Below are 576,716 nucleotides of genomic sequence, written 5' to 3'. Positions count from 1 at the left end.
AAGGAAAATGCACAAACACATACAGTGCCTAGTTAATAAAAACGAATGCTTTATCTGTAAAACAATCGGTCGTTTGCAGAAGATGTATGAGACACAGTCACAGAGTAGCAGGAAATCAAAAAGTCAATTAGCTAGCACCTCACACAAATGTATTAACGAGTAAGAACATTTCTACAATAGAGAGCCATCTAATGTACAGGACAACCTCGATTATCCGAACGTCAATTATCCGAATTTCGGATTATCCGAACAAGATTTCAAGGTCCCGTAAAAACGGTGTTAGGTATCTCAGCATTCAGTTATCAGTTAAACGACATTGTGACATGCATTATCGGATAACTGGCACTCATAAATTACTACTTGTTTACGATCAGATCAATTATCCAAACAATCAATTATTCAAACAAAACAGCCTCCACCCGTCTTGTACGGATAATTGAGGTTGTCTTGTATTCCTAGAGGAAATTGGTGATCCAACAAATACATTTTGGTAAGAAGTAATTTATTTGGATAGATATCTCATTAATTTTAAGCTTGATACTAGGATGAGTGTCATTCATTTTTCCCATCCAAATCATCAATGCATTTTGGGCCAAGTTTGCAGATGCCACAAAAACAAATAGAAAGGCAAGTGGTGGGAATGACACAGAGTCTAGGCGAAAGTAAGGACTGCAGATACAGGAAATTAGAGTTGAGAGTGTGGTGCTAGAATAGCACAGCAGGTCAGGCAGCATCCGAGGAGCAGGAGAATTCCTGATGAAGGGCTTTTGCCTGAAACATCAATTCTCCTGCTCCTTGGATGCTGCCTGACCTGCTGTGCTTTTCCAGCACAACACTCATGACACAGAGTCTGCAGAGTGATATAGCAAGGTTAAGTGAATGGGTGAAAACTTGGCAGATGGTAAATAATGTGTTGAATTTTGAGGCAATGCACTTTGGCAGAGAGAATAGAGAAACTGAATATTACTTAAATGAAGAAAGGCTGCAGAAAGTTAAAACAGAAAGAAATTTGGGAGTTCTCATGCATAAAGTCACAAAAAGCTAGCATATAGGTTTGGTAGATAGGGAAGTCAATGGGATGTTGGAATTTATCTAAAAGGGAATGAAGCATAAAAATAGGGAAGCCTTGCTAAAATGAAACAATGCACTAGTTAGAACACACATGGTGTAATGTGAACATTTTTTGTCACCTTATCTAAGATACTCTGGCATTGGAGACTGTTCACAGAAGGTTTATTAGCATTGGTCCTGGGTGTGGAGAATTGTCTTATGAGGAGAGGTTGAGTGGGTTGGGATTGTACTCGTTGGAGTTTAGAAGAATGAGAGTGACTTTATTGAAATTTATAAGATTCTTACGGAAGTTGACCACCTAAATATTTTGCCTCCCACTTTGGAGAGTGTGTTGCTGGAAAAGCACAGCTGGTCTCCCCAGCCCTCCCCCCCCCACTCCCATTTATCTCTCCACCCCCGAGGCTCCCAGCCTCATTCCCGAAACATCGATTCTCCTGCTCCTTGGATGCTGTTTGACCTGCTGTGTTTTCCCAGCAACACACTTTGGACTCTGATCTCCAGCATCTGCAGACCTCACTTCCCCCTTTGGAGATTCTAGGAACAGTACCACGTGGCAGTTTGGTTAGTAAATTAGAAATGTCTGGGATCGATGGGTCCTTGGCAGCATGGTTTAAAAGTTGGTTAAAAGATAGGAAACAGAGATGGGCATTTCTCATATTGGAGATGCATTGAAAGTAGGATCAGTGTTGTGACCCTTGTTTTTTATGAACAATTTGGAGGTGGGTGTTGCAGGCAAAATCTCTAAATTTACAGATAATACGAAACTAGGGGGAATAGAGAGGATGGTGCTGAATGACTTCAGAGGGACATTGACAAATTGGCCAAATGGGCAGACATCTGGCAGATGAATTTCAATGCAGAGAAATGTGAAGTAGTGCATTTTGATAGAAGGAACATGGAAAGACAATACAAGCTCAAAGATACAACGTTGAGGAGAGTACAAGAGCTGAGGAACCTCAGGATTCACATGCATGATTCTCTGAAGGTGGCCAGGCAAGGAGAAACAGTTGCTAAGAAGGTTTATCAGAACCTTGGGTTTTTAAATAGAGGCATAGAGTATTAAAGCCGCCTTCCTGTGATATTCAAAGATGTTACAATTGCTGAACACCTCTCACTATCAACATCATGGGTTTACCATTGACCAGAAGTTGAACTAGACCGGTCATAAAATACACTGCCACAAGAGTAGGTAAAACATTGGGAATTCTGCAGCAAGTAACCCACACCTCCTGTTCCCCAATACCTATTCACCTTCTACAAGGCACAAGTCAGGAGTGTGATGGAAGACTGCCCACTTGCCTGGATGAATGCAGCTCCGACAACACTCAAGAAGCCTTGACACCATCCAGGAAAAAGCAACCCACCTGACAACCCATTACCACTTTCAACAGTCACTCTCTCCACAATTGATGCATTAAGGTAGCTATGTGTCCCATCCACAAGATGCACTGCAGTAACTCACTAAAACTTTAGATTAGATTAGATTAGATTACTTACAGTGTGGAAACAGGCCCTTCGGCCCAACAAGTCCACACCGCCCCGCCGAAGCGCAACCCACCCATACCCCTACATTTACCCCTTACCTAACACTACGGGCAATTTAGCATGGCCAATTCACCTGACCTGCACATCTTTGGACTGTGGGAGGAAACCGGAGCACCCGGAGGAAACCCACGCAGACACGGGGAGAATGTGCAAACTCCACACAGTCAGTCGCCTGAGTCAGGAATTGAACCCGGGTCTCAGGCGCTGTGAGGCAGCAGTGCTAACCACTGTGCCACCGTGCCGCCCACTCTTGCAATGCACCTTCCAAATTCAACATTAATCACCCAGAAGGTCAAAGGTCGCAGACACTGGTGAACACCATCACATGCAAGTTCCCCTCAAGTCACACACAATCCTGACTTGGAAATATGTCGCTGATCCTTCACTACCACGAGACCAAAATCCTGGAACTCCCTCATTTACTGTAAGCGTATCGTGGCCGGCATGGATTGTTGCAATTCAGGAACATATCTCACTATTACCTTCTCTAAGGCAATTAGGGACTCCAAAGTTACACTCACTTCCCATAAAGCAAATACAAAAAGAAAATTCAATAAACATTATATCAGAAAAAAAGTAACTTTTAATTTTAATTCACAGTTCCTGTTATTTCTAGATTTAGTACACAGAAACGTATACTGTTTTTGAAAGTGTATGTGAAATGTTCAGCTTACAATTTGGGATCAGTTGGGTAGAGAAGAGTTAAGGATTCTGCCCTGGTGAATTATGGCTATCTCTTTTGTGAAGGCCAATGTAATTTCTTTTATTATTTCAGTAACCTTGAAATTTCTAATTAAAAACTTTTAAAGGCATTTATTTAGACTGGGCCGGCAAATGGGAGTCAGTGTTTTATCTATGAAGGTCTTGTGCCAAGATTATGTGAAGGCTTCACAAACATGTTCCAATTAATTCAAGTGGGAAAAGAGTTTATTCCCAGGCTGTTTGACATTCCTTTCATCTGATGATGCATTATGGCTTATATTGTTCAGTGTTGTCTGGGGATTCTCTCTGTGGCTACTGTACGTGATATATAACCTATAGTTTGGCATTAAAGTAATTATTTATTAATCATGGCTCGAAATTAAAGGATACATTTACCTCCTTAACTTAGAAATATTGTCTAGCACCAATTTGCTGTCAATTTAAGTAATTGCCAATCCAAATGGTGTTTCTTTTTTTGATGATAATCTTGTCACATTCAGCTTTATCAGCTGGAAAGCTAGTAAAAAATGTCTATTCATAATTCTTCAATGAACCTTGTTATTGGCTGGTGGCTCAGTTCTGGCTGGATTCAGAAATGGTCAAAGTATGGATTCCCCTGGTCTGATTTATGAACGTGGTCTCATACAGGGGTGTAATGTTAAAGACTCGACTCATGGACATTTCCTGCACTTACAAACAGCTGTTTTACGTTGTCCTGCATTTTGTTCCGACTTGCATACAAATCAACATGCAAGCAGAGTTCAGAATGGAACCTGTTCGTAACTTGGGACTGCCTGTACACTCTGTCCCACTTTACCCAAGCCTGTACAAATCATCAGGGAGAGATTTAATATTGAAAACCAGGGAAACCAGCCAGCAGGAGCTTAAATTGAGCCCAGTACAGGTGACCACCATGTATGTGGATTAATCGCAGCCATCTCAAGGTACTTCAACAGGTGTATTTATATAGCACCTTTAAAGTAATGAAACATATCTTCACAAGAGAGTTATTAAAATAAAATACAACATCAAGCCACACAACGTTGGGTCAGATGGGCAAACATTTAATCAAAGACCATAGATATCAAGATGTGTCTCAAGGGAGGAAGGTGAGGTGGAGGGATGTAGCGAGAGTATTATTGAGCTTTGGGTCTATACAGACAGCACAGAGCTCAGCCACCAATGGTGGAGCAATTAAAACCAAGATCAGAACAATTGGGAGAGTACTGTTATCTCAGAGGGTTTTGGGAGCTGGTGAAGATTACTGAGATAGCCTGGGACTGAGGGAGGAGGTGAGGTCATGGAGGGAATTTGAAAACAAAGATGAGAATTTTAATATCAGTATAAACAAACAAATAATCGAGCCATTAAACCACAGAAAGGTAGGTGACCAAAAATTTGATCAAAGCGGTAGGCTTTGTTGCACATGTATTTGAGAGGGTTAATATTTGCTTGAGAGAGCAAGCGTCACCTACTAACATGACGTAAAAAAAGATAAAGAAGGAGCTTGTAGGAGACAGACCTGAGGCTGGTGTGCCCCTATCTGCAAATAGTTGCAGTAATGCAATAAATCCTGCTGACTCAACAGGAGTCCTACCAACTTTCATAGATACATTACAGAAAGCATTCTATTTGGATGCATCACAGCTTGGTACGGTAACTGCTCTGCCCAGGACTGTAAGAAACTGCAGAGAGTTGTGAACACAGCCCAGACCGTCATTCAAACCAGCCTTCCAACCATTGATTCCATCTACACTTCCCACTGCCTTGGGAAGGCAGCCAATATCATCAAAGACTGCTCCCACCCTGGTTATAATCTCTTCCACCTTCTTTCGTTGTGCAGAAGATACAAAACTTTGAACACGGATATCAACAGATTCAAGAACAGCTTCCTGCGCACTCATATTAGATTTCTGAATGGACCTCTCAAATTTTAAATTTAATATTATCTTGCTCTTTGTGCACCTTCTCTGCAGCTATTACATTGTATTTTTTGCTCTTTTCTATTACCCTAATGCACTTTGTATGGTCTGCTCTGCCTCTACTGAATGCAAAACAAAACTTTTCACTGACCCTAGGTACTCATGACAGTAATAAATCAAATCAAATCAAATCAAATCTTCTAGTTAGACCAGAAAGGTTGATCTCCACATCCACACTAAATCATTTAGGGTTTGAAGGAACTCATGTGCAGATTCAATATCCTGAGGCAGAGGAAGTGAGAGAGAGATTGGAAATGCCAGATTTGGAAGTGTAGTGTCTCTTTAAAAGAAACCCAATACCCACTGAAATGGTTCAATCTCTTCCTGGAACATTCCAATGGGCGGACCAGGTGAACATTAAAATTTGCAAGAAGGAAAGATGTGAAGTATCGATGACTGTTGTTGCTGGAATTCAAAGGAATCAGATAGCAGCCATTGGGTTCTTTCCCAAAACCAGGGCAGGCAGATTCTCCAGCAGTCGGTCATAGCTGCTCTGTTTTTAAAAACCTTGCCTGTTAGTGAAACGTAAGAGGTTAGTAAAACTTCTACAAACTCACCCCAAGGGCCGTGATTTCAGTGGCAGAATAAAACATGCCTTCCCAAGTGTGCTGAGTCTTACCGAAATTTCAAAGCCCAGCTGGCAAACTTCTTGTGCCGCAGCCAAGGGATCACTGCCTTGTTATGAGGAGGCTCTATTACCATCCTACACATGACCTTGCTCCCCTCTGATACCTGTGACCATCCACTTTCCAGCCACATTTGCTGATTATCAGTCAGTAGCAGGAGCCACTTTATTCCTTTGCACTCCACTGGTTTCATTGAAGCAAGGGGTGGCACGGTGGCTCAGTGGTTAGCACTGCTGCCTCACAGCACCGGGGTCCCAGGTTCAATTCTAGTCTTGGGCAACTGACTGTGTGGAGTTTGCACGTTCTCCCCGTGTCTGTGTGGGTTTCCTCTGGGTGCTTCAGTTTCCTCCCACAGTCCAAAGATGTGCAGGTCAGGTGAATTGGCCATGCTAAATTGCCCATGGTGTTAGGTGCATTAGTCACAGAGAAATGGGTCTGGGTGGGTTACTCTTCAGAGGGTCGGTGTGGACTTAGAACATAGAACATAGAACATAGAAGAATACAGCGCAGTACAGGCCCTTCAGCCCTCAATGTTGCGCCGATCAAAGCCCACCTAACCTACACTAACCCACTATCCTCCATATACCTATCCAATGCCCGCTTAAATACCCATAAAGAGGGAGAGTCCACTACTGCTACTGGCAGGGCATTCCATGAACTTACGACTCGCTGAGTGAAGAACCTACCCCTAACATCAGTCCTATATCTAACCCCCCTTAATTTAAAGCTATGCCCCCTTGTAATAGCTGACTCCATATGTGGAAAAAGGTTCTCACTGTCAACCCTATCTAACCCCCTAATCATCTTGTACACCTCTATCAAATCACCCCTAAACCTTCTTTTCTCCAGTGAAAACAACCCCAAGTGCCTCAGCCTTTCCTCATAGGATTTTCCTACCATACCAGGCAACATCCTGGTAAACTTCCTCTGCACCCGTTCCAGTGCCTCCACATCCTTCCTATAGTATGGCGACCAAAACTGCACACAGTATTCCAGATGCGGCCGCACCAGAGTCTTATACAACTGCAGCATGACCTCAGGACTCCGGAACTCAATTCCTCTACCAATAAAAGCCAGTACGCCATATGCCTTCTTCACTGCACTATTTACCTGGGTGGCAACTTTCAGAGATCTGTGTTGGGTCGAAGGGCCTGTTTCCACACTGTAGGGAATCTAATCGATACGGGGCATTATATTGCGTTAGTCGTGCAGGATTAAAGAGGAGGAGAATGCACAAAAGTATAGCTGGAAGGATAAAATTTGATGGGAACTCCCACTACCCTCAAAGTGAGAAAAAAAGAAGATTTTCAAACTGCATGAGGCTGGTAAACTGAATGAATTTACCAGTCAATGCAAAGTTGCATGACTTTGGACTCACAAAGTCCAAATGCAGCAATCTCTCCAAAATTAAGTTTTTTTAAAATAAATTACTGTTCATTGTGAGCAGCTTCCTGAAGGAGATGATAGGAGAAAGTGAAGACTGCAGATGCTGGAGATCAAAGCTGAAAATGTGTTGCTGGAAAAGCGCAGCAGGTCAGGCAGCATCCAAGGAGCAGGAGAATCGACGTTTCGGGCATGAGCCCTTCTTCAGGAATGAGGAAAGTGTGCCAAGCAGGCTAAGATAAAAGGTAGGGAGGAGGGACTTGGGGGAGAGGTGTTGGAAATGTGATAGGTGGAAGGAGGTTAAGGTGAGGGTGATAGGCCGGAGTGGGGGTGGGGGCGGAGAGGTCAGGAAGAAGATTGCAGATTAGGAAGGTAGTGCTGAGTTCGAGGGTTCGGACTGAGACAAGGTGGGGGGAGGGGAAATGAGGAAACCGGAGAAATCTGAGTTCATCCCTTGTGGTTGGAGGGCTCCTAGGCGGAAGATGAGGCGCTCTTCCTCCAGCTGTCGTGTTGCTATGGTCTGGCGATGGAGGAGTCCAAGGACCTGCATGTCCTTAGTGGAGTGGGAGGGGGAGTTGAAGTGTTGAGCCACGGGGTGGTTGGGTTGGTTGGTCCGGGTGTCCCAGAGGTGTTCTCTGAAACGTCCCGCAAGTAGGCGGCCTGTCTCCCCAATATAGAGGAGGCCACATCGGGTGCAGCGGATACAGTAAATGATGTGTGTGGAGGTGCAGGTGAATTTGTGGCGGATATGGAAGGATCCCTTGGGGCCTTGGAGGGAAGTAAGGGGGGAGGTGTGGGCGCAAGTTTTGCATTTCTTGCAGTTGCAGGGGAAGATGCAGGGAGTGGAGGTTGGGTTGGTGGGGGGTGTGGACCTGACGAGGAAGTCAGGAAGGGAGTGGTCTTTTTGGAACGCTGATAGGGGATGAACTCAGATTTCTCCAGTTTCCTCATTTCCCCTCCTCCCAACCTTGTCTCAGTCCTAACCCTCGAACTCAGCACCACCTTCCAAACCTGCAATCTTCTTCCTGACCTCTCCGCCCCCACCCCCACTCCGGCCTATCACCCTCACATTGACCTCCTTCCACCTATCGTATTCCCAATGCCCCTCCCCCACGTCCCTCCTCCCTACCTTTTATCTTAGCCTGCTGGGCACACTTTCCTCATTCCTGAAGAAGGGCTCATGCCCGAAACGTCGATTCTCCTGCTCCTTGGATGCTGCCTGACCTGCTGCGCTTTTCCAGTAACACATTTTCAGCTCTGAAGGAGATGATAGTCAGGAATGGGTTGATATCATAGAAATGTAAGAAGTAAGAGCAGCAACAGGTAATTTGGCCTCTCAAACCGGTTCTGCCTTGAATATGATCATGGCTTGAAATAACTCCACAGAATTGATATGCCATTACCAAGTCATCATTTATTTACACGGGGAGAATCCTTGACACTGATCCAGCTCCCTCAGAGACAGCTCTCAGAGTGAACAGAACCACTGACACTCCTGTATTTTTCTTTTTTTTTCTTTTTTTCTTCTTTTACTACCTGACAGCGGTAGTGCTTGTTTTCCCCAGCACCCATGTCGTGTATGTGCAGGTGTTGGACACAGTGAAGAACAACAAATGTGTAAATCTTTATTTATATTCCACCACCAGGAAGAAAGGAAACACCCGAGTGGCCGGTGACAAGCAGAGCCTTTCTTGAGAGAGTGCAATGTTGCGTGATCAAAAAGTGAAGGGGAGGGCAGGGATTAAATCAAAATAGAGTTTGAGGGGGAAATAATACACTCCACTCCCTGCAGTGCCCACCTTTCCCTAAAAATCTTGAGGGTTTTGGTGGACGCCGCGTGCTCCTTCTCCAGGGACAGCCGGGCTCTGACACTATTGTTTCTGTCAGTCAGGGCTCCCTAATTGGATGAGATTAACAACCCCAATCAGGGAACTCATTCAATAAGGCCCATCTGGCTGACCTCATTTCAATCACTACAATGATCATCCAGACAGCCAGGAGCAACTGGCATTCCCCACATGTAGCAAGATGTGCAAATCACAGATCTCAGCTCCGCAGGCATGCCTAGTCTAAATAGACAATGGACCCTTGCTTTCATTTTGCCATTGCCACTGCTTAGGTACAGACCAGAAAACCCCTATTCTTGTTTAGGTTCTGAGGCCCAATCAATTCCTCAGGCCCAGATATGTCTGAACCCTCCCCTTTGAGGCCCCACACATCACCCCCTCTCAGTGACACTGACTGCCTGTCACAGGGTCCTCACCTCACCTGACCCTGACCCTGACCCTCACCCTCTCCATGACACTGACTGCCTCTCACAGGGTCCTCACCTCACCCCCTCTCCTCTGTCACAGAAGGAATTCATTGTACCAACAATCAACTGGTTTTTAATAGAAGACTGAAATTTACAGAGATACAATATCATCTTTTGCAACATCTACACAGATAAATTATTTGTTATTATTTAGTTATTTCTTATGTTATTTTTCTGAAAGGCTTACAATGATGCAATAACAGGTTACTGCCTCCTTAAAATGACTGAAAGATAAATTTCAAGTAAACATGTTAGTCTCCAAATTTTCCCAAGGCACTATTTCCAAGGCCTCAGAACTTCTATTCTTTGCTAATTTCTTTCTTGTTTCTTCCTGAGGTTGCTTCTTTACTGTAAAATAGCTGACAGTGAAATTAGTGTCATCTCAACCAATGTAGAGAATTCTCATTGCATGATAGCAGGAACCAAATAGTTTCTTCATTAGAATCTTTCAAATAGTCACAATAGTCAAATGAGTGGATTCAAATTAGACTTGCCAAAGAATATTCTCAAGTGAACTTTAACAATAAGTGCCATGTTGGCCCAGATAATGTATTGAAAGTGTGAGGTGCCCTGTGTGAAGCTGTCTGTGCCCAGAGCAGTTTGCTCAAAAACTGCATGAATCCATGTAAGATTCTGTAAATCCCCTTTTTGGATTAGAATCAGTCTGAACACTAGGGCACAGACAGCCTCACACAGGGCATCTCTCACCTTCAATGCATTATCTGGGCCATCATGACACCTATTGTTAAAGTTCACTTGAGAATGTAACTTTAAGAAAGTTCAGAAATTTACATATGAAAGGACTGAAACCAACATGCCCATTCTAAAAGATGAGAGATTTAACAAACAATCCAGGTCTTTTTCAATGTAAAACTTCAGTTACATCACACTGTAAACTTTTGCTATAAATTCTGTGTCCTACAATCTTACACTCCACAATCACCAATGAAGGAGCAGCGCTCCAAAAGCTAGTGCTTTCAAATAAACCTGTTGGATTATAACTTGAGTGTTGTGTGACTTTTAAGCGATCAGTTATGATCTTATCGAACAGTTGAGTGAGCGTGAGGGAATGAGATGTCTACTCTTGCTCCTAACATATGTATTCATAGATGAGATGTTACTGAGCCATTGTAAAAAGATTGATAATATCAGAGACACTCCTGGAAGTCTTAAATAGGACAGCTACACTGATTAGTAATTTATTACGGTTAGTTGTTTCCACCAAGAAGAGGAGATTATTTAATAACTTAATCCATAAATGAGATTGTTGAATGGATGTATCCTTGCGAATGTCAAAAATGACTCTATAAATATACATTGCATTGTGTATATAGTTGGGACAGCGATTGATATTCTCCACTTGTCTGAAAGGGTGTAGCTCCTACAACATCCAAGCAGTTTGAAATTGCCCAGGATAAAGCAATGTATTTGATCGAAATCCCATTCACTGGCTTAAACATCTACTCCATGCACTATCATCCTAACTTGCTGGAGTATGTTGTAACTGGAAGATGCAGTACAGCAAGTCTGCAAGACCACTTCAGCTGTACTGTACATCCCAAACTCTTGCCACCTAGAAGTGTAAAGATAGAAGATACATGAGAACACAATTATAGAACATAGAAAAGTACAGCACAGAACAGGTCCTTTGGCCCATGATGTTGTGCCAAGGTTTAATCCTAATGTAAAATATAACAACTTAACCTACACACCCCTCAACTCACTGCCATCCATGTGCATGTCCCGCAGTCGCTTAAATGTCCCCAGTGACTCTGCTTCCACCACCACAGCTGGCAATACATTCCATGCATTCACAACTCTCTGTGTAAAGATGTCCCTCTGATGTCTCCTTTATACCTTCCTCCTAATATCTTCAAACTATGACTCCTCGTACCAGTCAATCCTGCCCCTGGGGAAAAGTCTCTGGCTATTGACTTATCTATTCCACTCACTATCTTTTATACCTCGAAGTTATCTCCAAGTCCCCCTCCAGGTCACACATACAATATCCTTAACTTAGGCGGATAGTGACCTTCCTTCATTGTTAAGGGGTCAAAACTGTGGGACGACCCTCTTTACAGTGTTGTTTTCCAGCCTTGGGTAGATTCACTGCCAGTAATCCTTCTCATTGGTATTAATCAATCTTCAGATACCAAGTGGGAAAGGATACCCAAGAGGTGTGTTCATCAAAAGCTGGGTGCAATCTTGAGAAACAGTAAAAGTTTATCAAAAAGTATTTATTAGCTAGTTATATTACATTAAAGATACTTGATGGATTCTGGTGAGACAATAGTCTGATTTTGGAATAAGTACACATTATTACTTCAGCTAATCGCTATTAACACTGAGCACAATCCCTGAAGCACTATAAGCACTCTGGTGAATATATGGGGAACTCGTTTGGGCTCCCATTTTTTTCTCTCATGAACAGTTCTCTATATCCTGATTGGTGGACTTTATATTATGGCGTTGGTTAACTCTTTCAAGTACTAACCATTTTAAGCAACAGCTTTGCAGAAGTGTCTACACTGGTCAGACTGTAGTGATTCAAACTGAAGGAGCATTATTACCCTCCTGAAGGGCAAATGTTTGGGGAATGGGAATGGGAAATGCATTCTACTTTTGATAGCAGTGCTCACATCTTGCAAAAGAATGAAAGAAAATATATTGGAAGAAAATATTGTCGTGCTCTATGTACTAGTGAGTGGTGCCTTACAGAACCCATTGTGACTAAATTCACATTCCTCAAGATTTTCAGTCAGAGCTGTATGAGTGAACTCATTCAGAAATAATGCACACTTCCCACATTATCAGACTTCATGAGATCCACCATGATGTTACAGAGAGTAATTTGAGTAAGCTTGCATTCTGTGCATTGGGTATCCCAGCAGTAACGGTAGAATTTGATTAAAGATTGAGTGAAAATGAGTTTCCCATTCCCTTGGGGAGCTCCAGATTTACAAAGCGAGAAGGATACATAGCTTTCATCTGAGGCTCATCACTAATACACGATGGGAGAGCTGGTGCTACAGCGAAAGAATTCAGGTCAAAGTGAAAAGCAGCATCAATAATGGATCAAACTGAGATGCCTGTAATGCAGAGCGACAGCTAGCACACATCCACAACAGCTGTCAATAATTCTACACAAGACAATGGAGTTTACAGCACACATTGCAATGGGAATACAAAATACATCCCGAGTGATTGTTATTAAAGAAATGCAGTTAACTAGAGATGATTCCATTTTGTTCTCTATTCACTGACTAAATGTTTAAAATGATTGGCATCAGGATCTTTTGTTTAATATTTTAGATGTCAGTTCCAGTCTGCCAAAAAAAATCCTGTCAAGTTATTTTTCAGGTTTCTGTTTCATTACTGGAATTAACACACTCACTAATGAAGCCCCTAGTTATAGCCATGTTATTGCAGGAGAGCTAGTAAAGCATAAAAAGCAATTGGCAACGCAGAATTACAGGCAAACACCTTGCATGAATTAGAAGTAAAAAAAAAGAGCACTTGCTTTTGATTCCAGCCATATTGCTCATAAATATCATATTTTTGGGTCCTCCCTTGATAGCCTAATAAAATCAGCCAGTGAATGATTGATTTAAAAGCACCAAGAATCTCCTGGGCTTTTGCTGAATTAGCTGACTCCAGCTGAACTGGTGTGAGGGACTGCCATGAGCTAAGCAAGGGAGGATATCTTCCATACCTACTTTATGAAGGGGCTCTTGTGGATGTAGTGGAGGAGAAGGCCTTACTTCAAGTCCCACCTGTTCCAGAGCAGAAATACACATGAGTCAAAATATCTACTTTGATGCAGATGAGAATTAATAATTGAGTTCAGTTGTGACATTTTCTGCATCTTCCCATGTGCAAGGTGATTGAAAAGGATCACTATCTAATTCACATATGTAGTACAGGAGTAGCTAATTTTCACAGAATCCCAACAAAATTATATGCTTTTGAAAATGCGAAGGAAGAAAAGTTGAGTTTTCTTTCCAATCCTTCCACTAACTTTGACTCAATGCTGCCCTTTCAATTTAAGTGGCAAAATGTTGGTGGCACATTTGGACCGCCAGAAATGCAATGGGCAGAGATTTCAACTATTCTTTCATCATCGACTTTCCAATCCCTGGGTATGGGTCATTTGGATCATGCCTTTGATTGTACCTATACAAAAAGGCACTCCATCCAATGTTAACATCAGAGACTTGGAGCAACATCCTGCCATCTCAATGAGGGACAGCCTGAGTTTGGTGTGGGCCTGAAATGAAGACCTGACAATATCTGTTCACTCCTGTCAGCAAGTCCAGGCTGGAGCAGCAATCATTTCCTCTTCAATGATCAATTGTTATTCCATTCTTTCTAATTGGAGGCCACTTGTTAGGAAGGAACCTAGATGTGGACTGAGCAAATATTGATATTGTTGGGGGTGTAGTTGCCCAGAGTTCCATCCAGTTGAGGAATGTAAATACCCACACTCACATCTCCACCCAAATGCTGAGACAAGCACCAAACTATTGCTTGAAAATTAGACAGAAGATATCCTCCTTCTAAAGTGGACGTTTTTTCTTCTCATCTCCCAGATGACAGGTCAATGTATCAGACCATCAAGAGAATAAATAGGATCTCAGTTCAAACTCTCATCTAAAAGATAGCACTTATCTGCAACACTCCTTCAGCACTACCCTGAGATGACAGTTTGGATTGTGAGAAATATCTAAGCCCCTGAGCTTGTAACATTTTGTCTCAAAGATGAGAGCACTACCATGAGCCAAAACTGACCATTTCCCATGAAGGATACAGAACAGTTGCCCGAATAACCTTATTTGATCTTTATCTAAAGCCATTTGGAACAATATTGCTTTGAACTTTACTATGACCACTCTGGTTAAAATTAAATCAAGGAATATGTAACAGAACAAATGTGGATGTTAATACTGACTTGAAATACAAAAGATACTAAAAATATTTTATATGGAAGAATTATGCATGACACTATTAATATTCAAGTATTAATTTAAATATACTTCAAGACGGCTAAGTTCAGGAATGACCTAAGGAATGTAAGATGCTGACTTGAGAAAATATCAAGGTAAGTTTTTGAACCAAAGTTTTTGAAAATGTAAAGCTTAAGCCATCAAAGGTCCATCACACAGAATGTCAACCTATTTTTCACAATTCTTGGGAATTAAAAAGCGCAGGGAAACAATCGTATCACTGAAGTTCCATCTAAAGTAGACAGGAATTCAATCCTAAATTTAGCTCTGAGATGAGTATGGTGTATGGCTGAAAGGGATTCTGTCCAAGAGTTATACCTACAGTGGACCACACCATCATCTTCCATACCTCAATCCTTGCTGGGGGGGATACTCCTTGTTTATTTCCACTGCTTCCTATCTGAATGTGGCAATAATGTTTTCAAAGATGTTTTCTCTTCCCACCCCAAATAATATTCAACCCAAGGATCTATCCTTTCACTCCCCAGTAACTTCTACCATCAACTGAGGTTACATTGTAAAAATAAAGTTAAATTGAGACCCCAACTAGATCAGCCACGATCTTATTGCATGGCCAAGCAAGCATTTGAAGGACTGAATGGTCTACAGCTATTCCTAAGTACTATGATCAGCTCTCATAAGAAGACTGCCAACACTCAGCACTACTTATCCTGAACCAACCTACTTGACCAGCATCAAGGCTTGCAGTACTGCAACGTAAGCCAGTCAAACCTTGGGAAATCAAGTAACTGTATTACTGTGTAACAAAACCAGAATTTTCGACCTCTGCTACAAACTTCATCCCCTTCCATGGCTACTGTTCTTGAGGCTAAAATGAGTTATCACGTTCCCATCTTACGGAACTCCAACCAGACCTTTCCATGAATATATAAAGCAAATGGCCAATGCCTTGTCTGCTTGAGAAAACAATCTGGTAACCATCCAAAACAATAGGAGGATGAACACCCTGTCAATATTCTACAAAGGAAATCAAGTCTCACAGTGGCTTCTCATCATGAAGGTTCCTCGAGAATGGCACATTATATTTCTGCAATATTCCCAAGAACTAGAAGAACAGGGTCGGGTCGTGTGCACGAAACCAATCAAGTGGTCATTGAGTGCATTGTTGAAATATAATCACCTGGGTACACCCAGTGACATCCTGCAATGACATAATGTTAAAGCTTTAATGATGGTTTTCCTGCATGCTGCACAGCCCCATCTTACTGCAACACATCTGTCCCTTGCATCACAGAATGAAAAGCAGGAGCTAATGAGGTTGTAGCAGTGAACCTTGTGCTGGTAGTAAGAACTGTTTGGCAAGTTCTCAAACAAGGTTTCAGTTCTTATTTCGCAAAGTTGCTGTAGTAATTTGATTCGGTTTTTAAAACATTAGTTTCACAGTATGTGGGCTTCATTGGCTACACAAGCATTTATTGCCTGTCCTGAATTGCTGTTGAGAATGTGGAGGTGAGATGCCTACTTGAACCACTGAAATCCACAGTACAGGTTACAGAGAGATCCAAGGTGCTGCGAGGAAGGGGGGTTCCAGTTTATTGACCCATCAACAATGAAGGAACAGTGAGGTAGTTCCATGTCTTGATGCTGTGTGGCTTGGAGGGGAGTTACAGGTAGTGGTGTTCTCATGTGTCTGCTGCCCTTGCCGTTTGAGATGGTAAAGGTTGCAGATTTGGACGTTGCTCTCGACAGAGCCTCGGTAAGTTACAGCAGTGCATCTTGTTAATGGTATGCACTGCTGCCACTGTGCATCAATGGTGGTGGGGTGACAATATTTAAAGTGGTGGATGGGGTGCCAATCAAACTGCCTGCACTGACATGGACGGTGTCAAGCTTTTGAGTTGACTCTCCCAAGAAAGTGGAGAGTATTCTATCACACTCCTGACTTGTAGATATTGAGCAGACTTTAGGAAATCAGGAGGTGTGTAAATCACTGCAGAATTCCCAGCCTCTGAATTTCTCCTGTAGTCATAGTATTTCTATGGCAGGTCCAGTTCAATTTCTGGTCTGAATTTCAGAAGACGAATATAGTAGTCTGAGAGTACGGAAGGAGAAAATGGCATACCCAGCAAGAAGAAGGTTGCCCTACCTGCATCTTCCCCTTGACCTATTCTCTGCCCTCATTTGCAATGCCTTCAATCTTCCAGGCAACTCACATACATCACCTATCGATCAGAAACTCTGCTTGGTATGCGCGTAATTTCCTGACTACTGGTCAATTTTCTGTCAGCTTCATTAAATGGTTTTTTAACCTCCAGGGTCAATGTTTTTTTCTCATTGAGTTTGACTGGATTGAAGTTGCATTGTTGGTCTTTTGCTGATTCCTCACTCTCTGTAAATAGTCAAACTAATCGAGCAGGTGAGAAATGAGCTTATGCTTTGGGGCTCCTATTAAGGGAAAGCTAGATTATTAGTGGGAGCATGTTCTGATTAACCAAATTTTCATTTCCTTTGCCTACTATGTCGTAAAACAATCTATGTAAAGCATTTTCTGGATTAATCCAAATGCAGTGCTTGTATCGTTGTTTGTTGAATTGTGGATGGCATCAATCTGATTGAAATTCAGGCTTCAATTTTGAAAAGTCTTTTGTAAGTCGATGAAGGAAATACTGTACCCTGCATGGTAATTCAACTCCTCTGTACTTCTTTATTATGTAAACCCATTGACCCTTGAGTCCTATTTGCATTGGGAACCAAGCCAGAACAGAAACTGGTGATCCAGATTAATGTGATACACTTCAACAGTTCACTCTTTGTGTTAGCCAACTGTTTAGATTACAGAAAACAATACTGATTTACAACAATCCCATGAACCAAACCCATGACATTTAATGTGTTTGACATTTGATTTTTGGTACACACCTGTAATTTGATGTTATCAATTGGCACTGAAGTTATTAACCTCAATAGGTGTGTTGAGAAATTGACTTTTAAAAAAATGTACATCTTTGGGAAAAGTTGTGCAATATCAGGTGTTGACAGCGAGAGCGAGAGAGAGAGAGAGAGAGAGAGAGAGAGAGAGAGAGAGACAGAGACAGAGAGACCAACTGACCAATAATTTGCTTAACTAGCAAATTGGAGAAACCCATTGGGCATGAGTTTCCCCTCCCTGCTGGGAGTGAGAAGGGGAAATTGTGGGCAAGTCAATGTTGGAGAGAAACTTCTCATGACCTCACTAATTGATCCTAGGTGACAATGTTCAAAGGTGATTTTCCCCATCCGTCATCAATTTAGGCCCTTAAGTGTTCAATTAATGATATCTTAACAACCTCAATTTACCACTTCCCTGATCACTTCCTGCCTGATGGGTGGGGAAAATTGTTTAGTTTCCCAACTGGAAGCCAGGGTGATTTTCTGGTTGGGGACAAGTCCTACGGCCCCAATCTGGGGATAAGGGATCCCCCTGACCTTGGCCCTGACTGACAAGAGCTTTCCTCTCTCATTAATCCCCACAAGAAGAGCATAAGAAGTACTCAGTTGCCTTCTGGTTGCTGGATCTCTCGATGAGTAAGCCTCAACCATTGGGCATCAGGACTGAAAAGCTGCCTGCCTCTGATTGGCCAATGTCTTCTTGCGACCCGGCACGCCAGCATCATGGCCTGTGATTCGCTGAGAAAATCGCCTATGCTCTGCCTGTCAGCTGTTGAAGAGCCGGATGGTGGATGATATGGCAATTTTGTCAGCAGTGGGGATAATGTGTGAATCACCACCTAATACAGACACCTCGCCCATCACCTCTCCCACCCCAATTCCCCCGCACTTCAAAACAAGGAAAGTTCTAGCCATTGTATTATGTTATTTTTTAAATTATCCTCAATGATGGTGAAACCCAATCGCTCAATGCAAATAAATCAGTCCAAAGCATTTGCAACCATAATCAACCAGAAATCCAAGTGGATGATCCATGTCTGACTCCCCCTAAAGCTCACAAATTCACTTTAGGTAATACAAGGATCAGCTGAGTGCACCGAATGCAGCAAAGGGTAAGGACCCTGACAACCTTCTGCCTCTGATACTGAAGATTCTGGTTCCACAAATAACCATGCTTGTAGTCAAGCTGTTCCCAGCATAGCAGCAACACTGACATCTCTGACAATGTGGGTAAATGCCCAGGTATATCTTGTCCACAAATAAAGCGAGACAAATCCAATCTCGTCAATACCACCCCAACAAGTCTGTTATCAATCATAGTGATGAGAAATATTGACACTTATGAAATGGCACTTATTCACTTACTCTCTAATGCTCACTTTGTGTTGCGCTGGGACAATTTAGTTCTTGACTTAATTACAACCTTGAGCTAAATGTGGAAAAAGGAACTGAAATCCAGAGGGTGAGATGCAGTGACTCTTCCTGATATCAAGCTGGTATTTTACCATCTGATACATCAAGGTGACCCAGAGAAAGTAAGGAGTGCAGATGCTGGAGATCAGAGTTGAAAAGTGTGGCGCTGGAAAAGCACAGCAGGTCAGGCAGCATCCAAGCAACAGAAAAGTCGACGTTTCAGGCATAAGCCCTTCATCAGGAATGATTCCTGATGGAGGGCATATGCCCGAAACATCGGCTGTCCTGCTCCTCTGATGCTGCCTGACCTGCTGTGCTTTTCCAGCGCCACCCTTTTTGATGAAAGAGACCCAGTAAAACAGACGTCCAAGGAACATCTCTGGAGTTCATTTTTGGAAGCATTACTAACACAAATGAAGAAAGTTCACAGTTTATAAGGGTCACTTCCAAGATGGAGAGGGAAGGGAGGATCATCCCCATGATTTTCCTTAATAATTCAGCAACTTTATTGGACAATCAAAATGGAAGAATGTGAGTTGGACAAGTTATATCTTTAGGTGCAGTGGATGCAGGAGTTTTGGACAGGAAGGTGAACCCTCATGTAAGACCCCTCTCCCAACTAGATTTCACATTCATTTAACTGAACAAAGACAAAAATCTGATGGGCTCAACCATAACAATGCACTCCTTCATGTTTGATTTTCCTCCATTCGCTGTCCCTAAGGTATCCAAACCCCAGAAACAACCGCTGAGAACTATTGTTTGATAATGAAACTCATTTTATGAAATGGATATGCGATGTCTGGCAACACCACTATAATTTTCATTGTCATGGGGCTGCTAATCTAATTGTGACTGCTGATGGAATTAAACACAATGAATATTTCCGTTAGGTGCTTTTTTTTCCAAGGAGATGCAGATTTAGGTTTGAGGTAATGTCAAATGTCAATTTGAATTTTGACTTTTGTTAAACAAAAGGATGAGAATACATTATTGATCAAATAAAAGGTAATCTTTATGAACCTATTGATAATTATAAATGTAAAGGCCTGTATTTAATGCAGCATGTAAAGGACAAGAGTGTGAGGAGAATGTTTTTCCTGTTTTTCCTTCTGTCATGTTATCAATGGCTCAATGGTTAGCACTGCTACTTCACAGCATCACGGACCCTGGTTTGATCCCACCCTTGGATGACTTTCTGTGTGAAATTGGCACATTCTCCCTGTGTATGTGTAGCTTTCCCCGGGCGCTCCGGCTTTCAAGATTGGCAGTGGTAAATTGCCCATAGTGCCCAGGGATGTGCAGGCTAGGTGGGTTAGTTATGGAAAATGCAGGATGGGGTGGGTCTGGGTGGGATGCTCTTTGGAGGGTCGGTGTGTACTTGATACACTGAATAGCCTGCTTCCACACTGTAGGGATTCTATGATTGTATAATTCTTTAACAAAACATCTTCTAACACACCAGTTGAGGTATCTGATTCAGATTAGTGACTCAAGCAAATCTAGAGCTAATGGTTTAGTCGTGTGACTGTGACCTTTGTGAACTGACAGGGTCAATAATAGGCTACTGTCCTTTTAATGGACAAGCATATCCAGGGGTTTGCTACTATATATTTATATTGTACTTGCTGCACTTAACTCGTCAGTCAAACTGAGCCAACAGAGTAAGTAGGCTGGCTTGACGCCTTAGCCACATTTCATCAGTTAAAAAGTGAACATCCATTTTCTGAGTTTCATTTATATTGCGAGACAGAGCAGGAAAAGGAGTGTTTATTGTTTCTGATATGCAGGATAGCAAAGTTTATGAATGACTAAGTGCATTGCTTCACACTCCATTCTTTTCCCTTAGCTAGTCCACGTTAAATAAATTGTGCACTGGCTTATTGCCCAAACGTCAGTCTGACAAAATGTTTATTCAATTTGGTCCATCTACTGAAGATTCGGAGAGTCACATGGCAAAAATAAGCCTGTACATGATGTGCCGGGTTCCCCCATCATTGAGAATGAGGATATTTTTAAAGCCCTTTCTGAGTCATTTATTTGTCCATCACCATTCACAACTGAATATGGCAGGACTGCAGAACTTTTAGATCTCGTCAGTTGGCTGTGGAACTGCTTAGCCCTGTCTATCACTTGCTGCTTATGCTGTTTGCATGTAACTAGTCCTATATTGTAGCTTCACCAGCTAACTCAATAAAGCCTGTTTCTGTACGCCCACATAAAAGGAAATCTTGCAATGCCACAGAGGGCTGGCACAGACATGATGGGCTTAATGGCCTCCTTCTGCACTGTGATCAGTCTATGATTCTACTCTGAATGTTGCGCACATATTGGAACAAGAGTCTCAATTGCAGCACTGAAGCAGATGGATACAGCGACTGCTTATTAAGACAACAGCTTCCTCCCTCCCATGTAATCCAGCAACAATCTCATCAAGGATAAGGGCCAACCTTCCTCAGCTGAAGATCATGTTCAGGTTACCAGTGAACAGCTGCAATGCTGAGATTCAGCAGGAAGGCATAAACAGCACCAAGTAATAAATATATTGGATCAGGCTGTCCACCACCGAGATCTGACTGCGAACAGATTGCTTGAGCAGCAAATGCATTTTTAATAAAAATCACTGAAGAGTTCACCAGTGTGAGGAAGACTTCAGTCAAATGGATTGTTCTGAGAAGCTAGTATCGCTCACCTTGAAAGTGGCGATTGGTAAGACGAGATGGCCAGGATTTTGCGAGACTTCGATGGTGTAAATTGGAACAAATTGTTTTCTCTGGCAGATGAGTCACTATCTAGAGGACATTTTTCAGACAAAAAGCAATGAATCCAGACAGGCAAATAAAGAGAAATATTTTCCAGCAGAAGGTTATGATCTGGAATGAGATTCCTGGAAGCAGATGAAAATGAGTTATATAGAATTTTACAGCCTGTTAAGAAAACGACTCAAGGCTGTGGTTTGTATTCCACATGAGGTAGCTCACATCTTCCTTCTTGTCATTATATAAACACATCTTATTCTCTTCCCCAATATATAAATCCAACTTCCTTTTAAATACATCTATGCCATTTGCTCCACATGGTAACAAGCTCACTATTAACCTTCAGATGGAGTAAGGTTACAAAGGTACATTTTTTCAAAACAATAAGTAACGGGTTGGGGTGCGGGGGTGGAGGGGGCGCGATTTTGGAAATGGAAATCGAAGTGAAATGTTCTTTCAAAGAGCCAGCACAAGTTCAATGGGTTGAATGGCTTTCGCCGACCGGACATAATTCTGATTGCTGTGAAAATGTCTATGCCCTACTTCATAATTTACAGCATGAAAATATTTTGCCATTATGTACTGTTGGCACTCCATTTGAATCATTTGTTAATCAGGAAGCGCAGCCTATTAAATGGGTTATAAGATTCTATAGTAAGAGCCTGTTGCTATGAGAATATGTTCCTCTGTTGTGTGTCTTTATATCCACATCTGATAATTTGGGTTCAAGACAAACTCATTAAAACTCTCTTCAAGGTTAGCCTTCTTTAGAATTCTATTGCATATTAAACTTTAGGACCACTATATGTGATAATTTGAGATAAATTGGGCTACAATCCCACTGTCATGTTAATGAAAAACCAATCTCTACATGTGCTTCTCTCTTCACCATCTGTCCTAGTTTATTCAAACATCCATCCATCCACACTGTGCTATTTATGCCCAGTGGTGAGCAGTGCCATGACATCATTGCAAGTTTGCTCAGGGTCCTAAAGCTTTTACGCAATATACAGTATTGCCTTTGTTAGGTATGGATGGATATGTCTCAGCTCACCACTGCATTGAATTCAAGAAAAGCCCAACGATTTTAACACTGACTGATTGATTGTTTGATGGGATCTAATTGTCCATAGCCACTACTATTTGCTACTGCAGGATAATTTGGGTAAAACAATAGAGGAATAAAACAATCCTATAAAATACAATTTTTAGCACAAGACCTAGTGGGAATTATGCAAATGATAGCAAAACTTTTATGAATTAAATCTAAAGGCAGTACGCCACATATAATTATCAATGATTTATATATTGACTTGGACCTAATTTAATTGTGCATAGGAAGGATTAGGTGGGTGGGTTTGAATGAGCTAATATACCTCATTCTTAAATTAAGAATTGGACACTAGCTACAGAAAAGTAGAGCTGTTAAATTCCAGCCATGGGCTGGAGGCCCAAACTGTTATACAGCCTCAAAAACAGATCCCAAAGCAGCCAGAATGAACACTGGCAGCTGCAGCATTCACATCTGAATATAAGATACAATTATTTCCTTCAACAGTATTTTCAAGACCAATGGAACTGAGACACTCGCCCACTGCTCACCTTGAATAAATGTCAATCATTCAACTCGACAGTGTATCTGGATATAATACTCAGGATATTCAGACGTGCTCATGGACAACCTATTTTGAGTATGCCTAATGCAGTGAAGAGAGAGCTGCACATCATTAGACTAGTGCTACCCAACTGCACACTTATTGGCAGAAAAAAGAAAAGAATTGGTAAGGAAGAAGGGAAAACCTTCTCTTTGGACAAAATGGAGTTTTAAACTGTTACACAAAGGGGTAAAGGTCTGATAAAGTTAATGTGGAGAAGTCCGTTAAGCACCATGCGCTATGATGATAGCAAATGGGCTTGGTTGGAGAAAATCTCAGTAAGATCTTCCATTTAGGTCTTCCTTAGGGTCTGAGCAACAGTATCTATCATATTAATGCATTTGTACATACTGTCTGTCATGCAATAAACTACATCTTGTTAAATACCAGAGCCTTTTCTCATTAGGCTACAAATGGCTTTCCTCTACCACACTAAACCGTCAGGTCTTGTAAATCCCAACTACAAAAGAAGATGGTGTCAGCAAATTTACCAAATGTTCATATCCCATAATGTGCACAGGTGAAAGTCCAGCTTACTACACGGCGACTAGTGTTGCAAATTCCATTTAGTTGCTTTCTAGCAACAATATACTAGCAGCACTGGAGCTCTGATGGTTGCTTCAGATAAAGTCTTAAAAATGCTACTTTTGAAGAGAGTCAGCATCTGGAATGTTTGAGGACCCCACAGAAGAGAACCTTCATGAATGATTCAATGAGACAGAATCAATAGTCAATGATGAAAAGCATTTCAGACCAAGTGAGAGATGCTCAGCAGTGAGACCAAGTTAGGAACATAATGGAGATGGAGTACTATTTGCAGTGAGTTTAGATCAGAGTGGTGCTGGAAAAGCACAGCAGGTCAGACAGCATCCGAAGAGCAGGAAAATCGATGTTTCGGCCAAAAGCCCTTTATCAGGAATAGAGTCGATTTTCCTGCTCCTCGGATGTTGCCTGACCTGCTGTGCTTTTCCAGCACCACTCTGATCTAAACTCTGGTTTCCAGTATCTGCAGTCCTCACTTTTGACTATTTGCAGTGAGGCAGTTCCAGATTACATCGGGCCCCGCTAACCTATAGGAGCTGTCCCAGTTTAGATTAGATTACTTACAGTGCGGAAACAGGCCCTTCGGCCCAACAAGTCCACACCGACCCGCCGAAGCGCAACCCACCCATACCCCTACATCTACCCCTTACCTAACACTATGGGCAATTTAGCATGGCCAATTCACCTAACCTGCACATCTTTGGACTGTGGGAGGAAACTGGAGCACCCGGAGGAAATCCACGCAGACACGGGGAGAATGTGCAAACTCCACACAGTCAGTCGCCTGAGGCGGGAATTGAACCCGGGTCTCTGGCGCTGTGAGGCAGCAGTGCTAACCACCGTGCCGCCCACTAAGTTCAGCTGGAGGTAGAAAGTTCAGTTTGAAGTTCAGCTGGAGGTAGAATGGTCATAAAAAGGCTCCATGAGTAAAGTTGGATTCTCTGATAAGTCTAATTGAAGAGACTGTAAAAAAGGCAGGCGATTCATTACACAAACTGTAGTGAAGCTGGGAAGTACTTATTTAAAACACATGCAGTGGGACTCATTCAGAAAAAATGCCTATAAAAACAACAGATTATTATTTACAGCCATAGATAGTAATAATCATTTAGAAAAAAAGAATAGGATTTATTTTTAAAATTTGTAGAGAACCCTATGAAATGGTAAATTTGTAAAGAAAACTGAGTCATTTATAAAGCAACAGACGGCAGGATTTATTCAGTATAGCCATTACGGAAACAGGAATTATTTATTAAGTTTATGGTTAGTAGGGTTTAGCTACAGAAGCCACAAAAATGGTGGGAATCATCTATTTTATTACAAAAAGGCAAGAGGCCTCAATTTTATATGCAAAAACATGGAAATAGCTTCATATAAAGCAAAGCATGGTAGCAGCTTTGTTTTATTGATGAATGAAAAGTCTCTAAATCAAAATAAAATAATAATAATATGGTAACAGAAACACATTGCCTGGAAGATTTAATTTCAGAGATAGGCCAAGCAGAAAGCAAAGTTGGACATCTTGGAGAAAACAATTTTTATGATACAGAATTGTTTCCAAATTAGACACTAAACCATAAGCTGAATAATTAAATATACTTTTGTATACAATTGAACATATAGTTGATGATGTTGCCAAGGTGTAAAAGGAATAGCAGTTATTTTTGGTGAAGTTCTGACGGACTTTGATAAATACTTTAACTATAGAGCAAATCAAATTCTTAAAAGCACAAGATTTAATCATAGAGCTTATTCAGGGGTTGAGGGAAGCAGAATTCCTTGAGCAGTGTAGATCAATCCTAAGTGGAGAAGGTGGATCTTGTCACAGGAAAGCAGAAGAATCAATTCAATTGATAACCTGCAAAACTTCCAAAGATGCATGTGAGAAATGAATATGGTGAATAGAACAGACACAAGATAGTAACAGTCACTTTTAGTCAGGAAATTTCACAGGTGCAGTCACAGGCAGTACCAAGCTATTAAGAAAAATGCTTCATTTGCAAAAGAATAGATCATATTCATACAACATGCCAAAGTAGGACACAGTCACAGATTTATAATTAGTCAAAATAGCATTCCCACAAAAAAAGTTAATGAGGTGGAACAGGTTACAGTAGAAAAAAAGATAAGGGTTTCCAAATGGAAATGAGTTTACGATAGTTAGCTTGTGGTATGAAGATATTAATGTCAATGAGCATTTGACTAGTTTTAGGCTTCACAGTGTGGTGGCTGTCACTATATTATCAGATATTAATCAATCGTTGAAAAAAACATTATCTATAGCCAATGATAGTATAACTACAAGGTCCAGCAGGTACAGCACTTAAAACTGAACATACTCTACTAGTAAATCTGCAGCATGCATGGTATTAGAATGTGAGTGACTTAAATGGATTTCACAATGAAGTATTCTCACTCATGAGCACAAATTTTTTTTTAGATTAGATTAGATTAGCTTCCCTACAGTGTGGAAACAGGCCCTTTGACCCAACAAGTCCACACTGACCCTCCGAAGAGCAACCCACCCAGACCCATTCCCCTGAAAAAATGCACCTAAGTCTATGGACAATTTAGCATGACCAATTCACCTAACCTGCACAGCTTTGGACAATGGGAGGAAAGTGGACCACCTGGAGGAAACCCACGCAGACATGAGGAGAATGTGCAAACTCCATATAGACAGTCGCCCAAGGCTAGAATTGAACCCAGGTCCTTGGCGCTGTGAGGCAGCAATGCTAACCGCCGAACCACCGTGTGCAAATATGTGCTCTTTAAATGGCAGTAGGCATCAAATGAGTTAAAGTTAAGAATTCACTGGGCAAGAAACAACCATTCATGGAGCTACATGCCAAATATTATTCACTATTGAACAGTCAGCAGCGAAACAACCTGTGAACGGACAGACAGCTTTTTATAAGGCTCCCTAAATTCATGGCAGAACCCAAAAGGAAGATAGAAAAAAATGGAGATTAAATATCTGAAACAAAACAGAAAATCTCAGCAGGTCTGTCAGCATTTATGGAGACAAATCAGAGTTAACTTTTCGGGTCCAGTGACCTTTCTTCAGAACAGAATTTCAGAATTTTTTTTGAGATGAAATACGTTAGCACAAGTAATTTGTTCCTTACTGCTGGCAAAATCAATACTTGTGACTATACTGGATTGGCAGAAATGTTGTCCACTGCAATAAACATTGAAGAGAGTTCAGATTGCAAGAAGCTGCGAGGCTGGTGAGAAAGCACAAGCAATCAGAGAGCAACTAAGCACTATGTCTCACTTGAGCTGATAATCTATAACTGAAGTAACTTAGACTGCATCACAATTTGGTGCAACGCAGTTTGGTGAACAGGAAGTGATGGTCGATTCAAATCTGATCTAAGATACTGAGGAGACTGAAATTGGAGGTTCAGGTGTTGGACTGGGGTGTACAAAATTAAAAGTTACACATCAGGTTATAGTCCAACAGGTTTATTTGGAAGCACCAGCTTTCGAAATGTTGCTCCTTCATCAGGTGGTTGTCACGTATAGGATTGTAGGACACAGAAGTTATAGCAGAAGTTTACAGTGTGATGTTAATGAAATTATATGTTGAGAAAAACCTGGATTGTTTTCGAATGGGCATGTTGGTTTCAGTTTTCTCATATGTAAATTCCAGAACTTTCTTTAAGTTACATTCTCAAGAAGACTAAAGTTCAAGCAGAACATTTCATTTCTTTATCCTCCAGGGAAGAATCCTCTGTACTTGTGACAGAAACCATGCTAAATAAGAAGCCCAAATAGTACTAGGAAGTGCATATGTAGGTTTCGCCAGTAATGCAATCACTGAAGGTGAAAGACAGCATCCAATTAACACATGAAAGGAAAAGGTCTACATGCATCAACACAAATTTATGGGCAATTTGAAAATTAAAATCTGCTGACACAGATTGAAGATGCGATTCATGCAACTCCAGTGAAGTCAACACTGTGACAAGATGACCAATGTCCTAAGATTCAGGATGCAATTCACATTCAAGAAGCAATTGTCTTACTAAGAGATCCAGATACTACAGTAAAAAAAAATGTTTGTTTCAACAGGTTATTCACTAACCTGAAGGAAATTCATGAGACCAAAGACCCCCCTAATATTACAATGGTGCAAGTTGATTGTTTTAGCAGGAAGCATATCTGCAGCGAAGGAAATCCAAGTGATGCGATGTCCTTCACTTTAAAGGGACATTTCAGACCTTACACTGTCAAGAACAGAACCAAAGTCAACCATCTTCAACACACAGACCATACCAATGCTACAAATGCAAAACGATTGCATTCTGACAGGTTAGTGAAACCTTCACATTACCTGAATTTGTGAAATCAGAGACTTGGTGGGGAAATTGGTATTAGTTAAAGGAACTAGATATACTAATGTATAAATATTAATAATAGGAAAGTTGCTGGCAGGGAGATGTTGTGTAAGGGCTAGAAAGGGTTAATTCTGAGGTGTTAAAGAGTTAATACATGGCATCACCCACTAGAATGATGTAATTCAGGCTTGTTGGGAGAACAGTTTGGGATCTCAACATCTGGATCTTCCTCATGCTCCCAGTAATAATGTCTACTATATTAATGTAACCTACTCTTGATTGCTTTTAAGCAGTAAACAACACCCCATTAAGACAACAGCCTCCTTTCTTTAGACTACCAAATGGTCTCCTCCTATCACATTGGATCAAAACGTCCCTGTAGTTCCCTACCCGGACGTTCCTAGGAGTTTGCGATAACCAACAATCTGTCCTGGAACTCCCACTTAGACTCTTCTTCCTCAGGCAGCTCAGGAAATTCAGCATGTCCATAAGCACCCTCACCAATTTTTACACATGGACCACAGGTGCATGATGGCCTGGTACAGCAACTGCTCTGCCTAGGACAGTAAGAAGTTACAGAAGTTTGTGTGCACAGCCCAGACCACCACAGAAGCCAACCTCCCATCCATGGACTCCATTTAAACTTACTGTTGCTATGGAAAGGTTGCCAATGTCATCAAAGACCCTCCTACCCTGTTAATGCTCTCATCTAACCTCTTCCATCAGGCAGAAGATACAGCAGCTTGAACACACGTACCAACAGGTTCAAGAACAACTTCTTCCCTGCTGTTATTAGACTGCTGAATGGACCTCCCTAACTTCAAATAATGTGAATCTTGCTAATGTTGATCTTGCTTTGTGCACTTCCTGTGCAGCTATAATCTTGAATTCCTTGCTCTGTCTAAGCAACTTATGATCTGTATGTCCTTGTTAGCTATGGTCTACCTGTGCTGCTTGCAAACCAAAGCTTTTCACTGTACTTAGGTACATGTGACTACAATAGATCAAATCAAATCAAACCAGGATAGTAGCAGCAAGTCTACCAGAGAGTTCATACAGCATGATGAGAAGTTGGGATGGTTTATCTTGCATCACCAAACGTCCAGGATTATCCTGGGGTCTCCAGGAATTTAAAGACCATTTCAAGAATCATTAAAACATAATATATCAGATAATGTGCATATTTTAAAAATACAGTTTGAAGGAATGTATCACTTGAACAGATTAATTGAACCAACTTTAGAATATTGATTTTACCAATGTAATCAAAATGAGAATTCAGTCTTCCTGGGATCTATTTCCAACAAAGCTTTCCATTTCCCTGACACCAATGTCCCAGTGGATGCTGCCTGCTCCACAGTATCTGTTTGTTGCCGAACCCACTACTGATTTCTCAAAGAGGTAGTTCTTCAAATCATGCTGTGCAGATCCAGGGGCATATACCAGAATGGGTCCAATGGGGAAATCACTGTTGAAAAGCAGTGGAGTCCTTAAGCTACAAATAGTACACAGGACTGTGGAGGATATTTATGAGACAGCCAGTCTCTTTCTATTGATTGATAGTTGAATCCAATACAGTTGGCCTAACAGTCTCCCCTGCTGGACAAGAAAGGAGGAACATAGCAATGATGATGCATTCATAAAGCAAGGCTCAACCTGTTTTTTGTTAGCTTTCCATGAGAATGTTCCCCCCTCCACCCCCCTCCCTGCTCCCCTCCCCCCCCACCACCCCCCACCCTTGCCACACACTTGATTTGACTGATCAATCATCAAAACATGGTTTAAAAATCCAGGGATCCTCTAGAATAAAAACAGTTCATTTTACTAGAAATCAAAGATCCTTTTGATCTGTTCTCAAAGAGATTGAATATTATACTTTCCTGGGAGTCACTCTCAAGTAGTTCATTAGTTAAGAATTGTGCACGCTGTCTATCTTTGCTGTTTCAGTCCAGAGAGAGTGAGCTCCACATTATATTGCAAAGCCCAATTCCACAGACAATCCTGGTCTGAAGGCTAAGGAATAGATTGGAACATTGCCAGAAAGCAGTCACGCTGCATTTAATTGTACACTGTGTAGCCCCAGGTCCTGCATTTACTTCCTTTAAACAATACTATAGTGATAAAATTGGCTTTCCATTCCAAAATTGATTTGCCTGAATTTCCAAAGATGTTTTAGCCCTCCCTGCTAAATTCCATATTGTCTGGCATGTATGCTGGCCCTGAGGTATGGTAACCTCAGGCAAGCTTGTCTTTGAGTCAACTATAGTGCGAATGTTGCCAAGTTCCTGGATCAGCTTCAGATAGTTGCCCGGGGTAAAGGTTGGGTCAGGGGCTATGGAATGGAATTTGTGGTGGGAACAGGAGACAATGACTTCAATCTTGTCAACGTTTACTCGGAGGCAATTTGAGCTCCCCAAGAACTGGATGTTGATCAGAAATGTGACAAATCATAGGCAGCGGATGAGTCAAGAGAGGCATTACTGAGGTAAAGGTTTGAATAAGTTTACAGAGTTGCTAATAAAAGTGCTGGTATAGTGATACTGAGATGTATATGTGTCTCCTGATCCCAAAAGCAGCACGTGAATTTATGCACAGGATGAACACATTTGCAGATTGCTCTCAATGTGTTAGATTGTTTGTATGTACATATTATAAGACATAATCGGGTAGAAGAAATACTGTGAGCAATGTTTCAAAAATACCAATGTATATTTAATAAGTGTGTATAGTGCTTTATGTTAAAGGTAAAAACCACCTGGGCAGGCCAGAAAAATTCAGCCTTGCAGCAATGCCTTGGGCACTCGCTTCAATATCTAAGGCACTCACACTTTTCTTCTTTGAAAACTGGCAATTGTACAAAGCCGAACTAAAAAGAGTTCTGTAAATTATTGAGCAACGTTCTGTTGTATTTGTTGGACCAGGGGTTAGTTTTGTTCACAGTGCAGCAAACTCTATCTCGATCTTTCTGCTTTTGAACAACTCAGGCACATGCCACCTACAAAGCTCTCTTTGCCCAAGCACCCCATAGCCTTCACTACGGGAAGTGTCAGCTAGTAAGCTAAATTACACTAAAATCAATTCACTGTCCCTTTGCTAGGGCTTCTGCTGATGAAGTACATGAATAACATCATGAATAAAAGATAAAAGGAAATATAATACATAAAATATTTAGGCTTTGGAGGTTCTTGCCCTAGCCTTCTAGCAACAGTGATTTAAAAAATTTAAGGCTTGCTTCATATTAAACATTGCACAGTGCATTGATCCTGGCTGAAGTTTCAGGATCACTAATTAACCCTTTGAGCACTGAATTCGAGCCTCATGGTAGACTGACCAGGAAGTTGAGAAAGAGTTGCTCTTATTATGCTGGATAAGGTCATTAGAAATACTTTCTTAATGATTTCATCTGGTCAACATTTAAGAATAAAAATGGAGTAATGGTTCACAATTTGGCTTGCAAATTTGTAGCAGGAACATTTTCCACAAATTTGCTTTTGGTGTTTCCAAGGATTAATTCTCCCTCCATGCCCTCCAGCTCCACTGCACCCAGACTTTAAAAATCCATTGCCCAAAGGCAATGGGGTGGCATGATGTCTCAGTGGTTAGCACTGCTGCCTCACAGCACCAGGTTCCCAGGTTCGATTCCAGCCTTAGGCGACTGTTTGTGTGAAGTTTGCACATTCTCCCCGTGTCTGCGTGGGTTTCTTCCCACAGTCCAAAGATGTGCAGGTCAGGTGAATTGGCCATGCTAAATTGCCCGTAGTATTAGGTGCGCTAGTCAGAGGGACATGGGACTGGGTGGGTTGCTCTTCGGAGGGTCGGTGTGATCTTGTTGGGCTGAAGGGCCTGTTTCCACACTGTAGGGAATCTGAAAAAAAGGCAGCCTCTGTGTCATGCTGTATTTACACAGCACCAGTGAAGATCATTCTCCTGCTGAGGTTAGCAGTCCCTTGGGTACACTATACTTCTTCCTTGGTCGCACATGAGCAGTCAGTTTGAGGGGAGGCAGATAATCTACTGAGCTGTCTCTGCTGAGGAGGCACCAAAGCAGAAGACAAGAGCTGTCCCTTCAGCTGACCAAATGGGACTCTGATTAGCCTTCCCTCTATGTTGGAGAGTAACTCGATGTGACCTGGTGCTCCCTCACAGACACACAGCTGAAATTGGAAGTCACCTCTATGAATTGAACACATGCAAATGTCTTCCATTTCTTGACTACTGACATTTACGTAAAGTGAGTTGCAGGATTTTTCCTGAGGGTTTCACAAATCAGCAACCCCCACCCCACCCTTCACTTCACCCCTCTTGATCAAGCTGCAGTTGGGATCTGAAGGCTGTATAGTGTGGGGACCATAAGACCATAAGAAATAGGTGCACAGTCACCCATTTGGCCCCTTGAGGCTGCTCCTCTATTCAATAGAATCATGGCTGATTCGATATTGTTCACTGCGACTTTCCGATCTCAGTACACACAAGGACACTGCCCCACAGCTTTCTGTGACATGAAGTTCTAAAGACTCACAATACTCTGAGAGAAGAAGTTCCTCCTCATCTCAGCCTTAAATTGTTGCCCCTTAATTCTCAGGCAATGTCCTCTGGCCCTGGACTCTCCTATGAGAGGAAGTACCTTCTCAGCATTGATCCTGTTCAAACCCCTTAAGAATCCTCTCTGTTTCAATCACCTCTCATTCTTCTAAACTTCAGTGAGTGGAATCCCAATTTGTTTAGTCTTCGATCATAAATGTATCTATGTGTACGTGCAAGCATGTGTGCATACGTGTGTACATACATGTGTGCATTTGTGTGTGTGTGTGTGTGTGTGTGTGTGTGTGTGTGTGTGAGACTTTCCTATCATTCATATGGTTCAGCTAATCACTGCATAAATTTGCTGAGAAATGGGGAGAATGCACAGATTACATCTTAGTTAATTCAGCACTCAATGCACGACATTGATTTCAATTCGATCAGTAACTCTAGTTGACCCAGAAAATAGAACAAGTGATTCACAACAAAGATTTTACATTTTTTTTATCAATGTAAAGCTCTACCTCCTGTTCACTTCTTGACATTCAGGGAATTATGTTATAACAGAGTGTCAAATTGAAGATATTTAAACTAGTTATCATGCACCTTTGGCACACTCTGAGGCCAGAGGTTTTGCTTTTGATTCCAATGTCTGGATGCAATAATTGAATAGAGCTTCAATACTCTCACCCAGAGCAGCTCTTCTGTCATGATGTAGGGAGATAAACTTAGGTAAATATTTCCTCCTTCAAGACATTCTTTAAAACATACTTCTCTGAGTGAGCTTTAGGTCACTTGCCCTAATAGTTCCTGATGTGGTTCGTTCTCAGTTTGTGCTCCATGACAGTCCTGTGAGGTGCCTTGAACCATTGTTAATTTACTCAACAATGCGCCACATGGACACATGACTGAGCAGACAGGATATTGAGTCAGGGACAGGTAGCAGAATGGATGGCAAGCTAGCTACAAAACAGAAAGCAGAGAATAATGGTATTGATTAAGAAGTGAGAAGTGATATTCCACAGGTATTGACATTGAAACTACCTTGATTACACTTTATAATGATGCTTTGGTCTTGGGAATGAAGAGAAAATGTCAACAACTGGTCTTAACAATGAGCTTATGGGCTTGTGTGTCAAAGTTGTTCTGGAGTATTTCCCCTTGCCATTTTCAAACTATTTCACTATGGTGGTATATAAATGGGGGAAATTGCAGTTGATGTAGTCTGGGATTTTATCATTAGAAAAGTGATTATTCAATAAAATCCAAGATGTTAATGAATTGGGAGCCTGTTGAATTACTTTATGTAATGGAATCTTTAACAACTGGTGGTCAGGGTAAGGAAGGCCACTGAGAAGGGCACCTGGAGCAGTTCTTGAGTCACAGAGTCACAGAGTCACAGTGTCAGACAGCATGGTAACAGACCTTTTGGTCCAACTAGTTCACACTGCCCCTGTTCCCAAATTAAACAAGTTCCACCTGCCTGCATTTGGTCCAAATCCCTCCAATCCTTTCCCATTCATCCACTTATCCAAATGTCTTTTAAACTTTGTAACTGTACCCACATCCACCACTTTCTCAGGAATTTCATGCCCCACATGAACCACTCACAGTGTAAAAAAGTTGCCCCTCATGGTCCTTTTTAAATATTTCTCATCTCCAGTTAAAAATATGCCCCCTAGTCTTTAAGTCCCCAACTCTAGGGGAAAAGACACCTGCCAACCACCTTATCTATACCCTTCATGATTTTATAAACCTCTATAAGATCACTCCTCAACCTCCTACACTTCAGTGAAAAAGTCCCAGCTTATCCAGCCTATTTTTATAACTCAAATCCTCCATTCCCAGCAACATCCTGATTAATCTCTTCAGAACCCTCTCCAGTTTAATAATGTCAGTACTGGACATGGTACTCCAGAAGAGGACTCATCAATGTCCTGTACAACTTCAACATGATGTTCAAATTCCTCTACTCAAAAGTCTGAGCAATGAAGGCAAGCATGCTAAATAACTTCTTAACCATGCTGTCTACCTGTGAGGCAAATTTCAAAGAATTATGTACCCGAATCCTTAGGTCTCTCTGTTGTACAACACTACCCAGTACCAGGAAACTCAGCAGCATATGAAGATGGTGAGAGAGGGCACTGAGCAGAAAGTTGAGACAGTTGAATGGAACCTTTCTAGAGGAAAGTGTGTCTTTAGGGGAAGGAGGCCTCATGGGGAGAAGAATCAGACAGACAAAGGATTTCCTAAACCAAATATAAACCACAAGCGTTTTGACGTTTTAATGTCCGTAGTTTATCATCCTTGTTTAATCTTAATTTCCCTTCATGTTTGTAGTGATCTAGTGGAATAAAGAATCCCTGCTTCATGATCTTTGGGCTGTCTATATATTGGAATCTCACATTATATCTCGGTGAACACTTTCTCTCTAACTGCTGTCATCTCAGGTATGTTCACCCAGTCAAGGATTAGAATTCATTTTCAAACAAAAACTAAAAAGAACATATAATGAGCAACTGATCCAGTATCCCCTAAAATTGTTCTCAACATGTCAAATGTCCTTAAAATATTCTTCAAAACAACCATGAGGTGCATTGCCTCTGTTGCTGGGGCACTGAAAGCCAAGGTAACAGGTCTTTCAGAGCTGACTTACTCAAAATAAAACAGAAATTTCTGGAAAAATTCAGCAGGTCTGATAGCAATGGTGGAGAGAAAGTACTTAACTCTCAACAGATGCAGCCAGACCTGCTGAGCTTTCTAGCAATTTCTATTTTTGTTTCTGATTTCCAACATCCATAGTTCTTTAGGTTTGTTTTACTCAGAAACTACCTTGGAACTCTTCCCATGGAGCAACACACACTGTTAATGCAAATTGTGTCCATATCTAATCAACCAGAGAACCTGAATTTCTGTGATTCGGACACTGTGCTGAACCTTACACACATACTTGAGATGCCCACATCTACTGCTTTCAGATCTAATATTTCCCTTACATTAGTAACAATGTAGGGCATGAAATTAAGTTGACAGGAGACAAACTACATCAAAAATCAGACCCAACCACAACACATCTGGGCTTTTCATTGTGATAGTAATTGGATTTAGATTTAATTTCCCTTTACTTCACATCAACACATTCCTGGCCTTGTTGGATTACTGTAAGGTAATTAATCCTAACAATTCCTATTGCATGCTGTACAGTTACATCAGCTTTATTGACATTAACATTAAACAGTACTAAGGTATTAATCTTTAGCTTTTTGAGAATTAGTTGTGCAGATAGAGTTACTATGAACATATTGTCGCTGTTTCTTGTACTGTGTTGCTTCAATTGTCAGCTTTCTCTCCCTCATCTGGATTCTGGATTTAGCTGGATTATTAAAAAAATGTGTGTGCATTTAAAAATTGTATTCCACAATCTCAGGGCATCCCAAGAGACTTTTACATTTGATATACTTTCGAATTGTAGATATTGCTGAATGGTAGGAAAGACAACTGCCAATTTGCACACAGCAATGTGATACAGACCAGTCAATCTGCTTTTTGGTCAAGTTGTTTGAGGAATCCATATTGGCCAGGCCATCTGATCTGTTCTGGTCTCGAGATACAGCGTTGAGCTTTTTACCTTCAGCAGACAATTTGTACCTGACAAGACAATACATATGCTAGCTCCAGATGAGCTATATGTAGCTAATATAGAACTGATTCAGTGGACATTTATCACAGATTTTGCTATCCACATATATTACTATCAAAGTCCTGGGCTTTGATAATACTGGACTAATACTGAGCAACTCAGTTAAAAACTATAGTGTGCCTCGGCCAGTGTGCCATGCTTCAAGTGGCCCCAGTAAGATAGAGACCATGATCTTTATATCATCGAACCATGTGCAATGATTCAGTGATGATATTTTGAGCATATCCCTTAAAGCTATATTGCATACTAGCTGTGAGACAAAACACATCAACACCTGACAGAATCTCCTTGTTTGTCTTCAAATTAACATCATAGGAATCTTTTATATCCACCTGCGAGCCAGCCAGAGGCTTGGTTTAATGCTTCAGTAAAAAGACTTGAACCTCCAACAATGTGACTGTTCTTCATAACTGTACTAGAGTGTCAACCATAACTATGCACAGAAGTCTTTATAGTTGGGTTTGAATCTCAAAAAAAATTCTAACTACAAAGCAAGATGTTTCCCTGCTAAGCCACTGCTAATTTTGAGTCTTTAATCTTAAAAATAACCATGTATTCCTGACATGGTACTGGGAGTCTTGGAATAGATCCACAGTAAATTCCAAACCTTGAGAATAATGTGGAGAAAGATTGCCCTTGTTGCAGTGTAGCACAGAAAACCTTTATCACAGCCATTAAAAGAAAAGTGCTCCCAGTTTAATCTGGTAATAACAGATTTAAACTGACAATAATACATTAATTTCCTGACCAGAGGCCCAGGATCCTGGACATGGAAGGAAGGATCAGCAAATTCACGGATGACACTAAGGTCAGTGGCGTTGTGGATAATGCTGAAAGAAATCATAGGTTACAGAGAGACATAGATAAGCTGCAGAACTGGGCTGAGAGGTGGCAAATGGAGTTTAATGTGGAAAAGTGTGAGGTGATTCACTTTGGAAGGAGTGACAGGAATACAAAGTACTGGGATAATGGTAAGATTCTTGGTAGTGTGGATGAGCGGAGAGATCTCGATATCCATGAACATAGATCCCTGAAAGTTGCCATCCAGGTTGATAGGGCTTTTAAGAAGGCATACGGTGTGTTAGCTTTTATTGTTAGAGGGATTGAGTTTCGGAGCCATGAGGTCATGTTGCAGCTGTACAAAACTCTGGTGCAGACGCACTTGGAGTATTGCGTACAGTTCTGGTCGCCACATTTTGGGAAAGATGTAGAAGCACTGGGAAGGGTGCAGAGGGGATTTACCAGGATTTGCCTGTTATGGGAGGGAAGGTCTTACGATCAAAGGCTGAGGGACTTGAGGCAGTTTTCATTAGAGAGAAGAAGGTTGAGAGGTGAATTAATAGAGACATACAAGATGATCAGAGGATTAGATAGTGTGGATAGTTAGAGTCTTTTTCCTTGGATGATGATAGATAGCTTACAGAATCCTGACCCGAAATTCTATTATGTCTGTCTATTGAGTGGGGCTGTCTGTCAGAAGTACACTATCAGGGCATATCAAACATTTTTTGGGGTTGAATCAATTATTGTGGCATACAATGTAGACAAGAACTGAGGGACAATAGCATTGTGATGATATTACCTAGCCTAGCAAATCAAAGGTCTGGACTTATTCTTTGGAGACATATGCAAGATCAATTAATTAGCACATCGGGAATAAAATGCTCATCTCGTTATTAATTACACCACTGCATGATTATGTAAAGTCCATCTGATTCCCAAATTTCCTTCAAGGGAGGAAGTCTGCCTTCTCCAACTGAAGGCTAGTGTATCTGAAACTCCACACCCATGCAGATGTAGTTAGATCATAACTGTCCTCTAAAATGGCCGAGACTGCCATAGAGTTGCTTACCATCACCTGCTGTGGTCAGTTGGGAATTGGTAAGAAACGTTGACTAGTGAAGCCTACATCTCAAAGGTGAATAAAGCATACACATTCATAAGATCAATCAATATCTGGTCATATTTCCTGTTCAGCAAAGATCAATGGATAATAAGGAAGAACATAGAACATAGAAGATTACAGTGCAGTACAGGCCCTTCGGCTCTTGATGTTGCACCAACCTGTGAAACCAATCTGAAGCCCATCTAACCTACACTATTCTATTTTCATCCATATGTTTATCCAATTTAGATGCCCTTAAAGTTGGTGAGTGCAGGCAGTGCATTCCAACTACAGTGCAAGCAGTAAAGAACCTACCTCTGACATCTGTCCTATATCTATCACCCCTCAATTTAACGCTATGTCCCTTGTGCTAGCCATCACCATCTGAGGAAAATGGCTCTCACTGTCCACACTATCTAATTCACTGATCAGATTGTATGTCTCTATTAATTCATCTGTCAACCTTCTTCTCTCTAATGAAAACAGCCTACAGATGGAGATGGCAGATTTCCTCCCTTGAAGGAAATTTGGGAATCAGATGGACTTTTCATAATCATGCAGTGGTGTAATTAATAACGAGATGAGCATTTTATTCCAGATGTGCTAATTAATTGATCTTGCATATGTGTCCAAGATGTCTCCTCAGCCTTTCCTCATAAGACCTTCCCTCCATACCAGGCAACATCCTAGTAAATCCCCTGTGCACCCTTTCCAGTGCTTCTACATCTTTCCTGTAATGCGACAACCAGAACTGTACGAAATACTCCAAGTGAGGCCACACCAGAGCTTTGTACAGCTATAACATGACCTCATGGCTCCAAAACTCAGTCCCTCTGCCAATAAAAGTTAACACACCGTATGCCTTCTTAGCAATCCTATCAACCTGGACGGCAACGTTCAGGGATCTATGTACACGGACATCAAGATCTCTCTGCTCATCCACACCATGAAAAAAATCTTACCATTAGCCCAGTACTCTGTATTCCTGTTACTATTTCCAAAGTGAATCACCTCACACATTTCAGCATTAAACTCTATTTGCCACCTCTCAGCCAAGCACTGCAGCTTATCTATGTCCCTCTGCAACCTACAACATCCTTCAACACTATCTACAACTCCACTGACCTTAGTGTCATCCTCAAATTTACTAACCCATCCTTCTACACCCCCATCCATGTCATTTTTTAAAATGACAAACAGCAGTGGACCCAAAACAGATCCTTCTGGTACACCACTAGTAATTGAACTCCAAGATGAACTACCCTCTGTCTTCTTTAATCTAGCCAATTTCTGATCCAAACTGCTAAATTACTCTCAATCCCATGCCTCCATATTTTCTGCAATAGCGTACATTGAAGAACCTTATCAAACACTTCACTGATATCCATACACACCACATCCACCACCTTACCCTCATCTACCTGTTTGGTCACCTTCTCAAGAACACAATAAGGTTTGTGAGGCATTACCTACCCTTCACAAAACCGAATTGACTATCCCTAATCAAATTATTCCTTTCTAGATGATTAGAAATCCTACCTCTTAGAATCCTTTCCAACACTTTATCAAAATTCATTGACTCATCTTGCGTTTATAGCCATTTGGAGCTGTCAGTCAAAATGAATTAGCAGGCACTTACTGTGATAGGGGAATGTTGTAAAATCTGTCGTGCAGTACTAACCCAGCAATGCTGACCCTCAGGCTAATGTCAACAGAGCAAAATAGCAAGCAAATACTTTTTTTTAAACTCAGGATTTTCTTTTCAAATATTTAAAGGCCATGAGTTTTAAATGGGGTGGCATAGTGGCTCAGTGGTTAGCATTGCTGCCTCACATCGTCAGGGGCCTAGGTTCGATTCCAGCCTTGGGTGACCGTCTGTGTGGAGTTTGCACATTCTCTCTGTGTCTGTGTGGGGTTCCTCCCACAATCCAAAGATGTGCAGGCCAGGTGAATTGGCCTTGCTAATTTGCTATAGCGTTCAGGGATGTGTAGGCTAGACAGGGGTAAATGTAGGGTAGGGGAATGGGTCACTCTTTGGAAGATCAGTGTGGATCTATTGGACCAAATGACAATGTAGGTATTCTAAATGCCTTTACAGCTAAGATGCTACTTTGGATATCCTTTTTGATAGTTTTGACTATACCTTTCAATGGCTCGGTTGAAAATTCCAATCTTCTCAACAGTTAAAGTTTGTGTCGTTCTTATGCAAATTTCGAATGCCAAAAGACACCATAACTCTCCAAAAGAGAGTTGACTTCTATCCTATTGGTACTAATTTGTGCACATTGTATCTCACACAGCCTGGTCAGCAAAATCAGACATGAGTGAAAGCAGGTGATGATCTACATGGGAGGCTCCCTCTGTGAAATGCAACCCACCCCATTCTCTATCCATTCTCAAGAGCAGGGCTTCCATATTTCTGTATCCTCCATTCTTTTTGTGAGGATGGAGAGGTTCGCCAATATTTTAAAGATCCAGGCCCTGGAATCCTCCTGGCCTGGTTTGTAAATCTACACTAGGCAGTTTTCCTATCAATTGGGCCACCATAGGAACAGATGTAATAAATCTAAATTAAGTTATCAGCTTGAATTTAATAAAGTGCCATCATTAGCAGTTCCACTGGACTAAAGCCAATAGCACAGAGGGTGTGTTTTAAAGCATGGATCTGAATTTACAGGAGAAACTGAAAGTGTACATTGCACCAGTATGTGGAGGTTTCATGCACTAAATTCAAAAGCTCTGTGCCACAATGCATCATAGGATTCTATGCGCATCAGACTCTACCTACATCATATTAAATTAGAGCATCATTCCGAATTGTCAACTTGGAGGTGAATGTGTAATCATCCTCATCCATGCAAGATTACAATAACCTCAATGTTCTTGTATTTCCAGTGTCAGGTCATTATTCTACTTCCCTACGAAATTTGAAGCTCGGATAGTTGCTGTTTTCAGGATCCGGAGCTTTTTTAAGAATAGCCCTGAGATTCACTGCAAACCTGCAAGAAAAAGGGTTTTGTTTATGCTTTGGGACACCCTTGTCTTGCTGGCCATTTTCCTCAGATCTTCTGCAGTGAGAGGGGGTCCAATTGCGAGCATCAATTTCTATTGGTTAGCTTTGAAAACATCGACTTTCCCCTGAGCCTGGAAATAAACTAGACAGGAGGGATATTACCATGCCCTTCAACTTCAATACTTGCATCAGCTTGCAGCTGTAATTGTCTTATGGGTTCTGGCTGGAGCAATATGAAAGGTTAGTGTCCAGAGCACTTTATCTTTCTCATTACGCATGGACACTGAAGTGTTCCTCGAGTGCATTCAGGGGGAAGATCAACCTTAATGTCTCTGTTGCAACTTGCAAAAATCATGTCATCCATTAACAATAACACACAGGAAGGGGGAACGGGGAATGTATTGAAGAGTTCAATCTATCACTAAATGGGATTGAAAAACTAGCATGAAAGGGCAAAGAAGTCATCAACAAAATAAATTAGAAAAATAAACTGCTTTATAGCAGGGCACAGAAAAATGTTACAGACAAGCTATATTTCCCAAACTAATATAGAATGCAGGAATTTCCATTTCCACAGCAATTTATGAATTCTCAAAATGCTTCCCTTGCTATAAACTATATTATCACAGTTGTTATGCATGAATGCACAAGATTCTTTTCACTTACAGCTAAAATAGAAATGTGGTGAATGAATCGTCCTTTTGTCTATTTTTGTTTATGGTGCTGGCTGAAAGATATGAAAATCGTCAGCTTTTAGTTAATAGCTTACGCAAAATACAATGCTAGTTTATGCTGTAGTTATTGCCATCAGCCTCCAACTCTGGGGTTGGTGGGACTTGAACTCAGACCTTCTGACCTGTGAAGTAGGAATAGTACCACAAGACCCTACTGTCCAGTTTAGGTTGTAGATTTCTGTTCAGATACATTATCACATTTATGGGGCAGGTGGGACTTTAATTCCAACTTCCTTGTTCCAAGGTACTGATTTCTGGCTTAAACGCATGTTGTGGAATTATTCCAAAGGGTAACTTGACAAATTCTCAGGGGATATTCCCAGAGAGCAAGTTATTAGTTAATTGAGATTATAAAGATTTACAAGTTTCATGTGTTGGCTGGAACTTGCTTAACTGCCTTAGAGAGTTGAAGAATTTTGATGCTTTTCCTGAAATTGCTAGACATTTTTTCTCAGGAGATACCATGTGTGGTGAGGATGTTGTGTGGATGAATGTTATACTAGAATAATAATATTACTTGATTAATGATGCAAAGGTCAAAATAATGCTTTGGGCACATGGATTCAAATTTCATCATGACATCTAATGGAATTTAATTTCAACTGATAAAATCTGGAACTTAATAAAAAAGTCATCATTTATGACCATGATAACTTGCATCCAAAGTTGTGAAACATAACCCATCTGATTCACTAATGTTCTTTAGGAAGAAAATCTGCCATCCTTACCCGATCTGACCTACATGTGACTCCAGGTCCATAGACTCTACATGGCCCTTACTGAAATGGTCCAGTAAGTCACTCAGTTCAAGTACAATTAGAGATGGGCAATAAATATTGGCCTTGCCAAGAATGCATACATCTCATGAAAGAACAAAAAGAAAATAAATCTTTCTTACCTTAGGGAGCTTAAATGCAGACTGGGTGATGGCTTTAAGGAACATCTCTGTTCTTCCCTCGAGCACAACTCTTGACTCCAGTTGTTTGATGTGTTAATTCTCCACCTTGTTCCTGTAATCATCTTTCTGTCCATGGCCTTCAGTTCTGAAGAAAAGCCATCAACTGGCAGTGTTAAATCTGTTTCTCTCTACTGTCGTTGCTGACCTGCTGAATTTTTCCAGATTTCTTTTGTTCTTCTTTTAGGTCTCCAGTGTCGGCAGTATTTTGCTTTTGTAAGATTGCGTCCTGGGCTGGATAGTAGAGATTGATCAGCCTTTCCTTGTTCTTTCCATCTAAACACATGCAACTCACAACCTTCAGTTGCCAAAATAATATATTCACAATAGGCTTGTAAGCAAGAATAATAATTATTTTACAATTCTACAGTATTTGTCAAGAAATTATTTTGTAATAGGTTATATTCTATGCAGGAGCACAGACATATCTCTCCATTAGAGAGATAATTGATTATATTGAGTGTGTGACTCCACTGCACATCATGTGAATGAACAAAGCAAGGAGATGGGTCTCCATGAACTACCACCATCTGGTTTATGGGCTGAAGGCCATCTAGACAACTGAATTAACCAACACCCCCTCCCATACGGCTAAGGTGGAGTTAGATAGAGTTTTGAAATATCAGGGAGTTAACAGCAATGCTAAGCTGGCACTAAGGAAGAATGAGGCCCAGGATAAATCAGCCATGATCTCATTGAAAGCCTTAATGGGCAAATGGCCATCTTCCTATTTATTATGCTTTAGATACATGTGATATTTTGCAACATCCTTAAAATGTGGCACTTTGTTCTGTAATAAAGCATTGAAATATTGGTTCCTTACTATGAGAGGTCCCACTTGGAGGATATATGGCTCTAAGCATTTCAATTCCAGGAGAACTACATAACAGTTCCAAAACACTGCAAAATAAATCTTCATGATAATTTGAAGGAACTCAGTTTGGAATACTGTGGAACAACTTGGAGAACATGTGCTGAATTCAGTTAGCCAGCATTTAGATTAGTGTCGAGCTGTTTAAATACATCCTTCCTCTCCCGCAAATTCTTTCTAAATCTCCAGAAGCTGGGTGTGGCTCACTTTCTGTATCTCATTCATTTACTTTTTATTCAGATGCCGAGAAAATGACTGCGGAATAATTATTGAAGCTCAAGGGGCTAAATGGTCTACTTCTGTTGTGAGTAAATCCCTATCCTTGTCTCATCTGAATTACATCCACATGCTTTATCCCATCAGGAGTCACCACGTGATGATCAGGAATGGGAATCAATGCAGATTGTTTTCCCTCTGGAAATGTAACATCTCATCATGTTGTCAATTCTGATCTACCAGTTTATTCAGTGCCAATTGGTGTCTGAACTTGGAACTCACCTGCTCAAGATTTGTTTGCAAAAGCAAGAATATTAAATTGTATAATGCCTTATTTCATGTTGAGAACAGTTGATATTTATATTCAGTGGACTGCTTTCAATATTCAGCCATGATTGTCACATGGGAAATGCAGCAATGCCACACCAAATGAACATATTAATATTCCTACAGACTGACTCTGGGAGGCATCTAGAGGGACAATAGAATAGAACTGGATTGGAATTCATAGAGAAAATCATTGATTCAATTCATTGACCGTGTCGCTGCAAAGGAAGGAAACCAACTGACTGTGTACTCGTTCACCTCCCACATGCTGAGTCCAATGATTCCTCTGCATGTGGCTCAGTGAGTTTCTGCCACCCAGCCTCCAGAACACTGCACTGAAATGTACATATTGCTTATTGACCTCACAAGACACTGATTCATTTCGTTCCAGCAAGTTTGTTGCTTAGTAACTGAATAATGCTGCATATCTGCTGTTGAAATCTTCACTCGTGCCTTTGCTGACTCTAGGTTCAACTATATCAGTGCTCCCCTGGCTGGCTTCCCCACCCTCTGTAAACTGGTGCTCATCCAAAACTCTGCTACCCATGACTTAATGTGCACTGAGTGTCTTCCACTATCGTCCCTGTATCCAGTGACATGCATTGGTTTCTGCACAAGGAACACCTTATTTTCAGACCCCCTGTGCTTGATATTGAATCCCTTCAAATAGCCTCTTCCCCTCTTCATCATTACTCCAACCTTCCTTCATTTCTAGTCTCTTGTATACATTGATTTTTGTTGCTCTAACATTGTCAACTCTGTCTCTAGCTGCTTAAGCCCTAAGCCTTAGTGGTCCAGAAGGTGGCTGAAAGAATACAGCAAGACCAGCAGCATCAGGAGGTGGAGAAGTCGATGTTTTGATTATAACCCTTCTTCCTGAAGAAGGGTTATACCTGAAACGTCAACTTCTGCACCTCCTGACACGGTCTGGCTTGCTGTGTTCTTCCAGCCTCCTGCTTGTCCATTTTGGATTCGAGCATGTGCAGTTATTTTTTGTCTCTAACTAAGCCCTAAGCCTTGCATTTAATAGCTAAGCTCACCAGCCATTAAGATACTCCTCAAAACATTCATGTTAGACAGCTTTTGTTCACCTGCCCTAATATTCCCCATTATATAGCTTGTTATAACAATCCTGTGAAACTTCCTGAGTGTATTATAGAAGACTACAGGCTCTACATTAATTCAAATTATTGCTGATAGGTTTACACTCTGTAGCTGCAGGCTTTTTGTGAGGTGTTGAGTTTTAATGTGCATTTGATCATGATCATGATTTACACTGGGAATTTCATGATAGTTCGGTGTAAATAGCAAATTCTTTTTGGCACAACCATTGGTCAGTAAGGAAAATAACAGTTGCAATGTATATTGAATTTGTAGGAGAAGGCCATTTGAGCTGGTTACACCATTCTAGCTGCTTATATTTGATCTGCAGGATGTCCACATCTATTCACCTGGTCAGGTAGGCACTGAAGATCCCATGAACATTCTCCTGGAACCCCTGGTCAAAGTTATTACTCAACAAACATTACTGAGTTAGTTAACTGATTATTATCATGAAGCACTTTGTAGGAACTTGCTGTGTGGCTGCAAAATTACTTCAAGTACAACAGGACTCCCCTTCTAAATGGCTTCATTAGCATAAATCTCTGAAGCATCCAATGATCATGAGAAGACACTTCACAAGTGCAAATTTTTATCCCTTTTAGCTAGTATGATCCATAACACCCTCTACTCCATATGGTGATTTGGAACGCTAAAGTCCTTTCATGCCCCAATGTAATATACTCTGTTAGGAGAGTTTTGGACACCAAAGCCTGATTTTTTATCAGATATTTTGACAAAATGCAAGCTTGAAAGATGGCTGAACTGTTCACACACACAGTCATTAAATGGCCAAAAATGAATGATTTGGTGTGGGATGTTTCTTGTGAAGTCACATCTGGCTTTGTTGTTTCTGCTTGTCCATGCTAATTCTTGGGTCTTAGGGGAAATTAGGAATGTGCTGAATCTGGAAAAGCTTTCTGGTCATTGCTGTTTGTTAGTAGGTGCGTGACAAAGTAAAGCCACAGTAAATGCCTTTAAGAAACAATCATAGGGATGACAGCTGGTTTTCTGAATGGCCCTGAGGGTACTACAAATCCTCTGTGCCATGAGTGTTGAAGGTACTAGCAACCTTCACAGCTATTTACAGTGCAGCCATCATCTACTGCATTAAATAAACCAGCTTCTCCATAAGCCCAAGATGTCAAAGGTAATTTTTTTTTCTGATTAGGTTATATCTCAGAAAATGTAATTTGATGGCTAAAAGATCCCACTGCAAAGAAAAGTAAGCAGCTCCCTTGGTATCTTGGAGAGACTAGATAAGCTGGGATTGTTCTCCTTTGAGCACAGAAGGTTAACACAAAATATATTCAAAATTATTGATGGAGTTGATAGAGAGAAATCATTTCCTCTGGCAGGAGGATGAATAACCAAAGGACACAGCTGTAAAATAGTTGGCTAAAATGTGACATGAGTGACAGAGAAATTATCACTCGGTGAGTTATTACAATTTGGAATTCATAGATTAAAAGGGTGGGGAGAAAAGATTTGTAGCAACTTCTGGAAGAGATTAGACTTTCTGCCTGGAGAGAGAGAGAGAAAGAGATCGACACATTGGTAGCTTGTTCAAAGTCATTTTCCCAGAGGCTGGATGGGGTGGATGGGCTGGTGTCATCTACTGCATTAAATAAACCAGCTTCTCCATAAGCCCAAGATGTCAAAGGTAATTTTTTTTTCTGATTAGGTTATATCTCAGAAAATGTAATTTGATGGCTAAAAGATCCCACTGCAAAGAAAAGTAAGCAGCTCCCTTGGTATCTTGGAGAGACTAGATAAGCTGGGATTGTTCTCCTTTGAGCACAGAAGGTTAACACAAAATATATTCAAAATTATTGATGGAGTTGATAGAGAGAAATCATTTCCTCTGGCAGGAGGATGAATAACCAAAGGACACAGCTGTAAAATAGTTGGCTAAAATGTGACATGAGTGACAGAGAAATTATCACTCGGTGAGTTATTACAATTTGGAATTCATAGATTAAAAGGGTGGGGAGAAAAGATTTGTAGCAACTTCTGGAAGAGATTAGACTTTCTGCCTGGAGAGAGAGAGAGAAAGAGATCGACACATTGGTAGCTTGTTCAAAGTCATTTTCCCAGAGGCTGGATGGGGTGGATGGGCTGGTGTCTGGGTTACTGAGATTTTCCCATCACCTCCAGTTCCTCCAGGGCCTTGGGGAACAGTACAGCTGTCTGGAGAGGATCTCTCAGCAGTTAACTGGGATGAGCATAACTTTAAAGTAGCTTTTCCTGGTTCCAAATTACAGATGTAGTCCTCCAACCACAGATTGTCCTGAAGGTGGAGTCTCATGGTCATGTTCCATCGATCCATCTTTGATTTTATGAGTTTAATATTAAGTTCTGTTCACTGTGCTTGATTGGTTGACTCTGGGTGTGGTCTCAGAGACAAGTAAACAGACACCACAGAAGCTACTACAGGCTACTGAAGTGACTATAAACCTGAGTGCAGGCGTTTGTGATTGCAGAGATATTTTAAAACTCATGTAAATAAACCTGTTGTGCATATAAAACTAATGCAATCTACACTGTTGAGGTATGTAAATAAGCAACACTCATTAGTTCCCCCATCCCATACCATCACTGCTACATTGATCCAGATGCTTTATCTAAAAAACTCGGAAAAAGGACAATGCCATCTTGGGGCATTTTCACTCTTACTCAGCTGCCAGGGTATTCTGCCATTGTGGCTTCTGAGTTAGTTGGCCTGGCCTTAACTCACCAGCTCCAAGTGTCCAACTGCTGTCTTTCACTGAAAGAAAGTCCACCAGTGGGTATGGACTGACCATCTGAGGGAGAATCTCAGGAAAAAGAGCAACTGTAATCCACACAGTGTGGTCTTCTGGTATCCATTTGAGCTGACAGCAGGGAAAAGCTTGTCTTTGGGATTATGCTTTGAAATAAGTAATCTTTATTTCCTGGTTAAAGGGTCATATCAACTAACACAGAATGTTTCATCACGCCAGAAGACAGAGCTGTATTTCTCAAATTGTCATGTCTATTTAAGTGATAGAAAAATAGGTTGATCAAAAAATACGCTATGAAAACTGATAAAGTATAAACTATTTTAAAACGGAGATCCAGTCAAGGGGGTTCAGGAGACTGGCAAAGATGACTTCCCTGGTTTCTAATGGTTTATAATATAAAGAGCAGGAAGTAGGCTGCTACATAACAAGAGTTCTAAGTTGTTACGTTCAACTTTAAATGTCTGAGTCTAGCTGTTCCACACTGATCACTTTAAAAAAGATATCTCAATTTTTTTTTCTCTCACCAGCTTGCAATTTGCATTTTCACTTTCATACTGAACAAATAATATCATTAAAAAAATTAGCTTCAGACCTTGTTGGCCGGGATGTACTGAAGTAATGTTCCATAGTTGAAGAAATGTGACAATGGTGGTTGTGGTTTTGAAGGTCAAAGATTACCTCAATGATCAGTCATCTTCTACTTCTCAGTAATTGTACTAAAATAGGAATGTGCACTAACTACATATGTTACAAATTCCCCAGCAGTGGATTCCTTTGGTCAGTGCTATTTTGTTATGATGACTGAAGCAGGGGAAGAAAAGATTTACAGAGACCTAAAGACTTAGAATTTCAATCTCCTGCTGGGCTTGTTCTTTCCCAGGATCTACAGGCCTCAATGTTCCAATCAGATTTAATGAGCTGAATTTTCACACATCCATCGGGCGAGAATTTACAGAGCCCTCAAAACAACAAACATGGTGTACAAAGTTACTGATGAGAGCTGAAATTTTGATTTCCCCGTGGAAGGTTTGAGCGGCAAAGATTAAATCAGACTTGTGTTTGTGGTGTGTCAAATTCCACTTTCTCCATATTTGTAATAATTTTGCATGCCACGGATATCATTAACACCACATCCTACCTTCACGCAGAAGCCTGAATTTTCATTCCCTGGTCAGGGGAAGCAAAGTCAGAAGAATTCCCAGCTCCCAACCGTACCTGGAAAAGGTGTCCTGGATATTCTCATCCTCATTCAGTAGTGGTGCAAGAACATTAAGGAATAGGGGAAGGGGGGGGGGGGGGGGGGTGAGCGATGTCTATTGGGTAATAGCCCACCAGAAGAACATAGGAACAGCAGTAAGCCATTTAACCTCCCAAGCCTATTCTGCCCTTGAGGGCTGATCTGTGGCCTAACTCCACATAACTGCCTTTGGCCCATACCCCCTAATACCTTTGCTAACAAAAATCTATCTCACATTTAAAATTACCAACTGATCCAGCATCCACTGATGTTTGTAGAAGAGAGTTCCAAACCTCTCTACCATCCTTCATGTGGAGAAATGCTTTCTAACATCTCTCCCAAACAGTCTGGCCCTAAGTCTCAGGCTATGCCCCCGAGTTCTAGAATTCACATACAGTGAAAATAGTTTGTCTTTATCCAACATTTTTTCCTGTTAATATCCTGAAGACTGTGATCAGATTACCCCTTCACCTTCTAGAGAAACAGGCCTAACTTCTATAATTTATCCTCATAACTGTAGAAGCAGCCCCAAGGGATTCTGAGTACAAAGCAGGGTTGAGGGAGAGACTTGGATTGGTGATCTGACACTGTCACCTGTTGAAAAAAGGCAAAAACAAAATAGTCTTGCTTTTTTCAAAAAGGTTTGGGTAAGTTTCAACTTTCACCTGATAGGCCTACATTACACAAGTTGTCTTTTAAACATCCCATTCAGGAAATTTGGATTTGACTGAAGGCAGCTGCATTTTCACATGTGCTGTTGCCTCTGAATCATGAACGAGCAAAGTGCAATGTGTCCCCATTTCCCACTCCCACCCCTTGGCAGGTGCCAGGCTCAGGGGCAGGATTTCGGAACCCAGGCCTCCGGGGCCATGCTGATGAAGCTGGAAATGTCCTTCCCTGTGGTAAAAGTTTAGCAGGAAGTCTGTGAAGCACAAGAATCTCACCACACCCAGTTCATATTTGTTTCATCATGGCCTGCAGCACAATTCAGAAATTGTGTCTGAAGTCAGCAGCTTCTCTTGTTGTCAGCAAGGAAGAGGGGAGCATGGCTCAGGATTGGCAAGGATGGGTCAGTGGTGGGGGGGTGGTTGCAGAGTGAGGTCAGGGATATGGAAGAGTAGAAGTGAGAAGAGGTTGGCATTCTGAGTGTGGCAGAGGGCAGGGTGGTGGGCACAGTCAACCAAAGTAAGAAAATTAGAGCCCTGTGTCAGCTTTATCTGTGTAAGGATCCAGCTAAGGGTATTGACTGGTAGAGTCCATGTAGGACTTTCAGTGTACCTACACTGTCTGAGGTCTTTCTGACAGAGTTAACTGGGGGCTGGGGTGGGGGTGGGTGTCCATTCAGTTATCAGACCCTCCTGGTACCTTAAATGCATGTAAATAAAATTTTGTACAAGTAAGAGATGCCTTTGATTTCTTTGTTGGATTCAAACTCCAGTGTTTGTTTGTTTCCTCATATATTACTGTACAGAACAGAACTGTGTTAGTGACTATGTATGTAAAGATATCTTTTATGAATTAAGTATATTTTTCAAATTTAAAAAATCATCATTTCAATTATCCCCACTGAGAGTGATCTCAGGCAATGTCATTTACAAATATCACTGCATTACCAGCCCACCCAAAGGAGACTTCTCTTGAACAGCATGGGTTTGTTTCAAGCTTGACCCCTGAGCTGAAAGGCTCTGACTTGTGTTTAGCGATGGGGAGAAAGAAAACAACACAATGCAATACAAATATAAAATATCTACTGTACTATCAGTCCCTTGTAGTCAAGAACATCTATGTGTGAATAGTTTTTGGACACTGGTACTTGGCTTGCTGTCAAAAGCTGCCTTGTACTTGGTCAGAACAACACAAGAGATTGGAAGTGTTCCTGCAACATTTCTCCCATGGCTTTGTTGTTAGTAACTTGGATGATGTATAGTTTTAGCTGGATAGAAGTGTTGTGCCATTCATTGATTTGTTGCTAAGGTGGAGCAAAGTCTCATTAAGGCACCAAAGTTTAAATGCTGATACACAGGGCATTCATGTTTTGATCATTATTTGGTCAGGGAGCTTTGCAAATTGTCATTTCATCAGGGAATGTGTGTAAAAAATTTAGGTTGCAGCTGAGAACTGTACACAGACTATTTTGCATCTGCAAATAACCGTGAGGCCCAGAATGTGGCATCTGTGGTGTACTATTTGCATACAATATCTGTGCATGCAGTTGCATTATTTTTAATATATCACCAGTAGATCTCCCATGGGGTTGCTTGTGATGCATTGAATGATACAGAGAGGTGTGAGACCAAAAACTGTTCAATGTGCTATTCTGTCAAATTGTAACTGTGAATGTTAAAGGCAACAAAATCTCATTGCTGTGAAATAAATATAGCTTCACTTCAATCAGATTTTAATTGATGTTCATTGGTTGTATTTTCAAACTGGAGGGGTGTCAGCTTCCAATTTATATTTATTGGCTTGGATATTAATAGGAATGGATTATGAGGGCAGAGGGTAGGGGAGATACTCTATCGGGTAGGTAATTCAGTTGGGTCTTCTCACACACTGTGGAGTCCACAGTGATTGACCATTCTGGTTTCCAGATAGATGGAGAGCACTTGAGCGTAAGCCAAATGATGTAAGATTTCATTTATTTTAGTTTTGATGCTGAAATAGTGGCATGTGGGTTTTGATCTGTGTGTATGAAGGGTATTAATTATTAACTTGGCAGTATTTCTGTTTGAGAGAGAGTGCTGTTGGAAACTTGTTTGCACTGGAAGAGTTTTACAAGTGGACAGAATAAACATTGAACCGCATTAGACTGCTTTTAGTTGGAAGGATCAGCATTTAGTTTTTTTGTGCTTAAAGAAAATACCTATAGTAACATTTTGATTTCAGTTCAGTTGGCTGAAGTTAGATGTATAAAACAGTTTTCCTTGAACTAGGAATTAGTTCAGAAAAGTAAGAAATAAATTTCGTCAGTGTAAGAGATTGCTTTTTAAGTTCCAGATCAGAACTCATTGGGGAAGCGATAGCCTAGTGGCATTATCACTGAAATATATACCAGAGATTCAGATAATGTTCTGGGGCCTAGGGTTGAATCATTCCATGGCAAATAGTGGAATAGGAGCTCAATTTTACAAAATGTGGAATTAAGGATCTAACGATGACCATGAAACCTTTGCTGATTGTCTGGTTCACTAATATCCCCCTTGGTGAAGGAAACTGCCATCCTTACCTGGTCTGGAATACATACCCACAGCAATGTGATTGACTCTTAAATACCCTCTGTGATGGGCAATAAATGCTAGCTTGGCAATGCCCTCATCCCATGAATGAATTTTTTAAAAAAATGTTTCGTAGAACCATGAAGGAATTATTTGCAACCGAGAAAGTTTAACCTCAGTGTGTGATTACTCAAAGATGTTACCAAACTCTCAAGACTGGAAGTTGAAAGCAAGAGTTAAGTCAAACCATAGATTTGATAAAGAAGGGAATTCTCTCTGATGTTTGAGCGCTGCAGGGGATGTCATTGGAATAAGTGGCATATTAGTCTCATTTTGCGTGTTTTGAAACCTTTCAAATTTTGTCATATGCAAAGGGCTGAGTTGATTCTATTTTCTTTTCATTTTAATAAACTTCTGTTTTATCAATAAAACCCTGTAGCATTATGTGCTTATATTTCAGTGAGAGACTGCTTTGTTAAATAAAGTAAATAAAATATGATCTATCAAGCCAGATTTCAATCTGGGATCTGTAAAGCTCACATCTTTTTATTTTTCATTATTTTGTATTATGGACTAGATTGTGAAAAAAGGGCTGTTTTAAACAAAGGATTGTGGAAAGAGTTTTAGTACAATCAAAATCAAGTTTTTGGAACTTATCATGAGTTGTGTTTACACTGTTGCTTTGTTCAAACAATGGCAGAAGCTATCTAACATGCCTTAGCACTGGGGATGAGAGTTCAGACTGGCTTCGCACAAATCAAAGCACACATCTGCCCACAAGAGGGCAGAGATAGACCACACAGATGGTGGGCTGGTCAACATTCAGCTCCTCACCCCTTTACTGGAGAAGATCTTTCCTTTGACCATTCTAAGTGGCAGATTGACCATTTTTCACCCTCTGGAGTGATATTGGATGCTGCCATTGACTTACTATGACAGGAGCCCTGACTAAAGCCTTTGACCTTTATTGACTTAACTGAGGCCTGCTGACAACTATGACAAGCTTCCTGTCTGCTTTGAATGGCGCAGCGAAACAGCAGTTATGAGAGCATGGCATTGTTGGCTGATAGGACAAAGCACAAAAAGGCAAGTCTATGCAAACCAAAGATGCTGTTGTGAGCATCCAGATAGTCTAAAAAGTGAGTAAGTGCTATGACAGTTAACGAATATCACAGAGATACAGCTTGGTTCAGGCCATGAGCTGGCTGCATCTCCTTGGTAGTGAAGTATCCTTGTTGCAGTGTTACAATGATAGTTACTGTTGTGCCCCAAGGTACAACATTAAAATACAGAAACATCTTGTAAGTGGATCAGGGTTGCACCATGGGGCTGACACTTGTTGGATGCCAAAGTCAGTGGATGTGGAATGCATGTGACTAGTGCCCATGAAGTATTGGTGCTTGGTATCAACACAGAGGTCCTTTGGAGCAAGGGGGGAGCTGAAGTCATAGAGTCATAGATAGAGTCATAGAGATGTACAGCATGGAAACAGACCCTTCGGTCCAACCTGTCCATGCCGACCAGATATCCCAAACCAATCTAGTCCCACCTGCCAGCACCCGGCCCATATCCCTCCAAACCCTTCCTATTCATATACCCATCCAAATGCCTCTTAAATGTTGCAATTGTACCAGCCTACACCACATTCTCTGGCAGCTCATTCCATACACGTATCACCCTCTGCGTGAAAAAGTTGCCCCTTAGGTCTCTTTTATATCTTTACCCTCTCACCCTAAACCTATGCCCTCCAGTTCTGGACTCCCCCATCCCAGGGAAAAGACTTTTGTCTATTTATCCTATCCATGCCCCTCATAATTTTGTAAACCTCTATAAGATCACCCCTCAGCCTCCGACGGTCCAGAGAAAACAGCCCCAGCCTGTTCAGCCTCTCCCTGTATTTCAGATCCTCCAACCCTGGCAACATCCTTGTAAATCTTTTCTGAACCCTTTCAAGTTTCACAACATCTTTCCGATAGGAAGGAGACCAGAATTGCACGCAATATTCCAACAGTGGCCTAACCAATGTCCTATATAGCCGCAACATGACCTCCCAACTCCTGTACTCAATACTCTGACCAATAAAGGAAAGCGTACCAAACACCCTCTTCACTATCCTATCTACCTGCGACTCCACTTTCAAGGAGCTATGAACCTGCACTCCAAGGTCTCTTTGATCAGCAACACTCCCTAGGACCTTACCATTAAGTGTATAAGTCCTGCTAAGATTTGCTTTCCCAAAATGCAGCACCTCGCATTTATCTGAATTAAACTTCATCTGCCACTTCTCAGCCCATTGGCCCATCTGGTCCAGATCCTGTTGTAATCTGAGGTAACTCTCTTCGCTGTCCACTACACCTCCAATTTTGGTGTCATCTGCAATCTTGTTAACTGTACCTGTTATGCTCGCATCCAAATCATTTATGTAACTGACAAAAAGTAGAGGGCCCAGCACCAATCCTTGTGGCACTCCACTGGTCACAGGCCTCCAGTCTGAAAAACAACCCTCCACCACCACCCTCTGACTTCTACCTTTGAGCCAGTACTGTATCCAAATGGCTAGTTCTCCCTGTATTCCATGAGATCTAACCTTGCTAATCAGTCTCCCATGGGGAACCTTGTTGAACGCCTTACTGAAGTCCATATAGATCACATCTACTGCTCTGCCCTCATCAATCTTCTTTGTTACTTCTTCAAAAAATTCAATCAAGTTTGTGAGACATGATTTCCCACACACAAAGCCATGTTGACTATCCCGAATCAGTCCTTTGCCTTTCCAAATACATGTACATCCTGTCCCTCAGGTTTCCCTCCAACAACTTGCCCACCACAGAGGTCAGGCTCACTGGTATTTAGTTCCTTGGCTTGTCTTTACCGACCTTCTTCAACAGTGGCACCACGTTTACCAACCTCCAGTCTTCCGGCACCTCACCTGTGACTATCGATGATACAAATATCTCAGCAAGAGGCCCAGCAATTACTTCTCTAGCTTCCCACAAAGTTCTTGGGTACACCTGATCAGGTCCTGGGGATTTATCCACCTTTAACCGTTTCAAGACATCCAGCATTTCCTCCTCTGTAATCTGGATATTTTGCAAGTGTCACCATCTATTTCCCTATAGTCTATATCTTCCACATCCTTTTCCACAGTAAATACTGATGCTAAATATTCATTTAGTATATCCCCCATTTTCTGTGGCTCCACACAAGGGCCGCCTTGCTGATCTTGGAGGGGCCCTATTCTCTCCCTAGTTACCCTTTTGTCCTTAATATATTTGTAAAAACCCTTTGGATTCTCCTTAATTCTATTTGCCAAAGTCACCAGGTACCTGCTCTGATCTCCATCTTGGCGTCTAGTTTTCTTACAGCAGGTAGTATGATAGAAGACTGCACATGGATACAGCTAGATCTGTAGTTGGTAAAGCTGTCATCAAAGCAATAATCCCTATTAATAGGCAACTCACCACTAACTAGCCAAAATCTCAGCTTGATGCCCAGAACTGAGTTAAAGATGCAGTGAATTATTCCCAACATCGCGAATAGGCCTCACTAGACCTCGTACATGATACTGATATATTTCTCACTCTAGCCCACATCATCCAGGCCCCAATTAGTATCCAGCAAAGGTCTTTCTCTGCAGAGAAGTAGCCAGTTGAAGACAACAAGGGCTGTAAGATGTTGCTCTAACCAGAAATTGGAAGTTTACTGTTAGTGTGCCATCCACATTATGTGTTGCGCAAAGAATTGCAAGAATCTGGAATTAAGGAGATTAGAGAACCGTCTTGAGCAACAAACAGGACACCTCATTGAAACATATGGCATAGTGCAATTTAATTGTGTTTCCCCAGTATGGTTTCTCTCCACCCATAACACCTTTGTCTATGTCCTTCTGTCTATGTGTATTGAGGTTTAAAAAGAGTATTAGAGTTTTAAATTGTATAGTTATATTTTGATAATTCACACTTTTATTGACTGTACTTAGTATTGATTTATTTGTGATGCATAGTACACCTTGCTAAGTACAGAAACCCGGTCTGTATTATCTGTTAAGTTGAATCTGTCAGAAAGGCAAATTGGGGACTTGAGGTATTTGATTAAATCTTTAATCTTTTGGGTGACCCTCTCCCCATTTTCCCAAGTGACAGCTCTGACTTGTCCAGTAATACCATCATCGGGGATCATAACAAGACCAACTGAGTCCAGTCTCTGACTGAGCGATGGAAGGTTGTCAGATCTTGGAGGATCAACTTCCTACTGCTGGCAGGGTTTATATGGATTGGTGGAATCTGGTCCTGGAGTGAGGTCCAAACAATGATTCCAAGCTCCTGAAGCTAGCTTGATTTCAACCCTGGGAGTCTTTGTGTAGGGAGAGCTGGGGAAAGACCCTATTTTAAAACACCTTGGGTATTCAGGTGTAAAAATTCAACCATGCTATTCTAATGATTTGATATATTTTCTGTCGAAAAATATTGACTAGGAAGAGAGCAGTTTTGAGCGCTGGTTTTCATGATTTCAGACTGCTACAGACTGTTTCACAGTCAATTGAGTAATTTTTGAGATGTAGTCAGTGCTGAAATGTTGGAGGGTGAGCTAAGTTGATGCTGGGCTCTGCACAACCTAATATTATCAGAGACCGGTAGCCTAAAAAAAATTAACACAGTACAGAAAGAAAGGTTATGCTGATTCCAAGTGATTTCTTGCACTCCATTGCCATTTTTAAGACATTTAGAAATGTAACACAGATTCACGTTATTATACTGAGTGCATTAGCTTGCTTTGCTCACTTCTGTCAACTACAGAAGCCAAGTAAGTAAAGTGTTTCTGTCATGTTGACTTGCTGCTGATTTGAATCCAAGATAATGTTATGCTTCACTGTCTGGGAACTTAACTACTTCACAGAAACGTGAATGTGCAACACTCAATTGAGCTGGTCAGCAACTTTAAAAACAATAGGCACAAAAAGCATTGACAGTGCCTTCTCATGTGTGTGACAGAGACCTGACCATTCATCTCACTTTTAATCACAGCAGCGGATTGTAAATCTTGAGGTTTTCTATGGAAAGGATGAAACATCAAAAACTCCGTGCGTAAGGACAGGAGTAGGCCATTCAGCCTCTCCATCCTATACAAGGTTTACCTGTGTTGGCTTTCACCTCCTTGCACTCTAAAGCTTTTTAAGGCATTTACAAGGTGAAAGGAATTGAGAGGTTACATTGCGTCATGACCATGTGATTATAATATTTTAGATTTGGCAGAACAAGCTAATTTCTCTTTAAATTGACACAAAGAACTGTAATTGAACTTTACAAATGAGCAGCTTCCTGATTACCCTGAAGAGAATCCTGGTGTGATTGTGACAATTAAAATAAATTATTTACCTTGTCTCAGAGTTCAGACCCTTAAAGCTAGAGTTAGGTTATTCAGAGATAATGCCAGTGTATTCTTCTTTCACTAAAAGGACAGTGCTGTAGGTATGGTATAATTAGTATACTGCATAGCTTCAGCAAAACTTTCATATTTTTCTACTCCTTTCCTTAATATCTACTGAATTTGAATACTCGCTTTCTATGATTTACGCACAATGTCCCCTAAATTCCTTTCTACTGCAGCTTTTTGCAGATTTTCTCCATTTAAATAACATTCAAATCTTCTATTGTTCCTAGAAAGGACATATCTCACATTTCCCCACATTATATTCCAACTGCCAATGTTTTTTGACCACTCACTTATCCTGCCTATATCCGCTCTGTAGAAAACTCTTCTTACGCAAAGGTTCGTTGTGATTCTGAAGTTCTCTCCTTCAAAAGCCATTGAGTCTAGGTCATCAGAAGCTTTCATATCAGAGATTGTTAGCTTTTTCTTAAACAAGGAGATTCAGGGTTAGAGAAACAAGGTGAATAAACAGTTCTCTTCCTTCATCACTTCCTGTCCTAAAAACAAGTGAACAGCTAACTTATAGTAATACATGAGACCTGCAGTAAAAATCCACCGACCTCCAACTGAAATAAATTTTCAGGTGGGAATTCAATTTGTTTGCAACATTGCTTTACTGGTAGCAATTAAAATAGAGGTACATTTGAAGAACAGTCACTTGGGATCATATTATCATCCGTGAAAACATATCCCAGCATGATTTAGACACATTAGAGAGGAGAAAGCATTGGGAAATAACATTGAGAATATACAAATTGCAGCATCTGGTGCATGAAGTTAATATAGCTCAATGGGCTCTTTTAGATCCTGATCCTTCCTAATTAAATGTGTGTGTTGATAGTTGAATCACTTTTAAATACCAAATGTCCTCATGAAGAGGAAATCATGAGTCTCACACATCTGCAAGGAGAACCTTCGAAGACTTCAGCAAGAATAAGCACAGTCAACAGGCTGAATTCAATTTATCAGAATTCCTTGTGGAGGTAACAATAAGGTTAGATGTCAGGAAATGTAGTCAAGGTTATTTATTTAGTTTCCAAAAGGCATTCCATAAAGTACCACATATAAAGTAAACATCACGGTGTTGGAGCTATGAATAGAGTATGGTTAGAGGATTTGCTAAATGTTAAAAGACAGAGAGTTGGGATAAAGAAGGCATTTTCAGTTGGTAACTGTGATTAGTGGACTGCCCTAGGTATCAGCGATGGGGCCACAATTATTTACAATGTATATTAAAGATTTCGAGGACAGCATTGAATGTAGTAGTGCCAAGTTTGCAGATGGCAGAAAAATAGATGTCAATTGGTGAGGATAATACAAAGAGAACACAGAGAGATATTGAGAGGTTAAACTAGAATGCAAAACACTTGTCAGATGGAATATAATGTGGGGAAATGAAAGATTATGCACTTAGACAGAAAGAATAGAGCAGCTGAATATTACTTACAACGGTAGAACAACGGTAGAAATCCATAGCACAAAGAGATTAGGTGTCAGAAAAAGCTAACATATAGGCTCAGCACATAAGGGGAAAGGTAAATGGGATGTTAGCCTTTATGTTGAAGGAAATCGAGTATAAAAAAAGGGGTAGCATTGCTGAAACTATACAAGACACTAATCAGACACATGAAAAATACTGTGAACAGTTTTGATCCCAATATCTAAGGAAAGATAAAGTAACATTGGAGACATTCCAGAGAAGGTTTTTTAAGCTGTTCGCAGGTATGGAGGGATTGTCTTATGAGGAGAAGTCGTGTAGTTTTGGCCTGTTCTCCTCGAGTTTAGAAGAATGAGAGACAGTCTTATTGGAGCATATAAGATTCTTCGAGGGCTTGGAAGGGTAGTTGTTAAGAGGTTGTTTCTCTGTGTGGAAGAGTCTAGGACTAGAGGGCAGAGACAGGACAAGGATAAGGAATAATTCCTTCTCCCAGAGGTTAATGAATCTGTGGAAGCCTTTAAAACAGAAGGTTGTGCAGGCCAGGTTTTATGAAAAGTATTATGAAAGCTGAGATACGGGAATCAAGGTCTACGGGAAAAAGGCAGGAAAGTGGAGCTGCGGATTATCAAATCAGTTACTATCTTATTGAATGGTGGAGCACACTTAATGGACTGAATGGCCTACTTCTGCTCCTACATGATATGGTGTGGTGTCAGTGGTTTGTTGGAAAAGTCCAAAATAAATCAACTAGTGTCCCCATATAGAAGAGGCAGTATGGTGGCCCAATGGTTAGCATAGCTGCCTCACAGCACCGGGGAACTGGGTTCAAATCCAGCCTTGATGTGTCTGTGTGGGGTTTGCCGGTGCTCCCTCTGTCAGTGTGGGTTTCTTCCAGGTGCTCTGGTTTCCTTCCACAGTCCAAGGCTGGGTCTGGCTAGGATGCTCTTCAGTGAGTCAGTGCAGACTTGATGGGCTGAGTAGCCTCTTTCTGCACTGTCTGGATTCTATGAGAACCATAGAGGTTCAACATTTGTGTAGGTGCAATCACGTTCTGTTCTCAATCACATCGGCAATGTGTTGTACATTTCCCCAAATGGAATGGGATCCTTTTTCAACTCGTTTTACATTCACTTGCCCTAACCACTGGCCTTGTCAAGCTTCTTGAATCAGACAGAGTGATATTGCAGTCAGGTTGCCCAGCCCGTGGGGAATGTGTTTCTGGAGAATGTTGCAATTGGTGATTTTTGAAAATGGCAAACATGGAGGACTGTGACATATTATACAATGTATGAGCAGTGCACTCTCCTACTCCAGCAAGTAAGTTTGTTCCTTTTTTTATTATATCACAGATAAGCAAAGATTAGATTCGCAGCCAGCAAATAGGTATACAGTAAGTAATGCACAGATAAACAAATTCGCAAAGATTGGACATGTAAATAGCAAGAGTGTGTTGGAATTGATTATTGTCTGGGCGTGACAATATCAATATTGGCAGCTGCAACCTGGTGTCTGCTGGCTTAAAGGAAAGAGCAATGAGTTAAAATTATAGAAACACATGATAGTTGTTTAAAATGACTTTAAAATAGCAGCTTCTGTTTGCATTTTTAAAAATATCTGTTTGCATGTCTGTGGGAGCTTTCAAGGCATCACCTCCTGAACAGGTTCTCTGTAATATCAATGGTGACCCCTGCAGGCAAACACTTATGATGAGTTTAATTAATTTCCAGTGAAGCTGTTGTACAGAAGGCTTCACAGTAAATAAGAGTATGTCACATGAGGTGTGGAGGAGAGGGATAGTGACATTGGGCTTCTGAACAGACAGTAAGTACAAACTCCATCAACTGAGTCTCTTGCTCACCATGAAGCGCAGGGTCTTGGCAAACATTGCAGCTGTCTTTTTCACCTGTCTCTTTGCACTGATGAGGGCCCGAATTTCTACAAGGAAGATTAAGTAATCGCAAAAATAGTGTTGAAATAGTCCCCCAGATGCTGGCATTCTATCCCCAAGTCACCCTTTATTTACAGGTGCATAGTACTTGACACTGGTCTGGCTTCCTCAGAGCCAGCTCTCAGAGTGAACAGAACCTCTGACCCTCCTGTTTATATCTGTCAGCCAGGTTAACAGCCCCAATCAGGGAACTCATATTGTATGATGTCCACCTAGCTGACCTCGTTAGAATCACTATAGATATCACTAAAGCTTATATGACATGCAACCTGCCCAGGGTTAATATGATATTTTAGTATAATATATCATATCCAAGGATTTTCAAAGCTGAGACGCTGAAGTACATGGGGAAGTGAGGGAAGATTAATAAAGATGATCAATGTTCTGGGAAAAGAGAGAAACATTTAAAGCAGTGTTGCAATGATGGAAAGAAACAAACTGCTGCTTCCCAGAACCAATCTGGTTGTATTTACTATTTCCTCGTCTTCCTCTTATCTGTCCCTCACTCCACAGTAACATGAACTGCAGGCATGGGACCTGTTATGCATATTGACAGCACTTTGCCTTTTCACCACTGCCTTTGTGTTGCCAGATGAGCCACGACCTTTTCCATTTCAAATTTAAAGATCAAAACCTAAAAAAAATCTTGACCTTGTACTCCTCACCAACCCCAGCCAATAGGGGGAGAGATGACTGAGTGGTATTATCATTAGTCTATGAATACAAGAGAGCCAGGGAATGTTCTGGGGGCCTTCATTTGAATCCTGCCATGGCAGAAAGTGGAATTTGAGTTTATAACAAATCTAGAATCGATAGTCTAATGAAACTATTATGGCTTTTTTGGGGAAAAACCCATCTGGTTCACTGATGTCCTTTAGGGAAGGTTAGTACTAACCTTACCTGGTCTGGCCTACATGTGACTTCAGACCTGCTGCAAAGAGGTTGATTCTTAACTGCCCTCTGGGCAATTAGAGATTGGACAATGAAATGCTGCCTGGACAAAAATTCCCGTGAATGAATTTAGCAAAAAATATAAATGGCAACACCACCACTTGCAAGTTCCCTCCAAGACAGTCACCATTCTGACTTATATTATTACTGTTTCTTCAGTGTCACTGGGTCAAAATCTTGAAACTCCCTCTCTAATGGTATTGTGAGTCCTCCTATACCAGATTGACTGCATCATTCAAGAAGGTAGCCATGATGTTCAGGTACAGTGTTGGATTGGGCTGGACAAAATTAAAAATCACACAACACCAGGTTATAGTGTAACAGGTTTATTTGGAAGTACAAGCTATCGGAGCACTGTTCCTTTGTCAGGTAGGAGCTGCGCTCCAAAAGCGTGTACTTACAAATAAACCTGTTACACTATAACCTGGTGTTGTGTGATTTTCAACACTCTTCAAGAAGGCAGATTACCACTACCTTCCCAAGGACAACTAGGGATGGGCAAGAGATATTGTCCCAGCCACAGAAGTTCACATTCCCTGAATGAATTTTTTAAAAAAACCTCAACGCTATCCCTTTTCCCAGCTGTTCTCCAGACAAGAACAACTTGTATTTGTTTAGAGTCTTTTGTCATTTTGGACTGTGAATGGTTGAGGTAGAGTGCAGCCACCCAATCCTCCTTTCAATGCTGATTTGAGGATCTGTCTAATTAGCAGTTGTAGAGAATAGACCACTAATGTGTCGTAACAGGAAGTGGCTCTTTTCTTACACAATATGTTAATAATTTATTCCATGATAGCAAAAGGCCAAGTTTCATTGACTAGTTAGGCATAATTACAAAGGCTCCCAAGAGCCAGCGAGAACACAATTGTGTCGATTGGGACTTTGTGTTACATTGCCCAATTCTCCACCCAAAGGCTGCATGACAGATTGAGTAGACCTTAATGCAACATCTATTTTAACTCTTTTGGAACCATTACCTAATACAGCACTTTAACATTGTAAAGCATCAGGGGAGAAATGGTGGAAAGGGTAGATGTGACGAGGTTGTTTCCCTTGGGGAGAGTCTCGGACCAGAGGGTAGCATCTCAGAATATAGATTCACACATTTAAGACAGAGATGAGGAGGAGTTTCTTCTCTCAGAGGGTGGTGAATCCATGGAATTCTCCACCACAGAAGGCTGAGGAGACTGCGTTGTTAATTATATTCAAGGCTGAGATAGACAGGGATTTTTAATCAGTGATTGAATCAAGGTTTATAGGGAAAAGGTAGGAAAGTGGACTTGAGGATTATCAGATCAGCCATGATCTCACTGAATGGAGGAGCAGACTCAATGGACTGGCCTACTTCTGTTCCTATGTCTTACAGCCACTCCTTAGTTCTGGCACTGCTGGTACAACTAAACCTGCTGGGAAGCAGAATGGTCAACAGTTCTCAAGGGCAGGACTTCATTGCACCAAAGGGCAGAGATCCTCCCTTCAGCCTGCTTAGGCCACTCAGTGTGTGTTATTGCTGAGGTTAATTAAATTTAGTTAATTAAATATGTATTTAAATTCAGTTAGTTTTGGAACTGACTTATTCTGTGGAAGAAAGACTTCAGTCCTGTGTACCCAATCCAGTCTATTTAAATAACTATAAATTACAGGCTACAACAAATGGAAGCCATAACCAATAATGAATGGTAGAGTCATTGCCTGTAACCCACTCCTACATGGGAAGATCAGAAATGCCAGCTAGCTGTCAGGGACCACAGAATCAGGGGTTAGTATCCTTTGAAGAGATGGAGGAAAGGATGGAGGAGAACAAAATCGTTAAAGAAGTCTTTTTTTTCACTGATGTATAATTGCTTACATTTGAAGGGTTAACAGATTGTGATTCTTTTCAACCCATTGTGCAAACAGCGCTGGAGTGTTTGAGCTAAATAATTCACTCTTTATTATAATTATTAATTAACTTCAGAAAATAAGAGATTGCTGTGCATTTTTAGTTAATTAAAATGAATGAATTATGCATTTTACTAGAAATAATGGCAGGCTTCTAACACAATGATTTTTAATCTTGGTAAACTTCTGAACATTGGGTGTTTCTATTACAATGTTAATTATATAGATAAAAACCTCGTGGCACTGTGTGGGACATTAGGTCAGGCTGAGAGTGAATGTATATTCTTGTATCCTTCATGGCAAAAATGTTCAAATTTGTTACCTGCTGACGAAATCCAGTACTTGGTGAGAGTTGGATTAATGGAAGAGCAAATTATGCAGATGCTGGAATCTGAACTGAAAACAAAAAATGCTGGAGATCACAGTGGGTCAGGCAGCATCCATGGAGAGACGGCAAGCTAATGTTTCGAGCCTAGATGACTCTTCGTCAGAGCTCTGATGAAGAGTCATCCGGACTCAAACCGTTAGTTTGCTTTCTCTCCATAGGATGTTGCCTGACCCACTGTGATCTCCAGCATTTTTTGTTTTCAATAGGGTTAATGAGATGGTTTGAGCACACAATATAGGCAGCAGCTTCAGTGCAATACTGAGAGAATGTTGACTTGTCAGAAGACTTCTGTTTCAAATGAGATCTTAAACCGAGGCACAATCTGGTCTCTCGAATGAACATAAAGAATGCTGGGCAGTATTTTGTAGAAAACTAGGGTAGTTTCTCTCTGTGTCATGGCCAACACTGATCCCTTTACCAATACATTAAACACAATCTGGCCATTCATTGCGTTGTTGTATCTGTAACCTTACTGTAAAGGGATTTACAGCCAGATTTCCTGTATTGCAACAATGAAGACACTTCAGCAAGGAACTCCATTAGAAAGCACTCTGTGATCTCTGCTGAAAATATGTTGCTGGAAAAGCGCAGCAGGTCAGGCAGCATCCAAGGAGCAGGCTACCTGCCTGACCTGCTGCGCTTTTCCAGCAACACATTTTCAGCTCTGATCTCCAACATCTGCAGTCCTCACTTTCCACTCTGTGATCTCTGTCATGTTAAGGATCCTAACTCTGATCACTTATAAAAATTTATACTATTGATTCTGACATGTGTTTTCTCAGCAGAAGGCTGCTACAGCCAACCAAAGGCTGCAGATGTAAATTCAGTGGCTGTCTGCAGAGAGAGAGAGAGAGAGAGAGAGAGTCTCTCAAATGTCACAACCAATGAGGTGTCAAGAAAGCTGCTGAGAGATGGACTTAAGAGGACAGAAATGCACTACAATCTGTGTTGCAATGCCCTTGAGCCTGCTCTGCCATTCAATAAGATCATGTCTGATCTGACTGGGACCTTAACACCAGGCAGTAGAATAGAGTAGTTAGAGAAATGGTTCCCACTCATAACAGGATGAAGAATGAAAGGGCATAGATTTTAAAAGATTTGCAAAGCAAGCAAATGTGATTTGGGAAAAAAACTTTTTCACACAATGCGTGGAACGCAGTGTCTGAAATTGTTGTTTGATTTAATTGAGGCATTCAAGACAGCATTAGATTGTTATTTGAATAGAAGCAATGTTCAGGGTTATGGTGAAATGATAGGAGGTGGCCACTAAGTTGTAATGCTCATTCAGACAGACAGCGCATACATGATAGGTGAATGGCATCTTTCTGCACCTTAACAATCCTGTCTTTCTGTAAACTCTGCTTTCCTGTCAGCCCCAATAATCCCTGACTCCTTTCTAGCTCAAAGATCTGTCTAACTCAGTCCTGAATATACCCAATGGCTCAACTTCTGCTGCTCTCTGAAAAAGAGAATTCCAATGATTAATGACCTTCTGAGAGATCAAATTTCTCCCCATCTGCGCCTTAACATCATGTTATTAAACTGTCCCGCTAGTTCTAGATTCCTTCGTGAGAGGAGGCTTGTTCTCAGAACCTATCCTACCAGCCTCATTCCCACATGATTTCATACATTTCATTAAGATTGTTGTTTGTTAATCTAAACTCCCAGTTCAATCTGCTCAACATTTTCTCTGAACAAAAACCATGTCTTTCCAGAAATCCGCCTATTAAATCTTCTCTGAACTGCCTCCAAGAGTATCCTCCAAAAGAAAGGAAATCAAAACTGCATACAGCAATCTAGGTGCAATTGCCTCAATATCCATTTCAGTCAGCAAGACTTCCTGTGTCTTATATATATTTTATATTCCAATTAACCTTCCACCAAAAGCAGTGATTGGAGGAGTTGCTCCTCACCAAATCTATGTTTTAGAAACCCTACAATGAGGAAGCTGACCATTTGGCCCATCAAGTCCACACCATCCCGCTCAGACCCAACTTCCCTCTTTCTATCCCTGTAAACCTGCATTTTCCTTGGCTAACCTACCTAGCCTGCACATCCCTGGACACTACAGACAATTTAACACAGCCAATCCATCCAACCTGCACATCATTCAACCGTTGAAGGAAACCAGAACACCCAGAGGAAACCTACATAGACACTGGGAGAAGGTGCAAACTCCACACAGACAGTCACCCCAGGGTGGAATTGAATCCGGTCCCAGGAGCTGTGAAGTAACGGTGCTAACCAGTGTATCCCCTATTGGTAGGCATGGTTTTTATCAATTTGATCCCGTGTATGTTTGAAGTTTTGCGCGTTCTGGTTTTGTCTGTATTTTGAGCACTGGCAACTTCTGATGATCTATTGGGCCTGTGCAGTGTCTGAAGGACAGTGTGAATGATGTCACCCAAGATGCAATGTCCACTGGGACTTGGGCTCTGGCCTAGGAAAAATGGATCTTGAGCTTTATCCCAGGGTGCAACTGCAGGCGTGTGTGTGAGCACCTAAAGGCCAACTGAGAGATGGGCTAGTACTGTCTGAGCCCAGGCCCCAAATGGACAAGCCCTGGTGATAGTATGGACTGTGTGAAAGACTGGATTATACTGAATTATGGAGAGTACTTCCCATGCGGTTTCTGGCAGAAGACATCGACTGTTTATTGTGTACTGTTTACAATACTGCTGTTTACAGAAAGTCAAGGGACTGTTTACAGAAGTGACTTCTGGAGAAAAAGGCAAGAAAGATCTTGGGAAGATAAGGGTTTATGACCCTTAATAGCTGGAATGTGCAGCTTTGAAAAGACAATGAGAACCTCTGGTTATCCAACCAACCAATTGGACTTAGTTCCACAGGTGGAGATGGTCAGGAAGGAAGAAAACCCTCCAAACTGCAAGGACTCCCTCCTTCTCTCTTGTCAAAATTTTGAGGAACCTGATGAAGTTTCCAAGTATCAGTATTCCTGACTACATTGTAAAATCTGAAAAGCTGATCGTTGACCCTTCCCCAAACACTTGGTCCTGCTTGATTTCCATCCAAACTGAAGATCTTCTATTAGCCAGCAATTCAATTTCATCGACAGGTGAAATAGTCCACAGAGGCCAGTATCCTGTTACCAAGTCACCCTTTATTTACACATGGTGAGTCCTTGACACTGATCCATTTCCACCAGAGACATCTCTCAGGGTGAACAGAACCCCTGACACTCCTGTTCTTATCCATCAGCCTGGGCTCCCTGACTGGACCAGATTAAAAGCCCCAATCGGGGTACTCATATTCTATGAGGTCCACCTGGCTGACCTCATTGCAATCCCTCCCCCTCTGAGTCTGACAACATTGGCTGGAGGTTTTTTTTGTAGTCCTCCTGAGGTGTTTCAGCACTGGTCAGGTTCCTCTAACTCTGCCTCTGATATGGGTGGTGTGCAATGCACAATAGCTCGCTTCTTGCACCCAGAGCAACTTGGACAAAATTCATCCTCATCTTCAGGTGGCAAAGACATTGAAGCAGCAATATCTGCCAAGTCCATTTCAGATTCCAAGGCATCCTCAGGGTGTCTACATGGAAAGGGAGCACCCATGGGTTCCGGAACAGTCAGATAGGGTGTTTTGCTCCCGCACTGTTTGTGAATGTGCAGCTTTCATATGGTCCATATGCCTGTTCAGGACCATCGCACCTACCCGAATGTCATACATCACCGGATCTGACCTCATGTTAACCATCCCTCTTACCCGTGCACGCCAATTCCCATGGTTCTTGTGCTAAACCTTGTCCCTTGAAGTAAACTGCTTCTCTCACTTAGCGGAGTCTTGTGTCCAGCGTTGGCCTTCCTGATGCTGTTTCACACCCCCCTTCTCAGATTTGGGAAGTTCAGATTTCACCTGATGCAGAATCTTCCCTCTCCTTAGCAACTCTGCTGGAGCTATCCCTGTAGTCCCATGAGGGATGGTCCTACAATCAAATCGGAACTGGCACAGTTTGTTATCTAGCAAACATGTCGGCTGTTCCTTTAAGCCTGCTTTCAAGATTTTGACTGCTGTTTCTGCCACACCATCGGATGATGGATAGTATGGAGCTGTCCTGATCTAGAAAATACCATTCAACTTTTGGAAGTAGTTGAATTCCTTGCCAGTAAACAATGGCCCGTTATCTGTTACCAACATTTCCAGGATTATGCATATTGTGAAAGATGCGCACTGTTTTTCTATTATCATCCCTCTGTTTGACAAATGAACTCAATGCAAGTCCAGCCATTTTGAGTGGGCATCCACAATGACGAAGAACATTGAGCCCACGAAAGGACCTGCAATGTTGACTTGTCACCAAGCCCGGGGTTTACCTGGCTAATCCCATGAACATAGGGAAGCTGCTGGCGGTCATTTTTGTCCTTGTTGGCACTCTGCGACTTCCCCACCAATGCAGCTATGTCTGCATCCAATCCTGGTCACCAGCTATAATATCTAGCCAATATCTTCATTTCGGGAACCCCTGGATGACCCTGCTGGAGTTCAGCCAGTATCTGGCAGCGTCCTTTGCTCAGGATAATCGCACATGTTAATCATAGTAATATGCCCTCCTCTATTGTGAGCTAGTCACGCTGGGTCCAAAAAGGTCTGGTATCTAATGAAGCTGGAGGCTATTCCTTTCAGCCTGCTTTCAAGGTTTTGTATCAGGGACCATCGTTGAAGTCAGCCTGAAGCTCTGGGTAGCACTGCATTGTCTTCTTTAAGTGGACCTATTCGGGGGTTGAAGTCCATTATTATTAAAAATTTAAATCCATAAGGGTATTGGTGTAAGTTCCTGAATCCAAATATGACCTCCAAACCTGCCTTATCTATCTGGGTGTATTTATGCTCTGCATTAGCCGAAGTTCTATGTGCATTTGCTATTGGGCCAACAGTGAGCCAATACCACCCCCAGATGTATGGGGAGACATCGCATATCAATACCAAATCTTGCTTCAGATCATAGTGTGCCTTCAAGGATGATAACTGTTTCTTCACTCCCCTGAAAGGTATGGCTTGGCTACATGAATATTTCCAAGGCTGGCCATTTCGAAGGTTGGAGGCCAGGTTATATATGAACTTTCCATAATAATTCACTCTCCCAATAGAAGACCAAGCTCCAGTACAGATGTAGGAACCAAGGCACCTTTGATTGCCCTCACTTTATCATTCAATGGGCAAAACCTAGTCTTGTTGACTCTGTAGCTCAAGTAGGTCACCTGAGATACCTGGAATGCACGAATTTCCCTTCTAGGGCGTAAACATGCCTGGGACAAATGTCTAGTTCTCTAAGTGCTCCTTATTGGTCTTCCCTGTTATTAGCACTTTGTTTAGATAATGGTGACCTAGAGGAGACCTTGTAAAATGTTCTCTGTCATCCACTGAAACATTGCACAGGCTGATTATACCCCTAGTATTCTTTGCTTTCCAACCTCCTGATTGCTGCCCCTACCTTTACCAGTAGGGCAAATGACACCGGGCGTGACTTGCAGAATCATGGAACTGTTTCCTGGTTAGCATGCCAGTTAGCAATGGTCCCTTTGGTAGTCCCTAAACCTTCCTGAAAACAATTCTGGGTATTTAATTAGAACTTCACTCAGGCAGCTATTTCCTAATCAAAAATGTTGAGCCAGTCTAATTTCTGAACCAATTTTGCTCCATTGAGCTTGGGCCTGAGTTTTTACTACAATTGGTAGTAACCGAACCAGCTGCTTCGCATAAGAGACCAGAACCAAAATTGTAGCTTTAACCTGTAAAGGTTCCCCAGTATAGGTTCACAATCTAGCCAAGGTCTTTCACAAACTAAAGGGTTGGAATCCAGATGCATTTTGTCAAGGACCGGTTTTGCAATCACTAAAACGCTGCACCAGCATCGACCTTCATTAGAACCGGGTAACCATTTAACCAGACATTTATTTTGATTGGTTCTGATTTAGATGTTGCTAAGCAATTTTACTATTCCAAACCAGATGTTGGTGGGCTTTCCTGGATACCAGCCAATGAGTTCCCTTTAGGTCTATTTAGGTCTAGTGGGACTCTTTTGCTGTCTCAAGTCCACATACCGGCAGCATTTACAATGGCTTGCCAGCCTAGATCTTGAAGAAAATGTGAACCATTTGGCTGAGGCTTTGCTTTATTTTGGGTTTTCTGTGGGCTAACTTAGAGTCACTCTGTTCAAAATAAGTCCTGAGTGAGGCAAGTGGTGTTCCCCAAGCTCAGTTGGCTTGGCCAGGGTGTCCACTTCCATCAGAATACCCTGTAGTTCATATGCTCCACTGCCGTATTTTCCAATGAAAAAGCCAGTTGGAGTGCCTGTTTGAAGTTCAGCTGGGCTTCAGCCAGTGGGCACTTTTGCATGGTTGCATCATTAATCCCACATACCAAGTGGTCTCTCAGCATCTCATTCAGGATTGCCACCACAGTCATGTGCCTCTGCCAGTCATCGTGCTACAGATACCCCGGTTCTAAAATTGGAGAAAGTGGCGACTGCAGATGCTGGAGATCAGAGTCGAAAAGGGTGGTGCTGGAAAAGTATAGCAGGTCAGGCGCAGTCCGAGGAGCAGGAGAGTTGACGTTTTGGGCATTAGCCCTTCCAACGAAGGACTTATGCCCAAAGCGTTAATTCTCCTGCTCCTCAGATGCTACCTGACCAGTGTGCTTTTCCAGCACCACACTCCTCAACTCTGATTTCCAGCTTCAGCAGTGCTCACTTTCTCCCAGTATTCTATGAGATATGAATATAGTCTTAACCGACTCAGTCTCTCTTCATATGTCAGTCCTGTCATCCCAAGGATCAGTCTGGTGATGTAACAAAGGTGCAAAGAAATGGAAAAGGAGCAGATGCACCAGTGAGCACAGGACTGGCAGCATCCTCCAGTAGATGCCAAGTAACCTCCACATGAGGAAGTGGCAGCTGAATGTCCCTTCCCGATGAGCCAGAGATACAGAAGGGTCCGAGTATATCATGCTGAATGCCATTTCCTCCAGATGACTGAGGATGCCAGGAAACAATGTCATTCTGATAGCTGTCAAAGAGACAGCTGCTTGAAACTTTTATGTGACTTGCATCTGTCTGGCATCTCTAAATCATCCAGACAGCCATTACCAAAGCCATTTCTCCCAACTTATCTCCATCTCGTTTACCGATGACGAGGTCAGTGATTCAGGAACGTAGCTGGCTTCCCATGTGGTGCGGGGTGTGACAGACTGTCCACTGAGAGCCCCATTTCATACAGAGATGAATTCAATAGAAAAGGCTTCCATTCCAAGGATATGCAAATGATCTATGAGCATCGGAACCACTTTTTAGAAATTTGCGCCCAGTACTCTGAGGGCCGCGACAATCATACAATCCCTACAGTGTGGAAGTAGGTCATTTGGCCCATCAAGCTCACACCAACCCTCCAAAGAGCATTGCACCAACACCGTAACCCTGCATTTCCCATGGCTAATCCTCCCAACCTTACATATCCCAGGACACTATGGGCAATATAGCATGGCCAATTCACCTAACCTGCACATCTTTAGACTGTGGGAGGAAACCCATGTAGACACGGGGAGAATGTGCAAACTCCGTACAGACAGTCGCCTGAGGCTAGGATTGAACCCAGGTCCCTAGTGCTGTGAGGCAGCAGTGCTAACCACTGTGCCACTGGTGATATCTACATTCCTCAGAACTCTTGTGCTCCTGCTCTATTTGAGGGTCCAGAACATGGATGGTTACTGAGGGACATCCTCCAAATGCATGGCTAATGATTCCATTTCACAACCCTCTAAAAGAGGTAGAGGGTGGATTCAATGTAGCCTATTTTTCCACCAGGGTGGAGTAGCTGGTGTAGGTGACAGACATGCTGCAAGTGAGGTTTCACTGCTTGCATCAGACTGGGGAGACCTTACAGTGCAGTTCAGTCAGTGTGTGCTGAATAACCTGAACTTGCTGTGTTCTACTCAACTACAGTCACACAACACTGGGTTATAGTCTGACAGGTTTATTTGAATCCATAAGTTTTCAGAGCAGATTCACCTGACGAAGGAGCAGTGCTCTGAAAGCTTGGTGATTTCAAATAAACCTGTCAGACTATAATCTGGAGTCATGTGACTTCTGACCTCATCCACCCCAGTCCAACACCAGCGGCTCCACATCATGGCTACACAACTGAAGCTGTTGAAGTGGAGACGGGATGTTGGCTGGTGACTTGGGAGAATGGGAGCAGCCTTCCGAGGAGGAAGAAGAGAACATTGAGCAAGTCAAACATCACCTTCTGTGTGTCAGAGCACAGCGGAGTCAGGTGCTACAAGCCAGACAAAGTATTTGACATCCAGCTTAGTAAATGAGAGTTGAGTGCCGTGAACATTCATTGCTTGTAAAACCATTGTTGCTCAAGCGTCAAGTTTGCTTCTGATCCATGAGGCTCCTGTTCGGTTGATTAGCTCTTTGCTTTTGAATATTTCAAACCATTTGCACTATTTCTCACAGAGAGAAACCCTCCAGGAAACTTCACAAAAATTACACAACCAATTTCTGGTAAAATTCAGCACATGGTGTTTTGAATGTGAATATTCTCGTTCAGAAGCAAGAGCATCTGCTGCTGACTCACAGCTGATAGCCGATTAATTCCACCAAAGAGCTGCCTCAATATTGTATTTTACTGTAAATCAACCTTCAGCATCACCCCTCTACTGCAGTTTGAAGGTGATGTTATTGGAAACCTTAGAGAGCTTTTTTGCAGCAGAATATAAGTGAAAGCAATTAAGGCATCAGTCTAATAAGGTGGCTGCTGTTAATCTTCTCCCCAAAGTACTTCTCCTTTATGGGTAATTTTCTGTCATGCTGCGTGGTGCTTAATGTGTCCTAATGAGTAATACAGTCATAAAATGTTGTGCATATCAGAGAAAATTTTTTTGGAGCATCTTCAAAAGAGTATGGGGTGTGCGATATGAATAACAGGCACATTAACACTTTAATGTGAAACTTCTGTTGGATATTCTAATGAAGGCGCAACACCATGCTAACCCACACAAGTAGTGTAATGACCTTTAAAAGTGCATACGTGTCATCAATTTCTTTTCATCCTTCCTAGGCCTCTGTTCAGGGCGGTGAAGAGAGACAGTGGGGTTTTGCTAGATACATTTTTTAAACTGAAGACTGTTTTCTTTTAGGGGGAAGGTGTTAGAAAAACAGAACTGTTGACAGGGAAGAAATGAAACTCTCACCTTATCATCAACATGTTTGTGCATATATACCATGTTGACTCACCTTAGTGTGATGCCTTGTGACCCTTGCTGAGCCTCAGAGTGAGAAGGTTGTGAATTCAACTTCTACTCCAAGTATTTGAGCCTAAAATGTTGGCTGTCACTTCAGAGTAATAATGTGTGGAAGCTGTATTGTTTGGAGGCTCTGTGATTTAGATGATGAATTGAGGCCCATTCTGTTCACCAAGTTGGGCTTAAAAGATCCTGTGACACTATTTGTGAAAAAAGCAAGGGGGTTTGTGCCTAGTGCTCTATCTGCAAGTGCCCTGGAGTTCAGAAGCTTACTCGCCCATTTCAGACAGCAGTTAACAGTCAACCATATTGGTGTAGGTATGGAGTCTCATGTAGTCCAGGTAAGGTAAGGATGACAGATCTATTTCCTCAAACAATATTACCAAGCCAGATAGGTATTTATGACAATTAGTAATTAACGATTTTTGAGAAGATTTATAGCTCAGGTTGATGATAAGTATATAAGTTAGTTCACTGAGCTTGAAGGCGAAAGTGAGGACTGCAGATGCTGGAGATCAGAGTCAAGATTAGAGTTGTGCTGGAAAAACACAGCAGGTCAGGCAGCATCCGAAGAGCAGGAAAATTGATGTTTCGGGCAGGAGCCCTTCATCAAAAATGAGTCATTAGTTGCTGTTTAAGTGTTTGTGGGTTTGTGGGCTACCATGATGCCAAGGGGCCTGAGTAGTCTGGAAGTCATTTCTTATATGTCCCCAATCAACACAATCTGCCAATTTCTCAGAAACAAGCCCAAACAAGCAGACACAACGCAACCAAAAACTATAGCCACATTACCTTACATCAAAGACATGTCAGAAATTACTTTCAGATTACTTCATGGTAGCCCACAAGCCTTCCAACACACTTAAACAGCGACTAATGAACCTAAAGGATCCTATAGATGCTACCAGCAAAACTAACATCCTTTACAAGATACCATGGAAGAACTATAAAAAACACTACATTGGACAAACTAACAGGAAACTTGACACCGGAATACATGAATACCAAGTGGACACCAAAAGACACGACCCACTATCACTCGTTTCTATACATTCAGACAAAGAAGGACACCACTTTGACTGGGACGACACACACATCCTAAGATAGGCAAAACAAACACATGCATGAGAATTCTTAGAGGCATTGCATTCTAACCAGAATTCCATCAATAAACACATCAAGTTAGATCCTATCTACTTTCCCTTGAAAAAAGGAACTGGGAATGACATCACCCACCTTAAGAAACCAAGACCAGTGCTTCACCAGAGACCCTCAGTGATGTTGTTACTTAGTATGGTGACGAAATGTCTGAAAATGTCTGAAAACAAACCTTCAAGCTCAGCGATTAGCAATTGTTGCTATTAGATTGGCTTTTAAATCCAAAATTTTATTGGTATAGTGGGACTTGAAACCTTAAAACCAGAACACTAACCTGGAACTCTGGGTTACCAGTCAAGTGACATTACCATCATGCCACTATCTTGTCTTTCATTGATATCATTTTGCCTTTTGCACAATGGATTTATTTCCTTCCACGCAGTGCACCCATTATCATGTTCACGTAAATTACTATTCATGTCAGTGTAACATTACCCTTTTAATTGTAAAACAACTTAAGAATTAGGACCAGGTGTCGGCCAGCGAGACCTTGAAACATGCTCCACCATTTAATATGATAATGGCTGATCTCAACTTGGTCTCAACTTCACTTTCCACTCTCCATAAGCCTTTAACCCGTCACTAATTAAAAATCTGTCTACTTCCTCCTTAAATTTATTCAGCGTCCATGGGGGAGGCAGAGTGATTTAGAGAAGCTTTGGCTCAGGAGGTAAACATGCTTACATCCATTTCAGAAGATTTTTGGTTTACAATCCCACTCCAGGGTTTGACCACTAATGTTTCAATTTATTCAGTTCACCATACTCTGGATTAGTGAATTCCACAGATTCACAACCATTCGACGGAAGTAATTCTTCTTCAATTCTGTTTTAAATCTGCCACCTCTTAGTCTAGACTGTCTCACAATGGAAAATATCTGCTCTACATCCACTTTGTCAATCCCTGCTATCATCTTAAGACCAGAATTCGATCACCTCTTCTATACTCCAGTAATATAGACCTAACTGCTCAATGTCTCCTCATCTGGGGATTTAATTTTAAAAATGTATATCTTTATGTTAAAATAATGTAAACTATGTTTATTCATTAAGTACATTAATTGATGCCCTAATGGTATAATAAGTAAAGTAAAGCCAAATGTCTTTCATCATCATTAATAACACTCGCAAGGAATGGTGATGTATAAAATTTAGCTTCCTCCAAATTTTCAAACATGATATGGGGTGGACAAGGTTAAAAAAAATCACGCAACACCAGGTTATAGTCCAACAGGTTTATTTGGAAGCACTAGCTTTCAGAGCGCTATTCCTTTCATCAGGTGGCTTTGGAGCATCATATCGAAAGCGAGTGCTTCCAAATAAACCTGTTGGACTATAACCTAGTGTTGTGTGATTTTTAACTGATTTTTCAGTGGTAATTTAAAAGGAACAAATCCCTAAGCTAGACAGGACTTTGCAACTAGTTATATGTCTGACACCCATCAGCGCTGACCTGAGAAACGAGATTGGACTTGGAGAAACGGGGGTGCACCTGCCTGTACCTAAATCCAGATTCTTATAGAGTCAGAGTAACACCAGAACTATTGAAAAATGTCAGCTGGGACCTGATTCCCGGGATGTTTAAAATGTATGCAAAATACCTGCTTTGCCCCTCTGCCCAATTTCTAGCCTACACTTTGTACATAGCAAAATGCAACATGACCATAAAGGAAAAGAGCTTATCGCTAACTGGAAAAGTACGAGCCCGGAATCTCCAGCCACTTTACTCCTCTCATAAGTGTAGATCTTTGAATCCAATGATTGACATGCACTCACTGGTAACTGAGTTTAAAAGGGAACCATTGCAGAATTGCAATGCTCAGCCACCCCAAGTGTTACTATTCTCTCTTCCCTCTTGTGCCTTTCTTCAGTTCCACTTCCATATTTCTTCCTCTTCTCTGAGCAGCCAGCCAGTTTGTTTGTATTTTTTGCTATGAGCCAGTAATGGCTACATATGTCAGGCTGGACCCTCCATAGACTCTGAGGGTCAAGGCATCCCAGACATTATTTATGTAGCTGCAGTACAAACCTCAATTTATTATTGTTTTAAAGATTTTAACCTGAAGTACTAAGGGTTTCTGAAACCTCTGTCCACCTACGCTGCATTTAAGTGTTTTCAAATTGAAATGGACATGGCTGAGGGCAGCATTTAATCTCCCTGAGCTGTCTCCTAGACAGAGAAAGAAAAAGAAAAAAAAACAAGGTATATAGTTATAGATTAAAGAAGCAATTAACTCAGCCCTAAACCTAATGAGGTATTGAGGAAGAGCGATTTTTTTCTGATAATGCAGAAGAATCGTCTAATATTTCAGAATCTCACTTAACACACCTTGACCTTTAAACAATTGTAGTTGTATCATAGCAACATGACTGCTGCACATTAAGAGCTTTGCATATGTGGGAATTGGAGATTCCTTGATGGTCTGGTGGCTTTATGTACCGCATTAGTGGTGCTGGAAGAGCACAGCAGTTCAGGCAGCATCCAACGAGCAGCGAAATTGACGTTTCGGGCAAAAGCCCTTCATCAGGAATAATGATGAAGGGCTTTTGCCCGAAACGTCGATTTCGCTGCTCATTGGATGCTGCCTGAACTGCTGTGCTCTTCCAGCACCACTAATCCAGTATTTGCTTTCCAGCATCTGCAGTCATTGTTTTTACCTCTCTGGCTTTATGTACCACCTAGCAGGGGACTGAGGTAGTCAACAACAATCACTTACACTGATAACACCTTTAATGTGGGCAAATATCCCGAAAAGAGAAGTAGGATGGACGGTAAATTGAGATTGAACAGTATTTGGAATGGAATGTATTATAAAGCATAGTTCAAAATGTAGGTTTTGAGGAGACTTCTGAAAATGGGAGAGGCATATCAAACAGAAGCAGACATTGCTGGAGAAACTCAGCAGGTCTGGCAGCATCTATGAAGAGAAAGCAGAGTTAATGTTGCACATCAACAGATCTGATGAAGGATCACTAGATGCAAAACATTTGCTTTCTCTCCACAAATGTTGCCTGACCTGCTGAGTTGCTCTAGCAATTTCAGTTTTGTTTCAGATTTCCAGCATCCACCATTCTCTATTGTATTTAAGAGGCATATCAAGTTTGATGAAGAGGATTCCAGAGTGTAGGAAAGCTGAAGGTGGGACTGTAGACAAATAGAGCAGAAGATGTAAACCAGAATTAGGGCTAAAGAAGGGTTCGGTGGAACAGAGGAGGAGTTTATAAACCAGGATCGGGATTTTGAACTGATTTCATTTATTCAGGGTAATCAATGATGAATTGCAGGGGACAGATCTCAATTAGTTAAAGATTTTGTAGAACAACAATGGAGAGGAGCCTTGAAAAAGTGGAGGTGTCAAACTCATGGGTAGCAGTTTCAGTATTGACGCTGTTGTCATTGAGTGGTGGAAGCAACTTACCTTTAGTGCGAAATAGGTTGTAGCATTTGAAAATTAGGTCAGTACTGAACAGAACAGTGAGGCTACACCATCAACCCCATGTTGCTTAATCAGTTGGGGAAGTCAATGGATGCTTTTACAAAATGTCCAAAAAGGATGGTTTCAGTCTTGTCAATGTTCAACTGGAGACTGTGCTGGCTCATTGATGACTTGAAAGCAGCTGACAATGGGTCAGCTCAATAGCAGCCACAGAGTCGAGACTGAAAATGAGGAAGTGGCCAGGGTGCAGTCTGTACAAATACGGAAGCTTGACCCCACACTTACAGATGGTGCCACTGCTACACATGAAGAATAGGCAGGCTACTTTTAACACATTCAGGATTGAGACTTGGGCATGCCAGAGGTAACCTTTGCATACCATACAGAAAGTCATATTTGGGAAATTTTGGTGTCTCTACTTTAACAACTAATGAGAATGCAGTGCCACATAAAAGGGTTATATATAAGAGAGAATGAAAGAGGATAGAGTGGTTGACTGCACCCAATAACACAGAGGCAGAGTGATCAGACACACAGCTTATCATTGCGAGAAGAATGATCTTGGTGTGATGGTGAGGAAGCAGGTTTCTTTTAGCTAGTTGTGGGTCTTTGAAATTCGCTTCCTCAAAAGGTAATGGATACAGAATCTTTAATTTTTAAGTCAGTGGTAGATAGATTCCAGATTCCAAAGGGATGAAGGATTATTGTGAATGAACAGGAATGTAAAATTGGGGTGATAATTAGATTAACCATGATCATATTGAACAACAGAGCAGGTGAGTGGCCTACCCTTGTTCTCTATTTATATGTTCAGGAAGTGTGTATTGGATAGCAGTTCTTTGATTAGATTAGATTACTTACAGTGTGGAAACAGGCCCTTCGGCCCAACAAGTCCACACCGCCCCGCCGAAGCGTAACCCACCCGTACCCCTACATCTATCCCTTACCTAACGCTATGGGCAATTTAGCATGGCCAATTCACCTGACCTGCACATCTTTGGACTGTGGGAGGAAACCGGAGCTCCCGGAGGAAACCCACGCAGACACGGGGAGAACGTGCAAACTCCACACAGTCAGTCGCCTGAGGCGGGAATTGAACCCTGGTCTCAGGCGCTGTGAGGCAGCAGTGCTAACCACTGTGCCACCGTGCCGCCCACTTCTGATTGTGAGTACTTCAGAAGAAAGGATCAAACAATAGATGAAGGCAATATTTGGGGATGATGAAGTGGTCAAGCAAGTGGTCTTTAGTAAAACGAGAGTTGAATGAAGGTTGGAACAATGAATATGCAATACTATTGTGTGTATAAACTACAAAAGTCCTCATTTTAATCCATGCTCTGTAGTGAAACAGCTGGCCTTAATTTCAGCAGAAACTGGGCACTACAATCTGTGTAATTAGGAAAGGCAACAATGAGCTCCAGTGGAAACTTTGTGGCAGGGATATCTCAGAATAGGGCCACTCTCGAATGAGTGTCAGAATTTTAAAAAGAGGTGTTAAAATAAGGTAAGTTTACCATAGTCTTCCCAAAATACAGGGGTGCTGCCTCATAGAGAGAGAGGGAGAGAGAGGGAGGGTGGTAGTTTGACTTGAGGGTCACCATGCCTCAGGAGAGTGGAGAGCTTGAGAAAGAAAATCCTTCATGGTAACCTTAGCTGGTGCAGGAATTGAACCAACACAGTTGGCATCACTCTATATCACAAACAAATTATCTAGCCAACTGTAGAGGTGTTAGGGCCATTAGTGTGCAGCAGGAGCCCCTTCTCAGAAGTGATTGTGGCTGAGATTATGGCCATTTCTGGCTGCATCATCAGGGGCTCGAGAGGAGGTTTTGTTTACCTTTTGATCTTGAAATAACTGCACAGAGGCCAATATCCCATCACCAAGTGACCCTTTATTCAAGTACACTGTACATGGACTGTCACCAGCCAGCTCAAAGTCAGTCACAAGATTGAGGAGACCTTCTGCCTCTCTTGTTATTTTTCCCCCTTTGTTTGCAAGTGAATTTTCATCAGGAATGAACTACTTTCTCTCGTTGCCTTTGAAATAACTCCACAGAGGCTGATATCCTGTCACCTTTACTCACCTGCACTGTACATGGGCTGTGACCAGCCATCTCCAAGCTAGTCTGTAGATTAAGGAGACTTCTGAATCTCCTCTTTATATCTGTCAGCCAGGGCTCCCTGATTGCCCCAGTTAAGAACCTCATAGTCAATATGGTTCCAATCACTACAGATCTGTTACCAAGTAGTTGCTGTGACCAGTCAGTCAGGACATGTTCAGTCAGGGCATAGTTAACACTGGGAGAATTGCGATCATGTCTGTGGTCCTCCTCTGGGGCCTTTAATTTGAACAATTGATTGGCATCTTTCCTACAGGTTAGTGAGTGCCAGGAAGCACACTTTACGGATTTTGCTGTGCACCTTCCCAGCACCCTGCCTCTAAAGCTTTCACTGAGAAACCAGGAAGCTTCCATAGTTTGTGTGTTAGAACTTTGGATGATGATATGATCACGTTTTATTGTGATGCAGTCCATATGGCCTAGCTTACATACCGACTGGGCCCACTGACAGAGAATGGCCATTTTGGGTGAGGTTTTCCGGATCCAGGGAACCACAAGGCAGTGTTAGTCAGCGTTTTTCAAAAGGGGAAGAGGACAATGTGAGGACATTGTAAAATAAACTGCAAACATTGCATTATATAAAAACAGGATCCAGATATCATTTGCCATTTTTCTTTTATAAAACCACCCTACAAGTTAGCGTTTTAAAACGCAGCAATCCAAACATATTGTGGAGCATGTATTAGGAGATGGTTGATTAATCACAAGGAATCCAGTGACTGGCAGTGTTCCCTCTAATTCCAGGTCATTGTGTCTTGCCTGTTTATTACACAGCGCTGCATGTTCCTTATTGCCACACAGGGCTTAGGGAGAACATTAATCACCAGCATAATCAACAGCTTCTGACTTTGCATGTATACCAGCTGGAGGACATTTTCACAGTCCATCGAGTTTTCCAAAATTTTCCTGACTGATTAGTGGAAAGACGCAACAGCTTATACTTGCAATATGAAAGTGGAGAGCATGGTGACAGAGTAGAGTGGGTTTAAAGAGAAACTTTTCTATTGCAGGAAGCTTTGTTGGTGGTAGAGGGCAGAAGAGGTTCTGAAGAGCAATGACATAAAATATTAGTTGTAAGTATGTATCAGTGAGTGCAATGTACTAGGCAGTGACAAAGATGGGTTATCCAAAATATTAATTTATAATATCATAGAGTGGACATACAATGGTTTCCTCTTGTGACAGAGTTTTCTTTAGATAACTTACAGTGTGCAAACAGGCCCTTCGGCCCAACAAGTCCACACTGAAGCACAACCCACCCAAACCCATTCCCCTACACCTAACACCACAGGCAATTTAGCATGGCCAATTCACCTAACCTGCACACTTTTGGATTGTGGGAGGAAACCAGAGCACCCGGAGGAAACCCACACAGACACAGGGAGAATGTGCAAACTCCACACAGAGAGTCACCTGAGGCGGGAATTGAACCCAGGTCTCAGGCACTATGAAGCAGTAGTGCTAACCACTGTGCCACCCAGAGTCTAGGACTCAGAGGCATTAACACAGAACATGGGGTTGCACATTTAAGACGGGGTTGGGGGGGGTCGTGGCGGGGGGAGTGGGGGGGAAGGAATTTCTTCTCTCAGAGGATTGTGAATCTTTGGAAATCCTTACCATAGAGGGCTGTTGAGGCTTGATCTTTAGGAATAATCAAGGCTGAGGTGGATAGGTAATTTAAATCAGTAGCAGAATAAAGTGGTATGGGGGGAAAGGCAGGGAAGTGAAGTAGAGGATTATTAGATCAGTCATGATGTCATTGAATGATGACGCACACTTCATGGGCTGAATGGACTACCTCTGGTCATATATGTACCTTCACATATATGACCAGAGGTAGGCCTTTCAGAAAAATAATTGGTAAAACTGAAGATACTGGCTACAGCAGCAATAAATGTTGCATTCACAAGGAGCAAACTGTTTGAATGGACAGCCCAATCTTCTACAATACATTAAGAGGTCGCGTTTTTGGGTGGAAATAAAATACTGGATTTGAATGCAATTAGACAGGTAACTTGCCTGAAGCACCAACATTTCCCCAAACCCGAACACTCTATTCTTTGAAAACCTTCTCATCAACTTAGTAAGTTGCAGACTCAGTTGAAAACAAGTGCAGTGGACCTAAAGGAGAACTTGAAATCTTTGCGACTGTCTCCAGAAAAGCAAATCAGGCCAGCCATGAATCCAAGCAGGTGCTGAGTGGTTAGCACTGCTGTCTCACAGCCCCAGGGACCTGGGTTCAATTCCACCCTTGGGTGACTGTCTGAGTGGAGTTTACAAGTTCTCCCTGTGTCTACATGGGTTTCTGCTAGGTGCTCTGGTTTCCTCCCACAGTCCAAAGATGTGTGGGTTACATGGATTGGCCATACTAGATTGCCCATTGTGTTCAGGGATGTGCAAGCTAGTTGGGTTGGCTGTTGGAAATCTAGGGGAGGGGGATGGGTCTGGGTGGGATACTCTCAGATGGCCAGCGTGGACCAGTTGGGCCGAATGGCCTGTTTTCACTGTTGGGATTCTAAGATACCCAAGTGCCAAGAGCCCATCCACAAAATAACTGTGAAGGCAAACCCACATTTAGACAATCTATGAATAATTCCTTTTACTGAATTTAACTGTTCCTTGGCCAAACTACTTTTGCGATAGCACTGCAGAATTTGTATGTGTGTATTATTTTAGCAAGAAAGAAAGTTGGACATATTTGCATGGTTTAAACCCTTTATAATAATATTTACATATTTGCTTCAGCAAGATTTGTTTGCAACAAACCAAGCCTGTATTTGTTGTGTACTAAGCTGACTGACTTGTTTCTAATAATGAGTTACATACTATGAGAACAAAAGAAATAAGAACAGGAGTTCAGCCCCTCAAGCCTGTAGCACCTGATAAACCTGAGTCTGATATACTTGACAATATTCTCCCCTTTTAACTTCAAACTCTGTTGTGACCAGTGGAGGGAAGGGACAGGAAAGAGATGAGTTCACCCCTCCTAACTTTGGCATAACAATACCAACCTAATCAGAAAAATGATTGACATGATAGACCTCATGCAAATGATTTAAAAGTTCCAAGGCTCAGTCCTGATGAACGGTCTTATCCGAAACATCGACTCTCCTTGTACTCGGATGCTGCCTGACCTGCTGTGATGTTTCCAGCACCACACTTGATTGAGTCTGACTCTCCAGCATCTGCAGTCCTCACTATCCCCAAGACTCAGTTTTAGGAATAAAGTACACAACTAACATCTTGAACAAGTTCCAATTTCATCCAGAAATAGTTAATGTATCACCTTGCTGTTAGTGGGATTTTGAACTAAATGCTTACTCTTGAGCCCATACAATAACAGTCATTGTAGTTAAGAGTCCAGTTTAATTGACTGTACTTTAAGTATTTTGACTTTTTATGATAGATGTGATAAGGAAACATTTCTTTTTGATACAGTTGTCAAAGATGGCTGCCCTGGAAGGAACATGTTTAAATCACTAGTAAAGAAAGCCAAATAGGGAGCTGAGTCCATTAAAAGACCTAGGTTTCTACTATATTAACAGCATGAACTAATGACGATAGAATAGCTGTATTTAGCCTAATGCAGAACTTGGCAACCCTGTTTAAAAGGTGGTGTGTATCCATTGCTTTTTCAATGGAATCCAGAGGAAAGCACTTAAAAATATTGATCCATCACAAAAGAAAGCAGCAAACAAAGCAGCTAACACATTGAACAGAAGTACAATGGTATATACCTCATCACTTGTGGATGCAGAGATGCTGGCAATGAGAAAAGAAAACTCTAAAAGTGTAGCATTCACTTTACATGTTTCTCTGAGCATTGTTGTCAGTGCAGATGTAGAACTGTGATTTCGAACACCGTTGTCATGGAACACGGCTCATTCAACACCAAACTATTCATTTCAACTGTCTCTTGCTCCCTGAAGCTGGAATTTTAGGTCCTGTTGCAGGAAGGGATGGAGGCAGGCTTTGGCCAATGAGGTTGCCTGCATCCAGCCCCTAGGCTGTTTTTCTGGATGAGAGTGGCTGGGTCTCAGTTGACCTTGTTAGAGGCCTGTTGTAAGAGGTGAACTGGAGTTTTGAAGGTGATCTTCAGACACAATGGGAAAGAGTGTATTGTACAAAGTAATGACTTTGTAAAGGTTAAGGAGATGACATTAAATTCCACCCAATCTGATGATGTTAAAGTCTTGGATGGGGAAATCAAACGAATAGCTCTGAATCTTGATGAGGTCAGCTGTGTCATCCAAATCTCCCAATGGTCTTAGCAACAAGCTGGAAACTGGCAGCCAACAGCCAGAGGACTCAACATTGAGTTTTCCAATTCCAAATAACCTCCCTTCCCATTCCTCCTCTCCCATTCCAGCCCGTCCCCTTCCCTTCCACTCCTCTGACTGATGCTTCCTTCCAGCTACCAACTGGACCTCTCCCATCGACCAACCAGGTTGTACCCTCTACCTGTGTTCACCTATCACTACCTCACCGTTCTGCCTCTCCGCCATCCAAAACCCTCCCCCCTCACCCCCTTTATCTGCAACTCCCCTTAGCCCTTACCCTCAGTCCTGAAGAAGGGTTACACCCGAAACATCGACTTCACCACTTCCTTCTGATGCCTGGCTTGCTGTGTTCTTCCAACCTCCTTGTCTACCTTGGATTCCAGCATTTGCAGCTTTTTTGTGTCTATAGCTAATTCTGAATCGAGCACTTGTTTGGGAAGGATTCAGTGGGACATTCTGAAAACAGTGCACTAATGTACTGTATTACTGGCAGATATAGCAGGTGGTTTGATTACATTACTTTGGCTTTTAAGGAGTGAAAAGAAGGAGGCAATGAAATGAATGCAAGGTTCAAGGGAGAAAATGATATTGCAACAAATCTCAGAAGTGTAGACGTTTATCCAATAGTTTGTAACAGTCATTTGTGAACCCAGATAACACAAGGTTAGTGCTTGGAACATCCTGTACATTATAAAGTATTGCTTTAGTGTGACAGCATTGATCCCTCTGCCAAATTTACACCAGATATTGTGTGCTCATTCCAACTTTGAAACGAAAAGCCTCTTTGTATAGCTTAGGTTCCCACTCACTATCAGGATGTTAAATTGTGCAAAACACAATATGTATTTTGTCAGGGTGTTTTTTTTTGTTCAAAGGAATGGAAAAAATAAAATCTATTCAACATCCTTATGAGCCTAGACCAGCTATCAATTATTTTCTTGCTCTCAAACCCTCACATTGCTTCTTCCCTTGAGCACCAACAGTGGTTTCTCTGTGTGTCACTAAATAAAGCAGGAGTCACTGAACTGATACACAAAGCACCTGTCAGTCTTCATCCATTGTGAAATAAGATATTTGTCTGCTCTTATGAACTTTCTGTGCCCTCCAAATTGGTCAAGCTAAACCATAAGAGTGGGTGGCATGGTGGCACAGTGGTTAGCACTGCTGCCTCACAGCGCCAGAGACTTGGGTTCAAATCCCATCTTGGGCAACTGTCTGTGTGGAATTTGCACATTCTCCCCGTGTCTGCGTGGGTTTTCTATATGACCAGAGGTAGTCCATTCAGCCCATGAAGTGTGCTTCATCGTTCAATGACATTATAACTGATCTAATAATCCTTTACTTCACTTCCCTGCCTTTCCCCCCCATACCACTTTATTTTGTTACTGATTTAAATTACCTATCCACCTCAGCCTTGATTATACTTAAAGATCAAGCCTCAACAGCCCTCTAGGGTAAGGATTTCCAAAGATTCACAATCCTCTGAGAGAAGAAATTCCTTCCACCCCCGCCGCCCCCCCCCCCCCCCCAACGTCTTAAATGTGTGACCCCATGTTCTGTGTTAATGCCTCTGGCCCTAGACTCTGGGTGGCATGGTGGCACAGTGGTTAGCACTGCTGCTTCATAGTGCCAGAGACCCGGGTTCAATTCCTGCCTCAGGCGACTCTCTCTGTGTGGAGTTTGCACGTTCTCCCCATGTCTGTTTGGGTTTCCTCCAGGTGCTCTGGTTTCCTCCCACAATCCAAAAGTGTGCAGGTTAGGTGAATTGGCCATGCTAAATTGCCCATAGTGTTAGGTGAAGGGGTAAATGTAGGGGAATGGGTCTGGATTGGTTGCTCTTTGGGGGGTCAGTGTGGACTTGTTGGGCTGAAGGGCCTGTTTCCACACTGTAAGTAATCTAATAAGACAGAGATGGGGTGTATATTGCTCACCATTGTAATAGGTTGTATTTTGAGGAATTGATAGCATCAATAATAATTGTTCTGGTAAAGCCAATTAATTATTCCATCATTGTTATTATACCTCTGAACCTTGATAATGCTAAATTATTTTTCATAATTGCGTGAAGCACATCTTCGTGAAATACTGGAAAACCTCTATTTTTAAATGATGTAAAAGCCAGTGTATTCATGAGGGAAATGATCAGTGGGATAATGGGATTGACTTGGTGCATTCATGCAATGGTAAAAGCAAAACTGCGAACAGTCATTTTGTGAAAGTGAAGGTTGACTCTGCAAAACTAATGCCCAATCTGACATTGTGTTACAATGCAGTGAGACTCCCTGGAGGAAAGAGTGTTATTACACTGTGCATGGAAGAGATTAGGTTTTGATACCTAATGTGTACTTGAATGTGAAGTTGAAACCACCTTGCCTTGGTGTTATACTTGCCATGTAAATGCACCCACTGAGAGCTCTAAAGTTAAAATAACTTGAGCTCATTTGTTAATTTAGAACTCTCTTAGCCCCGCTTGCTATTTATTTTTTTCACTTCCGCTTCGTAAGCTCTCAGATATAATTTGAGCATAGGAAGAAGAAGCCATTATTGTATGTGAAGAAGAAGCCATTATTGTATGTGCAGTTGCAGTAAAGTTCCCATTCACCTATCAGCCCTGTGTTCATCAATCACATTGACTCCTGGTTTCTGAACATCCCCAATTTAAAATTCTCAAAATTGTTTTCAAATGCCTCTTTTTCCTTACCCTTCCCTATCTCTGTAACATTTTCCAATGACACACTCTTAAGCTATCTGTGTTGCTCCCATCTCGACTCTTGTGTTTCCTGATTTCTCTCCTACATGATTGGACACTGTGCTTCCAGCTGTCCTACATTATTCAACTCCCTCCTCAAATCTTTCTGACCCCCCATTCAGATTTCACATTATCTTTCAACTCTACCTCTTTGACTAAAACAGTTGATCACCTGCCCTAATTCTGTACCCAGCATCACATCTAACATTTTTCTATGTCTACGGATCTGAAAATGTGCAAGTATTTGACATAATCAAATCTGAACACACTATTACCCAAGGGCATGGCATGGTGGCTTACTAGTTAATGCTGCTGCTTCGAAACGCTAGGGGCTTAGGTTGAACTCCAGCCTCGGCTGACTGCCTTTATGGAGTTTGAACATTCTCCCCGTGTCTGTGTGGATTTCCTCTGGGTCCTGCAGTTTTGTCCCACAGATGAGCAGGTTAGGTGGATTGGCCATGCCAAATTGTCCATAGTGTTCACGGATGTATAGGTTAGGCAAAAAACGTAGAGTAATAGAGTAGGTCTGAGTGGGCTACTTTTCAGAGGGTCAGTGTGGGCTTATTCGGCACTGTTTCCACACTGTAGGGATTCTATGATTGACTTCAATGCAGGAGAGCACTTTATCTATAGGATAATGTACTCTGATGTGGCGAAGCACTTTTCCACCTTCATGATGCTAATGATTTTAATGGTTGCTTACCTTTCTGGAACAAAGTGCCATCATCAATCACCACATTAGAAGCATATTTAACCTATCATAAAGCTTTATATTATGTCATGTAAAGTTGGCAACCCCTTTTGAATTACATGCTGAAAGATTCCCTCCTTGAGACAAAGGTTCCCCCATGGATTGTGACACCTATGAGCTGATCTGAAGTGTGTTACCTTCAGAAACTGGCCTGTCTCCATCAAATTTGTGGGGAATCTGAAAGACTAACCTTTCACAATGGAGCCGGTGAGGTTAGGAGTGCTACACTTAGCTCACTGCTGCACCGTGCCATTACACATTGTAATCAACATGAATTCGGAAGTCATCTCCTGCCTGCCATTTTTAAAGACATGACCAAAGGCATGAAGATCCAGCCCCTGGTCTTTACTGTATCTGTTCTCAGCTCTTGTTCAAAGGCTTCCATAGGGGTCATCAGCCATGGTTTTGGAGGGTATCTCCTGTGTTCCATCTGTTTGTTTAGTGACAAAAAAGCTGCAGGTGCTGGAATCCAAGGTAGACAGGCAGAAGGCTGGAAGAACGCAGCAAGTCAGGCAGCATCAGGAGGCGGAGAAATCAATGTTTCAGTGTAACCTGACAAAGTGTTACACCTGAAATGTTGACTTCCCCACCTCCTGATGCTGCCTGGCTTGCTGTGTTTTTTCAGCCTCCTGTTTCTCTACTATATGTTTATTTGTTCCGTTCATGATCATTAATTTGCATAAAAATGATGTGTCCTGAGCACCATGCCTGCTCTCTAGATAATGGCTATCAAGATCACAATCCTATCATATGAAACCACTCACACATTTAAGGAGTGATATCACTTTCAGTTGCTGCTTGTCTTCTTGATTCAGATGTGGAATTTTGATTCCCAGTTTGGACTACATGGAATGTACGGCTCAGAAACATGTCAATCAGCCCAATCAGTCCATGCTGGTGTTTTTGCAATACCTGAGCCTTCTGACATGTTTTCTTGTCTAAATTTCGCATTGTAAACACCCAGGCCAAACTTCCTCATTTGTTGTTGCTTGTTTAGTTTCCTCTTATGTGCATCTGTGCTATTAATTTCAGCTACTCACTATGCCAGCCAGTTCTACACTCGCACCACATTTGGAAAAAACAGGCATCTTCTGTATTCTTATCAAATTTCGTGGTGTCTATCTTAAATTGATGACTTCGAGCTATGGCTCCTTCACACAAGCAGAAATTTGGCCTGGATATTTGCCATTGAATCAGAGAGTTTGAGTTGAGAATTTCTCAGCTCAGAAGACATTTATCCTTTAATAGGACCTTTATCCCTGCTTTCCTTCTGGGGTCGCAGGGATGGGACAGAATTTGGTCAACCATTTCTGGAGGTGGCTGCAGAGTTAGTGAGCACCAAAGAATGGATGTTCAAAGGAGAAATCACTAAGACTGCAGTGTAAATGACTGTTGAACCCTTTGTCCTTAACATAATCCCATGCACCATACCTTCCAGACCTGGTTTCTCCACGATGTCTTCATCATATCCAGCACCCATGATCTACCATTGCCATTTACTCACTTTGGGCAGATCTTAGGAGCTCATTGGAAGTGAGAAGCAATTTCAAACCAGCTAATTAAGATCTCACTCATACAGCACTTGCTCCTGACAAAAATTCTTATTTATGAAACTTATTCAAAAAACATAACTCTCCTTGGTAGCCAATCTGTAAAACAAGCTTCTAATCATTAATTATATTAATAGCAGCTAATTTATTAAATTCCTTTTAATACTGATAACCTAAATGAATTCAACCCCCAGGCTTAAGAAAGTTGTTTTAGATCTTTTGAAACTCAGCCAAGCATTGTGATCAATGCAATACAATAGCAACCATTGAGAAATGTTAAATACAAAGTCTATTGGAAGTACAGTAACATGTTGCTCAAGTTTTCTTTTCTTATGCTACACCAGATATCTTGTCGAACAATGCACTCCAGCAGCATTTATTAACTGCTTTTATAATTTAACAGAAAGTGAAAGCTTGCTTTTCTTTACCCACTAAGGGTTGGAAATGGGGATTTAAATCACATGAAATTATTATACTTTGACCACCATTAAAAAGTGTTTCTGTAAACTCATGACTCTCACACAGTAAATGAAGGCTCTTGGAATATTGAAAAAGGAGTCTGTTTAAAGTCAGCCCCAACATGATATGATGCTAATGGGTTTGGGTTCTGCTTCTGCCCTCTCCCAGCAAAATGACACCTTGACAGAAACAGGGCTGCGCCTCTGAGTCACATTTGAGTCACACCCACCATTTCTAAGGGCCACTGGAGTCAGCCTGAATCGGTGAAAATCCCATTCTCTCCGCATTTTCCTACAAAAGCCTTTCTTAATTTAGAAGCCCTCTCTACAAGTTCATTCCTCAGTTTTCTGTTGTCAGGAGAAAAGATGCTTAGCTATTCTTAATATGTGTTCTCACAAATCTTCTTCTGTTTTTAGCTCTCAGGCCACCGTGGGACAGCACTGCTGCCTCACAGCGCTAGGGACCTGGGTTCGATTCCTGCCTCAGGCGACTGTCTCTGTGGAGTTTGCACATTCTCCCTGTGTCTGCATGGGTTTCCTCTGGGTGCTCCAGTTTCCTCCCACAATCCAAAGATGTGCGGATCAGGTGAATTGGCGATGCTAAATTTCCCATAGTGTTAGGTGCATTAGTCAGAGGGTTACTCTGGATGGGTTACTCTTCGGAGGGTTGGTGTGGACTTGTTGGGCCGAAGGGCTTGTTTCCGCACTGTAGGGAATCTAATCTAATCTAATGTCCCGAAGACCCTGCCAGGTCAACAGTAAGCCAACAAACATATCACCATGAGGCATTATGAAATGTTGTTTCTCAGACTCCTCTTCTAGGTGATCTTCGGCTTCTTCTGACCAAGGGGAATGTTTTCATTTGCCAGTGCATCTAGATAAATTTACAGAATGCTCAGGAAATGAATGGAGAACACTGTTCCATTTTTTCAAGACGCAGACTTTATCAAATTATCTCATCTGTACTTCCCGCCTTTCATTGGCAACTGAGTAACATCAGACCAAACTTTGTTAGGGCTTTAATTTTCACATTGAATAAGCAGAAAACGTGCATATTGTTGCATGAATGCTACCTGTACTTTTACAATAGTTACTATATATTTAAACTCCCTTAATAGAAGAAAATAATAGATACTTGGGAAATGTGTGACAAATAATGTTGCAACACACAACGTCTGCTTCTTTTCCTTCACGCTGTATACATCCGGTCTGATTGCCTCTCTTTTGAAGGTTCAGAGAAATTCACAGAAGGACGGACTTGAAAAAAAAACAATAATCAGGAACAGATAGCTTTAAGTGTTTGCGAATTTCAAAAAAAAATCACAAACTGACTCGCTCTTAACAACTGCACTAAATTAAGCAGGAACATGAGGCTAGGTTTACTGAGTTCTTGCTTGCAGTTCACTGTCTCACACATGGCGGGTGGGCAATAGGAAAAGCATGTGAGTTGCATTGTCACAGGTAAGAATCTAGAAAATGTGCCCTGAGATTGCTGTGAATGAAATTGTTTTTGAATCCCATATGCACTATGACAGAATGAACAGAAGCAATGTCATCTAAATCTGAGACAGAAAACTTTCAAGGCGTAATAGAGGTTCTGACATTATACACACCCACCTTAATACAGACTTGGCTAATTGTAACTTGGAGTGCAGTAGACATTGCTGAATTGCAAGCAAGGTGGATTTGAGCAAACTGAAACAAAAACAGAAAGTGTTGGGGATGACAGCATCTGTAATGAGAATTCAATGATAGATACTGAAATTAATTGGGAAAGGTGGTATTTATGATGATGCTGAGATGAGAGGGAGTGAAGAGAGTACATGGAGACCATGCCCAGGAGACAGAGAGTAAGAAAGAAGGAGAGAGAGAGATAAAGGGATAGACAAAAAAAATTGCTGATGATAAGCCGGGTTTTAACAAGAAGTGTAAATTGCTCAAAATGTGATGACTGTGGGAATAACCCTTTTTACAAAACTCGAAGCCACAAAGATCATTATAGATGAACCCAACATCCTGAAGAAGACAATTACTGGAACTATCCTCTCAGCAGGTTTATGTAGCATTACCCATATAAATATGGCTATTAGTCTGATGCCAGTACAAGAAAAGCAGAGACAGAATTGCCACTCCCTATCAAGAACCTAACTAAGGGTTGGTGTGGACCTCATGGGCTGAATGACCAGCTTCTACACTATAGGAATTTTATGACTCTATAATTGTCAGTCTTCCTTCTCTGGATGCTTTCACTTGTTTACAGGAGACACAAGGTAACTGCTTGCTATTACTAAAGATCTCTGGCTTAGTAAGTAAGCATTATACCTTAAAGCAACTACTGCATGAATAACAAACTGATTTCCTTGAGGCTTTAAGTGGTTGATACTGCAGAGAACAGAAACAGCTTCTGAGACAGTAGAGACTAAAGGCTTCTTTTTATATCATTCACGGCCCTAAGCTACCCATCTACTGTGAGCCAATCAAAGTTTCTGACAGGCAGAAGGCTTTGACATTGATAACTGGTCACAACTCCATTGTCAACTCAACTCATTGCCAGCTGAATCTTTATTTATACACAACCCTCTGGCTCCAGCCTGTCTGCAAACCATCTACTTCTTGTTGAACAGTACTTACAATGGAACACTGTAGATACTGGAAATCCGATATTAACACAAAGAAGCGAAAGTGCCTCAGCGGATTTGGCAGCATCAATAGAGACTGTAACAAAGTTAATATTTTGAGTCCGGGTCCAACTCTTCATTGATTCAGCCTTATTAAATCCTGCCACAGGGCTTTCTTCACTCAAATGCTCAGCTTTTCTAGCTACTGACCATCGAAATGAGCCACCTTCTTTAAGCTGTGCCTGAAGAAACCTTCAGACCTCATCACTGCCATCATGTTGTATGAGGCAGCCCAATGAAGTCTTCATCTCTTCACATTATGTTGTAAGATTAATCCTCGCATGATGACTGCCCATCTGGTTGTATGAATATCTGGCAGATTTGCTGCCACCATCCTCTTATTCCTGGTAGGTATCTAGGAGGGCTGCTAGGTCTAGTGGTAGATGGAAACCACTTGGTAGTCTATCTCTTGTCTTAAACAAAATGTAGTTCCTTGCATGACAACAACCCCTATGTACAGGGGTTACACAGATGTGAGACGTAATGTTACAGAGACAATGAGAAATATCCAACTTGTAGGTCTTACTTATTTGAAATGCCAAACTGTTCTTCCATCATATTGCCATGGTAAACGGTGCTAAAGACATTCCCCAATATTAACCTTTGCGGACCCTTATGCCCTTATACAACATTAACACTCCATTCCTAAAGACTCCATTGTGAAATTGACATTAAGCAAAGGTACTATCAGCGACAAAGATCCAAAGATTGTTGCTACCTGTTGACACACCTTGGAGCTAATAATGGTGTCTATATTCTCACATGTGTATATCTGAAGACAATCCTGTCCAATTGCCTCCACAGCTGCATGCAGCCAGCTACAGTATAGGGTAATAGGAGACAAAATCAGGTACACCTAATTCTTCAGTGGGAAAATTGTGAAAACCCCAAGAACCTTTGTATCTAATTTCCTACTGACAGTCCAACAGTGCATGCTGTGAATAGTTCATGCTGCTTGAATAGTCAAGTTTTGTTCAAGGTTTCAGAGAATGGGAGACATCCATGAACAGTAGCACATGAAGGACAAAGCCCAATTGTGGAGGGACATGAAAAATTGAAACAGAATTAGACCATAGATCCCCTCGAGAGTGCCCTGCCTTTCAGTATGATCTTCTGCTTCAAATCCTGCCTACTCCTTGTTCCCTTAGATTCCCTGAGCATCCAAACATCTGTCTGTACTCCAACCTTAAATTTACTCAATAATGGAGAAACCACAACCCTTTGGGTGGACAACTCTTGGAAGAGTGCAGGGGTAAGCAGGAAGGTGATGACCAAGTGGTATTATCGCTGGACTGTTAGTCCAGAGACCAAGTGATATTCTTGGGACACAGGCTTAAATCCCAGCACAGTAGATGGTGGAAATTGACTTCAATAAAAATCCGACATTAGGAGTCCCATGATGACCGTGAAATGGTCGTTGATGAAAAAAGACACCTGGTTCACTAATATCCTTTAGGGAAGGAAACTGCCATCCTTACCTGGTCTGGCCTACATGAGACCCATTGCTGTGGGTCTGGAGTTTCATTTAGGCCAGACCAGGTAAGGATGGTAGTTTCCTTCCCTAAAGGACATTAGTGAACCAGACGGATTTTTTTAATCAACAACCATTTCATGGTCATCATGAGACTCCAGACCCACAGCAATGTGGTTGACTTTTAATGCTCTCTTGGTAATAAATGCTGGCTGAGCCAGTGATGCCCTCATCCCATGAATGAATTTTTTAAAAATCGAGGAAGAGGGCAGGAGTGGGAGGAAAGGGAATCAAAACTTGTTCTGCGATATTTGATTACTTTTAAGCATTGTGTGCTACTGTTAACTTTTGTTTAATTAATGAACGTAAAGACACGAATGCTTGCTCACAGTTGCTCCCCTCGCTCTCCCTATGTAAGCTATAGTTTGCCAGGCAAGCCCCATTGAACATTCAGCCTGGACATCAAAGCACATTCCCAGATGCCTGTTCCCCCAAGCTCATCCCATTACTATCCAGCCACTTCGAGGAGGGATTGGTGAGACGGATCCAGGGGCTGTTGTTCCCTCTCCTTCTAAACTCAGGGGTTGGGGGTGGGTGGAGGCAGATTGCCTGGTAATCCAATAACAGCTGCCCACTGCTGCCAGGAAAACACGCCCAGGGTGGTCATAAACAAAGTGTAACATCAGTCTCACTGGAGATAAATCTCTTTAATGAGACTTGTTGTGTCTTGAAGGAAGTATTGCAACATTTCATATCCAAAATTAACACTAAGCCCCACAATGCATTACTCCCCTTGCCAAAAAATCAACTCAGAACATTGGTAAATGTTTCCCAATGGCAGACATTTCCAGTAATATGCCACTTATTTCTTTATGTAAAATCTGTGCAGGACAAGATGGATTTGTTTACATCCGAGTTCAGCACAGTTATACAAGTCCATTGGATTCAATAACAGCTCTGGTGCAGCTGGGTAAGCCTGTATGTAGGTCAAAAAAGCACTAACCCACAGAATTGATAACCGCAGCAGATGTCAGGAAGCTGGGGTGAGAGGGGAAGAATATTATAAGCTTCTGGTTTTTAATTTTAGAGCAAGCTTGGGTGTAATGCTGCTATCTAATGCAAAACCACAGGTGAGAAAAAAAACTGTTCCATTTTCGCCTTGAGTCACACAGGTTGTGACTACAAGCTGTTTGTGATTAACCCTTTGAGGTTTCATTTTGACATTAAAGTCAAATTTTGCTCTGGATTCTGCTCTGCATACTGAAAGTCTGGCCTGAGTTTTACCACGAATCAGCTCAGCATCAATTTCGGGGACTTTCGTGGAGAGTTTTTCTCTCTCTGAGCTTCAGCAGTGACCCCACACAATTCTCTGCTGCCCACTTTGTTATGTTTGCACCACACCTCCGTGGCACCACTGTTGTACCATCCTGTGCCCACCACTGACGAATGTACTCATCATTGTTGGGACATTCCAAGATTTCCACTGCCAGTGCCATGTTTAAAGACAAAAAGAAACTGCAGATGCTGGAATCCAAAGTAGACAGGCAGGAGGCTGGAAGAACACAGCAAGCCAGGCAGCTTCAGGAGGTGGGGAAGTCAATGTTTCGGGTGTAACCCTACTTCAGGACCTGAAGAAGGGTTACACCTGAAATGTCAACTTCTCCACCTCCTGATGGTGCCATGTTTTAAGCTTAACAGCCATGAATAACTCTTCTACACACAGTGGAGGGGAATGGAAAGAAAATCTTCTGAAAGTACAGTAGGTGGCACAGGTGACACTTCACTGGAAAGTAAATGCAAATTATATTTACACCATCAACTGTCAATGTGACTGCAGCTACAAGAATCATGCAGGCTATCTGTCCTTTTTATCAAACCACACCTGAACCCTGCCTGGGTGGGCCTGACGTTTTCCTAATGCCCAGGATAGCATAGCTTCTTTTCATTGCTCAGTGTAGGAGCATCTCAACTTGGAAAGATTTCAAACAGTTGAAGATGCTAACTTTCAATAATCGAACAAACTGCGGATGCTGTGAATCTGAGACTAAAACCAAAATTGCTGGAAAAGCTCGGGGCAGTGTCTGTGCAGAGAAATCAGAGTTAACGTTTCAGTTTGAGTGACCCTTCCTCAGAACTCCTGATGAAGGGTCACTCGACCCGAAAGGTTAACTCTGATTTCTCTGCATAGATGCTACCAGACCTACTGCGCTTTTCCAGCAATTTTAAATTTTAATGATCATTAGGAAAAGGGAGGGAAAAAAAACATTGCGTTTCCTTCTGGAAACTAACAGGAGCAGCTTTGAACAAATTTAAAGTCAAGTTCAGCGAACAGCCACTTACTGGAAGAGGGTGTCGTTTGTGTCCTGCCTAGCTAGTTGCACCAATGCTACTCTACTCTAATGTGCTGAAGGTGATGTTCCTCCCACTCATTGCCCTCATCATCCTATTTGGAAAACTCCCTCTGTTCTCCCAGAGTCCATCCCATCCCTTATTACATGCTCGTGTAGTGCAGGGCACAGCATAGAGAGATTATGCAGCACACTATTGTCTGGACTGTACTAAAAGACCCCTCCATGTCTCACTACTTCATCTTTCGGAGGCCTATCATTTCTTCCATGATGCTCCTGGTGACAGAGCAGGCTACACCTTATCTATGATTGGCCTCAGTCAGGAGATTGTATAATCGAGTACACTGTGTATGCACTTATACAGGTTAGCCCTTGCCTCCCAGTAACCAGCCTTGTAAGGCATTTGACCCTTGAAAGAAAACATCAACATGGGAGTCCTCAAGGATGTTAGCATCATAGTAGCTTGCAGGCTACCTTGTGCATACTTTTAAGAATTGATACCGCTGATCATGATAACTCAAAAAACAATGAAATGGAACACTTTTCCATTGATGAAGTCAGCCGTGCTATAATATGATGCTCTCCATGCAGTGTGTACATTGCCTATCGTGGCAAGGCCTATTGTTTAGGCTGCAGCACTGACCTCATTATGAGAAAACATGATGAAATGGTGTGGTCTGGCCCAAATTGTATCGGGAGCAACCTTAATACATTAATGATTTGAGGACTGAAGGATCCCACACTGGATCCAGCCCTTCTTCAGGAAGGGCTCATGCCCAAAACGTCGATTCTCCTGCTCCCTGGATGCTGCCTGACCTGCTGCGCTTTTCCAGCAACACATTTTCAGCTCTGATCTCCAGCATCTGCAGTCCTCACTTTCTCCTCCATGATGACAGCCATTATTCATCTCTGTTAGGCTTTGAGATTCAGATGAGGCTGAAGGGCAATAGGGGCTGCACACTTTGCACCATGGGACACAGGCTCAGGCTGGTCATTTAGTGGAATATCTGACCCCTCCATGTTCCTTTCCCCTCCTTGCATGCCCTATTGTCTCCATTAGTCTGAGATACCACATATTCCCACCTAACTCTTTCATTTATGTCTTCACATCGAACATTATCCTCTGAGCCAGAGATCAACAGCCTGGTCATGCCAACTATCAGGAAGCAGTAACAGCGCCACTGCCCCCCCCCCCCCCCCCCACCCCAAATCAAAGCCAGGATGATGCTGACCATCAATGAGCCCGTCCTGTAGCAATCCATGTTCTCCAGTATCACTACCATCTCCCACCTTTATATATTGAGTTGGCCCCTGTGCCAATTATTTCCCTGTCTGCAGCCCAACTTGACTTTCTCAACTTCCCTAACACAGCTTCACCCCGATAACCTGCTTTGACTTTAATGAATTGAGCCTCCAGGACTTTTGCAAACCCTCCTGAACAACTTCAAATGACAGCTCCAACTACTGACTTAGCATTAATCCCAGCCAGGTTACATTGTACCTACAAGACTGATCATCAGCCCCTTCCCAGGACTGTAATGATCTGAAAGTCCTGACCCTGGTCACCCTTAGCACTGACTAACTGTGTTCAATCCCTGCGAGTGAAATCAACATTGCCCTTGTCTTCCTGTGCCAGGACCCCCCTGATGTAATACAGTGTCCCCATAGAATTGACTGAGCACTTACGCACCCTAGGTTATGAGACATGGCTATTTGGTTGAAGCACATCAAGTGTGTTTACTACATAAGCTGCTGGCACATGGTGTAGGTGTGAGATTGATATGGCATGGTGTTGTACAGCAGCATGCCCAACGCTTTGTCTGGTTACTGCTGTCAACCAGAGCAAGCTGCCTGGCTTTGTGTCAGCGCTAAAAGGTAAGGCAGGTAAGGCAGGGCAGCAAGCCTGAGAGCATGTAAATCAGTCCAAAGTGTTTCCACGCTATGAAAACAAACAGAAATTTCTGAGATGTACCCTTCTCACACTTAGGACAGCTTGGTGGTTCAGTGGTTAGCACTGCTATCTCACAGCACCAGGAACCCAGGTTCGATTCCAGGTTTGCATGTTCTCATTGCCTCTGCGTGGGTTTCCTTAGGGTGCTCTGGTTTCCTCCCCAGCTCAAAGATGTGCAGGTCAGGTAGTTTGGCTGCACTAATTTGCCCATAGTGTCCAGGGATATGCAGGCTGGGTAGATGAGCCAAGAGAAATGCAGGGATAGAGTAGGGGAGTGGGTCTGGGAGGGATGCTATTCAAAGGGTTAGTGAGGACTCGATGGGCTGAATCAAGATTAGAGTGGTGCCGGAAAAGCACAGCAGGTCAGGCAGCATCCGAGGAGCAGGAAAATCAACATTTCGGGCGGGAACCCTTAATCAGAAATCGATGGGCTGAATGGCCTGCTTCCACTCTCTGGGGATTCTATGATTCTCTGAAATGCAATGGGTACCTGCTGTACAAAGTGGCCAGATAGCAGCATAACAATGTCAAGTGTTGGTGTCTGTAAACTCCAAATTACAGCAGTGCAGTGGAGAACTGTGTTTGAAGTGAGTTGGAGATGTGCCATGAGGATGGTATGTGTCTTATGCCAACCTCTGCATTGGTAGAGGGGTTGTAGGCAGTCACTGTCCATGGAATGTGGCCAGAGGGGTTGCGCACATGCTGGTTAAGATGGAGGCCCAGAGGAACAAACAGTGAGCCACGGTCACCAGGTACCCACACTGGCTTTCATGTCAGAAATCGTCACCATCTCGTTCCTTTCTGTCATGTCAGAGAATAAGAAATAGCATATAAATGAGATGGGAATAAGTAATAATAGGATATAAGCACATTTCAAATAACTTCTCACCACTCACTATCAAGGTTGTTGTCCTGCTGTTCAAACCTTTAATGGAAAAATGAACATTTTTTTTCTCAATGTTGAGAATCTCATATCCCAACTGACACATTAATGCCCACACGGTCCAGGGTCTGGGAAAATTCAATCTGACGTTTCCCCTTGCAAGAGATTCTAGAATCAGGAGAGAAAGTTTAAAACTGAGATGGGAGTGGAATTTTTTGTTCTCTGGCATTTGTCTGTGGGAGTTTTAGATTAGATTAGATTACTTACAATGTGGAAACAGGCCCTTCGGCCCAACTGGTCCATACCGATCCTCCGAAGAGCAACCCCACCCAGACCCATTCCCCTACGTTCACCCAACACTATGGGCAATTTAGCATGGCCAATTCACCTAACCTGCACATTTTTGGACTGTGGGAGGAAACCGGAGCACCCGGAGGAAACCCACGCAGACACGGGGAGAGAATGTTCTTTCCTGGAGATCAGTGGAAGCAGAATCATTAAGACTGAGTTGTTAGGTATTTGATCTATAAAGGAATTAATTGTTACTGGGTCAGCCAAGAAAGAAGTTGACGGCACATTTGGATAGGCTACAATTTTTTCGAATGGCAGAATAGGCTTGAGGGGCCGAATGGCCAGCTGTTCTCCTGAACCTTGTGTTCTCCCTGACTTCTGCTGAACAGAGCAGCTCACACACAGTTCTGCAGTGCACAAAGCATTTTATCGAAATTAACAATGACATTTCCAGGCTATGTCTGCAAGCTGTACTTCAGAATCCAGGCTTGGCCTCCCACACCGCTGTTTTGGCTGTGATTAACTCAGTGCACGCTGGGAGTTGCAAATAAGACCTCCCAGTCTGGATTATGTTTGTTCTAGACAGTAAGGCCGTTAGCAATGTATTCTGGTTGTGATCCAGATCCAGGTATACAACTCTTTTAAAATTCTGGCATGATCCTCAAGCCAACAGTCATCATCCCAGGCATTAAAAATTAGTTGGTCTGCTGGGCTTAGACATAGATCTTGCAAAGCTGTAAGAGTGGCCTGGGAATGAGCAGACACACAGATGTTTTAAGGATATACAGCAATTCTTCATCTTCCATCGGTGAACCAATTGTGTCAATTATCAAGACTCAGAAATAAGAGCAAACATATTGCGGTGACCTCACCACAGTCTGACCGTGACTTGGAAGGATACTGAAATCTGAACCTTTGCATTCTCAAGCTTGAGTGATGAGTTTCACTGGTCACATAAACTAAGAAGAAATCTTTGGCCCCCAGTTCAACACACTACATGATGGAGACATGAGAGACGGGGATGTTGGGACAATTAAAATGAATGCAGCAACTTACCTCTTTGACTCCATTTGTTTCAATGATAACCCACTCTTTAAAGTGGGTGAATGTGATACCCTCCTCAATGCCCAGCTTTAAATGTTAATCTAAGACACAAGGTGATAAACAGTGATGGTTTCCCCTTCAGGTCTGACTTGAAGAGCTGGATCATGCACTGTAAGATTTTATAATATTCTTTTCTCTTAATGTTTCTCAGTGCACTGAAATGTACTGCAGTGTCTCTCTAGATTGCACACGCCCCTCATGATTTTACAAACCTGTGTAAGGACATCCATCAGCCTCTCCTAACATGGTGACAGTGCAGACAATGGCGATGAGGTCGAAGTTCATCGAGTGGTAGAGCAGGATTGTGAGGTCGAATGGCCTACTCCTCTTTCCTCGGTTCCCCTGTCTTGTCAAATTGGCCATAATCAGTGTCAGCACTGAGCAGTTTATTTGAGGCTTTAGGAGTTTTGTTGAGACTGTCAAAGCCAATTTCTCCCTGGATGCTTATTACCTATCAGAGACAGTGTTGGTGTCAAGGTAGGTGCAGCAGGACTGTCTGAAACAAACGCAGCCTTGCACAACAGACAGGGAATCAATGCAAGGCCTCACTTTAACTGGTACAAACTTTTCCCTTTACTGCATGAAAGATTTTGCAAGTGAGTTGTTTTCCCAATATCTTTACATAACTCCACGCACACCCAAAGCAATTCACTGAGTCTGAAACTATTTGGATTGTCGGAGCTCAGCAGTACTGAAGTGCAATGTTCATCTCTTCACAATTACCCACTGTGGGTCCAACTTCCACTCAGTTTACTATGGTCCCAACAGTAATACAACTGAGATGGGGTACTCAAGACTAATGTTCTCATCAGGCCTGGGCTACAATCCTCATGCACAGCTTTCCCTCACTTTAAATTCCAACTGTATGCAACTGTGCAAACACATTTAAGATGCTATACTTTGAAAAACTGAACATGCACAACAACAGCCTTGCAGTTGTGAAGGTGATCATCCAGTAGTATTAGTGCTAGACTGTTAATTCAGAGACCCAGGTAATGTTCTGGAGACCTGGATTCAAATCCTATCATAGTAGAACTTGAATTCAACTTTTTTAAAATTCTGGAATTAAGAGTCTAGTGATGACTGTGAAATTGTTGTTGATTGTCAGGAAAAGTCCCTCTGGTTCACTAATGCCCTTTAGGGAGTGAAACTGCCATTTTTTACTGGTCTGGCCTACATGCGACTCCAGACCCATGGTAATGTGGTCGATTCTTAATTGCCTTCTGGGGAATACCCATCATATTAATCTGTGATTGGCCAAAGCTTACTGAATGCATGATATAAATACAGGACCTCTCTTTGACCAAACATTAAGTGCTGTAGATGCACGTCTGAAATTAAGTTCGAAAACTATAGTACACAGTGAGTCAGGCAAAGACAGGGAAATATAGACGTGAGTTTATGTAGCACCATCTACAACCTGACATTAAAAATCACACAACAGCAGGTTATAGTCCAACAGGTTTATTTGGAAGTACCAGCTTTCGGAGCACTGCTTCTTCATCAGGTAGCGAGTGGGGCAGGATCATAGGACACAGAATTTATAGTAAACCTGGTGTTGTGTGATTTTTAACTTTGTCCACCCCAGTCCAACAATGGAACCTCCACATCATCACAATCTGATCACATCCCAAAGCAGTTTACAGCCAATGATGTGCTGATTTACTGAAAGAGAGTCACTGCTGCTGCAATGTAGGCTGTTTAGCCTGAGGAATTAGCCAGAACTGGCAACTTTTCCAGACAAACAGTAAGTGCTAAACAAAATAGTGAGAAAGATGTTTAGGAGAGGAGGTTGCTGTTAGTGGGAGATGGGGATAAAATAATTATGTAAAGAAAAAGGAAATGAGGATTGAGTGAATGAAGCAGATGGGAATGGTGGTGGATGTTATCAACAGCATGTGATGATAAAGTGAGACAAAAAGGAGGCACGATGAGTGAATTCGAGACTCTGAGAATGAATTGCCTCTGGGATTAGGGAAAGAACAAGCTGGTGCTTGGGATGAGAATTTCATCCATTAGTGCACTGGCTCTAAGTGAGTCTGCGCAAATAGCTTGGACCTGACTCTTGCTTTCTCTAAGATCATGACACACAACTTAAATGATCAAAACTCTGTTCTAAGTGAGCTTAAAGAATTCTATGAATTAAAAGGGAAGTGGGTTAATTTGAATTACCGCAGTGTCCTTATTGCTACAAAAAGAACTGTTTCACATGCTTGGTGTTATCTGTTAATCTTGTGTGTTTGTCTGTTGTTCACAGTTCAATCTCATAGACTTGACACAAACATTTGGTGCTGCATCGCTCTTCCCCCATCTTTAATGGCATCATGTAAGTTCCATGTCAATTAGATCATGACTGAGGACGAAGACTGTGGAAACCTTTCCTGAACGGGATGTTTTTCAAAGGTTTGAAGTAAGATTCCATGATGATCAGCTGAATCCATTCCTGTTGGAGAAGATTGAAGGGAGATTTGATCTGAGGTTCTAAAATTCCAAAGAGACTCACTAGAACATGGGCCAAGAAATTCTTAGCATTGATCCAGGAAAGGAGATGGGGATAAAATGTCAAACTCTGACCTAAGCGTATCTATCGTAAGGAGTGTTGGCTTGCCTGAGGGTTGTTAGGTTATGGCAGAGGCTGCCACTGTACACACAGAAAGCAAACGGCATCGAAGTGACATAGTGAGAGCTCTTGGAATTCAAAGAGATGCTAATCAACAAGTTACGACCCTCTTAGGAGATGTCAACACAGGAGGCAAGTGTTCAGGCTTGGGGGAGAGCAGGATCAGTAAACAAGGTATTTTTGGAGTCCAGCTGACTCCAATGACTTACTTGCTGACGGGAAGTTGGAACATAGTGATCCCCTGTAGCAGAGTCACTAACCTGATAGCTGAGCTCAGCTATTTTACACTCTCAGCCACAACTGAATATGTAATTAGTCACGATAATGTACTTGCGGGATATGGAGAGATTGACCACCTTCTGGTGCCTTACTTCATTCCCAACTGTCTCTACAGCCATATTCTTAATTGATGTAATGGTCCAAATTGGAATGCGGGATTGCCTGCTCATGCTCTATAATGCTAAGCCATTCAGTTTCAGCTAGATAAATTCCAGTGATAACTTTATATGTACCTAGAGCCTCCCAACTTATACCTACGTTCTTTGGGAAAAGGGTGTATTCCCATATGGAGAGAGGCTATCTGTCACATATCAATAAAATGGACAAATCTTTGAATGCAGCTTGAACGATGGCATGGTGGAACAGTGGTTAGCACTGCTGCCTCAGTGTGCTAGGGATCCAGGTTCAATTCCAGCCTTGGGTGAGTGGAGGGGTGGTGGCTTATGAAGAGAGACTGAGTAGACCGGGATTATATTCATTGGAATTTATAAGAATGAGGGGGGGAATCTTATAGAAACATATAAAATTATGAATGGAATAGAGAGGGTTTTTCCACTGGTGGGTGAAACTAGGACAAGAGGGCAAAACTTCAAAATTAGGGGGAGCAGATTTAGGACTGAACTGAGAAGGAACGTCTTCGCCCAGAGGGTTGTGAATCTGTGGAATTCCCTGCCCAGTGATGTCGTTGAGGCTTTCTCAGTAAAAGCTTTTAAAGCTAAGATAGATACCTTTTTGAACAATAAAGGAATTAAGGGTGAGAGGGTAGGTAGTGGAGCTGAGATCACGAAAAGATCAGCCATGATCTTATTGAATGGTGGAATAGGCTTGAAGGGCCAGATGGCCTACCCCTGGTCCGAGTTCTTATATTCTAATATATGGAGTTTGTACCTTCTCCTCCATGATTATGTGGGTTTCTGTTGGGTGCTCCAGTTTCCTCCCACTGTCCAAAGATGTACAGGCTAGGTGGATTGACTATTTTAAATTGCCCATAGTGTCTGGGGATTTGTGGGTTATGTGGATAGCCATGGTATGTGCGGAGTTATGGGGATAGGGTTGGGGGCTGGTCAGGGTGGGGGTGCTCGTCAGAGGGTCAGTGAGAATTTGATGGGCCAAATGGCCTCTTTCCACATTGTAGTGATCTATGGTTGAACACTCATAAACATAATGGCCAAGTATGTCCATCAATTCAGTAACCAAAATGAAAAGAGAAGTGACACCAAAGCCTTAAGGAAATGAAAATGATCTAATTGGATCCTTTCACTCAAAAATAAGACAAAGTGTACAATAGTATAAAAGTGTTATGGCCATTTAATATCTTTCTTCTGACAGGCTTTGATTAATTTGCACCAACATTAATTTTCAAACTCTCCTAATTTCCTTCATTCAACAAGGTATAAAGCTGTACCCAAATGGAATATATGCTTCATCTTTTTTTGAGGGTAGTCATTTGGTCATACAGAGCTTGACTGTTGTTGATAAAAAGGCCCATTTTGTTGAAGCTATCATCTGCTTAAGTGGATAATTTTCTTGAATACCTGTTCAAGGCAAAACCAATATTTCCACTGCATGTGAAGGGTTGCTGATTGGTTGGTAAATGAACACTGACTGGGAGAGGCATTTGTCATCGAGAATGCATCAAATAGTGATGATTGACAGTTAATTGCCAGGCTTTGTTTAAATTTTAAAACCAGGCATGTTGACTGTGATTGGTCAGTACATTTACCTGAGAACCAGCAAATGGCATCACTGTTGTGATAAGCTGAAACAGATGTAGTCTGTGTCATTCTCAAAGAATAATAGCATCTGCAGCTTCCTGTAAATATGAGTCTGATTGATAATCCTAAATTGGTTGTCAGTATAATTCTTCACACACTCAGGAATATCTAACAAATGCTGTCCAGTTGTAGTAAGACACAAAATGATGGATACTGAGATATGAGTTTTACAAGTGGGAGCAGTCAGTACATTGCTTGTTGTGAGCAATTGCAGGAACATGCTGTTTGAAACAATCTGCCAGCCTTTGGGATATACAGCCTGCATACTTGGCATCACACCAGCATTGAAACTGATAGACCACATTACTCATCTGTCTCACAGACAGAAACTCTTTTTGGCTTGACAGCAACATCCAGTTAGTGGCAAACACCACTCGTGTTGCTACAACATGATAGAAACATGAAACAACCATCTTCAGCTGTTGCTCAATCATTTGAAACACCATACCTGTTTGACGTAAGCTGGGCAATTTTCAGGATAAAGGGCGACCACCGTAGTGTGAGTTTGTACAATATACAGTGAGAAATGACCTGAACAAGGGACCCATTAGCCTGCAGGAAGGTTTTAATGCCCCTGTTAAAACAACATGCTTCCACAGCGGCTCAGCTCAATTTATAATGTCAATCTTACAGCATGTAGAACTGTAGGAATAGCAACACATATACTGACCAGTGATGGCAGGTTTGTGGTAAACAGCAGGAGAGAATCCCTAACCAATTTCTCAACTAGGACTTCAAGGGAAGGAGAGCTCATTTGACAGTTCCATTTCAAGCATGGATTTCAAAGCAGAATGAAGCCTCATAAAATCCCTACAGTGTGGAAACAGGCCCTTCAGCCCAATTAGTCCACACCGACCCTTCAAAGAGTAACTCATTGAGACCCATTCCCCCATACTAATGCTCCTAACCTACAGGTCCCCAAACTATATGGGCAATTTAGCATGGCCAATTCATCTAACGTGCACATCTTTGGACTGTGAGAGGAAACCCATGCAGACACAGGGAGAATGTGCAAACTCCACACAGACAGCCACCCAAGGTTGGAATTAAACCTGGGTCCCTGGTGCTGTTAGGCAGCAGTGCTGACCACTGAGCCACCATGCCACCCCAGGATAGAGCCAATGTGAGGAAATTCTAACAAGCAGCTGGGGGTTCAAAAAAACCCAAAGATATCATCTATACATTGGAAATATGCAAGAAGCAGAAGGTTAGGTATCAATCCATCGAAGATACCTTCCTCATGAAATCCAACAAAGGTGGCTGTGAGAGTTGTACCAAGGGGAGGTCCAACAGTAATGAAATTTATTTGGGCATACTTTATGTAATTAAAAGTAGACTCGTTTGCAAAAGTTGTTGTGCTCAAACGTTCAATGAATACTGATACACACAATGGTAGCAGGCCTAGATTGTCATGATATAATGCTGCCTTGTAGATGTATATGGTTTCCTTCACTGGTGAATTGACCAACAGAGTCAAATTAGCACATAAATACTGCATTGCCACTGATTTGTGAGTCCTATAGGGTCTTAGCAAATGCAAAGAAATCCTTCACTGTATAAGTAGAAACATAAGGGGATGCCGCAATATTGAATTAAACTCTAGAGTTCACTTGATAAATGGTGTAGGACAGAACCATATAACCCAAGAAGATCCCTGGTTCAATCAGTTCATGGCCATAGGGCACGTCCAAATGAGTGCAGCAAAAAAAAAAGCAACAGTACCATCTGTTTCTTCTGTTTCTGCAGCAATTACAATTAGAAGCATTTTCTTCTCTTTAATTCTGTCTTTTCCATTCTTCCAAGCAGGAACTGATTGCTGGATCCAGCCTATCAGTATTGATAAGCCTCTAGAATGTTTTTTAATGGTACATAATTTCTGAGTGCTCATGGACAACAAAGCCTAAATTTTCCAGTTGAATTGATCCAACTGAATTGAAGAGGAAAAAATTATCATTGGCAGCAGATGCAGAAAGAAAGTGCCTACTTTTGATGGTCCCTTATAAATATGTCAAGACGAACATTAAAATGTCTAATTTTTCATCACTCTTCCAGCCAAGTGTTACTGTTTTTCAGTGACTATGGGGTCATAATGAGAAGCTCCAGAATACAGGTTTAGACAAAGGTTCAAAAGACAATACAAAGAAAATCTTAATAATTAGTAAGGATATGGAATATACTGTGTGACAGGATTGTGGAAACATATTGAAAAGGAATCTGGATTGGAAGCTGGGGGTCTCAGTATCCATATCATCAATTGTCATATAAACTCATCAGGTTTATAAATGTGTTTAAAGGAATTAAATCTGCCATTGTACCTCCCCCACTCATGACATACCTCATGCCCACCTTCACTATTAACGCCACTGTCAGTGGGTTTGCCATCACGTTGGTCACAGCACAATGTTAGCCCTGCAGTAGTAACTTCAGTGTGGTTCAGGACAGCATGGTTTAAAGAAACTTCAACAAAACTTCAATAAAACGTTATCTTGTCCTAGGAATAATAAACTTTCATTTTGACTGTAACCGTGGAAAATCAGCTAAAAATGGCATTTCCTGTGCATGCAAAAGTTAAAGGTTTAAAAATAACAATGTGTATTGAAACTTGTTATTAAACACTCAGCCTGAATCTCAATGGAGAATATTGTTACAGGACTAAAATCTTTGTTGTGAACCATAACTGTGGGAAATCAGTTAACATTACTATTAAAGCCCAGAGCTTGGATAGCATGAGACCCCTTACTGTTACCAAGATCGGATAACTCAGCACAGGCTAGTGGTTACTGCTGACAGCCTGTAACACGGGTCATTTATTATCATAATTGATGGCCTGTTTGTTTATTGAGCAGTTGGGCAAATGGTATTCTCTCTATTTCTGAAAATTTCCTTCTCTCTTAGACATCCAGCACATCAGCAGCATGAAGCTAGCTTTCTCTCAGGCGTTTGGCAGTACAGGTGTTGACACTGATCATATGGTGCCTGCGATGCCAACCTCATTTTCTCTCATGAAATCTTCTTCAGCAACTCCCTGAGAATGACTCTGACATTGAAAACTTGGCATGCAAGGGACACGAGCATGTATACTTATTAGTTTGTGACAGTGTTTTGAAAAACTGCTCTGAACCACATTCCTATTAAGTAAGATATGTAAATACGTCCAGCTTTCTGAAGAAAAATCCCAGACCCATATATTTATTTGTTGTCTGATGAGACCACAGAGAAAGTTTAACAGGAATTGGTGAAAAAATGCACTTCTAAATTTAAAATCCTTTTTTCCTTTTTGCCTGAGGCTTTTTTGAGTGTGCCTTTTGATACAGATACTTTTGATTCAAAGAGAATGTAACATAATCCTACAGCAATTCACCACAGGGTGGCAGGATAAATTTCCAGTTTAAACTTGATAATTATTTGGGTAAAGTCTGATCATGACAGTCTTTACAGCATGAAAGTTATTTTTCGTGACTTAACTGTACACAGACTTAATGTATCTGTATTACAAGACTGCTATTTTAACAGAAGTGTTACCCTGGTTATTATTAAATGGATTAACACCTCCACTGATATAATCGGCAAATGAATGTATGCATTCTTGGCTGATGCCTTTCAAATTGTTTTTGTGCTTGAGAAACTGATTAGTCAATCTTCTGTTTTTTATTTCAGGAAGATATTAGTCACTGAACTATCTGGGATCATCAAGTAGAATTAAAACTTAACCAAACCTAGCAAACTGGAAATGATAATAGGGACTACTTGAAAAACTTAATCAGTCTGACAGCATCAGCGGAGAAAGAATAAGAGTTAATGTTTCAGGTCGATGACCTTTCATCAGCACGGAAAAAGAAAAAAATATTACTGTTGGCAGAGTGTATAGAAACTCTGAATGTGAGTCTCTTCATGTTCTTTTTAAGGGTGTGCTAATGTTTTGTTTCATAGATTACTGGTCTTTTAACTCTTTTTGATCTGTTATCAACTCCAGGGCAATTTCTGACTGGCCGGATTGGCCAACTTTATGTGTCAAAGATACTGAATTGTGAAAATAGGGTTTGTCATTTTACTGCCAATATTACAGACATTGTAACATTCTGGACCTTAAAGAGAGACGTTTGCGGGTTTAAGCTCCCCATACCAGGAACCAAGCATTTTGTTAAGTCTGAATACTGTGCTAGATCTGATCTCAGCTGCAACAATAGTAAAGGCTTTGCCCTTTCCAACCATGGAACAATATTATCCATTTGTAGGTGGACCATAGGTCTAGGTGAAGAATAAGGCAGAAGTGAGTGTCACTCTCTTTAGTGAACCTTCCATATGCACTACCTTTCGATCAAATGCGGACACACGTACCTTTCCTGTTTTTGATTTGGCAACATTTGGATACAGGTTTGCTTCATGTACCTGCTGCTGAACAGAATGCTCCATTGTCTGGCATGCTAGATCTCAGTTTAGGCTTGTTCAGGTGAATTGGAACAATCTCATAGCATCGCTCCAAGAAGAGCTGTGAATTCTCTTGATGCTCTGGACAAAATTCTTCCTTCAAGCAGCACCACACAAACGCACATTAACTGACCATTTGTCACATTTGCTGCATGTGCAATCTTGATGTGCACAAATTGCTTGCTGTGATTTTCTTCCCACATCTAACAGAACATTTTGCCCTCCAAAACAATTTAATTGAATTTGAGGTGCTTTGGGACTTCATAAGATTTAAATGTTTGCAAATTCCCATATTTTTAAATGTTCAGCTCGTACATTTAGATGTTGAAATAATCCTTAATATTGCATTAATAAACTATATCAGATGTCAGGATTAATTTAACACCCAAATATTAATGCTCATGTGACTGGAATAAAAATTTAAAGGCATTTTACATTAAAATAATCCTAAACGAGAAAAGAATTTTAATTTCCTTACTGTTTCTGTGTTTTGTATGTTTATAAATACAGGGAAGAGATAAAGATATGTGATTAGAGATGATAGTTTTCCTTAAAGAATGAAAACTGATTTGGCTCTGCTTGACATAGCTTTGTAATTTCTACATTACTATTCTAGTCTGCTCTTTACTTTTTATCTCAATTTCTCTTTCTTTCCTGGTTTGTATTTTTGTCTCCACTAAACGTATGCCATTTCATCCCTTGAGATGAAAATAAATTTACAAGGGGATATTTTTCTGTTGGATCCTTCCACTCCTCCCCAACAAAGTAATTCATTTCCAAATCGCTTAGTTCTTCTGCCTCTAAGTCAAAACCTTGTGGGTTCAAGCCCATTTATTTACTTAATTACATATTCCCATGTGCAGAGCAGTATTCCATTCTGGCAAGTGCAGTATTTGGGAGGAGATGTTCAGCCAAAATTCTGTCTGTCTGTTCAGGTGGACTCTAAATATTCCAAAGCAGGGGAAGTCTGGCCAACATTCCTCCCTGAAAGGAAAAAGAAACTACCAAAAAGAGATTAATGACTTATTTATCTAATTTTTTACTTATGGGATGCAATGTGTACAGGTTGGCTGCCAGGGTTGCCTTTGTAATAGGAGCAACTAGACTTCAAAAGTATTTCATTGTTTATGAAATACTTTGGAATGTTCAAAGATGTAAAACAGTGCTATATAAAAAGTAATCTCCTGGTCTAATTGATTGGCAAGTTGCCCCAAATACTGTTTTATTTCAGTCAATTAAAGCCAAAAATGATAAAGTTCAGCAAAATCACATCATCCTTTAACACCACATTCAATGAATTTCCTTATTCCCACTTTCAAAGGATAGAGTTAACCATGCGAAAGTTAAAAAGCTTGTGGCCTTGTAGATAAAATTAAAATTGTGCAGTGCACCATATGGACAAGAAACTTCAATGTTTGACCCTGAATGTGAGAGCTAGCGCATCGTAGTGAAGACAGCAGTTCATACGCTACAAATGACTTTTGCCCTGTGAAGAAAGGAAAGCAAATCAGCTAGCCTTCTATTCCTGATCTTTATCCAATGATAATTGCCGTACAGAGTCTTAAACCCGGCTATGCTGTTTAATAACCTGCCAACAAAAAGTTCATATGTGAAAAATAACCACTTGGTCAAGGCACTGGTGCCTCGATAATGGTAGTATTGGTGGAACTGTCAAAAGTGATAGTCTGCTGCCTTCTGGTTGATAATGAAGGGGAAAGTTAAAAGAGAAAAAAGCAAAATGACTATCATGTTACGACTGAAAGATTATACCACTTTTGCATTGAAATGCTGTGGGATCCTTACAGTATCAATCAACAGCAGCTACTGGAAACAAAATGTGAAGCTGCAATTACAAGCAGTTTAGGCACAGCATATTCCAGAAAATTAGCTATTTTTCACTGTCAGTAACACTTCTATTCATTTTCATATTTCCATTAGCTTCAAATGGGATGAATTACAATTGATTTTACAACTGCAAACTGGCAGATTTAAGAAACTCATCACGAATGTCAGTATTAAACCTTCCCCAGCTGTGTATTGCTCAATCGGAAACAATGCAAAGTTTACGTTACTCTGTAAAGGCTTCACAAATCTACATTTCTGTAGTGTCTAAGATCTAGCGGGAGATATCTTGGAGCACTTTACTGGAGCAGAACACTGTCTGAGGATCAGAATAAGAGTCTGTGTGATCATAGAAATTCAATTTCGGTGGCACAGTGGTTAGCACTGCTGCCTCACAGCGCCAGAGACCTGGGTTCAATTCCCGCCTCAGGCGACTGACTGTGTGGAGTTTGCACATTCTCCCCGTGTCTGCGTGGGTTTCCTCCGGGTGCTTCGGTTTCCTCCCACAGTCCAAAAATGTGCAGGTCAGGTGAATTGGCCATGCTAAATTGCCCATAGTGTTAGGTAAGGGGTAAATGTAGGGGTATGGGTGGGTTGCGCTTCGGCGGGTCGGTGTGGACTTGTTGGGCCGAAGGGCCTGTTTCCACACTGTAAGTAATCTAATCTAATCAATTGAAAGGAAAAGCCATGAGGAGGATTTTGCTGATAGGGAGCAAAATATTAAGGAGGTGGTTTTAAGGAAACAGTGCTTGCTGTAGTTCAATAGGGAAGCATTCAAAAAAAAAGATGGCAGCGACAGCTTTGGGCCCCTTAACCAAGGAAAGCTATATTAGCATTGAAAGCGATCTGGAGAAGGTTCACTAGACTGATACCAGGTATGGAGGGACTGTCTTATGAGAAGAAGTCAAGTAGTTTGGGCCTGCACTCAATGCAGTTTAGAAGAATGAGGGGTGACCTCATTGAAACATACAGAATTTTGAGGGTGGATGGGGAAAGGTTGTTTCCCATGTGGGACGGGCTAGGACCACAGAGCATCATCTCAGAATCAGGGACCAGACTTTCAAGACAGAGATGAGGAGGAATTTCTTTTCTTAGAGGGTGGTGAGTCTTGGGATTGTTTATTGCTGTTGAGGCTCAATCATTAAGTATATTCAACGCTGAGATTAATTTTTTAATCAATTAAGGATTATCAGGGAAAAGGCATGAAAGTGAAATTGAGAATTATCAGATCAGCCATGATCTCATTGAATGGCAGAGCAGACTCGATGGGCTCAATGGCCTACTCCTGCTTCTATGTCTTATGGTCTTTTGATCTTCTGGAAATAATTTGAAGGCGATGATGGTTGGTTTTCTGTGGCAATGGGAAATAGTGGAGTCTGGACAATGCGGAAAAGGGTAATAGAGATGGGGGGGCATTCAAGTAGGTGAGAACATGAGCTGCATCTTTCTCTTCATTTCTAGTACTGCCTTGCTAAATACAGTTATTTATATTTTATTGAATTTCTCAAAAGCACTAGAAGTTTGAGCATAACAATGTCTGGGAAACTTACTAGATTCAGACAATTCAAATTCACTAATTTGGGATCTGATAGTCTTGCTGTCATTCCACTCCAGAATAGGACATGCTCTTCATTATCTAGTCTGCCATATTATCCAGTCTTTCAAGCATAAATTATCTACTGTTCTGCTTCTATTCATTAAGAATACCTCTAATTCAATAGGATGTTGAGCATTTGCTAAGCATTTAGGACATCTTTCTGCAAGTTTCTATGTAGTAGAGACACACTATTATTTTTTGACTGAAACAATTCTCTCCCAAGCTGCATTTGAGGTGAGGGGGGCAACTCAGTGCTGATGTTATTCAAACAGAAGTCATCACCAGAACACTGCCCTTCAGCAGTTACTAAAAGACAGAATATAATAGGTAGTCTTACTCAGACCAGATTATCGTATTTTCCACAGCATTCACTAGCATACAAAATTACTTAGTCAAGAGCTAAATAGAAAGAAATGACATCTAAAAGACACATCTGTGACATAATGAGAGAAAGAAAGAGTGGAGTACAACAGTCAGGCATTTTGACTTGGTGTGATAGTCGTAAGTAAATGGAAATGAAAATAGAGTGCTTACCACATTGAGTCAAAATCTAGCCCATGAGATAGAGTTGAGAACAAAAATAGGAAGTGAAGACAAGCAGAGAACCTTTTCTGGAAAGAGAGATACCAGATTGGTGTACGGGTTTTTGTGTATGGTGGTAGAATTTGAGCAAATAAAATGCAGTGTTTCCACCATTGCCAAGGTATTGATTATTTTATGAGGTAAGTGTTGTTTCTAGACAGTAACACCGGGCTAATGACAAAAAGTGATCACTGTGGTAGCATTTTGAGAGGAAGGGCCAATGGTTTGTGAATTGACATCAATAGTTAAGGAGTCGTTGCTGTTGAGTTCAATGACCTAGCTAAGAATAGAAGGTTATGTTTGCATCAGTGCAAATGTTTGAAAAACATGACAACCATTGATGAACATTATTAAACATTAAAGAAGATCATAGTTAATAAACAAATCTATTATTTCAAAACTGAGCCACTAACGTGGTTGGGTTTTTGAAGAAGTGACAAAGAAGATTGATGAAGGCAGGGTAGTGGATGTTGTCTCTATGGATTTCAGCAAAGAGTTTGATAAGGTTCCTCATGGTAGACTGGTTAGCACCCATCTTATCAAGGATCATACAGAATCAAGGGAGAGCTGGCTGAGTGTGGTGGTAGAGGGTTTTTTGGTCTGGAGGCCTATGACCAGAGGTGTGCCACAAGGATCGGTGCTCAGTCCGCTGTTTTTGTCATTATGTAAATGATTTGGATGTGAATATAGGGGATATGGTTAGTAAGTTTGCAGATGACACAAAAGTTGTTGTTGTAGTGGACAGAAAAGAAGATTATCACAGAGCACAATGGGATCTTGATAAGATGGGCTGATGGGCCAAAGAGTGGCAGATGGAGCTTAGTTTAGATAAATGTGAAGTGTTGCATTTTGGTAAGGCAAATTAGGGCTGGACTAATACAATTAATGGTGGGTCCTGGAGAGTGTTGCTGAACAAAGAGGCCTTAGAGTGCAGGTTCATAGTTCCTTGAAAATGGAATCTATGGTAGGTAGGATAGTGAGGAAGGCATTTAGTACGGTTACCTTTATTGGTCAGTGCATTCATCCTAAGAGTTGGGATGTCATATAGCAGCTGTACAGGAGATTGGCTAGGCCACCTTTGGAATTCTGGTCTCCCTGCTATAGGAAAGATTTTGTGAAACTTGAAAGGGTTCAGAAAAAAATTAATAAGGATGTTTCCAGGCTTGGAGGGTTTGAGCTATAGGGAGAGGCTGAATAGACTGGGGCTGTTTCTCTGGAGCTTTGTAGGATGAGGAGTGACCTTATAGAAGTTTATAAAGTCATGAGGGGATGGATAGAGTGAATATTGAAGGTCTTTTCTCAGGTTAGGGGAGTCCAAAACTAGACAGCATGGTTTTAAGGTGAGAGGGGAAAGATTTAACCGGGACCTAAGGGGCAACTTTTTCATGCAGAAGGTGGTGCATGCATGGAATGAGCTGTCAGAGGAAGTGGTGGAGGTGGGTACAATTACAACATTTAAAAGGCAATTTGATGGGCACATGAATAGGAAGGGGTTGGAGAGATAGGGGCCAAACTTGCCAGAGGAAGTGATGGAGACTGGTATAATTGCAGCATTTAAAAAGCATCTGGATGGGTATATAAATAGGAAGGGCTTAGAGAGATATGGGCCAAGTGTTGCAAGTTGGAGTAGACGAGGTTGAGCTATCTGGGAGGCATGGACAAGATGGACTGAAGGGTCTGTTTCCGTGCTGTACAACTCTATTACTCCAAGAGTCGAAATAGGACTAGATTAATTTAGGACATCTGTTTGGCATGGATGAGTTGGACCAAAGGGTCTGTTTCTGTGCTGTAAAACTCTATGACTCTATAATGGCCACATCAGATATATGGACTAGAAGTTTCTCAGCTCAAATATTGCATTAGTTAAAGTAGGTGTAAAATTATCATAAAATTAAAATGATAAGGATATATTTAAGTATAGTTGTATTATTATATTAGATTTTTCTTCATATATCAAACAAACAAATTCTGCCATTGTATATTAGTTTTTTTGAACAGATTTGATTTGGTGTTCAACTTGCTGTTCTGCTACCCTGAAGGTGCTGACTGATGTCAGGGAACATTTCTACTGAGTTCTGTAGAAGGGTCACTGGACCTGAAGCATTAACTCTGCTTTCAGTCCATAGATACTGCCTGACCTGCTGAGTTTTGATTTTATTAATATTTCCACTGGTCCAGGTTCACCTTAGCGCTTCGTCCAACTGACCGTTTCTCACAGCTGAGCCTTGGTGAGTGTTGGGCAGTCACTGGAATGTAAGGGACTACCTTGATCAGTCTTGACCCCTCCCTCCCTCCCTCAAAGCCCTCACTCTGGTATTATCTAGTTTGAGTCAGTGAACTGGAATCATGAGTGGAACCTGAGCTCCCTTCCCAAGTCTAGACTGAGAAAACCAATTGTAGCTTTCCAACCAGTGTCATGGGTAATATCAACAAACTTGACATTGACTGGCATTTTCCAGCCTCAGTGGTTCTGTCTCCTGGGAATAAGTATCTTTATGAACTGGACAACAGCAGGAAATTCATGCCATGCATGATTTGAGTGAGAAAGAGACAGTCAATGGGGTAGGGCTGCAGTTTCTGATCTCTCTCTCTCTCTTAACAGTCGAGTACCAGAGACAACAAAGCGAAATAGATAGCTCTCTGCCAGGAATTGTGCTGATTCTGCCATTTTTAGGTCTGGTTCTGAGCGAGTTGACCTTCCCATCTCAGAAGTTAGCCCTTTTTCAAACAGAGTCAATTGGGCTTGAGGGAAGTATTTGACTAATACTGAAAGCAGGTCCTGATGTCTCATAGACTGAAGTCGGTAACCTTAAAGAACCAGCATCACTGAATGGCGCACTCCTTAACATAATAACTTTTGCAAATTATTTGAGATGATTTCATTGACAATAATACAAAGCCACAGCATAGTCACAAAATGAGACAAGAGCAAAATGCTGCTATTCTCTCAAGAGGCCATTCTGTCTTACCACAGCATAACAAAATAAATCATTCATAATATCAGCAGCCTCGTGATAAGGCCTTATCAGAACAGCAGGGACTGCCTAATGGGATTCAGCTTGCAATGTGTTCCGCTCTCAATGTGCCCTAGGCTCTGCTTGTTTCAAATGATCACTGAACGCTGCTTCTGTTTGCTAATTTCAGTTCTGATTATTTATTTTTAAAAAAACCTTTCCTTTTCACTCTCTGAATTCCATTTGTTTTGTTCCGGAGATGCCAGACATCTATAATACAAAAATTAAAAGGATAAAATGAAGAGCCCAATTCGTTGCCTGTCTGAGCAAAACTAGGTGGTCATTGCCAGGGATGATTGGCATCAGCAGCCATGTGTTTGGGGACAAGGAGGGAGGGGGAAATCAGTTAGAATTCCCATTGAAGATCACTGTCCAGTGAAGCCTCAGAGAGTGTGCACATTGTTATAACCGGCCACCCCCTTAGGGGAAGTTCTTCCATTTGTACCAGTTCTAGGGTAAGGAGGAAGACATCACCAGACAGACTCAACCCCCCCCCCCCCCCCCATCATTCACTAGTAACAAAGTTAAACTCATAAAGAATTCTTTCCTTCTGGGATACCCATCTCTCACACCAAGTGAATTTATGTTTTGAAAGGAACCGATTCAGCCAGGCTTTGCTGAGTTAACAAAAGAGTGATTTTATCGGTTACTGAACATGAAAAGAAATAATATATCAACTCACATGAAGACGCACGAGCAATAAGAAATGAATCCTATAAAAGATAAAAGCTGAAAAAGGTATATCCATCTCTGGTGGATCAGTCTCTGAGTCATTAGTGAGAGGTAAATATTGTAACGTTAAGGCCAATACATTAGATGGTGCCAGTAGTGTTGATGCTGGTGGTTGAAGAGTCAATTGTGAGATTCTTGACTTTGCAAGTTAATTGAAATTCTTATGTCCTAACTCCTTTCAGTAGTGGGTGGCTGGCAACACACATAGAGGGAGAGAGCATTTTTCCCTTTCTTTACCTGCAGTGCAGGGATGTTTAATGACTATTCTCAAGCTGTGAACCTCATAGTACAGTACATCTGTCCAATAGCACACACAGACCAATCATTTTTAATACATTGTATGTTTTAAATATATACATATAAAACATTTTTGTATTTTCATGGAAGGTGAAAATATAAAGATGTCTGAAGGGGATGGCTTCCTGCTGAGAAGAGAATGTATAGTCAGCCTGTCATGATCTTTTTTTCTTCTTTATTCATTCACAGGATGAGGGCTTCCCTGGCTAGACAGCATTTATTGCCCATCCCTAATTTCACTGAGAGCAGTTAAGAGTCAACCACATTGCTTTGGATCAGGAGTCACATGTAGGCCAGACCAGGTAAGGACAGCAGTTTCCTTCCCTAAAGGATGTCAGTGAACCAGAGGGGTTTTCCTGACAATTGATACATGCTTATCATTCGATACTTAATTCCAGTTTTTTTTAATTGAATTCAAATTCTACGATCCGCTATGGTGGGATTCGAGCCTGTGACCCCAAAACATTCTCTGGATTAACAGTTCAGTGATAATATCACGAGGCCATCTCCTCAAAACTTAAGGCTACTTTGGCACAGAGATAGGAGTCAATGACCTATACCAAAAGCAAGTACAAGAGTGATATGCAGCCCCAAGCCATCATCTCAGGAACCAATGTGAAATGAAAGAACTTGCAAACTTCAGAAGCAGTTTAAAAGCTGGAGAGGTTTTGAGCTGAAGCGCAGCTGGAATTCTCAGCAGTGGGGGCAGTGCTGTTGGCACTAGGAAGAGAGAGAAAGAGGCTTCCAATCTGGGACTATTGCTGCCGTCTCCAGGTTGCAGGAAGCAGATAATTAAACTGGATTTCTCTGGATAGTGGGTACTTTATGATTCAAGGTGCTGTTGGGGATGCTACTGCCGGTGTGTGTGTGTGTGTGTGTGTGTGTGTGTGTGTGTGTGTGTGTGTGTGTGTGTGTGTGTGTGTGTGTGTGTATACGTGTGTGTATACACGCACGTGTGGTGATAAAGGGAGAAGGAGGAGGAGCACCTTTTGTTGCTGCTTAATGCTGTTAATTGTGGACATTACCAAGCTGCCTGGTTGGCCCAATAAGTCGGAGGTAGCAAGCCTTTTGATTTGTAATATCAACAGTTACAAATGATGCCTAGCCAATACTGCAACTGCTGCAAACCTGCATAGGAAGAATTGGCCTGTTGGCATCCGTTCAAAGGGATTCTTATGCCAGAAGTCCTGACAGATGGCTCTGAAGGGAATGGAAATGAGTCTTTTCTTGTCAAGGCACAAGGGCATCAGCCGTGAAGAAAATATGATCGGAGAGGTGTCATTTTTTCTACAGGGTGAAGGCTTGTTATTTTCTCCGAACAATAACTAATGTTCAATGCAACAGTACAGAGAGAAAAAAAAATCTCTAGTATGTGAGATGGATTTATTCTGCTGGTAGCAACTGAGGGAATAATAGTGTTAGCAAAGTTCTCAAATTTAAATAATGCATAAATAATTAATGGCCCATCTGCTTCTCCATTCACCTAGCCGCCTGGTCCAATTTGATCTGCTTCCTATTTATAAACTGCACTGCGTGGCAGCCAGCTATACAATTGTTTTCCCTGGGACTAGCCTTAGCCAGAGTCAGTAAACATTCAAAATGAGCAATTATCCGCACACAACTGTTTCATCACCACCTCTGTTTGATTTCTACCATTTACCATTTCGGTGAGAGGGATGCAAGAGAGGGTGGTGAGGAACGTCAGAGCTGCACATCCACCCTCAATTTGGAGAATAGAGAGCAAATCTAGTGTCTTTTCATGGCCCAGGTCTGAAACAACATGGGCTGGGTTGAGAGGGACGCTCAGTCTATTCTGTCACAGTAAATCAGGTCCAGCCCACCCCCAACTATTAGTTCACCTGGAGATTGGCAACATAAGGGGAGGAAAACTGGCAAATAAACATGAGGGCATCAGCTGCTGGTGTTTACCATCTTATTCTCCTTTGAAGCTATAATTTATTAACTGAAAAATTCTGTCAATATTTCAATGACCGCTCTTTATGTGAACTCAAGACATGTTTACTCTTCCTGCCAGTTGTCCCAGTTCCCAATGGGAGTGATCCTGCAACCCACCGCTGTGTCAGAGAGAATGTACAGTTAGAAAGGACCTAATAGTGAACTATTCAGCAGCAATACTTGCTGTCCTGCATTGTTATGTGAGGGTGTGGATAGGTCAGAAGAAATAACTTGCCATTGTTAAGGGATATTTTACATTTCAAAGTGTTACAGAGCCAGAGAAATACATTGCAATTGCTGTCAAAAGTGTCACAAAGAGAAAAATAGTGATCAGGTCCCACAAAGTAAATGACGATTAAGGCAAATTTTGATTCTTTCAACCTGCATACTGTGGTCCTCTGATCTAGAGCACTGCTGGAGCTTTTGCATTATATCGCCTCAAGTACATTCATTTTCACTTAGAGTCATAGAATAATAAAGTCGTAGAGTTGTACTGCATGGAGACAGATCCTTCAGTTCAACTCATCCATGCCATACAGATATACTAAATTAATCTAGTCCCATTTGCCAGCATTTGGCCCATATTCCTCTAAACGGTAAGACCATATGACCAAAAGACATAGCAGCAGAAATTAGGCCACTCAGCCCATCGAGTCTGCTCCGCCATTCAATCATGGCTGATAAGTTTCTCAAACCCATTCTTCTACTTTCTCCCTGTAACCCTTGATCCCCTTGATACTCAAGAACATAGCTATCTCAGTCTTAAATATATTCAATGACCCAGCCTCCACATCCTTCGGTGGCAATGAATTCGAAAGATTCACCACTCTCTGGCTGAAGAAATTTCTCTTTACCTCTGTTCTTAAAGGTCTTCCCTTTACTCTAAGGCTACGCCTCAGGTCCTAGTCTCTCCTACCAATGGAAACATCTTCCCAACATCCACTCTGTCCAGGCCATTCAGCATTCTATATACTTCAATTAGATCCCCCCTCATCCTTCTAAACTCCTTTGAGTATAAACCCAGAGTTTTCATATGTTAAGCTTTTTATTCCTGGGACCCTTCCTATTCATGTACCCATCCAAATGCGTTTTAAATGCTGTAATTGTACCAGCTAACAGCACTCCCTCTGGCAGCTCATTGTGTACACACACCACCATCTGCATGAAAAAGTTGCATTGGGTCCCTTTTAAGTCTTTCCCCTCTCACATTAAAACTAGGTTCACTAGTTCCTCTACCCTAGGGAAAAAATCTTTGCTATTCACCCTATCCATATCCTGCATGATTTTATAAATCTCTATAAGGTTATCCCTCAGTCTCCGATGCTCGAGGGAGAATAGCTCCAGCCTATTCAGCCTCTCCCTCTAGCTCAAACCCTCCAACTCCTTGTCCCAACACAGCAATGTCAAGAAGTACCTAGGATCACAAAACTTTTTAGAGTACTTCAGTGATAAAGTATCAATGTACTCCTCATCTCGTTTAAAAGTGGACTGTGCCTTTTTTAAAGTTACGATGTGGAGGTGCCGGTATTGGACTGGAGTAGACAAGGTCAGAAGTCAAATGACAGCAGGTTATAGTCCAACAGGTTTATTTGAAATCACAAGCTTTTGGAGCCTGCTTCTTCTTCAGGTGAAGTCTTCACTGGACAGAAGTGCAGCACTCTGAAAGCTTCTGATTGCAAATAAACCTGTTGGACTATAACCTGGTGTCATGTGACTTCTGACCTTTTTTTAAAGCTGTCAAACAAATGTATGAACCAATGATAGGCCATTTAATAGGGGCCCTCTTGTGGTAAGTGAAAGTGTCCCCACGCCGGGACTTGGAGGTCTGAGTTAAAGTCCTATCCGCTCACAGAGGTGCATAATAACATCGTTGAACAGATTGAGGAGGAAAAATAGAACATTTAATGCAAGCAATTTAAAAAAATGGAACAGTTACAATCATTAGGTTGTGGTTTTCAAATACTGCAGAAAATAATTACAATTTTGCAACTTATCTACTAAAGCAATGTTTTCTTTAATTCTTGCCATGAATTTTTAAAAATCTTTTCTTCACTGACTACACCATTTATTAATTTTTGTTAGATATTTCAGTCAATCTGCCATCCAATCCAAATTTCAAACTAATTTATTTGAAAATACAGTTTGTTAAATCCCTTTTAATCAGTGACTAGGTATTCATGAATTTTCATAAATGTTTTACACTTATACTCTCCATGAGCTCACACCTCCCTATTTATGTAACTTGCTCCAGTTCTACGACTGCCTGAGATCTTTACACCCCTCCAATTAGACTCATAGAGTCTTAGAGATGTGCAGCTCCGAAATAGACCCTTCAGTCCAACTCTTCCATGCTGACCAGATATTCTAAATTAATCTAGTCCCATTTGCCAGCACTTGGCCCATGTCCCTCTAAATCTTTTCTATTCATGTACCCATCTAGTTGCCCTTTAAATGTAATTGTACCAGCCTCCACCACTTCCTCTAGCAGCTCATTTCATACAAGCACCACCCTCTGTGTGAAAAAGTTGCCCCGTAGGTCTCTTTTATATCTTTCCCCTCTCACTCTAAACCTATGCCCTCTAGTTCTGGACCCCCCCCCCCCACCCCAGGGAAAAGACCTTGGACTATTCACTCCATCCATGACCCTCATGTCTGGGCATTTACTCATCCCCAGTTTTAATCTTTCCACCGTTGTGAACTGTGCCTTCAGCTATGTGGGCCCTAAGCTTTACATTATCCATCAAAACATTTCTGCCTCTTTAGCTCTCTCTGCTGTAAACTGTGCATTTGATTGAGCATTTGGTCACCTGCCCTAGTATTTCCTCTTGAGCTCCATTACATTTGGTTTAATAATAATCTTGAGAAGGACCATTCGACAACTTAAAAATGTGACACAAATGTGCATTTATTATTGAATACATTGAACAGGATGTTTGTATTTGGATTTAGAAGTTGAACTCCATCATCAAGCAAACTGCTTGATGGTGAAACATCTCATCATCACCACATTATATTAGGTTAAATTTGGATATGATTTTATATTTCAAAATCATTTTGTGACTAGGAAAAGAAGACACGACGGCAGATAGTTTGAAATATTTGACGGAGGTTGTGCTGAGAGAATTAGCAGACAAACTAAAGGTTAAAATAAAAGCAGGGCCTAGTAAGGATGAAATGCTTCAAGTGATTACCCAACATTTAGAACTAAATGGAGGAGAACTAAAATTGAGATGTCGCGGCTATATTTAACTAAGATTCCATTAGAAATGAAAAAAAAGTACTTGATTTAGCATGTGAAAGAGAAATGAAAATAGAATACAGCACAGGAACAGACTCTTTGGTCCACTATCTCTGTGCCAACAATGATGCTATTCTAAACTAATCCCATCTGCCTGCATATTGTCTGTATCCTTCTACTCCCTGAATGTTCATGTGTCTGTCTAAATGCCTCTTTAAATTTGCTATTGTGTCTCCTTCTACTACCTCCCCGGGCAGTGTGTTCCAGGCACCTACTACCCTCTGTATAAAAACCTTTTCTTTAATTTGTCCCCCTCTCATCTTAAACCTGTGTCCCCTATTATTTGACATTTCCACTCTGGGAAAGAGACTCCAACTATCCACCCTATCTATCCCTCTCATAATTTTATATACTTCTATCAACCAACCCAACCACCCCGTAGCCCAACACTTCAACTCCCCCTCCCATTCCACCAAGGACATGCAGGTCCTGGACTCCTCCATCGCCAGACCATGGCAACACGACAGTTGGAGGAAGAGCGCCTCATCTTCCGTCTGGGAACCCTCCAACCACAAGGGATGAACTCAGATTTCTCCAGTTTCCTCATTTCCCCTCCCCCCACCTTGTCTCAGTCAAATCCCTCGAACTCAGTGCCGCCTTCCTAAACTGCAATCTTCTTCCTGACCTCTCCACCACCACTCCACTCAGGCCTCTCACCCTCAGCTTGGCCAATTAGCATGGCCAATTCAACTAAACTGCACATCATTGAACTGTGGGAGGAACCCAAAACACATGGAAGAAACCCACACAGACACGAGGAGAACGTGCAAACTCCATTCAGACAGTCGCCTGAGGCTTAAATTGAACCCAGATTCCTGGTGTTGTGAGGCAGCAGTGCTAAACACTGAGCCACCATACCATTTTCCCTGTATCTACATTGGCTTCCTTCAGGTGCTCTGGTTTCCTCCCATAGTACAACGATGCGAAGGTTAGGTGGATTGGCCATGCCAAATTGCCCCATAGTGTCCAGGGATATGCAGGCCAGGTGGGCCACCCATTGGAAATGCAGGGGTAGGGGGCTGGGTTTGGATGGGATGTGTTGTGGAGTAAATATAGAGTATCACCAGGAGACGCAGAGAGTTCTTCAAGGAGTAGGTCCTTTATTTGTAAACAAAAAACCGTGACACTGAGAAAGCAGATTCTCGAATGCCCATGAACCTCAGAGACCATGGATTTTTATATTTTTTTTATCATGTTTCTGTTAGCTTATCAGCGTGTCCAACTATATTAATCAAAGTACCTCACTCTAGCTACACAATAAACCAGTGATGTTAGTTCCCATTATCTCTGTAGTTGTACATTCTACTTAATTTTATTCTAATGTCGCCATTAGATATTTATTGCTAACTCTGTTACAGTGATCTTCCATTCCAGACTAGCCTGTCATGATAGATATTTAGTTATTGCATCTATTACAATAGTCTCCTGTCTCAAGCTGACTCTACTGACTATTAATTAAGTATTTTAATGTCATGTCCCAAATATTTATGGTCCCAATCCTGTCAATAATAACACTTAACAGAGAAACTTTCTTTATTACTTGTGTTATCTCATCTCGCCAGAGTAACCGTTCAGCCTTAACCTTACTCTGCGAATTGGTGTAAGAGCATTCCACTATTCTTATCCCATTCTGCCTTCCACAGACCACAGATTTCCAGTAGTCTTCATGCTTTAACCCCTTCCATGCACATATTGACAGTGGTCTTCATGCTTTAACCCTTCCCATGCTTTCATGCTCTTTATTTTCCATATTCCCCCCTTTGAGACCTACTGGTCTCACCTGGAGAAAGAAGACAATAAGCTCAGCCCATCTTGTGCCCAATACAAACAATGTAGGTCCCAACACAAACTAAATAATTCTCGGAGTCTGAGACTTATAGAATTCTTCCTCCATTCCTGGGGTCTCTTGGGCCAAAAACCTGTCCTCCAATAACCAAAACAGGAAAAAAGACCCAAGATCCCTCACAATCTAGGACCCCGCGTTCTTCAGAAGTATCATCGACGTCCCCACATGGACATATTCCTTGCACCGTGGTGGTTGTCAGATCATAATAGTAGAGCGGTGGGGTTCCGTCAGAGGAGTAAGTACTTCCTGGGGTAGCTGAAACGACCACAAGTTGCGTGCAGAGACACGAACTAAAAAGGACTTAATAAAAGGTAAAGCACAACAAAATATGAAGGCGACAACAAGAAAAACCGTACCTACAATAAGAACAATCTTGACAAACCATGCTCCTCAAGACCCTAATATATTATTCAGCCAATCAAAAACCTGATGACTAAACCCCGCATTGTCTTTTAGCTCCTGTCTTAGGTTCTTTAGTTTTTCCATTGCTTTAGTAAAAGATCCCCCAGTGTTAGTGTTGTTAGGTATAAAGGTACAGCAATGTTCCCCAAACATCACACAAACCCCGCCTTTATCTGCCAGTATCCATTCTAAGGCCTGTCTGTTTTGCCATGTCATTTTGGTAGTAGCATCCATTTGTTCTCCCAAGGCTACAAGGGCATCATCAGTATAATTGATAAGTCTCTGCTGGTTGTAATAAATATAATTAATCCATTCAGCATTCTTGCTAACCCCTATCACTGGGATAAGAACTTCCCAGCCCGCGGCATTCTCATTGCCTGCCTAAAACTCATTAGGAATACCTCTTGGCTGTCCTATGCTATCAATCCGAAATGTCAGATCAGGGACATACCGTCACTTAGTTCGGCGCAAAGCTGACTGTGACGTAGCATCAAGCTGAGTGTGTGGCGATATAACTACCTCGTATGGAGCATTACACGGGCACAGCTGCCACTCCAGTCAGCGGGCAGTGTCGGGCGCAACCCTCCTTTCTTACCATACAGCCACCAAGTATCTGCCAGTGGGACACGTTGAGAATTTAAAACAGCCCCAAATGTGGTGTCCACCTCTAGTTCAATTGTATTCCTGCAAAGACCCTTAAAATAGCCAACTGGTGTGGAGCCATTTCGCTTAAAGCTTTCAAAACTCAACACTTCCCGTATCCTGAAAGCAGTTACAGGGAACGTGTAATTAGTCTGACGGGTGGGCCACAGGGTACTATAGCCACACCACCAATGGAGTTGCTGCCTGCCCACATCATCCTGCTGATAGAACATAGAGCCTGAAGTAAGAGGCACCAAAACGGGCATTGGGATTGCCTGTAACTTGATGAATCATCCGGATTAGGAGGCCGGCTAGAGTGCTGCAAATGCCATTGAGTACAGGTGGTCGAGTTATAAGGCATTGGGACAACATAGTATGAGGGGGTTTCCTTAATACACAAGAATCAGTCCTGTCTAGCCATCATTACAGCTTTATAGATTGCTCATTGATACCAGTGATTGTCACGGGCACGTACCCATGTTAGGGCAGCAAGGTCTGCATTTCTAATACGTCTTTGCCTCCCAGCCTGAATGATCCTAGCATTACCAGCCCAGGTCTGCCAAGTTAATGGTCTCCAAGTTTGAGTATGCAGGCCTGGCATCAGAGAGGGGGTATCAGGGGCATCCCCCATGTTTTCCCCATCCCCACTGCCAGGAGAACTATGCTCCAGATCTCCATCACAATCATTGCTGGAATGATCAGTATCCCCCAAAAAACTTCACCTGTATCTTATTCAGAACCCTGCTGAGGGGTACTAGCCTCCTGTGTGCCCTGCCCATGTCCAAGTTTCTCGGCCTCAGCTCCACTTACCTCAGTGTTAGAGTTAGTTTGTGCTGGTGGGAGAGCTTTAGTACAATGATTAAGGTGGTACTAATTGTGTCATCCTTCCATTTGGATGGCAGTAGGTGATACCTTAGTCACTACGAAAGGTCCCACTCTCAGGTCATTCCAGCGTCATTGAAAAACCTGCATGTACACCCAATCTTTAATAGGTCCTTCCTCGTTGACAGGTGGCAGTTCCCTTTGTGTTTCCTGCAGGTGGATAGTCTCATGTATCATAGTTAGCTGCTGCATATATTGTTTGAGTTCTAAGCTTAGCTGCTCCAAGCTAGGCCCTTTGTATGGGCCTTTCCACCTGGGCACTGGTATAGGTCTACCTGTGATCGTCTCATGTGGTGTTAGATTGGTCATGCGATTAGTCTGCATGTGATAACTCATTAGCGCCAGCGGCAGCACATCAGCCCAATTAAGGTTGGTGCTTGTGCATATCTTGTTTAATTTGGCTTTCAGTGTCCCTTTAATCCTTTCCACCATACCCTGTGACTGGGGATGAGACACGCACCCAAATCTCTGTTTGATTCTCAAAGACTGCAGCACCAACTTAACTACTTTCTGAATGAAGACAGACCCATTGTCTGAACTAATTTCCGACAGTATACCAAACCTTGGGAGAACTTCATTCGTCAGAAATTTCACTACTGTCCCAGCTCCTGGTTTCAACCTTATTTCCACTGGGCTGACTGATTTCACTCTCCCCACATCTGTATCATGCTGTGACCACAAAGTGGCTGGTAATGCATCCAATTGCTCATTACCATTTTGATCATCTTCCTCCACTGTCACTGGCATGCTGAGGTTTACCTTGACTTCCTTCGGATTCCCTGTCTAATTGCAGCATGGTAGGATTTTAATATAGCTGCCATCCCCGGATTCCCAAACCCCTGTCATGAGCATATGCCATTCCCTAACTGTTTCTACATGCCTGGCCATAGGTCCTAAGTCTTTAGATTGGTATCCCTTATTTCCCAGTAAGGTTACATGTGATGCGGCGCCTGATACACTATACCACTTTTCCAGGAACGCATTTCTCTCTATTTGCAGGATCACTCCCTGCTCCCCTAATACTATTGCTTCACTTCTGAAATGTTGTGGAGCAGTGACTTCCTGCTGCCACTGCCTCTTTAACACCTCATCCTGAGACTCATCAAATATCACTGTACAGTGCAGCTCAGACTTAGGTGGTCTTGCTTTAGTCAACATCGTCAACACTCCTGCTTCCCACATCCCCCAAATGTCTTGAATATCACTTGCTATATCCCTATCCAATAAACATTAACATCTTTAACTTCTTGCATCACTAATTGTGTGTTGGCCTTTACTACAACCAAGCCCTGCTGTGTGCACTCCAATCTTACCTCTAACTGTGGTAAAGCATCCCTACCTAACAGGTTAATCTTTAGACACTAATATTGGCAGAACTATCTCCCTACCTTCCATTTCTAATCTTACTGGAGCTGTAAATCGAGTTAACTGTGATTTCCCTGAGAACCCTACAGTTTTAACAAATTTATTTGACATGGGAAGGTGAGAGGCATACTGCGGCTGTACACAAGTGTATGTAGCTCCAGTATCTCTCATCACTGGTGTCTGCTGCCCTTCTATATTAACTTGTATTACTGGTTCTTGATCAGCCTCCCATGCTACTACAGGGTTGTGCCCCTTCCCACCCAGGTTCTCAGGGCATCCCTAACACATCCCATATGGATTAACAGGTCCCACTGGGCCTGTAGGCATCCTGGAAGTGGCCACTGGGGATTCCCGCCGTCTAGGCCCACTGTAGGGCAAAGAAGGTCCAGTCCAATAAGGGCAATTCCTCCTAAAGTGGCCTGATTGATGACATCCCTAGCACATCATTTCTGGCCCCCCTTGAGCCTAATTATTTATCGTGTACCTTAGTCCCCCATTCCTAGGTCCCTGTCCTTGGGGACCCCAGTTCTGATTAGGCTGTTATTTAAATCTGCCCTGCCAGGATACGTCACCCGTGGGAAAGCTTTTCTGAAAACCTCCATTGCTGGCATGGGACTTCCTGGACCCTGTCTGGCTACCTGATAGGACCCACCTTCCACTGGCACTTGGTTCACGCCAGTGTTGATTACTGTGTTGGTTCTTACTGGCAATATCTTTTTAGCCTTCCCTTTTTTTTTCTTTTCAAGCTCTTCAAGCTGCATTCACGCCAGCTTCCTTTGCACCTCCTCCTGTTGTTCTGATAGTTTCTCTGTCTTTTTGAAACCTTTCAACTGCATGAGCTACATGATCTCTAAATTCCTGGTGGCTCATTGATGATATCAGACCCACTACCTCCTCCAGCCTTGACCTGACTTTGGGAGGGCATTGCCTCAATATTGGAATTTTGGAACATTGTGGTCAGCAACTGATTAGTCTCTATGTCTTGCTCTGTTTCCAGCCTCCATTTTTATAAACTATTTCTCCAAGTAGGCAGCCGGGTTTTCACTTTCTCTCAGTGGATCCCCTCTCAGAGCCTGGGTGTCCATTTTGGGTGGATAATCAGTCTCTTAAGGCCTGCCATACATTCTGTCTCACTCGATCAACCCCGACCCCATCAATCATTGGATTGTCTGCCGCATTTTTCCTTTAACTTCGGAAGTCCTACCAACCTCTCCAGCAGTGCCTTCATGTCTCCTATAACCAGCAATTGCCCTGTGGTTTCAGCTTCAAAAGCCCTGATCCACTTTCCCACTCCCTCATGTAAACTGGGCAGAGCATTCTTCAACCCTTTCAGATCCTGAGTTCCCCAAGGAATTTTTGTGGGTTTCTCCCCTCCTTTATAAGGAGCGGTAGCATCCTTCCCTGTTGGCCCTTTTTTCCCTTTACCGACACTACTTCTGAATAAATCCCCTCGGGCTGTGAGTCAGATGCTATTTCTAATTCCTCCCATTCTTTAGGTACTGGTGCCTTTTTCTTTCCTTGTCTCTCATCATCTCTTTCTGCTTGCTCTCCGTCACCTTCACTGCTTTTCTTTCAGCCCTTCTTTTGTATCATAATGAGTATTTCTCAATTGCTTTTTGTTCCCTTCGCCCACACAACACAATAATCTCATGTTTCAGCTTTTCTCGCTCTCCTTGTATAGCTTCTATTTGCTCCGGCCTGTCCCTTTTCTCTCTTTCTCTTCTTTCCCTCAGTTCATTTTTGTCTTCCGCACTTCCATCCCATTCTAACTGTCCCTCTATTTCTACTGTTCCCTTTTTTACTGGACACTGCTTCAATGCCTCTTCATTCAAGTAGGGAGGAGGTCTATTCAATGCCTCCACATCTGGGTATAGAGGGGATGGGGGGCTGATTCCTGCTTTTCTGCTTCCTGTAATTGCTCAAATTGTTCATTTGCAGCTTTCCTAGTCACCACAGGTGCCTGACAAGCTATCTTCAGTACCTCACCCTCTTTCCTGAAAAGTTTTAATATTTCCATCTCCGGATCCCTCTTTTGGTTTCTATTTTTAGATTTATCTTTTGGCTTATAGTTCTTAACTAGTCCTTTTGGCCATTTAGTCAATAAATCCTTAGTTCTTTTTTCCCATTTCTCAGAAATTTTTACGATATAATTTCTTGCCACTGGAAATTTCTTACGCAGTATCTCAACTGCAGTCCCTTTATCCATCCTACGATATATTTCAGTCCAACTAATGTATTATCTTTGCTCTCATAAATCAATTCCTCATACCATTCAAGTCTGGTAGTGCTTTGTCAATAGTATAAGCAATTCCTAACTTTATAACTTGCAATTGTCCCTTACCAATCTATCGATTCCTAAATGTCCTGAATTGCAGCTAGTTAATGCAAACAACTGATTCTCATTCATTCAGCCTAAACCAATCTAACACTGCGCCTTCAAAATGCGCCAATCACTAATGGTTTCTTGAGAAATTTCTCTCTCAAAAAATTCTCTCTTAAATTCTTATAGTGCAAAATACAACCAAAATACCCCTTGATTTCCAGCTCCAGGGAAACAAAACATAAAGGTTTAACCACTAACAAACAGTTATCCATACAAATCAGATCACAATAAACTATAAAGTCAGAAACACACACACACACACACACACACACACACACACAGCCTTGCAGAGAGCAGTCAAGAACAGTCAAGAACTTGGCCGTAAATCAATCTCTGTCAACCAGAGCCTTACTTAAACAGACCCTTTGTTCATTTCCAAAAGTCCTATTATCCTACAGACCTTGCCTAAAACATTCAACAGTCTAGTAACACTATAAGACGAGGACTATTCTCTGCTATTTTACTTTTAATCATCCATTACCAATCTGCCGGCTTTCTAAGCAGGTCTATCAGCACTTCCAGTAAAACAATTTCCCCTCCTTCATTCTGCCCTATCTATCTATAGGGTCTTATGTACACCACCATGGACCTTTTACACAGACAATTGCTACATTCTATTCTTACGCACCCCTTACCCCACTGCGCAGTTTTCTTGACCAATTCTCCCCGTCTCCTTCAGCAGCAATTTACTCCTCGCTTTTGGATCTTGGATCGGAGAGACCCTCGGTCAGGTTCCCGCACCTCCGAGTCTCCAAGGACCCTCCAAGCCAACAGAATATAGTCCGAATTCACAGCAAAAATGCTAACCTTTTCTTTTTGTAGGGTACCCTTGTTCTGTAGGTCTTGGGGGTGGCCCCGGTGGACCAAGAAGCGCTCGGTTACTGCCGACCTCTGTCCAGGTGGGTCTCTGCACGACCCTGCTCACAGCGCCAAATTTGTTGTGGAGAAAATATAGAGAATCACCAGGAGACACAGAGAGTTCTTCAAGAAGTAGGTCCTTTATTTGTAAACAATAAACCGTGACACTGAGAAAGCAGATTCTCGAATACCCATGAACCTCAGGGACCGTGGATTTTTATATTTTTTTTATCATGTTTCTGTTAGCTTATCAGCATGTCCAACTATATTAATCAAAGTACCTCACTCTAGCTACATAATAAACCAGTGATGTTAGTTCCCATTATCTCTGTAGTTGTACATTCTACTTAATGTTATTCTAATGTCACCATTAGATATTTATTGCTAACTCTGTTACAGTGATCTTCCATTCCAGACTAGCCTGTCATGACAGATATTTAGCTATTGCATCTATTACAATAGTCTCCTGTCTCAAGCTGATTCTACTAACTATTAATTAAATATTTTAATGTCATGTCCCAAATATTTATGGTCCCAATCCTGTCAATAATAACACTTAACAGAGAAACTTTCTTTATAACTTGTGTTATCTCATCTCGCCAGAGTAACCGTTCAGCCTTAACCTTACTCTGCGAATTGGTGTAAGAGCATTTCCACTATTCTTATCCCATCCTGCCTTCCACAGACCACAGATTTCCAGTAGTCTTCATGCTTTAACCCTTCCCATGATTTCATGCTCTTTATTTTCCATAGATGCTCTTTAGAGAGTCCATGTTGACTCAATGGGCTGAATGGTCTGCTTGCTCACTGTAGGGATTCTATGATCATCAAAAAGTTAACATGTTAGTATAAACAGGCAGCTGGTTGATGTTTCATCATTAGTACCTCAACGGAGGTGCTGTTGATAGTATCAAGGGCTATTTCAGGCTGCAACGTGCCATAGACAGGATGCAGAGCTGGGCTGAGAAATGGCAGATGGAGTTCAACCTGGATAAATGCGAAGTGATGCATTTTGGAAGGTCGAACTTGAATGCTGAATATAGGATTAAAGTCTTGGCAGTTTGGAGGAACAGAGGGATCTTGGTGTTCAAGTGCATAGATCCCTCAAGTGGATAGGATTGTTAAGAAAGCAATTGGTGCTTTGGCTTTCAATAACAGGAGGATCAAGTTTAAGAGCTGCAAGGTCTCACCCTGGTGAGATCATACTTGGAATATTGTGTCCAGTTCTGGTCGCCCTATTATAGGAAAGATATGGAGGCTTTGGAGAGGGTGCAAAGAAAGTTTACCAGGATGCTGCCTGGACTGGAGAGCTTGTCTTACGAAGAGAGGTTCACTAAGCTCGGACTTTTCTCTCTAGAGAGAAGGAGGAAGAGAGGTGACCTGATCGAGGCATACAAGGTAATGAAATACATGGATAAAGTCAATAGCCAGAGACTTTTCCCTAGGGCAGGATTGACTGGCATGAAGGGTCATTGTTTTAAGATATTAGGAGGAAGATATAGAGGAGATGTCAAAGTTAGATTCTTTACGCAGAGAGTTGTGAATGCATGGAATGCGTTGCCAGTGATGGAGGTGGAAGCAGAGTCATTAGGGACATTTAAGCGACTGCTGGACATGCACATGGTCAGCAGTGAATTGAGGGGTGTGTAGGTTAGGTTATTTTATTTTAGATCGGGAATAATCCTCAGCACAACATCGTGGGCTGAAGGGCCTGTTCTGTGCTGTACTTTTCTATGTTCTATGTTCTATAACATCAGCACAGTCTCAAAGTCAGATGCTTTTAGCAATTAGGATGATTCACTAAAGAACAGTCATGGTGTTTCAATAGTAACATGGTTTACATAAATCAAAATGTTGTTGTCTCTAATACGCACCTAATATGTGACTATGATGTAGAGTGTTCCATCGGTACCCACATCCGCAGGATTATCCCTGACTGACACATTCTGAATCAATCCATGTTATCCAGCTCATCCAAGAAGAAGGTAGTCTGCAATGCCTGGGCTACACATTGACAGTGTGACTTACAATGCTTCTGCATGACTTGTGCACTGGAGGCTGAGCAGCAACATCCAGAAAGGAGGGTGCCATTTGCTTCATTGAAAAGGTCTTTGTTATGTTTGAACATCAAATTGAAAACTGCCTCATAAACAGCCTTGAACAGAAAGGCTGAACACCATGACAGTCATAGCATTGACAATGTCATCAGCATCAATTTCACTAATAGATCAGAAGGTGAAATGGCAACAATTCATTTTACCCATTGAGGACGGAAGTCTAATATGACAGGAATACTGGCAGAGATTAATCCTACCCTTGATATGGTGCACTACAGAGGGAAAGATGAATCAATGAAGCTGTTTAAGTTTCAGTAACATCAATTTAATATCAATTTATTCAGCGTTTTACAAATTGTACAATTTATCCAATAATTTATTCATTAATTTATTCCACAATCCAAGATGGCGCTGGAATATGGTTGCATTATACACTTTTCACTCTATGTTATTCAAGTGACAATATTAAATAAATCAAATGAAATCATTGGTTTGGAGATCTAGATGCATGTAGCGATTGGGAATTAGCTGGGGCACTTGTTTTTTGTAGGTCTGCTATTGTGACTAACAATATGCCCTAGGATACAGTTAAAAATGACACAACATTAGGTTATAGTCCAACAGGTTCATTTGGAATTACAAGCTTCAGAGCGCTGCTCCTTTGTTGGGTAGCTACCTGGTGTTCTGTGATTTTTTTTTTACTTTGTCCACCCCAGTCCAGCACCAGTACTTACACACCCGAGGATATGAACAAACACTTTCACGAATTCACACTTTTCATTCAGTGGTAAGCTTTCTTCTTGTAATCAGGTTATAACTGCTTTATCCCTCAGGTCATGTTCTTTGTTTAATTCACCATGGACTAAGATATCATCCATGACAGGCGACTGCGTCAAGTTCCCTGGAGAATATTTGACATGGTTCATTAGACTTTATTCAAAATTGTAAATAATTAAAGAAAAATATCCCAAACAGCACAATTAAAGTCAATAGTGATACTGACATGTCATCCAAAGAACCTACCAGAAACTGCTGTTAACGTCCAATTTTGTGAAATTTGTACTTTTGGACAACTTTCTCAAGTTTTCGTTCACTGAGTGTTACTAAGTTGAGTTAACTTAACATAAATACAAAGAGTTCTGCTGTGTTTGGGAACTGGACCCATTCAAGTCCACCAGACTGCAGACATAGTGACAGGACAAATGACTCCCTTTATGACTTCCAGATGTATTTGGACCTGTTTCATTAGTGTATGTGGTTTCTTCCCATGTGTGAAAAAGAAGGATTTGCCATCTCTTCACGAAACTATGCTACAGTTAATCTTAAGTATTTTGGAACCAAAGCAAAATGTTGGAATCTTGCACTGCTGAAGCCATGTTCACTCTCCCTTCAAGTTTCATAGTCATGTATTCTCTTGCCTCATGTTACTCTATCCACACAGTCTTAGACATTAACCCTTGTAAACCCTAATACTACAGAAGATTCCAAGTAAACAAGTGAGATGCTAATATTGATTGTATATTCTTATTTCCACCAAGTGATGTGGTCCTAGAGGTTTGCTGGTACTAAAACAATCCAATCTCTCACAAGTGAGGCCAAATCACCTTCACCACAATCTGCAAACATAACTGATGCGCACACACTGTCAACCTCAGAGCTGTCAATCCACTGACTCTCACACTGGGACTTTTGTACATGACTGCCATCCCACCCTGATAGCTAGCTGGTGAATTCTACACAAACACTGCAGTGTAGCATGTCCTCACACGGGGTTATCAATCTGCTGAAGTAGAGTATGTTTAGGCTACAGCATGGCTATAGCAGCATGGTGACTCAGTGATGAGCACTGTTGCCTCACAGCACCAAGGACCCAGGTTTGATTCCACCCTTGGGTGACTGTCTGTGTGGAGTTTATATGTTCTCCCTGTGTCTCTTTTGGTTTACTCTGGGTGCTCTGGTTTCCTCCCATAGTCCAATGATGTGCAGATTAGGTGGATTGGCCATGCTAAATTGCCCATAGTGTCCAGTAATGTGTAGGCTAGGCAGGTTGGCCATGGGAAATACAGGGTTACAGTGATGGAGTGCGGGTGTGCTTGGGTCGGTGTAGACTTGATGGGTTGAATATCCTGCTTCCACACCTTAGGGGATCCTTGATTCAAACTACAGCCTTTCTCCCAAAGGTTCAAATTCAGCCAGAAGTCATAATGCTACCAAGTGAGCTCTCTCCAAGACTTTGTATCCAGCTTAATACATCTGGGTGCTGTATTGTTCAAGGCTAAATCCAAAGTTGTCAGTTGGTTGTTTGAAATTGGCCGCACCTCCACATTTCCACTCTGTAACCACATCTTGACTTTTCTTTACCACTGGAGTTGCATTTTCCTTTCCTCACTTTACGTAAATTTTGAGTCGCTTTGGAAAGAAAAGTTCTGCATTTACAGTGGAGCTTCCTAATATAACAAATACACTCGATGTCTGTGGCTTGTCGGGATTTATTCCCTTTGCCCAGCAGTGTTCCTCTGCACCATCCTCATGACCTGTCCTACCTGTCCATCTACTCACCTAACCGCTCCACCCTCAACTCTGACCTATCACCTTCACCCCCACCTCCATCCACCTATTGCACTCTCAGCTATCTTCCTCCCAGCCCCAATACACTCCCATTTATCTCTCCACCCCGGAGGCTCCCAGCCTCATTCCTGATGAAGGGCTTTCGCCCAAAACATCGATTTTCCTGCTCCTTGGATGCTGCCTAACTTGTTGTGCTTTTCCAGCAATCTGACTCTAATCTCCAGCATTAGCGGTACCCACTTTTGCCTAGTGTTCCTCTGCTGACTAGAAATGTGGAGTTTTGTGCCATGTTCCAAGGCTAGGGCAACTCTGGGAGTGTGAGCAGATTCATGGTTGGCAGAGGTCACATCAAGCACCTTCATTGGGAACCACCCTGGATGCCATTTTGTCTGAACAATGTCAGTGTTCTCTTAGCACCAGTTTTATTTCATTGCATGAGTTGGGCAAACGCACATTATGCCATTGGCACCAGCTGATCATATTTTTCACATGCCCATTTCTTTAATGTGTCAAAAAAGAGCAATGATAAAATAAAAGTTTTATTCCCTGCTGTAAACAATCACACTCCAGGAGATTTAAAACATTTTGTAAAAATTTAGTTAAAAAAACATTTAGACCTAGATGCTTCCCCTTTTCCACTTGGCTATTGTTTTGTATTGCTGCTTTTAGAGTCATAGAGTCATAGAGATGTACAGCATGGAAACAGACCCTTCAGTCCAACCCATCCATGCTGACCAGATATCCCAACCCAATCTAGTCCCATCTGCCCATATTCCTCCAAACCCTTCCTATTCATATACTCATCCGGATGCCTTTTAAATGTTGCAATTGTACCAGCCTCCACCACTTCTGGCAGCTCATTCCATGCACATACCACCCTCTGCGTGAAAAAGTTTCCCTGTAGGTCTCTTTTATATCTTTCCCCTCTCACCCTAAACCTATGCCCTCTAGTTCTGGACTCCCTGACGCCAGGGAAAGACTTTACCTATTTACCCTATCCATACCCCTCATAATTTTGTAAACCTCTATAAGGTCACCCCTCAGCCTCCGATGCTCCAGGGAAAACAGCCCCAGCCTGTTCAGCCTCTCCCTATAGCTCAAATCCTTCAACCCTGGCAACATCCTTGTAAATCTTTTCTGAACCCTTTCAAGTTTCACAACATCTTTCTGATAGGAAGGAGACCAGAATTTCATGCAATATTCCAACAGTGGCCTAACCAATGTCCTGTACAGCCGCAACATGACCTCCCAACTCCTGTACTCAATACTCTGATCAATAAAGAAAAGCATACCAAATGCCTTCTTCACTATCCTATCTACCTGCGACTCCACTTTCAAGGAGCTATGAACCTGCACTCCAAGGTCTCTTTGTTCAGCAACATTCCCCTGGATTACCAATAAGTGTATAAATCCTGCTTAGATTTTGTTTAATTTTAGTTTTTGTATTTTAGATGCTTGGATTTTTTCACTCTGGCTTTTGTGCCTAAGATGGTGCCAGTGAATGACAACTTTGTAAACTTTTCACTATACTCCTGTACTTGAGTACATGTGACAGTAAAACCTAAATTAAAATACCAGTCAGCTCTTCTATAACGCAATGGTTGCGTTCTTCTGCAATTCTGTGTTATAGAAAAATCACGCTTTAGAAACTGCACTTAACGTGTTGGCGATGAAATCGCATTACATCTAACAGACATTTTAAAAGTTCGCACTTTAGAATAGTGCCCCCAATGGTAATGCGGTAATGGTGATAGGTCAGAGGGGAGGGTGGAGAGGATAGGTGGGAAGGAAGATTGACAGAGGGACAGGTCATGAGGGCGGTGCTGAGCTGGAAGGTTGGAACTAGGATATGGTAGGGTGAAGGGAAATGAAGAAACTGATGAAATCCACATTGATTCCATGCAATTGGAGGGTCCCGAGGTAGAAGATGAGGCGTTCTTCCTCCAATCTGTCGGGTGGTAAGGAAGTGGCAATGGAGGAGACCCAGGACCTGCATGTCTTAGGCAGAATGGGAAGGGGAGTTGAAGTGTTCAGCCATGGGGCAGTGGAGTTGGTTGGTGGGGGTGTCCCAGAGATGCTCTCTGAAGAGCTCTGCGAGTAGGCGTTCTGTCTCCCCAATGGAAAGGACACCTCATCAGAAGCAACAGATACAGTAAATGACATGTGTGGAAGTGTAGGTGAAACTCTGATGGACGTGGAAGGCTCCTTTGGTGCCTTGGATGGAGGTGAGGAGGGAGGTGTGGGCACAGGTTTTGTAATTCCTGCAGTGACAGGGGAAGGTGCCAGGAGGGGCGGGTGGGTTTGTGGGGGGCATGGACATGACAAGGTAGTCGCAGAGGGAATAGTCTTTACGGAAAGTGGATAGAGGTGGGGAGGGAAATGTATCTCTGGTGGTGAGGTCCATTTGTAGGTGGCGGAAATGGCAGAGGATGATACGATATATATGGAGGCTGGTGGGATGGAAGGTGAGGACTGGGGGTTTCTGTCCTTATTGCAGTTGGAAGGGTGGGGTTTGTGTGTATGGAGTGAGCTGCCAGAGGAAATGGTGGAGGCTGGTACAATTGCAACATTTAAGAGGTATCTGGATGGGTATATGAATAGGAAGGGTTTGGAGGGAAATGGGCAGATGGGACTAGATTGGGTTGGGATATCTGGTCGGCATGGACGAGTTGGACTGAAGGGTCTGTTTCATTGCTGTACATCTCTATGACTCTAGGTATGGGAAGTGGATGAGATACACCGGAGAGCATCATCAACCACGTGGGAGGGGAAATTGCGGTCTTTAATGAAGGATCTATCTGGTGTATTCTGTGGTGGAACAGATCATGCTCCCAAGGGAGATTGAATAGTTCATCAACTTCACCAACACATTCCACCTCGACCTTAAATTCACCTGGACCATCTCAGGCACCTCCCTCCCCTTTCTGGACCTCTCCATGTCCATCAACGGTGACTGACTCAATACGGACATCTTCTACAAAGCCACCAACTCCCACAGCTACCTGGACTACACCTCCTCCCACCCTGCCTCCTGTAAAAATGCCATCCCTTATTCCCAATTCCTCCACCTCCACCTCCACCAGTTTCACCACAGAACACACCAGATGGCTTCCTTCTTTAAAGACCGCAATTTCCCCCCAACATAGTTGATGATGCCCTCCAGCGCATCTCATCCACTTCTTGCACCTCCGCCCTCAAGCCCCAACCATCCAACTGCAACAAGGACAGAACGTCCCTAGTCCTCACCTTCTATCCCTTCAACCTTCATTTACATCATATCATCCTCTGCCACTTCCGCCACCTGTAAATGGACCCCACCACTTTTATCCTCTTTCCGCAGAGACCATTCCCTCCGCGACTTCCTTGTCAGGTCCACGCACCCCACTAACCCACTCCTCTACACTGGGGACACAGGATGCCTACTCACAGAGTACTTCAGGGAATATCTCCAGGACACCTGCACCAACCAGCCCCACCGCCCTGTGGCCGAACACTTCAACATTCCCTCCCACTCCACCAAGGACATGAAGGTCCTGGGCCTCTTTCATCGCCACTCCCTTACGATCTGACACCTGGAGGAAAAACGCCTCATCTTCCGCCTTGGGACCCTCCAACCCCATGGCATCAAAGTGAACTTCATCAGTTTCTTCTTTCCCCTCAACCTACCCTATCCCAGATCAAATTTTCCAACTTGGCACCACCCTCATAACCTGTCCTACCTGTCAATCTTCCTTCCCACCTACCCTCTCCACCCTCCTCTCCGACCTATCACCATTACCCCCACCTCCATCTACCTATCGCACTCTCAGCTACCTTGGTCCAGCCCCACCCCCCCCCCCCCCCCCCCCCCATTTATCTCTTCAAACTCTCGGCTCACAGCCTCATTCCTGATGAAGGGCTTTTGCCTGAAATGTTGATTCTCCTGCTCCTTGGATACTGCCTGACCTGCTGTGTGCTTTTCCAGCACCCCACTCTCAACTCTAATCTCCAGCATCTGTAGTCCTCACGTTTGCTTATTATCATGAAGCTTGTCCACTTTCAATGTTTTTAATTATTATAGATTTACAAATTAGGTGTAACTAAATCATGTATTTTAATATAATATTTTATTTTGCTCTACCATTTTTGTATTTTTGCATTCCAGTTGAATTGATTATAATACGTTAACTCAACTCACTCCTCAGCCATGATGGAAGTTGATTTCAAATAAACTTTCATTCACTTACTTGAAGCTACAGTCTCATGTCAATAATTTGAATCTTTATTTTGCTGTGGCTATAGCTGTGGAAAATAAGTGGGAAGTCACAAGGCAGAATACTAGCCTTAAGAAACCTCAGATATGTCACCACTATGAAAATAATAGCTCCAAAGGCAGAAACAGAAAGCCTGCCAAATATACACTAACCCCGAAGATATCACAGCATCCAAATAAAAACCTTGGCTTTAGCATTTTAGGGATGTCATTCTACAGTTTCAGAAAAAAGGAACTTGTATTTATATATCCTCTTTCATGAACCTCAGGATAACCTAAAATAGTGCAAAAGTCAATTAAGTAATCTTTTCCTGTAATGTAGGAAAACACAGCAACACATTTGCACACAGCAAGGTCTTACAAACAGTAATAGGATTGTTGACCCAGACTATTTATTTCAGTGAGGTTGATGGGAGGATAGATATTAGTGATGACACTGAGGAGAACTTAATGTTCTGCTTTACAGAATGGGCAAACAAAGACTTAGTGTAACATTTCAACTGGAAGTCAGTATCTCTGACAGTGTAGCTGTCTCTGGATATTACAGGGAAGTTTCAGCTTGGGTAATATTTACTTCACTTAAGTAGATAAATTGGAAACATTGGTGCTGTTACAACATAGGAATAGCAAGCCAAACCAAATCAGCCTCATTATAACTGGATTCACAACAAGCGAAATTAAAATATTCAATGACCATTAAAATTGCACAATTGTTTCTGACCAAACTTTACAAATAACAGATCTTGGACACCACATTTATAACTTAAACAAAAAGTAACAATTTATTACTAATAATGTAACTTTACCAAACATGGACAAACAGTAAGATGATCTATTAATACCTAAAATCTAAGGCCCAATCTTCTCTGATCATAATCTCCACTCACAGAAATAGAGAGATAGACACAGCGAAGGGTTAAATTAGAAAGGAAATAAAATAATTTTAATTTAACAATTCAATAAACAGCTTCAAACAATGATTTATAGGCCTTCAGGAATCCATAGACAAGTTGAATTCTGATCTCACTGGTTAATGCAAACCATTTCAGCAAACTTCCAGAAATTGTACCTATTTCTTACAGACAAGGATTCTTTCCTCAGAACATTCAACAATTTGATAACTAGAGAGAAACTAGCAAGGGACTAAATCAAAGCAACACCATTTATAGAAGTTTTCAAAATTCATGCTGGGTTCTGGCAAAACCCAGTCAGAATAGGTTCACTTTTTCTCTTTATCTTTCTAATCAACTTTCTCTGTGGTTGGTTGGTTAACACTGGTCCTCCCCGATTGACTAATTCAACATCCGATCAGCTGCCAGCCTTGAGCATAGCAACCACTCAGTGCTGGTTCATCTTGTGTCCTTAGATCAGTAATTAAGTTGCATTACTTTCCAGGGTAGTTCCCAATAGAAATTATTTGTCTTAATTTTCTTTTCTATTAAAACAAATTGCCATTCAAAGTTTGCTTCTTCAGCTCCAGGTTCCAAGTGAAAAAATGAGAAAAAGAAAAGGAAATAGTGATGGCCTGTACAGAATTGATTTTTCTTCTGAGGTTTGAGACCAGATTCAATTACTATATTCAAAGTCATGATTGATTGGGCCATATGAGGATAAACTCTGGAGCAAGAGAAGGCCGCCCAGCCTTCTCCATTCAATAAAATTGATCAGATTTTAACCTCAATTCCACATCCCTATCTACTCTGTTAATCTTTCCTCCCTTTGTTTTGCAAGATTCTATTTACATCTGCTTTAAAATATTTCAAAGATTCTGCCTCTACTGGCTTTGAGGATGAGAGCTCCAAAGACTCTCAGCTCTCAAATATTGTTAAATAGACCAGCCTTTATTTTTAACCAATGACCCCTAATTCTAGATTCTTCCACCAGAGGAAAATTCATTTACGCCACCATCCTGTTGAGTCCCTTCAGGATCTTATATGTCCCAATCAAGTCACCTTTAACTCCAATTAATACAAACCTAACCTGTCCAACCTTTCCTCATAATACAACCCACCCCATTTCAGGTTTAGTCTAGCAAACCTTCTCTGAACTGCTTTCAGCACATTTACATCCTTCTATAAATGGAGAGATCGATAGTGTACTCAGTATTCTACAGGTGGTTTCATCAATGCCTTGTATAATCTCCCTTCTCGAATAATAAATTCTCCTTGTAATAAATGATAACATTCTATTAGCTTTCCTAATTACTTGCTGCTCCTGCATGCTAATCTTATATGACTCATGAACTTGGATAGACAGATCTCCCTGCATTTCAGAGCTCCACAATCTCTAATGGGATAGAATGGATAAGGAAAACGTGCATCATTATTGGAAGAATTTTGATCACAAGGGCACAGATTTAACGTAATTGGCTAATGGAAATGTGTTAAACAGTCAACTGCCCTGATATCAGTTCTGATGAAAAGTCATCAACCTGAAATGTTAACTCTGTTTTTCCCTCTCCCTGACCCATAGACTGTTCCCAGCACTTTCAATTTCAACTTCAGTTGTCTAGTATTTGCAGTATTTTGCTGTTGTCTCTAGATAAAGCTTAGTGCCAAATTTAATTTGATAATGCTCCTGTGAATGCTTTGTTTCATTAAAGATGCTTGACAAATGCAAGCTGTTCTTGTTGTCAAGTGTACTCACTTATTAATGATGGCCACTTGAGATAGCTGGAAGGCAGCAGAGGCCAATGGCAGACAGAGCAAACTTTCAGGAGCAGAGGGCATCTCTAAAAGCAACGAGTTTGGAAGGCTTATGTTTATGGCAGCAGCAGTAGTGTAAAGAAACATCCCACTGCGCCACACTGAGAAAATTTTGTTGTAATTCATGGATGACCAGAAGCTTTCTCAGTCTAAGTAATTTATCAGCCTTCTTCATTGCTGACACTTGTCTCCCATGTGTCTGAATAAAGATTCTCTTCAACAAGCAGCAAAGTCAAAATATGAATCAAAAGTAGGATTAACTGAGCTAATGTGAAATGCATGTTGAAGGATTTAAAAGCATAATAGACAGCAAGAAGAAAGTTCCCCAGACTCTGCTGGGGAGGACGTGATGATTGTATGCCTGACACCAAACTCCTGAAGCAGCCACTCTACTTAGAATTCAGTCGCAGCTGGAAGCAAAAACGTGTCTGCAAAACATTCCTGAACAGGTCAAAATTCCCCTTCAACTCTGGAAGTCACCGATGACTGACCAAAATCTAGAAGGCTTTTATTCCCACTTTTCTTGGTTTATCGGGTTTCCTCTGGATATCAATAACCTGAGGCAGTTCCAACAATGAGATATATCCAACTGTTCTTTATGAAGCAAGATGCACGACTAAATACTGCGATACATTATGAGCTTAACCATACAATGCTTACAATCGCACATGGCCCAGTTTGTGTGGCCTTTTCCGAGGATCAGATGGAAACAACCTGCTTTGTTTCAACCTCCAGATGCTGATCAGATGACTTCCATCCCTGAGTTAGCTAACTAACCAGCTCTGAAACATGCTCTCTTGTACTTCTTTTCCGTGCAAGCAACTTGTGTGATCAAACCTCAAACAATGTCCAGTCTTCAGTGATTGATCAGTTTGACCACTACAAATATCATAAATATATCACATCTTCCACGGTTGGTTAATCTTTTGCTCATTAAGACAACAGCTTGCTATCTCCGGAAAGAGGCTTATCTCTCAGTTTTAGTGAACTTTGACCCTAGTCCATACTGCTTGGACAAGCTATTTCCTTGCAACCTTTGTGTTGTCTAATCAGTCATATGATATTTACACAGCACAATCTAATCACAATGTGATCAACCACACTTTGTTTAGCTGCCAAATGATCAATCATACACCAAGTAATCTGCGTCTGTTTTAAATCAGGACTTCAACCAAATGCACTGTCACCAATTACAACACTCAACGCAAATAAACATATCCCTTCAGACAATACAGAAGTCACTATCATACTAATACATCTTTTAATATGGCACGCTTCATATAATTTTTCTCCTTTTGCTTAACCCAGCAAATTTAGGATTGCACTTACAGTTGATTTGTGAAAATACCGAACTGGGAGATAGTGAGGACTGCAGATGTGAGAGAGTCAGAGTCGATAAAGTGCGGCACTGGAAAAAGCACAGCAGGTCAGGCAGCATCCATGGAGCAGGAAAATCGACATTTCTGGACTAAGGGTTATGTCCAAGACGTCTACTCTCTTGCTCCTATGATGCTGCCTGGCCTGCTTTGCTTTGACCAGAACATACCATACTCACTGGGAGGCTTCACCAGCCATGTGCAGAGGCAAAGTTAAGTCATAGGAGAGTGCTCTCAAACTTTCCTAAAATACCAACCTGATCTTGCAAGCACAACCATCCCCTCATGTGGCAGAGTCTGCAGTTTGGACAAAGAATTTGTCAGACAGTTCTGAACCACAGTGAAATAGAGTGGAAGCAAGTCATCCTTGATGCTGAGTGAATATCCAGTAAAGGACTCAAGATCGAACCAGTAATAGAAACAAAGACAGGGATTTTTTTTAAAAATTGTCCATAAGATGTGAATGTCACCAGCTCAGCCAGCATTTATTTTCCATCCCTAATTGCCCTCAAGCAGGTGGTGGTTGGTCCACTGCAGTCTATGGGAGGTAGGTCCTTGTTTGGTGCTGGTGGAAGGGAATCCCTACAAGTTTCCCAAGGGAAATAGGTTGACTGTTCCTATCAGTATTTGAATGCCATGTGTTCCCCAGCTAGCTATTATTGAATGATTGAATTAACCACACCTATATCTAGCATTAATTATGTCCTGTTGACTCGACCTGTCTTGTAGTGTTTATGCAGAGTTCATATTATGTTCAGTGATGTCATTACCATGCCCATCTGTTAAATGCCATCTATTTCCTGATTTGCAAGGAGAAAAACAGATGATATAGGTCTTTCCCTGGCATAGTTTGATGGAAATGAGTATCAACATGTCCAACAGCTTGCCTCCTATCTCAATGACAATATGTTGTTTTCCCCTGCTAGCAAGGAACTATTCATAATTGCTGGGTTTTTTTAACCTTCCAATTCCATTTCCTTATTATTTTCACTCCTCTTCTCATTCCTGCTCACTGTTCTAATAAACCCTCCATATGTCAGTTGTGAATGAATTTGGGAAGGCCATTTTATCATGGATCATAGCTGAAATCTAAGCATCTCTGCACCCACCATTTTCACAAATGTACATGCATCCCCTCAATACTTGACAGCACTGGTTATTAGATCAAAAATTGTAGGTCTGGTTAATTTCCCTAATTGCCCATTTGTGACAGTAGATTCATGGTAATGTCAATGGGCTAATAATGCAGAGACCCAAACCAAAGGACTGGGAGCCATGAGGTCAAATTCTACAAGGACAATAAATCTGGAATGGTAAACTAGCCTCAGCAATGATGACAGCTATCAGTATTTTCTTAACGGAAGAATTCCCTTTAGGGAAAGGAATCTGCTATTTCTACCTGGTCTGGCCTTTTTATTTTGCTCCTTTCAGTGAGTCGCGGAGGTGTACAACACAGAAAAATGACCAATGATTCTGCACTGGTTAAAAACAACCCCATTACTATTCTCTGCCCTTTTTCCAGCATTTGACTCATAGTGATGTATGCTTTGGCAACACAAGTGCATATCTAAATATTTCTTTAACATTGTGAGACATCTGCCTCTACCACCCTTACAGGCAGCAGGTTCCAGATTCTCACCACCCTCTCGGAGTTTTTTTTATTTCACGTCCCCTCTAAACCTTCTGCCTCTTACCTTAAATCTATGCCCCCTGCTCATTGATGCCTCTACCAAGAGGAACCGTTTCTTCCTGCCTATCCTGGCTATGCCCCATACAATTGTATGTATCTCAATCATGGCCCTGTTTAGTCTCCTCTATTCCAAGGAAAAAAAATCTCAGCCTATCCAATCACTCTTTGTAATTAAACCTTTCCAGCCCAGGCAGTACCCTCAGTACCCTCCCCAATGCTATCACATCCATCCTTTAATGTGGATTCAAGAACTGTACACAATACTCTAATACTGTAGTTTAACAACTTTCTGTGCAGTTCCAGCATAACCTCCCTACTCTTAAATTCTATACTTGTGGCTATGGGCATCATTATTTTGGCCAGTATTTATTATACATCCCTAATTGCACTAATCCAGTAACTTTATTTTATTCATTAACAGGATGAGGGTATTGCTGGCAAGTATATATTGCCCATCCCCAATTGCCCAGAGGGCAGTTAAAAGTCAACCACATTGCTGTGGGTATGGAGTCACATGTAGGCCAGACCAGGTAAGGATGGCAGTTTCCTTCCCTCAAGGATGTTAGTGAATCAGATGGATTTTCCCAAAAATCAGCATCAGCTTCATGGTCATTGGACTTTTAATTCTAGATTTTTATTGGATTTAAATTTCACACTCTGCTGTGGTGGGATTCAAACCCAAGTACCCAGAACATTACCTGGATCGCTGGATTAACACTCCAGCAATAATACCACTGGGCTATCTCCTCCAAGCCAGCATCAATGCAGTTGACTGCTCGGAATATTCCTGGGGAATTGGTGACAGGCGATAACTGCTGACCTTGCAATGGACCATATCCTCTTAAACAATAAAAGGAATTGACTTCATCATTCTAATTGAGCTCAACATTTGCTGAGCTTTCAGGAATGATAACCTGGGACCTCTATAGTCTTTCTCACTCAGTGATAGCATCTGAGCCATTGAGGATCCTCTGAAATCTGTGTTAATACAAAAGAACAGTAAAATAGAACAAAGAACTGTGGATGCTGAGGATCTGAAACAAAATCATAAATTGCAAGGAATACTCAGCAGGTCTGGCAGGAACTGTGGAGAGAAAACAGAGTTAATGCTTCAAACCCAGTACCCCTTCTTCGGACATTTCCAAAAGATATTTATCGACATGTGCGGCATGAAATATTTACTCATTTGACAAACCTACTTTCCAGTGTGGAACTAAGCCATATAAACCAGGAAGATCTCAGGTTGTATTTGAAATGTATTTAGAGTTCACTGAAATGGGGTTAGTTCTGGGACTAACTTGAGTTGCATGAAGCAAAGGAATTTGGTACAGTAAGACTGTTATGTATCTAATAGTACCATCTACTAGTTAGATGGGATGATACTACACGCTACAAAATGTTGCCAAATTTATTATTTGTATATGCCAAGTCCTCCCACAATATTAAGTATTTTTCAGCCTAAACTTCCTCATGGTATATGTTTACATTGCAATTTGCAATGCAAAGTTTTGCAATGCTCACACCTCTCCAAATGCCTCCATTATAAACCCTTGTAGTATAAGTATGGTTATCTACTGAAACCCAGAGTGGTCTTCAGGTTTGGTGCATAGCAATCATCATTCATCCCTCATACATTAGAAAACACAACAACAATCTGGGTTTGGCCATTTCATTGGGGAAGTAGATGAAGATCTAGTCATGCAGATTGGTCCATCAGGTGCCTGTTTTACTTGCAAACAGTGCATCAACAGAAATTGCAGCAGTACCTGGCAAAAAGGCTCAAGGATGGCAACTGAGGGCAGCCTGTCTCTTTGTTGTGATATCCCTGAAGGTGTGCTCGCTACAGATGGCAGAGCTGTGCAAACTGGCACTCCCGCTGACCACAGGAAGCTGAGGCAACTTTCCAAAATCATTGGCATGTGGACATGCTTGCATCTGTGCATATAGTCTATGGGCTGCTGAAGGCAGAGCTGAAGGCAGCTCTGATCTCCAGCATCTGCAGTCCTCACTTTCTCCTGCTGAAGGCAGGGCCAGGGTCAAATTCCTTTCATTTGGAAAGTAGCTGCAGACTTTTATTTTGAGAATGGGAACCTTTAAAAATACACTCAGCCACAATGATCCCAAATGGCAGTATATTGACGAAAGGAAACTGGTCCAACGTGAAATTAGTCCTTCCCAGACTCCAGGGCTGAAGAGTGTTGTCTAACTTCACCACTTTGAATCAAAATGAATTATCTTGAAGTTGCTTCAGGGGCAACAAGTTAAATGTCAGGGAAACAAATCCTCAGAGCTGAATTCCAATGAAGATCAAACCCTGACCATTTACCTGTATGTTCCTTTATACAATGCAAATTATCTTGCTGTGAAAAGGGAAAGAAGCTCCATTAAAAGAGTATGTTTTTCATGATCTCAGGGGGCCTTGATGTACTTTTGAAGTGTAGCTGCTATTGTAGTGCAGGGAAACACAACAGGTAATTTGTGTACAGCTATATTTCACAAATGACCTAATGATAAATGAGCTGTTTTTAGTGACGTTGGTTGAGGACATGTGGGCCAGGACAACTCCTCCCAATTATTTCACATCCACCTAAGGGAATGGATGGGTCTTCTATTTAATACCTCATCCAAATGACTGCTGTTGAGAAAAGCATGAAGGATCCTGCACTTCATCGACTGAGGCAGAAAGAACAGAAATAAGGAAGATACTCAGAGATCACTGGGTTTGCCCCAGCTGGAGCTTCTTAATCAATTCGGGACACAATACTTCAGGAAGGATGCCAAGGAGAGATGAGGGAATCTTGGATTGTTCCCTTTCAAGTAGAGAAGGTTTAGAAGATGTGTTCAAAATGCATTGTCTGAGTTGACATGGCATCTATTGTCAAAGTTCACTTGAGAATGTAACTTTTAAAGGAAGCTCTGGGATTTATATATGAAAGAACTGAAACCAACATGGTCATTCTAAAAGATGAGAGACTTAACAAACAATCCCGGTCTTTTTCAATATATAATTTCAGTTACATCACACTGTAAACTTTTTGCTATAAATTCTGTGTCTTATGATCTTATACTCCACAACCACCTGATGAAGGAGCAGTGCTCCAAAAGCTCGTGCTTCCAAATAAGCCTTTTGGACTATAACCTGATGTTGTGTGATTTTTAACTTTGTCCTCACCAATCCAACACTGGCATTTCCACACCATGTTCAAAATTAGGAAGGGCATGTCTTGAGTAGAAAGGAAGAAAATGTTCACACTGCTGGAAGGATTAGAGAACACTAGGTTGGATACAATTGGCAAAAACATCGAAAAGGATATGAAGAGGATTTTTTTTTGAAGATGCAATGGGTTGGTTGTACAGAACTTAAATATTGCTGAAAAGAGTAATACGTTGCCAAATATATTGCCATACTCTTCAGGTCAAATGCAAGAATGCCAAATTCCAATCTCGCCCAATTATTTCTATTCCAGGAGAAAAGAGAATTGATTACTGGCCAGTCAACTCCGATTAGCCAAGGCATTGTCATGGAAAAAGCAACAGGACATAAGATGTTCTTCAAGCTCCCAGATAATTCATAAAATGTCCAAGGCTTGAGCAATTTTAATGTCATTCATTAACTGAAATGATGGTGGGATCAGATGCATTGTGTGGATATCTAGTAAAATGTAAAGAAATTCAGGACTACTGAGAAAGAGCAGGGAGTTTCACTAATTGGACGCTTCTTTTCAGGAGTTTTCACAGACACTACTTGTTAAATTCTATGATTTTCTGACTTCTAACAAAGCAGCTGTACTCTGCTGTTGGGACTGTGTCTTTATGTTTTTGTGTTTTGTAAAATTATGGATTAAATGGGATAAAACTGTTCTAAGAACAGTGCATTTAAGGATTGCCACATGTTTTCTAAAGCAAATAACCTGACACTTATGATAAGTCATTCTTGATGAAGGGCTTATGCCTGAAATGTTGATTCTTCTGCTCCTTGGATGCTGCATGACCTGCTGTGTGCTTATCCAGCACCACCCTCTCGACTCAGATCTCCAGCATCTGCAGTCTTCATTTTCTACTACTTATGATAAGAACTATGCAAACTGCAGTTTGATCAATCAAGTAATTGGTTGCTGACAAATTTGAGCAGAGGGGTTCTCCGTGGCATCTAAATGGCAGAGAGAAGTTGATGAGGATGGGGGGGGGTCTATAGACTGGTGACCACTTATCGATGATAAAAGCCTTTTACCTGCACCAACCGTGTGATTGATTCCCAGGTAACTGACCAGCTTGGGGCTAAGAGCAAGATACACAGAGAGAAGTTGTTTGATCTCCATCAGCACAGAAAATGGCTCTCTGTTTTCTGCCATCAAATCCCATTATCTGTGGATAAAAACCAATTAATCTTTCCCTCAGCAGTTAAAAGGTACAACTTTTAAGTGAAAAGTCAGAGACCATTTATGAGAAAAGTAGCTGCTTTTTGTTGCTTGCAAGCAAGTGGAAGCACCTGGAGAAAAGCGATTGAGAAGTAACATTCTGACCATCGTGGGAATCATAAGGATCACCTCATCAACTCGTGAATAGGAATCACCGACCTGTCTCTCAGTTTTCAGCTGCCCATAAACTATTTTCCCGAAAATAAAACAAAGAAATGCAGATAGGGAGAAAGTGAGGACTGCAGATGCTGGAGATCAGAGTCGAAAAATGTGGCACTGGAAAACCTGGCTGCCCCGGTCGATCCATCATCTCCCCCTGATTCTGCCCCACTGAACGTATCTCCTCATACCCTGTCACACTCCTGTCCCCTTTGGTTCGGGAACTCCCCCACATACATTTGGGACACCACCCATGCTCTCCATCTCCTCCATGACTTTTGTTTCCCCGGCCCCCAATGCCTCATTCTCATCATGGACATCCAGTCCCTACAAGCCTTCAAGCCCTCTCTTTCTTCTTAGCTCACTGACCCAACTTGTACCCTTCCAATGACACACTCATTCGATTGGTGGACCTGGTCCTTACCCTCAACAATTCTCTTTCAAATCCTCCTACATCCTTCAGACGAAAGAGGTGGCCATGGACACCCACATGGGCCCCAGCTATGCTTGTCTTTTTGTCGGATATGTGGAACAGTTCATATTCCACAGTTACACTGGCACCATTCCCTTTTCTTCCACTACATTGATGATTGTGTCGACATCACCGTTGAACAGTTCATCAACTTCACAAACACCTTCCACCCTCAAGTTCATCTGCACCATCTCGGACACCTCCCTCCCATTCCTGGACTTCTCCATCTCCACCTCTGGTGACCGACTCAACAAGGACATCTACTTCAAATCCACTGACTCCCACAGCTACCTGAACTACATCTCCTCCCAACCCTCCTCCTCCTGTAAAAATGCTATCCCTTATGCCCAATTCCTCTGCTTCTGCCATATCTCCTCCCAGGAGGAGCAATTCTACTCCAGGAAGTCCCAGATGGCATTCTATATTAAGGGCTGCAATTACCCATCCTACGTGATCAACAATGCCCTCCAGTGCATTTCCTCCCCTCTGCTCTTGCACCCCACCCCATCAACGGCAACAAGGATAAAATCCCCCTGGTCGTCACTTTCCACCCAACTGATCTCTGGATACAGCGTATTATCCTCCATCATTTTCGCCACCTCCAATCAGACTCCACCACCAGAGATATATTTCCCTTCCCACCCCGATCAGCATTTCGTCCGCTACTCCCTCGTTAGGTCCACACCCTCCCACAATGTCCTGGGCCTCCTCCACCGTCAAATCCTAGCCACCCAACAACTGAAGGAAGAACGCCTCATCTTCCGCCTTGGCACTCTCCAACCACATGACATCAACGTCGATTTCACCAGTTTCCTTATTTCCCCTCTACCCACCTCATCCCAGATCCAACCCTCCAACTCCTCTCCACCCTCTTGAACTACTTTACCTGTCCATCTCCTTCCCACCTATCTGATTCACATTTCCTTCGACATATCCCCCACCTGCATCTACCTATCGCCTTTCCAGCTACCTTCCCCCAGCCCCACCTCCACCTTCCTGACTATCTCTCAGCCCCCTTCACAATCCACCCCACCCCACATTCCTAAGGCAGGGCTTATGCCCAAAACATCGATTCTCCTACTCCTTAGATGCTGCCTGACCTGCTGTGCTTTTTCAGTGCACACTTTTCGACAAAGAAATGCAGATACTGAACATCAAAAACAAAAGCAGAAATTGCTGGTGAAACACAGCAGGTCTGGCATTATCTGTGGAGAGAAAGCATAGTTAATGTGTTGAGACTGGTCATCAATTTATTTACCCTGTCTATTTGCTTGTCTGTGAGTGTGTGTATGGGAGAGTTAATAAAGAGATTAGAGATTAAATTTGTAGTATTATATGCTTATGGTTTATAACTTAACTGGTAGCTATTGTTTAATTACAATAAATAGTGATTCTTGCTCAGTACAGAAACCTGGCCCATGCTTTCTGTCAAGCTGGCCCTGAAAATAAGATAAATGGGGGAGTTGTTGGGAACTTACTTTCAAATCTTTAACTTTAGTCATGACTCCAGCAATAGCAGGGTTTGATTTCTAGCCTACTACCCCATTGAGGTGTGACAGGACTGATATTTCACTTGAGATGATATGTTTACCTCTCCATCAATTCTCTGACCTAGCAGTCAAGCCAAGGCTGGTTCATATGTTTAGGTGGACTTTTAACAACTGTGTTATTTATTTCAGATATTAAGACTTGCACATTTGAAATATTTACACAGCACAATGAGAGAGAAAAGCAAAACAGCCTTTCTTTGTCTATTGCCTTATTAAGTAGTCATCATGACTTACTATTGTAACAAAAAAAAACTCACACATAATTAGCGAATGACCATGAAACTGTTCACAGTCAGCTCATGAATAGAGTTCTTACATTCAAAGTTGTGATTAGGAGACTTCCACAACTTGCTCCACAATACTTCCAACTGCCTACTGTGTTACAGGTAACTGTTTACACACAGGAGTTCCATTCTAAATGTTTACATTGGCACTTTCTATGTCAAATGTTGACATAAGAGTGTGGACAAAAATCATGACAGCAGGCATTTGAACAGGAAGTGCGCGATTTTTAATCATACACAGGAGGTCATGATCAAACTAAATATTCAGGTGAAGTGCAGTGTGTGAGAGAGAGAGAAGCACGTTACTCAAACAGGACTCTCAGACGTAATTTGATCTTGACACCATGCTTTCTGTCCTCATTTTTGCATTTCCATCAAAATTCCTGTGTCCACATTTAGAATTGAAAATGCTATGTAAACTCGTCACACTGTAATTATATACTGGATTAGTGGTGCTGGAAGAGCACAGCAGTTCAGGCAGCATCCAACTCTCTCTCCAATGGAGACACTGCAATCCTACAGGTTCATACATTCATTTCCCTTCTAAATGTGGACACAGGAATTTGTAATTCACTACGTTTTCAGGAAATGAAAACAGATATCAAGACAATTGATATTTTACCAGTAATTTGAATTCATTTATGGGATGCATGCATCACTAGCAAGGCTCATGATTTTTGCCTATTGCTGATTGTCTTGCTAAATCCTTTCAGAGAATGGTTATTAACTAACCACACTGCTGAGAGTTACATGGAGGCCAGGCAGAGTAAACATGACATATTTGCTCCTTTAAAAGACATTAGTGAACTCGATGAGATATTACAATGTTACGAGTTTTTATATTCTTATCATGATTAATACCAGCTTTCAATTCCATATTTATTTATTATTTGAATGTAAATTCCTCGGCTGTTGTGGTGGGATTTGAACTCATGTACCAAATCATTAATTTAGGCTTGTCAAACGACAAATTCAGTAAATAATCACCATTATATCATTCCCTAAATTGGTGTTAGACATGGGAAGTCAAGACAAAACTCAATCTTCCAGCATAGTCGAGTTTGGGAGCAAACGATAATGGACCAGGATTCGCAGATGTAATGTCTTAAAGCTTGACCTTATTTTTATGCTTTCATTATATGCTCATTTGCTCACGCTCAGACTAGAAACTTCTGATGTAAAAATGAAGGCAGTAGTGGAGTGCTCATGCACTGAACTAGTAATCTAGCATCCAAAGCCAATGTCCTGTGAATATAGATTTGAATTGGCAGATGGTGAAGCTTTAATTCAATAAAAATTTGGAATTATAATACTAGCCTGGCAGCAACAATATAACAAATGTCAATTGCCATAAAAGCCCACCTAGTTTAGGGAAGGAAATCTGCCATTCTTATCTGGCCGGACTTATTCCGGAAGCACAGCAATGTGACTGAATCCTAACCGGGCTGTTAGGGATGGGAATAAATGATGGCCTTGCCGGTGATGCCCACATCCCATGAACAAGCAAAAACACTTTAGTAATGTCACAGCAATGTCACTGGACTCATAATAGAATATAGAACAGAACAGTATAGAGTTGGCCCTTTGGGCTATTATGTCTGTGCTGACCACAATGCCATTCTAAACCAATCCCATCTGTCTGCACATGACCCATATCCCTCTATTTCCCACCTGTTCATGTGTCTGTCTAAATGTCTTCTAAACATTTCTATTATATCTGTTTCTACCAGCTCCCCTGGCAGCATGCTCCAGGCACCTACCACCCTCTGGATAAAAATCTTGCCTCTCACACCTTCTTTAAACTTTCCACCTCTCATCTTATACCCATGAACCCATGTACTTGACGTTTGCACCCTGAGACTCTGACTATCCACCCTATCCACGCCTCTCAGAGACTCATAAACTTTTATCAGGTTGCCTTCAGCTTCCAATGCTCTAGTAAAAACAATTCAGGTTTGTCCAACCTCTCCACATAGCTAATATTCTCCAATCCAGGCAGCATCCTGGTAAACTTCTTTTGCGATCTCTACAAAGCTTCACGTCAATCCTGTAGTGCGGTGACCAGAACTATACAAAACACTCTAATGTGGACTAACTAAACATTTATAGAGTTGCAACATGAAGTGCCAACTTGTATACTCAATACCCGATTGTTGAAGGCAAGCAGAATGTGTGCCTTCTTTATCGCCTTATCCACTTGTGTTGCCACTTTCAGGGAGTGAGGGACTTGCACCCCAGATGCCTCTGTGCATAAATACACATCAGGGTCCTGCTAATTGCTGTACACTTTCTTCTTCCATTTGATTTCCCAAAATGCATCACCTCATACTTATTTGGATTAATCTGCATGTGCCATTTTTCTAACTGAACTGCTGAATTCTTCGTTACTGTGTCAAAAAACTTAATCAAATTTGTGAGCCAAGACCTTCCCACACAAAGCAATATTGACCATCCCTAATAAGCCCATTCTTTTTCAAATGTGAGCAATTCCTGTCCCTTCAGATCTTCTCCAACAATTTCCCTATCACTGATGTAAGGTTCACCAGCCTATAATTCTTGGATGAGCCCTTTTGCCTTTCTTAAACATTGGCTAGTCTCTAATCTTCTAGTAACTTATCTGAGAATAAAGATGATATAAACATCTCTGTCAAGGCTCCAGCAATCCCCTTCATTACCTCCCTCAGTATCCTGGGATAGATCCCATCAAGCCCTGGGGATTTATCTACCTTAACAGTTTTCAAAACACCCAACACTCCTCCATCTTCATATTGACATGTCCTAAACTATCAACATCACCCTCTCTAATCTTACCAACATCCATATCTCTTTTCTTGGTGAATATCGATACGAAGTACTCATTAAGGACTTTACCCACTTCCTCTGGCTCCACGCATAAATTCCCTCCTTTGAAGCTCACTGCCTTTATTCCTGATGAAGGGCTTTTGCCCAAAACGTCGATTTCGCTGCTGCTTGGATGCTGCCTGAACTGCTGTGTTCTTCCAGCACCACTAATCCAGTATTTGGTTTTCAGCATCTGCAGTTATTGTTTTTACCTCGTTGATTTGAACCTACCCTTTCCCTAGCTACACTCTTGCTGCTAATATACATATATCATGCTTTGGGATTCACCTTAATCTTACTTATCCAGGACATTGCATGGTCCTTTTTAGCCCTCTAAACTCCTTGTTTAAGTTTTTTTCTGCTTTCTTGATACTCCTCAAGGGCTTTGTCTGATTTCAGTTTCCTAAATCTTACATATGCTTCCTTTTTCTGTTTGACAAGAAGTTCAATATCTATTCTCAGCCAGGGTTGCCAAATCTTGCCACCCTAATCATTCATCCTCACAGGAACATGCTAATTCTGAACTCTGATCAACTGGCCTTTAGAGGACTTCCACATGTCAGATGTGGATTTACAGCAGCTCCCAGTCTAATTTTTCCAATTCCTACCTAATATTGTTGTAACTAGCCTTCCCCAGTTTAGCACTTTCACCCAAGGACCAGACTTATTCTCTTCCATAGCTATCCTAAAACTTAATGTAATTATGATCACTATTCCAAAAAGGCTCCCCCACTGAAGTTTCCATCAACTGGCCAGGCTCACTATTCAATATAAGGTCTAATATAGCTCATTCCCTATACAATGTTTCAAGGAACCCTCCTGGATGTACCTAACAAATTCTGCACCATCTAAGCCCCTGGCACTATGACAGCCCCAGTCAATATTGGGAAACTTAAAATCATTCACTACAATCACCCTGTCATTTTTATATCTTTCCATGATCTGCTTACATAACTGTTCCTCCATCTCCCACTGGTTATTGAGAGACCTATAGTAGAATCCCATCGCAGTAATTGTACATTTTCTGAGTTCTACCCACATGGCCTCACTGGATGAGCCCTCCAAGATGCCCTCTCAGTGCAACTGTGGCAGTAGTCCATAATGTAATACCCCCACCCCTTTTCCATCCCGATATATCACACCTGAAACATCTGAACACTGGAACATTGAGCTACCAATCCTGCCCTTCTCTCACCCAAGTTTCTGTAATGGCTATAACATCGAAGTTCTATATATTAATCCAGATTCTTAGCTCATCTGCTTTACCTGTTATACTGCTTGCATTAAAATAAACACACCTCAGACTGCTAGTCCCATCGTTTTTACTAACCTGGCCCTGCCTGTTCTTCAAACTTTGCCTAATCTCTACCTTCTCATCAATCACTCCACATGTCTACCTACTGCTCGGGTTCCCACCCCCTGCCCCACTAATTTAAAACCTCCTGAGTGACAGTAGCAAACCCTTTCTTTAAGGATATAGGTTCCCCTCCAGTGTAAGTGCAACCTACAGGTTCTTTTTCTACAGGTCCCTCCCACCCTGGATGAAATATCTAAAGTCCCCTCCCTCCTGCATGAGCTCTTTAGCCACAGAATCAACTGCATTATTTTTCTATTTCTGGCCTCAGGAGCACGGGGAGGAATCCTGAGATTATAAACTTCTAAGTCCTGCTTTTTTAACTTTTAAATCCTTTTTGCATGACTTTATCTCTCTTTCTGCCTATGTCATCAGTATCAATATGGACCAAGGCTGCTCACCCTCCCCTATCAGACCATCCTGTGCAAATTCAGAGACATCATTAACCCCCGCCTCAGGGAGGCAGCACACCTTCCTGGACTCTCACTTGTGGCCAATCTGTGCCCTTGACTATAGAGACGCCTATCACCGCTGCCCGCCCACATTCTGACCCTCCCCTGCGGTAAAGCTGAGCCAATTGTCGTGCCACTGGCATAGGTGCTGCTGTTGCTTTCCCCTGAGAGGTCAACATTTCAACAGAATTCAAAATGGTATACCTGTCTGAGGTGGGAACGGCCACAGGGGACACTTACACTGGCTAACTGCTCCTCCTGGTGGTCACCCATCTATCTGGCTGTACCTTTGATATGACCACATCCCTGAAACTTGTATCTATCAAACATTCTGCCTCCTGTATGATCCACAGTGAGTCCAACTCTTGTTCCAACTGATCCATGAGGTCTGAGAGGAGCTACAGGCAGACACATTTCCTTTAAGTATAGCTGTCAGTGATATTTGACTTCTCCTTTTTCTCCCACACATCACAGGAGGCACCAAGCGCTCCACTATCTACCAATACTATCCTTTTATCGCTCTGTGCAAACAAAAGCAGAATACTGCACATGTTGGAAATCTGAAATAAAAACAGAAAGTACTGGGGAAACTCAGCAGGTCTGGCAACATCCAAACATATGGGATTCAAAATGCTGACTCCGTTTCTCTCCCCATAGATTCTGCCAGACCTACTGAATTTCTCCAACACTTTCTGTTTGCTATTGCTGTTGGCACATGGGTTCAAACCCATGATGGAATTTTAATATAATCAATTCAACTGGTCTTAGTGATGACCATATCATCAATTAATGTAAACCCCATTTGGTTCATAAATGGTCCTTAGGATGGACATCTGCCTTCCATAATTTGAAAGTTCAGATCTGCAGTAATATGGGTGACTCTTAACTGCACTCAGAAATCGGCCAATCAGTTCCAGTGCAAATAGAAATGAGTTAATGCTGGCCTTGCTCGTGATGCCCATACTCCAAGGAAGAATAAATGAAGTGCACTTGCCAACAGGTGGTGTCAATACAGTCACTGTTTGTGGTGGTGGTGGGGGAGTTATTTTCTGTTAGAATTCAGGATTGATAATTAAGTTACAGTACAGTCATTGTTTGTGGTGGGGGGGGGGGGGTGATCATTTTCTGTTAGAATTGAGGATTGATAAATAAGTTATAGTACAGTCACTGTCTGTGGTGGGGTCGTGATAATTTTCTGTTAGAATTCAGGATTGATAATTAAGTTACAGTACAGTCATTGTTTGTAGTGTTGGGGGGGGGTGATCATTTTCTGTTAGAATTGAGGATTGATAAATAAGTTACAGTACAGTCACTGTTTGTAGTGTGGGGGGGGGGGTGATCATTTTCTGTTAGAATTGAGGATTGGTAATTAAGTTACAATACAGTCACTGGTTTGTGGTGGGGTCATGATAATTTTCTGTTAGAATTCAGGATTGATAAATAAGTTAAAGTACAGTCACTGTTTGTGGTGGGGGGGTGATCATTTTCTGTTAGAATTCAGGATTGATAATTAAGTTGACTGAAAACACGTGTACATATATTTAGATGCTAGCTTGCATGTTTACTTCTTTAATTTAGAAAAATACCCAAAGTACTTTACAAGAGGTGCAATCAATCAATCAATTATAAAATGGAAGAACATCTAGGAGAGCTAAGAAGAAGCTGAACAAAAGCTTAGGCAGCATCCAAGGAGCAGGAAAATCAACATTTCGGGCAAAAGCCCTTGATCAGGAATGAGGCTGTGAGCTGAGGGGGTGGTGAGATAAATGGGGGGGGGGGGGGGGGGGAGGGGGGGAACCGAGAGTGTGATAGGTAGGTAGAGGTGGGGATAATGGTGATAGGTCAGAGAGGAGCAGATAGGTGGTAAGGAAGATGGACAAGTAGGACAGGTCAAGAGGCGGGTCCCGAGTTAGAAGGTTGGATCTGGGATAAAGTGGGGGGGGGGGAGGGAAATGAGGAAATTGGTGAAATCCACATTGATGTCAGTGGGGTTGGAGAGTCCCAAGGTGGAAGAACATCTTAACCCAGTTCCAACCTTCCAACTCAGCACTGCCCTCATGATCTGTCCTACCTGTCCATCTTCCTTCCCATCTATCCGCTTCACCCTCCCTCTGACCTATCACCTTCCCCATCACCTCCATCGACCTATCTGCATTCCCAGCAACCTTACCCCCAGCCCCACCCCCTTCCCATTTATCTCACCACCCTGGAGCATCCCAGCCTCATCCTGATGAAAGGCTTTTGTCCGAAACATCGATTTCCCTGCTCCTCAGATGCTGCCTGACCTGCTGTGCTTCTCCAGCACCACACTCTTAACTCTAATCTCCAGCATCTGCAATCCTCAATTTCGCCTGAGCAAAAGCTTAGTTACAATACAGATTTGGGTTTTGCGGAGGATCTTAAAGGATAACATGAATTGGAATTTCACTATGGCAGTTGGTAATCTGAAATTCAAACCTAAACCAATGGTGAGCAAAAACCATGTTGGTTGTCACATAACTCCTAGGACTCTGACATCCCTCAGTGGAGAAAATCCTGTCATCTTTTACCTGCTCTGGCCCTCTAGACCCACAGTAATGTGATTGACTCTTAACTGCCTTCTGAAATGGCCAAGTAAGTTCAAAGGCAGTTCGGGATGCGCCTGAATGCTGGTCTGACCAGTTGACACGAATAAAAGACATTCTTTAAAACCTACCTCTTTGACAAAGCAAAAACTGGAATTGCTTGAAAAACTCAACAAGTCTGAGTGTATCTGTGGCGAGAAATCAGAGTTAATGTTTCAGTTTCCACAGATGCTGCCAGGCCTGCTGAGTTTTTCCAGCAATTACTGTTTCAGTTTCTGATGCCCAGCATCCGCAATTCTTTCGGTTTCTATGCTCTATGACAACGCTTTTGGTCATTTGACCTATGTCTTCTGATGCGCCTCGGTATCATAGTTTGTTTTATAGCACTGCTGTGAAGTGCCTTGGAACGTTTGATTAGTTTAAGGACACTATATAAATCGAAGCTGCTGTTACATCACAGTATGAGTAATATAACGATGCAGTTGCAATGCCATTTACATCCGGATTGAATATCAGCCACCCTCCCGCATTTCACCCAAGTGACCATTCTTCACGCTGAACCTTGACAGCGTGTATTGACAGGCCATTCAACCGTGAAGGGCATCGCCAGAAAGCCTGGTCGCCTCTGCACCTGACATCACACATGTGCGGCTTGCCAGCTCGAGTTAGTGGCTGTGAATCAGAAGCTGCAATCTGGTCTGATCTTTACAACTGCCAAGCCCTGGGGTAATTTGACTATTTTGAATCTCACTACCTAACATTGGGATCAGATATTATTTAGCACAGACAAAGGGCTGAGATGGGGAACTTTCCTGTTTTATGTGACTCAGTACCAAACTGGGTGGTGGACAAGTCGAGAGGAATGTGGTTTAATAGCTACAGTGCCTGTTGCAATAACCAACCTATTGTGGCAAACAAGTCTTTTCTTTCACTCGATTTTTGGCACAAGATTATCCACTGAGACAATAATGCCCTTTAAAAGTAAATCGTGTAAATACATAAGTAAAATGTATTGCTTGCCAGCTTTTTTTTTTAACTCCCAGGCCCATCTTGTTTAATGTGCAGTGCGTCCCTTGTCGAGGATAGCAGGAATACGCATTTCCCGACCCTCAGAAGTCGAAACAATTCCTGAGAAAACAAGGGCAAACCAGGCGGTCCCAGGAAACAGCAAAAAGGTGAGAGCAACGCTGGGGTGGTGGAAGACACTGCAACTCCAGCAGTGAAGCAAGCCACCTGATGATGACCCTGCTCCCAATTAAGCCAAGTCTGCCACCCTTTGTTTCGTAATTCAGTCAGTCTTGTGTTCCATTTTGCTGCTGTTATTTCAGGAAAAAGTATTTAGATGTTAAATATATGTACCCTCTAATCATGATGGAGACAGTTTTAAATCTGGGCATTTATGGTATATTTTCACTCATTAATCCAGCAACAGCAAAAAAAATGACTCCCTCAGTCCTAGCTACTTCAAAATGACAATCCTGTTAACGCGATTTTTTTTCTCTCTCTCTTTAATGCAAATCACAATGATTTGTTTGAGGCAGAACAGGACAGCCGCAGAATGTCTGTTCCTACTACACTATAATTAATCCGCCCTGGCAGTGGGCAGGGCCCCAGCAAACTGCCCCACGTTACTTTGATTGACACCGTGTCCCGCTGTGCGGGAGGACGCATGCGCATCCGCCGGCGCCTCCGCAGGCTTGCCGGGATATGTAGTCCACCAGCCCCAGCTGAAGAACGGGTGTCAACGGCCAAGGCGACTACAACTCCCGGCACCTCCTGCGCGGCCAGGGCTCCGGGTGTCTCGGCCCGCTCTGGCCAATCGGCTGACAGCTTGGCGTCTGATTGGCTGACTGGCCTACTGTACCTCACGGACCCACGTGGGGGAGGCGGCGCCTGATTGGCTAGAGGCTCCGGATAGTATGTATCCAATTGAGGGAATTCTCAAAGATGTTGCAAAGAGAGGGGAGGTTTGCAACAGTGAAGCCAGTGTGTTATTGAGTAAGAAACGGGGCCACTTCTTGGAGTATCATCCCTGATCAGACCATTCCTCCTGAAGCATGAACTTTTTTCCCGTGGAGGGGTTTTGTTTTCTTTTCATGACACTTCCAGTGGCTTCTGGTTTGTAAAGGCACCGCTTTAACTCCCGGCAGCAGCTTGGACTTTGTGACATTTTTTTAAAGTTGGGTTCGGCAGTGGTGGACTCTCTTGTGTGTTTTGTTTCATGGGCATCACAACATCGTGTTGTTCCTTTGTACAGCCCTGGATTTACCCCAGCCCCCCGATCTGCGTCCGGAGCTGCCACCCCTCCGGATTTTTTTGCTGACCTTTTGTGCGCGCGTGTTTCGGGCGATGTGATCCCAGATTGTATTCGCCGAAGAGATGGTTTTGTGGTGAGAAACCGAAAAACGCTCCGTTTCCCGTCTTGGTGATGTTCAGAATCTGAAAATTACCACTGACGTTTATTTCATTTCTTCCCACGACTCTTCAGAAAGTCACTGGAGACATCGGTGCGCGTGTGTGAGAAATTTATTTTAATTTCAGAAGCAGTGGGAGAGTATTGAGGGGAGAGGAACAACATTCAAGGATGTATCCACAAGGCAGGCATCCCGTAAGTGCCAGTTTATTCAACAACATTGCAAATCTTCAGCAAATGAGAGAAATAAACATGTATGTTGTTGTGTGTTATGGTCTCTGATAGTCTTAACCTGTCAATTTCTACCAATATTAATGTCAACCATAAATCCTAATGGATCGCACAGCTAGGCAGAATTAAATAGATTGACTGACTGACTGACTAACCAGTCTATTGTATATATTTCGCTTCCTGATTCTTGCAAGTTCGTGGCATTTAAATCTGAACGAGTGGCGTTTTATGGTAGTATCTGGAGAGTAAAACAGCGCTAATTTCCCCTTTTATAATTGAAAGAAGAATTGTGCTTTGCTGCTGAGGACCTGTCTTTTCAGAACCTGTTTAATTATTGGGGGAGGGTTGGGGCTTCCTAATCCTTGAATATTCCGATTCAGTGCACGACGGCGCTGATGACCGTGGAAATAACTCGAAATGTTTTTTTTGAGGGGTTTGGGGGTGGGTAGGTTGATTTTATTTATAAACGCACGAAATTCCAGCAGGTGGCATTGGTTAGTGACATTTCCGCAGAGGTTTAGTTTATTTCCGTTTCTATCTCGAGCTAATCGCCTTGTCAGATGTGACCAAAATATCGCAGAAAAATAACTTTTTCGTGCACAGAATGTTACACGTGGAAGATTTGGAAGGGAGCACAGCGGTTTATTCCAAAGTGCGTTGAGAAGTAAACGGGACTCACTTCAGGCTCTGGACCTGTACATGGTCTACAGTAGTGACCACCTTTATTAAGTGAAGAGATCTGAACGCTGTGTTCAAGACATTTCGACTTAGCTGCATAAAATATTGGATCAGTGATAGTTGAGTCAATATAACATTATCTATAAATCCTCAGGAAGATTGCAGTCGGATTCACTCCAGTTGGGTCTTCAAATGTTATCAGAGAATACATTGCATCAGTCTGTTGGTTTTAATGAAAATGTAGCTACTTAATGAGAGAAATCTCTCACTTTATCCCCTTGTGCGAAATAAGCACAAACAATAGTTGAGTGGAGTGGAAACCGAATTCCCTGCTTTCCCTCATTCACCTCCCCCCTTCCTTCCCATCACCATTTAGCATGGAGTCATTGGCTGGTGCTGATAGTAAAACTCGTGGGGGTGGGGGTGAGGTGGTGAATTGTCTCTTCTCTTCCGCCAGGGCCTCATGGATTGCCAGGTTCTCTCGAATTGCCTCGTTAGTGCTCATTGGTCAGCTGAACCTTTTGTGGTAGTAGCAATATAAACTGCAGCCTTTTATCTTATCAGTGGATGTGAGGTGTGAAGAAGGCTTGTAATCCCAATGCTTACCTCTCCACACGCAAACACAGACAGGCACCCATGCTTTGTTTACCAATCGCAGTAGAGTGAGAAATTGTGGGAACTATAGGATGAAAGCAAAGATTGTTGCTACATGGGATGTTTAAAGATGCTCTTTTAATCAGAGTGACTGTCATTCAGTAGGTAGTATACTTGCCCCGAAACCGCTAGGTTATGGGTTCAAGTCTCACTAGAGTTTGAGTGCACAAAGATAGAGGCTTCCAATGTGACATTGAGGGATCGTTGCTGTGTTGAAGGTGCTCATGCTGTATTTTGTGGTTGAGATGTTAGACCTGAGGCACCACCTGTCTCCACCATTGTGACTAGATTAGATTCTTTACAGTGTGGAACAAGGCCCTTCGACCCAACTAGTCCACACTGACCCTCCAAAGAGTAACCCACCCAGGCCCATTTCCCTCTGACTAATGTACCTAACACTATGGGCAACTTGGCATAGCCAATTTACCTGGCCTGCACACGTTTGGACTGTGGGAGGAAACCGGAGCACCCGGAGGAAACCCACGCAGACACAGGGAGAATGTGCAAACTCCACACAGTCGCCTGAGGCTGGAATCGAACCTGGGACCCTGGTACTGTGAAGCAGCAGTGCTAACCACTGAGCCATAGTTCTGCCCCAACTACTTGCTGAAGAACAGTAATTGAGTTTGCTTTCGTGTCCTGGGCAATATTTATCCCTCAATCAACATTGCCAAAAAAAAATTCTAGGGTAGGGGAGTCCAGAACTGGAGGGCAGAGGTTTAGGGTGAGAAGGGAAAGATTTAAAAGGGACCTAAGGGGCAATTTCACACAGAGAATGGAGTGTGTCTGGAATGAGCTGCCAGAGGAAGTAGTGGAGGCAGAAAAACTGCTAATGCTGAAATCCAGGGTAGATAGGCAGTTGGCTGGAAAAACACAGCAAGCCAGGCAGCATCAGGAGGTGCAGAAGTCAACATTTTGGATGTAACCCTTCTTCAGGACTGGGGCTCAGTGTAGGGGGAGCTGCAGATAAAGGGGAGGTGGGGGCATGGTGGTGAAGTGGGCATAGGTGAAGACAGATAGAGGGTACAGCCTGGTTGGTCAGTGGGAGGAATGAATCTGGTTGGTGGCAGGGAGAAATGGAAGGGGGGGATAGAGGGAGGGGCTGGGAAGGGAGTTGGGGGATGGGGAAGAGAGGTTATTTGAAACTGGAGAGCTCGATGTTGAGTCCTCTGGGCTGTAGGTTGCCCAAGTGGAAAATGTGGTGTTATTCCTCCTGTAGGAATTGTCTTGTTTTTCCCCCAATAGGAGCGGTGGTTCAGGAACAGCTCACCGAGCATGGCAACTGGGTCCACGTGGGCTGACTGGACCCCTCAGTCTGTGCCTATTTCAATTCCCTCAACCACTCCCTTTCTAACATGGCCATCCTTGGCCTCCTCCATAGCCAAAACAATCCGCTCTCCCTACACCCACCCTCAGCCCTGAAGAAGGGTTACAGCCAAAACGTCAACTTCTGCACCTCCTGATGTTGCCTGGCTTGCTGTGTTCTTCAGCCTTCTGCCTGTGTACAGAGGAAATCGTGGAGGCAGGTATACTTGCAGCACTTAAAAGGCATCTGGACGGGTATATGAATAACAAGGGTTTAGAGGGATATGGGCCAAACGCTGGCAAATGGGACTAGATTAATTTAGGATATCTGGTCATCATGGATGAGTTGGATCGAAGGGTCTGTTTCCCTGCTCTAAATCTCTGACTCTATGAAAGAATTGCAGATGGTGTAAATCAGAGACAAACTGAAATTACTGATAAAGCTCATCGGGCGTGTCAGTAAGTTCAAAGGAACTTATACCAAAATATCAACTCTGATTTCTCTCCACAGATGCTGCCAGGCCTGCTGAGTTTTTCCAGCAATTTCTGTTTGTCCCATGCTAACAAAAAAAACGTGATTATCACAATGCTGTTTGCAGCAGTTTGCTTTGGACCACGTGATTGTCACGTTTGTTATGTCGCAACAGCAGCTACCACTTTTAAGAGGTAGTGAATTGGTTGCAGAGTGCTGAGAGACAGGTGGTGATTATAAAAGGCACTATATCAATGCAAATCTTTATTTTTCTTTTTTCAGGCCCCTCATCAACCAGGACAGCCATTTAAGTTTACAGTGGTGGAGACATGTGATCGCATCAAGGAGGAATTTCAGTTCTTGCAGGCGCAGTATCACAGGTAAAGCAATTATTATGTACCGATGTTGCACAGGCAGCTGTTTCTCCTCTGAGGTGGTTGAAGCAGTTCTGTTCAAACTTTCTCACTTCTTAAAGTTATGTTCTTTGTCAAGATCTCGGTTTGAATATATTTTGCTTTTGTAAAATATGGATTCGCCTTTGAGTCAGAAACATGCTAGGTTTTTCAGTGATGGGAATATCCCCACAGAGATCAAAAAAAAATCTGGCAACCTTAAACATACAAAATGATACAGAAAATGTTGGAAATACAGTAACAGTGACTGTAAAGTTAGCCTAATATTTGAAGTAGGAGCAAATCACTGCAGATGCTGTAATCTGTACTGAAAACAGCCAATGCTGGAGATCACAGTGGGTCAGACAGCATCTGTGGAGAGAGAGTAAGCTAACATTTGAAGTGTTGACCTGCCTCCCAATGTTTCTAATTGAGGTTCTGAATAAAGATTTTAACTGGTCTTTCCAGAATCCAGGTTCCAGATGCCGACAATCTAGTTTAAAAGATAAAACAAGTTAAACCTTTGTTAAAAAGCCCAAATGAGTTATGGGATTTAAGTTCTGTGCAGCAAACTGACTGATACATATTGAGAGATGTTAAGACTTTAAAATCCCAACAGTATTGCGTAAATGGTAAAGGGGATAGCTGTGGCACAGCGGAACTATCACTGGGCTAATAACTGAGATGAATGTTCTTGGGACATTGATTCCAGCCCTATCAAAACAACTGGTGATACGACTGGTGTTATAATACCAGTATTAGGACTGATGACCATGACCACCATCAATTGTTAAGGACTTGCCTGGTTCACTAATGTTGTTTTGAGAAGGAAATCAGTTGTCCATGTGTGGTCAAGTCTTTGTGTCTCCAGTCTTTTAACCAAGAGTGGTTAACTCTTGTTTAACTACCCTCTGAAATGATCTAGTAAGCCACTTAGTTCAAGGGTAATATAATTAGTGGTGAACAACAAATACCAGCATTGCCAGCAACACCTACATCTCAGCAAAGGTTTTCTCTTTTTTTTAAAAAGTGAAAAAATAGTTGAAGATAAAACTGTTCTCTCTTCTATTAAAAATGAGGTACAGTATTTTGGTTCGGTTGCTCACTGTCTACAAGATTGTAGTTTTAACTTCCCCAAGCCATTATCTTTGAGGGAATATCGCTCCAATGAAGTACTCAGCAATGTTGCTTTCTTGGTGGCTCAGGTTTTTGACTTGTCTACTTGCTCTTTGGTTTATGTGCATAACAACCTTTTTTATAAAGCTTTGAGCTGAAAGAATATCCCAAGGTACCTCTGCAAATGGACACTGGGAAGTGGGTGCTAAGCCAGAAATGAAGAGATAGAGATTTGCTAAAGGCTTGATTGACAAGTTGGGTTCACAGTAAGGGCAATGCTTGGCATTAGTAAATATGAAACATTGACATTAATTAGTAGCTCATTTCGAGAGGCGCACTGGCTTGTATATCCACCATCTGAGCCATGAGGAGACACAAATTTAAGGTTTAGGCTAGGAAATGCTGCAGAGATGTATGGAAGAAAATGTTTGTGCATGGAGTGGAACTGGAACTCACTGCCTATCAGCAGAGAAGATGAATGATTTCAAAAGCAAATTGGATGCGCACTTGAAGGTATTAAATTTGCAGGGCTATAGGGATAGTGCAGGGACTGATTTCAATGTTATTATAAGCCAGCATGGATCTGATGGACCAAAATACTACCTTCTGTTTAGTAATGACTGTATGATTCTGTGGGAGGTGGAGAGAAAGCTAGGATGAAATTCAACAAGTGTATTATTTATATTTCAGTCACAATTTGAAAAGCAGGTGTCCTCCTGGCCAGCACAGTTTAACTGATGCCATGAGAACAATACTAACCAATCGTGTGTGTGTGAGAGAAGGGGAGACTTGCTGGTGATTTCACCTGTGTACTAAGAGTCACTGAAAGTGAAGTGCTTTGAAATCTCTGAGCTGTAGTAAACTGCTATATTAATGCAAGATGAGACCTTTCTGTTTCAACATGTCTTTTATACATTTAAATGATCTCATCCTTGGCTACAATGATAATCCTAATTTATTGCCAGAATTTCAACAAAATATAATGATGAGTGTGTGCAATGTTGTATTATGATTGTTGAAGCTATAACCTGTGAAGAAAAACCCTGTGAAATACAATTCTAGACTCCGTCTTATTGAATTTGGAGGGATGATTCTGAACTGCACTATGGGTAAATTATGGGTGGTTATAGGATTGCTACTTCTATTGGAAGAAATTTGAAACACAGACTCAAAAATGCAGGAAGTGTAATGGCTTAAGTGCGATTGGAATTATGAAAGGTGGCCATTCAACCCACCATATCTGTGCTAACACTCCGAATTATTCAATAGATCTCACTACCCTGCTCTTTTCTCAATTCATGAAAGTTTTTTTTTTCAAGCATGTAGCCAATTTGTTTTAAAAGTTAATTTTGAAACTGCTTCAAGCACCATTTCAGGCAGTGCATTACAAAATAGAACATATTATGGCATCACCAAATTCCTCTTCGTTTCCCCTCTGGTTCTTTTGGCAAGTCTCTGTCCTGTGGTTACTGATCTCCTGCCAGAGGAAATGGTTTCAACATAGTTACTCTACCAAAAAAAAATCATAATTTTGAACATGTTCGTTAAACCTCCCCAGGACCTCTTCCACTCCAGCACAGTAATCATGATACCTCTGGTCTCTCCCAGGTTTCCCAGTCATGCATTCAAGCCGATACACAGAAAAAGTCCAGTTACGGTTCTGTGCAAAACACTCCAAGCTCTGCTTTCATGGTTGATCTGAAACTCCTTGATTGGATTACTGTGTTATAATTCCCTGACAAGCATCCATTATCCGCTATTTATTTACAGCTATTTGTAGCTGCCATAAACTTATTCAGAATAGTTTTAACCAGTTCACTGCTGAACTTTTTTTATATACCCAGTTGAGGTTGTGTGACTTCTTTTCAGACCTTATTATGAGGGGGAAAAGAGTTGACGGTTTGCTTTTGAGTTGCAAACGTTCAGTCATTTTATATGCAGGTGAATGAGGGAAAAGATGCCCCCCCCTGTTTGCATAATGCTAATACCCACTGCTACTCAAAGAGAAACTCAACAAGAATGGGAAATCTATTGTTTGGAATCTTTCTAGCTTCTGTCCAGAGTTTACTTTGGGGTTATGTTTTGGGAGCTGATGTGGCTGGCTGGTGCCTTCCATTCTTCAGGAGGTGGCTGTTCCGAGTTTTAACTGCAGAGCCCTTTTGTCTCGCTCGCTCTTTTGAAGGTTGGTTTCCAATTGGTGGTGGCACTAATATGAAGCTTTAGACAGTGGGCCATGACATTGCAGGCTTATGCTGAAATACAATGCCAGCTGCATATTTCTGTACCCAGATTGACTTTCAATGCTTGACAGGGCTCTTCCTTTCTGACACTTCAAATGGGTTTTAAGTGACTCTTGCTACCCATAGATAAACAGAATATTCTTTAAGATTATCAGTTACTGATTTGCAATTTTCAGCGAGGAACAGAGGTAAATGTCAGCCAAAACAAAACATTCCTGGAATGCTGTGTAATTTAAAAAAACAAAACTTTGACTTATTCAGTCATCATAACCCAAATGACCCCGATGATAAGAAAGAGCAAGTCCTTTATTCAGAAGCCAACGTTTCTTGTTTTGTTTTTAGAGAAAAGTGATTGATATTGCAGAAAAAACACTGTGTTTTAAACATTCCCATAAGTTAGAAATACAATTTGCTTTTTCCAATCTAGTACAGCACTGGGAGAATTGCTGGAGGATGGTTGGAACGTGGATCGACAGCTTTGTGTGGCACATAGAGTGACAGTGCAGCAACTTGAGAAGCTGCAGACTCTTGTGACATTTGCTGTACGCTCCTCGTGTGGGGCTTTTAATCAAATAAGTCAAAGTCCTTAGCAAGGCTAAGTAGTCCTGAGTAGTCCTGTGGTGGCGAGGTGACCCTGGTCTCTTACCTGACACTGACTTTTGATGGTCACGTAATGCCAGTCGGTTGGTAAATGAAATACGATTACCTGTCTGACTGACATTAAATATTTGTCCAGTTTTAGCCACTTCTGAAATGACAGTTAACAAATCACAGTTACCAATCTTTATTCTGCTTCCTTTTAATCCATGCAGGTGAATGGAAAGGCTACCAAAAGATCTAATTTGACTTGTAAACAGTAGGTTCAGTAAACCTTTCCCTTGTGCTTTGTACCTATAGTGGTCAGGGACCTAATGCTCACTCTCACCTGTCATTGAACAGGCAACTCTATTGAAGCATACCTTCTCGCAGTCTTGACATAGTGAGGATGTTCCCTGTTTTGGGAGAATCTAGAATTTAAGACAGAGTTTAGAATGTTTTTTCTTTCTGAATCTTACAAACTCTCCTTATCAAAAAGTAGTAGAAGCAAAGTCCTTGAATATTTTTAAGGCAGGGATAAAGAAGTCCTTGATAAACAGAGTTCATTGAGGAGAATGCAAACGTGGAGTAATAAAACTGTGGCGAAACTGATGGGATGAATGGCAGAGCAGATTCAAGAGACTGAGTGAGTGGCCCACTCCAATTTGTATGTTCAAATATTTACAATGTTCTCAAATCTATAAACCTCTGTCCAAGCATTTGATCACCCATAACAGATTCTTCTTTGCCTTCGTGTCAATTTTCACATGAATTATAGCTTTAGGAACCACCTTGAGATATTTCACTGTTAATCATATTATATGAATATTATATTATGAATATTATATTATAAACTCTGTTAGAGTTTTAAAAAATACTTGCAATCTCTTACAGTATTTTTTCTGGCATGCTAGAAGATATACATCTTATGTCGAGTTGTATTTTCAGATGGCCTAATAAAAGTTGACCACGGTAAAATTCTGCCAAACTAAACTTGGAGAATTTGTAGGACAGAAACTGATAACTCTGTCCAACTGGTATATGTTGTCCATGCTCCACTTGCCACCACCTCCCATCCTGCAGATCTCATCCTACCATACATCCTCCTGTTCTTTTCTCCCTCAACTATCTCTGAAATGTGTATCTCTGCCAGGCATCATGTTACACAAGCCACTGTTAGAAATGTACGTCCCCTTTAAGGGTAAAGCAGAACACTCCAGTGTGGATTAAGAGCAGGCAGTATCCATTAGACTTCAACATTTAAGAGCTGGGATCTTCCTCACTAGGGTGTTGGCTTCTGGTCAGAAAAAGGATCCAGAAGGGAAATGTGGAAACTGATGTCTGTGTTTAATTATAAATTTGAAGTAAAATGCTTGTAGATCTCTGAAAACCTTTATTTCCTTCTTGCGGCCTAATTCAAGTTAGGGTGTTAGTCTGTCAGACAACAAGAAATACAAGACGATTTGTGACATTGCTAGAAGATCTTCCACTGAAGTCACAAGATTCTCTTAAAATGTGACATTTTGGTACAGTGGATACATGGTATGTCAACTCAGTGAAGACTACACGATAGATTCTGCCCCACTGTGCTCGATCTTGTTATTCAGGTGATCAAAATAGCTGTTTTCAGCCCATTCACAGTTTCCACTTTTCCCTTCTGGATCCTTTTTCTGACCAGAAGCCAACACCCTAGTGAGGAAGATCCCAGCTCTTAAATGTTGAAGTCTAATGGATACTGCCCACTCTTAATCCACACTGGAGTGTTCGGCTTTACCCTTTTCTGCATTTCATAGTCATCGAGCTGTACAGCACAGAAGCAGACCCTTCAGTCCAACTCATCCATGCCGAAATAGATATCCTAAATTAATCCAGTCCCATTAGCCAGCATTTGGCCCATATCCCTCTCAACCCTTCCTATTCATAAACCCATCCAGATGCTTGTTTAAATGTGGCAATTGTACCAGCCTCCACCACTTCCTCTGGCAGCTCAGTCCATACATGCACCACCCTCTGCATGAAAAAGTTACCTCTCCGGTTCTCTTTAAAATTTTTCCCCTCTCCCCTTAAAACCTTTGGCCTCCTAGTTTTGGACTACCCATTCCACCCGCCTAACCCCCACCCAAAGACCCTGGCTACTCAGATGGCCCTCATGAATTCATGAACCTCTAAACTCACCCTTCTGCCTCCAATGCACCAAGGAAGATAGCCCCAGCCTATTCAGCCTCTCCCTACAGCTCAAACCCCCCAATCCTGGAGACCTTCTTGCAAATCTCTTCTGCACCCTCTCAAGTTTAACAACATCTTTTCTATAGAAGGGCAACCAGAAATGTACATAGTATTGTAAAAGTGGTCTCACCGATGTCCTGTAAAGCTGCAACATGACATTCCAACTCTTATACTCCATTTTCTGACCAGTGAAGGCAAGTGTGCCAAACACCACCTTCACCACCCTGTCTATCTGTGACTCCACTTTCAAAGGACTACATACCTGCACCCATAGGTCTCTTTGTTCAGTGACACTCCCCAGGACCTTACCATTGCTGCCCTGGTTTGCCTTTGCCTTTGCCTTTGCCTTTCCGAAATGCAGCACCTCATATTTGTCTAAATTAAACTCCACCTGCCACTCATTAACCTGTCGGATGAAGGTCCTATTGTACTCTGAGGTAACCTTTTTCACGGTCTACTACACCACCTATTTTGGTGTCATCTGCGAACTTACTAACCATCCCTCATATTTTAGCATCGAAATCAATTATATAAATGATGGAAAAACAGTGGACCCAGCACTGATACTTGTGATGCACCACTAGTCACAGGCCTCTAGTCCAAAAAGCAATCCTCTACCACCACCCTCTGTCTTCCACCTTCAAGCCAATTTTGTATCCAGTTGGTTAGCTCCCCCTGGATCCCATATGATCTAACCTTACTAACCAGTCTACCATGTCCATATAGAGAGTGATGAAGGCAGAGCAGAAGTCCATTTTTTTTTTGTCACCTCTTCAAAAAACTCCATCAAGTTAGCAAGACAAAGTTTCCATGCACAAAGCCATGTTGACTATCCATAATCAGATCTTGCCTTTATCAAATGCATGTAATCCTGTTCCTCAGAATCCCCTCTAACAACTTACCTAGCACTGATGTTAAGACTCACTGATCTATAGGGTCATAGAGATGGTCAGCACAGAAACAGAGCCTTCGGTCTAATTCATCCATACTGACCAGATATCCTAAATTAATCTTGTCCCATTTGCCAGCACTTGGCCCATATCCCTCTAAACCCTTTCAATTCATGCACCCATCTAGATACTTTTTAAATGTTGTAATTGTTCCAGTCTCTCCAATTCCTCTGGCACCTCATTCCATAGACACACCAAAGTCAGTATAGTTCCTTGGCTTATCCTTACAGCTTTTCATTAAATAATGGCACCATATTAGCCACTGTCCAGTTTTCCAGCACCTCACCCGTGGCTGTTGATGACACAACTATCTCAGCAAGGGGCTCAGCAATCCCTTCCCTAGCTTCCCACAAATTTCTGGGAAACACGTGATCGTGCCCTGGGGATTTATCTACCTTTGTGTTTTAAGACCTCCAGCACCTCCTCTTTTCAAGGCATCGCTATTTATTTCTCAGAGTTCCCTAGCTTCCATGTCCTTCTCCACAGTAAATACTGTTGCAAAATATTGGTTTAGTATCTCACCTATCTCCTATGGTTCTACACATAGATGGCCTCATTGATCTTTAAGTGGCCCTATTCTGACCCTAGTTTTTCCCTTAACATATTTGTAGAGTCTCCCAATTCTCTTAACTCTACTTGCCAAAGCTATCTGATGTCCCCTTTTCACCCTCCTAATTTCCCCCTTAAGGATACTCCTATTATCGTTATGCTCTTCTAGGGATTCACTCAATCCCAGATGTCTAAACCTGATATATGCTTCCTCCTTTTTCTTGACCAGAGCACCTACCAGCCTTGCCCTTCACAGTAACAGGGACATACTGTCTCATAATGCTTTTTGTTTAACATCCAACATGCTGAGAGAGAGAGAGAAAAGACTGTGTGTGTGTGTGTGTGTGTGTGTGTGTGTCTTACCTGAGTGTTTGTTTGTTTTACTCTGCAGGGGTTCTGTCTCAATAGTAATGCATTGAGCAGCTCCTGGCTGGTACCCCTAGCCAAGGGCACAGTTGAGTTCAGCTTTCACAGCAAATAGCCTGTCATATGTTTGTTGGCTAGGCCACACTGTTAAACACAACAATACAAGCCTATATTCTGGATTGGTGGTGCTGGAAGAGCACAGCAGTTCAGGCAGCATCCAAGGAGCTTTTGCCCGAAACGTCGATTTCGAAGCTCCTTGGATGCTGCCTGAACTGCTGTGCTCTTCCAGCACCACTAATCCAGAATCTGGTTTCCAGCATCTGCAGTCATTGTTTTTACCTCATTGAACACCAGCCTATACCCTCACCCCCAACTCTGTACTCTATGAGCAGTGAATGGTGCACACTGAGACCGTTGCTCCTGTTTGCACTCCTGGCCAGGCTGCCTGCGGACAGCCTCGTGCGTCCTTTATCGTTAGTCACAGGTTCTTAGTCCTGATTGATAGGTAGCTGGAAAAGCATGGCTTTAGGGGAAGGCAAGACAAAAGCTGACAGGGAGACCCACGCCGTGGTGGGCACTTGGGTAAATTCTCAAAGGGCAGCCAGTGCCGACTGTACCCCAACCAGACTCTGTTGAGGAGAGGAGGAATTGCACAGAAGGCAAACTGGATGTAACATATCAGCACTGGTGTAAGTCACTTCCCAAACTTGGCTCAATCTGATCAGTGTGTATTTGCATTAAGCCTGTTGTGTGCATGTGAGTTAGAAGGGGAACTGAGAATGCAGTGTGCAAGGGGACATTAAAGTTTCATGTTCAGTTGAAACGGAAATAAGCAGTGCCATGCATTCTGTGTTGACAGGTTATTTATGAGCTAATCCAATGATAAGGGGGAAGGCGTGTGTGCGTGTGAGAGAGAGACTGCACCATCTTGTCCAATGGACCCTAATTAAGTTTATTTTCAAAGTATAATAAACTTGCCTTGAGAAAAATAGGATTAAAATTGCACTGATTTGGCAGTGTAATAAAAAGCCAAGTATGAGAGTCAGAGCTAAAGATGCTGAGCATTTGCCCCAGCAGATGTTTTCTGCTTTAATCTCAAGCAGCAGGAAGTGACATATGCCCTGTGTTAACAGCTTTGCTCTTTAGGAAGCATTGCCAGGGAATGCTCAGCAGTCCAGACTACTGAGGGAATGCCAGCGAATGCAATTAAGGAGGGCTAATTAGCTCCCACCTCAGTTTTGGGGGGGTGGGGAAGCTGCATTTTTACGGAGCGGCGGATTTTTCTGTAGAACTATGTTGTTTGATCATGGGCTAAACACCCCAGTCTCAAACCCCGGCTTACTGCAAACATTTCAAAGGTACCTGTTCTCTTTAAAAAGTTGTGGTCTGTATTTCACAGTGGTGTGCACCTGTTTTCCAAATGATTTCATTGTGAAATGAGTTTATCTCTGAGGGTGGTGATATACATATTCTTTGGATCAAATTTCCATCTCCTCTATTGTCCCTGTCTCCTGATTCTCCTCATGTTTTTCCTCTTTCCAAAACATTTGTCTTCCCTGAAAGTGTAACAGGCCAAACATATTTTTTTTTGTGAAAAGGGGCATTGCATGATCATGTCCACCTTCTAACAGTCGCCAGCTAGCAATCAAAAATGGCAAACCCACACTGTCTACTCATTTATCTGAGGCTGCTACATGTCTTGTAAATCCACACGCAATTGAATTTGGGAATCTTTGAATCTATATTGCTCAATTAAGTGCTGCACTTTTCAACTTAGCACTTTGAGGCAATGGATAGATAGTTCTTTGTCATTTTTTCTTCTTAGCATTTTCTAGGACTCCTCCCATTTCCCTCCTCTGTCTTCTCCACTGGCCGTGTTACATCCTCTGTTATGGCCAAAATAGTAGACAAGGACCTTTTTTTATATTTCTGCCAGGCTGCTTGTGAACCAGTTGTTGAGATGTGCACTGTTGACAACATCTTGGCATGACTCCCCCTGTAGTTTATCCTTTTCCCCCTTGTGGGAAACGATCTGACCTTGGTGTCTCTGTATTCATAAATCCACTCAATGGCTCGGAGTATTGGAGAGCTCTGAACTCCTCCAATCAGATCTCAGCTGAAAATGAATGGCTTTGTTTGGGAGTGCTTCCATCCTTTTAAAAACAATTGCCAGGATTTTTAAAAAAGATACATTTGGTAGTATGTGGGAGGATGCAAAGCTTATTAAAAGTTTAAAAAAATGAGTGGTAACTTCTGCATGGTTTGAATCACTTTTATAGCAAAAATGCAATCAATGCTTCTGTTATCATCCCTTTTGTCACTCAAAGTATTAAAAACATTAGAATTTCTAGAGAAGAAGAAATCTAGGTACATTTACAGTGCCAGGGACCTGGGTTCGATTCCAGCCTCTGATGACTGTCTGTGTGGAGTTTGCACATTCTCCTGTGTCTGTGCGGGTTTCCTCCCACAATCCAAAGATGTGCAGGTTTGGTGGATTGGCCATGCTAAATTGCCCATAGTGTTCAGGGATGTGTAGATTATGCGCATTAGTGAGCGGTAAATGTAGAGTAATAGGGTAGGGGAATGTGTCTGGTTGGGATGCTCTTCAGAGGATCGGTGTGGACTTGTTGGGCCTAATGGCCTGTTTCCACACTGTAGGGATTCTACCATTAAATTTGTCTTCTCATTCTTGATAGTCAAATAATGAAACAAGTGTGACATTAATGATAATATAGAGATGGTTTGCCAGAATTAATCTCATCATGATTTTATTATTGAAAAACCTGATGGTGGCAAAGATTCAGTTGTAGGAGATAAGGCAGGGCGGTATCCTGTGGGAAGTGGAGTCTTTCCCAGACAGGACATTTCCTGATAATTTGGGGATAGAATGTCCTCCTCCTCCTCTTCCTCTTGGATGCCTGAGCGAAATGAATTCAGACACTGTGGAGGGAAGGATCACTAGTCCGGTAGCCAACAAAGAAACTTGGCCTGTTTTACCATTATGTAATCAGCGCCTTCGGGCTTTCCCTCCCTTTGTCGCCTCCCAGTGAATCTTACACTTGAGCAGGAAGACAGGAAAGAGTGTCCCACCGTCTCCCAAGAGGCACATGAGTCATTGTGCAAACTCCTGGAGACTGCACCCCTCCTTCACGATTGAAAAGAGTGGGATGGAAGACGGAGTAAATCAGGAAGTACAGGTTAAATCATGCCCACGCTTGAGTTTTGAAAGCCAGTGGTTCACAAAAAAAAAAGGAGAGCAAGGCATCGTCCAATTTTCAGGCTTTGGGAGAAGATCAAGTTTTAGAAAGAACGTGGAAGCAGCAAGCCACCTTTGATCAACCGCCAGTAGTTTCCAAAGTGTTTTATAACAGAGACAAACTTGCACTGTTATAATATAGAAAACATGGCAGCCAATCGAAGTTTAAAAATTGAGTCAATTTGGTGATGCAGGGATTAAAGGAATGCATAGGTAGAATACTTGGAAACGTGATAGAAAAGTTCCAAGGATCAACGATTAGAAAAGGTAGTAAGATGTTGAGTGCATGATTCTAGGATTAATCTAAAAGCCTGGTATGATCTCGGTCTGCCTTCCTGCACCTAACCCAATTACGTTACATCTTTGCCAACTTTCATGAACTAACTGCAAGTGGGGCTACATTATTAGGCATCTGGTTTTGTTTACATGTATTCCTTTAAAGAAAACTTCAGTGAAGTCTAGAATTATTTGGTTAAGTGAGTTCAGCCACAAAGCCTGCTGACAGTAAGTAGTAGATGATTATATAGGTCAGAGCTAGCTTTGTTTGTTTACGTGTAATAAGTTATACAAGTTCCAGATTTAGCCTCAGCATTTTTTTCAAAATTGGGATTGTGGAAATTCTGAATCTCCTGATCCCTTTTTAAAAGGGGATAGTTTAAACTTGTATCTCTCCCCACTGTACTGGTCTGACGCAGAACCTGCCTATTTTGTAATCTTTCTATGACCACAGATGCACCCCATTGTCAAACCTGCCTACCGCTATCTTTTATTTCAATTTGTTCATGGGGTGTGGGTATCTCTGCTGGGCCAGAATTTAATTCTCACCACTAATTGCCCTTGAGAAGATGGTGATGAGCTACCACCTTGAACTGTGGCTGTATATTTGGTGGAGATGGACCCACAATACCATATGGGAGGGAGTTCCAGGATTTTGACCCAGTAACACACCATTTTTCCTGCAGTATCTTTTGGTCTGGATATTGAGTGGTTTGGAGGGGAACCTGTTATGTTTTTTTTTGAATCTGCTGCCCTTGTTCCTCTAGATGGTAGAGGTTGTTCGTTTGGAAGATGCTATTGAGCGTCGGCACTGTAAGAGTGGATGTGGTGCAAGTCAAGTGGGCTGCTTTGTCCTGGATGGTGTTAGGCAAGTGGGAGGTATTCCATCATACTCCTGACTGGTAGCTTGTGGATGGTGGACTGGCTCTGGGGAGTCATGAGATGAGTTACTGACCGTGGATTTCCTAACCTCTGACCTGCTCTTGTTTCAACCATGTTTATATGACTTTGTAACATCATCGGTATCCAAATCTGCCTCTGCTCATCTGCTGCGAATGCTTCCTCTAATCCTTTGTTACCTCCAATTTTGACTATTCTAATGTGCTGCCTGACCTCCCGTTTTCTAACCACAGTATAATTTGAAATAAACAAGGAAAATAGTGGCGAATCTCAGCAGGAGATTTGTGCAGAGAGAGGAACAGAGTTAATGTTTCAAACAAATTCTCAAGAAGTGTCAAATTGGATTATACAGATGAGTCATATTAGACTCAAAACATTAACTCTGTTTCTCTCTCCAGCGATACTCCTAGTCCTGCTGAATCTCTTCAGCATCTTCTCTGTTTGTTTCAGATCTTCAGCATCCACAAGATTTTATTTTATTCCACTTTAACTTGAGGTCATCAAAACTCTGCTTCCTATATTCTAATTCATACCAAATCCTCTTCACCCATCATTGCTGCTCTTGCTAATATACTTCGGCTCTCCATCTGGCAGTTCCTCAAATTTGGAAAGGCCTATCCTTGTTTTCACATCACCTCTCCCTGTCTCTATAACAGTCCCGAACCGTAGAGCAAACTGCCCTCTCTGCTCCGAGATCTCTGTGATCTTCCAAGTCTAGTCTCCTAAACATTCCCAATTTTACTGCTCCACCATCAGCAGAATGAACGTCCTCTCTAATTTTAAATTAAATGTTGATCTTGCTTTTGTGCACATCCTGTGTAGTTGTAACCTTGTATGCCTTGCTCTGTCTAAGCACCCTATGATGTGTATGTCCTTGTTTGTTATGGTCTATCTGTATTGCTCACCAAAATAAAACTTTTCACTGTACTTGGGTACATGTGACAATAGCATATCAAATCAAAAGCTGTACCTTCAGCTGCCTGGGGCTTAAAATTGAATTGCTGTTTTAAACCTCTCCACCGCACCCTCCATTTCAATGATGCTCCTTGAACACCTCCTTAGTCTGCCTTAAAATCTCCTCATGTAACATATAATCAAAATTCATTTGACAATGCTCCTGTGAACTTGCCTTGGAATGCATTCACTTTGTTTATACAGCACCTTTAACACAAAATGTTTTTGGCAGCCACCTCCACAAAATTGTAACGTTAACATTTTGAGCTGGACTTTATTAAGGCGTATGACATGACAGACTGGTCATAGTGGCTCAGTGGTTAGCACTGTTGCCTCACAGTGCCAAGGACCCAGGGTCGATTCCAACCTCAGGTGACTGTGTCTCTATCCATGCGGGTTTCTTCCCGGTGCTCTGGTTTCCTCCCATAATCCAGAGATGTGCAGGTCAGGTGAATTGGCCATGCTAACTTGCTCATAGTGTTCAGGGATGTATAGGTTAGGTGCATTAGTCAAGGGTAAATATAGGATTATAGGGTAGGGGAATGGGTCTAGGTGGACTACTCTTTGGAGGGTCGGTGTGGACTTGTTGGGCCAAAGGGCCTGTTTCCACACTGTAGGGTTTCTAAGATTTCTAAGTAAAATAAAAACCACTAGGATACAAGGAATATAGTGAGTTGTACTAAAATTGGCTTAGTGAAGAACAACAAAGGGTAATGGTCAATGGATGTTGTAGCAAATGGAAAGTGGTTTTTAATGGTGCTCTGCAGGGCTCAATATTGGGTCCCTTACTGCTCATGATTCTATATAATGTGGGAGGTGAGATTGAGAGATTTGCAGACGACACAAAAATTGATCCAGGTAGTTTACAATGAGGAGAATGGCTATCAACTGCGAGATGATGTCGGTGGTTTGGTTGAGTGAGTAGAAAAGTGGCAAATGGAATCTGATCCAGAAAAGTGTAAGATGAAGTATTTGGAGAGGATACAAACTGAGTAAGGAAATGTACAATAAATTGTCGGTACTGAGAGTGGTAGAGGAAGTGAAAGACTTTGGAGTTCATGTTGTCAGATTCCTGAAGATGGCAAGGCAGGTAGATCAGGTATTGTTATAGTGGATATTTTCAATTATTGGGTGAAGTATTGAATACAAAAGCAGAGATGTAATGCTGGAACTATTTAAGGCACTGGTTAGGCCACAGCTGGAAGTTTGTGTACAGTTGCTCTCACCATATGACAGAAGGGACAAAATTGCTGTTGAGCGAGAGTACACAGGAGATTTATAAGATTGACAGGGTTTGAAGGTTGCAAGACTGTGATTGTTTTCTGTAGAAGCGAGGAGGCTGACAGGCAACTTAATTGAGATGTACAAAAAGATGCAGGCTTTGGATAAAGTGGACAAGGAAGACCTATTTCCCTAGCAGAGAGATCCATTACCAGGGTTCCCAAATTTAACTGATTGATGGAGAGTTCGAGGGAGAATGAGGAAAACCTTTTGTGCCCAGATGGTGGTGGGTGTCTGGAATTGACTGTCCAATCTGGAAATCCTAACACATTTGAAAGGGGACAGTTTAAAAATCATACAACACTAGGTTATAGCTGAAAATGTGTTGCTGGAAAAGCGCAGCAGGTCAGGCAGCATCCAAGGAGCAGGAGAATCGACGTTTCGGGCATGAGCCCTTCTTCAGGAATGAGGAAAGTGTGTCCAGCAGGCTAAGATAAAAGGTAGGGAGGAGGGACTTGAGGGAGGGGCGTTGGAAATACGATAGAGTGGGAGGGGGAGTTGGGACACCTGGACCAACCAACACAACCACCCCGTGGCTCAACACTTCAACTCCCCCCTCCCACTCCACCAAGGACATGCAGGTCCTTGGACTCCTCCATCACCAGACCATAGCAACACGACGGTTGGAGGAAGAGCGCCTCATCTTCCGCCTAGGAACCCTCCAACCACAAGGGATGAACTCCGATTTCTCCAGTTTCCTCATTTTCCCCTCCCCCCACCATGTCTCAGTCAAATCCCTCGAACTCAGCACCGCCTTCCTAACCTGCAATCTTCTTCCTGACCTCTCCGCCCCCCCACCCCCACTCTGGCCTATCACCCTCACCTTGACCTCCTTCCACCTATCGCATTCCCAATGCCCCTCCCCCAAGTCCCTCCTCCCCTACCTTTTATCTTAGCCTGCTGGGCACACTTTCCTCATCCCTGAAGAAGGGCTCATGCCCGAAACGTCGATTCTCCTGCTCCTTGGATGCTGCCTGACCTGCTGTGCTTTTCCAGCAACACATTTTCAGCTCTGATCTCCAGCATCTGCAGTCCTCACTTTCTCCTGTAACACTAGGTTATAGTCCAACAGGTTTATTTGAAAGTACAAGCTGCACCTTTGTCCGGTGGCTTCCAAGTAAACCTGTTGGACTATAACCTGGTGGTGTGTGATTTTTAACTTTGTCCACCCCAGCACCTCCACATTTTGAAGGGAACCTGGACCTGCACCTGAAGTGTTGGCTCCAGCAAGGATAGGCCCAAGGTGCTGAAAAAAGGGGTTATAACAAGCACTAGCTTTATTGACACAGTGGGCTGGATGACCTCTCTTGTGTTGCGTGCCATAACTTTTTTGTGGTTCTGTATCTAGTAACGAAACTTATCATGTGTTTACCCAAATACCAATAATGACTAGTTTTTAAAAATAATATGTTTGACACTTTTGACATTGCTCTGACATTGTAAGCAGCTATGCAATTGTGCGTTCTTTCCTCTGTGTAAGCTCACGGGTAGTAACAAGCCATCTGGTTTCAAATCTCTGGTCATCCATCCTACACCTTGTGAGGTGTGCTTGAAAGATCTAAAGCAAACACTAAAATATGGCCACAGTTAAATGGGTTGATGATCCAGGCTAATGTGATAATCACGATGGTACGTGGGCAGATATGGGTTATGGTCTGTTCCGCTTTAGTCAGTATTCAGTCTTACCTGAATCATATGGGAAGGTGCTGAATGGACACTGGGCATCTCCAAGCAAAAAGAAAAGAGTATCTGAAGTCACTGTAATGCCGGCTCATAGTTGGCAATATGTGGCCACTCCTCCCTGCTTTCCCAACATCATCCTCACAGTTGGTCTGAATATACATGATTTGGAGGTGCTGGTGTTGGTCTGGGGTGTACAAAGTTCTTAAAAAAAAAAAAATCACACAACATCAGGTAATAGTCCAACAGGTTTATTTGGAAGCACTAGCTTTCGGAGCACAACCACCTGATGAAGGAGCAGCGCTCCGAAAGCTAGTGCTTGCAAATAAACCTGTTGGACTATAACCTGGTGTTGTGTGATTTTTTTTTAAACTCTGAATATACAAGAATTTTAGCCTGCAAGCTATAAATTCCTGATGGTCATGATCCTTTAAAAATGCGCATGGCCAATTGCTGTTTGGCAGCCCAAGGGTATTGGTTAGAGAAAGGTCTTATGAGTTGAACTGTTCAGATAAATGATCTGAGACATTGTTGACTTCGCAGCTGTTTAGTGATGCAGAAATTGATAATAAGCTGTGACATTTACCTGGCTCAAAGCCATGGGATTCAGGTCTTTTGGAATGCTGGAGAAGGAACCAACTGGATGGTGAGACCTGAGCTGAAAATGTGTTGCTGGAAAAGCGCAGCAGGTCAGGCAGCATCCAAGGAGCAGGAGCATCGACATTTCGGGCATAAGCCCTTCTGCCACACAAAGGTTACTGCTTCCTTTTGTGCAGTTCTGGGTAGATTTGGATGGGTCTCTAGGGGAAACGAAACCCCTGCAGAAATCCATCTGTCAGCGTCTGAAAAAATTAAAAAGTGAGTTGATGTTTTTGGGCAAAATCCTGGAGATCCAGTCCAGTCTAGTGTGGAAGTTGACATTCTTCCCCCACACTAGAACAAAATCTTCATTGCTCAGCTTTTTAAAAATGTCCCAAGGTGCTTTGCAAGATCTTTATGAAAGATAATATGACAGCAACCCACATAAGGAGATTCAGGTCAAAGAGGTAAGATCTAAGAAGTGTCATCAAAGTGGAAAAATGCCAATTACCCTGCTTTATAATTCCTCAAATTTGTCTTGATTGTCAGAAATTTGTCACACTTCTTCTCAAGTGCAGTTGGAAGGACAATAAATATTGGCTTTGTCGGTAATGCCCAGATCCCATAAATAAATTTTAAAGTCTGGTTCAAAGTATAAGGACCAAAATTTGAGATTTCATGAGACTAGTTGTGAGTATTGGACGCAGAATCAGTCCCACACCCGAGATTCCTCAAAAGCAGCAGAACCTTGCAACCTCTGACCCCTAACGTATACTGAATGACTAATTGTCTATCCCTTCCTTCTATCTGACTGTTAGTTCAGCTTATATATATAGTGAGGCAACTACCATACAATCTTCCTCTACAATGTTCTCTACCTAACCAGGTACCTTTTTGCTATCAAGTTGTGAATCACAACGCCCTCCGATTCCACGCTAAAAAGTCTGTCGGTCTATTCATTTGCTATGCCATCAATCTGCCCTCTTGCTGCAAGCTCTAATACACTGACGCTGACCTATCTTTCCTAATCAACCCCTCTGGAGCAGATAGGACTTTTACCCAGGCCTCCCAGCACAAGGGTGGGCACTACCACTGCACTACAAGAGGTCCTAAACGCTGAGGCTGAATCTTGCTTTACAAAACTTCAGCATTGGCTTCCTTTTGCCTTCATCCCTGTGTTTTCAGCTGTGCATGTTTTAATACCATTCTTGTCTTCAAATCACTGTCTCCTCCCAAACTTTCTCTGAAAGCCCCTTTTAGTTTTATATTCACTTTTTGTATCCTTTGCTTGTCTTGCTCTAACTATGCATCCAGCTTTACCACATTTAATACCCAAAGTTTCAACTCCTTCCCTAAACTTGGCAGTGTTGCTCCATTTTGAAAACCTTCTGGAACTGCACTTTTTTGATCAAGCAGCACCTTGCCAGTCTAATCAATGGTGTGATAACCATTTCCCTAACTATCTCCAATGTGAAGAATCTTGACACTTGTTTTTTGAGCTGTGTAATATAATTTATCGTGTCTGTTATGTGTTGCAATGTACTTTAGACAGACCATGACCATTTTATTGCTTGCTTCCTGAGTTGTGCTATCTTGATCCCACTGTTGCTGTCTCATCATGAGGAACAATATTTTTAAAAAGACATTGTTTTCAGTGAGTTATGAGGTTACAATTTACTTTGGGTTCCTCACATATGCATATGCTGCTGAAGTTGTGAGACCTTCAGTAATTCAGTCAATCATACCCAATTTCATCTACTGAGAGACACACTGTGCAAATCAAATACGTTATCTCTTTCTGCCTTTTCAAAATGAAGTATATAATGTATGATGTATAATGCCTGTTGTGACCTCAGGACATTTTAGAGTGTGTTGCAGGTGATGCAGTACTTCTGAAGTGTATTCATTCTGATGTAGGAAATACAGCAGCTAATTTGCACACATCTAGGTCCCACCACGTATTAGGCAGATCATTGGTTTAGGTGATGTTGATTTGAGGGATAATTGCCTGGGACTTGGGAAACGTTGGATTTCTTTTTCAAAATCCTGCCAAGAGATCCACCTTCACCTTCAACAACATTCCAAGCGCGAGTCGAACATCTCGTCCAGTAACTCCCATTCTCCACAGCACAGCACTTCCTCCTTTCCACATGGAAGAGTTTAGACTTTGTGCTTAGGTCGGGCTTGAACATACAACATTCTGGCTCAGAGGCAAGAGAGTCTCCCCAGTCATCCTTGGCTAAGTGCAAACCTACTTAGGGTTATATTTGGACACCATGATGGCTGCTGTAACCATTTAATCCTTCAAGCAGCAAGTAACAAATTTCTGGTCACATTAACGTTTTGCAGTTTATTGCTGGCCTGTTGAGATTCAAAATCGTTATGTTCAGATTTCTGTGAGCAGTGCCACGGGGGTGGGGAGGGGGGGGGGAATCCACAAGCAGAAACTAGCATTTCTGCTGCTACAGTGTTTGGCGTTGAACAATTGGGTTCTGGGAAGACTGTCGTTTTTCTCCTTGTGATTGTCTCATCCTTTCGCGTCAAGGTATTAAGCTGTTCTCTCCTCTATTACAGTCTGAAGCTGGAATGTGAGAAACTGGCCAGCGAAAAGACAGAAATGCAACGGCACTACGTCATGGTATGTACTCAAGTATGTATGCCAATAATATCCATTATGGTTTTTCATATACGTTATGAAAATGTCTGTTTAATGTAACTGCTGCCTGTGTTGAGGTTCTTGTGAGGGAATCCCACTGCTGTCTGTGGCCCTGCTCATAGTTACAGCCCCCACGAGAGCACATTCAGTGAGGGTCATCCAGGGTTTATGTGAGTGACTGCCCTGAACCATTTCTTTCACTGGGAGGTGTTAAATTACCCTGCCTCAAACAGGCCCTGGCTTTTAACACTGTGTATAGCTGCGATTTGGAGGAATTTCCCCATGAAAATTTTTATATATTTGTCTGAGGTGAATTGAGACACACATTTCCTTCAAATGGATTGTTAAGTATAGTTTTAATTTTGTCGTTATGTGAGTGAATTAAACAGTTTTATCGACGAACGTGCTGAACCACTGGTGCGTTTTATCCCCTTGATTAGCTGAGATTTTTAAAAATCACAAACTGCTGATTCCCACTCCTGATTTGTTCTGAATCAATTCATCTCAGTCAAGGCAGTGAGGAGATGGACCTCGCTGCTATGTGGGAATAGCATTTAAAGGGAAGCTGGATCATTGTGTTAAGGCACAAAGGAATGGGAGGATGTGTGGGTGGAGGGAAGTTAAAGGGTTAAGTCAGCCAAAACTGTCAATAGCTGCTGCACATATGAGTAAGAAGTTATGACACAGTGATTTGGATTACATGGGACTGAGACCTGATGGAAGAAGGTTCTGCCCTCTAATGCTTCTGTGAACACTTTTATAGACAATAAAATATTAATAGTTTGTGCTTGTGCTTCATCCTCATGCCTCCATTTCCTAGAAGCTGCTAGCAATATCCTACCAGCTTGTGTGAAGCATAAACACTGGCGCGGATCATTTGGGCTGAGTGGTCTGTTAATGGAGTGAATGTAATGCAAGGTAGCGGTTGAGCACTGCAGCTGGTTGCAGTCTTCCACCTCCTGGGTGGACATGGCTCTCTTGTGTTCCAGTGTACATGCGTGTGTGCACATTTGCTGACCAAAGACCAGATTGAGCTCAGCTGTAAAGTAATCTATCCAGCCAACACTCCGCTGCCAAGTATCGCACATTGGGTGAGGTACTGGAGGAGGCCTGGCACTGTTGAACTCGACTCCAAGCAAGGGGTGAGTGGCGGGAGGAGAGGAACAGAGAATTTTGGCAAGAAAGCAAAGGTTCATATGTTTGAGTCGAGGCAAATCTATTCCTTGGTCACGTTTGCAGGCCTAATATAAACAAAGCATTAAATTCAAGCTGTCTAATCTTTTCCTGTTTGGGATCCAAACTATGTCACTGAGTTCCAGATGAGCCAGTACATTAGGAAAATTAACCAAAAAAACCCTTTATTCATTGAAGAATCCTTTTTCTATTTGGAGCAACATGCTAAGCAGAGTGCTGGTCATAGAGTCATAGCGATGTACAGCACGGAAACTGACCCTTCAGTCCAACTTGTCCATGCTGAACAGATATATCCTAACCTAATCTATTCCCATTTGCCAGCACTTGGCCCATATCCCTCTAAACCCTTCCTATTCATATCCAGCCCAATGCCTTTTAAATGTTGCAATTGTACCAACCTCCACCACTTCCTCTGACATGCACTACCCTCTGTGTGAAAAAGTTGCCCCTTAGGTCCCTTTTTAAATTATCCCCCTCTCACCCTAAACCTATGCCCTCTAGTTCTGGACTCACCCACTGCAGGGAAAATACCTTGTCTATTTACCTAATCCATGCCCCTCAAGATATTATAAATCTCTATAAGATCACCCCTCAGCCTCTGACTCTCTAGGGAAAACAGCCCCAGCCTGTTCAGCCTCTCCCTGTAGCTCAGATCCTCCAACCCTGGCAACATCCTTGTAAATCTTTTCTGAACCTTTTCAAGTTTCACTGTAGTGGTAAAGCCACTGGACTAGAAATCCTGAAGTCCAGGCCTAATTTCCTGGGGGCATGAGTTTAAATCCCATGACAGCAGCAAGTGGGATTTAAACTCTAAGTAAATCTGGATTTAAAGGCTAGTTGCCTTCATGGTGACTGTGAAGCCACTGTTGCAAAAAGCCAATCTCGTTCACTGGTATCCTTTTAGAGAAAGGAATCTCTTATCCTGACCTTGTCTGGCTTATGTGTGACTCCAAGCCCATAGCAATGTGGTTGACTCTTAATTGCCCTGTGTAGTGGCCCTAGCAACCCACTCAGTACAAGGGCAGTTAGGACTGGGCAATAACTGCTGACTTGTCCAACAATGTCCACATCTCACAAAAGATGAAATGTAAGCATACTGAATAATAATGTGACTTCTGTTGGTTGGTTGTGATGCATGTAGAAATGCATGATGGGTTTTCAAATTAATACCTGGGGCTGGGCTTTGTGGGGATAGTTGGGAAAATAGGAAAGGGGTTCCACTGCAAGGCCCAAGAGTGGTGGAGGATGAGGGTGTTTGGGGGGGGAGGGTGACCACATTTTAATCATCAGTTGGATCCAGGATTGCATCAGTAGCCAGTTAAGTGAAACTGGCCAACCCACAAAAGCTTCTGGATTTTCAGAGGGGTCAAAGGTCATACACGCCATAAGGAGTTGGTAGTTGCTGCTGGAACTGTGCTTGGAGGATGATAGCACCTTGAGAAACAGGTAATCGTATTGAGTCAGGCATGCAGTAAGGGGCAGATGGACTACTGCAACCAGTTGTTGTTGTTGTAAGGGGGCAGCCATTGCCAGAAGATCCAGTGAGCCAAAGAGTAGCTGTCAGGGAGGACCCAGCCACCAAAAGGTATTAGGAAGCTGCCAGTATTTCCTTGGCACCTCCATATGGTTAAACACCAACTGATGTGGGAAACGGCCCTCAGACAGAAAACTGAAATTTCTGGAGAAACTCAGCAGGTCTGGCAGTATCAGAGTTAATGCTTTGGGTCCAATAAACCACCTCCAGAACTATACTGAAGAAGGGCCACGGGAGCAGAAATATTAAGTCTGCTTTCTCTCCACAGATGCTGCCAGACTTGCTGAGTTTCCGATTTTTTTTTTGTTGTTGGGATTTCCAGCATCCACAATTCTTGTTTTTTTTTCTTTGTCAAGCTTCAAAGGACTCAGCTGGGTTCTGGGTGGGAGACTGTCCACCATCTTACATGATGGCAGTATTATGAAGATATAAGGGGTACTGTACCGTTAAGAGAGTTGAAAAGCTAGCAAGGACTTAGGGAAGCACAGAGAGCCCGGAATAAGGTAACAATGTCACATTTGGTCAAAACAGCTAAGAATTGTGTTGCCAGGGTACAAAAACAAATTTGAATTTGGCCAATCAGTTTAAGTTATGCCCCCAGTTATTGAAATCCAATCAAATTTGAAAAAATAATGTTTTGAAATCACTAAACCAATGAAATGATCCGATGTTTTGGGGTATAAATATCAGATGTTTCGAACAGTTACCCAGAGCAGCAAAGAGCAGCTAGCACCAGCGTTGAGAGAGACTGTTTGTTTGCAGAAAGGCCTGCTCTCTCAAAGGTACCTTTTATCTATCAAAGATCTGCAAAGCAGAATCCCTAAGAAGAAGAAAATAAGATGGAGGAAAATCTAAAGGACGCTTGGCAAAGCTATCTGGTTTTGAAACGTGGTTATATTTATTGTAAATTGTAATTGGGTTTTTTTTTATCAGACCAGTATTGTAGAGGGGTAGGTAAAAAATAGGTTTAGAGAAAGGAGTTGTAAATAGTTGTTAGTGAATTATTCTGTTAGACTTCTAAAAATCAAGTTGGTAATTTGTATTTTAGTGACGTCTGGGATAATTCTTTGCCTCTTGAATTTTACCAGGTTACAGCATGGGGTGAATCATTTGTGTTGCTGGTTTAAATTAGCAGAGGGGTTTACCCTGTGTCGTAACAGCAGGAAGATGATGAGCAGAACACACCCTTTTTTCCTGCGCGTATCTTTCCATCTTCTAGCCCATCCCTAAAGAGTTGGTGAAATCCAGGCCAACTGTTCGAATGGGCAGCAGAGGCTTGGGAGATTGGGTCTGACCAGGACCTGTAGCATATGTCCTCTTAGCATATGCCAGGGAAGTCTTCCAAATCAGGCCTCCTTACATTGGGGTCACTTACTTGGGAAGGTAGCATTGTAAGAAAGCAGCTCTGCAGTAAGATTAACTGTTGCCAGGAGACGTTCCGGCGAGATGAATTTAGATTGTCTCCGTTCAATTCCTCACAGGTACAGAGAACAAAGTGGTGTTTGTTGGCAGTAAAACCACAGGAACTGTGTGAAACAATGAAGGAAGGTCACATTATGGTAGATTTGGGCATGCATGAGTCACCAAGGAGATGATCAGTTTTTGGTTGTGTCCCTGATGGGAACTAGGGGCAAGTGAATTAGGGCCAGGGGTATGTGGGGAATTTGTGCTGGTTTTTAAATCCAGGCAAGTGCCCTCCCAGATGTCAAATTCCAGCAATGAGCCCATCTCAAACGAGGGTCAGTTATCCATTCCAGGATTAGGAGCTTCATTGCATGTGACGTTGCAGTGTCATCTCTAACGTGGCTTGGGAAGGTAGCAAGTCAGTGCAGCAAGAAAAACTCTTCTGAGTTTAGGTCTCTGTCAGTGTTGCTGAAGATTAGCAGGTGGTTTTATTCTGCATTTAACTCTGCAATACCCAATCTGAAAATGCCTGGGTTTCACACTTGATGGTGCAAGATGTAATCTTATCTGTTTTTCTCCATGTTGGGACAGTGTAATACAAGCTCTTACCACTTGCCCACCTTCTCAGCACTGATTATGATCAGGTACAGGGACACTAACTGATGTTTCCCTCTGATCCACATAAGTCAAAATGATGAAACAACTTGTCATAATTTCAGCATTGTTGTTATCGATATCCATCCCCAACTCTATAGACCAGGAAGATACCCTTCACAAAGAGGAAAAGGACTGATATTGGGATTCCTAGTCCCCACTGTACTGACTTTGTGACCTTTTTCCTGATGCACTAGGATATCCTCCTCTGCATAAGAGTGCAGAAGTAAACTTGGTTGACCCTGCTGCATTGTCAGAGTGACTGTGCTTTGGATGAGTCAGTAAACCCTCTTCCTGTCTGTTAAGGTGGTTTAGATATTTAAAGATTCCATGGTATGACTTTGAAGAAATACAAGGAGTTCTTATAATGTTGCAGCAGAGGACTGCCCAGCTAGGCTATCAAACCTGTGCCCTTGCTGATCTCTCCCTGTGGGACCTGTTCATTCCATTATGCATTTAAAATTTACTCTTTCCAAGTAATGAACTCACATTGTTTTAGCCAAAAATTATTTTCAATGAACTACCACAAAACTCAACCATCCTCTGTATATGGAAATTCTTGAACTCTTGTTTAATTCTCTCATGATTGCATTAAGAATGTACACTTTTGTCAGCATTATGCTGAACAAGGGTATTTATCTTTTAAAACCAGTTTATAATTTTGACCTCCTTCTTAATCAACTTAGTGAGAAAATCTCCGGCTGCTCAAGTCTTCCTTTTATTATCTAAAATTTCTCATTCCTCAAATCCAGCGAAGTGAATGTGACATTTCCTTGTAATTTTAATTTCCTTTCTACCTGGGGTTTCCAAAATGGTATAGCACACTCCAGCTGTGGCTGAATGAAGGACCTGTGCAAGTCTGGGTGTCTTCACTGTTCAGGGAATCTAAATTTAAATTAAAAACCATGGATCCAACTTCCTTTTTACGAAATCCACGACCTGTAATTTTTTAATAACCCGTGTAACTAACAATGGTAAAGACTGCATTATTGTGTAGGCATTAGGAATGGATAATGCTGGTAAATCTAAAATGTTGCTTAATGGGAGGAATACTGACCAAGACAGTAACCATGTGATGTTCAGTCATTTTTCACTGAAGTTTTTGGTGAGTTTTGTGAAGGGTTTCTCCCTGTGGGTCCAAACAGGATCTGTCTCTCCATTCTCTGAAACTTGCCTCATTGCCTATATACCACGCCTCTGTGGTACCCTGCTCGTCCTATCTTCCCACTTACGAAAGTGGGGAAGTGCTCCCTACTGCCGGGATCTCCTGGGATTCCTTCATCACAGAGAAGACTGATCTGCATTGACCAATGTCATGGTCAAGGTCAGTTGTGACCAGGATATATATCCCACACTGCATGTATTTCAGATGACTTCAATCTCTGCTGTCTGCTACTAAACACAGTGGCTTACAGTGGGTTGTGTAGATAAAGTGTGGCACTGAAAAAAAGCGCAGCAGGTCCAGGCAGTATCCAAGGTGTGGAAGAATCGACATTTTGGAGGGGATCCTTCATCAAAGCCTGATATGATGGGCTTATGCCTGAAATGTTGACTCTCCTATTCCTCGGATGCTGCCTGACCTGTGCTTTTCAAGTGCCACACTTCATCGACTCTGACTCTCCAGCATCTGCAGTTCTCATTATTTCCTAATCGTTAACAGTCCCCATTAATAGCTGTTTTTCCCTGCGTCCATATCGGTATTCAGTCCTTTGCCTGCCCAACAGTTTTCTTTTCTCTGTCTCTGTCTCTGTCTCTGTGTCTCTTTCTTTCTTTTTCTCTCTGTCTCTCCTGTGCCTGTTCTGGATGTGGTCACAGCCATTTTCCATTGCCATTCTGTCCTCCTGCTTTCAATGAGTATGGAATGGAATGCAGGTCATGCTTGCCTCCTTTGTCCTTTGTTCCTGGCACTTCCTGTCAAGCCCGTTGATACTGAACTTCACACTGTCCTACGCACCTCTTATGAATTAATCACTTCATCTCTCAACCTTGCCCCCTGAGCCTCAGCCCTTCTATGTCAACCATCATGATGCCTTACCCCCTCACACCACTCCATTGTACCCAAGGAGATTGTGGTCTCCATGACCACACCTTTCTCCCCCCTCCTCGCCTCCTCGCCCCCCCCCCCCGCCCCCCCAAACGCTTGCATGTTGAGTTTCGCCCCTTCATAATTATTGTCCTTCTGCATCCCAGCAACCCATCTGTTGTTCAATTTATCTATCCTCTGTTGATTTGAGACAAGAATTGTACAAGGTTGGTCAAACATAACATTGCAATTGGAAATGCTTGCAAACTGACTCTGATTAACTGCTTAGTAATTCAATATTGTGTTTTAAACTTTTAATGGAGTTTACCAGCCAGTGTGCGCTAGCCAAAATTCCTTCCTCAAACAAATAATGCCCGAAAGCAAATGACCTTGTTGTTTGTCCCATGTCTGTGGGATAATGCTGTCATTGAATAGCTGTCTCATTTGTCCATGTAACATCTGAAACTGCATGACAAAAGTTGCCTATTGTGTGAAGTGCTTTTGAGAGGTTTCAACATGAAACGCATGATCGATACCAGTACATAGCGATTGAATTTGGAGGTAACTAGACTTGCCTGCAGCTGGATTGGTTTCAGTACAATCAAATTGCAGGGGAGATTAGGCTAGAGTGGCTGAATAGCTTGCATCTGCTCTTACATTTCTATTACTGATTGTTGGCAACAACACTGGATTTATTAATAATTTCAAAAGATCAGGACATTGATAAATGGGAGTGACAAGCTCCCATTTATTCTGGGTCTTTCATGATTAGTGGACACTTCAAAGCAGTTTACATCCAATGAGATACTTTTGGACCATACCCAGTGTTTTAGCATGGGACGAAAATGGATGTGTATGGTTCCAACTATTAGCTCATCTTGAAATCCCTACCTACATTTTTAAAGTTAACTGGGTACCTTACCCATGAGGTCTTACACGGGAGAACTAAACTCTTTTGGAGCGGTCACTTTTTTTCTCTGCAATGTTTTGTCCCTCAGTTTCTCATTCCTGTGGTTGGAGCACAGTGTGATCATTGTTCTTTGGAGGCACAGTTCTGTCCTCAAACTCATCATAAACTCTCACCCAGCCCTACCAATTTCATGATTGGATAGGGTGGAGATTCCCACAGGAAATTACACGTCCTCAGTAATGACATACGCTAATGGTTATTAATGTGAAAACTATGCAGTAGCATTATGCAAAGCCGAAATAAGAGGGGACACAGTGTTCTTGCCAAAGGAGACCGATAATGAAAGGCTGACCTCATGACTGTGGTTGAGTTCCTCCTTTTAACTGATAGGCTTCTCAACAAACAGGCCATTTCAAAGTGGTGTCCTGGCTTTCTGCTTTGTTTCTCTCAACAACAAAACCAGAAGGAGGAAGTTTTCTGACATGCACATCATGGAATATCAGAATTATCACAGAGCAGGAAGAGGCCATTTGGCCCATTGTGCCAATCTCCTGCCTTTGCTCTGTAACCCTGTGCACTCTTTTGATTTTAAGTAAACGTCTAATACCCTCATGAATGCCTCTATTGAACCACCCTCCTCCATACTTCCAGACCATAACTACTTGTTGAGTAAAACAAGTAATTTCATGCTGCTTTTGCGAAACATTTTAAGTTTCTCAATCATCTTGTGAGCGGGATTAGCTTTTTCCCCTCTCTCTCCTCTTCCCAGATCCAGATTCGGAAAAAATCCGTACTCCTCTTCACGTTCTCCTTTCCATTCCAGGTGGCTTCAGGAGTAACTCCGACACACCCACCCCTCCCTCAGCTGAACCAAACTTACTGGGCTCACCATTGCTGGTGGCCAGCTACAAAAACTGTGCACAAGATGCTGGAGCAACAAGTGAAAGAGTGGAAGTGTTTGCTAATTCGAATGAGATGGGAGGAGGTTTGGGTGGAATATAAACACTTGCGGAGCCCTGTAATGCTGAAAAAGCCTGTGTCTGGGCTGCAGTATATCATGTACTTATGTCGAAGTAGCTGTTGCATCATGATATTAATGCAGGGCTTACAACAAAGTCATGTTGCTGGTTCGTAATTTGTTAAGTCTTAAATGCAGCCTGCACTAGTCTAATTGTACAGCAACAGAACAGCAAGGGTGACTTTTCCAATGCTGACTTGCAACTAAGAATTCCAACCAAGCTTCTGGAGTTAGCTTCTGTAACACAAATATTGTTTCTGAAGCATTGTCATCTGTGGAGAGACTTGATCTGGCAGTATGAGGGAGTGGAATCGAAGTAAGTACAGATAATCTGGGGTTTAAGAGGCTACAGCAGTCTAGCCACTGGAACTGTGCTTCTTAATTCATCCTCCGAGTCAGTTTCCAATGATGCGATCAGTACTTCGCATTTGTGAAAGGTGACTTCCTTCATGGTTCACTGGGTTAATGAGTTTGCAGGACTATTTCTCCCATTTACACCAGAAAATCTTGGGCTTTGAATCCCAGTCCGCACTGTTGCGGTTGTATAGGCAAGGGAGAAGTACAAATCAAGCAGGATCCGAACCTTTCTTTTGCCAATTGCTCTCCTGTGACTTCTGTATAAATATTTGTCCTGCCTCTTAATGTCCTACTTGATTCCTTTATCACTATCCCTACAGGTTCCAGAAATCTCAACCTCCTTTTGCAAATCTATCTCTTGTGTCAGTAGCCTGACAGCCTGAGGGAGTTCTGGCCTGTGTTCTTCAATCTTCTGATTGCAGCCTCTGCCCCCTGACCCCTCACTCCCTCCCTCTCCCCTCTGTTCTACCAGTAACAGTGCACATTCCAGAGCTATCCCACTCATTAAGCTTCGAATGCCCATTCCAGTCATTTTTCCGACCACTTCATTCTCCTGCTCATCTATGTTTCAGCCTCTGGCCAAGTGTACTCCATGTGAAAACTCTCGATCGATGCAAGTTGTTATTGATGTTATTCCTGTCACCATCTGAGGCTAATTTTATGGGTTTGGTGGGGGGGGGGGGGGGAAGCGAAGCGAAGGGATAGTTTCTGCAAATTGCCATGGTTCCTGTCTCTGAGGAAGGAACCACGTCATGGAGATCAGACAATAATGCCAAGAAATGGCTGGCTTTTGTACATGCCCTCTTTTCTATTGACAGTGAAGTGTGACTGACTTGAAGCACTTTAATGAAGGCCAGTCAGCACGAAATGACCCTACGGTTGCAATCGTAAAGAAATTTGCAATGTAATACATTCCATTGTTAAAACAATATGCTGTACATCAAATTTCACTTGATTGCTGCAACTATCAAATTTCTTGTTGTCAGTTACTGCGTCAGACTGCAATTAGACAAGTGATGCGATTGAAAAATGACAATCTAGCATTTCTACTATTGTCCTTATTGTCTTCATTCTCAATGCAGCAATCCTTGGCTATGGGATAGCACAGGCAGCAGTGGGAGATGCTGCATAAGGTAGAAAGGAAATGAAGACTGAGTTGATCTTTCGAGCTGTCGGGAGAAACGACCAGCTGAACCCATGTGTTAGTTTTCCTTTAGATCTCCAACATTCGGCACCTTCCTCCCTCACCTCCTGAAGCCTGGGGGAGGGTTCTGCAGTTGGAACTACTTTGATTAGCTGGAGCTACTTTATCTTCAAAGTCTCACCCAGTTACTCCAGTCTGCATACAGACTGAATACTGTGAGTGGGCTATTCGTGGCCAAACCCAACCGTACCCCAGCCACCTGATGGCCACAATTGCAGATGAGAAATCGCAGAATGGTTAGTAAGTCATGATCTAAGTTGCACTGCTTGAAAAGGTGGTCGAGCATACCCTATAGTGGCTGCAATAGGAAATTGGAGAAATATTTTGGTGGAGCGATACTTGTAAGGGTCATGGGAAATGGGCAAAAGATTGGAAGCTCTTTTTTTCAAGGAGCTGGTACAGGTGTGATGGGTTGAATGGCCCTCTTCTGTGCTGACTCTATCCCTGATTCTCGGTGGAATTCTCCACATGTGCTGCTTGACCAACTCTGAACTTACAGTATTTTATTTTTCCTGTGATTTATTTCCAACTTCCGGTAACCTGCAGTAATTGGTCCTTTGAAAGCCTCCTTGTTTCAGGGGATATTCCTGTTTGTAAAGTTTAAAATTTGACACTACCCAAACTTCTGTTTTCCTTTGTTACTAGTCCTACCCCCATCTCCATTACTAGAATTCCCAGTGGAATGTAACTGGTGCTGACTTGACTGCTGTTTTTTGTTTAAAATCTAACAAATGTAGACAAGCGAGAGAGTACTTTGTATATGTCCTGGGTAAATATAATCTCCAAGCAGCTGGGAGGCATTGCTGCCTTAAAACAAAGAATTACTGGTTAATATTTTCCAGCCATTCCAGTAATAAATTCCAGCAAAACCCTCTCCTCCCCGTGATCTCACTTAAACTAGTGATTGAAGATTCCAGTCAATGTTATTTATATCCTGGAGATATAATCACGCATGCACCAAAGCAGCAGGTAGTGTGATGTTTATGATGTATGGATTCCCTTCACTGTGTTTCTTCTGGAGAAAGAATCTGAAACCTGTGTAGTTCAGAAGGGAAGCTCTTTCAATCTAGATCACAGCTCTAGTCTGCTGGTGCCCTGAGCAGCAGTTGTTAAGTGGATTGTCAGTTGGGGGCAGCATGGTGGCTCAGTGGTTAGCACAGCTGCCTGACAGCGCCAGGGACCCGGGTTTGATTCCAGCCTCTGGCGACTGTGTGTCTGTGTGGAGTTTGCGCATTCTCCCCATGTCTGCATGGGTTTCCTCCGGGTACTCCGGTTTCCTCCCACAATTCACAATTAGGTGAATTGGCCATGCTAAATTGCCCACAGTGTGAAGGAATGTGTAGGTCAGATGTATTAGTCAGAAGTAAGCATATGGTAGGGGAATGGGTCTGGGTGGGTTACTCTTCAGAGGGGTTCAGTGTGGATGTGTTGGACCAAAGGGCCTGTTTCCATACTATAGGGATTCTAATTCTAATTTATAGGGTGGCATGCTGGTGAAGAAGTTACAGGTGACTGGCATCGCCCCCTGCATTCTGGGCTGCAGCTGACTCTGTCTTGCAGAGTCTGCACTGGGTCCTAATGAGCTGAGAAATCTCTAATGATGTAGGCCACAGGGAATAAAGGAGAGCTGGAGTTTAACGGATATCTGAGGTCCCTGGTGTAGAAGCGATTTGAGATCTAGTCAACATGAATATTCTAAGGCCCTCCAGCAAACTTCCTCCCAGACTAGGCATTCCAAAGAGTCAAGAGAAAGTGAGGACTGCAGATGCTGGAGATCAGAGCTGAAAATGTGTTGCTGGAAAAGCGCAGCAGGTCAGGCAGCATCCAAGGAACAGGAGAATCGACGTTTCGGGCATGAGCCCTTCTTCAGGAATCAAGCAAGAAAGCTGCTTGCAGTTGACTGAAAGGTGAGCTGTAATTTGGACAGTTCACTACACAGTATGTAACGCGTGGCTTTACTGATAGATTTAGTTTTGAGGTATCTTCATAATTTAAGAAGAGGGGTGTATGGTGAAAGAGGTTGGGTAAGGTGGTTGGTGAGGTTGTTGCTAAAATGCCGATAATGCACTTACAAAGGTGAGAAACCGGGCAGAGAGCTATTGGCTAGGGTGCCATCCCAGAGCTCTGCTTAGGGAGGTGCCCATACTGGAGACTGGCTGATCTGTGTACAGTTTAGTCTCACATCAGGCAATCCTTTAACTCGCCCAAATTATATGGTGATACAATGGATAATGTTGGTTCATTGTATGTGGTGGTTTGTGTGCAGTATCTGTTAGGCAGTAGCTGAAGATAACGCACTTGTTTAACTATTGCACAATCTTCAGGCCAAACTTGCTTGAACAAAATGATGTCAGAGAATTTTGAAGAATGTGGTCAGCTGAACGCTTAGTTTCATGCTGTTAGAAAAACACCATCAACTTTAAGGTTTTACATCTTCCAAACTTGTACACAGCACTTAGGCACTCCTTGTTAGTGCCATCAACATCCTGGAGTTACCCTATACAATAACCTCTGGGTCATAGTCCACACAGGTTTAAGAAGCCTTTGTGACACATTCCCATACCAACATGGGTTGGGAAATTCGAGTGGCATTAGCTCTCAAATCCCCTGAAAAAGTGGGGGGAGAAAATTAACTTTGTCCAGTCCAAAGGGCTGACTGCCTTTCCCCTCGCATTAAAATTGAGCTAGAGTTGGATACTGCTAAGTGGAGGTCCACTCTCCCTGTTAGTAGCAACATCCATACTCTTTCCATTTCCCACATCCCCCCCCCCCCCCCCCCCCACCCCCCCCCCCCACCCCCCCCCACCACCAAATCCCTTCCTCTCATCTACTCTGTGTGTATTCAGGCAGTACCTACTGGTGGGGAGGGCTCTGAATTGGCAGCACACTGGCCCAGTGGTTAGCACTGTTGCCTCACAGTACCAGGGTCCCAGGTTCGATTCCAGCCTAGGGTGACTGGCTGTGTGGAGTTTCTACTTTCTCCCAGTATCTGTGTGGGTATTCTCCGGGTGCTCTGGATTCCTCCCACAATCCAAAAATATGCAGGCTAGGTAGTGTCCAGAGAAGTGCAGGATAAGTGGATTAACCATGGGAAATGCAGGGTTACAGGGATAGGTTTAGGGGAGTGGGTCTGGGTGGGATGCTATTCGATGGGTCGGTGTGGACTCGATAGGCCGAATGTCCTGTTTCCACACTGTATGGATTCTGTGACTCTATGAAATTGTTTAGATGGCATAACCAATGTGGGATCTGGGCTACTCTCCTCACCAGCCCCATGATAATCTCTCTGTTGGATTGCTGCCTCATGACACCTGCCTTACTCTGTCCTCTGTGTCCCACTTTGCTGTCAGCACTTTCAGACAAATCCTCCTCCTTCCCCATCACCCCTTCCGTCGCATCCTAAAGTGGCAACTGATGAGAAAATTATCCCTTAAAATGTGAATGGAAAATTAGCAGTAAAGAAGAATCCCTTTCCACATTTATCCGGATGTCAGTTGGCAGAAATTAATTTATTGCCATTGTTTAATGATACACCTCATGGATGACCTTATGACAGCTGATGGCCTGTGTTTGTCATTTGAGTACATTGTGAAATGATTGCTGAAGAAGAGTTGTATTGGATTTGAAACATTAACACACTTTCTGAATTCACCAATGCTGTCAGATCTGTTGATTTTTCTCCAGCACTTTCTCATTTTATTGCGAAAATCGAGGCATTTTTGAGTGTGTTGTCCACTATATCAGCTCAGTAGGTCCTGACTAAAAGGCCAATGGTCTTTCTTCATCCAATCATTTAGAAGCTGATTCCATGATCAGTTAGCCCATTTGCTGCGAGGGGTTCTTGGGAAACCACTGTCAGCTGTCAAGGGACTTTGAACCTCATGATTTGTCTAAGTTAATATAGGCAATGTCTGATATTTCCTGAGGTGTACTCCTTGTGAGTGCTGTTATTTGACGCTGTATTAATGAGTGGGAGTTCATTTGGGTGCACAGTTGGTTGGACAGTTGGTTTGTGACAGAGTGATGATGACAACATGGGTTCAAATCCCACATCGGCTGAGGTTACCATGAAGGACGCTTCATCTCAACCATTCCCTCACCTGAGGCATGATGACCCTCTGGTTAAACTCAGCACAAGTTCTCTTCCCCCTCCCGCTCCCCCTCACCGGACAGCAGCCCTATACTCCATTCGGACTGGGGTGACCTTGTATTTATTGATGAGGCTCCCACTTTCTTTTACAAGACATTTAGTTAGCCGCTACGTTCATTGATTTAGTGTTGTTTGGGGGGAAACCTGACTATTTCAAACAGTGTTTCATGAAGAGAGAAATCCTTCTTTTATTTATGTATGGATTTCAGTTTCCTTGGAATCTGTGTTGAGGAATGCACTTTGAAACCCAAATGAAATGACAGACATCAGTGGATTCCAAATAAGAATGGCCTCCAGTTGGATTAGAGTTCTTGGGGGAAAGTGACAATGAAAACACAGTACTAGTCGTAGGCATTTATTAAAATTCTGTCATGGGATATGGATGTCCCTGACAAGACAAATATTAATTGCCCTGAACTATGAGTGGTTTGCTACACTATTTCAGAGAGCAGTTAAGAATCAGCCATAAAGAATGGGTCTGGGGTCTCTCATAACAGACTGGGTAAGAGGGGCACATTTTGAATTCTAAAGAACATTAGTGAACTGATGTAGGTTTTCACAGTATTTGATGATGGTTTAATGATCATCATTCGATTTTATTAAATGATTTAAAAATGCAACCAGCTGCTGTGGAGAGATTTGAATCCATGTCTCTAGAGTTTTAGCCTGGGACTCTGGATATCCAGTTGATTTGAGATCTCTCCTCCCAGCTTGCTGTGTCCCAGTTTGATCAGGGCTGGTTCATTAGCACCTTCCTCACATTGCTCTGTTTGCCTTGATACCTTTACCATTAACACTTCAGAAACAAACTGCTTTCCCATTTCATCAACGACGCAGTGAGTGAATGACAAAGGATATGTGAATGTAGGAGGGTGAGAATAGGAGGATATACTGACAGGAAAGGAGGCAGTGTGGAGTATTCAGCATTGGCAAAAACTAAAGGGGCTGAAAGGCGTCTTCCTCTGTGATTAAAACCATGTGAGCTTCAAACTGCAGATTCACAGTTTCCCAGCATTAATGCTCTCTCTCCTTCCCTTTTTTGTTTTCCAGTACTATGAAATGTCCTATGGCCTGAACATTGAAATGCACAAACAGGTAAGCTTTTCTGTCCAAGTGGTTGGTTGGCAGATAGTGTTGCTCCATTAATCTCTGTTATTGCATCTTCCTTTTCCAGAATGACACTAATCTCTCCTATCTGCACACTGCAGTCACAGGCTGCGATGTGTCTCTGCATCCGATTATCATCCATCTCGAGCTTTGGTGACAGGGATCCCACAGGAATAGCTTCAGACACTGCACGGATCCTGTTAAAGGCAGTAGGCCTGGTTGGACTAAAGTGGGGCTGGGAGGCAGCTGTTTGCTAGACCTGCGCCTGGCTACTCCTCACCCATTCACAAATCTGGTTAATCAACTAAACCACTTTGTGAGTTGAGGCCATTAAGTTCAGAACAGACACTGTTTCACCAGCATTGTTCATTTACTGAATTATGTGGCTCAGGAGTGCGTTCAGTCTTTCAGTGGCATTGCAAGCTCCCCAAGCCGCCTTCCATACACTCTGCAGTTTCCTAACCCTTGCTCAAATCCTACACCATGCAAACATTTATCCACTTTTATTATTAATCAAAATTAGAAATCTGAAGTGAAAACAGCAAAGGCCTTCTATGCAACAGGCTCATCAGAACTGAAAAAGCAATAAAGGCAGCTGCCTTTGAGATGGTCAGATATGATCATGTTGTCGCACAGCTCCCGGACTAGCAACAAAGAGGCTAAAATAGTCCCACTGGCAATTGGAGTTAATCCGTTTGATATCCAAGAAAAGTTACCAAATTGAAACTTGATAGGCTGAATGGCCTACTTGTGCTCCCACTGAAAATCCACATTGCTTCCTCTTGTCGTTCAGAATAATGGTGTCCATCTCTGATCTGACCAGTACAAGGATCCCGTCCCACAGTGTCTGACCCTTGGTGCCCTCTGAAATGATCTATTACATTTACTGCAGTGGTTCAAGAAGTTAGCCCATATCTCTGGAGGGGAGGACAATGATTTATCAGAACATTTTTAAATTGAACTAATCAGAAGTCTCTTCCCCTTGCTCTTGATTGGAATTGGGCTTTGTGGTATTATCAATGATATTGATGTGTCTAATGAATTATGTAACATCTACTCAAAGAAATAGGCTGTTTGGTACAACGTATTTATGCGTAACATGGCCTTCGTCTTTCTAATTTTCATTTAAATCTCTCAGCATACCCATCAATTCCTTTGTCCATGTGCCTATCTGGTTTCCCCTTGGATGCGTCTATTGTGCTCTTCTCAACTATAAGTTTCACCTTCTTGCTACTGTCCAAATGCTGCAGTTTCTCCTGAATTCAAATGTACTGTTGCCTATTCTTCAGTTGATTGTCCCTAGTTTTAGTCTTTCCACTGGGTTCAACCTAACTAACACCTTCATAATTTTCAATAAATAAGCCACCCTTCAGTCACCTTTGACCTAGAGTAAAAAACAATCTAAGTTGTTGTGGTTCTGTTCGCCGAGCTGGGAATTTGTGTTGCAGACGTTTTGTCCCCTGTCTAGGTGACATCCTCAGTGCTTGGGAGCCTCCTGTGAAGCGCTTCTGTGCTGTTTCCTCCGGCATTTGTAGTGGTTTGAATCTGCCGCTTCCTGTTGTCAGTTCCAGCTGTCCGTTGCAGTGGTCGGTATATTGGGTCCAGGTCGATGTGCTTATTGATTGAATCTGTGGATGAGTGCCATGCCTCTAGGAATTCCCTGGCTGTTCTCTGTTTGGCTTGTCCTATAATAGTAGTGTTGTCCCAGTCGAATTCATGTTGCTTGTCATCTGAGTGTGTGGCTACTAAGGATAGCTGGTCATGTCGTTTCGTGGCTAGTTGGTGTTCGTGGATGCGGATCATTAGCTGTCTTCCTGTTTGTCCGATGTAGTGTTTTGTGCAGTCCTTGCATGGGATTTTGTACACTCACCAAGACAAAGGACCCGATACCCAGCATGAGCAAAACCAATGTAGTGTACAAAATCCCATGCAAGGACTGCACAAAACACTACATAGGACAAATAGGAAGACAGTTAACGATCTGTATCCATGAACACCAACTAGCCACGAAACGACACGACCGGCTATCCTTAGTAGCCACACACTCAGATGACCAGCAACATGAGCTCAACGGGGACAAAACTACTATTATAGGACAAGCCAAACCGAGAACAGCTAGGGAATTCCTAGAGGCATGGCATTCGTCCACAGATTCAATCAATAAGCAGATCGATCTGGACCCAATATACCGGCCACTGCAGCGGACAGCTGGAACTGACAACAGGAAGCGGCAGATTCAAACCACTACAAATGCCGGAGGAAACATCACAGAAGTGCTTCACAGGAGGGTCCCAAGCACTGAGGATGTCACCCAGACAGGGGACGAAACGTCTGCAACACAAATTCCCAGCTCGGCGAACAGAACCACAACAACGAGCACCCGAGCTACAAATCTTCTCTCAAACTTTGAACAATCTAAGTCTGCACAAATTAGTTTTATTTTGTTTGAGGTGAGACTGTTTGTTTTTGCTAAAATGACTGATGTTAATCTATTTATTTGTGCTAATGCAAAGTGTAGTGTTAGTGCTTTCAGGGACTACTGACAGACACACTGTGCAGCTATTGCATTTTTGGTTGCTTCAGGGATTTGACAGAAAAGTCAAGAGGCAAACTCCACCATCAACAAACAGTGGAAGGGGCTGCCGTAACCTTGAAAAGGGATTGCTATAATATGTTTCCCTGGTCGAGAATATTGAATCAAAGGCCCAAAGAGAACCAAATCTGCAGTCGGATCAGTGGCTGTGTTTGGTGCTTGGGCCTCAAGGCAATTGTCCTGATTTAAACACCGTCTGCCTTCCTGTGGTTGTCTAACTCTCAATTATTCGCCATGACGTCCAAACAAAAACTTGAGTTACTGCAGCAGTTTGTTATTTGGTCGGAGTAATATCCCAGCACTCTGTTTTGGCTCCACTTTAGCTTTTCACTGTATTCCAGTTTGCAATCTTGGATGCGATGACCCTTGAGGTGATTTTTCCAGAGGCCTTTCCCAGCCAGGCGAGGTTTTGGGCACAGACCTGTGCCCATGACTGGCAAAGGGAAGGTCGATGCTGTGGTTAACTTGTCACAACAGAACGCCTTAACCATTGACTGTGGCAGGCTTGGAGCTCAGTAGTGGGGAGGCTGGTATGTGTTGTGCTGGGTGATGTCAGTTTTGGTCTGGACTGCAAACAAGCACTGAGAAAAATTGCTTATGTGATGTGTTTGTGCCATGATTAGTTTGTGGTCTGTGGGTAGTGTGTAATTAAAGCTGCTGCTGTTTTTTTTAATGCACTTTTTGGTCTGTGTAAACTCTGCTGACTGTATAGGAGTGTTTTGAGTGAGTTTACTACGCTGAAACCACAGGTGCAAGTAGGCGGTATGACAGCGTCAGCAGCTCAACCACTTTAACCAGAAGGAGCTGCTCCAATGCTCGGTCCTGTTGCCAAATGGGGACAAAGTTAGCTTCACTCAGTAGACTGTGCTGCTATCTCTGACTCGGATAGCTGTGAGCGGCAAGGCCACACCAAGATTGACCTTACTAGTACCAGGCCAATACTGGCAGAAAGTGTGACCTGGTGGGAAGTGCCATTCCTCAGAATGAACCGTTCAATTGAGTTCCTGTCTGCTTGTCCCAGCGGTTCCATTGAACTCTGGAAGCTTCCATAGCGTAATCTAGACCGTTCTGCAGATGACACCAGGCAATACCTCTCTCTCACTCTCAACCAACACCCACTGAAAACTTACTGCTTATCATTTGTATGATGCTATTAATGCAAATCAGCTGCCATTTTTGTCTACATCACAATAGCAGTTCATGTTATGAATTGAAAGTGATCAGTGTGCACAGGCTGTATGTTAAGTGCCTAACTACAGGGACAGGTTACACAGGGGACACTTGCTTTCTTTGGATACAATAAATGAAATAGTAATAATTATTGATCGAAGATTGTCAAATTGAGATGTTTTTAATACGGTGAGGGGATGGGATAGGGTGATAGAGGGGCAGGAGTGCAGAAAAGAAACGTCATCTTCAATTTTGAACTGGGTTGTTCAGGACTAACATCAACAAACACTTTGCCACAGAGAGAATGTGAAAATCTGGAATTTGCTCTCTGCCCAGAAAGTTGCTGTGACCACATCAATAGAAAATGTCAACACTAAGATTGATTTTATATTTTTGTTGGTTAAGAATAATGAGGGATACAGAACGAAGGCTCCTAAATGGAGTCGAGTGCAATCTCTAGGATAATATTGAATGGCAGAACAGGCTCAAGGATTCAGTCAATGGACTGAATAGCCTGCGTCTACTCCTGTGTCTTATGGTGAAATCCAGGTATTCGCATTAAAACGCCCCCATTTTGTCAAACCTGCTTGGACTCTTTGAGATGGACATAGCAATGTAGAAATCTGGGAGCCTGTTTTCCAAGACGTTGGGCAGAATTTTCCGAGTCAGTTTGGAGGCAAGTTCTGAGATGTGAAGGTTAGGATGCGTGTTGGATCATTACCCAACTTCTTTCTGTTCTCTTCTGGCTTTCCCAGTGCATGTTCCAAGTTCAGGCAGTAAGCCCCATGATCAAGCAATGAGCAACTGTTTTAACCATTCATTCCTTGCTTTCCATTGTGCACCATGGAGTGGAATTGACTTGCCAGGGATATTGAAGTGAGTGCACAGAGCCAAAAGCCACCTCTGTGAAAAAGATAGGCTGGGAAAGCTTTGACAAGGAGCTCCAGCCCTGGTCAGGTTTGAGCCTATTGTTGCTTCAGAGAATGAGATCGCACCATGACAGCTAATTGAAAGCCTCCATAAGCAGCTTCTGAATATTTCATTCCCTTTCAGCTGAGTTTTCTTGCCTGGCTTCACCACAGTGTGGGAACAACTTGGGCAACTCCACCTTCCAACTCAACCAAGACCCAGGAGCAGAAATTGCATCACCAACAGCTGCAGCTATGTGGTCCTCTGAGGCAGAGAGAGATCCATCTGGAAAACCAGTCTTTGGGCAAACAATTAATTCTCTTGACATTGTTTGAGAACCAGTGCCTTGGGAGGCTGGGAGCCTCCCAGTAAATTCTCCATCACCTTGCAGCCCCCTGAAACAAAGTTTTCTTCCCAGTGGGGCATGATAGCCTGTGACATCAGTGACTGACCTACGGGCCTGTCACTTACAGGCCAACCCCTCACACTCTGTGTCCAAGACATTGCCTCTCACCAATTGTGTATTCTCTTCTCCAACAAAGAGTGAGAGTGACTGAGAGCTGTGAGAATTGTCCAATGGTTTGTACATGTGGTGATTTTATGGGTTTAAGAGGTGTATTTTTTGTTTTATGAAGGGAGGTTGAGACAGAAGTGTGAAGCATTCTGTTCCTAGCCAATAAAGTAAGCACCTTGTAATGCCTTGGGATTTTCTTTAAAGTTGGAACAACAGAAGCAGTTGGATCAAGCTCCCACAGAACTAGGATTTTTGTGTGGCTTTCAGTAGTTGTTGGGGTTGTAAAAGCCGCTACATCTGTCTGTCACTCTCTGTTCCTCTGTGCCCCTATTTGCTACAGCTAAAAGCTGAGGTTCTCCTCTTGCTGCTAGAATTGCGTGTGAGACAACCTATTTGACTGAATTTGCATTTGCCAAGAGTGTGCTTATGAGATGTTACTGCATTGTAATGAGTAGGTTATTATTTGAAGTATTTGATAGAATTACAGTAAAGCCTGTTCTTTAATTTTATTTTGTCTATATTTTAACAATAATGTGTGAATAAAGTATGTTTTGCTTCAAGCCTGACAGTTTGACCAATGACTTGCACTTGGAATGCAACACCTGACACTTACCTTTTAAAATGAGAAAAAGTTAGGACATATTTTGAGGGAGTTTGGTCTGATCCCCAACCGTATGAGAGGAATGAAGGACATTACTTGTGGAGGATCACTGTGGCAAGGATGTGAGAGGATGTGATTGACACAAACCATATAGCCAAGATTTATGTTGGGGTATCATGGTGCGGTGAAATTATAGAGTTTATCAGTGATTAGTTTCAATGAATCCTCTTTGAGCTTTCCTCTTTGATTTTTGCATCAGGTAGGCAGATACTTTGCATGTCTGCGCTTAATGTGTTCAGAGTGATGAAAATCTGGAACTTGCTACAAAGTGGATCGATTTGAGATCAATAACAAAAAAATACATTTAACTGCAAGCTAGTGGAATCTGTGAAGGACATAGAATACAAACTGTAGACAGGGTTCAGTGAAGTAACATGGGAGAACCTGTATAGCATAAATACAGTATTGACCAGTTGGGCTGAATGGCGAGGTTCTGTTCTGTAAAATCGATGCAATCCTGCATATATTTAATCAGGGCATTACAATAATAAATCCTGACTATATTACACCTGCATTGTAGCACGCTGGGAATATCCAAATGCAATGTGTGCAATACAGTCATTCAGACCATGTAATATTAAATATTACACAAGATAAACCAGAGAATCCAGGTCTGTTGACATAAGGCAGAACATTCTAATAACTGCCCCTAATGAGGGTGAGGTGACATTGCTTATTAAGGAGAGGGCATTTTTCCCAACTTAGTTATCACTGAAATCAAATACTCATTATTATCATTCTAGAATTTCATGAACTCCTTCAGCATCAAAAGGAGATTTTCATCGTTAAAATCGAAGCCAATTCCTTTTCCCTAAAAGCAAACAAGTGGCTAATGCTTGCTGTGACCATCTAGCTGTTATTTAGAGATTAAGTGTGCTGTGAGTTTGATTCAGGTCAGAAGCAGGAACTGTGTGTGTACACACACACACACACACACACACACACTTTTTTTGCTGCAAGACCTCCAACCATTGGCTGTGTTACTCTGCCAGGCTGTACACCCTTCTGTGTTTTACTATTGTTGGGGGATATAGTAAAAGATGGTAATGTGGGGCACCATGAAGGTTAAAAGGAGGAAGTGAGAAGATAAAGGGAAATGGGAGTCTTGATTAGGTTGTGCTGCTGTTGGGGTTTAATTCCAATGTGCACTTATCCCTGACTGTTATACAGTTTCAAAGCGATTCACATGGAGTTACTTATTGAAGTACAGCACCTGTTGCTGGGCAGTCAAAATGGTCAAGAGCTTAACAACAATCAGGCAACAGGGATGCAGGGGATGGTTAAAAGATCTAATTATCAATACTCTGGATCCTGAACAACTTTGGTTAGTGGTCTCCATGCAAATCAGGAAGAAATGCAACCAGCAACTCTGCTTTATGGAAAGTTTCTTTTAAGCTTTTAACTGAACCAGCAATACTGATGGAAAGTGAATAGTTCCCAAATTCTTACCCATACTTTAAAAAGACATGATTATCAGAGACCCAGATTTCTGTGTAACCCACAAGCTACTGTTAGCATTTCAGTCACTAGTTTCTTTTATCCAAGGTTTAAGCTTCAACGTGTCCTGATTGGAAGGTTGGCGGGGGAATATGAGGGTTTGACCAGTCCTGGCATCTTGAATGTCCTTGCGTGTTTTTTCCTCATTGCTCCACCATTAGCACTGCTTTCGTTTGCTCATTATTAGTCCCAGATGTTCTTTCTTTAACCTCTCTCTATCTTGATCATTCTTTCGAGATGTCCCTTATGACTTAACCTTTTGGGACAGTGTTTGGCCACCTGTTAGCACCAGACCTCATAATGTAATATTCTAAGTTTTTTGTTAGTGCACTATTGATGTGCTTTTCGGTGATTTGTTACACTAATGGCGCTATATAAATGCAAGCTGCTTTATTTTTGTATGGAGGTTATGGATCTCTTAAAAGCTGTATCCTGTACCCTTGAGGTTGGGATTTCTGAACGCAATTACTTCAATGTTAACAATAACACAAGCTTTAAATTAATCCCAAGAAAATACACCCTTTGAATTTAGGGAGTATTTCATCTACTAGAATTCTTAAACCCATTCCATTGAACTTTAGGTTGTCTATCCCTTTGCTTTTCATTAAAATTAAGGAATATATTTTAGTACAGTGTCACAGGAAGAGAAGATGTTGGAGATGTGTTTACATACTGGCTTCTAGTTTAACTGTTGTTCCATTACTTTACATTATAAATATTTCAAGCTGTGGATATTAAAAATTTAAGTGTTCTGATTTTGGATTTAGCCACCAATTAAACTCATAAAATTGAATTCCATCAGGAGGAAATACACATAAAATATGATGGGTATCTTGCCTGACTTTGGAGCTAGAAATAATGTTTGAGCATCACCAGTTGGAATTTCCTGTGTTATGTCAATGCACAATAAAAGTTCTTATTGTTTTGAATTGAGACACTAAAAACTACAGCAGGTCTTATTTTCAAATGGGAGCATTAGTTAATCAGTAGCACTTAGGAGAACCATTAATTGAATTCTCCGCAGTGCAAACCATTGAGATTAGAGGGACCCTGAATGGAACTGATCGAACAATAATGATCCAGAGCATTCTGTAACTGCACTGCTAACTGATTATTGTAATGCGAACAGTTATTGATATTCCGCCCCCCCCCTCCCCAAAACTATAGTCGATGTTTTGCCACAATAACATTTTATTCCAGTCTTTATTTTGTTCTTCTGTCTCATTTATCTTGGAATGAATCCATCCTATCAAGGTTACCTTCTTGTTTTCTTCACCTTAGTCACTTGACCAGTGCATGAATTAAGCATTGCTATGTTTCACTTGCACTCTGAAGATCTTATGAGATTGAATTATAGCATCTGCTGAGAACAGGAGGCCTTCAAAAGGATTGATGCATTAATAATCAATAGGTGAAGGATGGCAGAGACAGCTGAGTTTAAGGAGCAGTGTACTTTCTGCTCGTGTTATTGATGCCCTCGTTATGAGCTTAGACGTGTCTAGTGTAAATACAGTGCTTCAATATTCAAAGTCCTTTCACCATGGGCTCAATTCCTCCATTCCAGTGTGGCATTAAAGGTGAAGCAGTCTGTGCTTTGGAATTGGCACAATCCACAGGGTGGTACCCACACTTTGATCCCATTTGAGTTTTAATTTTCAGCAAGCAACATTAACACACGGAATATGATGAGGTTAAAACTCTCTCACACTAACTTTTACCTCTGACCCATGGCAATGAAAAGGAAGTGGAGCAGCAGGAACTGAAATAAATTTGATTAAGGCCATTTGATAAGGTTCCACACGGTAGGCTATTGCACATAATAAGGAGTTTTGGGATTGTATCGGAAGTTGGCTAGCTTAAAGAAGACACAGGGTGGTGATTGATGGGAAATGTTCATCCTAGAGCTCAGTTACTAGTGGTGTGCCACAAGGATCTGTTTTGGGGCCACTGCTGTTTGTCATTTTCATAAATGATCTGGAGGTGGGTGTAGAAGGATGGGTTAGTAAATTTGCAGATGATACTAAGGTAGGCAGAGTTGTGAATAGGGCCAAAGGATGTTGTGGGTTATTGAGGGACACAGAGAAGATGCAGAGCTGGGCTGAGAAGAGGCAAATGGAGTTTAATGCCAAAAAGTGTGAGGTAGTTCAGTTCGGAGGAAGTAACAAGAATGCAGAGTACTGATCTAATGGTAAAATTCTTGGCAGTTGTAGATGAACAGAGTTCTCTGTGTCCAGGTGCATAAATCCCTGAAAGTTGCCACCCAGGTTGATAGGGTTGTTAAGAAGGCATATGGTGTGTTGGCCTTTATTGCTAGGGGGATTGAGTTTCGGAGCCACGAGGTCATGCTTCAGCTGTATAAGACACTGGTAAGGCCGCACTTGGAGTATTGTATGCAGTTCTGGTCCCTGCCTTATAGGAAGAATGAGGAAGTTTTGGAAAGGGTTCAGAGGAGACTTACTAGGTTAGATTACTTACAGTGCCGAAACAGGCCCTTCGGCCCAACAAGTCCACATCGACCCGCCAAAGCGCAACCCACCCCTACATTAACCCCTTCACCTAACACTACGGGTAATTTAACATGGCCAATTCACCTAACCTGCGCATTTTTGGACTGTGGGAGGAAACCGGAGCACCCGGAGGAAACCCATGCAGACACTGGGAGAATGTGCAAACTCCACAGTCAGTCACCTGAGGCGGGAATTGAACCTGGGTCTGTGACGCTGTGAGACAGTAGTGCTAGCCACTGTGCCGCCCACAAAGGGGGATGCTACCTGATATGGAAGGAAAGCTTTAAGAGGAAAAGTTGAGGGAACCGAGGCTGTTTTTATTGGAGAGAAGATGGTTGTGAGGTCACCTAAATGAGACATGTAAGATAATCAGTGGGTTCGGTGGGGTGGACAGTGAGAGCCTTTTTCCTCAGATGGTGAAGGCTAACACGAGAGGACGTAGCTTTAAATTGAGGGATGGTAGATTTAGGACAGATATTGGGAAAGTCTTACTCCGTAGTAGAGGCATGCAATGGCCTGCCTGCAACAGTAGTAGAGTCGCTGACATTGAGGGCATTTAAACAGGCATTGGACATACATATGGATAATAATGGAACGGTGTAGGTTAGATGGGCATCAGATTAATTTTGCAGGTCCGCGCGATATAGAGGGCTGTAACGTTCTGTGTTCTTAAAGAGATTCTGAAAGATTGAAATACTTTCCGGATGTGGGCTTGCCTTTGGAACCTTTGGCCTTCCCCATTAGCGTGTGGACTGCTATACTAATGAACTATGTAGGTCAGCATGATGCACGACATAGATGCTGCCAGATCTTCTGATGGCTGTTTGGATAGTGGTTTTTGTTCAGTTGGCTTTTGCTCTCTGGGTGAAAGGGAGGGGGTGGCCCGTGCTTAACTCTTTGGCTGATCTCCTGTAGCCCTTGCTGGAACGTACAGCTTCATAGGATATTTGGGGATGGGATCCGGTTAATTAAGATATTTGTCCCCCTTTGGCCTCTCTATTAACCTGTTGCCAATCATACCTGCCTTTAGGTGCAATATTACAAAGCAGAATACAGTTCACACCTATAAGGAATAGAGAATATGACACTTCTCCAGGTTAATTTCCAATTGAACTTACTGGTAGACCTAGAGGTATTCCACAGAATTTCAGAATGAATGTGGGTAGGCAAACACCCAAGTATAGTTTTCAACATACAAACAGGAGTGGGTCTCTTGGATGCTAGAGCCTCCTTTGAAAGATCGTTGATACTCCAAATTCCTGACTGTGGCTCATATCCTTTTATCCCTTTTGTTTATTAAGAATCTAACTATCTGTGCCTTGTACAAAAATTCACCAGCCTCTGTGGGAATAAAAAGTGTAATCTCTGCCTGAAAGGGCAACCTGTTATTTGTAAGCACTGCGCTTGCTGACACTCTGGCAAAGCACAATAGCAGCGATCTCCCTCATTAAATATAGTTTAACAACGAGTGAGAACTGCTGAATAATAATACTTTTCCTGAAAGAGTAAGTCATTTTAAGGGAAATTTAAATGTTAAAGTAGAACATTTGTTTAACAATGGGCTGAATATTGTGCACATGTGCAGTTGCTAATAGTTGAAGATGAAAATGCTCAGTGTTGGTGTCTGTAGATGTATCAGTTTTTTTAATATATAAACAGTGGTCCCTAGCTCTACAATCTCCCACATCCACCCAGTCAAAACCCCTCAAGATGTTTCTATTAAGTCACCTCCTTCTCTTCTAAATTCCAATGGATACACGCCCAATCTGTCCAACTGTTTCTCATAAGACAATCTGTCCATTCCAGGTATTAGCCCAATAAGCCTTCTCTGAATTGCTTTTGATGTATTTACAGCTTTAATCATTAACATCTTCCCCTCAATGGGGAAAAGATGCCATTGCAGGCAGGATTCGCATACTTTTTCTATTCTATGGTGTGAGACACCACTTCAATGACTAAAAGTGACTGCTTGTTATACAGTATTACATGGGCAGCGACAGCCCAGGAACAGGCCATTCAGCCTGACTGGTTTCTGCTGCTATTTTTGCTGCAGAGGAACCTCTTCCTCTTCATCTCACCATATCCTCATAATCCTCTGCTTTATTCCTGGCTATTTTACAACTTCCAGTCTTTTTTATTTTGTACATTCTGCTTTGAAGGACCTACTAACACAGGGTTTAAGTTTTGCTCATGTGTGCCTCTGAGGATTATATTTCAGTATTCTTGATGTTTGACTGCAGAAACAGTGCAAACTAAATTAGATAAATATGACAAGTCTAGCTTGCCTTCAGAAGAGATCTTTGCATTTCTGATATAACTCCAGTTGTTTTTCTCCATTTCCTTCTCTGTGCCCCTCCTGACAGCTCATACTGAATAAGCTAGGTCGTTATTTTGATTACTTGTTCTTTCAACATGGGTGTCAAGGAGTGAATCTCGGCTGTTTGACTATGGAAGGCCTCGAAGCAGAATTCAATCCTCAGCTGCAACATGGAATTGTAAAATGCAGAAAGACGCCTTTTGGCTTGTAATTCAAAGAGCAATCCAAGTAGTTCCCTCTTTCCTCATCTCCTTGCATTCTTTTTCCCTCTAATTATTTGCCCAATTCACTTTGATAGCTACTTTTTCCAACACCCGCTTGGGCAGCGTATTCCAAATCCTTAACATTTGGCTATTTCCGCATGTGGTCAGTAGCAGGAACCTATCCATCTTCACCCATCCAAACTCCATTCTGCTCCATTGGGCGAAACTATAGAAGGAAGAGTTTTTTTTTTAGGAGCCTTTAGTGTAAGGCCCTGTCTGCAGCACTAACGCAGTGGGGAGCTGATATGCGTTGGCTGTGGGCGAGCTCTCCAATTAGGGACCCGGCAGCTTGGTTGGGATTGAGCCTGGTATCTTGTCACCATCATAACCTGAAGTTGAGTCCAGCTCAGACTGATGAGGTTAAACGTAATACCAGCTGTCAGGAACAGAGTATGGGAAATGGATTCCGGCAGCCAAAACACGGGTCCAAATGGGTGCAGGTCCACAGCAGATGAATGGCTGTGAGTTGGCATGAACATGTTTTAAACTGACAATATCACACAGGGAGACTATAACAGATGCTCGTGCGCTACTGTTCTCGCAGTTTCGCACAGAAAGGTCACAGGGTTGACCGACGTGGGAAATGAAAATGTCAAGGCTGGTGCAGTGCTTTTCTGAGGTTAGAGGTTAAGACATGTTGTTGAAGCAGAGAAGAGGGAACATTGTTTTTGCATTTGACTGTTCTGCTTCCTGATCAAGAAGTCCCAGATGTTGACACAAAGAGTACAACATGGAATACTCTTTAACACACTGGCTTTCATTTGAATACAGGCAGAAGTTTATTCTGCTTTCAATCTTTTTTTTTGAAGAAAACAAACTTCTTCATCTATTTTGCAAAGGTAATGCCACAATCCGATACTCAGGCATGATAGATCTGACAAGGCAAACTTAGCAGGGAACATCAAGGGCTATTTACAGAGTCTGTCTGATGTTGTTCCCTTTCCATCAATGTGGGCAGGTTGTGTTAGCAATGCACGACATTCCCTGCAGGTTGCAATGAATAATGAAGTGAGAGCGTTGACTCGAATGTACAGTTAACTGTTGTGCCTATAATAAGTCCCAAGGTTGAAATAGAGTAACTGGGCACTGAAGAGGGATCAAACCGGAGAACTGAATTGATGCAACTGAGACCACCACATCCAGTTCAGTGTTTTTTACTACATTGCGTGAGGAGCAGTTGAGCACATTTATGATTAAATAGTCATTCTGTACAATGACTTGCATTTGTATAGTGTTCTTAATGCAGCAAAATGGACCTTTGTGCCTAGGAGTGTTACAGAATTGACACCAAGCCACATGCGCTATTCGGACAGGTGACCAAATGCTGAGCAAAAGAGGCAGGCTTTAAGCAGCATCTTAGAGAAGAGGCAGGCAGAGAGGCTGAAGGGTGGAATTCCAGAGCTTAGGGCCTGGACAGCTGATGAAAACAGCGGGGCGTGCTTCTTAATTGGCACGGTTCCCATTTGAATGCTTAAGGAGATGGTGCTAAATTCCTTTGTGCTACATTTAAAGTTTAGACAAGTTAATAGCTGCACTTAGAAGAATTTAATACAATATCTTTGAGCTTTGACACAAGAACTATGCCAGTTAGTAAACACCCGTCCTTGTGGAGAAATATTGAAAACAGAGTAGGCCATTCAGCCCCTTGAGCCTATTCCACTATTAATTTAGATCGTGGTTGATTTGTGGCAGAACCCATTTATAAATAGACTCCACTTATGATGAATTATTATCTATTAATATACTGGAAGCAACTGCAGGTTGCTTAACAGTCACTACTTTGTTAAAGGATGGAAATATGAAATGAATAAAATCATTGTGTTTATCTTGCACTTTTATGAGGAAATGATTAACATGTTCGGGTGAATAATTTTAATGCTGGAAATGGAACATTTTTCATTTCTGCCACTTAATTTCAAAATTGAACACTCCCACGTCATGTATAACATGGCTCGATTAGATTAAAGCTCTATCCACTCCATCTCAATGATGTGTCTCAGCCCCAGCCTCCCCCTACAAGAACCACTGTAATATTTCCTGTCTCTCCTTCTCATTTCACTGTCTTGAGCCTGTTCCAATCCAATTCAATGTACGTTCAAGTTGTCCTTGTTTGATTTTTTTTTTGTTAAACATAAAAGTAGGAAGATTTCCAGTCAAGGAGATATTAGGAAAACCTCCAGTTTGCACTCTGTCTACTTTATTTCTTTTTAACCTGCTCTGTAAATTTTTTTATTCTTGTTGATGTCTAGTCACAGGGACTCCAGCAGCAGCTTGGAGTATGAATTCTAGGACCCCTTTGATTGAGATGCAACATCCTTTAACCTCCCGTTTCTAGGCTCACTGGTATGCGTTTTCTGACCGGAATCATTGTAACCAGGAGTGGGACAGCCCGGTGACTATTGTTTCCAAATGTGTCTTGACATGACTGTGCTGACCAATGAGTTTGTGACAAGGTGTAACGTTTGGCAGGCTTCAGAGCAAATGTCATATTACAGGCTGGGTCAGTTTTATGCCAGATGGCTTTAGTTTGAACAGAGACTCCATGAACCACAGCAAACTCACAACTGAAACTATAGCTGAGGCTCCTGATGAGAACCAGATTTTTTTGTGGGCAAAATGCAGTCAGTGGATGGAGGATGGGTGCTCAGTAGAAATTGTGTGCACCAGATTAGTTTTGAGTACAGGTATCCCCCAGTTTTCGAACATTCCCTACACAAAATTTCATATACGGCTTTTTCAAAAGACCTACATTAGTACCTGTTTTGTGAATCCAAAGAGAATTTTAGTTTTTACAATAAACGGCGATACTTTTTCCCCTTTTAATCACGCATCTTCACTTTATGCAATTTCCGGCCTACAAAAGGTTTCCTGGAAACGCTCCACTTTCGAATTGCGGGGGCAATCTGTGTATAAGTACAGCACGATTTGCATGTTCCCCTCTAAATTACGCACTAGCCTGACCTGCAACTGTTTTTTGCCACACCTGCAGTGTCAAAGAGCTGAAATTCCCTCCTTCACAGTATTGAGGGTGTCCCTACACGCCATGGACTGCAGCGGTTCAAAAAGACAGCTCACCATCACCCCTTCCGTGGCACTTTGGGATGGGCAGGAAATGTTGACTTAGCCAGCGACGTCCACGTCCCATGACTAAATTAAAGAAAAGTTTACAGTGGTGTAATTAACAAGTCCTCTTCAATCTGGTGGGTACCAGTCACTGTAGTTTGTCATTTTAGTTTCTCTTAAGTCTCACGTTACATCCTAGTGAAGAACTGGCGATGAACTCTTCACTCCAGTCTACGGCTGGAGTTTTTCCTGATCGCCACACCACAAACACATGGTAAATAGGCCTAAATCTTTGGAAATGTGCCTCGTTTTTAAAATAAAAACCTGAATTAGGCCATTTGGCCCATCAAGTCTGCTCTGCCATTCGATCCTGGCTGACGTGGTTCTCAGCTCTCTTCCCCCCCCCCCCACTCTCCTGTCTCCTCTCTGTAACCCTTGATCCCCTTGGCAATAGGCCTTTATCTTTCATTTAATGCATTCATGGGATAAGGGGGTGCTGCTGGCAAGGCCAACATTTATTGTCCATCCCTAATTACCTAGAGAGCAGTTAAGAGCCAACTATGTTGCTGTGGGTCTGGAGTCACATGTAGTCGGTCCAGGTAAGGATGGCAATTTCCTTCTCTAAAGGACATTAGTTAACCGAAAGGGGTTTTCCAACAATCAGCAATTAAACTCTTTTTAATTTCAGATTTTTATTAATTCAAATTCCACCATCTGGTGGTATTCGAATGCGGGACCCCAGGAACAGTACCTAGCTCCCTGGATTAACAGTCCAGTGACAATACCACTAGGCCACTGCCTCCCTCTCAGACATGGTATTTAAGGGGTATAGAGAAATCAAATTGTGCGGTCACCAAGGCAGGAGCAATCGATTTTATTTTTTTTATTATTATTTTTTATTTTTTTGACATTCTAGTGCTGAAAAGGGGCAAAAGATTAAGTCCAGAATCTGTTCAAAGTACACGATTTCACAGGAGAAATTGGAGACATAGCGTTAGCAAAATTACTGGTTTTTCAGGAACCTCTGCAAAAAGAAAACTCTCCCAGACATAAACCTGTTCCATTCTCATATTCTCTACAACTTTCACTTACTATAAGTGACAGTATAAAGGGAGCACTTAGTCACTACAGAGCAGTTCCTATTAAGAAGGCCTCTGTTGTGCCTCTTCACAATAATTCACTGGTACCAGTGGGTACAGGAAGAAGAATTATAGCCCATTCTTTTGGCATTTTCCCATTGCAAACAATGGCAACAAAAGATTGCAATAAATTTTTGACACAGGCTTGTGTTTATTGTTCTCTAGTGTTCTCTCTGTCAGAAATATAAGATAGAAGCTCCCACTGAAAAGCTCCCCCATTCGGTTAACATTACTGTCTGAAATAGGGCATGTTAAAACTATGTATCTTTCCTTTTAAGATTGAACAACATATTAATGAATTAAAATGCCAAGAGGGGAGTGTTGCAAGACTCTGAGATTGGGTCAGCACTATTGGGGGCGGATGGAGGACAGAGTCATTTGGCCTAAATTTGGCTTCTTTAAGTTTCTCCGACACAGAAGGCGAGACCAACCTGTCAGCACCAGATTGGTTGTTTCCCTGTTTAAAAGGCAGGCTGTCACATCCAGGGATAGCATATTACTGTAGAACAAGGAAGGCTAAAGATTTTAGTCTCTCACTCGGGTGATGAAAGCTAATGAGTATTTTGCAACGGACAGACTCCGTTAATTAAAACCTTTCAGATGATGTGATGAGTGGGAGAAAGCCATGAGTCATGCTGCTATGTCTTTGAGTAGATGTGGGCTTATGCATAATGTCAGACAGCAGATTACCTGGCCTGCAATTGCCCTTTGTAGATGGGTAACAGGGGCCCATTATTACTTTGTTTTGTCTTTTTATTATTATTATTTTAAGGTTCTTTCTGTCTTGCTGATAACTCACTGGTGACTCCTGTAACCTAAAGCAGTATAGTAAATAGTCTATTAAATATTCAATATGACATACTTTTCAATACAGTAAATTTGACACTTCCCCACTGGGTTGCATGGTGGGACCTCACCAAATTTGGTTTATTCATTAGTCTGTCAGTGTGCAGGTCCATCACTTGCACTCCCCTGGGCTCTTTGGGAGTGGCTGAGTAATTGCACATTGTGCGACTTTTGAAACCATTCTCTTGTTACCAGGCTCCCCCTCACCCTTCCCAGTCCGCAATCTCCAATTTGTGCCTGATGTTTAAAGCTTTCATTACTGGCTGCGGATTTGAGTTTAATAGGATTTTTTTTCCCCATCTAAGCGGGTTGTGATGAGGGCGGCTTACCTCGAAAGAATTAGGTCCTAAATATCTGAACTGCTGAAGGACAGGCTCCACATGGTGTGGGGGTGGAGGGAGGGCAGGCACCGCTATGCTTGGCTGGAGCAACTGTGTACTTAATACCGATTAGAAAATGCACAGAGTGCAGTCAATAACTATATCAGATGGGCTAGTTGAGCTCGGATGTAAAGACACAGCAGTCGTTTCATGTAAAGAGTAAACCAAGCACAGAACAGCAGAGTTGCTGTGCAACATGATTGGGACGTGTAATCTGCAACGGGCATCTTCAGGATGGAATTGTGAGGGTGTGCTGCAATGCTGGCAGTACTGTTGTACAGATCACATGTTATCTGTTGACACTGTCTCCTCAAATGAACACAAGGGTTGAGAATCTCAAAGCATCAGTTTTTCTAGTGTCTTGGTCAATACTTTTCACTCAACCAACTCCACAGGTGCTGGTTAACTGTATCATTCATCCCATTTTCTGTTTGTGGGACCTTACTGTGTACAAATTGGCTGCCTCACTTTCTACTGATTGCACATTAATTGCAGTGCAAAAGAGATCCATCAGCTGTAGAATGCTTTGATGCCCCTGGAGTGTAAAGTTGCTATTTAAATGCAGGGTTTTTTTCCTCCTTTTTCTCCACTTGAACTGTGTGCTTCGAACCCAGAAGTATCCCCCTGCTGCAGTCGTGCGGGCATCTTCCGAACCTTCCCATTCCCCACGGGCTATGCTGTGGCCACTCACTTATTTATAAACTAAAATACCTAGAGTGTGGGCACAGGCCGTTCAGCCCAACAAAAACTCTTTGATGAGCATCCCACCCAGACTCACCCCCTACGTTAACTCTATAACTATGTATTTCCCATGGCTAATCCACCTAGTCTGCACATCCCTGGATGCTCTGGGCAATTTAGCGTGGCCAGTCCACATAACCTGCACACCTTTGGACTGTCGGAGGATAGTGGAGTACCCAGAGGAAACCCATGCAGACAAAGTGAGAATATGCAAGCTCCAAAGCGCTTGTCTGTTAAGGCTGGAATTGACCCTGGGTCCCTGGTACGGTGAGGTAGCAGTGATAACTGCAGAGCCACTATTGGCAGCCAGCATTGTGCAAGCAGCAAACTTCAGACTGTCTGTTCTTGTATGTAGAATCCTGACAGTAAGATCAGAAGACATTGGAGTGGAAATTAGGCCATTCAGCCTATCAAGTCTGCACCGCCATTCAATCATGATTGATAAGTTTCTCAACCCCATTCTCCCACTTTATACCTGTTGCCCTTGATACTCAAGAACCTGCCTATCTCCCTCTTAAATATACTCAATGTCCTGGCCTCCACAGCCTTCTGTGGTAATGAATTCCATAGATTCACCACTCTCTGGCTGAAGAAGTTTCTCCTTATCTCCGTTCGAAAAGGTCTTCCCTTTACTCTAGTCACCAGGCTCGGGATTTCCTTATCGATCCACACTGTATTTGTACCGAGATCCCAAGGGTGCCTGACCTATAATGTCCTCCTTTCCCCACAGTATGTGCCAGTCATGTGGAAGAAATGGCAATTTGTATGATATGTGAATAAAGCTCAGTAGCTCCTGTAAAACGGGACATCCAAGCTTTACGTGGATCAGCATTCTAGAGTTTCCTAGGTCTAAGAGAGCACTGATGCAGGTTGTGGTTGTAACTGACATGTCATGTTTTTCTGATGGTACTGCATGTCAAAGGCAGTTGAAGCTGCTGTTGATACAAGTTATTTCTTTTGTTCCATCAGTTGTTTTATCTTTCAGTCACTTCATAAGACAACTGCTATTTGGAACTACTTTTAGATTGCACACCCTGCCCCTCCTCCAAAGGTCTGATCTGGAGCTACGTCAGTGAGGCAACCTTTATACAGAAGCATATTGTGCCAAAAAACAAGACATGATGCCAGGCGAAGTAACTAAAATGGCCGAGCACGAAGCACTCTGTTTGGAGAAAGAAGAAACCACTAAAGAAAGCCTCAGATTGTATGAGAGTTTAATTCCTCTGAAGCTAAACCAGCACAACGCTTGACATAAAACAAAAATCACGATCTTGTAACTTTGAATCATCGACAAGAAAGACATGCATTTATCTTGCGCTTTTCAGGACCTGAGGGTATACTAAAACACTTGATAACCAATAGTGCATCTTTCCAGATGTAGTCACAGTTGTAGCGGTGGAAAAGTTTAAACCCATTTGCACACAGTACACTCCCATGAACAGCTGTGTGATAAGTAGCAGATAATCTCTCTTTGTGGCATGAAGGATCTACGTGGCCTGTGGATTGGAAATTTCTCTGCTTTTCTTAGAAGATCTCACACTTTTTTCAATGTTTACCTGAGAATACAGATGTGTTTAACATCTGATCTGAAAGATGGAACCTCTGATAGTGCAGCATCCTTCAGTAATGTACTGTCGGTCTTAACGTTTTGAGCTCAATACCTGGAGTGGGGACCGGAATGCTCAATGTTCTGTTTCAAAGGCAAGAGAGCTTCCAACTAAATGATGGCTGAAAAAAAAAGTCATAGAGTTATACAACACAGAAATAGATCCTTTGGTCCAGCTCATCAGTGTAGGCCAGATAACCTAAACTGATCTAGTCCCATTTTATAGAGCCATACAACACCAAAACAGATCCTTTTGGTCCAACCAGTCCATGCTGACAATAATGCCAAACTAAACTCGTTCCATTTGCCAACACTTGGCCCATATTCCTTGAAGCCCTTTCTATTCATGTACCCATTCAGATGCCTTTTAAATGTTGTAATTGTACTAGCAGTCACCACTCTTCCTTTGGCAGCTCCTTCCACACACACACACCACCCTCTGAGTGAAAACGTTGTGCCTCAGGTCCCTCTAAAATCTTGCCCCTTTCACCTTAAACCTATACCCTCTAGTTTTGGACACTCTGATCCTGGGGTGGGATGCTGATGTAAGTTGAGTATACTATGGGAGGGGTCTTGCTCTGAAATACTATTCCCACCTTTCAGTAAATCCAACAGTCCTTTCATTCACCAATTACCCTGGCAGCTTAAGTGAGAGCTTTTTGGTTTATGAGAGACCATTGACACATAAAGGTATGGAAGGCTTTTGTAACCTCAGCTTTTGGTGGAGGAACACTCTAAGTTTTCTTGGCTTTAAAATGTGTCTATGGTTAGATGGATAAGGAGCTGCCTGCTTCACAGATGGTTCCACAAGTATCCCATATAAAGTGGATCCTTTGTACACGTGGGCTTTGGATAATTTGCGAAGTTGTGCAGCCTGAGTCACAACCCAGCAAGTGGCCCCTGCCCAGAGTTATGGGGAGCACAGTCCGAATATAACTGGGGAGATGGTGAAGCAGCAGGTAGCGATTGTTTAAGATACAATTAATAAGCTGAGAGAATCTCTTGACTCACCACTGAACCTTCTGTTTGTTGTATTTAGAACCACAGAAATCATATTTTATATTCGAAGCAACCCTAATTGCTACTGTGATTACTTATCACTTTCTGAGTCAGCTAGGCAGCATGACTAAATGCTGGAACCCATTTCCTATTCCACAATCTTGTGGACACCCATCCCCCTTCCTATTAGCTGCTCTGAACAGACAACCCAGCCAAGATACGTCAACAGATAAACTATGATGAGTTGAGAAGACTCGGTAGGCGGTGAACAGCTATATACATAATTCAGTGCAAAACATGATGTTTTAGAACAGAGCAAATGAGTGCAGAACAAATGGTGTATTTTAGCCTGTCTGATGCCCTTTAACAGTTCTTTTATGTATACTGATGGCGCACGGAGAGGACGGCTGTGGTTATTCTTATTTCAGTCACACAAGGGGTTCCTGAGTGGAAGAGAGGCAGGGCTGGCGGGTTAAGCTGCTATTCCATGTGTCTGGGAACGTGGTCTGCTGAATCCCAATGACGGGCTTCATGCAGGATTACTGCTGTGAATACCTGTTCCTTTCAGTAGCTGTGAAACTGGGAGTGGTTTACACTGTGGGTGCCACAGTATGTGAGCCAGGGTGGCTGATGGCATTGAATGCAGTTTGGGGGCCATTGAACCAGACACGATGGCGCCAGGTGTTTACCCTGGCTCTTTTCTGAGTTAAATCTGGGTTTGGGGGTGGAGGGGGGAGGGGGTGTATGCAGTGGTTTGTGGGTGACTTTCCTGACAACTGAAACCCTTAATTGATGACCCCCTTTCTACTCCATACTTCTGGTACTCGACTATCAGCAAAAGGCAAACCCTATGGCCTTCCTGTGAGAGGGCAGTGAGGGTTCCCTTGTTCAAAAAAGCAATGTCTGTTTGGAGGTCTGTAGTTGGGAAAGGTGGGGGGGGCGGGGGGGTGTGGAGGTAGTGGGGTGGTGGTTTTGTTATTAGACAATCGGCTGCACCTCCCCCACCCTCCATCACCTCCCCCACTCCCCACCCCTCACGTGGCCTGGATTCCTTATTGACCCTAGGCCTCTCCCTGTGTTCATTGCTGGAAACCACCACCTCTGTGTCTGTCAGTGTCCTCAATCCTGCAGCAGTCCCACCTCTGGCCACTTTGTACCTATTTGTGCTTTATTCATCATCCCTCCCTCCAAGGAGTTACATGGAGATTTCTGGCAGTGTGAGAGATTCCCCATTGTTGCGATTAATTACCGCCCAGTGCTACTGAACTGCTAAATGCAGAGCTGAGGCTAATGCTCAGAAGGCATGAATCCAAATCCCAGCACAGTCGCTGGGGGAATTTAAATTCCATTTGCTAATAAAAGGGTTGCGCAACAATCAGATTTTTCATAAAATTCATGTCGTTCTCCGATACTATTTGGGGGGAGGAAATCAGATACGCTTGCCCAGAATGACCTCCATGTGATCATGACCCACAGAAGTGTAGGCGAGTAATTTGAATTCAATAAAATATAGGAAATAGGGGTCCAGTGATGACCATGAAAGCGTTGCCAGCTGACAGAAAAACCCGTCTGGTTCACTAATGTCCTCTCGGCAAAGAAATCAAAACAAAAGAAACATAAAAGATATGAACTAGGGTAGGCCATTTGGTCCTTCAAACCTGCTGTGTCATTCAACATGATCATGGCTGACTACCCTAATCCCCCCTTCTCTCCCAAATCCCTAGATCCCTTTAACCACAAGAACTATATATACTTATGGGCGGCACGGTGGCACAGTGGTTAGCACTGCTGCCTCACAGCGTCAGAGACCCGGGTTCAATTCCCGCCTCAGGCGACTGACTGTGTGGAGTTTGCACGTTCTCCCAGTGTCCGCGTGGGTTTCCTCCGGGTGCTCCGGTTTCCTCCCACAGTCCAAAGATGTGCAGGTCAGGTGAATTGGCCATGCTAAATTGCCCGTAATATTAGGTAAGGTGTAGATGTAGATGTAGGGGTATGGGTGGGTTACGCTTCGGCGGGGCGGTGTGGACTTGTTGGGCCGAAGGGCCTGTTTCCACACTGTAAGTAATCTAATCTAATCTAATACCTCATTCTTGAAAGCACACGATGGTTTGTCCTCAACCACTTCTGTGGTAGTGAATTTCACAGGCTTGCCACTCTCTGGGTGAAGAAATTTCTCCTCACGTCAATCCTAAAAGGATCCTCACGTCATCCTTTAAAAGATGACCCTGGTTCTGGACTCTCTCCATTGGGAACATCCTTCCTGCCTCTAATCTGTTTAATCCTGTTCTATGGTTTCTATGAGATCCTCTGCAACTCTCCCACACTTAATTCTTCTAAAGCCTAGTGAGTGCAATCCCAAACAATTGTTCCCAACCAAAAACCACCTCGTATGTCCCACCAACCCAGGAATCAATCTGGCAAACTTGCTGTCCTCACATGGTCTGGCCTACACATGACTCCAGATCCACAGCAATGTTGTTGACTCTTAACTGCCCTCTGGCAATTAGGGATGGACAATAAACGCCAGCCCAGCTGGCGATGCCCATTTCTTATGAATGAATGCGAAAAGAAGGAACAGTCCTCTGAAATGGCCCAACAAGCCACTTTGGTTGTATTAAGCAGCTACAAATCAATGTACCAGTGGTTAAAGAAGTCCACTCAACATCACTTTCTCCAGGGCCATTAGAGATGGACAATAAATGCAGGCCTAGCAAGCAACACCAGCATTCCTAGAATACTTTTGTAAAATCCCTGCACGTAAACTGCCCGTGGCATTGCTATTCCCTTACAACTAGGGTAAAGAGCAAGTAAGACCAGTTTATTCTCTTTCCCTGTGGCTGTGATCATAAACATTAATAAACAGGGTGATAAGATGCAACCTGGACTTTGAATGCAAATGATCAAAGTACGTCATTGTAACGCGTGTTTCAACTTGCCGAATGGTTACAGGGAGTTGAAGCATACAATGGGTTATGAGTGCCAGGCACTGCACTCTGATATTCTGGATGTGTTATAATATGATATTTCCTGCTGGATTGATGGGAAGATAAAACTGTTCAAATCAGAAGCTCCTGGATTCACCGTATGGTTCACCCTGATTTTGGCCAGGATGATGATATCCTTCAATAATTGGCCCAGGCATGACTCAGTAATGAAAAGGAAAAGCCACCCAGAAACCCCTAACTCCCGGCTCTGCACTAGAAAGGAGCAAGTTCAGGCATTCGGTGTTAGGGATGAGGTTGGGTTATGGTGATCCCACATGGCGCCGGATAGTCTCCTAATATTTCGCTATCAAGATTCACCTTCGATAATGGCCAACTGTGTGAGCTAATGGAGCCTTCTGTCATCTTGGCAAGAATCTGCATCTTGTGACGTGGAGCAGGGGGTTACGCTGATGGGAGGTACTAAATCATAAAGTAGAATCCCAGATTGTCAGAGTGCTGATTGTATGCTTCAACTCACTGTAACCATTTGGCAAGTTGAAACACATTGCAATGATGTTCTTGATAATTTGCATTTGGAGTCCTGGTTGAAAACTGCAATCATATTGTAGGCCAAGCTCTTTATATATTGAATTTCCATTATACCGTATATAATCCCCAACTTGTTATAAATTCTAAGTGGAGCAGTTTGCCGCTGTAGTCCTGAAGACATTCGATCAAAAATGTAAAATAATGATTTTTTTTGTGGCTAGTGACCTCACTCAGCACTCTCAAATCAATGTGATAATAAATGGCTTCAAGTGAAGGCACTTTTACAGAGGGCATGACCGACAGCACTCAGTGGAGAAAGGTCCTCCAGCTGACGTGGTCCAGCTACCATTGATGAGTGTCTGACTGAAAACTGAATGGGGAGAGTGGTGGAAGCAGTGTCCTCCAGTGGGAAGGCCCCACGTGTAATAAGTAGTGAGGAGACACTTTACTTTTACAAGCTGCAGTTGACTGTATGCACTTGGAACTCATCGCTGGAAATGATTGGAGACACCCATCTACTGCTCTACTCTTTATGTTAAACAGGGGGCGACATTTTAGGAGGCCTTGGAATTGACCCCTGCCATTGCCGACTCCCCATCTGATAGCAGCAGGTGGGAAGTTAACTGGTGGAGAGCATCGCAGAGCCCACTTTTAAGATGTATTAATTTGTTCATGGGACATGGGCGATGCTGACAAGGCCAACATTTGTTGTCCAATCTTCATCCTTATTGTGATTGGCTCTTTAGACCGTTTTGGAGGTCAGCTAGGAACCTGGAATCATATGCAGGCCAGGGCGGGTAAATCTACTGTGTTTATACAGGAATTGAAGATTATTTCAAGGTCTTCGTCAGTCAGACTAGCTTTTAATTCTCAATTTTATTCAGTGAATTTCAATTCCACTAATTGTTGTGATGGGATTTGAACTCATGTTCACAGAGCTTTAATCTGGGCTTCTGGGCTACTAGCCTAGTGACCTTACAGCAATGCTATCCTCTTCCCCCGTTGTTTGCACAGTGACCTCCTGAAGCTGTTTAAAAAAAAGCCTTTCCCTCCTCTTGTCTGTCACAGCCTTTGATCCATCATCTACCACCTCTCCCCCACCTTATGCACATCACCTTCCCTATTCTGTAATACCCTCACGATCCTTCCCTTTCCTGATTCAATCAGATCATTGGGCTATTCATAGAACCCCTAAAGTGTGGAAGCAAGCCGTTCAGCCCATACCAACCTTCCAAAGACCATCCCACCCAGACCCATCCCATCCTCACAACCCTGCATTTCCCCTAGCCAATCCACCTAGCCTGCACACTTTGGGCAATTTAGCATGGCCAATCCACATAAACTGCACATCTTTGGAATGTGGAGGATACCCACACAGACACGGGGAGAACGTGCAAACTCCACACAAATACCTCACTCGAGGGTGGAATCAAACCCAGGTCCCTGACACTGTGAGGCAGCAGTGCCAACCACTGAGCCACCGTGCCACTGTTGTGATAACTATGGGAGCTTGCTGTGCGCAAATTGGCTGCTGCATTTGCTTCATTATGTCAGTGATTACACTCAAATAAAAAGTCCTTCCATTTGTAGCAAAGTGTTTTGGGATGACTTGAGGTTGGGAAGAGGAGTCATGGAAATTCTTGTCTTTGTCAGCGTCACACCCCCCTTCTCTCCCCCAGTGTCTCTCCTACCTCCCTCAGTCCCCTCCTCCTCCAGCCTGGTCCCTATAGCTGTGTCTCACCCCCTGCCTCTCCCCCACCTCCCTCTGTCCCCTCCCCCTCCAGCCTGACCCCTATTGCAGTGTCTCTCCCCCTGCCTCTCCCCCACCTCCCTCTGTCCCCTCCCCCTCCAGCCTGGCCCCTATTGCTGTGTCTCTCCCCCTGCCTCTCCCCCACCTCCCTCTGTCCCCTCCCCCTCCAGCCTGGCCCCTATTGCTGTGTCTCTCCCCCTGCCTCTCCCCCACCTCCCTCTGTCCCCTCCCCCTCCAGCCTGGCCCCTATTGCTGTGTCATTGGCCAGTTGCCTCTGGCTGTGAGCCTGGCCTTGAGGGCCATGGGGAAGTATTGATTTTCTGGGGAAATAAAAGAAGGGAGCTCTTCTGGGTAAATAGCTTTGGCTGGCTGTTTTCTGGGAATTGGCTGCCAGTGACCTTGCTGACGCTGCTATCATAATACAAATAAATGGAAGTCTCGGTGGGACAGGAACTGCTCCCAGCTCTCTGGACCGATTTCATGGCCATAATTTGTTCTGCCGCATTGCTCTATCAATCAGGCTCAATATGTGTGCACATCAAAAAGCAGGCACGCCGCCAGCAGAATGAAGCTGGCAAAGTGCCCAGTGACAAACAATGAAGGAGAACACAATTTTCATGTGCTACTGAAGCGTGTGTACATTTGTGACAGATCACTGCTGCAGCCCGACCCATCGATCTGTATAATGGCAAATAATGCTCACCGAGGTATCTTAACGACTTGCTGTGGGTCAGTGCTAATTTTCTCATTCATCTTTTGTTTAATAGACCTTTATTTTCCCCAACACCACCCCCCTCCCCACACAGCCATCACTCTTAATTCCCTTCTACAGCTCGGATCACCTTGCATGACGGGAAATTCTGTCCCCTCCTCCACTAGAAAATGTGTGTGTGTTTTTTTTAAAAGAAGCAATTGCACTTGTACAGGCGATAAACACAGTGGCAGCGGGATAAGCCCTAATTGGATTGCATGTGTAACAAGGTTTAATTATGGTGTGAATCTTAATGACTTGTCTCCTGTCTGTATTTCCACGGCCAGTCAATTAGAAGGAATGTTTCTGTTATGGGTTTGTTTACGTTGTAGATTATATCTTAGGAAAGAGATTGAACGCAGCCTCACCTTTCCCTCCACTCCCACCCCTCGCTACAAACTCTCTCCTTCGAGATGGTCGCCCATCCAGTCAGTGGCTGCCCAGTGGCACTGCCATTGAAGAAACCTGTTGGACTGTAACTCGGTGTTATGTGATTTTTGACTTTGTACACCCCAGTCCAACACCAGTGTCTCCAAATTATTGCAGAAGTGGGACAGCTAAAGCCGGTTTTAACGGGACAAAAGAATGAGAGGCAAAAACAGAAGTTGCTGGAAAAGCGCAGCAGGTCTGGCAGCATCTCTGAAGAGAAATCAGAGTTAACGTCTCCGGTCCGGTGACCCTTGGGAGGAGAGACACCGGGGAATGGCTTGATGATAGATCAGTGGGATGCAGGATTGTTTACGTGATGGAGGGAAGGGGACAGTAGTCAGCTCTTGAAAGGATGGGGCAGAAAATTGCCAGAAAGCAGAAGCAAGAAAGCTTTTGCATGTTACTGAGCTGGCAAATAACAGGAAGCATGGGACACACAATGAACTGCTTGGGGAGTGAGAGAGACTTGTTTTAGGCAAGTGCAGCGGCCATTTTGTATTTGGGAAGATGTCACAAGCAGCAGCAAAGGTAATAATCATGGAATCACTTTTTCTTTATGGCTGTATGATATTGGTTGATAGTAGCCAAGGGCACAAAGAGCCCTCTGCTTGTCTGGGTAAGTTGCCCTGGGCCCTAGGTGTTATACGCAGCAGAATAGGCTTCAGTTTGATGTTCACCAAAGGACACCAGGATTGACTGAACGCTTGGGGAAAATGGGGAATTTCCTAAGTTCCCATGCAGGGAACTGGGATAAAATCTATTGCTGGGAGGTGTTATCATAGAATCCTTACCGTGTGGATGCAGGTCTTTTGGCCCATCGAGTCCACATTGAAAAGTATCCCACACAGATTCACCCCAAACCTGCCACCCTCTCCTTGTATTTCCCATGGTTATGATGTGGAGGTGCTGGTGTTGGACTGGGGTGGACAAAGTTAAAAATCACACAACACCAGGTTATAGTCCAACAGGTTCAATTGGAAGCACTAGCTTTCGGAGCGCTTCCCCTTCATCAAGTGGTTGTGATACACTGTTGGACTATAACCTGGTGTTGTGATTTTTAATTTTTCCCATGGCTAATCCACGTAGCCTGCACATCCTTGAATGCATTGGGCAATTTCCAACGGCCAATCCACCTAACCTGCACATGTTTGGACTGTGGGAGGAAACTCACGCAGACACTGGGAGAATGTGCGAGCTCCACACAAACAGTTGCCTGAGGGTGGAATCGAACTGGTACTATGAGGCAGCAGTGCTAACCACTGTGCCATAATCACACGACTCTAACAGCCTCACCTCCCACAACCCGCAGAAACTTCTAAATCGATCCCGGAGACGAATCCAATTTTGGAAACTCCAGACCAGTTCTGGAGGGTTGGCCTTTGTGAATAGTTCATTGACACCTAACTTTTATTGAGAATCACACCCACTCTCTCAGTGGGGACAGTGGGCTTTAGGAGGGGGAGAGGTGGTTGGTGAGCAGGGGATCCAGTCGATCCCTGAAGGACTCCATCCTTGGTTAGACATCTTGGAGCTTAAAGTTTATGGAATGGCATTATTTTGAACCCGTTCACAACAACTTGGCCACAAAGCTGATCAGAAACTCCAACCCTGAAACCTGGCCACGAGCTGAACGGGGCTGTGACTGTGTATTTTCTGTGTTTTACTTTTAACCTTTTCCAGGATCAGACCTTGCTGGGTCCCAAGTGGCAATCATTTTGCAGGGTCTTTCAGTTTAATTTACTCCCTGTTTTACTGACTCAGATGCCCAAGGGTTCGGAGCAGGCTTGTTTGACATTACATTTGGAAATCATTTATTTAATCGTGGAAAGCATTGGGGGTCTCTTGGGCAACTCGCTCATGAAATGTTTATGATTTTAAAGTCAGCCTCCCAGCCCCCTCCCCCATCTCCTAGTCTCGGCCCTGCCTCCCATGAGTTTCCCTGCCTACAGCTAACTAGCTGAGTTGGGAAAAGCAGAATTGCAGTTAGCTCGCAGCAGCAGCATGTCATGTCATGTCCTGTAGATACCATTGCCATGACAACAGCCTCGCTAGTTCTAATTGTATTGATGCCTTAAAACAGCCGGAAGTTGATATGAGGCCTTTAACAAGAGACATTTGTGTGGTCTCTTATTTCCTTGCTTGATGCAAGGGTGTCAGTCTTTCAGTCAAGGTTAAAATGTTGGTGGGAGGTACACCTTCGTTTTGCTGGCACATCCATTTATTGTTTGTAATTTGCTCTCGTTTGGCGCTCGCTCCTGAGCAGTGAACTGCTCCCAGCCTGCTTGCCTTGTAAAAGCAGGTATCAGACCACATCCTGGCCCCTGGTGGCTTAGCCAGTTTACAATGGCAGCCACTTCCCTGGCCCCAGATTGCAGATTAAGTCTGTGGGAAACTGTGTGGAGTGGCTCTGTGAAAAGGGGCTTTTTCATTTGAGTCACACCAGCACTTCACATTGGGGAGAGAGGTGAATGAGATGTTAGCACGGACTGATTACATTCGATGGAGGCCCTGCCTGACCCTTAATGTGGACCTGAAAACAAATGTTGGCAACATTAATCAAACCAGAGTATTCCCCACTGTCCCTCTCCATATTGAGCCCTTGACTAATATCGTGAAAACAGGTTATCCATCCCCAATGAATCTTGCAAACTGGCTGCTGTTGCTCTACCTCAACAGTGGCTGCACTCCAAAAGGACTTGAATTGGCTGCATCCGGTGGAGGGGTGGGGTTGTGGAAGGCTGCAAATTAACTTCTGCGTTTTCCACACAGTCGGAAGAGAGTGGGTGACTATGGGACACGTGGGTGCAGTGGCCAAAGATGAGGTCTACCCACAGGACCATAGCTCTGGAGGAGGGGAAGGTAAAAGGTTGACCAGGGAAGGAGGGAAATTGACTTAAATGGAAAAAGACCCAACGTAGGCCTGGGCTCAGCAAATAGCTGCCCATGCCACCATCTACCTCTTGACGGCATGGCAGAAATGAGTGGCCCGCCAACTGGGGAAACCACCTTTCATCAGAATATTGGCCAGATCTGAAAAGTGGCCCATAATTCTGAGTAGATGTTTTGTGCTTCTGCACACATGCTGGAGTTTGCTGCTGCGTTTTGTCAGGACAATTGTCAGGACAGTGCAGTAGATTTGAGTACATCTTCTTCCCTGCTGTTATTACACTGCTGAATGGACCTCTCAAATTTCAAATCGAATGTTGATCTTGCTTTGTGTACTTCCTGTGCAGCCATTACCTTGCATGCCTCACTCTGTCTGCCCTATGAACTGTATTTTGTGATCTTACTGTACTGCTTGCAAAATGAAGTTTTTCATTGTACTTAGGTACAAATAACAACAGTAAATCAAATTAACAATGTATCCCACTGGCTGTAATGTGTTTTGTGATATCCTGTGGTCATGAAAAGTTAGTAAAAACAACAAAATAAATGGAATTGCATTTATATAGGGCCTCTTTCACAATCTCCCTCACCACCATCGCGCAGAAATGTCTCAGAGCACACTACAACCAAGGATATATTTTTGAAAGTCCAGTCCCCTTTTGTTGTGCTGAGGGAAACAGTACAGCTAATTTACTCACAGCAAGCTCAGCAACAGCAATGATGGTTATAAAACACAAGGTCCTGGAGAAGATCAGCAGGTCTGGCAGTGGGGTGTGGGGGAGTAGAGAGAGAGAGAGAGCGAGATAATGTTTCAAGTCCATAATGACTCCAGTTTGGAAGTGATTAATAATTTGGAGGAAAAGTCACTTTGGACTAAAAGCGTTAACTCTGTTGCTCTCTCTGCAGATGCTGCCAAACTAGCAGAGTTTTCCCAAAGCTTTTTCTGTGTTTTTCTAACTTTAGATCTGAAGAGGTTGGCTTGATATTTGAGCGATGATGGCAATCTGTCTCAGTGATATTATTGAGCAGTTGTTACTTTTTTCATTCGTCATTGCTCTTTGTGGGAACCGGTGCAATGCGCTGAAGACCTGATCACCTGCTTTCTTTGTGCGATACTTTTCAGGGGATAGACATTGTCCCTGGATGTGTGGGTTTGGATAGGGACAAATCTCGCTTGCTCATCTTTGAAATAGTGCTGAGAAGATCTTTGGTGTCCACTTGAGAGAGCAAACTGGATCTGGATTTAGGGCTTTGCTTTCAAGTTGGAGCCTCTGACAGTACAGTGTACTTGCTGCATCAACCTGGAGTGTGCGCTACAGTGCAGTTGTTTCCAGCATACACTCAAGGCCTCTTCAGCCAGACCGTGCCCACTGTGATAAAGGTTATTAGATTTAATTGGAATGCTCAATGAATAGATCAAACAGCCTGGGAATGGAATGTGAAGTGCACTTAATGATTTTTTTATTCAGGGGCAAGCAAAAAAAGAAAATATATCAATAAAGAAAAACTGGGGTACTCAGCCGAGCGCACACTAGAGTAATGCGCTCGTTAGCTGTGGGCACCTCTAGTTTGAAGCCAGTGTTTCATGTAAATGAGTCAGACCTATTGAGCAGTTTGGCGTCACCTGTTTATGATGGCAGTGATCAAAGTGCAGTCTTTGTTCTCTAATTACTCTCAGGAGATCTCTGTTCCCTTGCCCGTTTGTCCTGCCCTCATGTGAATGACTGTGGTACACAACATTGGGTTGTTATTGATAAAGAAGCTCTCTGAGTGATCCCAGTGTGCACATACAAATAAGATCAGCTGCCAAAGGCAGGGAGTTTGTGATGTAAACACAGCCCTGCACATCCTTCTGTCTCTCTCATTTCAGCTCTGGGAGAGGGATCGGTGCTGGCACAATGCAGTCCTGCCCCGGCCGTTGTTTTCTCCTCTCTCCACCAACTCAGACGTCCACCATGTGCCACATGAACTAATCTCCAGTTTTCTTCAATGGGCCTCCCCCCCCCCCCCCACCCCCACCACCCCCACCCCCACCCCCGCCAGGTGGCAGACCAGAAATCGAATCTGGGAGCTGAAAGTGGGAACCTTGGCATCTGCAATTCGCCTTGGGGCTTTCTCATCTGTCAACATTTGAAAACAAGGATAAGAGTATTCAAATCTTCTTTGGTCTCTTTCCCTAAAATTCCCCAGCACCACACACACACACACAAACACACCCACACACACCACTTTAAAAGCTGACCTGTTAGTTTAAAATGTCAACCACTTGTCCTGAAATTTGTCAATGTCTTTTCAACATCAAAGCTCCGGTTAATGACTGCTTTTGTGAAGCACGTTGGGATTTTTTATTGCGTTTAACGCTATAAAGATGCAAGCCCTTGTTGTTGTAGCTCATTGTCATTGTGTGTGCCATATCTAGCCAGTGGGCAATTGCAAAAGCTCCTTGCTGCTTTAACAAAGCAATAGTTAATATTTGCCCAGTTGCTCCAGCATCAAATGTACTGTCTCGTTGTGGCTATCAGAAGTGTGACAGCCTACATTGCATTGACGTACCCGCACCTATTATCAACGACTTGTTGTCATTTGGATGATTGCAATTTAGCTTTATCGTGAATTGAAGGAATGACATTTGTTATCCAACCTTTTTATCCCTCCAATTTCCACCTCAATGATACAATCACACATGTTAATGCAGAGAATCAGTGAGAGCATGTTAACACTGAGGGACACACTTGAGCAGTTCAGCTGCCATCCAGGAATGAGGCTTGAGCAGGCGACAAAGCTCAGGAGAATGTTACAGCCCGAGGCATGCCTTGTTAATAATGCATGCAGCTTGTCACTCACAAACGACTTTCTGCCTAGAGTGTTACCCTTGCCTTAACCTTCTCCATTCTGATGACCCAGATCTATTATTGCACTTCCCTCTCATAATACACAGGGTAGTATCTTCTCAGCCCCGAAATGACATGGGCCATGGCGAGAAGGTTGGGAGAGATATCAAGCAAGGACCTTCTCAATGCAGAGAGCAAGTACTCCTATTTGCCAGTGTCAGGAAGTGAGCAGTGAGAGGCCTATTTACATGGATTATCACTCATTACCACCCTTATTATTACTTAATACTGTCTCCTTACAGACTCCCATTCCCCACCTGATGGGTAACACTAGGCATAGAGAATTCCTGACATCAAAGGCAGCACAGGGACCCTGGTGTCTCCAGCTCAGAGCTTGCTCCTCTAGAGCTTGAGCCTGGTCACCAGTCATCGATATCTCCTGGCATACTCCATAGGCAGTGACCGCGCACACTGCATGCCCGCTGAACTTGGCATCTTGCATGTACTCGTCCCACCGCACCATCATGGCACATCTCCAGTCTACTCACAGTGCACCCTATGTTGTGCAAAGAGGCCATTTGGCCCATTAACGTGAGCCTTTGAAGAGCATCCCATTCAACCTCGGACCAGGTTGACAGGGTTTTGTGTTGTGGCCTCCTCTGGTGGTCCTGGCAGAAGAGGACATCCTTCCTCTGCATCAACCCACCCACAGGAACCATGGGTCCTGGTCTGTAAAGACACTTACCGAGTTCCCCTTGAGCTGCCATATCAAGGGCAAAGGTCACTAACTGTGCGGGGTGGACTGACAGTGCTCAATCTGTTGTACCAGCACCTTTTAAAGGTGGTGCCAGTGCCAGGAATCCTGGGATGTCAGGGGATAGCGAATGCGAGAAACGGACAAGTCAGGCATCAAGGGGCGTGAAGCATGGGTAATGAGGCAGAGTTGGGAACGATAGCAAGTTTTCTGCACAGAGAGAAACCCTCCAACAAAACTGACACTCAAATTTCTGGTAAGGTTCAGTGCATAAGAGTTTACAGTGGCTGGATTAGTGGTGCTGGAAGAGCACAGCAGTTCAGGCAGCATCCAAGTAGCTTCGAAATCGACGTTTCGGGCAAAAGCCCTTTACAGTGGCTGTCAGGCTACGTGATCCATGTTAATGTTCATGCATAAGATTGCTGTGTTGCAATGTTCTGCAAGATCGATCAGCTTTCCATCCATTGTGTAGCTGAAAAAAGAGGCGGTGTTCACTAACCTGCACTCCGTTTACTCACCCTCATGAAAATCCTCCAACTCCACATTGCATGCAGCGTTCAGTAATAAAAGCCGTGCCTCTGAGTCTCTGTGCTTCCCAAGCCAGAGCTGCAACTGGTTCTGACCAGGCTGGCTGCACCTCAAAGAATTCCGGGCCAGAATGATTCCCTGGAGCTGTTACAGTTGGCCGAGGTGGACGTCTTGGGAAATCTAGTTTTCTGCCTCTCCCAGAAGGTGATATGGTTTTGCATGGGGAAAGTCTATGTTGTGCAACACAACGTATTGCAATTCTGTGGGATTGGGTAAATGAACCAGAAGGTTTCCATTGTTGTTTGGATGTTTATAATGCTTTCTTGTTGTCAGTCTATGGGGACAGGCCTTCAGTTTAATGCAAGGTTAAGCAGCTGTATCTTTGTCAAAATGCCCTGCTTTATCATTGGTCCAGTATTAGCAAATCAGATGGCAGTAAAAGAGAGATTATGTTGACGTAGCATGTCGCTAGTTTGGAGACCAGTGTTTTGGGATGGCAGCAAGTGTACACGTTGGTTTTTCCCCACAGCTTAAGAACATGACTCACACCTGTCAGGTTCTGCTTTGTAAATATGTTTCCAATTCTCTCTAAGTTCACAGGACAGTCACAGTGCAGAAAGAGGCTATTCAGCCCATCACCACTGTGTCAGCTCTCTGGATAAGCACCTTGTGTCTCTTCCTCATAAAGCTGCATTTTCTTTTGCTTCAGATAATGATCCGATTCCTTCAACTGAACTTGTCTCCTCCACCCTGTCAAGCAGGGCATTCCTCATTCTAAAATGTATAGGAGAGGCTTTCCTCAGGTCGCTGTAATTTCTTGTGTCAATTATCTTTAAATCTGTGCCCTCTTGTTTCTCGATTCCTTCCACTACTGGGAAAGATCTCTCCTTGTCTCCTTGGTTCAGAGCTCTCATGATTTTAAACACTTGATCAAATCTCCTGTCATCTTTCTCTTCAACTTCTCCAATCTGTCAGTGTAACTGAAGTTCCTCATTCCTAGAACTATCTTTGTAGTTTCTTCCTGCACAATTTCTGATCTGTTCCCAGCTTTCCTAAAGTGTGCTACCCAGAACCGAACACAGTGTACGAGCTGATTTCTAATCGACTCCACCTCAGGCAGTGAATTTCATATCACAACCATTTGCTGGGATAAGAAAATTATGCTCCCCTTCTTGTGCCAGTGATTTTAAGTCTGTGTCTTCTGCTTACTGACCCTGCTGCTAGTGGAAACTGGTTCTCCCTATTCAATTCTCTCTTATCTACCATTAAATCTCTCATAAACCTCTCTGCTCTAGGAAAAACTGCTGTAGCTTCTATTAACACTTCCATCTGATGGAAATTCATCATCCCCAACACCAATGTAGGAAATCTCTGCACCTTTATTTGGGTTTGAGGAAAACCCCATAAGCTTATGTGAGGAACAAGAGAATGGCCAGAGTGAGTGTAGGATGGATCAGGGATAGTGGAGGGAACTTGTGCATGGAATTGGAGGAGGTAGGGGAGATCCTTAATGCTTCAGTATTCAATAGTGAGAGGGACTTTGTCGTTTGTGAGGACAGTGTGAAACAGGCTGATCGGCTTGAACAGATTGATGTTAAGAAAGAGGATGTGCTGGAAAATTTGAAAAACATGAGGATAGATAAGTGGTGGGCAAATTATTGGAGAGGATTCTCAGGGACAGGATTTATGATTATTTAAAAAGGCATGGCTTGATTAGAAATAGTCAGCATGGCTTTGTGAGGGGTAGGTCATGCCTCATAAGCCTTATTGAATTTTTTGAAGATGTGACAAAACACATTGGAGGTAGAGCAGTAGATGTGCTGTACATGGATTTTAGCAAGGCGTTTGATAAAGTTCCCCATGATAGGCTCATCCAGAAAGTAAGGAGGCATCAGGTACAGGGAAATTTGGCTGTCCGGATACAGAATTCACTGACAGAGAGTGGTCGTTGATGGAAAGTATTCAGCCTGGAGCTCAGTGACCAGTGATGTTCTGCAGGGATCTGCTCTGGGACCACTACTCTTTGTGATTTTTATAAATGACTTTGGTGAGGAAGTAGAAAGGTGGTTTAGTAAATTTGCTAATGACAAGAAGGTTGATGGAGTTCTGGGTAGTGTGGAGGGCTGTTGTAGGTTGCAACTGGACATTGACAGGATGCAGAGCAGAGCTGAGAAGTGGCAGATGGGGTTCACCCTGGAAAAGTGTGAAGTGATTTTATTTTGGAAGGTTAAATTTGAATGCAGAATACAGGGGTAAAGGCAGAATTCTTGGCAGTGTAGAGAAACAGAGGGATCTTGGAGTCCAAGTCCATAGATCCCTCAAAGTTGCCACCCAGTTGATAGGGTTGTTAAGAAGGCGTATGGTGTGTTGGCTTTCACTAGCAGGGGGATTGAGTTTAAAAGCTGGGAGGTCTTGCTGCAGATCTATAAAGCCCAGGTTAGAACACACTTGGAATATTGTGTTCAGTTCTGGTCGCCTCATTATAGGAAGGATGTGGAAGCTGTGGAGAGGTGCAGAGGAGTTTTTCCAGGATGCTGCCTGGACTGGAGGACACGTCTTATGAGGAAAAGTTGAGGGAGCTAGGGCTTTTCTCGTTGGAGCAAAGAAAGACGAAAGGTGACTTGATAGAAGTGTACAAGATGATAAGAGACATGGACAGAGTGGATAGCCAGAGACTTTTTTCCCAGGGTGGAAAAGGCTGTCACGAGGGGGCATAATTTTAAGGTGATTGGAGGAAGGTTGAGAGGAGATATCAGAGCTAGGTTCTTTACACAGAGAGTGGTGGGTGTGTGGAATGCGCTATCAGCAGTGATAGTGGAGTCAGATACATTAGGGCCATTATGACGACTCTTGGATAGGCACATGGATGATAGTAAACTGAAGGGTATGTAGGTTAGTTTGATCTTAGAGTAGGATAAAAGGTCGACACAATATCGAGGGCCGATGGGTCTGTACTTCTCTAAGAATTTACTAAATTGTGGCGTCGAGATGTCGGTACAATGCTCCAGCTGGGGGCTAATCAGTGATTTAAAACAATATAAATGTTTGCATTCCATGAAATAGGTTATTCAAGTCAAGACATATAAATAGGACCTGTGTCACAGTTTGGCGACTTCTGACCTTATACTATTCCTCATTGGTTTGTAATACGTTTGATCAGTAGAGGGGTGCTGAATAGGCTGGGGTTATTTTCCCTAGAGTGTCAGAGGCTGAGGGGTAACCTTATAGAAGTTTATAAAATCATGAGGAGCGTGGATAGGGTAAATAGGCAAGGTCTTTTCCCCGGGGTGGGGGAGCCCAAAACTAGAGGGTATAAGTTAATGGTGAGAGGGGAAAGATTTAAAAGGGAGCTATTGGGCAGCTTTTTTCACGCAGAAGGTGGTGCGTGTGTGGAATGAGTTGCCAGAGGCAGTGGTGGAGGCTGGTACAATTATAACATTTAAAAGGAATCTGGATGGGTATATGAATAGGAAGGGTTTAGAGGGATGTGGGCCAAGTGCTGGCAAATGGGACTAGATTAGTTTAGGATATCTGGTTGGCATGGACGAGTTGGACCAAAGTGTCCATTTCATGCTGTATGTCTCGATGACTCTATGTTGGGACAGTAAGAAGGACAATTAGGCTAACAGCTTGGAGACTGATACTGTCCTTAATGGTGATGGTGTCTGGTCATTTTACAATTACACTGTAGCGATGCCAAACTTTACGTTATCTCCTTTTTTTTGTTGCAGGCAGAAATTGTGAAGAGACTGAGCACAATTTGTGCGCAAATTATACCTTTCCTTTCTCAAGAGGTAAGTCTTTTTCTCTTGTTGGTAACTAATATAAATTTATTTAGGGTAGGTTGGGTTTTAATTCCAATGCGTAATATCCACTTCCTGGCCAGTGATGCATCTTCTAAATATGATATGAGACTGTTCCACTCAAGACGCTGTTTGCTGTTTATTTCGAAAGCCTGGTTGTTCGCAAGGTGTAAAGGCACTCTGCAAATAAACAGTCTAGAAGCAGAAAGAGCAAATCCCATTTCAAAAAAAAAGGTTAAACATTGTAGAGACTCTCAATCACTGACAGATACTAAGCCCATAGTCTCGAATAAAGCAAAGAACACTTTAATGTGTAAGGTTCTGTTGTGTTCCTCCATCGGTGTCTGATCTTTAGCAGTAAAGATACCAAGACCCTACCAATAAGGGAAGGCGATGGCTAGTGGTATTATCACTGGACTGTTAATCCAGAGACCCAGGTAATATTCTGGGGACCTGGGTTTGAATCCTGCCATGCCAGGTGGTAGAATTTGTATTGAATAAACATAAGGACAGAAGTGTCTAATGATGACCATCAATTCATTGTCAATTGTTGAAAAAGGCCGGCCATCTGGTTCTCTAATGGAAAGGAAACTGCCATCCTTAACTGCCCTGGCCTACATGTGACTCCCAACACACAGCATTTGGTTGACCCTTGCTTGATCCTCTGGTTACTTAGCGATGAGCAATAAATGCTAGCCTAGCCAGTGACACCATCATCCTGTGAATAATTTTTTTAAAACCCTCTCTGATTGATATCTACCTCTATAGACTCTCTACAATGCCAATTCTATGTCATGGCAAGGCAGTGTCAAATCTGATCCTGTCTAGCTTTAGAACACTCATTACTTTGTCACCATAATGAAAGCCATGATGTGGAGGTGACAGTGCTGGACTGGAGTGGACAAGGTCCGAAGTCACACAACCCAACAGGTTTATTTGAAATCGCAAGCTCCGTACTGAAAGGACTCCACAACCACTGTTTATTCTGGAAGCAGTATTCTGAATTAATTAATTAATTACTTCGAAATACTGAAATACTTAAACATTGCTAAAACAACAAAAGGTATCAAAAGGTTTATTTTTTCATTTTGAGCGAATTGGGACTGAGACACAAGGAACTTTGTCATTTATGTAAATGATTTGTATGTGAACAAAAGAAGTAATCTAATCTAATCTAATCTAATCTAAAAGTACTGTTAATAAGTTTGCAGATGACACCAAAATTGGAGGTGTAGTGGACAGCGAAGAAGGTTACCTCACTTTACAACGGGATCTTGATCAGATGGGCCAATGGGCTGAGGAGTGGCAGATGGAGTTTAATTTGGATAAATGCGAGGTGTTGCATTTTGGGAAAGCAAATCATAGATTTATACACTTAGTGGTAAGGTCCTAGAGAGTGTTGCTGAACAAAGAGACCTTGGAGTGCAGGTTCATAGCTCCTTGAAAGTGGAGTCGCAGGTAGATAGGATAGTGAAGAAGGGTTTGGTATGTTTTCCTTTATTGGTCAGAGTATTGAGTACAGGAGTTAGGAGGTCATGTTGCGGCTGACAGGACATTGGTTAGGCCACTTTTGGAATATTGCGTGCAATTCTGATCTCCTTCCTTTCAGAAGGATGTTGTGAAACTTGAAAGGGTTCAGAAAAGATTTCCAAGGATGTTGGCAAGGCTGGAGGATTTGAGCTACACGGAGAGGTTGAAGAGGCTGGAGCTGTTTTCTCTGGAGCGCTGGGGCTGAGAGGTGACCTTATAGAGGATTATAAAATCATGAGGGGCATGGATAGGATAAATAGACAAGATATTTTCCCTTAGGTGGGGGAGTCCAAAACTAGAGGGCATAGGTTTAGGGTGAGAAGGAAAAAATATTAAAGGGACCTAAGGGGCAACTTTTTCACTCAGAGTGGTGCATGTATGGAATGAGCCACCAGAGGAAGTAGTGGAGGCTGGTACAATTACAACATTTAAAAAGCATCTGGATGGGTATATGAATAGAAAGGGTTTAGAGGGATATGGGCCAAGTGCTGCAAATAGAATAGATTAGGTTAGCATATCTGATCAGCATGGACGAGTTGAACTGAAGGGTCTGTTTCTGTGCTGGTCATCTCTACGACTCTGTGATTCTAAGGGAACAACTAATTATGCAGTGAAGGAGGAGGATGCTGTTTAGTTGGATAAATCAGCAATGGTCCATTGACTCAGCAGCCTGCTCTTGTGCTGTTCACATTGTTTGTTCCTGATATAAGTTTGGTTTCATGCAGCTCAGTCCTAATGAGTGCAGGGTGAAAAACTTTTGACTTCTTGCCTCCTTTTGGCAATGTTTTAATATTTGAATTATGTATTCCTTGTTCTCTCATTTTCTCGGTGAAACAACTGGCAAAGTCACAAAATGGCGAATGCGGGCAACAACTCCCACTCAGCAGTTGTTCCCATAATAACTAATGTTCATCCTCAGGGCAATGCCAGGGGATTATGTGTGAATTTGTGTAACAGTTGGCTACACTTTTGTCAGATTCACCACAGGGGTTTGTGTTAGTACCGGCGGGGGGGAGGGGAAGATTGAGTCTGATGTATTTTAATTCGAAACTCAGTGATGTGTGTAACATGTTCAGGCAGCAGAGATATGGGCAGCTCATGAATCGGCTCTGGGCAGAAAGTGGTTGTACAGATCACGTTCTCTTTGGAAACTGCGATGTTTGTGAGTAATGCTGCAGCTGGGGTAATAAACACATGGATTCTTGAACTGCTGTGAAAAATTAACTGTTTGCACACCAACAGCTTTGAGGAGAATAGAGAATCCACAGCCCTCCCTCACATCAGCTGCTTTACTGTACAAGAGTCGCTTCCAGTGCTTAGCTCACATGAGCAGCTTGCCAGCTCCCCACGGTTCTTCTGGAGTTTGCTTGTTTTATACAGATTGTAGTCTCCTGGTTGCTGCAGTGAGCAAGTCCACAAGTAAAATCAAAAGGGAGCTTTGTGTTGTTATTATTAAGTTATTGGATTTGAAGAGAGGGCAGCATGGTGGCTCAGTGGTTAGCATTGCTGCCTCAGAGCGCCAAGAGACTCTGATTCGATTCCAGCCATAGGCGACTGTCAGTGCAGTTTATACATTCTCCCTCTGTGTGCGTGGTTTTCTCTGGGTGCTCTGGTTTCCTCCCACAGCCTAAATATGTGCAGGTTAGGTGGATTGGCCATGGGAAATTGCCCATAGTGTCCAGGGATGTGCAGGCTAGGTGGGTTAACCACGGGAAATGCAGGGTTACAGGGATAGGGTAAGGGTCTGGGTCTGGGTCTGAGATGCTGTTCGGATGGACTCAGTGGGCCGAATGGTCTGCTTCCACATTGTGGGCATTCTATGATTGTATCAACGTTTGGACCCAGTAGACTAATTGGACACACATGATAAAACACCCAGAAATAAGCTTAACCAAAGCTAGCAACCTCATGCGCCGGTGATATAATTACTTTGCTTATTGCTCTCCTTTAAGATAGGCTGGACCGGCAGATCTAATTAACCTTATCTATGCCCCTCATGATTTTATACACCTTAATATGGTCACCTCTCCACCTCCTACGCTCAAGTGAAAATAATCCCAGCCTATCCAGCCTCTCTTTATACTGCAAACCCTCCAATCCTGGTAACATCCTTCTAAGTCTTTCCTGCACTCTCAGCAATCCTTCCTATATCAGGGCGACCAGAACTGTATGCGGTACTCCAAAAGTGGTCGCACTAACATCCTGTACAACTGCAACATGGTGTCCAAGCTCCTATACTCAATGTTCTGACTAATGGAGGCAAATGTACCAAACCCACAGTGCTAATTTGAAGAAGAGTAGGGGAGGTCTGACCTGGCTAATATTTATCCCTCAAACAATGCGTCCAAAATAGGATGATCCTGTCATTGTCACATTGCAGTATTTGGGAGCTTGCTGTGCAAGTTGTGTGTGACAGTTTATCTTCATTACTGCAGTGACAGCCCCTCTGAAAGTACTTGATTGGCTGTTCTTGGACTCTTCTGAAAGGCAACAGAATGATTATTTTTTATTTTCTCTCCAAAGACCCAAGCTGAACGTGAAGTCAGTGTAGATGCTGCTCAGTTCAACCTTCCCTAAGAGCCTGAAACTGCAATTCTTGTGTAAGAGCATGGCTCCTCACTGTCTGATGATAAGTTAACATGTAGAATCAATGCAAGGCTTGGTACCAAGGAGCTGGGTAACCTTATTCTGCTCTTACAGCTTCTTTTGATGGGGAAAACAAGCAGCTTAGTGCAGGCTTTCCATGCGTAATGCCAGAAATAAGTTCACATTTAAGAGGACAAAACCACTGTGATCACTGGGTTGAAGCATATTCCATAAGGTGCTGCGTTTTGCCTCATTCTGGGAGTCCCGTCAGTCTTTTCCAAGGGATGTGAACACAGTTACTCAGTTCCAGCATTGCAATGCAAACAACCCGGCCTCCCATTTCAACAGTCCAAACATCCTAAACCACCACTTTCAGGAGCAGCAATGCAAACACTCTCATTAAAACCAATGTGTAAATAGACCTGGTGACAACAAAGACTGAAGCTACAGTGATTGGCGCAGGTCAACAAATTGGCCCCTTGGGAGGGAGGGAGGGGGATTGGGTGGATCCAGAGGAGAATTCAGGCACAGCCTCAGGTCGTGGGGGTGGAGAGGGAGGCTAATCCCCAGTGTGCCACAAAGTCACAAACATGTTCTGTTCTCTGTGTGCAGTCCACAGTGTCAATAGAGCTCCCCAGCTGATGATGGTGATTCTGCAGTAGCAGTTGGAAAGTAAGCTTGTTTGGTTGGTGGGGCAAGTGCAGGCTGGTGCCTAACTTGCCAACAACCTGTGGGCGTCATCCAACACACCTGCATGCGTGGAAAGAGTGCCCACTTGAGTAGCATGGAGGCTGTTTCAATCACCCAGGGCCACATTCTATAGGGGTAGAGGGAGAAGGACACCAGAGGGGAGAAAATGAAATAAAGGAAGAGGTAGTATTGGATAATTTACCTCTCAATATCAATTTTTGAATAGAATCATAGAGGCCCTACAGTGTGGAAGCAGGCTATTCAGCCCACTGAGTCCACCTCTCTATCTAATCCCTGCATGTCCACACACCAACCCTCCGAACAGCATTCAACCAAGACCCACTCCCTGACCTGCATGTCTCATGGCTTCTCCCTGGACACTATGAGAAAGTGAGGACTAGAAAAGCACAGCCAGTATCTGAGAAGCAGGAGAATCAATGTTTTGGAGATAAGCTGTTCATCAGGAATGAGAAGAGCTGATGAAGGGCTTGTGCCCGAAATGTTGACTCTCCTGCTCCTCAGATGCTGCCTCACCTGTTGTGATTTTCCTGTACCACACTTATCAACCCTGCACACTATGGGCAATTTAGCACGGCCAATCCACATCTAACCTGCACATCTTTGGACTGTGGGAGGAAACCGGAGCGCCCGGAGGAAACCCACGCAGACACGGGGAGAATGTGCAAACTCCACACAGACAGTAGCCCGAGGCTGGAATCGAACCCGGGTCTGTAGTATTGTGAGGCAACAGTTTTAACCACTGAGCCACTGTGTCACCTGTGAGCCTTTTGAAATGGTTTTAGGAATTATCGATTAACCATTGGGAGCACAAATATTATGACCTCTTTTTAAAAAAATCATCGTAACAGATGCTACACTATGCTTGCAGCTCCACATACAGGCTGGTTGACAAATATGATGAAAGAGACTGCTTAAGAACTGGGAGCACACAGTCCTTCATGGTTGATTTGACATGGCTGCAGGTATTGATATCTTGAAGGTCCTCTGGTACTGCACTCAGAGTTCATTTAATCAGTAAACAAGCATCGTGGCCCCGGAGCACTGCTTGACTGCACAAATGATAGAGCTGGACGTTCCCAAGCCACTTAACAATATTGTCACTACATCAAGTTATGTCCTGTTCCACTCATCAGCTAGTTGGAGGCAAGAAATATTTTTAGCTTTGGTTGTGTAGTGAAACTTAAGTGGTGCTCTCAGTACTTACTTTCAGTAAGTCAGTGGCCCCCAATTTACTCTATTCCTGCTCAGGAAGTGCTAACCTGTGTTGGGGTATGGACTCCACTATGATAGATAATGCTGCAAGACACCAATTACTAAAGGTACCGGCTTGACTGGGGTGCCATCATATTGCTGTTATTAATTCTCCTCTTCAACATCCTTTCCTGAATATATAGACTCTCTTGGGATGCCAACTTGATGGTAGTGGTAATGCTGTAGTATCCTGCCCTCCTCTGTATTCTTGGCTACTTGAGGGTACTGCATAATATGAAAAAATATAAGGAATAGAAGCAGGAAGAGCTAGGCCATTCAGGCCTTTGAGCCCACCTTGCCCTTATGAAAGATCCTGACCAATCCTCAACTCAACGTCATATCTTCATATCACTTTATATTTTCTAATCAAATCTCTGGGGTTTAGAAGAATGAGTAGTGACCTCGTTTGAATATGTGCAATTCCTTGAGGGCTCAACAGGGTAGATGCAGAGAGAAGGTTTTTCTTGGCTGGTGAGGTACAGGATAAGGTGGTAAAATAGGGGCAGACCATTTAGGACTGAGATGAGGAGAGGTTTCTTCTCTCAGAAGGTGGTGGTCCTTTGGGATTTTCTGGCCCAGAGAGTGGTTTGGTAGGAAAATACAACACAAAATAAAGAGTACAATTCCAAAGGAGGTGCTGGAAAGAGGGACTTGAATAAGTAATCGATTGATTGATTGATTTATTGTTGTCACATGTACAGTGAAAAACGTTGTTTTCCATGCTGTAGGTTGAGAAAGTGGTTAAGAACGCAGACAGCATTGAGTTTTTCTTATAGCAGCAAAGAGTATAAAAGCAAGGATATTACGTCAAACTTACATGAAGCATTGGTTTAGCCAAAAATGGAGTATTGTGAACAGTTCTGGGCATCACACTAAGGAAGAAGAGAGTGAAGTCTTCAGAGAGAGTTTAGAAAAGATACATGAGAATGGTTCCAGGGATGAGGAAATTAAGTGATGCAGACAGATAGGAGTTTTTGGAACTGTTTTCCTTTGAGAAGAGCAGACTGAGAAGAGAGTTGAAAGGGATATTCAGAATCATGAGGGGTCTAGACAGAGTAAATTGGGTAAAATTATTCCCATTGTTGGGAAGATTGAGAACAGGAGGACACAGAAGAAAGGTAATTGGCAAAAGAAGCAATGGTGACAGGAGAAACAGTATAATGTTTTCATGCAACAAAGGCAAAGGATCTGGAATGTGGTGGAGTCCGATTCAGTTGAGGTTTTCGAAAGGGAATGGGATTATTACCTGAAAAGGAAGAATTTGCTGTACTATGAGAGGGAGGTGTGGAACTAACATGAGGGGAATTATGCCTTCAGAGAGTTTGGGCAAACACAGAGGGCCTATGTACTCATGCTGTGCTGTAACCATTTTGATGTTGGGAATGTTTCTTCCGCATTGTTCTTGATCTTGTATGGCTCACTGTAACCATGGCTGGAGACTGTGCTGAAGAAAATGGTGGAGATTTGTTGTTGGCAGTAACGACTCTTCTCCTACAGATCTTCTGTAAAGTGCACTTGGAAGTGTCAGAGGTGAAACTATTAAGTTAATGAACTGCATAGGATTAATTGCAGTATTGAACCGAGAAGGGTCAGGTGCCAAATCAGTTTGACCCATGAGAAGCCACAGTATTAAGATCTTGTTAAGGATAGCCCAGGATGTTAATTTGTTGGACTAGTCTTGCTGCAATGCTCCCAATCTGGGACCTGTAACTGCCTGTTTGTACTTGGAGGGAATTTCAGAGCCAGGAGGTTTTGTGGAGAACAGCCTTTGTTTGGATTTTATTTTACAAATTTGTGAAGTCTTCATTTTTGTGACTTCATTCAGTTCATGTTCTTTGATTTCTTTTTGGGAGTGTGGATACGGGGCACAGGGAAGGAACCGTAGAACTAGAGGTTTCACCTGTAATTAAAGGGGACCATTTGGCCCATCATGTCTGCTCGGGATTTTTCCTCAACCAATCAGAAGCCAAGGCCACTGCCCCTCGTTCTCCTCAAAGTCTTGCTATTCACCTTCAAAGAGTTATTCAATTTTCCCTCAAAGTGAAATCCCTGCCTCAACCATTTCTTATGGAAAAGTATTGTTGGAGTATTCCATCAGGCATGTGATGGAATACTGCTCACTTGCCTGGATAAGTGCAGATCCAACAATACTTAAGAAGTTAAAAATTACACAACACCAAGTTATAGTCCAACAGGTTTATTTGGAAGCTCGTGCTACAACCTGGTGTTGTGTGATTTTTAACTTTGTACACTCCTGTCCAACACCGGCATCTTCAAATCATGCTGACCATCGAATACTTAAGAAGCTTGACACCATCCAGGACAAAGTAGCTGCTTGATTGGCATCACATCCATAAACATTCACTCCCTCCACCACTCCTACTCAATATATACTATCTACAAGATGCACTGAAGAAATTCACCCAAGGTCCTCAGACAGCACCTTCCAAACACACAACCATTTCCATCTAGAAAGACAAGGGCAGCAGATACATGGGAACACCAGCACTTCCAAGTTCCCTTCCAAGCCACTCACCGTCCTAACTTGGAAATATATCACCGTTCCTTCACTGTCGCTGGGTCAAAATCCTGGAATTTCCTCCCGAAGGGTATTGTGGACAGCAGCGATTCAAGAAGGCAGCTCGCTACCATCTTTTCAAGGGCAACTAGGGACAGGGCAGTAAATACTGGCTAACGTGACAATTGCATGCCACAAATTAATTTTAAAAAGTGTGATTATTAGCTTGGGGGCAGGTCACAGATTTTTATTTTTGTATACGTGGGATTCAGACATTGAAACTATGTAGCTGGGGGAAATCAATAATGGGATGAAATGTTCTTTAGCTCAGAGCTAGGCCAATTTGGAGGTAATGTAGCTGAGGCAGGTAACTGCAAATGGGGTATGGATTAGTCATCATCTAATTGATGAGCAGAAGGGGCTTGAGGTGCTGAATGACTAACTGTTGTTTCTCAGTTCAAATACATGTCTCTGGCTACTAATAGGCTCCTTCATTAATAGCTGTGCCTTCAGACAGGCCCCAATATGTAGAACTATCTCTCTGAACCTCTTTTGAGCCCCTCTCCACCTTTTCAATGCTCCTTAAAATGTACCATTTGAGAAATCTTATTGGTTCCTGAATTAAAAGTTCTTCATTCTCTGGCACAAAGAGTCATATTGGACTCAAAATGTTAATTCTGTTTCTGTGTCTACACATGCTACCAGACCTGCTTACTTTCTCCCAGCATTTTCTGATTTTATTTCTGATCTCCAGCATTTACAGTGCTGTCCTTTTGTTAGTTAGCACGGGGCCCTGATAACTCCTTATATCACACAGCATCATGTGTTTGATAACAATCTCAGGGACGTTTGACTCCATGAAAGCTGCTATAAAAATACAGGTGGTTGTTAATGACCTTGGGAACTTGCTGATAATACTAACATTGAGAGCCTTGCAACCTTGTTCACTGATATAAAAATGTGACTGAAGAAATCCAGGTCATTTACTGGTTGCTAGCTTGAAGTCAGCTTTGGCGTGAATCAGCTTGCTTTCAGCCTTTTAGCCTTGAACATATAAAAAGACCCCCTGATTTCTGACCCCATCCCTGTAAGGCGCACCTTTCTTGACACCTTGAGATGACAACATAAGAGCATATGAATATATCCATGAAATTAAAACAGAAGACCATTTGACCCTTCCATTCTGCGCCACCATTTCAGCAGATCCTGGAATATCTGTTTATGTTTTGAAATCTGCACTCCATCTACCCACGATAGAATCTTCTTAAGCAAGGGAAGCAAAGGCTATCCACCTCCACCTTAAAAATATTTAATAGCTGCCCCCATACCTCCACCTTAAAAATATTTAATGATTATCCCCATACCTCTACTTTGAAAATATTTCATGAACACATCACCTTCACCTTAAAATATTTAATGCCTTCCCCCCATCTCCACCTTAAAAATATTTAATGATTATCCCCAAACCTCTACTTTGAAAATATTTACTGAACACATCATCTTCACTTTAAAATATTTAATGCCCTCCCCCCACCTCCACCTTAAAATATTTAAGGGGCCCCTTCCACCTTGAAAATATTAAATGACACCCCACCACTACCTTCTGAGGCCACAAGTTCCAAATCTGTACAACCACCTAAAAACGAATTAAAATTCCCATTGTCTGTGTCATAAAGTCATGTACAGTATATCCACAGCACTGAAAATGGCCCTTCTGTTCATCGTGTTTGGGGCTGCACTGCTGCCTCAGAGCGTCAGGGTCCCAGGTTTGATTCCAGCCTCGGGCTGGGAGTCTGTGAACCACTGCAATCTGTGGTTGCAGGGGACTGCCGTGTGCAGCATTCTCTACCCCAGGTTCCTAAGAGAGAGAGAGAGAGACAGACAGACAGAGACAGATAGACAAAGAGAGAGACAGACAGACAGACAGGCAGAGACACTCACACAGAGAGAGAGAGAGAAAGCAAGACACAGAGAGACAAGGAGAGAGAGAGAGAGAGAGACGGGGGTGGGGTGGGGTGGGGTGGGGGAGGAGAGACTCACCGTTGCTCTACTCAGGAAAAACTAACCTCACAATTGCTATTCTTTGCTGTATTATTACTAGCATGAACATTTTCCAAGAAAACTCTCTATTTATATAATTTTAATATTTTCTGCATCTCTGAGGTTTTTTTATTTCCTCGTGGGATGTGATGTTGCCAGCTCAGAACCCACAAACATTTATTGTACGTAGCGATTAGTAGGAACATTATGTTCACAGTCTTGTCTGTCTGGGCTAACATTAAGTTATTAACTCACATAGAGCCTCATGCTTCAAGTTAGCCGATGGTAAGATGGAGTCTGAGACCCTTAGATCACATGCTATGATGCAGTGATGATGTCATGGCAACTCTCTTCAAGGTACACTTAACCAAGTGACAGATCACATCTAGTAGGAATGGCTGGATAATGAGCAGTCAGTAAGTTTGCAGGTGACGCCAAAATCGGAGGTGTAGCGAGCAGCGAAGAAGGTTACCTCGGATTACAACGGGATCTTGATCAGATGGGCCAATGGGCTGAGAAGTGGCAGATAGAGTTTAATTCAGATAAATGCAAGGCGCTGCATTTTGGGAAAGCAAATCTTAGCAGGACTTATACACTGAATGGCAAGGTCCTAGGGAGTGTTGTTGAACCAAGTAACCTTGGGGTGTAGGTTCATAACTCCTTGAAAGTGGAGTCGCAGGAAGATAGGATAGTGAAGAAGGCGTTTGGTATGCTTTCCTTTATTGGTCAGAGTATTGAGTACAGGAGTTGGGAGGTCATGTTGCAGCTGTACATTGGTTAGGCCACTGTTGGAATATTGCATACAATTCTGGTCTCCTTCCTATCGGAAAGATGTTGTGAATCTTGAAAGGGTTCAGAAAAGATTTACAAGGATGTTGCCAGGGTTGGAGAATTTGAGTTATAGGGAGAGGCTCAATAGGCTGGGGCTGTTTCCCTAGAGTGTCAGTAACCTTATAAGAGGTTTACAAAATCATGAGGGACATGATAGGGTAAATAGACAAAATCTTTTCCCTGGGGTGGGGGAGTCCAGAGCTAGAGGGCATAGGTTTAGGGTCAGAGGGGAAAGGTATAGAAGAGACCTAAGGGGCAATTTTTTCACACAGAGGGTGGTATGTGTATGGAATGAGCTGCCAGAGGAAGTGGTGGAGGCTGGTACAATTGCAACATTTAAGAGGCATTTGGATGGGTGTATGAATAGGAAGGGTTGGAGGGATATGGGCTGGGCGCTGGCTGGTGGGACTAGATTGGGTTGGGAAATCTGTTTCCATGCTGTATGACTCTATATACACTCTGGTCGGTTTTCCCTTCCCAAACCCAGGGCTGCAATGAGTATCTGTTGTGTCCCTTGCTATTAACCAAAGAGGAGGCGAATGGCCTGGTGGTGTTATTGCTGGGCTGTTAACCAAGAGACTCTGGGGACCAGGTTCAAATCCTGTCATTGAATTCAGTAAAAGTCCGGAGTTAGGGGTCTAATAATGACCGTGAATCCATTATCCTTATTAGGAAAAACTTGTGTGGTTCACTGATGTCCTTTAGGGAGGAAAATTGCTATCCCTAACTGGTCTGGCCTATATGTGACTACACATCCACAGCACTGAAACAGACCCTTTGGTCCAACTCATCCATGCCAACCATATATCCTAACCTAATCTAGTCCCATTTGTCTGCACTTGGCCATTGTACCTCTAAACCCTTCCTATTCATATGCCCATCCAGATGCCTTTTAAATGTTGTAATTGTACCAGCCTCCACCACTGCCTCTGGCAGCTCATTCCATCCACGCACCATCCTCTGTGTGAAAAGGTTGCCCCTTTGGTCCCTTTTAAATCTTTCCCCTTTCACCCGACACCTGTGCCCAATGTGGATGACTCTTAACTGCCCTCTGGGCAATTAGAGATGGGCAATAAATGCTACCTCGCCAGTGGTGCCTTCATCCCATGAATGAATAAAGAAAGAAAAGTAAACAAAACACTGTGACTGTCAATTGACTCCTTTCACATCAAGACGTTCTCGTTTTTCTCCAGCCTTCTTTGAAATTGAATGTTTTGATATTTGGAAGCTACTCTTGGCTTTTCTGTGTGCCACACTGAATGCCTATGGTGTATCTCCTGTGTCCTAGTGATCGTTACTGGACACTGTGCTGGAATTGATAAGCTAGATATGCCGAGGGAAGAGAAAGGGTTCTTATGTTGACAAGTGGAGGAAACTAGAATATAAATTGTGGCAGACACACTGAAAGAGAAATCTGGCTCGATGTGCAGACCAAACATTGGGAAATACAAGATTGATCAATTCAGATCACATTCCTGATGAAGAGCTTATGATCAAAACATCGATTTTCCTGCTTCTTCGATGCTGCCTGACCTGCTGTGCTTTTCCAGTGCCACACTTTTTAACTCTGATCACCAGCATCTGCAGTCCTCACTTTCTCCTTCACGTTTTCTGAATCCATTTCGAACTTGTTGCTCTAAATGGGTTACTTTAATTGATCTTATTGTAACAAAGTCAAGCTTACTGATGAAGCCGCCTGTATTTTTATGCTTCAATGTGGAGAGAGATGCATTATGGGTCTTGACTTCAGCTTAAAAACTCTGTGAATAATGATATTAGTGAAATCTCCCCCAGGAGAAAGTGAGGACTGCAGATGCTTGAGATCAGAGTCGTGAGTGTGGTGCTGAAAAAGGACAGTCAGCATCCGAGCAGCAGGATAATCAACGTTTCAGGAAGGGTTTATGCCTGAAATGTCAATTCTCCTGTTCCTCAGTTGCTGCCTGACCTGCTGTGCTTCTCCAGCACCACAGATCTTCCCCCAGGCCTTGGGAAAGGGTGTTACAGTCGAGAGTTTGATTAGTCATTAACACCAGACTACAGCATGTTTTGTCCCCAGTCTAACACTTGGAAAGGTTGAGGCAACTCAGAGGATAGTATTTTGGTGAATGCTTAGACGTCTGCCAGGGCTGTAAACTTTTTCCAAATGTGAAAGAATGAGGAAGGAATACTTAGTGCCTTCCACAACCCCAGGATATCAAAGCGTAGATGCTATTGGATTACCGAAAACACAGCGGTCAGTTTGCATGCTGCTCCTGCAAACTGCAATAAAGTAAATGAGCTGGTCATACATTGGAACTTTGTTTGAACGGCCCGATAATGGAGGCACGTTTGGGCCTCACCATTCAGGCACAGTGTGTGTTGCCATTCCAAAGAGGCTAAAGCTCTCCGCTTATACTTATGTGTTCGTTAAAATTAAAGGCTTGTATTTTTACAGCCTTTTCCTGACCACCGGTTATCTTAAAGCATTTTACAGTCAATCTAATACCTTTGATGCATAGCCACTATTGTAATATAGCATACAGTCCACACTTCAAAGCCACACAGGAATGCAGGAACCTCAAGGTGCTGGAGCAGTACCACCACCACTGTCTGTGCAAGACTCTGTGAATCTGCTGGGAAGACAGATGCACCAACGCCAAGCAAACAACCACAGCACATAACCCCCCCCCTTCCCCGCACCACCACCCACAATCGCCGATCAGCTGCAATGGGCTGGGCTCATTCATCCGCATGGTCGACACGAGAGTCCCCAGTCAGGTGCTCTACACCCAGCTCTGAAACAGCAGGCAAGCCCCAGGTGGATAAAGGAAATGCCTCACGGATACCCTCAAAGCCTTTCTGGCAAAGTGCAGCATTCCCACAGACACCTGGGAATCACTGGCCCAAGACTGTCCAAAGCAGAGGAAGGAGCATCGGGGAAGGTGTTGAGCACCTCGAGACTCGCCGTCAGGGAAATCGGAAACCGGAACAGCGAAAGGAGCGTGCTGCCACACCTATGCCTCATCGACCCCTTTCCGTGACCACCTTCTGCCCCAAGTTTGGCACCGGTCTGTACAGCCGCCCACAGACTCACCCTGAGAGTAAAGAGAGTCGTCGTCATGTGTGACGGACCGCCGATGACCATAGCACACAGCAAACCTGCACAACCAGCCCTGCAAACCTGAGTGGATATAGCGTTTTCATGGTCTTATTCAGGGGAACACTATTAGCCTAGGTGCGTGAGGCAACTCTTCTCCTTTTCTTCAACATACAGCATAAGAATTTTTACATCCACACAAGTCAGGCAGATGGGACCTGGGTCCAGTGATTGGTCCTGAAGACAATACATCAGGCAGTGGTGCAGGGCCTCCGTACTGTTGTGTTCAGCCCTGGTTTCTATACTCAAGCCCTGAAGTGGAACTTGAACCTGACCATTCTTGGGTGAAAGTGGCACCAACTGAGCCAATACTTTCAGGGGTAAGTGTTGGCCAAGACCCTGTGAACATTCCCATGCTCAGTAGTTCTTCAGGATATTTAGTATCCACTCATTCAAAACATGTTGGGGCTGCACTCATCCAGGGCAAGTGGGAAGTATTTCCTCTCACTCCTGACTTGTGCCTTGTAGATTGTGGACAGGCTCTGTGGAGTCAGGAGGTGAATTACTCTCTGCAGCATCCCTAGCCTCTGACCAGCTCTTGTAACCACTCTGTTTATATGGTGAGTCCAGTTGGGTTTCTGGTCAATGGTAACTCAGAGGATGTCAGTACTGAGGCATTTGGTGATAGTAACGTCAAGGAGTAATGGTTAAATTGTCTCTTATCGGAGATGGTCATTGCCTGTTATTTGTGTAGTCCGAATGTTACTTCTTATATCTGACGTCAAGGTGAGAAGCAACAGTCATTTCACATTATAGGGCACAGCAACCCATTTTCCTAATTAATGCTCTAGGTCAAAGTCTTAAAATACCTTGGACCATCATCTGGATAGGTACATGAATAGGAAGGTTTTAGAAGGATATGGACCAAATGCTGGCAAATTGGACTAGATCATTTTAGGATATTTGGACAGCACGGACAAGTTGGAGTGAATGGTCTGTTTCCATGCTATACATCTGCATGACTTTCAAACTCATTAAAATTGATTGGATACAAACGATTGAAATAAGTAAGACCCTTTGATACCATTGTTGATTGTATGAGAAAAGACATTAGTGTGTAACAGAGATTTCTCATATGCAGACCACTAATTTGCAGGTTTATAGAAAACTACGAGTAGAATTACACATTGCTATCCCAAAGTGCCAGTAAAAAAAATCCCAAGGAAGTGTATGCAATAAAAATGGAATTAGCAGTTGCTGTAAACCAGGAACCGTATGAGGAAATGACCTGTTAACAATGAGTGCAAGAGAGACCCCAGTCTCAGCTGCGTGAGAGTACAAGACATTTGGATCCTTTTAGGTTCAACTCCATTTGCACAGGTATTGAGAGACTGCTCAATCTCACACAAGTCACTTGTCAAAACTGATGAGACTCATCTGAAAAATTTCCAGGTAGCGAAGGAAAATCCCTAGTAAACTGAGATTTTTCATAACTTAGTTTTTGTATTGCACTTCACGCTAAATGTCCTGTTCATCAGTCAGACTTCCAATTTCCACCTCCCCAACTTTGCCCTCCTTGACGTTTTACCTCACACTCACTGTTGGGAAAATCCCCTTGACGTATCTCATTCTAGCCGGGATTTTCCTGAGGCCCATCGTCTCTGTATGGCTGATTGCACTCAAGTTGCCAGCCGTCTCACTCGCAGCATTTCTCCAACTCCTTCCAACATTAAGGGCAGTGTTTTCCACATTGCTTGGTGCCACATTTTGTGGTGTGGGTGGGTGGGTTTTAATCAGTCGGCAGGGATACCACCCTCCTATCTCCAGTCTGATTCAGTCTTTGGTGAGGAGGCCTCAGGACAATCTTCCTGACCCACTGCCAATTGAGAGTCTTGGTTGCCCAATTAATGCCCATTAGCTTTATCTGATGACTGCTGGCATCAGCCCCATGGTGGGCAGGGTCTTCAGGTGGCAGAAATAATAAAAGCGAATCTGGTGTAGCTGTTTGCCAGCTTCTAGGGCAGTGTGGTTGGAAGAGGGTTGGTCTAAGTCAACCCACATGACCATTTTTCACTCAGTCATTAAGACTGCCTTTTTACGTTTGTAACAACCTGATCTCCCACTGACTCAGCTCATCTGGAACCCTCCTCAGTGACCTCATTACCTTTAGGTTTGGCCCTTCCAACATCTCTCCAGGCTGGTCTCCTGCATTCTCCTCTCGGTAAACTTGTGGCTGTCCAAAATCCTAGCTCCTTTCACCTCTCACACAGACGTACATTGGCTCCTAGTCAACGCAACCTTAAATATGTTCAATTACCAGCCTCCATTGCTCTCTGGCACAGACAATCCTAAAGATTAACAACTCGCTAAGAGCAGAAACTTCTCATCATCTCCAACTTTGATGGAAATCCCAGTATCACTTGTGTCAATGGAGGTGGGCAGAGCTAACGTTTTTGTCAATGTTTGTTAATCTATTTGTGAACAAGATAATTCTAAAATTTTGGATGGATTTCAACAAAATGGATTGCACACACAAAATGTGACTGAAGGAAGAAGCAATTAATTTGATTTTGAAGTTCCTATTTGTATTTTCAGGTCCCTCCCTTGCTGAATAATCACCTCCAGCCCCTCAATGTTTGGCACTCCTTTTATGCTGACCTTCTGAGCATCTCTAGTTTCAATCTCTGCACCCTTGGAGGTCATGACTTCAATTGCCTGGACCTTATATTCCAGATAACCTTGATAAAGCCTTTCTACACCCAATCTCCTCCTTTGGGACATTCTTTATAAACTACCCTTCTGACCAAACTTTTTATCTCCTTATGTGGCTCGCTTTCATATCTTGTTTAATAATGGTACAGTGAAGCATTTTTGAGTATTGTTTGACATAAAAGATTATATAAATAATAGATAATAAGATTAAATAAAGCTGTTGTTGATGCTTTTTTTTACAAGTTCTGAAAAGAGTCACTGAATCAGAACTGAAAACTCTGATTACTGTCCACAGATGCTGCCAGCAATTTCCAATTTTGTTTTCAATTTCCAGCATACACAGTTCTTTCGGGTTTTTAAAATTTTTTTTTAAGATTAAGGAGTTGAATTGTGGCGAAAATATGCATGTTTATAGCAGTAGAAATGAAAAAAAGAACTTTTATTCCTTTGAAATATATTCTTAAATGTGTCTTTTGACTTACTCAATACTCTTTCTGGTTCATTGACAGCATCAACAACAGGTAGTGCAGGCAATAGAGCGTGCCAAGCAAGTCACCATGGCTGAACTGAATGCCATCATTGGGGTAAGTGCCCACCTTCTACCTTCTGGTTAATGTGAGAAGGAACTGTGTTGCACCCTAAATGTTAACTGAGGATTTGGGGTCATTTTTTGTCCACCAACATGTACTTCATTCATAATATTTCCAAAAGCTTATTACATAGCCAAATGTGGTACAATCCATGTTCTGTTAATGCAGCATGCAGCACTCCTGAGACTCTTCAGTGAACTTACAATTTACTTGTTATATTTACAGTATACATTTCATATCAAATGTATGGCTTGAGGGGGTTTTTACATGGTCTCCAGATTTTAGATATAATACAGCAAGTGGGCCTTCTACATACACTGTGTGGCCTGTCCCCAGTGAAGCGTTACAGCCTAAGTGTGACCATCAGCATATATTCCTGGAACTCGTGTGTGTCAGTCTGTAACACTAGATCGAGGACAGCTCTGTGCATTGTAAAACCAATAAGACTTTGACAGGCCAAAGAGGGTCTTTCACCAAGTTAATGGTCCTCCAGCAGCAGTTAATGTTCGTGTCTGTGTCTGTACCAGAATTGATGTGTGTTTCCAACTCCTATTAAACCAATTCTTGTTTGCTGGACTCATTCACTTTATGAACAGCCAAGATTGAGGACAAAATGTCCCATGCCTGAAAGTGATGCTTCCGGCTTGGACAAGGTTCTGCTGTCACTCATGACTACTCCTCCTTGGGCAAGAGAAACAAGGTGATTTGTTTTACCTCTTGGCCCATTTAGAGAGGAGATGGTCGAGAGAGGGTTTGATTGAGGTTTTGAGAGGTTCTGGACAGAGTAGACAGGGGACAGACCAAAAGGACAAGATCAAGAGGACACTGGTTAATACTTATTTGCCAAAAAACAAAATGCAGTGGGAGAATTGTCTTTTTTCACACGGCGAGTGGTTTGATTTAGGAATGCATGTGATGGAGGCAGGTTCACTCAGCACATTTGAGAGGGCACTAGATACTTACATAAGTAGACATACTGAGTGGGGTTAAAGGGAAATGATGGGAGAATTGTACTAAGTCATTATGCTTGTTTGGAGAGCTGGAGCAGGCATAATGGGCTGAATGGCCAGATTGATGAAGTGGTGACATGGGGCAGCATCCCATTTGATTCTGTGCTCCGGTAACATCATCATTTGTTTCTTTAGATATCGAACATGCAAATTAGGAGCAGGTGTTGGCCATTCGGCCCCTTCAGCTCCACTCGACCGTTCATTTCGTACCTGCTGATCTGATTGCAGTCACAACTCTATGTTCCTGTCTACCCCTTAATTAGGAACAGGGAAATTCTTTTCTCATGCACTCCGCCCCCAGCTATCCACAGGTGCCCAAAACCCACACTCCACCCCAACATAGTCTCGAAACCAATCCAAGTATACCCGCTGCTGTGGCTGAAGCCAGCCTCTGAGCCCAGGCACAAGAGCAAAGCTAGGACCCTGCTGGTCCAAGGGGTTAAAGTTCACATCCTATTTCTTCACTGCGTGGTTCTGCAACCATCCAGTAATGCTGACAATGCAAGATTGCAGCAGTAATAACCAGGGGCAGTTTTGCAAGCAGCGGTGAGCTAGTTTTGTCTATCTGATTGCTCCTTTGAAGTTTATTGAGACTGTGCACTGAGTTCACATTTCCATTGGACAGACTCCAAACATTGCTGAAGATTTGACTGTGCCTTGTGTGGGAGCGGACAATTATTAAGACCCCTTGACTGCCAATAGTCATTGAAGTTGAAGATCGGTACTGAGAGTATACCAGCAATAACAACTTGTATTTATGTAGCACCTTTAATGTGGGAAACATCTCAATGTGCTTCGCAGAAGAGAAGTCAGATAAATGTAGGCACTGAGCCAAAATAGAATCTTTTGGAGAGGGGTGATTTAAAGTTTGGGTCCTGAGGAAGATACTGAAAAGCTTCTTCAAAGAAGAGGTGGCCATAAAGAGAGGTTTAAAGAGGGAATTACAGAGTGAAGGGCAGAGACAGCCACCAGTTTTACAACAAAATGAGCTGGATGGGCGATTGCACAAGCAGTCAGAATTAAAGAGATACAAAGTTTTCCGAGCATTATTGGGCTATAGGAGGGTGGCAATGACAGAAGAGGGTAAGGCTGTGGAAGACTTTGAACATAGGATGAGAATTTTAAATTGGAGGCATTGAGCCCTGAGAGGAACAGACCCAACTAAGAACAGAAGGGCAGGGAGACAGTGAGGACTGCAGATACTGGGGATCAGAGCTGAGAGTGTGTTGCTGGAAAAGCGCAGCAGCTCAGACAGCATTCAAGGAGCAGGAAAATCAACGTTTTAGGCGGGAGCTCTTCATCAGAAATGAGGGAAACAGAAGGACAGGGTCCAAGCTCCAATTCATTTTGTTTTCCAATTAAATCATGGCTGATCATCTGGCTGTCTTGGTTCCGTAAACACTTAATACCCATGTCCTACAAAACTCTGGTGACTTGCAGTACCGTAGCCATTTGAAATAACTGCACAGAGGTGGTCTCCCATCATCAATTCACCCTTTATTTACAGAGAATGATCCGGCTCCCTCAGAGCCAGCTCTCAGTGTGAACAGTATCTCTAACACTCTCTAACAGAGAGCTGGCTCTGAGGGAGCTGGATCAGTGTGAAGGACTCTCCATGTAAAAAAAAAAGGGTGACTTGGTGATGGGGGAAATAAAAACTCCTGTTTTTTTTTCTTCTTTCTTTTTCTTTTTTTTTCTTTTTTTACGAATCTTTATTCAATTTCCACCACCAGGAAGATAGGAAAAACACCCGAGTAGCCAGTGACAAGCACTGCCCTTCAAACCACAGGGCAATGCTGTGTGAGCAAAACAGTGAAGGGGAGGGTAGGGACTAAATCAAAATAGAGTTGGAGGGAGAAATGATGCACTCCACTCCCTGCGGCGCCCACCTCTCCCTGAACGACTCCAGGGTGTTGGTGGACACCGCGTGCTCCTTCTCCAAGGACACCCGGGCTCTAACGTAACCCCGGAAGAGGGGCAGGCAGTCGGCCCTAACGACCCCCTCCACGGCCCGCTGCCTGGACCTGTTGATGGCCAGTTTGGCCAGGCCCAGGAGCAGACCCACGAGGAGGTCCTCGGACCTGCCCTCCCTCCTCCGTACCGGGTGCCCGAAGATCAGGAGCGTGGGACTGAAGTGCAGCCAGAAACAGAGGAGAAGGTTTTGGAGAAAATCAAAAAGGGAGTGCAAACGCCCCCACCCAATATATACATGGTCCACGGACTCCACAGCGCCACAGAACAAGCAGTTGGGCTGGGAGTCCGTGAACCACCGCAATCTGCGGTTGCAGGGGACTGCTGCGTGCAGCACCCTCCACCCCAGATCCCCGAGAGAAAGGGGGAGGACTCCCGCGTAGAGAGCCCTCCACTGGGGATCCCCACCGCCCGGTGGCAAAACTCCTGTTTATATCTGTCTGCCATGGTTCCCTGATTGGACCAGACTAGCAGCCCCAATCAGGGAACTCATATACTAGGAGGTACACCTTGCTGACCTCATTTCAATCACTACACCAGTCTTGTACTAAGTAGCTGGACAAGTTTAATAAGGTATTTGAACTTAATTATTTTCATCCAATGTATTAATTAAAGCTAATTCAGTGAAGCCCAATTAAGTTGTCTATGTTCTGGCATTTCTCTTGAGCAATTTCCCATAAAATTCATTGCGTGTGTCACAGCCTCAGTGATATTTTCATGCTCTCTTGAGCTCAAGAGAATGCTCTGATCCCATTTCAAAGCTGAATTTTTTAGTAGTTTCTAATAAAACACCCTTTCATCTTGTAGCCATTCGTGAACCTAGTCAACTGAGCCCATGAACTAATGCTGTTGCTCACTGCCTCATTGCAGTGTCACTTTGCACAGAGGCCTGCAAAGAAGTTGCCATAACAACCAGCAGAGAACATCCAGCACAAACGCCGAACTCTGTTGTTTCTTCAGCAGAGGGTTTCCTCCTTTTCCCTGATTTCTTCCCGTTTGTGTTCTACAGGCGTAGGTCCTTCATGTAATGGTGCACGCCTCCTGACTCCCTCACTCCCCACTTCCACCACCCACCATGACCAATATAAGTGCGTGTCCATTCTTCACCTGTTGACCCACAGCAGGCTGCTCTTGGTCATGTCTGTTCACATTTGCAGAGGGGTCTTTTTTTTTTAATTCACTTGCAGGATGTGGCTAGGCCAGCATCTATTGCCCAGAGGGCAGTTAGAGTTTACCACATGGCTGTGGGACTGGAGTGACATGGTAGAGAAAGTCAGGACTGCTGGAGAGTCAGAGTCAAAACGTGTGGCGCTGAAAATGCGCAGCAGGTCAGGCAGCATCCGAGGAGCAGGAGAGTCGACATTTCGGGTATAAGCCCTTCATCAGGAGCATAGGCCAGACCATGTAAGGATGGCAGATTTCCTTCTCTAAAGGACATTAGTGAACCAATTGGTTTTCCTGACAATGGTAATCTTTAGGCCCTTAATTCCAGATTCTTTATTGAATTCAAATTCCAGCATCTACCATGGTGGGACCTGAACCCAAGTTCCCAGAACATTAGCTGAGTTTCTGGATTAATAGTCTTGTGATAGTACCACTAGGCCATTGCCTCCCCCTTCTGACTAGTGTCAGAATTGGAAGCTAGATGCTGAACAGTCTTTGGTCCCTCTTCCCCTTACCCTGGCCCAGTGGGTAGTTGTAGGTTTATAAAGATTATTTTTATTATTAAAGAGAAACAGCAATAGAACAAAATACAGTATTTTAAAACAATGTGGGGCATAGTGCAATTACTTTCTTAAAACATGTCGATTCTGATCAAAGGGGTGTGTAATTATGCTGGGAAATTGCATGGATAGATCTGATTCTTGCAAAAGCTTTCAAGGTGAACAGAGGGGTATGCAGTGTGAGCTGTTTTAACGGTGCTTTTAACAAATTGTTATTAGAGTAATCCTTGGATTGGGGTAGTGCACCCTCCTCTGAGCCAGAAGGGCCTTCACTTCAAACACTTGAGCAGCACAGTAATGAGGGAGTGCTACACCGTTGGAGGTGCTGAGTTTTGAGTGAGACACTAATCACTTTCCCTCTGAGGTCAGGAATAAAGGTACAATGGCATTGTTTGACACTTGGCAGCAGAGTTTTCCCTGATATCCAGGCCAATGCGCACATCAATTGGTATCACAAAAACACAGAGGATAGAAGCACAAGTAGGCCATTCAGCCCTTTGAGTGTGTTCTGCCATTCGATGTGATCATGGCTATCATCCAACTCCGTCCTCCATTCCCGCTTTCTCCACATACCCTTTGATCTATTTATTCTTAAGAATTAAGTGTAACTCCTTCTTGGAAATGTAATGTTTTAACTGCTTTCAGTGGCAGAGACTTCCACCAGTTCACCACACTCAGGGTGAAGAAATTTCTCCTCCTCTTAGTCCTAAATGACCTACCCCAGACCCTTAGATTGTGACCAGTGATTCTGCACTTCCCAGTCATTGGGAACATGTGTCTAAGCCTGTAAGAGTTCTATAGGCTTCCATGAGATTCCCCCCATCATTAAGAGATTTTCTGGTTAACTATTACTTCCTTCATGTGCAGTTTGCTGACACATCTCTGGCAGTACTACACTTGATGGAGTCCTATCATGGTGAAGGGAGCTATATAAATGCGCTTCTCAATATCAGCCTATCCCATAGCCCAACCCCTTCCCAAAATTGAGCAGAGTTTTGTCATTGATGTTGATTTACTGCCTGTCGTGTAAATTCTACCAATTTTTTTATTCACATAAGAATCCTCACTTACAGCAGCAGCAGCTCCAGCACCTGTCTCACCACGCACCCCCGATTCCATTAACTCCACATCCATCAGGATTGCAGGCTGCAGGAATCCCTTCCATCAGCGGTGGCTCAGGGCTCCTGACCCTTTCCAGTGCCCTCGGAGTTCACGCCCATCTTGCAATGAAAGAGGATAAGAATCATCTGGACATGGACCATCACAGAGGTACATGGATGAAGCTAGTGGTGCAGAGAAAGATCGGGAAAATATTTCCCTCCGCGTAAAAGTGAAAGCTATTTTGAGACCTAACAATCGAATAAATGCTGGTTTAAGGGATTTAATGAGGTAGATGTGGTGATGTTTCCATTTTTGTCGGTGTATTTTTTTCTTGTGTGTGCATGTGTTTTTGTTTATGTGTCTATATTGTGATGATGCTATCACTTTAAGAAGGTTATTTTGTTCCTTGGGTTTTTTTGAAGAGAGGTCGTAAAGGCAGAAGGTTGAAGGGTCTAGTTTAACAGTGGAAGGGGAGTGGCCAGTTTCCCCAGTTCAGGTTTCTTCTAGTTTGTACCTCAGTCACAAGATGTGTGAGGTAAAAACAATGACTGCAGATCCTGGAAACCAGATTCTGAATTAGTGGTGCTGGAAGAGCACAGCAAGATGTGTGAGTCCAGGGAAGTTACAAGCGTCAGTAAAGAATTCCTCTGACTTTCTTCTGAAATCTCTCTTTGGATGTTGTTCCTTCTTGCCTCTAATGATCTGTGCTTGAGTTTACCTTTTTGCCAAAAGATGTGTTTACAGGATGGTACTGTATTGGAACAGTTAATTAGTACTAGTTGCTGTTTTGGGTCAGTTAAATTTTCCAATAGTTATTTTAAATTTTGTTTTCATTTTGGTGGTGTTTCAATTGTACTGTTTAAATAAATTCAGTTTTGCTTAAAGCTGAGTGGTTTGACCAGCATCTGGAACACCCACTTCACAACTGCCTTTAAAATAAGAAAAAGTTGGGGTCTCGGCTACTTTCTTAAAATATTTAGAGGGAGTGGGTCTGGCCTGGTCCATAACAGTATTGAGTACAGAACTGGGGTCTGTAATAAGAGATAACCGCTCAAAAAAATAAGATGTAATTCAGGAGAAACTTCTTTCCCAGAGAGTGGTGAGAAGATCATGCGACGTGGGTTAGTTGAGGCAAATAGCACAGAGGCTTCTAAAGTGACATCAGATGTGAGAGAGACTGAAGGGTTTGCAAAATGGTCTAGATAATGGCAAGGGGATGCAGAATGGGGCATAAATATCAGCTCGGAGCAGGTGGTTTTCTCAGGAATTTGCATGCGCTATGACCCAGTGCTTAGAGCCTTACTGTACACAGTCAGCATACTGTGCTCTAACATCACTGGTTTGTGAAAAATAGAAACTTGAGGATTAAGATTTAGACTTTATTGTCACATGAGGACGTTCCAAGCTGTGCACCTGTAGAGAGACTACATGGAACTTCCTGAGTCTGATGATAAAATCTCTGAGGGATTCCATTAAATTGGTGCATAAAGGGAATAGAGGTAAAAACAATGACTGCAGATGCTGGAAACCAGATTCTGGATTTGTGGTGCTGGAAGAGCACAGCAGTTCAGGCAGCATCCAAGGAGCAGTGAAATCGACGTTTCGGGCAAAAGCCCTTCATCAGGAATAAAGGCAGAGAGCCTGAAGCGTGGAGAGATAAGCTAGAGGAGGGTGGGGGTGGGGAGAAAGTAGCATAGAGTACAATAGGTGAGTGGGGGAGGGGATGAAGGTGATAGTTCAGGGAGGAGAGGGTGGAGTGGATAGGTGGAAAAGGAGATAGCCAGGTAGGACAAGTCCGGACAAGTCATAGGGACAATGCTGAGCTAGAAGTTTGGAACTAGGGTGAGGTGGGGAAGGGGAAATGAGGAAACTGTTGAAGTCCACATTGATGCCCTGGGGTTGAGGTGTTCCGAGGCGGAAGATGAGGCGTTCTTCCTCCAGGCGTCTGGTGATGAGGGAGTGGCGGTGAAGGAGGCCCAGGACCTCCATGTCCTCGGCAGAGTGGGAGGGGGAGTTGAAATGTTGGGCCACGGGGCAGTGTGGTTGATTGGTGCGGGTGTCCCGGAGATGTTCCTTAAAGCGCTCTGCTAGGAAGCACCCAGTCTCCCCAATGTAGAGGAGACCGCATCGGGAGCAACGGTACAATAAATGATATTAGTGGATGTGCAGGTAAAACTTTGATGGATGTGGAAGTCTCCTTTAGGGCCTTGGATAGAGGTGAGGGAGGAGGTGTGGGCGCAGGTTTTACAGTTCCTGCGGTGGCAGGGGAAGGTGCCAGGATGGGAGGGTGGGTTGTAGGGGCGCGTGGACCTGACCAGGTAGTTACAGAGGGAACGGTCTTTGTGGAAAGCGGAAAGGGGTGGGGAGGGAAATATATCCCTGGTGGTGGGGTCTATTTGGAGGTGGCGGAAATGTTGGCGGATGATTTGGTTTATGCGAAGGTTGGTAGGGTGGAAGGTGAGCACCAGGGGCATTCTGTCCTTGTTACAGTTGGAGGGGTGGGGTCTGAGGGCGGAGGTGCGGGATGTGGATAAGATGCGTTGGAGGGCATCTTTAACCATGTGGGAAGGGAAATTGCGGTCTCTAAAGAAGGAGGCCATCTGGTGTGTTCTGTGGTGGAACTGGTCCTCCTGGGAACAGAAAAATGTTGATTGAGATGGTGCAGAATGGGCAGTGTCAGACTGAGCATCTATTATTCACAACATCTAATATTCACTTCCACTGGAGTCAGTGTTCAGGGGTGAATTTCTACCCCTATAGCATCCCAGTGTCACAGTATGTAAAGGGGGCAATGGGTAAATAGCCCATACCCACCCCCCCCAACCTTTGCTGCATTTCTCAGGAGGTTCACGTGAAGAGAAATAAAATCAGAGAATGTTGGAGAAACTCAACAGATCTGGCAGCATCTGTGGAGAGAGAAACAGCATCAACATTTTGAGTCCAGTACACCTCTCCTTCAAAACACAGACCTTCTCACCACAGATACTGCCAGGCCTGCTGAGATTCTGCGGTATTCTCTGTGGTTGTTTCTGATGTTCCAGTACTCTGTGTTGTTTTTATTCAAGCCTCCTTCTCCTTATCCCTATCCTGAACCATTCATTCCTGTGGATAAAAGCCAAATACTGCAGATGCTGGAAATTTGATTCAACGCAAAGAATGCTAGAGAAACTTAACAGGACTGGCAGCACCTGTGGAGAGAGAAACAGAGTTAATGTTTCAAGTCTGGTATGACCCTTCTTTCAGGGGCTGCTGAAAAGGGCTTGGAAAATTGTGTTTTGTACATTTCAAGTATGCATCAATTTAATGGGATCCCGCATTCAAAGTCGAACTATCAAACTCAGAAATTGCTGAATGGTCTATCTGCATGTGAAAAGAAGAGTGCGATTGACGAATTATAGCGTTCTGTACGTTGTGAATATGGTTCCTGAAATTTTCCCTGACTATGTTTTTTGTGTTTTTTTCCCTCTCTCTACCACTTTCACTGAATCTGACCATGATTGTCTGTGATGCTTCTGCACGTTTTGTATCCAGACCGAGACCGTGACCCAAGTCGGGTAAGTGACATTCTGCTTTTGTTCATGTTGTTTTTCTAATCAGCTTGTTCAACCATGTTATGACACACCTCTGGGGATGCTGGGACTTGACCTTCTAGCCCAGAGATAGTAACACTACCACTACACCACAAGGCCCTTAGATTCGGTTTTAATGCTCGTTCTTTTCATCTTGTTTGGGCAGTGATATTGTAACAGCAGTGATACTGTGCCTGACATCTCACAAGCCTAAGAAGGAAGGTTACCTCAGAGTACAATAGAACCCTGATCAGTTGGGCCAAAGGGCTAAGGAGCGGCAGATGGAGTTAAATTTAGATAAATGCGAGGTGCTGCTCTTTGGAAAGGCAGGACTTAAGCACTTCATGGTAAGTTCCTAGGGAGTGTTGCGGTACAAAGATACCTTGGCATGCAGGTCATAGTTCCTTGAAAGCAGATTCCCAAAGACAGGGTGGTGAAAGAAGGTGTTTGGTACGCTTGCCTATATTGGTTAGTGCATTGATTATAGGAGTTCAGAAGTTATGTTGCAGCTGTACAGGACATTGGTTAGACCATGTTTGGAATACTGTGTTCATTTCTGGTCACCCTTCTTTAGGAAGGATAGTGTGAAACTTGAAAGGGTTCAGAAAAGTTTTACAAGGGTGTTACCAGGGTTGGAGGGTGTAGGCTATAAGGAGAGGCTGAATAGTTTGGTGCTATTTTCCCTGGAGCGTCAGAGGCTGAGGGGTGACCTTGTAGAGGTTTATAAAATCATGAGGGGCATGGATAAGGTAAATAGTTAAGGTGTTTTCTTCAGAGTAGGAGAGTCCAAAACTAGAGGGCATAGGTTTAAGATGAGAAGGGAAAGATTTAAAAGGGCTCAAAGGGGCAACCTTTTCACACAGAGGGTAGTGTGTATGTGGAATGAGCTGCCAGAGGAGGTAGTGGAGGCTGTTTTACAACATTTCAGAGGCATCTGGATGGGTATATGAATAGGAAGGGTTTAGAGAGATATGGCCAAGTGCTGGCAAACCGGACTAAGTTAGTTTAGGATATCTGGTCAGCATGGACGAGTTGGACCAAAGGGTCTGTTTCCATGCTGTATATCTCTATGATTCTATGGTCACTCACACCAGGATTGCCTCTCCTGCCAGGCTCCACTGTTTTCCCAATGGATTTCATGGGGTCAGCCTAGATGACAGGAGGCCAAGGGTCAAATTCTTGTGGAGGTTTAGCTACATGGAACCCTGCTGTGGCAGAGGCTGTGATTTATTGCCCTGGCAGGGATTAGCTAAAACAGTGTTCCACACCCTGGGCAGCAAGCATATCATTGGTGCTTGGGTGGGGTTGCTAGTACATGGGAGCTAAAGTCGAGTTGCAGGAGATTATCAGCAAACGACAGTTTCATGTGAAGTTCCCTCGAGTGGTGATTTAACATTGGTGTTAACCTGACGTCATTAAACAGCAGAGGAATTGGTGTACAATTTCATTGATATTATAATGTGGCACAAGTTCACTGCTGCAATTAGTAAATGAGATGCATACAGTATAGTTCTCTCCTCATGGATAAATTTGACATCGTTAATGATTGTCATTTGAAGAGACTGGTGTTTTGTAAACTATTGACTGACAGTTGCCAGAGTATTTTTCATTATTCAATGCCTGACAAGCCCCCGCAAAAGAGAAGCATTCTTCTACAAATCACTTCTAACTATTTTTCTGAATGTTTGCCAGTTTTTGCAAAATAAAAACCTAAGCAGGGATGGGGGGGAGGGGTGGGGGGTTGGGGGGAGTGGTGGCGTGGGTGGAGAAAAAAGTCAAATTAGCCATAGCCTGGGAATATCGGAATTGGTAATTGAAGGAAGACCAAGGTCGATCTCGTTTAGCTTTTATCATCCTATTAATCCCGTGATACAATGATCATAGAGCTGGCAACTAAACACAGCGATCAATCTCCCAGTCAGTAAGCCTACAGCAGACCCACATACTGTCTCTCCAAAATGTTATCTTTGAGTGAGCTCTCTGGAGGTTGCATTTGAATGAATCAGCCCTGACTGTTTGCACCACCTCCTGTTGCATCTTGGTCCATATCTTGACCCCAATTCATTGAAATATTGTTTCCTCGGAGCAGGCTTGAATTTACTCCCCTTCCAGCAAAGGCTGTGTCTTTGCTTTCTAGAGGATCCCTCATTCAATTGCAGAGAGATGTGTATGTAACTTAATCTTTCAGCTACCCTGTCACTGCCTTTGCCATTGCTCATGCGTAGTTTAGACACAAGTTGTGATGTTCAACTACACACAGGGCTGCCTTTTCAAACCCCTTGCCCAGTTTCCCTTGTAGCTTGTTCCATTGTGACGGGATCAGTGAGCTGACTGGCAAAGGAGCTCAGAAGTGGCCAAGGCAAGCTTTCTTCTACTTATCCTTTCTCAGGGTTGTGTTTCCTGCAAAATATGATATTGGTAAATTCCATTTTTTGGTTGCGTTCTAGCAGGTTGGTTTGGCCTGCAGTCTTTAGATTAGATTACTTACAGTGTGGAAACAGGCCCTTCGGCCCAACAAGTCCACACCGCCCCGCCGAAGCGCAACCCACCCATACCCCTACATCTACCCCTTACCTAACACTACGGGCAATTTAGCATGACCAATTCACCTGACCTGCACATCTTTGGACCGTGGGAGGAAACCGGAGCACCCGGAGGAAACCCACGCAGACACGGGGAGAATGTGCAAACTCCACACAGACAGTCGCCTGAGGCGGGAATTGAACCCGGGTCTCTGGCGCTGTGAGGCAGCAGTGCTAACCACCGTGCCACCGTGCCGCCCACCTGTCCACTTTAAGACTGTGACTGAAAATTCAAATCCAGGATGTGGAGGTGCCAGTGAAAGTCAGAAGTCACACGACACCAGGTTCCAGTCCAGCAGGTTTATCTGAAAGCTCTCCAAAAGCTTGTGATTTCAAATAAACCTGTTGGACTGTAACCTGGTGTTGTGTGACCTCTGACTTTATTCAAATCCAGGCAACTGCAGTTCCGTTTAAACCAATCACACGTTGGGATAGACTGTACTTTCTTTCAGGCTTCAGGTCAGTCATAGGTTCCTTTTGTGAGACCATATCACTTGCAGCTGCAGCAAGATCACCAGGAGTGTGATGGATGCTAGATATAGGATTTAAAAGGAAATGTAATAGTGAGTATACTGTGATCATAGGATCAAGAGAAATAGGAGCTAGAGTAGGCCTTTGACCAATTGATTTTGCATTGTTATTTAATAAATCATGGCTGATGTGATGAATGCACTGCTGGTGTTGAATGGGCATGATCACCTTGCAGGCATGTGTACACAGTGAAGGGTCTTTGGAGGTACTTGGTATAGGTCTATGTTTGCAGCATTGAGGGGAGGAAATATGGCCTTTGCGGTGGAAAAATCACTTTAGCATCTTTAGGATGTAGGAACTCTAAGATTGCTGCAGATAAGACTGGAAGTGTTGGGAAAGGTGTTGCTGGGCACGAGTGCGATAGGAAGCAGATGCTCGTCGAGATCACAGAGTTTGGGATGCAGAATATCTGGGTCTAGGAACATACCCTCTTCTGTGTCTGAACTCCCTGAGTATCCTAAGACATTACTCCATCTTTCTTCAGGACCCAGTGATAAGGCTCACAGCTGTGACCCAGCTGTGGCAGGTATACAGACCCAAAAGGTAAATGGTGATGTCAACCACATTTCTGTGGGTGTAGAGTCATCTCTAGACCTGACCAGATAAGGACAGTAGATTTCTTACCAGGAAGGACATCTTGTGAAATAAGTAGGATTTGGTGGCAATTGACGATGGTTTAGTGTTTACAATTAATGATGACGTGGAGGCGCTGGTGTTGGACTGGGTTGGACAAAGTTAAATATCACATGACACCAGGTTTATTTGGAAGCACTTGCTTTCGGAGCGCTGCTCCTTCATCAGGTAACTACTATTGCTGAGGCTGGCTTACAATGATTGATTAATTATGTTTAAATTCCATCAGCAGTTCTGGTGGGATTTTGTCCCCAACACATCAGCCTTTTGGGTTTCTAGTCCAGTGACCAGTGACATTACCATTACATCAATATCTCCCCCATTTTAAAATAATTCATGTAATTGGTGAATTATAATTGAATCTTGGGGAGACAAATTGTCTGATCTGAAATAAGGTAAAAACAATGATCTGAAATAAGGGCCCAGAGCTATTTTCTCTGCTTTTGAGTTAGGAAGGTTGTGTGCACTGATTGTCTTCTTACTATTTTTAAAAAACAAAACGATGAGTTTTTGGGTCTGTATACCTGCCACAGCTGAAAACACAGCTGTGAGCCTTATCAATGATTCCTGAAGAAAGATGGAGTGAAATGGTAGGATAATCAGGGAGTTCAGGCACAGAAGAGGGTGTGTTGGCCGAAAGACCAGAGGGCTAAATGAGAGCTGACGCTGGAAGGAATAATCAGAGACTTGTGGTAATGTACGAGCAAATATGAAAGCATAATGAGGAAATGCTACAGAAAGTTAGTGCCCTAGTAACAGGAAGTGTAGGCTATATGAGTGCATCTCAATATATAGATTTTTATTTGTGAGCTGGTATATTAAATATTTTCTCTCCAGATCCATACAAACCTCCTGGGTTATTCAGAGAGGTCTGTTATTATGTTCTTAATGGTCAGAATTTAATGGTATAATTGTTACCACCCCAAAGACACCGAAGAGGTGTCAGATTGGCAGGAAGTCCTGTGTCAGAGCCAATGCAACCACAATAATAGACAACAGCTCGCTAAATGAGAAGGATGTTGACTTTGCTGTTTTCCTCAGCACATTACAACGGGGGCCTGATTTTAATTACGGTGGCACAAATCTGGCCATTGTCCAAAAATGTACAGGTTCATGTTCGACCCATTGCATTTGTTGTAAATATTCTCAGGAATTCACCTTGTGAGTGGAGACAGTGTAGACAGCCTCCAGCCTGTCCAGCAGTTCTCTTCCCCTCCTCACCCTAGCCCTAAACAGATAGATACCCACTCGAGTTCTCTCAGGATGGTGTAGGCTGCGTCTCATAGTTCTAGAGTAAGGAGAAGTTATATAGAATATAGAACATTACAGCGCAATGCAGGCCCTTTGGCCCTCGATGTTGCGCCGCCCTGTCTTACTAATCTGAAGCCCATACCACCTACACTATTCCATGTACGTCCATATGCCTATCCAATGACGACTTAAATGCACTTAAACTTGGCGAATCTACTACCGTTGCAGGCAAAGCATTCCATACCTTACTACTCTCGGAGTAAAGTATAAACGGTCTAGATTAACTCAGCTGACTCCTATCCTGTCACCTCTCCTACTGGGGGGAGGGGGGGGTGTCTTGATGTGTGTGTGTGTCTTTCTGTCTATCTATGTGTATGTATTGGTGTGCGTCTGTGTGTGTCGGTGTCTGCGTCTGTGTGTTTATGTGTCTATATGTGCGTGTGTAAGTCTGTGTGTATATATGTGTGTCTCTGTGTGTGTGTGTGTATATGTGTGTGTCGGTGTCTGCATCTGTGTGTTTGTCAGTGTGTATATATGTGTGTCTGTGTATATATGTATGTGTTGATATGTGTGTGTAGGTGCAGACTGTGATACCCTCTGCAGTCAAATAGCCAACGCTGTGCTGAGGCTGCTTTTAAGTAAGGAAGGCCAGCTATTGATGTTTGCTTAATTGAGGGGAGGGGGTAGCGAATCAAATGGCTGCCCCGTGCATTTGAGAGATCCTCCCTCACTGGGTCCGAGTTGTCAAAGGGAAAATGCTTCCCTTGTGATACTTCCTTTGATGAAAATATGATTTTCTATAAATGCAGTGTGAGCCGAAAACATGAAATTCAGATCAATCCACGAGTGCAAAGGCATGACTTGGGCAAATTGTGGCAATATCTTTCCTGTTCATAATCAGCTTGTTCAGACTGCTTAAGGAGTATCTGGTTACAAAGCAATTTTCCCATAGTTTGGGTGTGGAGGCGATCGGAAACACAGATAGGTTTCCTTTCTTGTTTATCTTTGAAAGTTGCAAACTATAGGTTGTGAGTTCAATTTAGACCCTTCATTCAGGACATCCTGCCCAGTCGTTAAGCTGTAATTACTCTATAATAAGCTCTTTCTATTATAGAGTGATTCTAATCTGTTTACAAAGTGAGTACTGTTTGATACTCAGCGTGTCCGTGTCTGTTGCCGTGGTTACATGCTGGCCCTACTTTATTACGTTACAGCAGGCGCCATGAGCCATTTTGTGCCTGCTTATGAATACAAAATGGTGTTCTTCACCAGGGTGACCCTGTCTGTACAGGTCTGGGGGAAGTCAGCCAATCTTCAAATCAGAAAAGAGGCTGTTGCCAGGCCTGTGGAATGTGAACTGTGCCCCTACCCGTCCCATTTTAGGAGGCACAAACAGACACACCAGCAATAAATACCAGCAGGTAGACTGCAGGGAGCATCACAGGCCTCCTTTTACAGCTTACCCGTCCAACTTTTTTAACTCGGATGTTGCCAGGGTTGGAGGGTTTGAGCTGTACGGAGAGGTTGAATAGGCTGATTTCTCTAGAGCATCGGAGGCTGTGGGGTGAAGTTTATAAAACCATAAAGGACATGGATAGGATAAATAGACAAGGGTTTTTTTTTCCCCAAGGAAGGGGAGTCCAAAGTAAAAGGGCACAGTTTTAAGCTGTGAGGGGAAAGATTCAAAAGGGACCTAAGGGGCAACTTTCTCATGCAAAGGGTGGTGTGTGTATGGAATGAGCTGCCAGAGGAAGTGGTGGAGGCTGGTATGATTACAACATTTAAAAAGGCATCTGGATGGGTATATGAATAGGAAGGGTTTAGAGGGATATGAGACAAATACTGGCAAATGGGATTAGATTAATTTAGGATATCTGGTCAGCACAGATGAGTTGGACCGAAGGGTCAGTTTCTGTGCTGTGCATCTCTGTAACTCTATAACTGAGCATCGCTGGGTATTCAATCAGGAATGGAAATCCATGTTTTATACTTTACCATGTCAAATCCAAGGTTCCAATTATAGAGTGCCTCTTAATACCATCACAACTCTGGGGCTTATCTCTGTAACCTTGTTTTATTTCACTGGCTCAGCTACATGAAAGTTAAACTTACTGTGTTATTAGGGAGAAGTTAAAATTAAGATGTTCATGCACTTTTTAAAATATTTAGGAATTAGTACACTGGTAACCTGTTGACATATCCTTCTGTTACTAAGTAGGAGAGATGAAATATAAATTGTAATCAGGAATGCAGAGGGCAGCCATTGTTTTCAACTTTATGCGTGTGAAATCTGGGACAACATGCATTTCATTACAGGGTTTTTTCAGTCATCATTACAAACCATTCCAAGTGGAAAATCATGCCTTGACTCGGGAGCTTTTCCAAACCATATTCCCATGATAATGTCAACACTCCGCTCTCTTTTTCTCAGTAAATCCTCCAAATCATATTATTTTGATTGTCTTATAACACTGCTGCTAATGATCTTGACACGGTGTTCAGAACTCAACCAGCAGTAAAAGGTTTTTTTAAAAAAACCCAAAAGGATGTTAACCATTCATCATTTCTTTCTTGATTGTATTTTTAGTAGGTGTGAATGAGCATGGTGTGATTTTTGAAAAATTATTGAAATCAAAACTTTGCAGAATTGAGAAATCACCTGCCCTTCAAAGATGGAGCCCTTTGTGTTTAAAGCTGATTGAAGGCTTACAGGCTATATTCTTTTGAAAAGTTCCAACAATGTTTTTACTGCGATCTCAGGATTTGATAGATGAATTGCAAATATGTAGGATTAATGATGGAGGTTTGGAGGCTTTGCTTAACATTAACGGAACCTTCACCAAACTATTGGCTTCCTATTTGGACAACCGTTTCCTAGGAGACCTAGCATGGGTCAAGTGTTAAGGAGGCCTGATGGGTTTTGTCCAGCCTTGGGTCAGGAACAGACCAGGCAGGTTGGATAGGGGCCTCTCGAACACAATCCAGTCTGAGCCAGCTTAGAGGGCATGCGCTTAAGGTGAGAGGGGAAAGAAATAAAACTGATCTAAGGGGCAGCCTTTTCATGCACAGAGTTGTGCGTGTATGGAATGTGCTGCCAGAGGAAATGGTGAAGGCTCATGCAATTACAACATTTAAAAGGCATCTAGATGGGCACATGAATAGGAAGCATTTAGAAGGATATGGACCAATCCTAGATTAAGTTAGGATATGACATGGATGAGTTGGACCGAAGGGTCTGTTTCCATGCTGTGTGGCTATGATTAGTAAATATGGCTGCCATTTTCATAGCATCGCATTGTGTGAGGGACGTTGGATGGGATGGCGGTGATGGTGTATCCTTAATTCATTCAGCCAGATGGCTGATTGTTAGCAGCAAGGGTTCGATTCCCATTCCTGAGCTGGCCTTGAGTCCCGCCACCTCGCCCTGCCATCGCGATTGGATGGGGACAGTGATAAACCAAGGCTGGAGAAACCAAAGCAGCCAAGGCTGAAAGAAACACAGCAGAGCTTGGGCCTGGGACCTACTCTGAAGCTGCGTATGTATGAATGAATGAAGAGGCATTGTGGAAGCAACTATCAAGATCCCAATAATGGTGAGCAGAAATGTTGATTATAAAATGACATGGAGGGATAAAAGCCACATAGAATGCAGCTAAACCTGACCTGCTACTGTCGAGGAATAATTCCTGTCATAAAGGGCGTTAGTTCCTTAGATGACTCAATGAATAAGTAGCCCTTGCAGTGTGTTGCTACCTCAAAAACCCTAAGCTATGATCCTCTCTCTGTGATCCTTTGTGCTGATCTCTGCTGCCATTGTACTGGAATTGGGCTCAATAGGAATGGGGGATATTAGCCAGCTGATAGCTCTCTGTTCACTGAGGCTGGGGTTTGGGTGAGGGCAGGATTTTTGAGCTCATTCCCACCTTCCGAGTTTTTCAAACACACTGCCCTCAGGGCAACTCATGAATTATGGATCAGCTGCCAGGATCTGACTAGTATCTGTGGAACTTTACCCAGGTATCAGGACATGAGGAAATTAGAGTGGAAATTAAGATACATTTTCATAAAATAATCAGCCAGACTCTTGATATTTTGGCATAGGACCAAACCACCGGTTTTGGTAGGGAGGGGAAACCTGAGCTGAGGCAGGGAGCGGTTTGTGGTATAATATTTTGATGTTTAGACAAGCTGTACCAACCCTTTTGTACAAATGTGTAGTGGTTCCCTTTCCAAAGAGAGGATAAATATCTTTTCTTTTAAAAATAAATAGCAGTTCAGAGGATAAGCGAAAAGCTGCTTATCACAGTTGGGTTCGGACAAGCCCATGTGATGAGAAACATCAACTGACAGCATCGTCTGTGGCAGAATGGCATTTTTTGGTGATGCCACACTTAGTTGAACGGCCGTTGGGTGCCCATTGAGTGTGAGCTGCACAAGCCGCACCCAACCCTAACAAAAAGTAAAGACATCAGAAATTGAATGCAATGTTGGGGCCTGCCAAATTGAATTCAGCTCTCTGTGGGAAGTGTTGGGGGGAGTGGTGGAGGGGGGAGCAGTGAAGGGAAGTTGTATGATGTTGGCAGCGGGAAATAAGGTTGCAAGTCAAAAATAGTTCAGACATGTAGCAAACCTTGCAGAGCCCCAAGAGCTTTCGGAGCATGGGATCTGGGCTGTGGTCGGTGTGAATGCTGCTTGTGGTCTGCAGTCAGCTTGACAATACATGGAAGTTGTGGGTACAGTAGGCCGGTTAAAGTTTGCAGGCCTGTGCTGAGCACAGGGCTTTCGTTTGAGCCGCTATCCTAGCTGTTTGCTGCAAAAACCACAAGCTGTGCTGTGTGGTAAAGTGGAATAAGGTTAAAATGTGAACATCGTGACTGCCCTAACTTCCCCTGACCCCAGTTCACAGCCAGTTTGGTGCGCAGAACCTTTCACTGAAATAACTAGAAGGTGCCTATAACGACCTGAAGGGAGGCAGCAGCATTGTGGTAATGTCATTGCACTAGTGATCCAGAACCGCAGACTGATGTCCTGGGCAGATGGTGAAGTTTGAATTTGATAAAAATTGGGATTTTAAAAATCTAGTCCAATGGTGACCATGTGAGTTATTGAAAACAAGCATCTGATTTTTGACTAATGCCTTTTAGAGATGGAAGTGTGTTGTTGTTATTTAGGCTGGTTTACATGTGACTCCAGACCCAAAGCAATGTGGTAGACTCTTAACTATCCTCTGGGGCAATTAAGGATGATCACCTAGTTAGCAACATCCACATCCTGGGAATAAATAAAAAGAAAAGTCTCAAGAGTATACATAGCTTTGAAGCATGCCCTTAGCTTGTTAATGATGGTAAGTGAGGAAGGAGCTTTTCATCCATTTGCTTTGGCAGGCAAAGGTGATTTTCTGACAATTAATTGATGGAGAAGCCTTAGGCTGGGAGAATGCAATGTTGAGACCTGTGTTACCTCCCCATCCTTGATATATCAAGAATTGCTACCCTCGAGGATGAGTACGGGGAGATCAAACCCAAAATAGTCCTCCACTCTTTCCCTGGATTTCGGCTGGCTTTGGGGAGTCAAGGGACTGAAAATTGGATGATTGGTTGAAATTGTTTATTTTTGTAAGCCTCACAATGCTGAGCTCCAGCCTGGCAGGAGTCGTGTGACCCAAGGCGCTCATTCAGGGATTCACTCCGGACAGTGAGGGAAGGTTGGTGTAGGAGTAAGAGAGGAGAGCATCTTCTTCATATTGGCACCATTTTCTTCAGGGAATGCTACAGATGAAGATGTGCTTCAAACAAACTTCAGCTGACAACCTGCACTGTGGCAGTCATAATTAAATAGTGTAAAATTAATTTGTGTCAATTTAAGAAAGAAAACATTCTGGAGCTGCCTGCTGGTTAGAATGTTAAACGGAGTGAATCTGACTGTTACACAGCCAATGAGGTTCCTCTGTGCTATTTTAACAAAGGTGCCAGCCTGTTTACATTTATTCAGACAGATTAGAGACTTCCTCACAAGAAGACTTAGTTAGACTCTGCTTTTCACAACCTCAGGACACGTAAAGTGCTTTTTAAACTATTAATCCTGTTGTGAGGTGTAGTCATTAGTGTGACTCAAGAACTGCAGTGACCAATTCGCACACAGGAGGTACCCAGAAACAATAATGTATGAGTGATCATATAATCAGTTTTAATGATGTTGGTTCAGTGAAAAACATTAGTCCAGTTAGAATTCACCTGTTCTTTGAGATAAGATTGCAGGTATTTGGTATCTTTTACATCCAGTTGTGGGGCCTTGATCTGATCTGTACCAATGCTAATATTGTTCAATATTCTTTCATTATGTTTAAGTGCTGCACTGCTCATGTATGATTTAACAGTAATAATAAACCCAAAATAGCAATGGATAAGTCTATTAAGAATTGTTTGAGGGTAGTTAATAGAGAACTGGTAAATGTTGTGTATTAGGATTTTCAGAAAACATTCACTGAAGTGCTAGACAAGTTAATGCACAAGATTAGGACTCATGGGATTAGGAGTTAATCATGGATTGAGGATTTGTTAAGAGACTGGCAACAAAAGAAGGAATATGTAGATCCTGTTTGAGGACGGTAGAGCCTGAATATTGGAATTCCATAAGGATCGGTACCTAGTCATAGCTGTTGACATGAGTAAGGTAACTGATTGTATTGTCTATTGAGGTGCGATTGAAAGCTGTAAAGAGGATGCAATGAGGTTGCAAAGGGATATAGACCAGTTGAATGATTAGGTAAGAAGATAGCAATGTGGAGTACAATGCGGGGTGATGTGCAGTAGCCCACTTCAGGTGGAAAAACCAAATATCTTAAAGAAGGGCTCAGAGGAATTTTTGGTGCTCTTATACAAAAATTGCCGAGATTAGCATTAGGAAGACAAATGTACACTAGTCCTAATTGCAATGCAGTTGGACTCTAAAGGTCACTATTGTCCCATCGGACCATAGGACTGCTCTCGCAGTAGAGGTAAACAACTGGAGGTGAGTTTAATCTGAGAGTCATCACACTTCAGGAGAAAGACAAGGTTGCGAAGGTGGGACCTTCATGGTAACCTCAGCCAGTGTGAGAGTTGAACCCACAAACTTTGGACTATGAGATTAACATAGTTTGGCTGCAAATAAATAGGGTTTTCGTGAGAGTGCATCTTGAAGTACGTTGTCCAGTTTAGCTCCCTTTATTGATGAAGGAATGATTGCCCGTGTGAGGTGCGCGATCAGACTGATTCCTCAGATAAGTAGTTACCCTGTAACCAGACTGGTCATGTATTACAGGACTGATGTATGAAGAGAAGCAGGATCAGTTAGGAGCTTAGAGGAATGAAAACCTAGAAAGTTCTGACAAGATTAGATAGGATAAATGCAGCAAGATGTTCCCATGACCAGGGAGTCTCGGATCAGAAGTTACAGTCTAAGGATACAGGATAGACCGTTTAGAACTGAAATGAGGAGAAATTTCTTCACCCAGAGAGCGGTGAGCCTGTGGAACTTTCTGAGAATGCAGTTGAGGCCTAAAAGTTGAATGTTTTCAGGAAGAAGTCCTCTGGAAGTTTGGAAGGGTAAGAGAACCTGCCAGATGAAGAATAGCTTCCTGGTGAGGTACCAGTAAATTGGTGATACTCCGTGGGACAAGTCTCTTATCAGGGAGGGAGGGGTGTGGAAAGCTTGAGTAGGGAGTGGCCTGCATGTGGGGAATGCCTTCAGCCAGAGGGTGGTGAATCTGTGGGACTCATTGCTGCAGAGGACTGTAGAGGGCATTGAGTGTATTCAAGACAGAGATCGATAGGTTCTTGATTTGTAAGAGGATCGAGGGTTAGGAGGATAAAAGCAGGAGAATATGGTTGGGAAATATGTCAGCCATGATCAAATGGTGCAGCAGACTTGATGGGCTGAACGGCCTAATTCTGCTCCTAGATCTTACCGTCTTATGCCAAGAGGAATGTTGCCATTTAGAAAATGCTCCTGGACAGCAACGTAGAAGCCTGGGCCTGGTCTCTGGAGGCAGAGATTCAAATCCTGTCGTGGCAGCTGAAGGGAGTTTAAATTCAATTGCTTCATAAATCTGGAACAAAACATAAGGGCTTATGCCTGAAACATCGACTCTCCTGCTCCTCGGATGTTGCCTGACCTCCTGCGCTTTTTCTAGCGCCACACTTTTCGACTCTGACTCTCCAGCATCTGCAATCCTCACTTTTTCCTTTCTATTAGCTCAATGATAATGAAATAAGCAAAAAAACCAGAATCAAGGCAATGGATCAGAATAGTTAGGTGCTTGTTTTGGATCAGCATGGACTTGATGGGCCAAAGGGTCTTTTTCTGTGGTGTAGAGCTCTGTCACCCACCTAGAATCTATTCAGGAGCTGTTTAGGTGGTATCTTTTCTGACCCTCATGACGAGCAGTGTGACTATGCTCTGTAGAAAAGCCGCAGCGAACCCAAAACGCACATCCCACCACCAACAAAATAGGCAATGAGATCCCGATACAAATGAGGAGCAGCAAAAACGTCATCTCACTGGCTGGTAGATTCAGTGAGGATCTCCATAATCCTGTAAGCTACCACAGAAATGTCGGGTTTCTGAAGACGTATTAACAATTAAAGGTTGCCAGGCAAAAATGACCTCAAACCACAACGTGCACATCTTGGCAAAAAAGATTGTATATGGAACTTGGAATTATTTATATATCTAGATTCTTCCTTCCTTGCTTCAAAGTGCCGTGTATTAAAAGGAAAGAATTGATTGGGGTATAATTTTGGTCTTTGAGTAGTCCTGAGCTGGAGTCAATGTTGTTGCTGGAGGAAGTGAGGTCAAGGAAGGAGGAAGTAACTCCAGAGTGGGGAGCTTTGAAGTGGAGTTTATAGTGTTTCGAGCTGCTTTGGCCAGTTCCTGCCACCACCTCCTTGTGAAAAGCACTCTTTAATGTAGGAGGTAGCGGGGAAGCAGACCTGCCGTAAATCCTTTCAGCATCTTTAATGGTTACCATGGTGCAGCAATGGCACAATGAAGTGACAAGCATTAATTTTCTGCTTTGCAACCACTTGCCAATTCTGAGCTGTGTCCCTCTTGAAGTTGAATCTTTTGATACACCCCTTGGCAAAGGGCAGAAACCACGGGTGGATTGGACAGAGGGAATGAGTGATGCAAGATAACAGCAGTGCAGAATGGAATATTATGATCCAGTGCATGTTATAAATTGTGAAGTCTTTCATTGTTGACTGTGTTTACCATAAGATCTGTCAGCGAGGACTGAAACTCTGTCTGCTCCGAAGTTCTCATGTCATCACTGGGCAGTAGATCACTGCAAACTAACAATGTAACAAGGCGGTCTTTCTGTAAGGCTCATTGCCAGTTTTGTCTCCCAAGAACTTCCAAAGGTATCAATTTACCTTTGTGATCCCTCTCTCTTTGCCTTTGATTCATTCTGAAGAATGGCTGCAGATTCAAGTTAGCTTCCACTCTGGCAAGCATCACTGAACAAAATCTGAGGCATTACTTAGCACAGGTAACCAAAGGTGCGGTCAAGGAGGTAGGTTTTAAGGAACATGTTAATGAAACAAAGAGAGATGCAGGGGCTGGGGGAAGGATTTCTAGAGCGCCAAGGCACCAGAAGCTATGGGCATCAATGAAAGAAGCAATGAAAAGCTGGTTAGAAAGACCACCAGAGTTGAATGAGCACAGGTATCTTGGAGTATTGTGGAGCAGGAGAACATCACAGACTTATAACAGGCTGGGATAATGAAGACATTAAATGCACACTTTAAAATGGAGGCATTTGGACTGTGAAGGAACTTTGCCTGCATGCAATATTTCACTGCCATGTTTATCGAAAATGTGGAGGAGCCGGTGTTGGACTGGATGGACAAAGTTTAAAAATCACACAACACCAGGTTATAGTCCAACAGGTTTATTTCGAAAGCTGGTGCTTCCAAATAAGCCTGTTGGACTATAACCTGGTGTTGTGCGATTTCTAACTATGTTTATTGAAGAAACAACAAACACTGCTTTTCAAGAACAATTTTGCTCCCTCTAAAATTACTGGAGATGGTGCAGCCTTAATGCCTTTGGATCTGTAATCTAGAGACCCAGATCAATGGCCTGGAATCGTTTGTTCAATACCCATCGGAATGACTGTTAGAAATTAATATCAATGATAAATCTGAAATTGAAAGCTAATGGTGCTGACAGCTGTCACGATTACTTTGGAATGTCACCTGGTTCCCTCAGCAGGGAACTCTGCCACCCTTACCTAGCATAGCATGAGCCTGACTCCACATCCACAGGAATGTTTGGCATGGTCAAACAAGGTACTCAGTTCAAAGGCAGTTAGAGGAAGGCAACATTCTACTGTTGACTGTAGAAGAAAAAGTGCCTTTTGTAACCATTGAAACATGAAAGGCCCAATGTAAAACAAATGATTTCTTTAAAGTAGTACAACCCAGTACCCATAGTGCCTAATCTCTCTTTTGGCTGAATGCCTAGGGTCAGTTTGTACTGAAATGGTCAGCACATTTTAAACTCTTTCTCCTATTCAGCACAAAGTGTCACACCAATGAGGGGCGGCACGGTGGTTAGCACTGCTGCCTTACAACTCCAGGGACCTGGGTTTGATTCCAGCCTTGTGCAGAATGTCTGTGTGGGGTTTGCATGTTTTCCCCGTGTCTGCGTGGAGTTCCTCTGGTTTCCTCCCACAGTCCAAAGATATGCAGGCTAGGTGAATTGGCCAAGCTAAATTGCCTATAGTCTTCAGGGATGTGTAGGTTAGGTGCATTAGTCAGGGAGAAAGTGAGGACTGCAGATGTGGGAGATCAGAGGTGAAATGTGTTGCTGGAAAAGCGCAGCAGGTCAGGCAGCATCCAAGGAGCAAGAGAATCGACGATTCCTGAAGACGGGCTGATGCCCGAAATGTCGATTCTCCTGCTCCTTGGATGCTGCCTGACCTGCTGTGCTTTTCCAGCAACACATTTTCAGTATTAGTCAGGGGACATGTAGAGTTATAGGGTAGGGGAATGGTTCTGAGTGGGATACTCTTTGGTGGGTCGGTGTGGACTTTTTGGGCCGAAGGGCCTGTTTCCATGCTGTGGAGAATCAAAAAAAATTCTTGCTAACAAAACCCGGAGTTACCCAGTAAAGGTAACATCGCTATAATCTTATTGAACTATGGGGCTGTTCTCTTGTTAGAAAGCAATAACTGGTTTAATGGAAGGGTCACCACACCTCAGTTGAGAGGAGAGATTGAGAAAGAGAGTTCCTCATGGTAATGTTAGCTCGTGTAGAAACTGAACCCATGCTGTTGGCATCATTCTGCAGCCAACTAACCAACTGAGCTAACCAGCCCCAGTAGACATGGCTAATCCTTTGCAATGTGGTATTAATTAAAACAGAGCGGCAGATGCTGGAGAACTGAAACAGAAATTGCTGGAGAAACTCAGCAGCTCAGCAATATCTGTGGGAAGAAAGCAGAGGTATCATTACGAGTCTGGTGACTTTTCCTCAGTGTATTATCTGGACCTCTCTTGGGTTTCAGATCTTTGACTAAAACCAAAGTTGCTTCATGATGTAAAATATATTTGGGTGGCCGATGACATTATTAATATTCCTTCCTGCCATCCATAGATTGAGCTCTGGAATTGATTCCTTAAATCTTTCTGCCTCTGCAACTCTCTCCCTGCTCCTTTAAGACATTCTTGTAAGAAATTTTTCTCTGGGCAAGCTGGGGAATACTTCTCCCAACATCTCAGTTTTCGGTTCCGCCGTCACATTGTGTTTGATGAACCCTGGGCTGCTTTGCTGCCTTAAAGGCTCCGTGCTAATCTAAGTTGTTGTTGTCTGTCTGATCGATCCAGTCCACTTTTCAGACTGGAATCCAGGCCACCTCTTCATCCCTACTGGGACCCCACACCAAGATGAGATTGTGTGGTCACACCAAGATGAGATTGTGTGGTGTGCTTAGGAAGAAGGGAAGGTTGTACATTTTTCAATCTCTGAAGGAGGTGTGCAATAAACAAATCATTGTTAAGGATGATAGGGGGATGAGTTTTATTTAACAAAACAAAAATTTGGAAGCAATTAGTCTATTGGGACTTGAGATTTACAAGTCGGCTCACTTTGCTACATTGAAAATACACAGAACTGTTCCAAGTGAATGAATTGGTGCCAGTATCAGGGTGAACTGAAGAAGAGGAGGCTACAAGACAGATCTCAGCAGCATAAATGATCCAGCTGACCCCGATTCTTATCTGCGCTCAGGCTAATATACATTTCAGTGACAGTGTTTAATTCCACACCGCTTCCAGGTTTTATTACTGCATCAGATTGATGGTGTTCTGACAGAATCAATATCGGACTGCACTGTAAACAAAATGCATTCAGATAGATGGGATCTGAGTGTGACTGTGGCTCCCTGGACCCAGTGACTGTTTGTTCCCCTCCGAGCTAAGTGGCGAGAACTTTACCAGAGCTACAGGGAGTGCATTGTAAAACCACAGGACAGAGTCACCCAGTGTCAGAATGTGATGATGGTTCCACCACAAGGGGGCTGGTTATGACCTGTCTCCAGCATCCAATCTGACTCCCTGCCAGTGTTTGCAGATGAGAAGAAGGGAAGAACAACATGTATCTCTCTCATCCCATCTTCTATATGCCCAGCAGCATTATCCTGCCAATGCACTGGCAGCCATTTTGCTCACATCGAACCGATGTAATTTATTCTTGTCTTCACTGGTTGTGCCAGTGTTTACTGTCCATTCCTAATTGCCCCGAGGGTAGTTAAGAATCAACCTTATTGCTGTGGGCCTGGAGTCACATATACGACCAGGTGAGGATGGCAGATTTCTGTCCCTAATGAACCAGGTGGCTCTTTTATGATAGCCATAAGATCGACATTAGGCTAGCTTTTTATTCTTGATTTTTAGTGAATTCAAATGTTGGGATTCAAACGCATGTCCCCCAGAACATTAACCTGGGGTCCTGGATTATTAGTCCAGTGACAATACCACTACACCACCACCCCGAGAAGTGATAGGGGCCAGCAAGTCTCTGTTTTTAATGAAGAAGGCTGGCCCAGAAATCAAATCAAATCCCTCTATTTCTTTCAATAGCACGGTAGACTCGTGTCATAACGATCTGTCTCATTGGTTATGAGACACAACTTTTGGAATATGCATGTAGTTCTGGTCTTCCTGCTGTAGGAAAGATGTTGTGAAACTTGAAAGGGTTCAGAAAAAGATTTACAAGAATGTTGCTTGGGTTGGAGGGTTTGAGCTATAGGGAGAGGCTGAATAGGCTTGGGCTGTTTTCCCTGGAATGTCGGAGGCTGAGGGGTGACCTTGTAGAAGTTTATAAAATCACAAGGGGCATGGATAAGGTAAATGGACAAGGTCTTTTCCCTGGGGTGGGTGAGTCCAGAACTAGAGGGCATAGGTTTAAGGTGAGAGGGGGAAAATTTAAAATGGACCTAAGGGTCAACTTTTTCATGCAGAGGGTTGTGCGTGTATGGAATGAGCTGCCAGAGGAAATGGTGGAGGCTGGTACGATTGTAATATTTAAAAGGCATCTGGATTGGTATATGAATAGGAAGGGTTTAGAGGATCATGGGTCAAGTGCTGGCAACTGGGACGAGATTAGTTAGGATATCTGGTCAGCATGGATGCGTTGGATAACCCCAAGGCATTCTATGCATATGTGAGAAACCTGAGAATGACGAGAACGAGGGTAGGTCCGATCAAGGACAGTGGTGGGAGACTGTGTATTGAGTCGGAAGAGATAGGAGAGGTCTTGAACAAGTACTTCTCTTCAGTATTTACGAACGAGAGGGACCGTATTGTTGAAGAGGAGAGTGTGAAACGGACTGATAAGCTAGAAGAGATACCTGTTAGGAAGGAAGATGTGTTGGACATTTTGAACAACTTGAGGATAGACAAGTCCCCCGGGCCTGACGGGATATATCCTAGGATTATGTGGGAAGCAAGAGAGGAAATTGCAGTACCGTTGGCAATGATCTTCTCGTCTTCACTGGCAACTGGGGTGGTACCAGGGGACTGGAGAGTAGCGAATGTTGTGCCCCTGTTCAAAAAAGGGAATAGGGATAACCCCGGGAATTACAGGCCAGTTAGTCTTACTTCTGTGGCAGGCAAAGTAATGGAAAGGGTACTGAGGGATAGGATTTACGAGTATCTGGAAAGACACTGCTTGATTAGGGTCAGCCAGCACGGATTTGTGAAGGGTAGGTCTTGCCTTACAAGTCTTATTGAATTCTTCGAGGAGGTGACCAAGCATGTGGATGAGGGTAGAGCAGTGGATGTAGTGTACATGGATTTTAGTAAGGCATTTGATAAGGTTCCCCATGGTAGGCTTATGCGGAAAGTCAGGAGGCATGGGATAGAGGGAAATTTGGCCAATTGGATAGAAAACTGGCTAACCGGTAGAAGTCAGAGAGTGGTGGTAGATGGTAAATATTCAGCATGGAGTCCAGTTACAAGTGGAGTTCCGCAGGGATCAGTTCTGGGTCCTCTGCTGTTTGTAATTTTTATTAATGACTTAGAGGAGGGAGTCGAAGGGTGGGTCAGTAAATTTGCAGATGATACAAAGATAGGTGGAGTTGTGGACAGTGAGGAGGGCTGTTGTCGGCTGCAGAGGGACTTAGATAGGATGCAGAGCTGGGCTGAGGAGTGGCAGATGGAGTTCAACCCTGCCAAGTGTGAGGTTGTCCATTTTGGAAGAACAAATAAGAATGCGGAATACAGGGTTAATGGTAGGGTTCTTGGTCAGGTGGAGGAACAGAGGGATCTTGGGGTCTATGTACATAGATCTTTGAAGGTTGCCACTCAGGTGGATAGAGTTTGTAAGAAGGCCTATGGAGTATTATCGTTCATTAGCAGAGGGATTGAATTCAAGAGTCGTGAGGTGATGTTGCAGCTGTACAGGACTTTGGTTAGGCCACATTTGGAGTACTGTGTGCAGTTCTGGTCGCCTCACTTTAGGAAAGATGTGGAAGCTTTGGAGAGGGTGCAGAGAAGATTTACCAGGATGTTGCCTGGAATGGAGAGTAGGTCGTACGAGGATAGGTTGAGAGTTCTCGGCCTTTTCTCGTTGGAACGGCGAAGGATGAGGGGTGACTTGATAGAGGTTTATAAGATGATCAGCGGAATAGATAGAGTAGACAGTCAGAAACTTTTTCCCCGGGTACAACAGAGTGTTACAAGGGGACATAAATTTAAGGTGAAGGGTGGAAGGTATAGGGGAGATGTCAGGGGTGGGTTCTTTACCCAGAGAGTGGTGGGGGCATGGAATGCGCTGCCCGAGGGAGTGGTAGAGTCAGATTCATTGGCGACCTTTAAGCGGCATTTGGATAGGTACATGGATGGGTGCTTAATCTAGGATAGAAGTTCGGCACAACATCGTGGGCCGAAGGGCCTGTTCTGTGCTGTATTGTTCTATGTTCTATGTTCTATGGACCAAAGGATCTGTACATCTGTGTGACTCTATATCTGATTTGGTTCTTTACTTAAAGCCTCATCCCAGATTTGTCACCCTCACCAGAGCAGTGGTCTCTCAGCACTGCTGTGATGTATCTGCCTAAATCTATACTCAAATGACGATTCAGTTCAGGGGTCCTGATGGGATGAAGAGAACGTACCAGCCAGAAAGATCGATGGATACCTGAGAAAGGCCCTTGATGTCTAAGCTGAAAATGTGAATGATTTCACAATCCAGTTTCAGCCCCAGTTGGTGTGAATATTCCATTGTCATGTGGAGTTCCCTCCTGAATAGCATTGTGGTTCAACCTACTGCACATGGACTGCAGTGATTCAAGAAGGCAATTCACCACCACCTTTTCCAGAGCAACTAGGGATGGGCAATAAATGTTGGACAGCCAGCGACACTCATGCCCTACATGCAAATAAACAAATCAAAAATATTGTGCTGACAAAAGGCTATGGAAAGACAAAAGCGAAATGGAGACCAGTTTTTGGTCTATTTTCTTTCAATGTTTGGCTGTTGTCATTTTGTAACCCATTGAATGTCCAAAGACTTATAAATATACACCAGGGATACAGACCATTTAGCCCAACAAGCCCATGGCAACCCCTCTTCACCCAACAGAGAACTGGAAGATCATTTAGATCCAAGTTAAGTTGTTAACCAGATGGTTCATTTTAATCTTTTAGCTAGTGCCCACTTAATTTAACCCTTTCTTACTTCTTGTGGTTTAACTGTGAAATTTGCTGTTGTTGGGTGCAGGTGGTCTGAAATCACCCTGTTTCAATGTCAGCCTGTGCAACACTGAGAAAGCTCCTTGCACATTTCCTCAAAGGATTACAACCCTCATCCGACGAAGGCTGAGAAATTGTGGATTTGTGTTACTGACCTGTTTGAGTGGACTGAACGCTCAGTGTGCCCAGGATCTGAAGAAACGATGGCCAACAGTTACTGGAATCTGACATTCATGTTAAGGTGCCAGTTAATCTCATCAAATTAATCTGATCTGAGCTTGGGAACAGTCAGCATTCAGTTCCTTTCCAAAGACTTGAAGCACACAATCAAGACATCACTGAGGATATTGAGAAGCATCAGAGGGGCTGTCCTTCTCATGAGATGTTAAACCCATGCTCTGTCAGGCTTCCCTGATGGATGAAAGGTCCAACAGCACTGTTTCAAAGAGCTGGGAAATTCTCCCCAGTGTTGTGGCTGATGTTTATCCCTTAATCGGCATCATTGCTGTTAGTGGGCGGCACGGTGGCACAGTGGTTAGCATTGCTGCCTCACAGCGCCAGAGACCTGGGTTCAGTTCCCGACTCAGGCGACTGACTGTGTGGAGTTTGTACATTCTCCCCGTGTCTGCGTGGGTTTCCTCCGGGTGCTCCAGTTTCCTCCCACAGTCCAAAGACCTGCAGGTCAGGTGAATTGGCCATGCTGAATTGCCTGTAGTGTTAGGTAAAAGGGGTAAATGTAGGGGATGGGTGGGTTACGCTTCGGTGGGTCGGTGTGGACTTGTTGGGCTGAAGGGCCTGTTTCCACACTGTAAGTAATCTAATCTAATATAATCTAATTAAATAAAATGTAGATTATCCTGTCATTTACAAAAATAGAAATCACTGAAAAAACTCAGTAGGCTGGCAGGATCTGTGGAGAGAAAGCAGAGTTTAACATTTGGAGTCCAATGACTTTCAGAACAAATGTGAACTCTGTTTTCTCTTTGCCAGGCCTGCTAGATTTTTGCAGCAATTTCTGTTTTTGTTTCTGATTTCCAGCATCCACCGATCTTTGTGTTTTTAAGATATTTTCAAATCCACCTGTTCAGAGATGTAATGACATTGCTGTGGAGCAGGTGAAAGTTGAACCTGAGCCTCCTGGCTCAGGGAGTGGGACACTATTAGTGCACCAGATGGGCCCTTGTCTTTGGTTTTTGTTTGTCCTGTTGTTGTATTGCTGTTTGTGGTACGTTTCTGTGTACAAACTGAAACATGCAAATGTGACTCCGTTGGCTGTAAAACACTTTGGGCCTTCTGACTTTGTGAAAGGCGTCATATAAATGCAAATCCTTCTTTTTCTTTATTCTCCAACAACCCAAAATCTTGCTTTGATCGGTGCTACTTGGCACTGGATTAACAGTCTTTGTGTCCATAAAGTGGCTACTGTGCCACCCCCCCCCCCCCCCCCCGCCCCCCAATTCCCTCCAGTACAGAACGAGAAGGCACAGGTGTAGGGTGAAAGGGGAAAGATTTAAAAGGAACCTAAAAGGCACCCTTTTCACGCAGAGGGTGCTGCGTGGATGGAATGAGCTGCCAGAGGAAGTGGTGGAGGCTGGTACAATTACAGCATTTAAAAGACATCTGGATGGGTACTTGAATAGGAAGGGTTTAGAGGGATGTGGGCCAAGTGCACGCAAGTGGGACTAGATTAGGTTAGGATATCTGGTCGGCATCGACAAGCTGGACCAAAGGGTCTGTTTCCGTGCTGTATATCTCTATGACTCTTGGAAAATTCCTCTCCTCTTTCACTCAAACTCATGACTTTTTACAGCGAGAATTTGATCCAAACTAAACCTTCTGCTCTGAACTTCAATTCAGAACAGAAAGATGGAACAATCTCAAGCACTGAATTTAACTCCGCAGTCAGTGCACCCAAAGCTTGCTAGCACCTACACTAACACTAATACAACACACCCTCCTGAGAGGCATAAAACCATTAAATCTTTTAAAAAATTGAATTGTTGGTGCTTGACGTTTTTCTATTAGGTTTGTTTATTTAGTTTGAAGAAGCAGCATTCTGTGCCACAGTGTTTTATTCACTCCTGTCACAGTATACCTAGGGCTGTTTAATGCTGACGGATGTGTTGTGTTTTAGTGGAGAAGCCTTTGAAATTTCCAGTAATGTTCATGTTCCTCTGTGTAAAATATAGCATGTGAGCCCTAGCAGTGACATTGGTTTCCACGCTGCTGAACTCAATGCCCTTCATGTTGATCTGGTCTCTCTCTCCCTCCCTCCCCCTCTCACTCTCTTACTCTCTCTTTCATTCACTCTCTCACTCTCACTCACTCTCTGTCTTTCTCTCCCTCTCTCTCACTCTCACACACGCGCACATGCACACACACACACACACGTGCGCACATGCACGCACACACACACACGCACACGCACGCAAAACAAGCATTTAAAAAGAAACAAGTCCGCCTCAGTTGATACTTCACTTGAAATTGGTATTTTTTTTAAAATTCAGTCATGGATGTCGCTGGCTGGGCCAGCATTTATTGCCCGTCCCTAATTGCCCTTGCGAAGGTGGTGGTGAGCTGCCTTCTTGAATCGTTGCAGTCTAATTCTAGAGCAAATAATACAATGAACAGAAGAGCCTTGGGAATAGTTGATGGGCAGAGAGATCTGGGAGTGCAGGTCCATTGTATTCTGAAGGTTGCTGCATAGGTGGATAGAGTGGTCAAGAAGGCATATAGTATGCTTGCCTTCACTGGACAGGGTATTGAGTCTAAGAGCTGGCAAGTCATGTTAAAATTGTACATTGATTCGGCCTCATTTAGAATACTGTGTACAGTTCTGGTTGCCAGATTACCAAAAGGATGTGAACACTTTGGAGAGAGTGCAGAGAAGAATTATGAGGATGTTGCCTGGTATGGAAGGTGCTAGCTATGAAGAGAGGTTGAGTAGGTTAGATTTATTTTCACTAGAAAAAAGGAGATTGCGAGGAGACCTGATTGAGGTTTACAAAATCATGAAGAGTACAGACAGGGTGGATAGAGACAAACTTATCCCCAGGGTGAAGGATTCAATAACGAGAGGTCATGCTTTCAAGGTGAGAGGTAGACAGTTTAAGGGGGATACACATGGCAAGTACTTCACACAGAGGATGGTGGGCGTCTGGAACACGTTGCCAGCAGAGGTGGTAGAGGCAGGCACGGTAGATTCATTTAAGGTGCGTCTGGACAGATGCATGAGTAGGTGGGGGGCAGAGGGATACAGATCCTTAGGTTTAGACAGTACATTTGGATCGGCTCAGGCTTGGACGGCCGAAGGGCCTGTTCCTGGGCTGTACATTTTCTTTTTTCTCTTTGTACATGCTGAAGACATCCACAGCAGGATGTGAAAGTTCCAAATTTAAGTCTCGCTTCAAGACCTGGGTGCAGAAATGTAGTGCTACACTGTCGGAGGTGAAGTCTTTCAGATTTGACATCAAAGTGAAGCCCCATTTACCTTCTCGGGCTGATTGAAGAGATCCCAATGATTTATTGACAAAAGAAGAGCAGGAAAGGTTATTCCAGTCAATGATTGTCTATAAGTCATCTCATTTCTCCTCTGGGAGCTTGCTGTGCACACATTGGCTGTCACCTTATGTTAACAACAATGACTGCACCTTTTAAAGTATTTTAAGTACTGGATTAGTGGTGCTGGAAGAGCACAGCAGTTCAGGCAGCATCCAACGAGCAGTGAAATCGATGTTTCGGGCAAAAGCCCTTCATCAGGAATAAAGGCAGTGAGCCTGAAGCATGGAGAGATAAGCTAGAGGAGGGTGGGGGTGGGGAGAGAGTAGCATAGAGTACAATGGGTGAGTGGGGGAGGAGATGAAGGTGATAGGTCAAGGAGGAGAGGGTGGAGTGGATAGGTGGAAAAGAAGATAGGCAGGTCGGACAAGTCCGGACAAGTCATGGGGACAGTGCTGAGCTGGAAGTTTAGAACTAGGATGAGGTGGGGGAAGGGGAAATGAGGAAGCTGTTGAAGTCCACATTGATGCCCTGGGGTTGAAGTGTTCCGAGGCGGAAGATGAGGCGTTCTTCCTCCAGGCGTCTGGTGGTGAGGGAGCAGCGGTGAAGGAGGCCCAGGACCTCCATGTCCTCAGCAGAGTGGGAGGGGGAGTTGAAATGTTGGGCCACGGGGCGGTTTGGTTGATTGGTGCGGGTGTCTCGGAGATGTTCCCTAAAACGCTCTGCTAGGAGGCGCCCAGTCTCCCCAATGTAGAGGAGACCACATCGGGAGCAATGGATACAATAAATGATATTGGTGGATTTGCAGGTGAAACTTTGATGGATGTGGAAGGCTCCTTTAGGGCCTTGGATAGAGGTGAGGGAGGAGGTGTGGGCACAGGTTTTACAGTTCCTGCGGTGGCAGGGGAAAGTGCCAGAATGGGAGGGTGGGTCGTAGGGGGGTGCCTAAAGGAGCCTTCCACATCCATCAAAGTTTCACCTGCACATCCACCAATATCATTTATTGTATCCGTTGCTCCCAATGTGGTCTCCTCTACATTGGGGAGACTGGGCGCCTCCTAGCAGAGCGCTTTAGGGAACATCTCCGAGACACCCGCACCAATCAACCAAACCGCCCCGTGGCCCAACATTTCAACTCTCCCTCCCACTCTGCCGAGGACATGGAGGTCCTGGGCCTCCTTCACGGCCGCTCCCTCACCACCAGACGCCTGGAGGAAGAACGCCTCATCTTCCGCCTCGGAACACTTCAACCCCAGGGCATCAATGTGGACTTCAACAGCTTCCTCATTTCCCCTTCCCCCACCTCATCCTAGTTTCAAACTTCCAGCTCAGTTACTGTCTCCTTGACTTGTCCGACCTGCCTATCTTCTTTTCCACCTATCCACTCCACCCTCTCCTCCTTGACCTATCACCTTCATCCCCTCCCCCACTCACCCATTGTACTCTATGCTACTCTCTCCCCACCCCCACCCTCCTCTAGCTTATCTCTCCACGCTTCAGGCTCACTGCCTTTATTCCTGATGAAGGGCTTTTGCCCAAAACGTCAATTTCGCTGCTCGTTGGATGCTGCCTGAACTGCTGTGCTCTTCCAGCACCACTAATCCAGTATTTGGTGTTCAGCATCTGCAGTCATTGTTTTTACCCTAAAGTATTTTAAGTGACTATAAAGCACATTGGGATACCTGATGGTTGTGAAAACCAAATGCAAGTGTTTTCTCTAATTTGGAAAAAAATTATAATGGGATTTAAAACATTTTTTCCTCATTTTCTTTTGATCGTCTTCACTCATTGGATGTAAAAGTATTGGATGAGGTTAATGGAGATGACAGACCATGTTGACAAACACTCCAGGAGTACAGCAAATTGGAGCCCACAACCAGTAGAGTGTATTAAGTACAGGGGCGGCCTTCAGAAAACAATTCCGATAAATGAATGGTGAAATGTTGGACTCTGATGGCTAACCCAGAGAAATTCTGTCAACAGTTTCGAGCAGAAGTAACAGCCACTGCCTCAGCAGCCATTGATGCTGAGTTGCTCCTTCCCAACTTGACAGGGCCCTGATCCTTACCACGCTCTATCCCCTGAAGTGGGAGGGTTTCCTCTGTCACTCATGTACTCCCTCACTCCCCAATCCCCGTCCCCACCAACAGGCTTACTGAGAGAAGTTAGGTAGTGAACGAGCTACAACTGATAGAGGAAGTCAGGAAGAAGACAGTTCTGTGGTTGCAAGTGCTGGTCAGATCAAGATCCCATTGTCCTTTCTGCAGCTCTTGTTCTCATTTCCAGTCTGGTCAAACCAAGTAACCTCTTGACAGTTGAGGTCATGGGTTTCATAGTTTGATGGATGAGATTTATGTTGCGCATTTCTCTCTGTGAGGGGGAAAAGAAATACTCAGTTTCTCTTGGTCTTTGGATAACTTTGTAAGTGTTAGTGTTTTTTTTAAGCAGGCCATCTTAAACAATAACATTAAATTCAGTGTGAGGAGTGGACTAGAAGGTCAGATATAGCAAGCTGAGCACACGGCACAGCACAGCCTTTCCAGTACCTACCCACCTGCTGTCTTTCCCCCTCGCTAACACACTGAACAGCAATTTGAGGAAACACCATCAACCAGTCATAAGAGTCATACAGTACGGAAACAGACCCTTCGGTCCACACTAACCATGTTCCCAAAACAAACTGGTCCCAACTTGTTTGCATTTGGCCCATATCCCTCCAAATTTTTTTCTATTCATTGACTTATCCAAATTTCTTTTAGACTGTACCACTTACACCACTTTTTCTGGCAGTTCATTCCACACATTAATCATTGCCCCATACGTCCTTTTTAAATCTTTCTCCTCTCATCTTAAAAATATGCCCCCTAGTTTTGACGTCCCCACCTTCAGGAAAAGACCTTTGCCAATCACCTTCTCCATGCCCCTTATGATTTTATAAACCTCTATAAGATCACCCCCAACCTCCTACGTTCCAGTGAAACAAGTCCCAGCCTATCTAACCTCTCCTATAACTCAAACCCTCCATTCCTGGCAACGTCCTGATAAATGTTTTCTGAGCACTCTCTAGTTTAATAATCTTCTTTCTATGACAGACCAACCAGAACTGCAGATAGTACTCCAGAAGAGGCCTCACCAGTGTCCTATACAATCTTAACATGATGTCTCAATTCCTGTACCCAAAGGTCTGAGCAATGAAGGCTGGTGGGCTAAACACCTTTCTAACCATCCTGTCTACTTGTGACCCAATTCTCAAAGAACTATGTACCTGAATCCCTAGGTGTCTCTGTTCTACAACACTATGCAAGGCGCTACCATTTATTATGTAAGTCCTGCCCTCGTTTGTGTTAACAAAATGTGATACCTCACAATTATCCAAATTAAACTCCAACTGCCACACCTCAGTCCATTGAACCAATTAATTAAGATCTCTTTGCAATCTTAGATAACCTTCTTCAATGTCCGGTAAACCACCAATTTTGGTGTTATCTGCAAACTTATTAACTGTGATTCCTATATTTTTATTCAAATCATTTGTGTAAATAAAAATGTAAGTGGACCCAATACTGAGCCCTGCAGAACACCGCTAGCCACAGACCTCCAGTCTGAAAAAAAACCCTCTATCTCCCAATTTTGTATGTCATTAGATTAGATTCCCTACAGTATGGAAACAGGCCCTTTAGCCCACACCAACCCTCTGAAACCCAGACCCATTCCCCTACAACTCTACATTTACTCCAGACTAATGCACTTAACACCTACACATCCCTGAACACTATGGGCAATTTAGCACGGCCAATTCACCTAACCTGCACATCTTTGGACTGTGGGAGGAAACCGGAGCACCCGGAGGAAGCTCAAGTGGACAAGGGGCGAAGGCGCAATCTCCACACAGAGAGGTGCCCCAGGCAGGAATCAAGCCTGGGTCCATGGTGTTGTGAAGTAACTGTGCTAACCACCAACCCACCATGCCACCCGTGGCTTATACATACATTGCCAATCCTTGACCATTGCTGGGACTAAGATCTTGAGAATTCTGGACCTCCCGCCCCTACCTTCCCTCTCCCTATGGAAAGACAGTAGCAACAGAGCCAGCACGAACAACTGAAACAGGTCAGAATGAAATCATACCACCTTCTCTTTATGGCTAGGAATGAGCAACAAACATAACTTTGTCAGTGACGCCCACACCCTAAGACCCAAGATTACTCACTGGCATCTTGTACATTACAGCTCAGGGGTCAAGGGTGCAAGTCTTGAATCTAACCTCTCAGTTACACACTTTCCTGAAGATGCTGGTACTTTGCTGTGGTTGTGGTCTTAAGATCCATCGGTAGATTTCAGTGGGATACTTAACTGCAGGTAGCATCACGCAGGTGCAAGTTGCGATGTTGTTTTGCCTCCAGCAGTGTATTATACCTAATACTTATATTGTTTTCCATAGCATAAGAATTTCATGACACTGCAGAGTCCAGCAAACATTTGTTATTCCTAGCTATTATGCACAAGCGTTACATTCTCAGACATGTCTGTCTGGTCTAACATTAAGCTAATAAATCACATGGAGCTACAGGCTTCCAATGAAGCATATCAAGTCATCCATGAGTAAGGTGGAGTTGGAGACCTTTACACCCTCAGGTCACATGCTGTAACGCAGTGATGGGTATGCCTCTTAAAGGAGAGAGTGAGGACTGCAGATGCTGGAGATCAGAGTCAAGAGTGGGGCACTGGAAAAGCACAGCAGGTCAGGCAGTATCCGAGGAGCAGGAGAATCGACATTTCAGGCATGCGCCTGATGAAGGGCTTATGCCCAAACCATTGATTTTCCTGCTTATCGGATGCTGCCTGACCTGTTGTGCTTTTCTAGCACCACACTCTCGACTCATCTCTGTTAAAGGTACATTTAACCAGAGGTTTTAACGCTGTGAACAGGAATGGCGGGATAATGAGCTGGCATAAAAACCCTGGTCAGTTTTTCCTTCCCAAACTCAAAGCTGTCATTGTGACCCCTACTGGTAACCCCCAGACAGAAGGTCACTGACCACAGCGGTGGTGAAGTGGTAACGTCACTAGGTTAGTATTGTAGAGCTTCAGGTTTTTATTGTGAGACGTGAGTTTGAATTCCACCCTGGCAGCTCGTGAAATTTGAATTCAATAAAACAATCTGTAACTATTGTCAATTATTGTAGTAACCCATCTGGTGCAGTGATGTCCATTAGGGAAGCAAGTCTGTTGTCCTCTATCTGGTCTGATCTCAATGAAACTGCAGACTGGCAGCAATGTAGTTGATCCCTAACTGCCTTCTGGGCAATGGTGGTCGGGCAAAAAATGCTGGTCCAGCCAGTGACACCCACATTCCACGAACAAATAAGGGTTCAGAAAAGATTTACAAAGATGTTGCCAGGGTTGGAGGATTTGAGCTATAGGGAGAGGTTGAATAGGCTGGGGCTGTTTTCCCTGGAATGTCGGACGCTAAGGGGTGACCTTATAGAGGTTTATAAAATCATGAGGGGCACGGATAGGGTAAATAGACAAGGTCTTTTCCCTGGGGGTAAGGGAGTTCAGAACTAGAGGATGTATGTTTTGGATGAGAGAGGAAAGATATAAAAGAGACCTAAGGGGCAAGTTTTTCACGCAGAGTGTTGTGTGTATGTGTGTGGAATGGGCTGCCAGAGGAAGTGAGTTGAGAGTGTGTTGCTGGAAAAGCACAGCAGGTCAGGCAGCATCTGAGTAGCAGGAAAATCGATGTTTTTGGCCAGAGCCCTTCATCAGGAATGAGGCTGGGAGCCTCGGGGGTGGTGAGATAAATGGGAGGGGGGGGAGGTGGGGCTCGGGAGAATGTAGCTGAGAGTGCAGTAGGTGGATGGAGGTGGGGGTAAAATTGATAGCCTGGAGAGGAGAGTTTGTGCGGATAGGTGGGAAGGAAGATGGGCAGGTAGGACAGGTCATGAGGGTGGTGCTGAGCTGGAGGGTTGGAACTGGGGTAAGTTGGGGGGAGGGGAAATGAGGAAATTAGTGAAGTCCTGGGGTTGAAGGGTCCCAAGTCGGAAGATAAGGCATTCTTCCTCCAGGCATCAGGTGGTGAGGGAGTGGCAATGGAGGAGGCCCAGGACCTGCATGTCCTTGGCAGAGTGGGAGGGGGAGTTGAAATGTTCGCCCACGTAGTGGTGAGGTTGATTGGTGCGGGTGAGAGGAAGAGTGGAGGCCAGTACAATTGCAACATTTAAAAGGTATCTGGATGGGTATATGAATAGGAAGGGTTTGGAGGGATATGGGCAGGGTGCTGGCAGATGGGACTAGATTGGGTTAGGGTATCTAGTTGGCATGGATGAGTTGGACCAAAGGGTCTGTTTCTGTGCTGTACATCTCTATGACTCTAAATATTAAAAAAAAAGACCAGGGCTTAGACCAAGTGCAGCTTTTGAGGCTTTTTAGATAGTCAGAGTGAGCCATTGAGAGTGCCAACAGAGAGAGAGATATTTTCCAGTTTGTACAACTGTGAGCAAACAAACCAGAAAAGTTCAGCCAGACTAATGACCATCAGGTATTGCCTTGAAAAATGCAGCACCTCCTGAAGACATGTATGGGGCTAGGGAGAGAGAGATTGGAATTCATTCAGAGAAGTTAATTGCCCTTGGCAGGAAGTGGGTGGTGGGTGGGTAAGCAGTCACCTGCTATGGTCTGTAGACTTGAGGTTAAAAGCTTGTAATCTTATCAGGAACTCCTGAAAAGCTTGTTCGTTCAGAGCTGTGTTGATGACACACCTACACACTGTGCTGATAGTGATCGAGTGAATGCAATGTGTATGTGTGTGTGTGGCTGTATGGGTGAGTCATGCGATGAGGTTTCTAGTCAACAGTTGGGTTAACCACCAGCCTTGCAACATGAGCTGCCGTGTGCAAAAGTGTGGTGTTTGTGCATGCTCAGTGGGTATTTTATCAACTTAACCATAGCGCAGTGCAGCTCTGATCAGGATTGTGTGTGTGTGCCTGTTTGTCTTTGTGTGTGGGGCTGTATCTGTGTGTGTATATTGCGGGGGGAGGTGGTTGGGCTGTGTGTGTGTATTTGTGAGTGTGTGTGTCTGTGTGTATGGAGCTGTGTGTGTGTCTGTGTGTGTATGGGACTGTGTGTGTAGGGCTGCGTGTGTGTCTGTGTGTCTATGGGCTCTGTGTGTGGAACTGTGTGTCTCTGGGGTTGTGTATGTGGGGGGGGGGAATGTGTGTGTATGGGGCTATGTGTGTATCTGTGTGGGACTGTGTGTGTATGGGGCTATTTGTGTGTCTGTGTGTGTGTGCCTGTGTATGTGTGGGACTGTGTGTGGGTGGGATGATGGGGTGGTGCTGGAAGAACAGCAGGGTGATTTTGTCTGTTTGTACACGTGGCCCCTCTGGAAAGGAAATGTTCAAAGTTGAGTGTCGCTCCTGGAGAGGTAGATCTGCCATCATTCACAAAGAGGCAATGCTCAAAAAGCAAACCTCCCTCTGGGACAATCGCTTGAAGAGCATCAAATGTGTTTCCCCTTGATGCTTGGTGTGTTGCCAACGCCGCACCTGTCATGTTTCTGCGTGCTTTAAGTGTTTCAGGGTGTGTCGGGAGCTGCTAGAGTTATAGGAGTCTCTTTGGAAGTCAACACATGGCCTGTTTCTCTGCTCTTGCCAAACCACAAACCGTAAAGCTGAGCTGACACATCAGTAATGATAGCTTAAGCTTTTTGGCACCTTGAGAGAAGATATGTTTTCTTATTAAAAAAAAAGGAGCAGCTGTACCTGTTCTCTCACTTTTACGGTTTAATCCCCAGTGGGTGTTTGTGTAACAGACTGTTTGGTGGATAGGGCTTCTTGCCAAGAGGCCCTATTGAGGATCTATAAATCCTGTCAGTCATCGGGTTACATAAGTGTCACTTATACAGATGATATAAATGCATGCTTGCTTGCTGATAATCAAGGCACAGCAGGTATCTCCGCCCTGTGCAGAGTATGGACAGGCAGCTGTCTCACTAGAAGGCATGCAAAGAATCCGTGAGGTGAGAAGGGTTGTTAAAGAAAGAATTAGCATTTGGATAGCGCCTTTCACTCCCTCAAGTTTGAGAGGAGCAGATTAATGTAGATGGCGTACAGCCGTGTGCTGTCAAGTCAGGGTGGATTCTGTTATTAACATCATGTCCCCTTCTCCGCTGACCAAACTGCTCACAACTCTGGAATTATCCTGCAATGCCTTGATAAACTCAATTAGCAATCACCTTCTTATGATCCTTTGCTGGTGGCCTGAGATTTCAACCATGTAGGCCCTGAGCTCTGGAACTTTCTCCAGATCCACTCTGTCTTTTAAGATCCTCCTTAAGCATCCACTCTTTGGCTCTCGCCTTCCCTCTGTTCATGTACCAACAGTTATGAGGTGGTGTCTACATTAACCATCCAAACGTTTCACTGCAGCAACTTGCCCAAGTTCCTTCAACAGCACTTGCAAAACGCACAACCTCTACCACCCAGAAGCGCAGGGGTAACAGATCCATGAGAGCACCCAGCTCTCACCCCACCTTGAGCTGGAACTCTGTTGCTGTCTCTGGGTCCAAATCCAGGAGCTCTGTGGGTGTATTGGCACCACAAGGTGATAGAGCATTACATGAAGGAAGCTCACCACAATCTTCTCGAAGACCAAGACCATTAAGGGTGGACAACAAATACTGTACTGGCCTCAGCTGAGGCCTTCCTCAAATTGCTTTCCTATCTTTGTCTCGCTTCCATTTCCCCTTCTTCATCTGACCCTTGCGACATCATAGAATCCCTGCAGTGTGGGAACAGGTCATTCAGCCCACCAATTCCACACCAACCCTCTGAAGGATATCCCACCCAGAGCCACACCCGTAACCGCTCCCTGCAACCCTGTGTTTCCTCTGGCTAATCCACCCATCCCTGGACACTATATGTCTATTTATAGATTAGATTAGATTCCCTACTGTGTGGAAACAGGCCATTCAGCCCAACCAGTCCATACCGACCCTCCAAAGAGTAACCAAACCAGACCCATTTCCCTCTGACTAATGCACCTAACACTATGGGCAATTTAGCATGGCCAGTCCACCTAGCCTGCACATCTTTTGGGGATTGTGGGAGGAAACCAGAGCATCCGGAGGAAACCCACACAGATACGCCGAGAATGCGCAAACTCCACACAGACAATCTCCTGAGGCTGGAATCGAACCCGAGTCCCTGGCGCCATGAGGCAGCAATGCTAACCACTGAGCCGCCATGCCACTCACATGACCCTGCGTTTTTCAAGGAGCTGGGTAATTTCTAGAGTCATTCGGCACAGAAGCAGCCCTGCGGCCCATCACACGTGTGCCAATCTATCTACATTAATCCCACTTTCTAGCACTTGGCCCATAGCCTTTAACGTTATGACATTTCAAATGCTCATCATGTGCTTTTTAAAGGTTGCGAGGTTTTGAAGCAGCCATGTACGTGTTTTTCTTTTGGTAATGTAAACACACAGTGTTGCACATTCCTTCTGGTGTGGGTCAGATTATGAATGATGCATCCGTGAACAGTCTGCAGCATGTACGCTGTGAAATTGAAGACGCCGTGGAGGCAAAGGATTGCAGGGGTTGCATTTGGAATGGGCAGGGCAGCCCTGAGGAATGTCTGCAGCCGTCAACATTATTGTCTCGCGCGCTCATCTCCCTCCGGCTAGTGGAAACAATGCCACGACTGGACCCAGAGTTGCCATGGCAACGGGACATGGGTCAAGATTTAACGCCCAAGTCTGTGGAGCGTGACATTTGTCTGGATGTTATCCTCAGTGGAAGTCTGTAATCAGCCCTGAGCTGCAAAGGCAGGGCATAGAGAAATGGTTATGATCACGGCAGCCTCAGTCAATTGTAGCTGAGCTAGGAGCGGCGTTGAGTGGATTCTGGCAGACCCAACGTTAGAATGAATGTGGTGGTGCGGCTTTTTTTGTTTTCTCTGCACTGCCTAAGTTGGTGGGCTTTGACCTCTCATTCCTCAGGGAGGTGGGGGAGGGAGGTGGGATCCATATGTGATTTTTGACAGTGTTTCCATGCCTGGAAGCACGTAATCCTGGAGATTTGCTGAAGCTCTGTTAATCCTCGCACAAGTGCAGTTACCAGTTCACAAGTCTGCACCCACACACTCCATTTCCTGTCAAGAAAGAATACCATGAGTCACCACCAGTCTCAGGAATTTGATGGTGACCCCGTGGGCTGAAGATCAGAGCCCTGTGTCCTAAATAAATAGCTCTCCATGGAGATTTCACTTTATGTCTCAATCCACTTGACTTGTTCTGGGAGGGATAAAAAAAACACCATCATTTGTTAGCTGAATGGTGGAATTATGGGAAGGCACAAAGATCTGGACTATTAATTATGGGGTACTCTTGGAGTAGAGCTGCATTGTACTGTTTGATTTTGGAAGCAAAGACTTGTCAGGTGCTGGATTGCATACTTCAAGGTTAAATTGAACTCCCTCTGAGAAATGACAGCATTGTACAGAAAGTGGGACTGAGCTCAGGAAGGATTGTTTGCAGAGTAAGCCTGTTTGGCAGGGTGGGTTTTGAAGCGAGTAGTGGAAGATAGAGCGACACTGATTTGAGGAAGGTGGAACCCAGAAGGGGTCATGGTTGAACTGACAAAGTGGGGAATCTGGGAAGAAGGGGTGTAGAAGCAGCCAGCACCATCCAGAATCAATTGGGAATCTCACTGCCTGAGAATATGGCGGAAGTGGGTTCAATCGATGCATTTCCCGGGGACTTCAACTGTTGTTTGGACAGAAGCAATGTGCAGGATTACAGGGGAAAAGCAGGAGAATGGCACTAATGAAAATATACAGAGAGCCAGTGCAACTATGATCCGCCAAATGGCTCCCTGTATACACTGGAATAATTCTGTGATGTGGGGTTGGTGGTGACTGTGCAGTTATGGTGAGATGAAGGCTCCGTGACAAAGGAGCATCAGGATGAGACATGGTGACCCTCAGATTAAACCACCACCGGTCATCTCTCCTGAATGAGAGAGAGCACCCTATGGTCAGGTAGGATTATGGCCCTAGTCACTAAATCTCCAGAGGGAATGCCCTTACTTTCTCTCTGACTTTCCTCTCAATTTCTTGCCAAACTTGTTCTTTCTCGTTTCTTGAATATTTGAAAGCAAGCCGTCGATGCGGGGACTTCATTGTGATTACAACTTAACTCCACTTATGGTATTGACAATCGATGGGTTCACTGCCCTCGTTGGTATTGGATTATTCAACCACTGAGAAATTGATTTGTTTTTTTCAGTCACTTATTTACTCTACCCTACTGAAAATATTGTCACAATGACATCAGCTCTCTGCATCTATCCTAATCCTGATGTCATCAGCGTCTGGTGATTTTTCTGATGACATATCAACATTTCATCGAGTCAGTGTAATGACTAATTGGACAGAGAGGTATGAGAAGTCAAGATTTGTTTCTTGGTCCCTATCGTTTCCATTCTGGTGAACCTGGTACAGTAAGCCAGTGGTGTACAATCACTTATTCATTGTGCTGTTCCTGGTCTTATCCATGTAACAACCTCCAGCCCATCAACATTCTCAGATCTCCATGCTGCACCAAGAATATTCTTTTATGCATTGATAATTTATACAGCACCACAATTGAATCATAGAATCCCTACAGTTCAGAAAGAGGCCATTTGGGCCATCAAGTCTGCAACGACCCTCCGAAAAGCATCCCACCCACACCATCAAGGATGGCCTAGTGGAATTGTCACTGGACTATTAATCCAGAGACCAAAGTAATGTCCTTTGGACCCAGTATCTAAGTCTGCCATGGTAGATGGTGGGATTTGAATTCAATTTAAAAATAAATCTGGAATTATGAGTTAAATGATGACCATGAATCCATTGCTGATTGTTGGGAAAGCCCATCTGGCTGATTGAAGTCCTTTAGGGAAGGAAACTGTCATCCTTACCTGGCCTGAATGTGACTCGAGACCCACAACCATGTGGTTGACTCTCAAATTGCCTTCTGGACAATTAAAGATGGGAAATCAATCCTGGCCCAGTCCTCATCCCGTGAATGAATTAAAAAGAACTCCTATTCCTGTAACCCTGCATTTAGCACGGCCAATTCACCTAATCTGCAAGTCTTGGACTGTGAGAGGAAACAAGAGCGGGCAGTGGAAACCAGCACAGACCGAGGAAGAACATGCAAAATTTTATACAGCCACTCACCCAATGCTGCAATTGAACCTGGGTCCCTAGCAATGTGAGGCAGCAGTGCTAACCACTATGCCATCATGCCACTCCATTGGTCACTGTGCCTTCAGTTATTCGGGACTGAAACTCTGCAGTCCCCTCATTGGAACTCTCTACTTCTATAACACTCTCTACCCTCTCTCCTCCTTTAATGCACTGTCTTAAAAACGTATGTTTGGTCACTTGTCCTAACATTGCCATAGGTGCTTTAGGACGAATTGCTGTTTGTTGGTGTTTCTTGGAAAGAGACAAACTGCAGATGCTGGAATCCAAGGTAGAAAGCAGGAGGCTGGAAGAACATAGATCATTTGTGATATAAAATGCAAACTGCTTTTTAGCCTGAGGTCATCTCAGAATGTTGCTGTCTTAGAGTCATAGTGATGTACAGCATGGAAACAGACCCTTTGGTCCAATTCGTCCATACCGACCAGATATCCCAACCCAATCTAGTCCCACCTGCCAGCACCAGGCCCATATCCCTCCAAACCCCTCCTATTCATACACCCATCCAAATGCCTCTTAAATGTTGTAATTGTACCAGCCTCCACCACATCCTCTGGCAGCTCATTCCATACACGTACCACCCTCTGCATGAAAAAGTTACCCCTTAGGTCTCTTTTATATCTTTCCCCTCTCACCCTAAACCTATGTCCTCTAGTTCTGGACGCCCCGATCCCAGGGAAAAGACTTTGTCTATTTACCCTATCCATGCCCCTCATAATTTTGTAAACCTCTATAAGGTCACCCCTCAGCCTCCGACGCTCCAGGGAAAACAGCCCCAGCCTGTTCAGCCTCTCCTTATAGCTCAAATCCTCCAGCCTTGGCAACATCCTTGTAAATCCTTTCTGAACCCTTTCAAGTTTCACAACATCTTTCCGATAGGAAGAAGACCAGAATTGCACGCAATATTCCAACAGTGGCCTAACCAATATCCTGTACAGCCACAACATGACCTCCCAACTCCTGTACTCAATACTCTGACCAATAAAGGAAAGCATACCAAACACCTTCTTCACTATCCTATCTACCTGCGACTCCACTTTCAAGGAGCAATGAACCTGCACTCCAAGGTCTCTTTGTTCAGCAACACTCCCTAGGACCTTACCATTAAGTGTATAAGTCCTGCTAAGATTTGCTTTCCCAAAATGCAGCACGTCTCCTTTATCTAAATTAAACTCCATCTGCCACTTCTCAGCCCATTGGCCCATCTGGTCCAGATCCTGTTGTAATCTGAGGTAACCCTCTTCGCTGTCCACTACACCTCTAATTTTGGTGTCATCTGCAAACTTACTAACTGTACCTCTTATGCTCGCATCCAAATCATTTATGTAACTGACAAAAAGTAGAGGGCCCAGCACCGATCCTTGTGGCACTCCACTGGTCACAGGCCTCCAGTCTGAAAAGCAACTCTCTACCACCACCCTCTGTCTTCCACCTTTGAGCCAGTTTTGTATCCAAATGGCTAGTTCTCCCTGTATTCCATGAGATCTAACCTTGCTAATCAGTCTCCCATGGGGAACCTTTGTCAAACGCCTTACTGAAATCCATATAGATCACATCTACTGCTCTGCCCTCATCAATCATCTTTGTTACTTCTTCAAAAAACTCAATCAAGTTTGTGAGACATGATTTCCCACACACAAAGCCATGTTGACTATCCCTAATCAGTCCTTGCCTTTCCAAATACATGTACATCCTGTCCCAACGATACAGGAAGGGAAAAGGTTGAGATTCTGAAGGGAGATTACAGAGAGTTAGGCAGAAATTTAAAAAGGAGGTCCTCAAGGGTAGTCATATCTGGATTACTCCCAGTGCTATGGGCGAGTGAGGGCAGGAATAGGAGGATAGAGCAGATGAATGCATGGCTGAGGAGCTGGTGTATGGGAGAAGGATTCTCATTGTTGGATGATTGGAATCTCTTTTGGGGTAGAAGTGACCTGTACAAGAAGGACGGATTGCACCTAAATTGGAAGGGGACTAATATACTGGCAGGGAAATTTGCTAGAACTTGTTCAGAAAGAATGTAGGGATTGGGTGCAGGTCCCAGATTCTAGGCAGCTGAAAATGTGTTGCTGGAAAAGCGCAGCAGGTCAGGCAGCATCCAAAGAACAGGAGAATCGACGTTTCGGGCATGAGCCTTTCTTCATTCCTGAAGAAGGGCTCATGCCCGAAACGTCGATTCTCCTGCTCCTTGGATGCTGCCTGACCTGCTGCGCTTTTCCAGCAACACATTTTCAGCTCCGATCTCCAGCATCTGCAGTCCTCACTTTCTCCTACCAGATTCCAGGCAACCTCCTTGGACATGAGCATTATTGTTTACTGTTTACGTGACAGAGGAAGTCCAGATTGCAACGATTTTGTTTCGGACATGCAGTGATGCTGCTCCCTGACCAGATAGTGATGGTCGTTTGTTGTGAGTTCCCCGAAGGATTGCTTTGCTCTCCCCTGGGAGCTGGAGTGAAATACTGTTGGGCTGATCCATTTGAGCTGCATAAGACTGACTGTAAATAGCCAATCAATGCTGACTGAGCAGTAAAGACAAACAACTGCTGAAGTTGTGTTGGTGCTTTTGACCTTTCATGTGGTGGAGAAAATGATATCAGTGCTGCTGGTGGTGAAGGGATTAATTTCCACAACCAGTATTAATCTTGTGCTCTTAATTAAAGGGGACCTGTAGTGCAAGCATAAGCATGACAAAGTATTAATATTAACACAAATTGTAGTAAAAGCCAGTCTAACTAATTTATAGTAATTTCCTTCCTTGGCACCTTTACTCATTCATGTCATAAGAACATGCCAATTTGAAGTGTTGGAGACCCAGGGTCTGACTTGCTGTGTACTTACCCAGTGCATCATAGTCACCGATAGGGAACGGTCTATTTGGAGGACAGCCATTGGGCTACTTTCCTTTCCCAGCCTTTGATACTTTTTAGCCATTTTTCTATCATTTTCGTTCCCTCTCCAACTTCTCACAGTGTTGCTTCGTCACTTGGCTCATTAGGGGCTACGTATTAATCTGTGTTTCACACAAGTGGCTATTCTTCATTTGTGACTCTCAACAATGCTGGTTAGTGGCCTGCTTAACCTCAGATAGCAATATACCTGTGCCTAGCCCTCAGCTAACTCCTCATAGGAAGAAAGAAAAGCAGTTGGCTTGCTCATCTGGTTGTTACTGCTTGAGCAGAAGGGCTTGTTAAATAGCTCACTGGTTTCTATTAATCCCATTACAATCAGATATCTATTTTATCAATGATAGAGTGAGGTAGGACAGCCTGCTTTGAATGATTAAAAATGTATCGCAGGAGTAGAGAAGTAGCATTCAGGGACAGCAGGTTAAAGCACTCTGACTCTGGTTGCGTGCCTCTATTCTGTTCAGGAAGCTTCTGGTTTGCTTTGAGTTTTCTCAGCACAATCAAGTGATCATTCCCTACCTAAAAAACAAATCAGAAAATTAGGTCATTTTATTTGGAATAATCTTCATTTATACCTAGTACTAGGCCTGAACCAGAGTCCTTATGCAGTGTAAGATTTCTGCATGGAAATGACAGCACATTAAAAACAGACCATTCAGCCCATCTAGTCCAATATGAGACAATTCCTACTTTAATCAACGTACCGGCATATCCTCCTTCTTCTTTCTCTTTCACATTTATCTAGTTTCCTTTTAAACATATATAAGTGATTCCAAATGCTCGGTTTTCCATTTGATTTTGTCTGCTGTACAGGACTAGACTTCGTGCCTGGGTTTAGGAAAGAGAACTATTTGCTGGATTTCCATCCGCTCATACAGAGGGCATCACAGGGATATGGGTTGGGGGTGTGTGGGGACAGGGAAAGTGGGTTTGTTAAAATTCGTTTGTCGGTGTCAGTATCACTGGTTAGGCCAACATCTGTTGCCCATCTGTAATTGCCCTAGGGCTGGTGGTCGTGAGCTGCCTTCTTGAACTATCACAGTCCGCGTGTTGTAGGTACACCCAGAATGCTGTTCGGAAGGGAATCCCAGGACTTTGGTTCAGCAACACAGAAGGAATGGTGATATTGTTCCAAGTCAGGATGGTGAAATGGCTTTGAGGGAGCTTTCAGGGGTGTTGCTCCGCACAGAGTTATAGAGCTGTGCAGCATGGAAACAGACCCTTCGGTCCAACTCGGCCATGCCGACCAGATATCCTAAATTAATCTAGTTCCATTTGCCAGCATCTCTCCAACCCCTTTCTATTCATGTACCCATCCAGATGCCTTTTAAATGTTGTCATTGTACCAACCTCCACCATTTTCTGTGCCAGCCCTTTCTGTACACATAACACCTTCTGAGTGAAAAAGTTTCCCCTTAGGTCCTTTTTAAATCTTTCCCTCTCACCTTGAACCTATGCCCTCTAGTTTTGGACTCCCTATCCTGGGGAAAATACATCGGTTATTCATTTTATCCATGCCTCTCATGATTTTATAAACTATTATAAGGTCACCCCTCAGCCTATGATCTCCAGGGAAAACATCCCCAGCCTATTCAACCTCTCCCTATATCTCAAATTCTCCAACCCTGGCAACGTCCTTGTAAATCTTTTCTGAACCCTTTCATGTTTCACAGCATCCTTCCTATAGCAGGGAGACCAGAATTGAACGCAGTATATGTCTGCTTCGAGTTGGTGGAGATTTTGACGGTCATCTTGAAAGTAGGAAGGAGGAGTGTTATATTCAAAGAAAATCTTTATTAAAGTGAATGAAACAACACCTTGTGACTGAGCACTTCATCGAAACCTTCCCTGCAGAACGGTGGCCATTGCATTGAAATATATCATGCTGGTCCTGGATGGATTGTTTTGCTGTTTTGTCTTTGCTGCTTCATGCAAGTATGATTTTGCTCTTGTGGACAAAAGCTAGCTCGATACTTCAGTGCTGTGCTGGGGAAACGCTGCACTGTCAGAAAACTCATTTGCCAGCAATATTTGAGCATGAGGTCCCTACTGTCAGTTTGGCTGGATCCGAAAGCTCTTGTTATTGTTTCCAAGAACAGCAGGGAGTTCTCTGAGTGTCCTGGTCAACATTCAGTGCCCAGCTAAGCACCACATCCTTTATCATACTTGATAAAAATTGGCTGCAGTGTTAACTTATGACACACTGATTGCTCTTCTAAGGGAATTAATTGGTTATGAAATGATTTATGAGGTACATGTGAAATGTGTTCGGAAGCTAAACATTTGTCACGCTTTTTTTTTTTTTTAGATTACTTACAGTGTGGAAACAGGCCCTTCGGCCCAACAAGTCCACACCGCCCCGCCGAAGCGTACCCCCCCATACCCCTACATCTACATCAACCCCTTACCTAACACTACGGGCAATTTAGCATGGCCAATTCACCTGGCCTGCACATCTTTGGATTGTGGGAGGAAACCGGAGCACCCGGAGGAAACCCACACAGACACGGGGAGAACGTGCAAACTCCACACAGTCAGTCGCCTGAGGCGGGAATTGAACCCGGGTCTCCGGCGCTGTGAGGCAGCAGTGCTAACCACTGCGCCACCGTGCCGCTTTTCTCTTCTGACTTGAAATTGGTTGGTCTTGCAATTTTCGGACGTTCTCTAATTTGATGTGCAATGTACACTTGACCCGCCCATTTGCGCACTGCCCCTTTAAAGCTGAGGTAGATGGACTGGAATGTCACAGAATCGAATCCCTCTCTGGTGTGACTTTATTGATGTGGTTTTTTGCACTGGTGGTGAGGGGAGAGGGGACCGTACTTAGAACCGAACTGAACCTACCTCCAAAGAGCTGAGGAGAAGGAGGGAGAAGACCTTCTTAGTGTCACTCTTCAGTAGCTCCCTGGTGGAAAATGAGCATGTGTGGACTTCAACTGGGGTTAAGGTTTTACTGTGATGTACCCCACGGCCAAGTAGCAGGCTGTCATATCTGAACAATGGTGAGGATTGTTTACTATGTCAAACAAATAAATCAATGCCTTTGGGAGGAGCGATGAAAGCGGGTGGGAGGGGTACAGAGGGATAGAGAAACACCCCATTTCACTTTTCTTTCAGGAGGTTACTGAGTGCCAGTCTGCCAGCATGGCTCTGTTTCAAAAGAGAGCCCCCCCCCACCACCCACTGTCATCCTGCAGGCATTTGGCTGCCTTGGCCGTGCTCAGAAATGTTTTTAATCTCGTCAAGGTCCTTTGCAGTGGTTTGCCCCATACAAGTTGTGGGCACAGCTTCAATCCACAGAGATGAAACAAGGCCAAGATTCCAAGAGACTCTGCTCTCTCAACATCACACCCACGGCTTCTGTTGACACTGAAATATTTCCTTTGGAACATGCATTTTTTTTTCCCATGCCCGTCTCTCTCTGTCTCTCTGTCTCTCTGTCTCTCACACACATGAGCAGGAATACCTGTCAGACAGATTGATGCTGTGATAAACCTTGGTGCCTGGGAAGGCTGTTGTGCTCAGGTTGTCAACAGCCACAGAACAAGCAACGTGGTGTAACCTACCAGTAGATCTGGGCTTGGGGGTAGGGATGTGTGGCAGATTATAACAAGCAGTGCTCATTACTCATCAGGCAGGGTGTGTTGCTGTTGCATCTTAAGCCTCCTGGTATTGGTGAAGTGACTTAACCGAAAAGGAAAGAAAGCAGCTTCAAGACCCAATAGAGACAAAAGCAGAAATTGCTGGAAAGGTTCAGCAGGTCTGGCAATGGCTGTGCAGAGAAATCAAGAGTTAACATTACTGGTCCAGTGAAGAGCAAGGTAAGGACAAACCTGACCAGTGAGCTTTATTCTGAACGGCGGGAGGAGAAAACGCTGAGGATTTGAGAGAAAACAGAGCGAGCAACTCATCTTTAAAATAAGGAAGAGAAGTGCGGCAGCGGGCATCAGTGAGCAGGCAAAGAATACCGTGCTCCTAAATCAACAAGAAACAGATCACGAAAGGGAGAAAATTAAGTACTTGGCGATTTTAAATATGTAATTAAAGGGACAGGAAGCCGAAATTGAATTTTAAGAAAAAGACTCCTGAAGGTCATTAAAATTTAATGCAGGCTGTGAAGATTATTGTGTGCTTGTCTGGGTATGTATTACCATACAGACTGCTGGATAAAATAGTCAGTTATAAGGAGTGATGGCCCATAATTTATTTCCCCCTTTTGGAGTATACCGGCACTTCAACCCCAGAGACGAGAATATAGGAAGAAAACTAAAAGGACAAGGCTTCCTTGTCTCCTCTCTTTGTAACACATACAAGTATAAGAAGTGTTATGCTTTTGCTGCAAATGCTAAGCAGAATAAATTTGGCCTCATTGGCAATTTAGAGATGACTCCAAATAGGAAACATCTTTGTTCTACTTTAATGTGCTGCCCTCTGTTTTTTTTTCAAAAAAAAGGTAATGCCATGTGACAATTCTCTCACACTGACAGCAAATACTGTTCATCTCATAAGGAGGGAATTCTATACTTCGCAGGCCCTTATTCCCATCCTTAATAAATCTCTTGTGTGAGTGAGGCCCTGGGAAGTGACTCGTTGACCAAAGCAATATGCTGTGGAAGCTGGAACTTGGAAATATTTCAGTCAGAAAATCTCAGGGCGTAGAAAAGTAGCTGATGACCTTTCATCGTAACTGCTTGAAGTTTGACCTGTTATAGAATTTAAGCAAGTGGGTAGGTGAGGGGCGAGGCAGGGCAGACGCAAAGGGAGGGTGTGATCTAGTGGAGAGATTAACAGATAAAAGGAGTGATGATGCAAGGTCGAAAAGAACTGGCATTGGGACAAGTAAAGAAATGGAAGGCGGGTCTGGAAAGGTATAAAGGAGGAGTAGTACAATCATCCATCATCGAAAAATATGGGGCGCAGCGATTACGATCTGAAATTGTTACATTCAGTGTTGGATGTAGAAGGCTGCAAAAGCTAAATCAGTAGAATTCCTCAAACTCAAATGGATTCCTGATGAAGGGCTCTGGCCCGAAAGATCGATTTTCCTGCTCCTCGGATGCTGCCTGATCTGCTGTGCTTTTCCAGTGCTTAGCACTGTTGCCTCACAGCGCCAGAGACCTGGGTTCAGTTCCCGCCTCAGGCGACTGTCTGTGTGGAGTTTGCACATTCTCCCCGTGTCTGCGTGGGTTTCCTCCGGGTGCTCCGGTTTCCTCCCACAGTCTTAAAGATGTGCAGGTCAGGTGAATTGGCCATGCTAAATTGCCCGTAGTGTTAGGTGTAGGGGAATGGGTCTGGGTGGGTTGCGCTTCGGCGGGTTGGTGTGGACTTGTTGGGCTGAAGGGCCTGTTTCCACACTGTAAGTAATCTAATCAACACACTCTCGACTCTGATCTCCAGCATCTGCAGACCTCACTTCCTCCTCCCTCAAACACATGTTGAGCTTCATTTGGAACAGAGTAGGCTGAGGTTAGAGTGACAATGGGATGGGGAATGAGAAGGATAGGTGACCAGGAACATGGCTGTACTGAACAGAGGTGTTCCACAATGTGATCGCCCGCTTTGCATTTAGTTACAGCTACAATGCGAATTGCGCACATAGAACTTACTAAATTGAAAGAAGTACAAATACCTCAGCCTGTCCCAGGTAAGAAAAGGAGTCGCTAGATTCTTTGTTTCAGTAAAGCTCAATGCGGGCTCAAGGAACATTTCCTCAGCTGCCGATAGGTCCCAACATTGGATTGGAATATTTCACTCCCCCAGCCATTTTGATTCTGTTGTTTTGATACTTGTTTGTCATGTTTTTGCTCTTGGGCAAAATTATACATTACTTTGGCATTCTTACTCCATTCTGGACCAATACTTTGTCTCTTTACAACAACCATCACCACACCCTTTGGGATTTGTTCCATGAGCACTTTGTCATTTAATCTCTCCTATCCCCCTACCCCAACCCAGACCTTTCCCTCTGTTTTTCCTCCCCTTCTCCCCTTTTGAAGGCATATAACTCATCATGTTTCTGCCTTCCTTCAATTATGGAATCATAGAATCCCTACATTGTAAAAAGAGGCTATTTGGCCCATTCAGTCTGCACTGACCCTCTGAACAGCATCCCATCCAGACCTACCCCATTACCCTATCCCTGTAACCCTGCATTTCCCATGCTTGATGCATCTAGCCTGCACACCCTTGGGCATTATGGGCAATTTAGCATGGCCAATCCACCTAACCTGCACAACTTTGGACTGTGAGAGGAAACTGGAGCATCCAGCAGAAATCCACATAGACACAAAAAAATGTCCAAATTCCACACAGACAGTCACCCGAGGCTGGAATCGACCCTGGTTCCATGGCACTGTGGGGCAGCAGCGCTAACTACTTAAGAATCCTAAAGAGGTCTCAATGGACTCAAAACTTTAAACTTCTTCCTCTCTCTGCAGATGCTGCCAGACCCCTGCTGTGTGTCTCCAGCACTTTCTGTTTTAATTTCAAATTTCTGCAATATTTTATTTTTACAAGTGTGTATCTAATATTCCTCTTTCTTAAAAGACTTATCTTTGTATTAGGATCCCCAGTGGACACAACAGCCACACCACCCCGCCCAGCTAAATAGTCTCACTTCCCTTTCTGTATTCATTGATTTTTATAATTAGTAAATGACGTTCTTCAAAGAAATATTTTTAAAAGTACATATCTTTATCTTTATGTTTTCTTTCCCCAATGCCAGTTTCCCCTGGAGCTGAATCTTTGTGCCTTGGAGTTTCCAGAGTTAAAGGGGTGGGTGACATTGCTGTTTCATATCCAAGCATGATTTCCAAGGCAGTCCTGTCATGAACACAGCTTGATATTTGTGTGGTTAGATGTATTGGAGCTTTCCAGTGAGTGTGTTTGCTACATAGAGTCATAAAGATGTACAGCATGGAAACACACCCATTTGGTCCAACTCATCCACACCAACTAGCTATCCTAAACTAATCTAGTCCTATTTGCCAGTATTTGACCCATATCCCTTTAGCCCCTTCCTATTCATAAACTCATTTTGATGCCTTTTAAGTGTTGCAATTCTACCCACCTCCCCCACTTCCTCTAGAGACAAAAGGAAAATACAGATGCTGAAGTTCAAAGTAGACAGGAAGAAGGCTGGAAGAACACAGCATCAGATGGTAGAGAAGTTGACCCTAAAGGGTTACACCCGAAACGTCGACTTCTCTACCTCTTGATGCTGCCTGGTTTGCTGTGTTCTTCCAGTCAAGAGTGTGGTGCTGGAAAAGCATAGCCAGTCAGGCAGCATCCAAGGAGCAGGAAAATCAACATTTCAGGCAAAAGCCTTTCATCAGCCCTGATGAAGGGCTTTTGCCCGAAACGTCGAAACACCTGCCCACCTATGAAAATTGGGTAGCAAAGGAAGGTTTTCTTGGAGGACGGGGCAGGTGGTGAGTAGGATTCGAACTGGATTGTGATCATGGAAGGAAGGTACCCCTAATTTTCCTTTTGGAGCCCAGAGCAATATTCTTCCTGTTACTGACAGATGAGGAAATTAACCCAGGATCCATTTCCCGACCACTTTGGTCTGGCTGGGAAAACCAACATTGCTCTGAATGTTAAAGTCAGGCCTGGTCTGCAGAGCTTGAAGCAGAACCTCGTAGGCTGTTGGTGGTTTCTTTGACGCATTTCCCAACCTTCTCCCCATAGCCCTGCATATTCTTCTGATTTGAATTATGATCCATTTCCCTCTGGAATGCCTCCATCACCCTCTCAAGCAGTACATTCCCTATTCTAACCACTCCATGCATGGAAAAGGTCTTCCTCAGGTCTCTCTTATTTCTTTCTCCAGTTACCTTAAGTCTTTGCCATCTTGTTCTGAAAGCTTCCAACAATGGGGGGTCTCTCTCTCTCTCTCACACACACACACACTCTAAATCTTTCTCTAAATCTCCCTCTCTTAATCTCTTCCTTATCTACTCAGTTCAGAGCCCTCATGACTTTGAACACCTCTCTCAAATCTCCTCTCAATCTTCCGTTCACCAAGGGGAACAGCCTGAAGCTTCTGCAATCTTTCCACACAACTGAGGTTCCTCTTCCCTGGAACTATCTCTTCTGCACTCTCTCGAATATCTTCACATCCTTCCTAAAGTTGTGATGTGGTGCTGCAGCTGAGGCCAAGCCAGTCTTTTGTAATCCGAGGAATTTCATGAAGAGACTTTTGACCTTTCACTGTCCGGCTCGGCAAGATTAACAGCATGTAATATGGGGGAGTAGCACATCAGGTTACAAAAACAAGGGGAAATCAGGAGGAGGGCCTACTTTGCCCTTGAGTTTAGGAACCTCTCCTTCGATCTGTTATGAGGAGTGAAAATGTTCTGTTGACATAAATTGCGAAGGTATTTTGTAGGTGAGGAGGAGGAGGAGCTGTGTGGTAATCTCACCCTGGATGACTCACTGATGGGAAAGAATGTGTGGAAGCCACATCCCTCCGGCTACAGCTCTGCACTCTAAGTGAAAGGAGATACACTTTAAAAGGCACCAGCTGATACCAGGATTTACTTCCCTTGTGTTTTATGCTTGATTAATATGCACTGAAACATCTAACATAGTTGGAGCAGTACAATAAGTCACAGGTACAGTCTGATGCTGTTATTTGAATGCACCCAAAATCCACCTTCTCTCCAAATTGAAAGATTCCCAACTTATTGTGGGCTGTGTATCTTTTCTGAGCATGTTATTCCATGAGCACGTGGTTGATCAAAGAGGAAGGAGCCGCTCTCTGTTTGTGCCATAGTCATCCAGCGCGGAAACAAACCCTTCAGTCCAACCAGTCCAAGCCAAACATAATCCCAAACTAAACTAGTCCCATCTGCCTGCGCTTGGCCCAGATATCTCCCAGCATTTCTTGTTCATGAACTTATCTAAATGCCTTATAAACATTGTAACAATGCCAGCATCCACCACTTCCTCTGGAAGTTCATTCCACATACAAACCACTCTCTGCATATAGGAAATTGGCCCTCATGTTTTTCTCCTCTCACCTTAAAAACATGCTTCCTCATCTCAAAATCCCCCACCTTAGGGAAATGGCACCTGCCATTCCCTAATCTACATCCCACTTGAATTTATAAGCCTCGCTGAGGTCACCTCTCAACCTTATTCCATTCTACCCAGCCTCTCGTTATAACTCAGACCCTCCATTCTTGGTAGCATCCTGGTAAATCATTAGGATAAGGTGGGGGGAGGGGAAATAAGGAAACTGGTGAAATCCACATTGATCCTGTGTGGTTGGAGGGTTCCAAGGCAGAAGATGAGGTGTTCTTCCTCCAGGTGTCAGGTGGTTAGGGAGTGGTAATGGAGAAGGCCCAGGACCTGCATATCCTTGAGGAAGTGGGAGGGGGAGTTAAGGTATTCAGCCACGGGGCGGTGGGGTTGTTTTTCGGCCACAGGGCGGTCTGCCTGTGCTCTCAGATTGTGCCCTGAGGCCTCATTTTCCCTTTGGGAGAGGGAGGGGATGTTCTTAAGGAATGGATGTGACATTGTGAGTCTCAGTTGAAGTCAGAGTTGTGTTTACATCATATCTGATGAGTTGAGGTTGCTCCCTTTTTTGATTTTTCATTCACATTATTGTGTTTATTATCCATTCCTACTTGCCTAGAGGGCAATTTAAAGCAAAACTACATTACTGTGCATCTGGAGTCACCCGTAGGCCAGTCCAGCTAAAGAAGGCAGTTTCCTTCCCTAGCGGACCAGATGGGTTTTTTCTGACAGTCAGTAATGGATTCCCAGTCATCATTAGACTTAAATCCAGATTTTTATTGAGTTCAAATTCCACCAACTGCCACAGCAGGAGTCAATATTACCTGGGATTAACTCTGGAATAATAGTCTAATGTTAACACCACTAGGTCTGTCCCCTCCAGAAGGGCTAGGAGAGTTGTCAAAGAGTGGCAGATGGAATGCAGTATGGGAAGGTGTGATGTTTGAAAGGAAGAAAAGAGGTGTAAAACTATTTTCTAAACAGGAAAAGGCTTCAGAAATCTGAAGCACAAAGGGGCTCAGGATTCCTCGTTCAGGATTCTCTGAAGGTTAACATGCACTTTCAGTTGGTAGTTAAGAAGACAAATACAATGTAAGCATTCATTTCAAGAAGGCTAGAATGCAAGAGCAGCGATATACTGCTGAGGCTGTGGAAGGCTCTGGTCAAACTGCATCTGGAAAGTTAGGAGCAGTTTTGGGCTCTGTATCTAAGCAAGGATGCGCTGGCAGTATCCAGAGGAGATTTATAAGATTGATCCCAGAACAGGAGAAGCATTTGAGGACTCTGAGTCTGTACTTGATGGAACCTGGAAGGATGGCGGGGATCTTATTCAAACAGAATACTGAGAGGCCTGGATAGACTTGGACATAGAGAAGATGTTTTCACGAGATGGAGGGCCTAGAACCTGAGGGCAGGGCCTCAGGGTGAAGGGTCGACCATTAGGACTGAGATGAGGAAGAATTTCTTCAGCCAGAGAGTGGTTAATCTATGGAATTCATTTCTGCAGAGGGCAGTGGAGGACAAGTCATTGAGTGTTGTTAAGACAGAGATACATAGGTTCTTGATTAGTGAGGGGTCAAGAATTAATGGGAGAAAGTACAGGAATGGAGTTGAGAAACATATCAGCCATGATCAATTGGCTGGGCAGATTCGATGGACCGAATGCCCTAATTCTGCCCTTACATCTTACGATCTAAATTGACTGCAGTTGATTTCAAAAATGCCCCTAGTCCAACCACCTCCTCCCCTCTCTCCTTGATCTGTCCCTGCACACCCTGATCATAAGAGAAGCCAGAGGAAGTGGTGGAGGCTGATACAATTGCAACATTTAAGAGGCATTTGGATGTGTGTTTTGAATAGGAAGGGTTTGGAGCGATATGGGCCGGGTGCTGGCAGGGGGGACTAGATTGGGTTGGGATATCTGGTCGGCATGGACGGGCTGGACCGAAGGAAGGGTTTGGAGTGTTTCTGTGCTGTACATCTCTATGACTCTAAGCCATCAGCACTTTTTAAACCTAGTTTGACAGTACTATGGATTTACACTCAGGGTGTCAAACTGAATCAGGAACAGCCTTGGTTCCCTTGACATGACTGCAGTCACCTCGGGGGGGAGGGGAGAGTTGCCTCCGAGATGTTGCTGTGAAGCAACAGTTTGTCCATGCTAATACTGAGGGTGCAGTGCAGCCTGAGGCTGAAACTTCAAACCATAGGTTTTTCTTCCACAAACAATGTAAACTATATATAGTTACAACCCACAGAGAACTCTGTACAGGTCAGTGACACAGTTCAAAGGCACAGTGTTTCAAACATTGTGAGACTGCTCCATACCGTTGCACTTCAAAGTCTGAGACCACTGCATTTGACATTGTAAATGGTTCCAATGGGTGATTCATCTCTGTCCATATTATTTCTCAATGTTGCACTACATTGAGTTGGACAGTTTCCATTGGCACTGATACAGTTTTTTTCAACCAGAGAAAGTATGTTTGGCACTGTTTTCAGGGACCCTCTTCCCCTTCTGACGTGTTAAGGGGATCGGTTAGCTCAGTTGGCTGGATGACTGGTTTGTGATGCAGAGTGACGCTTCAGTTCCTGCCCCATGAGATTAGCATGAAGGCCTAGCCTTCTCAACCTCACCCGTTGCCTAAGGCGTGACCCTCAGGTTAAACTCACCACCAGTCATCTCTGTCTAACGGGAGAGCAGGACTATGGTACCATATGCGTTTTGGTTGTGACATAAGATTTGGCCTCACAGTGAGGAACATTGGGGCTTTAGATCTTGACCATTTCCATTGAGCCTGTGTGAAGGTTTGAGATATCAGTCCAAAGATGTGCAGGTTAGGTGAATTGGCCATGCTAAATTGCCCGTAGTGTTAGTTGTAGGGGAATGGGTCTGGGTGGGTTGCCCTTCGGAGGGTCGGTGCGGACTTGTTGGGCCGAAGGGCCTGTTTCCACACTGTAAGTCATTTAATCTAATCTAATCCCTCAGCACATGGGCCCGATAATGGATGGCTGTTGGTTTTGAAACACGAGAGTCATAGAGTCATAGAGATGTACAGCACGGAAACAGACCCTTTGGTCCAACGCATTCATGCCAAACAGATGTCCCAACCTAATCTAGACCCCCTGCCAGCACCTGGCCCATATCACTCCAAACCCTTCCTATTCATATACCCATCCAGATAAATATTGCAATTGCCTTTTAAATATTGCAATTGTACTAGCCTCCACCACTTCCTCTGGCAGCTCGTCCCATACATGTACCACCCTCTGTGTGAAAAAGTTGCCCCTGAGGTCTCTTTTTTTATCTTTCCCCTCTCACCCTAAACTTATGCCCTCTAGTTCTGGACACCCAGGGATAAGGCATTTTTATTTATCCTATCCATGCCCCTCATGATTTTATAAACCTCTATAAGGTCACCCCTTCGCATCTGACGCTCTAGGGAAAACAGCCCCAGCCTATTCAACCTCTCCCAATAGCTCAAATCCTCCAACCCTGGCAACATCCTTGTAAATCTTTTCTGAACCCTTTCAAGTTTCACAATATCTTTCCAATAGGAAGGAGACCAGAATTGCAAGCAATAGTCCAACAGTGGCCTAAGCAATGTCCTGTACAGCCACAACATGACCTCCCAACTTCTGTACTCAATACTCTGACCAATAAAGGAAAGCATACCAAACTATTTACCTGCAATTCCACTTTCAAGGAGCTATGAACCTGTACTCCAAGGTCTCTCTGTTCAGCAACACTCCCCAGGACCTTACCGTTAAGTGTCTGCTAAGATTTACTTTCCCAAAATGCAGCACCTCACACTTATCTGAATTAAACTCCATCTGCCACTTCTCAGTCCATTGGCCCATCTGATCAAGGTCTTATTGTAATCTAAGGTATCCTTCTTTGCTGTCCACTACACCTCCAATTTTGATGTCATCTGCAAACTTACTAACTATACCTCTTATGCTCACATCCAAATCATTTATATACATGATAAAAAATAGTTGACCCAGCACTTATCCTTGTGGCACTCCACTGGTTACAGGCCTCCAGTCTGAAAAACAACCCTCCACAACCACCCTCTGTCTTCTACCTTTGAGCCAGTTCTGTATCCAAATGGCTAGTTCTCCCTGTATTCTGTGAGATCTAACCTTGCTAACCAGTCTCCCATGTGGAACATTGTCAAATGTCTTACTGAAATCTATATAGATCATATCTATCGCTCTGCCCTCATCAATCCTCTTTGTTACTTCTTCAAAAAACTCAATTAAGTTTGTGAGACATGATTTCCCACACACAAAGCCATGTTGACTATCCCAAATCAGTCCTTGCCTTTCCAAATACATGTACATCCTGTCTCTCAGGATTCCCTCAAAAAATTTTGCCAGGACAGTGGTTCCCCTCACAAGCAGGAGGAACATTTCCCATACCTGGGAAGTCAATAACCAGTGTCACGGTCTAAGGATGTGGGGTAGGCCATTTCGGTTTGCGATTGAGAACACATTTGTTCACCCAGAGAATGGTAAGCTTGTGGAATTTGCTGCCTCAAGGAGCGGTTGAATCCAAAACATTTAATGTTTTCAAGGAGTTAGATGTAGTTCTGAAGGCTAAAGGGATCAAAGCTATTGGGGTGACGTGAGAACAGGGGACTGAGTTGGATGACCAGGCATCGCCATAACAAGTGGCACAACTGGACATCTCTGGGACCTGTTTGTAAAACACAGAATGCTGCGCTATGGACTGCTTGGGCTGACAATCTGCCTGTCAGATGGGGGTGGGTTACTGGCTCTTGCCTCATCCCTCCCCCCACGATCAGTGGCCCGTTCCAGGACGGGGAGTCAGATTCCTTGTGTGGATGAAAGAGCTGACCGGAAGGGCCCTTCTCACCTCTGGCTTTGATTACTTTGGTGCTTGTTTCTGGGCCCTGACGATGGGACATTCTGCAGAATGACTTTGGCAGTCTTCCCAGGAGAGCCTTCTGACAGGAACCATCACTTTCTTTCAATCTGAATGGGGGAGCTTTGGAATACTCTACCATAGAGTACGGTTATTGTTTTGTTTTTGAATCTGTTCAAGATTATAATTTGGATCTAAGGTGGGGGAGGGAAGGTGGGAGATGGAATCCATGGATAAGGGGACAAAAAGTGCATTTACACAGTTCAGATTCTTAATGTTTCAAATTTCACCATCTGCCATGGCAGGGTTCGAACCTGGGTCCCCCAAACATTACCTGGGTCACTGGATTAACAGTTCAGTGATAATACCATTAGGAAGCCATAATCTTCCTGGTGGCAGAGCAGACTTTGTTTGCTGTCCTGCCACTCCAATTTCTCTTTTGCCCTGATTTGAACTGCTTTTTTTTTGTGCAGCAAGAATTGTTTTAAAATACAGATATCCGAACCTGATGATTCATTCCAGGCTGTGATAAACTGAATGGTGTCTGTGTGATTAAAGGATGATTGTGTTCACTTGTACCCATTGCAGAGTGCTGTGCGCTGCATGAAGGTCTGAAGCCAACATGACTTACTGGAATGAGGGGCAGGGGCTGGAGCATGGCCACCAGTTTGTTCAGCAAGCAACACCTCACTGTCCAACAGCAACTCAAAGCATTCAACAATCTGCATCTGGGGAATGCAAAGTTTGACGAGGGCAAGTCTGGAGGGGCGCACATTGAACTTTGACCCTTTCCCGTGGCTGAGTCAAGGGTTACTTAAGCCAGTTAATTCTGGTATGCCTGACAGCTCAAAAACACACCGGCTTCAAATAAACATTGAGCCGCATTCACATTCTTTGGTTGTTGTGGGGGTGTTGGTGGGGGGAGGGATCTTTTTTTCACATCAGCAGCAGCGGGAATGATGTTTGTTCCCTTTGCTAATTTAGGAACGAGATTGTTTCTGTTGAGGGGTGTGTGTGTGTGTGTATTGTATGCGCACAGTTTCATTTGGGCTGGAGTTGGATGCTAGAAAGAGGCAGACCTTTCAGGTGAAGGGGATGCAATGGTGGTTAAAATTGGCAGAAAGTACACAAATGCGTGTGTCTGCACTGTACCAGCTGGCACTTGTAAATTGTACACAGCTTGTGAAAAGAAAACCTTTGCATTCATGTCGGGCTTGACATGACCTCTAGACAACTCCGATGTTCTTTACAAGCTCTGAAGTACTTTTGAAGTGTGGTCACTGTTCTACTGTTCCACAGCAAACTCTCACAGCCAACAATGTGATAGTCACCAGAAAATCACTCTTTATGAAGTTAAAAATCACACAACAGCGGGTTATAGTCCAACAGGTTTATTTGGAAGCACTAGCTTTTGGAGCGCTGCTCCTTCATCAGGTGTTTGTGGAGTGTAACACAACTACCTCATGAAGGAGCAGTGCTCCGAAAGCTAGTGTGCTTTCAAATAAACCTGTTGGATTATAACCTGGTGTTGTGTGATTTTTAACTTAGTACACCCCAGTCCAACACCGGCAGCTCCAAATCATTCTTTATGAAGGCAGTTGAGAAATATATATATATATTTGACAGGCCACTAAAGGTGACTTCGATGAATTTTTTATGAAGCAATGATTAGGATAAAAGGTCAGTACCACATTGAGGGCTGAAGGGCCTGTATTGTGCTGTACTGTTCTATGTTCGAGTACCACAGATCTTTTACATTCACAAGCATACCATCGCAAAGGGAGCACCTCAGGCAGTGTAGCAATCCTTCAGTGCTGTACTGGAGTGTCAGCTTTGATTTTTGTGCTCAGGCTCTGGAGTGGGACTTGAACCCTGAACTTTGGAGGCAAGTATGCCACCAACTGAGCTACACCTGCGATTCGGTGTCACTTTTTTTGTAGTGTCTTTTCTTTCATTTGTTTACAGGGTGTGAATGTTGTTTGTTGGTCCAGTGTTTATTGTCTGTCCTTTGTTGCCCTTGAGGAGGTATTGGAGAGCTGTAGACTTCTGCCACTGCAGCCCATGGTGAGGTTAGGCTGCCAGGAACAGTGAGTGAGTGAATGGTGATATATTTCCAAGTCAGGATGCCATGCGACCTGGAGGCGATCTTGCAGGGAGGTGGTGTTCCCATGAGTCTGCTGGCCTTGTCTTTCTTGGTGATAAAGGTCCTGGACCTTTCCGGTTTCAGGTAGCCATGGATGGTCGGGGAAGCGATGCTGCTTTTAGTTTGGACCATTGCCAAGAAAGTCAATAGTGCGCAGTCAAACCCGGCCACATCACTGGCTGGAGCACTCCGTTCAGCCTCAGTACTTGGGGTGAGGAGGGGGAAACAGAAGTCACACATCAGGAAATCCAGTGGACAGCATGGGTGTGAGGACAGAAATCAATTTGATTATGCCTCCTGCAGTGGAATAGTCCCAGTGGCAGGCTGTCAGTAGCTGAGGTGGGGAGGTGAGGGATTTGTACCCCAGCAAATCAGCAGTTGAGCTGCTGAAATTGTAGTAGTGTTGCGTAAGGTGGATGATTTTTTTGTCGATTGCATAGCATGGGTTAACTTCTTCACAGATTTCTACAGCACGAAAACAGGCCCTTCAGTCCAACTCGTCCACACCGAACAGGTTTCCCAAACTGATCTGGTCCCATTTGCCTGCATTTGGCCCATGTTTCTCTAAAGCCTTCCTATTCATGTATCTGTCAAAGTGTTTTTTAAATGTTGTAATTGTACCAGCCTCCACCACTTCCTCTGGCAGCTCATTCCACACATGCACCACCCCCTGTGTGAAAGAAATTGCCCCTCAGGTCCCTTTTACCTTACCCTCACCTTAAACCTGGACTCCCCCAGCCTGGGAAAAAGACCTTGTCTGTTTATCCTATCCATGCCTCTCACTCTATAAGGTCACCCCTCAGCCTCTGACACTCCAGTTCCATCCTCTCCAGCCTTCAGGAAGAGAAAGGAAAAAAACTACAAGGGAGCAATCAAAAGGCAGTAAAACAAACCAGCCATTGAGGAGAGCACAGCTGAGAGCTGCTAACCAGAATGATTCAGGACTGCCAAGGGTTAACCTACTCAATGTAGAATCACATTCAAGCAAACCTCCCCCCCCACCCTCTCCTACAACAGTAATGTATGTAGCTTTTACAACGAGCAATGATCATTTAAAATTCATTAATTCCGGCAGCTGCGACTTCGAAAGTTCCTGATGCAGCAGATGGGAGAAGAGCTCCGTAAGGAAACACTGAGAGGGCTCTCTGCTGTGCCTCCATCTGCTAAAGCACAGATAAATCAGCACTGAGTCAAAAAGGGCGGGCGCAATGCTGGCACCTATTCCACTCTGGGCCAGGAGTGCTAAAGCACAGTTTTGTTCCTTCCGCCCTGCCCTCTTTGCCAGTTGCTGTGGTTTCACTGCAGGCAACCCTGCGCTGCCGTTTGCCAGTGAGTACTTTCCGATAGCTGCCGCTTGGAGAGTGCCAGGCTGGCACTGGGTGATACCAGACCCGAGGGAGGTGGTGCGGTTGGGGAGAGGTGTGGAGTGCTCTCCCGGTCTGTTTGTGCTGCTGCCTTTCTTGCCCTGAAGATGCTGCTGGTCCATGGCAAAGGCTCGGTCGTCATGGGTTGGCTTCTCCTTAGCGGGGCGCAAGGTCAAAACGACAGACATGGTGTAGCACGGCTTGGAATATGGCAGGGTATGGCACTGCCCCTGGGGAAGCAGCAGTCAGCATGGAGTCAATAGGAGATCACTTTGACTCAGTGGATTGTGTGGAAAACAGGGATTACCAGGTCCCCTTGCATCCCCTGCTCCTCCTATATCTCCCAATTTTTATTTCTGTTGGTTTAAAAAGAATAAAACATCAGAGGAATGTCTCGTTATTGTCTGTAGCAAAATATCAATATAACTCCCATTGAGTTGAAGGAAGAGCTGGCAGGGAGATTAATTCAATTGAAATTCTTTTACTTCACTTGCTTCCTCCTGGCCAGTTCAGGAAAACAGCGATGTTACTGATTGAGAAGTAGATTTAGCAACACAGCCAATTGGAAACCACAACTCAGCTGACATGTAGTCACGTGAGTTGTGAATGTATTAGGCCCTTATGGCTAATGTCCTTCTCTTCCAACAGTGCTGACCACTTCCAGAGGTGTATATCAAAGGGTCTCCATACCTTATCCAAGTGGACGTGATTCATGTGCTCGCCCTGATTGCTTTTCCAACTGCCAGAACACCGCAGTGACACATTACATACTGTGCATGCTCCTGGGCAACACTCAGGAACTCTGCCCCATTTTCCTTTCTAATCCAGGAGTGCCCCTCCCATTGTCATGGTTGAGATCAATTCACCCCTACACAAGTTGGAAGGCTGAACTTGGCATGTTTCAATCTGCATTGCTCAGCTAATAGGAGGGAAACACACTGACTCACCCGTGCTTCGCAACTTTTGACCTCTTCCCAAACATTAAAATGCCTCCACCCTGAGCAGCAACTCGCCACAGCGAGAGAAAACTTGGTGTGGCAATCGTTTCCTTTTTTTTTAGAAAGACTAACTCATTGGAATAGGTCTTTGATTTTAAAATTTCCATTTGCTTAAAACCGTGACACACAGCAATCATTTGCTCTCAATGTTGTCTTGTTTTCATTGGCAGGTGTGAACTGGTTTCATGCAAGTTTAGGCAGAGGTCTGTACGGAGCATTGTTATAATGCATCAGGCCAGACTTTTAGCAAGGCGTTAAAGCAGCGTTAGTCCTCACAGGCAAATTAATGCAGGATAGTTCTTCTGAAATGGGTTCTTCACCATCCCCACACCCCTTTCCCCAAGCACCCCCTAACTGAAGGGTAGGTTAATGTTAGACTCTTGCCATTGAGCAGCTCATGTCTCCTAGTGTCTTCAGGCAGGTTATATTGTATCATTTAGTGCCCCTGACTGCCAGTGAGGAATTCTCACGTCAGTAATGCCAGCAGTAGAAGAAATGCAAAAGTAGCTCAGTGGTTAGCACTGCTAACCACTGGTTCGATTCCAGTCTCAGGCGACTATCTGTGTGGAGTTTGCACATTCTCCCCGTGTCTGCGTGGGTTTCCTATGGGTGCTTCGGTTTCCTCCCACAGTCCAAAGATGTTCAGATTAGGTGGACTGGCCATGCTAAATTGCCCATAGTGTGCAGGGATGTGCAGGCTGGGTGAATTAGTCATGGGAATTGAAGGAATAGGGTTGAGTGATGAGTCTGGGTGGGGATGCTGTTCGGAGTGTCAGTGTGGATTCGATGGGCTGAATGATCTGTTTCCACAGTGTAGGGATTCTACGATACTGTGCGTGGTTGTGAATTTCTCTAGGCTGATGTTGGTGTTGGCTTGGAACCATTCAGTGAGGAACCACTGGTATTTGTTGACTAAAATAATAGCTGTCAAGGTGCTTTACAAACATAGAAAATAGGAGCCAGAATAGGCTATTCAGCCCTTCTGTTCAGCCATTCTGTATGATTATAGCTGATCATCCAGATCAGTTTGTACTTCCTCCCCACACCTTTTCAACCCTTCAGTCCTAAGAGTTACACCTAACCCCTCTTAACAACATTCCATGTTTTGGCCTCAACAGCTTTCTGTGGCAAAGAATGCCACAGGCTCACCACCTTCTGGGTGAAGACATTGCTCTCCTCTCTTTGGCAGCAGAGAAGCTGCCGTCAGGCTGCTATTCGATCTAACAATTAACAATAGCAATAACCCAATCTTAGCTGCTCTGGCAAATCGAGCATGCTTTTTCTTGTCAGTCACGAGTCTGTATTGGACTTGTCAACTTAACTTTCAGCTTACTTCTACTTAGGGAATCGGCTGAAAGTGTCTGATGTCACACGAATGCCCTCTTGTAATGACTGACACAAAGTGAAGACCCAAAATTGGCATAATTTGCATGGCCCTAAATGCTTAAAGGAATTGCCCTCCATCTTTCCAGCTGGCATTGCTGGAAGTGGCAGAGATTGAATTAAAGTAAATGGGGAAAGTTGCCAGTGTCAATCTTCTTAAAAAATGGATTTTTAATGGCAGTACATTTAAATCCTCTTTATATTGATTTCATTATTGGAGGCAAGTTGAATAAGTGATGCAGCAAAAGTGCTGTGGCCCTTTGTACAAGCTTTGTAATGATATGCAATGGTAGTTTAATAATTGGGCAAATGGCAGAACATGTGTAGTTTTAATATTCTGACAGCTTGTTCAATTTGGCCATACTACATGGTGTCCCTCTATCCATCAGCCACATGGAGGCATGGGTAAGATCTAACATTAACAAAGAATGATGTTGGCATGGTTCATTTGTGGTTGAATGAAATAACAGCTCCACATCTGTGGTTCTTTCCCATCTATGCTGCCACTGGTTGGCATTCGAGATATTTGCATTTTCATATCATTTCGCAACACTTGAACAAATCACAGGCATCAAATCCATTGCTGCTGTGATGTTCATATACATTTTCTGTATGCTGGAATGTCAGATTTTACAGCATAGTTAAGTTCATTGCTGGTGTAGCCATGTTCCCTCTAAACCGCACGGCCATGAGCTGCTCGGAGGGTCTGTATTATGTAGGTGACAGTTCTGATTCCAGAAGCCATTGCCAGGTTTGGACCTTGAAGGGCTGTGAAGCACCAGGAAAGGGTAAAGGGAAAGCAGAGTGTAACAACAGTGTTAAAATGAAAGGAAAAAAAGACACTCAGTTCTATAGCATCTGTGAGACTCTCAGAATGCCGTAAAATTCTTAATAGCCACCTCAGCACATAGAAATTATCTCACTGCCGCAATAATAGAAAGCACAATAGCAAATTTGTGCAAACATTAGTGGGATGAATATCGGTAGATATTTTCTGGTTATTCTTCAGAATAATGGCAAAGGATCTTTTTGGTTCACCTGAGACAGGAGACTAAACCTCTGTTAACTTATCAATGGTACCTCTGACAGTGCAGCACTCCATCAGCATTGCACTGGAGTGTCAACGTTGATTCTGGTGTTCAGTCCCTGGAATGAGATGGAAATATGTAACCTTCTGATGCTGAGGCAAGCCCGTTACGGGGCTAATGTCCAAATTGTGTTCTTTCAGAATCGGCATAACGTTGAGATCTACGTAAGGTTTAAAGCTGCATGAGGTATTTGAGGTTGAATAAACATCATTTCAGGTGCTGAATAGCCTAAACAAACAGATCAACAGGTTGTGGATTCTTAAAGAGCATTGAGGGCAAACATCCCTCAGAGCTGAGGTGTGTTTTTCCATCACTGTGATGGCTCATTTGCTCCCTGCTATCGCGGAGGTGTGTCTCCAAGAGACAGAAGCAACTTTGTCTTTTCATGCCTGATTGGTTTGGCTCTTGTTTCTCTTGGACTTCCCTCAGCTGTTGCTTATTTGAGAGAGTCCTTGAATCACTGGAATTTGATAAGGGAAGGCCAGCAGGAGGTCACAGAAAGCAATGATTTCTGTGTTTGTTTGAATTCATCCAGGTGGCTATGTTTTAAGAATGTTTGATTCATTCACTCAATGCACTCTTACTGGGGTGGCGATGGTGGGATTTCATGTGAAAGGACTGGCCTGTATTCTGCATGTGATGAAGGCAGAGATTTAAGTGGGAGAAACAGAAAAGCACAACCAAGGTTAAAGTGGAAGAATTTTATTTTATCATTGAAAGGGGCTGTTGTCTTTTTATTCTGTCATTTTCCCTGTTCCCTCCTGCAGTCTGTTGTTTCATTTGTCATGTGGTGATATCAATATGTTGAATAAACCTTGTTAAAGCTCAGTGTCATACTGAGGCATCTTTTCAGAAGAATTCCATTAAAGATATATCAAGCTGCGCCCACATATAGCAAATTGTATAATATTTATACATTGAGGTGTGCCACCTACATATCCAGATGCTTCATACCTAGAGCCTCCTCAGATATGTAATCCCATCATCCTTACTGATCACCCGCCTACCCAACACAGCCAATATAATAGACATCACAATGTCGAAACAATGTCTCACCATAGCTCCAGCCAGATTTCCTATCTCTCCGTTGCCTCTCAGTGCCACAGACTTGGATCTCATTTCAGCCCCGGATGACTGTCTGTGTGGAGTTTGCAACGTCATCCCTATGTCTGTGTAGGTTCCTTCTGGATGCTCCAATTTCTTTCCAAAACTTGATGTGCAGGTTCGGTGGATTGGCCATGGCAAAATGCTCCATAGTGTCTAGGGATGTGCATGTTAGGTGGGTTAGCAACGGGACAAACCCTATGAGAGGGTTATGGAGATGGGGTGGGTCTGGGTGACCTTGGGAGGGTCAATGCTGACTCGATGGGCCGGATGGCCTCTGTTGGCACTGAAGGGATTCTATGATTCTTCTTCACGCTGTACATGACATTGGGCCTCTTAAAACCTTTCTGGGAATGATTCTCATGTGAAATTCAATATCAAACTAGGCTGTCCTCACCCGTTGCTCAGTAGAGACGTCCTGAATATCCCCCCATCCAGCCTCATTCCTGATGAAGGGCTTATGCCCGAAACATCGATTCCCCTGCTCCTCGGATGCTGCCTGACCTGCTGTGCTTTTCCAGCACCACACTCTCGACTCTGATCTCCAGCATCTGCAGTCCTCACCTTCTCCTGAATATCCCCTGCCTAGTCTGTATGTTGTGGACTCCAGTTTTGATGCCCTTAGTTTTATGTACTGGTTTATTGTGTCAAACCACTTTGCAGTTTAACTTTGAGGTGTGATGCTTCCTGTAAAGGCCAGCAACAATACTCCACCATCAATAAGATGAAGGAGAGCAGTTCTTCATTCATGGTTTTGTTGATTGTGGAAAGAGTGAAGGTCACATCACCACATTCAGATCAGGTTACCTTCAATAGCATGATGGCCAGGTTTTAAGGTGTTTTTGACAACACACTCTCAGTATTTGCGGTCGTTACCTCACCAAGCCTCACGGCAACTTAAGGTACTTTGGATACTGGAAATTGGCAACACAAGCGGAAAATGCTTTCCGAATCACAGAATTGTTATGATGCTGTAAAGGTCATTCATCCCCATCATGTTTGCTCCAGCTCTCCAAGGAGCATTATGATTTAGTGCCTTTTCCCCAAGCTCTTGTGCATTCTTTCCTTTAATATAACTAATGCCCTCCGGAATGCTTCGATTGACCCTGTCTCCACCATACTGCCAGTCACTGCATTTCAGATCCCAGCCCCTCATTGTGCCAGAAATACTCAGCAGATTGGGTATATCTGCGGAGAGAGAATCGGAGTTAACTACATTAGGTGGATGATTCATCATCTGAACTGTTCTGAGCCTCCACTCAGCCGCTTCCTGGGTGTCGTGGTGTAGTGATTATCCTACTGGTTTGGAATTCCAGAGATATGGCCTGATCACGCAAATAACCGGAGGTTAAATCCTACTATTGCAATTTGAGGACTTCAGTTCACTTAAAAACATCTGAAAACTGTTAAGTCATGGCATGGCATCAATTGCAAATTGACTGTGAGGTTTACTGGTTCACTAATATCTATTCAGGAAGGAAATTGGCCTATGTTACTTATCTGATATGTGAGTATAGTCCCACTCTAATGGAAAGACAGTAATGACCTTCTTGCAAAGCATCTAGTTATGTCAAATTATTACCAAGTGATGCAAGAAGACAGCTTGCTATTATCATAGTAGAACATGTATGGATGGGTAATAAATGGCAGACTTGCATAAGAAGCCAGGAACCTGAGAATCTGGCATTGTCCAATGACAGTTGAATAAGGGATTCCCGAGTAAGAGTCCCCCTCAGGAAAAGTGACCCGTATATTGTAGAATTGTAAAAGTGAGAAATCTGGGTCAGAAATAACAATGCTAAGCCTCAATTGGGGTAATTGGGTAGGGATGAGGACGGAGTGGGAACCAGATTTAACAGAAAAGACAGTTGATGAACAATAGCAGATGTTAAAGAAAACAGCCTTATGACTCACGTCATAGCTATAGCTCAGTGAGGAAAAATGATACTAAAAAGAAGAGAATCCAGCATCCAAGGAAATTTAGGATGGTATCAAATTGAAAGAAAAAAGCATACAATGTGGCAAAGATTAGTGAAGCCAGAGGATCGGGAATGTCTCAAAAATCAACAAAAGGTGACCAAAAAAAAAATAAAGAGGAGAAAATAAGCTATATGGGTAAATTAGCAAGTTTTATTTTTAAAAAAAGACAATAAGAGCTCCATTAAATATTTAGAAATGAAAAAGGAGGCCAAAGTGAACATTTACTCCTTATTGAATGAGGCTGGGAAATAATTATGGGGAGCCAGGAAATGGCAGAGGTGTTGATTAAATACGTTAGTCTTACACTACACTAATAGCATTCCAAAAATAATATATAGTTGCAGGGTTCAAGAAGGGCAGGAAATAAATATAGTAATTATGACTAGAGAAAAAGTACAAGGGAAACTAATGGGGCTAAAGGCCGGAAAGTTCCCTGGTCCCGATGGGTTGATTCATAAGACTTTAAAAGAGGTGGCCATAGAGATAATGGATGCACTGGCTAGTAATCTGTGAAGAACTCTCCGATTTGGGAAAAGTCCCAGAGGATTGGAAAACTGCTAATGTAAAACCCTTATTCAAAAATGAAAGGAGACAAAAAGCACAAGCTCAATAACTTAGCATGTAGGAAATTTTAGAGGCTATTATAAAGGGTGTAATAGCAGAGCAAGTAGGAATGCAAAATTAAATCACATAGAGTCAGCATAACTTCATGAAGAGGAAATCATGCTTCACACATTTGTTAAAGTTCTTTGAGGAGGTAACAAATGTAATGGATAAAGGGGTCCCAGTAGACATAGTATAGCTGGATTCTGAAAAAAACGTTTGATAAGGCACTACATGCAATATCTAATAAAAAGATCCTAATGTTTTTGGGGTTGTATGTTAGTATTAACTTACTAATAGAAGACCCAGAGTTAGGATAAAGGAGTGTTTTCAATATGGTACACTGTCTCAAGGATCAGTGCTGCAGCCACAACTAATTAAAATATATGCTAATAACTTGGATGAGAGAATTAAATGTACTATCACCAAGTTTGTGGATGACAGAAAAATAGGTGGAACAGCAAATAGTGAGTGTGACACAGAGTCTACAGAGGGATATAAACAAGTTAAGTGAATGGGCAGGAACTTGGCAGATGGAACATAATGTGGCAAAATGTAAGATTATGCAGGGAAGAATAGAGGAGCTGAATACTATTTAAATGGGGAAAGATTATAGAAAGCTGCAACAGAGAGTGATTTGGGTGTCCTCATGCATGAATCAGGTTCAGTAGGTAATAGGGAAGCAAAGCGGTGGCTCAGTGGTAGCATTATTGCCTCATAGCATCAAGGTCCCAGGTTCGGTTCCAGCCTCAGGCAGCTGTCTGTGTGGAGTTTGCACATTCTCCCTGTCTTTGCGTGGGTTTTCTCTGGGTGCTCTGGTTTCCTCCCACAGTCCAAAGATGTGCAGGTCAGGTGAATTGGCTATGCTAAATTGCCCGTAGTGTTAGGTGCATTAGTCAGAGGGAAATGGGTCTCTGTGGGATTGGTGTGGACTGGTTGGGCTGAAGGGCCTGTTTCCACACTGTAGGGAATCTAATCTTAATGGACTGCTGGCCTTTATTTCAGAGAATGGAGCATAAAAATAGGGAGGTCTTGCTAAACCGATACAGGCCATTAGTCAGACCACACAGCATCCAAGGCGCAGGAGAATCGTCGTTTCAGGCATAAGCCCTTCATTGATTTCCTGAAGAAGGACTCATGCCCGAAACGTCGATTCTCCTGCTCCTTGGATGCTGCCTGACCTGCTGTGCTTTTCCAGCAACAAATTTTTCAGCTCTGATCTCCAGCATCTGCGGTCCTCATTTTTTCTATTAGTCAGACCACAGCTGGAAGACGCAACAGTCTTCGTCCCCTTATCTAAGGAAAGATATATTGGCACTGGAGACACTCAGAAGAAGATGTGGACGGATTTTCTTACAAGGAGAGGCTAAATAGGCTGGGCTTGTACTTTTTGGAGTTTAGAGGCGACCTTCCTAAAACTAGTAAGGTTCTTAGGGGAGTTGAAGCAGTAGATATCGAGAGAGATTGTTTCCCATTGTGGGGACCTAGGACCAAAGGCATAATGACAGATCAGGCAGAGACCCATCTAAGACAGGAATGAGGAGGAATTTCTTCTCTCAGAAGGAAGTGAATATTTGGAGTTACTTATCACAGAGGCTTGTTCATTAACTATATTTAAGGCTGAGACAGACAGATGTTTAATTGGTAAGGGAATCAAGGGTCATAAGGGGAGTGAAACTGAGAATTGTCAGATCAGCCATGACTTCATTGAATGGTACAGTAGACTTAATGGGCTGAATAGCCTACTTCTGCTCCTGTATTTAATAACTGGGTGCTCCCAGTTTCTGAAATCTCAATTTTGAGCAAGTTAAAGGGACAGACTGTTTGAGTATAGGCTAAATCGGTGCACAAACACAAATGGGGATTCATTATGATTGTCTTATGTCTTATCAATGGTACGTTGCACCTATTCACAGGACACACCAACACAGGCAGTGCCTATCATTCAGTGGCTTTTGTTTCACACACACTCTTTACATGTCAATGTAACACAATAACACACCTGGGCCAACTTCCTGAGGGGCCAGACTTGCAACGTAAGAACAATTAGACTCATGGATTTAAAGTAGTTGGTGTGGGCTGCTAAGGATGCACCTTTGACAAGTGAGAATAATGACTGGGCTCGAGGGTGATATTCAGAGTATTAACACATTTCAACGTCCTTGTCTTTCCACAGAGTAAATCAGTCTCTCCCTCTGACAGTGTGCGAGCTGAAGACAAGCACAGAGGCTCCCTTGACTACAGTACCACTGATGGCAAGAAGAGAAAGTGTGATGACAAAGACTCGGTGGGACATTATGTATGTTAAAGAGTTTGCAATGTATCGCCAGTTTAATAGTTACAACAACAGTGTGAGCAGGCAATCTGAATTTGAATCTAATCTCATGTGTCGTGCTCTGGATGTCAGGTTTTGATGACTCTTGAGCAAAAATACACAATTCCTTTCCCCATTAGCCCCCAGAGAGAGCAGCAGGTTTCCTGTGGTATTGTTTGTCGACAATCAGAGCATATGGTGATTTTTTTACAGGAGAGGCCTTGTCAACAAATGACAACAATGAAAATGAAAACAAGAACAGAGATTGTCACTAAAGAGGAATGTGCTTGTTACATGCAGAATTTTAAGTCAGAGGCCAATACTTGATATCACTGTTTGATATCATTAAGATTGTCATTGGCATAGGGTGACCAAAGAAAATCTACATGAAAGGTGCAGTATACTTCCAGGCAACATAGGCTACATATCTTTCAATGTATTATCAATTGATACAGGGATGCTTGCCATAGACTCTTTCGATCCCAATGGTTAAGTCCCACGCCATGATTTGGACACAGAATTCCAGAATTCTGTACTGAAGGGTTCCACAGTGTTGGAGGTACCAGCTTTCAGAAGAAACATTAAACTGAGCTCCCCCCAAAACCTTCCCACATCCCTGCCATTTTCCTGCTCAAGTGGGTATAAAAGATCACGTCAGCATTTCAGAGAAAGTTATACTCACCATCTCTGGGATTTGGGCCAATATCGATCCCTCAATTTATACAGAAATGTAGATTATTGGTTGATTCTCACGCTGATATTTTGTGGAGCACAAATTAGCTACTGCGTTTCCTACATTACAACAATGAGTAGATTTCAAAGAATATTGCTTTGGCTATAAAATGCTATGTAGTGTAAATCTTTCTATTTATCCTGAAAAACAAAGCAACTGATGAGCAGATTGCTATTAATCCAGACTTGGGTTCAAATCCCACAATGGTAAATAGTGGAATTTGAATTCAATAAAAAAAAATCTGGATTAAGGGTCTAATGATGACCATAAAACCATTATTATCAGGGGAAAAAAAAATCTTCTTCAGGGAAGGAAACTGTCATCCTTCCCTTATCTGACCTACATGTGACTCCAAGCCCACAGCAATGTGGTTGACTCTTAGCTGCCCTCTGGACAATTAGGGATAGACAATCAATGAACACCCACATCCCACCAATGTGTAAAATTTGCTATCGTGTGACTTTAGAGAGCTGCACAAGTGGCCACATGTTTCCGTACGGTTGAGAGAGAGTCAGTGTAATGTCTCAAACTGCTCCAATTAATTTTATAGCGGATACACAGTCTGTTAAGCTAAAGATGCTGTAGGTTTGGAAATGTGAGGCCATGACTTCTGGTTTTGTATTTGTAGATCCACATTTTGTATCTAATCCCTGAAGTCAAGGGTCATTTGGAATCCAGACTGGAGCCCGAGACATGTATGTCTCCTGTTGACAGGATTTCTGAGTAACCTAACTGCGTGTGAAATGTTGCCTGTGAAGCCCAAGAATCTGGTGAAATGTCCTTTCTGGAACAAGGTTGTGTCCCACGCTGCCCTGTTGGCAGAATTAAGAATTTTTTGACACAAAGAAGACAAATAAAGCCTGGCGGATCTGAAGCTCCATGTTTGCTCTTTTGCTACTTAACTCTTGTAGAAACATTTTGAATTGTGATGCGTGGATCTATTTCCCTTGAAGCATTGGCTTGTAAGTGGAAAAGAAATGACACAGCTGTCATTTGTATGGCCTTCTCTGTTTTCAGGATTGGGATCGCTTTTCACACCAAGGTCAGGTGGAGCAGGAATGACTGCAGAGGAAAGCTTTCTCTATTCCTTGTAGTCCAACCCTAACTGTGAAGGTGTTTCCAATTTCCTCACTGACCATTCTGAATTTGAACAACTGCACTGAGCCTCCAAGCACATTTGATATCTGACCCTTCCCAATCAGCACTCAGAGTGCACTCTGATCTGCTTGGGCTTCATTCACACTCAACTCCTAAAGGTGAAAGATCCACTTCAAACCAAGCGCACTGCCCAAACTTGTGGTTGTGCCAAGGTAGTTCCACTGGGGCAGTCATGGAACAAGAAAGTTCCCTCTTTTTGCCATTTCTAGTAGAATTGTAAATCCAATCTTTCAGAATACTTTAAATGTTTCAGTTCAATCGTACCAGATGAACAGTCTTGACATCAGTTTATCATGTCACTAATACATAAGGACTAGAGAGACATTTCCATGCTTAACATCACTTACTGTCATGCCACAGTAAACATTGGGTAAGGTAATACAGTGGTAATCCAAAGGTTTGCTTAGAGAACATAGGCTCAAACTCCCACCTTGGCAATTTGTGACTTTGAATTCAACTTATGAATAAATCTAAAATGAAAAACCTTCATGAAGACATTGAACTGTTGTAAAAACCTAACTCAATCTCTAATATCCTGTAGTATAGCAAATATACCCTCACCGGTTGGCCTATGTGACTCCCGACCCACAATAATGACATTTGCTCCTTATGTGCCCTCCAAATTTGCTTAGTTAGGCTCACATTGTGGTAAAGGTGCATGAACCAGAAGCTTTACTAAGCACTCTTTTCTTTGTCGAGAGAGAAAGGACACGTACACATACTGAACCCCCTCCGACTGAGTAAAAGAGGCGACCTCTATTCTCTGGTTCGTTACTCAGGGCAGCACCTTGACCAGTCAGAATCAACCTCTGCCTCATTTAATATTAAACAAAGCTAGGTAGTTAAATGCCAGTCATCATATAACTGGTACATTCTCCATGACAAAACGTCGGCCTACCAGCATCCATTGCCAACCAGTAAGCAGACTCTTCTAAAACAGTATAAAAGTATTACTCCATCTTATATTGGTATTTCTTGAAAATTGTCCTGATGAGCGAAAGATGAAAAGCTTCAGCAAATTGTGTCCTTTTTCACCAATACTCAAATTGAAAATATAGGTTCCACCAGCTCCTGTGATGGGGTTTGAACCCATGCATTAGCCTGGTGCTCTGGATTACTAACCCCGTGACATTACTACTATGTCACATTACTCTATATAATCATCTTTATCAATGTGATATAAATCACCCTCAGGACATCTCAGCGTGCTTTAAAGACAATAAAATTGAAGTGTAGTCACTTTTGTCATGTCGGAAACTCAGCCACCAATTTGCACACAGCAAGATGCCATAAAAAACAAAGTGGCAATGAATAAAGAGCAGCTTTTTTGGGGATATTTATGACTGTGAAAAGAAAATTGCTTTTTTGGACATTTTGTGAGGGATAAGTATTGGCCCAGACCACAGAGGTAATTCCCCTTGTGCTTTCTTGTAATTATGCCACAGAATCTTTTCCTTCCACCTCAGAGAGCAAATATGCCAAGTTATATTTTCAAATTCCCATGAGAATCTTGTTAGTGCTAACTGTGAATAATGATTTCTTGCTAAATTGGATGGGTCACAGCTTTTCTTTGCCACTACAGTTTCATAAATTTAGTTTTAAATGGATGCTGGAGAAAGGGAACATGTTGCAGGGATACAGATTGTTTCTTAAAAAAATTCCTCTTGTATCAAACAACGTCGCGTTGTAAAGGAATATCATCAGTTTGAAAACACTGCGCAAAGCTAAAGCTTCTTAACCTCATTTCCTGCTTGCTCACTCATACAATTGAGACTCCCATTGTTCAGCCCCTTAGGCCTAACCAAACGGTCAGCCTGCTTCCTGTCTTCTTACTGTATGGCTGTGCCTGAATCTCTCAAGGTTTTTTAAGTGTTTCCCAGGCCCTTCAGATAATGGGGTGTTGGGGGTCCCATTGTGTTTAACTCATTCTAACAACAAAGCTTATAACAGCCCGTTGAAAAGGCCTGTCTGCATTAATTGGTTTGCCCTGATGTTGCTATATCATATTGTGCATTCACTATCAGCTGTCTGCCAACTATTAATTCAAGGTTTTTCCTCTCTTTTTGAGTTACAAGTGGATTTGAACTGCTAACCCACCAGGGCTGAGATTTAAAATGCCTTCTCTTTTGATCTGACAATCATACACTGACTCTCTTCCCTCCTTTCCCTATATCCTGAGTCGGCCTGTGCCGAAGTGGCTGATACATGGCAATACACTGACCCAGACATGGAGGGGGGCCAAGTGGAGAGATGACTGAATTGTAAACTCCAGTGCCTACTAATATCAGAACAGTACAAGTTGCTCCCACACAAAGGTTTAAAATAAGACGAAAGTCCTATCAGAATAATGTGTTGTTCTATTTTCTATGATGGTGCTTTGAATTGGTGATTAGAATTTATTTGGGGAGTGGGGGACTGTCATAGAGCCATAGAGCTGTAAAGCACAGAATCAGACCCTTCAGTCCAAATTGTCCGTGTTGACTAGATATCCTAAATTAATCTAGTCCCATTTGCCAGCATTTGGCTCATATCCCTCTAAGCCCTTCCTATCCCCATCTAGAGTCCTTTTAAATGTTACCAGCCTCCATCACTTCCTCTGGCAGCTCATTCCATAATCGCACCACCCTCTGCATGGAAAAATTGCCCTGTAGGTCCCTTTTAAATCTTTCCCCTCTCACCTCAAGCCTATGTCCTCTGGTTTTGGACTCCACCACCCTGGGTACAAGATCTTGTCTATTTATCCTATCCATGCCCCTCATGATTTTATAAACCTCCAAAACTCTAGGGAAAACTGCCCCAGCCTATCTCTATAGTTCAACCCTCCAACCCTGGCAATATCTTTGTAAATCTTTTCTAAACCCTTTCAAATCAATGTGACTTTGGCCAATATTGCAAAATATTGATAATAAATTGGACATCCTTCCTGGCTTTGATTTTCAATTACTTTGCTCCCTTGGGAAAGCTACTTCAATTTTATATGCTTCCATTTTTAACCAAAATCAAAGGCCTCCTTTGGGTCCAATATGGTTAGTACAGAGGAATTGACCCATATGCGATCATGCCATGGTATAGCACATTGATGCTATGTCTCCTTTGCCAACTCACGATCTGTATAAAGGCCCCTTTCAAAATTCACACTGGATCGGAAATAGTCCTTGCAATCATTGCATAAACACAGTGACCCATTTCCTCTTGTAAGTCTTTGCACAGTCTTTGCTTGTTGGCACATAAACACCACAGAAATCCATTTCAAGGCATGATTAACTTTAATGTAGTGCCTTCCGCCATTAAGTAACACATTTGAGCAGCATTTTGAAGCTCTGCGTGTGTCTTTGTGGAACTTAATCAGCCCTGGCTTTCTCTGGAATGCCTTCCGGTGTGAAACTACTGTGTACTGTCCTCTGCTGGTCACCACAGAATGAGTTGCAGCTTCACTGCTGGGTTCTTGAGTGTTTTATTTCTGACTCAATCCCATTGTGAGTTCAAACTGAATAATGAAACTCTGCTCAATGTAGAAAACACACAATTTAACACACTGAGGCTCTTTGCAGCTGTATCAAAGCAAAGCTGAGCCACATAGCAGAAGTGTAATACAGGTGAGTGGCAGACCTGGAAGCTGTTGCAGTGAATATGCCTCTTGTTTTATCTATTACCTGGCAGTTGGTTGTCATTAGTGGCTTGATAGTAAATCTGAAACTAAAGTTCTGATCTTTATCATTGTATCGTTTGGTTTTGGGCCTTCTGGATTCATAAACCAACCAAACAGCACTTTAGATGAAGAAAAATGCTTCATAGATGGTTAATCAAAACCAAAACGAATATTGAGCTAAAGGAGGTGCTTTTGTTATTCATTCATGGCTAGGGCAACATGTATTGTCCATCCCTAATTGCCCTGAGGGCAAGTTAAGAATCATCCGCGTTGCTGTGGGTCTGGAGTCACAGGTAGACCAGCCCAGCCAAGTCTGGCAGATCTCTTTTTCTAAAGGACGTTAGTGAACACAGTGCCGTTTTACCCCCTGACAATCAACAACAGTTTCATGGTCATCCTGAGACTCTTATTGCCAGATTATTATTGAATTCAAATCCACAATCTGCCATGGTGGGATTCAAACCCAGAGCATACCTGAGTCTCTGGATTAAGAGTCTAGCGACAATACCATCCCCCACCCCAAATATCAATAGCGTTGTCAAATATCCAAGTCCAATATTAGGCATTTACATGAAGCATGTGCTAGTAAGAGGATGCCACACTGACTACATCCTTTCAATTGTATCCCAGGCAACAAGTACAGGAAACCCCAGCACTGCCTGTCTGATTCAGAACACTACTTTAGGTCCAAGTTTAACCGTCCACCCTCATTGTATGGCCTATGTGAGGTTGGTGCAAACAAGTTTCAATGTGTTTGAAATAAAAGAGACCAGTTTAACTCCCAAAGATATACTTGTCCTTAAAGTAGATCCCAAACCAGGCTGTAAATTTGCATAGATTGGCTTTTTTCTAAGGCTGTTGTTGGGCTCAATTCTTGAGGTCAGCGACCCTTCAGATTTGGTTGCTAGGGAACGTGACTGCAGACCTGTGGTAGCAGCTATTAACCTCAATTTGGATTGTTTGGAAGGAAGGGGGGAGTCGGGGAGTGGTGAGGGTCAGAAAAGAATGGGAAACGATTCAGTTCAGCATGCTCCACATGGAGTGCCACTGTAATGACTACTTTTTATTATCACCCTAAGTGGGCCAAATGGTGATTGTGCCCAGGGGCACATCCAGGGCCTGCAAATGAGCTTAATCACAGTCAAACGGCCAATCAGTCTGGTGGCAGGAGCCAGATCTGTTAACATTTGTAGAGGAGGCTCCTCAGCCAGTTATCGTAAACTGATGATGCAACTGGGACTTTGTAAACAGCTCAATTAGAGCAGAGATTATTTAGAAGATGGTTTACAGTTTGTCCAGATCAAGAGCTGAAGGAGTGCAGAGAGGTACAAAGACAGTGCTGACTGTCTCTTTGATGAAAAACAAATTCAGCATGAGGCAAAAATAGAAATGTTGTTTGGGCTTTGTAGTCTCTTTTTAACAGCTAATCACCTATAGAGATAACCCCTATGTAAAACTTAATGACCACAGTGCCCTCTGTTGTTGTTAAAGTAGATGGTTCATTATCATGGAGCGCTCTGATTGGCAGGTCAGTGAGCATTAATGCCTGGTAGAAGTCTGCCTTCTTGTAATCCAATTTAAATATTATTGTACAGCTCTGCACATCTTTAAAAGGGCCACAGCAGCCAGAGAATTCAATCTGTTTCAGGGCTTGGCAACATGTATACTGCAATAAGAGAGCTGAGTGTTGATTGATGTAATTACTTCTCACCTCATGCCTCAGTTATGCATGTTATATTCCAGCAACAAACTTGTTTGTTCATGTACCTCCATTGTGCTGAACTTTCTGTTTGTGATTCTGGTTTCTGTGAATCACATGAGTGTCTGCGTTCATTCCCTGCAGAGTTCCATTCAGAAGCACCGTCATTTTCGACTGGTCCCGGCTTGTTTATCCTCTAGCTAATTTATTTCTTTCTTCTGAAGATGCTGTTGGATGTTGGCCTTAATAACCTGGGGTACTGACTGTCCTCCAGCTTGTGGCTGCCCTTCCACACGTTAGGCTAGATAGAGACTGTCACTGGGCATTATTGTGAAGCTGTTTCTGTCCTTAGCTGACTTCAAGTTGTATGCAGTTGCCAAGGATTGAGAAATACATATTATCAAAGCTTATTGGCTCATCAGGATACTTGCAACTGTACTATAGTAAAAGTGTAACAATATTTTATACTGTGTGGCATGGATCATATGAAGCGGCATGTCCCTTTTGGGTATTCACAGCAGAAAAAATCTTGGGTATGTTGCACCAGCCCATGCTTGTAAAATTCAGTACACATTACATGTGATTCTGCGATGGATCAACAGTTACTAAATAGTCCAGAGTGTGCTAATAATCTCGCTGAGAACTGATTTAGAATTGCCATTTAGATTCACATCGTGGTGCATATGGGAAAGTACACCTGTTGATACATAATGGAAGAACAAATTACTGCAGATGCTGGAGTCATCTGGACTCGAAGTGTTAGCTTGCTTTCTCCCCTTAGTTGCTGCCTGGCCTGCTGGGATCTCCAACACTTTTTGTTTTTTGTTCAATTATAACTCCAGTTTCAATTCAACAAAATCAACCCCAGTCATTGGCTGGTTCATGCCTTAGGGCAGTGCCTTGATGGTGTAATCTGATGGTGTAAATCTAAGTAGAGCATTTAATAACAAATAATAAAATGAAGCAGAGTCAGCATGGTTAATGATTTATTGGAATTCTTTGATCAGGTAAAAGCAGGATAGATAGAGGTGAGACAGTAGATGCAATATATTTGAATTTCCAAAAGATGTTTGATAAAATACCGCACATATAAATACTTAACAAGATAAGAGTCCTCAGTGTGGATAGAGGATTAGCTAACTATTATAAGACAGAGATTTGGGATAAAGGGGGCATTTTCAGGTTGTCATCCTGTAACTGGTGGAGTGCCACAGGAATCAATTCTATGGCTGCAAATATTTAAATTATATTTACAATACATGAAATGGTATAGTTCATTCAACAGTGGTATAGGTGAATATACTTTCTGAAAAGATTGCAGATGACACACAAATATATAGGAAGGCAAGTAGTAAGGATGGCAGAGTCCACAGAGTGACATGGATGGGTCACATGAGTTGGCAAAAGCTTATCAGCTGAAATAGAAGGTCAGGATCATGCTGGCACACTGTTCCCTCTGTGACCACCAACACTACCCCTCCTTCCCACAGCACCTTGCCATTGTAACTGTAGAAGGTGCAAGACCTACCCCTGCACTTCTCCCCTGCTCACCAGCCAGAGGGATAAAAGGTCTTTCCAGGTGAAGCAGCATTTAGAGTCACAGTGAGGAATTAATCAAGGGTTCTGTAAATAAAGCAGGAAAGTGGAGTCGAAGATTGTCAGATCAGCCATGGCTTCATTGGATGGCGGAGCAGACTGAATGGGCCAAATGGCCTGCTCTTACACCCAGTGGCCAAATATCTTGTTTTTTTGGCTGTGTACCAAAACGTTGCTATAAGAGCCTTCTGCAAAGAGCCTTGGCATTGCTGCTCTATAAATGCAAGTTGTTGTTGCTGGATATTAACAAGCAGGTTGCTTGTTCAATTAACTTCAATAGAAATGATTAATGAAATAAGGTTTATAAGGGGTAGCTGGCATCATAGCTCTAGTGACACCACCCTAAGGTGATCTTTTATCCCAGTGGAACAGACATGAAGAGAGGTCAACCAGTATATGGAAGGATGGCAGTCACCTGAAGGGATTATGGGGTAATGTCACCTTTGGGGAGGAAGGGACAAAAAAAGTGAAGCCAGAGTAAAAAATGAAAACAAACTCTCTTATAACAGTGTGGTATACTGTGTGCTGTGCTGAAACCCTACCTCATAGACAGGGTCTCCATGCAGCAGTGTCTCTTTTGCAGAATAGTGCATGTGCAAGGCCATATATTTATGGGTGAGTGAAACTAAACTGTGTTTGTATGATTTATTTAGTAAAGAGAGTTTATGGAGGATGGTAAGCCTGCACAACTGCTCAGCCAGCAGTGCTTGATGTTGTGGAGAAGGTGTAAAGGGCCAAGTCTTCTGGTTAAGTGCCACTTTCATTTATGGACTGTTTCTTGCTGTGAGATCTCACAAGATCTCTCGCCATAACTTACCAAACTCGTCTCATTAACTACTTAACTTGCCCCTACTGTGCCCCTCCACACAGGCCAGCTTGTCACCCTAAATAATTGCCTGTCTCTCATTCCAGGAGGAAAAAGGCAAGAAAAAAGCAGAAAATTTTAAGACATGTATTGGGCCGTAAGACATTCAGCTCCTCATCCCTTTATGCAGAGGAGATCCTGACTCTGATGGCCCCCAGCAGCTGACTGGCCGTGTCCTGGCCCCTGGACTGGTATTAGAAGCTGTCCTTGACTTATTGTGCCCTGAGCGAAAGCCATGTCTTTTGACTTGGCTGTGGACTGCTAATAACCTTGACAAATTTCCTGGTTTTGTATTGCACTAAATGGCCCAGCAGTACTGGGAGCCTGACATCTCTGACTGAGGGGAGGGACACAAAAGGAAGGAATGCTATGAGCATTCGGGATGACTCAGAGTAGGGGAGGACTGAGAGCAATCAAACAGGCCGGAGACACAACCTGGTCCAATCCATAAATGGGGTGTGTCCCCCTGAGTATTAAGTGTCTGTGATAAGTTATAATTGCCATTGTACCTGGAGGTGCAGCATTGAAGGTCAAGTGTATGCCATCAATGGATTAGAGCGGTTCTTAGAGGCTGACACATGTAGGATGCCAATGTCCATGGACATTGGGTGTTTGGGGCAAGTGTCCATGGAATGTACCTCGAGACGGTGGTGCCTGGCATTCAATATAGAGGCTCTTCACAAGCAAGCAGCAAGCTGAAGATGCTAGTAACTTCCATGTTGAGAATTCTCAGCATCTTGCTTGCTCATGGCAAGTGGTGAGATTAGAAGCTGCATATGAACGAGGAAAGATGTGCAGTTAATAAAGGCATTAACAAGCAATAGTCTCACTTCATAGGCAGCTCACCACTGTCTAACCAGAAAATCCCCCCGACATCCAGAACTTAGATAAATGATGCAGCTAGTTGCTTCCAATGTTGAAGTAGACTTCACCGGACTTCTTGCATGTCTGTTCAAGTTTCTGGAAGATTCTGCCTGCAGTTTTGAGCGATGATTCAACATTCCCATTGTTATACTGCACCATATAGAAATGGAACAAAGGGCATGTGGCTCACCTGTTTCCCCATTCACTCATGAATTCTGTGATACTTGATTTTAAGCTAACGAGAAATTAATAATAAAATTGTCAAAAATTGCAAGGCCCACGCATGTTGGCAATCAGTGGAATGGAAAAGCATAAATGAATCTGTTTTTAGCCAGGCGACAGTAAGATACGCAGTTAGCATGAGGAATAAGCATTTGGAAATGTGTGGGCAGAAGTATTTGCAGGCTGACATTTTGACTTTGTGCAGTCAGTGTGTCCTTCGTTTGCAAGGTTGGTTCATTGGCCTGCTATTTCATGGCATGGATATCCATACCAAGGCTCCTAGCTGACAGTCCAGACTCAGAACGAGGTCCTTTCAGAGCCTTGGGATATAGTCTTGTAAAATATTGTCAACACAGCTTATCCTTGTATACTGTTTCCAGGTGAAGTTAGCCTGTTCAAATCACTGAAATAGCACCTGTGTTAAAATAGGGTAGGAGGGCAAGAGAGAGGAATTTATACAGCCAATCTCAAAGTGTTGGTGATTGGTATTACACTGCACATTATTACAGTCTTTGTTTTCCATTGCCTTATGTGTAGCTCCTTACAACTTCATCTCTTTTATAATCAGGACAGTGATGGCGATAAGAGTGATGATAACTTGGTCGTGGATGTTTCAAATGAGGTTTGTATGCATTTTTAGTTATTTTGTTTTATTGCCACTTTCAGTTTTACCAGTCTGTAATACTAAAAAGAACAGTCTAACTTTCTTACATATGTGTATAGCTCGATATTAAATAACATGATTGATCAGAAAACACATCAATCCTCCAACTGATTTGCATTTTCCAAGAATCTGCTGAAGGCAAACGGGTTGGACTAATAGTGATTTTGAAACTGAGAAGAGTAGATCTCTTGAAGATGTTTGGACTCTTGGAGGAGATCAAAGCGAAGGAACATGTAAGATAATTACAAATGAATCCAAGAGGGATTTCAGGCTAAACACTTCTCTTTTCTCAGAATTGTTGCCAAACTTGTTCCCACATAGTGTGGTTGAGGTGATAGCATGGGAGACAGTAGCTAAGTGCATCAGGGAGAAAGGAATAGGTAAATATGCTGATTGGGTAATGGGTAAAAGAAGATTGGGAAGAGGATTCTGTGATGCATAAGGACTTGAAAGGATCAGTCAGGCCAAATGGCCTGTTTCTGTGTTTTAATTCCCATGTATTTCTAGGTTCATTCCCAGACACACCATTATGAATGTCAGCTTGTTCTCTTCTGAAATTTAGTACTCTTTGAGTTTCTAAAAGCAAATAATTACTGCCTCACCCAGTTATACCTTGAATACCAAATTGATATGCTTTCTCATATCTTTGTATAATGCAAAGTATTTTGCCATGCAGACTATGTGGAAACTGTAAGTACTCAGATAGAGGGTAACATCATAATCTTCCCCCTTGAAGGGGCCTTGTTTGAACAACAAGGGGAAGCTGGTGATCCAAGCATGGAGACAGTGCAGTTCCTGTCAGTCTGGAAGAGTCTGCTTTGGAATGGATCCTCTGTTGAGCAGCATGTGACTGTACGGGACAGGGAGAGAAGGGGGGTGGATAGGAGAGACTGTGCTCACAGCAAGACTATGCAGCACACTCACTGTCTCCATCAACAGGTGATCCTTTACATTAATGATAACATACTCCACAATATTTGTAGCACAGAAGTTGTCTGATTCCAGTATTGATACTCTGCATAGCTTCCTCCCATGATCAAACTGTCCCATCAGGATACCCTTCTATTCCTGACTCTGTTGTGCGCTTACCCAACTTACCTTGAATTCATCTATGCTACTCACTTCAACTATGCCTTGTGGTAACAAGCTCCTCATTTACAATCCCTTTCTGGGGTCAGTTAGCTCAGTTGGCTGGCTTGAAGAGTGATGCCAAAGGCAAAGGTTCAATTCCCACACTGGCTGAGGTGACCTTGAAGATCCCTCTCCCCTTGCCTGAGGCACGGTGACCCTCAGGTTGTCTCTCTCTAATGGGAGAGCAGCCCTGTGGGACCATGGCGGCTTTACCAGAATTACTATTTCTCCTGAATTCCTTACTGGATTTAGTAGCGACTAATGTATAGCTCCAACTTCTATACTTATCTGCAATTGGAGACATGTTCTCTATGTTTACCCTGCTGAGTCCTCTCATTAACCTGAAGATCTCCATCAGGTTGCAGTTATAGAGAAAAGAACGTGCGTCTGTTCAATCTTCTCAGATAGGTTCGACTGCTCAACTATGGCTTCATTCTTGCCAATTTTAATGCCCCTTCTCCAGTCCCTTTTGTATAGAATGGAGGTATTTACACTAGTGCTGGTATACACAGCGGAGACCTAGTCTTTACCAGTTCCTGACCTCTGATTCTGTTTGAATGCAGGATCCATCATCTCCACAAGGCAGCCCACCCCACTCTCCCCGTGGAAACGGCCTGGATAAGTTTCACCTTTTGAGGAAGGATGCTCCGAGCAGCCCTGCATCCCTGGCTTCTTCCCGCAGCACGCCACCCGCCAAATCCAAAGAGGCCGGCCTGGTAAGTAGACCGCTCTCATGTGAGATTTTGGGCGTTTCTGGGTGCGTTTGGGGGCTCAGTGCTATCCGTAGCTTTCAGCTGGGTTCGGGGAAGGGGGTTGTGGGGGTGGTGGTGACAATGCTGACCTGCCTGTTAAAAGGTTATATGTTCACAGCCCACAGCTCAGGGCTTGAACACGTAACATAGGCTGACGGTTCAGCACAGAGAGCACGCGCAATGTCAAAGGGTTGGTGTCTTTCAGCTGAGGTGTTAAACTGCAGCCCCGTCAGCTTTCTCAAGCCCTCTTCGCGAAAGAGCTGAGTACTCATCCTCTGTAAACAAATGCTGTCAAATGCATTATCTTATTGCTCTTTGTAGGATATTTCTGCTGAAAAAATGTGCTTTTCAGTCTTTTATGTGACAACTGTGACAACCTTAAAAAGTACTTTATTGGCTTAAAAGCATCATAAAATATACTTCATAAAATGTGATTTTATTTTCAGATTGTTGACTTGCCTCAGTAGTCCTCGTGTATAATTTCTTATATTCAGGTGCTCTTATGGTGAAGTGGCAGTGTTCCTAACTCTGAGCCAGGAGGTGGGGGGCTCAAGTCCCACCCGCTCCAGAGGTGTGTGGTAACATCAGGATGGCATGGTGGCTCAGCGGTTAGCACTGCTGCCTCACAGCAGCAGGATCCCAGGTTCGATTCCAGCCTTGGGCGACTGTGTGGAGTTTGCACATTCTCCCCGTGTCTGCGTGGGTTTCCTCCCACAGTCAAAGATGTGCAGGTCAGGTGAATTGGGCATGTTAAATTGCCCATAATGTTAGGTGCATTAGTCAGAGGGAAGTGGGTTCTCTTTGGAGGGTCGCTGTGGACTGGTTGGATCGAAGGGCCTGTTTCCACCCTGTAGGGAACCTAATCTCTGAGCAGGTTGGTTAGGAAGTGTCTATAACTTTATAACACAATAAATTCAGCATCATTAACTCCAACAGGAGCTAGATCATTTTGATGCTCTCAGAATTAATTGTTTATTTGGTGTTCTTAGATACAATCCATTTTGGGGTATTTTTAATACTATTTAATTTTGAATGAGCTCCTGTGACTGTTTTAAAATAAATGGGAGTGTTGTTACCTTCTGTTGTTCAGGCGCAAGTTTCTCATTCAACAGCACAATAACAGATTAACTGGTCCTTGATCTCAAAGCAGTTTCTGGGGGAGTTTGCTGCTTGCAAATGATGCTCCCTTTACCAACAAAGCAACAGCTCCTATGTACTGAGATCATTCCACGGTTGTGAAGTTCTTTCGGACAATGTGTGGTTGTGTAAGGTGCAATGCAAAGGCAAAATCGTTCTTGTACCAGCTCAGTGAGCAAACTGAACTAATGAGATAGTGGGCTGTGAAGATGAGCAAAATCCTCAACTCAGTTCTGGGTGTGCTAGTAGCATGTGAGCTGTCACCATGAACTGTCCTCCATTTTTAACAGTTCACAGAATCACATTGGGCTGAATGGCCTCCTTCTGTGGTGTAGCAATGTCGTCTGCACGGGTGCTCCAAATTCACATAGTGCCATTACCTAGTCTCACCTAACAAACCAACACATTGTTCACTTTCAAATAGTTCCCTCGATGAGCCCTGCCTCCACCACACTCGCAAACAGTTTGCTTCATTCCTGACCCGCTGACTGCGTGAAAAAAATTTTCTTTCATATCACTTTTACTTCTTTTGCCAATCTCTCTTAATCTATGCCCTCTCATTCTTGATCCTTTCTGAAGTGGGAGCAGTTACTCCCTACCTGCTCTGGCTTCGGTAGAATGGTTCTCTGTTCCTGATCGTTGTCAACTTACACAGGTTGGAATGCATGCGAAGAAGACTGGATTTAGCTGTGCCTTCCCACTTGCCTGTGGTAAAATGTGTGTGGCGTGTTGTGGATGGCTGAGAGTCATGAGTTGCCAACATGTACTTTTGCAAGAAAGTTGTAGTCAGGAGCTATGAGTAGTGAGTCATACAGCACAGAAACAGACCCTTTGGTCCAACTTGTCCATGCCAACCAGATATCCTAAATTAATTTAGTCCTATTTGCCAGCATTTGGCCCATAGCCCTCTAAACCCTTCCTATTCACGTACCTATCCAGATGCCTTTTAAGTATTTTAATTGTACCCACTTCCTCTGACAGCTCATTCCAAACACGCAACACCCTCTATGTGAAAAGGTTGCCATTCAGATCCCTTTTATGTCTTTCCCCTCTCACCTTAAACCTATGCCCTCTAATTTTAGACTCTCTTATCATGCGAAAAAGACCGTGGCTATTCAATCTATCCAACCACGCCCTCCCCGTGATTTTATAAACCTCTATTAGGTCATCCCTCAGCCTCCAACACTCCAGGGAAAACAACCCCGTCCTATTTAGTCTCTCCCTGTAGCTCAAACCCTCCAACGCCGATAATATCCTTGTAAATCTTTTCTGCACCCTTTCAAGTTTCACAACATCCATACTATAGAAGGGAGACCAGAGTTGAACACACTATTCCAATAGTGGCCTAACCACTGTCCTGCACAGCTGCAGCATGACCTCCCATTTCCTATACTCAATGTACTGACCAATAAAGGCAAGCGCACCAAGCGCCTTCTTCACTATCCTATCTACCTGCGAGTCCACTTTTGAGGAACCGTGAACCTGCACCCCAAGGTCTCTTTGTTCAGCAACACACTCCAGCACCCCTGCTCTGATTTACCTTATGAATACGCAATACCTCACGTTTATCTAAATTGAACTCCATCTGCCTTTCCTTGGTTCGTCGGTGCTGGTAAAGACTCCATCTTTCTTCGATCACTTGGCTGACCAGGGATTTCTCCCACTCTAACAGCCTGCCTTTGGCGTGCAATGGGAGGATTGACAACCTGTTTGGTTGAGTTATGAGCACACCCTGGCTTAGCTCAAACTTGGATCTCCTGGCTCTGAGGCAGCGATGAGACCCACTGCACCTCAAGGCCTCCCTAGCTGTGGTATATCCCCACATGGAGCAGACTTTCTTGGGTGGGGGATGAAGGGCCTGCAGCACCTTCAGGAGAAAAGTGGAGGGGCTTTAAAAAGAACCCATCAAGGCTGTTTGTTTTGTTTGGGGGCGCTACTACTTTTCTTCAAAAGCTTCAAAATAACATTGACTTTGGCATCAATGGGGACACAGTGCTTCAGCAGGGGATGAAAGCTTGTCTGTGAGATGAATTTATGTTGATCTCATCACGACTTTCTTTACTTTGTAACAGAACGAGAAGGCTACCACTCCGGTGTCTAAATCCATCACCCCAACACCCCGTAGTGACTCGTTGACCCCTGGCCCAAGTTCTGCATCCAGACTACGACAGATCTCAAGCAAACCCTCCGTGGATGCACTGGGTAAGATGTTTGCTCCCATCCCTGGAAAACTACTGGGTAGAGTGTCCACAGGTTACAGCAAAGAGACGAGGAGGAATGATTGCCAGCGTAGAGCTGGATATGTTGTACACGGTGGTATCCATGGAGATGAATGCAAGCATTGATATGAAGGGCAGAGTGAATGTGTTTGAGCTCGTAGATGTTTTTGAGAACTTGGTGTGAGTGCCTATCTCTAAATTCAGCCATGGTGCCACTGAGCCGACAGGATGGTGAATGGGGCAGAATGACACCCCACAGGCTGGCACTTTCCTGCATTGTCCTGCCCCAGGGCCAATTCCATGAAGGCAAGACCGAGGGATGAGAAACCAACCTGTCCACAAGCAGTAGGCAAGCAGTGAGGGTGAATGAAATGCCAGCTCTCAGGCCCATTACCAGGGGCCAACTTGCATTTTCCAGTTGGCATCCCCCAAAATCCGGCCAGCAGCCTAGAGACAGCCCCCTAGCAACGGAATAGACAATAGGTGCAGGAGTAGACCATTCTGCCCTTCAAGCCTGCACCACCATTCACTATGATCGTGGCTGATCATCCTCAATCAGTGTCCTGTCCCTGCCTTATCCCCATAACCCTTGATTCCACGATCCTTAAGAGCTCTATCCAACTCTTTCTTGAAAGTATCCAGAGACTTGACCTCCACAGCCTTCTGGGTCAGAGCATTCCACACACTCACCACCCTCTGGGTGAAGAGGTTTCTCCTCAACTCTGTTCTAAGTGGCCTACCCCTTATTTTTAAACAGTGTCCTCTGGTTCGGGACTCACCCATCAGCGGAAACACATGCTTCCTGCCTCCAGAGTGTCCAAGCCTTTAATAATCTTATACGTCTCAATCAGATCCCCTCTCAGCCTTCTAAACTCAAGGGTATACAAGCCCAGTCGCTCCAATCTTTCAACGTAAGATAGTCCCACCATTCCAGGCATTGACCTCGTGAATCTGTGCTGCACTCTCTCAATAGCCAGAATGTCTTTCCTCAAATTTGGAGACCAAAATTGCACACAGTATTCCAGGTACGGTCTCACCAGGGCCCTGTACAGTTGCAGAAGAACCTCTTTGATTCTATACTCAATTCCTCTTGTTATGAAGGCCAGCATGCTATTAGCTTTCTTCACTGCCTGCTGTACCTGCATGCTTGCTTTCATTGACTGATATACAAGAAGACCTAGATCTTGTTGTATTGTAAAATAGAGACCCAGGACTTGAGCCAGATTTTATGCCTCCTTCCTGAAGTAACTCCAGAGTGGACGATATCCTGATCCAAGTCAGCCTTTCTTTACATGTGCTTAACACTGGTCCAGCTTCCGCAGACACTCTGACCTTCCTGCTTATGTCTGTCAGCCAGGGTTCCCTGATTAGACCAGGTTAACAGCCTCAATCTGGGAACTCATATTCTATGAGTTGACACTGTTACAATTACTACACCTCCCTGCTTGCCTGCTGGTCGCAGCTGTAGTCTCAAGCTTTTAAACTTCAAAAACATGTTGCTGAAAAGATTGCATAAGTCCCTCCCTGCACCCCCCCCCTCCTCTTTTTCAATTACTTGAACTGCAGGCTGCAGTTCCTTCTGAGTTGCAGAGCCTGGAAATACAGTGAGCTGACACAGTGTAGGATGAGGACCCTGATATTGGAACCCCCTAAAGCCCAAAATTCTGCTTATTGTTTCGGTACTCAGACACCATGCAGACTCATTCTATCAGCGCTAGTATTTTTTGTGTGTGTAGATGTATTTATTATGTGTGTGTGTCTGTTACTGTGTCAATGTATCTGTGTGGCATTTTTGTGTGTGTGCATGTGTATGTATGTGTGAATGTGTCCATTACTGTGTGTGTGTGTGTGGCTTTTATGTGTGCTTGCATGTGTGTATGTGCGAATGTGTTCATTACCGTGTGTGTGTGGTGCGTGTGTCTGTGTAGCTTTTGTGTGCGCGTGTATATAGGTGTGTATGTGTGATTGTGTCCATTACTGTGTATGTGTGTGTGCACGCGCATGTGTGGCGTTATGTCGATATATGGCCTGCACATTAGCCAGTATCCGAAAATTGTTACTTTTTATTTTTTTCACCTCTAAGGTCTGAGGAGCCCACTGACTGTACCAGGCCCCTACTCCACCCCATTCGGGATGATGGCACATGCTGGAATAAACGGGGAGTTACCCAGCCCAGGGGCCTACGCAAGTCTCCACATCTCGCCGCAAATGAGCACTGCGGCAGTATACGGCCGCTCCCCGATGGTGAGGGCACAATCCGTGCTTACGTCTGAAACGGGGTCACTGGACCCGAAATGTTAATTCTGCTTTTCTCTCCACAGATGCTGCCAGTCCTGCTGAGTTCCTCCAGCAATTTCTGATTTTGTTTCTGATTCTCAGCATCCACACTTCTTTGGGTTATTTTTTGTGCTTATACCTTGATGTGAAATAATGAAAACAATGTGATCGTTCCCCCATGATCCTTTCAGAAATAACCTTTGTGCGAAGAGTTGAGTGGCTGTTGGGTGAAATTGTTGGATGTTATCGATATATCTCTTTGTACCATGTTCTTACTCATCCTCCCCCATGAAGATCAAGCTATTTGTTTGAAAACTGCTGATGTATTTAATGAAACAGCAGAATTTCACACAGGTCTGTATCCTGAAATATTAGTTCTGCTACTCTGTCTATAAATGCTACCTGACGAGATGAGAATTTTCTACATTTTCAGTTCTTAAGGTCAGATTGGCAACCGTCCTGGGAATCCAGCCACAAATAATTTGTCTATGTCCCAGCACTTTTTTGTTACTAAAATTGCACAGCATGTATTTTCAGCCCCTTGTCATTGCTTAATTGGAGTACATTCCTTGTCATTGTAGGGCTGACTTCCCCAAAGAATGGGGAGCGAATAATGGAATTGTAGTTTAAAGTGGGAGCATATGGATTGCAGCTGAAAGCTCAAGGACAGCAGCTTATCTGAACTCACATTGAATCTCGAGCTAGCTATTGGCATATATTTGTTTCCAAATGTACCTCGCAATGTTAGTTTTATTGCAACAAGGCCAATAAGTGACATAACGTCGATGGAAGGCTGTGAGTGACTGTTACCTTGTGACTGTAAAAAATACAGGGTCTGCTTCACCAGCTGCAGGTGGGGATTAAAAAAAGGCATTTGTTCACAGTCAGTAAGTAAAATAATAGGTCAAATGAGACAGGATGAGAGACTCCCTTCATCTGCTTGGTCTAGTGAAATATTAAATGCATTTGTAGAGAATTCCCAAACCCAGAAAAGGCATAAACATGATATCTTGGAAAAGCTGCTGCAGGAATTTTAAAATTGACTTTTTTTTTCATGGGTTGAGGGTGTGGGTGCTGGAAAAGCACAGCAAGTCAGGCAGCATCCAAGGAGCAGGAGAGTCGACGGTTCAAGCGTTAGTTCTTCATCAGGCCCCACATTCCTGATGAAGAGCTTATACTCGAAATATCGATTTTCCTGCTCCTCAGAATTTGCCTGACCTGCTGTGCTTTTCCAGCACCACACTCTCGACTCTAATCTCCAGGATCCGCAGTACTCACCTTTGCCTAGTTTATTTTATGGGCGTCACTGGCTGGGCCAATATTTATTGCCTGTCCCTAGTTGCCTTTGAGAAGGTGGTGGTGAGCTGCCTTTGTGAACCATTGCAGTCAATGTGCTGTAGTTGGACCCACGATGCTGTAAAGGAGGGAACTCCACGATTTCAACCCACTGCAGGAACAACGACATGTATTTCAAGTCAGGCCGGTGAGTGGCTTGGTGGAGAACTTGCCGTAAAGTATAAACTCTCAGCAAGTTCATCTGAAATAGCTTTCATTGTGAATTCAGTAGCCCATTGCTTTCAGTGGACTAATACATCCATCACAGTCAAAAAGTGTGGTGCTGGAAGAGAACAGCCGATCAGGCAGCATCCGAGGAGCAGGAAAGTTGATGTTCTGAGCATTAGCTCTTCATCAGGCCCCACATTCCTGATGAAGAGCTTATACTCAGAATGTCGACTCTCCTACTCCTCGGATGCTGCCTGACTGGCTGTGTTTCCAGCCCCACGCTTTTTGACTCTGATCTCCAGCATCTGCAGTCCTCGCTTTCTCCTTACACATCCATCAGCATGGAGGATCAAAGTACTGAGAGACTGGGAATTTCCTCACATACAGTTCCCACTCTGACAAAACTAAAAGGGCATTTCTACTGGTCTCGTAGAGTCATTAAGTCAGACAGCACAGAAACAGACCTTTTGGTCAAAGTCATCCATGCCGACCAGGTTTCCTACGTGACACCAGTCCCATTGCCTGTGTTTGGTCTGTATCCCACTGACCCTTTCCTGTTCATGATTCCTAGCAGAGTTACAGTGATGAGGCAGTTCCTAGGCTTAGTCATTGTGTCTCATGATATTGCTGCCTCATGTCAGAAATAGCAGCATTGTGACTTCTCCAGGAACTGTGAGACCTTTCTCAAGAGCTGGGCAGACCTTGCACAGAGATGCCTCTGATGCCCATTGGCAGGACCACATCAGCAGAATGTAGACACACACACACACACACACATATCGTTTCCCCTGTTTGTGTTCCTGGCTAGTGCCAAATGTGGCACAGTGTCATACCTCACTGCCATTCCACACAACAGCCACAGAGCTCTGGAAGGGATACAGTCGATACAAAAACATGATTAAAGTTTAAATTAAGCCACAGTGAATCTCTATCTCTGTTATTATCATGTCTCCAGACTCTGCAGAAAGGCTGTTTAAGTGCTTTGTTTTTCAATTATCCTTTCCAATCAAAGATATTCACAGAATTGTTACAGAATTGGAGAAGTCAACGTTTCGGGTATAACACTTCTTCAGGACTTGGTTAGCTCAGTTGGCAGGTTTTGTGATGCAGAATAAAGTCCACTGCATAGGTATAATTCCCACACCAGCTGAAGTTACCACAAAGGATTGTCCTCCTCAACCTCTCCCTGGGGCAGAACGACCCTCCGATAAACCACAGACAATCACTTCGCTGTCTAATGAGAGAGCAGCCCCATGTGCTGGTAAGACTGTGGTGACTTTACCTTTATGTAGCAGGTACATCCTTCAGGCAAGGAAGGTTAATCTATGTTAAATAGCCAGTTGTTAACTTTATTCTAAAATGGCCTCTGGCCAATGAATGGCCAACTTGCTCAACAGGTAGTGGTGTCGTGGCTTACAATACATGAGGAGTCTGCATTGGAATGTCACCCAGGAAGTTTTCTCACTGTTCATGGTTATTCAGTATCCCATTGGTATTTTCAATTCACTTCTTAGGGGACATGTATCCTCAGAAAGAGAGAGAGGGGCTCACTTTTTTTAAATTCATTCATGGAATGAGGACACCCCTGGCTAAGCCAGTATTTATTGTCCATTCATAATTGCCCAGAGGGCATGGGTGTACGTTTGCTTGCTAAGCTGGAAGGTTTGTTTTCAGATGTTTCATCACCACACTAGGTAACATCATCAGTGAGCCTCTGGATGAAGCACTGGTGGTATGGCCTGCTTTCTATTTATGTGTTTGTGTTTCCTTGAGTTGGTGATGTAATTTCCTGTAGTGATGCCAATTCCGGTTGGCATGCCATTCTATTAAGGTGTGGCTTCTACATACTTTATAGAATGCCATGCTGAATCTTCTCAAAACTTGCCCAGAGGGCAGCTAAGAGTCAACCACACTGCTATAGTTCTGAAGTCACATGTAGTCCAGACCAGGTAAAGATGGCAATTTTCTTATCTAAAAAACATTCATGAATGAGATGGCTTTTTGCTGACAATCAACAATGAATTACTGGTGTTTTAGACTATTAATTCCAGGTTTTCATTGAATTCAATTTCCGCCACCTGCTAGGATTTGAATCCAGGTTCCCAGAACATTACTTGGGTCTCTGGATTAATAGTCCAGCGATAATACCACTAGGCCACTGCCCCCCCAGATATAAGCTTTGCTGCTACAGAGTTCTTGATCTTGCCCAGATGATGAAGAAAAGTTGAGTCTGTCCTGTTCAGTATTTTCACATGACTTTTGTGGAGGGGTGTCACTGATTGTGGATTAAAAATGTTTGAGCCTTTTCTCCCCCATGGCCAGTATTGAAAGCTCTCTGGTCTCCTGAGCTTAATTGGGAAGCTGTTGAAATCAGACTCCTAACTGTTTATTGTCTGAACTGACCTTACTTTCCCCTTTGAGATTAATGGAGAGAAACATTGGGTGGAAAGTGGCAACATTTTCCCGTGGGTTTTCTGTGGTGTTCCCTCAATGTACTTAATGAATTTTGTAACGTTTCCCAGTAACTAAGTGGTGTGGCACAAGTGGAAACCAAAAAAAAAAGCACCTATCCAATAAGTCAGTATGGGATGTGAGGCTTAATTTCAGTATGGGATGTGAGGCTTAATTTCAGTATGGGATGTGAGGTTGGGGTCACACATTTAAGACAAAGGTGGGAAGAATGTCTTCTCTCAGAGGGTAGTGAATCTGTTGATTTCTTTACCTCAGAGGATTGTTGAGGCTGAGTCATTAAATATGTTCAAGGTGAGGTCAACTTTTCATCAGTGAGGGAATTAAGTAGAGTTGAGGATTATCAGATGATCTCATTGAATGGCGGAGTAGATTCGATGGGCTGAATGGCCTACTTCTGCTCCTAGGTCTTATTCTCTTATGTATATTTTTAAAAGGTCCTTGTAAGCATAAAAGAAAAACAAATATCATCTCCAACCATATTGTAATGTACTGGCCCTCAAATGATGACAATTAGAACATAGAACATTACAGCGCAGTACAGGCCCTTCAGCCCTCGATGTTGCGCGACCTGTGAAACAAATCTGAAGCCCATCTAACCTACACTATCCCATTATCATCCATATGTCTATCCAATTATCATTTAAATGCCTGCAAAGTTGGCAAGTCTACAACTATTGCAGGCAGGAGAAAGTGAGGACTGCAAATGCTGAAGATCAGAGTTGAGAGTGTGGTGCTGGAAAAGCACAGCAGGTCAGTCAGCCTCTGAGGATTTTCCTGATGAAGGGCTTATGCCCGAAACGTCGATTCTCCTGCTCCTTGGATGCTGCCTGACCAACTGTTGCAGGCAGTGTGTTCCACGCCCCTATTACGCTGAGTAAAGAAACCACCTCTGGCATCTGTCCTAAATCTATCACCCCTCAATTTGAAGCTATGCCCCCTCATGCTATCCATCACCATCCGAGGAAAAAGGTTCTCACTGTCCACCTGCTCTAACCCTCTGATTATCTTAAATGTCTCAATTAAGTTACCTCTCAACCTTCTTCTCTCTAACGAAAACAGCCTCAAGTCCTTCACCCTTTCCTCGTAAGACCTTCCCTCCATACCAGGCAACATCCTAGTAAATCTCCTCTGAACCCTTTACAAAGCTTCCACAACCTTCCTATAATGCGGTGACCAGAACTGCATACAATACTCCACATGCGGCTGCACCTGAGATTTGTAAAACTGCAGCATGATTTCATGGTTCCGAAACTCAATCCCTTTACCAATAAAAGCTAACACTCTGTATGCCTTCTTAACAGCCCTGTCAACCTGGGTGGCAACTTTGAGGGATCTGTTTTCATGGACACTGAGATCCCTCTGTTCATCTACACTACCAAGAATCTGACCATTAGCCCACTACTCTGCATTTCTGTTACTCCTTCCAAAGTGAATCACCTCACACTTTTCTGCATTAAAGTCCATTTGCCACCTCTCAGCCCAGCTCTGTAACTTATCTATGTCCCTCTGTAACCTACAACATCCTTCTGCACTATCCACAACTGCACTATCCACAACTGCACTAACCTTAGGGTTGTCTGCAAATGTACTAACCCATCCTTCTTTGCCCTCATCTAGGTTGTTTATAAAAATGACAAACAGCAGTGGACCCAAAACAGATCCTTGCGGTACATCACGAGTAACTGAACTCCAGAATGAACATTTCCCATCAACCAACACCCTCTGTCTTCTTTCAGCTAGCTAGTTTCTGATCCAAACCTCTAAATAGCCCTCAATCCCATGCCTCCGTATTTTGTACAGTAGCCTGCCATGGGGAACCTTATCCAAGGCCTTACTGAAATCCATGTACACCAGATCAACAGCTTTACCTTCACCCACCTGTTTGGTCAGCTTCTCAAAGAAAATTATTGAATTCAGTTTAAAATTTACCGCAGCATTTGAACTTGTGCCTTCTAGATTTTAAATTCAGAGCCATAACCATTCTACTACCAGACCCGGGAGTACTTTTATATTGTAGCTTGTGTGTTAGTCATCCGACAGAAGAAAAGTTGAATTGTTAGTGTTGGAGCAAAACAACAATGTTTTGTTTCCATTCGCCAAGCTCAAAGTAGAAACAGCGAAGGAGGCTTGCCTTTTGAATTGTTAGAAAATGTGGAAAATATAGCTGTTATCTTTTTCCCAACTTTTTGAGTGCATTAAAAATGCCATGACCAGGGAGGAAAATATCTCAATTCTTCACATCAACAAATATCATCAGGCAGAAGTAAAGTGCCTGAAGAGTCACAATCTTTCAATCAATTAAGAGAATATTGAAAGGGGAAACTATGTTTGGGAAGTGAGGGAGCAAGCTTTTATGGTGACAGGTGAGTGGACCCTTATGAGGGAGAGTACATGAGGTTGTATTTGAGGAAGTAGTGACATTTATTCCAATTACAGTTTTTTTCAAGTTTAGAGTCTTATGAACTGTGAAGTAATAAACTGTTTTTAAAGTGAACCATTCACACAATGCAAAATAAAATGAATCAGGGGGAGGTAGTATTTAAAAATGTGCACACTTTTAAAAGTCTCATGAGATAACCTCTCAAGAAACTTCACATTATTATTTGATGTTTCTAGATTAGGAATCCAAAACTTTTCACAAAACCCCTAGAAATGCCCTTATCTTTTATTTGAGGGTCTTGAATTGCTTTGGCATCAAACCTCCTTCAATAATTCTACAAAGCCAGCTGCAGCAGACTGACTAGGTCATTGGTATTAGATGGCCCCACATCTTCTCACCGACTCTAACAATGATTCTTGATAACTTACTCATCAACTTACAAACTTGTAAAAAAATATTTTCATGGGACACAGATGCCACTGCTTGGGCTAGTATTTATTGCCCTATCTCTAATTGCCCTCGAATTGAGTGGCTTTGTAGGCCATTTCAAATCCAGAGATGTGCAGGTTAGGGTAAATTGGCCATGCCAAATTGCCCATAGTGTTCAGGAATGTGTAGGTTAGGTGCATTAATCAGGGGTATATATAGAGTAATGGGGACGGTTTGGGCGGATACTCTTCGGAGGGGGTTGGTGTGGCCTTGTTGAGTCAAAGGGCCTGTTTCCACACTGCAGGGATTCTATGGATTCTATATTTCAGGGGAAGGCTGGAGTAGGTAGCAAGTAGGAGACTGGAGAGGGAGATAGTGATCGAAAAGGGAAGGGAGGATGCCACAGGGAAGATGGCTGCTGAATTAGCTTCAAGCTCCAGAAACTGACATGAGTGCATTTTGACTGTCAATTTCATCTGAGCAATCATGTTAAATTTGCCTCTCATCTGTTAATTTCCTGTCGCGGGAGTCGGGTGGGGGGGGAGCCTTGTAAGTTTCTTGCTCATGGACACGAGTGTGGTGTACCTCACTTACCCATCAAGGTGAGCAGGCCCCTTGATTGACAGTTTCAGAGTTGCATGGCTGAGAGAGAACTCACATTAAAATTGCCCTCAGTGCCTTGCAGCCATCTGCATAGAGAGCCTTTATGCTCAGTCCTAACCTCAGAAGAGCAGACCACGTCTGCGTAACTGCGAAGTCATCTGCTTCCAACATCCTTAATTATTCCGAGGGCAAAAAATGCTAATGTTGTGCCTGGAAGTGCCAAATTTAATGATGATCACACCGACTAGGAAATAGGGTTAATAAAAAACATTCCAATATGATCTCCACAGTAAAGCAGACACAAATATTCATCATTTCAATCCGAGCTAGAGTCACTAGTAGGTGTCAAAGGTAAAAGATTAATGTGAGTGTCTAGATAGTTTGTAGGTTACTTACATTAGAACACTGCAGAACTAGTCTGTTTTGCCTCTCAAACCAACACAGTGCTACAGTAGACTGCTCCCAAATTACTGTATTTACATATAACCATAGATGATGTGATAAGCATTCACATGAATGGTGTGGGGAGACTAACGATGGGGCTTTCAGTGTCACAGTAGAGGGAATTGCAGAATGTTTATCCTTTAACTGACCTCTTAGTGCAGTCTGTCCCACATGCCAGTGGTTTTGATATGCGTGGCAATCCCAACCACAGCTGACACAAATGATTTCTGTGCTTTCAGGTTGCCTTTGAGTCACATCCTCATATGCGTGCTTCAGGACTTCCTCCCAGCCTGCCCACGATCCCTGGGGGAAAACCGTGAGTTTCATTACAGAGTTGCTTACTGACTGCGCAGAGTCAACTAAAACCCTTGACTTCCTGGAACTCAAGTTGCAATCTTTGTTCCAAAATCTTTATTTATTTCTCTCTCTCTCTCTGTCGTGCTGTTAGGTCCCATGATTGAGGCCTGTATTGTGGAAATTTGCCTTTCTCAATCTAGAGAAGCCCCGAATGTGACCTGTGCCCCTATGATTTTGTGAAACTGACTTTATAATCACTTAGCACTTTCTAGACCCTCAATAATTTTTTTTCTCTCATTTGAACCGTCAGCTAAGGATTTAGAATCATAGGATAGAATCCCAACAGTGCAGAAAGAAGCCATTTGGCCTATTGAGCCCACACCAACCCTCCGAAGAATATCTCACCCAGACCCAGCACCCCCATCATGTCCCTGTAACCCACCATTTTCCCGTGGCTAACACACCTGACCTGCACATCTCTGGACAGTGTGGGCAATTTAGCATGGCCAATCCAGCTAACCTGCACATCTTTGGTCTGTGGGTGGAAACCGGAGCACCCGGAGGAAACCTATGCAAACACAGGGAGTGTGCAAACTCCACTCAGACAGTCACCCTAGGGTGGAATTGAATCCATGGCACTGTGAGGCAGCAGTACTAACCAATGAGCCACCAGGCCATCTTCTGAGCCACTGGTCCACCTTCAAGGCCAATCCTTTAATCCTAGCCCAGCCTTCCTGATCAAGCCTGTGAAGGAATGAGTTAACCTCTCCTTTGATGCACAGTCAGTGAATGGTGCTGGCTGTTGTACTAGATGACTGTGTAGACCTTGCACTGAGTGCACATGCTGTGCCAGGAGAGTAAAGGAAAGGGCCAAGGACCAGAAACCAGTCAAGGGTGTCCAGTGATCAGCTCGGTACTGGCATGGAGGACAGTGAGGGGGATGGAATGGAGGAAACACCCATTAGAGGTGTTCAGGCAAAATATCCTTTTACTTTATAAATGGGACTGCCGAATTTTTTAACCCGACTCAGAATGCCTTGAGTGCTGATAGGGCACTTTGTCTAATCAACCTGTGCAGAGACGTTATTTCACACCATTGGAGTGGGTGGGACCTTAACCCAGATCTCCTGGCTCAGAGATAGGGACACTACCACTGCGCCACAAGAGCTGCATTGAGGTAAATTAGGACATAGATTTCATTTCAGCCCATTATTAGCCCTGGCATGACAACTGAAGATAACTCTGGAGTATTTTGGGATGATGCCATTTTTTTTACTTTGAGGCATATATTTGGATGTTGATATTTCCAGTTGTCTTGCCTACCCTGACCTGCCAAATCCCATCCTGTGAGCTGAGCCATAATATTAAGGCTGGCCACATTGTAGTAGGCATCAAGCTCAGGCACACCCCAGCTTAGACTGGAAAAGCTGCCTGTAAGATTCCAGTTGGGTGACTCATTTAGTTTTCCACCTGAAAATTTCTCTGAATATAATCACACGCCCCACAAAACATAGAGCAACTCTCAACTGAAAGCTAGCTTGAAATGATAACCCAAAGATACAGACTTTGGATGTGATTTACATTTAAAAAAATAAGGACACAAAAGGACCTGATTGATCGCGAAACCAATTGTAACATTCAACTTTACATGAAATATGCCACAACCATGTTTCTTCTTTACTCCCTCTTTGAGTTCTTCCAAGAGTCTGATTAAAAAGCAGTTTTTCAACAATTGAAAATGTAAATGGCCTTAGTTCTTGCTTAGAGTTTTGTGCCATTATTGTATTCTGTTCAGCCTAGCTGGTCCATGCCAGACTTTATGATCCACACAAGCCTTCCCTCATTCTATCGATGTAACCTTTGTTTCCTTTTCATCCTCATGTATATTTTGCCCAATGTTTACCTAATCGAGGCCACTTCATGTTTCTGTTAAGTGTATTAATGAGCAAAGTGTCCTTGATACAAAAGGGAATGTGCATAAATGGGAGTTATATCAGACAAGGGCAAGGTTCTGGTATTTCACCAGACATATTGACACTGTCAGCAGGTTGAAATGGAGCTGTATAATTATTAATAATGGGTGCAATAATGCATTTATAGAAATACTAAATGTTCATTATTTCATTGATCTTGGTAATCTATCATAATTAGATACTGCTACCATGCACTGTGACTTCAGACTTTAATCCTGAATCTCTTGGTACAGAATCAAATTCAGATTGTTTTGTGCTTTGCTACTCCATAGTAAATCAACGTTTTCGCAGAGATTGCTGTTGTATCGAGCTTAAGAGTGTTAATTAATAAAGGAATTGCCAAGAAAAATCATAGCAATTTGGGCAGAACTGGGCCATGAGCTTTTATTTGTAATCGGCAGGTCAGGAGATTGATGTTGTTTATGGATAAGCCTTGGCAGGTCGCTGACATGCTGTTTGACAATGAAGGGGGACTCTGCCAGTTCCATTCCATTGAAGTCCACAGAGAGCAGGGTTGAGCCGATGCAAGTCTGGAATTAGCATATCATAACTATTTAACACAGGAGTACCATTGCTACTGTAGTTTCATGGTGTCACTCAAAAGACACCAATACTGGTGGTATAGTGGACAGTGAAGGAGGTCATTTAAGAGTATAATGGGATCTTGATCAACTGGGCCAGTGGGCAGAAGCATGGAGTTTAATGCATAGGTGTCACATTTTGGTAAGACAAACCAGGCAGGACTTACACTGTTAATGTAGGGCCCTGGGGAAGTGTTGTTGAACAGAGAGACCTAGGGGTGAAGGTACATAGTTCCTTAAAAGTGGTGTCACAGGTAGACAGGATGGTGAAGAAGGCACTTGGCGCACTTAGCTTCATCAGTCAGAGCAGGAGTTGGGACATTATGTTACAACTTACAAGACATTGGTAAGGCCACATTTTGATCACCCTTCCATGGGAAGGATGTTATTAAACTGGAAAGGGTGCAAAACGCTTTACAAGGATGTTGTTGAAACTGGAGGGTTTGAGTTATATTGAGAGGCTGGATAGGTTGGGACCATTTTCTCTGGAATGTCAGAGGCTGAGGGGTGTCTTTACACAGGTTTATAAATTCACAAAAGGCGTAGATTACGTTAATAGCTGAAGTTTTTTCCCCAAGGTAGGGGTGTCCAAACTATTGGAAATAGGTTTAAGGTGAGAGGAGAAAGATCTAAAGGGACCTGAGGGACAACTTTTTCCACACAGAGGGTGGTGCGTATATGGAACAAGCTACCAAGGCAAGCTGCATCAGCACAGATTAGGAATCATTTTGAGAACCTCAGTAGAATCATGGAATTCACTACAGCACAGAAATGACTATGTGCCCACTTCTGGCCACCACACATCTGGAGAGATGTGAGGGCCCTGGGGAATGTGTAGAAGAGATTTACTGGAGTGGTCCCAGGGATAAGGGATTTTAGCTGCAAGGCCAGTTGGAAGTGTTTGGAGCAAAGGAGATTGAGGTGTTAGTTTGATAGAAGTGTATAAAGGTTATAACAGGTTTGGAGAAGATGGACAAAAGGAATCCGTTCCTGTTAGCTGATGATGCAAGGATTAGAGGACACAGTGTGTCCTCCGAGAAATACAAAGGGTCTGTGAGACAAACCTTTTTTCATGCACCTAGTAATAATAGAACTTGGTTGTGGAAATGGGAGTGATAACTTATTTCAAAAGAAAATTGGACTGAAACGTAAGGGAATAAAACAGCAGGGCTACTGGCTTAGAGTGGGGGAATGGAACTGAGAGCTGGTATGGACTTAAAGGGCTGAATGGCCATCATCTTTTAGCTGCACTGAACTCTGTGACTGTATGGGAAGGAGGCTGTTCAGCCCGTAGTGTAGACCCCATGGCTTAGAGATCCACTAAATCAGTATCTTTGCTGATAAACCACACAAGTGTTAGACAGGATAGGGCTGGGCTTTCTTCATTTGCTTTGCTCTAAATTCCTGATTTTTGATCCCAGAGCCTACTCCTTCCACGTCAGCGCTGACAGTCAGATGCAGCCTGTCCCATTCCCTCACGATGCTTTGGTTGGGCCAGGGATACCCCGGCACGCTCGGCAGATCAACAACCTGAATCACGGTGAGGTGGTGTGTGCCGTTACCGTCAGCAACCCCATGAGGCACGTCTACACGGGGGGGAAAGGGTGTGTGAAGGTGTGGGACATCAGCCAACCTGGAAGCAAGAGTCCCGTCTCTCAGCTCGACTGCCTGGTAAGACAACGTCAGTCTTACACTGTGTTACCGGTTCATCTTTTCATGTTGAGCATGCACTGCTGACGGTAAAAATCCTAAACGAGAGACTTGGAGAAACATTCAGTGGAACAGTTGGTATCGTGTGGGTGAGAAACAGAGTGGTTTATGTCTCATTTATGAAGAATGATCCACAGTCGACACGCTAACGTGTGACCCTTTCTCCATGGTCTGTGTGGTTCAACCCCTCTACTCAGCCCCAACAAGCTAAATCTAACACGTTGTCAACTTCTTGCTGCACCATGGTTCCCGTGGCCTCTTTGTCAATCATTACGGAACTGTAGGCAGTTTCTTTGCTGTCGATTTTGCAAAATCCAGAAATCGGCTCAAATGTCTTTCACTTAAGTCCGCCAAAAGATCACAATACTAATTTCTGGCCTAATTTGTTTTGCTTTCCAATAGCAATTCCAACTGTGGGCAGGAGCAATTGAAAGTGGGAAATGGTAAAAATACTTCCATTTACTTAGTACCTTTCACAACCTTAGAATATTGCAAAGTACTTTGCAGTTAATGAAATACTTTTGGAGTGTAGTCACTATGGAAGTGTAAGAAGCTTGGCCTGGAGGTGATGGCCTCGTGGTATTATTGCTGGACTGTTAATACAGAGACAAAAAGTGTGGTGCTGGAAAAGCACAGCAGGTCAGGCAGCATCTGAGGAAAGGAGAATCAGCGTTTTGGGAATAAGCCCTTCATCAGGAATTCTTCTGCTCCTCAGATGCCGCCTCACCTGCTGTGCTTTTCCAGCACCACACTTTTCGACTCTGACCTCCAGCATCTGTTGTCCTCACTTTCTCCCTGTTAATCCAGACATCCAGGTAATGTTCTGGGGACCCAGGTTGAAATCCCACCATGACAGATGATGGAATTTGAATGCAATGTAAATATGGAATTAAGAGTTTATTGATGACCATGAGTCAATTATAGAATCATAGCGATACACAGCAGGAAATAGACCCTTCAGTCCAACCCATCCATGCTGACCAGATATCCCAACCCAATCTAGTCCCACCTGCCAGCACCTGGCCCATTTCCCTCCAAACCCTTCCTATTCATATACCCATCCAGATGCTTTTTAAATGTTGCAATTATACCAGCCTCCACCACTTCCTCTGGCCGCTCATTCCATACACGTACCACCCTCTGTGTGAAAACGTTGCCCCTTAGGTCTCTTTTATATCTTTCCCCTCTCACCCTAAACCTATGCCCTCTAGTTCTGGACTCCCTCACTCCAGGGAAAAGACTTTGTCTATTTATCCTATCCATGCCCCTCACGATTTTATAAACCTCTATAAGGTCACCCTTCAGCCTCCGATGTTCCAGGGAAAACAGCCCCAACCTGTCCAACCTCTCCCTATAGCTCAGATCCTCCAACCCTGGCGACATCCTTGTAAATCTTTGCTGAACACTTTCAAGTTTCACAACATCTTTCCAGTAGGAAGGTGACCAGAATTGCATGCAATATTCCAACAGTGGCCTAACCAATGTCCTGTACAGCCGAAACATGACCTCCCAAGTCCTGTACTCAGTACTCTGACCAATAAAGGAAAGCATACCAAACGCCTTCTTCACTATTCTATCTACCTGTGATTCCATTTTCAAGGAGCTATGAACCTGTACTCCAAGTTATGTTTGTTCAGCAACGCTCCCTGGGACCTTGCCATAAAGTGTATAAGTCCTGCTAAGATTTGCTTTCCCAAAATGCAGCACCTCACATTTATCTAAGTTAAGCTCCATCTGCCACTCCTCAGCCCATTGTCTCATCTGATCAAGATCTCATTGTTACCTGAGGTAACCTTCTTCATTGTCCACTATACCTCCAATTTTGGTGTCATCTGCAAACTTACCATTCATACCTCTTATGCTCACATCCAAAACATTTATATAAATGATGAAAAGTAGTGGACCCAGCACCGATCCTTGTGGCACTCCACTGGTCACAGGCCTCCAGTCTGAAAAACAATCCTCCATCACCACCCTCTGTCTTCTACCTTTGAGCCAATTCTGTATCCAAATGGCTAGTTCTCCCTGTATTCCATGAGATCTAACTTTGCTCACCAGTCTCCCATGGAGAACCTTGTCAAACTCCTCACTGAAGTCCATATAGATCACGTCCACCACTCTGCCCTCATCAATCCTCTTTGTTACTTCTTCAAAAAACTCAATCAAGTTTGTGAGACATGATTTCCCATGCACAAAGCCATGTTGACTATCCCTAATCAGTCCTTGCCTTTCCAAATACATGTACATCCTGTCCCTCAGGATTCCCTCCAACACCTTGCCCACCCACAATGTCTGTTGGGGGGAAAACCCCAAATGGTTCACTAATGTCCTTTAGGGAAGGAAACTGCCATCCTTACTTGGCCTGGCCTACATGTGACTCCAGTCCCACAGGAATGTGTTTGACTTATCTGCTCTCTGGGCAAATCAGTGATGGGCAATACATGCTGGCCCAGCCAGTAATGGCCCCATCCTGTGAAGGAATAAAAAAGGTCCTGCTGCTCCAACTAGCAGCAAAAATAATTTACTTTAGTGATGCTCATTAATTAACATCATTGGCCAAGGCGCTGCAGTGAACTTGTCTTTCTGCTTCCAATAGTCACATGGGATTGTTTACACAACTTGGCAGGGCAGATGGGACCATGTATTAGCATTTCATTTGAAAGGTGGCCCCTCCAGCAGTGCTACACTCTCTCAGTTCTGTGCTTGATCTTATACTCAGCCTTGATCTTGTACTCAGGAGTATAGAGTGAGACTTAAGCCCACAGTTTTCTGACTGTCAGATGAGATGTCAAGTTATAAACCATCTTGGCACCATTCAGAATAAAAGAGAAACAAACTGTACCTAGCCCGGTGATCAAATTATAAATGAAAGAAACTTGATCTTGGAAGGTTTTCTCTCAAAACGCCCCACATCCACCAACTTGTGTTTTCAAGTGTGTAATCGCTATTCTGAAGGAGTCAATTTGCCCACAGATTACAAATTAGATAAAAGACCATTTCATTTATTTGGATGAGTTTATTGAAAGGGAGATTTTCTGCTCTTCTTTGAATGGACAGGCAAAATCGATTGCATTGATCTTGCGAAGCAGGTGGAAGGTTGTTTTATCAACATCCTGGCCCTGCATCAGTTCCTCAGTCAACCTAAATAATGTTTTGCAAATCCTGCTATGTTGGTAGATCCCAGTGTTGAGGAATAATTGTGTTCCAAGCCAGTAAGACATTGTTGCAAAGATAGCAGATTCTTCAAACTCTGCACCGCTGGCCAAACTCTTTGTGGTGTGTTTCCTGGGTAAAGGGAACCTCACTTCCCATTCACACAGATCAAAACATTGCAGGTGGTTCACAGTAAAAACTAGGGCATGAAATCTGGAGGATGTTCCCATCCTTAGACTAAAGGTGTTGAGGTTAAATGCATTGCTAAATGCTGCTGAGGAGCACCTTGGGACGCTTTATTAAGTTAAAGATAATTTATTATTGTTGCTGCTAACCCAATTTTGAAATCAGCTGAATTAACAATGTTGGAAATTGAAGCTGGGTCTTTTCTGATTCAGGATCCTGACGAACAGAATTAGCAAAGAACTCGACCTTAGACTAGATTATTGGCTAAAGATTGATTTTGGAAAGTACAGCATGTGTTTCTCTTTTTTTTTAAAAAGTATGAATTAAATGTAAATCCATTGCAAGCAAGCTCACCTCACAGTTGATCATTCCTAATATTTTCAGAACCGAGACAACTACATTCGCTCCTGCAAACTTCTCCCTGACGGCCGTACTCTGATAGTTGGTGGAGAGGCCAGCACACTTTCCATCTGGGATCTGGCTGCACCAACTCCACGAATAAAAGCAGAATTGACTTCATCAGCGCCCGCTTGCTATGCCCTCGCCATCAGTCCTGACGCTAAAGTCTGCTTCTCATGTTGCAGTGATGGCAACATTGCTGTATGGGATTTGCATAATCAAACCCTGGTCAGGTAAGGCTCTAGTTAAAAATATTCAATGGTGTTTTTCTCAGTTGTTTGTTTGTTCCTGATGTTACTAACCCATGGCTCTACAGGTGAAGGCAGCTTCCAGGAACCTTGCCCTGTTGGTTGAGAAGCTCCCAAATGAATACTTGAAGGATTAATCAATTGGCGATGGCTATTAAAACAGACTTTGATCCTGATCTTAATTGTCATTTAATCTTTGCAAATGTGAACTTTCATTTAGGTTCCAGCTGGTTGAGTTTTTGGCTGGACACTGATTTAATTCAATATTCCGGATAGAAAGATAATGAGGGGCAATGCCAAGATCAAAATACATTCTGGAATTCTGTACACAGTACAACCTCGATTATCCAAACATCAATTATCCAAATTTTGGATTATCCGAAAAAGATCTTAAGGTCCTGTAAAAACAGCATTATGCAACTCTGCATTCAGTTATCAGTTAAACGGTATTATGGCATGCATTGCCAGATAACCGAGGCATGTTTGATAACCGCACTCAAATTACCGCTTGTTCGTGATCAGATCGATTATCCAAACAATCAGTTATCCGAACAAAATATTCTCCGCCCGTTTCGTTCAGATAATCGAGGTTGTTCTGTAATAGGGATCCACTGGAAGTGCCATCACTCATTGGACTTCTTGTGTACTTATGTAAGAAATCCATGTAGTTTAGGGATGCACTTACCTGGAGTTCATCATATTACAAAGGATTGTTTTATTTCATACCCCACAATAAGGAATAACATATTGGAATTCTTTTTGGGAACAGTCAATACCTAGCTACTTTAGTTATCCCAATTACAGGAGCACCAGTTATGATTGTTTACAATCAGTATAATTGTATTACCTATTTTTCCATAGGTACCCATGTAGGTATCTGATAGAAGATTAGAGGATGGAAATTTCCCAAGTTACGGCCTAGGCAGCTGAAGATCCATCTGTCAAGCATGGAATAATAAATATCAGGCTGAGGTCAGAATTGTAAATGTGCAGAGATTTTGGAGGGTTGTATTGCTGGAGGAGGTGAGAGTTAGGTAGGGGGCTGGTCCAATGAAAATGAGGGTGCAACCAGGAAATAGCTGAGTTTTGTAAAGTAGGAATTCCCTCAGGTGTGTCTCTCAAAGACACTGCATCTGAGACAGAATAGTGACAGAGATATTGTGATTGATTTGGGAAGGGAAAGATCAGGAAGGATTCCCTTCCTAACCACCAGATGGGAGCTCTGCCAATACTACATGCAAGTGGACATGGGTGAGTGCAGGATCTGGAAGTGGGGGGGGGCAACTATATAACTGAAAAGCCATGTTGCCACTGACCATCAAGATTCATATTTGAATAATACCAACCTACTAAGGATGGCCAACCACAATGAGGCATTTCAACAACAGGAATAGTCTGATTTCTGCCAGGGCTGTGATCGGGGGCGGGACAAGATATGGTAGCACTAGTCTGTTTGCCCATTCCCAAGCTCCATCGCAAGCCTTAGCTGTTCCTGGGGAGTCAGGATTGAGGGTGGGCCTGGGGAGAGGAAAGTGGCAGAACAGCCACATGTGGCAATAAGCCTACCCAACCTGATGATGGCAACTTGAGGCCAGTTAACTGGTACCGAATGAAGTTTTCCAATCAGTCGTTATTGCTAATGGCTGGCTCTTTTGAAGTTATTCCAGATTTTTAAAAAAAATTGAATTCAACTGTCACCATCTGCCATGGTGGCCTTTGAATTCATATGCCCAGAACATTTTCCTGGGGTTCTGAATTGCTAGTCCGGTGACATTACCACCATGCCAACACCTCCCATTTTAATGACTATCCTCTTCCCTGTCGTCCAGTTAGGAGGGCCTGCACATATCTGGTCCCACTCTTACTTGGGCCATCCTCCCACCAGCAGACCAAGGACCCAGTGCTCCAGTGAGTGCTATCTGCAGGCCGCTCTGCAGAGGATATTCCCACTTCCTCTGGAATCTATTCTCGTGTATACACGACATCTCTAAATAGAAGTTTTTAATCTCATCCTGTTTTTATTTTTCTGTATGCAGGCAGTTCCAGGGCCACACAGATGGGGCCAGTTGCATTGACATTTCAAACGATGGGACTAAACTGTGGACTGGTGGCCTCGACAACACAGTCAGATGCTGGGACCTGAGAGAGGGACGTCAGCTACAACAGCATGACTTCACATCCCAGGTACAAACTGTCCGAGATATTACGGGGAGGGAGTGGTGACCATGTGAGCTGATTAAGTTCAAAACAATCCACTTCGATACGTATTTTATTTGTTTGTGGGATATGAGCAGCACTGGCTCGGCCAGCATTTATTACCCATCTCTAAGATAGTTGAGAGTTAACTACATTCCTGTAGGTCTGGAGTTGCATCACAAACTGAATAAGGAGGACATTAGTGAACCAGATGGGTTCTCACAATAGTTGATAATGGTTACAGTATCGCCATTGGCTGGCTTTTTAAAAATTATTCCAGACTCTTTTTTTTTTTCAAACTGAATCCTAATCTGCCATGGTGGGCTTTAAACACATGTCTCCAGAACATTTGCCTGGGGTTCTGGATTATTAGACCAGTGACGCTACCACAATGCCAACACCTGTCTTGGTGATTATCCTGTTCTCTGTCATCCCAGCTGGGTAGGACTGCACACACCTGGTGATCCGAAAGTAAGGTAAAGTTGCTATAGCCCACTAGTGTCCATAGGGTTGTGCTCTCATTAGAGAGGGAAGACTGGTGATGGTTTAACCTCAAGGTCAGCACCATGCCTCAGGCAAAGAGCAAGGCCAGATGGCGGGACCTTCATGATAATGCCAGCTGGTATGGGAATTGAACCCCATGCTGTTGGCATCACTCTGCATCGCAAACCAGCCATCTATACAATAGATCTATACAATAGATCCCCCACACCGTACCCATAAGAGCGAACCCAATCATTTAAATGGGAAATGTACCTTCCCAGCAGACCCCCGCTCCCTGGTGCTGGAATGTTCCCTATATATGTTCGGGCCATGGTAAACCACAGGTAACTGAAACCGCTGAACATAATTCTGGGGATATGGGGGTTGCCCTGTACTAGACTCCTTCCTATTTCTCCTCTATGTTCTTCACCTCCAGCAACATATTGTGAAAATGCAGCTTCCACTTGTTCGCCAAAGGCACCCTGCTCTACGTTATCACCACATCTCTCTACCCATCCACCCCACCACTGTAATTTGTCAAATGTTGTCCAACTGGAAGACCAGAGATTCCCTTCTCTTAAATATTGGGAAGATAAAAGTCAGTGTTTTCAGTCCACACCACAAATACCATTGCTTCACCACTGACCCTGTCCCTTTCTCTGTCTGAGGCTGAAACCAATCAGTCTACAATCTCTTTGTTACATTTGATCCCTAAGCTAAGACCTGACAATGTCCCTTCACAGTTACTATGACAGCCAGGCTCTTTCCTCCAATGTTGTCTCAGCTCATCTGCTTTCAGTACATTTTGACAACCATTCCAACACACTCCTGGCTGACCTCCTAGAGTCCCCACCCTCCTCGTTTAAATTCATATCAGATCTGTTCACCCATTATCTCTGTCCTCGCTGAACTACACTGGCTCCGGATTTAGCAATGCTTAAATTTCAAAATTCTAATCTTTGTTTTCAAATCCCTCATGACCTTACCTCTCAGTCACTCTGTAGCCTCCTCCAGCCCTCCTGCGAATGTTTCCAGTGCAGTAGACCAATAACCCAGGAAGAGATCGCATAAGTTCATAGTCCAGCCTTTTTTCTGATCATGTGCTTCCATGCCCCGTGCGAATCAATTCAAAGATAATGAAAATTGAGACTGAACGTGGTCAACAACTCTCCGGGGTCTGGGAGCTCTTCCAATTCTGCCTTCTTGAGTATCCAGGATTTTAATAACTGCACCTTGTTGGCCGTGCTTTCAGCTGTGGTCCTTAAAACCTACCTCTTTGTCAAGCTTTAAATATCTGTCCTAACATCCCTTTGTGTGGCATGGTATCATATTTCCTATGATGATCACTCATTGACCACCTTGAGCAGTTAAATGGCTCTATGTAAGAGTGGCCTTTCCTAAATGAAGGTATAGTAATGGGCCTCAATGTGATTTATTCTTTAATCTGTGATCAACAGAATCCCATTTAAGTTCCCTGCTATTCTCAGATAGATTTATGCGATTGATTGCTTCTACAATTCTGGATTTGGGAAATGTTAATGCTCTATGAAGACTTTAAAAAACAAGTACATTCACCACAAAATATAACTTTAGGCCAGAGATAGTAATAAATACTTTAATGTAAAGCAATTGGTGTGAAAGGGTTAACTCGGAAGCTTTGAAATAGCTCTGCTCATTGATACAGAAATGGCCGTCTTTGGAAGGTGCTGTCAGCGCAGAGTTGTAGTTCCAGGTTAGTCAGTTTACAGTCATATAGCGTAGACCAAGCTACTAGTGTTTTGGTGGATTGCATTGTTTAATTAGTGTTAATATAGTTAATCAGTCTTAAACTAATATAACCTGTTAGCTTAGTTAGTATGGAATAACCTATTTCTTGTTACTTAAATAAGTGCCTCTCCTGCTGAAGACATATTATTGATTAATGCCTCAGGATTTAATACGACCTCACAGCCGCACAGACTAGTTGGAGAAGAAAGGTCAATGTTAGCAAACTGACATAAAGATAATCCAATTACAACCAAGTGCCAGCTGTGGGGCATCTCTTACAACAAAGAGCATTGTAATTGTGTACAATCCAAAGCGAATCCTCCTGCTTTGCGTTTCCCCTCATAGCCTTATAGCCTTGTGTCCCCCTAGCTAACCTGAGAGAAGCCATTCTCTATTTACCTGCCCTATTATTAAAAAGTACACTAGTCTCCCATTCCCTGTGGTAATAAGGTTCTGTTCAGACACTGCTTTCAACTCTTTTCCTCTGTCTATTCTTGGCAAACGACTGTTGCCTCTGGAGAGTGCTGTGAACTCCATAACAGTAGGATGAAGCACGAGTTGTTACCAATTTGTCACCGATGCTGGAAGCAGTGAGAGCTCTTTGAAATGATAAATGAAGTATATCACATGAGATCCAAGTCTTTTGGTTTAAATTAAGTTCTTTTCCTTTTCGAGTAATATGCTGAACAACCCAGCAATAGCACAGTGCAGTAAAAGCAGAAAGGGCTGGAATTACTCAACAGATCTGGCAGCATCTTTGGAGAGAGAAACCCAGTCAATGTTTTTAGTCTAATTTCGAGTCTAAAAGGATACCTTTGAGATTTGGCAGAAGTCATACTGATCCAAAATGAGAAACCTGGTGCTCCAGTTTCCTCCCACAGTCCAAAGATGTGCAGGTCAGGTGAATTGGCCATGTTAAATTGACCGTATTGTTAGGAAGGGGTAAGTGTAGGGGTATGGGTGGGTTGCGCTTCGGCGGGGCGGTGTGGACTTGTTGGGCCGAAGGGCCTGTTTCCACACTGTAAGTAATCTAATCTAATCTAATCTACGCTATGCTGAAGACTTGCTGCAGCTTTCCAGGATTTTCAAATTTCCAGCATTCAATTTTTTTTTGTGAATGACACTTTTTAATTAATATTTGTCCTATGTGACACAAGTTAATGCCCAGTTATCACCATGCCTGCTGTGGAGAACTGTTGAGAAGCTGAGAAAAGCACATTTGCTAATCTGAAAGATTATTTGCAGCGATGTAAAGATATCCAACAGTAGCACAGACCACAGACAGTCATTCGGTTTAGTTTGCCAGTCTGCATTGGTGTCTTTTGATTAAAGCAACAAGAGAAGGTGTCAATCTCTAGGGTAGCCCAAGACTTTTCTAACTCTGTAGTTAGAAGCCTGTGCAGCTGTGGTTTGTTCAGAACAGTTTAACATCTGAAACTCAGGAGCATCATGACTCCCTGTCTAAGTCTGAGCAATTGAGGATGGATAACAAATAACTAATCAGTCAGAAGTCACATGACACCAGGTTATAGTCCAACAGGCTTATTTGAAATCACACAAACTTTTGGAGCACAGCCAGGGGCTGTTCGACTATAACCCGGTGTTGTGTGACTTCTGACTTTGTCCACCCCAATCCAACACCAGCACCTCCAAAAAATAAATCATCAATTTGATCAATCAGCTTGTTTATTCTAGCTATAACCAATACACCTACTTCAACCAAGATACGTTTGAAGAAACAGGTATCATTTGACCAAGTCTGCACCCAAAATGTTGACTGGACCTGTTGTCGAGGGTCAGTTAACTCAGTTGGCTAGGTGGCTGGTTTGCATTGTCCAATGATGTCACCAGCACAGGTACAACACCCATGGTGGCTACAGTCACCATGACAGTCCCACCCCACCCCACCCCACCCCTTTGCCTGAGGTGTGGTGACCCTCAGGTTAAATGTCATCTCTCTCTCTCTATTGAGAGGATGATCCTCTGTGACTATGGTGATTTTTGTTCTAAAACATTTCTTACTTTTAACACAACTTCCAATTTCTTTCTTGGCATCCATTATAAGGTTCGGTAAAAACATGAAATGGTTGATGTAGATTCTGTTGTCTGATCTATTATCATTTGTGTTAGCCAGTTAATGGAGCAGGTGATTGGTCTACAACTGCTCCATTTCATATTTCACAGCCAAGATCAAAAAGCAACCCATCTGCTGTCATTCAGGTACCTTGTTAATACATGTTGTAACTGGCCTTTAAGGTCAATGCACTGGGGTTGTAAAGGGATTGCTGAATAACAAGTTGATGATTAGTTAAGACATTGCTGAAAAGCCGATGGGTTCTGTTTCAGATTTTCTCCCTGGGGTACTGCCCGACTGGTGAGTGGCTGGCTGTCGGGATGGAAAGCAGCAACGTTGAGGTTTTACACGTCAACAAGCCAGACAAATACCAGCTTCACCTCCATGAGAGCTGTGTACTTTCACTCAAATTTGCCTGTTGCGGTAAGAAATGTCTCAAGTTTATCAGTCACCACGTTGTATAGAGCCGTGTATTAGATGTCATATCAGTGTGAACGTGTTTGCTTCCTGTTAGCTATAATACTACTGCTCCTTTTTAAAATAGTGGCTGGAGGGGTCTTTGACTTCTAAGGTGAATGTAAATAAGAGATGGCTTACATTAAGATGGCTCGTCCGAAACATAGCGCTGCTCAGTACTGTACTGGAGCTAGGACTGAGCTATAGCAGAAAAGCTGAGCTGGTAATAAAGGTCTCAGGAGTGCAGTGTGACCAGGTTGTTATTACCTCAATGATCAAACCAACATTGTTAGTTATTAAAGAAATACATTGCAAACTTAATATTTTAGAAACAAATCACAGTGCAAATCATAAATTTGATTTGATTTTTCAGGTAAATGGTTTGTAAGTACTGGAAAGGACAACCTCCTGAATGCATGGAGGACTCCATATGGAGCCAGTATATTTCAGGTACCTGTCTGTTAGGGAATAACTCCGATATCAAGGGCCTCACTTCTTAACAGGCTCCTTTTTGACGTACTGTATTCTGTGCTTGTTATTTTCCATTTGCTAACTTTTGTGTTCAATTCTGCTCATGGCCAGTGTTCCCAACTGGCATTTAAAGGCAGTCAAACCCCATCTGTATAGCCATAGCCTTTTGCTATCCTTTTATTGACACAGAAACAAGGAAACAGAACTAATGTTCATTAACCTACTCCACAGACAAAAACGTCATGAGGGCAGGCCCAGAATAATGGGGGAAATAAGCCTGCTAATAATACTGAATACTTCAAAATGCCACTGTTAAAAACAGCTGATTTGAGAACTGAATTAACAGTGCTTATACTGTGACCAAAATTATTTTCTTGCCAAGCTCCTAAAGACCTAAAATATTTGGGGAGAAAACCCCAAAGAACTGCTAATGCTGGAAATCAGAAACAAAAACAGAAATTGCTGGGAAAATTTAGCAGATTTGGCAGCATCTGTGGAGAGAAAGCAGAGTTAACATTTTGGGTTCCAATGACCTTTCTTCAGAGCATAGAAGTTCATTGCTTAATTATAATTATTCCTGTGTGGCACAATTTCCCACAAATGGGTGAGATAGAGATTCTCAAATCAACCTGTTCCAAGATGTTATTAAATGCCTCTGGAGCAGGTGGGAATTGAACCCAGGCCTCCTACCTCAGAGGCAGGGACATTACCACTGTGCCACAAGAGTGCCTCACAAATGGCCCTCGTATAGAGATAATAATAAGTGGCTTCAATGGCTATGATTGACAATGATAGTTCACCAGCATTCCCAATCCTAATAGCTGTGCCTGCTTTAGAATACCCCTCATGCAGCAGGGGCAAGGACACCAGCTACCGGATTTGGGACTGTCCAAGAGTTAAAACTGGAAGTGGGGTTGGTGGGGGTGGGGGGGTGGCGGACCTTTACATGCAAAAAAAAAAGAGAGGCTGACATGTTATGAGGCAATCGCTTTAAAAAAAACTGAGTTAGTCACACCATATGTTTTTTTCTCTCAAGTCAAAGGAATCGTCCTCGGTGCTGAGCTGCGACATTTCCGTGGACGACAAGTATATTGTCACCGGCTCGGGTGACAAGAAGGCTACAGTCTATGAAGTGATTTACTGAACAGCAACCCCTCAGCCAGCAAGAAATCTAAAGGGACACCCAGCTGTTAAGAACATTGTATTTAACTTGGGACAAAGTTCAGGACAACAACAGCTACTGCCAAAGCAGACTGCATTTGTACTGTTCAAGGCTGCAATATACTATAGAGCAAAACCTTCAGATGTTTAGGCAAAAGCAAACCAGGTGGGGCGTTTGTCTTGTTTATACAACATAGTGAATCGTAATTGTGAAAATGTACATACTTTTGGAAACAAAATGGTTTTGTGTTGGCCTGTTTAGCCACAAAATGATCATTCATGGATGAAGTCCTTTCTTTTATACTGTCTTTACCTTCAGCAAGCAGGAACTCCTGCTGAAGAAAGCCTTGGACTTAATATTGATTGACCACATCCACCACTGTATAGGGGACAAATGCACTGCGTAGAACTACTTTGTGATTTAAGCAACAGTCTATATGTGAAGTGTTGAATGTTATTGTCTGAGTAGCATCTCTAATTCTAGCATTGGTTTCTTTTTCATAAAACTCGTGCCACACACTTGTGCAGGACATTGCTCTACAAGGCATTACCAAAGGGATAAAAGTTGCTATTTAACTCTGCTGTCTTGTACTGTGATCACTCTCATCTCGTTTCCATCCAGTAATCATTCACGCCTTTCTGACTTAGAGTGGGAAAAAATATTGTTGGAAAGTCCATGCTGTGATTGTACCACTACAATATACTTTGCAACCAACGGGAGGTAGACATGGTGACGTCTTTGTTCTGCTCACGATATCCTCAGTTTACATCTTTGATGCCCAATGGAGATGGATTCAGATATCACTCTTGTTACTGTCCATATTTAATAACTAAAGATGAGGTTGTGGAGGCCTGTCTCCCTCCCCCCACCAGTAAGTTATTTCCTGGAGAATGCCTCAGTCTTGCAGTGCACTGTGCAAGTACAGATAATAAAGTGCTATTCCAAGAGGATTGGGATCAATGCATCGTCACAGTAAGGTGCCCCGTTCTGAACATGTGAAGTGAGTGTGTGCTTTTGTGAAGCTAGAGGAGGAAGATGAGTGATGCAGTGTCCTCCCTCGTGTGTGACTCAAAAGATGTAGGTTAAGGAAAAGTGAACAGAGAGACAGCGTGTATGATGTACTATAATATATTGCAGCTTCAAAAAATATTTTTTTTGGCACATGAATGTGCATTTCAAGAACAAGTTTCTCTTTTGTACAGGTCTATGTAAGTGAGTGACTGTAGAACACTGCTGTATAGTAAGTAAAAACACAAAAAAAATCCATTAAACATGCACCACTCTGCCCATCACTGTACTGTCTGTTGAGTGTTCCGTAACTGAAGAGGAAAAGCTAGAAACATAACTAGTTTTAAAAACAAAGCATAAACTATTATAAATATTTTAAATATAAATATAAGTGAATTCAAACTGACTTACTTAATAGAGTGACGTTTAGGTTAAAAGTTGAGACAAATCAATTGTCTGAGTGGACCATTTTGTGAAAGTGGCAATTATAATATCATTGGTTAAATGGAAGTCTATCCCCAAATAACAGACTGGCAGTCTTCTTTATAGAAACTTACAATATTCAAGAAGCTTGATGCCATCCAGGAGAAAGCAGCCATTGGTACCATATTTGCTCCTTCCATCACTGATGCTCCGTAGTAGCAGCTGTCTGTACTAGATATAAGATACACTGCAGAAATTCACCAAAGGTCCTTAGAAAACACCTTCCAAACTCTGCCATCTAGGAGGACCAGAGCATCAGATACATGGGTCAACACCACAAGTTCCTGAATGGCATTGTGGGTCTGACTGCAACGGTTCACCAAAGGCAGCTCACCATCGCCTTCCCAAGGGCACCTGGGCAATAAATGTTATCCCTGACTGAAATGCCCACGTCCCAGGGACAAATAAACAAAAAAAAAGCAAAATGCAACTGTTGCCAGTTGAGTGCAATTCTGCCACCGTGCAGAGTCATTTGATTTCAGCTGTGAAACAGGTTCTGCTGTTTCCATGCAACCACACCAATGGCACAGGACAAGAAAACCTGTTGGGAATTAAAGCATTTGGCACAGACTTGGTGAGATGTTGACAAAACAATATGCAGTACATCAATTAAGAAACAAAAGGTGTTTAATGGCAGTACACACTTGTTCATTTTAATATCAAAATCTGATGGCCCTAAACTTCCAATGGGAATATAGGTATTGTAGCTGTATAGATTGCAGTCACACCTCAGGATTGTGCAAAGGTGCCCTGGAAGTTCAAATTTCTGATGGGCAATTACCTGCCAGCTGGAAATCTCCAAAACATTCCAACTTTCCATTTGGTTTGGAGACTTGAGGGTTGCAACAGACTTAACTGAATAGTTAGCAGGAAGAGTTTAAACCTGCCCAAATTCAAAAGGTAGTTACTAAGTGGAGGCATTCTGTTCCCACCAGTCACTCAACGGAGTTAACATTTTGAATCCAATGATCCATTATCAGAAGTGGTTCTGAAGAAGTGTCATTGGACTGAAAGCATTAACTGTTTTCCACTTCACACTTGCTGCCAAACTTGCTGAGCTTCTCCAGCACTCTATGCTCCTTTCATACTTAAAGGAACCGGCTCTGAAAATCTGATTGACTAGAAGGCTAGTGGAAAAATAATGGCTTCACTTTTATGCCTCATCTGAAAGATGGCACCAGTGACAATGCACTGTGCCCTGAGTACAGCAGTGCCCATCTTCATTATATACTGAAGACTTGCAAAGCTGTTTGAACATGTAAATATGAAATCAATGAGTAATCTGGCACTGTTTTCCTGCCAATACCAGTGAAGGAACATTGGGCAAATTTGCAATTCATAGACTTATAACCAGCAGCAGTCTTCAGCAAAGATGGCCATCAACTTTATTGAAAGTTGGTTCGTGTTTAATTGGATGTGTGTATATTTTTGTGTTATCCAATTGCAATAGATCAGAAGTTCACAAGTCTGACTAAAGAGACATAACCGAAAATAGACATCACATACAAAATAGTTTATTGGGAACTTAAAGGAATAAACTACAAATTCATCCCAAACTGGGATGGAAAAGCATGAAAGATGGAAGGGTTCTGGACATTACAAATCACCATATTGGGCAACAAAAAAGAAAACGTGTATCACAGAAGAATTTAGCAATTTATCTCCTCCCTAAGAAAGGTTCGAGGCACAGTTATCAAAGAGAATATACAAGTGGATAATTAGGGCACAGTTAATGCATACACTCAGTCAATCAAGTTAATTGTGGAGGCAAAAAATAAAATGTGTAAACCTTCTGGCATTTTTACAGAGCCATAACAAGGGACTGACCCAAACAATGTATTGACCAGTTGCCCCATGGATCTGAACTGGTCAGATCTGGTGCTGACCACAGCACACTTGTTGCTGGAGATTTCACTGAAAAGAAAGAATGGTCTTCACAGTAACTTTGATGTTCCCATTCCTTTGCCATAGAGTGTACCATTCCCAATACAAGAACCAGAACATCTACATCTAGTTTTGGAATGGGCCAAAATGGGAACACGTGAGAGGAAGAAGGAAAGAGGTGTATAACATATTCAATAAATAGAAATAACAAATGGGGGGGGGGAAAGTGTTGAATAAAATACAGAAGAATGTGATAGCAGGACAGCTCAAGACTAAAATGAATCAAACCAAACAAGTCAATTATTTGGTTTATGCTTTGCCGCACATGCTATTCAGCAGGTTTTCCCAGATTTTCTGAAAGGAATCTAATTTTCTCATGATTTTCACACTCTGTGAAACCGCAAAGACACACAAAGTAGTCATTTCTCAGAGAATAGCTGCAGCCTTGGCTGTTTTCTCCAGAGGGTCAAAACTCCAAAGCTCATCAAGCATCTTTCTGCTTGTTTAAAAATAACTCAACAACTTAGAGGCAGTTTCTTTTGGTCCATCTGGAAAATGCAAAGAGTCATGGGGAATATTACGGAATGAAGTTGTGAGCGTTGTCAAAAGCTCTTTTGAAACCTCATGAGAAAGGATCTGTAGCTCAGGTCCCATGTTCTATTTAAAAGATCCCTTACAACCACATTACCTTCAAAAGACAATGAAAACAGCTCTGTTAAATGCACTTTTAGGTTATTAGTGAGCTATGCAGGCCATGAAGAACCTAGTTCAATCACTAACCTGTGCTGAGTTAACTCATTTCAGAGTTGGTTATAGTCCTACAATTGGCCTGAGGACTAATTTGGAAGGGACGGGCTGGATTGGGAAGCAAACAGTGTGAGGATTAGGTCTTGATTCTTACTCCTGTTTACCAGTGACCTCTGTTGAAAAGCAGATTGAGATGTTCATGACAGGATCTTACATGAAGGTAGTATCTTCCCAAGTCATGTATCCTTATACAGACACATTGGTAGGGTCAAACGCAACAGTCTGGGAAAAAAATACTGGAAAATTAATTGTGTGGAACTGTATGGCTGCAAGGAGTCGGCATTTTGAAGAATAGCGAGTTGCAGGGTGCTGGGACCAAACAACAGAAAACATGCCATTAGCATCATCATTTCTTTTAATGTCATGGGTGGGGCAAAAATGGAAGTGAAGACAAAAACACATTAAAAGTACATATCACACCAATCGCTCTCAAACTGAATGGCTGAGCCAGAGCTACGTCGCAAATTAAAAGTGAAAAGCATCATCCTGTTGCCTAGATGTTAATTGGACAGGGTGTTTCGCCTACAGATCATCTCATTGTCTCAAAACAAGTGGACACTTGCAAAAACCTATGCAAGAGTAAAGAAATCCAAATGCCTTTTCAAAAGAAAATGAAACACGATGACTCCTTTCCAAATCCAAGCTAGCTTGGCAACAGCGTTGTACGATCTTCCTGTTACTCAATGGCTATAAACTGATTTTCAGAAAACACAGAATAAATGTTCAGCTTCTTAACCCACTCAGACACAAATGGACTGTAATGGCCTGTGATCCTTCAGTTTAAATGATGTGGATTCCTCTCAGCTGTGCTGTACAGTACTCAGTTTGTTCACTCGCTCCTCAGCTGGACAACATGGGGCACAGATTTGCAAACTTTTTTTTAGGTGAATGAATAAAATTGATGGCTTGGATTGCTAGAAACAGTCTATTTCATAATATCACATTTATGGTCTACCACACTAAGTGCAATCGTTGTTCTCTCCTCCTATCACCACAAAAAATTACTTTTGAGTTTAACCAAAAGAGCGATTACTCCACATGATTTGGAGATGCCGGTGTTGGACTGGGATGGACAAAGTTACAAATCACACAACACCAGGTTATAGTCCAACAGGTTTAATTGGAAGCACTAGCTTTTGGAGCGCCGCTCCTTCCATCAGGTGGTTGTTGTTGAAGGAGCAGCGCCTTCAAAAGCTAATGCTTCCAATTAAACCTGTTGGACTATAACCTGGTGTTGTGTGATTTGTAACTTTGATTACTCCATAGTGTGACAATCATTTTGCACAATGGTGGTAGCTACATTCTTTGGCACAGCAGAGAATTAGCCATGCCAGGTGGTAAGCAAGAGCAAAACTGAATGATGAATGGGTGAACACAACCAGCAGTCAAATTATCAATGCAAGCAACTTCCTATATTCACATTTCAGCAGTGGTCTATGGGAAGTTTACATGTAAAAACACCAGCTTATAGTGATGGGGAGAGACATCAGGAAAGAGAAAGGTGCGCAAATTAAGGTTTAGTGTTTCACGCTGTCTGACAAATAACAAACAGCACACTGTAAAAAGATGCTTTTTCATAAATATGTTTTAAAACGCAACTCATCGCAAAAATCTTCAGACACAATGTTCAGTTTCTGTAAGGACCTTCTCCGATCCAGGGGCAACACACACTGTTGAAAGGAGTTACCTCTGTCTAAAAATTAAAATCAAGCAGCTTCAGATTTCTCCCCATCAAGTTATGAAACCCAACAGTGGATTTTAACATTACAAATAACAAAAAGGAACAATGAAAAAAATGTACAATTAATGTTACCCTAAACATTAACATCGAATCTAGAGTTAGTGGGACTGTGGAATCTTGAGTAACCCTTCCTCTTCAGGTGAACATCCACCATTTTGGTCTACTCATATATCCTCTTTCGTTAAAGCAAGTCAAAGTTAATTTCAACAACCAAGTCAAGGCCACATCAGAAAATCTTCCTGCGAGGACGAAAATTCCATTCAACATGATCCTTGGGTAATACGTTTCACTGATCCAGGTTCCAGGTCTCTTCTTCAATGTTAAAGGCTCCCTCCCCCCACAATCCCATCCCCTCCAATAAAGGTCTGAATCCTCAGTAAATTACTTCATAAACCGTGGCCTTCTTGTCCCCTGAGCCAGTAACAACATATTGGTCATCAACTGAGATGTCACAGCATAGTACAGATGAAGATTCTTTGGACTGAAAAGAAAATGAAAATCCTGTCAGTAACAACGGTAATGACTTGTCTATTTGATGTTCCCTCTAAGCCCACTTATTAATCATTCGGAGGTTGTGTGCATGCCCATTGATAGCCAGCTGCATTCCAAGCATTGACTTCAGGTTTCAGAAGCCAATGCTGCAAATGGACCTTGGAGGCCCATGCCCCAGGTCAGGTAATTAGAAGGAAAATTGCTTATGTTTAGATAGCACGTTTGATACATTAAGTCATCCCAAGTCCCTTGAGAAGAGTACAAAAAGAGGGTACAACACAGGAATGTGAAGCAGAAATAGAGCACAATATTTAACATTTTTATTGTAACTAACATTGTGGTTTCACCAACTGAATGCTTCCTGCATGAATTAATCTACATTTGAATAGGAAATGAGGTATGAAGAGAGACTGGATCAGTTAGAACTATATTCAGTGGAGTTTAGACGAATGAGTGGGTATCTCACGAGAATCCTATTAAATTCTAACAAGGTTAGACAGGGTGAACATCGGAAGGATGTTCTTGATGACCAGGGAGTCTAAAAACAGAGGTTATAGTCTGAGGACACAAGGTAGGCCATTTAGAAATGAGATGAAGAGAAACTTCTTCACCCAGAGAGTGGTGGGACTATGAAATTCTGCCACAGAACACTGAATGTTTCAAGAAGAAGTTAGCTAAAGTACTTAGGGCTAAAGGGATCAAAGGGTTTGGGGAGGAGGTGGGACCAGGATATGGAGTTGGATGACAAGCATGATCACAGCAAATGGACAAGTAGGCCTGAAGGCCTGAATGGCCTATTCCTGCTCCTGTTTTCTATGTCTCTGTGGTTCCACAGGCACTGACAACCATGACTGTGCCTCAAGGTCAAAATGATGAGCACTGTGCTATCCAAAGACAGTCTCATCTGAAACCTGCCATGTACCTACATAGCTTTTCCATCAGAAACCATTCAATATGAATCAGGATAAGGGGTTCTGTTGGTTTTTGCCCTTTCTTAATCAAAAGGCAGTGTGACAAATTGCAGCAGCACTATTGTTCCTACGGCTGAGATCAATTAACATGAGCCACTGTGCTATCAGACTTCAGCACAGGCATAGCGAACCAAATAGTCTCATTTTTCACTGTTAGCATATGTTAGGTGATGTATTTTTGGTTGGAAAAACATTGAAAGACAATATAAAACCGGCATTTGTTGGGCTTCAGCTGGAGTATTGTGTACAGTCTGTGCACAATATTACAGGAATGTATGAGAGAGTGCAGAAGCTGGGTCAGAATCCTGGAATTCTCTCCCTAATGGCATTGTGGGTCAACCCACAGCAGGTAGACCGCAGCAGTTCAAGAAGGCAGCTCACCACCACCTTCTCAAGGGGCAACTAGGGACGGGGAATAACAGCCAGCGATACCTGCATCCCACGAATGAATTTTCAGAAAGCAATTTACAAGAACGGTTCCAGGGATGAGGAATTTCAGTTATGAGGATAGATTGAAAGAATTAGGAAGAGAAAACGGCTAAGCAGGAATCTGGTAGAGGTCTTCAAAATTATGAGTGAATTGGATAGAGTGTACAGAGAGAAAATGTACCTTCTCGTAAAAGGAAATGGAGCAGGAGAGCACAGATTTTAAGTGACCTGCAAAAGGAGCAAACGTGAGTTGAGGAAAGAAACTTTGCTACACAACAATTAGTCACAGTGTGGAAAGCACTGCTGGGAAGTGTGGTGGAGCCAGGCTCAATTGAGATGGCATTGGGTGATTATTCTGGATAAAAATAATGTGCGAGGGAGTGGGGTAAATACAGGAGACTGGCATTAGACAATGATGCCCGTTTGAAGAGCCAGTGCTGATACAATGCCATGGACATTTCTGTAATTCTGTGGCATAGTCAGTACAGACCAGAAATCAAAACTTAACCATGGAGGAAGCAGAGTCTTTGAATATTTTATCTACAGGGTAGATAAATCCTTGATAAACATTGGGTGAAAGGTTGTCAGGGATTAGCAGGAATATGGAGAAATCAGGTCAGAGAGCAGTCTAGAGGGAACGAGCAGCTCACTCCTGCTCCTAGCTAATTTATTTGTAACCTGTAATTTTAGGAAACTTTAGATTGCACCTTCTTCTACCACTTACTTCAACTGTTATTCGAGAAGGCGCATGCTCCTTGTCCCTGTTTCAACAGCCAAAAGCATTAATCTTGGCCAAGCACACAATAGCTCTCCAACTTCCTCAACTGACTGAGATTAGGCAACTGAGATCAGAATGGGGATTGAGCCAAGAAACCCCTTGCCTTATCTGCCTGACGCAAGTGGGTAACCCTGTCACATTGTGCTTAATAACTGAATTAGCCCCAAGATATACATGGTAGGACCTGATTTTGAAAATAATAACTCTTGCTCTTGGCCAAGAATGCAATAAATTTTTACTGCTGCATGTGTGCAACAGACAAATTATCAGTCCGCCTCAAGCGATGCAAGTGTTTGTATGATGCATAGTGAGAAATCAAGGAAGAATTTCCCCTAAATTAACTGTAATACCTCGTTTTTGAAAACAAAAGACAATATGAAAAGTTCCTCAGGGACTGAAAATACCGGCAATGCCACTTTGCACAAAATATGCTACACAGGATGGTCAACTGTGAATGTGCAGGCATTATCCGATATCTCCCAAAATCTCAAGGTTCTCACAAAAGGACGGGAGTAAAATAAATCCATTAGGAGAGCTTGGCAAGGATATTTTAACCAAGGGCACATGTGCACATCTTTGCATTATTCAACAGCAACGTCAGCTCAATGTATATGAAAAGCTTTTTATGAATAAGTAGGTGCCAAACTTTCCTGACAACTGTTCCCATAAGATTTAATTTTCACTTCAGTTCCCCACAAGTTGTGAGTTAATTGACAAGATGTTTTCAACTCAGATGCGAACAGCATCTAAAACCATCAGGCATAAGCCACCTTCCCTGGCAGCCAACCCCAGTTCCAATCCCCTTCATGCTTGTTTCCTACCTGGAATATACTTGCTCCATACGGTACTCTCCATGCATTGAGAAGGTTGTCTTTTCCAGTGCTTACAAACCATTTACCTGAAATGAAGACGGAGAGAGTCAGCACACAAATGGTTTTGCACAGAACAGGGTTAGTCCCCGCCTGCAGGTGTTTACAAATGTGAGTCTCAACATCAGAAGCCCCTTTGTGAATCACACAGCAATGTAGTACTTATCCTCCTCTGGCACACAGTGGGACTTGGGGAAGAGCAGTTACAAATCTGACAGTATGAAAGAGTTGGATGTTAGCAAGAAGGTTCTCCAACTCAAGTCAGTACAACACTGCGTGTTCATTCACCTCCCTCAAATCAAGCTAAGTCATTTCTATAAGATTATTTTCTCAAGGAATCAAATCTTCAATTTACTTTTAACTTTTTATTCATTCACAGGATATGGGTGTCGCTGGCCAGGCCAGCATGTATTGCCCATCCCTAATTGCCCAAAGGGCAGATAAGAGCCAACCACATTTTGATGGGTCTGGAGTCTGTGTAGACCAGATCAGGTAAGGATGGTAGATTTGGGGCAGCACAGTGGCCCAGTTGTTAGCACTGCTGCCTCACAGCACCAGCAAACCTGGGTTTGATTCCACCCTTGGGTCACTGTCTGTGTGGAGTTTGAACATTCTTCCTGTGTCTGCGTGGGTGTCCTCTCACAGTTCAGAGATGTGCATGCTAGATAGATTAGCCACGGGGAATACAGGGTTACAGTGATGGGTCTGAGTGGGATGCTCTTCGGCAGGGGTCGGTGTGGACTCGATGGGCTGAGTGGCCTGAGTCCACACTGTAGGGATTCTATGATTTCCTTTCCAAAAAGCATTAGTGAATTAGCTGGGTTTTTATGACAATTGACAATAGTTACATGGCAATCATTCGATCAACTCTTTAGATCATGTTTTTGTATCAAATTCAAATTCTACCATCTGCCACAGTGACATTCAATCACTTTTCCCCAGTCCATTAGAGCTAGCATTCTGGATTGGCATTCCAGTGACATAACCACTCCACCACTTTAATTGCTGGATTGAAAATCTTCTTTAATTGACATCAAAACCATTCTTCGAAAGGTACTGATGATAATAAACTTTTATTTTTTCTGTCAACCCCACATATTGGTTATTTTTTAAGGTTCCCTGAATCTTTCAATAACCAAAATGAGGGACTGTAACAGAATTTACTCTCAGGCCATGCATCGGAGTAATACAAGAAAAATCCAATGAATATTTACCTTCCTTCCAATGGAAGAAGAAGAAACATCAAACACCAGCTTGACAGAGAGAACATCTCCTGTTTATCCAGTGACACCATTTTATCAAACAATCTCTAGTGCAATTATCGAGTTAAAACTGATTTAAGTGATTACTTAGAAGCACCATAAAATTTGTTGATCCATACCAGGATTAGTTAGAGTGAAGTGATCATTTCAAAAGGTTACCTTGAAGATGATTAAAAGTTCAGTTTGGGGCTAACATCAGTAACAGTCTCATGACACTTAGTTACTCAATGATACACTCACAGTGGAGCAGTACCTATGGAGTCCAGAGATGACCAAACTGCTTTGAATAGATTGCGGATCTGCCTACAGGAAGACAAAATCCCTTCTCTTTCCGAGGTTGTGTCTCAGGAATGGCTGTGCAGTATCGAAGCTCACTCAAAACTTTTTGTTGAAGTTTCAATGTAGACATCCAGCCATCCCTTGTTCACAGGAGAGCCAACCCCATTTCCAGCGTTTACAACTGGAACAGACAGCCTGAGAAAAGGTCTCACTTCTCCCAGTCTGACTGTTGGACCAACCAATTGCCTGCAGTCCATCCCTCAACAAAATCTGCTGCAATACATTCGAGGCTGGACTACTGCTTGGAAAATACAGTGTATAAAACCGCACACTGCAGTTTATTTGATTGCTTTGTAGATCAGGGCAAATCTTGGATATTGGCCAACAAGCTGTGTAACCACTCTAATCTGAGGTAATGTACAGCTTCTGTTCCCCATAAAAAGAATCAGCAAGACAACAGTGTGACATTTCCCTTGAGTTTTGCTCCTAATTTTTGGTAGGATCTATTGAGTCACATCAGAGGGTGCGAGACAAAGCAGTACTTCTGATTCCAAAGGCTCTTCAACATCATGTGATGGCAGTGATGGATGGAACTGCATGGAGAGCAACACAATGTCAACTAGTCAGGTTATGGGAACGTCAAACAGCTCTGAAGGCAGCACTCAATGGCTCATATCAACTCTCCTTAGCCAGTGGGGAATACAGAATCATCCTTTGACCATGATCAATTTTCCCTTCTCCTCGCCGTTCACCCACTATTGACTATTACCATTCAGCTCCTAGAATGTTCCCATCAAACATCACTAATCTAATCATCTCTCTCACCTTTAAAGGCACATTTTGAAACCCATCTCCAACTCAGCCATTGGTGTTGCCTCTCCATCCTTTCCTTGAGTTGGCATCCATTTCTTCCTCAGGATTTCCCCAGCAGCTTGTAACATTTTAGCCACAGTAAAGACCTGATACAAATGCAAGTTGGTGTTGTGCAGCAGATAGATATGATGCTACCTACACACACAACGGACAGCAATTTTCAAAAACGTTTTCCAAGATCTCTCTGCTCTTTCAGTACTGGCCTCTTCTGTATCCCTGATTTTAAAACAGCATACCAACGCTTCCTATGTCTTCAGCTATACTCAGGCTTCAGGTTTTGTAATTCTTTCCCTGAAGCTCTCAGCTCATTACTAGCTCTCTTTCCCTTCACTTAAGCAACTCATGAAACCCATCGCTTCTAGCTAATCTTTTCATCACCTTAAGTCACCTAACATAACTGAAGTCACCTTAAGACACCTGACAACTCAAGTCACCTTAGTCATCTAACCTCTCCTTAAATGGTTTTATATCCAATTTCGTTTGGCTGTGTAGTTGTGAAATTTCAGTGTGTTTGAAAAGAAGGCTACATAAATGTAAATTGCTGTTATTTGGCAATGCAAGAAGGATGAGGCAATGAGCCAGCATTCAATATTAAACCTTCATTGTGTCATTGACTGCTTCCCTATGTAATCAAGATGCATCCCTGATGCCTATCCACTTTGCCAACCAAGTGACTCCATCCCATCTGCCGGAGCAATGGAATGCAGGGCTCAAAGCAAGATGGGCTTAAAATCTCTGGCCCCATCAAACACCATCTTCTCGAAACACCATCTGAGACAAAAATTGAAAAGAGTCTGAAAATTTCCTGGCAATGTTAAAAGTAAATTGGCTGATATAATTGGAAAGGAGAGAGAAAACAAAATTTGCTACAGGCAGATATGAATGCAGCACTTATTTTTAGGAGGGATGCTTTCAAAATTCATTGATATCTCTTTGTTTGATAAGAAGAAGCAGGAGTAGGCCAGGTGACCCCAACAGCTGCCCCACCATTCAGTAAGATCATGGCTGGTCTTCTTCCTCAGCTACACTTATCCACAGTGTCTCCTTGGCTTTCAAATCTCTTGGGATCCAAAAAGGCTCAAGTTCAAAGCTGTAAGGTCTTTTTAATCAAATAATGTGTCTCAGAAAATCAGTGAGGGTGACAAGCAAATCTAATCGGACTAATAACTTAATTGAAAATTTGCTTTAAGAAGTTACAGCGGATTCAGCGCTAAGGCACGGAGGCTATGGAAATACGCTCGGAGCTCTGCAGCGGAGCCTAAATATAACCGAGGGATGCGGAAAGGAGGATGGGAGGCAAATCAGAAACTGAAGCAATTCTGCAAACATAATAATATACAATTAATTAACCTGAAGTGTACAATTAATTAAATGACTAGGCCATGCACAGTCTTTGGCCCTTTAGCAATTTAAAAACCAGTGACCTTTTTTAAAGTGACAGCTGAGAAAAAAATGCTTTCCTCAAATGAAATAATAAACTGAGCACAGCAAATATATAATTGCCTAAAACTGAATTAACCACAAATAGCTTGTATGCATATCAGTCAAGTGAAGACTGTATCAAGATATTCCTTCATTTTATGTGGCAGACTAGTTATTATGGAACAGAAATGTTTGCTTTATGCCCTGAGATGATCACAGTGAGGTATGCTAGGTCCCTCTAGTGGCAGAAAAACATGCTTCAAAAATCACTCATCGCTGGCGATGACAGTCCTCCTGCTCCCTCATTGGCTTGCACAGTAGATTTTATGTATTAATTTTCAAGTAATTTATCGACATGTTTTAATGAAATTACAAACTGTAGCCTCTACATCCATCGATGACTGTGATCCTCACTTTGTAGGTCTTGCAGGATACTAGGAATGAGACAATTCGTTGTTTCAAGTTCCCTTTAAAGTGACAAGTTAAAGCCAGCAACCATCTGCCTGATCACATCATAAATTCCAGGCTGCTGTGTGTAATCTGCAACTAAACACTGCAATCCTTTTACCTCCTGAGTAAAGAGTCATTGATGTGCACAATATCATGCCCATATTCCTCACAGGTTCAATTACACAAATGGTTCACTTATTCTTAAGTATGTCAAAGATACATAACACTTCAGTTGGAATTTTGCACTGAAGTATAAGTGGGCAGGTCCAAGGAAGGGTCACTCAATGCGAAACAGTAACTCCGATTTCTCTGCACAGATGCTGCCTGACCTGCTGAGCTTTTCCAGCAATTTCTGTTTTTGTTGTTGTGTATAGTTGGGCATTATAGAGGGCAGCACAGTGGCTCAGTGGTTAGCACTGCTGCCTCACAGCACAAGGATCCCAGGTTCGATTCTGGCCTCGGGCGACTATCTGTGTGGAGTTTGCACATTCTCCCCGTGTCTGCATGGGTTTCCTCCTTCAGTCCAAAGATGTGCAGGTTGGGTGAATTGGCCATGCTAAATTGCCCATAGTGTTAGGTGCATCAGTCAGAGGGGAATGGGTCTGGGTGGGTTACTCTTCCGAGGGTCGGTGTGGACGAGTTGGGCCGAAGGGCCTGTTTCCTGAAGGGGATCTAATCTAAATTATCTTGCTTCAATTCAGACCATTCTGCTGCACAAACCATCTGTTCTCTCTGACGCTGATCTCATTCATTTGTCTGTTTTGGTTGGCATACAGGTAGTAACATGACCTTGACAGTTTCGGCTCCTTTTTAATATCCAGCCCCATCCATCCTACCTAAGTTACCCAATGCGATAGGGCTTCAAATATTACTTTTGTGAAGAGTAAGGGGGCGAGAACTGGTGTAGTTCAGCAGGAATGCACCATAACCAGACTGCAACAGTACTGAGATGCACTGTTCTGTTGTCATATTGTCATAATGCTCTACTACTGAAATTAATCATCACAACTTGTTACAATGCCCATAGAGGCTGATAATGAGAACCCAAGATTCCTGGGAGCGTCAGAATTGGCTGTAATCTGGAATTTATGGATCAAGTGCTTAGTGCTTGAATCAGCCTATCAGGCAACCTATTCCTTGACCCATATTAAGCACTAACCCCAATCCCCCCAATGCCCTTTTCCAGCTAATACTCAAGTCTTTCCCAAAGTCAGAAGGAGATTAGCAACAATTAATCAGCTGGAAGTAAACATCGAGGGGCCACATTAGTCCATTTTCTTTTCTTCTCAATGGTGCCCAAATAGAAATCCTTGGCACATTCCAACATCCACAAATAGTACAAATTCAAATAATTGGAGGCCACATCGAGGACATCAACAGAGACAGTGCTGTAATTACCAGCCCAAACAGGCAAAGAGCTGCTACCACCCACCTCCCTCACAAGTCACTCTAGAGGTTTCATCTGTAATATGCAGTACTTCATCTTAGCAGCAAGCTTATTTCACAGAAACTGTGTGCAATTGGAGAAGAAAAGATACTGACTTTCAGAATTAAAAGCCGTGAAACCACTAAGATGGGTGTTTTAAAAGATTTTCCACTTCTGGAGTTTTAGAGAATAAGTGAGTGGGAGAAACAGTGGAGCAAGTTCCAAGTTCTCAGGTTAAAAATATGAGTGGTTATTAGTAATCAATCAATCTGTTACTTTCACCTTCCTACTGGATCACATTATAAACAGGTCAGTTCAGCCAGCAGCAATGTTCTCAAAGGAATAGAAGAGTAGAAATGAACGGAAGCTACACTTCAAAGCTGCCACTAACAAATGAAAAGGCTCAAGTTTAAAACCACTCTGAAACCACATTCTGAAAGCCACATTTCAGGCAGGAGACAATGGCCTAGAATGGGGTGTAACATAGATTCCAAATGATACCTAGGGTTATAAAAGTTAAGTATGCAGACAGGTTGTATGGGAAAGTGAATGCATGATCTACTGTAGGTGTTGGAGCAAAGGAGTTTTTATGGGGAAAGAAAGAAACGACTTGCCCTCAGGGTGGTGCACTGAGCCCAACCTCAAAGAAACAGTGGTTAAAGTTAAAGCTGGGTCATTCAAGTAAACGTTTTTTCCACAAAATAAAGAGGCAATCTGTAATTCTCTCCTCACAAGACCTGTCAAATATCATTACTAAAATTAAAAAAAAGAGTTTTGACAGCCTAGATTATTAATGGTCCTTTCTCTGCACCTTCTCTGTAGCTGTAACACTACATTCTACATTCTGTTCTATGATCCCGATGTACTTGTGTAAGGTACAATTTGTCTGGTTAGCATGCAAAACAATGCTTTTCACTGTATCTCGGTACATGTGACAATAATAAATCAAATCAAATCAAAACCTGGAACTAAAGCATTTAGATATATTTAACGTACAGGTTAGCCATGAACTAACATAACGGTGGAAAAGAAAATCAGTGCTTACCGCAATAAGCAAATTTGAGTGACAGAACACAACTCTCATGAAGGTGAAGCTGATATTTATCCGGTTTGTTGACATGTAAAACCTCTACATTGCTGCTCTCTGTGCCAACAGCCAGCCATCCCCCTGTTGGGCAACAGCCCAGTGCAAAGATCTGGGGAAACAAGAAATAAAAACAGGTATTAAATGCCAGCTTTGTCTTCAAACACAACAATCTACCCTCATAAGGTTAGATGCATATTGACTGGAGCAGACTGGGGAAGAGTCCTAGTTAGCTATAACCAGAATCTACTGAAATATTATCAAATCACAAAGCAAAAGGAGGAAATTGGAGGCCTTTTGGGTTGTTAGAAACAGAAACGGTGTTGCTAAATGCAAGGTAAAGCAACCGTCTCAAAGCAGCTGCCTCTTCATTTTTGCGGATTCCATGACTTTTCTATGTAGCATCTTAAGAACAATTGGACTAGCATGCCTTGGTATAATCTATATCACAACACATGCATACATGGAAGATGTCTTAAAAAAGGGAATCTGAAGAACTGCCATTTCTGCCTCAGAATAAACTTATGGTTCAAGCTATTTGTCACAATAGCTTTTAAAGTCAATAGATGAATGAATTTAAGAGGAACTTATCCACTTTCCATTTCAATACTAGTTCATATTAATTGTCATAAATTAATTTAGATCAAATATTTTGAATGTGCTATTAGAGTTAAAACATCACTTCTCTTTATGAATCAAAATAAGGTCATACAGCTAAAGCCCTGGAATTATTGTTTGCACAGGTCAGCTACAGAATTTCAAGAAAATCACATTAGAAGCAGTAAGGTTAGCTTGCCTAATAAATAACACAATATTGCATAATTTTTCTGTTCACAACTTCTAACTACTCAACACTCAATATCTCAACACTAAAACAGTCCAGCACAAGCAAAATTCCAAACTTTCAGAACATTACCGAGATCTTAAATTTAGTGAAATATGAGACAGTGATGCTATTGACCTGTCCAGTTGCTTGGAAGTGCAAGGTGATCAAATCTCAATGACTATAAAGGAATCAGTAAATCTCCAGAGTCCTAAGATTTGGATTCCCACTTGAGATATTAAATATTGAGTTTTTAATCCACTACAAAGGTCTTGTGTCACAGTGGATAGTGTCCCACTGGGCCAGAAACTTCAGGTTTGAATCCCACTCCAGCACTTGATGATCATGGACGTTGCATACATACCTTGACCAAACATGTTTTTTTTGATTCATTCACAGGATGAGGCATCACTGGCTAGGCCAGCATTTATTGCCCATCCCTAATTACCCAGAGGGCATTGCTGCGGGCCTGGAATCACATGTAGGCCAAACCAGGTAAGGATGACAGTTTCACCTCCCTAAAGGGCATTAGTGAACCAGATGGGTTTTTCCTGACGATTGGCAATGGATTCATGGACATCATTAAACTCTTGATTCCAGATTTATTTTTAGATTGAATTCAAATTCCACTATCTGCCGTGACGGGATTCAAAGCTGGGTGCCCAGATTAGCAATCCAGCAACTATACCTCTAGGCCATCCATTTGCACCAGGAAGGAGCGGACAAAGATGCTATGGAACATGATGGATTTACTCAAATGCATCACATCACAGAACGGATGACTATGGCATGGTTCTCACCATTTAACATCCTCTTCCACATTCCTGACCTGGACTGGCGCTCAAGATGAAGACCCTGCCCAGAAACCAGTTGCTTTCACAAACAAATAAGGTGGAAAGAAAGGGCAACAACACAACAGCAGGTCTTGTCTTCCTTGTGACCAATTTTCCAGAATTGAGAGAAGTGTTATCAGGAATGAAGGCGTGCCTCAAAGAATGCAACGGCCTTGTGGTATTATTGCCAGACTGTTAATTTAGAGAACTGGGAACCCAGGTATGAATCCCACGATGGCAAATGGTGGAATTTGAATTCAATAAAAATCTGGAATCTGTCTAACGATGACCATCAATCGATTGTCAGAAAATTGGTCACAAGGAAGACAAGACCTGCTGTTGTGTTGTTGCCCTTTCTTTCCACCTTATTTGTTTGTGAAAGCAACTGGTTTCTGGGCAGGGTCTTCATCTTGAGCCCAGTCCAAGTCAGGAACGTGGAAGAGGATGTTAAATGGTGAGAACCATGCCATAGTCATCCATTCTGTGATGTGATGCATTTGAGTAAATCCATCATGTTCCATAGCATCTTCGTCTGCTCCTTCCTGGTGCAAATGGATGGCCTAGAGGTATAGTTGCTGGATTGCTAATCTGGGCACCCAGCTTTGAATCCCGTCACGGCAGATAATGGAATTTGAATTCAATCTAAAAATAAATCTGGAATTAAGAGTTTAATGATGTCCATGAATCCATTGCCAATTGTCAGGAAAAACCCATCTGGTTCACTAATGTCCTTTAGGGAGGGGAAACTGCCATCCTTACCTGGTCTGGCCTAGATGTGACTCCAGACTAACAGCAATGTGATTGACTCTTAACTGGCTTCTGTGCAATTTGGATGAGCAATGCTAATTGCTAAATAGACAGGCAGGAGGCGGGACAAACACAGCAAGCCCAGGCAGAATCAGGAGGTGGAGAAGTCATGTTTCAGGTGTAACCCTTCTTCAGGATTGGGGTGGGTGTGGGGGGAGCTACAGATGTCACAGAGTTGTGGCAGTGAGAAAGGGACTCACTGAGTGCAGGTCTGAGGGAGCCAGAGAATTGCTAGCCAGCAATGCCCACATCCCATGAGTGAATCAAAAAAAAATCCTCAGGATTAAAAATATATTGGAAGGGGTCAAGTAAGCTTCCTCAGAGTAGTCAGGAGACATTATATACCTGTGAGGCAAAATCATGCTGATGCACCTGACGCCCCTCCCTCAGGTCCCAGCACCTGACTGTGTTGTCCAGTGCTCCAGTCCATAGCTTGGTCCCATCATTTGAAATGTCAGTGCAGCTGACGCCGTCAGAGTGGCCTTGGAACTGCCTGAGTTTTAAAAAAAAAGAGAAATGAAAATTATAAATTTCAAAACATTTACATCCAAATTTCCTAATGCTTAATTCCAACCCACTCCCCCATAAAAAAAACAAACCTGCACTTAAAAGGAGTCATTGAAAATCAATGATCACTGACCAAAAGTACACAAATGTTACCATGTCTGCAGAATCCAAATACGAATTCCATTGCAAGAATGCACATCATCATGACTGACTTAGCATTATACCAATGAGTGCTTCGTTAAATGTACCTTAACGGCTCAACTTTAAAAGTGACTTAGAGTCATACTCATAGAGATGTACAGCATGGAAACAGACCCCTCGGTCCAACCTGTCCATGCCGACCAGATATCTCTCCTCAAACTCTTTCAATTATGTATACAGACCCTTTACAGTCTCCAGTTCATCAATAAGAATATGATTCACCAAACGTAAAGAAAATATGAACAAAAATGTCTGGGCAAACATATTTTTATTCAGTGCACGGTTATGCTCTGCCATCAGTTGTTCTCCTGAATTACTTTGTAACTCCAAACAGTGGGAGGTGCAAAGATTACAGCCCAAGAAAACTTGCCCCTCCTGTGGGAAAGCTGTTTGACCTCAATTGTCACCCCCTGTCGTCTGCACAATAAGTGATTAAGTGTTGGTGGGTAGTGTGAGGGAGTTGGAATTTATGAAGCACTATCCAATTGCATCAGATTAGCCAAATGGAATCTGCAGTATTCCACACAAACCTGGTGACCTCAAAAGGATCCACATGTTGAATGCAAGCAGCTTCGCACATTGGCATCACAGGCATTTTGGAACAATATATTGTCTTTATGGATGGACCATAAAGTACTTACTGACAAAGTGAACCTTTAATTACCTTAAGGTTAAATAAAAAGACATGCAGCCAGGAGAATGACTGCAAATGTAAATTCAGTGGCTGTCTGGAGACAGCAAGAGAAAGAAATCCTGGAATGTCTTATCTGACGAGGCGTCAAAAAGGATGGATTTAACAGGGGAGACATGCACTACAACATGAACCATAATCTTCAGGGAGTTATCACAGACTATGCACATGATGGGAGAAAAGAGTACAGTCTGAGGAAGAGACTACCCCTTTCAAGCATGTACACGTGGTTAAAAGCATGTACACGTGTGTTAGTGAGCTCAGGGGCTCGTGTCTGCATTGGCTGAGGGACTTGTATACTAGCATGTCTTTGAATGCTCATGTGCTGGAAAAGTCACCATCAAAGAACCACTCACTAGCCACCTCTGCATTACAGGTAAAAAAGACTGTTGCTCAAGTACTAGAAATCAGCTGCTTACAAACCAGTCAAAAGGAAACAGGGTGAAAGTAGGACTTCTGTGCTTGGAGTGTTGTTAACCAAACATTGCCAAAAGGAAATGGGGTAAAATCATTTCAATAACCTGCAATGTTAAGAATCTTAAGATTGACTGTTTAGCCAGCAACATTGCACAATATGCCATTAACCAAGAGTGTAGCTTCATATATTTTCAAATGTGTTTTTGGATTCACTTTTCATTTCTAAAATTAGCTCTTCTTAAAATGTAAATTTACTTAATCTGGGAGAAAGGTACCAAGGGAGGGGATCCAGAGTGAATTAACTTTGTTCTGAACAACTGAGGGAACAGATGAATAAAGAAGGGGAGCCAGTTCTATCTCTCCTCAGTCAGGAGCTCGACAATCTGGGATATCTCATCTGGAACCCTGATAACTTGGTAGCTTCGCCCCAGGTCTGGGGGGTAACATGTTATGAGATAAGAACTGCAATGTACAGTAGATGAGAGGGTTGAGGAGTTGGTGTTTGATGGCATTTAAGGGTAAGGCATTTTAGTACAATTCTAAAGAAGAATTCCTAACTCAGCTTATTAAACAAAAAAATCAAAGGGAAAATATAATGCAAACTAACTCCTCCATAGATATTTCACATGTATAGACATAAATAAATTACTTTGGAGGATTTGAGATACAGGAACAAGCTGGGACTAATTTTCCCTGGAGCGTAGGAGGTTGAAGAGAGACATTATAAAATCACGAGAGGCATAGACAAGGTGAATAACAAAGGTCTTTTCCCAAGGATGGGCGAGTCCAAAACTAACGGACATATTTTAAGGTGAGAGGAAAAGGAATTAAAAGGGACCTGAGGGATAACTCTTTCCACACAGAGGCTGAGTCATATGTGGAATGATCTGCATATAATTGATACAGGTACAGTTACAATATTTGCAAGACACTTGGACAGGTATGTGAAGAGGAAAGGTTTAAAGGGATTTGAGGCAAACACAGGCAAGCAGGACTAGTTTAGTTTTGGGAAACTTTGGGAAGTTTAGTTGGACAGAAGAGTGGTTGGTCTAGGGTTTATTGCCCGTCCCCAGTTGCCCTTGAGAAGCTGGCTTCCTGAAATGCTGCAGTCCATGTGCTGTTGGATGACCCACAATGCCCTTAGGGAGGGAATTCCAGGATTTCGACCTAGCAACAATGAAAGAACAGCAATATATTTCCAAGTCAGGATGGTGAGCGGCTGGAGAGGGACTTGCAGGTACTGGTGTTCTCATGTATTTGCTGCCTTTGTCCTTCTAGATAAAAGTGATTATGAGTTTGGAAAGTGCTGTCTGAGGATCTTTGCTGAATCTCTGCAATGCATCTTGTAGACAATACACACTGCTACTACTGAGCGTCGGTGGTGGATGAAGTGGATGCTCGTGGCTGTCGTGCAAATCAAGCGGGCTGCTTCGTCCTGGATGGTATCAAGCTTTTTGAGTGTTGTTGGAGCTGCACTCATCCAGGCAAGTGGGGAGTATTCCATCACACTCCTGACTTGTGCCTTATAGATGGTCGACAGGCTTTGGTGAGTCAAGAAGTGAGTTACTCGCTGCACTGTTCTGAGCCTCTGATCTGCTCTTGGGGCCACTGTATTTATGTGGAGAGTCCAGTTGAGTTTCTAGTCAATGGTAACCTTCAGAACGATGATTGTGGGGGAATTCAGTGATGATAACACTATTGAGTGTCAAGGGATAGTAGTTAGATTATTTCTTATTGATGATAGTCATAGCCTGGCTTTTACCACTTGTCAGCCCAACCCTGGATACTACCCAGATCTTGTGGTATTTGAACATGGACTGCTTCAGTATCTGAGGAGTGTAGAATGGTGCTGAACATTGCACAATCATCAGTGAACATCCCACTTCTGGCCTTATGATGGAGGGAAAGTGGTTGATGAAACAGCTGAAGATGGTTGGGTCTAGGACACTAACTTGAGGAAAAACTGGAGATATGTTGCTGAGCTGAGATGACTGGCCTCTAACAACCACAACCATCTTCCTATGTGTTAAGTATGACTCCAACCAATGGAGAGTTTACCCCTGATACCTATTGATTCCAGTTTTGTTATCACTCCTTGATGCCACATTCAACCTTGGGTGAACGCAGCCTTGGGTGCTATTCTCAGCTCCCCTCTGGAATTCAGCTCTTTTGAGCATGTCTGAACCAAGGCTGTAATGAGGTCAGGAGCTAAGTGGTCCTGGTGGAACCCAAACTGGGCGTCACTGAGCAGGTTATTGCTGAGCAGGTGCTGCTTGATAGCACTGTAATTGATACCTTCCATCACTTTACTGATGGCAAGGGTAGACTGGTGAACGATAATTGGCCAGGTTAGATTTGTGTACAGGAGATAACAGGCAATTTTCCGCATTGTCGGTAGATGGCGGTGTTGTAGCTGTACTGGAATGATTTGGTAAGAGGAGCGGCAAGTTCTGGAGCAAAAGTCTTCAGTACTATTGCCAAAATGTTGTCAGGGCCCATCACCTTTGCAGCATCCAGTGCCTCTGATCATTTTTGGTACCTCATGGGAATCAAATTGGCTGAAGACTGGTATCTGTAATGCTGTGGACCACAGGAGGAGGCTGAGATGCATCATCCAGTCAGCATCTCTGGCTCAAGATTGCTGTGAATGCTTCAGCCTTATCTTTTGCAGTTGGAGGTGATGGGCTCTTGCATTACTGAGACTTCTGGAAAATGCTGGCCTTTGCAATGATACCCATATTCCATTAATGAACAAAGAATAAAGTGGGAACTACTGCCTGTCAGATGCTAAGTGTGGCCACATGCCGCATGAATTGATGCACCTACAGGGACTGTGCATATTTTGTGCATCTGGGTTTGATTCGAACCCTGCTTCATCTTTGGGAAACAAGGGTCCACGCAGGCATCAATCAGAACACTATATAGCTTGCAGGAAAGGCAAAAGTATAATGGTGCGGCTAGGGTACGTGGGTGGAAGGAAAGAAAGATTGATTGTGTGAACATTGTGACATAACCCGATGACAAATTAATTGTGGTTTTGGCACTATGGCAACAGAATGTGTTTAACAGGAAATATAGTTGCGTGGATAAAAAGGTCATGTACAAGGACAGCAAATGTGTAATTTTGTTTGCCTCCAGTTGGACCCAGTGTTAAGACAAACACAACACATTATGGTTATTGCATGCAGAGATCTCGAAAAATCAAATTTATAAATCTACTCAGACCCCACTGCTTTTATAATAGCGACAGATTATCAATCTTCAAGAGATATTGAAAGGAGGAGAGACACAAACCACTTGGTGAAAGGAAATGAGCCAGAAAATATTGGTCTAGTCCAATTAGGACCAGCTGTTGTTCTAGTCATGCTGCATTAATGAATAAGAAGCAAAACATCTATTATTAAAACAAACAACTTCAATAAACAACTGTATAACAGAAGCACCAATCACTGTTGGCGCAATAACCCTTTTTTCTTAACAGAATGCTGATTATGTGCTTGAAAATTCACAATGTTCTTGCCTGACTTCTATGGAGAGAGGTAACTTTGCTGTGAAACTGGACAATGGATTTTACAGCTGATATCTCCACCCTCTGTGTATTTTAGAATTACCCACAAATGCTTTCTCCCCCAAACTGAGAAGGCTAAGGGGAAGGATTTGATAAAGACATACAAGATGATCAGAGGATTAGATAGGGTAGACAGTGAAAATCTTTTTCCTAGGATGACGACGTCAGCTTGTACGAGGGGGCATAACTACAATTTGAGGGGTGGTAGATTTAAGACAGATGTCAGAGGCAGGTTCTTTACTCAGAGAGCAGTAAGGGCGTGGAATGTCCCATCTGCCAATGTAGTTAACTCAGCCAGATTAGGGAGATTTAAACAATTCTTGGATAAACACATGGATGATGATGGGACAGTATAGGGGATGAGCTGAGAATAGTTCACATGTTGGCGCAACATCGAGGGCCGAAGGGCCTGTTCTGCGCTGTATCGTTCTATGTTCTAACTGAGAATTGCAAATCAAACACATTGATGTGACACAGCATGGAAGCTGAAGAAAGTTAGGAAATAAAAGATTAACCCAGTAGCATTGATGACAGGATGCTGAGCCCAAAAATTATTAGGCTGCACTGTGTAAGGGCAAGGCAAAGAGGAGGAGATCATCAGATCAACAAGAGGAATATAGCAATAAAGCCAGAAAATGGCAACTGGTGATTCAAGCTTTGACTCAGTGATTGGAAGAATACACCACTGACTGCCTGCATACCTTGCTTTTTACCGCCCTGCTCCCTGTGTCACTCAGCTTTCACTCCTGTTCCCATAAAGGTGCTTCACTTTCACTCTCTACCACAACCTCTTGTTCTCACTTAGGCAAGATTGAACACCACATGTGCACCCCGGCAGCAAAAACCTCAACTTGCATTACCACATGCACACACCACAGACAGAAGACAACAAACATTCAATGTGATGGTGGCTGTACAGCAAAAGATAGGGGCGCATGAACATAAACGGTAGGTGTATCACGCAGAGCAGTCACGGCGGGTTCAACTTCAACTAGGTCAGAAAAGAGACAGCAGTGCAGTGGATGCAACATTGAAAATTAAATCAGATGGGTGTATAATTCTCCTGTCTGAGCACTTTAATCTTCACTCACACACTACATTTATTTTTTATGCATGTGGATTATAAGCTTTTATATGGACAGACTGTGGTATAGCAAAAACCATGCAAACTTTAGACAGGTTAATAAAAAGACACAGAAGAAACAGTTGGGCGCAGACAATCCCAACAGGAGTCTTTAAAAGGTGAAAAGAGATTTCTCCAAAGGTCTGGAGAAGATTGAAGTCATAGTTACTGCAAGATTTTATTTTAGTAGACAATCTGACAATCAGTGATCAGCACAGCCTGCTTTCAAACAAAAACTGCAGATGCTGAAGATCTGAAATCAAAACGGAATTTGCTGGAGAAACTCAGCAGGTCTGGCAGCGTCCATGAAAAGAGAAATAGAGTCAATTTTGCATTATTCTGAACCTTCTTCAGAAGGGTCTGAAGACACATGCTGGCTGCCAGAAGCAAAGGTAGTGAAAGGGCGAGAAACCGTTTTAAGCCAAGGTGACACATTGAGCACCCTGTTCAATACTTTATATTGTCAGGCTCAGATATACTGCATTGACAGATTGCAGGGAGACCACAGCTCTTTCTATGTGTATAGTGAAGACCCCAGAACAGTACTTTCCAAGACCTTGCCACCTAGTGCTTCCTCCAAGTATTGCTCAATATGGTAGAGCTGTGTGTGTGTGTGTGTGTGTGTAGGACCTTCCCTCATCTATGCTTGAGCTGACTTCATGAAGACTTCATAAGGTCCACAGTGAAGACTCTCAGGGTAACTCTCTCCTGACTATACCACTGTGCCATCTTCTCTGCGGATTTATGCTGACAGTGGGACAGGACATGCCCAGGGAGGGTGACGGTGTTGTCTGGGGACATGGTCTGAAAGGTACAATTCCAGATTATTTCAGACTGACACTTGACTAGATGTTGCCAGGGTTGGAGGATTTGAGCTATGGGGAGAGGCTGAACAGGCTGGGGCTGTTTTCCCAGGAGTGTCAGAGGCTAAGGGGTGACCTTATAGAGATTTAAAAAATCATGAGGGGCATGGATAAGGTAAATAGACAAGGTCTTTTTCCTGGGGTTGGGGAGTCCAGAACTAGAGGGAATAATTTTAGGGTGAGAGGGGAAAGATATAAAAGAGATCTAAGGGGCAACCTTTTCACACAGAGGGTGGTACGTGTATGGAATGAGCTGCCAGAGGAAGCGGTGGAGGCTGGTACAATTGCAACATTTAAGAGGCATTTGGATGGGTATATGAATAGGAAGGGTTTAGAGGGATATGGGCCGGGTGCTGGCAGGTGGAACTAGATTGGGTTGGGATATCTGGTCGGTATGGATGAGTTGGACTGAAGGGTCTGCTTCTGTGCTGTACATCTCTATGACTCTCTAAATAATCTATGAAATAATTCTCCCAATTTTGTCACCAGCCCCTATACGTTTGTAAGGAAAATTTTGCAGGATCACCAGAGCTGAGTTGTCCATTGTCAATGGCAAGTAATGCATTCAGTTTTATTTCTTTTTTGAAAACTTTTTAGAGAGGTTTTCTACAACTAGCCATTTCAGAGGGCAATGAACCACTTTGCTGTGGGCTTACCTGCAGGCCAGACAAGGATGGCAGATTTTCTTTCCTAAAGGGCCTTAGTGAATCAGAAGCCTGGGAGGCATAGAATCCCTATGGTGCAGAAAGAGGCCATTTGACCCATCAAGTCTGCACTGACCCTCCAAAGAACATCCTACCCAGCCCCGCCCTCTATCTATCATTTAACAGGGCCAATCTATTGAACCTGAATATCTTTGGACTGTGAGAGGAAACTGCAGGACCCACTGGAAACCCACACAGACGTGATGAAAACATGCAAATACCACACAGACAGTCGCCTGAGGCTGGAAATGAAGCCATGTCCCTGGGGATGTGAGGCAGAAGTGCTAACCACTGAGCTGCCCAAAAAACCAGACGGGTTTTTACAGCAATTGAGTTCCATCGCCAGATTGAGTCACTAAATTCCAGATTTATTTTTAAATCTAAATTCTGCCACGTGAGATTTGAACCCAGGTCCCAAGAGCATTACCTAGGTTACTAGCCCAGTGACAATACCACTATGCCATCACCTCCATGTTATCACACAAGTGGACAGAGATCAATGAGAGTCCAGTTAACACAATGTCAAGGCAAAATGTGACCAAAGGAATAAACTTTCTTCTTAAAGTGGAGCATTTGAAGAGACATTTGATGAACCCTCCCTTGGGAAGTATAAAGGATCAATGTGTTAAGTCAACATTCACAACCCCAAGACAAGAAAATCCATTCCAAATCAAATCCTTCTTTCTTCTTTATCTCACTGCCTTAATTAGATCTTCAAACTAACTCACCGAATGAGTGTTTCATTATGCAGGTCCCAGACAAAAATACTTCCGTCGCTGCAGCAGGAGAAGCAGACTTTAGCATCAGGGCTAATAGCCAGTGCATAACAAGCAGGGGCCGACGAGGTCAATTCAGCTTTTATTCGCGGACTCGGAGCTGCGAGATCCCAGATGGAAATGGTGTTGGCTTCGCCACCCACAATCAGACTTCGGCCATCGGGGAAGAGCTTGCAGGTACGGATATAGTTTTCCCTGTTCTGGAGAAACAGATTACAGTTACACGTTAATCGAGGGCACAGCAGTACACTCAACTGCTACAAGATACTGGTCATTGATTCTCAGGATGTGAAGATTCGTGAAGGTTGGATGATGTTTGTTTATAATATCATAATCTGAAACTCTTTAAATGGCTCATTCTTTAAGCCGTGATAAAGCTGACTGCAAATCAATGCCTGTTCTTATTAACACTAAATCTTAGCTGGACTGCTTTGATTGACACGCTAACTACAGCAGCATTGGTTCATGCAGTTTTTCAGAACTCTTGATATTTCTCCATTTTGACATTGTGAAAGCCTGACTGAGTTTCAAAAGCTGTGTTGATCCCAGCAAGAAATCCTGAATTCACAATCTGATAGACAGCTGAGGTGTTTATTAAAGTATTAGCTATTTTAGTGTGGGGTATGAGTAGACATTAGATTGTCTTTATGAGAAATTAACAACTTGAGATCTTATAAAATTTGGATGGATTTCTCAAGTTAGAACATTTTCCCCATTGGCCAATGAATTCTTTTTCGAAGTTTATTTTATTTCACCTTTATATGGCTCATGGTGGATGCTGGGTGAGTCAGCACAAAAGGCACGAAGGACTGAGTGAGGGACATTGAAGAGACAAGGCTGCAAGAGGGGTTAAGGGGGTGTGGGAAGTGAGGGGGTATATCAGGTGTGAGAAGGCATAAAGTCAAAATCAATTGGGACAAAGCACCAGAGACATGAGGCAGGCCTCAAAACCAGCTCACTCAGCACTCATGCTATCCTAGCATCTGCTGCTGGGCTCACCCGATCCAAGCCAACGCCACGTACACCTTCCCTCAAAGCAAGAGTTTTGTGCTTTGGGGATCTTTTAACTGAGGCTGCTCTAGGGATTCAAGGAATCCTCCAAATGAGCAACTCACCTCAGGTGCCCAAATCTACCCCCACATCCTCCTGTTCGAAATGCTCCCAGAAGGGGCAATATTCAAGGATCTGGGGAGCTCGCCCGGTGTTCTGATCAATATTTCTCTATTAAACCATCACAAATAAAACAGATTATTATCATATTACTGGCTGTGCAGCTTTAGAAACATTGAAGACGGGAATGGGAGGAGGCCATTCAGAATTCCAGACTATTCGCCATTCAATAGGATCATGGCTGATGGTAGCTACCACATTTCCTACATTATAAAAGTGAACAGTTATAATTGACTGACTCGAATGGCCAAATGGCCTCTTTCCACACTGCAGGGATTCTACGATTCTAAAGTCTGGACTTACACTTGCCCTACTGCTCATGTGGCCTGTTTAAGTGCACACATTCCTTCACGTTCAACCTGCCAACCAGACTTTGGTCCTTTACCCATTCGTCTAGCTACACTCTCTGTGTCAAAGCTGACTGTGTTGTTGCTTAGCTCTGTGCCAGCAGCTCTGCAGAAAAGCGCAAGAGAAACGAACCTTTAGTTTATTATCCAGACCTCCTTCCTCTCCAGCACTGAACAGACTGCAGCACTGATCAAATCCAACGGCACAGCATTAAAATCCAGCTAGGCCTTGCTCAAAATGAAACATTTGGGAGGGATCACTTGCCAAAATAGTAAATACCTAAATAAACTGAACTGTGGAGCCAAGATTTGCTACTCTGATACTTAAGTGAGTAACAGACTGGGCTGGCTGCCAGAATTCAATGGCATTTATTAGGTGCTGTAATAGCTCCTGATAGTTTTTGGGTATAGGTGCAGGGAGCAAAGAGAAATCAGGCATGTTGTAATATCTTGTCGTGTTTTATTGCCCTCTTATGTTGAAGCAGTGAGAAGCAAACAACTTGCTCATATCGGATTTACCTCCAAGTCTTCAAGTAAGTGCCAGAAATTATTAGGCTTGCATGTAAAGCTATTTAACAAGGGTTAAAGCTCCCAGCTTCCCCTCCTTCTGTCCTGAGACAGTCGATGTCTATTCATGAGGTTTCAATCTGTGGGCTCGAGGGGATCCCAAGGATTTGCACGACCAGCCTGGCCTCATGTCAGATTACAAGACTGTTCGGAGACAAGGCTTAGCCCCTCTCGGTTTGAAAATTTAGCTTCTTGCTGCTAAACAGACTAAATTATTAAAAGGACAGCTCAAAGATCCGCTGCAGGAACCTGTATTGTACAGAGGGGGCATGTGGCTGGTCTGGATTTAGCATTTAGCACTGATTCAAACCTGTGTACAAGCATCAAGTAGAGGATCAGATTGAATAGGAAACCAGCCACACAGGGCTAAATGGCCTACTCCTACTATTAGCTTGTATCAAATATCCTGGACCTTGTCCACATGACTACTCTTCATATGATTCTGTGCAGTTAGTGCTAGGTAACAACGGCATTAGTGGGTCATTGCTAAGCCAAAGATTATTTTCACCGACACCCACAGTCTTACTCCACAAAAGGAGGAGTTCCTGGACGTTAATAAAGAGTAGGAAGCTTGGCTGGCTTTTCTGGTCCTGGCATCACTTGGATGAAAAACTGGAGGCGGACTGATATCTGGTGAAAGTGAGATGTTGCGGGAACACAAAGGATGGAAGATGATAAAAGGATACCTGTCGGATAAGTCTCCGAATTTGTGACGCCGATATCAAGAAGTGCTCAGTGGAACTTTCCAAGAGCAAAGATCCCTGCATACTGAATCAAAACAAAAATAGCAAGCACTGGAGAAACTCGACAGGTTTGGCAGAGAGAGAAAGAGATTTAATGTTGCAAGTCCAAAACAACTCTTCTTTCAAGTGCAGAAGTGCCCAAACCTTCTGGTTTTTTAATGTCAGGATCTCCAGCATCCTCAGAATTTCAGTCTCAGCCTGAAAACACCCAACTTAACACTGATCTTCACTGCCAATTGTTTGCATTCCCTAACCTCACCAAATACACCCGCTCACAATCCTCTCTCCCCATAGCCCGCTTCAGTGAGAGAAGGGAGCACAGGGAAATGCTCCAACCCAAGTCAACTCCTTCATTTAATTACAAACAAAAACAGAAATTGTTGGAGAAGCTCAGCAGTTCTGGCAGCCTGGGTCGTGAGAAGGCAGAGCTAATGTTTCTTCAGAACCTTTGTTTTCTTCCTTACGTTAATTATTGCCCACGTTCACAGACGGGCTCATTGTGACAGTGTAGATAATCGCAATACAAATCAGTTATCACCACTTAAAATTGAATGCAACCTGTTCAAGGTCATAAAAATACACATATGCAAAGCCAACCCTGGTTTATGTGGAGTTTGCAAGCTGCCATTGAGCAGGAATGCAGTATAAACAAGTTTTGAAAACTCTATTGGGATATCCTGTATAAATAACCTGAATAAACCTGCCTCTGCATGAATAATGTTTATATGCATAAGGACACAGCTATATCCCTGCACTTTTCCTTCGATCCGAGACGGTATGTGACCCTTAGCAAGGTTTAAAAGAGAAAGATAAATAAGGATACTGTTTTACCAGACAATCCAGCTGTGAGACTGGGCTTCTGTTTCCTGGCTGACTGATATCCCACACTTTGACGCAGCCTTTTCCCCCAGTGTACACGTGCTTTGTGAAGTTACTGACGGCCACTGCACACACCACCTCTCCGTGGGGAAGGTTGTTGATCTGTCGTGCGTGCCGCGGGATGCCTGGGCCTGTGAGAGCATCGGTCGGGAAAGCGACAGGCTGCATCTGTCTGTCTGCTCCAACATGGAATGAGTAGGCACTGTTAACAAGATGGGGAAAAGCAATTAACACTAATGCAAAACAACAATGTTTGACACCAGGAAATAGTCATTCAACCCAATGAACCTTCAGACCAAACTAGCCTGCATTTACCCATTTTCATGCCCTCCACCAAACTTCCATAATTCTTTCTTTCTCCAGAAAGAGATCTCATTAATTCTTGTCATGTTGTTGACAGTGAAAATCAAAACTTTTAAGTAAGTTTAAACAAGACAGTTTGAGTAATGATTGTGGCAAAAGCAGAGTGTTAACTCATCGCTATAAAACCTAAGTTGAGAGACATCTGGAGAATTGTGCTCAGACTAGGTACCACAGCCTTGGAGTTCAAAACTGGAGTACCAGAACGTCACAAGGAGATAAGAGGCATGGGGAGATTACACAATGCTATATGTCCGGAACTTAGATCAATAAGGGCTGGGTTGATCTAAGTTTTCAATAAAACAATCAGTTATAGGTGCGACAGTACGCCATTTGGCCCATCAAGTTCTCTTCTGACATTTAATGAGATTATGGCTGATCTGAAAACCCCCAACTCCACTTTCCTGTCCATTTCCCATAATCCTCTATTCCATTATGGACTAAAAACCTGTCTAAGCTTTGTTATCTCAATGACTTCATCTCCCAACAGCCCTCTACGGTGAATAGCTCCACAGATTCATTACCACCAGAGAGAAGAAATTCCTCTTCAGCTCTCTTAAATGCGCGACCACTTATTCTGAGATTATGTGTAGGACAGGTAGAGACTAATGATGTTTGCTGTTTGCGGGGGCAGCCCTGTTTAGAAGTTGGAGCCAGGTGTTACAGAAGTAAAGTTCAGGAACACGCCTACATGCAAAAGGGTGGGAGAGTTTGGCACAGTTTTCCACAAACAGCAACTGATTCAATACCAATCGTTGCTTACAATCAAAGGACGATAGATTACTCCATTAAGAAGTGGGGGCAATAGGTTAGTTGTAACTTGTTCTGTTACAGATGAACCATGAACTCAGGGATCAAAAGATTTGGGGAATGGGCAAAAGAGTGGAAAGTTTATGAGCCATGAGCAGGCTTGACAGGCTGTATGGCCTTTTCCTGCTCATTGTTCATCTCATTAAAATGGTGGAATAGGCGTGAGGCGTTAAATACCCTCTTCCTGTCCACATTTCACAGTAATTACCCTTCTGCAATTCATGCAAAATTGGTTAAGCTGCAATTTCACCTTCCCAGTTAAACGTTTAGAAGACTGAGGTCATTGGCCAAGAAAATAAATCAATAATGTCAATGAGGATTGAGACTCATTACTGACCCCGCTTCCTTATTCACACAAAGAAGACACCTCAAGAATCTTTGGCTATTACCTTTGGCTCTCGGTAAAAACCATTGCAACTGATTGCATTTCTCTCCCTTGGGTCACAGTTGAATCAGAATGCTCGAAATGTCGCTGTTCTACTAAAAGCTTGGCATGAACTTGCAACCACAAAATCACTCCATCTCCATTATCCTCCACCAATGCCCTAAGCCCATCTGCTGCCAAAACTATTGTTGTTGACCCTAACCCTAACCATTACCTCCAAACCAGTCAATCATATGCTGACCTCTAACCTCCACTGTGAGCCATAGCGCAGCTGTAACCCTGTTTCACCAGCTGAATCCTATCCTGCAATGTCATGCTCTTCAAACATTTCTGATAAACCCCACATCAGCACTCCTGAACCTCTGACTCTCCGACACTTGGCTCTCAATACTCAATACTGCCAACTTAAAATTCTCTTTCCTCGTATTTCTTGTCCTTCTCCCTTTCCAATGGCATCCCTTCACCCCCATTGCCAATTCTGGCATCTTCACAGTAACAAAATTTGCTTGTAATATTGTACCATTTTGAAACAGCAATTTGCATAATGTTCGTTTGTAACTGCCGTACACGATATAAACTATCAGTAGATGAAACTGTAAGAACCAGCAGCAGCAACAATGTAATTGTGGGAATAAACAGCCATTGTTACATTCTGACCTCTGTCTCACTGTTTCTAACTCACATTAGAGCAAGAACTTTACCAGGCATGACTTCCAATATCTAAGGCACAATCTGTGAAACCGTCTAGCTACATGCTGTCCAAACTTCAGGCTCTTAAACTGGTTCTTCTCAAAATCCCCTTTACTGTGGCAAGGGCATAATGCAATACACAGTCAAACTGGGCTAACAGAGTTGCAATACTGGTGGAACAGATTCAAGGAATTCAATGATTCATAGACATATCTATCATTATATGCAAAGCAAGCCCATCCTTCAGTCACAGCTCCTGAAAGCTACATGTCAGTGAAAAAGCAAACAATCTCCGGCTGGATTCCACGCTCATTCTCACGATACTTACGGTTTTCCTGCAGTCGCTGCGGACAGGCTCCCAGGGAGTCCAGGACCTCGTTTGTGAGAGTGAGGCTCAAATCCAGCCTACACACATCAAAAAAAAAGACACCAGTGTTAAGTCAAGAGAGAACAGGACGCTTTAAATTAGAAAACAGAAACCAGCTTATTCCTGCTTTTAAAAGTAAAATGGCTGAAATGTTTCACTGAAATAAACACTTATTGTACTTCTGGTTTGCGTGTGAGCCATAACCTCAGGAGTGGTTGACTAACAATTATTTCTTTCTCCATTACATATCAATACCAATTATTTATGCGCAAAATATCATTTGGTGCTTAACTTTCTCTTCCCCCTTCCTTCTAGTGGCCTCTCGGCAGCTTTTCATCTTGTATTTAAGCTTATTCAATTCTCATTCTCATTACCCAACATGCAACAGGTTGTGTCTCCTTCCCTTGTACTTGCTGACTGAAATTGGCTCCCAACAGCTTTATTTGAAAACTCTTGATCCTGGCTTACAAATCCATCAACTCGCCCCATCACTGTAACCTTTTCCAATCCTACATTCCCTCAGTGATTTCCAAGCCCCTTTGTTTCTGGCCTCTTCCGATTTTAACTGCTCCTCCGGTGCCTTTAGATCCCAAGCTCTGGAAATCCAAATCCCTCTACTCCCCAAAATTTCTCCACTCCACTCTCTCCTTGAAACCTCTCACTTTGTCCAACGTTATTATTCCCCATCCTAATATCTCAGACAGTCAGAGTCATACGGCATGGAAACAGACCCTTCGATCAAAGCAGTCCATGCTGACCATGTTCCCAAGCTAGTCTCATCTGCCTGTGCTTGGTCCATACCCCTCTAAACTGTCCCTATTCATGAACTTAGCCAAATGTCTTTTAAACATTGTAACCATACCCGCATCCACAATTTCATTTGGAAATTCATTCAATGCATGAACCACTCTGTGTAAACACATTGCCCCCGTGTCTTTTTAAATCTTTATTCTTTCACCTTAAAGACCCCTAGTCTTGAAATACCCCAGCCTTGGGAAAAGACACCTGTCATTCACCTTATCTATACCCCTCATGAGTTACTTATTCCTTTATAAGGTCAACCCTTTAACCTCCTACACTAGAGTGAAAAAATGTCCCAGCCTATTTTTACAACTCACACCCTCCATTCCTGGCAACATCCTGGTAAATCCTTTCTGAACCCTCTCCAATTTAATAATATCCTTCCTAACAACAAGGTGGTCAGAATACCAAGGTCCTGTACAATCTCAACATAACATCCCAACTCCTATATTCAAAGACATAGAAATTGCTGAAAAAGCTCAGCAGGTCTGGCAGCACCTGTGGAGAGAATTCAGGGTTAACGCTTCAGGTCCAGTGACCCTTCCCGACCCAACATGTGAACTCTGATTTCTCTCCACAGATGCTGGCAGACCTGATGAGCTTCTTCAGCAGTTTCTAATTTTGCCTCTGATTTACAGCACCCGCAGTTCTTTCAGTTCCTGCACTCAAAGGTCTGAGGAAGTTCCTTACATGGCTCCATGTTAAATTTTGATTGCTAATAACTCTCCTGAAGTGACCTGAGGTTTTATGATGCCAAAGATGCTAGATAATTGCGGATTGAGTCCTCATTTACCAATAGAACGACTGTCCTAAAATTTGCTTGTGTCACTTAAACCAGTAAAAGCACACAACTGCTCACAGGTTAGCGTGACTCAATTGTCTTTGAGTACGTAGCTCAGTTGAAGCCATGGCTATTAAATACTGGGGGCCAATTTCAAAACCATCTGTGTCTGAACCTGAAAACAAGATTGTATTAATTATCAGGGTTTGCAAATCAACACTTACTGCCAACCCCATGTCCATGCATTTTGATCCATATTTAAAAGGAAATGAAACATATACTGAGTTCTCCTGCATTGAGGAAGCTACCTAGCAGTTTAAAATCATCACTTAGCAAACCATTTCAGGTACAGATACAGAAGATTGATCCCAATTATGACAAATGAGTAATCAATTTCTACACATCAAAAATGCTAATCAAGGTCTTTCCTGAAAAATGCTGGTCCTTCAGTGTCATTGGTCCCAAGTGATGGAAGGCCTATAGAATAAAACCAGTTTAAATATGAACTTCATGAGCAATCTAACTCCAGGAGCTTCGGTAAGGCAGGAGGAGGCAATGATCCCTTTAAAACAGGAAGGGCCAAGCTTTTTAGTGTTTGTCAGCCATAAAATGAGGATGTCAGCAACCTCAAGAGGTAATGAAGGCTATTTAAAGACAAGCCCCCATTAATTTGCATTCCTCAATGTCTGCTAAGACAAACAGATCTTGGGTTTTCAAATTTAAGGCCTGCATTAAATCTCCGGGTCCACATATTCCAAAGATATGCCAGTGAACAAGTAGTAAAAGCAACATTAGGTTCAGCCCTAGTTGCAGGTCTTGGACAGGACAGTCCTGGGGATATCTGACATGGACACTGATGCACAAAATGGGGAGTTAAAACGCCAAGCGAAAATATTCTTTGCTCAACAGACACAAAGTCCCGCACCAGGAAGAAAATGGGATATTAATCTCCCTTCCTGCTAGTAGCATTGATAACACACAATGCATTTCAAGGATTTTTAAGAACAGTCTGGAGAATACAATACAAGAGCACAGCTTACCACAGAGGAGCGTCCAAATGTGGAGGCCGAGGCTCCACCATTGAGTTGAGGGGAAGCGAAGTGTAAACCCGCGTATGCATTGGCACCAGCAATCCCCCCATTGACTGCAGTGTGGACCATTCCGAATGGAACAGGGAAAGCACCCTGTACAGACAGAGGTGTTTTTAACCCCAATGCTAAAGGAAAGAAAAGTGCAAAATTTAAGTTTTATATATTTTAAGTTTTATACTGTTACCTCACACAAGCACAAAACATGAACCAAGCGTCATTCCTTCACTATTACTGGATCAAAGTGCAGGACTCCCCCTTTCACACAAGCACTGCAGGTGTCTCTACACCTAATGGACCATTGCAGTTCAAGAAAACTACTTGCCATTGCCTCTTCAAGGGCAATAAGGGATGGGCAGTAAATGCTGGTCCATCAGCGAGCCTTTGATTTGTTTCAGAACATTAATAACTCAAAAAGCAAATCACAAGAATGTGGTATTATAGGATGATTAAAACAAAAACAATGATCTATTCTCTGCAAATCCAATTCAGTTTAAATGGTTAACCTTTAAGAACACAAGAAGTGGTAGCAGGAGCAGGGTGATATGGTCACACTGAGCCTGCTTTACCTGCCATCAATATCAACCTGGCTGCTCTTCACTTTGCAACCTGATTCCCCCCACCCACAGGAGAGTCATTGGAGAGCGGTTTGTAAAAACGCAGTTTCACCCACCCACCATGAGAATTACACAGTAGGAGGAAGTGACTCCACAAAGTGAGAATAACATTTACCACAGAGTTGATGTTTCCAAACAGCAGAAGAGTGAGATTAATTGGGAATCTCTTACAAAAGCCAGCACCGGTATAACTGACTGAATAGTTCTATTATGCAGCCTTTACAAGTACCTGGTTCAAGGGGACTCAGTGAACCTGAGGGGGGGAGAACTCTCTTTTTGTAAATGGATCTTATGGAAAGCTTTGCAAAACAACCATGTCAGGTGATTCAGATTCACTTCACTTGGCTCCCAATTCTCACCAGGTGGAAACATGACTGATAAGGCAAACGTGGTAATGGGTTTCCAAAAGGGGCCAACAACAATGGCTCCTCTACATTGCCAATGGGCATAAACCACCCAAGAGACAGACTGGCTGCCCATAGCAACAGCCCCTTTAAGATGTCCAGAGATCTGAAAAGAGACCATGCAGTTCACCAAACAAGTCCTGTGCAGCAAAGGAATGTTAGAGGGAACACAGAACATGGGCAATGGTGTGTTACTGAGTGACTGGGTTTTACCTTTTCCTGATATGGTAACACTTCTATTATCCCTAACTTAACACTACGGGCAATTTAGCATGGCCAATTCACCTAACCTGCACATTTTTGGACTGTGGGAGGAAACCGGAGCACCCGGAGGAAACCCACACAGACATGGGGAGAATGTGCAAACTCCATACAGTCAGTTGCCTGAGGTGGGGATTGAACCCAGGTCGCTGGCGCTGTGAGGCAGCAGTGCTAACCACTGCGCCACCGTGCCACGAAAGCATGTCTTTTAAAGGTACCCTGACACTGACTGTGAGACTTAACGCAATATTGAGAGGGGGCGGAGGTCTAGATGGATGCACCCTGACCTCCAACTCTGACAGCAGTTACAAGGAACTCAGGGTTTTTCAAATGCAATTGGAAGCGCTTAAATTGCACACCTTTAATTCAAAGAAAGGTCTTTGTAGCTACAGGCTTTTTATTGAAAATCTAACATCTTCAGCAAATAACAAGGAGTTACCTAAAGGATCAGCCCCAGTTTTGCTCGAGGCTGAGCAGAGTTGTGATGTCCCACTCGTGCCTGGGGTTGCAGAATCCCCCCGCGATGATGGTATATTCGACTTCAGACTAGGTGTACTGGATTTCTCATTCTGGAAACAGGAACACAAATAGCAGCTTAGGATGGCTTGTAAACTGAACCCAGGACTTATTTCACACCAATCATGACAACAGCAGATTACAAAGTACTTCACGTCAAGGCTTTTTCTCATAGGCTTCTTTTTAGCTACACACAGTGGGGAAGGAGCGATGCATTCTGCTCCCGGTGCTGTTGCCGTTAAGACTCAGCAATCAGAGAACGATGGGTTAATGAAACAAAGAACTGCACATGCTGGAGACCTGAAACAAAAACAGAAAGTGTTGGGAGAAATTCAGTAGGACTGGCTGCATCTGCAGGAAGAAACCAGAGTCCACATTTTGAGTCCAGTGACTCTTTATCAGAACCATGACTTGAAGCATTCAGTCTGCTTTCATCCAACAGATGCAGCCAGACCCGCTGGGTTTCTCTAGAAAATGAGGAGATATGGATTTGAGCAACTAAGAGTGAGAGAGAGTATGGGCAGGAGGTTGCGCGGAAGAGCCGGGGTGGGGGGGGGGGGGAGGAGGAAGCAATGAAAAGCAAAAGAAAGAGACCGCGATAGATAGAGAGAGAAAGAGATTGATACAGAGATAGAGAGAGAGAGAGAGAGAGAGAAAGCAATAAATAGAGAGAGAGTGATAGAGAAAGACAGAAATAGAGATAGAGATAGAGAGACATGTAAATAGATAAATAGAGAAATGAAAGAGAGAGATAAATAGATAGATAGATAAGTAGAGATAAGAGAGAGATAAATAGAGTGAGAGAAAGAGAGAGAGAGACAGAACCAGAGAGCATCATGACTTATTTGAGATTACACCGCGAACTGAATCACACTTCAGATGAAACTTGAACCAATCAAATTCAGCCACGGTGGACATGTGAGCAAATGAAGAGAATTAAGAAAAAGGGAAGAAGTGCTTACCACGGCTGGGTCTTTACTCTTTAGTGGTGGAGGAGGAGTGCTACTAGTGGAAACTAAAGAGCTGGGACTATTCACTTGGTTCTTCCTCCTCACATGCAGTTTGTCTAATCCATTTTCATGTGTTGCTTGAGAAGGACTGCTGTGAGGTGATGAAGGTTCCTAAAATAGGCAACACTGCATTGTTAATCGACAGCAGGAGACAACGACATCTGATGTGAAAACAAATACTTGCACCCTTCAGTCTGGACAGATTGGGATGACCTGAATTGAGTCATTGGACAGAGTACTACAATGGACAACAATGCATGTTGACTTTGTGGGGAGGGTGCAACAGTGTGAAAGGGGAAGGAAGGAGGGACAGACATAGATAGAGACAGCGACTCTTAATGAAAAGTTTCTGTTTAACAATTCTGGACAAGGAGGGATGCAGCTGTACTGTAGACACTTGAAATGCAAATTGTCTCTCGTCATCAATCCACATCATTGTTTGGAGAGGTAAAGGAATAGATAGAACCACATCCCACCATTAGATAGTGTCTTCTACCAAGGAAGGCCGATACAGGAAAATAGAGGGCTCTCTCACTTCTGATGACAAAATAACCGAGACTTCCCAGGATTCATAGGAGTGTGTCAGGGTCATGGTGCAGAGCTGCTGTTTAGGAACAAAAGGGCAAGGGAAGAGGAAGAATGTGTTGAACTGAAATTGATTGAATTGACAATAAGTCAGGACATGACAGTAGAATAGGATTGGAGTATAGCAGATCAGGGAGCAGCATTTGGAACAGACCAGGTCTGGTTTTGAGTGACAAGTGGGGCTGCCTGCATGATTGTGACGTTGCTCAGAATTGCACTGGAAAGGGATGCAATTGGTTGCACAACAGAAGTAGACAGCATCACTACAGTTCAAACTGACATTAGGCTTTTAATAAACACATTTCCTAAAGGCATGAGATAACTTGGGTTCGAGGATTTTTGTTTTTAGTAAAAGCATCAAAGCTTTCTCATTTATTCGATAAATCATACTTTACCCTGTGCTGTTAGTTGGACAACGTCAGAAGTCACACGACACCAGGTTATAGTCCAACAGGTTTATTTAAAATCAGAAACTCTCAGAGCGCTGCTTCTTCATCAGGTGACACTGCTCATCAGCACTCCAAAAACTTGTGATTTTAAATAAACCTGTTGGACTATAACCCAGTGTCAAGTGACTTCTGACTTTGTCCACCCCAGTCCACGCTGGCACCTCCACAGAGACATAGAGATGTACAGCATGGAAACAGACCCTTCGGTCCAACCCGTCCATGCCGACCAGATATCCCAACCCAATCTAGTCCATTTTCCCGAACTTGGCCCATATCCCTCCAAACCCTTCCTATTCATATACCCATATAGATGCCTTTTAAATGCTGCAATTGTACCAGCCTCCAACATTCCTCTGTCAGCTCATCCCATACACACACCACCCTATGCATGAAAAGTTGCCCCTTAGGTCTCTTTTATATCTTTCCCTCTCACCTTAAACCTATGCCCTCTAGTTCTGGATTCTCCCACACCAGGGAAAAGACTTTGTCTATTTATCCTATCCGTGCCCCTCATGATTTTGTAAATCTCTATAAGGTCACCCCTCAGCCTCCGACGCTCTAGGGAAGACAGCCCCAGCTTGTTCAGCCTCTCTCTATAGCTCAAATCCTCCAACTCTGGCAACATCCTTGTAAATCTTTTCTGAACCCTTTCAAGTTTCACAACATCCTTCGATAGGAAGGAGACCAGAATTACATGCAATATCCCAAAAACTAATGTCCTGTACAGCTGCAACATGACCTTCCAACTCCTGTACTCAATACTCTGACCCATAAAGGAAAGCATACCAAACACCTTCTTCACGATCCTATCTACCTGAGATTCCATTTTCAAAGAACTATGAACCTGCACTGCAAGGTCTCTTTGTTCAGCAACACTCCCTAGGACCTTACCATTAAGTGTATAAGTCTTGCTAAGATTTGCTTTTCCAAAATACGGCACCTCGCATTTATCTAAATTAAACTCCAGCTGCCACTCCTCAGCCCATTGGCCCATCTGATCAAGACCCCATTGTAATCTGAGGTAATTTTCTTTGCTGTCCACGACACCTCCAATTTTGATGTCATCTGCAAACTTACTAACTATAACTCCTAAGTTTACATCCAAATCATTTGTATATGTAGTTAGAGACTGAAAAGGAAAAATGCAGTCAAAATTAATCAGAGAAAGTATTTTTAATGATTTGAGATTGTTCCTGTTGGTAGATTTGCTTCATTGCTCATAGTTGGTCTAATTTGTTGCCATTTTATGAATACCCAAGTTGAACAAACTGCAGCTCCAGAACATAAGCATTTTCATATTTATACAAAAGCATCAAAAAGGAAAGCAAAATGGATTGCCATAAAGCTCTTAAAATGTTAAAACCCTGGTCTTGCAAACATTTAACTGACCTCGTTAGAAACATCAACCACAAGATTATCATCACTCTTGTCTTCATCACTGTCCTGTTAACAAGGGGGAAAGAAAAACATTACAACTCTTTTACTGGAGGTACTTGGTTGATGTTCTTGTTATTTCTATCCTGTAGCAATCGATTAAATGTCAATACATTGTCCAATACAAGACAGATCAACAAGTGACCTCAGTCATCACCAACAATTAGTGTCATGGTTGCATTTAAATCAAGTACAAGTGTGATGTTATCCATTAGGGCAGAAGAATAAAAGACAACCTATCTAAATGGAGATAAATCTCAAAATGCTTCAGTGCAGAGGGATCTGGGTGTCCTTGTGCATGAATTGCCAAAAGCTCATATGCAGGTACAGCAGGTCATATGGGCAAATGGAATTTTAACATTTATTGTTAAAGGAAAGGAGTATAAAAATTGGGAAGTGTTGCTGCAATGGGAAAAGATATTGGTGAGGCCATGTACAATTTTGGTTCTATTACTCAAGGAAGCATGCAATGTCATCCGATGCAGTTCGGAGAACATTCATGAGATTAATTCCAGGAATGAAGAGTTTGTTTTATGAAGACAGATTGAGCAGTTTAAACCTATAACTGCTAGACTTCAGAAGAATGAGAGATTGAGCTAATGTACATATGATGCTAAAGGGGATTGATAAAGTAGATGCAGAGCAGGTGTTTCTCCTTGTACAGCAAGCTAGAACAAGAGATCAGAATTTCAGCTGGGAAGCTGTAGCAGCTTTAAGGCAGAGATGAGGAGGAATCACTCCTCTCAGAAGAATTGTGAACCTATGGAATTCACTCTTCCAGAGTGCAGAAAATGCTGGGACACTTAAATTTAGAGAGGAGAGAGAAAGATTTATAATTAGTAACAGGTTAACGGGTCATCTGGAGCAGGTAGGAAAATGGAGTTCAGCCCAGATAATATGAACGTTGATTCTATTAAATGTAAAAGCAGATTCAATGTGCTGAATTGCCTACTTGTATTCCTAGTTCCTATGTTGTTAAGTAGAACATTAAAGTCTTCAGTTGAAGCCCTGAAACGAGTTCCTTCTGTATCTGATCAAAGGAAGAGCATACTCTGCAAGAAACATAGGAACAGGAGGAGGCCACTCATCCCACTAAATCTACTCCATCATTTAATATGACATTGGCAGCTCAGAAACTTCATTACCTTTTACCCCTGCAACTCCCACATCCCTTCACACTACTGATTATCAAAAACTTAACAACTTCAACTTGAACATACTCAGAAACACCACTTCCACAGCCCTCGAAGGTAGACAATTCCAAAGGTTGACTACCCTCTGAGTAAAGAAGAAATTGCTTCACATCTCAGTTCTAAAAGGCATCTCCTTTATTTTTAAACTGTCTGCCCTGGTTCTAGACTCCCCAGCCATTTTGGTCATCGAGTTATTCAAGCTTTAGAACTCACACCCAGGAAGTACAAGGTTTGCACTGAGCTGTGATAATCCCTGAAGCTCACTGAACACAGGCTTCACTTAGCAAGTCTGTCCACTTAGATTCAACGATTCATAGAGATGTACAGAAAGGAAACAGACCCTTCAGTCCAACTTGGCCATACTGACCAGATATCCCAACCCAATCTAGTCCCACCTGCCAGCACCCAGCCCATACCCCTCCAAACCCTTCCTATTCATATACCCAGTCAGATGCCTTTTAAATGCTGCAATTGTACCAGCCTCCACCACTTCCTCTGGTTGCATTTTCCATGCACATACCACCCTCTGCATGAAAACATTGCCCCTTAGGTTTCTTTCATATATTTCCCCTCTCACCAAGGGCATTTGATATGTGAAAATATTTCACAAAGGCAACGGAAACCATTCACTCAAGACTATCGTGTGAATTTACACTGTATGAAATGGAAAAAGGAGGGAGAACATTTAGTAGACGCTAATGTCGAGTGTAGTATTGTGATCATGTATGGAATAACTTTTATAAAAAGCTGACCGTTAGAAAAGGAAAGGGAGAGAATAAACACTTATTAATTAAGTGTGGACGTCCCAACTATTCGGACAGACATCTGAACAGCCAGAAAGAATACGTAGCTAACACTAAGCACCCAAAGAAACGGAATGAGTAGCGACTAGATTCAATCTAAGTAATCATCATTGCAATGTCAAAGGTGAAAATAAAACAACTTTTTAAAAATTTCTAGTCTATTAGTTGTGATGCTGAGATGCCTCAGCAGCTGTAAATGGTTTCGAAATATCCAGTGGCTGCATGTGAAGGGCTCAATATAAAATAAAAGTCTTCCTTTCCGGTTCTCAACTTCCCTTTATCTTAGTCACAGAAAACCACTCCCTGTAGCACCAGTGCTCATTTAGTCTTCCACGCACACCGACCACACACAAAGCTTCTTCGAGTGATCCGGCCAATATTGAGCCAGACTGTAGACAACTTGATTTTTTTTTCATTCTAGCTCCACTGTCACTTCAGGTCGGAGTGCCTGAACTCGTTTCTCTCTGCTCTCTGTTGTAACGCACCAGGCTGGGCTGCATTCAAGAACAATTTCTTGAAGACCAAGGGGCACAAAACCACATTGTGTTTTTCCTTTTTAAATTTAAAGATAGCGGTCGGGAGGGGTTGTCTTAATTATTGTGGCTGAACTGCAAAACATACAATAAAATCTACACACACTTGAATATCAAAGGAATATTCAAGAATAGAACAGAATAGGAATAGAATTAGAACAGAAAACTAAAATTGGAGACACAAAATCCAATAACAGATTTGCCACTTTAACTCAATGCTGCAGTGAAGTATTCTGCAAATGAAGATGCATGGATAGTGACAAAGATCAGGTAGTTTAGTCATGATGAAAGTAATATCCATGGCTGGACTTACTGCAGTAGAGAAGTAACTAAGGGGAGGCTGGAATACATGTGTATAAAAAAAAGTGAAGGATTTGTGAGAGTAATTGGTAAGAAAATATCTCCAGTCAATTCGTAATGAGGGTTCTAACTCAGGATTAGCAATATCAAAGTGGTGAGGATTTGATAAACAGGAAAGGCCAGGTAAAAAGACATCTAAATGGCTTCTTGAGAAATGGCTCTTTTCAAAACAAAACTCAACCCATCAGTAACTATCGCTGTTGGGAAGAAATGGAGCAAACACTTCATGACAGCAGAAATAGAAAATGTGATTGGAACAGAGTTGTAATGATGCCTCCTATGGTCTCACTTGAAATTCTGGAGTGAGACTGACAAATCAGGCAAACTACAACTGTTTTGCATTTACATAGCACCTTTGAAACAGAAGCTGTCTTCCCAAAATGAAACAAAGTATTGAGGATGCTGGAGATCTGAGACAAAAACAAAAATCAGTGGCGAAACTCAGCAAGTCTGGCAGCATCTGTGTGGAGAAAGCAGAACTGATGTTTTGAATCTAGTGATTATTTTTTGTCAGCTCTGTTTTCTCCCCACAGATGCTGCTAGACCTGCTGAGTTTCACCAGTAATTTCTGTGTAAATCTTGCCAAGATGCTTTATAGGAGCAGAAATTTGACAGCAAACAACAAAAGATCAGGACAGGAGTACACTCTTGGTCAAAGAGGTAAGTAAGTGTCAAAGGAGGAGAGGGATAGAGTGATAGCAAAGTTAAGGGGTATGACATGCAACACAAGAAAGATATTCACTTTCAGACGGCTCACAAACCCCCATGGCTACAGTTGCAATAAAAATGTGTTTAAAGGAAAATTACAATGGCCCATCTCTTAAAACAGGGATACCCCAGCACGTATCTGCAACCTGACTAGACATTCAGTTCACCACCTACGGTAAAGTATATTACACGGACATCTGAACTTGCATCAGTATCAAATTATAGTGAGAATTTGCAAAAAAAAAAGCTCTGCATTGCAAAGAGAAACATTAAAATGAATATTTCACAAAGGACTGTTTACATAATGTGCAAAACCTGTGGTGAATTTTATAAAACATGAGTTTAACCTCATCTGGAGAAGTGCCCACAACTCTGGGCTCAAATTTTAAAAAGGATGTGAAGGCATTTGTGAGAGTACAATAAAATTTAAGAAGGTCCAGGGATGAGAGGCTTCAGTTACATGAGATAGAAAAGGAGAGGCAAGGGCCATTTTCATCTGATGATAGAAGGTTGAGAGGAGATTTAATACAGATGTTCAAATTCATGAAGTGTCTGATCATAGTAGAAAGGGTCACTAGTAGATAGGATTGGTCCACTTAGGAAGAAAGGTCAAGGACCAAGGGAAGCCAATTTAAAGAAGATTGGCAATACAACCAAAGGCTACTTGAGAAAAATCATTTTCTTTTCCCCCCGACATAGCAAGTGATTAGGATCTGAAGCGAAACAGCCAGAGAGTGTTTGGTAGAGACAGATTCAATCACAGCTTTCAAACGGGAATTCAATAATTATCAGAAGAGAAACTTTGCAAGTTATGGGGAATAGGAGACAGCACGAGACTACTCAAGTTGGTCTCACAGACAGCCAGCACAGATGTGACAGGCTGAATGTTGTGCTGTAACCATTCTCTGATTCTATATGGAAGTCAAAAGCAGTTGTAGAAAGGAGCACTATATTTCATGGCATTGTGATGTGTGTTTTTCAGCGGCGTTTATAACACACTTTACTCACAAGATGGCAGTGCAGAACTATTTATCTGCAGCCGGATAACTGTACGGTAGAGTTTGTATTCATGAGCAGCACAACTAGATCACTGCAAGCAAATGCACTATTTATTTTTTAACTTTTACTCTAACCTCAGTTGCAGGTTTCTCACGCCCCCTTCTCCAAACTCGAGCAGTCTGTAAAAGCAGACACGCGATGAAGTCACTTTACTGCGACACAACTGAAGCAACACTGAGCAGGCACTCTGCTCCCACACCCACAAAGTTCAGACTCACTCAAGAGTGGAATCAGCAATCGGTCAGAAAGAGCACTACCTTACACAGGTCCTTCAGGCACAACCAGATAGATATCTTCCTTCAGTTCAATTGAGGAATTTGAGAGGGCACTGGATGAATATGTAAATGGGAAGAATGTACAAGGGTATGGGTAAAATGCAGGAATATGGCATTAAGTCAGGTTGGTCTTTTGGTGAGCCAGTGCTGACAGGACGGGCCAAATAGCCTCGTTTTGTGCTGTAACACTTCAGTGTAAGTATATGATTCCAGGTATTATTCCACACTGCATCCAAACTCTCATCCAAGTAGCTGTTGCCTATAATTTATGCACTATTTATAATTACATAAACACATTTTTAGCCGAGGTCACCAGACGGTGATCAAGAGCAGGGAGGATGGACATCAAGGGATGGCTTAATTTATGACACTCAAATTGCACTTTAAGTGATTTCCTTTGAAGAATGTTCTCTCTTTAACAAAACAAAGAATTGGCTAGGCGATGGACAAAGTACAAATTGGAAACAATTTGATCATTTAGCTGCAAGGAACAACAGGGGCAAGGAAGAGAGGTCCAGAAAAGTTCAATCACATAAGAGGCATGATGGTTACTTCCTAGTGACGGCATTCAAGCACATAATAGAAAAGAGAAGTGAAAGTCAAAAAGACAAGGGCAAGGGTCACAGGCAGCAAAAACAAGTAAGGGACCATGTCAAATCAGAGCATAGCAAATTTCACACAGGATCAAAAGTCCATCTCTTTGAGGAGGTGTTCTCATTTTGTCCAGATGTTTCAAAACATTAAAACAAGACAGTGAATAGATCATGTCAGGTGCGTCATCGGGCAACGTGAAATATAGTGTTTTATGGGCTCCCTGATACCACAAATGAAATCATTTTCAATTGATCAAATCACCAAGTCACTGTCCTGTATCGAATCAGTTCAGTGGGAAAAGAGAAAGAGTGTACAGTGATAGTGGTTTCAGATCTACTTCACAAACCATGCTGATCATAATCTTATTAAAATGTGACAATAAAAATGTTAATACAATATTTGTTTATCAACTAAAGCTGTTCAACTGTGAGATATGGTTGTGATCCCTCTGACAGATGGAATGTAAATTGGGACTGGGAGATTTAGAGGAACAGCAAGCACCTCAATAGATCAAACAAGGTTTATAATCCTTTAGATTACATATGAGCTTTATTAAATGGCACTGATGGGCAAGCAACTTATCTTTTTTACGGCATTGGAAGGGTGAAGGGTAGAATGGCCATGAGATAGAGTGAGAGAGAGCACAAGACAGGGAGCACAAGGAGAGGCAGGCAGTGCAAGAAAGGGGAGGAGGTAGAAGGGAACAGGGTGCCTAGGTGGGGAGCTAAATAGAGAGGAGGTGGTAGTGGAAGGGAGGAAATGCAAAACGGGGGTATGGGGAGAACAGGGAGCTATGAGGTAAGGGCATAAGGTTTATAGGTGAGATTGGGGGTAGAGGAGCACAAGGATGGATGGACGGACAGACGGGCGCACACACGGTGAGTGGTGAGGTTTTCAGTATGTTCTACACCACGGTAGACAGATTACTGATGAAAGGACTTGCGGGGGCGGGGTGGTAGTGGTGGGGTGGGGGGGGGGGGGGGCGGTGTGCAGGCAAGGGTTTCTGCAGGAGTTCAGTCATGACTCTATGGAATGGTGGAGCAGCGGTGAGAGTCTGTATGGTCTTTTAACCCTGGTTCCTTTATGTTTCAGTTATGTTTTTATGACTGAGAAGGCAGTGAACTGACCTAATACACTTAAAATAGGACAGTAAAGTATCTTCTGAATTGTCCGTATGTGAAATTGGTTAGTGGTAATCACAAGAATAATGATGGACAGGAAAGAGTCTCATCCCGCCTGGCTCACTCTCCTACGAAAGTTTGCATCTCAGATTCATGATGGAATTTGTGGTTTCAAAGTCTGAGTTTTTTTGGGTCGAGCCTGAACTAATAGGGAAACCAACCGAATCTTCAGATTTCTAGGGAAAACTGAAACTGGTTCAAAGCACATAAAAAGACATCGCCACCCTTAGATTTGGATAAATCAGTGTTGCAGAGAAAGACAGGCTGAAGGAATACAAAGGCTGGATCTAGAAACAAAGATAAAGGAAAATTAGGTTACTTCAGTTATTTCAGAATGAGTGGATTGGCCAACACCAGCCAGGCTGTGCCAATAACCTGCTGGTTATTGGTGAGGGTTCATATGAAAGTGTTTCTGCTGGATTCCCACCAGCAAAACCATCATGGTCAGAGCTGAGAAGATCCTGCACCAGTTCACCATTTCAACAAAGATTGAGCCTCCGGAACTGGGTTATTTGAGGATGATGGTTAAAACCTTGAACAGAAGGAGCCAGAATTCTACTTGAGGAATTTCAGACTTTTGAAGGACTAATATGCCTGAAATTAGTGCAATTTGTGCTAAGGTAGACTGCCAGTAAATCAAGGAGATCTATCTGCTATTTAGTGTGCATTTCCTCATTTCTATTGACCACAATTTCATTGAGTAATGTTTAACAATCAAACCAAAATCAATGTAAAGTTGAGCAAAAATTTAGAAAAGAATGTATTCTTGTCCATGGAAGAATTTGGTAGATTTGGTTCTTTGGGTTTATTGGTCTCCACAGAAATGATAACAGACACTACACACCCTTGCACCCCAGGAATAAAAGTTTGCGACAGCTTGGATGAAGCAAGATTAAAATTTAAAATCCCCAGCTATTTTGAGGGATGGGGAGAGAAAAGTGAGGCAAGGGAAGCAGCGATGTTGGAGAAAGACTCAAAATAGGAAGCAAGTAGACTTACATAATCATTCACCGAATCTCGTTCCTCTGTCTTCTTCTTCTTTAGATGGTTGGGGTATTCAGTGGAGTTCCTTGGTTTGTCTCCATTGGATGAATGTACAGAGCTCTGTATGAGACAAAATGGAGGGAGGTGGTGTTGGAAAGGGAGGAATTACGTGCAGATAGTTTTGGCTGCTATTCACACAAGTAAAGAATTTCAAGTGAAATCTTTTGTCAGCAACTCAACCCACAGCCAATAATGAAACACACACATTTCAGCCCTGCACAGGCAACGGTTCAAATCTCGCTGTTGGAATGTAGCTAAAGGAAAGTGATCTGCAATTTTGAATTTTGCACTGACCCCTCCAATTGTTTTCTGATCAAATTCTTACAATTCAGAAGACTCTCCAAATCTATTTCCTCTCTTTGAAAAAGGTTGCTCAATTGGTTACACCTCTCCCACCCCCAAACACTTGCTCCCAGAGGCTTGCATTTTTCTTCCGTACAACCTTTCATCCAATTCTCTCCTCCGTCACCATTTAAAGGGTACCCAACTCCTGAGGGCAATAGCCTTTTTACCACAAATGCTGGCAGCCTTCCCAGACCCGAAAGTGTTTGTTTTCAGATTAAAAATTGTCAGGCATCAAGGGTTTAGGTTTCCAGTCCAACTGTAACTGGTCAGTAAAATACAGTCCAGCACTACATTTTCTGACTATGGGAGGCAGTAAAATTGAGACTGATTTCTGACCTAGCCTGAAGTGCTGTGTATACAGTAGCCTGCTAAGACTCACTGGAAAGAACTGTACCCAGTCTAGTTGACAAGTTCAGCTGTCGTTTGTAATGTCATGGAATCATTAGGACAGAGGGGTCAGCTATTCAGCCCATCGATCCTGTACCAGCTGTATGAAGAATGTATCGGGGGGGCTGGGAGAGTGAAAGCCTCCTGTTTCTCTTTCATTAGTGCCTTGGAACCTTTGATGTCTAATCATATTGTCAAACAGCATCAACTGAACAGCAGGTTCTGTAACATCACAGCACCAAAGCCTGCCTACCATTGAGAAGGCTCAGGTCAGAAGAATATTCTAGAATATTCTAACTCGCCTGGGCAGGTGCTGCTCCAACAACTTTCAAGAAGCTCACAGAGTCCTTACAGTGCAGAAAGAGGCCATTCCGCCCATCAAGCCTGCACCGACCCTCTGAAGGGCATCTCACCCAGACCCCGCACCCTACCCTAAACCCCATCTGTGTTTATCATGGTTAATCCACCTAATCCAGGGGGAGAATGTGCAAACTCCACATAGACAGTCACCAGAGGCTGCTGTCAGGTTCTCTGGTCTAACCTTTCAAACCGGCACTCAGCCAAGCATTGAAAAGGCACTCTGTGCTAACATTGACAGCACAGAGCTTGATTAAAACACATTTCTTTCACTCACTCCGACACCATCTTTGCTGGTCCCTGGCACTGTGAGGCAGCAGTGCTAACTGCCATGCCACCCTACCAACAGTATCCAGGACCAAGAAACCTGACCAATTGGTACGCAAGCCACGACTTTTAATATTCACTCCCTCTACCACCGCCAAAGAGTGGCAGCAGTGTGTACCATCACCAAGGCTCCTCCAAAGGCATTCTCCAAACCTCATGAACCCTACCACTGAGAGTATGGGCCCTCAGGAGATAGCACCAATATTGTAATCTGCCTCCCCACTCCTTTAAAAAGTTGTTCTATGCATGCACAGCACCATTAAAATGAGTAGGTTGCTAACATGTTCCCATCGGTAATCACAGCCCTTAACAACAGTCTTCAGAATTACAGATGGGTCAAATGTGTGGTCACCTTTCTCTTTAACACAGCTGGGAGCCCACTGGGCTATGAAGGGCTTTTGCCCGAAACGTCGATTTCGCTGCTCGTTGGATGCTGCCTGAACTGCTGTGCTCTTCCAGCACCACTAATCCAGTATACTACTTGTATTTTAAAACAGAGTAGATCCCATTTACAAGAATCAAGCTTCCTCCCGAGAGCACACACAGCCACTGAAATAGGTGCCTGCTCATTATGCTGACTGCCATCATCTGCTTTGCTGGGAAAAGAAAACTCTTACTGTTGCACAGAGATCCCTGAATAGCCTCACTGAGTCACAGAGACGTACAGCACAGAAGCCGACCCTTCAGTCCAACTCGTCCATGCCGACCAGATATTCCAACCTAATCTTATCCCATTTTCCAGCACTTGGCCCATATCCCTCTAAACCCTTCCTATTCATACACCCATCCAGATGCCTTTTAAATGCTGTAATTGTACCAGCCTCCACCACCTCCTCTGGCAGCTCATTCAATACAGGCACCACCCTCTGGTTTAGACAAGTTGCCCCTTAGGTCCCTTTTAAATCTTTCCCCTCTTTCATCTTAAACCTATACCCTCTAGTTCTGGGCTCCCCACCTCAAGGAAAAGAGCATGTCTATTTATCCTATCCCTGCCTCTCATGATTTTCTGTGCCTCAGATCTTATTTACAGCCACAATATTGGGAATTCATTCCAGTCAAGTCGCCAGTGGGAGGCATTAAGCAGTTAACTCTACAAATCCAGAGTCAAACTAGTCAGCATTTATACAGAACTTAAGTCATGCAGCAACATCAACGCTAGACTCACTGGAGTGCAAACCCTTCAAATAAAATGGAGCTGTAAAGTGTTATCACAATGGCTTTTCTGCAGAGGTTTGGTGAAGTGACTCAGATGGGAGTTAAATATTTTATGGTTTGGCTGGAGGGCGTTGTTTCATCTGCCTGTGCAAGACTGATCCTGGAAGCTTAAACCGCCTGTCAGATTGTGTTGCTACCATGCTCCCCACCTCTGCCACCCCGCTCCTCTGACTCCCACAGGCTCTTAATCCACTGTCACTGCACTCCACTAGTCAATGGGCTATTGATTTTCAGGAGTTTAAAATCAGAGCTCAGAAATCACTCTATCCTCCTGTGAGGTCTCAAGACAGGTTCTCAGAGTTGTTGCTCGAAGGCCAAGAAACTAGGCCACAGCCACAGAACAAAAACCCTTAATTCACAATAAATTAAATGCTCTGTGTTACCAGCTTCAGGTGTATTCTGCAAGAGTTCAATGGAACTCGATCTGTCAGGTTCTCTGGTCTAACCTTTCAAACTGGCAATCGACCAAGCATTGAAAAGGCGCTCTGTACTAACATTGACAGCACAGAGCTCTATTACAACACATTTCTTTCTCTCACTCCGACATCATCTTTCCTGAAATGAATCTTTGTTACAAGATGGAAGGGCACAGTTAAACAAACTGGACAGTTTCCGCACAATGTGTGCCAACTGCTCAAATCAAAACAGCCATATTTAAAAACTCCACTTTGCTTGATGGAGAAACAAAATTCATCAATATAAAGGTAGTTACTGAGAAATTCAAAAATATCAGAGACTGGTGAGAATGAAGAACTCACCATCAATGAAGTGGTTGAGGTGAAGAGTACTGATACATTGAAAGGGAAGCCTGGGAAGGAGATGAGGGAGAATGAAATGGAGAGGTTATACTGATGGAGAAGACAGGAGAGATACCAGTATGGACCAGTGTGTACCAGAATCCACCAATATGGAACAGTTATGACTACTGACCTATTTCAGTGAAAGACTACTCTATGTAATCCTATGTTAGGAAATTAAATGCAACAAGATACATTTAGTAGCCAAAGCCATCACTTATTTTAGCTCCTAAGCTAAGACTTTGAAGCAGAAGTAGGTTATTCAACCCATCAAGTCTGCTCCACTATGCAATGAGATCATGGCTGATCTGATAAACCTCAAGTGCTCTTTTCCACCATTCTCCCATATCCCTTGATTTCCTCAGGGATTAGATAAACTAGATTCAGAATCTGTGTGTGTGTGTGTGTGAGTATCCCATGTCATGCGCTTACTTCTCCTAGGTTATTAGCAGTTTTCTTCTTGAACCTATTTTCTAATCAACTTGGTTGGAGATGTTATTACGTACCCCTGGAGCAAGTGAGACTTGAATCCAGACCTCTTGGTCCGGAGGTACCAATATGCCACAGGGCAGCCAATACATAAACTCTCATTCCCTGAGTGGGAATTGAACCCAGGTCACAGCAGTGAGTGCTGAATTCTAACCATCTGCCCACCAAGAAAGATCTATTAGCAGGTTATTAAGCCAACACTTTAAGCTATCCCACCTGGCAACAAGTGGTTGGGGTTCAGGCCTGACCCCAATTTATACTCCACTAATTAGAGAGCAGTCCAAAGTGCAAAATGGAAATGATATGCACAGGATCTATGGAGTGGTTTCCTTGCTCATTGCAAAATTCTATGGCTTTACCTTCTATCAGCAAGTAATATCCAGGCACTTTCTTTCAATTTTGCTGCAATAACTGACTCATCTAACCACCTGGCTCCACTGTGAGATTTTAAAAATTGCCAGGGCAATGGAAATATGACAAACAAAATAAAATAGCCTCAAATGGATGTGATATAAGAGAATGTTTTCCTTTGGCACGAGTGAGGATGCAAACAGGACAGAGGGGAGATTAAGCCAACCATTAGCAAAACTATATTTATTGCTGGAAGGTACTCCACTTTTTGCAGCTCTGTCTGCCCACATACTGCTGTCAAAGGAAGCTGGCCTGAAAGAGTTAACTCTGGCACCTTCGTATAGCCTTGCCCACCAAAATATACAAGACCATCCGTGTTAGGAACTAGTCAATTCTAACTTTCTGTTGCAGTTGCTCCAGTCGTTAACCATTTGGCTACAGTTAACAAACATGCAAATTTGGTATATCCAAAGAGATGCCAGGTTAACCTAATTCTCTTATCCAGTGTAAATTGGTTAATCGGTTTGAAGGAAACGTAACCTCTAATCTACATTAGGACATTACTTGTTACTCAAGTACATGCATCTTCTGCTGAAGATTCATTAGTGGTTAATCCTTCACTGCTTAATGCCCTCCAACAGTAGTGAGCCCTGTGGGCTGGTCTTACAAGATCAGTGGCAGAAAATTTACCCAAAGGAAATCAGCTGGGGCCAACTTGGGCATCTCTCATGACACTGACTGGCACAGAGCTCTATTTCACCATTAGCTTTTTCCTCACTAACTTACATTGGCTCCTGGTTAAACAACCACTTTGACTTAAAAAATTTTTATCCATATTTCAAATGCTTCCTTGGGGTCACCCAAGCCAGTCATCTCCTCCTGTACATTTTTCTTCCCAAGATTTCTGCATCCATCGAAATTCCAGCCTCTTAAGCAAGCCAGATGTTTGGTCACTGTGCCTTTAGTTATCCAAGCCCCTCCAAAATTCCCTCCTTAAATCTTACCTCTTTTCTTACTTTAAGAACCTTGCCTCTTTGACTAAGTTTTTGACTATTTGCCCTAAAATCTCCTTAAGGGGCATCATTTCAAACGTCGCACCTGGACATTCCTGTGAAGCTTCTTGGTCTGTTTTATGACCTTAAAGTGGTCATGGAAAACCCAAGCTATTGTAGTAGATTTTGGGCTCCATAACAACAATCATTCAGTGTGCTTTCTCATTATTACTGAAACCATCAGAAGGTTTGAGATTTACAGCAGCCAGTAAAGTGATCATTTAAAGACTTTTGAGGAACAGCACTGTTGCACTCTTCAGAACTTCAAATTCTGCATGGCTCAGTTAAAGTATCAGAGCTTAAAAATGTGTTGCTGGAAAAGCGCAGCAGGTCAGGCAGCATCGAAGGAGCAGGATAATCGACGTTTCGGGCATGAGCCCTTCTTCAGGGATGAGGAAAGTGTGCCAATCAGGCTAAGATAAAAGGTAGGGGAGGAGGGACTTGGGGGAGGGGCATTGGGAATACGATAGGCGGGAGGTGGTTAAGGTGAGGGTGATAGGCCGGAGAGGGGGTGGGGGCGGAGAGGTCGGGAAGAAGATTGCAGGTCAAGATGGCGGTGCTGAGTCTGAGGGTTGGGACTGAGAAAAGGTGGGTGGAGGGGAAATGAGAAAGCTGGAGAAATCTGCATTCATTTCCCCTCCCCCCACCTTTTCTCAGTCCCAACCCTCAGACTCAGCACCGCCATCTTGACCTGCAATCTTCTTCCCGACCTCTCCGCCCCCACCCCCTCTCCGGCCTATCACCCTCACCTTAAACTCCTTCCACCTATCGCATTCCCAATGCCCCTCCCCCAAGTCCCTCCTCCCTACCTTTTATCTTAGCCTGCTTGACACACCCTCCTCATTCCTGAAGAAGGGCTTATACCCGAAATGTCGATTCTCCTTCTCCTTTGATGCTGCCTGACCTGCTGCGCTTTTCCAGCAACACATTTTTAAGCTCTGATCCTCAGCATCTGCAGTCCTCACTTTCTCCCAGTTAAAGCATCAACCAACACAACATTTTTAAAAATTTATTTATTCACTCATGAGATAAGTGCATCACTGGCTAGGCAGCATTTATTCCCATCCCTAACTGCCCACAGTTAGGAGTCAACTACATTGCTGTAGGTTTGGAGTCACACGGAGGCCAGACCAGTTAAGAATGGCAGTTTCCTTCCCTCAAGGGCATTAGTGAACCAGATGGGGTTTTCCGATAATCGACAACAGTCATTAAGAGACTTTTAATTCCAGATTTTATGAAAATTGAATTCAAATTCCACCATCTGTCATAGCAGGATTCGAACCCAGGTCACCAGAGGTGTCCCAGCGGTAATACCACTAGGCCATCTCCAATTACAAGACTTTTGATTATAAGATTGCTATCTTATTCAAAATGTTTCCAAGTGTCTGCATCAATTCCAAATCCCAGCCACACCAAAAGAAACCTGAGATTGATATGAAGCTCCAGGCAACAAGATTGGGTTTAAAAGAAAAGCCACAAAAAGAAATTGGTATTGCCCCTTTAAATGGAATATAATGCCCCATGATGCACCATGTTATAAAATGAAAATGATACTGAAACACATTAGGAAATAATAACCAACAGCCTGGCTGTCTTTAGAAGGGGAGCCTGAAAAGGAGGAAAGGGAGGCAGAGAGGTTTGGGAAGGGATTCTCCAGCTGATAACAGAGGTACCTGAAAGATTCGCTGCTTACAACAGAACCATCCAATGCATGAACCAGCCAAAACACAATCCAGAGCCCCAAGCTGCCACATGTGTTATTCTTTATGATCGCAGATTGCATGGCGATGCACTAATCCCACACCCACCGCCAAATAAGCCAGCCTAGGAAGTCTCCATCCCACCCTCCACCAATCCCAGCTTCTTGCCTCTCTACTGCCAGCCTCTGCCACCCTCCCCCCGCTATCATGCCCGTTCACCCCCTGCTCTAAGATTACCAGCCTCCCACCACCTCCTCCGATTGCCGGGGGGGCAACCCCAAAAACGCACAGTATATTGACCCACTCCCCAACCCTGTGCAGGATCTGGTTGGCTGCAGGGCAGGAAACAGATGAAGAGAGAAAGAGGAATATTGAGGACAGGCTGTGACAGGGCATACCCCGTCCAAAAACAAAGGGGACTCTGGCTTCACGCTCCTGCATCATTTTAGCGTTCAAGAGCCAGTCACTGCTCAGTGCTTGCACTCTCACCATCAGCTTCAAACTGAAAATGGTTAATGGTTCCTTTACTGGCATGACTCACCCAGCTATTAAACAGCGGGAGCAGCATAATGTATCAAAACGTTGATATGTTTATTGGATCCCATTATACCTCACTGCAGCTCATTCAAATTACAACCCCTGGAGCGCTATAACATAAATTGATGTGAGAAAGGGGCATGGGGGGAGGGGTGGATGGATAGATGGCAATCAGAAAGAGGTTTTTCAGCTCGTGTGTGTAGGTTTAAGAGTGTCCTGTAACAAATGTATATCCTCTCTTCTACAGCAACGAGTACAAATCAAATTAAGCTTTGGGAACTAAGTACAATCATCCTGCAGTATGCAATATAAAAGCACGCAAGGGTTGAGCAAGGCTAATTGATATGTTTTTAACTGGTATTGGGCGCCAACCAAAAGCCTCGAAGACTGAATGGAACTTAACAGTGTTTATGGGCTGGTTCCAACAGCAGATTTATTCTGTTCCTAACTGTAAGAGGTACACGTGTCAAAACCATCAGCTCTCTGCAGCAGCTTCATGGTCAAAAGGTTTTGTTGCTACTTTCAGTTGGGTTCCATTAAAATAGGCCCCCCTCCTATATAGGGAGTTAAGGGAGCATGGTAAGTGGGATTCATGTTGGATCTCGAGTAAAGATGATTTTATGGGCTTAGTGGACTCCTCCACAGTATTCCTTGGTGTCTGTGCTCCTCTACTCCCCCCCTCCACCAACCTCCTTTTAATTTCCAACACTCCTCTCAAAGGCAGGCAATGAATGCTGGAGAATTGAAGAGTTGTCAATTGTAACACTTCGTAGGAAGGATACAGGGGGATTCAACTGCACAGAAGAGATTGAATGGGCCTCAGTCCATGGGGAAAGCTGCTGCCCATGAACTCAATGCAAAGGGATTTAACATTTCTCAGAATCCCTGACTGAAATCAGCACTGAATTCTCAGTTGATTTGATTATTCTTTAATTATTTGGTTGAAACTTCAATTTGTCACTCTCTTGACCTTCTCTGGTCATGAGCCGGTGGTGACCATTTTTTTCCCCATCTTTGCATTTAACTGGATCAGGAAATGCAACACACACACACACTTGGGGGAACAGAAATAGAATAAAACTATCATCTGCAACTCAACATAGCAATTTCACAGTATTCTTAAATTTAAATAATATATTTCTTCAAGTGTTTCAAGTAGCAGAAGTTGGAGGTACATTAAATCTGGTATGTGTTCAATTTGTTTAATTCCTTCCCAACTCCCCAACACTCACTTTTCAAATCATAAGGCTCAACACCAAAACATCAGTAAGTGATATCTGATTTGAGAAACGCATGTGTTGCTGACTTGGAAGGAACAAATTAATACCAGATGATAGCTTCTTTAGATCAGATACAGAAATGCATTAAATGCGTTTCCAAAGAAATTTCAGACTGATCCATTGGATTTTTGAATATTCATAGATTTGGGTTGAGGGGGCAATTATCCAAATTGCAGTTCTCAAACCTTATTTTTAAAAAAAAGTGATAAGTTCCAAAATCTGCCCTTCAAATCTAACAGCCAGTAAACGTTTGCTGTCCAGCCAAGGGATGATGTCGATGGTAAAATATTTGCCAAGAAGATCCAACTGCAGCTGTTGGTTCAACATCACTTCTGGCAAGGCTCAGGTTAACACATAGACATGCTTTCATGGACCCAGTCAAGATCGAAAGCCAAAGTCTGTCATGGAAGGACATTTTGTCAAAGACAGCGTAAGTTAATAAAGTATCGAATTTAGTGCTCTGGAGACAGATTACACAGCTAAACATACACAGTAAGCACATGAAGATGGAGAGGAATCACACTGAAAGCGGCATAAAAGGCCAAGTTTAAAATCAAAAGAGCTACTCAAAACAAGACCCACATTGGGCGAGGAAGGCTCCAATTAGCAGGGTGATGAATGAACCTAAGCTCTAACTGGCCTGGGAGGAGGGACCAAACTGCTCGATTCTTGCTCTCATGTAATTTCAAGTGGAACATGTGCATCACGTTGCTGCTCATCCTTCTCCCAGCAGAAAAAAAAGCCTACTGATGTTCACTATCTAGACTGGCACATTAGTACACGGACGCTTGGATGAGGCACCACAGAGCAGTCTGCCTCTGCTGACTGTACTCAGCATGAGCTGGGGCCTAGAGTAGGAAGGACCATGTTTAAAAACCTGCTGCTGTTTAGAGAGGTACACATTTGAACACTCAGCAGGACCACTGCCTGAGATGCCATATACACTAAATGTTCTTTAAGACATAATTTAACTATTAAATGCAGAAAAGCCTTTTCCTAGAATTATAATTCTGTTGAAGTCTATTACCAAAGCATTTACTAGCAGTCAGTCATGAAGCTGTACCATGATTGCAGTTGGACATGTACTGAATATATTCAGTGCTAAAGCTTGCAGCAAAATCTCAAACTTCAAGCTGTTCAGCATATTAAGCACAAGGTAGTACAAGACCCAGAATTGTCTGTCAATGCACATTGCATGGCCTTTCACTGAAAAAGAATCCCAGCCCTGACATGTCAGTTAAAAATGGTAAGGTAAAAACAATGACTGCAGATGCTGAAAACCAAATACTGGATTAGTGGTGCTGGAAGAGCACAGCAGTTCAGGCAGCATCCAACGAGCAGCGAAATCGACGTTTCGGGCAAAAGCCCTTCATTCCTGATGAAGGGCTTTTGCCCGAAACGTCGATTTCGCTGCTCGTTGGATGCTGCCTGAACTGCTGTGCTCTTCCAGCACCACTAATCCAGTATGTCAGTTAAAAATGCCCATTACTTCACATGGATCACTAACCCCCTTTCCCAACAATAAATCTTGAAATATTCTGGGAGATTCGTAACCCGAGAAAACCAATCAGCGGCATTTTGCTCATTTGAAAATTAAAATTACACAAGAACAATTGATGGGAATGGATAAACAGATAATCTGATTGGGAAATCTCAGACCAAGTAGTCAACTGACTGTAGCTCACCCAAAACCCCAATGCAGTCATTCACAGTGTGATTCAGGCAAAAGAGAACTACCATCTCAGGGTTATAAAGATTAAAGATTCCACCTCCTCTTTCAATCCCATCCCCCACCCCATGGTCCCCCTCCACAATTCCCGGCCAATGCTGAATCCCGTTCTCCACCACAGCCATGAAGCAAAGCTACGATTGGTCTGGGTTAAACAAGTGGGAGTAGAATTACAATTGATTCCACTCCCAGTCACTATTCACCAAGCCCAGCCAGGGGTTTGCTTGTGCAAATATTTAACAGTAAACGTAGCTGTGATGATCTGTTAAATAGCTTGCCAACACACAGTCACTGTATCCTAGCAAGGGAGTCAGTCCCTAGAAAGACAAAGAAGACACAGCAAAGAAAATTAATCCCAGTCTCTTTTGTTTTTGGGTTACCAACAAAAGATTCTAACTTCATAGGCAAGTCCAAAGTGCAGAGAATGTAAGTTACTATACAAATACGTAACAGTATATTTAGAGTAGCGGAGAACTCTATAACACCTTCTCACCAAGAAGCATTAGAACATCATACAGCATGTATTTGACACAGACATATTATACAGTGGGAAAGTTTTGCAATGTCCAAACATTATATCATTTACATTGTATCGGTGATACTGAGTCAGTTACGTAGTGGGAGGGTAGCAACAAACAGACTCATTTAGCAGATGTCTTCCTGGTTTGAAACTTTGCCCAGACCAACACCACAATTATCTCAATTAAGACACTTGGATCTTTCAAGACAGTTTTCAGCCAATGTTTTGTAATTTGATCATATCTCGAAATAAAAATGAGAACAGGAAGGTTTTTTTTAAAATGGTCCTCAGCTTCAAACCTCTACGTGGTGGTTGTATAGCTCTCCTTTGCTCACTCGGGCCAGCCGTTCCTTCATCCTAACATTGGGCTTTCGAAAGTGGGCGTCACAAGCCGAAAGTTTAGGGTCATTAGCTGAGGCAGCAATGGTTACCATGGAGCTCTGACCAGCATGCTCCCACTCTAACAGGACCCTGCTGTTGCAGGTCACAGCACTTTTTAAGTCCCAAGATGGGATCACAGTCGGAAAAAGATTGGGAAGCAATGACCCAGGACGTCAGTCTCCTTCTCATTCCTGGCTCCATCAGTGGTGGCCACTCCTCCAATCATTAATGAGCTTTCCCTCATTCTTCCTACCTCAATATTTTGTCTCTGCTCCCAAACTACCTCGCAACCTCCAATGTGTCTCTTCTGTCTGGTTCCTTGCTCTTTGACACACATGAAAAAAGAAGCTACACAGGGAGATTAGAGATGTTGGAATTGCTCTCTGTAGTGCAGAAAACATTGAAAGGGACATTTAACAATGGCTCAGAGCTATGGAGAGCTCTGATACAGTCATAGCGTCATAGATATGTACAGCATGGAAACAGACCCTTCGGTCCAACCCGTCCATGCCGACCAGATATCCCAACCCAATCTAGTCCCACCTGCCAGCACCTGGCCCATATCCCTCCAAACCCTTCCTATTCAAACACCCATCCAGATGCCTTTTAAATGTTACAATTGTACCAGCCTCCACCACATCAACAGGGAGAATAGCTTCTGCTGGAACAGATCAATAATGAGATTTCAAACAATTGACTAAGAAACCAAAGACCCATATGTAGATAATTTACAGAATGTGCTGCCTGAAATGGCTGGGGGGGGGGTGGGGGGGGAGGTGCCTCAGGAACTGACATAATACTAAATTTCAAAAATAAACTGCAAATAGAAAGATAAAAATTACAGAAATTCATTGAAAAGCACAAACAAGTGGGTCTAGACAGGACTTTCAATGTGATGGTGCAGGCATAATCCTAGAATGCTTTTGTCCTGAGCTCAGAGATTCGATCATGCAATAACTCTCCTAAAGAGAATAGATAAAGGCAGTTGTATGTGTTAAGATGATGTTAACTCCTTTGCTGACAGTTTAATACCTGATACAAACACTGAAGGGTGCATCAGTGCCTGAGATTTGCAAGCGGTCAAGACAGAAAGAATAATCTCCTTTAACTTAAAGGGTTAATGGCATAGCCTGCATGGACAGCAGAGAGTTAAATTCTTTCCGCAACATTAGGGTTTGGGGACATTAAGCTAAATGGTGGAACATCAGCTGGAGAAAATTCATTTTCCCCTTTTCTGGTCCCATGATCATTGTGTACATTGAGGCAACTAATTATTAATAAGGAAGGCAAGCATGTGTGACAGATGCACTACATCTCTGTCAACACATTCCCTGTGGACAAACAAAGACACTGTTTTGGCTGTTGTAGCAATTGGCAGGTCAAACATGATGGATCTCTAGTCTTTTGATTACATTCAAAGAGATCATTTTACCTTCAGCCCAGGGTTCTGATGCTATTTGCAAGGACAGAGGAATTCAGTAAACAGGAGGAGAAGGAGGCAGCCACCAAGTTTAATCATTCTCAACTTGGCATCAGGGAGTTGTGTGTGATTTTCAACTTTATTCCAATTCCCAGGGTGCAAATCAATCCAATTTTCAGTCAGTTTGCATTGTGTCATTCATTTCTGTCAGCTTTTGTATCATTTCCAAACAGAACATGCACTCATCAGGTGGAAGTGCTCCAGTGATGGGGACAATGGGGTGCACTTGGTCTTTGTAACAACTAGTAGCAACAACCAAACCCAGGTCACCAAGACAATTCCCAGTTGAATGCTGAATGAATCCCTTGTCCCACACTTTCTAGCCTCACACCCTTGAGAATAAATGCCCTAGGGTGGAAGGGGATGGATATTGTGCATATTAGAATGTGCATTGAATTTCCCAAGGGTCATAGTTATTGGAAAAGGGCATTGTGCAGGTTCTGAACCTGAAGAAAATGAAGCTTCAATACATCTTGACATGTGTGTGATGATCTGGATGCAATGCTTCAAAAGGGGCATGGAAGCAGATTCAAAAGCAACTTCCAAAACAGAACTAAATAAAAACTTCAAAGGGAACAAAATTGCAGGTTGATGGGGAATAAGCAGACGATGGGATCAACTAGACAGCTCTTTCAAAGACTCAGCATGAGCATGATGGTCGGGATAGACTCTGTCAGTGCGGAAAGTTCCAAAGGTTTAATGTGCTGGGGATAGAAAAGTTGGAGCTCTTTTGAAAGTTAGCTTTAACTATGACAGGTGATGCTCACTAAAATAAAATGCAAAGTTTGCAAAGATGAAACATGAGGGGGTGGGGATGGAATGAGAAGCAAAGGTCCACACTATTCAATGGCTGACTCAAATATTGTTCTACCATTAAACCATTCTAGCAAATTAAATCACTTTAATTGCACTCAATACCTGTCAATAACAATTGTTTTTGCTAAAAAAAATTCTTAAGTAATATGAACTAGACATAACAATAAAGCAAAGGCACACGGGAGGGAAATACAAAATTGATATAATCCCGCCTGATGAAACCTGGTGTGATGGAATCCAGTTTTATGGAGCTCTATAGAGTAGAAAACAGTTGTTAGACAAGAACTACGTTACAGTAGATAAAAGATTGGAAAGCTTTCATTAAAATATAAGAAGAAGGACCAGGAGTAGGCCATCTGGATGTTCAAGCCTGCTTCACCATTCAATAAGATCACGGCTGATCTTTTTGTGGCCTCAGCTCTACACACCCGCCCTCTCACCATAATCCTTAATTCCTTCACAGTTCAAAAAATTATCTTAGTTTTAAAAACATTTCCTGAGGAAGCCTCAACGACATCACTGGGCAGGGAATTCCACAGATTCACAACCCTCTGGGCGAAGACGTTCCTTCTCAGTTCAGTCCTAAATCTGCTCCCCCCAATTTTGAGGCTATGCCTTTCTTGTCCTAGTTTCGCCCACCAGTGAAAACATCCTCTCTACTTCTATCTTATAAAATTATAAAGGGAATCGATATGTTTCTATAAGAGCCCCCCTCATTCTTCTAAATTCCAATGAATATAATCCCAATTTACTCAGCCTCTCCTCATCTCCTATCACTCATCTTAGTGTCATTCACAAGCTTTGAGACATGTGGTCCCCAACTCCAAATCATTGTGAATAATTACTGTCCCAACACTGATCCCTGAGGCACACGACAAGTCACTGATCACCAACCAGAAAAATACTCATTTATCCCCAATCATTGTTTCCTGTTAGATAACCAATCCTCCATCCATGCCAATACATTATAAAACACCAGAAAAGGATTCAAACTGAATATTATTCCTTTTATCCATCAGTAAACCCAGTCAATGTTAGAATAAGAATTCCAACAGTGTGGAAAGAGGGTTGGTGCAGGCTCACTGACAGCTAACCTACCCTAGCCTGCACATCACTCGAGCAAAAGCCCTTCATCAGGATTCCTGATGAAGGGCTTTTGCCCGAAATGTCGATTTTCCTGCTCCTCGGATGCTGCCTGAACCTGCTGAGCTTTTCCAGCACCATTCTAATATAGACTCTGGTTTCCAGCATCTGCAGTCCTCACTTTTGACTGCACATCATTGGACATTATGGCAATTTAGCATGGCCAATCCATTTAACCCTTACATCGCTGGACTGTGGGAGGAAGCCAGAGCACCCAGCGGATGCAGGGAGAACATGCAAACTCCACACAGACAAGTTTTCCAAGGCTGGATTTGAACCCAGGTCCCTGATGTTGTAAGGCAGCAGTGCTAACCATTAAGCCACTATACCACCAGTAATTTAGCACAATATTTACCATTGTCTGCACAGCAGTGCCTTTGGTTCAGGCTGGCACAGCTGAAACCAGTTTCCTTCCACTGCATTTCGACACATTTAGTAGATGCTTCTTTTCCAGTTGATATCTCTCCCTGAGACACCAAACTAAACTGCAAACTAAACTCACTAATACTTTAGTCTGCCAGCAAACACACATTGTTCCTTAAACTCTGTTTCCAGCAGTAACGTGATGTATCTTCGTCAAGAGTTTACCACATTGGATTCCACTCTTTAGCACACCATGACTCTGGCACCCTGTTGCTTGGCAACAGCAGATTTGTTTTCCTCTATCTCTTGTTTAATTTCCCCCCTGTATAGTTATCTCCATTTCTTCACTTCAAGGACTATAAAACCTCATTAAAAAATACATGTAAACAAACAAACCTGAACACCGAGAACAACATAAAAATTAAACCACATTCACCTTTCTTAACAAAAGTCCAAATGAGAAGGCTATACATTGATTCATAAATTAACACTGTAAATTAGCTGCATAATTCAGAAGCAACTTGATGAGTAGATAACTGGTCTCACCTGAGAGAAAGGAACAGTGACTCTGAGTGGAGGAAGCCAAGACAAGAGACTTTATTCTTACAAAGTCAAACTGGAAGAAAGGGCATTTTAAAGGAGCCCCAAGAGAATTCCAGGCTTCCGATACTCAATTTTGAAGAAAAAATATACAAGTTAGCTCCCAATCTGAAACTGAAATTACGAGTGTCCAAGGTGCATCTAATTCTATGCAATGCAGGAATGAATGATTAGGGTAATCTGCTGTTTGACAGTCATGTGACCAAGTCACTAAAGAGCTTTCTGATCTTGGTTGAATAGTGCAATAAAATCTTTCACAGTTACTCGAATGGGGAAATGCAACATCTCCAACACCTAATCCATAAAAGAATTAATAAAGTTCTACAGTCCACCACCACAGCCCCCCAAAATCCTACCCACCAGCGCACTATTGTGACTCAGACTGCAGGCCAAATTCTTGACTGCAGTAACAGCTTCAAAGGCTACAAAAGGAGACTGGAGCAACGATATTCTAATATGCCCTGGGTACAAAGCAGATTGAGGTGCTCTTGCCTGTTGGTTCAAGCTCTGACTCAGAGGTTTGAGTACAAACCCTAACTGATTAGAATAATGCAGGCTTAAAGGGGTGCTTCATAAGAAAAAGATGCTTTCTTTCAACTGAGACTTTAAAGTGGCTCGTAAAATGTGTAGATCTGATGACAAGATACCACTGAGATTAAGGAGTTATAGAGTCAATACAGGACAAGAGGCGGATGGAGGTGCATTGGACCTTTGAAATGACAGCAGCTTTCTGTGAACTAATCCACAGTCAGTCCCATTGTCCCAATGTCTAGGCTAACAATCTTCATAATCACAGTATCTTGCAATGCACGAGGCCATTCAACCCCCACCATGTTTTTGCTAACTCTTTGAAAGAGCTATCCAATTTAATCCCACATCCTCGTGCTCCCACGGATCTGGGTGATATCTTGCAATGCCGAAAATGTGTTGCTGGAAAAGTGCAGTAGGTCAGGCAGCATCCAAGGAGCAGGAGAATCAACGTTTCGGGCATGAGCCCTTCTTCAGCATCTGCAGTCCTCACTTTCTCCTAGTGATATCTTGCAATGTCTGACATCATTGGAAAACAGGCTCAACACCGCATTCCTGTCTGCAGATTCATGGTTTTCACATACTGACTGCCACAAAAATCCAAAACCATGGACGAGAAACACTTTGCAACGCCGCAGATCACTGGCTACATTTATCATTACATTCGCTAGTGGCTCTGTGCCTCCAGCAAGGATTCCATTCCCATTGCTCATAGAGTTCTTTATGAATAATGGAAGTGGTTCTGGGAATATTGCTCAGTTGTGGTTTTCAAAGCAAATACAATGCTCATAAATTGTGCCAAGAGACTCTCGTTCAGCTCACCCCACCCCTTGATTGCAAATGGTCACAAATTTCAAAAAGACGCCATGAGTAAGGGTAGCAATTTTCTTCCAAATCTTCACTATCCCAAAGATATCTCGAGAATGAATGCTGACCTGATCAAGAAATGCATTTTAACTATGATGAATCACAAGGGCTAAAGGTTTCATCTTGATAAAAAGAAGGCCTGTTTCCACACCGTTGGATTCTATGTCGGGACGGCTCGGTGGCTCAGTGGTTAGCACTGCTGCCTCACAGCACCAGGGTCCCAGGTTCAATTCCAGTCTCAGGTGACTGTCTGTGTGGAGTTTGCACATTCTCCCAGTGTCTGCGCAGGTTTCCTCCCACACTCCAAAGATGTGCAGGTCAGGTGAATTGGCCATGCTAAATTGCCCATAGTGTTAGGTGCATTAGTCAGAGGGAAATGGGTCAGGGTGGGTTACTCTTCGGAGGGTCGGTGTGGACTTGTTGGGCCGAAGGGCCTGTTTCCACGCTGTAGGGAATCTAATTCTATGAAACTTTATTGATAGGATTTCATAAGTTACTGAACGCAAACAGTCAACATGGTTGCATTTATAATAGAGCTTTTCACCTGGGCTTTTCCCAAAGTCCAGGAAAACTAGCCCTTAGAAAGGTCAAGCAATCCAGTCTCAATTTTGTCAACATTTTTTCATCTTTTGAAAAGGGTCATTTCTAAGCATTGTAGCCCGATTGCTAAGTAAATCCTCCCACATGTTCAAACACTGTAAAGATAACCCACTCTGTTGTGCCTTTCTAAGATTGCCCATTATCTTGGGATCTTTCAATTAGCCACATATCCAGGGAGAATATTAGCGATATTTTCAAATTGGCTTCAAGCCTCCAGAGAAGATGATACATAAAATGATATGTATTAAACTTTATAGCATGTGCTGTATTTATTGAAAAGTGGCATTGGTCATGAGCATAAAGCAAATGCTAAAATACAGTTGCCAAGTACAAGCTGAACAATGAAGTCAGTTCTCATAAGTCTTTATTCCATTTGCAAAATTCAAAGCACATTCGACCTCCAAATGATGATATTTGAAAATAAGTTTCATACTATTTCCCCACAATTTACACATAATACATGCACACAACACATCAAATGTCTCTTTTTTTTTAAATAGCATACTCTGGCATCATTCCAACTTAAAAAGTAGGATCACCCACTCCTGTACTATGCACTGCTGCGAACAATTGCTTTGTTTGACCTCCCATGTTTTCTTCATTAAATGGATAGCAACAAAATGTCACTACTTACTGAGCCTTGGTCTCTGTCTGACTCCGTTGGAAGTACACCAGACCATAAGGAACAAGAGAAACAAAAACCAAGTTAGTCATTTGCCCTTCAGCAAGTGTCATATAAAACACAATCCATTCACTTTGCTTCACAGCTACAACAGAAGAAATGTCAAACACTGAACCAGTCCAATTCAGTGCTTCAAAAGGTCAACCTTTCTTGTACACCATTTCCCAATGCAACATCCAGCTGATTTTTTTTTACTATATAAACATTCTTGAAGTATTAATGTGCCTTGTGATGGCAGCACACAAACACCTTAAATAAAACCTCTGAGCCAACCTTCCAATTTCAAAACTGGTTATTGTACACACCCAAGCCCTAAACAGACAGCTCCTGAACAGATACCCCACATTCTCTCACTGCACAGGAGCATCCTTTATCAACTTGCCCCTCTCACCATTTATTCTTAACCTTGAAGCCTGCTCTCAGCAAAAGACATTCTTCTTCAACTTGCACAACATCCATTAAACTTGATCCTTTTCTTTAAAATTCATGTTCAGGGCTTACATTACAATTTCTTTCGCAAAACTCAAAAATTCCCTACTCTAAATTGTAGTTAAATTTGCTCTCAGCTCTCCAAGTTGGAAGAAGCTTGTCTTTTCTCAAAGAAAATTATATATTTTTTTAAAAATCACTTGTGAATGATTACCAACTGTACAGTTGTGTTCAACGGGTGAATAATATCTCATGGAGATTTTCCATTTTCTAATGATGCAACTCCCACACACTAAGCTGGTTCCAGTCCTTCCCCTTAAACCAAACTTTAAAATGCTACAATGCAGAAACAAAACATTCAGATCATCAAATCTTTTCCCTTACATAGCCAGTAAATAAGTCAACCCTTTTCCTCCTTCCCCAACTCTTCCAATACTCATTGTTTCAACTGCCCAATTCATTGTTACTGGCCTAGTAATCCAAACATCTGCACTGATGCTCAGAAGTCATGGATTCAAATCCCTGATATAGATTTTGAAAATCAATTAATAAAAAATGATAAACTCACTAATAAAGATTATGAAGATATTGATCGTCATAAACATTTTCATCTTTCAATTGAGAAAATCTGCCTTCCTTATTGATCTGGCCTACATGTGTCTCCAGGACTATTGCAATGTCATTGACCCTTACCTCTCCTCTGAAATGGCCTAGAAATCCATTCAGACACATTCCGAGCATGAAATTTTAAAATTACTGCATAGGATTCAACATTCTACCTATTGTTCCACGTCAAGAATTTCTTTTTTGAGGTCACACGAAATTCTTAAACTTATGCTCTCTCCTTGAACATTGGAAAAGGGTCAAAAGAAAATTGACCACTGTTTTACTCCATCACAGCTTTTCTGGCAATATGATGTCTCCTCCAGGTTACTCATTAACCACAGGTGTAGTTAAAACAAAGTCCCAAATTCTCATGTTTCTAGTCATAACTGCAATTCTTCATGCCCAGTGATATCTTTGATGATTTAATCTGCCTTTTCCCATTTAATTTCAACTTTCGTTATTTAGTGTGGTCCAAACAGCTGTCACTTTAGCCATGGGTCTTACGTGAACTCAACTTGATTTCCTTGTTTGTATTGTGTGCCTGTGAGCTGACCCACTTGTTATGACCACTCTTGTGGTCTAGTGATTCTTGCACCAAGATCGCTCACTCCATTTAAAAAGAGCAATTTGATGCACCTTATTTTCCTTGCTCTGGTTTCCAAAACGTGTGACCCCTTAACTTTCTATTATCAAAATATGCTAAAATAGGCTCATTTCCAAAGCAATGTTTGTTAGCCAACCATAAAAGGACACAGGCGCTCACGCCCCAAAACAAATGAGGGTCCTGCAAAAACTTGCCCCCAAGAAGCCACTCTGAGAAATTTGTATTTAGTTGTGGCAGAGTTTTGGGGGCTGTTTTCTTCAAATATTAGTCAGCTATTCTTAGTGTAAACTCTCAGAGACTAGTGGAGCCCAAATTTACCATTACTTCTCAAGGTTGATAATGCCTCGCATTTGGAATTTTCTCAGGTTTCTCTCCCAACGGGCTGCAGTATCTTTGACACAAGATCATTTGAAACTCCAGTTTATCATAATTGCTGATTTCCAGCAAAATTATAGGGATGGGTGAAAGAATGTGAGGAAATTCTGCAATATTCTTGGTCATGTTAATAATAATGGTCTAATAAAATGCTCTTCAAGGGATTGATTAACTCAGTTGGTCAGTTTATTTAAAACGGTAAAGCACATTACAACTTATGAAAAGATATTATTGCAAACAATTGGATTTGTGTGCATTCAGTTCACAAACACAAAGCAAAGTAATGCGAGACAGAGCCACAACACTTCATACACACAACACTTGGAGCTGTTAATGGGTGAATTCTCTGAAAGACAAGGTAGACATATTGCACATTGAACACAGGAGCTAACAGTGCAACAAGAAGTAATGAAAGACTCTAGGTCTCATGAAGCCACTAACTAAGAGAGTAATTTTTAATGCTCTCAGAATTTAGAGAGCAGGTAAATAAGCATAAAAACCAAAAGAACTGCGGATGCTGAAAATCAGAAATAAAAACAGAAGTTGCTGGAAAATCTCAGCCGGGCTGGCAGCATCTGTGAAGAAAAATCAAAGTTAATATCTCAGATCCGGTGACCCTTCCTCAGAATGTTCTGAGGGCGGGTCACCGGATCAAAGACATTAACTTTGATTTCTCTGCACTGATGCTGCCAGACCTGCTGAGTTTTTTCAGCAACTTCTGTTTTTTGTTGTAGGTAAATAAGGATGATGAGTTTACCTCGTCGATGCTCCGGATCTTGATGATTCTTGTCTTCTTTCAGCGCAAACGGGGGATGAGCTGCAAGTGCGTTGGACAGCGCCAGAAGACCTGAGCTCGCACCGATGGATGACATGGTGGGAAGTTGCAGACCTGACGGGTGGAGGGCAAGTGGGAAGGGAGATGCATGATGGGATAGCTGTTGGGGTTGAAAGTGGTGCTGTTTCAAAAGGGAGAAAATACGAAAATAAACAAAGAAAAATACTGATTAGATATTAAATCCAGCAACACATTCACGCCTAACTGAGACAATAACCAAACTATCACTGCTCCTACAACACACAATTTTGGAATTTGTATCATAGAGATCATAAGATCTGTACTTCTATAACTGGAATAGGAGTAGCATTTTAACAATGGAGAAAACATAACATAGGCCAGCATCTTCCCCAGTGAAGGAATATTTGGGGGAGAGGGCTCAAATGCCATTTTCGGTTTTTTTAACCCTATTAAAATAAAAGGGCATGTACATCTTATAACATCTCAAATCAATACAGGAACTGTCTTAGGTGCCATGCTAAGATGTTATCAATTTTAAAAATGCTACAGAAAATTATCGAAGTTTTAGAATAATGAATGGAAAATTAACTGAATAAATGCAGTCAGCTTAAACTATGAGCTTCCAATTTGCTTGCACAATCGTTTCTTCATGACAAACATTAATAAATTTTTCAAGCAGACCATTCTGTACAGTTCAGGCAAACGTTTTGGGATGTTTTCTTAACATGGTCCCTAAAGAACTAAGAATACACGTGGTAACTTTTAGGTGAAGTTAAGTAGACCATATACAGCACACTGAAAGCTAAATAGAAGTCTGCTTAGCATTTCTGGTTACTGAAATAATGCTTCAAATGATCTCAATATGGACGAAATGGAGAGGGGGAAGGAGGAGAGAGGGGCAGGGAGGCAAAATGGTGAGAAAGGAAAATGATGCAGTTAGTACACAGAAATCAATGTTTGAATCATACACGGATTCACAGTTCACTGAATTTCAACTTCTGTTATTTTGACCCATGTCAGTCGCCCAGTGGGCAAAAGTCTGCTCTTAATTATTTTTAGGAAGCCCATTTAAAATGAGACTTTGCTAGCCCAAGGCTCTTAGACACCACTCTTTTTCTCTTCCACACGGTCCCCTTCCTTATACCGGCCTTGGTGCTGTAGCTGCTGTCATCAAGACTCCCTCAAGGTGACTGATGGTATCCAGATGTTTGAAACCACACAAAGTGGAAACAAGCTTCAGAACCGAGTAGGGGGTGGGGGAGCGGGAAATGCAACCGCAGTTGGTAGGCCAGAAAATAATTGCAACAACAACTCAGCTAAACGAGAGCAGCAAAGGAAACATGCATACTAAGGCGTACTTGGGTTGAGTCTTGTGGCCTCAAACTAACTGTTTACCAATTACTACAACACTCTTTTTGGAGACATTCGAAAAAGGAAATGCTCTCAATCCCAAACTTTGGCAGCTGCCCACAAAAAAAAATGGGACAACTATCAAATGCTGTTTTTTATTCGCCCCCCCCCCAACCCTTATCCTTTTACATCGGGACAGCAGATTTTGATCTTCCAGAGTTTCCCTGTGTAATATATATCATACCGAGTGTATCACAAATATCTTCAGATGACAAAGCAAAACCCATTACAGTTTCTCCACACAAGTTAAGCAAAGGATTTTGATCCAAGTCATGAGTATTCAACACAAAAGGCCTAACAAGCGATAAACAAAGGAAGGAAGTTGAAATTGAACTCTTGCCTTGGCATCAAAGGAATCCATGAATGGGTCAAAGATCAGTCAGGAAAAAGAAGTACTACCAAGATATTGACTGCATGTTTAGCAAATTTTGATTGAGACTCGACAATGTAAATTATAAACAGTATTAAGAGTCATAGAGATGTACAGCATGGAAACTGTGCCGACCAGCTATCCTAACCTACAACAAACAGAATCGGACATGGAACTATATTCACATTTCCTCACTGTGGGCAGGTCAAATCCTGCATCTCCCTTCTCATCAGCAATCTGGGTGTCCCGACACCACATGGACTGCAGGAATCAAGAAGACAGCTCACCACCACTTGCTCAAGGACAATGAATACTGGCTGAGCTAGCAACATTCATATTTCCTGAATGAATAAAACTCGTTCAAAAGTCTGCTGTTATTTCAAGCATTTACCACTTCAAATACCCAAAATTTAAGGATGCCCCTTCCCATGGTAAAATAAGCATTTAAGTTTTTTGAAAAGTTGAGATTAAATTTTCAAAATCCATCCTATGGGTAGCACGGTGGCTCAGTGGTTAGCACTGCTGCCTCACAGCGCCTGGTACCCGGGTTCAACTCCAGCCTCAGATGACTGTCTATGTGGAGTTTGCACATTTTCCCTGTGTCTGCACGGGTTTCTTCTGGGTGCTCCACTTTCCTCCCACAGTCCAAAGATGTGCAGGGTAGGTGCATAGGTCATGCTAAATTGCCCCATAGTGTCCAGGGATGCGTATATTGGATGGATTTACCATGAGAATGCAGGGTTATAAGGATGGGTGGGATGCTCTTCAGAGAGTTGGTGTGGACTTGATAGACGAATGGCCGGCTTCCATACAGTATAGATTCTATGATATTTGAATGTTGCATTAAAAAGCTCCTGAGAAAGTGAATCACACAAGCAATGTTTAGTCAAGATAAATCACTAATATAAGATTTGCATTTACCAAAAAAGTAACACCAGCAACAGGATAATGAGGAATAACCTTATAAGTAGACCTAGGCTAATCTGGGGTAGTCTTAAGAAACAATTCTTGACACAAAAAAGTAGTGAAAGCCTGGAACTGGCTCCCCCCCATCAAAAGTTTTGAGAAGGTGAAAGGGTCATTAGAAGACAATCCAAACTGGACAAGAAGTATCCCTGAAGGTGTCAACAAAATGTGACTGCCTCAGACAGGCCCAGGTGAAGGCCAGGCCTAAACAGTGTGTGAAAATCCAAGCGGCCGACCCACACCACCCCCCCAATCAAATGGTATCTACCCACCTAGGACAGAGTGTGCAAGCACAGTACTGGACTCATGAGCTAGGAGCCATGACGCCGGAATGCAAGATATTCACCCTTGATGCATAGAAAGTGTAGAGAACTTGTAAAATTGAGATTAATTTTTCATCTTGATGGACATGGGCATTAAGCATTTGTAGGGCGAACAGAGTGAAAATGGACATCAGTTGTAATCAAAGCGAACAGCAGAACGTACTTGAGGGGCTGAATGGCTATCCCTGACTTCCTCTGATCTAAACAGATGGCCCAGGCAGGAACCCCATTAGTGAACATAAACCAGGAGACAAAGGCATTACTAACAACCCTGACACAACTCTAAAACATCAACGTGCATTGTAAATGCCACAACCATTGGTACTTAGCACGGAGAGACCCAAATTTGAGACGTTTTTTAAAAAAAGGAACCTGATGCTGGCCACTTTTTTTTTTGAAAAGTTTGTAAATTTTTTAAAAAATGAACGGGACCATAAAAACCACCTCCTCCTGACCGATGACTTTCCAACTGGCTGGCAATTGCCCTCCCAGCAGCCCCAGGCATCCTGACATGGCTGTTGGGTTGTTGATCTTTGGCTGCAGATACAGGAGTGAGCAGGGTTGTTGCCAATAGCAGTGAGATCCGACCATGGGAAAGAAAGTTACAGCAGCAGTACCAGACGCATCGAGCATTTCACACAGCGAGTAATCTAAAGTGAAGTACTTGCAAGTTGCCCCCTCCCTCAAATGCACCTGGTCACTGGAGACTTTCTCCTGCAATCTGTGATGGAGCTCAGAGTAAAAAACTCAAGAGGTTTCAGACTTGGAAGGAAGCCCAAAAGAAAAATTAGGGACAGAAATTAAAACAAGAAAATGATAAGCATTTTAACCAAAAGTGCAAAGGTTTAAAAGCACTTTATGTGAAATTTTACATTCCTCTCCGAACTGATTGATGAATTCACACAGCACGGAAGAACACCATTCAGCCCATTAATGCCTGTGTCAGCACTATCCCACTCCCCTGTTCTGACCCTGATTGAATGACACAATTTGGAGTTAAAGTGATGTGCAAACAAAGTGAGGCTGACGTGAGAAAAGACTTTTCTTTCACTCAGCAAGGAGTTAGGGCCTGGAAATATGATGGAGGCAGATTCAGGTCAGGCATTCCAGATTAGATGATTATTTGGACATGAACGGTTTACAGGGATTTGGGAAAAAGGCAGGAGATTGGCACTGGGTGATAGAACAAGTGCAGGAATGATGGGCTGAATAGCCTCCTGCATCACAAAATTCCCAGAACTGACTACTTCAAAGACTATTTTTAGCGATACGGTCTAGACAGCCGGGGGGAAATTGTCATTGTGACTTCCTGCAATTGTCTGTTTGTTGAGCAGCACTTGGGTCGGAATCAGAAATCTTCCATAGTTTACAATCGATCCATTTCTTTTAATGAGCATCACCTCGGAGAGCCTAAGCTGGGAAGACTAGCTTCTAGGAACTAAACTGAAATATTATTATAAACAAATACCAAAAAGTTTCAGTTAACTACATTTTCAAAACAGTTAAAGGGCCCAGCGCCCAGGGCAAAGTCCTCCACCATCTCCTGAGTGGATCACTAAAGCGTCTTCACTGGGAAGAAATGCTGGTCGAAAATTTGGCCTCATCACTGTTGGGTCAAGATCAAATGAAGAATATTGACCACAAAGAGTTTCGTTTACAGAGGTAATTAAAATACTAAGCATTTTACAGGAGGTTTGGCATTGCAGGAAATACTGGTGGGTATACTAGGAAGGAACAATCCCATAAGTGATTACATTACACCAAATTAAAGAATGGATCAAAGGAAATTCTGCTTGTTTTTTTTTGCTGAAAATGTCATCGTGGAATGACAATACAAGTAAAATTGTTGTATTGCTGTAATGAGACCAAGAGGGAGATTGGTAGGAAGCAGAAAACAGTAAGTTGCCTCAAGATGATCTTATCACATCAAACCTCACTCTTGTCTTGACATAGCTAAGATGCTCGGGTCTCACTGGCCTCGGAACATGACAAACCCATCAAACCTACTCCAATATGATTACTCAATCGGATTCCTCTTTTCCTCACCAGCCACTGGCCCACTGCACTAAAGATAATTTCATTCCCAGCACAACCCATGATACTGTAAAGCAAAAACAGAAATTGCTGGAGAAACTCAGCAGTTCTGGGAGCAGCTGTGGAGAGTGAAAGCAGCATTAACATTTTGGGTCAGGTGACCTTTCTTTCAACTGACAATGGAAACATGGCCACATCCATCTTCTGTGCATATAATCTCTGACAGAGACTGTCAGGCATCGGAGCTGACCCTCTTGCCACATTCAAACTCATGCTCTCAACGTCATTGTTCCCAGGAGATGGTGAGAATCCCCTGTGTTACTGACCAAACTAAAAACATGCTTTACATTTGGGAAGGGTGTTAAACCATTTCTCCCATACACCCTTGACTACCATGTTACTTCCAGGGCCTTGGTTTAAATCTGGGACCAGGATAATGTGCTGGCTCCTAAAGCCTTCCAAATATCATCAGACAGGACATGAGATCAGCAAAAGTTTTGACAGTTAATGTGTCAAGACGCCACCAACTCCTCTGCACATTAGTTACTGGGCCACACTGGCATCATAGAATCCCTATGGTGCAGATAGAGGCCGTTCAGCTCAGAGACTGTACCGACCCCCTGAAGAATATCCCTCCCAGACCAGCAGCCCATCTTATCCCTGTAACCCTGCATAGCTAACCCACCCAGCCTGCTCAACCCTGGACACTACAGGCAATTTAGCATGGATCTGTGCATCTTTGGACCCTGGGAGGAAACCGGAGCACCTGGAAGAAAGCCATGCAGACACAGGGAAAATGTGGAAACTCCACACAGACAGTCTCCCAAGGGTGGAATCAAATCTGGGTCCCTGGCACTATGAGGTAGCAGTGCTGACCACTGAGCCACTGTGGTTAGTGGCTTCCAAACACCACTGTGCAGGACACAAGGCCATCAAACATTATTGCCCGAGAACAGGTCATTAAATTGAAACATTTAATGTCAATGTATTTCTCGCCACAGGTGCTGCCTGAACTCCTGAGTTTTCCCAACTTTTAGTGATTGACAAGACTCTGGTGAAATTTTCCCCAGTCAAGGGATGGAGAGACGATACCATGAACCATTGCCCTAACCCTTCCCCTCCCAAGAGACCGCTCTAGAGAAGTTTCAATTTGTGAAATAGGGGAGTAGCACATTTCAATTTAGAATGAAAAGGAAGTATGCAAAAAGAAACAGTGTGAACCAGCAGAAACAAGAATCCCCTGCCAGACATCTGCTCTTCAGACACGTTGGGACCAAAACCCAAAAGCCACGAGTCGAGAGATATAGAATGCTTTTTGTAGTTACATTGCAACCACAAATGTCAACTGCCATGCAAATTAAAAGGCAGAATGAAATGGTTAGAGAGAAACATCCTTAAAGTAGGGCTGCAGGTTCCAAATCTCACCTCCCACTTTCTGAGCAATTCACCAGCAGGTTCCCATTCAGCAATGTTACTACAATCCCATTGTTTTGGACAAGTGAAATCTTCAGGACAATCTAAACCATTCATATTCACTTAGCCATTAACGCTGCCTTCAATGGTTGCAGAAAGGCTGCAGATACTGTCAAATACCAGGTTTTGCATATGCTGTCAGTCAAAAGCTGACCAAAATACAAGTGCAATTTAGATTTAGGAAGGGTGCAAACCCATTTCTTTCCCCTCACCCCTCCCTACCACATTGCTTACGGGCTCATAGTTCAGATCTGGCTCCTATTAGCCTTCCAAATGCTATCACACTGGACCATGAGACCACCATTTGACAGACAAAAAGCTGTGACCTGAATCATTAACTTGTTTCACTCTACAGATGCTGCCAGACTCACTGGCGGTTTTTCCAGCTTTTATTGTTCCAATTCCAGGTTGCTGCTGTATTCAGTTTTGGAAACATTTTTGACTGCCAGTCAACAACAGAGGCATCTCTCACCATCTTCCGAGAATACTAGCGTTGGGAATGGGAATTTGAAAGTAACAAACGGGTCAGCTGGGATAGGAAGACGGAATTACACATCCTACTAAATGACCAAGGGAAAGGTCACTCCGTCTTTAACAAAAGAACACTCAGTCCTTTGCTACAGTCCACTCCCTCCTGCCCAGACAGAGTGTTGAGTAGGTCTGAGTGCTGATGTTAACATTGATAACAGCAGTTGTCATGTGCTGGATTCTGAGAAGAAAGAAGAAAGGCAACTGTAGACTGGAGTGATGCACCTACCTGGGTAGGCAGAATCTGATTTACTGTAAATAAAAGCCACCAGACAAAAGCCACCAGAATCGGGCGTTAGTCATTCCTGGCTTACGGAGGGAACCCATCCTAACACAGAGCAAGCCACAGCTACCCAAAGAGACCATTAAATCAGATCTCGTGGGGAGCCAAACCACAAACCAGGATGAAACATGAAAACAGGAAGAAGTAATGAATTCAGAGTACTGAAAGCTTAAAACGTGTTAGAGGTCCCAGAGTACAGATTCCGTCCAATTTAATTGGACAGCCCCCCAGACAGCTGATTGCCACCCCTACTGCATCCCCTCCCCCCCCAAGCTTTTTTGGAAATGAATGCATGCGAGCGGAACTCTGAATTTGTGAATCCCTAGGTTCTCATCGGCATTTGCTGGTCCGCAGCCGCTTAGAGATTAAACATTTAAATACACTGAAAGAGCCGAGAGTGCAACAATTATACAAAAGGCTGAAGGAGCCAAATGTGTAAGGCACAACATTTCTTTCCTCAAGCGCAGCTGGTTTGAGAGTACATCCCTCCTACAATGTCAGCTCGGGACATCTTCAGGCAGCTTCGTCTGAGTCAACAGTAAAGCATCCAACCAAGCCATGACCGTAATCTCCACACTCCCCAGACCACAATCCACCTAGGTGGTGCCCTCGTGAATAATAGAATATTAACAAAAATAGACAGCTAAAATATTAAAAGCTGTGATTAATATTTCATAGCTCAATTAATTTATGTTTTCTGAAACAAAGAAGCCAACTTAAAATAATAAGGAATCATTTAAAATGTGTGACCCATTGTCCTTTTCAAATATTTCAATTAAAATTTTAATTAAATGTTGATATATTCAAATACATCAACTTAATCTAAATGTTTGAAATAGATTTTAAGAAGAAATTGCTTCTACTTAGCTAAGTATAACCATCTTTCTGATCACTTCAGCTATTTGATCAGCACCATCTATAGCAAGAAAGTGGACATCTCCTGTTATGTAAGGGGGAAGAGGGGAAGCAAGTGATTGGAAATTTCCATCCTGTTCCCACTGCTAAATGTTTGATAGGGACTTGAGGAACTGCACCAGATATGTTGTCCAAGTAAGAACTGTTCCAGGGTGGTCATGGGCTTTTGCAAAAGTCCCACCCACTATATCATAGAATCCCTATAGTGTGGAAACAGGCCATTCAGCCCATCGAGTCCATGCCGACCTTCCAAAGAGCATGCCACCCAGACCGCTACCCCCCCCCCCTCCCCCAAAACACACTCCATCTCTGTCACCCTGCATTTTCCATGGCTAATCCACCCAACCCTAGACACTATGGGCAAATTAATATGGTGAATCTACCTAACCTGCACATCCCTGGACTGCGGGAGGAAACCCATGCGGACACAGATAGTCGCCCAAGGATGGAATTGGAATTAAAGTCAGGTCCCTGGCACTGTGAGGCAGCACTGAGCCACCGTGTCATCCTGTAATGCCACTTTCTGTACACAAGACACTGCAATGCTTGTCACTACATAACCTTTGTACCATGACCTCATTCCAAAATGACATTTTCCATAACATAAACAGCAGGCCCTCCCTGAGAGAGAGAGGATGTCCATAACTCCCTCTCTCTGTTGGCAAGCGCACGCGCACACACACACACACACACACACACCTCCCGCCCCTCAAAACTACACCTCAAACCTGACCTCCAAACAGGTCATGGAGGAAGGCCATTCGAGAACTTCACTTCCTTTTGCCTCACCAAGGTCAGAAACCGATTCTAGGAGGTGCATGTTGACACAAGGAAAACGTGCCTCTCACAGAGTTAAATTAAGAGAGTAGAAACTGAATCTTTGTAAAGTGAAGAGTCCAGACAATTTAATCGAAACTCTACAGAGAGACTGATGTGCAAGTGTAGTCAAAAAAAAGAGAGACAGAGACAGAGGAAAGGGGGAGTGTGTGTGTGTGTGTGTGTGTGTATGAGGGAGAGGGGGTAGAGAGAGAGAGAAAAACAGAGACACAAAGGGACAGCGTGTGAGTGAGAGAGAAAGAGTGAGAGAGTGAGAGAGCGAGAGTAAAGAAAGAAAAGAGCAAAATATATTCAAATGACAAGAATGGGTGTTTCTGTGCAGGGAAATCATTTAGAGTCAACAACAACTTGCATTCATTATGAAGGGGACATGGAAGATATCCAAAAGCATCATTTGCAGTGCCCCTAACTCTGGACAAGAAGTCCAGGATCAAGTCCCATCTCAGGATGCGATGGCCACGGCAGTATCATAGCACGTCCAAAGAGGCTGATAAACTTCAAACACACTTCACCAGCGAAGGCCGGCACTGGAAGCCAAGCCTCCATTTTATTCAGTGATGAGGGGGCAACTTGGAAAGCAAGGCACGGCCCTGGTTTTTTAAAAAAAATTATTACTTTAAAATCTAAAAGCCATTTCTAAATGCACATTTCCTGCAGTGTCATGTGCACACCGTTGCTGCTGCTTTCTGTCGCTGACCAATGACTTTGGCATTCTCTTTGCCTGCACACACTCAGAGCCTTATCAGATAAGTGGGTCTGAAGAGCATGCGAGCAATAACAAGAAATAACCTCATTAGGGCCTCAATCCCTCTTTCCAAACATTCTACTTTTTAACTCGTCTTTCTTTTAATTCTGAACTTTATGCAAGCCAGTGCTGGAGAGGGATAGCTTTTCAAATCGATTGTCAGACCGCCAAGCCATGTTTGGCAGTTGAGAGGGTTTGTTGTTGCCACCAGTTTCAGATATGCAAGTCCACACAACCTCCAGCGATGACAGCACAGCTGGCCAGACTCAGTGCGACCAGCTGCGGGCAGATCTAGTAAAGTAATAAAAAAAAACAAAGGGTCTTGCTCTTCCCAGCTGCTGGCCTTGGAAAATCCAGCACATTCACTTGGAGACGGCTACCATCCGGATGTGGACAACACATCATCACATTTCCACTCAACTCAACATTACCAAAAGACCTTGCGTCTCATCGTTTACATCTACATTTTCTTTGTTAAAAACACAGCAGGAGCCACAAAACGCCGTGACTGCCACCAAAGCAAGGAATTCTTTCAGAAGTGCTGCACATCAGTCTTCCAACAGACACGTTTTAATGCAAGTTAAACCATCATAATCTGGCTAGCCAAAGCAGCTGCATCGCCCTGTATAGCCAAAGTGTCTGTGTAATCCCTGCATAATGCTGTATAACAGTTTCTGTACTTAATAAGCACTAAATACGCAGAGCCCTTGAAATTCCTATCCAAGTAGTGTTCTTTGTTTGAGCAAAACTGTGTTCCCAAAATATTCCAGATAAACTAGGACCTGGCTCCACAAGCATGCTTTCGGGAGATGTTTTGTCCCAGTCTAACTAAGTGAGATTATATATTCTTACCATCATTTTGAGGGTGGGGGGGGGGGGTGGATTATTCCTTTCTGGGCTGTGTGCGTGTGGGAAGTGTGTGTATGTGGTGTGGAGCTGGTGGTTGTGTTTATCAGCACTTACTTTCCAGTCTGTCTTGCAAGAGATTCCAAATATGCAAAGTCTATCACACTCACGTATGATGGAATAAATGTTGTTAAGAGGTAATACATACTGGGGGTGGTAGAATGGGAAGTCCTCGGACCCCGATGGCAGCGTTTAATTCGCCCATGGTCACTTGCTTTGCACGTTCTATGGTCTGGATTACCTGTTGCTGATGCTGAAAAGATATATAGAAAGAGGTTCAGCAAAAACTGGCCAGAATAAAGCCAATTCAATAGCTAAGTATCAGGATTAATTTACCTCGAAGGTGCAACACAGTGTACAGTGGATGTTACCATAATATAGTAGCCTTTACAAACTTGTTTCGGGAGCACTGACATCTGCCTGGGGACTGATCAAATGATATACAGTCAAGGCCCATTATCCAGATCCCAATCATCCAGAATTCCCCTTATGAATGTGAGATGAGGTTCATGAGAATTCCAGATTCTTAGGATCCAGATAATGGAGACGTTACCCATATTAGTAATTGGAAGGGAATAATGGGTCAGATGAATTATTAAAGCGAGTTAAAGATTTGCATTATGGATAAAGACAGACAGAATCACCCATCACGGCCAGGCATACCCATATTTAGGAGCGGTTTTCAAAACGCACATCCATCTAGTGGCAGCAATGAGTCAAATTCTCCCAGCATTTCTCATCAGAAACAGGTCCCACCCCAACCCTTCCCCATGCATACCGGATATCGGGAAGATTACTGTTTTTAAAAACATTTTGCCAGTCAGCCAATATTACAACTTCAGAAATACTGTATTCCTGTACAGAAAACACCTTGAGATGTACGAAAGGTCATCATTGGCACCATACAATGCAACATTGTGTTTCAAGAGCAAGAAGTGTGATCGCTGCTCTTTTCTTTATTTCTGTTGTACATACTAATACAGTACTGTCAAATCGTTGAACATAGAACATAGAACATAGAGCAATACAGCACAGAACAGGCCCTTCGGCCCACGATGTTGTGCCGAACATTTGTCCTAGCTTAAGCACCTATCCATGTACCTATCCAATTGTCGCTTAAAGGTCACCAATGATTCTGACTGCCACTCCCACAGGCTGTGCATTCCATGCTCCCACCACTCTCTGGGTAAAGAACCTATCCCTGACATCCCCCCCTACGCCTTCCACCCTTCACCTTAAATTTATGTCCCCTTGTAACACTCTGTTGTACCCGGGGAAAAAGTTTCTGTCTACTCTATCTATTCCCCTGATCATCTTATAAACCTCTGTCAAGTCACCCCTCATCCTTCGCCGTTCCAATGAGAAAAGGCCTAGCACTCTCAACCTATCCTCGTACGACCTATTCTCCATTCCAGGCAACATCCTGGTAAATCTCCTCTGCACCCTCTCCAAAGCTTCCACTTCTTTCCTAAAGTGAGGTGACCAGAACTGCACACAGTACTCCAAATGTGGCCTTACCAAGGTCCTGTACAGCTGCAATATCACCTCACGACTCTTGAATTCAATCCCTCTGAGGAAGATTCAAATATCTCTGCCACAAGTACAGAGGCAAGGCTATAACCTCAGGGACTTCCTTTCATTCCTGAACCATTTAGTCCAAGAACCCCATTTGAGACTTCACACCATACATTCCTTTCATTTCATATTCCATTTATGGTCATAACATATGACGTTCAGACTCAGAAGATCATGGATTCAAATCCCACACAAGGACCTGAGCAGAAAAATCCAGGATGACTCTTCAGTGTTGTGCTGAGGGTGTGTTGCCCATATTTCCATCAAGACGTTTAACCAAAGTCCTACTTTGGTCTCTCAGAGAGATTTAGAAGGTCCTACTGCATTACTTAGGAAGGATTTGGAGGGATATGGGCCGGGTGCTGGCAGGTGGGACTAGACTGGGTTGGGATATCTGGTCGGCATGGACGGGTTGGACTGAAGGACCTGTTTCCATGCTGTACATCTGTATGACTCTATAACGGGAGGTTATCCCTGGTGTCCTCGCTAAATAGTTATCCTTCAACAACATCACACAAAAAAAAATTAATCTAAATCATTGTCACTTTACTATTTGAAGAAATGAGCAAATTGGCTGCTATTTTTTTCCTACATTAGAATATTGACTCAACTTAAAGTGTCTTCCATTGACTGTAAATGGCTTTGGGACATGCTGTAGTGAAAGACACTATGACACTAGGGTGGCACAGTGGCTCAGTGGTTAGCACTGCTGTCTCACAGCACCAGGGTCCCAGGTTTGATTCCAGCCTTGGGCGACTGTCTGTGTGGAGTTTGCACATTCTCTATGTGGGTTTCCTCTGGGTGCTCCGGTTTCTTCCCATAGTCCAAAGATGTGCAGGTCAGGTGAACTGGTCATGCTAAATTGCTCATAGTGATAGGTGCATTAGTCAGAGGGGGGTGGGTTACTCTTCGGAGGGTCAGTGTAGGAAATCCAAAAAAAAACCCAATATCTTTTTTCTTTCATTCACATGACCATTGCTTCTGTGTTGAGAAGAATTTGAAAGTTTAACAAGTTGCAAAAAAATGCAATCAATGAAAGCAGGAACATGCTTGAAAAACTTAGCCAGTCATCCAGAAAAATCTTTCACATTTCAGATTAATATGAAACAAATCAACACATTGCACAACTGTTAAAAGTCACACTTACTTCCTGTGACAAGTAAGGAAGGAGCTGGGCACAGATCACATTCAGTCTCTTTGCAATTTCAGTCTAGGAAGAAAAAGGATTGGGATTTAAATAAAACAAATATAGTATGCAAATTCATGCATTGACACAGTAAACCTGATCTCTAGACTAGTTTTTTGCTGCAAAGGATAGGCAGTCACATTACTGACTGGTAATGTTATTATACATCTTACATAACAAAAGATTCATAACAGATCCTTTGATGACAGTTTGATAACCAGTGCGTGATCCAGCAGCTTCTACGACACTGGAATTGAGAACACATAACTCATTAAAATACTTGGTAACTCCCTTTGTGGTACTTTGACTCCATTTAACGAAGTGACTCAGTATAATTGAAGGTGCGTCCGTGCTCCTCTCTCAAGCATACTTCTGAAGGGCTAACATTGACCAACAGGCCTTGCAATATTGTATGGAGCCCACTGGAGAGCATGGCCATAAATACAAATGGGTATCATCTCTTCCACATTTTGACTGAATTAGTGGAGCTACAACCAAAATACTTTAATGCTGTCAGATTTTTTTAAAAAGGCAGATCTGTATTTAGGATTAAGACAACTTTTTTTTTAAAGAAATCAGACAAAAGGGGATTCAAATCCTGACAGTAATAGAAGCTCTAGCTTTTAATTAGGATTCACTGCTGAAGGCTAAATGTAGAGGAGGGAGAGACAGGCCTCGGAGACAGTGTACATACTTCAGAATATTTCAGCCCGAACCAGTCAGGCTGACAAACTCATCAAGCACACATAAAGCAAAGCAGATAAAAAAGAACACAATTTAATGTGACTTGGGTTGGAAAAGAGACAAGAAACAAAAAGGATTTCTACATATGTGTCGCCAAAATAAGCTCTTAAAATAAAACAAAAAAAAAATCTCCCTGCCTAGCTGGCTCCCAACACACATACACCTTTTTTTGTAAATCAGGAAATCAAGATAACACAGTTCAGGTTTAATAACTCACTAAATTAAAATACAAGTGGTTGGATACCTGCAGAAAGCCAACAGCTGAAAAGAACCTCTCATGCATAAATAATAAACACACTGTTGAATAAAAGCCATATTCTCTGTTGTAAACAGACTGTCAGCAGGTTTGTACAAAGATGGGGCTCCCTTGTGCCAGTACCTACCAGGATCCACGACAGTCAGCAATCACACACTGTGCGGGGGCAAGTGGGGCAAGTGCCAAACACAGGCAAGTGGGACTAGTTTGGTTTGGGAATGTAGCTGGCACAGATGAGTTGGACCCAAGAGCCTGTTTCCATGCTGTATGATTCTATGAGTACTGATGCATAGGAGCAAATTAAGTCGTCACAGAGCGCTTCTTAAAAGAAAAAGGTACAAAAACCTCTATTAGATTCAGGGAACTGGCAGAATGTAAATGAATAGTTAGTGGCAACATCTTAAGTGAGATTTTTTTTAAAAAAGCTTAATTAATGATGCTGGATGGTGAACAAATAGAGAGGAAAACTACAATCCAAAGTAATGGGCGTATAACAATAAAGAATGTCCAAACCATTGTATTGAAACTTTCCTTCATTGTTTTTCACAGCTATGGTGCCAGACATTTTCCAGTGCGTAGGCCAAATGGCCCATTCTTCAATCAAAAGCTTAGGTGAGAGAGAAAGAGAGAGAAGACTGCCAGCAGACTGCTTAACCATGGGAGGCATCACAGCAACACCAAATCTCCCCTTTCCCTAACCCCTCGGGGTGTTAAAGCCAACGATAGCACCTCTGCTGTGTTCACCTAGCTTCTAAACACTTGTTGGTTTTGGATTATTTTGAACTATGTGTTTTTGCCATTCACATGCAACAATAAAGAAATAAACTCACAGCAAGAGTCAGGTTCTTGGTGTACATGGACAGTGAAACAATGCTTCACAAGTTAAGCCTTCGTTACTACAGCCGCGACCTCCTGCTATGATTACTGAGACAGTTCTTAGTCCCATACGTTTGCACCATTTGATCAGATGAGATTTTGTTACTTAAGCATCTCATCTTGCAAACTTCTCTGAGCACCTGAAACTCGATTGCTAAAACAGCTTCAATTAACACACCAAAATAGAAAAAAGAAGATAAATTGAAACTATTGTCTGCCAGCAGATTTCTCATTCCGTCTATCACATGGTGTAGCAAGTGTAGGGTAGACCAAGACAAAACATGCGGGACAGAGGGTGACAAAAACTTGTGTTGCTTCCTTGCGAGCTTAGTTCAGAATGTTACACTTTCAAGTTCAGTTCCAAGGACTGGCCACACAATCTGGGCTATAACATCTCTGACTGGACTACCACTGGGATGCTGCATTGTTGACCCTGCTGTTCATTTGATGAGCTGTCAAGCCAAGTGCAATATCAATGCCTGTTAACAGTTGCCATGGATGTTAAATCTCCCCCATCTCCACAAAAGAACAAACCATTCTCCCTGTGCAACTGGCCAAAACTGGTCATTAAAAGCAGCACCGAGGAGCAGAGTAACTCAGTTAATTCATCACCCGATGTCAGAAATTAGAGTGGTGCTGGAAAAGCACAGCAGGTCAGGCAGCATCTGAGGAGCAGGAAATTCGAAGTTTCGGGCAAAAGCCCTTTATCAGATTTCCTGATGAAGGGCTTTTGCCCAAAACCTCGATTTTCCTGCTCCTTAGATGCTGCCTGACCTGCTTTCCCAGCACCACTCTAATCTAGACTCTGGTTTCCAGCATCTGCAGTCCTTGTTTTTACCTAGCTGTCAGAAATTGCCTTGCGAGACATGGTTGCGACATGTTATGCATCAAAAAAAGCCATGCAATCCATTGCCTGGTAAGATGCTTTCTAAATGCAATTCGTCCATCCTTATCAATAGCACATGCCACTTAATTTTTAAAAGCCAATTAAGTCAGGAGTCTATAAATACAAATTAGTTCAAAAATTAATCAATTATTTTCGGCCCTAAAATACAAACTGGGATTTAAAACAGGAGAAGAGTAAATGCCACTTCACATAATGACACAGGAGCACTAGTGTACTTAAGGCAATTTACACCAAAATAAAATTGATGGTGGTAAAAATTGCATTTTGTTTTTAAATTACTTTGTACCACAACAAAATCCTCAGTGGTAGATAGGTCAATGTGACACTTATCACATGAGTGAGCAAAGCAGAATGGCTCAAGTACCAGCAGAGTGAATGTTATTGGGTTTATTCAGTCAGGGGACAAACATAGACAAGTATCCTCCATGTACATCTCACAGAAATCAATATCAAACCAGCCATGAAGTTCCCAGTGGAGTCTGTTTCTAGAGACATCCAGTCACAATGAGAGAAGATGCAAATATTCCAAGATTTCTTACTTTTAAGAGGGGAGCCAAACATTCATGTGACCCCCCCCTACATTCCAGTCACATGAAATTGCTGTTTGGAATCTACAGTAGCTAAAAGGATGCTGCAATTTCACAGTCTTCTGGAATGTACAGTCTGGTGATTTAAATTTTGTGTTTCATAGCTGCACCATTCAGTGACTCCTATTTACTAACCTCCACACAAACTGTCATTTGGCAGAACAAAACTGGAGAATGGCTGAAAATGGACACAGGTCATAGAAGGCTTTGCACTCAGCAGGACAATATTCAAGAAATATCAAAACAAGGGAAAACAATATTTATACCGTGTGAGAAGAATGTGCTATTTGGATGGCATGAACGTTTGGCAGCATTTTAAGGCCTCAGATCAGCCTGGACGCACCTATCAGTAAAAGCCAACAAAAAGGACGAGAATAGTCAAGATTGACGATATTAAGAATAGTCTGCATTTTGTTAACGACAAGTCCAAATCCTTGTCCATTAGCCCTGTTGAGTTCTGAGGAAGGGTCACTCGACCCAAAATATTAACTCTGATTTCTCTCCATAGATGCTGCCAGACCCGCTGAGCTATTCCAGCAATTTCTATTTATGTCCCTGGTGCTAAGCAGGACTGGGCAACCCTACTCAAAAGCAAAGTTAAGAAAATTACTTACTGGATTTGGAAGGGCGATGGGCTGCTGTGTCATGTATGTTATGCTGAACCGTGGTGATGAATTCTACAAATGGGCACACAAGAGTGATTTCCCTTTACTCCTCATCTTATCCATGACTGGTTCTACACAACATGAACTGACCAAGTGATTGGGTGAATTGCTACAATCAGTTTTGAGCAAATTTTCCACTTACATGGTGAAAGATTCTTTCATCTTTACAAAGGCCATAGTGGATTTAAATAAATTGATAACAATGCAATGTCGACATGGTGGATTTGAAATTATTAGCCTATTTACCATCCTACCACTCAACAAAGCCATAAACATCTGCACTGCAATACTATATCATGGCAATCTAGACCCACCATCATTTGACTAAATCAGAATCAATTCAACTTATAAACTCAGTAACTTGAGTATTGGTTTCAGTATAGCAACATAGTGAATGACCAAATGAGAAATTGGTTTGCACTGGAATGACACTGGATTTCCTAACTCTTATGTATTTCCCACAGGTAGGTGATCCATTTGCTAGAATCTGCTGCCATATGTGGGAATTTCCTTACATGCTTGAACTGGCTCCAGCCTGCACTCAAATTTTCCTTTCAAAAGGAGCTGTCAAATGAGCACCCATCTTTGTTGTCCTCATTGGCTGAGAAATTTGCCAAGAGAATCACGCTATAAGATTGGTCTTATTGACAACCTATCAATAGCACTAGAGCCATATATTCACTGTACAAATCTGGTGCTGAATTAGGGCATGTCAAAGCCACCCGATACGATAATGGTCATCCTGATCAGATCACTTCTCTCGGTATAGTCACACAAAATCATAAACAGGCCAAAGACAATATTTCCTCCAAGCTGTGCGGCCGCTGGAAACTCCATCCGTACCAATCAGCATTTTGACATATGGATTAGATTCCCTACAATGTGGAAACAGGCCCTTCGGCCCAACAAGTCCATGCCAACCCTCCAAAGAGTATCCCACCCAGACCCATTCCCCTACCCTATATCTACCCCCGACTAATGTGCCTAACACTGTGGGCAATTTAGCATGGCCAATTCACCTGACCCACACATCTTTGGATTGTGGGAGGAAACTGGAACACCTGGAGAAAACCTACGCAGACAAAGGGAGAATGTGCAAACTCCGCACAGACAGTCACCCGAGGTGGGAATCAAACCCAGGTCTCTGGTGCTGTGAGGCAGCAGTGCTAACCACTGAGCCACCGTGCCTGTCATGCTCTGGCTTTAAAATTGAGCAATGAAATGTTCTATACTCATAGCTCATATCATACAGCAAAGTGTGTGTATTAGCTGGTCTAATGGAATTTATTTCCTTATACAGGGTAATTGTAGAACATTACAAACATACTTTGAAATCCAAGATATCGTAGTGGTCAGAGAGTTAGAATGAAAGGGTTCCATATACTTAACTATGCCAACATTTGCATATATATTAATCTTGCTTTGGTTCTGAATCTCCAAGTTACAAGGATTATTCCTGTAGGTGAGGCTGGTATATGGAGCTTGTATTCACATAACCTAGCTCCCAAAGCAAAGTGCAGAGAAAGATTTTCTGCCTGTTTAATTGGTTGTGTGCTGCACACAGACCTGTACAGAGATCAAACAGAAAATCTATGATGCAAGGGCTTCAGAACCCTGGAGCAACCTTACAAGGATGTTGTGGAGCTACTCCTCACTGGGTTTAAATAGCATAATATGGGTGGAGTTACTTCGATGGGAAGAGAGAAACATATACAGAGAAGCACATAACATACATACACAAACATTAGGTGACAGAGGTTATGGTACAGTCTTTCAATAATGTAACAGCAAGATTAGAGTCTGGTACATCACCAATTATCACGGCTTGCAATATTTAGTCCTAATATGTAATAAATAGTGTTATAAAGAAGACCAAACCTGACGACAGTTCTTGACATTGCCTTCCTGTTGATCAGTCTGAATTGATACCAAACTCATGGATGTGTGCACAAAACCAGACAACAAATTGGAGGTGAGTATCAATGTGGTTGTATCACAAAACAATTCCAAGGTTTCAAAAGGAACTCAAACTTCCTGAGCAAGGAGGCGGAATTCTTAAAATTAAAACTAGGCCATTGTGGTGATGCCAGGAAGCACTTCACATGAAGGGGCAGGAGAAATAAAGAACTCTGTCTCCAAACAGTTGAGGCTGAGGGAGGGTCAATGGATAGATTTCTGTTGGTCAATGGTATTGAGGGATTATGGAACCAAGACATGAATTTGAAACAAGAAAATAATCAGCCAGGATTTAATTGGATTAGACACAGAGTTTAAAATGGATAAATCCTACTCCTGTACGATGGTTTAGCCAACTTGGGAAAATCTGGTTTTCAATCGCTTCAAGAAGGATCATTTCATAGTACTGCCACCAAATCTGCATGTCAAGATTCAACACATCTTCAATAACACGAAACTGCCTTAACCAACAATTCTCAGGGTGGGGAAGGGCAGAGAAGGAAAAGGAAGGGAAATCGAAGAGCTTACACTTTGCCTTTGAACGCCTTCTACACTGACAAAAATGCTGCATTAATGCATGTCGCGAAAATCAAATAGATGAATCCAATTTTGTGGGATTCTCTCAATGATGCAAGCTCAATGGCACTTAAGGGTTAAGTAGCATATACATGTGGGATGCTGCCAGGAAGACAGTTTGCCAACACCTCTGAATTTAAAGCTTCCGCTTGCTGAAGAGATAATTCAGGAGTTGGCAGCATTTAACAAGCCGTTATTTACAGTCCCCAAGGACTGACTATGATGGATTTCCTACATTTGTCCTGTGTAAGGCAGCAGCACTTTTGGGCCACAGTTCCTGCTGCACTTACACTCATTAATAAATCATTTACAGGCTATTTGCGCTCACCATGGGAAATCAAAAATTCGCTTCAATATCACAAATGGATTATTTGCAAGCTAATTTGTCTTTATTATTTTTGCAAGTCAGGCAGACACTTAAATGGTTTTTGCATTATTGAATCTCAAAGTACAAGGCCGTTAAAAAAAAATCCACAAAAATGACATCTTCCTCTTTTACAGGGCAGAACCAACATGTACTGGTCACAAACGTTCATTACAATCAGACTCTATGTCACTCCTTTCTAAGAATGAGTTCACTGTCCACTCCCATCAGAATGCACTTCATTTCTTGCTATATCAGTGTATCTGTCTTTGGGACAGCAATAGCTATTCCTGGCCTCGAGCAGTGCAAGGCTGTAGTTTTACAGTGTTTTATGACAAATAAATGCCCTCATCTTAATTACCACATTATTGATGCAGGTTTGCCCCCACCTGATGCAATATCCATTTTCTCTCTCAAAACATAAGAAACTGGGCAGAAACAGTGACGAATCCAAAAGATAATTATTACCAATAAATATTGCAATCACAGGCGCATAAGTGTCTAACATTAACTGGAGGCCTTCAGTAGAGTGTCATGCTTCATGTGGTCCAGGGTGAAATGGAATACCAGACCATTATACCATGGTGTAATGATGACATTGTGATCATGTCACTTAAAAAGATACTGCCATATTGAGCCAAAGACATGACATAAGTCATAACCAATGAAATACTTCCAAACTGCAGTCACTGTTGCTTTGTACAAAAAGGAATAACCAACTGGCACACAGCAAACTCTCACAAACAGTAGTATGGATAAATTCTTTCCTGCAATGTTCAAGGAATAAACATTGAACAGGGTACCAGGAATGACTTTCCCCATCATTGTTCACTTGCAGGTCCAGCTTGAAGCCTTATCCGAAAAGTACCTTTTCTAACAAGTGTAGTCCCCACTCAGCATTGTAAGAGACAGGCTAATTTTTTGTTCTCAAGTCCCTGGGGTTAAACCCATAACCTTCTGACTCAGAGGTGAATCCGTCAACCACTCAGTTCCAGTGAACACAGAAGCAGCTGGCTCTCAATCCTGACATGTTCACACGATGGGGAACAGCTGGCTCGAGGGAGATTTGCCCGGCCACAGTCAGATACGGGGTAGTACTGCATAAAATGATTGACTCAGACTGAGAGTCTCAATGTTTTTGGAGACTCTAAATTAAACACAATCACAACTCGTTAAGATTTAGCACAGTTTCCAGGTACCAGTGAAAACTACAAAATAGGTTTTGGTGCCTTACAATGAACCACGACCAGAGGTTTAATGGAAGGGACACCCTGAAACGATTTGTAATGTAGGTGCAGTCACTGAGTTCAGACCATCAGTAGGATTCGTAACTTTTAAGAAGCTGCCCAGAAGAATATTGCACAAACCTGCAGCAGCCAATCACCACCCACACTACTCGGAGAAGGTCAGGAAAACGAGAAGGGGTTAGTCATCTCCCAGACAGCACGGCACCAACACAGTGCCCACACTGCAGCTCCCAAAAGCTTTTTTTTTGGGGGGGGGTGTGGGTGGAGAAAGAGAAAGATGGAAGTCTGAAGTGCCATCGGACTGTCTCCAGACAGCCCATATAAGAACCAGACTGGTTGCAACCCCATGTGCAAGGAATGTGACCGGCACCATTGGGGCATAACATACATTTCAAAGATGGGGGTGGGGGGGCGGTGCAGGGGGAAGAAGTTAACAAGCTCTTTCTATCACAATGCTAATTAGTTGCTTAGCGACCAATTAACACTGACAGAATCAGGCGGATTATCTCCCAATATCATTCATGACGATGTAGCACAGTAAAAATGTCTCCAGGTTTAGTTATTTTAAACCCTGACGCACGATGAAGGTTCACACTGCATTTTATATTGCACTTCACGTTGCTCAGAACAGAGCGTAGAAGCTGAGCACAGTCATTGCTATTCAATCAAAAAGTTACCATATCTGGACCTCCATGAGTACAGAAGTGCCTCTAAATGTATATACAGTTATCACACCGGGTTTGCTTCTACAATTTTCTCACTAATCACCAACAATTTGATCCACTAGCTCTCCAGATCCACTAGGAACGGAACTGGAGTGGGCAAGTGTCTCAACTTTTGAGATCTAGTCGCCGCTAGACTTCTTCAGAAATTTTAAGTGGTAGCACTGGAACAGCAAATGATACAAACACAAAACAACCACAAGACGAAAACCCCGAAGTAAATTCAGAAGGCAGCAATTTACAAACCTCAGCACAACTCCCCCTCCCCCCACCATTGTTGCCGCACTTTCGCTCAGTCAGGGAAACCAGCCAGAAAAATACGGGGAGGATGGGGAAGCATATGGTGAATAGGAAGTCTGGTGGTAACAGGAGAGCACTGAATCTCTTCAAATGTTAACAGCTGATAAATATGCACTGCTGCTTCAGCGGTAGCTTTGCCTGGGTAGAAATTCAACTGCCTGCTCAACTTCAAGATCATAATGCAAACTCGGAGGAAGAACACAATTTCATATTTGAAAAGACAATATGTTAAGGCCATCTCATTATTTATACACCTGGAGCTAGATAGTTTTTATGGGTCTGTGGGAGGGGCAGGGATGGCATATGAAGCAACTATTATATTGGAATAGAGTACACTTGTAAATAAATTATTAATTTCAGTACAGTATAAAAAGTAATCATGGATACTCCATTTTCCAGGTGATAATGTTCCTGTTAAGCATCGCCTCAAGCCCAAAAAAGATTCGTGGTGATCAAACAGCAAGGTTAACTCTCTGTATATGTGAGCCACTGGTTACCAAAGTTTGGCCCAGATTTAACCTTAACTACAAAAAGATTAGATTAGATTAGATTAGATTCCCTACAGTGTGGAAAAAGGCCTTTCGGCCCAATCAGTCTACACCGACCCTCTGAAGAGTAACCCACCCAGACCCATTTTCCTCTGACTAATGCACCTAACACTAAAGGCAATTTATCATGCCCAATTCACATGACCTGCACATCTTTGGACTGTGGGAGGAAACCAGAGCTCCCAGAGGAAACCCACACAGACACGGGGCGAATGTGCAAACTCCACACAGACAGTAGCCCGAGGCTGGAATCGAACCTGGGTCCCTGGCGCTATGGGGGAGCAGTGCTAACCACTGAGCCACCGTGAAGAAAAATAAAATGTGGTAATCATTTTGCTTCCCTATTGACCTATGGGAGACACTAATTAATTTAGAATCATAGAGCTGTGCAGCACAGAAACAGAGCCTTCGGTCCAACTCCTCCATGCTGACTAGATATCCTAAATTAATCTAGTCCCACTTGCCCAGTATTTGACCCATATCCTTCTAAACCCTTCCTATTCACAGACCCATCCAGGGGCCTTTCAAATGAGGTAATTTATTGTCCATTCTTAAGTTTCCAGAAATAGAGATGAGTTTCTCTCTCAAATTGCTGTATCCTTTGTGGCAACAGTCACCTCCCACAAATGGTAATAGAGTAGAAATTCGAAAGAAGTTTCTTAACTAGAGATGTCAGAAGAACAGGGTTATGTCCACAGAAAGTTGGATTGTTATTTAGGCAGGGGAAGGGAGAGACACTACAGATTGCAAAGGACAGGAGCAAGCCAACAAAATCTTCTTCCCGGCAAAAGTGAGGACTGCAGATGCTGGAGATTAGTGTCGAGAGTGTGGTGCTGCAAAAGCACAGTAGGTCAGGCAGCATCCAAGGAGCAGGAAAATCAACGTTTTGGGTAAAAGCCCTTCATCAGGAATGAGGCTGGGAGCCAAGAGGGTGGAGAGATAAATAGGCGGGGAGTGGGGCTGGGGAGAAGGTGGCTGAGAGTACAATCGGTGGATGGAGGTGGGAGCAATGGTGATAGGTCAGAGAGGAGGGTGGAGTGGATAGGTGGGAAAGGAGATGGACAGGTAGGACAGATCATGAGGGTGGTGCTGAACTGGAAGGTTGGAACTGGAATAAGGTGGGGGGAGGGGAAATGAGGAAACGGGTGAAATCCACATTAATGCCATGTGGTTGGAGGGTCCCGAGGTGGAAGATTCTTCCTCCAGGCATCAGGTGGTTAGGGAGTGATGATGAAGGAGGCCCAGGACCTGAATCTCCTTGGCAGAATGGGAGGGGGAGTTGAAGTGTTCAGTCACGGGGTGTTGGGGTTGGATGGTGCGGGTGTCCCGGAGATATTCTCTGAAGCACTCTATCCTCTCCCCATTAACCGGAAGATCCAAATCTTCAGTAGCTTCTCTCTGTGGTATTTTGTACACCATGGATGTTTCAGATTCATACAATTGGCTTGTTAATCCATTTAAAAATTATTCAATGGGATGAAGGTTCACTTTTTCAAAATAAATACAGACTTGATACAGATATGAAAATCTTCAAAAGTAGGCAACATTAAATGCTGGGCCAGTAACCACAACTCCAAGCACTCCCATGTTCAGGTATGCTGCAGCCAAGTACAGAGTGCGTTGGTTCCAAACTGAAAAGAGCACTTCATATAGAATCAGTGTAGCATCCCTTCAGTTCATGAAATGACAAGGTCAATTAATGCTAACTAGCAGGGTTGGCATATAGGCCCACATGCCCCAGAAACTGGATCACGGCTTAACAATAACATCTCACATAGTGTCTACAGACGGGCGTAGCTTTTTTATCACTCAACTTCCACCACAGTCAACTTGTAGAAGTACATAACCAAATCAGTCAACAGCAAAATAAAATCTGCTCTCTACATCTGTTGTCTTGATGAACAGTGAATCTATCGCTTTCAACATGCTAACACCAAACAGACTGAAATCTTTCAAAAGTCAGTCATTTCTACTTCCGTTAACCTAATTTCAAGCTGCTCTAGGATATGCGAATGAAGGTCTGGGAGGGGAGTACAGGACAAAATGCAGCGCATAAGAACGTCATTTTAAAATCACAGCCTGCAGCACAGACGCATAACTCCTGACATGGGAAAGGTCAAATGTAAATCCATTTCACCAAAAGCATGGCTTTTTCTAAACAGAGCTTTCTCTGCCTCTCCTGATTCAATCCCTTAAGAACATACAGAATTTCTAGAGGATATAAAAAGAGGGCATGAAGGTATTCACAAACTGACTACAATGGCTGAAGTAATTGTTGTTGCCTTGGGAAGTTACTGATGGACTGTATAATAATGCACATGCTCACTTTTAATTTGATGGACTAAAGGTCTGTCATATAAACCTGACATTTGGCCAGGACTCACTCAGTCTTTATTACATATTGTAAACAGAGCTCCTTAATTCCAGGTTTTTACCAAATTCAAATTTTAACCACCTGCCATGGCGAAATTCAAAACTATGTGCCGAGGGCATTAACCTGAATTTATTCTGGAATTGCTAGCCTGGTGACATTATCACTACACCACTCAGAAGATGTAAAGATGGGCATTAAGCCGCAGACCAGAAGGGATCAACTTTGGAATGCCAAATCCCTAATTGCAACTCAGCTCCTTTTCCCCCATAAGATACTTAACCTAGAGGGCCAAGGACACTGGAGGATCCTTCCACAAACTGACAGAAGCCATAACTTTTACTCAAGATTAGAAAATGGATTCAAACTCTTGCTCTTATTCAAATCTGGTGCCTGTGAAAAAACAGGGTAAAAACCACCGCTTTGTTCTCTTGTTGGTGGTTGCTCGGGATAAGCATATTTTCTTTTGGTTACTCACATTCCATATGTGAAAATCACTGACAAGTTCATCATTTGTTGCTGAACCCTAATTGCGCTTGATAGCAAAGTAGATATCAGCAAAAGTAAGCTTCTTCGTTTCACACCTCACATCCCTGAACAGGAAACCACAAGAGATTCAATGACAACCATTTTGCAACACCCTAGCGTCAAAAACTAAATAGGGCAAGATTAACAGATATGAAAAGAAAACCTTGACTGCCCTTTTACTCGCTAAGCGGTTTCCTGCACTTAACCAACGCTGAAAGCTTAAGGAACACTTGATGAAACAAACTCTTTCCACATTAACTACTGTCCAACATGGCAACAGAAAGCAATATCCTACTGCCTAACAGACTCACTTCACAAGCAACACTGCAGCAGGATGCCTGAGCAGAGTGCTTTCATTGGCCCTGAACATCTAACTTCATTTCAATAGGAATGTGCAAAATGTTTCCACTTGAGCTGCTTTGTAATTAAAATTCTACTTAACCAGTTCCAAGGGCAAGGTTTCCAAGTCTGCCAGCTTGCAACTAATGCACAAATAGGTTCATGGGGAACTTACTAACAGTGGGGAACACTTAAAATTCATCACATGTTCCAGTAACCCCTTTAGCCAGTTCTCTTATTAGACTGGTGTACATCAATTATTCAAATCATTACTTATTAAAAGCTGCACACTAAGTGTATGAATTAGGGAACATATATTAGTTAATGTGCTTTGTGCATTCTCCTGCACCAACCAACTTTAACACTGCTTACACTAAGAGGTTACACGGCCATTTTTTTAAAAGAGACCAGTTAAAATGGTGAGTGTGGCAACTATTCCTTGCAGCATTATAAATGGCAATGTGTTAGTGCAAGTTTCATGCCCACAACCTGCTTGTTAAAAGAATTTGAAAAGAATGAATTTGGTTGTAAGTTAAGCAAACCAGGTTCTACAGAGACAGAGATGCTGCTGGAGTTGATGATGAAGCATTTTTCTAAGTTTTCATGACAGAGGGTCAAAAGGCATCTGCAGAAAAATTCAAAAGCTGTAATAAAACTTTCAGGGTTACTGAGTTCATGATACCGTTCACCAAGTGTTCAAACACTGGTCACGCCAGTGTAAATGCTGGTGCCAGCATGATCCACAGCAGACATCTAGTGTAAACAGCTACAGTTCGAGGAAGTTATTCAAAGTTACTTATTCGTAACAAAGTAGATAAATTAACAGCACAAATCATCGTAAATGTTTATTGATGTGGTAGGCATCACAGAGATGTGGTTGCAGGGGGTTCAGGACTGGCAGTTAAGCATCCAAGGACTTACAACTTATCGAAAAGACAGGGACGTGGGCCAAAGGGGCGGGGTGGCCTTGTTAGTTAAGAATGAAGTTAAATCTATGGCACTGAATGACATTGGGTCAGATGATGTGGAGTCTGTGTGGGTGGAGTTGAGGAACCACAAAGGCAAAAAAAAACATAATGGGAGTTAGGTACAGACCTCCCAGCAGTGGTCAGGACCAGAGACGCAAGATGTACCAGGAAACAGATAGGGCATGACAGAAAGGCAAGGTCACGATGATCATGGGGGATGTCAATATCCAGGTGGACTGGGTGAATAATGTTGCTAGTGGATCCAAATAAAGGGAATCCATGGAATGCTAACAGGATGGCTTTTTGGAAAAGCTTGTGATGGAGCCCACAAGGGAGCAGGCTATTCTGCTATGTAAAGAGCTAGACTATATAAAAGATCTTAAAGTAAATGGACACTTAGGAGGCAGCTATCATAATATGGTAAAATTCAGTTTGCAGTTTGAAAGAGAGAAGGGAAAATCGGATGTAATGGTGTTACAGTTAAATCAAGGTAATTACAGGGGCATGACAGAGGAACTGATGAAAATCGACTGGAAGCAGAACCTAGTGGGGAAGACAGTAGAGCAACAATGGCACAAGTTTCTGGGTGTTACTGAGGACACAGTACAGAGGTTCATCCCAAAACAAAAGAAAGATTATCGGGGGGGAATTAGGCTGACAAAGGAAGTCAGGAAATGTATCAAAGATAAAGAGAGAGCCAATAAAATGGCTAAGAGCACTAGGAAATCAGAAGATTGGGAAGACTACAAAAACAAACAGAAGATAACAAAGAGAGAAATAATGAAAGAGAGGATCAAATAAGAAGGTAGTCTAACCAGTAATATTAGAAATGATAGTAAAGGCTTTTTTCAATACATAAGAAACAAACGAGGGGCAAAAGTAGACATTGGGCCGCTCCAAATTGATGCAGGAAGGCTAGTGCTGGGAGATAAGGAAATAGCTGAAGAACTTAATCAGTACTTTGCGTCAGTCTTCACAGTGGAAGACGTGAGTAAGATCCCAACAATTAAGGAGAGTCAAGGGGCAGAGTTGAGTATGGTAGCCATTACAATAGAGAAAGTGCTAGAAAATCTAAAAGATCTAAAAATAGATAAATCTCCCAGCCTCGAAGGGCTATATCCTAGAGTTCCGAGGAAGATGGCTGAAGGAATAGTAGAGGTGTTTGGTTGTGATCACTGGAGTCAGGGAAAGTCCCAGATGATTGGAAGAATGCTGTTGTAATCCCCTTGTTCAAGAAAGAATCAAGACAAAAGATGGAAAATTATAGGCTGATTAGCCTAATCTCAGTTGCTGCTAAAATTCTTGAATCCATCATTAAGGATGAGATTTCTAAGTTCTTGGAATTGCAGGATCAGATTAGAACAAGTCAGCATGGATTTAGTAAGGGGAGATGGTGTCTGACAAACCTGATAGAATTCTTTGAAGAGGTAACAAGTAGGCTAGACCAGGGAAACCCAGTGGATGTTATCTATCTAGATTTGCAAAAGGCCTTTGATAAGGTGTCTCATGGGAGGCTGATGATTTAAGGTGAGGGCCCATGGTGTTCGAGGTAAGCTAATACTGGCATGGATTGAAAATTGGCTGTCTGACATAAGGCAGAGAGTTGGAATGGCAACCGGTGACAAGAGGTGTCCCGCAGGGTTCAGTGTTGGGGACGCCGCTATTCACTTTATAAATTAATGATCTGGATGAAGGGACATGGGGCATTCTGGTGAAGTGTGCCGATGATACGAAGTTAGGTGGACAGGCAGGTAATTCTGAGGAGATGGGGAGGCTGCAGAAAGATTTAGACAGTTTAGGAGAGTGGTCTACGAAATGGCTGATGCGATTCAACATGAGCAAATGTGAGGTCTTGCACTTTGGAAAAAAGAGTACAGGTATGGACTATTTTCTAAACAGTGAGAAAATTCATAAAGCTAAATTACAAAGGGATCTGGAAGTGCTAGTCCAGGATTCTATAAAGGTTAACTTGCAGGTTGAGTCCATGATTAAGAAAGTGAATGTAATGTTGTCATTTATCTCAAGAGACTTGGAATATAAAAGCAGTGATGTGCTTCTGAGACTTTATACAGCTCTAGTTAGGCCCCATTTAGAATACAGTCTCCAGTTTTGAACTCCACACCTCAGGAAGGACATGCTGGCACCGCAGTGTGTCCAGTGGAGATTCACACAGATGTTCCCTAGAATGGTAGGCCGAATATACGATGAACAGCTGAGGATCTGGGGATTGTACTCATTAGAGTTTAGACGGTTAAGGGGAGATCTAATAGAAACTTACCAGATAATACATGGCTTAGAAAGTGTGGACGCTGAGAAGCTGTTTCCGTTAGGTGGGGAGACTAGGACCCGCGGACACTGCCTTAGAATTAGAGGGGTTCAATTTAGAATGGAAATGAGAAGACATTTCTTCAGCCAGAGAGTGGTGGGCCTGTGGAATTCATTGACATGAAGCGCAGTGGAGGCCGGGATGTTAAATGTCTTCAAGGCAGAGATTGATAAATTCTTGATCTCGCAAAGAATTAACGGTTATGGGGAGAGTGCGGGTAAGTGGAGTTGAAATGTCCATCAGCCATGACTGAATGGCAGGGTGGACCCAAAAGGCCAAATGGCCTTACTTCCAGTCCTATGTCTTCTGGGCTAAGTTTTGTCTCAGAGCTATTTCGCTGGAGTCTGGGCTGCAGACACTGTGAGAGAGGAATGTTACTTGGGTCACTTTACTCCAGGAAATGTCATATCCTTTAGAACAGTTTTCCAACGTAGTCAGTAGCAACACAGTGTAAAGGTGAGTGTGAAGCAGTTAAGGGGATAGAGAAGGCACAAGAGAAGGAGTTTCAGTTTCACAGCTTCAGAGTTTTAGCAACCTGCAATGGACAAATGTGAGGAGGGTGGAGGCTGGATGAGCAAACTGACCAACACACAGGAAGTCATTCAAGCTGGGGGAGTTGATGCTAACGCAGCAGGGGACAGCACGCTCAAGAAGATAAACACTGCTCGCCCACAGGAAATGAAACAAGAGGCAAGATGGCGGTGTTGCCATTGTTGCCCAGTGTCAGGATTTGGCATATCTGCTGTTGGCTAAAGAAAAATTTAAGTGGGGCAGGAAGAATCCACTCATGGTCCATATAGGTGCCACAGACTATGGTGAATGACAGAAGAGGCTAGGGAGTATTAGCAGCTGGTGGCTAAATTAAAAAACAGGACTTCAAAAAAGGTTTTAACTTTGGGATTATTACTCAATCTATGAGCAAAAATACATCAATAGGATTCATAAGCTAAATGCAATGCTCAAAGATTTCGGTGGGAGAAATGGGTTTTGATTCATGGGGACTGGTCCCAGTACTGGGGAAACTAGGATTAGAGGGAGGAGCGTGAGGAAAAAATTTTTTTTTATGCAGAGGATGGTGAGTAGCTCGAGGTGTTGGTGGGGACAAAGACCGTAAACTCTTTCAAAAAGAACCTACATCTGCAAAATAAATGCTGTACACTGCAGGGCTAAAGGTTGTGTGCAGGAAGATGGGAGAAGAGCGGGCATTTGAGTCTCTTTTAAGTCAGCATGGACAAGATGGACCAAATGGCCCCCTTCTTGCTGCTATCATTTCTATGGCTATATGGTTCTACATTAGGGATGTACTGTTGGGACTGCCATTACCACAACCACAATGAGACCAACGTTACGGCAAATCTAATAACTAGGATGGTACAGAGGGCTAAATTAAATACTGGGACGAGAAATCGCGTGAAGGTCGATGATATACTTGAAAAATAGTCCTGAAAGGCACAATATAAATTCACGTTGTTTGTCATTGACCTGAAGTATTGCCATTTTGCATTGGAGTGGAGACCATGATTGTATCAAATGGCAGAGCAAGCTCAAAGGGCAATGGACTACTCCTGCTCCTAATTCTTACCTAATGTTCTGAATTTAATATTCTATTCCCAAAATCCCTTTATTCATACACAGCACCCTAACAACTTCTATTTGTAATAGATTTATTCTTGCGTTTTCTTAAAATTCCAATCCTTTCACTCTTGATTTGAATACTCCACCACCACTTTGTTGCTTTCATTGACAGACTAAAGACTCCCTGATTATGGCATCATTTCTAAATATTGATGCTACTCCTTTCAGGGTCTAAGATTTAAATCATTGCTATACATGATGAAGTGGCCACAGCTCTGAAACCCACTGCTGAAAAACTAACTTTAACTCTTGGTATGGTCACTGTCTTTTTACTAATTTTATTAGAATTTGTCTCCTTTCCCTGAATTCTACACTGTCTAACCTTCCTCAGAAATCTGCTACAGGTGCCTTTTCTAAGGGGCACCTTTTCTGAAATTTGGGCATCAGTTAGCTCAATGGACTGGTTTGCAATGCAGAGTGAGGCTAACATTGTGGGTTCAATTCTCATACCAGCTGAGGTTACCATGAAGATCCCTCCTTCTCAACCTCTCCCCTCATCTGAGACATGGTGACCCTTAGATTAAACCACCACCAGTTATGTCTCTCTAATTTGAGAGCAGCCCTATGGTCCAATAGAAGTATGGCAACTTTTCCAAAGTAGGTGTGCACTGGATGCATTAAATCATCTGTTTCCTTTACATCCTTCAAAATGTTTTTACTATGTTCACGCCTGTCAAACAGATTTTTTTTTCTTTTATCAAGAAATGTAGTGCTGCAATTTGAGAGATTTTCACATTTTTCCTATCTCAGATCTCACATTCACTGGTTTGCTATAAACCTGATAAGCTCCATGTCCATATATAAATCTGGGTATTACATTGATCATTCTCCAGCCCACATCAGCAAGAGCTCCCTTGAGTCTCAGCTACATCCTCTCTCAAGATCCCAGGATATATCCTGTCAGGCTCTGCTGCTTCATTTCTCTTTCGCCCGATATCCATTTATGGCCCGAATCAGATTAAAAGATAAATTATTTAGAGCTCTGCTCTGGACTTGCACAAAGTTCAGCATTGAGGTGAACTAATGCATTAAATACACTTCTATTTGGTCTAACCTGTCTCTAGAATAAATATGAGCAACGTTCCCTCCTACAACACACTGCTGTCTAAATTTTAGACTGACATTATATATCATTAGAACCACTGTCATAGTTATAACAAAATTGCTTGGACTGATATAAAAAAGAGTGCATTTAAAATCACTGTTAAAACACATGGAAAAAATTAAAAGATCTAATGGATTTATCATTTGGGCATGAGGGAACTAGCTTTTAAAATTTGTTCCGGATGTGGTGCCGCTGAGTCAGCAGGTTTTGCCCATCCTCATTTGCTCTCAACGTTGGTGAACCTTCTTGAACTACTAAAGTCTTGGGACTAGAAACACACTTTTGTTAGGAAGGGAGCTCCAAGATCTTAACCCAAAGGCAATGAACAGGCAGTGATACAGTTCCAAGTCAGCATGGTGTGAGACATGGAGGGGACCTTGCTTGGGAACACCATCATCAGTACGTCCGGCCCTTACCTCTCAGAGTTTGTTGAGATCACAGTGTTGGGAAGTAAGGTGGTGTTGAAGGAGCATTGGTGAATTGCTGCAGCACATTGGAGCTAGTACACACTGTAGCTAGTACACACCGTATCAGTAGTGCAGGGAAGTGAACGTTGAAGGTGGCAATAGGATGCCATCAAACGGCTACTTTGTCCTGGATGACAGTGCGTTGCTTGGGTGTTGTTGGAGCGGCAGCCATCCAGACAAGTGGAGAGTATTTTCTATCATGTTCCTGACTTTTGTGGAGGGTTAAGCAGGTAGCTTGAAGGCAATGGTGTGGAAATTTAAATCAGGATCTGGCAGAATTGAGAGCTTTAACACTGAAGGAGAGGTGAGGCCATGAAAGGAATGGGAATGAGGAAGATTTGTAGGTTGGGAGGAGGTACAGAGGTAGACAGGGATAATGCTGTGAAGCCAGCAATAAAATTGCTAAACCATAAGACTAACAGCAGCAGCAAAACTGTACAGTCTTAAGAGAATTTGAGTCTTGTACCCAGTTATCATCATTTAAGGTGCAGACAATATAACAGGGTGATTCCCAATATTACAAAAGCAGCTTGAGAAAGCACAAACAAACAAGAGTGTGTGGCCAGGGAGGTACCTGAAATAAAGAAAAAGGCACTAAAGGACATTTGCTGCAACACCAGCATTCCCACAGTGGGATCACAGGATTGCCACAGTACAGGGGGAGGACATTCAGCCCACATCATGTCAGCACTGACTGAGCCTTTTAACTGGGCACCTATCTCCTACCGTTTCCTGTAACCCTGCATGTTCTCTCTCTTTAAGTCACTTTCTAATGCTCTCTGGAATACCTCAGCTGAACCTGCCTCCATTACACTTCCAGGCAGTCCATTCCAGACTCTCACTCACTGCCGTGTGAAAACAGTTTTTCTCACCTCGCATTTGCTTCTTTTGCAGAACATGGAGACTGCACCTTCTGATTCTCAATTCGTTTACAAGCAGAAACAGTTTCTCTACATCTACTCTGTGTGGACCTCTCATGTTGTTCCATCTCTCACTTCTATCGAATCGCCTCTTAGCCTTCTCCTCTTCAAAAAAAACTGTCTCAACTTCTCCAGCCTTTCCTCATTACTGAAGTGCCTTGAATCTGGAACCATTCATATAAGGTCTTCTGCATCTCCCCAGTGCACTCACATAGTTCCTATAGTGTTGTGCCCAGTTTGGTAGACAGTACTCCAGTTGAAGTCTAACCAATGTATAGCAGAAGTTCATTATAATCATCCTGCTCTTGTATTCTACTCCACTATTTATGAAACCAAGAATACTTTAGTAACAGTTCTCTTGACCTGTCTTATCACCATTAACAATCTTCGCACATATACACCCAGGGATCTTTGCTCTTACTGCACCGTTTTGAATGATGGCCTTTATTTTATACTGTCATTCCATGTGCTTTGTATCCAGGGAGAACAGAGGCTGCTCCTTGGCTTTACCAGTCAACTCAGCAAGAAAATACAGGCAAGAAGAGACAGCATCCTTCACTTTCTCCATATCCAATATATCAAGGTTTCAGGTTCTGGCAATATTTTTCTAAAAGGAATCTATCAAAATCCTGATGGGACTAGACACGCTAGATGAGGGAAGAATGCAATGTTGATGAAGTCCGGAACAAGGGCTCACAGTCTTTCAGGACTGAGATGAGGAAGTATTTCTTCACTTTGAGAGTTGTGAACCTGTAGAATTCTCTAACACAGAAAGCTGCTGGGGCCAGTTTGTCCGATATATTCAAGAGGGAGTTGGACGTGGCCCTTGTGGCTAAAGGGATTAAGGGATGTGAAGGGAAAGTGAGAGTGAGATACTGAGATTGCATGATCAGCCACGATCATATGGAATGGTGGGGCAGGTTCAAAGGGCCAAATGGCCTACTGCTGCATCTAATTTCGACATTTCTATGTTAAATGATCTATGGACCTGCAAGACAAAGAGTGATGTGACAGGGGAGAAGTGAACAGTAGAGTAACTTCTTCTTGTTTAAAACAAAAAGGATGCAATTAGGTCTGGGCCACCCAATTACAAGACCAGCGCCTTTTTTGTTTAAAAGAGAATGCATTTGCCCTTTCATGTGTCTGTTTAGGTAAATATGTGGGCATCCCATTAAAAAAAAGCCTTTAAATCAACATAACTGCTCTTGGAACCAGTACACTCCAGTACAGCTTGAGATGCAAACTCAAACTCCAGGAGTGCTCTGTGCAAAACACGCTGAATCTCCAAAACCAAATCCTACGTCAGCAGTATATAGTCTGAAAACCTGTGACCCAGAAGTGGGTAAAAAAATAAGATACAGCTCAGCTCTTTCTTTCTTATACAGGCCGCCGGAGTCAGGTAAGCAACATTCTGCCACACCTGGCTCAGCTTAGTTCAAAAATATTACAGGGGTAGAGACTGTGGAATGAGTTCACCCTGCAACAGGACAAAGCATAACCCTCAAACGATGAACACATGACCACAGGTCAGCAGACATATATGCAGAATGTGTAGATGGCTAAAAATCATAATTAGGTCTCCAATGGGTTTAGGGAGATCCAGGCAGGGAGGTCTTTAGTCTCCCATATGGAAAGATCGAGTGTTCTGTCTCCCTACAATCGATGATCAATTCCAGCTGCCTGTAGCAGCTCAGGTGCAATGTGTGTTGGCAATGACACAATGGCCAAGGTGCAGGGAGCAGTGAAGGGCAGGGTGCTGGGAGAGGTTCAATGCAGTTCCATTCTTCGTGAAGAGTTAGGGACGGATTGTTGAGTGAAAATACCCCCAGGCTGTCACATTCCACCGTGGCACTGCAGTCAGATGCCCAAGGCATCAGTGCAGCAGAAAGAAACACATTCAATGAACCTCTAGCCATTTCGAGTCAGAACAAAAAACAGTGCGAGGAGTTCTAATTGATGGGAACCAAATTATAACGGGCGGAATTCTGCTGAGAAACAGGAGCCAGTCAGACAGCCATCAATAAGACCTGAACCTCTCCCCTCCACCCATTCCAGTGAATGCCTGCCAATACAGAATGCCAAATCAGGTACTGGCAAGGCCACCATCTGCCTGGATTTAAGACATCCCTCAGTGACCAAAGTCCAGGCTGGTGAGAGCTGCCCATCAGATGATGGCCTGGCATGCACTCGACAGTGCCACAGAGAAGGCTGTGGTTCTTAATGGAAGAGGACTCAAGATCAAAGAGGATCCATTAATGCCTGGGATGGGTGGAATGGAGACTGTCAGAAGACAGGGGGCAGATGTCAGTAGATCCCTACCATCCCTACATCCTGTTCTATAATCAAGCCTAGACTGCCTTTGATTGAGGGGGGGGAGACCTCAATCCACAGTCCACAAGCTGCCTGTGCTCAGGTTAGCCTGTTGGCCACATCATACAGTGACATACCCGCATGCTGCTGTGTTAATCCATTGCCAGTGGGATGGCACCTTTAACAATATTCCTGAATTAGCCACTTAAGAGCATCAGTTGGCAGATGGCAAAAAGATCAACCATAGGGATCACAGTCGATTGTTTAAAAACAATATGCTGGTGTTGGAGGCAGTTCAAAACAGTCTCACTGAACTGATTTCTGAATGAAGAGGCAAGGACAGCTAAACAAGTTAGGCCTTGACTCATTAGAGTTTAGAAGAATGAGGTATGATCTTACTGAAACAGGCAAAATTCTGAGGGGGCTTGACAGAGTAGATGGTCGGAAGATGCTTTCACTGGTGAGGGAATCTCAAACTAAGGAGTCATGATTAAAAAATCACACACCAGGGTATTTGGAAGCACTATCTTTCGAAGTATTGTTCCTTCATTAGGTGGTTGTGAAGGAGCAACGCTCCGAAAGCTAGTGCTTCCAAAAAAACCTGTTGGACTATAACCTGGTGTTGTGTGATTTTTAACTTTGAACAAAGGAGCATTGTTCCAGAATAAAGGGACTCTCTGAGATGCAAAGAAATCTCTCCTCCCAAAGGCAGGGAATTGGTGAAATTGTCAAACCATCCAGACTCAAGAAGGCAACATCACTGTAAGCATTTAAAGAGGGGGTAGATAGATGATTGAAATACTCAGGGAGTGGAGGGCTGTTAGGAGTTGGCACAAAGGAGAACCTGAGGCCTTAGGCAAGTCAGCCAGGATTCCACTGAATGTTGGGTTCAGCTGGAAGGGCTGATTGAACGATTCCTGCTGCTTGTTCTTTCTGGTCTAATGAGCCCTCCTGCCCCAGACTGGATTCCAGCAGAGGTGAGGATGCAGCAGGGTTTGGATATGCCACCACCTTGCCGAATTAAGTGCCCTTTCTCTCCTCAAGCTTGCCAACACCAGGAACACCAGATTTCAGCCAGAAAGAGGAAAGTGAAAAGAAGCACAATTTCACAAATCATGGGCCTTGTGTGCTTTTACCTCAATTATATGTATAGAAGCTCAGTGAGACTGCACCTGGGGTGCGGACAGCAGTTTCAGGCTCCCCACCTCAGGACCAATATGGCTGACACTGAGGGAGTACAACAAAGGTCCAGCAGACTGATGGTGGGATGGCAGGGCTATATCTTCTACAGTTTTAAACAACGAGATGTGAGCTCATTGAAACCTACAAAATACTTCAAAGGGTTTGGTTTGGTAGATGCAGGTAAGCTGGTTTCCCTGATTGGGCAGGTTAGAATGGTGGGTGGATGCTCACAACCTCAAATTGAGTGGAGTGCTTTTTAGGCTTGACATGCGGAGAACTATTTCCTTTTCATTCAGAAGGTTGTGAATCTTTGCAATTCTCCACATCAGGGAGGTACAAGCACAGTGTGAGTGCATTTCAAGTTGAGATTGATGCATTTCTAATTACCAATGATTATGAAAGATAATGTGAGCATACTGCATTGAAGTGCTCAATCAGCCATGATCATATTAAATGGCAGAGTAGGGTCAAAAGGACTGACTGGTCCACCCCATTTCTTATTTTCCTACTTTCCCATGAAACAATAGGGACTGTAGTGTACTCTGATCTCTTTTCATTTTACAGACTACATGAAGTCCCCAGTTTATATTCATTACCGGTTATGGTAATTACCGGTAATACTAACCATCTTAGTGACAAAATTGCATATAGGGATTGGGATGTCTTGTGCAGCTGTACAGATGTTAGTAAAGTGTGGCAGTTCTGGTTGCACTATAGAAAGTATATTATTAAAGTAAAATAGAGTGCAGCAAAACTTTACTTGGATGCTGCCTGGACTGGAAAGTTTTGAGTTATAAAGGAGAGGTTGGATAGGCTGGGACTTTCTTCCCTGGAGCGTAGGAGACTAAGGAGGTTGGCCTTATAGGAGATCTATAAAATCATGAAAGGCATAGATAAGGTAGCCATGATATAGAGGTGCTGGTGTTGGACTAGGATAGACAAAGTTAAAAATCACACAACACCAGGTTATAGAACAACAGGTTTATTTGAAGGTAGATAGCTAACAGCGTTTCCCCATGGTAGGGGAGCCTAAAACTGGAGGGCACAGATTTGAAGTGAGAGGGTGAAGATACATAAGGTTCCAGAGCGGCAGTTTCTTTCGCAGAGGGAGTGGTGAGTGTTTGGAACAGGCTGGATTAGAGTGGTGCTGGAAAAGCATAGCAGGTCAGGCAGCAGCCGAGGAGCAGGAAAATCGATGTTTCGGGCAAAAGCCCTTCATCAGGAATAGAGGCAGGGTGCCTGCAGAGTGGAGAGATAAATGAGAGGGGGATGGGGGTAGGGAGAAGATAGCATAGAGTACAATAGGTGATTGGGGGTGGGGATGAAGGGGACAGGTCAGAGAGGAGGGTGAAGTGGATTGGTGGAAAGGAAGATAGGCAGGTAGGACAGGTCATGGGAACGGTGCTGAGCTGGAAGGCTGGATCTGGGGTGAGGTGGGGGAAGGGGAAATGAGGAAACTGGTGAAGTCCAAATTGATGCAATGGGGTTGAAGTGTTCCGAGGCGGAAGTTGAGGCATTCTTCCTCCAGGCGTCGGGTGGTGAGGGAGCGGTGGTGGAGGAGGCTCAGGACCTGCATGTCCTCGGCAGAGTAGGAGGGGGAGTTGAAATGTTGGGCCACAGGCCGGTGTGGTTGATTGGTGCGGGTGTCCCGGAGAAGTTCCCTAAAGTGCTCTGCTAGGAGGCGTCCAGTCTCCCCAATGTAGAGGAGACCGCCTCGGGAGCAACTGATACAATAAATGATATTGGTGGATGTGCAGGTAAATCACCTTCATCCCCACCCCCATTCACTCACTGTACTCTTTGCTACCTTCCCCCACCCTCCTCTCTGGCCTATCACCTCCATTCCCACCCCCATTCACCTACTGTACTCTATGCTACCTTCTCCCCACCCTCATCCCCCTCTCATTTATCTCTCCACTCTGCAGGCACCCTGCCCTTATTCCTGAGAAAGGGCTTTTGCCCGAAACGTCGATTTTCCTGCTCCTCAGATACTGCCTGACCTGCTGTGCTTTTCCAGCGCCACTCTAATCTAGACTCTGGTTTCCAGCATCTGCAGTCCTTGTTTTTACCGTTGGAACAGGCTGCCAGAGGTAATGGTGGAAGAAAATACAATTTTGTCATTTAAGAAACATTTGGACAGGTACATGGATGGGATAGGTTTGGAGGGATATGGACCAAAAGCGAACAAGTGGGACTAGTTTAAATTGTGATAACTGGGCAACATAGGCACGTGAGGCCAAAGGGCCTGTTTTCATGCTGTAGACCTCAATGACTCTGTGATTCTAATTCACTTAGCAGCACTCTTGGACTGAAATTTGGGTTTGTCTCACTCAGTTACAGAACAAGTACGTTTTGCTTTGATAAATGAATTGGAAGCCACTTCATACATAATCTGAATGCTGGAGAAAGATAGTGGGCACAGGGAAGACAAGACAGCTTGAGGAAAACAGGTAGGGAAAGAAGATTCCACAGCTGGCATTTATTTCCATCGCTATAAATATATGAATCCTGTTGTGCTAGGCCCACCACCACACCACAGTGATATGACAGTTAACATTTTCCTCAGGGTTCAATCGGTGATAGACAAAGGGTCATGGAGCTCATTGTGAACTTTCTAACCAAGAAAGAAAAGGGAGGGCAAAGTTTTAACCAAATGCGCATTTGCTCCAGGTTTAGCAGCACTTTACAGTTCCCAGGAGGTTTAGGATCATCTCCTTATTTATTCTGCTTGGTTACATTCCTGAGATGTTTAACATGAAAAGAGAATTATTACATTAAGCAATGCCTTTTACATTATGTTTACACTTCCATTCCACAAACTGGATCACCATTCAGCTTCTTGGTCATTTTTTCCAGTTCACACCCATCCTTCAATCTTATGGCTACACCTCCTAATTTCTTTGTTTCAGAGTCTAGATTGTTATCACCGTGGAGACGCGTCCACATTTAAAAAAAACATGCTGCATAACCACAGACTAGCATTGCAGTATGATGCTCAGGTTAAATATCCCCCCCTCATGGTCACAATGGGCTGAATCTAACCAGAAAACAAAAAAAATGGCAGAAGTCATTTTTGTGGAGTCTTGTGGAGGGTTTCTCTCAGCGAGGCCTAATGGGTTTTCTCATGTACAAAACAGAACATTACAGCACAGTACAGGCCCTTCAGCCCTCGATGTTGCACCACCCTGTGGAACCAACCTGAAGCCCATCTAATCTACACTATTCCATTCTTGTCTGTATAAAAGTTAACAAATCTACTACTGTTGCAGGCAGTGCGTTCCACACCCCTACTACTCTGAGTAAAGAAACTACCTCGGACATCTGTCCTATATCTATCACCTCTCATTTTAAAACTATGCCCCCTCGTGCTAGCCTCACCATTCGAGGAAAAAGGCTCTCATTGTCCTCTTTATATAACCCTCTGATTATCTTATACATCTCGAATAAGTCACCTCTCAATCTTCTTCCATCTAACAAAAACAGTCTCAAGTTCCTCAGCCTTCCCTCGTAAGACCTCCCATCCAAACCAGAAAACATCCGAGTAAATCTCCTCTGAACTCTCCAAAGCTTTCACATCCTTCCTATAATGTGGTGACCAGAAATTTGGCCGCACCAGAGTTTCATACAGCTGCAGTATGATCTCATGGTTCCGAAACTCAGATATATAGATGAATAGGCAGGGAACAAATGAATACTGACAGTGTAGAAGCAAAATGGTTTTAGTTTAGAAAGGCATCACATGACAGTCTGGTGGGCTAAAGGGAATGTTCCTATGCTGTACTGTTCTTGGTTCATTCCAAACTTGCCTCATTAACTGGGTAATATGCTCCTCTTGTCTGACACTAGCCCAATTCTCGCTGGAGGCAGAAGTACCCATCACTGCAGAGATATCTTGGGATCCCTTGCACAGGCACCATACTTAAAGGCCATCATGCATCCGGACAAGCACTGTCAGTCCCTGACTACCCACTTTCACACATTTGGCACGAAATCAAACATAAAGAAATCAGCACTTCATGGACAGCGACCTTGAGGTCCTGGTGGATGGGGCTGAACAGAGGGAGGATATCCTCTTCCCCAGCACTGCCAGAGGAAGGCACAACACCACCTAACCTTGCCAGCCTGATCAGTGCTGAACACTGGGTCAGTGTAGAGGAATGCCCAGCAGTGCAGGAAGATCAATGACCTTTGCTGCTCCACCAGGTTAAGTGCCACCCTCTTCTCATTGATCCTTCACACAGGGTGGTCAGGGTCAGGGATTCTGTGTCTCTGCAGTCTGAGGTGTGGACCATAGTAAGTGTTGTGGATTCAGTCCTTGAAAGACTGAACACCCTTCCAGAATGCGTTCAGATAGGGAATCCTAAGATGGTTTTGTGATCAGTGACAAACGGCCAAGTCACAATGATGCATGAGTAGGAAAGGAACCTGGAGTTATAGGGGAAGTCAGTGTGTTCTGTTCATAAAATCATGAGGGGCATAGCTAAGGTCTTTTCCCCAGGGTGAGGAGTCCAAAACTAGACAGCATAGGTTTAAAAGGTGAGAGGGGAAAGATTTACAAAGGACCTGAGGGGTAACATTTTCATAGAAGGTAATGTGTGCATGGAATGACCTGCCAGAGGAAGTGGTAGAGCAGACTACAATTACAATATTTAAAAAACATTTTGACAGGTACATGGATAGGAAATGTTTAGAGGGACACACGGGCAGACAGGACTAGTTCAGTTTAGGGAAAAATAAACACTACCACGGTTAGGCGGTAGTGTGGGGGAAAATAAATAAAAACCACGAGTGTTGCACTGTTTCATTATTCGGTTTATCGAACTGTCTGTATGTGATTGCGTCCAGTGTTTAATATGATAAGCTGAGATTTGAGGTTATTGCATTTCCCTGCGACCTGGTTGTACAGTGGGATTTGGGGACTGGTTTTGCTGCCCCATTCCCCTGTAAATTGCTGCTTCTTGTATATGGCTGTTCACGTTGTCTGTTTGCTTGTAATTTGTACTGGTTAATAAAAATTTTTTAAAAATAAAAATGAGTGTCAGACAGCCTGTTCACTCAGAGAGCTGGCTCTGAGGGAACTGGATCAGGGTCAAGGATTCTCTACATGTAAATAAAGGGTGACAGATACCAGGCTCTGGAGTTATATCAGTATCCAAGATAGCGAGAGTTCCTAGCTTTGGTCTGCCATTACGCTGTTCGGCCAATTATGCAAATAGATGGTCATGGGCTTCTCCCTTTGAATCAGGAACTTTCCCTTTCCCACAACCTTCGATGCTTGAGGTTTGTCTTCATGTACACCAGCTGTCTTCTTGTGAGTCACCCAAGTGGGGATTCTTTGCGCATAAAGTGAATGCTGCTGGGTTATTCAACTGTCGATAAGTCAGTCAGGCCTAGTCCTGACCGTGCACAGCCTTCACATTTACCACCATCGAAGGGGGTTTTTGGAGAGGTAGAGGAGCAAAAAATAAATGTCAACGAATGCCAATCAAACGTGAATTTTTCTTTCCTCACTTTAAGGAAGAAATTCGGTTTACTTTGAATGGCCTGTTGCCATCTTTGCCAACAAACAAGACACTTTTTCCAGATTATTACACCTACTTCCTGCCTCTTATTGGAAAGAGACCAGTTCTAGGCTTGTACGTTCTTGTTTGCCCTTCTAGTTTGCCTGGATGCGTTTTTTTTTAAATAAAAATGTTCCCAAACTACTTCTTCAAATATGAACTTGTCTCTTCTCTTTCAGATCCAATTAGGTCTGATATTTTCAATTTTTTCTGACTTTTTTTCTACAGTCTTCCCACAGTGCAATAGAAATTCTTGAGCTGGCAGAAGTTAAAGGGTTTGGATGCAGAGTGTTTAATGTCACGGCTAGTCCAAATGGTACTAAATACCTAGTAATCTCAACTGACTTTTTCACCTCAGTAAGGAAGACACCTATCCAATATCTTTTGGCATCAACACCAAAATAGTCTGAATTCAAAGGGCAGTGCATAAAAATGAGCCTCAAATTCCGATTGAATTGTAGGATTGCTAAAAAGAAATAGCTTTCCACATTTCACACCACCTGTTACACAGAGCACAGTATAAATAAAGAGTACAAAATGTGAAATGTATGGGGATTAGCAACTAATAGAAATTGATGTCAACTGACTATTCAGACTGTGAACATCAAGCTGCATCTCAGTGCTTCTAACAATTACAAAAAAAGGCAAATACAACAGGGGAATAAAACAGCAAAGCAAGAGCTTCAGGGGTGAAGGCACAATTCACAGACTGTGCATTGTATAACACCAGAGACCCCTAATTACTGCTAAAAAAGTGAAATCCAGTGCACAGTGGCTTTCATCATTCATTAGGTCTCATGATTAAATCCTTGATCAAATGACCTTTGCTCATTGAAATTGCTCATTTCCGACAATGGCTCACCAGCTTTCTCTCATGCCAGGGCACAAGTGACGATGACATCATTTACCCTCATCGATACCTTTCACTATTCCAGGGACAACTTCCTACTCAGAGCCCATGGGACCACTGTCATGACTCCCTCGGTAATGCACTGGAACGAAAGCTCCACTATTCCCAAGTTGTCACAATTTGATTAAATCATCAAACCGCCCGATTTTACCAAATCATCTTATTCAAGTCAAAAGTAGAAGCATACTAGCTTTCTTATTACAATAAACAATTATTTTCTTGTTAATCAAACTGGGCAAAAAATGCACCAAATTGCAAGCTTATTAATAACTTTAACTCTACTCCTTCTTTTAAAACGCCCATACACATGCAACACATATCTGAAACAAGACAAGAACACAGTGAGTTCTTAGAGTCATAGAGATGTACAGTATAGAAACAGACCCTTCAGTCCAACTCATCCATGCTGACCTGATATCCCAACCCAATCTAGTCCCACCTGCCAGCATACAGCCCATAACCCTCCAAATCCTTCCTATTCATATAGCCTCCACCACTTCCTCTGGCAGCTCATTCCATATACACACCCGCTGTGTGAAAAAGTTGCCCTTTAGGTTTCTTTTATATCTTTCTCCTCTCGCCCTAAATCTATGCCCTCTCGTTCTGGACTCCCCAACCCCAGAGAAAAGACTTTGTCTATTTATCACATTCATGCCCCTCATGATTTTATAAACCTCTATAAGGTCACCCCTCACCCTCCGATGCTCCAGGGAAAACAGCCCTAGCATATTCAAACTCTCCCTATAGCTCAAATCATCCAACCCTGGCAACATCCTTGTAAATTTTTTCTGAACCCTTTCAAGTTTCACGACATTTTTTTGACAGGAAGGAGACCAGAATTGCATGTAATATTCCAACAGTTGCCTAACCAATGTCCTGTACAGCTGCAACATGACCTCCCAACTCCTGTACTCAATACTCTTAGCAATAAAGGAAAGCATACCAAACACCTTCTTCACTATCCTATCTACCTGCGACTCCACTTTCAAGGAGCTATGAACCTGCACTCCAAGGTCTCTTTGTTCAGCAACACTCCCTAGGACCTTACCATTAAGTGTATAAGTCTATAACACGATGGTTGCGTTCTTGTGCAACACCATGTTATAGAAAAATTGCGCTTTCGAAACAGCACTTAAAGTGTTAGTGCCGTAATCGCATTACAGCCAATACTTCCTTTAAAAGTTCGCACTTTACAAATAGTATCCCTAGTTCATCAATTGTGTTACAGTGAATTTATGCTGAGGAAATGAGTGTTATAGTGGAACCACCTGTATTAAGGTTGGGAAATAAAAGGGAAAAAAGTAGTGAGAAACAAGTTGCTAGCACCATCAAGACTATGATGAGGAGCTGTCTTCTTTCGGTTCCTTCCACTTGCTTGCTGTTGAGATAAAGGTTGATTGCCCACCAATGCTGGTCTTTCACTTCCCAGTTAGGAATTTGTCCCTTGCAGCATCCTCGGAAACTATTTCTTCCTCATTTTCATCCCAACAGGTAATGTGGGGAGAGAGAGAGAGAGAGAGAGAGAGAGAGAGAGAGAGAGAGAGAGAGAGAGAGAGAGAGAGAGAGAGAGAGGGAGGGAGAGAGAAGTTTGTAGGAAAACAGTGAGTGCAAATATTTCACATTGTGGGATGGGTGGTGGGCTTGGGGAGGTTTGAGCAGAGTAAGAGATTAAAGGTGCTTTTTCTTTGCAGTTTAGATGTTTCTGCTCTACTGCTCACATGCCGGCCGCAGCCCACAACAACTGGCCAATTGAAAAACAAAAAAGGTCCATCTCTGGGCAAAACTACCCTGAACACAGTGCTGAGGCATCAAGCAGTCTCTTTCCCCTCTTCCCTCCCCACCCCAGAATTCCCAAATAGTAGGCTGTAGATTATAAGTTCTAGGAGTTCTAGTAACACATTTTTAAAACTGCAACATCTGCCATAGTTTTGCTTTTCTTTTAAAAAAGCAATACTCTTTTCTCATTTTTTAGTTCACAGTCCAAGTATATAAGAAAATACTTGTCATAGAGATATACAGCACAGAAACAAACCCTTCAGTCCATGCCAACCAGCTAACCTAACTAAATCGAGTCCCATTTGCCAGCATATGGCCCATATCCCTCTAAACCGTGGTGGGCAGCATGGTGGCACAGTGGTTAGCACTGCTGCCTCACAGCGCCAGAGACCCGGGTTCAATTCCCGACTCAGGCGACTGACTGTGTGGGGTTTGCACATTCTCCCAGTGTCTACGTGGGTTTCCTCCCACAGTCCAAAGATGTTTACAGGTCAGGTAAGTTGGCCATGCTAAATTGCCCATAGTGTTAGGTAAAGGGGTAAATGTACGGGAATGGGTGGGTTACGCTTTGGCGGGTCGGTGTGGACTTGTTGGGCCGAAGGGCCTGTTTCCACACTGTAAGTAATCTAATCTAAACACTTCCTATTCATGTACCCATCCAGATGCCTTTTAAATGTTGTAATTGTACCAGCCTCCACCACTTCCTCTGACAGCTCATTTCCACACACACACCACCCTCTACATGAGAAAGTTGCCCCTTAGGTCCCTTTTAAATTCTTTCCCCCTCTTACCTTACATCCTCTAGTTTTACTCCCGTACGCCAGGGAAAAGACCCTGTCTATTTACCCACTCCATGTCCCTCAGGAATGGACATTCCTTTGAAGAGCAGTATTATTGTTGGAAGTAAAAAGCACAGGTTATTGTCTGTAAAACGCTCCACAGGAAAATTAAATGCAGATCGAAAATTTACAACAAAAAAAAGAGGCACACTGTACTCGCTGAATCAGAAGTTAGGAGTACATCACAGCACATTCACAGTGGACTTGATCTTGGCCCAGCAAACAAGTAAACCAAACAAATGGAGCCGAATTGGCCCCAAACATGGTAACATACACTTATTTCTTTGTCGGCTGGACAAATAAACAGAGAGTTTTCTGAAGTGACCTTTTGTCCAGCTCTGAATGTTCAGTCTCCTGCACTACCTTTCAACATGGTGTTTCTTAAGCTTGCTGTTCCCTGCAGCTTTTACATCCAACACTTACCTTGTACTGTGCAGGATGACAAGATAAACAACAGGGAATGGAAAAAATGGCTGCTCTAAAACATGTGCATAAGCTCTGGAATGTTCATATTAAATGATAGGATTCTTTTGATATGCCAAAAACCCCATCATCTCATAATATCACATAGAAAAACTCAGTGGCATCCACTCCCCCTTTCAATGTTTTATGGCCGCACAAAAATGAATCTAAAGAGCTTTCGAGATTCCCAAAAGATACCATTATTCACATAATTGGACAGCTGCAGCATTCTTTACAACTGAACAGCCGCCAATTTACAGTATTAGGTGTTGCCAGCTCTAAATATCCATTCTTAAGTGAATTTCCAATACAGATCATGTGGAGAATATCAATAGGACTGTAGCTTTACTCAGGAGCAGCACGATCAATTGCTACTGTCAATTGAAGGGACGCTGTAATGAGAAGCTTGGTTGGAAAAAGGTGGGAAAGATCAATTTCTCAGAGTTCCAGCAAAAAAGGTTGGTGTACAATCTCAGTGCCTGGAGACCATTCAGGAGCTGGGAAAACTGGCACAAAACACAAGAAAGAAAGAGGCAATGGGTTTTCTTTTGTGGAAACACTGGACTATGAAAAATAAAGGCACCGAAAACATGGAAATCCAGCAAGTCAGCAGGGAAAAAACAAAGTGGACAAACTGCAAGCCAATAAAACATATGAAACAAACAAACAGTCAGGAAAAAAACAACTTACTCAGAACCCCACAGAGTGGAAAGCTGGCCATTCAGCTAATCTAGCCCACACCGAACCTCCAAAGAGCATCCCACCCAGACCCAATCCCTAACCTATCCATATCACCCTGCATTTGCCATGGCTAATCGACCTCGCCTGCCACATCACTGGACACTATGGCCCTTGCTATGTTGCACAATCCACCTACCCTGCACATCTTTGGACTGTGGGAGGAAACCACAGCACTCTTGGGAAACCCATGCAGACACAGGGAGAATGTGCAAATTCCACACAGCCAGTCGCCCGAGGGTGGAATTGAACCCAGATCCATGGCACTGTAAGGCAGCAGTGCTAACCATTGTGCCACCAGTCTGTATAGCACATTTTACAAAATGGATTACAGCCAATTAAGTGCAGTCACGGTAGTCATTTTCAAACTACCTGTTCAGATTGGCTATGGGACAGGTCGGTCTTGAAGCCAGAGCTTCTGACCTAGAGGTAGGGACATGATCACTGCACCACAAGAGTCTTTAGTGTATTAGGAAGGAAGTGTGACAACGGAATCTGATGACCAAAATGAAAAAGTTTCATTCAGAAAGGCAGCGATCACATTGAAAGACTTGGTCTGGAGCACACAGAGGTGAAGTCAAGACACAACAGGAAGCTCAGAGAACTTCTAAGCAATCTATCCACAACCCTTTAAGCACTGGCTGCTCCACATGGGTCTGCAGATCCTGCATTAGACTTAGTCATCTCAGAATTTATCAAACCAAAATGACCGCAAGTCATCCTTAAACCCAAGGGATAAGCTGACCAAGCATATTGCGCAGGATCACATAGATCAGTTTAATGATGATCAGACTTTGATTAATGTAGAGGAATAAGTACTGTTCAACACACAAAAATCGACCTACACCACCCCAGTCCCCATTCCACCTTGCTCATCTTCAAACAGTGCTTTGGAACCCTTTATACCCAGAGAGGTGTTTAACACCTCATCCAATAGTAAAAGCGCATCTGACAATGCGTCACTCCCTCAGCTCAGCAGCCCCAGGAATGTGGCATCTCATACTGGGCACCAGTCTGGATGAGTCAGATAGGGAAAAACATACGTCTTCACTATTTGAAAAGGATGCACAAATTTAAAGATATTGGCAAGAGCAATCATGGAAAACCAAAGCCTTGTCACACAACTGCTGGTTAAAAGTATACACTGATGGCATACACTGTGGGGGTGTAGGCAAGGTTCAGCTGAAGCACTCCGAATCAGATAGTTATCTGAGAGAAGGAAGAGAATGCAGGGTTACCAGAAAGAAGCAGGAAATTGCTCATTTGGAGAGCCAGTACAGACATGATGAGCCAAATGGCCACTTGCAACAATCCCTCTGTTGTCCTCAAGTATAGCAACTTTACCACTTGCTGCATGTGGGCCACAGCTGACCTGGTGGTCCTCCCCATTAATGAGCATATTAATTACAAACCTTAGCGGGAGGTGAAAAAAAAAACAATAACTGATTCAAAGCAGTGTAGATGCAACTTTGACTGATTTGAAAAACCTTGCCTCTTAAAAGAAAAGGAAAACGCTTCAGTCCAGACACTTGCTTTTCAGAGTCTGTACTGTTCTGGGGAATTTGTCAGTCAAGATGAGGGGCAATTTTTGTTTTTACACAAGAGGGTGGTAACGTGTGTGGAATGAACTTCCTGAGGAAGTGGTGAATGCGGGCACAGTTAGAAAGTTTAAAAGACATTTGGACAAGTATGTGAACGGAAAAGGTTTCGAGGGATATGGGCCAGGAGTAGGGCATGTGGGACTAGTTTAGTTTGGGATTATATTCGGCAAGGGTCCATTCTGTGTTGTTTGACTCTATGACGCCTATATTTACCTGCAAGTGAAGAGGTCAATACAATGCCAGCTTTTACACGCAAGAATTAAAAGTTACTCTGCTAAAATAAACCCTCCCATGAATTCATGTACAGACATTACATGGAAGTCCAAACCAACTCTAATGCCAGGTGTCACATTCTAAAACAATGGAGCTCAAATATCCTGAAATGAGGAAAGCTTATTAACAATTCAAAAGTGCAAAATGTAAGCTTAATCTTTCCAGTAATGTTTTGAGGAAAAATTGCAGATTTCATTGCCTCATCATGCACAGCAAGTTACATAAGCACACACCATTAATTTTGAAATTTAGCTCAGTGAGCTGCGCAGAAAGTTAAAATGAGGAAGCTGTTGCATTGGGGTTACTCCTGCCTGCATCACTCCCTCTTTCCAAACCACAGTTTTAATTGCACACAGGCTTCCCTTATGTTCAAGACAAGCAATTTTGTTTTAATTTAAAAATTAATTGCCGCAATAAAAGTTCAGTTGTATTTTCAAATAGCATATACTCCACGCAGTGCAATGTTTCAACAAAGTCACGCTGGTGCTCATATATTACCCTCTCATTCAGAACATCGCAGAATCAAGAGTCACTCCTGAAACTAAATCCATAATCTATGGTAAAAGTCACCATGGTCCCAAAGGACCGTACGGCAGCTCGCTCCTCAGAGAGATAATTAATGGGGAGCTTAATCAGATGGTCATCTTGCCTCAGGTGAGAGATGAGGTTGAGAATCATAGAATCCCTAGAGTGTGGAAGCAGGCCACTGAGTCCACAGCAACTCTCCCACCCAAACATACCCCCCTACCCCTGTGATCCTGCATTTCCCATGGCTACTCTACCTATCCTACACATCTCTGGACACTATGGGCAATTTAGCACGGCCAATCCACATAATCTTTTTACTGTGGGAGGAAGCCAATCCACCTGACCTGCACATCCTTTTTACTGTGGGAGGAAACTGGAACACCCGGAGGAAACCCATGCAGACACGGGGAGAATGTGTAAACTCCACACAGACAGTCGCCCTAGGGTGGAGTCGAACTCTGGTCTCTGCTGTTGTGAGGTAGTGGTGCTAACCACCAAGCCACTGGGGGCACCTTTGTGTTGATCTCAGCAGATGTGGGAATTGAACCCGTTCCACTGGCATCACTGTACCATAAACCAACTGTACAGGAACACCACCACCACCCTAAAGCCATGGAAACACCCAGAATCCAGCACTAAATTAGGATCGTCAACAATGTCATCCTTTGGAGGTGATTCTAAGCCTGAGAACTATATGCCATTTCACATTGAGATAAAAGATCCCATGGATCTTTTTTTGTAAAAGGCTGGGGAATTATCCCTGGTACAAACTCAAACATTGCTGGAGAAACTCAACAGGTCCAGCAACTTCAATGGAGGCAGAAACAGACTAATGTTTCTGAAGTTCTGGAAAAAGAGTCATTCTCTCCACAGATGTTGCCAAACCTGCTGAGTTTCTCGAGTATTTTCTGTGTTTGTTTCAGCTTCCAAAGTATTTCATCTTTGTTCGATTCGTCGCTGGTGAATTGATCAATCTTGACTATTTGATCAATCACTGATGTAGTTGGAGTGGATGATTTGGTCACTCTCACATTGTTGTTTGTGGGGTTTGCAGCAGACAAATTGGCTGCTGGGTTACCAACATCAAAAGCAAAAGGTCATACTTCAAAAGTACTTCATTGGCTGCAGAGTTCTTTGGGACATTTTGAAAGCATATCATCTCACAGAATCTCAGAACAGTTACTGGACAGAATGAGGCTATTCAGCCCATCACTTCTAAAAGAGCAATTCCTCCAATGCCACTCCCCCACCTTTTCCTTGTAGCCCTGTACATTTTTTTTCAAATAATCATCCCATTCTCTCTTGAATGCCTCAATTGAACATGCATCCACTGTACTCCCAGACAACGCTTTCCAGGTCTGGACCATTCCCTACAAGATGATGATGTGTTTATTGCATCTTTTGCCAATTACCTCAGGTTTGTGTTCTCTTATAGTCAATTCTTCCAACAATGAGAACAGCTTTTCCCCTGCCTATTCTATCCATTGATGACCATTTGGCCATCACGCTGGTTTTCTCTCTCTCTCAAAAGAGCTTTTCAATTATAGGGTGCATTTTCAGATGTTACGACTTTAACGTTAATGCCATAGAGATGTACAGCATGGATACAGACCCTTCAGTCCAACTCGTCCATGCCGACCAGATATCCTAATGTAATCTAGTCCCATTTGCCAGCACTTGGCCCATATCCCTCTAAACTCTTCCTTTTCATACATTCATCCAGTTGCCTTTTAAATATGAATAGTTAAATGTTGAATTCACATAGCCTGGGAATCTGTTGGCAAAAGATATCCAAAAGCAGTCTTGGAAAAGGTATATTGGACAGGATTACATTTTTGTCTTTTCCTGCATGACCACTCTCCCCATATATTATTAGATCCCTCTGCCATCTTACATGTGACTCTTAGGCAAAGGCAAGCATATAGGACAGGTGGGGAAAGGGTTGTGAAGAGAAAAACAAAAGAGCTGCCAAGATTGTAGGCAGAATGTTTTCTTTGTGGTTTTGTTAAAGCGCATGACAATTCAGTCAGTGCACTGTGTTGAATGAATGGAATCACTGTCTCCATCTATCCATTTATTAGTCATATAGTGCGACTGTTAACCCTTGAACTGCTCTGAACAACAACCTAATCCTGGCCAATTGGAAGCCATCACATAATGTGTCCTTATGGAGTGGAGGGTGATGGCTGACATAGAAAGGAGCGAGTGGTTCTTCGGTGATGTAGATATATCTCTCCACATATCACCTCGATAGACAGTTAGCAGGGATACCCTAACCCAATACAGAACAGAGAATAATCTTGAGGAAAGCCTACCCAGAGAGCTCAGTTCCAACTTGTCAAATGTTAAGATAGAAAGTATAAGGACAACCAATAGCTTCAAATGAAAACAACAATCTGCAAATGCTTCTGTTACCTCCAAGGTGGCCCTGGTTTTAAGCCTATGAGATATGAAAACAAGAGGTTATAGGGGTTTTGCGAAACTGTCCATATAATCGAAACCTTCCTTCTGTAGGACAAAGGAAAGCATGGGAAAACTCAAAGGTTCAAGGAACAAATTTAATGGTATACCTTTCAGAGGCAGACAGGACAGAATATACATCAAATATTTGCATAGAAAAATGCTGCTTTCTGGCCAATTTAAAAAATTTGGATTTAGAGTCATTTGTACTGAACAGTAACAGAATGGTAGCCATAAGTCAGGAGTGAAAGATTTGTCAGTGATAGGCAGGAGCAGAGTGGAGATTAAACTCAGATTAGCCACGATCTTACTGAATAGCAGAGCAGGCCTGAAGGGCTGAATGGCTTAGATTTGTTCCTCATTTATGTTGTGTAGTGCATAGTGTCCCTGCCTCAAAGCCCAAAGCTCCAGGTTCAAAGTCCCACTCTCAGGTTGGAAGACCAAGGACATTCAGAACAACGCAAACAGGTTGAGCATTGACTTTTAAATCCTTCTAATGTACGTCAATACAGAAATTCTTGCTTAGCCATGTGATGGCAAGAAACTGGAGGCTCTATTATCCCCATCATAGCTCCAGACCATAACACACATGTAAAAATGTGTGTTTACACAGCAACTCTGACCCCTTAGAGGCTGGATGGCTCAACCGATAGATGGCACCAATCTGATCTATACTGACCAACAGCAGCAGGTTCAATGCCTGTTCATTTTGGAGCAGATACAAGATTCCTCCTTGCACTATCACAGACTGGACCTTCATATCCAGAGAACTCAAGCTATTAACAGGCTAAATCGGATCTTCCAAAGTTACCTTAAATAGACATTCTCCCACAAGGAAGATCTTTCACTATTTCATTTGGTCAATTGAATTGGAACAGGAAAAATAGACAGTTCATCCCAGACCATGTTAGAACTTCTCCCTCATGCCAGTGTTAATCTTGAAGCGATGGACAAGTGTGGCTCCCTCATCCCTTCCAGCACCCATGTAAATCTATTCCTAAAAAGTACTTATGATCTCAGTTTCAATTATCAACTCCAGTGGTACAGCCCCAATAACCTCCGTTTAAAAATACATAATTTTCTCAAAGATTATCTCACATCTTAGAGGCAAGTCCTCTCAAACGCTAACATAATATTAGCTTCAGATCAGCTGGTTCCCATACAATGTTTCCCAGCAAAAGGCAAGGTTCAATACTTGCTTCATTTGGAATTCCTTCAGAGGAATAAGTGTGCATTCTCTCAGGGGCTTTTCAGCGTCCCAATTCCTGACCTCCCTGCTATGTTAAAACCATTCACCACAATATACTCCTGCCTCCAAGCCTCTCCTTCCACTGGTAGCCAGCGGCCTGTGTGAATAAAACCTGATGATAAGCTTAAAATCAGACGTCAAACTTTCATTCCCAGGCCTCAAGGAACTTTTAATTTAAACAAGGCCCTACCTGGGTCTTCACCCACTTTAAAATCCACTGTTCGCACTCTCCTTTTAAAATCTCGGCCTATAATTTTAAGAAAGTGAGCAAAAAACCAGTAAAGTGGGCTAGCCCTGAAAGATGCCGAAAGCAAAGAAAAGGGCTTTGAAACACTCATCTCCTGAAATTAAATTTGATAATAATTCAGGAAACAGTAGACTGTAATTTGGGACATGGCGTGCTTCAAGCATAGGATGCTTGTAAGGAAGAGATCCAAGTAATTATACCAAATGCCAAAATGGCTTCTGGCACCCGTGCAGGTTTTAGATTAGATTCCTACATATGGAAAGCAACCCTTCAGCCCAACAAATCCTAACTGACCCTCTGAAGAGTAACCCACACAGACCCTATATTTACCCCTGACTAATGCCCCTTACACTATGAGCAGTTTAACATGGCCAATTCACCTGACCTGCACATCTTTGGACTGTGGGAAGAAACTGGAGAAAACCCGCACAGACACGGGGAGAAAGTGCAAACGCCACATAGACAGTTGCCTGAGGCAGGAATCGAACCCAGGTCCCTGGCACTGTAAGGCACCAGTACTAACCACTGAGCACGTCCAGGTGACAGTGTCCAGTCCAAGTCACTATTCCAGAATTTGTCTGCACATGCACCACTGGGGCACCATAATCCACATGCAGTGCCTCACCTTTCTTTCACAGGAATTCATCTTTGAAACAGGATGACCACATTTCATTCTTCTTGCATTCAATCCTGGATCCTTATGCTGATTCGGTCCAGGGTGGAAGTGGAAGTGGGTGGATAACAGTGCTGCTCATTCCCTTTTAATGCTCGTTTGCTTCAGAACTTTTAAAAACTATTGAGGTTAGTAAACATCCACCACTTCTGGTAGATGTCAGCTTCCGGACTAGGCATTGGAGGTTCCTTGAACCAACTGAAGATGGCGCCTGAACCATTTTGCATCCATGGTTCTCAAAATCTTCCTGCAGTGTGTGTGTGTGTGTGTGGGGGGGGGGGGGGGGGGGCTGGGAGCTGGGTTGTCGTCGGCTAATTGATGCAGATTGATCTGCAGTGATTAATCAGCAACTTCATTGCCAATGCATCATGCTGCTACCAGCATGTGGAAGAATAACTAGACATTCTAGCGATTCTCATGTTGCTGCATAAAAAACCAAGGCTGGAAGCACTTAAAATGCAATGGGAAGTGCATGCAAGTATCAAAAGCAGGAACCGAGTTGAATAAAGCTCCAATTATTAAGGTCAGGCAGTTAAGAGCTCATGCTAGCTTCATGCTTCATTTGAGGGTCTGATAGCTCACTAAAAATGATCATTTGAGGAACTTTAAAGATAGCATCAAATCACCCGGTGCAGTTTCAATGATACAGTGGGGAGTATTAATATGACCCAAGTGTTCATAATAATCACCATTAAAAAGTTTACAAATATTTTAATATGTATTATCAAAACACAATGAATAATTAAGTTGTCACACAAAATAGCTGGTTCACCTGCACAAAATTTCAATAGATAGACCACTGAGCAAGAGGCAACTGCCAGTCTCACTAGATTTGCAAAACAGCACACATGTACAAGCCCTCAGTCACCAAAACTGGAGGTTTTCAGACTTGCTGGCCAGAGGCAACTGGAAATAAATTCTACCTTTCTTTATTGACAATGTTTCCACGCAGAAACTGGGCAGAAATCAGAAAAGTTTTTTTTAAAAACTTGCGTTCACAACCTCAGAACATCCCGAAACATTTTGTGATCAATTAGGTACAATAGTCACTGCAAATCAAAAGTAACATCAGAACCACCAATTTAGCCCATAGCAAGCAATGTGATAGTGACCAGATAATTTTTTGTAATGTGATTTGTGGAATAATCATTAGTTGGAAGAGGGAGGAGTGTCTCTTCTCTCAATGGAATAGTGCCATGGGTCCTTGTCCATTTAAATAAAAAGGCAGAAGAAGCCTCTGTTTAGCATCTCACAGAAAGACATCAGCCCCTGACAGTGCAGCACTCCAGGAACACTGCACTGAAGATTTTGTATAACCTCCTGGCTGCAGTGTGCATTGGTGAGTGTCAGATATCAGAAGTTGTGATGGCAATTTTAATTTGAAGCCCATGCTGCTAACAGTACTGTGTAAAAACAATGACTGCAGATGCTGAAAACCAAATACTGGATTAGTGGTGCTGGAAGAGCACAGCAGTTCAGGCAGCATCCAACGAGCAGCGAAATCAACGTTTCGGGCAAAAGCCCTTCATCAGGAATAAAGGCAGTGAGCCTGAAGCGTGGAGAGATAAGCTAGAGGAGGGTGGGGGTGGGGAGAGAGTAGCATAGAGTACAATGGGTGAGTGGGGGAGGAGATGAAGGTGATAGGTCAAGGAGGAGAGGGTGGAGTGGATAGGTGGAAAAGAAGATAGGCAGGTCGGACAAGTCAAGGAGACAGTAACTGAGCTGGAAGTTTGAAACTAGGATGAGGTGGGGGAAGGGGAAATGAGGAAGCTGTTGAAGTCCACATTGATGCCCTGGGGTTGAAGTGTTCCGAGGCGGAAGATGAGGCGTTCTTCCTCCAGGCGTCTGGTGGTGAGGGAGCGGCGGTGAAGGAGGCCCAGGACCTCCATGTCCTCGGCAGAGTGGGAGGGGGAGTTGAAATGTTGGGCTACGGGGCGGTTTGGTTGATTGGTGCGGGTGTCTCGGAGATGTTCCCTAAAGCGCTCTGCTAGGAGGCGCCCAGTCTCCCCAATGTAGAGGAGACCGCATCGGGAGCAACGGATACAATAAATGATATTGGTGGATGTGCAGGTGAAACTTTGATGGATGTGGAAGGTTCCTTTAGGGCCTTGGATAGAGGTGAGGGAGGAGGTGTGGGCACAGGTTTTACAGTTCCTGCGGTGGCAGGGGAAAGTGCCAGAATGGGAGGGTGGGTCGTAGGGGGGGTGTGGACCTGACCAGGTAGTCACGGAGGGAACGGTCTTTGCGGAAGGCGGAAAGGGGTGGGGAGGGAAATATATCCCTGGTGGTGGGGTCTTTTTGGAGGTGGCGGAAATGTCGGTGGATGATTTGGTTGATGCGAAGGTTTGTAGGGTGGAAGGTGAGCACCAGGGGCGTTCTGTCCTTGTTATGGTTGGAGGGGTGGGGTCTGAGGGCGGAGGTGCGGGATGTGGACGAGATGCGTTGGAGGGCATCTTTAACCATGTGGGAAGGGAAATTGTGGTCTCTAAAGAAGGAGGCCATCTGGTGTGTCCTATGGTGGAACTGGTTTGTACTTACTCTCAAGCCAAGGCTCATGCCTTAACAAAGAATATGGTTTCTTCCCACAATCCAAAGATGTGCAGGTTAGTGTGATTTGGCCATGCTAAATTACCCAAAGTGTTCAGGGATGTGTGGGTTAGGTACATTAGTCGGAGTAAATGTAAAGTGAATGGTCTGGGTGGGTTACTCTTCGGAGGGTCAGTGTAGACTTGTCAGGCCTAATGGCTTGTTTCCACACTGTAGGGATTCTATTCATATTTTTAAAAATCAAATGTTATACAACAAGCTTTTTAAATACTATTTAATAAACCCATTATGCTGATCGGGACCGGACTAATTTTCTGTGAAACAGAATCTTTCCCCCCTATTTATCTCCCATCCCCCTTTCCTCCTCCATATTCCTGATGAAGGGCTTTTGTCGAAATGTTGACTCTCCTGCTCCGCAGATGCTGCGTCACCTGCTGTGCTTTTCCAGCAACTGCAGTCCTTACTTTCTCCTTGGTATTAGGAATACCAATGAGAAGGACTGGCGGCAATGAGTCTACCTAAGGCATCTCAGATGGCTCTGATGAACACTACACCACAATGTACATAATACTGATCGAGGGGTAGATTGGCATACCCAATCCACTAAGCTTCATAGCCACCAACAGATCTGCATGCATAGACCTCAAAAGGTCCTCACAGCCTAAAAGAAAATTACTGGGAATGTTGCTTGGCAGAATGGTCAACCTAAATTTTATCACCAGGACTCTGGGGCAGAGACTGAATCCCCAAAAGTTGGACTCAGGCAAGAGGGCTGCCAACTGAGCAATACTGACACATATTAAACAAGTGTTATTCACACCCACTGCTCCCTGTTCATCAATGCATTGTAAACTTCTACAACTCATTTGAGAATAATGTTTCCAAGAAAACAATGCCAATAATTAGCAATTTCATTCAGCCCTTGTGAAAACAAAGTACATTTTGAACTCTAAAAATGGTTCCACAGACACAATAAGATTATTCTCGGGACAGAGATGATGTCAAGTAGGCCTAATTTTCCCAGCATGCAGAAACTGGAAAATATAAAATTCTTAAGAGGTCTGATAAGGTGGATAGAGAGAAAATGATTCCCTTTGCTGGAGAATGTGGGACACACAATTGTAGAAGGAGTTGCCCATTTAGGACCATATTGGGAAAGAGCTCCTTCACTCAAAACATTTGGATAAAATTCTGTTCCCAGACAGCTATAGATACTCAGTCATCAAATATCTTCAAGACAGGGGTTGACGGATTTTTGGGTATCAAAACAATTAAGGAATATGAAGGTAACACAGGAAATGGAATTATGGTAGAGAGTTGGATGGCTGAAGTAGTTGTTGGGGTCCTCCACCTCCTATTCTACTGCACGTTCTAATACAGCAGTAATTGAGTCACAGGCCTAAATATGAACTGAGCAGCCCACTTAATCAAGGCCAAATATAATTCTGTTTCCACTGGCATTTGCACACCTGTTTACAAGTGAAGATCACAAATAAATTGCAAGTGGAATGGATTTTCCCCTCTCAAACACACGTTGCTGCAAGATCCATCAACATTAGCTCAGAACAGCCAAAGTCTGCTCAGACCAGGTTAGTGATGGAAAATTAGTGATCCTCAGGTCATAATGAATCAGGCTTTCTGTGCAGCTTCATTCGCAAGTTCATGACAACAGATCATTTAAAAACCGGATGGTATGGATTTATCAACAAATATGGAAGATAGTGGCAACTTGAAAATTTGTTTTTAATTTCAACAATATACTTAATTCATCAAAAAATCTCGAGATAAATGATCATAAAAGCAGTTCAGTTCTGTACAGTTGTGTATCAAGAAATAAAACATTGGACTTTGATTTTTGCAACGTTTGTAGCTCAGGTTGAGATCTAGATACCATCTACCAAGCCCTCAGAAAACGAACAGGAAATGACATCAGCACAAACCCCAGGAACCCCATCCAGGAGAAAGATATAAATAGAAAGCAGGAGACAACAGTTTCGCTTCACTTGGAGGTCGCCACTGATGGTGTTACCTAGCCAGGTAATGAAACGTCTGGATATCAAACCTACAGCTCAGCGAGCAAACCTACACCCTAAATTGGACTTTAACTCTATTCAATAAAACCAAAGACCTCTCTTGAAAAATGTCTAAGGATGCAGTAATTTAAAGGAAACAGTTTTCTCTTTGTAATATAGACACTGCAGCTCCTGCATCCAAACAACCTGCAAGGTTATCTTTACTTGAAGCCCTTCATGCCTGCATGCAATTTGATTTGAAATGCTCCAGCAAGTCTGAACCGCATATGCAAAATATTACACCAAACACCCAAGGCAATTGGCACAGTAGGGTCACTGACAACACATGTCGCATCCGTTTTATTCAGATGAAAGAAAATGTGATTAGTGGGCCCTAGGTGGGCTGGCATGAGTCATTGAAGGCATCTCAGGCATAGCGCCACCCGCCTTTTAAAAAAAACTGCATTCTTATTTGCATGTCACTAAGTCACAAAATCAAAACTTGACTAAAAGACCTAATCGAAACCAGTACTCTCTCATCGTACTGCACAGCAGGGAGGTACTAATGGTGGTGCTGTGCTGTGGATGAGCCACAGGCTCCAGGTATCTATTCTCGTGTGTGTGAACTCGGACAGGGAGATGTGCCAACATTTTGGCCTTGAGTAATCAAAATAGATTATTTTAGTTGCTCACAGTTTGTAGAATCCTTTCCCAATGTCAAAAATGTCATGTTTACTTGCAGAACAAGACATATACAATCAAGGAGTGACTTTAATGCAAACACTTAAAGATATTTGAGAAACACAATGAGGGCAATAAAGTAAGGCAAGTTTATTTTTAAGAGGGGAGAGAGAGAGAAAGAGAGAGAGAAAGAGAGAGAGAGAGAGAGAGAGAGAGAAAAAGAGAGAGAGAGAGAGAGAGAGAGAGAGAGAGAGAGAGAGAGAGAAAAAAGAGAAAGAGAGAGAAAGAGAGAAAGAGAAAGAGAGAGAAAGAGAGAGAAAGAGAGAAAGAAACACAGAGAGAGAGAGAGAGAGAGAGAGAGAGAGGAGGTGGCATACAAATATGGAGTCTGTCACGTGCTACTTATCAAAATGGTTCCATCTGTTTTTTCCGCATTACTTTCATGCTTAATCATCAAACATTTGCAAAGTAGCTTATTTTATATCTCTCTGTGACTTTTTTGTAAACTGAGTCCTTTAAAAGAGTATGAGTGTCTCTCAATTAGCTCTTGTTTCTGCAAATTGGCTCAACATTTCCTACAAAAGTGACAGCACTTCCAAAATATAAGTACTTCGCTGGTTTGAGGATTGTCTGGAGGTTGTGAAAAGTGCTTATGCGGAGACACAAGTGTTGTGCTTGGGTACTTCACCTGCGAACCTGTGTTACTGTAACACCGGAATTGGCAGTTCACTACAGCACAATGGCAAGGCGAACTCCAGACGTTTCAAACGGCTATCCACTGGAGGAAATGTCACCCCTAGGGGTCCATGATAAATACATCAGGAATGGAAACTTCTACAATTTGTTTTTAAATTCATTTGTGGGATGTGGGAGTCACTGTCTGGGCCAGCATTTATTGCCCGACCCTAGTTGCCCTTGCGAAGCTGGTGATGAACTGCCTTCTTGAACCCAACCTGATTTGGGTTGACCCACAATGCCCTGAGGGAGGGAATTCCAGGAATTTGACCCAGCGACAGTGAAGGAACGGCAGTATATTTCCAAGTCAAATTGGCGAGTGGCTTGAAGGGGAACTTGAAGGGGGTGGTGTTTCTGCTGCCCTTGCCTCTCCAGTTGGAAGTGGTCATGGGTTTGGAAGGTCCGGTCTAAGGGATCTTTGGCGAATTTCTGCACTGCATCTTGCAGGTGGTACAGGATCAGGATTTGGCACACATTACCTTCCGATATAGAAGGAAGGAGAGAAGGAAAGGAAAGGAAAGGGGAGCAAGAGGGAAAAGTGGAAAGAAGGAGGGAAAGAATGGGGGGAAAAAAAACTGCTGACAAAGTGAGATGATCATGTGAAAGCTGACATCATACCAACAGCTAAATGTGGCTGAGCAGCATCATATGGAAAGGAACACTTGGTCCCTCCAGTTGGAGATGTCAGTAACAAAAAGATCATCAACCTGGAGTTCTCACTGATAGCACAAAAGTAGAGTGAGACAGCGAGTGCAAAGAGAAAGAGTCTGGAGGAGCATAAGGACAGAACGAGAATAGTGAGCAAGACAGAGGGAAAGAGAGTGCACATGCAAAGATAGAGAGAGAGAGAGAGAGAGAGAGAGAGAGAGAGAGAGAACATGAAAGCAAGCAGAAGGATAAAGAAAGAGTGAAGAGGAAAAACTGCATTACAGTGAGTTATTGAACCAATCAATTAATAATTTTCTAGGAGGATTAGGAAGATGTAATGATTTCTGCATCAGTTAAGGGAAATTTGAAGAAATAATTGAAATGTGGAGTGAAACCCTGGTCTCTAAAGGGAGTGAGCAGGGCAGTAGAATGGGCTTTACATTCCTCTGACACAGACATGGGGTAGACTACTTCAGGCCCACATACTGCTCACACCTCAAATACGATTTAAATAGTTGGTCACTTTCTGATCAAAAGGCAACATTAATAAAAGTAGTGTGGGTCTTCCACCTCTCAGTGGGCTACTGACCCATACAATGGGCCTGCGACTCTTGGAGTCTCAGCAGCACCACTGCAAGGGATTGGGCAATGCTGGAACTGCAATAAGGGTCAGGGTAAAAGGACCCAACAGATCCATGCAAGTCAGGGGTATTAATAGAGGGTTTGGACCTCTTGGGGAGGAGGCTGGATTACTCTTGATGGACAAACCATATCCCTCTATCCTTCATTTCCTTTAAAATGATAGGGAGAAAGCAAAACAAGCTGCACACTCCCACCTGCCTCCCCGTAATGTTTTGAAGGGAGCGGTAAAGTATTGAGAGCAATTGAGCTATTAATAAGTTCTGCATAGTTCAGGAAAGGGTGGAGAATGATGGTCAGCCACACTGACCTCATCAAAACATGCTCAGCAGGTGACCATAAAATCAATCCCATGATGCACAAAGCATAGCTCCTTGACAAGAAAGAAACAAACTAGATTTGAAAATAGGAGGAAACAGGAAGGTTAACAAACAACAGCATCTGTATTTACAATTGCACAATTTTACAAGGTTAAAATAAAACTCTAGTTCATTTGCCAACCCAAAATGCAGTGCTGACTGAACCCAAAAAGGACAGACATACATGCTCAGTTGGACGTGTTACAATTACCAAAATAGATGATGTTTCATCACAGAATTGGCACAAGGTTGCAAATTAAACCAACCAAAATCTCCACCATTTAGGTCTGGACTGCACGGAGGGAAAGGATCTTAGATAAACTAAACAGGGAAAAGCAAAGGGTTTTGGCAAGAAAAAGGGGATGATTGGATTCCATATTGCTATCACCTTCCCAAATCAATGTTAAATGAGTCGTGGAGTCTACCCCTCACCATTATCCCAGAATTCCTGCTTGAATGTAGATAACTGTCAAGTGGTGGTCACCAAGAATGGGCCTAATAAGTTGTCAACATTCACCATCTTGACTTAAGCATCAAGAATGCAGATGACCAGTAGAGAGGAAACTACTCTCCCTTTCATCAGAGAAGAGTGTGTGCTGGAAAACACAAGCAATTTTTTTCTGTATACACAAAAAAAAAAAGACAGTACAGATATCAATTCTTCACCTGACCAAATGAAGACATGATGCAAATAAAAATTACATTCTGCACTTAAAAGGTACCAGCGATTAGAAAACAGATTCTTTCACCACCTTCCCCTTAGGTTAAAGGGGCCACTGGCGACAATTTGCTGACTTGATTTTCTATTCTACCGCCCCCTGCTTCCCTCTTTAACCCCACTGCCTTCCATCTGTTCCACAATTACCAGAAAAACTGTTTCCTATCATTACAAAAACACAATTCTTCCACAATGAATGTGAAACAGCCATCTGTGAACATCTAGGCCTTGCAGGCCAAGCTTTGGGGGAGGAATTGCAAAACCAAATACTGATTTATATTCATACTACCCACATACTCTTGGTTTCGTGTGTGAACTGCAGATGACAGGCAATTATTCCATTCATTAACCTCATCAAAGGCTTTCATTTCCTCTTGTACTTACTTGTTTATGCATCTCAAGATTGAGGCCATATGACATTTCATAGTACTGAAATAAAACAAAACCACATATTAGCAAAGCTACAAACATTCAAAATGAAAGCCACAGAAACTGTATCAACGCAACACCGGGGGGGGGGTAATCTACAAACTCTTCAAATGGAAAGATTTTAACCACTGGTCAACCCATTTAATTTAGGAAACATGACATGAGTTCAGCAACGGTTTCTATTTACTCAAAAATTTGCATAAATCAGCAGTTTGTGTGCAACCGAGAGATGAATGTAAATATCGTCATCAGATTAAGGAATCTGTTTTCGGAGCTAAATCACACTGGGGTCCAGTTTCAGTACTCCTCCCAGCTCTTCAGAATATTGGATTTAGGGTCATTACAGTTACCAAAGAGGTTTGAACACAAGAACATAAACAGGAGTAGGCCATTCGGTCCCTCAAGCCTGTTCTGTCATTCAGCAAGGTCATGACTGATCTGCCCAAGGTCTCACCTCCATTTTTGTGTCAGCCCCTCCTAGCCACCAACACCCTGATATTTCAAAAAATATACCTACTTCCTCCTCAAATATTTTCAGTGACCTAGCCTCCACAACTCTCTGGGGTACAAAATCCTGATATTCACACCACTTCCTGAGAAGAAATTCCTTCGCATCTCAGTTTTAAAGGAATGCTCCCTTATTTTGTAACTATGTCTCATGGTTTAAGATTTCCCCATTAGGAGAAACATCTTCTCAACATCTATCCTGTCAAGTCCTTTTAGAATCTTGTACAGTCATACAGCACAGATCCTTCAATCCAACTAGTCCATGCCAAATGAAATCCCAAACTAAACTAGATCCCATCTGCCTGCTCCTGGCTCATATCCCTCCAAATCTTTCCATTTTCATGTACCTATCTAAATGACTTTTAGATGCTGTAACTATGCCCACATTCACCACTTCCTCAGGGAGTTCATTCCACACACGAACCACCCTGTGCGTAATGTTTCAATAATCTCTAATGCCATTTTTGCCACTGGTTTCAGATTTTCTCTTGAGCTCAAGTCTCCATCCCCAAAACCCACCTTCACAGTTGTTAATAACAAACAACCAGCAGGACCCAAGACCAGTCTCCTACCACCACCATCCCCGCCCCCCCCGCCCCGTCCCCACAGCTTTCACTACCTGTATGGAGAAAGTGAGGAACTAAAAGGGATCAAACCTCAAATCTTCATGTTTCTCCTGTGCCCAATGAATGGGAACTGACAAGCAATTTCAAAAACACAATCCATAAACATGTTTGTTCTGTAGTTGCTTGTTACAAACCTAAAAGATGGAGGCTGATGCTTTCTAACAGCATTATATAAAAGTAGTCAACCAAAGCAATAGGGGTATGTAGGAGGGCGTGTCTATAAAAATGCAATGTGGGAGCTGGATTAGGTTATTTGCTTCGTCCCTGTACCATTTAACGCCTTTTTGAAAAACAAACACAAACAAAATCTATCTTCTTGAATATATTCAGTAGCCTGGCCTCCACAGGCATCTGTGGTAAAGGATTCCACAGGATCACTGCACTTTAACATTTTCCTCATCTCAGCCCTAAATGTGGTCTACGCAATGATTTCAAATGATTCACCACCTGAGGCTGAATTGACAAACTCAGTTCTGCACAAAGTCCAGGACCATATTGTGAAGTCATTTTTTTCCTTAAAAAAACCTAAAAGAAAAACTTTTGAAATTTCAGGTTTCTTCCTTTCAGAGTACGCTTAATGAGCCCTGGTTCATCATATCCCAAAAGATGCTGGCACTTTCCTTGAGAACTAAATCAAATTAAAAGCCAAGTCCAGGAAACAGATTATTTAAGTGCATAGTTCCATCCAGTGCCCCCAAGAGATCCTTCTTAGCAGCAGGATTTCCTTTAAAGCTTAGTGGTTGGACAAGTATATTACACTCCAGGGGAATTATTTTCCAGAATATTTGTTATTTTCAGAAAAATCAGTGTTTGCAACACCTATGCTGAGTGATATGCATTCTGCTGCACAATGCTTCATCCCTACCTATTACAGAATTTAATCAGGTGTAAACATTTGATATATTATGAAGAAGATTCAAGATATGTAATTATTTGGAAACTAGGGTTCTAAAATGGAAAAAAGGTCCTCAGCTTTACCTTAATGTTTTGTGTTTCCATAGAGTGCATTAGAGGGGAACAACATGGTTAAGGTTTCAGTGTGGAGTTCTGCAATGGGTTTTAGGGATGTCTGAAGTTTGTATCCATATATCTAAGTGTGGTCTTCCAAAATTATGAGGTCAATAGTTCAGTGTATTGGCAAGAAGGCTTGCAAAACAGAAAAAGAGGGCCGTTTCTTAGTCCCATGATAAAGGCCAACAGAGACAGAAACAAGATAATTTAGAAAAAAAACAGTCTGCGCACTTTCTTTCACAGAAAAGCAGACAATTCAGAGAGGAAAAAGTCCTTAACAGCAGCAGCGCTATTTAGCAGTCTGCAAAACAGTCACTGCAGAAGAAAACAAATCCTGAAGTGGTTTACAGTCAGTAAGAGCAAAACTCAAAAAACAAGAGCACTGTGAAAGAGGAGTTTGAGGAACCCATGATAAGACTTAAGTGAGCTGTATTAGCAGTTTGTTTCAAGGGATTTCAAGGACAGATATTAACTATCAAAATAGCATCAAGGGAATGTAGCAATTTACCAATATAAAATCAATTACAGCCATAAACAAAATCAGAAATTGCTGGAAAGACTTCAGAACTGAAGGAGGGTCACTGGACTGGAAACATTAACTCTGCTTTCTCTCTCCACAGATGCTGCCAGACCTGATGTTTTCCAGAAATTTGATTTGGTTTCAGATTTCTAGCACTGTAGTTCTTCACATTTTCCCCCTCGAATTACAGCCATGACAACAAATCAATAAACTTTAAAGTGAAGAGAGGGTAACCATTCCTGCATCGCATAATACTATTATCACTTTCTCTCCACCCTGTCTAATCACTTTGTGTCGCTCTTTTGTTAATTGCCATTGGCAGCTTCTTGCAACTGACCAGTACTCTAAACAAATAGCAAAAAAAACCATGAACAGTTTATTGGGCTAGGTCTCACTCTGGGATCTGACTTGGCCTTAGTTGGGAACATAATAACGTCACCATAACTCACACTGTGGAGGGATGGAAGTGTTGTGTTAACAAACTTGAAAGCATTACTTTCTCATGAAGTTTTTCAATACCACATCATCTAAATAGCATCTAAAGGCATCATCATGATGGCACATTCTACAAGTTAGCCATGATCTCATTGAACAGCACAATATGTAAGGGGCTAAATTGTCCAGTTCCTATGTTTCCGTAAAGTATGCATTTCTTCAAGTTGAAGTGTTACATACAAAATTGGTTGAGGCAAGTCAATCAGCCTACACTAAGGATGTGGTTTCCCCACACCCTGGAAGTGGCAAGGAGAAATAATGGGGAGAGTTGGCCCTGGAGAGAGAAATTCACCTACTTCAGGCCACGCACTCACATTCTAAGTGAGATCGTGCAACTGATGACCTTCTAACCAACAATTAAGGCTCTTAAATACCCATTAATTCATCATAGAGTCATAGAGATGTACAGCATTGAAACAGACCCTTCGGTCCAACCTGTCCATGCCGACCAGATATCCCAACCCAATCTAGTCCCACCTGTCAGTACCTGGCCTATATCCCTCTAAACCATTCCTATTCATATACCCATCCAAATGCCTTTTAAATGTTGCAATTGTACCAGCCTCCATCACTTCCTCTGGCAGCTCATTCCATACACGTACCACCCTCTGCATGAAAAAGTTGCCCCTTAGGTCTCTTTTATATCTTTCCCCTCTCACCCTAAATCTATGCCCTCTAGTTCTGGACTCCCTGACCCCAGGGAAAAGACTTTGCCTATTTATCCTATCCATGCCCCTCATAATTTATGTAAACCTCTATAAGGTCACCCCCCAGCCTCCGACGCTCCAGGGAAAAAAAAGCCCCAGCCTGTTCAGCCACTCCCTGTAGCTCAGATCCTCCAACCCTGGCAACATCCTTGTAAATTTGATTCATCACTTCCCAAATCATATTCCTTTTCAGCAATGGGAATGCTGATTAATTTCCTGACTGGGAAATCAGGACGCCCTGCCTTCTGGGTTGGATTCTCCAAATGCTCCAAAGGACAATTGGAAGTTTAAATGGCTGGACAAGCAGACGGTCTCCAAAAACCACACTCCTGCCCTCATATCCAACATCTTGAACACTCTCAAGAAGAATATGAAAAAGTTTCTTCTCATCATTGGATCCTTGCAGGGGCTTTAGGACGCAGAAGCTTCCAGCGTCCAATTGGAAGATACCTTTTAATATCCTGCAATGCCAGTGCCAAGGCCTGTGATTAGCTGAGAGGCCCTACCAAAGCTCCACTGTCAGCTCATTACTGAATGATTGCCAGGTGATAATGGCACATGTTCTCACAGTAGACCTGGTGAATTTGATACCCCATACCATGCTCACCCCAACATTTTGGGGAAAGGATATAGAAAATTTCAACAGAAGACAAGGTTCCTCATGGTAGACTGATTACTAAGGTTAGAACACATGGAAGAAAGGGAGAACCATCCATTTAGAAACAGAACTGGCTCGAAGGAAGGCAGAGGGTGGTGCTTTTCAGACTGGAGGCCTGTGACCAGTGGTGTGCCACAAGGATCGGTGCTGGGTCCACTGTCTTTCATCATTTATATAAACAATTTGGATGTGAATATAGGAGGTATGGTTAGTATGTTTGCAGATGACACCAAAGTTGGAGAGGAAGTTGACAGCAAAGAAGGTTATCTCAGAGTGCAATGGGACTTGATCAAATGGGCCAAGGAGTGGCAGATGGAGTTTAATTTAGAAAAATGTGAGGTGCTGCATTTTTGAAAGGCAAACCAGGGCAGGGCTTATACGCTTAATGGTAAGGTGCTAGGGAGTGTTGTTGGGACAAAGAGACCTTGGAGTGCAGGTTCATAGTTCCTTGAAAATAGAAATTTAGGTAGATAGGATAGTGAAGAATGCTTTATTGCTTTCCTTAAATGGTCAGAGCATTGACTATAGGAGTTGGGATGTCATGTTGTGGCTGTACAGGACACTGGTTAGACCACTATTGGAATAGTGCTTGCAATTCTAGGATTTACATGGATGTTGCCAGGTTTGGAGGGGTTAAGCTATAGTGAGAGGCTGAATAGGCTGGGGCTGTTTTCCCTGGAGCGTCAGAGATTGAGGGGGGCACTTATGATTTTATAAAACTCTAAAGGGGCATGGATAGGATGAAAAGCCAAGATCTTTTCCCGGGGTGGGGGAGTCCAAACCTAGAGGGCATAGGTTTCAGGTTAAAGAGGAAAGATTTAAAAGCAACCTTAGGGGCAACTTTGTCACACAGAGGGAGATGTGTGAATGACATGAGCTGCCAGAGGAAGTGGTGGAGGCTGGTATAATTACAATATTTAAAAGGAATCTGGATGGGTATCTGAATAGAAATGGTTGAGAGGGATACGGGCCAAATGCTGACAAACAGAACTAGATTTATTTACGATATCTGGTCAGCATGGATCAGTTGGACCGAAGGGTCTATTTTCCTGCTGTACAGCTCCAAGAGTCTGTTTAGAGTTCTTCACTCAATTATTAATCTCCACCCTGAAACAGAAGCATGCAAAATGGGACTTGCACCATAAAAACAGAAAAATATCTGCTTTGGGTACAAACATTTTCCAAAGTCAACATTCAGACTCATTTGCATAACTTAAAAAATATAATACCGCCCAAGGACTAATGTAATGGGTCATTATCTTAGAATGCTAGTATTTTCTCTGACCCCTCCAACACAATTCAAAACATTGATTGACAAACTTGATGTTGGCAACTTGGTACAGTTGCAGTGATATAGCCAAATGGATTTGAAATAACTCCATGAAGGCTGATGTCCCCTTATCAAGTAAACAAAAAAGAGTCAGGAAAAAATGAGCACTGTGGCTGCTGGAGATCAGAGTCAAAATGTGTGGCACTGGAAAAGCACAGCAGGTCGGGCAGCATCCAAGAAGCAGGAGAATCGACGTTTTGGGCAAAAAGCCCTTCATCAGGAATAATGTATTTTTGTATCAACCCTGTAGTGATTGTAACGAGGTCAGCCAGGTGAACCTACAGCACATGATTCAGGCTGTTACCTGCATCCAGCAGGGAGGCCTAGCTGACAGGATATAGACAGGGGTCGACAGTGTGGTGCTGGTTGAGCACAGCTGGTCAGGCAGCATCCGAGGAACAGGAGAATTAACGTTTTGAGCAACATTTTTGACCCTTACCAAGTCACCCTTTATTTACATGGCATAGTACGTGATACTGACCCAGCTAGTTCAGAGCTGGCTCCTAGAGTGAGCAGAACAGCTGGCACCCCTGTCAATAGGAGAAAGTGAGGACTACAGATGCTGGAGATCAGATTCAAAGAGTGTGGTGCTGGAAAAGCACAGTAGGTCAGGCAGCATTCGAGGAGCAGGAGAATCAATGTTTCAGGCAAAAGCTTCCTGATGAAGGACATTTGCCCAAAACGTTGATTCTCCTGTTCCTCGGATGCTGCCTGACCTGCTGTGTTCAACCAGCACCACACTCCCGACCCCTGTCTATATCCTGTCAGCTAGGCCTCCCTGCTTGAAGCAGGTAACAGCCTAAATCAGGGAACTCATGTTCTAGGAGGTCCACCTGGCTGACCTCGTTACAATCACTAAGTATTTCAGTGAGAGGAATGTCTGTCAACTTGTTGGTTCTGTAGCAGTGATAGGTTTTGCTTTCAAGAACCATACAATACCTGAGCTGGAGCAAAAGACTGCGATCAATCATGGCTAAGGCCAGTCTCTTGCTGTTCATTGTCCCGCATGGGACGAGAAGAGCTGAGGCTATTCCATCAACTGACATTAAAACACTGAAAATGGCCAGAACTATTTACTGGTTCCACTTGCATGCCCCAGGCAGTTTCTCAGCAAGTTAAAGCTTCAAAAATCTTTAGTACACAAGGATTTGAAGAAAATGCTTAAATTAGGAATTTCCTTGAAGGGTCACAAGCCAATGCAATTAGTTTAAAGGCCTACCACAATTTTGGGGCCTACGAGTTATGGGCAGGGCCAGCTTCCAGACTGTTAAAGCAGATCATGAAGCTTGAAAAAACCCTATTTACACTGGGTATTTCATATACACAAAAATTCCCCACGCTATACTCTGGTTTGACTGAATTCAGTTGGGAAGTGGAACAAAGCAAAAGGTTCTCCAGACTTTTATACATAAAAAGTGCGACACCTCCAACAACTCAACATTCTTCAGTAGCACAGGAGCGTCTGCCTAGATTATGAGTGCACGAGAGTGGCCACGTGATTAGAATGTGACCAACTCAGCCAAGTCAATATTCAGAAATTAAACCAAATGAATGTGGCTGTAACTCCCAGCTTCATATCACAAAATGGAAACCCAAACAAATGGTCGTGTGCAGGCAGCTCTTTAAATCCTCAGCTCAGGAAATTCCCATGAGTGTACTTCGATCCACCTCAAATGTTGCACCACTCCAAATGGAATGTTTTCAAACTCAACATTCAATCTATTTGCCTGGGGAGTCAGTTAGCTGGACGGGCTGCTTTGTGATCCAACAGTGAGGGGTCAAATTCCTGCACCAGCTGAGGCCACCATTAAGTTTCCTCCTTCTCAACCTCACCCTCCTCCTGAGGAGTGGTGACCCTACAATGTAACCACCACCCGTCGTCTCTCTCTAATGAGGCAGCAGTTCTATGACTCTTTACTTAGTTCTTGTTCCTAACTATCAAGCCAGCTCCAGGCTCAACACTTGGACTTAACATCTCTGCCACATGCATTTATGTAAGTGTATCTGTAGTAATATTGTTAAATGCAGTAAAACATCCCAGTGCTTGGAGGATTATTAAAATCAGGCAAAAAAAAAAAGCAACACCAAAATTGAAGATGATGACATTCGGGCAAGTGACCAAATACTTTGTCAAAGACATTGTGGCCATGCACAAGATACCAGAATCAGAGAAACAGAGAGTGCTTGGAGGATTATAGGAGGTTGCAGTAATAAGGAGGGGCGAGGTCATAAATGGATTTGTACAGTTTCCTTTCTAATCCCTGCTGCATGCCGGTTATCCTATAAGGAATCCAGTCACTGCTTCTGGAGGGTTTTCCAAGAATGAGTACACTTGTTCCAGCAATCTCTGAAATCCCTCCTAAATTTATCATTTTTCTCCAGTGACCAATTAACTAGAAAACTGCTCCAGTGCAAGCTTCTGCAATTTATTTTTTGGCACTGTTAGATTGCTTTCAAAACCCAGTTTTAATAAAAAGGTACAACATATTGTAGTTTGATGCGTCATTGCACACCTCTGTTTACAAGTCTGGCAGGGTGCCAAGAATTAATGTCTTAAGGAAAACACTTGCCTTTTAAAGCAATCTAAGCTCTGGAATCGTGAACCCCTCCTTTAACAAATACTGAGCTAACTTTTATTTGTGTCAATCATGATCAGCTGGAAGGCTACTTAGTCCAGTCTTTTTTTTTAAAAAAAAGCCCTTAAGAGTATCTGCCAAAAACACCACAAGAGAGATTGTTGCTGCCACATCTTAGTCATGCTTTACATTATCCAAAGCAAACAGCAACAAGCTTAGGAAAATTACCATATCTGCCTCTCCATCTTCCAAAAATAGCTGAACCGTAGCAGTGAATTTTTCACCACCCCCTCCCCAAAGAAAAATAATTGGTGGATGAAATTCTGGATTAAAAATTCTACAAAGGGAAAAACAGCTTGCGACTCATTCAAAACAGGAGGTGGAAGCAATCAGAAAAATTTAAGGGACAGGCAGTGCTTTATTTCAGAACCGACTTTATCCATGTTTGTCTTCCTAATCACTTACTGTGCCTGCACAGTAACATATCGTGATTCACTCCTTTAGGAGAGAAGGTGGCATGGAGGTAATGTTACTGGACTAGTAATGCAACAATATTTGATGTCCTTTAGGGAAGGAAACCTACCAACTTCATTGGTCTGGCCTACATGTGACTCCAGGTCTACATCAAAGTGGTTAACTCTTAACTGCTCTCCGAAATGGCTTAGCAAGCTCTTCAGTTCAAGGCTGTTTAGCATTTGGCAATAAATGCAAAACTTACTAGTGACGCCATGTCTGATAAAATATTTTTTCTCTTCAAAGAAAAATAGCAGGACACTCCGATCCTCCTGTACACAGAGTTCTGCAATTTCTCTCTGCTTATATAATATGCGGTTTTTCTATTCCTTGTGCCAAAATGCACAAGTTCACATTTTCCCACATTATACTCCATCCGCTAAAGTTTTTGTCTACTCGCATATCCCTTTGCAGATTCCTCACTGTGTTCACAACTTACTTTCCCACCTATCTCTGTATCATCAGAAAACTTACATACTCACCTCATTTTGATCCTTCATCCAATTGATGGAAATAGATTGTAAAGTATTAAGGTCCCTAAACTAATCCCTAAGGCACACCATTCACCATACCCTATCAGCCCAAGAATGAGTTTTGTTTTAACACCCACCTTCTGCTTATTAGACAGCCACTCCTCTATACATCAATTCCTAGACCAGAAATTCTTCTTTTGCTTTGATTTGGCACATTGTTAAATGCCTTTTGAAAACCCAAGTACAATTTTGGGTTCCACTTCATCTAGATTGTTTAGACCTCAGAGCTCTAAGTCAAAGTTATTTCCATCTGATTCCATTGCCTTGTGTTTATGGATCGGGCCTGTGCAATCCTCCTTCTTCTTATGACCAACTTGTTCCTCCTTTCAGATACAATGGGCAGTGCTCCATCAACATCAATAACCTATTTTCTTACTCCCATCTGGATGTGATTTTTAAATTTTGAGCGCTATAGAATGACATGATTCATTTTAAAATGTTCTAAATTTATAAGCAAGGTGGTCACAGGTTTCAAACCAATGTAAACTCGTTTGACCCCATTTTTAAACATTTTAGAACCTCATCTTTTGAGAACAATAGGCATCCAAAACCTTGGCCAATCCCTACAACCTAAGCATGAGGTGGCCACTGCATTGGACTTCCTGCCAATTGCTCATTATTCTGCAAAGACCTTTCCAAAGGAACATTTTAGTTAAATTGTTCAGGCAAGCAGAAGGAAAGTTAAATGACGAGACAGGATTTTCCACTTCTGCATCCAGTAACCAATGATCAAAAATAAAAATGGCAATGATATTTTGGACTAGGAACCAAATCATGTAGTCTTAGATAAACACATGGCCCAATCTCCGACAACAACCTAACCATTGCCCTTCCAGAGACAGAGTCCAATTAAATAGACATTATGAGCAATTAGGACAGCATAGACCAAGCATTTAGTCTTCATCTGCCAATTTACTGCACACCATGGAGACTCTCAAACCACATTTAAAAAGTTTAAAATGAATGTTCTCATTAAATTTGCACACAAGTCAACTTGCCAATACCAACAGACATAGATATTTCAATTTAAAACTTGGCCACCAATGAAGCAACAGCATTAAGAACAGACCTTTCCGAACATTTGGACGCACAGAATTCAAACAGGGCAAACCAGCAAGCAACAACAAAATACAACAGAGCGGCTCTGCTAAGGCTCATACATTGCTACAGGCTTTAGGTTAAAACGGCCCAATGGTTACAAGCCATTAACTCCACTCCGTACAAATCTTTGGCTTTAAGACAATTAGCAACCAGAGAAAAATTAGATTAGTGTGATCAATTTAAAGCTGAGATCCTCAAACGTAAAGAATATTTTAAACTGTGTGCAACACCTCATTTAGCTCTATCCGAATACAAAAAAGGTCAGCTCGTGCTAGTTTCTTGCACCAACTCGAGGCATGTAGATGTACACATATGGGAGCTCAAATTGAGGATGGGGCAAAGAAGATTTCTTAAGTCCAGAAGTAAATTTCAACTGCACTATATTTAGTCCAAATAGTCAGTATAAATATAGGCAACACGTTTCATATCACCACTTCCCACTGTAACAAACCGTGTTGCCGATTGGTATGTCTGTGTTTTACATCGTAACAGAAAAGGAGCAGCTAAAGCAAACCACTTAGAAGCGCAGGGGCAGAAACAGCAACCTACTAATTACTGCCCCAATAGCTGGCAGTGCATTTGTGCTGTTGGGCAATACTACTTTAATGTTTAAAGACAATTTACCAAGCCCAATATTCCCATGGGACAGGGACAGCTTCAAAGAAGCTCTTTCAATTAGGTTAACTTCCCTGTTAAAAATAGCAAACAGAACGATGTCATACAAGCATGTTTAACACTCATCTATAATCAACAACAGTAATTTCTAGCCTAGCATATTAAAAAGTTACTTGAAATACACCACAGGTCAATTAACATCAGAAAGCAGAAAAAGGGCTGAGGGAAAAGTGGCCACCATCAGAATGGATTTGTTCAAATGACATGGGCTCATCCTTATTCATTGAGCAGACTACCACAACTTATCAAAGGCTTTTATCCACTTTCACTCAGTCCCAAGTCCTTATTTTTCTTTTAAAATCAGGACATTTATCAATAGGCATACTTGGAACTGCAAATTTGAAGAAGTTAGATCAGAATACCAGTGTCTGCAATTCATGTAGTTTCATGCCTGCTCCTGGGTTGTTATGGGGTCAGGATTAGAAACAGTGAGTCATTTGTTAGTGGTTACAGAATATACTCCTGTTTAGCTTCTTGTATTCATGTGTTCACATAATGTAGCTGGGATTGGAATTTCTGGACACTGAAGTTGTACTGAAATTCTGGCTACTAATTTTTTTTTAAAAAAGAAATCCACTCATTGGATGGGGCCGCCACTGAATGGACCAGCAGTTACTGCCCACCCCTTGGTGCCTTCAAGAAAGCAGTGATGAGCTGCCTCCTTAAACTGTTGCAATCCACATGGTGTAGGTAAACCCATATTGCCATTTGGGAGGGCGTTCCTGTACATTTTCATCAATAAGTTATTTGTTTTGTTTAAAATATATGTTTTACTTCATATTTAATAGTAAACATAAATCGTTCTAAGAGACATTGTTTAGTTTTGAAGTCAAAAACTATCATACAGCATCTATTTATCCATGGTCATTCAATGCCTATAGTCAATCAATGTCTATAATGTACAAAAATACCATGTTAAGGCACAAGCTAAAAACCAGGCATTAAGCTAAAAGAAAAAAGGAAACATAAAGTTGGCCAAAAAAACTGAGCCAAAAAAAATTACTTTTAAAGATGAACATTGAAGGAATTCAAGTATCAAATGAGAATTGACTTTGAGGAAAGGGAGGTAACATTGATCAGGAAAGACAGGTGTGCTAGGGGAGTGTAATGGCTAATGCATAGCAGTGCAGGCTGAGAAACATCAAACGTCACAGCAGAAAAAGAGTGTCAAAGTCATTCAGGAATGAAGAGCCAACCATGAGAATAAATCGTAAGACTCTGGCACAAAATTCAACTTGCATGACATTCTAATTACACTACTATTGCCAACATCATTGTACTTTAGATTCTTTTCTCTCTAATAAAATCATGCTGCAAGTTTCACTGTATGTACAGTTTAAAATATAATAGGCCAGAGTCCTGTTGCAGTCTTGATCTAAGTTACCACTATCATGGGACTGTGCTGTTGGACCAGTTTTCAATTTTCTATGTTGGCTTAAGATTGTTAATCTAAAACAATATTACACCTTTTAGTTATGTTTGCTATACTAGATTAAAAAAAGGTTTTGACCAGCATAAGCAAATTACATGACAGTGTCGTTGATGGTTGGACAACTGACCAGTAGAAGTTTTTACATTATAAGTCGCAGAAGCACGTTTTACGATTACAGCAGCAATGTCATTTGCAAATAAGAGTTTAAAGAGAGACATGACAAACAATAAATAGCTCTTTTACAAGCTCACTTTACCACTATGTTTATTAATGAACTTGACTGACACACGAATCAAGATTTCTCATGTATTAATTTTCAACATTTGCTTTCTTACTCTAATTTAGGAATCGATGGTCAACATTTTATAAAAATCTTGTACTCACCATCACATAATGTCGCTGCATCTCTGTCTTTTCACTGGCCAGTTTCTCACATTCCATCTTAAGGCTTGCAAACAAGGAAAAGAATGTTAGAATGTATTTCAAAATGGTTTCCAAGGCTCTTAATCCTGCTTTCAAAAACAGCAAGCTACTTTTGAATTTTAATAACTCAAGGTTATTATTTCCTTCACATGCTTGAGCAGAAGACCAGGAAAACCCTTTCCTCAGCTTTAGTTACTGGACTCTAATATCAAGCCCAAATACATTGGTTACTCCTCAACTTCCTTCTCAATTCGCTGGAAGCAACCTTAAAGCAAATTCACCTCGCCCTCATCCACAATGTTGAAACTGCGACTCACCACACTATATTCTACTCATCCCTCCCCAAGATTTGAACTTGTGAAGAACTGCCCCTCAATAACATAGTCAACCTGCACATTTTCAATAATCAGGGGGGCTGTTAATTTATGGCAATTGGATAAGGGGAAGGTGGAGAATTTTTAATTTAAAAAAAAATGCTTGCAGCAATTCTTTGCCGTTTGCATCCCATGTAGATAGGATGGTCAAGGCAGCATTTCGCACACTTGCTTTCATTACTCAGATTGAGTATAGGAGTTGGGACGTCATGTTGAGGCTGTACAGGATATTGGTGAGGCCTCTTCTGGAGGACTATGTCCAGTTCTTGTCTCACTGTTATTGATTGATTGTTTCGTACAAGAGGCAAAGTACAGTGAAAAGCTTTGCTTACTTACAACGGTCTGCCTGTACTGCTCGTAAGGATATGTTGATCAGAATGACTTAAATGGAGGCATACAGATTACACTGCACAGGTCTTACACTAAGTGAAATCAGCATTATGGGGGTCTGGAGAGTCCACTCAGCAGTCTAGTAACAACCAGGAAGAAGCTATTCCTGAACCTGTCGGTGTGTGTGTTCTGCCTGATAGAAGAGGTTGTACGAGATCATTACCAGAGTACGATAGGTATTTGATGATGTCAGCAGACTTTCCATGGCAGCGAGCAGTGTAAATCAAGTCCATGGATGGAATGCTGGCTTCCGTGACAGTCTGGGCTGTGCACACCACCTTCTGTGGTTTCTTACAGTCCTGGGCAAAGCAGTTGCCATACCAGGCCATTATGCATGCGGATAGTATACTCTCAATGGTAACATATCTAGAAGATGGTGAGGGTCCTCATGGACATGGCAAAATTTCCTGAGCCGCCTGAGGAAATTCTACCTTCTTGATTATCGCATCTATGTGGAAAGTCCAGGACAGGCTGTTGGTTATCGTCACTCCAAGAAACTTGAGGCTCTCCACCCTCACAATCTCAGTTTTGTTGATGTACATGGGAGTATTATTCTCCTCCTTTCTTTCTGAAATCAATGATCAGTTCTTTAGTTTTGCCGACATTGAGAGAGAGGTTGTTGTCATTGCACCATGTCACCAAGTTCTCCACCTCCCTTCTGTACTTTGACTTGTCGTTGTTAGATATCTGTTCTAATACAGTGGAGTCATCAGTGAAATTGTTGATGGTGTTCAAAATTTGGCAACACAGTCCTGGGGGTACAGGGAGTACAGTGGGGGGGCTGAGGACGCATCCTTGAGGGGGCTCCAGTGTTGAGTATTCTCATGGAGGAGGTGCTGTTGTCGATCTTCACTGATTGCAGTCTGTGGGTCAGAAAGCGGAGGGTCCAGTTGCAGAGAGCGGAGCTGAGATTCAGATCTGACAGTTTTGAGATCAGTCTGGAGGGGATAATGGTGTTGAAGGCAGAGCTGTAGTCAATGAGCAGGAGTCTGATGTAGGTGTCCTTGTTGTCCAGATGTTCCAGGGATGAGTGCTGTTCCCCTACCCCTGCAACGGCTGTGGACGTGTTATGCTGGTAGGAAAATTTTAGGGGATCAAGGCAAGCTGGGAGTTGATGTGGGGCTATTCCTGATGAAGGGCCTTTGCCTGAAACGGCGATTTTCATGCTCCTCGGATGTTGCCTGACCTGCTGTGCTTTTCCAGCACCACTCTGATCTAGAGTCTGGTTTCTAGCATCTGCAATCCTCACGTTTGCCTGGGAGTTGATGTGGGCCATGACCAGCCTCTCAAAGCTAGGAAGGATATTATTAAGCTGGAGTAGGTTCTAAAAAGATATAACAGGATGTTTCCAGGAATAGAGAGTTGGAGTTATAAGCAGAGGCTGGAATGTTTTTCAGTGGAGTTTGAGGTTGAGAGGTAACCTGATTGAGGTTTATAAAATCATGAGGGATATAGAGACAGTGAATGGCAGGTGTCTTTTCCTTAGAGCGGGGGGTTTAAAGACTAGGAGGGATATTTTTAAAGTTGAGAAGAGAAAGATTTAAAAGACATGAGGGTAACATGTTCTTTTAAAAATCAGAGTGTGACTGGTGTGTGGAATGACCTTCCTGAGGAAGTAGTGGATGGGGGACAGTTACAGCATTTGAAAGACATTTGGATAAGTTCATGTATAGGAAAGGTTTGGACGGATATGGTCCACGTGCAAGCAGATGGGACTAGTCTAGTTTGGAATTATGGTCAGCATGGACTGATTGGACTGAAGAGTCTGTTTCCATGCTGCATGACTCTATGACAATGATTAAGTTTTGATCAGCTGTGCAGTGCTTGAAAGGTTGGGGGGGGGGGGGGGGGGTGAAAATATACATTTATAAAAGCTAATATTTGCAGAATAAAATAAAAAGAAGATAAATGGGATTAATTGGAGTCGACCATCCAAAAGAGCCAGTACAGTCACAATAGGCAGAATGGTGTTCTCCTGTGCTCTTAAGATTCTGTACAATTCAATGACAGAAACCAAAGCCAGGTAACATCTAATCGCTACTTCAGGATTCAGCTGGTCTGCCTGTCCTATTGTATTGGCGTGAATACCTCTCACCCACATTTATCACTATTAATAAGAACTCCCATATTAGCTTGCATTAAGCAACATAGCACATGAGGAAATTTGATTGTGGGGCTTGCACTAGCTTTCAGTCGCAAGGTACTTGTGACATTACTAGAATTAAAGCACAAAGGGCGACAGATTTTGCTCATTAGACCTCTGTCTCCATCAGAGTATTTTTAACGCCAGTCACTTCAATTGATGCCACTTGGTTCTCTCCCTCTCCTCCTCGCCCAGCTTTCAGGGCAGAAAGGTTAATGAGACTTCATAGAAAGCTATTAAGCTTAGGCAGTTCAATAGAAAAAGGCAGCAGCAGGTGGAATAGATGCACTGCAGGAAACAGCTTATTAAAATGGAAACTTTGATATCAGAATTTGACTTTAAAAGTAAAATCAGTATGGATTATTAAAAAGACAGCATAGTTATACATCTCTCTCCCTCTCCCACAGGTAATTATGCCATTAAGCAAAGGCCTCAGCAATTTAGACGGATGAACAACTAGGTTTAATATCTAGTCTGTGCTAAATTACACTCAGTCTAGATGACAGCAGAGCTGTCAAAAGAAATATAAAAAAAAGGAGAATGATTAAAATGACCAGAGAGAATGGGGCATATTTCAGAGTCTTTACACGTACAAAGTGGTGCTTACTTTTCAGCAAGAGGGAAATTCGAGTGCACCTTAGCTAAAAAACCAAAACAACCCCAATTTAATAGGTCCAATAAAGACTGGCCTCTGCCTCCAGACAGTAGGGAGGAGAAAGGAAAAGAGGACATTAGGATTCTCAGAACCAACCAATATCCAAGGGGGCAGCACAGTGGCTCAGTGGTTAACACTGCTGCCTCATAGGGACCTGGGTTCAATTCCACCTTTAGGAGATTATCTGCGCAGAGTTTGTACACGTTCACCTTGTGCTGGTCTCCATTGGATGCTCCAGTTTCCTCCCACAGCACAAAGATGTGCAGGCTAGGTGGATTGGCCATGGGGGAACACAGGGATATGGAGAGAGGGTAGGATGTTGGGTTTGGATGGGGTGCTCTTCAGAAGGTCAGTGCAGACTTGAAGGGCCAAACAGCCTCTTTCTGCACTGTGGGGATTCAATGATAACCAGTGGCTTTCTCAAGAAATACATGTTCGGCAGAACGTGGGTTAAAACAGACACTTCTGCAGAATGGCCCACGTTTACTGGATAGCCTAACACACTGCACTGCCCAGGTTTGTGCAGTGTTTGAATAATGCGCATCCAGAGGTCCACCCAAACAGGACTGATGATGAAAAGAAAGAAAAGATTGCATTTTAAACTCATGACTTCAAGATGTCGGAATGTGCTTCACAGCCAATTAAGTAATTTTCAGGTCATGCAACGAATCCAGTAGCCAGTTTGCACACTGTAGACTCCCACAAACAATATGACAATGACCTTACAATCTGATTTAGTAATGTGGATTAAGGGATAATTAAATGATTGGTCACTTCACTGGGAGAGACTCCTCTCCCTCCTCTCTTCCAAACAGCAGCAGGAGATTTCTCTCCTTCACCTGCAAGCTCTTCCAAAGGTTAGTAAGCCGCAAAGTGTGTGCAACTGAGCAGCAGTGTCAGAGCTGTAGGGCATGGATCAATCACTGCCAACACCTATCGCACGCTGCCCTCAAAACAGCTATGGGGATGGTAGAGACTGTCACACATCTTCTAGAATGTGCCTTTGTAAAGGAAGTCTGGAGGAAGGTCCGTGATTTGTGTCAAAGTTCAACCTGAGCAGCTCCGTGATGTGGGACTCTGGACTCTACAGTCTACTCCTCGGGATGCACAAGATAAACAAACATCGACTGCGCCTGGAGGACCATCAACTCAGTGAAAGACCCTCTTTGGCCTGCCTGAAACTTGCCAGTCTTCATGAGCAAGGAGTTCCCCCGACCAAATATTGCAGATTGGCACATTCCAAGGGCCAGGACAACATGCTGGGGGACGCACTAAAGCTTGGGGTAGCTGCCGCCAAGGTGCAGTGGGGAAAGACCACTGTCTGAGGTCTTCCTGCTGAAGTAATATGGGGCTCCATCGGTTATTGGACCCTCCCAGTGCCTCAACGCATCTAAATATACTCTTGGTCAAGGAAGTGATGCCTTTGTTTGGATAAAGTCAAACTTCAATGTTTGTTTGTATTCTCCTATACTACTGAACACAATCGAAATGTATTTTTGACTATGTGGATTTTTATTATGAATAAAGTATATTTCTGAAATAAAAATGATTCTGGCCCAGGTGATGTATTTATTGCAACACCATTTCAATGAAGGTTGCTTTCTGTGCAGCTGATTGGCTTGTTGGAAGGAAGGAACAAGGACTGTACAAGGGAGGTATTGAAGGTAAAACACTATGACCAACAGATTGAAACATTTTAAGAAACGCTTGTGCTTTATAGCTGGTAAAATACCTTGTATCGTTTTACTAGGACGACGAGGCCCTTTTAAATTATACAGCAAAGGCTTCAAATGTCTGAAGGGAGTTTCTGGTAGATTAGACACTTCTGTACATGCAGCATCTATCCAGTCTGCAATGCTTGGCCAGTGTCCCTTGAAAATTTCTCTGCAGGCAATCTTCCTTCTCCTCCCCCCCCCCCCCCCCCCCAACATTTAAGGCACTTTGAGATAAAACTGGCATATTCTACTTTTAAATTATTAGAAGTCTAGTGCAGCTGGCAAATCATGATCTACGTAAAGTCCCATGGGTACTTCCTGTATTTAAGAAGATAGAAGGAATTGGTTTTATTTTCAGCTGCAGGTAATATCATGGGATTTGGAGGGCATCACTTAATACCAACAAAACAACAAGAATCTGGTCTCACATTTTTCTTGTTTTTTTAGGTTGCCAATGTTAGGAAATGATTTTTTTTAGTTCAGAGAGCTAATAATCCCAAACCGTGGTGTAACACCTAATTGAACAGAATCCCACTTCAAAGATCAAAGCAAATGCTCAATAATTTATTACCAGTTAATCGTGCTAGTGAAAAATCTTCTACTCAGCCCCATAAGCATGTTTCTCAGGAAAGCTGTCAGCATTATCTGTCTGTCTCTTCAACAAGCCAATGTCCTTTCTGGCTGAACTTATGAATTTACTGCCAAACTCTCTGCAGCTCAGTATAATCAGCCAATGGACTGAATCTGCCTATGGTCATTTCACACTAGAGAGAGGAGTCTCTCATCTGGTTAGTCTGGGTTGAATTTGAACTTAGCGACCCAGAGGTGAAAAGTCAATGTCTGACTCCAAGGATTCATATCATGCTCTAGCACGGACAAAAATAGTACCAGAAAGAAATTTGCACCAAGTCCCTTCTCTGACTGAAAGAGCAATCAGACGAAGAAAATCAAATAATGATCCAAATAGATAATATTCCCCACAGCTGGTCAGACTGCATCCGGAGTATTGTGGTAAGCTTAGGGTTAGGGTTGGGGTTAGAATGTCATTTTGGTCACCTTGCCCAAGGACAGATATGCCGGTCATTGAAAGTGCAGCAGAGGGTCACCAGGCTGATTCCTGGACTGGTGTGACCATCCTGTGAGGGGAGATGGATGTGCATTCTCTGGGAGGTTAGAAGAATGAGAGGTAATCACGTAAAAACCTCCAGAAACCCCAAAGGAGTAGACAGAGTTGATGCAGAAAGGATGTTTCCTACGTCTTTAACCAAGCCTTGGGTGATCTGCCCTAATGTCTCCGTCTGTGACGATGTTATATTTTAGTCTGAAATGCTCGATGAAGCCCTTTGTTTTATTCCATTGGTGCCATATAATCTTGTTGTTACAACAGTTTATCTGGTGGTGGTTTTACCACATTCAAGGGCCTTTTTGCAGTTGTCAAGTGTTGTCTGACAGTTCTGTCCTCTCAACAATCTACAGGCATTTACCTTTAAGCAAGATTAGCTTTAAAGAAGGAAGCCCTGACAATATAAACTCTATAGTTCTGTCCTTTAGTTGTTGCATACTCTTATTATCTACTAAAGGCAGAGGGCTCAGCAGTGAAGGGTGCATGGGAGATGTGACGTGGGTTAACAGCTCACAAGAACCAGGGAGAGTAAGAAAATGTGTATCACTGTCCAGTAGGATAGGGAGAAGTAAAAAAGAGAAAATGGAACAACTGCACCATTTTGGACATTCCTTCAGCATCAGCTGAAAAGGCAGTTGGGTGGCAGACTGGAGTCAACTAATTTATCAAGCAATCCAATGCTTTACCAATTACATTCTGCACTTTGAATTTACGCAGGGTGCACTGTGCAAACCGCACTCACAGCTATGGGAAAATGTGCTCCAATGTCCAAAGTAGAGCAAAGGCAAATGTCTAGAGGTTATCTTAAATGCAGTGGCCCCAAGGAGATCAAGAGGAGGAAACTGGAAGACAATATGTTTGACGGGGAATTATCCAGAGTATTAACACTAATCCCATTGAGTCAAAGCACACCAGAATAATCAAAGAGGAGATGGGTCATTTGGGCCATCGAGAATCTCCTACAGGTGCCCCAGCTCCCCAGACAAGTGAGCACCATATTTTGAATGCCCCAATACTCTTGGGATATATTGTTAGCTCAAATCAAATGCTTACCAATTCCTTTTTGGGTAAAAAAAAGGGAACAGCAGTCTCCTTGGATCTGTTTTAAGTTTGCTTCCCACTCTTTGCCAAGCAGCGGCTACACTGCTGGTTCGAGTTAAGGTAGGCCCTTCAACAGGAACCAAGCACTGCTCCTTGTCGAAGCAGATGTTGGCAACACCCATGAAAATATCTACAAAATCTTGCCTTTATTCACAACTCTTCCTCTGCCAAACACAAACACCCATTCCCAGTGGAAAATCAAATGTCTCTGTAGCTTGACCTCACCTAAAGCTGCAATCAAAAGTCATGGTTAGCTGCACAAACGGATTTTATTCAGTTTTTAAAAAATCTCCATATCACCTGTCACATCAATGAACCTTCCAATTTTAAGAACACCCATACTTATAAATTGGAGCACTTCGATTTTAAAAGGACAGAAAAATAGCAGACTATTTGGAAAGAGGCCCAGTTCAAAAATACTCCTCACAGAACTCCAAAACCAACTCAAAACACAAACGGTTTCTCTCCTAATTGACTCAAAATGTTAACCCTGTTTCAGAACAGGAGGGCGAGACAGTCATATTCAATTCTATTACCTGTTTTTTCACTCTCTCCAGATGCTGTCAGACTTGCTTAATATTTCCACACTTATGGTTTTTATTCTGAAAACTCTTTGATGTTAGAATGGAACCTCGAATCAGGGAAACCACAGGACAATATACTCAAGGAGTAACAAGAGCATTATGTGGATAGACCGACAATGGGTGATAATTACCCCCCCACCACCCACCAGCATTGCTCTTCACTTCTCCAACACTCATTCATCCTATTTTCAGCATTCCAAAACTTTCCCCTGCCATTTACGTTTCTCCAGTTGCAAGTTTACTGTTACCTCATTTACTGTATCACTTCACTGCTAGCTCAGAAAGAATAAAATAAGATCAATGAGAAATTAATCTGTAAATAATAATGAAGTACTCAACACTATCCCACCCATAGCCAAGAAACACATGCATTGATTTTGGATATAGGTTTGCTTGCTGAGCTAGAAGGTTTATTTTCAGACTTTTCATCACCATACTAGGTAACATCATCAGTGAGCCTCTGGATGAAGCACTGTTGGTATGGCCCCCTTTCTATTTATGTGTTTAGGTTTCCTTGGGTCAGTGATGTCATTTCCTGTGGTGATGCCATTTCCCGTTCTTTTTCTCAGAGGGTGGTAAATGGGGTCCAAATCATTGTGATTGTTGGTAGAGTTCTGGTTGGAATGCCATGCTTCGAGGAATTCTCATGAGTGTCTCTGTTTGGTTTGTCCTAGAATGGATGTATTATCCCAGTCAAAGTGGTGTTCTTCCTCCTCTGTATGTAAAGATACTAGTGAGATTGGGTCATGTCTTTTTGTGGCTAGTTGATGTTCATGCCTGTTTGTCCAATGTAGTGTTTGTTACAGTTCTTGCAAGGTATTTTGTAAATGACATTAGTTTTGCTTGTTTTCTGTATTGGGTCTTTCAAGTTCATTACCTACTGTTTTAGTGTGTTGGCAAGTTTGTGGGCTATCATGACGCCAAGAGGTCTGAGTAGTCTGGCAGTCATTTCTGAGATGTCTTTGATGTAGGGGAGAGTGGCTAGGGTTTCTGGACGTGTTTTGTCTGTTTGTTTGGGTTTGTTGTTGAGAAATCAGCAGACTGTGTTCATTGGGTACCCGTTCTTTTTGAATACACTGTATAGGTGATTTTCTTCTGCTCTTTGTAGTTCCTCTGTGATGCAATGTGTGGTGGCTCATTGAAATAATGTTCTAATGCAGCTTCGTTTGTGGGTATTGGGATGATTGCTTCTGTAATTCAGTACTTTGTCCTTATGTGTTGTTTTCCTGTAGACACTGGTTTGAGATTCCCCATTGGCTGTTCGCTGTACTGTGACATCTAGGAATGGCAGTTTCTTGTTGTTTCCTTCCTCTTTAGTGAATTTTATGCCAATAAGCATATTGTTGATGGTCTTGAAGGTTTCCTCTAATTTGATTCATTTAGTGATGACGAAGATGTCATCCATATAGCTGATCCAAGGTTTAGGTTAGATGATTGGCAGAGCTGTTTGTTCGAGTCTCTGCATTACTGCCTCTGCTAAGAACCCTGATATCGGAGATCCCATGGGTGTTGCGTTGGTTTGTCTGTAGGTTTTGATGTTGAAGGTGGAGTGGGGGATGAGGCATAGGTCCACTACCTTGACAATATTGCCCTTGGTGATGAGATTGGTGGTGTTTGGTGCATGTGTCTTTGGTTCTTCTAATAGTGTAATCAGTGTTTCCTTGGTCAAGTTGATGTTGATGGATGTTACCAGGGCTGTTACATCAAACAGGACCATTATTTCATCATCTTCTGTCTTGGTGCCTTTGATGATCTTCAGGAATTTTTGGGTGGAGTGGATGGGGTGGTGTGAGCCTTCTACTAAGTGTTTTAGTCTTTGGTGCTGCTCCTTACCAATTTGTAAGTTGGTGTTCCAGGTAGTGAGACTATGGGTCTGAGGGGGGGGGGCCCTGGTTTGTGAATTTTGGGTAATCTGTAGAAGCACGGTGTGTTGGATCTGTCTAGTTTCATTTTTTGGAAGTCGGCATTCCAACCGGAACTCTATCAACAAACACAGACTTGGATCCCATTTACCACCCTCTGAGTGGGGTGGGAGAGAGAAATGCAGGAAATGACATCACCACAGGAAATAGCATCACCAACCCAAGGAAACCTAAACACATAAATAGAAAGCGGGCCATACCTCCAATGCTTCATCCAGAGGCTCACTGATGATGCTACCTAGTATGGTGACAAAACATCTGAAAACAAACCTTCCAGCTCAGCGAGCAAACCTACATCGAGAACTTCAACCTGAGTTACAAATCTTCTCAAAACTCCCATGAATTGATTGTTTCCAGCCACAGATACTGACTGACCTGCTGTACTTTTTCAGCTTTCATTTTCTGATAAGGAAGGGGGAGTAAGGAAGGAGAGAGCTTTGGACCAGTTGCTGTGCCTTCTGTCATTACACGGACTGTTTCAAATCCCAGACCTCTCGTCTAATATTTTAAATTGTTGACATACTAGCCTTCCAGTTGACGCTAAATGGAAGAGCTTTAATTGAGTGTGATGTACAAAATGTTTACAGCATGGCAAATTAATGCACATCAAGCCATTAAATTATAATACGCCTTCCTAGAGCTGCACTAATTATATGCTAATGATTCTCTGATCTGTTGACGTCACTGGTTTATTATGTACATAGTAATAACATGCAGCTGCAGTTGTAGCTTAAATGAGCGGCTGGGACATGTCGAGAGCCTGTTGGACACATTCGGTTGGGTCCAAATTATGGGAAGACACATCAAAAGATACACAATTACACCCAAGCCCATCCGAAGCAGCGCGCAGTCAACTGCACCCAGGAGTTAAATTTGTCTGTATTTTAACAAAGCATAGCTTGGGATTGTTTTCCCAAAGACAGTCATTAAGTGAGATCAGTGAGCATCATTAACTGTTTATAATAGAGGATCATTAACCAACGCATGAATCTTCTGAAGAACCACAACACATTCCTGACCACCACCCCCCCCCACCTCACCCCACTCCCCTCCACAAAAAGGAAATACAGAATTCGTGGCATTGACATTTCTGCAGCTTACAGAGAAAGCCCTTGTGACCTGCACCAAAAGTCCACTGTGCATATTAACTAGCATCCAGGAATTTAAAACAAAATCACACAGAAAGCCCGAGTCACAGGATACGTACTGTAAATTTTCAAACAATGTCAACCCAACATTTCCTTCCTCCTCAGGGCTGTTCTTTTTTTAAAGAAAAAGCACACTGACACATGATCCCTTAAAAGGCCCTTTTGAAATGCTGAGGATTAATAATGATCCAAAATAGAACAGGACAACCCTGACATTTTTTCAAAATATAAGCTGCAAGTATCCAAGGAAGTCAGGACCCGTGGTCTCTAATCTGCAATAATAATAGTAATAATAAAAAATAAATAATAATCATAAATTTGCTCTCAAAAGCCATATCTGTAAGGTGGGGAAGACAGAGGGAGAAAGCACAGATTTCAGCTTTTTTCCAAGCCACTAAAGCAGAAGCTGCAGCATGTGAAAACAGTGCCCCCTTGTGCCAAATACAGGCACAAAAGCCCTACATGGTAGCTATTTCCTGCAACATTGATGCACAACAGCATTAGCCCAGAAAGAACACCCCATCCATACCTGTGGTACTGTGCCTGCAGAAACTGGAATTCTTCCTTAATTCTATCCAATGTTTCTGGGAAGGTGAACTTTAAGGGCTGGGATGATGCTGCTGGAGTTGCAGATGGTGGAACCTGGGGGAGAGGAGAGAAAGAAAGAGACAGAGAAAGACAGAGACAGAAAACAATACAGAGAAAAAAAATGTTAAAAAAAAGGTCAAGGCATATTCATGAAATGTTTCATCCTCCATAGAGATCTCAATGATTCATAAAGAATCTCAACAGTAAAACTGTGCAGGAAAATGTAATAAATCTGAATTACCACTCAGTGACCCCATTAAAAACAGAAATTGCAAATTCTAGCTTGCAAGTTAGAAATTCCTAAATGGAATCCTGGACGCAGACTGCAAATCACTCTGCCAGATTAAAACATTTTAGGCATGTTTCTTATGTTGGTTTACCAGATCAACTAGCAATGGAATCTCTTTCATCACATCTGAAAAATATGTAGTCAAGCAGAATATCTAAAAGATGGTTTCAGCAAACAGCTCAGTTCAGAAGTAAGCTGTTACACAGCAGCTATTGCATGAATGCACTGCTTGCAGAATGCTGAACTCCAACCAAAATCATTTAGACCCTAAAAATAACATTATCTCAGGAGTAGAGTAACAGCATCTATGGACAGACATTCAAAATAACATAAAAGAATGTCACACTTCAGTAGTTCGTATCATTTTTAAAAAGAACTAAATAGTTCACTTCTTATTCTTTGAGACATTTTTGGTTCAAAGATGTATTTTCAAAAGAGTAGACACCTCAGCATAGAAGACCTGCTAGAGAACACCTTGGAATTTGGCAGCTGCATGGTATGTGTCACTTGAGTATTTTTGAAAGCACCCCTCTCAAATAAAACCGAACGTACCTAACCTTCACCATCCCAGCTGTGGAAAGTGCCAGTCTACCTGCCACTCTCAGGTGTTGCTCCAAAGCAGAGGTAACCAACACACTCTCCACATGTGGCAGGCCCACTCTGCTCTCAGCAAGCCTCATACTGTCAGGAGTCACACTGCACAGAAACAGACCCTTTGGACCAACTCATCCATGCCACCCAGGTATCCCAAACTGAACTAGTCCCATTTGCCTGCGCTTGGACAGTGTCCCTCCAAACCATTCCCATTCAAGTACCTATCCAAATGTCTTTTATATGTTGTAATTGTACCCACCCCTACCATTTCCTCTGGCAGCTTGTTCCAGAAACACACCACCGTCTGCGTGAAAGAATTACCCCTCAGGTCCCTTTCAAAATCTTTTTCCTCTCACTTTACTCCTTTGCCCTTTAGGTTTGGACTCCCTTACCCTTAGTAAAAAAACCTTGGCTAGTCACCCTATTTATGCCCCTCATGATTTTATAAACGTCGAAGGTCAGCCCTCAGCCTCCGACACTCCAAGGAAAGTAATCTCAGCCTATCCAGCCTGTTCACGTTGCTGCTCAGCCCAGACTCCCAGAAAGCCCCAGTTTGACGAACACTGTTTTGAAAGCACAAGCTTCGATATCTATACATCAATCAGCTACATGGTTTCCACTCATGTTTCATTTGCATACACTTGGCTGACTCAGAATGGTGGTGGTAAATAAAATCCTAGGTTCAATCTCCTCAGTCAGCAATGAGATCAGGAATTGTAGCCTGGATAACAATAGGTAGAGGAAGGTTAAAAGGAAGGGGAGATTAGCCAAAGCCCCTGCCCCTGATCTCTAGCAAGTGACCCCTACTAGGGAAAAGTGCATACAAGTAACTGGCCTGAATGGTCCTCACAGACCACCACTATTCTGTCTTTACTTGCAAATGAAGGGCAGCTACTTCAGCAACACACAAGAGGGATACAGTTTGAAATTAGAGGAAAACAAAATTAAGGAAGACTCCAGTAATGTTGAAATAAATCAGATCATTGCTCACTCACTTCATCGATAGCACTTGAGGGAAGTTCCCATCCCTACCCCTTGAGAAGCCATTAAAATAAGCAGAAAAACTACACCATCAGTAAGGCAGTGTGGCAAGAGAATTGCTTCACGTCATTCAAGTCATTGCATTAAATTCCATCAGTAGCTAGCTTTTAAACTCGTACTACAACATGTCAAGAGTCCCATCCATTTTCACTTGGATTGTCTAAGCAGAGAAAACACATGCTATCTCTTCACCCGATAATAACTGTACTTGTCAATTGTGTTGTACAGAATTCTTACATTAGGAGACTGGAAGATGCTTGCAGTATAATCACCTGCTTTCCCAATCACTCAGATGAGCAGGAATGAGGGCAAGAAAGCCAAGAAATACCTGCAGCTTCCGTCAGTCAATCAACAGTGGCACAGCTTGAGTATTTTAATATTGTTCCACCCACACAGCTGTGTCTATATACATAAAATTCACTCACAATAAACTGACTTTAGGAGTAAACCAGATTTAGGAGGCACAACATGGCTTGGGGGAAACCAATTTAAGCTACGATGAGAGACCAGAAGAGAAGATGGACAACAACATCAACAGATAAATCCGATCCAAGTAAGCATAGGTGGTGTGAGAATCTCCGAGGAAGAGGTGCAGGTCTGAAATATCACCCCAAAATTAAAAGGAATTGCCCTACCAATCTCCAAACTGACTACAATGCTGCATCAGAGCATTATTCACTCCCTCGTGGTCCAAAGATTCTCAGCCCTCCAGTGATCCAGCAAATGCATACAAAGAATGATGATAGAATCCAAGATTGTGTAAACAGGCCATTTGGCGCAATGAGTCTTCGCTGGATGCATGATAGAAGAGGCTCAGTCTAACCCTTACGTAGAAACTTCTAACCACTCGCTTTTCCTCTTTTCTGCCTTCCTTTACCCACTATCACACCATCCCACCCCCAAGCTCCTCCCAGGTTGCTGTCAATTCTCAGAAGCACAATGAGCAAGGAAACGCTGTTTGGTGAATGAGCCCAAAGCCTGGATTACCAAGTTCTGTTCACAATCTGCAGCATCAGTCCTTGCAAATCAATGAGAGTCAACATGGACTGAAATTTTAGAAGGTATCTCCTCAAGGCTGTTCAAATTACCACATAAAGACAAAAAAAAACCCTTAAACACTTCATCTGGTTTTGCAAATCCTAACAAATGGTTAGGCCTATCCATAATCAGTGAATCCACGTAAGAAGATAAGCCTGAGGCCTTTTCTTCAGCAGCAGCTCAATTACAAATCATTTTCAAACAGTCATGAAGGCAAACAGGGTAACAAATTTGAGAGTGCAAAAAAGATTGATTCCTGGGATGACAAAACTGACATATGTAGAGAGACTGGATCAGTTGAGACTATGTTTACTGGAATTTAGAATAATGGCGGGGAAGGGGTGGGGTTCTCATCGACACCTAAAAAATTCTGAATGGCACTAGATGGGGTAAAAGCAGAAAGGATGTTCCTAATGATCACGGAGTCTGGAACCAGGGATCAGTCTTAGGATATGTGGTAGGCTAGTACGTACTAAGATTAGGAGAGATTTCTTCACCTGGAGAGTGGTGAGCCTACGACATTCTCTGTCACAAAATGCTTGAAACCAAAACATTGACTATTGTCAAGAAGGAGATAGATATCATTCTTAGGGTTAACAGTATCAAAGGGAATGGGGAGAAAGTGGAAACCAGGTACAGAGTTGGATAATCAGCCATGATCATACTGAATGGCACAGCAGGCTCAAAAAGAACCGAATGGCGTTCTCCTGCTCCCAGTTTCTATGTTCCTATGATCCAACAACGAGACAAATAGTTGGTGATTCTATCTTTGGCAGTGATGAGGGAAGTGATCATTGGGTGAGGAATGCTGGCCACTAGACTGGAATAAACTTCCATTTCTTGGGAATGGTGCCACAACAGAAGAGCTACCTGGGCTGCAAGCAACTCCAGTTTAAAATATGTCATCAGAAACGCAGAACCTCCAAACAATGTTTCTCTCCTGCTGCTTTGAAATGTCAAGCCTAGACTATGCGTTCATTTCCTGGAACAGGCCTTCCATCTATGACCTTCTGACCGAAAGGTAAGCATTCTACCGCTGAGCCAACATTATTCCACCACATGAAAACAAAATTTGATGCCATTTTTTTAAACACATAAATTGCTTTGGCCTATGTTAAGACAAGCCAGAGGCTTTATTAAAGATACATATAAACATGCAAGTTCAGGCCAATATAATAATGATCCTAATGAAACTACAAAACCAGATTCTGCCAGGAAGTACCGAGATGATTTACTCATCTCTCACTAAATGTAAGCTAACTGCTAAATGAGTGTAAATCTGACCCACTGAGCTCCATAATCACTGGGTTTACTGTATTGGGTTCTGAAAATGAAATCTAATCAACAGTCATTACAGAGAGTTACAGTAGCTGGTTAACTACATGCAAATGAGACTTACCACTTTTGTGTCAAGTGCTTCATTTGCTAATCCAGCAAAGGATCAAATGTGTTGCTTCTTTGCAATATCAAACAGCCGTCCTACTCTGTTTTTGCTATAATCCAGTATTTTTATTAGAATGTATAGTGACTGGGAGTGGAATACTGGAAGAGAATGAGAACTGCTTCCCCAGTGACTTTAGGTATAAATGGACCCTGTGGCATGCTGACAAACAATATGCAAAAGCAGGCTTCAGGTTCAATCTCAGGTCTATGCTCGTTTAGCTGATATCAGCAATTGGCACTTTGCCCCTGGGCTAGGGAGGGGAGGGAGATTAAAAAGCAGCTAGACTTCCCACTTCTGATTACTATCCAGTGACTCCTGCTGAAAAGAGCACATGTAGACAGGACGGACTTGGGCTGTGATGTGCTCAACAGCTGTACATAGTCGATTAATGCCTGCTCTGCAGGCTCACATATGATGAAAGGCAACTTATAAAGGAATAGCTACCACCACCCAGCAGCAGCCAATATCTCAGCTTGGGGACAGAGGGGGGGTTGAAAAGAAAATTAGGGTAGGATAAATATATGGAGATCAAAGAAGAAACAAAAAACGTGTTTAGCTTCTCAAAATCATACAAGGGTAACATTAAATTGCTTTTCAAAATCACCATTGCCTTATCTAAAGAGTAAGAAATGGAACGGGGAAGAGCATTACATAACTATTCAGCAGTTAGAAAACCGAAGACGTGAAGAGGGACAAAAAGGAAAGGGAATGAAGAGATTCCTGTTTAGTTCAAATGAGGTCGTCTGCAACAAACCATATGCTAATGAATCTCAAAATGCCCAGGGGTTAAATTAGGAAAGAGGAAAGACATGGGGTTCAATTACACAGCGATGCCCAAAGTTCGAAGAGACTGAAACTGGTCTTTCAGCTCAGCTATTCGGGGGAGGGGATATTATAGTCATGTGAGGAATTCTTGAAGAGACAAATCAAAACATATCTTCTATCCATTCTATTCCATTCATTCCAATGACGCATAGGAAAATTGCTTAAGATGGACCACATTACTAAAACAGAAATGTATCAGACTTTGCTTTCCTTTACATACAGAACAACCAATTCACAGGTTTTATCCAAATATATTCACTCCACCCAGTTGGTCTGTTTACATAACAACAATTCTCAAGTAGGCAACCATTCACACCTGCATTTTTGCTTTGTCTGAACGCAGCACATGCACAGGATGCAAAACGTCCGGGTTGAACAAGTTCATCCATCAGCAAGGAGCCCATGCAGAGCAAATGCTACAAAGCACCATGTTTTATATGACTCAGCTTCACTGCAGAACCAACAGACCTGACAGAACAATTCTCCTCACTGAAGTCCACTTTCCTCCCCTCAAGCTTGGTGCTTGGTCCAACATCCATATATCCCTTGCTCACCACAGTGAGCATGTGAAAAGTAAAGGAAGACTGGACCATATACATAGGAGAAAGGTGAGGACTGCAGATGCTGGAGATCAGAGCTGAAAAATGTGTTGCTGACAAAGCGCAGCAGGTCAGGCAGCATCAAAGGAGCAGGAGAATCAACGTTTTGGGCATAAGCCCTTCTTCAGGAATGAGGAAGGTGTGCCAAGCAGGCTAAGATAAAAGGTATGGAGGAGGGACTTGGGGGAGGGGCGTTGGGAATGCGTTGGTGGAAGGAAGTTAAGGTGAGGGTGATAGGCTGGAGTGGGGGTGGAGGCGGAGAGGAGGGGAAGAAGATTGCAGGTCAAGAAGGCGGTGCTGAGTCCGAGTACATACCATATATATTTCAAGATTAGAGTGGTGCTGGAAAAGCACAGCAGGTCAGGCAGCATCCGAGGAGCAGGAAAATTGACGTTTCGGGCAAAAGCCCTCAATTGCTGTCAGCCTACACAAGCTCCACTTTCAATCCCTCTACGATTGGTGGCTCCACCTTCTGCAACTCAAGCCCCAAACTTTGGAATTCCTTCCCTAAACCTAATCTACTCTCCTATAAAAAACCAGTCCTTTAGCCAAGTATTTGGCAACTTGTCTTCATATCTTTGTGCTTCAATGTCAAATCTTACTCAAGGGCATTCCTATGTTCAATCTCAGGACATGTTACAATGTTAACATGGCTCTGTAAATAACAACTGTTCTTTGGCAAATATTGTCTTCTTGAGAAGTCCATGGACCACATCTACAGTCTTCTAGCGGAAGACCTTTGGATTTTTCACAATCCTTTTACTGAACACTAGACTATAAAACATCGGAGAAGAGGGAGGCCATTCAGTCCATCAAATCTGCTCCACCATTCAATGAGATCATGATCTCATTGTCCTCCATTCCACTTAGAGATGTACAGCACAGAAACAGAACCTTCGGTCCAACTCATCCATGCCGACCAGATATCCTAACCTTATCTAGTCCCATTTGCCAGCACTTGGCCCGCATCACTCTAAACCCTTCCTATTCATATACTAATCCAGATGCCTTTTAAAGTGGTGTAAGTGTACCGGCCCCCACCACTTCGCCTGCTCTATCTCCCTAACCTTTGAATCCCATTACCAATTAAAAATCTGTCCATCTCAACTTTCAATATATTTAATGACCCAGCCTCCACAGTCTTCTGCCATAAAAAATTCCAAAGATTTACTACCTTCAGTGAAGAAATACCTCCTCATCTCTGTCTTAAATGTGACCACTTATGCTTAGATTACGTTCTCTCATCCTAAACTCCAAGGAGAAACAGCTTTCCTCGTCTATCCTGTCAAATCCCCTAGCAATAGCATCACTTCTCATTCTTCTATATTCCATTGAGTATAGGCTCAATCTACTTGACCTTTCCTCAAAGACAGTTCCTCTATACCAGCTATCAATGGGTGGGATGGTGGTACAGTGGTTAGTACTGCTGCCTCACAGCACCAGGGACCCACGTTCAATTCCAGCCTCGGGCAGCTGTCTGTGTGGAGTTTGCACATTCTCCCTGTGTCTGTGTGGGTTTCCTCTCACAATCCAAAGGGTGCAGGTCAGGTGAATTGGCCATGTTAAATTGCCCACAGTGTTAGGTGCATTACTCAGGGGAAAATGGATCTGGGTGGGTTACTTTTTGGAGGGGCAGTGTGGACTGGTTGAGCCGAAGGGCCTGTATCCACACTGTAGGTAATCAAAACTGAGTTAACCTTCTCTGGACTGCCTCCAATGCCCGTATATCCTTCCTTAGATAATGGGTCCAAAACTGTTTCCAGTACTCCAGCTGTGGCCTGACTAGTGTTTTTAGTTTTAACAAACTCTCCTACATTTATATCCTAGTCCCTTTCACAAAGGTCAACATCGCATTTCTCTTCCCTATTATCCTCCGAATTTGGATGCTAATATTTGGTGATTTATGGTTGAAAACTTCCAAATCTCTCTGTTCCGTAGCTTTCCTCAATTTTTCTCCATTTAAATAACCTCCTCTATTCTTCCTGCCAAACTTCACATTTTCCCACATAATATTCTAGCTGTCATTTTGTTTTACCCACTCACTTAATTTGTCCATTGACAACTTGACAGTGTTCTTAAAAATGTCCCCAATCTTCCTCTCTGTCCCATAACAGCACAAGGGTGACCCCTCCACTCACAGCCTTCAGGGCAGGAATTAACATTACCTCATGGCTAGGGAAGTTTGACAAATTCATTAGCAATAGTCAGTCAATAATCTCAGAATCCCCACAGTGGAAGCAGGCCATTCAGCCCATCAAGTCGACACCAGTCCTCCAAAAACCATCCCACACAGACCCACTCCCCAGCTTATAACTCTCATTTCCTTAGACTACACATCCCCTGGACACAATGGAATGGCCATTCACAATGATCCATGTAACCTGCACATCTTTGGACTGTGGGAGGAAACTGGAGCACCTAGCGAAAACCCATGCAGATGGGGGAGAATGTGCAAACTCCACATGAGGGTGGAATCAAACCCAGGTCCCTGGCGCTGTGAGGCAGCAGTGCTAACCACTGAGCCACCATGTTGCCCTCAGGATTGTCATTGTACATGTCAACCAGGATGGCAGATGTGAACTACATTGGCTTTAATTTTTCTTTCCCTCATATTTTCTTAAAAATGTCTTACATGCCACATTCACCCCATTAATCAGAAATATTCAACCTGGAGACCTACAGTGGAACATTCAGGGCAGCATAGACTGACAACATTTGAGTTCAAAAAATGTAATGTTCATCAGCGGCAGGAATGGGGACCAGAGGTCACAATCAGATGAGACATGATCTTCTTCAATGATAGGACAGGCCCAAAGGGCTGAATAGCCTACTACTGCCAATTCACACAAGCGCATGAATCATTTTGGCACTTTTAAAATATAGAGAGGCCCCCAAAATATTTCATGTTTACAGTTATGTTATATTTAACACTAAAAACACAGTCCAAACACTATAGGTATCTCCAGACCAGTTTTCAGTAAAAATTTACCCAGCTAAAAGGGGGGGGGGGGGGGGGGGAGAAGCAAAAAAAAATCAGTGAACTATGATGATCTATAAAGCACAATCATAAAGGATGGTGGACAAAAATTCAGTGACAGTTTTGTCAACAGTAATAAAGAATTAGATTTCTGTTTCAAAGATAGACATCTCCAGGGGCTTGGAAAACGGAAGCTGGTCTTCTGTCCTGCACAAGTCCATGAACAAGAGTCTAAACACTTCGACTCAAGTCATTCAGAAGAACTTAGTCGCAACCTTACAATTGCCATTAGGAAAGTGTTGACTGGGACAAGGGGAAGGTAGAGAAGGGCACGCAGCTCAGTCACCCCACGGAACCATGACCCGGAAAGGAAGTCAATGCCAAATTTCCTTTCTCGAAGTCTTAACTGGGATATACCCAATTGCCTCAAAACAAATGTTGCCGGCATAGCATTTAAAGGCGTGGTGATCGCAGGGAAACAGGGTACAGGGGAGGAAAAAAAACAGCATTCCCAATAAGTACAAGGCAGGAGTGACAGCTAAGCCCTGCCCGTATATCCAGAGCTAACAAGAGAAAGGCAAGGGCAGGGTAAGTCAGTGCACAAACAACAGCCCTGTGACAGGCACCCGGAATTATCTGACCTCTATCACTTCCCAGATGCCAATGTAAACAACTGACTGTAATTCGAGCAAGGCTTTGCTCATTGCCACACACGTGTGGGGCACATGCCCCTCGGCTCAAGAGTGCAAAGCGTGGTACAAGTCTGAGCACCGGATGGGCCTCTTTATTTCAAAAAGTCCCAAATTGATTTACCGCACGGTGTAAACAGCTTAAAATCCAATTGACTCCATATCGGGAATACACTGCTGCTCTTTCATGTGCCACTCTCTCCAACCCCCACCCCAGTTTTCCCTGCCGCCCCCCTCAGTGACCCCTCCATCTCCATTTTCTCGAGTTGTTAACTCAGGAGTTGATTCGAGTTTGCAGCGAAGGCTGGACAACGCAAGGAACACCACCAGCACAAAATGACCCTTCCGCAAAGGCACTGTTCAGAGAGAAAAACAAGCCCTCCCATCAAAGTCTTGAAACAGCAAACGAGGCTCACAATGGGAACCGAGATGATTAGCTCAGGGTGTGAGTCGCTATTAGCGATTACCCCCACCCACCGTGTTGGTATCACTTTAACTTCAGTCGGAGAGGGAGCGGGAGAGAAATAGGCCACAATATAACAAGACGGCCGCAATGTACGGAAGCGGCGGCTCTGAATAACCTTTCATGCAGGAACAAGACTTACCGATGATCGGTTGTGAGGAAACATCTTTCACGTTGCTGCTGCTGCTGCTGTAGGAAATTCTCCAGATCGCTGACGATCTTCAGAAATTACGAAACACCCCCAAATGGTATAGGTTTTTTGGGGGTGGGGGGTGGGTAGCCGCGATCAAACACAGTGCAATACAATGTTGTACATCCCCGGATCCCTTTGTTCCGATGGGCTAATTCAAACAAGCACTTCTCTGTCGGGATCAAATCATGTAGCCTTGAGGCGATGGTTCGCAATTGGCTCGTAAATCTGTCAGTAATGTCGGATATTTCTTCCACTCCCCCCCCCCAACCTCCGATCTCTCTCTCTCTCTCTCTCTTTTCCACTCGGAGTCCCGGCTGATGTATAAGAAAAGCAGATGAATGATATCAAGACAAACACCAAATAGAGAGGAAATATTTTTTTTTAAAAAAGAGGGAAGTTGGAAGGGGACAGGAAATAAAATGTAGGTGGTAAATAATAGTTTTTCGGGGTTGGGAGGAGGGGGAGGGGTAGGGGGGAAGGGGTGAGGGTGAAACTAAAGCAGGATCCGAGTGAAGTCTTTCCACTGGCAGAGCTCAGGACACGCGGTTTCCTGGAGAGAAATCTAATGTTTTCACCGCAACTCGTCAATTACCAGAGTCCCACCGACCAATAGCGAGGCCGCTCGCCCGCCCCGACCCACGTGGGCCCTCGCCACCCTCTGTCACCCATTGGCTACATTTGGGTTCCAACCATTTGGCTACATTTCTGACTTGTAGCCTTTTTCTTTCCATTCTTGCATAAAGATGTATTTATTTGGAAGATAATTAATGCTCCCAATAAGTTACCTCTTCTCTTTCCCATCCGCATAACAAAGGACACAAACAAATGCAGTAAATAAAATCATGTGAAGTACCATACGCCGCAATATAATTGATAAGAAAAGTTGTTACTTATTTTTTTTATCCGACTTCATTTTTATTTAAAAATGTAACCATTGACACTGATCCATTGAAACGCACCGCAGAGCAGGTTTGCGCAGTTTTATTTTTAACGTAAATTGCTGGGAATATTCAGCGCATGAACAGAGACTGAATAACCTTCCAACCCAAGTGGAAAGAACCTGAGGTGAAACTAGCCCAGACATAGCACTTCTAAGCCTGTCTTTTTTTTCCAAAATAAAAGGACAAACTCGTTTTGCTTATGATTACAACATCAGCAGAGCTTGGGGGAAATGCAGATTTGAGATATTCCTTGTTTGATGGAAATCAGGCCAAAACGCTCAAACTGTTCCTCCACTTCTCTCAGAGCTCGATTCCCAGTGGATAAGGTGGCACGTGTCGAGAAACCATCCTCATACCATGACTCTGCGTAATTTTCACAATCTCCCCTGCAATTCTGTGCCCAGTCAACGTTTGCAGTTTTTGCTTTTTGATTCCTGAATTTTAGTAGTTGATTTAAGAGGGTTTCTTCAGCATTTTCATTTTTTTTTTAAATTTCAGATTTCCAGCATCCGCAGTATTGTTTTATATTTCGGAGGTTTATTGCAGCCTGATAATGCATGGATTTCATAAGCGCTTGGTTTATTGCTAAGAAATGAGTGATGCAAGTCTTGTTTTATGAGACCCAAATAGAAAAGTGAAATGAATGGGGGAAATATATATAATTAACAACACAATGCATGTGAAAATTAACCAATATAGCATATTTAAATAAATAAAAGCATTCAATTAAATTGACAGAAATATTTGAAACTACATTTACGCCTTATCCTGGACAGAAAACTTGCAGAGAACTTCAATTACAATAAATATATTGTTTGGGATGGGAGTGGGGTGTGTCACCGACCAGCCAGGCACTAGAATTGACTTGTTGCAATAAAAACATTGCGTAATGAATCTACTGTTAATAGTTCGGGAGAAATTTTAGAATGGACAATGAAAGCAGCTGCCTGGAAGTGGAAGAAGTAGGAATACAGGGAGGGGATCCTGACAAACTCATTTCCTGTCGCTGAAAATTGCCTGGGGAGGTGATCTAGGATCCAGCTGAAATAATGAAAAGGAACTCAGTGAGGACTTAGATTTAGGCCAAAAGTGACAAAGGAGACCGAGGCAGGGGTCAGTTCAATCTGTGGGTGGCAAGGCCAAGCAGGACTCGAATCTAGGCCTGGGGCAGGAAGGCTTTCAGGATGTGAAAACAACTGCAGAGTGAACTAAATGTGGGAGCTCGCCATGGACAATGGCAGGAGTTTATGAAGTTACATTCAAGTGCTCAGATTTAATTTTACAGCAGTCCTGGCAAAATAATCCCACAAGGAAAATTTTGGTTCCTTGCTTGCTTTTTCCCACCTTTGGGTCTTGTTTTTTTTAATTTATTTGTTCAACAAATAGACCATCGCTGCTAGGTCAGCAATTATTGCCCATGCCTAGTTGCCCTTGACAAGGTGCTGTTAGCTGCCTCCTTGAGCCACTGCAGTCCACGTGGTGCAGATAATCCTCAGTGACATTAGGGAAGGAGTTCAGAATTTTGACCCAGTAACTGAATGAACGGTGATATCATTCCACCATCACAATGATGCGTGGATTAAAGGAGAACTTAAAAATGGTAGTATTTCCACATACCTGCTGCCCTCTTTCTTCTAGCCGATAGGGGTTCTAGATTTGGAAGGTGAGTTTTGGTGAGTTGCCACAGTGCATCCTGTAGACCATACACACTGCTATGACTGTGTGCCAGTGGTGGAGAGAGTGAATGTTTGAGGTAGTAGATGTGGTGCAACCTCATCCTGATTGTTGTCAACCTTCTTGAGAGTTGTTGTAGCTTTCTGAAAAAAATTCAAATAAACGATTGTCTTAATGTTTTTGTATAGGAATTCTTTCCATTTAATATGTCTATATCCATCTGATTAGCCCCCTTTCCTTTTCACTCCATTCCTCGACCTTTTTTTCCACAAGGCTGTTCCTCTTGCTGTTTTTCCAATTAGTTTTTATTCCTATTGCTCTGTTCCTCCTTTCTGTTGGCTCTGAGCCTCAGTACCATTTACTAGTGTTGGAATCCAACTGATGCTGGGAATGCCTCGGTTTGCAATCAACACCCCAATCACATGGAAATTTCTTGTTTCCAAGAGTGAGAGTATGGAATTCCCAAATGCTGGAAAGAGGCATCATTTTGCATTGATATTTCGCACAGTAGATCAACTGCTCTACGTATCCAACAACGAGACAGGCATAGCTGGGGCCCATACGTGTGCCCATGGCTACCCCTTTGGTCTGGAGGAAGTGGGAGGATTCAAAGGAGAAATTGTTAAGGGTGAGGACCAGTTCTGCCAAATGTATGAGAGTGTCGGTGGAAGGGTACTGTTGGGGATGTCTGGAGAGGAAAAAATGGAGGGCTTGGAGGCCCTGGTCATGGCAGATGGAGGTGTAGAGGGATTGGATATCTTTGTTGGCTACGTAGAGCAGTTGATCTTCCGTAATTACACCGGCACCACTCCCCACCTCTTCCTCTGCTACATTGATGACTGCATTGGCGCCACCTCGTGCTCCCGCGAGGAGGTTGAGAAATTCATCAACTTCAACAACACATGCCACCCTGACCTTAAATTTACCTGGACCATCTCTGACACCTCGCTCCCCTTCCTGGACCTCTCCATTTCCATTAATGACAACCGACTTGACACTGACATTTTTTACAAACCCACCGACTCCCACAGCTACCTGGATTACACCTCTTCCCACCCTACCTCTTGCAAAAATGCCATCCCATATTCCCAATTCCTCCGCCTCCGCCATGTCTGCTCCCAGGAGGACCAGTTCCACCGCAGAACACACCAGATGGCCTCCTTCTTTAGAGACCGAAATTTCCCTTCCCACGTGGTTAAAGATGCCCTCCAATGTATCTCGTCCACATCCCGCACCTCTGCCCTCAGACCCCACCCCTCCAACCGTAACAAGGACAGAACGCCCCTGGTGCTCACCTTCCACCCTACCAACCTTAGTATAAACCAAATCATCCGCCGACATTTCCGCCACCTCCAAACAGACCCCACCACCAGGAATATATTTCCGTCCCCATCCCTTTCCGCTTTCCGCAAAGACCGTTCCCTCCGTGACTACCTGGTCAGATCCATGCCCCCCGACAACCCACCCTCCCATCCTGGCACTTTCCCCTGCCACCGCAGGAACTGTAAAACCTGTGCCCACACCTCCTCCCTCACCTCTATCCAAGGCCCTAAAGGAGCCTTCCACATCCATCAAAGTTTTATTTGCACATCCACTAATATCATTTATTGTATCCGTTGCTCTCGATGCGGTCTCCTCTACATTGGGGAGACTGGGCGCCTCCTAGCAGAGCGCTTTAGGGAACATCTCCGGGACACCCACACCAATTAACCACACTGCCCCTTGGCCCAACATTTCAGCTCCCCCTCCCACTCTGCCGAGGACATGGAGGTCCTGGGCCTCCTTTACCGCCGCTCCCTCACCACCCGACGCCTGGAGGAAGAACGTCTCATCTTCCGCCTCAGAACACTTCAACCCCAGGGCATCAATGTGGACTTCAACAGTTTCCTCATTTCCCCTTCCCCCACCTCACCCTAGTTCTAAACTTCCAGCTCAGCACTGTCCCCATGACTTGTCCGGACTTGTCCTACCTGCCTATCTCCTTTTCCACCTATCCACTCTACCCTCTCCTCCCTGACCTATCACCTTCATCCCCTCCCCCATTCACTCATTGTACTGTGCTACTTTCTCCCCACCCCCACCCTCCTCTAGCTTATCTCTCCACCCTTCAGTCTCACTGCCTTTATTCCTGATGAAGGGCTTTTGCCCGAAACGTCAATTTCGAAGCTCCTTGGATGCTGCCTGAACTGCTGTGCTCTTCCAGCACCACTAATCCAGAATCTGGTTTCCAGCATCTGCAGTCATTGTTTTTACCTCATCATCCACTTTGTCTGATTGCTGTTCCATGAAGCAGTATAATATATCTACCTACATTGAAAGTACAATATATGGTTGAAAGTTGTCATTCATTTGCACTAGACATATACTGTAATATAACTCCTCCCTAGCCCAAGGGTACTGAGGACCATTGTAGTACTTGAGCGCATTCCCTAACAAACATTGACTAACTCAGCACAGACCATGCATTGAAATTGAGGTTGATGGACAGTATGACTCAGGGCAGCACATATTCTTCAAGCGATCTCCAAAATAGGAAGCTGAAATCACACATCCCAACAGCTTTTACACATATTGAACCAACCCCCATGTTTTCACAATATTATATGGAAAATCATCTTTAATTGATAGTGCAAAGATAACTATAGTTCAAAGGAATGAACTACAAACTATATGTTTTTCTTTTGGCTCTTGTACATACATATGTGTGTATTATTCAGCTTGGCATTTGTTCAGCACAAAATATACACAACATATTTTAAAATTGCACTGTTATAATGTGGAATATTTTGGCAACATACTATAATGAGTTTTTGTGTCTCACCTCTTCCTGTCATGTGATATTGACCTGTGATGAATGAACTCAGATGACCCCAAAACATTGGCCTTGCCACCAGCAGTAACAAATCACAACTTGCCAACAGTAGCAGAACAGACAAGTCCTAGCAGCAAGAGAATGTTGTATATAGTATACATAAGAAACAGATGGCTTTGCTAATGTTTTACAATACCGTATTGGGGTTCAGATAACTTAATACACAGTTCAAGGTTTGTTTTGTGGTTTCTGACATCACCTGGACTTTGAGTTTGTGGTGTAGCTGGTAACACACTCCAGGCAACCATTATTCATTTGTAGAAAATACATCTCGTGCCAACTTGTGAAAGATTGCTCCCTGTCATTTGCAACATTAGTGTTGGATATTCAGTTTTTTGGTACTTGACATTAGAATATTCATCTCTTGATTTTCATACAAAACCAGGTTATAGTCCAACAGGTCTATTTGGAAGCACTAGCTTTCAGAGCGCTGCTCCTTAATCACCTGATGAAGGAGCAGCGCTCCAAAAGCTAGTGCTTCCAGTTAAACCTGTTGGACTATAATCTGGTGTTGTGTGATTTTTAACTTTGTACACCCCAGTCCAACACCAGCGCCTCCAAATCTTGATTTTCATGAATACCACCTTTGTGTGGCAGCAGTGGACAGAGGGTAAGGGGAGAGAACCTGCTCTGCAACCTCTGACAATATTGTTTTGAGTAGATGCAAACTTAAAATAGCATGGTGGGGGTAAAGAAGGCATGCTACACTCCTTCCCATGATGCACCTGCTGCTCCAACCAGCCACATTATCTCACTGCTGCCACAAAGGATCTCCTGTGTCATTGCACATGGAATCTGGCACATGATTCTTTCGTAGTCAGACTCAAACTTCTTACTTTGAATTCCCTCCATCTACTCCACCAGTTTTCATCCTTTAACAGCTTCAATATGTCCACGTCATAGGTCCAAGCCATCTAACCTGCTCATTGTAAATCACCATGTGACTCCTGCCTATGTGAAACACCTTGGGCTTTTATGTCTTAATATTAAAGTCACTATAAATTCAAGTTGTTGGAATTAATTACTGCTGTCTGCTTATGCTCTAGGTTTATTCCTTAGCTGTTCAATAAGTGTTGTTCTGCACATGGACACCATTAATAGAATCATGGAATGCACTGGATCGTTGCATATGGATCTGAAAGGGTTATATTTGAGGAGTACAATAAGCACCACCAAGTAATGATAATGTCATATGGACTCTTGAGACACAACAGCTTCACTTTTTGAGTCTGAACATCAGGTCCTCCTTAAAATTTCTGCAACAATCTACAATGTCATACCAACATAACCTGTAACTAGTTGCTAACATGCAATAAAATATATATTGTTAACTGCAAGAGACTCTTCTAGTTTTCCTCTACTGCACTAGACCAAAGAGGCCCTGTACTCTCCTGCATGAGAGTAACAATTTATAGAGTCATCGAGATGTACAGCACGGAAACAGACCCTTCAGTCCAACTCATCCAGATATCGTAAATAAGTCTAGTCCCATTTGTCAGCATTTGGCTCATATCCCTCTAAAACGTTCCCATTCTTATACCCAATGTCACAATTATATCCGTCTCCACTACTTCCTCATTCCATCCTCTGTATGAAAATGTTGCCTCTTAGTCACTGTTAAATCTCTCCCTCGTCACTTTAAGCCTATGCTGTCTAATTTTGGACTCCCCTAAAGACCTTGGCTATTCACCCTGCCCATGTCCCTCATGATTTTATAAACTCCTATAAGGTCCCCCATCAGCCTCCGATGATCCAGGGAATAAAGTTCCAGCCCATTCATCCTCTGCCTTAAGCCCAAGCCCTCCAATCCTGGTAAATTTCTTGTAAATCTTTTCTGATCCCTCTTAAGTTTTACAATATCTTTCATTTGGCAGAAATACCAGAATTGAATTGAGTATTCCAAAAGTGGCTTCACTAATATCCTATCCAGCTGCAACATGACATCCCAACTCCTACACTCAGTGTACTCTTCACCTCTCTGTCTATCTGTGATTTTCAAGGAACCTGCACACCTAAGTCTCTTTGTTCAGCAACACTCCCCAGCACTCTACCATTAACTGTATAAGTCCTGCCCTGGTTTGCATTACCAAAATGAAACACCTCAGATGTATCTAAATTAAATTCCATTTGCCACTCTTCAGCGCATTGGCCCATCTGATCAAGGTCCCGTTGTGCTCTGAGATTACCTTCTTCATTGTCCACTGCACCACCAATTTTGGTGTCATCTGCAAACTTAGTAACTATTCTTCCTATATAATTTTATATTCAGTTGGCTAGCTCCCTCTGGATCCCATGTGATTTAACCTTAATAACCAGTCTACCATGTGGAACCTTGTCGAATGCATTGCCTAACTCTATATATGCAATGCGTACCACTCTGCCTTCATCAATCTTCTTTGTCACCTCTGCAAAAAACTCAGTCAAGTTAGTGAGACAATTTCCCATGCACAAAGCCATGTTGACTATCCCTAATCAGTCCTTGCCTTTCCAAATACATGTAAGTCCTGTCCCTCAGAATCCACTCCAACAACTTATCCACCGCTGACACAAGGCTCACTAGTCTACAGTTCCTTAGTTTTTCTTCCAGCCTTTCTTAAATAGTCGCACAACATTAGCTAACCTCCAGCCTTCCAGCACCTCACCTGTGGTTGTCGATGATGCAAATTTCTCAGCAAGGGGCCCAGCATTCTCTTCCTTAGTTTCACACAAAGTTCTGGGAAAAACCAACTTCATTATAAGTAGCAACTCAAACGGCATAGTGCACTGGTATGCACATAGAATGGGAATGAGACCACTTCACCCTTCATGTCTGCCAGTTTTTTGTGTAGAGATATTTAATTAACTTTAGTCTTCTATTGCACTATACATTATTTCCCTCAAGTATTAACCGATTCCCCCTTGAAAGTTACTTTGGAAATTATTGAAATTTATAAATTTATAATTTTTTTGCAATCAAGGCGTCATTAGTGTGCGAAATTCTCTTCCTGAGGGAACAGTGGAAGCAGGGTCATTGAATATTTTTAAGACTGAGTTATTGAAGTTATTAATTAACAGGGATGTTGAGGTGTGTAAGGGATAGGCAGGAAAGTAAAGTCAAAATCACCCATAGTTTTATCATACGGTGGAGTAGACTCCAGCAGCCAAATAGTCTGTGCCTCCTTCCTAATTTACATGCTCATGTGTCCATATGTACTGTAATCTGCTTCAACCATGTTTTCCAATGTGTTTCAGATCACAATAACGCACAATGTAAAGAAACATGTTTATCGACCTCTGGATTTTAAAGCCAATTAAGTAAATCTGTGCCCCGCGTGTATAGTCACTGGAGTGTTTCTTCTTACTTATTATATCAAAAGTGACTAAACACATCCTCAAATGTCTTCAGCCTTCCCTGTTTGAACAATCCTAGCTTCTCAATCCCAACTGAAGTTCCATGTTTGTTGTGCCTTTTTTAGTGAATCTCTTCTGAGCCATCTCTAAGGCATCACAGTGTGGCTGATTGGTCCTGGAATGGGAGTGGCAGGCAGTATGTATAAGAGCATGATCTGGCATTCTTATCTTTTCAATATAGAATTTTGAAAACATACTTCAGAGAAATTAGACAGCAATCATTTTAAATAATCTCATAGCAAACTGATGAAGTAAAATGTAACTTTGGGGAAGGGAGCAGAGGATTTAGAACATTTACTAAAATGCAATACAAATACATATGACCTAAAAACATTGCCCAACAGCTGAACCACTGCAATGATTGTTTGACTGCCAAATGACGTTGATTTCAACACGTAAGTGATTCCTGTCAATGGCATGACTCATACAATGGGTTTTAAGGCAGTTGCTGAGACTGGGGAACAGGCAGACTAGTAGGAAACTCCAGGTCAGGCATTGATAGTATCAGACTTGTAGAAATTTTAAAAATCTATCTTTGTGGTTTCTTGACCACACCCGTAGTTCAATAGTGTACAGGTTAAGCATGATAAATCTTACCTCCACTAAATGTTGATACTGCAGCAATCCTTGTCAAACAATGAGCTTAGTTTGAAGTCCTGAGGTCAGAGGATAACATTTAAATAAGGATTTAAACAGGAGGTAAGTGCTGCATAAAAGTAAAGAATAGAATATGGTGTGAGAAGTGTAGGGAGTGGGGCTTTTTGTATTTTTCTGTTCCACCCACAAGTTAATCACTTTAAATGATTCAACGTCAAACAAACATTAAGAATCTGGAGAAATTATTCTATGTCTCTTTCTTTTCTGAAATCATGGGATAGCTTCATACGATGAATACCTTTAAACCTGCTTCTTCTAGAATAACCTAATCTTTTTATTGAGGTACCTAGTTGTTTCTTAAATCAGTGTGGGGCCCAGCCCTCATGGCAACCCTCCCCAAAAACTACCATCATTTTATCTTGTGCGGAATGGACAAATCTATCATTTGCTTATATTTTTTGATCGAGAGGTGCCTCATTTATAGAATTAATTTGCTTTAACAGAACATTGTTTTTATTTCTTTCCATTCACCTTCACCCCAATGTTAATCTTGTTTCCCTTCTGTTTCCAGTCACTCACACAAGGGGACAGTTCTAGTATTCTGCCTCAGTAATCAACACAGTTTAGTAGGTTGCAAGAGCTGTATATGTCTGTGTAGCTATAGTACATACTGCTAATTTCTCTCTGTTGCCTTCTGCGTGTTCACATTTTTAAAATTTATTCATGGCATCTGGGCTACACTGACATCATTTACTGTCCATTTCTAATTGCCCTTGAGAAGGTTGTGGTGTGCTGCCTTTTTGAAAGTGCTGCAGTCCATTGGATATAGGGACACCCACTGTACTGTTCATAACAAATTTCCACAACTTTGACCCAGTAACAGTGAAGGATTGGCAATATTGTTCCACGTCAGGATGGTTTGCAGCTCGCAGGGGAATGTGAAGGTGATGACTTTCCCAGTGCAACTCCTGTCCTTGTGCTCCAAGGTAGTAGAGATTTGGAAGGTGCTGTCTAAGGAGACCAGGTGAGTGCTTCTCCCAGTTTTTACACACTGCTGCTACTGTGCATTGGGGGTGTAGGGAGTGAATATTGAAGATGGTGAATGGGGACTGCAAAGCAAGTGGGTTGCTCTGTCCTAGATGATAGTGAGCTTTTTCGAGTGATCTTGGAGTTGCACTCATTGAGGCAAAAGTTTCATCAGACTCCAAACTTGTACATTGTAGATGGTGGAAAGGCATTATGATTTGCTGAATAGGAAAGGCTTAGAGGGATATGAGCCAGGTGCTGGCAAATGGAATAGATTAGGTTGGGATATCTGGTCAGCATGGACGAATTGGACCGAAGGGTCTGTTTCCATGCTGTACATCTCTATGGCTCTATGACCTGGTATTACTGAATTTCCGAACTGTTTGCAACTAGTCTATTGTATAGTCGATCTGTGCAAGGTCATCCTGCGACTTGTAGCCATTTCATTGCTGCTGTGCGTAGCATTATTTACCTTTCCATTTCTGAGTTTCAACAGCCAGTGGACAAGCCAGTAGTAAAAAATCAAATGTCACATTTATGCGTAGAGAAAGTGAGGACTGCAGAGGTGGGAGAGTCAGAGTTGAAAACTGTGGCACTGGAAAAAGCACAGCAGGTCAGTCAGCATCCAAGGAGCAGGAGAGTCGATGTTTCGGGCATGAGTCTTTTATTAGGAATGTGGAGGGGTGAAGGGGCTGAGAGATAAATTGTGCATGCACATTCTTTTAAAGTCACAATCTGGCACATGTAATGCTTACCTCATGTCATCAGTGTTGAAGAGCCCATCAGTAATGTAAAGTTATGAGGCACCAAGCAGCTGGGGTTTAGGGATTCTTCATTTTCAATGATTTATGTTGAACAAAGAACTTCAAACTTCAACATTTTCACTCATTCATCAGAAAGTTCGAAAGGAAAATATATTAACAACCATATTTTTTCACAGATATTTTGGCTTAATTTCAGAAGACCAGTCGGCTACCAGAATCTACTCACAAAAGTGGAGAAACGTTTCAGTTTATAATAAAGCTGATACATGCATGAAGCTCTTCGAGAAGGAGATCTTAGGCTTCTGATCTTTTTGCCCTTTATTCTTTGAAAGGATGTGGGCATCACTGATAAGGCCAACACTTGCTGCCCTTCCTTAGAACTGAATGATTTGCTCAGCCATTTCAAACAAGAGATAAGAATCTATGAAATTACTGTGGGTCTGGAGACAAGAATGGGAGATTTCCTTCTCTAAATGGCCTTAGTGAACCAGATGAATGACAATTGATATGACCTCTGTAAATAATAAAAAGTTTTCTATTCCAGGTTTATTTATTGAATTGAAATTCTAATATTGTGAGAATTGAACCCTTGTCTTCAGGTAATTCATTAGACCCAATGACAAAACTACTATGTAACCATCTCCCCTGGTTTTCTGTTTACTTTAATTATCTATCAAGTGCAACCCCTTTATGATGGGACTTATTAAAGGTGACAAGTCTTTTTCAACAACAATCACAGTGTGCACTTACAGTATAAGGAAAATCACTGTAATGTCCCTACCTCAAAAACAATAGATCCAGTTTCAAGTACCATCTGCCCCAGAGGTGTGTCACAACATGTCTGAACAAGTTGATTAAAATATCTACAAAGACTACGGTCTCCATCTACAGAAGGTTTACAGAGTCTCAAAGGCTGTTGTGATGAAGTGGTAGTGTTCCTGCCTCTAGGCTGGAAGCTCTGTAATCAAGCCCCATCTGTTCCAGAAGTGTGTTATGAATTCATTGAAGTAACTATACTAAATCAGCATTTTTAATGTGATAAAATATGCCAAGGCACTTCACTGTGGTAAAGCGAAATTTGATACTGAGCAACATAATGAAATATTAGGTCTGGTGTCCAAACCTTGGACAAGTAAATAGTCTTTAAGGTTGCCTCAAGGAAAAAAGAGACGTGGAGAGGCTTATGGAGTGAATTTCAGAGCTTGGGACCCTGGCGGTGGAAGGTATGGTGAAGAAAATAAATTTGAGGATGCTTAAGAGGCCAGAATGAGAGAGTATGGATATCTAAGAGGATTTTCAGGCTGAAGGAGATTACAGATTTCATCACCTGAAAAGGAAAATACCAATGAATCATCTATGAAGATTGGGGTTTTTTGCCTTTTAAAATTAAGCATTTTTAAATTCAGCATGATGACCATGACACGTAATTTGTTCTTCAGTTGTTCATGAACAGAAAATAATCTATTATCTGTACTTTATTAAGAGTGTACACCTCATCTTCTCAACACATTAAAATCAATCAGTAACACTGCAAGTGAAAGGATTGTAATGTTACTTGGCCTAGAGATGGTGTTGTAAACTCTCATAGCTTGTTAGAGCAAACATAGTTCCCACCAAAACTGAGTCAGGCCATGGGGATTTTATTCATGCTTGTTTCCTGTGCCCAACATAAATTTGTTATACTCCAGATGTTACACTTCAAAGAACCATGCTTTGTTACAGATGCATAAACAAACTTTATAATAAGAAAGGAAAACAATTATTTTGTGCTGAGAGCTAACTTGGAGCCAGAAACACACAATTAGTTACAATTACCTAGAGTTGTTCATTTACACTGTCTCATCCCAGGCAATAATCAAGAAGTTTCCAAAAATGATAGCCATGTTAACATAGCTCCATTTGAGCATTTTAGCCAAGTTGCAGGCTATCTTTCAGAAATACCATGGAAGATCACTTGCTCTATATGAATTGTTTAAATAGTGAGGCCATTGTGTGTGAAAATTCTTAATTTCCTCTGAAACTACATCCAGCAGCAGGCAGAGCAGACTACTCCCATCATTACGAAAATGTTCTAAGCATTTTCTACATGGTAGTTAATAAGTAAAACATATTTGGAAAGTTGTTTATCACCTAGATAAAATAAGTAAGTGTTAAATACCAGACATTAGAGGATATTGTGAGTATTGATGGAAGTCAGAAATTGTCCATTAAAACAATGTTATCTTATGGATGTATAGTTCTTTTCATGTATCTGTAAGACAGTATAGGAAGATTGGATGATGCAAACAGTGGTTTATAACAAGTGCAAGAAAGTGCAAATGTAACGAATCTGATAAGTAAGCACTGTAATTCACCAATAATTTTAACTACATAGTGTCTTTTATTCTTCTACACATTCTTTATAAATCGAGGAAGATAATGAATGTCTTGATGTTTTCTTTGCACTTTTTGATGGTTGACTTGATTCTAGAATTTATACAGTAGATGTAGTGTAGACCACATGAATAATTGTGGAACAGACACACAGAATGCTAGAGAAGCTCAACAGGTCTGAGAGCATATGAGGAGAAATTCTGAAGAAGAGTCATACTGAACCTGAAAGATTAACTCTGTTTCTCTTTCTGCTGGTGCTGCCAGACCTGCTGAGTTTCACCCACATTTCCTGTGTCTGTTTCAGTTTTCCAATATATTGTTTTATTTGAAAAGATAATCGTCTTAAAAAAGACTCAAATAACTTTTCTGATGTTAGGTCGTTTGTCTGAATCAATAAATCTTTCTCACATTGCTGCCTGTCCTGCTTATTGTTTCCAGGATTTCTGAATGGTCACCCAATTTTCTGATTTTTTAAAAAGTAATTTCAGGCATGGATTTTGCATAGACTCAGGAAGCCCAGTTTGCTTCCTTGGAACCCTGGAAAGTGAATACAAATAGTCTGGGAATAGTGCAAAACAGGCTGCGGACTCAGTATCACCTGCTTTACGATATCAGATAATGTCAAGCTTTACCCCAAATGGTGAGACCTAATAATTGCATGGAAGTGATGAAAGCAGCATCAAGATAAAGAGACAAATATGTAGAAAGCCTTTTTTTTAAATGATCAGATGATATCACCAGCTACAGATAAGTTACATATTGAAAACAAAGGAAATGTGTGTGTGTGTGTGTGTAATTTCTTTATATTTATCACACAGTGCAAAGACATGTGTTCAAATCCCACTACAGCAGGTGGTGAAATCTAATTCAATAAAAATCTGGCCGAATGGTGACCATGTATCCCTTGTTGCTCGTCATGAATACTCTTTGTTTGCCAATACCCCTCAGGGTAGCAAATCTGCTGTCTTTACCTTGTCTGTCCTATATATGATTCGAGGCCCACAGCAATATGGTTGACACTTAACTACCCGCTGAAGTGGACCAGCAAGCCATTCAATTCAAGGGGCAATTAGTGATGGGCAAGAAATGTTGGCCCATCCGTGACTGAATAAGAACTGGTATACACTTATCATCACAGAACAACCCGGTGCACCTACTCCAAATGAGATAAGTTACATCTGGTAACATGTAACCAGTGTAATGGAAACATGACTAATACTTATATTCAAAACTTAGTTGTTGGAATGAATGCTTCTTATGTTGCTGGATCTCACCTTTGCAAACAGTGCTACAGCAGAGTGGAACTCCCTTCTATTTTTGGTTGATTTTTCTCCATTGGAATATGTGAGCAAGGTCATGTTGTCAGGCTTACCTCTGCATCTTATATTCTTCTTCATGTACAGAGCCAAGTTGGGTATGGTTCTCTCATGGGTTCATGACTTATATTAGCTTACACAGATGATCTCTTGGACAGCAGGATTTGGCTTGAGTGTGCGCAGAGAAACCAATTGAGGTTTTGGGTGAACCTAATACAACAGTTTAGCTGCTCAATTTGCAGCACTGGGAGAAGTCAGGGAAAAACCATTCCATTTTACAGTCAACATTCAAAACCTAAGGGAAAATCTCAATCACACTATCACTGTAAAACACATGTCAGTAGACTGAGAAGCTGTTGAGGTTGGAAAGGAACAGGAAACATGGGTTCAACCAAGTTCACATTACAATAATTTGAACTGAGTTATTAGAAAAAGAGATGGAATGTTAGTGCAACCTCAGGGACTCTACTAGAGTACAAACTTTAGCAATTTCTTCATTTCCAACATCAATCAAATTATGGATGATTAACCAACATCTGGTTTTCCATTTATGAATGGTAAAATATTGTCACACAAATGGAGTAGGAGGATCCTGTTTCAAGGTAGCTAAGTTGTTTGTAATAAGGAATTAACATATGTCATTTTAGTGTGCGCTGGAAACAGAAGGGTATTTGTTAGTAGAAATCTGTCAATAATTTGAAGGGGTAATGCCTTCCTACAGAAATATGCTGAGCAAGCCTTCCATTGTGTATTTCACAAAGTCTGCATATCACTTCCATCACAATTGTAGCAAGATATTAAAGTTACTGGATTAGTCATCCAGGATCTCGGATTATTGCTCTAAACCATGACTTAAACTTTCACCATGGAATGGGGTATCTTTAATTTATTAATTGATCTAGAATAAAATACCTATCTCATTACTGTTATAAATCTGGTTCACTAATGTCCTTTGGGAAAGGAAATCTGCCATCTTTACCTGGTCTGGCCAGATGTACTCCAATGTACACCTGTATGGTTGACTCTTAACTGCCCCTTAAAATTATCCTGGCAAGCTGGATTGAATGATAACAGAAATAACACATTGTATGCCTTCAATAGTTGAGGAGGTGACTCTCCACCACTCTAATGGTCAGTTTCAGATTAGATTCTCTACAGTGTGGAAACAGGCCATTTGGCCCAACAAGTCCACACTGACCCTCTGAAGAGTACCCCACACTAACCTACTTCCCTACCGTATATTTATCCTATCTAATGCACCAAACACTATGGACAATTTAGCATGGTCAATTCACCTGGCCTGCACATCTTTGGATTGTGGGAGGAAACCGGAGCAGCCAGAGGAAACCCACGCAGACATGGAGAGAATGTGTAAACTCCACACAGACAGTCGCCCGAGGCAGGAATTGAACCTAGGTTCATGACGCTAACCACTGAGCCACCATGCCACCCCCTCTTGTGGAGCAGTTCCTGGTTTTGTCAGGGAAACATACATTCCTAAAATAAGTAATTAAAGAAGAAATGGTAGACCTACCCAACATGCTGTATACCATTTATTAAAAGGTATATTTTGTGATGACTCATGTAATTTCACATTTGTCTCTCTGTTTTCAGAGCCATGCTCATAGCATAGAGGAGGGGGCACTCACAGCATTGACCTAATATGTTTTCAAACAGCTGCAATAAAAGTAGCATCCTTTTTACAGTCCCTAGGATAAACCCTTTAATCAGGTGCAAAGAGCATCTGTTCCAGTGCAATATAAAGATTCCTGCCTCATGCTTGTTCCTCCCAACTCAGTCCTTCTGCAAACAAAACCCCTCTGTCAGTCTTAGTTTCCACCCGGGTTACAGCAATATGGGTTGGCGAGCAGATCAGTGCTGGAATAAATTTCACCAGAGGTCTTGCTGAGAGGACAAAACAGCAGGGAGTCGGAAATAAGGCTATGAGCGCAGGCTCACATTACCAGCTCCATCAAGGTGCTTCACATCATTTCCAAGTGAGTGATGCCGTAACATGTTTTCCAGATGCATTGCATTTCTTTAAAAAAATGAAATTATTATTAGAGCTGCTTTGAAACTTGGCTCTGAAACCATCCATTAAAAGGGGCAGTGTCATCAAGGCCTGATGACTGCAAGGACTCTTTAATTTGGTTATAAACAGAGACAGGCATGTTACTGCAATCAGCGTGTCACTCGTAATTTATGATTTTGAACTCAAATTTGATTTTTAAAAAATTGCGATGATGTTGAAGTAGGAACGGTGCTTGTTGCAGCACAGATTTAGCAAGACATTTTCATTTCCAGGTCCAGCTTGGCTGGTCAAAAATCTTTTTAATAATGCCCTTTTAGTTTACTTGACAGTGAAGAGGCTGTTCGTGCATTTTATAATATTTTGATCAGCTGACATTAACATTCCCACTTCCTTTGAGTTAGTTTTTAGTGTGGATTTTCCATGTAAGATTTCTTGAAACTTTGATTAGTAACTCTGTCTTAATAATGCATTAGAGAATTCGGCTGGTCACTGTTTCGACATAGCCTGGATCCACTTCTGCTCATCTACAGCTGAAACGCTCACCCGTGCCTTGTAACTGTAAGCCTTCACTCTTCCAGAGCATTGTGGAATTGCCCCCACATTTGTAAACTTGGAATCATCCCAAAATTCGCCTTCCCATGTTTTAACTTGAGTCAAAAAGTATGGCGCTGGAAAAGCACAGCAGGTCAGGCAGCATCCGAGGAGCAGGAGAGTCAATGTTTCGGCAACCAACCCTTCTTCAGGAATGTGATGATGAAGGACTTATGCCTAAAACGTCGATGCTCCTGCTCTTCGGTTGCTGCATGACCTACTGTGCTCTTCAAGTGCCACACTTTTCAACTCTGATCCCAAGAATCTGCAGTCCTCACTTTCTCCTATATCCTAACTTGGAACAAGTTCCATTCACCTATCACCCTAGTGTCCAAGTGACCAATACAGGTTCTCAATTACACTACATCTTCAATTTAAAGCATTCATCCTTGGGTAGTGATAATGGAAGCAAGGGTGATTCCACCTGCTAGCAATGGAGGTAGTTTGTTGAAGACTTCTGTGAATGCTAATGAATCACTTGCCAATCTGCCACTTGGGCAGCACGGTGGCACGGTGGTTAGCACTGCTGCCTCACAGCGCCAGAGATGCGGGTTCAATTCCTGCCTCAGGGAACTGACTGTGTGGAGTTTGCACATTCTCCCCATGTCTGTGTGGGTTTCCTCCGGGTGCTCCAGTTCCTCATACGTCCAAAAATGTGCATGTAGGTGAATTGGCCATGCTAAATTGCCCATAGTTGGGTTGGTGGTGGGTCGGTGTGGACTTGTTGGGCTGAAGGGCCTGTTTCCACACTGTAAATAATCTAATCTTCATGAGGCTGCAGCGCACCTTCCCTGGCAATCAAGAGCAGGGGTTACTGCTTGGCAGGAGCTGTCAGCCAATCAGAGGTTGGTAGCATTTTATTGCTCAGCATTGCCACTGAGGACATGGTGGCTGGTGCCAGCACTACACCTACCCAAGGTCTAGAGTCACCCATAGACCTAGGAGCAGGTGAGAGATGGCAGGACGGGATAGGTGGGGTGTTGGCAAACATATTCTGCAGCAAGTCCAGGAGTGTAGCTCTTAATGCTATTCCCCCATTACACACACACACACACACACACACACACACGTGTGCACGCATACATTTCCCTCCCTATATTTGGTCAATCAGATACTGTGTACCCCAGAGAAGGGAACCTCTAGTTCATCCTCCACCTGGGACGCACTGCTTACATGTTGAGTCACGACCCAGCCATTTTCTGAATACTGCTGATGCTGGGATAAGGGCCTTAAAGGGAATATTAATTGCCTTATTAAAAGTTTCAGTTGGTATCACGGGGCCTTCCCACCACACCCCTAATCAGAGCAGAAGCAGAAAAATGGTAAGGTCCCTACTCTCCTGCCTGATTAAATGCTTACCCACCATCAAACTCGCCATAGGGGAAGGCATTCAGTTCTGCCCTTTGTTTCCAAACTTTTCCCTGACCCTGATCCTTCCAATCTCCTCCAGTCTCACAACTGTCTGAGTCATCTCTAATTCTGACATCTTCAACATTCCCAATTTTAATAATTAGTGGCTGTGGACTTGGACCCCAAATTCAGGAAGTCCTTTCCTAAATCTCACTCTCTCTCTCTCAATTTGTTCATTTAAAATGCTTCTTAACATCTACTTCTTTGACAAAGGTTTTGGTCATCTGCCCCAATATCTCTTTATGTGACTTGGTTTAAGCTCTGACTCCTGAACTAGTCCATCAATGAGAACTATAGAGATGATATTAATAAAAGAGTGTGTTAGAATCAATTTTGGTTTGCCCTGGTACTTGTATGTACCCAGTGTGTTGGAAATTAGCTCCATAGATCAGAAAAGGCCCAAGTTCAATCAGTAGTTCAGATTAAATCTGTGGAAGTCAGATCTGGGCAGTGGAAGAGATAATGGGGGAGGGTTAATGCTGTTGGAACTGGTATCATTTATCAGAATGCAGTGTACTGATACTGGTTTTAACGCTCCCGAAATGGAATATATACAAAATCACCAGTCTCTCTTCTGATCGTGATTTAGTAACACGCTTTGGACAAGGTATGTGTGTGCATGAATGCCAGGGAAATCCAAGACTGCCTCTCTGTTGCGTCTCCCTGCCTTTGTTCAATAGCCTGCTGAGTTTTATTGTTAGAAGTCACACAGAGAAGAATGATGAGAGGAGTTGCTTCTGCAAGCACAGTAGTTTAACATGAATCGTCACCTGCAGCCATGCAAAGGAGGAGAGCCCAGACAGGAGTCTGTACACACTCGGAGATAAACTGCTGCCCTATCACACTTCCCTCTAATCTGAGACAGTCAGGTTTTGAATCATTCCTCCAAGTTGGAGTGGGAAAGACAAGAGAAATAAATGAACTGTCATGGCATCGGGATGGCAAATAGTGTTCTTGCTCTACTCAATGTAGGGATAACCAATGTTAAATAAAATATTTGCTTCATCTAAAGGCGTTAGTGTTAATATTGCAGTCGTGAAATATAACCACACTGAAGGGCATAGAATCATAGAATCTCTACAGTGTCGAAGAAGGCCATTTGGCCCATCAAGTCCACTTTGACCCTCCGCAGAACATCCCCTCCCCCAACCCTATTCCTATGACCCTGCATTTCCCATGACTAACCCATCTAGCCTAAGTTAAAAATCACATAATACCAGGTCATAGTCCAACAGATTTATTTTGCAAGTCCAAGCTTTAGGAGTGCTATTCCTTCGTCAGGTAGCTCCAAAAGCTAGTGTTTCCAAATAAACCTGTTGTACTATAACCTGGTGTTGTGTGATTTTTAACTTTGTCCATCCCAGTCTAACACCAGCACCTCCACATCACGGCGATCACCTCGCCTACACATCCCTAGTCACGATGTGCAAGTTAACATGGCTAACCTGCATCTCTTTAGACTGTGGGAGGAAACTGGAGCACCCAGAGGAAACCCACACAGACACAGGGAGAATGTGCAAACTCTGCACAGCCAGCTTGCCTGAGGGTGGAATGGAACCCAGGCAGGTTGGAGGATGACCTTTCTCCACCCAAGCACACTCAGGTCACCTGTTAAGGTAGTAATTTGCATTTGGTGAAGTTGACTGTTTCCATGCATGATTGTTCAATTTGCTTAGGGCTGGTAATAAATTACTAATGAACAGGGAGAGCACATGGTTGCAGTTGAACATTCCAATCAAAGTGGCTGATTAAAGCTACTGAATCAAGGACTATTACCCCTGCAGCTCACTCGTGTGCAGGCTAGCGATTAAGAAAAAAAAATTAACAGAAGTAAATCCCTGCAGTCACCTCGTTGTAGGTCAAGCCAGTCAGTTCTATTTAAGTCAAAACAGCTGAATGGTGTTCCTGAAGTATTGTAGTGGAGCTAATGCAGCAACATTCACACAACGTCCCCGATTCTACTCTCCTGAATGACAGTTGGCTAGAAAGAAGTAAACTCCTCGAAGCGACAGGGGCTTACCAGCTGAGTTATATTCAGCCCTGTGGGGCCTGATTGGTCAGGACTTGCTGGAGTACAACAGTATTCTTTCTGGCAGATAGCATGTCCAAATCCATGAGGAAAAATATCATCACCTCATGTACCAGCAGAAGGGGGAAGAGGGAGGAAATTAGAAATTAGTGACAAATTTCACTGCTGAATGCAGACTATAAAATCCTACCTAAGGTCATCGCCAATTTAAATGGGGGTATGTTTAGTTATTTGACCCTCCTCGTGCCTCAAATACAAGTAAATGCAGTCTAGTATGTGCACGAGATGTTTTTGGTTTGTTGGATAGAGTCAAACCCAAATTGTTGTTTGTTTCCTTGTTATGCTACTGTACAGAATCGAACTGCGTTTGTGACTATGTACATACACAAAGTGACTTTTCATGAATGAAGTATATTTTTTGAAATAAAGATAATCGCCAACTGGGTCAGGTCTGCTCTGGGATCAATGACTCACCCTGACCAAACCTATGCTCTACCGGCCAGGATGATATCTGAGAGCTTCGCGTTCCTCAGGGATATGATCACCTATGTACAGGACAGGGCTGCACCACGAGAAGTCCTTTGATAAAATATCACATTTCTAAATGTGGGACGTGCTCTCGAAAATGGAGGCTTTGGGGAGGGAATCTGCAATTAGATTTGACCGAGTTACACCAACATCCACCAACAGGTGGGAATCAGAAACCTTAACGATCAGACCCAGCGTTAGGCATGGCAGCCTGCTCTCTCCTGCCTTGCTTGTGCATTGTATAGAGCCTTTTGCTGAGTCTATTAGGAACAATGTGAGCCTGAGAAGGGTGACTATTCTAGGTAGCAAGGGCCTGAAGGTCAAAGCCTCCCTGTACATGGATGACATTGCCATTTTCTGCTTGGATCCGCTGTCAGTGTTCAGACCCACGATTATCTGCGAGCAGATCCCGGGAACGAAGATAAATCGAAGCAAGAGTGAGGCCATGTTCTTTGGGAACTGGGCCGATTGATCCCTCAGGACAGATTACCTGAATGTGCTGGGAATATGGTTTGGAGGGGCTGGGGCATGCATAAAACATGGGAGGAAGATATTGCCAAGGTCAGGCAGACACTGGGCTTTTGGGAGCACTGATCCCTCTCCATTGAGGGTAAAAGCCTCATCATCGGGGGTGTGAGGCACTGTCCCTGCTGTTGTATGTGGAGCAGGCCTGGCCCATTCGCAGAACCAGCTGCACTGTTGCAGTGATCCTAGCCATCTTCCATTTCACCTGGAGGTCTAAGATGGAGCCAGTCCTCAGGGACACCATGTACAAAGTTCTGGGTAAGGGGGAGTAATGTACCCAACACTGCTCTCATCCTGATGGCAATGTGTGTGTGCAGGTGCATCAAGCTGTGCGTAGACACTCAGTATGCAAACACCAAGCGTCACAACGTACTGACAAAAATGGGACTGGCCTTGTTGCCAAGCAGTTGGACCGCTCCATATCACCTGCTGATCGTAGAGAAACACCTTTGACCACAAGTCCATCAGGAAGTGGTCAGCATGTAACGTCCTGGAGACCCTGTGGGAAAAGAAGAGGGTGGATCCTGTTGCGATGTTCCCCGAGTAGATTGTCAAAGTCATTTTGTCAGAATACTGCATCACCAGAACTTTCCAACAAGCATCAGGACATCATTGATTTGGTGGCAAGAAGGGCATTGTCTGTCAGATACGCTCTGTATGCCTGGACTCTCTGGTTCACCACACACTGCCCTTGAAGTGTGGGAATTGTCCTCAACTGTGTCTGGAGGACCACCAACTTAGTGAAAGATGCTTTTTGGTCTGCCCGAAATTTGTTATCTCCTAGACTGAGGAGTTGACCCTGAATGAATGTTGGTAAAAACAAGGACTGCAGATGCTGGAAAACCGTGAATGAATGTTGCAGACCAGTACATTCCAAGGTCCAGGGGTACTTGCTGAGGGACACGTTAATGCTTGGGGCAGCTGCTGCCAAAGCAGAGTGGCAAAGACCACGATCTAATGACTTTCAGTCAAAGTATAATGGGGGTCCATTCAGTTATCAGGCCCACCTTGTGCCTCAAACGTATGTAATTATAGTCTTGTATAAGTAAGAAACGTGTTGGGTTTATCTCTCCATTTGTAAAGACTGTACAGAATTGAACTATTCTAGTGACTTTGTATGCATATAAAGAACTTTTTATGAATAATGCATATCTTTGAAATAAAAAAATGTTGGCTAGGTCAGTTGCTTGGATGGCTGGTTTCTGATATAGAATAAAGCTGACAGCGCAGGTTCAATTCCCACACTTGCTGAGGTCACATGAAAGTGCTAACTTCTTGACCTCACCCTTCACCCGACCCTCAGGTTAAACTCACCACCAGTTGTCTCCCTCTAAAGAGAGAACAGTTTTCGGGGACGAAGGTGACTAACATTATCTTGAAAGTTCTGCCAAACCTCAACACATCAGGGTTTTCCATTCTTGTAGTTTAGACAACATGTATGTTTATGTGAGGCCACCAGCATAACAGCTATCTATTGCCCTATACCAACCAGTGAAGGAGTCTTGGAGTTGCACTGAATTCTGTCTAACCAATGTTTTCATTTATAAACCTTCCCCAAATCACTTGTGACACCAATTAAACAATTATCGCATGCAATGATAAAAGGGGAGGGTAGGAAGAGAAGGAAGGGATTAAATTAAAATGCAGTCGGAGGGGGAAATTGTCAACTCCATGATACCTCTCTCTCTCTCTCTCTCTCTCTCTCTCTCTCTCTCTCTCTCTCTCGCTATATATATATATGTGTGTGTGTGTGTGTGTATATATATATATATATGCATCAAGGGTGTTGATGGTCACCGTGTGATCCAAGGACATCCGTGTGCAAATGTAAATCACTCAATGTTGCACTGTGTAAAAAAATGCACTGCAGCTGAGGAATTGACTCCAGCAGCTATCAGTGCCCTGGACTAGAAAGGGTTAATCTCAGACAGGATTCCTGATGAATGCTGGAAGGTGTGATGCAGGTATTGGATGGAACCTGCTGGATGATATGACCACATTTAAACTGCTGGATGATATGACCACATTTAAACTCTGCTAACACTCATGACTCAGGCTTACATGCAACAAATATCCCCGTAGGTAAGGTGTAATATGCCAATCAAAGCACCAGCAGGCAAAGATTGATCTCTAGACAATGAGGAAATGGAGAAGGAAAGTAATATTTTAAGAAAAAAAAACACCTTTGCAGCATCCATTGGTTGATGGTTCTTGTGTAGTACACATGATGGTCCTCCCAGATCAATATTAGCACAGCTACATCCAAAGTAAAGCTTTCTGTAACAAACACACAGAATGCTGAAGAAACTCAGCTGGTCTGACTGCATCTATGGAGAGATAAACTGAGTTAACGTTTCAAACCCAGTACGACCTTTTCAGAAAGTTCTGAATCGTTAACTCTGTTTCTCTGCCCAAAGGTGCTGCCAGACCTGCTGAATCTCTCCAGCATTCTGTGTGTGTGTGTGTGTGTATGTGTGTGTGTGTGTGTGTGTGGGTGTGTGTGCTTCAGATTTTCAGCATCTGCATATTTTGCCTTGATTAATCCTCCTCTACTCTTCTGTAAAACTGGACTTGAGCCCCATGACCATCTTTGGAAGAACACCCCCTAATGATAAATGTATAGCATTTATTCATTTTTCAGACAGGCTATTAATGGTGTCTGTCTGAATGACAATACCAATTAGAGCCAAGTCTTCTACTGGAAATTGAAACACGGCCATAGGGAACTGAACTGTGACTATCCATTTTCATTTCTCATTGTACCCATACCAGCAGACAGAGACTTTCACCCCATCAGTGTAATTTGAACCAAGGTGGACGACCAATGTGTAATCGTCTGTGTTACTCAATTCCCCAATCAACTGGTTAACCACAGCTCTTGGTACTGTCAGCACATCATTGGACCATTTTAACTTTCTGCTACAGTGTAACATAGATGATTTTGAATTAGCAGCCTGTTTTACATCTCTGAGCTTTCAGTACATCATCACCTGTGTTACACTTATAGCAGAGAGACACACTTAACATCACCCGTGTGTACAACTCAAAATACTGCATATTAGTCTGTATAAATGATACTGTTTAACACAGCATAGAATGTTTCAGTCAGCCCAATGAAATTCTGAACTGCTCAGATAAACAATGCGGGGTGATTAGATATTTAAAAACAGATTTTGAGCTAAAGGAAAAAAAGGTTGTTTTAAAGAAAAACACACGTTATACTTGAATAATAAAAGTGTTTGCTCCACCTACTCCTTTTTGCATTAATTTAACCTGAAATTCTCTGAACCCTGTATAATTTGTTTTTTACATGATGTTGGTTGGGATGTAAATACTGGTCAGGGCTCTGGGGAGAATTTTGATGTTCAATGTGATCATGTGGCATATTGGAAGAGGACCTGAATTTATATAGTACCATCACAACCTCAGCAAATCACAAATGCATTATCGCAAATGATGTACTTGTAAGTGTAGTGACTGTAACAGTGTAGGAAATACAACTGCCAATATATCACAGCAAGATGCCACAAATAACATAAATCTCCTTTGCATTATACATTCTTTCTTTCTTTCTTCCCTCCCTCTTTCCTTCCTTCCTTTCTTTTATCTTCTTCATTTTTCTGCCTTTATATTCTATGTTTTGGCTCATTTTTCTGTGTTTTAATATGGTGCTGGAGAGTGGCGATACTATACAACACTTTTCACTGTATTTTGTAACAAGAATAGGTGACAATAAACAAATCAAATCAAAAGACTTTATTGAGGTTTATAAAATCATGAGAGGCATAGATAGGGTAAATACACAAGGTCTTTTTTCCGGGTTAGGGGAGTCCAAAACTGGAGGGCATAGGTTTAATGTGGGAGAGGAAAGATTTAAAAGAGAACTAAGGGGTAAATTTTTCATGCAAAGTGTGGTGTGTGTATGGAATGAGCTGTCATGGGAAGTGATGGAGGCTGATACAATTATAATATTTAAAAGGCATCTGGATAGATATATGAATAAGAAGGGTTTAGAGGGATATGGGCTGGGTGCTAGCAAATGGGACAAGTTTTATTTAGGATATTTGGTTGGCATGGACGAGTTGGATGGAAAGGTCCGATTCCATGCTGTATGACTCTATGACTCTATAAAAGGTCAGATGTAAGATTGTTTTCACGTCTCATTCAAATATTGACACCTCTGACAATGCAGCACACCCTCAGTACTACAACTGAGTGTTTACTCAGATTGAGTGGTCATGTGTCAACAGTGAAACTGGAATTACAACATTCTGGCTCAGTGACAAGAATCTTACCACTGTGGAACCCTGGTGTGGGTTGAGTTAGCTCATACTCAGCCAGAGCGACGTATGGGAGACTATGTAGGAGGTTCTCAGTGAGGTGAAGGAACGCTCAGTCAAGATTGGTGTTCCTGATGAGGGTCCAGCAGGCCGTACTGTAAAAGATAGTGGAACACTCATTGATATTGCCATGATGAAATTACCTGTCTCATTGTTCCGGCTTATACAAGAGGATTAACTGCCTGGTGAGATACTGCGTGATTGCTGATGCTTGAGCAACTGTAACTCTGCAACCAGCCAGCAGAAGTAGAACAAAAATGGAAGAAAAAAGTGTTTTGAATAATGCTGAGTTACTTCCCCCTGCGCTATATTTTACATTTCATGGGCCTATTTGAACGCAAAGATAACACAACAAGGGTTCTCCTTCTTCTGATGCCAAGCATTCTATTTGAACTTTTGAGTATGATTTTCAAAAAAACTCAGATCATTTCAACTTCACAACATTAGGAATTCTTGTGTGAAATCTTATGAGATTGAGAAATTAATAGTCAATATATAATTATTTTTAAAAAGCCAAACAGCGAACTGAATTTGTTTGAGATGACAGCCGGTGCCATTCGAATCCAGTCCAAATTGATCAGAAGGTGAATCGTTTTTATTTGCCGATTATATGAATACATTTGATTTTTAGTGGATCTAATTTAGTACATCTAACTCTTAGTGGAAGTGCGCCAAGAGCACAAACCACCCTAATTCAGCACAAATGTTAACCATATCCAGAAAAACCACAATGTGGCAGGATGTGGGAAATGGAAAACTGTCACATTGCTGCAGTAGGGGATAGTCTTTTGATGTTGGTGCTGAGGTACATTATTGGAAACGCAACAGTTATAAACCTGACCTGGAGGATTTTTTTTGGGTTTTTGTTGTGGCTGTGGAAATGTTGTCTTTCCTGTAGCTCTTGGTCTCAATGGGATGAGTGGCAAAACTCAGAAAAACACCACTAGGATCTGTCCGGTGCAAAAGCACATTTCTCATGAGCAGCTGCAAATTCTTTCACTGCAGTTGGACTAAAATCCCCTATGCTTGTAGCAGATGGCATCATTGCCATGCTAAGAAATCCTCAGCTAAACTGTACCACGTTAAGGGCTTCTGAATTTGATCCACATGTTTAGCTCCCACCTTCCATTAGTTTCACAGTTTGAAGAGAGCTTACTTCTTCTTGGTAGGCTGTAACAAATTAATGTTCACGTGCTAAAGCTCATCACATAGCCTCTAGATTTAGGGTTAGCTCCAATTATGCATTTCCTCTTGTCAGAGTTCAATTTTAATGTTTTTAATAAATCTGATTAGCAAGATGAAGGGCCAATTTCACAACTGTTGCAAAGTAAATATTCACCGAAGAACTTATTGAACTGCCCAAAACAGCTGGCAAGGTTAATGCGAAAATAATAGAAAACAAAGAACAAAGATGCTGGAGATCTGAAACAAGCAAAACAGAAATTGCTGGAGAAATTCAGCAGATCTTGCAGTATCCATGAAAAGAAGAAAGACAGGGTAGTCATTTCCTGTTCTGTGATTGTTCTTCCTGTTAAGGTTACCAGGAAATTCTGTGACAGACTCTAAAATTATTGAAAAATGCTTGAAATGTTAAACCTTCCCCATGATAAGCCTGAGCAGAGTGAGTTAGTTGGGGGGAACTGTGATTTCAAAACAATCTAAATACTGAACATTAATACTAATGAGGTTCTTAATTGAAACAGGAGGATACTCTCGGTTGAAATTATTGTCATGCAACTTTTGCCAAGGAGATTATTTTACATCTAAGAGTAACTTTTTATAAATTTAGGCCTTGAATCTGATCTTGTGGAAGCATAAATTGAATTAGAACGTTCACCAGCCTGTAGGATTTGTTTGCACAAATGATTCTTATTCCAAACTTCCAAAGTTGCACATCTAGTGCATGCTGGAAGGATGAAAATCATACCATTTACACTTTGAAATATTTTTGTGTCTCTAAATATAAGGGATATTGTAAAGTAAAACCATCAAAGGGCATGAGGAGGAAGTCCTTAAATGGAGTTCCTGTGTAGATCAACCATGAGTTAATTGAACAGCTGAACAGGTATAAAGATTTGAATGGTCTTCTCCTGTTGCTGTGTAGATGCATTGTTGGATATGATGCTGAGCTGTTCAGAGTTGGTAAGTTCCCTGAGTGTTTATTGATCTTTACAGAGTAAACTTAATTAGGGTGAAAGTGTAGCCAAGGTATTAATTAGTCTCAGTTCCTCTAAGCTCTATGCAGAATGGGGAAGAAGGAGCCCCATCAGTGGAACTATCTCAAAGTGCTATCCAGAGGATTCTACTGAAAAGTCTAAATGAAAAGT

The 576,716-nt window shown here is 42.9% G+C and overlaps 2 protein-coding genes across 8 annotated transcripts; one reads left to right on the top strand and one right to left on the bottom strand.

Moving 5' to 3' along the window:
- The first annotated feature begins 162,774 nt into the window (after positions 1 to 162,774).
- Positions 162,775 to 379,795, top strand: LOC140494706 (transducin-like enhancer protein 4). Of its 7 annotated transcripts, none has more exons than XM_072594216.1 (20): positions 162,775 to 163,438; positions 166,866 to 166,963; positions 186,499 to 186,562; positions 202,079 to 202,123; positions 240,474 to 240,536; positions 258,310 to 258,384; positions 264,172 to 264,364; positions 267,728 to 267,750; positions 334,413 to 334,535; positions 345,905 to 345,958; positions 347,695 to 347,847; positions 351,093 to 351,222; positions 353,323 to 353,483; positions 361,587 to 361,663; positions 365,620 to 365,869; positions 369,632 to 369,879; positions 371,931 to 372,078; positions 376,687 to 376,837; positions 377,244 to 377,320; positions 378,378 to 379,795. In XM_072594216.1, exons 1-20 carry the CDS (start codon positions 163,415 to 163,417, stop codon positions 378,483 to 378,485), a joined length of 2,265 nt encoding a protein of 754 aa, XP_072450317.1. In that variant the 5' UTR covers positions 162,775 to 163,414; the 3' UTR covers positions 378,486 to 379,795. The 7 variants fall into 7 exon arrangements, with proteins under 7 accessions (XP_072450317.1, XP_072450316.1, XP_072450312.1 ...); XM_072594215.1 differs by having other exon boundaries at positions 264,169 to 264,364; XM_072594211.1 differs by having other exon boundaries at positions 264,154 to 264,364.
- Positions 379,796 to 381,492: 1,697 nt separating this feature from the next.
- LOC140494705 (transducin-like enhancer protein 1) lies at positions 381,493 to 548,528 on the bottom strand. Its single transcript, XM_072594209.1, has 20 exons — positions 547,931 to 548,528; positions 537,771 to 537,883; positions 526,048 to 526,111; positions 512,935 to 512,979; positions 462,957 to 463,019; positions 460,383 to 460,487; positions 449,406 to 449,604; positions 446,587 to 446,603; positions 428,044 to 428,148; positions 420,294 to 420,347; positions 417,823 to 417,981; positions 416,784 to 416,913; positions 415,015 to 415,190; positions 412,354 to 412,430; positions 409,733 to 409,982; positions 406,027 to 406,274; positions 397,570 to 397,717; positions 394,723 to 394,873; positions 387,918 to 387,994; positions 381,493 to 384,907 (listed from the first exon to the last, which is right to left on the bottom strand). The coding sequence occupies exons 1-20, from the start codon at positions 547,952 to 547,954 to the stop codon at positions 384,800 to 384,802; spliced, it is 2,313 nt and encodes a 770-aa protein (XP_072450310.1). The 5' UTR covers positions 547,955 to 548,528; the 3' UTR covers positions 381,493 to 384,799.
- Positions 548,529 to 576,716: the final 28,188 nt, after the last annotated feature.

Source organism: Chiloscyllium punctatum, chromosome 24 (assembly GCF_047496795.1).
Source record: "Chiloscyllium punctatum isolate Juve2018m chromosome 24, sChiPun1.3, whole genome shotgun sequence".
NCBI classification, from domain to species: domain Eukaryota; kingdom Metazoa; phylum Chordata; class Chondrichthyes; order Orectolobiformes; family Hemiscylliidae; genus Chiloscyllium; species Chiloscyllium punctatum.
The sequence above is the reverse complement of the archived record's forward strand: the minus strand, read 5'-3'. Positions and strand labels throughout refer to the sequence as shown.

Bases quoted from the DNA above. Each gene is read 5' to 3' on its own strand.
- LOC140494706 (XM_072594210.1), top strand. From the start codon at position 163,415: ATGTATCCACAAGGCAGGCATCCC. The intron at 258,385-264,153 runs GTAAGTGCCCAC...TATTCACATAAG, and splicing joins AACTGAATGCCATCATTGGG to AATCCTCACTTACAGCAGCA. The intron at 351,223-353,322 runs GTAAGATGTTTG...TTCACCTCTAAG, and splicing joins ACCCTCCGTGGATGCACTGG to GTCTGAGGAGCCCACTGACT.
- LOC140494705 (XM_072594209.1), bottom strand. From the start codon at position 547,954: ATGTTTCCTCACAACCGATCATCG. The intron at 537,884-547,930 runs GTAAGTCTTGTT...CCTCTCCCCCAG, and splicing joins TTCCTCACAACCGATCATCG to GTTCCACCATCTGCAACTCC. The intron at 512,980-526,047 runs GTGAGTACAAGA...GTTTTATTTCAG, and splicing joins TGCAGCGACATTATGTGATG to TACTATGAAATGTCATATGG.